This window comes from Chlamydotis macqueenii, chromosome 3, assembly GCF_036417535.1.
Source record: "Chlamydotis macqueenii isolate bChlMac1 chromosome 3, bChlMac1.mat, whole genome shotgun sequence".
Taxonomy (NCBI): domain Eukaryota; kingdom Metazoa; phylum Chordata; class Aves; order Otidiformes; family Otididae; genus Chlamydotis; species Chlamydotis macqueenii.
In genome coordinates this window covers 101,359,128-101,925,568 of record NC_141558.1, presented here as the reverse complement: position 1 = coordinate 101,925,568, position 566,441 = coordinate 101,359,128, and the positions used below count along the sequence as shown (strand labels likewise).

Genomic DNA, 566,441 nt, shown 5'->3' with positions numbered 1-566,441 from the left:
AGAATGATCCGCTTGAGTATCTACAAGGACTTGACAAACACATGGCTACAGCAATTGCTGAATGCTGAATTAGGAGCTTCCTGAACATTTCAAATAGCTCCGCAGACCTCTACTAACTTCTGTGTTCACCCTAAAGCTGTGCAACAACGATAGCAAAACTGACAAAACTTCTTATCTGTCAACAGAAAATCTCTTGAACTTTCCCTTCCCATTATGACTACCACAGCAGCATAGCAATAAATGATTTATCTGCACCTGGTAAAACAACAGCCACACCTGACCCTCTGACTGAAAAACAGATTGCTTCTTATGGTAGCTGTATGAGAAGAGATTTATTTTTCTGGGGTGACAGACCTGAATGTCCCCCAGCAATGACAGCTTTCTGTTTTCCAACAGCGATTATCGGCGCAAACAGACTAGTTCTGCAAAGAGTAAGCTCAAAATCAGAGACCTCTCTCAGGAACCACATGGCAATGAGGTTTACTCATTGTTTCTCTCTTCTATCTAAAGCAATCCATTTTATCTGCAGACAAGGATGAATGTATAAAACCCACAGAGATTAGTTAGAACATCTCACATATGAGGTCTAATTTGGTTAGAAAGTCAAATGCAATAATTTTAGTAAGAAGTATATCTACCCTTGCTGAATCAAAGGTTATTCAGTCAAATACAGATGCAGCATCATTTTGGTAAAGTCATGGATCCAGAGCATCACATTTATATTTTAATAATGAAAAAAAAATGTAACCATCCACACAGGGTTGTCTCTTTTTATGTTTATCTCTTTTTATTCCTATACTCAGCCCAGCTAAGATGGAGTTAACTTTCTTCACAGTAGCCCGTATAGTGCTGTGCTTGACTCTTGTGGGCAGAACAGTGCTGATAGCACACCAGTGCTTCGGGACTGCTGTGCAGTGCTCACACAGCCTTCAAGGCTGTCTCTCCAACCCCACACACGCCTGCAAAGGCCAGCAGGCTGGGGGTGGCAAGAGGCTGGGAGAGGACGTAGCTGGGTCAGCTGACCCAACCTGGCCAAAGTGATATTCCACACCACAGGATGTCATGCTAAGCAATAAAATCTAAGAGAAAGGCTGTGGGGTGGGTGGTGGAGGGGGGAGCATTTATTACAAAGACTTTTGTCTTCCCAAGCAGCTGCTACACATACTGAGGCCTTGCTTCCCAGAATGTGGCTGGACTTCGCCTGCTGATGGGAAGTAGATAATAAATCTCCTTGGGTTTTGTGGGGGTTTTTTTTTGCTTTACTTCCATACATAGCCTTTGCTTTTCATATTTTTTTTTTCATTAAACTGTCTTTATCTCAACTCACAGGTTTTATCTTCTTATTTTCTCTCTCTGTCCTGCCAAGGAGGGGGGGATGAAGGTGGCTTGGCGAGCACCTGCATCCAGTCAAGGTAAACCCACCCCAGTCCTTTCTGGTGTCCAACGTGGGTGCCCAATTCCAAAGAGACAAATCTAATAAAAAGTCATAGTTTCATGCAATCCAGACATAAAATGTGCATAGATTGACTATTCAGAAAAGCATGACTGCATAACACTTGCATTTTTATTTACAAAAATATTTCAATTCACCCATTCTTAACTTTGCACTTTCCTTCTCTTTTCTAACAGCAGCAAGAGCAGTTCTGCTCTATACAGGCAAGACTCAGGAACAAAAGATTTTGTCAGGAAGAAATAATAAGTTGTATAGAATTTAAATAGTTACATCCTGAAAAGTGACTTTCAAGTAATGTTATGGAGCTCTGTTTATTGCATATCAGATTTCCTCAGCTGATTACTCTGTCAGACCTGAAATGCACTTGGGGCTCTCCTCCACCAGACTCCCACCCATTCTGTAAGGGATGCTCTGCCCCAGCCCTCGGCTACACTGCACAGCCCCTTGGTTTTCTCAGGGAATTGTATTTCTGCCTTGACATTTGGTGTGGACGCAGGTCATTCTTTTGGGGCTACATTGGCTTTGCATAATTAGCAGTTAAACCAATATAGTTTTTGTATGAACTGTGGCTCCAGAGTATTTCCACACAATTTAGATCTGCATGTTTTGTTTTGTTTTTAATTTTAAATTAAGTAGGTGCATTAACATGCTTCACTAACACAGTATACATTGCTTTCCAGACCTACACATCTCTGCTTGCAACTTGACTTTAAAATTATTTCACCATGCTTGAGAATTAGAGAGCAACACCTAAGAATCTGTTATTTAAGTAGCTCTGATTAATTCTGCCATCTGTGTTGGACAGTTATGCTTTTAGCTCACAAATAATGAAACTTCAGTCAAGAACATTCAGCTTCGTGTAACTTTAAGCATAAATCTCTAGAGTGACTGGACCTAAATGCTCCTCCATAGTATGGATGTTTTTCCACATTGATGTCTGCGCATTTAAACACTAGCTGAGAGCTGTTGAATATAAGGGCTATCATAAAGACAGTAGTATGGAAGAAAATTGAGACAAATGTAGAGATCCAAGGTTAATGTTCTTCATGGAATAAATACTTTTTGCTTCACACTGAAAACTCAAAGAAAGAAGAACCAATAACAATGCTATATTTCTCAAAGTATCAATGCAGTAGCCAGCATTGAAAGTTAATCTGAGATGAACAAGTTTCTACTCAAAAATACTAAAATAATTTTCTTTTATATGGTCATTGTCCTCCTCAAGTTATTCTGACTGTCTTTACTAACCTACAAAAGGAACTGTAGTAGCACTTTCATAAACATATAACTTATTCTTTACACATATTCCTCTTCAGACTTCCATGACTTGCTTAGCTTTTATAAAATGGCAGAAGTCTGCTAAACTTGGAAAAGCAGCTTTAAAAACAAACTGATAATTGTACAAAGCAATTCAAATGGCATTTTATAAGAGAAGAAAAAAGGAATCTCTTGTCTCGTCAAAGGCTAATATTGGAGCATTACCTTTTCTGCTTGTTCAGTCTAAGCATGCAATTAAAATATTTTGGTTTTTTCTGTAGTTATTGGATGGTATCAGAAAACAATCTTCAATTACAGTCATTTGGACTCAAGATATTCCAACACTTAAAAGCAAATAGTTTGAACGCTATTTTCAAAATAGGAAAAAGAAAATTCTAGATATACAAAGCATTCAACGAGCAGTCATGAAACGGGGAAGTGGTGTTTTGAGCAAAGCATTTGATTGTGCAGCACGATTCATTTGAGTCCTAACATAATAAACTTGGAAGAATGAAACATGATTTCAACTGAATACTTTCCTTCCTCCACACTTCAGTGATTGTGTCAGTATCTTTTCCTCTTGCCACCTCTATGGTTGCTTACACGGATTTAAGCAGATGTAGTACAGTGTACTTCCATGCAGAACATCTGATTTTTAAGGGCTAGGATCTTTAAGCCAGGGAGCTTAATGGAATTTAAAACAACAAAATTTCTATCTCATATTCACAGTTTGTGCTATTCAGTCAGTAATGAAACATCAACACGAATTCACTCAGCTGTAAAGCAATCAAAGCAGCCTTATAAAGAAGAGGCAAAGCCCTTTCTAGAGAGACAAACTACAAATGAACTTAGGACTGACTCAATTTCATTATCAGCAAAGCATAGAGATGAGATATTCAAGGTTCAAGAGTAAACTCATCATGCTACCAAAAAGCTCACTAATTACTTTTTTTATTTCACATTTCTGCAATGTACAACACCTGCTCTGCAAAGGTGGATCCTGTTTGGCTACAACCAACAACTGTCCTAACACCATGCTAATAGCCCTCTAAATCCTGCTTAGTAACACCAAGGAACTGCAGGTTCTTTATATGGCGCAGAACATGTTTCAAACCTCTGCACACGCACAGAAACGTTCTCCCAGTACTAGAGACTAGGAGATGAAGTAGGCATCTAGAGGCAAAGGATTGAAATTCCTGCTTTTGGGAGAACATTGGGCTTCCAAAACAAAAGTAGGAAGTTTCAATTAGTACCCAATCTATGATATGTCAATTTAGAAGATCAAGCCAAATAAATGAAGGACTAAGCTTGTTCCGGTTGCAGCAAATCAGTAGGAAATTGTTACGTCTGAACTCTTAATCACCTTCTAGAGTTTAGGTACTGAAGTCAGGACTGGATGAATCCTTTTCTTCAGTCAGGCACTTACTAGTCTCCAGAACAAACCAAAACAAAACAGAACTAAGTTTTTAAACCACAGGTACTGGAAGAAAAAGAGAGGACATTGTCTTTGCCTATCATTCATATAAGCTTGTCTTAGTTTAGCCCTGGTCAGGACCAAGCTACATGGTCTCTCACTCACTGTCCCCCTGACCCTCCCAATGGGATGGAGAGGAGAATTGGTAAACAAAATGTGGCAAAACTCATTGGTTGAGATGAAACAAAAAATAAATTTAAGAGAAATAACAGAAGAAAACAAAACAGATTAAAAACAAATATAGTACAATAGGTCATAGTGGATCCTCATGCCCAGCTTCCTCCTGAGTAGCAGGAGAATCCTCTCAGCCCCCTCCTCACTGACACACTGAGCATGGTGTCACGTAGGGTGGAACAGCCCTTGGGCCAATTTGGGTAACCTGTCCCAGCTGTTGGCTAATTAGTAAACTATCCCAGCTGTGTCTCCCAGCCACAGATGCCACCAGCTCCAGTTCCTCTCCCAGCTCAGGTGAATGTTAACTGTATCCTATCCAGAACCAGGACAGAGCTTTTTCCAGATGTTTTGGATCCAAAGACCACAGTCAATTTTCAAAATTTATCTCAGATAAAGGCAAGTTATCTGACCAATAAGTAAAGTGAGATGCTGTTAACAGTCACCTAGTTCCCACTTCAAGGATTCTTTCTCTTCAGTATCCTGCATTTTTTTTTTCATGGAAATTACAGAAACAATCCTGATCTACAAATCAGAAATGAAGTCTTCCCAATCCCAGCCTACAAGTCTTACTTTAAGCATTTTTTCTTTCTCCAGTACTGCACAAAATACTCTCTACAGAACACAGCTTGTATCTCTCATGTCTCATGAATATCTAGACACGTGATGACAGTCACAGCCCAGCTCAACAGCCCCCTCCTTTGAGCATCCCTTTGCTCCTTCTGAGCAATTCAGCCCAGTTTCTTCAGGGAAAGGCTCCTGATATTTCCAGACTTGAGTTTTTAATGTAGGCTGTGAAGAGGCAGAACTTAGCTCTCAGTATTGGGCGATTGACTAGTCATTGTTAAAAAGATAATCAGTTGAGAATCAGCTTTAAAACACATTACAGAATTAATAGGTAAGACACCAAACCTTGGCCATATCTTGTCTCACCAAGTGTGCCATCTCCGCATCAGACTGATGAATGCAGAGTACGGCCCAGCACAGCATATGTTAGGAAGCTGGAGCAAACCCTGGCTGGGACCGAGTGGCATAGGGCTGCCCTTGCGCCTCAGCTGCAGCCACCACAGGATTCCCCTTTAGTCCCACTGGATCACGCATGGAAGTGAAAAGGTCAGAATCAGGCAAGCATCAAGACTGAGGCAAGTGGAACAATGGTTTTCATCTCAGAGCCACGCAGCCAAAGTTCCAAGTTAGAGGCCAATTTTGTCTGTTTCAGTGTAGCTGAGCCCTCTAGTCAACAAGGTAATCCTCAATCTTGCCTCAGTGTTGATTATTGTACAATTTTATGAGTCTATTACTGACTGGTAAATGGAAAACTCTTCATTGGAGAGCTGCTACTAAGTGCTATCTTTTACAAATAGGGCACAGAGATAAAGTTTAAGAGTAACGTAATAATGGATAATACTATACCTCGACTGGCAAAACACTGTAGATCTAGTCATCTTTCTGAGGGTGTTTTAGGTGTTTGAGGGTTTTGTAAAAAATATATTTTTATTTATAAGTCTTCTCTTGGGGACAACAGCTTTTTGAGATGGCTACTAATTGAATAATTGGAATAATCAGCTACCTACTTAATCCAAGTTAAAATGTTATACTTTATTTTTATAAAAGGCAGAAAGCAAGCAAAAATGTGGGAAAGCAATTAGAAAGCAATTAGAAAGACTTGTTATGGCCAGTCTTTTGAAAAGTCCCTTGGCCTCAAGAGCACTAATTTAATGGGATGCATACAAACATAAACATCTTTTAAAAAATTAAGACCAAAATAATTTTGGAGACAACCTGAGAAGGTTCAGGTGTAAGCATCAAAAAGGCAAAAAAGCAGAAATGTTCTTCATTAACAGAAGAACAGAAGCAGAACAGAAGCAGAAATGTTCTTCATTGTGAATATGCAGTAACTACACTGAGTTCAGCAGTTATTTTTCCTTTAGCATGAATGTGATAGAGCAACTGTCAATGCTTTTCCAGATGCCTCCTGCATACGACCCTTGAAATAGCCTTAAAACATTCGGAAGTAGATGAAAGCCTTCCCTACAAATGTTTCATTCTAAGTTAACCATGAGATCAAGGGCTGCCATGCAGCAGCACTAGTTAAAGTTATTCTGAAGGTTAGTTTGGGGAGAGGGTGAGGGCATGAAACCCCATGGACATGGTAGAATACTTGCTCTGACATCTTGTACTCTAAAGCTTGTGAAGGAACAGGGAAACAGAAAAGAAGCAGAGAAACAGTAAGAACTCCCAGAGATGAAGCCATCTGGGGAAAAAAAAAAGAGAAAGCTGTATGGGGTGCAAGAATTGGTTGGCTGAAGCAAGATTACAGGGCCTGAACAAGAGTAGAAATGCAGAGAACAGTGTGGAAAAGTGACTTTCATGACTCTGAGCTATTCTGCACATGAATATGAGCCAGAGCCTCAGAGAAGACTTCCCCTCTACCTCCATTGTGTGACTCAAGAGAACAGGGCCAACGCACAGTACCTGCCACAATATCAAGCAGTGCAGGATCCTCACATAGCTGCAGCTGCTAGAATGAAAGCAGAGATGAGGTCTCCTTGAGTCCCCCAACAAGAAGTTCATGTGCGATCTGGGCTATGAAGCCACTGAGAGTCAGCAGCGAAGTCTAGACCCGCACTGAGACTACAGCAGTACACAAACACAAGATAACAAGGTGGGCACAACAGAGCATCCAGCAAATAGAAAACGGGGCTGTGGAGGCTTGGACTGGTCTGCTTTTACTCATAAAGGTACCAGCAGAGTCTCTTCCTTGAAAGAAAGAAATCTAGAAATGGGAGGTATTCAAAAGTCTCCGGTTGTGTTGTTGTGGACTATGTCCTGCTCACCAAAGCTTATTCAGGCTAGGCATTTGAAGCCACTGTCTCATCACATTGTGTCATTTCTACTTTTAGTTGTGGCCAGAATGAGGATGTGCAGAGAAACGTGACAAAGGAAATCAAAGCAACAAGCACAATTATCCCTCAGTTCCTCTGCAGATGTAAGGTGAGTCACTTCGTACGATCAGAGTCCAGTCAGATTTGCTCCATCTGTACAGCTTCTGTTCCAAGTGCTTCTTTCTCAGCATGAAGGGATAAATTCCTGAGCAGCTTCTAACAAATTATGAAAGACAGGATCATTTTCTAGAGGATTAACCTACTAGCAAAAAAAAGCAGACTAACAGTAGGCATGCACACAGAGGTGTAATGTGTTAATCACAAGCAGCTTGATAGCTATGAAGTACCAGAAAGAGACAATAAGGGGGCAAAAAAAGAATCCATAACATGAAGCTCTACTATGCCTGCTTTGATAAAAACTGCCTCAGAGCACATAATGCACTCTTAGGAAGCAGTGAATATTATTGTGTATTTTGGAAATAGAAGGATTGACATTTTTTCATAGAGCCAAACCATCCATTTGTCATGCGGATCCACTGCAACAATGAACATGATACTGGGCCAACCTGCAACATTATTAATACCATAAGTGGCTCCCAGACAGGTTAACACAAGCCAGTAAAATTGCTTCAGTGAAGCCACTCTGAACGATCACATTAAAACCTCTGTTCATGCAAACCAACAACTTGCGTATCAGTAAGATATTTTGCCTTTTAGAACCACTTAGTAGCATCTCCACACAACTAACTGACATAATATATTGAGGAAAAATGCACTATGAGGTCTCAGGAATCTCTGTGTAGGTTGTTTTTCAGCTTCATGGGGCTTTGTGTGTTACTAAGTAATAAACAACATGGAAGCAGGAGGAGGGAAGGCACTTTGACGGGGATCTGTGAACCAGTAGTGAAACGGTGGTTTACGTGTCATTTACCAAAGGCATTGGCCCATCTTGCTAGTCCTGCTCTATCCAGCACTGTTAAATTTCATAGAGATACATGCAGTGCAATAAAAACACAAATGTCAACACGATCTTGGAACAATCCCAACCTCACAGCAACATCAGCAGAAGTTTTAGTAATTGTGAACTGTTTCAGTATATTTAGACTCAAGCTTGGAAATGAGTATTCTGTCAGGTAATAGTTCTGGCAAATGCAATATAAAAATTGGCATATCTGTAAATAAATATCATACCTGATACTTGCATTTGTCTCAGAATACCAAGCAGCACTCTTCCTCCCTACTCACTGCTGAAGTTTTATGTCCTAAAACCAGATTATTTACTCCCATTTCTATTCCCTTGTTTTCCATACAGTAAACTGTGCTCTGAAGGAAAGTCTGGGTGCATTTGCAATCCTCCACACATTAGCTCTTGGATCACAATTTTTCTGACAACTGTTCCACAATATGTCATGCCAATCTATTTGTAGTCTTATTGTTTAGATTTGTCTGGACAAGCTGGAACTTGCCATGTTCACATTTTGACCCAAAATCTTTTTTCCTTCTGCTGTGACACACCACCAGTAGAAGCTCTGCTTGTGGTAATCCTGACACCAAAAGCAGACACAAAAAGCTGTTGCCACATTGAGTGAACCACAAAAAGAAAAAGAGAAAAGATAAGGAGAAAGCATTGAAGGTCTAAGCTAGCATAGGAAACAACTAACACGTCACGAAAAACACCATCCTCCCAGTTCTCCTTCTAAAACATAAGAGTAATTCTCATGTAGAACAATAAAAATCAGTCATTGCATTGCTTACGGTTGAAGAATGAGGATTGGAACTAGATGATCTTTAAGGTCCCTTCCAACCCAAACCATTATATGATTCTATGAAATAAAACAGACAATATACCAATAGGTTTTAAGCATTGTAATTCCAAGTCAGGCAGTGGAAATACTCCAAGATATACCAACTTAGTTGCCTATATTTAGCTCTGGAAACAATGTTTATGTCTATTTTATGTGGGCATAAATGCCAGAGATAGGAGTGCTTAGAAGAGAGAAGGAAACACTTTTTCATCTTGGACTTGCATGGGGGCAAAAATACATCGGCACACGTAACAGTACACAATTTTTTATCTACCTGGGTATGATATTTTTGAAATCAACAAGGAAAGCTGATCTTAACTGTTAAACAGCTGTAGATCTCTATATTGCTTCCACCCACGTCAACAGTGATTGTATCATTGCCATAAGCCTCCTTCGATGAATGATGGCATGCTGGCTACTGCATTGTGGAAGGCAGCATGGAAGGAACAGATCAATGCATTTGCATGGAGCTGTTTATTCGCCAGCTGTTCCCCTTGTGCTGAACAGGTTTCACAAGTTGGTCTATTAAACCCAGATTACTTTAAAAAAATGAAGAGACACTGAAAAATTCTTAAATATCTAGGAGACAAAGTAAATCAAAGTAGATCAAAAATAAATTTAATTTTCAGGTAAAATAAATCTTTATATCTCAACTTCTGATTATCATGTGGCAGCAAAAATGAAGCATAAAGCTAGTGAAACAGCTTAGTCATTATAAAACAACAACAACAAAAAAAGAAAAATAATGTCATTCATTCAGGTAATATTTTAAAATGAAGGTTCCGATTGTCAAGTTATTAAAGAAAAGCTGACCTCTTTCTGCTTAGCAACCTAAAAGCAGTCACTTTTCAGCAGGTATCATCATTGTCCCATACTTTTTTTTCTTTAAACAAGTTTGAACTGTGCAATCTGTGAAGATGTCATGCAGGAAATAAAAGTGCCTTTTGGTCTGGGTATTCACTTTTTGCACTGAAAGGTATTCAGTATTCACCACTATCAATTCCACTATTTCAGACCATGAATGACAGTGCTAGAAGCTTATATATCTAATTCAGAATTTAAATCTATGTTGGCTGTTAGTAAAAAGCACTCTTTATGCCTAAAAAGGTCTAGGGAAAAGTAATAAAGCAAGGGGGAAAAAAAGCAAAGCAAAGTAGCCCTTCCACCTTGGCTCCTCCCTAGATGAAGGCTCAGGAAGGCTCTAGTAAGGCTCTCTGGCCAAATTAACCCAGCAGACAGTACTAAAAAAAAGTCACTACATGCTCATGTGCTCTTGAGCAGAGCAGTGAGCCATGAATTCAGAAACTAGTCCTTCAAAATGTAATTTTCACAGTGTATTTAGAGCACAAATGTAATTTATCCAGGTTGAATTGTGCACATTTAGTGGCCTTTTTCTAAAGTGTCTGCTGATTGTCATAGAATTATACCAGTGAGCTGAGTCATATGACAAATAAATATATAATATTTTTAAATTGCATATTGAACTTCATATGGAAAAAACCTTACTACTTTTTTTTTTTTCTTCCATGCTTGAAATAATTCTGAGCTGCTTTCCTGGACAGGAATGCTCAAGGTCTGTCTATTTCTCAGGTGACTCCAAAACATCCTGAAAGTTTCCCTTAAAATAATCTAAATTACTGTAGTTGTAAAAGAAGAAGAAAAAAAAAAAAAGTTGTTTTCTCACAACATAGTCTTATTTTGCTCCCCAGCAGAGACATCTTGAAATAAACCATATGATGAAGATTTCAGCTCAGCTTGCACCATGCTGGACACTTAACTCAGGCAGAAACTTCATTTTTGAGGACTGGGCACTATGAAGGGAGAAATCAAGATAGACTGTGATAAACCAGAAGCTAGTTATTCTGATGAAAGGTCTGAGAGAATCACAGCTGTAAGCAACCGTGACCCTTGACATTTTCTGTGTAGAGACAGTATTCAGAAAATAAAGGCGTATTATACATAGCTCCTTCTTGGATCTGAACATTGACAGCTCTGCTGCTGGTTTGGCTTATAGGCTCATAACGTCAACACCTTAGATATGTAGAGGCAATATTGTGGATTTTAGTTGCCTGGAGGAGACAGCACTCAGGACAAGTTTGCTTTGTGATGTGGGCAGTTAGATTTTTGGCAGCACTTTCTGCACCTTTAAGCTTTGCCATAACTTATCACCGGCATAATTCATCCAGATTTGGCAAATAGAATCAGTGAACGATGACAAGAATATGAATGAACTTATTTTCTCGCAATTTCATTATTTCCTTATATAAAAGGAAAATATAATGCCAAGAGGAGGAAACAAAGGAAAAAAAAAATCGCCACAACACAAAAATAAAAAAAAACAGAAGCAGTGTCGTGGTTTTGTTAGTGAGGGGGGGGCCTAAGGTGGTAGCTTCTGTAGGAAACTGCTAGAAGTCGCTCCCCTTTGTTCAGGGGACTTGGCCAGGCCTAGGGCGGACCCACTGCTGGCCAAGGCCGAGCCGATTGGTAGCAGAATGTCTCGTGATAACGCCTCTGCGATAACGTATTTAAAAATGGGAAAACAGAAAAAAAAAAAAGAGAGGAGAGAAGATGTGAAGGAGCTGAGCGGGGGCAGAGGCGCAGAGGGGGAGGCGCAGGCCGCATGGGCCTTACAGGCCTCACCCTCTGGCCTCTCACCAGGCAGCCGATTGGGCCCGACTCGGTCCAGCCCAGCTGCAAGAAGTGGAGAGGAGATGAGAAGTGAATAAGATGTAAAAAAGATCCTGAGAGACATCTACCAGCCTGTTGTGAGGAACGGCTGCAGACACCAAGGTCAGTTCAGAAGGAGGGGGAGGAGTAATGCGGCTCCTGGCCAAGATTCCCCTGCAGCCTGTGGTGACGACCATGGTGGAGCAGGTTGTCCCCCTGCAGCCCATGGAGGTCCACGGAGGAGCAGAGATCCACTTGGAGCCCATGAAGGACCCCATACCGGGGGAGGTGGATGCCTGAAGGCAGCTGTGGCCCGTGGAGGGCCCGCTGGGACAGCTGTTCTGGAGAGACTGCACCCCTGGAAGAGATGACCCACGCCGGAGCAGTTCCACGAAGGACTGTGGCCCGTGGGAGGGACCCCACGCTGGAGCAGGGGAGGAATGTGAGGAGTTCTTCCCCCAACCATGAAGCAGCGGCGTAAAACAACATATGATGAACTGACTGCAACCCCCATTCCCTCTTCCCCCCTGTGCCGCTCGGGGGGGGAAGGTAGTAGAGAGTAGTAGAGATAATGTTAAGCTTGGGAAGAGGGAGGGGTGGATGGAGGTTATCTTGTTCTCTGTCTCATTATCCTGCTGTTTGTAGTAATAAATGAATAGTTTTCCCCAAGTCGAGTCTGTTTTGCCCGTGACGGTAACTTTAAGGATTTCTCCCTGTCCTTATCTCAAACCTTGAGCCGTTTTTCCTTATATTTTCTCTCCCTATTCTCTCAGAGGGTGGGGGGAGTGAGAGAGAGACTGCGTAGTCTGGTCCGATCGGGGCTGAACTACGACAAGCAGGTAGGCCAGTGCTCAGAAAATTAATAAATACTAGCAGACTGGAAAGATGATGTGAGTTCCATCAGGCCGTGTTGCTGATACATTTTAGAAGGCCCAAGGAACTGGTAATGGCTTACAGGTCTTCCGTTTTCTCTGAATAGAGCCTGAAGGCGATGCAAAGCTAGGAAGTTACTGTCAATTCACTATTTAGCACCTATTTTCCATTTATGTGAAATAAACAGATAGCCCAAATCAGCTCTGTAGCAAACCAGAGTACGAATCACAGCACGAAGCTACCATTATAAGCCACATTAATTGGCAGTTTAGTAATCCAGCTGGCCCTGGGCATAGTTACATATTCTTTTAAAATTTAGTAGCAGGCCCCTTGGGTACAATGTGTAAGGCAGCCTGAAGAGCTTTCCATTGCAGTGCATTATGCTGTGTCTGCTCAGAGAGTTCTTAGCCAAAAATCCGATACGTTTATTAACACAAAAACAGAGGTTACTCTGTCTACTACTGCCCTATAGTGTAGGAACTGTAAATGCCAAAAAGATAACAGTGGAAGATTTTTTCAGAGCAAGCCTCAAAGTAGTATACAGTATGTGTTGGAGTTGGGAACACCTTCTGCATAGGTGGAGCATTCATAGAGAAACTATTGTAAATTTAATCTAATCTACCCCCAGGTCTGCTCAGGGACATCATGGAACCCTAGGAATTACTTTAAAGGCCCCTAAATATAATCTTTTCCTGCAGACTGTCTGTTTCCTTCTTGCAACTTGATTTCTGAGAGGAAAAGTGTTATTTCCCTGTTAGTGATCTTTACTTTTCCCTTCAATTAACGAGCATGGAAAGAACAGCGAAAGAATTTTTCTCACTGTAAAGATATTTGCTACATGGAGTGTAGTTTAGAGACTGAATTTTATTTCCCACCCTCAGCAATCAGAGCAAAAAAAAAAAGGCTGCAAGAGTCCATAACAAAACCCAAGACTCAGCTCTAATTTCACTTGCTCCGTTTTAACAAAGGTATGACTCTATCTCCTTTTGTCCCAATATACTTCATTGTTGAAAAAATTTTAATGGCAGAAAGGAATTATAGAGAGACTATAAACAAAACTAGCCATTTTAAGGGAAAACAAATAGTTGAGAAATTATTTCTAATGTTATTTTAAATGAGAGGGAAAGTCAGAGCTCTGCTGAAGTCAACTAGAGAGTCAGATAATCCATAGGACAGAAGACCCTAAGCATTCATGTTTGGCTATGGATGGGGTAGTAAGTTTGTGTGATGCTTGTGGCTAAACAAAATACAGGTAAGTTTTACTGTATTTTTTTTCAGTCTTTGAGAGGTGATGACTCAGTTAGAAAAGACAAAGACAACTCCATACACTGTTTCACACTGATACATGTTCAAAAGATCTCATGGAATAATTCCATTGCAAAAGGACAATGACAAAACATAAAAAAACTTCCCTAAAAAGTTATCCAGCAAAAATTTGGCTGACTTGGGAGGACTGGTTTAGAAGACAGACACCTCTATAGATATGTGAAGCCTGCTGCAATGCTCATTACCTGCTAGGTCTGTGGAGTGGAGGGAAATATATTGGCTTTCAAAGTTTTTGTATTCCAAAGCAAACACAACATAATTTCAGCTCAGGTAGAATCTCTGGTTTTAAAAGGATTATTGTTTCACTGTTTCTGAGTCACGTTATTGTGAAATGTCTTTCCACATATAGAATTTTCAAAGCATTCATCAAATGCACAATAAGTGTCAGATTTAGTATCTGAGTGGATTAGTTATTCATCAGTGGAGAAGGCTTTTCCAATCAAAACCCTTTGTCCATCTCTGTCTATAATAAGCATAATGGGCTGCTTTCCCTTCCAGCTCATCCCATTCCCACTTCCTCCTAACCCTTGACAGAGCTGCCTGCAATGCCAGCATGGAGAGCTCTGAAGCTTATGACATCTGGGAAAACCTGAAGAGCAGAGGGAGATAGAAATATTTAACAACAGCAGCTGCATCCCATTCAGCTGGCTTGTCAAAGTACATCCTGATTGGAATAAATTACATCTCAGCCTCTGAACACTGGAGGGGAAACAAGGTGTTTACAACATAACACCTAGTTGGATCAATCCCAAACTGTGACATATGTCACACAAAGTTGCCTTGATGGAGCTAAGCACAGGTTTCTTTCCAAAGTGGAAAACAGCGCATTAGCATTAAAATGTTGATCTTCATTTTGAATGACAGCATCATCACATTAGCACATAATCAACATAACCTTGTAGAGGAATGCAAGATTGTGTTAATGCACGAGAGGGATACGTCTTGAGAAAATGTGTTAATAGTTAAAAACTGAATAAAGCTTACAGAAAATTATCAAATTCCCCAGATAAGATACCAGTTACGTTTTCCTCAGCTTCTGTAAAATGGTTGCTGTTTAAGGGAATGGCTTTCAGAAAACAAACAAAAAGTTAAAATGTAATTTCTGCCATTGCTAGTAAGAGCAGTTCAAAGCCAGACTCTGGATCCAAGTAGCTTCAGTGAAAACTAGCTGCAAGCTTTCAATGCAAGTTTTTCTTCCGCTCCCTCCAAAGTGACAAGTGAATTTTGTGAATTGTCAAACCAAGACTAAGAGCAGACTGGAAGTTAAAGCCAGAAGCTGCCATGCTACATGAATTCACCAAGCTCAAAGCAGGCTTCTTGCGTCTTTGTTAGCCATGTGTTGGGCCTCTGCTGATCAGCTAGAGCCATCCTGAATGCACAACACACAGCTATGCCACATGAACAAAAGGACAGATAAGACTCCAAGACAGGCAGGTCTTACATATCTCCAACTCTTGTTTTTAGGACTATATTAGAGTATTAATCATAACTTAGCAATGGTCAAGGATAATAATCTCTGCACAAGTTGCCTCAGCTTTGCATACCTCAATCATGATCAGCAAATAAATAAATAAATAGTTCTTAGGTTACAGCATTACCAACATGTGCTTTTTTTTTTCCTTTTGGTGAGCAACCTGATCTAGTCGGGGATGTCCCTGCTTCTTGCAGGGGGGCTGGACTAGATGACCTTTGAAGGTCCCTTCCAACCCTAACCATTCTATGATTCTATAATAAGGATTTAGACAGTACATACTTCAGGTATTTTAGAGTCACACTGAATAGCTGCATCTACTCTGAAAAAAAAATACCATTTCTAGCAACAGAGAATTTAAAAGTCAGAAAGGAGAGAGAGGAATGTCAAGGAGTCTTCATTTCACTAGATTTATAGCACAACAGCCCTAAGATTATTGCATTAACCAGAGATGATGTAACCAAACAGAGGATCAGGTCCTAACCCTGAGTTACGGGAACTTATACACGTTTAACAAACAACATGAGCTAACACTGAAAAATATTGTTCATTCTCCCCTATGCCCTCATGAGACAATGAGACATTTATCTGGTAACTTTTGGTCCCAAATGAAATTTGCTGGAACATATGTACAAAGGTGACTTTAAGCAAATGCAGATTAGTAGCACAAAAAAAAAAATAAAAAGGAGTACTTTTAAGTTATTTATCACCTAGCTTTCTAATTGCAGAATTTTAGTACTAATGATTACTTGTTCCAAGGTGACAACCTGCACGCAGTTCAACTTCCTCAGTTTTGAAGGGCAGCTCATGGCTCTGGCTGCCATCTTCCAGCAGCACACAGCCCATCTGGCTGCTTTCCCAAATACCCTTCCCAACAGAGAGTTAAGATTATGCAATAATGAGTGGGTTTTGTGCTTACTCAGTGTCCAGGAGGCAGTCTCTGCTAAGCAGGGATAGGTTTGGCACCAGTTCTTTCAAACCCTAGCTCAATTATTGCAGAAAGTAAAATTCCTCTCAGTTCAGCACATCAAATGGCAGGCTATGGTAATTACCCTCCTGTCTCCCCTTCTCCCAGTCTCACTCAGATCAGCTTAATAGTCAACCTCCCACCCTCTTTCTGGACCCCAAGCATTACCAAGGGTACAAATAGACCCCCTGACCTAACCCTTTTGCTTTATCTCCATCATTTCATTGCTTGCTTCATTTACAGATAGGCAGCTGAATAAATGCATTAAGCTGTCTGCATTTAAGCAGAAAATGACACTGATTGTCACTAAATATAATGAATGCCGTATGTATGTTTCATTGAAACCACAAGCTCAAATTAGCCTGTCAGAATTTGACTGTACCCTGATGCCAGCCTGTCAAGTGACACAATTAGCTCAAGAGAATAAAGAAAAGGCTTGTCAGAGCCATCAAGGCTTTCCACTTGCTCAAGTCCCATCCCTTTGCTCACTGCCTTTATTAAATCTAAATGCATTTCATATTTGCAGATAGGTAGATGCTGTCTCTTTGCTCCCTTTTCCTCAACTCCCATATCACTGCCATGTTCTTACTAAAAACCCATCAAACCTACGGAGAGGAAAAGGAAGTAATTTCTTTACAGGTCCCTAAAGTCTAGTTTTCTTACAGTGAAAGTAAATGTTTACCTGTAGATAAAACCTTACTAATGCACTAAAAAGCATTAGAATAGTATTGGATTTAGAGATGAACTGAAAAAGCTGGGATTTCAAGCAGAAGAGCTGTCTTCCTTACAGTTCTTTCTTTCGCCACCAATGCATACAGAGGCACAGCACTTCTTGTCACAGATGTCTCAAAGACGAGCAGGAGAAAAAAAAAAAAGTGAAATCCAGCTCAGAATTGCTATCTGTTGCCTCAAGGGTATGGCCACGCATAACGTAAACTGCAGACTCACGAATCCCAAGCATGTCCAAAACTGACCCAGCTGCAGTCAGATCTCCAAAGCATACAGCCCGTGCAGACCATTCCTTAGCAACAGCACTTGTATCTTTCCCCAAGGATCCCCTCTCAGCTCCTTCCTAGCTTGCAGCCCCTTTTAGCCCTGACTCCACACTACCTCTTTGTAATGCCAAAGGCTCTGAAACTACACCAGCTCATTAGTAAAGAAGAAAAAAAAAAAAAGAAGAAAAAAAAAAGAGAGAGAGAGAGAGAGAGAGAGAATGATGGGATTATATATCCCCTTAATCAGTATGTTAGTGTTTTTCCTCCTCTGACCATGAGAATATTCCTATTTCTGTAATTGTTTTTTAAAAAAAAAAACTTAAAAGTTAGCTGTGATCTCTTCCACAGACTAGACTCAGCCATGCTCCTGATGTTTCAAAAGATGGGGAACAACACTCTCTGCTGGTTGTGGAGCCAAGAGCACCTTGTGAAGTGGTTTGGAAGCTGTCCCCAACTGCCTGGTGTCTCCAAGGGGGTAAGGAAGGGGTACCTGTATCCTACTCTTTCTGTGCCAGCGGGATCACAATCCAGCAATGCTAGCTCCTATACTGGCCTTGTAGCTTGGGAGAAGACACTTTCCAACCCATTACACGCCTCACAGAACAGTTTTCCCAAGGCTTATGCTCTTGTCACTGTATTTGGAATGGTTTCCTTCAAAGAAAGAAACACCTCAATTTTCTCAGCTCCACTTGGGGCCACCTCCAGCAGAATCTAAGCATTAAAAACTAAATTGCTTTCATTAAGGAAATAAAATCAAACTTCTAGCTCTAAGACTGAAAACCAGGTTACAAATAAAACATAACATCTCACATTAAGATCCAAGATTGTGCTTACGAAAAGATACCCAGACAGGTTTTGACTCTTCTGTCTAAGTTCCCCTAACACCAGGGTAGGGGTGGTTCACCACCTTCCACTTTAATGGCACAGCAACTGGTGTGGTAAGACAGCAGCTAAGCTGATACCGTAAACTTTTAAACAGTGCTCTTGGCCTCACCCCTTGCAGCTTGACTTCACCAGGGAGAAGGGGAATGAGTACTCTGGCGAGTCTGGGCTCAGTGGCTATCTCAGCTTCCCACTGGCCCCACAGCAGCAGAGTGCTTCCGCTGTCCCAGTTTGGCAGCTCAGCATGCTAGCACAGGCCCACTGTCCTTGGTAAGGCCTGGTGAGGGTAGATAGCAGAATGCAAGGTACTGCAGATCCACATACAGACTGCTTTGAGATACATAGACTCCCTGATGGTATCACTACTTGACATCATTGACTATCAGGGAAAGATTATCCCATTGTCTGCATGCCACTGAGGGAGGAGGAGGAGAGTCAATTAACTGCTAAAGCAGCAGTCACCCCTGGCAGGACTTCCATTCCATTTGGATGTCATAGTTTTGCACTTGAAATGTCTTTTCACCCAAAGATACAACATCAGATCTTATTTTGGTGAGGACAAGACTCAGACAAGACTATGAAAATATGCCATCTAGCTCGATCGGTATTCCTTCTATATATTGTCTAGCTTAGAACAAATATTTCTGCACTTTAACAGGTAACAATTCCTCAGCTTAAAGGCCTCCCCTTAATATAAGCTTAATATGCTGTCAAGTGCAGCGTGTCTTTCAGGAACTAAAATTCAAGAGGACATTAGAAAACTTGTTCCAGTGCACACTTCTAAGTGCTAGTCAAGCCAAAACAATCTTTGCTGCTTAATGCTAGTTACGCATGAAAATGCAGGTCTGAGAGATGCAACCTTCTTTAGCTGACATAATACCTCCCAAACCCTCTTCTGTATATTTTTTTGGTGATACAAAATAGCTGTCTGTCTGTGAGAGAAAACATTTCCCATGACCATTCCTCATGAACCTTACTTCTGAGGTGTCTCAGGATCCTCAAGTCTACACCAGGCAGTCTATTTACTCTGTTGTAGGGTTTGTTGAAACTTCAACCAAGGGCTACTAAAGAAAAAACTTCAGTTGCACTGGGTAAGAAACAAAAGACCATAATTAATGCACTAATTAAATATTAATTACATATTAATTAGACAGGACTAGAACAGGGAAACATTTAAAATAAATGTTCTTGGTGGTATTATTAAATGTTAAATTTTATACATACTAAATCATTTTGTAGCTTGATAAAATAGGGTTTTTTCTGTGGCCTACGAGATGCATAATTAATATATTTTTTCTAGACATCACTGTTTATTAAAGAGTTTGACTAACATTTAGATGGCAAAAGTATAAAAGTCTTTTGAAAAAGACAAATGTTTTTTAGTAAAACATGACTGAGATAAGTACTTTTTATTAGATAATTTTATTATTATTTATTTTAAAATACAAAATACTGATCTCTTTAGGCCCTTCCGAAATGTGGAGTAAGGAGAGGGCTCCCCGCCAACCAGTTCATTCTTGAATACATAAATCTAGTATTTGCTTCTTGCACTGACAAAGTAGATACAAGAAAGCGCTAAATAAATATGAGAAATTAACCTACAAAATAACTAGAATTTTTATGTTTAGATTGTCTTTGTATTTGATATCAGCCAAAATCAAGAATTTTAATAATAGTTAACACTTTTCACTACACACAGTTTACAGATCTATATCCCGTATATTTGATAAATATATCCCATATAAAAGAAATCAAACAGAATATTACTAGGAGAATAGACGAAGATCACACAAAGTTGCAAGGCCAGGAAAGGAAACCAGAGCAGCGCTACCTGTTTTGAGAGCAGTTGTGGGAGGATCCTGGACACTCAGCACACAAGCGCAGAAGAAATCTCGGTAGGGCAGGTGCTGAACATAGAGCTGAGTGACACTGCTGCTTGCACAACACAGGAGAAAAAAAAAAAAAAAGCAGCCTTCCATCACTATAGTATCTTGGCACACATCTGTTTTAAACAATTATGTAAAAAATTTTGGGTGAAAGCATCTGGCACTTCTGGTTCCAGATGCTTACTGGAGGTGGGAATCGAGCTCCCAGTGCTGGTAGGAAGGGTAGCTGGGCCTTAAGAGGAAAGCTACGGCTTATGTTTGACGTGCCACAGAGAGAAGAGCAGAGCGGTGAAAAATGATGGGCAATACAAATGATGATTGCAGCAGTAGTTCGATGTACCCTAAATGGAAGGGGAAAAAACTGGATTCTTGGAAATATTTTGAAATGGGAAATGGAGAGCAATTCAGGGGAAAAAAAAAAAGGTTTTTTTTTTCCTGTGGAAAGAAGGCTCAAGTTAAATGACTCTATACCCAAGAGTGCAGATTTCAGTATAAAAAGAGACGGAGAAAAAAAATGCAATTCTGCAATAATTTTCTTATTAAAGCTGATTCCTCTTTTCCCCTGCTCTTCAAAGTATCACAGCACCACCATTTCATGGGAGTCCAGTAAGAACCAGCCCGAGCTTGAATAAATGCAGCAGGAGCACTGTTGCTTTACAACAGGCTTTTCTGGAGATTTCCCTCCACACCCTTTGAAGTAATAAAACAAGCTGATAGCTGAATAATGTAATCAACAGCAATTCATTGCCCTGAAGTTTAGTAAATAAGCAGAAAATATGGACTATGGGGTAACGTACTTCAGAAAAAATGATTGTACAGAAGCAAACTGGAATTTCCCGTGTTAATTAAAATTTTGCATGCATTGTACTTTATGGATACATAGTCCAAATGCTATACTTCAGGGAATATATCATCATAGGTATGGAGTTCAAAAACATTAATGAGGATTCTGGTCAAAGTATGTGTATTTTGTTAAACTTTTCATCAAATAAACATGAAATCGTTAACCAGGAAACTTTACCTCCCATCCAGAAATCAATTAAGTGCCACATTAACTAAATCATGAAATTTTTTCAACTAGAAGTAACATGTGTTCTTAGCAAGTAAAAAAAGCCCAATGCCTTCCCTCTCCTGAAAAACACCAGTGATGACAACTCATAACAGGAATTTTTTTTTTTTTTTTTCAGTACCACAGCTGTTTTCTTACTGCCCTGCTATATCCTACCTGGCAGTATGGTGTTAGCAGGGGGTGGCTTTGATGCCCTCCTGCTCAGGTTTCCCACTGGCAGAACCTGGGCCTGCCCTGTCCCGCAGCTCCCTGTGCCGGCACAGAAATGCTGATATTTCACCACAAATCAAAGTAAAATAATTTTTTTTCTTGTTCTCAGTAATTAAACACATTTTGAATTTTCAATATTTAATATTGCAAAACATTTGTGAAAAAAATATACATTTCATGATAAGTCAGCAGTAATACACTACAGACTTTACTACAGCTATCAAAGACTCAGGTTGATTTAAAGCAAAAGTTAAAATATTTTCCCCACCAGTTAATAAGGATTGAACCACTTGCTTCTTCTCCATCAACAGCTCCTGATTCTGTTGTTGTGAAATATTTTGACAGAACCATTCAATTGTTTCATTACAAATAGGAGAAAACCTGAAAAGGATTATATTCTATTCATTTCTACAGAGTGGCCTCTGTGATTATTCAAGCTAGTAGTTTAATATCTGAGTTACACCTCCTGAGTTTTAGCTTTCAATAAAATTCTTAAAATACTATTGAAACTCAAATATAATATTACTGAAATATCCCTAACCACCCAAACTTCTGAGGGTAGAAACATGAAATTTCTAGGACTTCAGAGACTAGCCCAGATCTGATCCATATCTCCAAACAAGTGCAATATTATTTCACATTGAGTCCAAGGGCACAGACCTGCAAACCTTTACAGGGAAACTTCCCATGAAACCAGGCCAGGACTTTTCTTTTCAGTTGTGCTATGTGGTAAGTCCCCTGATGAGACAGGATCAACAGCAAAACTCATTTCTGCTCATGGAAACACCTGCTTCTGCAGAATATTAGTGATTCTAAAGTAAAACAAAATAACATCTTTAGATATAAAAGTGTGAGTAGTGTCCTCTTTGCTTCATTCCTCAGTTGTCAAAGGGTTTTGCATACACATCCAGTGCAGAGATACCCATGCCAGCTCAGAACCTTCTAGCAGGACAGTTATATTTGCATGTTATTCAGCCTACACTTTTCTTCACTTGCAGGAAAACATCTACCTTGCTTGGGCAGAATATAATTTAAAACAGCTACCAAAGATCCAGATCCAAACTAAGTTTTGGCATCTCTAAGAGTATGAAAATGGCCATTCTCAGTTAGTTCAGAGGTCCACCTAGTACGTTGTCACTGACAGTGGCCATAAGCAGATGCTTTGGTAGTGGTACAATCGAAGAGGAAGCACATATGAACCATAACATCTCTTGTGCCTTCCCACTGCCCATGGTTGGGGACTTTCCCAGCCATGTGTGGTGTCCACATCACTGACATCCCTCAAAGGATTTCTCTTCCAAGAACCTGCCCCTTCTCCTGACCTCCAAGAATTCCATTATTTAGCGCATATCTACCTACCTTCTTACTAATTTGCCTTGCATTTTTCAAATACACTGACTATTCCTAGCACTGGGCATGCAGATCCCTAGTGAACAGTCAGGCTTTTCTCAGGTTTTATGTGTCCCACAGCATGGTCCTTCCCTTTAATTAAGCTTCGCTGGCCCTTACAAAACCGCTCGTAGGTGGTTTTCATGCTTTCTGTCATGGTTTCCTGCCATTGTTAATGTTTTGGGGTTTTACTGATTAAAAATTATTTCAACCATACTAATTTCTGGTCAAGTATGTCCATATAGTAGCAAGAAGCAGACAAACGTCCCATATTCCTTGCCTTCCCAAGGGAAGTCAGTGCCAACTACAGCATTTTCCCTTTGAGGATTTTGTGTTCTCCTTCTCAAGTGACCTCACTTATCTCCTTTCTCCCTCATCACCATACAAGTGTGATTTATTGCAACCACTATGAAAACTGTGCTTTGGGACCTCTAATTGCAGGCCATGCCACCTGTGACATGAAATAGAGACACTTTGAAAACATTACTGCTACTTGAATTAGTCTTTCCTTTCATTTTGAGCTTCAATTTCAGTGAATGTAATCATCCACCGCAGGCTTTAGAACATTAATTTCTCTGACTTGCATTTTTGATATGAAAAATCCCCATCCAGTTTAAAGATGAATGCAGGAAAGAACTGAAAAAAATATTTTAATTGTGCTCACTCCTAGGTCAATAATAAGGACTGCTAAGGGCAGGGATACCAGGAGAGAACAGGAAAAAATGGTAATGGCTTGTGAATGGTACCTTAGACCAGCAGTTTGGAGTATAATAGTCCAAATACTATTTCGTAATTGCTCTGCCTGTGGAGCTTCATCTCTTTTCCTTCTTTGGTTTTTTCCACCATAATATCTTTAAACTAGCAACCAAATAAACATCACACAGTATTGCCACTCAGGAGCTAGGCCAATTCCGCTACATGCTACTTATTTCAATGGCATAGAAAGGCATAAGCTATTTGCCCTTAAGCTGCTAAAGCGTGCGTGCATACACAAGTGATCGCCATTACAGTTCTGACACTTCTTTTTATGCTAGACATGGTGAGAACACCACAGTGACATTATTTATAAAGGAAATTTGCAAGTTTTTAATGGAATCCATGGGGTCTGTTTGTATACACACTAGAGAATAGACTTTTACCAAAGGGCAAGAAAAAAAAAAATAAAATCCATCAGAAAGCTGAAATTTCCAGTCTGCACCACAAATGAAATTGTTTTCATGCAGATGTTGCCTGCTGGGAGTTTTAATTAAGTGCCTTAAGGGGTATCCTCAACATATAAGCATGCTCCTTGGCTCTGTTCCCAGCGTGCCCTGCCATTTTCACACTTAACAAGTATATGACCTTCATGAAGTGTGGGATCCTACTCCTGTTGGGAATGTCCATACTGGAGAAAAAGTGAACGAGAAACAAGATTACAGCTTCCTGGCACATCACCGCTGGATAGCTGAATAGAAACATTCTAGCTGACAACATGCATTTTGAGAAGAAAGTTTGAAGTTTTCTCCTGAGAGCAGGCACTTTTCACATACCAATAAGTAATTGAGCCAAAACCAGTTTTTCAAAAAAAAGAATTTACTTAGGTCTAAACCACACACAGAATAAATTTTTTCTCTCCTAAAGGGCATCCCTGGGTTTTGTAACAACACTGGTGGGCTGAGTGGAGGACTGGAAAAAAAAAAAACATTCAGCTAATGGTCAAATCTCAGGAAAAAAAAAAAAACAAAAAAAAACAAAAAAAAAACCAAACAAGATTACCCCAGTACAGACTGCTGGCATAATGCTTGGACACCAGTGAAGTCCTACTTAAATCATCAGCATCAGTTTTGAATATGTAGTGGTCCTCTGCAGATGGGTGAAGATTACTCTCCATTGAGAAAATAATATCAATCAAAATATCTGCACCTGTATTATCTCTCATGGTTATAGCACTATCACTTTTATTTCCCTCACCACTTTGTGGCGTCATTGTAAAATTTAGTATCAGGTGGTAAAGGTGTTTGTTGCAATAACTACATTTGAGGCCTACTTTCAAAGGTGTCAGAAGGAGAATCTTGCCTGGTTTCATGCACCACTGCAAATACTTTGTTACTCTAGATGTAACAGTAGGTTTTGTTCAGGCATTTATACAATGCAAAAATTACAGTTAGCTGCCAAAAATAGAATTATAGAATCATGGAATCATTACAGTTGGAAGAGACCTCCAAGATCATCAAGTCCAACTGTCAACCCAGCATCACCATGCTTAATAAACCATGTCCTGGAGTGCCACATCTACACATTCTTTGAACACCTCCAGGGATGGTGACTCCACCACTGCCTTTGGAAGCCAGTTCCAGTGCCCGACCACTCTTTCAGTAAATACATTTTTCCTAATATCCAATCTAAATCTCCCCTGATGCAACTTGAGGCCATTTCCTCTTGTCCTATCACTAGTTACTTAGGAGAAGAGACCAACACCCATCTCACTGCAACCTCCTTTCAGGTAGTTGTAGAGAGCAATAAGGTTTCCCCTCAGCTTCCTCCTCTCCAGACTAAACAAGCCTAGTTCCCTCAGCCACTCCTCATAAGACTTGTTTTCCAGACTCTTCACCAGCTTCGTTGCCCTTCTCTGGACACACTTCAGGATCTCAGTGTCCTTCTTGTGCTGAGGGGCCCAAAACTGAACACAGTATTTGAGATGTGGCCTCACCAGTGCTGAGTACAGGGGCATGATCACTTCCCTAGTCCTGCTGGCCACACTATTCCTGATACAAGCCAGGATGCTGTTGGCCTTCGTGGCCACCTGGGTACACTGCTGGCTCATGTTCAGCCAGCTGCCAACCAGCATCCCCAGATCCTTTTCCGCTGGGCAGCTTTCCAGCCACTCTTCCCCAAGCCTGTAGCATTGGCTTGGGGTTGTTGTAACTGAAGTGCAGGACCCAGCACTTGGCCTTGTTGAACCTCATACAATTGACCTCAGCCCATCAATCCAGTGTGTCCCAATCCCTCTGCAGAGCCTTCCTGCCCTCGAGCAGATCGACACTGCCACCCAGTTTGGTGTCAGCTGCAAACTTGCTGAGGGAGCACTCAATCCCCTCATCCAGATCATTGATAAAGATATTAAACAAGACTAGCCCCAACACTGAGCCCTAGGGAACACTGCTTGTGACTGGTCACCAACTGCATTTGACTCTGTTTACGATAACTCTCTGGGCTCAGCCATCCAGCCAGTTTTTTACCCAGCAAAGAGTACACCTGTCTAAGCCATGAGTCGTCAGCTTCTCTAGGAGAATGCTGTGGGAGACAGTGTCAAAGGCTTTACTAAAGTTCAGGTAGATAACATCCACAGCCTTTCCCTCATCTAAGTGGGTCACCTGGTCACCTGGAGATCAGGTTGGTCAAGCAGGATCTGCCTTTCATGAACCCATGCTGGCTGGGTCTTATCCCCTGCACATGCCTGGTGAGTGCACTCAAGAACAGCTCCATAATCTTCACTGGTATCAAGGTCAGGCTGACAGGCCTGAAGTTCCCCTGATCCTCCCTTCTGGTCCTTCTTGTACATGGGTGTCACATTGGCAAGCCTCCAGTCATCTGGGACCTCCCTTGTTAACCAGGACTGCTGATAAATGATGGAGAGTGGCTTGGCAAGCTCCTCCACCAACTCCCTCAGTATTCTCAGGAGAATCCCATCTGGCTCCATAGACTTGTGTGTGTCCAGGTGACATAGCAGGTTATTAAATACTTTCTCCTGGACTATGGGGGGTTCATTCTGTTCTCCATCCCTATCTTCCAGGTCAGGGGGCTGAATACCCTGGGGATAACTGGTCTGGTTATTAAAGACTGAGGCAAAGAAGGCATTAAGTACCTCAGCCTTTACCTCATCCCTGGTGGCAATGTTCCCCCTCGCATCCAATAAAGGATAGATACATGAATATCACTGTAACAAAACATAATTTTATTCTAGTGCCAGGCTTCAGTGCTGGGGAAGTTAGAAGTTCAAAAGAGTAATTAATTTGCTGAAACTTTCTTATACAAATGTAGGCGAGTTGTAAACTAATTCCTTTTGTGTGAAAACACATTTCAGCTGCAGATTTATTGTCTTTTTCCACTCCCCACCCCCGCCACCAGTAGTTTCCAGCAGGCTGAGCTTTCCATTCCTTTGTTTCACAAAGTCGGTTTGTGAAATTGCAGGTAAAAATCCTGTTTGGGGAATGCATTTTTATTATTTCTTAATAAATACTTTATGCATCTCATTCCACATCTAGCAGTACTCTGGTCACAGGGGTTAATAACGGAAGTCTGCAATTATGGATGGTGGCTAGTTGCTTAGGCTTCACAACCTTATAAGTTCTCCCTGTGGTTCCCCCAAGATGATATAAATATGCTGTAAGTGCCCTCATATTTAAATATACTTCGACTTTGCAGCAAAGAACAACATTTCTTAAGATAACAATGTGGATCTATTTCAAACAGTATAAGATGTCTTTCAATTTCACACAGAATCATGGTGAAGCACAATACATGCACACTAAAAAATACATTATTTTGTATATTTAACAATGGTAGGACTTTGTTTAATAACCCTTCATCTCAGCACATACACACTTCAGACAAATATACAGAAACTTGCCTATCCAAGACAAAGAAACTGTGCACTGTGTATTTTTTTTTCTCCTGGAAGGGCTAATCAACCTAATTTGCATGCACAGTATCAGATATCCATACCACCATACTACACAGTTTTCATAGGTAAAAAAATATCTGAAGCAATAGGATAATTCCTACAGAAAGTTCTCTTTCTTATAGCACAGACGGAATGTCCTTGGTAACCCTGCTAGAGCAGTTACAGCAGCAATACCACTGCTTGCAGCTCACATGTTCCCCAGTCTGTTTTGGTGCAAGGTGAAAGAGTTTAAAACAGCAGCAATGAAGCCTCCACCGTGGTAAGATCGGAAGGAAATATGGTGGTTTTCTACATTTTTCAGTTGCAGAGATAGAAATTATCCACCGAGTTAATTGTTTCTACATTACACTAAGCAACCTCATTATATCAAAGTGATCTTACGCATGAAATACCTTGATTGCTACTGTCTTGGTCTGGGCCATGCTAGTTTTCTGATGGGTGAAACAGTTGAGCTTAACTCAGATTGCTAGGATCAACGCAGTTACATAGCCTGAAATGCACAAGATAAACAAGATGATCTAGAGGTTCCTGGAGCCTGACATTTTTCTATATAGTTTTAAATTATATTTCATCACGTTACTATTACCCAAATTCTATTTTGACATGCCTATCCTACTATTTTTCATCCTCTTTTCTTACTCTTCATGAGATTATAAGTAAAGAAACATAAAACTAAGGATTCCAGCTGTTTTGCCGAAACCTCGAAGCATAGTGCCTGGCAGCACACACCGCCACTGCAGCCACTCTGCAGCCTCAGGGAAATACCAAACCACACTCAAATGCCAAAGGTGTCATTTAGTCAAACTAGTAGGTGCCTACATGTAAGACAGTAACCAAAAATTCTCAACAACTCACTTAGGTACCTAGGACATCAGAGGTTACTAGAAATTCAAGCAAAAACTGAGACTGGGCTACCCTGAAAGCCCATGGCACCACTGCCTTGCGTAACTACTTACATTAGGAACTCACAAAATAGGTGTCCACACACCTGAGAAACACACCCCTCTAGGTATACGTAACACACAGAGATGCGTGGGGAAGCACCCTGGGTAGGTGCACGCTCACCCTAGGAGCCTAGCAATTAGAGGCTGAGGTGATGAAGTTGGAGGCTAGGTGTCAGCTCGCTCCTCTGCCAGGACAGAGCTGTATTGCCCACAGCCCAGGAGTGTGTCCTAGCTGTGGCAGTCCTCTCTCCTGTGCATGCTGGTCTTCTTTGTTGAGATGCTGAAACGTTCACCGACTGTGGGAGAGAAGAGTAAATAACTGATCACTGGGACACTCAGCTGAGAATTGGGACGCTTGGATTCTGGTCTTCACAACAAAAAATATTTCAGTATTACACCCAAAGTGCAACAGTGCTCCTTTGCCCCTCCCCCCGCCCCCCCCCCCAAAAAAAAACCAAAACAAAACACCATCCCCAACAACTGTGATAACAATTGGGGTAGAATACAAGAATAGTCTATAATCCAGAGCGTAGAAGGGATCCGGGATTAAAAAATAAAGCACACTAGTGGTTAGAAGGCCTCTGTTTCCTCACCTCAACTAAGCAATAATAACAAAAAGTACCATTTAGCTAGGCTGGCTGCAAAGATATGGGAACATGTGACAGCAATGAAGGGATTCTACTAAATACCTTTGTTTTTACACTGAGACAATATGTAGGCATAGGTACAGATGATAGCACTATACTTGTGCATATTTGCATGCTACAGAAATCAGATCTTAGATTAAAACTTATAAAATCAGTGAATAAAACATCTGCAGTTCTCCATCCAGTGGTAGTGCTAGCAGTAGTATATACAGAAAGGTATTGCTCCTCTGTCACCACAAACTGAGCTTTAATTCCAAATCATTAGGTAAACAAATGGCATAGTCATGGTTTACTGAAATTGCCATTGCCTTTTCATAGAAGCAGCCAGGAATTCCTTAATTTCACACACATAGGCAGAAAGCAATCCCTTAGCACCAATCTTTCTCCCAGAAGAGATCTCCTGAGCATCTCTGTAGATGAGCGACTCAAATCAGTCATTTACAGGTCCTAGGCAGCTACCCAGACCACAAAATTACTTTTTAAAAGGGATTGTTCTTTCTAAAGATCCAATTCCACTCAATGTTATTCTCAACTTCACCTTGAAACACTTATTTTAAAAGTATTACCTCCTCCACTGTAACCAACAGCCCAGAGTAGGACTGGGAGGCGACTTTAGGAGGCAGCCCACAGGGAGTCACTTGGCTGCCCAGAGAGGGCTGTGGCAGCTCAGCAGGTGCCGAAAGCCAAACGATCAAAGAGCTCATGGCAGACACGGAAACACCAAGGAAATCAGTAAGCTACATCAGATGTGGCAGCTACACACAGAAATCCTAAAAAAGGTTACCCTCCAGGAATGCTACAAACAACCCAAAAGCAATACTCTGTGGCCAGTAAAGATTTCCCCTTCCGCACACATTCCTGCTCCAGAGCCAAAGAAAGCTAGGAGTTGCTGTCTTTTAAAACAAAATAACAAGAGGATACACATGAAAGACCTCTTCCTCAAACCCATACCTTTGCAGAATTCCAGTGTGGAGCTACAATTCAGCCCAAGTGGGTTTGAACCCCTGCACATCAAACTGGCTACAAAACACATAGCTATAAAATGGTGCAGAGCCACCTCCCTACATCATCACTGAAAAGATTCATAGAACTCACCACCAAAGCTCTTTGAGCACTTAAAAACAAACCCCAAAGAGAAAAAAAAACAGGTTTGCCTGCTTTTTGCAAACAGCTTCTGACATCCCTGTAAGGTGAAGGCTTCTCATTTACTGTTCTGCTACACTGCTTGCCGCCACCCTTGTTCCCAATTACGCAGACCGAAGCACACCACACCTTATTTGCATGGGTTTTCCTTTTCTAACTTGTTTCTTCCCATTCCCATTACCTTTATAACATCTCTAATTAAAATATCAGCAATTCTTTGGCATCTGAATAATAGCTAGCTTGCAAATATTTCAGAATGGTTTTGGATCCTTATTTAGATTTGAATTTGTCTCTCTATTCCTATCTTGACTTAAGAAAAGAGAGACAGGTTTATGCATGAACACTCTTTAAAACAGTAGAACATACAAGTGTACCTATTTTATATAAAAGCCTACCTCTTCCAAAAAGGAGCTTTCTACCTTGAATTTATATTGCTTCAGCAAGCTACGGATGTTCTCATTAGTGCATCTTGCTCTTGACAACTGCACATTTTCCTCATTATATTTTTTTGTGAGATTAGCATACCTCCTGAACAAAGTTGTTCTCCAGCTTGGTCCCGTCTCATAACAAGATCACATCTGCCAGACATACTTCAAGGAAAAACATTATTACACAACCTTAAATAAATGCTCTGCAGGCCTAATACTAGGAAGCACTGATGGCAATCACACAACTCTTCCTGGGTTACCATCTTCCCCATGTGCTGGTGGCCTTTCATCTGACAGAGCTGCAGCTTCTCTGAAGGAAATTCTTCAGGAGCAGAGCCAGCAGACCCTGCATGGAAAAAGGATGGTTTGCAGGTATCAGGAGGGGCTGTAGAGCAAAGGTTTAAATTTCAAATAGTTGGAGGGGAGAAAAAGGGAGGGCAAGCTAGGAGAAGAGAAGAAGGGAGGAAGAGACTTAACTCACAGAACTCAAATGTTCCATTAAACCATGTGATTTCTATCCACAGCTTCCTAAAACCTGTATTTCCTACTTTTATATACTCAACCTTTCATAAAATATAATTAGCTGCTCTGCCACCCAGCCCTCTGGCACTACACCAATCATTTCCATACCCACCTATAGGTCCTGAAACATCCAGACTGCTCCCAGCTGTTATCCTGATGCCAGGATGTCCTGAACTGTCTCTGCTTCACAGGATCCTGAAAAATACACAGCAGTATTTCCTAGTCCTGCCTAGTATTTCCTAGTGAAGACATTGGCTCAAAATAGTGTGCTTTAGGAAAATAAGCAAAGAGATAAGGATGATGGAGATTTTAGACACTTGAATCTGCTCCTAATTAGCCACATGATGCAATGTAGACATTCACAAGTGCATCACTTTGTTCGCATCATCAAACAGCTGGTGGTGACCTAATAATTAGGTTTTCACCGCATACATAAGCAGCTTTACATATTTTGTTCTAAATTCACTTAGGTAACTGGCTAATTGCATCATATGTTTGGGTTTTCTTTTTTTCACTAACAGAACAAAATGTTAATGACAATATCTTACTACTACTACCCACTTCTTGCATTTCCTTTACCGGAAAAAAATAAAAGAGATTGAATACACCAACTGCTCTAGGTTAAATAATTTAATCACTTTGAATAATGGCTTAATTAACTAGAAAAACAACATAGAAGAAATGCATGCCACACTTTGACTGTATGCAATGTCCAGATTTTGTAATGACTTGAGGCAAGTATCCCATTCCTGTCAGCTAATAACATGAAATTACTTGTTCGTTTGAAGCAATATTATGCTGGAGTTACAACCGCATAGAGTAGGTCCCTAGCAGGGGACAGATAGACATTGCAAAGATCTAAGAAGTTGAGCTCATTTACTTTAAGGTAGTAGAGAACAGTAAGTCTTTTTTGCCTGCTGATGGTAATTTGCCATCCTGAAAATTACCTTTATTTCCCTTAGGTTTCCTGAGACAAATGCGTCAAGGAAACCAAGAGAACTGAAAAATCATCCATGACATTGTACAGTCATTGATAGTTAAAAAAGGTATACAAGTTGATAATCCTACAGAATGAGCCATCAAAGGAGACTTTCTCCACTTTATACTGAATCCTGCTCACAAATGTCTTCCTTACTCCAAAGCTCTATGAGGTTCATCCCTTTGGAAGCAAATGTTCTTCACATTTTTCTATGCTTAACTGTTATAATGCACAATCTGGCAATAACCACAGTCTTATCTCTGCATCGTTTGGCCCATGACACTAAACTTGCAAATGAAATTCTAGTACTGCTAGCATGGTGGTGACAGCTTTGGCAGTAAAAGGATTCTGCTTTTATTTAAGACAAACTATTCTCATGAGTATTCAGAAGCCCTGGTCCTTTTCACAATTTAAATGATGTTTCACTTAGTGAAGGACAGGGTCTTCTCCTCTCCATCAAACTGAAACGACTGAAACCTCATTAGAAGATAATTCCCCTTTCAAAGACTGCAAGAAGAAATCAGCCAGATGTACTCCTAAGACTTCAGGTTGCATTTCAGAAAACTGTTCTAGCTGTCTAACAGTCAGGAAAGTGAAACACAAGAAGAGGTAAAATATAGAAGGTGAGAATCAACTTCACCTGTTATATTTTTAAGATTTTAAGAACAGGTTAGACAGGTGTTGGAACTCAGTTAAGTTTCAAAGGCACCCTGCATTCTGTGATTCAGGAACCCAGCTCACTATTTTGACTACAAAATTTTGCAAGTTTGAGCTTGCTAGATAAGGACAGATTGATATATTATAACAGAATGAGGTAAGGAAAAAAACCAATCATCTAAGGCCATGTCATCTTCATCACAGTGCAAATAATGTTGACTTTAATAATTATTCTTTTTTCATATAATTTCTCATTTTATGAATAGAATGGGAATAAAACAATATTTACATGGCATTTATAATTGATTTTCAGAGTGCAGAAGAATACATCTGAGAAGAAAATAACAATTCTGCAACAGAAGAGAAATATTTCTGTTTAATAAAAGTTCCAACAGTGGTTCTATAAATCCAATTAGGAGTTCTGCTCTCTGGGGACTTAATGAGAGAAATGTGCTATTTTAAGGGTCATGTGGAAACTTTTACCAAGACCTTGAGTGTTAACCATATAGGCAAAAGGGGATCTAATTAAAGATACTTTATAAGAGGTACAAGCACATGCAAAAGAAAAAAAAAATCAAGTTTCCACACTGCAGCAAGTTGGTATCCTAGAGATAACACCTCTCTTACAAATGCTACTATTAATACCATAAGCACAGTAGGCAAGAGGAGTGCCATGTCCACTTCCAAGGTGGCTTTATGCTAGATCCTTGGTTCATCATTAAGGTACCGAAAATTGTCTAAAATACACAGGATTTACTAACTGTTCATATCCTAAATGACACTCAGTTTTCTAGAGACAACTGTGGTTGCATCCATGTTTTAGAATACGGATGGGATTTCTATCTTATTTTCTTAAAAACTCTAACCCTTGGCTTCAGGCTCTCTTCTGCTAAACTGCTTCCAGGTCTGGAACAGATATCTTGCTTGCAGAATGCATCAGAGCAGTGTCTTTTCTCTTTGAATACTTCATTTAGTTACTCCAAATTGTTTATTCTTCCATTCTTACCTTTATCAAAAATCCTCTCCTCAGCTTATCCTGTCTAGCTGATGTCATGAATCTTGTCTTATGATTTCCAAGGATAACAATAGTTTTTTTCCTTTTTTTGTCTTTTTCTTTTTCTTTTTTTCAGAAAAGGGAGTAAGTATCATCTACTTAATTTTGTAAATTAAATGTTGGATACCACCAACTTCTTTGGGGGTCAGGCTATTCCGTACTTACTTAATGCTGTTATCCAAAAGAGGCTTCTTCCACATAGATCTCTATCATCAGCTTGAAAACTGGTCCATGCAGCTGGTGCTGAGATTTCTTTTGGAAATCAAGAGCAATAGATTTGTTGGACATTGCAAAAAAAAAAAAAAAAAGAGAAAAAAAAATAATCCTGCACTGAAGTTAAAGGTTCCCTACTCAGAAGTAGTAATTGGTCTTGGCATTTGCCAGCACCCTAAACTGAAATCAGCCTAAACTCAAGTCAAATTAAGGTAAATGTAAAAGAAACCATTTATTGACAGAAGCTGAAGAGATAAGAGAGTTACTAAATTTACAGAAAAAAAAATAATAAAAGATAAAAAGAAAGCTGTCTGCTTCATTCATCTCTAAAGGTTCACATGGAACCCAATGTTAAACATCCAGAGCTCAAGTCCCAGCACCAAGTTGTTTAGCACAATCAAAGGAAATAAAATTTTTAAACAGAAGAGGATTTAATTTGGGATTCTCTACTTTCTGTGTCTCCCTAACCCCTCAGATCTTCTCCTTCAAATCTTTTTCCCATCACTTCTTCCTTCAAAGTTGTCCTTTGATCTCCCACTTCCTGGGTGCTCACTTTGGAAACACTGGTGTCCCCTGGGCATGATGAGATGCAATTATCACTTGCCCAAATGGCAAGAAGTCAGCTAGCGACTGCTGTGGTGCTTGACAGACTGCTAGCCCATTGTGAGGCAAAAGGCCAGTCTGGGCAGTTTCAAATCCTTATGAGAATCATCTTCATGTTATTAACTTATATTCCTTTATACACAGATAACTTTGCTAAATATACTTTGTACAGTCACCCTGCTGGGATTAATGCATGCATCATACGGCTGGATTTCGTTTGGGAACAGACATAACAGTAACCAGTCACTTCAGGGTAATAACAGACCTCCACTGACTGCTCCCTAAGCTAATATTTGAGGTATAATCTGACATATTTTAAAATAATAGTGCTGCTTATTACAAAGAGAATTATCATAGTGTACCTACCCATCTGTTCTAATGATTGTCCACCTCAGTGCCAGAATCAGGAAGAATCAGTCGGCATTTCTAATTCTCATAGGTTAGAAAGAACGGCTTTCTCCTAAGAGAATGTCCCTAAAATTTGGAAGTTCTCAGTACAGTATGGCACCAAGTTGACTTTGGCACCATCTTCTTTCCAAGAGAAATAATTCCAGGAACTTCCAATAGTGTAACAATAATGACTCTTTTTCAACATGGAAGTCAGTCCTCCGGTGTCATAGAGTAACTACTGTAGTAGCCATCCTTTTGCATTTATAATTAATATCACACATAAAGAAGAACTGAGATGACCTTTAAAACCATCCCACAGAAAATTTTAATTACCTAGAGCTGAAATGGAAGGAGAGTAATTGTAATAACTAGAAGCTTTCCATTTCTATCCACAGTTATATCACTGTTAGGTTGAAAGCGGCTACCAACAATACAGGAAGAAAAACTCTACAATGAAAAATAATAATTTAAAAATTGTTTTCAAAAAAAGGAAGTTGTAATCAGTCCAACCTAAGTGAATAAGTGTATAAGAATCCACAACAGAAAAAAAAAACCAAACAAACAGCTCTTCATCCTCTTGGGCATGCCTTATCTACCACCACCGTGAAAATACTAGAAAATGGAAAGGATTCCCTGCAAGGAAAAATAAAACTAATTGAGGAAATGGAGAGATCAATTTGTAATATAAGCATGAGAAACTGATTCAAAAGCCACTGTTGTCAGTGGAATACACACTGAAAGGAACAACAAAAAATATTTCTGCTTTGTTTGCTATCATCCTGTGTCAGTAGCATACACAAATGTTAGAAGCAACCAAAGGTGAGGATAAACATTATCTTTAACTATAAATACCAGCCTGAGTATGTGAAAGCCTTATTGAAATAAAATGTTGGCACGTTTTGGATGATTCAGAAGAAAAAGAAATGGCAACTTAGTTCATTGAAAGTAGTTTCAAAATGTAAATAAACTATGTGGTAGCATGCCTACTGGTGAGACCCAAGTGAGTGACTGGGAGACAGTGTGAGAACTCTATTCCCAGTTTGCTACATGATCCAGGCCAAGTTATTCAGCTCCTGTTTGTTTATCCATCTGTAACATGGGTGTAAGAAAAGTTATTTCCCAGATGGCAGCCTGGTGAAACTTAATTGATGTTTGTAAACTTCTGGCAGAGTCCCTGATGAGAGGTGAGCAGAAAATAATATTACATTCACCTTCTGGGAGCTCGTACATTTATTTCTTAAATGCAATAAAGATAAATTGAGGGTTACAAGAAGAGAATTATTAAAAATCTGCTGTAATAATCAGTGAGTTCAAAATGCACATTCTTGTTCACAGAATACTAATCACTACTCGTACACGAATATAGATCAGACTTGGGTAATGGCTGTTTTGTACCGTGAGATGAATGCATACATTGTCCCCGGAAGAAAGTTCAAATCATTTTCCCCTGCCCTGATTTCACTGAAATGATGGGAGAGGCTCCAAATCAGAAGAAAAAAAAAAAAAAAAAAGATATTTTAAATATGGAATTTGGGAAATTTGGGACTTAGTGGCTACCATATTTTAAGTTGCCCTCATAGAGTACATTCCTGGGCAATCACAAAAATCACAAATTGCAGCAGCTCTCAATTTTCTATCTCTAAAACAGGACATGGGAACTGGCAGTATGGGACAAAATTCAGAAAGCATTTTCCACAGAACGCTATCTCCAGCAGCAAGCAGCACCATATGTTGATATATGACATTCCCTTCCTACTCCACAGATTAGATATTATTGAGGGATTCTGGCTTAGTTTCAACTTTTTTTCTGTTTTAAATGTAACTGTTATAATTCTGAGTACTCTTGTTACCCATAGAAAATTCTATTCTTCTCACTTCTTGGTGACAATGTCATTCTATAGCAGGTTTCCACAGCCAAATGAAACCTTGGGCAGCAAATCATGGAGATACTACTACTGTCTTTCTCTCTTCCTTTTTATTTAACTGCTCTCTAGTAGGATGGATGGCAGATTCAAGCAAAAAGTTGTTCACTAGAAGCTGGGAGACAGTGCTAATTCCCCTAATCATCCCTGTTCTTGTAATCTTCCTCAGAAGACAGGATAAAGGGGCCAAAGGTCTAAAATAAAATAAAAAACATAGTTTAAAATACACCTTTTAGGAGAAGATTGAATCATGCTCTTAGATGTCTATTTCTAAGACAGAGACAGTAGTGCCTCATTGGTGGATCCCAGAGGAGTCCAATGCCAGTGAGATACTGAAATGTTGTGAAACCACAGGCACAACTAGAGAACTTGGACTTGGTCTGTCTCTCATCTTAGTGGCTTGAGCCAGAAGGAAGGTAGAGGAAGAAGGCTAAGGATACTTTACTTCTGGCAGCTACAGTTTTTTATGGATCCGCACCTAAAAGAAGGCAAAAACCTAACCAGTCAGCTCCATGAAGTAACTTCTACTTGATGTCTTGCAATGGCACCTGTTACAGTGACAGCCTGTTCATGAAATTTTATTAAACCATCTTATTGAAAAAAAATAGCAAAAAATAACTTAAATAGCCTTTTAGTTTTTCCAAATAAGAAACAACTTCAAAGACTCACAAGACCCCTGGATTGTTGTTTTTTTTCTTCTTTTTGGAAATTGTGGCTTTGGTTGTTTCTTGTTGTTTTGGTTTGGTTAAAAAAAAAAAAAAAAAAAGACTTCTCCTGGGTTGCTAGCAGTAGACTATGAACCTCGGGTAAACTAGGATGTACAGTCTATGAGTCTCTTGGATTGAGTGTCCCTCCAATGAATACATCCATTTGACACATCGACATCTCTGGGTTTGTCTTGATTGCTGCAAAGTGTGAATGCTCCCACATCCCCTTTCCATCCGATTACCTATTAAGTCAAAAAAAAAAAAAAAAAAAAAAAAAAAAGATTCCATTGTCCCCAGATTGATCCTGCATGAGCCAAAATAAGATATTCCTTTTGCATGGATACAGTATAATCTGTCTGTCTTCCTACTTTCTTTACATTCTTCTGTAAAGATAAACAGAAATAATCCTCATGGCAAAAGTTTAATTATGGGTATTCAGAACAACACTCCTTCCAATTGAAAGGATTAGTTTTTTCTTGATCTGTTTTTTTCAGGCTTTCTGCAAAATCAGGCAGATGCTTCCACTTGATGTGAATCCAACTCATGCTTTCAAAAAAAATTCTGTTGCCATAGTCAGATTTCATAAAGTGAAAGCCAAAATTTGGGGATTATTAAGAGACTCACATAAGCAATGTTCATATGCCAGCATGTGCCACCACAGTTCAAGGCTTGATTCAAGACTAGTATACATATCTTATTTAGAAGATGCAGTTTTGATTTACTTAAATAGCTTCCACTTGTGAGTGCTGTCCTGACAGTTTAATAAATAACTGCTGGTGCTCCCATAAGGGGAAAGGAGCTATGATGGAACAAGGTAGGTGTCTACCAAAAACTATATACAACACCACAGCTATTTAATATAACAGTTATTAGCATGAGACATTTTCTAAATATGTTACATGAAAGTATCTCTTTATGCAGGCAGTATAGCTATCCATAATAATGTATTCAAAAATGAAATAACATTTCTGATTTTGAAGTTGCATTATAATATTTGATTCTGCAGTCCAACAGTAGTTTTTCAAGCCTGGATTCCACTTGCATGACTTCAAGATGTAAAGAGTACATTTGAAGTGGTGAGTCTTTACCTCCTTTTGTTTCATTACCCTTGTTTTCTTCTGGATTCTCATTAACTTATTCTTCATGTTCAGGTAACAAGACTCCCTCTATTAGCTCCCACACCTTCCTAAAAACAGTACAGCATACAACCAACACAATCACTGAGCAGAAACTGAGATTTAAGTCAGTGGCAGACAACACTCCGATGCAAACACAGGCAGCACTTGGGAGTCTTCCCGTTATGAGCCATGCAAAAGGAACTAAGATCAACTCATCTAACTTCAGGATCTTGAAGATGCTTGTAGAGAGAGAAAGACTCATATTGAGAGGATGATTCATCCTTCTTAACATCCTGCTAGATGACTGAAATTTGTTGGAATGGATTTAGGCAGAAAGCTACCATCCACCTGCCTGTTCTCAACTGGATGCAGCAGCTCGAGAATGTAAAGATATGCTGTTCCCCTCTACGTCTTTCTAAAGAACAGAGACCAAGAGAGAGACCTTTTCTAGACCTGGTATTATGAACTGAACGTAAAGATGGTTTATATCCATGGCACTAGTTTATTAGGTTTTATAATGCTGAGTGGGGACGTCATTGCTTCCACAGCACAGCTTGTTTTCCTGCTGCCTTCCTTTCCTACAGTGGCTTAGGCAGGCACCAAATAGAGCTGTTAAGACCTGACAATAAATACAGAGTTGTTTTACTTTTTTTTCCTCATCAATATTTACTCACATTAAAAATAAGGTATTTAATCACATTTTGTAGTTGTTTTCTAGCCAAAGTCCCGAGAGAGACAGCTGACCAATACCAATGAGAACAGAATGCTAAGTCCAAAAGGAATTTCACTACTTCCACTAGAGCTGTAGATACAACCATCTAACCAGGAAAACAAATAAAGCCATGTAACTTAATCCATCAGTTTACAGCTAAGCTATAGTGTTCAAACTTTTGTATTTTTAATATTTTTAATTTCTCAAATGAGGATTAAAAAAAAAAAAAAGTTGTTCACCACGTAGCTGCTAAGCCTGAAGAAATCACATTCTTGCTGCAGAAACAGTAGAAACTTGGCTAAGTAAATAGTTTGCTGCAAATTATTTATTTAGCTGCAGACACAGGCTAAATATTTGCCCCAATTCACTGGACAATCTCTTAACACCTGAGGGAAGCTTCTATTGTAGATATTAAATAAGTATTAATTCATGCTTTGCCTCTAATTAAATGTCATCTAAGTTATCTTATGTGCGTTAAGGGCAAAGAATGATACAGTTTTGACTTCAGATAATTAGACACCCTCCTTTAATTATGCTGCAAGATAGGCTTTGATTCAGGAATCTCATGTTACTGTTAATGTTTCATTCTCCCTGATCTGTCCTGGAGAAAGAGAATAATGTCAGCTCTAGAAATGCAATTCATAACACTGGAGGGGAGGGGCAGAATTTTGGACACTCATTTTATAAAGCATCTTATTATGCAAACATCCCAAGACAGTGTGCATCTTTAAAAGGTTTATACATAAGCTGTGCTGGAAGTAACATATAAGAGTCTTTCTGTTACATTTTTTAAAACATTTGGTGAGAGCACTTCTGTAAGTATCCCAGGGCTAATTACTTTTAATAATTAACATCATACAAATGAGACTAATTAACCTTGTATTCAACTATATCTACTACTAATTACCTTCATGTTTTATTTCTAATAGCCTTTTGGCTGACCAATTATTCTTCATTAATAATGTTCCCAAATTTTAACTTTTAAAAAAATACATCCTGTTATCCTCTCAGACAGAACTGTGCTTAATTTTCTTCCAAGTGCAGTCTGTCAAATGACATCGACTTTTATCTATTAAGTTCCATACCTGACCTGCAGGTCATGCAACTCTCATTTCAAAGCCAAAGAAATATCAGAAAGTAGGTTCATGTGCAGTTCTGTAATTTCTAAGTAGATGCAAGTGTGATTATGTTTTATCATCCCTTTTGCACCTTTCCTGTTGTGCATGTTCTCAGACCATGACCCAGCAATAACTTTTTGAAGGGAAGGATTAAAGGACTCTCCTATTCATACAGGTCCTTTACATCATCCTTACCACCTCAGCTACCCTGACTTATGTTCAGTTCCTGAAGGGAACATAACTATCAGTAACCAACACACTTTTGTGTAATTTTGCATATAATTTTGTAATCACCCATAAATTTATAGATCTACTAGCACTCAGCTCTGGCAAAGCAAGTCTTGCAAATTTAAGCTGGAGGAAAGATATATGTCGTTGTCTAGCAAGTGCTCTCCGTGCCGTTTGTGGGGAGACTATTTAGATTTTATGCTTTGCTTTACTGTTGTTCTCTTCCAATTCCTCCCCTTTCCCTCATTAAGCTTAATGAATGCATCCATCCAGGAAATTTTAACAATATAATATACAGTAACTTCATACCATAAAGCAGGTTACTTTCCATGTTCATGAAATTATCATATATTACTGGTCTTAGATCATTAGGTAGCAGCTTCTGGATTGAGAGCTATTCGCACTGCCACCCTCCAACAACAAAAGTCTACTGTAACTGCACATGCCACCTTGTGAAATCTGATGTTGACCATTCTCAGCTTAATGAAAGAGCCAGAAACAGTAAATTAACTGAAGCTTAACCTTTTATTTCAAGATTCCATAGACTCCTAGAACTCATCATTTTCTATTTTAAGCTAGAAATTAATTTAAAATTTTTATATCTTATAAGATCTGAGTTCAAGGTTCTTTTTTTGCTATAACACAAGCCTTTTTTGAAAAACAAAATAATTTACTTTCCTAATAAAATTTAAAAGTAAAAATTTCTGCCTGTGTCAGCAAATAAAACAGATCCCCTTTAACACCAAATGTAGGCAATAAGATGAAAATAGAATCATTCTTTTCTATAGTAATGGAACTTGTTCTTTGGAGTCTTTAAGTATCACTTTGAAATTTTACCAACAATCTCAGAACTGTGCATGAAAGTGTAGAGCTCACAGACAAACACAACAGGAACCTGCAGTGACCGTTCTGGGCCCTATGGCACAAAACACCACCTGCCATCTAAATTTGAGAAACTGTTCTCTTAGTGTTGTGTTATAACAACAGGACACAACTACATGTTGTGTCTGAATGTCTGCCTAATATCTGAAAACCTAGAAGACTGACCCAAAACACACTAAGGTCAGTGAGCCTCTCTGTGTTGCCCAGGCCTTTTACTAACCTGCAATGTCCACTACCAGCTCATGGATGAAATAATTTGCATTACATGTGCAGATATGAACTAACAAATCAGGCATGCAGCAAACTAAGGAATTAAACTGATTGCAACTTTCCACTACCTGATTTAGCTGGATATGGATAAACTGTAGGTACAAAGCAAGGCATTTGACACTGTCCCACATGATATCCTTCCCTCTAAACTGGAGAGGGGTGGCTTTGATGGACAGACCACTCAGTGGATAAGAAATTGGCTGGATGGCCGAACTCAGAGAGTGGTGGTCAACAGCTCGATGTGCAAGTGGAGACCGGTGACGAGTGGTGTCCCTCAGGGGTCCGTGTTGGGCCCGGCCCTGTTCAACATCTCTGTCGGTGACATGGACAGTGGAATAGAGTGCACCCTCAGCACATTTGCCATTGACACGCTGGAAGGGAGGGATGCCATCCAGAGGGACCTTGACAGGCTGGAGAGGTGGGCCCGTGCAAACCTCATGAAGTTCAACCAGGCCAAGTGCAAGGTCCTGCATGTGGGTTGTGGCAATCCCAGGCACAAATACAGGCTGGGCAGAGAATGGATTGAGAGCATCCCTGAAGAGAAGGACTTGGAAGCGATGGTGGACAAGAAGCTCAACATGAGCTGGCAATGAGCCCTTGCAGCCCAGAAGGGCAACCACGTCTTGGGCTGCATCAAGAGGAGTGTGGCCAGCAGGTTGAGGGAGGTGATTCTCCCCCTTTACTCTGCCCTGGTGAGACCCCACCTGGAGTACTGTGTCCAGTTCTGGAGCCTCCAGCACAAGAAGGACATGGACCAGTTGGAGAAGGTCCAGAGGAGGGCCACGAAGATGATAAAAGGGCTGGAGCACCTCTCTTATGAGGACAGGCTGAGGGAGTTGGGGCTGTTCAGCCTGCAGAAGAGGAGGCTCCAGGGAGACCTAATAGTGGTCTTCCAGTACCTAAAGGGGACCTACAGGAAAGGTGGGGAGAGACTTTTCAGTAGGGCCTGTTGTGACAGGACTAGGGGTAATGGTTTTAAAATGGAGCGAGGTAGATTTAGATTAAATATTAGGAAGAATTTTTTTTACAATGAGGGATGGTGGAACACTGGAACAGGTTGCCCAGAGAGGTGGTGGATGCCCCATCCCTGGAAACATTCAAGTCCAAGCTGGATGGAGCTCTGAGCAACCTGATCTAGTCAAAGATGTCCCTGCTCCTTGCAGGGGGGGGTTGGACTAGATGACCTTTGAAGGTCCCTTCCAACCCTAACCATTCTATGATTCTATGATCCTAAAAATGCCTGTCAACAATAGCAGGGCACATGAGTGAAAAGCTACCTTCTGTTTTAACAATAAACTAGACTTTTCAGCTATTCTATAAATACGTTCTTTCAATTCATACGGAGCCTTAGTTTTGGCTGGCATTCACTCATTTTTTGTAAAACTGTATTGCAAGTATGAAAAGCAAACCTGTGAGCAGCACTACAAACTCACAACCAATCTGAAGCTGTGCCACATATATTGAAACCTATACCTATCTCAGTATGTGCAATTCATGGCATTAACAGTGGATGAATAAGTAGAGATAGCCTCTCTTCCATCATGTTTCTGCTTGAATGGCTCCTCATCCAAGGCTTTGGAACATTAAAAATAAAGCAAGACTAAACAGTCTTGGCCTAAGCCTAAATACTGAAAGCACCACAGCAACAAACATATTCAGTCCTTATTTCTGGCAGGCAGCATCAATAATCAAAGCTGCATGCTTTAATTTCTCAAAACACATTACCTCAAATGCTTGAGATGGCCCCATAACCCAACCCTTTCCAAAAAAAAAGCCAAAACCAAAACAAAACAAAAGTTGTTTACGTGAAACAAGTCTAGGAGTCTCAAGCCAGTTCCCAACATTAAAAAATTCCACTTCACAAAGAAGTTACGAAACTGGGACTAGTGAGCAATGTCAGAACAGACAAGGGATTGAACTCCTCCACATTAGGTGTGAAAAAAAAAATCAGCAGGACACAAAACTTAAAAGGATTTAAAAGTACCATAATCTGTCTGGTTTGTACCTAAATAAACAACTGAAGCAATCAGAGTTGTTAATCAAACAGTATGCGTAATTCCCATTGTTAATTTTTCTTATTTAACACTCTGGGCCGTATTGAAGTCAAACCGATACTATCTGATTATGACTCCCAGCTGCTACTGTGTATGCTCTACAAACAGCACTTGAACACAGCCGCTATTAATAACTCATCTGTCTGACTTTGGCCTATCAAGATGTTACGACAGGCACTTCCATCACCCTAACACTTTCTGTGTAACCACACCGACGCAGGTATTCGAACATTTCAGACCCACTTTTGATATTTCAAAGTGATTCTCAGTTTACCTAAAATTTCTGTGATATTCCCTTCAATTTCCTGTAAAAAAGATACACATTTTGCGAAACATTGAAATATCCTTCAATACATAGGAAAAAAATCTGCAGTGATACTAATTGGCAACGTATCTGATCAGCATTTAAAGTACTCCAATGCTTTTTACTCCATTAACCTTGAAATAAATTACAGTAAGTAGTTCCTGTGTGACAGAAGTTTTAATTTAGCACTACATCTCAAGTTACACACGTCTTTGAGTTTGACATAGAGCCTCATTTCTTGCCAGTTCTTGTACCCTGAGGGAAACCCAACAGAGAGTAAAACCAGGCCTTACTGTGTAAAGAACAAAGGGTGTTCATGGCATTGCTTTTCTAAACCAATTACTTTGGTACAAATTACTTGTTTTTGTCTTTCAGCATACATGTCCATTTCTGGCTTTTAGACTGAGCTGCTAGACAAAACTCTGGATGCAAAGAGCTTTGTACTTCACATTTCACCGACATCTGAAATGACGCCTGCTCTTTTGGCTACTAACACAGAGCTTCAGACTTCAAAGTGTGCAGCAGAATATCATCTGAACCAAAAATGGTTTTATTCAAACCATTACTCACTTTTCTTCTCTCAAGACATCTGTTAGTCCCTATATTTTACAGAAGTCTTTCAAAGTTCTTCTTGCTGAGTTATTCCACGGATTTCACCCATTGGAGTTATCTATCATAGGCTCTTTTACTTCATTCCAGTGCCTTCAGTACAGTTGGAAGCACAGAGCTTTTGCAGCTTTGATTTACATATTTAGATCAAAGTACCGTAATAGCTCTCCACAGTCATTTAAAAAATAAAAAAGGGAGGTGGAAATATATCTGGTACCTTTCAACTTTCTAGCTGGCAAAGCACAGCAGGCCTAATCTGGAACTTGCTGAAGCCAAAGAGCTTTCCAGTGATTTGGGATTAGACCTAGTGAAGATAAGTCATGTATAAACTAGTTTGCACTACGCCTGAACCACAGTGGGTTCTAAGGAAATAACTTACTTTTTTTGGCCTTGGAGAAACATGTTTGATGAGTTGATTTTCATCGTTTCAGCCTGAAAAGGCAGTAACAGATCAGTTAAATTGTCACACAACATTCCAGCAAAAGCAAATACATCAGACCCATTTATCTTTTTAAAAATGCAATCTGTGTGGGAAAGAACACGTTGTACTTATGGAGCATTATGAAATCATGTTTTTAAAAGAATATGGAAATGCACTAGTTTAATTAGATTGCTGCTCTTAAATGATAATGGGCTTGCCCTTTCAAATGAAGGTTTTTAAATGTTGAATTGCTGTTACAAATCGTCATAAAAACTCAGTAAGCCTACACAGGCATTCAGCCAAAGCATGCTTGGAGGACCAACTCTCCAATGGCCTGGAGGGGCCACTGCATTTTCCCTTATGGCTACTTAGGGAGTATCAGAGGTGTCCCTCCCTTGCTGATGTGGCTGTCTGCTGCTGGAACAACTATCCAACATTGCCATCTGCTGACTGTACTTTTTCATTACAGTACAGACAAAGCCCAGCCAGAAAAGAAACCCACTCCAGAAACCAGCAATTTATATTTAGAGACCTTCTGAATATTCATATTTAGCTCAAAAAAAAAGGAAAGAGAACTTCTTAGAGTGGCTATTTTTTCAGAGGACCAGATTCCATATACCCATTTATTATCATGCTGTGGGAGCATATATTACAGAGCATACAGAGGAATGTTTCAGAAGACACATGAAGCCTAAGATCTCCTGTTTGCCAGAAAAAAAAAAAAAAAAAAAAAAAAGGAAGTTTTGATGACTAATTGCTGATATTTGTTGTTTTAATATCTTGATACCAAGTAAATTTGTCTAAATTAACCAAGAGTTCACCTCCTCCCCTAAAGCTCTCTGATGCTGCAGGCCTGCTAATTGCTTTAGAAACAGGTGACAGACTTCTGTCTTGTACTCTTCAATAGCTGCACAAAGGGTTGGTTGAAAAACTTGGCAGGAAAAACAATGATTTTGAATATGTAATTCAATTTAAAGGCAGCCAAGCATAGTGCAAGAACACTATGGCTGTACATATACCTGAACTGGTGAAGGGAGAAATATAAACTTGCAGCAATTTTCATGTTATGTGTTTTTCACAGGGTTTTTTTTCAGCTTTCCTGTGACTTTCTGGCAGCTCTTTTTATTCTCAGTACAATTAATTCATTAATTTGATGTCCTGTCAACAGGTATAACTCTGCTTCAGGGGACGGAAAGTTTGGAGAAATGTTTGAGCTTTTAGATGCTTAGCCAAACACAAGCTCTACGTTAACAACTGCTGTTTGCCCACCATTAGCAGTGACACATTATTCCCTCATCGTGCTGACTGTACTTTCAGCATCTGCTTAGCTGTATGAAATTACCTCCTCACTTCACACAGCTGGAACACTTATCAGCGTAACCAGTGACAAGGCCAGGCTGGATGAGGCTCTGAGCAACCTGATCTAGTCGGGGATGTCCCTGCTCCTTGCAGGGGGGTTGGACTAGATGACCTTTGAAGGTCCCTTCCAACCCTAACCATTCTATGATTCTAAAAGTGCCTTTATTGAGATCATGTGCTATTTCTAACAGCACAAGTGCCAGTAGAAAAGGAATACTGTTTTTAAATGCTGAATGTACTAATCCTGCAGAAATTTGCAAGCGTCTGACTTTTACGGTTTAAGTGGTCCTCACACCGGCCACTCTCAGTATGCAAATTTTAACACATAAATCTCTGCAAGTTCTGTACCTTGGATTGCACGATATTCAATACAAGGCTGTCTCTCACTGTGTACTTTGTACAACCTCAATGACAATGAGAGCTCAACCAATAATGATGGAACCTAGCGAATTACAAAAAAAAAAAAAAAAAAAGAAAAAGCTTATAACATTGTTCTGTAAACAAATTCTGTAAACAAATATCCATGTTAACATTTGGAATTTTATTAAAAATCCATTGCTTGATACCAGCAACCCATCACAGACCCACAGACCTCTTTTTCAACCTAGACTTAAACCTGACCTTCCTGATTTTGTCTGAAACGTGTTCACAGCTATGGTCATTTGCATGCCTCAGGGAGTGATCTGCAGTAATGTTCAGTTATTTACCCATCTAGAAATTGGATTTCAAAGGGAATCAGGACTGTCCTATCTCTCTCCCTTTGAAGTTACTAGGCATTTCAGTATCTATTTCAAGAGCAGATGATGCCAACTTGGGATACTTGAAAATCCCACCCAGAACCATCCAATTCTCCAGGTTGAGAAACACAATAGGTTAAAAATAATGATTCTGTAGTTGTTTAATGTATCTTTGGGTACTAATCCCCAAGCTCATAACATGAATGCAGAAATAACCCCTATGTCTGCAGACCGTCATCTGACACAGTGAGGTCAACCTACAAGCCTCCTGTTGCAGGATCACAGGCTGGACACAGTGGTGAACGTGGATGTGCCCAGACTAGGTACATGTTATGTTCTCAGAGGAGAAAATAAAGACTGCTGAGTGTTAATCTCAGGGCTAAAGGGTCCATATCATGGCAATACCTGGACACCAACACTTCTTGAGAAATCTTGCTAGGAATGTTTAGAATTAATTGTTTCTTGCCTCTATTTCTTTAATAGTGTTTTCCATGATATCCACCATCTCAACACAAACCTTTGTTTCTTTCTTCTCAGTCTTTAGTACAGTAATTTCCTCCCATTTATTTGAGAGCTTTACACCTCACAGATTCAAGCTCTTCAGAAACAGAAAGTGGTTTTCATGCTATCTTCTTTGTCTCATGCCTGGTGCAGATTTCTGGAAGTATAAATACACATGCGCAATTTAAAGGACAGAGCTGGCAGTGGAAAGCTAATTGGCATATAAGGCTGTGCCCATAATGCTTTCAGTAGGCATACCCAAGTACGAGCCTGAGTTAACCAAGCCAAGCAGTACAGACCAGAAGCACCCACAACATTGCCCCCAGTTCAGCTAGTACACACACCCACTGTACCCGCACTTCATTCCACCAGTCTGAACACTGGTACACAAGCTATGACACTCACTTTTCACAGTCATCCCCAACCAAGACCCTTTAGCACTTCACAGAAAAATACAGTCAGGCTCTAGGTATAACTGGAACACAGCCAAGGAGGAAATCACTGCATCCCAGCAAGGAGAACAGATAACAGCATGCAAGGAGCAGAATAAACATGCTGTACTCCCTTAGGAGAGTCCAGAAAAGGCACTTTGGAATTTTACAGGCCAACTTCACTGCCACCTCACCCACTCCCCTCACTAAAACAAGTCAATAATGTAATCCTACAAGATCCTACACAGCCAGCTCACGCTCCTGCCCAGCGAGGGTCTTATTTGAGTCAAAGACCTTTTCAGCTTTTCACAGCTTGTCAGCAAGCTCATCTGCAGCCTATCGGTGTCTGTGCTGCTGCAGCCAGAGCTGTATTATGGGACCTTGCCAGCTCCTCATCTAGGGAATGAGGGAAGCGACGTGCGCAGACTAATAGTGCCCCTCAGTCCAAGGGCATGGACTAATACAAATAAACTGCTTTCTTCCCTGGCGATAGTGCAGCTCAAGGTCACGCTGTTTTATCTCTCTCCCACTCCTTGGTTGACCTCTTGGTGTTTGTCTGCAAAAGGAGCTATGGAAAAGCATAGCAGCCTTGAAAGATTCCAGGGTGCAGGGTTAGACGTCCAAGGCTCTGTGGTTGCAGAGCAGCCAGAGAGGGGAAGGAGAGAGGGAGAGAAGGCACTGGTGAAGAGAGCAAGAACAGGGAGAGGAAGAACTGGTCTGTCTCTGCTGTGTGAGGGCTCCTAACGGTGCGGCCTGGCTTGTCTTACTGGTGCACTAAGCAGCTTAAGAAAATCCTGGTGTCTCAGGGGCTGCCCTGGCCCTGGGAGGGCTTTCAGAGCCCACAATAGTTCTTTAGCCACATTTGCAACATAACAGCTTTGTGCCATGCTGTAAGATTCAGGACTAGGCCACTGTGTTGGGCAATGATGATGTTTCGACAATTAAAGACTACTTGTTGTGTGATCCCTCCTACTCCCCAAGCAGCTTGTCATGGGCAGCCAACCCCACTCTGCCTCCCTCTGCTCTGCGATGCAGTATCAGTGCAGGGTCAATAGGTTCCGTGAGAGCTGACAGCTGCGATGAAGAGCAAGGCAGGCTGGAGGAGAAAAGCATGAGCCCAGCTTGAGTGGTGCACTGCCTCAGATGGGGAAAGTGCCCGACTGTGCCTCCTGCTGCTCCCCCTCCCAGGGGCTAACAGCCACTAGCTTCTCAAAAAGCCTGTCCTTTCATGTGAGCCACTGAAAATCATTGCGAGAATATCCCTCCTTCTGTGGATCAGGATAGCTACTGGTCCTGGAAGGGTCTTACAGAAATGCTACCTGGAAAGACAGAAATAATGCATTCTTTTTTAGAAAATATTAAGAAAACATTTTAACAAATAATCAGATCTCCATTTTTTCTCTCTGGGAAAACTGTAAAGTTCTCATTTCAAGTTAACTTGGATTGAATACTTTTTTAATAGCTTAGCATCCCACCTCACAAAAAAAAAAAAAAACAACAAAAATATCTGCACAGCCTTGTTCCCTATAGTGCCAGCACATGTTAACATATTTGGCCCAAATTTCTTGGCTTAGGCTTTTAAATACAGCTGTGACTCAAAAAGAACAGCAGCAACATATAAATCTTTCTGACTTGGCTGGTTTTTATTCCTCAATGTGTAACTGAGCAAGCTAGGAAGGGGAAGTTTGAGGTTAACTGAGTAAGTATTTTTTTAAATTAGTACCTGGTAGGGAGGAGAAGGGGAGAAATCTTTACCCATTGTTTAAATGTCTTTTAGCTCATTTTATGCAAAACCATTCCTTAGATATGCCTTGGCCTACAGAGTTCTGATTGTTTTGTTCATTAGTCCTCCAGGAGACTCAGAGTCAATGACTGATTTTACGGCTTTTTAGTGGTTGGCTGCAAAACTCTGGAATTCAAAACCTGTACTGTGTTGTAGAAATAAATATAGTCAGGGCAGTTGCATTCAGGCATACATTCATTGATGGGAAGACAGTCACACTAGGGAGGAATTTGTCCCAGTTTAATTGCTAAGGGAAAAAAAAAAAAGTAGAAGCTGGTTTGATTGTTCAAGCATTGTTCTTGCTGAAGGTGTGTTTGCAAAAGTGCATTACAGGCCAGTGACAGGAGCTGCCCACGGTGAACTGCCTGGAGCAGGACACTGGGCCACTGCACAGAAAGCAGATTTAGATCTTCCTATGCAGAAGGCATTTCATGTCACCATTTAAACAGCTATTTCCTTATTTACCACATTATAATTTCCTAACTGGTACGTTCTCATACTCTGGAAGAAAACTGTGCTTTGAGTCCAGGTTTTCAATAACGGCATAAAATATAACAAGCAGACTAGTTATACCGTACTCTGTCCTGATGGCATTTCACAGGATTTCCCAGTTCATCATTAGTCCACTTTTCTTTTACTCTTCCACAACTTTCCAGATTTATGAATTTTATCTTACTCAAAGGTCCTGATCCAGATTCCACTGATGAAAAGCTTTCTCAAAAGACACTCCTTTCTCAAGTAGTACATAAATAGAGCGTAAACCTCATTGCTGTTACTGAACAAAAGTACCCAGCAAGCATCCAAGATGGACTGGACTATTATAGGGATAACTAGAGCATCCAGGACTGATACAGTGAAGGCTGAACAGAAGATTAGGAAGGGCATATGAAAGCACATGGTTCAGGGCTTAACTTACTCATGATAAGCATGAAACCCAGTTATCATGCTTCTGCCAGCTGGAGGGTTTCATGTACCATCCCCTGAGACATCTTTAACATACCAGAATGCTGTGACTCTGACAGTGACAGAATCAGTCACAGACTCACAGAGATGATTTGGCAGTTCTGTAGGTTTCTTCGGCATTAGAAAGTCTCCCACTGACATCTACTGGTTTCAGATAAGGCCAGGAGTGAAAGAAGTATAAGAAAGATGTTATGTGTCTGATTTTATTAGATGTCAGCACATTTTTATCATACTAACAGGAAAAATTTCAACAGCTGAGATACTTTTGGATCAGTTTTCCTTCCGACTCTTTAGAACATCTTATTACCATAATTCATGCCATATTCTGCTTGAAACAAAACTGTCCTATCATTCATTTATTTTATCTTCTGGGGTCTGGCTCATCCATAGTGCCATTTCTAATTCATTCTTCAGTCTACAATAGACCAAAAGAGAACAACAGTTTCACAAGTACCTTTTCAAGATCATGTACAAAGTTAGATGTGAGCAAATAGTTGTTAGGTATAATGAAGATTATTACACATGTTCAGAGGCCAAATGTTGCTCTAAGAGGGCATTAAGCAAGTTCAAGCTCAATGAATTACAGTGAAGTAACTCCAGGTCTGAATGCTCAGTGATGCAAAGGAGAGAAGAATTGACTCTCTGTAAGGAGTTAATAGTATTCAGTCACTCTCTATTTCATTAAAATGGCAGCTTCTTTTCCTTAGAGGGGAAACTTCTTGTTCACTGAGTGAAAATACTGAAGCAATTACACCTTTCTTACATCGTGAGACACATAGGTATCACAATAGCATAAGTAGAAAGCTTAGTTCTTTGCATTTACTTAAATATTTTTACCTCCTCCCCTCATCAAATCTCAAAAATCCTACCAGATATTCTAACATCTACATTCTAACATCTACTAACCAATGTAATTTTGAAAAATACATCTGTCTTGTATGAAAATCTTTTCCTCTGCCCGCCCCCCAAGGATGGTTTCCCTATACACAGAGAAAGGACCAGGACTACACACGGTCCATGGCAAGAGGAAAAATTCGATCCTAGGCTCCCAGTAGCAACCACTGCATCAAGATGACTCAGAGTTTGATTGTTAGTTTTCATTCAAAGCTAGAAAGCTGTCGTTAGAATAGCACAAGTTCCTAGACTCCTATGGAAACAGATTGTTATCCAGAACTGAATAGTCTTATAGAGTATTGGAGTTTTATACCTATAGCTGTCAAATCTCTCAATAACTCTTTTGGACCATTCTAGGATGTTTATCATTATTCCTTTTCAACCCTTTGTCAGAAGACAAAATGTCATATTTTTCCCCTTTACTTCTAAAATATTTATAAAAGCTTACACAAAAATCAATCTCTATAGCCCAGATAAAATTTGCATATGCATGCTCTATAAATATTCCACTCTATGCCCCTGATTCATGCCAGTTTGACTTTATCCCACAGTAACACATCATGAATTCTCTCTCTGTAGACAAGTATAGACATGTAGAGTACTGGGCAGCTGTTAATTATCGTCCTGTTTACGCTAGCAGAAACTAGTGAATATGAATCTCTTTCACACTCCAGTATCTTTAACTGCAAAATCATCCAAACTACATTTTGATAGCATAGTGTAAATATTCTAATGTGTACACACTAAATAGACTGGAAACAACAATTGCAAAGACATAAAAGACCTCTTAATTTATTTCGTTTAGATAGAGTAACATTTACAAGAATAAAGGATGGGTAAGAAGGGGAATCAGCAGCTTCGTGAAAGAGTGACTTCTTAATTCTTCACATTCAGGCAGTGGAGAGGGCAAGAACAGGAAGGTTGGTAAGTAAGATCTCCTGCTAGGACAGCTTTCAAGCCTAAAGGTTAGAGTTCTAGAACTAAACAACCATTGAGGGTAGCAAGTCAGATCAGAGCTTGGAGTAGGAGTAAGGAGATTTGAAAGCTGTGATATAAAATATCCCAGTCACAAAACACAGAGGCATGGAAATACTGGGTCAGTCCAAAGAAGACCAGGAGCCTCACAAAGTTTGAGAATGAGCTACTCAAAATAAGAAAGTCAAACCAAGTCCTGTCTTAGAGGACAGGACACAGGCAATTGAGAGCATAGGCTTTGTTGCCTCCATAATAGGGAACAAAGCAAATGTCCCCGTAAAAGTGACACAGTCTGAAATTTAACAATGCAGGCTGCAGCCTCTGTGGTCAGGAGACTTCTCTGTGATGGGAGGTCAGTCAGGAATGGCAAAAGAAAGCCTTAGTCCTGCTCAGAGCTGAACCATGTCTCCCAGTGTGATTGGTATAAAAGAAAAGGAGGGGGAGTGGTTTAAAAATATATATTAAGAAAGAAGAAAGATTTTTACCTAGAACAGGCCATTCACAGTATCTAATCCTTTGGCCCTTCCTCCAAGATCTGCTGTTGGTAAAAACTTCAAGAACTCTATTTACTTTTTTCTGTTTTGTCACATCTACCTAATTGCTGCTAGAGGGGTTGACAGCATTTGCAACGCTTACTTTTTGTTTCTTTCCAGAGCAGTACTGGCTTTCTTCATGAGAAAAAAAATCTTCCCTGAGTACCTGTATTTCTGGAGCCTTTGAAGGCTTTGTTTCCATCCCTTTGACCTGAGCCTTCACAGCCTATGAGAATGCATGAAAAAGAGTAAAATGTGAAGTCATGTCATTTCCTTTGCTATAGGTTTTGGCAACACTTTTAAAATTACATTTTCAGTAAAAGTCAGTTCTGACGAAAGTTTCTGAACGAGATGCTTGTGAGACTAAGAGCTAATATAACAAAAAAAACCCCTGTGATAGGTTTTAGAATCACGCAAAGTCCTTTATATTTGCAAATGGATTAAAGGTTTGTTACAGATAAAAAAAGAATATGGACGATTCTCTCTGTGTGTCACAGCCAGTAATATGAAGACTCAGACTGATGCAAATCCCTTACTTTTTGACAAGTCTTTCAGATGTTTTGCCACTGAGCAGTGTGTTACTCATCCTAGACAAGGCACTTATGCTGTCAGCTGTGCTACGTTCATCATAACCTTTCATTTTCATTTCAACAGATTGTCAATATCACAAAGGAGCTCACGGGCCCAGTGCCAAAGAGAGATGATAGCTTGGGTGAAATCCTCAGAGCAAATCCAAAGGATTGGTTCTGGGTTGATGGAGAACACCAGCCTAAAAAGCTATCAGGAGAGGAAAGGGCTAGTTTTGGAGTAGGGAAAGTAAAAAGAGGAACACTACAAAAGGGTCAGATAGTGAAAGGTGCAGGGACTGGTAGGTCCAGGCTAGGCTGAAGTGGGGTCCTGTGCCATGGGCAGGGTGGGAAGAGGCTCCAGCGAGGCCGGGCAGGGCCTGTTATGGATAGCTGTGCCCTCAGGGCTTGACATCTCCTCTGTGCTCCCCTTCTACTTCTTGAAGCCTCTTCCTTTTGTCAGAAGTAAGATGTAACTGGTGGAAGAGGCAAGGGGAAGGGGTGTGTTGCACTACTCCTGGAAGCCTGAGGCCAATGTCACCCTCTGTACAGCAGCACTTCTGCAGGAAAGCTGGCGCAAAGACTGATGTGGCCCTGCCAAAGAGGAGAAAGAAAGACAATAGGTTTGACCCTCTGAAATCCAGCACAGGCTATTCAGCCAATGCTCTGCTTATTCTGTAGCAGCTGCTGTCTCTGATTTCTCTACTGTGTGTTGCTTCTACAGAAACTGTTGTAAGCAAAGAAGCAAAGGATGAGCACTAGGTCTCCTGTGTGAAAGATAAGGTCAGGAAGTGCCCATACCTGCCTTCAAATACCTGATTTCTCTGTAGCATCACCAAGGAAAAGAGCTAATACTGAAAGTAAATACTACTTTGTATTATACTGTAGGCAGAGAGTCTAGAAGCATCATCATGTACAGCTCATACTCACTCTAAATAAATTGAGAGGAAAGAAGACCGTTAAAAATGTTTAACACAGTCCAGAGATTACAAACTCTTGTTTCAGTTTAGCTCCAGGAAAATTGTACCTTTTGTGCTGTGACAGAAGGTTTACTTATGCTACCACAGACAGGTTTGTTCAAAACCCAGAGGCGATCATTCGGATTTTGACTATGCCAATGTCATTCTCAGCATAGGTTGCTTACCCAACTAGCTCCTCTTCCTCAAGGATTTCTTGCTTGTAATACCTGCCCCCTCTTCCCTTCTCTTGTCCATAAATGCTGGATTTTAGTGGGTAATTATTTTGTCAACAAATATGGAGGAATGACTTTTTTCATCTCTCAGTTTTTACTGGAAGAGTCAATGTAGAATTTCTGCCATCACTGGCAACACATCTCAGTGTAGAGAATTAGAGTGCAACTTCATTTTTCACCTGTAATATTTCAATTGTGTTCCACATACAAATCGCTGTCCTGAGTGCCCAAGAGGAGAAACCAAAAGATTTAGTCCCCAAATAAAGGATTCAAGTATCATCCTTCAGCATAGTGAAAAATCAAAAGGAAAAAAAAAGAAGAGGAAACTGTCTCATAACTCAGATATAAGAACTACCACTCCTCACGTGTAACTGTTCAAAGTGAGAGGTGGACGAATAACTCATCAGTAGGTTACAGCCTGATTTTTTTTTCTCCAAACATTTTAACAATTTTAGAATTAGGGCTAGAGTTTCAGAAAAAAAAAGTTAAGTGAAGGCTGGGGTTTTGGGGGGTTTTGGTTTGTTTGTGTGGTTTTTTTAGCAATGCTTTTATCAAATTGCTTAAGTGATAGCCAGGAGTTTGGTGTTTCTTTGTGTGACTCACACAAAGACCTTAGGGGAAACCTGGGAAAGAATTCATATGTCTTTCCCAAAAGCTGTCTCTCCTTCTCTCCTGACCACACAGAGACATTCAAGCAAGCACAAATGTTTAAGTATTGCATGTACTACTGCTGTCTTGTAACCTAGGGGACACTGCAGGAAGAACGAGTCATGGCTTGCTGCTATATGGTTAATTAAAAGGCATAAAGTTACAGTAGGAACACTGGCACACATGCAAGGGCTTGTTGTCTCACCAGTAGGGCCAGTAGCAGAACTGGGAATGCACTACAGACAAAATCACATGACTTTTATAGCCGTGCAGTTTAGTTTGCTGGTCAGATATTAAAAAAAAAAAAAAATCGAAGGAAACAACACACATGCAGTCGTGGCCCTGATTTGAATGAATGAAAGTGGTGACAGAAAACATAGCCTGCTCCTGAATCACTGAATATGCGCAACTTCCAATTCACCTTTCTCCCCAGTGCTATTTGTTTCAGTCTTGTGACCTTTGCATCTACAGATGATTTGCAGAGGTGTGCAATTCCTCGTGATTTCTCCTTTCTCCAACATGAAGATGCTTATAGATGGAAATGGTGTCCACTCAAATCACTGAGCAGACTGGATACCAACTTTCTATAGAGGCATATATCTTAATGCTTCTATTCTCTGCTCTTGTTTGCTTACCTATGTACAACGGGAGAAGGAGCAAAAATGAGGAAGAAATTAGCCATCCTCTCTGAGATCACAAGTAATTAAATTTTAAAAAAAAAATGTTATGAGCCCTTGAAGTTTCTTAGGTATGTTTGATTTTAACACGTGAGTAAGCGGGCAGAGAAAAGTCTCCTGAAGAATATAAATACCCGGGAGAATTACTTTCCTCACTGTAGCTAAAAAGGGTTAAATGTCCCAGATGCACTGAGAAAAAACTTGTAAAGGGCACTGAGAGATAATGTATTTAAAACAACAGTTAAGGTACATTTATCTCATGTTGTGCTAAAGCTTAAGAATATTTCTTACCTGAATTTCCTTCAGAATATCACAAAATGTAAGAACACTGTTGCATATATCTTCAAATACTTCCTCAGCAACCTGTAGTCACTTGAAATGGACGAGATCACAGTCACAGATTTTCTGGAGCTCCTATACAATCCTCAGAATGAATGACTACATACCTGCATATACAGAAGGTGCTCTTAAACAGTTACTGTCAGAATGTATTACTTTGGTCAAGCTAATGCCATTTCTCCTGACAGTATACAGTAAGAAATATCACAAGAATCCAGATCAAGTCATGGTCATAGCATGAATATTGTATTTTGATCATCAGTAAGAAGAAAGCTCACATTCAACAAGACAGAATGTACTAATCGTCAAAAAGACTAGTAGAAAACAAAGATTACACAGATTTGTGTGGTAGAAGACAATTACTACATTATACCTCAACTTATTGTTGAATATTTTGCTCACATCTTTACAGCCAATCCTTCCACAAGTATAAATTAGTTTATCTCTACTGACTTCAACAGATTGTCTCTAGATTTGGAAGTAGACGACCTTGGAACACATTGCATTCCTTAAAGCAACGGTTAGCTTAGAGAGATATAATTAATATATAAATAACCTGAGAAACCTTAGCTAAGGAATACAACAGTTAAAATCATAAACTTACAATCTCATGGTTATACATACCAGCTCCGAGTAACAAACCTGGGAGAGAGAAAGAAAGTGTCGCTGAAGCAACCAGTGCTGTGTGTTCCTCTATCATGGGAACTTTTTCTCTAGAGTGCTGTTGGCCTCACTTCAAAGTGTTCTGTTCCTAGGATTAAATTTTTCACAAGAAGTCTCTTACGTAGATAATAGACTATGTCAGTTTTTCACTTTGTAAATATCCTTGGTTCAAACCAAACCTGATAGAAATTTTGACCATTTAATCAAAGGCAAAGATTGCTATCACTGCTAGTTAGTACATCTTCCTGCTAAACTTTAGAAAAGTTACACAGTCTCACAAAAATTGTACTGATTCAAATTGTTTCTAGGGAAAAAGTTTTCTGGGAAAAACTGCTTTAAAAATTACAAAATCAAGCTGTTATAGCACTTTGTCTCTTCTGTTTTCTGCCATACCTCCTAGAATCCAGTGGAATATGGATTATGTTGCTTCTCCATTAGTGATACCCACAAATACGAATTTGTTGCCTCACTTCTCTCATTTTGCGTAACTTTTTCTTGGAATGTTTTGGTAGTATGTTGCAGGTATACAAGAAAGACGTTTGCTTATTGGCTTGATCATTTCTTTCCCAGTTTCTGGTATAGGTAGCACTGCCATTGGGATGACTGTTTCAGTCAAGCCTGACCTCTGTTTTCTCTGTCAGCAGTCATCTCTCCTCTGGTCTTGCAAATACCACTGCTTAATTCTCTGTAAAATACCCTAGATAAATCAGCTGGCATCTTACAAGGGACGAAAACCTGCCTATACGTACCACAGTGAAGGACAAGGTGCCAAATTCTTTCAAAAATTACTCTCATCTACATTAAATGCTAGTCCTCCAGCCCACACTAACCTAGTAATTTCTTGGTTTATTGACCTCCAACTTCTTTCATTCAGTTCCATCCCTAATTTCTACGAATCCAGTACATTACTCTTACTCCTGCATTTGGCTCTGAGTGCTGATGAGATCATTAATGCTTCCCCCAGGGCATCAACTCTAGCAGCACAAGCAAGTTCTGCAAGGCATGTGTGCTTGACCGATCAAATTCACTCCCCATCCCACCTGTCAGGAGAGGCCAGCCAGGGTCCAACAACTGTCTGTGTGTAAAGAAATAGTTTACAGCACACACAGAGAAGGTACCTTCTTTTACAGATTATCTCAAATGTGCTGCTGAATATATGATTCCTAAGAGGAACAGTTCCTGTTGACGAGCAGTGATTTTTCCCATATAGATCACTAGCTTGCAAGATCCTGCTTTACTGTACACTTAACACATTTCCACGTGATGATGGAGGGAGGGATAAACAGTGGTATACAGCTTTGAGCTGAGGGTTTTGGAGTACAGTAGATGTGTTCTACAAGTGTGCAACTACAAAAACATATGGGATCATCGCTCTGACAAGAAGAGAGAGGTAATTTTCCCTAAACTGATTCAATTTTCCTGGAATACACGTAACCAATCCACCCAGAAAGATAATTCAAAATTTACCTTTCCATCAACTTGGGGACTCTTTTTCTTACCTTAGGCAGCTTTCTTTCATGCTCCTCTGATACTTTGCTCCCTGTGAAATCATTCTGTAACAGTTCATGCTTTGCTATGAACTGCTTCTGGAAATGTAGGAACTCATTAAACTGTTCGGTTTTAGTTACACCAGCTGCATATGAAGGTATGAACTGGTACACATCTTTGGCAAGCTCCATAACACAGTTGGCTGTTCTTAACTGGTTTGTTTTTCAGCACCATAATCTCTGACACACCTAACTCAACTCTTTTGAGATGCATATGGAGTCTGTCCCCTCCTCTACTTTCTTTTTAAGCGCTTTCAACTTCAACATTTCCAGCGGAGTAGAAAAATCTGCTGAGGCACCAACACCGGTCACAGGTTACTGTGGATGTCTGTTATTAGGGCAGGAAGATTCAGCCTGTGCTGGAAGCAGAGGGATGCTGGAACAAAAGTTACCTGAAGATCTTTTCATCTTCCTCGCTCTCTCATTTTCAGCTGGGAATTGATTTCTTTCTGTCATGAAACTAGTTTGTTTCCTGGCAGAGTACCATCATCTCTGTTTTATTTTCTCTGAAGGCTTATAAAGCTTGCTACGATTTAAGTGTCCTGAGGTGTAAAGTTTAACAGCTGTTCTGTAGACCATTTCCAAACTATCAAAGAGATAAGCCAGGCTTCTCACTTGATGGTTTTTCTCCATGATGAAACAGATTGTTGTAGCACACAATCAAAAGAAAGAGGAAAGACAAAATACACTTTTAAAAGGGAAAGTTTTAGATGATGAAAACTTTCAACACAGAACAAAACTCTTCAATTCTAGAACAGAGTACTTTACACAGACATGGCCTACAAAAATATACTTCCTTCTTTCTTATCCACAGCAGTATACACATAATCAGACAGACCTGGAGAGACCTGTGGGTTCTTCTGAAGCTCAGCCTCTGCCCACTCTTCTTGGTAACAATCTTTGCCTTTTTCCCCTGGGTCTCCCCATGAATTCGTCTGCTTGAGGGAGCAGCCTCTTCTGCCCGTTCATTAACGCTGTTGCACTCTAGTGTATTTAGAAGTATTTAGGCTTACCTACACAGATACTCTGGTCCTGCAGGACCTTGTTTCCCTGAAGAGTGAGGCAATGAAGCCCACAGAAGCAGAATTAGGAAGATAAGAGGTTTGTGAGTTTTCTCCAAATGGACAGGAATTTGGAGGAAAACATTGCAACTCATTTCAGTGCTGCACTGAGGCAAAAGTCCAGGCATCAATCAAGGAGCAGGCAGGCGCGTAGGCCAGCTCTCCGTACCTTAGGGAGCTGGACAAGACCTTAAAGCAGCTGCACGCCCTGGCAGACACCCACACAGCATATGAAAGACACTTAAGCCTGCAGGAGACCATGCTAGCAGATCAGGGCACAGTCTGACCTCAAAATCCCACACTCCAAACCCAATGAGAAAGCTAATGAGAAATGCAAGAGTACATTTGCATTAATTGTCAGCGTGTGCCAGGATGCCCAAGTGGCATTTGCTCTCAGTGCTCGTAACAGGCAAGGCCAGCTTCAATGAGCTAATATTTCCAACTTTTTTGCCTCCCTAGTACAGCTTGCTTCACTTCCTCAAGGTGATGACAACCTCATGTGGCTAAAAAATGCTCCTCTTAGCCCTTCCTCCCTCCCCAGCAACGCCAGTTTGCAGGTTTGGTGTATTAACAGCACACCAGTGCTTTTCCTGGCAAGATGACCCTGCCCAACGGTGAAGATGCAGGGCTTGTAGCAAGGGGAGTCTTCGACCCAGTGAGACAACAGTGCTGCTACAGTGACAACCTACATCCAGCAGATCTGAAATGGGGGGGACATGTTTCTTCATGAAGGGCTACAGTCCCTCCACAGAAACGCACGGAAGCACTGCCTCTTCATTTCAAACAGTGCAAGACCCTGTGAGTTGGATGCATTAACATTAATAGTAAAAGCAAAGAAACATGGCCACCCTGCTCAATAGGGAAGGACGCAGAGGAAGCCAAAAATGCCAAAGTAAGCTTTTTCCTTCACTCATCACTGAAAAGGTGGGCAGGTGGCTGGTACAGGTAGCATCAGTGAGAGAAGGGTAAATAAATGTTAAAAAAACTAATAGCCTGAATGAGCAGATTAGACAGCACTCGGAGCAATGTGTTGCTAATTTGGCTGAACCTCCTGAACATCTGTCTAGCATATGTGGAAAGCTGCCTGAAACTGTCTCAGACACATTAGCAGTTACTTTTGAGAAGGACAGCTGGGGTCTGATGACCCACCACCGATGGGAATAGCCTAAGTACAGGGTCTGTGTTTAAAGGAAGTGGGAAAGGGTGAAAAGAGACAAGCAAAAGCTCAGTGACTTTACCTTCAACTTCCAAAAAGAAAAAACATGCTGGAAAAAAGTAAACTTGTTCTAAGAAGCACCAAGATGAAAAACAATGAGTTAAGTAACAGCCAGTATGATGGTTTAAGAGTGCTAGTGCAGGGCAGAAGCAGTATCTGTTGCTTAGTTTGACTTTATTTAGGCTTTTGGCATTGTCTTTTGTAGCATTTTTATAAGCAAGCAAAACAAACAAAAACAAGAAAATAATCTAGATGGAGATAGCCTAGCATGGGTGCAAAACAAAACCAAAACAAAACTGTACCAAAATATATTCAAAGAGCAGTTATAAAGGTTCCCTGTCCAAATGGAAGAGGTACCAAGCAGTATTATACGGAGATTCATCCTGAATCTGTATGTAATTTTCCCAGCATTTTTGTTTCGACTATGGATGACAGAATACACAGTATGCTTGTTAAATTTGCAGATGACACGAAATGGAGAGGGGATGCAGATATTCTTAGAGACAGGATTGGAACTGAAATGCTCTTGACAAACTAGAAGATTCTGAGAACAGCTGGAGGAACTTCAGCATGTGCAGAAAGAATCAGCTGCCCAGCGGCCAGCAACAGCTGGCTCAGTAGAAAATTATTTAGAAAATATCTGGGGAATATGGTGAATGACATAGTCAGAACAAATGAACATTGTCAGCACGCTGAGCAAATCAAATGCCATTCTGTGATATACAGGCTACTGTTCAGCACACAGCAAGTGGGAATACTCCTGTCAGTGTGCCCAGCACAGGAGAGTCTTCAGTCAAATGTTATACCCAGTTTCAGGCACCACTCTTTCGGAAAGATTTAGGACAACTGGAGGATTCCAGAAGAGAGCAAGTTAAAATCATAAATGAGAAGAAAATATATGTGGGTGGAAGAATTTGATTTAGCCTGAAGAAGACACCAAATGAGAGAGAGAGAGCAGAAAACATGCTCGCAGCATGACTGCAAAGATTTTAGGAGTTCAGGTATCAATAAATACCTCCAGTGTTACAGAGCATGCCTTTCTTTTCCCAGTTTCTAAATAAGCAGCCTCGGGTGGCCAAAAGCAGACCCTAACTGCTCTCGCTACCCGGGAAAACAGACGGGGGACTGATAAGAGACAATCAGAAAGTCAAATCCTGACCCATCAAGCCTAGATAGCATGATAACCCACAGAATCCCCTCGCTATTAAACAGCATTTGAAGCACAGATCTACATGTGATGCAATGGGAGCCTAGATTGACATATCAAGGAGCAATAAATTTAAGTGGGATTGGCTCACTGGAAAAAGGCCCACTGGGGAGAAGTAGCAGAAAGCATGTGAATATGGGTAGTTTTTTGGTAGGACAGAGTACATTTTATAAACTGACATCTAATAAGGCAGAACTATATTATTCCTTCAAGAACAATATGACACAGGAAGCAAAGGAGAGGGGGTAAAAACACAATTTAATTTCCCTTCCTGCCACTCCATTCTTATCCCTGTTTCTTTTTTAATTGTCACTTCTAATTCCAAACCTCTTTAATTGTTCCCATGATTGACTTGTGCTGGAGGGATGGAAATAAGCACAATAATAAGGCAGTGATTTTTTTTTTCATAGAAACAGGTGAGAGAGAGCATATTGCAGCATGTTGAGTAAAGAAGCAGCAGCAGCTGCTACTGAGAAGGATCTGCCTAGTCGATTATATTCGCTCCTCTTTTCTGCCTTCAAACAGATAAAACCCTCTTGTGGGCATTACTGTTATTTATTCTAGAAATACAACAGTAGGCTTGCTAGGTACAGGGAAGAAAAGGAGACTAATTGTGCCTTCCCATTCAGAATGTAGCCTGGGATGGCCCTGAAGGGAAGTTTGGAGCTGGGCTGGGATAAGTTCATACTCAGATACTGTCCTTTCATTCCCTTTCTGGGCAGATCATGGTAGTCTGAAAGCCTCAATACAAAAGCAGCTTTGAGTCCAGTCCTCATTTAAGCCGAAGCTTTAAGGTCTAAGTGGATAGTAGACGAGGCGAAGTACAAGATAAGGCACAAAGCAAAAGAAAGCAAATTGTCTGTTTTTCCGACAGTTTTCCCGAACAGTTTGGGAGCAGGAATTCTCTAATTTGTCTCTTTGGTGACTCTGTCAATGCAGACAGCAAAGGTGAACACCTCAGGGCCTGTGTTTCCTGCTAGGGGACAGGTCTGCATCCTGTCACTATCATCCCTGGTGGCAAGCAGGAGGCTGATATGAAAGTGAAAGTTTCAAAGGCACTGGGCAGCTTGCTGGGCAACACAGGCCCTTCCCCTTCCAAGACTATCATCTCCACTGCAAGTAAGAGTAGTCTGCTTCTAAAAACCCATCACAGCATGTCTCTCTAGTCCATAATAAAACACTGCTCCAAAGAAGAACTAGGTCTTTGAACATGTCTGTATAGCACAAACACAAGCACAAGGGGATGGGAAACCACATGCTCAACAAAATTAGGGGATAGAAAAAACAGTCCGAGAGACCTTGACAGGCTGGAGGAATGGACTAACAGAAATCTCTTGAAGGTCAAAAAAGGGGAAGTGCAGCATCTACAACTGGGATGGCCTAACTCCACATAACTGTATGTCACAGCTTAGCCCCGCTCAGGACCAAGCTACGCAGTCTCTCGCTCATTCTCCCCACCCTCCATGGGAAGGAGAGAAAAATTGATAAAGAAAAGGTGGCAAAACTCGTGGGTTGAGATGAAACAAAAATAAATTTAAGAGAAATAACAGAAGAAAACAAAACAGAGATGGAGAACAAATACAGTACAATAGTTCATAGCAGATCTTGATGCCCAGTTTCCTTCCAGGTAGCAGGAGGCTCCTCTCAGCACCCTCCTCACTGATACACTGAGCATGGTGTCACATGGGATAGAACAGCCCTTGGGCCAATTTGGGTAAACTGTCCCGGCTGTTGCCTAATGATTAACCTATCCCAGCTGTGTTCTCCAGCTACAGGGGCCATCAGCTGCAGTTCTCCTCCCAGCTCAGGTGAATGTTAACTCTGTCCTAGCCGGAACTAGGACACTGTACATGCTAGAGATGAACTGGATAGGTAGCAGCTTTGCAGAAGGGTACTTGTGAGGTGTCCATTTGGGTAAGTTGCACTAGGAACAGTAGCCTGTACTACAACAAAGGCAGCTAACCACATACTAGGCTACATAAGCAAGTGCATAACCAGCAGACAAAGGAAAGTGCTTATTCCTCTCTATTCCACGCAGGCAAGGCCATGCCTAGAACACGGTGTCCAGTCTTGGGCCCTATACAGCAAGCAAGACAGTGACAAACTGGAGAGAGTCCAGCAGAGGAACACAGATTGCTGAGAGGCTGGAGCACAGGACACCCCAGGAGAAACTTTTTTGCATAGCCCAGAGATGACAACACTAAGGAGAGGCAGGAAAGAAAATGCAGTCTGCCACTGCAATGAGTGGTAGAGGAGAAAGAGCTTCTTAGAGGTGCACAGGTAAGGGGCCACAGACGTGTTGCAAGGGAAAAATAGGTTGGATGTAAGAAAAAGAATCCTCATAGCAAGAATGATTCAGCACCGAAGCACAGGCCCAGAGAGGCTGCAAAGCATCCTTGGAAGCACCTGCAACTTCACTGGATAAGGTCCTGAGCATCTGATCAAAATTTCTTAGACCAGCATGAAGGAGAGCTGGACTGAGTGACTTCCAGAGGTCCCTTTCAACTTAACTTTTTCTATGCTTCCAGAAACTTCTTTAAGCTTGCAAATGAAACACTGAAGTCAGGAAACACCCTGATGTGCTTGCCCTCATCCTCTATCTTGTGCATTCAAGCTGTGCACTGCAGGTGGCAGAGAAGCAACAGGAAAGAAGCAGCAGCAGCATTATTGTAGTCACAGTGCCTGAAGGATGTCAGTGAAGCAAGGTCTGTAGGAAGAGGTAATCTCTTTTATTAGACCGACCGATATAGTTAGAAGAACTTGGACGGGATTTCAGGCACGTAAATGCTTCTTCAGCCCGAAAATAGAACCAGCCCACTCCAGCTCTAAATGCAGGTTGAAAACAGTTACTCTGAATTTAGCTAGCTATATTTATCAACTAGACCATCTGAGGAAAAAAAAAAACCCACATAATTGGCACTTATGGAGTGGAAGAGATGTTAACTGCATTTTCATCTCTCCTCTCGATACACCTCCTGAGGGAGGCAGAGGGATATTTTTGCCTACAGAACATGAAGGTGGAATAGAGGTTTGAAGCGTGACAAAGCAGCTCAGTACGGCTGAGCACAGCTTCCCGGGAGTCAGGTAAACTTGGTCTGCACACTGCAAAACACATACATGTCCTGAAGCCTAGGATAAGGTTTTGGACAAAGTCACTGAGCAGGAGTGACCCCACAGTGTGTGACACACCGATCCCCACTCGCCAGCATGGACCAGATAGGCAATGCTCAGGTTTACCTGCTGCATGTGAAGTACATGCATCAGTGGGCAGGCTGGGTGAAGGCCTCGCTCGCTGCATCCCTTGTGGCTTCCCCATTGTACACCAAACACCTGACCTAGCCCTTCAGCCGTGACTGGCTGACAGGAACCGGCACCTCAGCCCTGAGGTGCCTGATCCTCCTGTGGCTGCCAGGGCCTGGCAGAGGCTGGGGTCTGCACTCACCACAGGTCCCATCCCTTACCACGCACACTGGTCGGACACCTGATGTTGCCAGGCCCCCACCCGGCACCAAGGTCGAGCCCCCGGGCCTGAGCCTCACCTTCCCTCCATCACATTTCAGCCTGGGATGTCAGGCTCGACCTGGGCTTGGTTTGAGATCAGCTCTGTGAGGCGCTTGTCTGCCACCCTCCTGCCCCTCACCCCTGAAGCTACGGCAGGGCCCCCAAATTCAGCCCAGATTTACCGCAGGAGCCCATTGCTCCTTCACGAGTGTTAACCTCCAGTTACAAACCGTCCCCTCCCCACCCCAGGGTCAGCCTGACACACCTCTCCTCACCCGACGGCACTCCTGGCCCTGCTGCCCACCCCTCTGTGGCCCAACCCCATCATCCTGGAGGACAGGTGCTGGGACTCACAGTGCACCCAGTCAGGCTTTTGGGATAGCCCATCCAGCTCCCCAGGTACTTCTCATGGTAATTACTTCGGCTTCTTGCACTAATTACCATTTTCTCCAGTTTTGTCCAAGAATGGCCTGATTGAAACCTTTGCAAACCCCTGCAGACAACCAACACCATGCATCCCTTGTCTAAAAGCATTAGTTACCAAAGCAAAAAAATAAAGAAAAAAAGAAAAAGAGAAAAAAAAAGAAAAAGAGAAAAAAAAAAGAAAAAGAGAAAAAAAAAAGAAAAAGAGAAAAAAAAGAAAAAGAGAAAAAAAGATAAAAAAGATAAAAAAGAAAAAGATAAAAAAGAAAAAGAAAAAAGAAAAAGATAAAAAAGAAAAAGAGAAAAAAAAGAAAAAGAAAAAAGAAAAAGAGAAAAAAGAAAAAGAGAAAAAAAAGAAAAAGAGAAAAAAATAATAAAAAAAGAAAGAAGAGACATGTCCTATTTTTGGTAAACTTCCCCATCCCCCCTCATTTTCTGTTCTCTCCATGTCTTTACTTAGATTTACTTTCAAAATTTGTCCTGAATTTATATCTTCCTTATGTAAGTAAAGGTCAATTAATTTGGATGCAGTGCCCTGCTGTTACTTCTTCCCTTCCTCCTCCTCTTTCCCTACTATCCTTGAACATGGGTAGCACGTTTGCTATTTTCTAGTTCAGTGATGATACCCTTCATCCAACGTTCTTTTTTAAAAAGCTCTTAGGCTCGCAGTGCCATGCACAAGTCCTTTCAACATGGGTGCACCATGACCATCCAGACTCCCTAAATGCAACCTGAGCATGGATGAGCAGTTGTGGTTCCTATCCAGACAAGCCTGACTCCATTCCTCTTGACTTGGTCTCTACTCCTTCTCCTCCTGCCTCCCTCTCTTCTCCGCTCACTTTCATTTGCCTCTCTCCACTTCATTTAAAGAAAAAGCTGTGGCAAAGCAGGCCCAGCTCAAGGCCACTCAGGAGCATGGTTGTAGCAAATCTGAGGCACTCGGAATCCATTTCTGAAGAAATTCCTGTCTCCTCAGACATGTGAGCATCCATCTGCTGCTTACAGTAGGAGAGGCTGTGGAGGTCCCAGGCCAACTATGGCGAGCCAGGAGGAAAGCCTACACAGAATATATGTTTAGTTTGGGTATTTCCTGCAGATCTATGACATTGATCTTCTTCCCACTAATTAGCTCCTACTGCCTTGCTTTTCTTTCACTCCCTCACATGCCTGCAGATGCTTCTTTTTTTCACTGGTACTATTTCCCTTCCAAGCCTTGCAACAGCCTTCATATCAACATAGGAGTGCAAAGGACCTCAGCCACCACCCTCACTTCCTTGCAGGGTGAGTCTTCATCTCTTTCGAAAAAGATCGTGTGAATCAGGTGTTACAAACACAAGGGCTTACACCTAGTCCTCCAATAACGCTTGGGTTTTCCCTCCACATTGGCTAACCTCCAAGAAACATAGTGCTCTTGTCTAAGGAGATTTCTTTCATTAACAGAGCACCAAGTCTTTTCATTATATATCAAAAATAGCCTAACCTTTAAGGAAAGAAGGCTTCCTGCTTCGCTTTGCTGACAGCAGTCAGTGACTGAAGATTTTTAGCCTTGAACTAAGCTGAGGCGTTGGGTGGTTGCAGCGTGGAGGACCAGCAACAGGCCTAATCCAGCAAAGCTGAATTCCCGTATCCTCACACAGTCACACCAGTATCTAATGAGAGACCAAGAAGCAGGATGAAATCAAAGCACGAGCCTCTTCAGGAATTTGAGGTGGGTGAGAAGAACCTGTCACACAGGAAACAGGCTATAGCCAAGTCTGTAGTAAGACTCATGTATGAGTCTGTACACTTAAATCAAATGAGGGGAGGGGCAGGGCGGGGGGGCAACACCATACAGTGTGAAGAGGTGAAAGATAACAAGTGATAGAAAGTCTTAAAAGCACAACATCTAGCAAAGCCACAACCAGCTGAGCCTCTGTGAGTCAGACCAGACTTGTGAACCTGTGTCAAGTTGTTGAATCAAACCATAGACAGGCTGATGATAGAGTGAGAGTGTGTGAGAAACAAGATGGAAGATAGTCTTTCCTTGACAGATAACAACAGGCACATGTCTGACTGGCTTTGGGAACCATGAGCAAGGCCCCATCTTCTTAGCACAGCTGTCCCATCATATATTCATTAGCTTAAAAACCCATCATTTGTTCCCAGTGCAGGTAGAAAGAAAGAATAGAATCATAGAATTGTTTGGGTTGGAAGGGACCTTCAAAGGTCATCTAGTCCAACCCCCCTGCAAGGAGGAGGGACATCTCCAACCAGATCAGGTTGCTCAGAGCCCTGTCCAACCTGGCCTTGAATGTTTCCAGGGATGGGGTATCCACCACCGCTCTGGGTAACCTGTTCCAGTGCTCTACCACCCTCATTGTAAAAAATTATTTTTTTCCTAATGTATAATCTGAATCTACTTCCTTCATTACCCCTCATCCTATCACAACAGGCCTTGTTAAAAAGTCTGTCCCCATCTTTCTTGTAAAGCCCCATTTAGGTACTGGAAGACCGCTATCAGGTCTCCCCAGAACCTTCTCTTCTCCAGACTGAACAGCCCCAGCTCTCTCAGCCTGTCCTCATAGGAGAAGTGCTCCAGCCCTCTGATTTACAAAAATAAATAAATAAATAAACAAACAAACAAACAAAAAAACCCCAAAAAACACCTCCCTCAAAACTCAAAACCAACCAACCATACTGATGTCTGTACGTTAATCCTACAAGCATACCTAATGAAATCCATTTCTCCTGAAGCTTGAGTAATATCAGACTACATATCTAATTTCTGACAAACTAGATTAGAACCACTTTAGTGAACATCAAGTATAGCACTGGTCATCACACCTGCCTGACTCAAAAGGCTGTCCTTAGGCTGACAGCCATCCTGCAAATCGGTACACAGCAGCCTGACCCCTCAATCGGAAGGGTCTCTGGTTTATGCCCAGGAGTCACAAAGCAGTTGGAATCAGTTATAGTTTAGAATAAACATGAAACCCCCCATCTGCACCCAGCAGTGATCATTCCCAGCCAGCATTCCTATGTATGGTGACCACAAATCTAGCTAAGTCAATATAGCTTTGTTACTAGCGAAACATGTAGGCGCCAAGCTGCAAAGCCTCTGAGCTATTGCTCCTGCTCCTCCAACTATGTTTGTGTAAGGGGAAAAGCAGCGGCAGCATTCCTTCCATTACTGTTGGTGCTACAGTGGGACTTTTGTTTGCAATGAACAACAGAAAAGGCTGCCAAGAAATCAGATCTATTGCTACAAGTTTTATGGATATTGTCTTTCCCCTCAAATGCCCTGAAATGCAAATATCTTACAGTCGTCACGTACTTCGTCACAGTCATGAGTTCCATTTTCTTTCATTTCATATTGTTATTACATTCAAAGATGCAATCAACCAGAGGCCAGGGGGGCCGTTTGAAGGGTCAGATGTTTTCGTTCTGCTAGTCTCCATGAGGGGCCCAAACCAGACTACTGCAGCTGGAGTGACCTTGCGCTCAGATCCGTGGAGCTGCTCAGAGGCTGCACAGGCCCCCATTGCATTAAGCACCGCAAAGGCCACCCTGCGGTGTGTGGAAGAGGCAGGATGAGGGCAAACTCTTTCTCAGTTGTCTCCGGCACAGAAACAGGTTGGATGCTGGGTCGAGCCAGATGTGTAATCCGGGCCATGTGTAGTGGGCCTGAGCAGGCTCAAACAATACCTGTTGTCAAAGGCAAGCTCCAAAACTGAGGAATGGGGGCAAACAGCATTTGCATTATTAGAGTAGGTCTTCTGAGGTCACTACCAACCACCACTAATAACACTGCTACTTTCAGAGGCTAAATAGCCATTGCACTTTAGGGACAGACGATGTTTTAGGCCTTTACACCTGTCCCAATCCCCCTCTAAGATTGGTCTTTATGAAGGGAGTCAGCAGGACCTTTCTGTGGAAATCCTCCATAAACACAGCCAGGACCCAACTCCATGTTTCCCACATGGACCAGGACAGAGCTGAAGGCTCTAGGGTACAGAGGCGAAACAGCAGGAGAGTGAGAGGGGCTTGCCATAGGACTGGGATGATTCAAACCTGTCTGCTCTGCAGGGTAGGCTTTACACAAAGGGCAAAATGGAGCCCTTAAACACAGCGCATCTATCAGAAACTGTTTACAGCACCTGGGGACAGCACCACAGTCCAGCCATTCAGTAGTCACACCACGCATTCTCATCAGTACCATTGGGAAGGCTGGTGTCAACACCAACAGGCTCCAGGATTAGATTTAAGAGAGTTTCTAAACTTAAATCCTTAAACAAAACCAGAAGTCCTTAGCAACTCAAAATCTAAGAAAGAGGATTTTTTAATATGTGCTACTGGGTTGTTTGTCTCCATCCCAGTTTCATAATCACACTTGTGTCCCAGAAATACAACCTGTAGGGAGGTCCAAAGCATTGCTCCACTCACTCCTGAAACAAGACTTATCTGTTAGGAAGTGTTGTTCCCCACTGCAGACAGTGGTAAAATATCTCTACATAATTAATCTTAAACAGAAAAGACAAAGTAAGCCCAGACTTGTTCTGAGATACAGCAGGCAAGTTGCATTGTTTAGTTTGTGTATTAGAAATGCCAAAAATAAAGGTTTTCTGGTATTCGTACAGTCTGTGGGGCTTCAACAGATCTTGTTTTTTTACCATAGTTCTGAAGTCAAACTTTAAACTGTAAAGCACAGTCTGATATCTGAGGTGGCTTTTCAGCTATGTCAGACTAGACCTCTCACTCCCTGGCGCCTTCATTCTCCTCCCATAAAGCGTTTGAAAGTATTGTCTGACTTCATCCAAATTTCAGAGGGGAATAGTCTCAAAAATAACAAAGTTCCATGTTTTATAAAACAGGTGGCTGTTTAGAGAGAGGACAGGGGTTCAGCTCATAATTTTTCATTCTGTTGGCTAGCTTCTACAGAATATGGGAGTCTGTGTATCACAGCCAAAACACTGCAAGAGATGGATTGTAACGGGAAACAGACAAGAATTTCAAAGTTATGTGTAACAACAGCAGAAAAACCTAACTTAATCTTTTAAACCTAAGAATAATAATGCAAACCCATGGGAAACCAGGCTTCATTACCCTTGTGGGTCAGCAGATCAAATACCTGCTTGGGAACACAGTGCAGGCTCAGGTCCTTCAGGTAGGATTTCACATCAGCTCCTGTCCTGTGAATTCCCACCAGTTAGTATTGCTGGGAGCAGAGGGACTTCTGGCTTGATTGTGTCTACTGCTTGTTATTTTGGTGATTGGCAGAGATTGCCTTACCAGTGCTACTTACCTCTTCCTCGTCAACTAGAAAGGACTCGCAGTCACACTGGGTAAGCTGTGATCTTGTTAATGCGGTGACAGTGATGTGCAGAACAGTTTCTGGGTTAGATTGCTCTCAACAGCCAGCGCTAAATGAGGTGCAGGCATATGTGACTACAAGAGGGAAAAGTCACTGCAGCTTTCCTAAAGCTTTCCCTGCCCTGCCAACACCCCATTTTCAACAAGCTAGGGATCTGCCACATGCTAAAAGTAGTCAATAAAGTTATTTTTCAACATTTCAGCACTTAATAACATCAATGCTTTGCTTTTTGTAGTTTATTTTTCATAGTTTAGTCAGGAAGTCAGTTTCTGTGTGTTCCCAGCTTGACGGTACCTATCATTCTATTTTATTTTCAACAATTGTAATAGCTATTTGGAGTCTGTATAACCTGCAGAAGTAGTATCCAGGCAGTTATTATCAAGTCAAATGCAGATATCCTCAGAGTAAAAAAGTTTGGGTTTTTTTTCACAATATCACCCTCTCTAAGGAGTTTTCACAAGCACTTCCCTCTCATCATTTGTTGGCATGTAGAAATTACAGCATATTACATTTTTCTTCTAGGCTACTTGTGTCTGAAACAGACACTGAACGCAATGTGGGCATAGTGCTGGAGAACCATATAGGCTGTGGGATAATCACGCAATTTTAAAATGTGTGCTTTGATGTACGTACACATGAAAAAGGACCAACCCTGTAGGGTCATGTGGGGAATTACAGTTTGTATTTGGTTTCTAATCCTATTGCAGAAAGGGGCATATTCTATCTATTTATTTCCTCCCCTCCACCCCCAAGGTGAAGGTAACACTAGTGAAACTGCTGTTCCCAACCAGCCTATCTCCAGGACAACTTGATGAGACAAGCTCTAGAAAGGAAGAGATTTTGGTCTGTCCCAGCCAGTCCTCTCTCTCTCTGCTGAGGTTACCAGTATCCCCCTAAAATTCAGAACAGGCATGGCAGCAATGTCACTTATGGAAGGAGAGAAAATGGGTTACAGCCATCAGCCTACCCTGTAAAGATCATAGAAGAGATGTTTCCAGACTGTGTCACCCTCATTAGCCTTGACTGCAGCAGCACAAACATTAAATTACAGCATTCCCAATCACAGGACTCTCATGTTTAAAATGTAGCGTTATTAACGAAACACAGCAAAACAGTGACAAGTCATTGACACAAAGCCTTCCCTCATCTGCAAAAGAAATAACGTTCTCCTCCAGTCTTCCTATGGCATAGTTTATATTGATTGCCTTAACTGAAAAAGACAACACTGATCCTCACTTGGTACACGTTTCCGTTGAAAGAATGTGAAAAAAAAATCTTTCCTGTTTACCATGTACATGTCTGCTGTGGCACTCCCCATAGCATCAGTATTCCTAGGAAAGGGAAACTCTATCAGTGTCAGAAGTGTTTTGTCAGACTAAGGTTAGATACCAAATTGAAATAGAAGCTCAAGCAAAATTCTGCAAACTCTGCTCTGTTTTACTGCCACTATACGCCACCAACAAAAAGAGTAAGATATACAAATGGCTTCGTCTGTGACACAGGCTATGCAGGATCAACTAAATTCAGGAAATTAGTAAAATATCTTGCAAATGAAAAGCCCTCTTGATCTCATTCTGTAGTCCTTTCTTGTCACATCCTAAAGAGGTCCACAACACAGCTTCAGTAAATGTAAAGCACCAGGATCCCCAACCCACATTCATTTGATCTGTGCCAACTCTGTGTAGAGTCACTGCCCAAAGCACTTCAGGAAGACGTTCTGCATTATAAGTATTACACAACACTGCTATGGGGCAGAGGGTGATTCTGTACGAGGCCTTTATGCAATTCAGGGCAAAACTTACGGCGCAGGAACACCGGGAAGCTGAGGCTTCAAATCAGCTCCCTCCTTTAGGCTAGCCAGTGGGTGAGAGAAGCTTTCCCTATATGCAGGGCCTGTCTTTCATTTTAGTTCTGCCCTCACCTTACCCTGACATGCCACATCATTTATTTCATTCCAAGCTTTTCAGGTATGTAATACTGCATGCAAACTATTACTCTCAGGGCAGAAAGAAACTAAAGTCTCCTCTCCACAATTTCAGCCCATTAACTCAGTATTTAGTCCGCACCCTGTTCTCTGTGTTTTACATAAACCCTGGAAACAGGGCCCTGCAGAATTTACACTTTTAATTGTCAATCACTGGGAATAAATTCAGACCACAGAAGTAGAGAGGGTAGAAGAGGCTGTAGAGATGGTCATCTGTTTACTCATGAAGTCCTCAAAGGTGAAAGAAAAAAATAAATTGCTCCACCAGGAAAGCAAATTCATAGGACAAAAGAGCGGAAAGGGAAAAGGCAGAAAATGAGCTACCTGCCAACTTTATCAGCAAATTCTATTTCATTATTTCAATGAATTGATTTAGATGCTTTCAGACAGCAACTACACAACTGTCTCATAGGATCTTAGTGTGAAGGTTTCTTTTAAGTCTGCAGTACAGTACCTCTTGCTTTTCTGAGACTGGTGGTCTTAGGGTTCACACGTCTTGTGGTGAAGGACAGAAAAAATTTTCAACTGATGCCTCACCAGCTGGAATGGCAACCACCTCTAAACATTAGGTCAGCTCCCTCTGATCTGTTGTCATTGCAAAGGTTTGGAACAAACTCTATGAAGGCTGCCATCCTTGCGCATTCAGGAAGCAAAACTGTATTAGCAGACATCCTGGATTAGCTCTGAGTCCCAGACCATGTTCTTTAGGTTTGCTTGATGGACCAAGCACATAGCTGAATGCTAACAGATGACATGGTGAAAATCATTTAGCCCTTCCAGTAAAGTTACAAACCAAAAAAAAAAAAAAAAAAAGAAACCATGAAAGGAAAACTTTACCTGGTATAATTCATTATTTTAAAAGACATTGTTCATGAGTCTCAGGTTTTCCTTTCTTTTGAAAGAATTTTAAACAACATGTCTTATGCACACACCACCTACCTTCTGAAGCATTTCTCTGTAACTTTTTCTCATCCCAGAGACAAAGATCTTCATAAGCAACATCCAAGGTACAAGTAGCTCTTCCTAAAGTACTGAAACACATTGAAATAAATGTTTCTCTTTAATCTGAGGAAGAGAGACTGCAGATTGAGGGAGGGGAACTTGTCCTCAGTAATTTTCTTCAGCAAAATAAGTACAACAAAGTAATCTCTAACACTTGTTGAGTAGGTGAAATCCATTGAAGTCTCTGGCCCTTACAACTGAATCAAATGAGCACTTGGATATTTTCCATGGGCCTGATGCAAAAGTTCCTCAAAACCAATGAGAAATACTCCCTCCCTCCCCTTAACCTTCAGTTAAGGTGATTTTACATTTGTATTTTCCAATATCTGCAAGATAATATATTAACAGGTTGTTTTTTCTAAGTCTCTCTCTATGATGTTTTCCACAATAAAGGGCTAAAACCGTTAAGGAAAACATACTGACTGGGCAGTGACCACCAGTGGCAAAGCACCATTCTGTGCTAACAAGACCTAAGTCTGCACGACAAGCAGAAAAATATGAAAAGGCATGTGATTGCCTGCCATCAACTGAAAAGCTTGACCACAAGGTCGTTAATTGACTTCAGACTACAGTTCCTTGCCAATAATACAGAAACAGGTGGAAAGAACCAAATTAATAGTATTCACAAAAACACTCCTCCTGTATTGCCTGTGCCTCAAAATTATTCTGAAAGTTTTAACTGAAATGAATAAACTCTAAAAAATGCATTAAATGCCAGTGCAGTTTCCGTTTCATCACAAAAGTTAGCCCTAGCAGTACATCCCTTGCAGCAAACACAGCTTTCTGAAAGGGCTGGTCAAAACAGCACAAACCCAGGTATAGTTTGTAAAACTTGTTTTCGACAACTTTATGCAGTAGTTAGATCAAAGCAGTTGCCCTGGAAACCTCTTTCTGGCCAACTCATCCTAGCAATGGCGAGTTCCTTCAGCGAGGAGGGAGACCAGGAACACTTGGAGACCATGCTGAGAACTAGAGACAGAGCCCAAGTTAAACTCTGTCCCAGGCTCAACATCCTTCTTGAGAATGGAAGGGTCATGCAGAGTCATAAAGACACGAGGCCACTCTGAGGCCTATAAAGGGTGAAAACCCTGTTTACTGAGCATGAACAGTGCAAGAGATCTTTGAAGCAAATCAATGTATTAGATAAATTCACAAATTGTTTGGGTTTTTTTTTTTCCGTCATTTTTGTTCACTTATTTTATAAATATCTGCTAATGCATTGTTCAGAACTTTGCTTTACAGTTCCCTGAAGCTACCTTATATTTTCAGGGTATCGGCAGCTGTCAAAGCCCTGTATCACTTTGGAATAGCAAACCTTAAAAATTTGTGTGCAGGATTATTTTTCTACAATTCACCATCTGAATATCTCCATAATTCCCAACAGGTAGCAAATGATTCTGCATTAGCTGCACTGCTGTTGGACAGTGGCAAAGCGAGGATCTCTGCGGAATTATCTGTCAAGAGTAAGGCAAGCTCTCTGGCAGAAGAGAGGGCAAGCGGGAAAAGGATTCCTTTGTGGTTTGTGACAATGTGAATTTGCAATAGGTGACAAAAAAATAAAAAAAAAAAACCAAACACACACAAAACTTACGTTGGGAAAACACACCATAAGCACTAAACTGCAATTACAGGGAAAAACAGGCAGTACCTTTTTGAAGGACTACATTACGCTTTGATTCCGTTTCTCCTGTGGATTACTTGTGGTATAAACACACACATAGGCACACACACTCCCATCCCTCACTTCCACTCCCAATAATAGCAAAAATAAACATGAAAAATAATATTAAAAAACTCTGTATTCAGTAATATTCACACCAAAGTATATGTATAGATATAGTCATTAAAATTATGAACATTTCTAAATATATTTTATGTATCATACATATATTTATATGTATAATTACATATCCACAGAAGTAGTCTTGCTGTGCTAAAGCCAGCAGTAAAAGCAAAAACAGGTTTCACAATAGGACACCCATATATGCATATGTACTGGCTGTTTGGTTTGTGAATTTATTTACAACTTAACTATACCATAATAAATGCTCACTGTTCTATTGTACAAACGTAATAGTAAAGGTTTAAGTTTGTTTTTTAAATACAAAGACTGCAAATGAATACATGAAAAAAATTACACACCATGTACAGTATTTATAATTTATAAATGCAAAGTTAAGACCTCTTTAAATTATTGCACTTGCATATTTTTTGTTTTTTTTTTTACAAAGATAGTTTATATGTATCATATATATATATATGTGTATGTGTAAATATATATATATATAAAACAAATTTTTCAGCTCACTAAATGTAGTAAATTGAATGTTGTTACCTTGAAGTTCTTTCTTCTTCACATAACAGCCCAACCTGAATTTGGAATATATATGAATCTACTCTACAAATCAGTTTGATCTACCCTAGAAAGCAGTCGGTTGTTTTAGGTTTTTTGACAGAGTATACACCCGTATTACAATCGAGCACAGTTTTTGGTCAGAAAGCAAAACAAGTTATGATGTGCCTTTGCTAGATTGGGATATATAACCTAAAGTTTGAGCATGAACTTCCTTGCAGTAGCGTGCAAAAAGCCTTTTCTGTGTCTGGAACAAACAAATTAATTGTTCCACTTCACAGAACTGTTCCTATATCACAGTGTTTGAGGCAAATGCATTACTTCAAGAGGGTCATAATTGTTTTGAGCATTTAATCATCTCTATTTTTCAACATGAATAGTGCTATTTGCTATCCCTACAACTTTAACACTAAATGCTGTCACAGCAAACTGATCACACTGGTCTAAGTTTAAACACATGAAAGAAGTCTGTGCCACATAAAGAGATTAATTCCACACTGCATGTCCCCTCCAATGCAAATACGTTTTATCACATACTCCGACTAAAAAGACCTATTGCATTTCTCTAATGGTCACTTATTAGAAAAAAAATGCCTGCCATGAGTTGAAGCGTTACAGCAGAATGTTGCAGTACCATACAAAGTTCAGATTAATTATAACAATGGAGTTTCTGTCAGTGCTGTAAAAAAATATGCAACATCACAGATGGGTACCATGCTATGTCAACTATTTATCTCACTTAGCGCATACCTTTCAGGCACCACTTCATAATACATTTGAAATGTTCAAATATGGCTTCAAACAGTCCTTTTGTCTTTACTGGGCTTAGAAGGGAAAAGCAGTTGGAATTATTAACAAAAATAATGCAGGTCTGGGAGTATAAAGTCTAATACTTCTAGGAAAGGAGAGATCTGTTTGTTGTTTTTTTTATATACATTCTTATTGATCTTGGGTAAGAACCGTTTTAGTAGGATAAAAATGCAAGGATGAATGGCTTTTGGCAGTTTAACTTAATGAGCCAAATGTCTTGCAGATCTATATGTCTTACTGCTCTATTTGTGAGTTCAAGTCCAGAATTTTGAACAATTAAATCTCAACATGTACTTGCACCACGAAATTCAAATGCAGCTTCAAAGTTTTAATTTTTAGTGGTTTTCACTTTGAAAGTGCAGGTATAAGTTTGTTTCTACAAAAACTTCACACTTCTGACTCTGCAAATGCTAAGACAGACTAGATTTGCTTAGAAATTACAGCCCATTGTGGTTATTTTTGTTGGTCTAGGTGCTAACAAAGAGTAACAGATTGTCACAACTTTTCCCCTTTTACAGAGTAGGAAAACAAACCAAACCACAAGCACTGGAGCCAAAATTTTTAATTCTAATGGAAATCAGACTATACCAAACATATATTTTATGTGGTTTGGATAGTTCTAAATTAGAAACAATACCTGATTGACTTGAGACATTAAAGGAACAACTTATTCCCAATTTGATGAATTTGTTAGGGAAATATGTTCTGTATCAGTACACCTAAACTTCAAAACATAATTTATTATGTGATAATGCCAAATATTTTAAATGGTAAGTAACATAACTACTGAAGTTATCTTTACTGTCAATGAGTAAAAGAGTAATTAAAAGCTTTCCATAACACAGACACAGTGTGATGAGGAATATTTTTGCAACACTTGTAAAATCAGCATTCAAAGAGGAACAATAATAGCAAATATACTTAACTCATGAAGGAAAAACATTCCATCCAGTTGTTGGGGTATCTGAATTTGGGAGACTATTTTTGTAGTCACCTTAGATTTGGATAATTTCCACGGTAAACTAGGCACCATGGACTGTGTCTCAAGTACTTAGCGGATGAAAGGTTGTATCTGCAGGATTCAGTTAACACAGAACTGCTAAGGACTAAAGCGGAGGACACAGCAGGAGATACCATTCATTCCACTTTGGTATAAAATTCCAAAATAGTTTGCTGTAATTAACAATGAATTTCTACACTTAGAATTGGTAAAGCAAACTGAAAAGGATTATGGGGCTGCTGCTAGGTAACCTTATCATACAAATAAGATGACTTCATATTTAATTCTCAACCTTTGGGATATCTATATACTGCAAAGGCTTAGATGCATTTATACATTATGCGACTATGTATCACGCACTGTACACACGTACAGATACTGCTATGTGCTCGACCATAATAAAAGGCAAAACTCAAGAGTCCAAGTCATCTACATAAAACCCGTAAGACGGCATGCTTATTAGAGCAATACAGCTCAAGAGACATGAGATGGAAAAAGAGAATCTGTGTTCTGTCTTGAAGTCACTGCTATTATTTGTTGCAGTTACACAAATGGCCATGTTATCACAGAACCACTATTATCTGTGAAAAAGGATATAATGCAGTATAGGCTGTATGTGGAAGGTATGCAAAAACTGTGTTTTCACCTACTGTATGGATCAAGATGAAGATTTTTTTTTTCTCATTATTTTTAATAGAAAGATGAAGGCAAATCAAGTGTTGTTGAAACATACTCTGTACAATTGCACTAAATTTAAAAGAGTGGCATTAAATGCAAGGTCTTCAAGTCTGTGCAGAAGTTTGTGAGGTTGAAGCCAAGTCAGCACAGAACTGTAAACACAATATTTTAGAGTACTTTCCTTCAGTCAGCTATTCTTTCACTGAGAAAGTTCTAAGCCTGGAAATTTTGCTGAACTAGGGGGAAAAAAAGCAAACAGATAAATGGAGAAGGTTCTTAATTTCACTCGTCTTGGGATGGGGAAAAAGAGCAGTAGAAGACATGCAGTGTTACTGTGCAACACAAAAGCTCATCAATACAAAGACATTTTTGATTTATTGTGATGGTACCACAATCCCTCTTATCAGACCTGACTTTTCTGACAAGGCTTTTGTTCCCAGCAGATAGCATACTTCAGGTCTCTAATACCTTTTAAAATACAACTCAGCAGGTAGCAATAAATAAAAATGATGACTTTACTTAATTGTGAGTTAGGCAAGGAAATCTTTGCTGTCACTTTTAAATTTTAATGTGATACTTCTGTCACTATGGATACAAAAACTCCAACCTGAAACTCTCTCTCATATCAGAGATAAATATCCAGTACTTCCAGTGTTTTAAGGGAGGAGTTGTCTAGGTATAAATCATTCTGAAGAACAAAGCACTGTCACTAGTTCTTTCCATGTTTGCCTTGTGAGTGACAATTTGCATCATGATGCTTAATGAAATACTTTAAACCTGTAACCTGAATGTTAGCTTTCCTTTAAGTTTGCAGCAAGAGAATTCATTCTAACCTAAGCATGAATTATAGTCTCCAAGGATTCTGTTGGAGTTCAAACTGATTACAAGTAGATCACACAAACATTCACAACAGCAATGGGTATATTGTTCTATTTATAGCCAAGAACTCCCAAGTGACACTGGTGTTAAAGCCAGCCACAGTACGGTATAACAAAAGTACCATTGAAACCCTTACTAGAAAGATACAACGTAGAAGTACCCCCTAAGATTCCCCCCCCCCCATCAGTTTTAAATTAAGGCCTCAGCAATGTAGCCCATGAGATAAGGCCAGTCTTTTATATTCACAACTCGTAAGTTCTCTTTTGATAGCTGATTCCAGAATATCCGGGTTCTCGTTTTCGCTCTGTTCACATTGTGTCACTGGTGTACGTCAGGAGATTGGCGGCCAGAGTCATTTGGCAGAGGTAACTCCATGGGTGTTACCCTCCTAGGCAGATTTGCTTCTCAGTTAGCATTTTGTAGGTTTTCTTTTTCCTTTCCACCCCCCCCCCCCCCCCCCCCCCCAATAAAAATGAAACAAACAAAAAAAAAACAAAACAAGATGGGATGTTTTTCGGGTAAAAGCAATCTGTTGCTGCTGTTCAGTCATCAATCTTCACAGGAAGTGAATCTGAGGTCCCAGGAGAAAGGGACTGGGAGGGAATCCATATAGAGGCTTCCTCACCTCTTGTTACTTTCTCCCATTGGTTGAGATTGTCCCTGGAAATGCAAAAAAAGTCAAAAAGGTAAAGTACTATTCATAAGTTCACTGGGATTTCTTCCTAACAATACTGTCTGCTGTACTATACTTTGAGATGTAGCTTCATGCTGTATATAAGTGCCTGTATTTCATCAGACTTTTACCATCTTTACATTACTTCATCCTTTATCTTCAGTTATCCCATTACTGTAATTCTGTGTGGCTCATATACACGTTGACCATATATAAGCCCACAGCATACCTTCCCCAGAACAAGCCCTGGAGCTAGAGGCTAGCCCCTGCTTCCATCACAAATTTCTAGCCCTCATGACTGCAGAGGAAACCCAGCTGTGATCCAACAGACATACGCCTGCAGAGACTCTGAAACAGCAGTCTGGAGACAAGCAGCCTTCATCACTTCAGATTTCAGGGATTTTACAACAGCATACTTTGGCCCTTTTCAAAACCACTACAGAGATCAGGACTTTTGCCAGGAAACTTCCTTCACTGGAAACCACAGAAGTGCATTAAGCTTTCAAACCCCTGCACATGGACTGCCTGACAGATTATAAAATTTTGCATGCCAACATCATAGTATCAACTTTAAGTTACTAATGTGTGATCATATTATTAATCTACTACATTTACAGAGTGACCCCTCCTCTAGACAGAAATATTTTTTCACTCTCTCACAGCCTGGCCAACCCTCAGGTCTAAATCTTGGTTCACAAGCCATAAAATAATGAGAAATTAAGCTGGTAATGTTCTAATGATCTGAAGGGAGTACAGACCCATAATCTTATTTGCTGTACACTAGTACCACTCCAGTGACTTGGAAGTCTATGTTGATGACATCCAATAGCGAACCATACCTGCAACCTACAGCCAAATCCAGCATTTGGTCTTTGAATACACAGAGAAAGAGGACAACCTCAACTGTTTCCATCTCATACTATCAGATACCTAGTTACTAAAACAACAGTTCTTAGATGTCTTCAGTAAACAAACTGGATGGTAAAAATATCAAGATCTCGCATGCCGTGTGTCATATTATCGTATTAGATCGGAATTTATGCGGCAGAGCTCTTCCAATTTTTATGTCACAGCTTTGCCGAAAGAGTTGATAAAAGAGCACTTAATGAGCTGAAAGCACAGAGAACAGGTAAGAAGAGAAAATGCTGCATTTTCTGGGGATGGGGGAAGGCAGGATCTGAAGGAGTCTACCAAAGAAAGCTGGTGCCATCTAGGGGAACACCTACACCATTTTCTGCACGCAGAGGGAAACCTGCCTGCCCCTGGACAACTGGAACTCATGAAGCCACTGCTAATACGGCACTGAATCTTAGTGAATACAATCAAGCACTACAGATCAGAAAAATGCAACCATCACTATTTCTAGGTCCTTTTCCTAAAACTGGGAAACTAATGAGGAGAACTGTAGCCAAAATATTTTTAAATTATATCAATTTCAGCAAGAATTGAGAGACCTGAAATCAAATGGAAAAGCATTTAAAATTATTTGGTCTGAAATAAAGGAAAAATATAAATCACTTCACCTCATCTTCAAAATAAACATGCTATCATAGATTTGCCACTTTGGTAGGCTACCGAGTACATAGCCTACAAAGCACACACAGGACTTACTCTGAGCACTGTAACACAGGTGCCTGGTAGTTTTCATCTACACAGAATGCGCAAGGTATTCAGAAATCTTCTAAGTAAGGAAATAAATACAGCGTAGACAAGAGAGTATTTAAAAATGTGGAATAAATTACTGGATAAGAAAATCTGCTAAATTCTTACCTGCTACCTTACCTCAGGGAAATCAGTGACTGATATCTTTCCCCTGCCCCCTCCCCAAAAAGATATAGATAATACGATTCATTTGCCTTTGTGTTCCCAATGAAGCCTGGCTCCTAAGTGTCTGGAATAAATGCTCATAGGCTCTCAAAATGAAAACCTTGATGCTGACATGCTGTCTTGACTGCTTTTTCTGCTATTCTTTGCAGCTGGTGTCTGTGTTCCAAACAACTCAAGGACACGGCAGCTTAAACACTGCATTGCAAGAACCAGCACTGCTGGTGAAGGGGTGATACAAGGAGGAATGCGGCTGTATTCCTCTCATCACATTGAATAACATTTAACCCTCAAAAAAAAAAAAAAAAAAAAAAAAAGGAAAAGTGTAGTGCAAAATCAGCTATTTGAAACACTGTGGAGTAACCTACACCCTGAAATAACATACATTTTAGTAACTGAAGAGTTGAAGTTACATTTGTGTTCTCGGTTTCCTAGTCTGCATCTCCAGGTCTTAACTCTCAATACTCCCTCCTCTGTGCCCTCAGGCAGAGAGCAATTTCAAGGCTAAGCTAAAACTATCAAAATGCTCAGAGGACCTTATGGCAGGGTGTGGATTTTTAGGAAGCTCTTTAGTCTCACGGAGACCTCACATTCCATCCACACATGTATACCCCATTTCTGCATCAGTGCAATCTAAATTAAGGAATGCACAAGGGCAGGGTGGGGACCTGTGTTTGTACAGAGCCGTGCCCAGTCTGGAGATTATGCCAGCGTAGCTTTCAGAAGTATCAGTATTATAACTAGAATTCCAAACAATAAAGAATTTCTAGAATAGAAGATGTTTATATAATCTCTGCCAGGAGTCCAACTGCTATTACCTCAGACATCACACTCTTTGCAGAGAAACCCACTCTTGAAGAGGTGTTCACGCTTGATCTTCAGAAGCACAGCTTCTTTCATCTAGAGCACATATGTATGTGGGTGCTTAATACTCTACAATTCAACTTTACATCTCTTCATCTGAGTACCCAATGATGGACCATCAAGTATTACAGGCCACTTTTGAAAATAAGCCTCATTTGGATGTGTGGCTAGAAAAAAAAAAGATATGGGTCTTCCCAGAACCCTGCTCCTGAAAAGATGCTGTGCAGTCTTAAGCACTCAACCTAGCCTCTCTAAGCCTCAGTTTCCATTAAGTGGAATAACAATGCTAACTTCTTACCAAAGATGTTGGCAGGCTTATGCAAATATTTCTACAGTAAATACAAATGTATTTTTAAGACTCCCATTTGATTGTGCTAGTAACAGAACTTTCCTGACATCCAGCACTGAGGTTACTTTATTAATCATACAGACTCTGTGAGACATTCTCATGTTAAAAGCATACAGACACTGATTCGGGGGTAAAAGTACACCTAGATGTTGACAAATACATAATACAGAGAAACCAAAATTTTCACCTATATAAAGCAGTTTGACAAGACTTGTTAGCTTGAGTAGAAACAAGTAACTGGAAACATTAGTGATAAGCGTTTCTGGATTTCTAATGGTGGGTATTATAGGTGATGCCATTTAGTCCATGTAAGCAGTATAAAACTCTTTCTGATTGAAAACATGGTTATGCAAAGCACAATCTATGTTCCAGTTACATGGATCAAATAATCGTCCATTTAGCTTTCAGCCATCAATACAGCTGAAGCAACATGCCTTCAAGCAAGAAAGAAGAAAAAGAAGTTAGAAAACTTCCAAGATCCCTGACTACCTCACAGTAAAGTCAAATGACTTTGTAAAGACTGAAAGGATTTACCTTTCCTGCCTGACCAACCTAATGGCCTTCTGTGATGCAGTGGATGAGGGAAGAGCTACAGATATCATCTACCTGGACTTCTGTAAGGCCTTGGACATGGTCCCCCACAACATCCTTCTCTCTAAATTGGAGAGATACGGATGCAATGGGTGGACTGTTTGGTGGATGAGGAATTGGTTGGATGGTCACATCAAGAGGGTAGCGGTCAATTGCTCAATGTCCAGACGGAGGTCAGTGACAAGTGCTGTCCCTCACGGATCCATCCTTATTGGGACCAGTACTGTTTAATATCTTCATCAATGACACAGCGGGATCAAGCGCACCTTCAGCAAGTTCGCAGAAAACACCAAGCTGAGTGGTGTGGTTGACATGCCTGAGGGATGGGATGCCATCCAGAGAGACCTGGACAAGCTCAAGACATGGGCCTATGTGAACCTCATGAGGTTCAATAAGATCAAATGCAACGTCCTGCACCTGGGTTGAGGCAGCCCCTGGTATCAATACAGGCTGGGGGATGAAGGGATTCAGTGCAGCCCTGAGAAGGACTTGGGAGTACTGGTGGGTGAAAAGCTGGAAATGAGCTGCCAATGTGCACTCGCAGCCCAAAACGCCAACCATATCCTGGACTGCATCAAAAGAAGCACGGCCAACAGGTCAAGGGAGGTGATTCTGCCCCTCTACTTTGCTCTGATGAAAGCATACTGCGTCCAGCTCTGGAGCCCCCAACATAAGAAGGACATGGACCAGTTGGAGTGAGTCCAGACAGGGACATAAAAATCTTCAGAGGGCTGGAGGACCTCTCCTGTGAAGAAAGGCTGAGAGAGTTAGGGTTGTTCAGCCTGGAAAACAGAAGGCTCTGGGGAGTCCTTATTGTGACATTCCAGTACTTAAAGGAGGTCTATAAGAAAAACGGGGACAGACTTTTTAACAGGGACTTTGGACTTTGATACCACTATGATAGCAACACACACCATGGCATTTTGAAACTAGAGAAGAGTTTAACACTATACTGTAACTGATGGAACCACTAAAATATGCACTTATGAATACTTCCACATTACTCAATTTAGAATAACAGATTACTGCCTGTTATTTACCAGATACTGTTACTTTCATGGCTTCTAAATACAAAAGACACTACTACAAGGATCACCTAGCCTGACTGTCTGGAAAAGGCCTTGGCAATTTCATCACAGTAACTGTGCCTCAGACCTGTATCCCTTTTCCTAGCATCTCTCTTTTTAAAAGTATATCTAACCTTTAAGATCTTTTATTTCCTGCTTTTTAATAAAAGTGTTCTGACATGAAATAAAACCACATTCCAAACCCACATTTTTTAATGAAACAAAATTCTAGCCAATCTTAGTTGTGAGAACCATGTGGAAGTAAAAAGGACACAGAGGGAAACTGCACTGAACCGGCCTAGACAGGGATACATAAGCACTGAACCTGTTTCTCTTTAAATGTTCTTGGCGTCAAACAAATTTTAATCATCTATGTCTGTAGATTTGCACTGGATAGTCACAGCCAGTAGTTACTGCCTCTGGGTTTCTGCATAGATTAACGCAAAAAGTGCATCTCTGTTTATCTGCATGCAAATTCTAAAAGTCAAAGTCTGTATTTCCAGACAAACTTGCAAAGCATGTTTGCTCTTTCTTTAATGAAGCTACACGCTATACACAAACTTGCAGACTTACTCACCTGCATGCTCGGAGTAGTGGCCCAGTTGGAGGAAAGATCTGTGCGAGTGTGGTGTAACACGGGATGGCCACAGCATTGTAGAACCCAATCTATGAAAAACAGCAATTAAAAAAAATTAGTTAAATGTTGCCAAACTACACCACTTGAAAGCTAATAGCCAACTACCTCAAAGCTGTTGACTACTTAATTATTACTTATGTTAGTACTTCATACTTATGCATCTTACCTTAATATTTGAATATTTTAAAATGAAGCACTAACAATGAAGTCTCTGGCAACTACAAGCTGCTTACATGCCTCTCTCTTATCACTAATATGACTGCTTCAGATAGGATTTTCTACAGAACCTTTTATTATTCAATTGCTTCAACTGATTTGCTCAGGATCCGTCTGGCGCTTTCATGTCAGTAGTGGCAGGAATTAGGTGCAGATGGCAGAGCCATTTCTCCAAACATTATTCTCGTGATGAAATATATATTTTTTTTTTTTTTTAAAAAAAGGACAGTTGCGCAGCATTGCCAAAATATGGTCGGATTCTGGATTTTTCTTATATCCTCCAGAGTATGTATTCCATGTCTCAATTTACTTGAGATGCTAGGGGCTTTGCACCTCTAGAAAGTTTCTAAAAGGTGTGCACTGTGATCAGTAATTGGTTTTCAATTTCTTTTCATGTATGTGATTCATGGATATATTTTTACCATTATCATATAAATCTATTTAGAGAAGATCAAATGAGCACCTTTTTAATGATACCTGATTCATACAGTCTTAGGGGCCTGTGACAGCTATCATGTCACAACTGAATTGTCATGACACAAGGGAATTTTTAGAAAATGCTACTTATATATTAGCAAGGATGACAGCTTAAATTCAGATCCATTATAACATCACTCATTTATCCCAGACTCTCATGATAGTTACAGCAGTGCACTATGATCCCTTTCTTCAGGCAGAGTTTTTAAATGCCTTTTAGTGAAACACCATGTATTGTACTGCGACCAAAGCATTTGATAATGTCTCTTTTTAACAGTCTAAACATTGGCCCTTATTCAGAAGTCAGAGAGTAACTCTTGTCCTCACCTCCATCAGTATAGAGATTCCTCCCAAACTGCTATGTAACCAAGTCCATTCTGTACTTTTAAAAAAAAAAAAAAAAAAAAAAAAAAAAAAGATACACTTTCTGACCTGAGAATCCAACAGTCTGAGTTGAAGTAGACATGAAGTAACCGACAGAAACAAACTGCAGCTGGTCAGAAAGCAAGGCTGCACACAGACAGGATGTCTGTTCCTCAACAAAAAGTCTGCCGTTTTGCATAGTGCATAGTTTTCTTCCTATGTGTTTTTTCTTGTCAGGTTTTTTTTTTGTTTGTTTCTTTGCTTAAGGGGGACTATATTTAATTTCACTAGAAAATAGCAGATTAATCCATAGGTATCAAAAATTAAAATGGGACCTTCGGTAGTCACAGTGCAGACCTTCTGGCTGAATGAGAAAAGCGTTGCCATCACAAAACATAAAAGATTTCAACCAAACTAAGTTCATCTGCAACATATTCTGAACAACCTTCTCTTTGGAAGCCTGGCCTTTAAAATAAAATGTGTCCTTCAAAGCCCTGGAAGTTTTTAAGTTAAACTGCACATCAATCAAGGAAGAATATCCCTAAAAGGCTCAATGGATTCAGGTTTTGAATAAAGGCAAGCTAATTAAATAAATTTATTTGTGAGTTTCCATTTCAGACCAGAGTAAACTCATACAAATCCCTGTTGTAAAAGGTTTAGATCATCTGAATAAATTATTCCAGATTGATTTTTATGTTGCTGTAGCTAGACAGAAAGCCTAGAGTTCACTCAGGTACGAGCAAACTACTGAAGTCACCACAGGAAGGGCACTGTACGTATATCGCAAGATGCATAACCAAGAGGAACCAGAAAGTATCTTTTGTTTCTGAAGAAATTGTTCCTATCTCTCCAACTGTGCATCCTGAACAAGTTGTATCTTTAATGTTCTAATAGAAGTAAGAAATCATCCTTAACATTTTAACCCTTGAACACACTTTTTATTTTCAACTTGAAAACTATATTTCTGGGATAAGCTTTGAATGGCTGAAGCACACGAACTGTTCCTTCTCTCTCCAATTATTACTCAGGCTGGCTTGACTTGCTTATTAAAAGGGCTTTCAGGTCACTGCATAGTTTTGGTATTTCTATTTTCTTCACAGGTTCCAAAAGGAGGGGCAGAAAAGAGGGTGATGGAATCCTTGCTGAGTCAGGAACAAATCCTCCGTGCAAGCTCCACAGTAGGGAGACACCAAACTCAGAGACCTGACACGAGTTGTGCTGCAAGGAGACTGACTGATCCAGCCACTCAAGTGAGACGAAGAGCCAAGTACAAGCTATTCTTATCAAAGATGAGAACTTGAAGCAGAAGTAGTTTTTTTTCAGAGACTACATGTTTATACAAATCCTCATTTCCTAACCATCATTGTAATTTAAATAAGGTATTAATGCTTTAATTAGAATTCACATAAAAATACCCATTAAGGCTTTTTGTTAGGGCCCAAGGAAATGGATGATAATGCTTTACTAAATTCTTCAGTCTCTACATAAATATAGGAATGGTTACTTTCACAAAATTATGTATGTCCTAGATCTCATATTTTGCTGTAAAGTTGTTGTAAGATACAGCAGTTACAACTATATTATGGAAGTTGGGTTTTAACCTCCTATTTTGCTTAATATTTTACTGTTATACTATTAAGAAGCATGAAACAGAGCACAAAGTAAAAAAGAATCTGATGAATACAGTACCTGGAACAATACTTACTGCATTTTAAAGAGGAAAAAAAAAAAGCTTATTTCTTAGATCTGTGCTTTCACTCTATTAACAATTATTTCACAAATGCCAACACAACTACATAATATAATACTGTGTACTGTTCAAGATGTTCCGAGATAACTAATGTAGTGTGTGGAAAAAAAAAAACAAATGCAGAAAAATTATTCTTCTCTTTTTAGGCTTATACTAAATACACAAATATAGTAAATTAACTGCTAATTCCTTACCATAATAAGGGGCATAGTTTTCATGGTAAAAAATGATAAAGCATATGGAGTAAAGTGTCAGAATATAAAAAATTCCAGTCTTGCTTATCAAGTAATTAATCTACAGTGACTTTGTGATACTTTGTAATTTCTAATTTATTTTAAATATTATTATTCATTTCAGAGTTTGTGAACTGCTTTGTGAGTGCTAACTACCAACAATTAAAGCATCAGAGGCAACTGAAATAAAAAAAAAAATCCTTATAGATATACATATAGAATGGACAACGGACAATTTAAGTTTATTTCTCTCTGCTCAGATAATGAAAAGACAAGCCACCTTTTTCATTTACTCAAAAAAGTTTGTTCAAAGACCTAATTTCGCTCAAATTTATGTTTAAGAAATACCAATTTTCCTTATGGAAAGCATAAAAAAAAGCAGCCATTTCTGCACAGGAAAATCAGTACCCAAAGACTTTGAAAAAGAGACAATTACGGCTCTTAGAAATACACCCTTCATTGCTTATCCTCAAGAAATTAACTTTTTTTTTTTTCTTCTTCTTTTAGGAATGTCAAAAAGCAGTAGTTGTAGTTATCCAGAATCTAATGAAGAAGTATTGGTCTAAAACTACTAATATTTTGAAATCTGGACTTGAATATTTTAACTAGGACAGGCGATGAAGTTCATTTTGCATACAGGATAAAACAGTGAAACCTTTTAGCTAAGGGCTGAAGCAACCACTTACTAAGCTGAAAAAGTGTTATTGACACTTCTCAAAATGGTAAGCGATTGTGGTTTTAGCTACAAGTACGAAGCATAAAACAGGTGACAACAGCAAAGAGCACCTTGTTATTTAAGTAAACATTTGAAAATAAGTTTTCCACTGCTACTTAAAATTAACCCAGCTTTGCATGCAGAAGACAGAACTCAGCAGCCCACGTGCTCTAACATCAAATGCAATATTTGCTAATATATAAAATCTTTTTTCCACACATGTTTTATTAATACTATAAACATGTATCATTTTACTGAGAGAGTTCATACCTGACCCTGAGGGACTTCATCTTTCTTGTCTCTGTCCATCATAGGAATAGGTTGAATACCCGTTTTCTTCATTTCATCACCCTGTAGAAAACAGAGAGAGAGATTGGGGCGGGAGGGAAATCAAGACTACTGAGATCTGAATTAATTTCTATCTTCTATTGTATGTCAACCTAAAAATTTGGAATTTAAAATAGAGTGGTATATGTTAAAGCAATCTCAGAAAACTGCCTAAGGAAGGGCTCATTTTAAACATTCACCTAAATGATAATGTAAATAGCAGATTTTGAAAATTAAGCTTTTGAGTCAACATACACACACTTTCCTTGTTTCCAAGGGCGTCTCCACAATAAAAAGTAACTGGAAGAATAAAACCAAAGAAATAAGTTCATTGTAGCCTGTTCTATTCATAGTTAGTCTCATTTTTCAAAACATTACCTGTTTAAAACACTATGACACAACGACCAGCAGAACACAACTCACCCATCCAAGGAAAAGCTGAGTAAAATACATGAATTTAAAATGTGTCCTCTTTGTCAACAATCCAATCTTTTTGACCATGCTCCTTTGAAGAAGCTGCATGTCAAACAGCCTTCTTTTCTTCAAGTACATTATCCCTCAGCATTCATAAGAGGAATAGTGGGAAAGATGCAGTGTATCCAAAGACCAGATAAATGCAATGTACAACTGAAAAGTGTTCCCTTGTATTTCACCCGATGCCAGCAGAGCAGCCAACTGCTAAGCACTATACTGGGCCTGAACACAATTACTCCTTCAAAATCCCTAAGTAGCTGGCTACTTTCTGTAACAAATTTAAGTTTTCCAATAGTCTTATGCCTCAGCTGGATTGCCAAAACACCACAGATGTTTAATCTTGAGGCAACTCCAGCTGTAGCAATGGTTGCTTTTGGCTAGTGCTCATGTTTGAGATTCCAAAGTCAACGTGATCTTCAAACTGCAAACTTTATGCACTGGGTTTGCGTAGCAATGTTTTGGTTGCTGGGGTGCTACAGAGGTGACTACTGTGCGAAGATGCCAGAAGCCTACCCTGTGTTCAACAGAGCCAGTGCCAGTGCTATGAGGGCTGCTATGGGGAAAGTTAACTCCATCCCAGCCAGATCCAATACACCTAAGTTAGGGAGAGAGTTTATATGGAGTTTATGAATATTTGCTTATCTGTGTCCTTTAATGTGAGATTCAGCTTACAGAGGTTTAGCTATCTGAAAGCTTGGGACGTTCCCTAAATCCATGCTCTATGTTTCTGCTAGAGTTAGTGAACGTATCTCCAGATTTTATCAAGCCACATTTCAAGTGCCGATGCACCCTTCCCAAGGGAGGATTTTGGCACCTTTACTCAAAGAGAAGTTTGCAATATAATAAATTGACTCGGATCTGAGCAGAGCATCTTTCTGCTTGTCTTGCAACCACCTTGACTGCAGAAAAGTTGAGGGCTTCTGGAAGTCAATTCCCTCTTGCATATTTGGCCTCAACATCACCTATTAACTATGATCCTGCTCAATTAAGAGATGTAATCAGGAAGCTATTTTTGACTTGGTGTCTACTATTCTCTCATATCATATGTATGTTTCTTCCTCCAAGTAGTTAGAAAGCCTGGAATCATCAAATCTAGTCTCTGTTAGACATTTTACTGTTGAAAAAAGGAAAAGGAAAGGCCTCCTTCCTCAGGTTTGATCCTCAGCTCAACAAAAAAGATGCCTGTAAAAATTTCAAGCACAGAAATTCAGAGAATTGTTATTTAGGAACTATAAGCAAATTTTGCTTTTATATGCCCCCAGTAACTAATATGTTTTTTTCCATTTGTTTGAGGTAGTGCAATTGATTGATCCAGGACTGTCTGCAGCTACCATAGTCTCAGTGATAAGAACCTCAACGCCAAATCATTTACCATCCTATGATTATAAGCTCTTTGATTAACATACTATCAAGTGCCTGAGAAACACTTGAAGTCAGAGCTTTGAGGAAGTTGTCCAGTCTCTGACTATGTGAAAACTGAACAAAGCTCAGATTTATGTTCACCATTTTGCCTTGAAAAAAAAAGGTATCACAGAATGGTTTGGGTTGGAAGGGACCTCTTAGGATCATCCAATACATCCCAAACACCTATCCCAGCAGGATCAGCCACAGCAGGTGGTTCAGGACTTTGTCTTGTCAAATTATGAATATCTACAATGATGGAGACTCCACAGCCCCTCTGGACAATCTGTGCCACTAGACGACCATCCTCATAGTAAAAAAGTATTACATTTAGATGGAACACATGCACTAGAAACACAAGTGTTTTATTGTGTTCAGTATGTGCAAATACATATATGATACACTGTTGTAAAAAATACTGCTTTTATCCTCATAGTTACGATCACAAAGTTAAAGTTGAAATTTTAAACAAGGAAGTTTGTATCATGCTTCCAGTATGGCTATAAGTGGCTTACAAGTCTCCTAAAAAAATACTGTAGAAGGGGTTTAACAACTGCCAAGAGTCTCATATGTCACCAAAAAATCATAGCAGACAAATCTTATACAAGCTTGTAATCCTATATCATTGATCAGCAACTGTATTTTGTTTGCGTTGTAGCACTATGGGAAACCTTCATGCTTAAGTGATATCAAGGTAAATCTTGGCTGAAAACATTAGCTATACAGGACTTCATTCAATGAAAAAAGATCAGTGTGACATACCACAAAATTGCTGCAACCTCTTCTGCAGTTATTGTTCTTGTTAATGATTACACAAAGAAGAAATATTATTAAATGGTCTGATGAATCACTCAACATATTAAGATTATGAACTTAAATAGTAATTAGAAGCAACATTCTATCCTACTTTTAGAACTGTAATATAACCTAAATTTAATCTAGTGAAATATACTTTTCTAGAGTTTAGCTTCCTTCCCAATTAAGTAACAATTTCCGCAGTGAAACACAATCTCAACTTTCTATGTGTTTAGCTTTCCCAGCATTTTCACTGTTATCTGTCTGCAGCTTTTTCATGTCCAGAAGGGTTTAGACTTGTGGCTGGATTTGTCAGCCATACTGACTGGATCACAACAGATCCAACTTCTGCCATGTATCAAGTAACCTCTTATTAAAGAGGATTCAGTAAAACACCAATTGAATTCTAATTTACATTTGCTCCATGAAGTAGCAATATAACAAGATCCACCTTCATTAACTCATCCTTGGAAACAAAACAGGTGAACATATGGGCACAATTCCCTCTTTACTATTGTTGAGTACGAAAAATCAGTTTGATCCTTCCTTCTCCACTGAGTTCACAAGGTTTGCATTAACAAGTCTTTAGTTGTAAGCAAAAAAGTTGAGTATGTAATCAGTGAGGCATATAAACATTATACCTCCATTATATCACACATAAGAACACTCCCTTTCCAGTGCTGACATTTTAGAAAGGGAGTACTGAACTAGATCTTTGAGCTTATACAGTCTGCATTTTTCCAATATTTTATTGTCATCTGATCTGGTCATAATTAAGAGAATGAGAACACATAAATACAAAAAAAAACCACACACAAGCCATGCACGTCTTGAATTTCGTAATGAACATGCAACAGGCAGGACAACAATCTCCACACTACATGCATGCTACATCAACTCTGTGGGCCTGATTTCCATTTTACAGAAATAAGCCCACTGAATTTTACAACTTCCACAGGGCACATAACAGAAAACAACAATACTTTACCAAACACAAGTGCAATAGTAGTTCTGAAAACATAGTGTATCTTCTCAAACTGCATATTTCAACTCTATGTAACACCCTCCGAACTTATGCATTATATCCCTAAAGTAGACACTTTCACTTTAAAAATTAAACTATCGGAACATTTACTCCTCAGCGTAAGACATGTGTGAGATTGCATCTTTATTTATGAACATGAACATTAGCACAGTTCAATGCCTTGTTTCAATTCTCAATACATCTTTTATCTGTGGAGTAACTTTCAGTATATCAAAAAACCAGCTTCCTCTGAGATCCAGTTCTTGAACTGGCTCACAAAGGAAGATTTAAATGGTCAGAATAAACAATTTTAAGGCTTGTCGTATTTGCTTTAGCATTTCTTGGACTCATACTACTACAGTTAGTGACTCAAAAAGCCTTACATGTTTTCTTCTTAGTTCTGTTGCTTGATCACTTTATGTTAGGACATACTTTCTACATCCATCTTTAACAGAGAGAAAAAACACTGTCTGAAAACTAGGAAGGTAACTTAACTCCTTAAATAGCTTCAGAGTAAACAAAAAAAAAACGTGCATGCACCAATGAACACTCTTTAAAACAAGCACATTAAGATATCAATCGGAAAATACTTATGGTTGCTTTTTTTCTTCCTGGATGCTTCCATTTATAAATAAAAGAGAGTAAACAAAAGAATAATACATACCTCAGTCCAGAACTCTGCATATATATCATTCGCTGTCAGTCTGGTAACTGGCCACAACTTTGTTACAGAACATAAATCACAAGCCGTCATCATCAGACCAATAACTCTGTCTCTAAAATAAAATAACATTAAATTGTAAGTTTGGTAAAGAATTAATGATCACACTGCAAATTTTTTATTTGCCCTTCCTCAGTTCAATCAGCAGTAAAAGCATCACACAAATTGTATATTATATTCCCTGCAGTACTCCCTGCATTGTTTGCAACCAGACTACACTGACTATCCTCCACACAATCACATTCATAGAAAACTACACGAGAATACCTGCCTGTTAAAATACCCACATGCCCCTCCTTAATTTTCTGAAAATACAGTAAAAAAATCTATAAAATGAAAGATCTCATATCCTGTTGTTGCATTTCTTTCTGTTCTTTAAAGAGAGGAACACATGCTCCAAAAAGAGGGAAAACTGGTTCTGAGTCTATCTCAAGGTACTCTGTCTTTGGAATGAACTTTGTTGGAATGAACTCTAATCATGACAGGACAAGAATCCTACTTGTAACTGTCCTATACTTTGACAAACTTAATCACAGAATAACTGAAGAGCACCATCGGAATTATAACCACTATTAGAATAAGGCACACACACAAAAAATCTTATTTAAACAGTTTTCTAGCACTTATCTACTATCCAAACCTATGGCTTACGACTCTAAGTTTTATAAAGAAAACTGGTAAATTAATGAATGAATTTATGTGTTTTCTCAATGGAGAACTTAAGATGACACTTAAGGTCACCTGCATCTTAGTTAATAAATGCCTATTCCATGAAAAGAAGCACACAACTTGCTAACGTGCATGTCAATGTGATGGCAGTCACTAAAACTGTACCAACAGGCAAGTATACCAGGGAACACACACAACTACCCAATATAATCAATAGATAAACAGCAAAGTGCAATTCCCCTGATTTAAGAAAGGATTCATCAGCCACCTAAGTGCCAAATTTAGCATTCCATTGCATATACAGATAACAACTAGATGTCTTGGTTTCTTTAGCCACATTACAAACTGATGTCCTGTCTTCGGGCAACGTGGCTTTGCCCTGAAAATGCCCTGAGGGCAGGTAAGATTAAAAGAATACATAAACATAATAGAATATTCACTCACACACAAAATATTTGTATACTAGCGAATATCTTATTTAAATTTTATAAACCTTAAATTCAAGATTTCTGGTAAATTTCATTCTGAGATTATCAGGAGGTCCTGTATCTTCACCTTTAAGGATGTTGACATTTATTCAAGTCTGATAAGCTTCAGTTCCATACTGTGAAAGAAGCTTTTAAAAACTGCCCTTCCTACAGTGCTATAATTTATTCAAAACTACTGGCAAAAACCTGTAAAACCCTCAAAAAGAAGATCCACTTATAAAAGTTCCTTTTGAAAAGAAATAAGAATGATGACTCAAAATTTTGTCATATTACTTCTCTAATTTTTCCTGCATTTGATTAATGACAGGATCCACTTTTCAGTAAAGAAGCTCTGAAGGGCTGCATGAGCACTTTAACAAAGCCTTTACGAGATACATCTCTCATTCAGGGTGCACTATGTTTTGTTTATGTGGACAAAGACAGTCATGTTGTGTATTTTTAAACTTAGAGCTATTTTAATTCACAAAGGTTGAGATCTGACCAGAATTCTTTCCAAAAAAAGCATGTTGACAGAGTAATAAAAATATTGACATAAGTATAAAAGTAATTCTTGCACTGTACTTTTTTCCCCACCACTGAACTGCCTCTGCACTAACTTTCCTCTGCAGATGATCTGACACTGAACTGTGCATATGACATCCAAAGGCAGTGACGTGCAAATATAAAACAATGGAAACTACTGTTACATGCTTGGAATTTCACACACAGTTGGTGTTAGAAATCTCATATGCAAGAAAATTACTGTGTACACAGAAAAAAAAAAATTAAAAAAAAAACTTAGAATTTTTTGTTATGTTTTGCAAAAATAAAGGTTTTTTTTCTAGGACTAATGCCATAGTGAACTAATACTGGTTTGCTGCTTTACCTGTGTGATTGGTTCTTAAGGTTTAACGCTCCCTTCTGATGCAGCTCTTCAAGCTGCTTTCTGTTTCCAAAATACAGGGCTAGGTCCGTGGCGATGATAGCTTTCCGGATGATCTCAAGTACTTGCTCATATTCGCTGGAGCTCAGATTGGAGAAGACATTGTGCCCTTCCAGCTATGAAAAAGTAAAAAACCAATAAAAAGCACAAGCTCTAATTCTGAGATTATACCAATCTTTACTTCACCAGACAGGTTACAACAATTTTACAGCCCAATGACAATTTTTGTTGTAAAGTCGAATGTTGACAGCCTGAAATTCCCATTTTTATCTTTCCTTTTTAAATACTGTCATGAAACCTATGACTAAGACACTGATTTGGGACTGCTCCTTCTGAAGCCTAAATGCATTAATAGAGAAAAATGCTAGCTTTTGTAGTGCTTATAAATCAGAGCAGAAGACATAGCACTTCCAGACAGTACTAGCCTGGGAACTTGTGATTCAATCCTGATCCAGAGTACTGCACTGCCAAGCTGGTAAACTGGGCGTCTGACTCACTCTGAAGTACAATTTTGACACTGCGTAACACATAATATGGATAAGGAAATATCCAAGTTAAAGTACTAAAATAATTTTGTTCTCATAGTGTTCCAAATGAAATGTGCCTGAAATTGCTGCATTTACTGATAGAATTTTCTCTGCAGAAATAAAGTTAAAGTTAATTACAGTACTTTAATGTATATGAACATTCAGGAGAAAAAGCTGCTTTGTTCAACCATGAGTCGACTGACTCATAAACTAAAGACAACAGTTTCCACTACGGAGGCTCTGGCCACGTATGCCACTGCCATCCCTTTTCAATTTCCACTATGTATTAGCACGCATTTAACTGACAATATCCATGTACTGCGATTGCTCATGAAGCCACATCACACTTTGAAAAGTCAACACTATTCACTGGCTCCAAGATTTGGAAAACAACTTGTCAAAAGTCTTCCTATTGTTGAGGGGAAACAGAGAAAAAGAAGAAAGAATGAGCCAGCCATGTCAAGGTGTGCACATTCACAAACAGAAAATATTATTAAAATATATCAAATTCAGATGTGTTTTGACATTTAATTGGCATTTGGGCTGAAGCTCATCAAAAGTTTCCCTGACTTTTGTCAAACATTTACATAATTTGTCCAAAATAAATCCTCTGTGATACAAAGAGGCTTGATTTCTCTCACCATCCGGAACGTAAACCTCATTTTCCAACATTTTTACTTGGACGAGCAGATTTATTGTGAATAATGAATAGAAAATACAATCCTTCTGTGTCTCAATGCTCCTTTGACAGCCTTCTAAGTCATAGAATGTGATGTTTAAAAAAAAAAGGTTCAGAACATTTTAACCCATCATCAACACTTTGAGACCAGAAAATGACTACTATTAATTTTCATGACTTAGGGTTTTGTGGACCTTTCCTCCCAAACGTTGCTGCTTAATCCATGAGAACATGCTATTTGTCCTAATATCAATGTATTCCAGATTTGGAGCCACCACTTTCAGGCTTTAGAAGCTGCTGTGAAGAAGATCACTGTGACAACTTCTGTTCATATCCATAAAGGAAATAAAAAAATTCCTTTAAGTACTGACGGAAGTTGCTATTTCTGAATGTGTCACTTAGGCTTTTGAGTAGTATATACAAAGTACAACTCCTAAGATTTTACTCTTTCCCTGCTGAGCTAAAGCTAGTGAATGGACTCCTCTGTATTCCTAAGTATGGTGTACACTAGAACTGCAGGTGGGTGAGCAAAGCAGCTAAAAGTTTCAAACAGTGAAAAGTACTGCAGGTTACTAACATAAAATTAAAACTAATTGAGATTTGGTTTGGTGGGTTTGGGTTTTGGGTTTTTTTTTTTTTGTGGGTTTTTTTTTTTTTTTTTGTTGTGGTTTTTTTGTTTTGTTTTGTTGGGGGGGGGGGCGGTGTTTTGTTTTGTTTTGTTTTTAAACTGTCCAGGAATTCAGTAAGGCTTTTTGACTGAAATGAAAAACAGAAAGTCCAAAAGGCTACTCTAGTATGGCTTGGCTGTTAATCACTACCCATGGGCGCTTGGGCAGGCAGTGTTTGAATCCACTCTACAGTTCTCATTGTCTATTTCTCTTTCCTCGCTCACGTTTGATGGCCAAGGCTAGGAAGTAGCAGGGAAGTAAAAGGGCTCCCTGCCTTCTTGGCAAATGAGACTTCCACCAGTTACAACATTTCTGCAGGAAAAATGCAAAATGGCTTTTAAAGAATGACTGAAGTCTGTTTCATGTAGCATTAGTAGGACAGAGAAGTGCTAATGACTGATGAACTTGCTCACTGTGCACAAACTCACATGTAGAATGAATACTAAAAATCTAATGCCATACCACCACTGAAGGATTCAATTACAACCTCCTACATGGAGGAGCATTCAGAGATAAAGCTTCCATTCTCTGATGAAATGTATATGATACCTAAAATCATAATCACAAGATGTGCTTCTGAATACAATACAGAACATGTATTTTTCCTAAAAGGTGATTAGGTATTTAAGAAAATAAGTATCTTCCCCCTGAAAGACCAGAAAGAAAGAAAAGTTAACAATGAATTAGTGGCACAGAAGCATGGTAAGGCTGTGCATCGAGCATGTGCACTGTAAATTAAAATCAGTGAGCACAAGTATGTTATGGACTGGCAGTGGTTTCACAGGTGAGAGTTCTCACTCTTCTAATTGAGCATGAAAAAAAATTTCACTGATGAGAAAATATCTGTGTGTCAGTAACACTTGGATTTCACAAAATGTGTCTGCATGCTTTCTTATAGTTTTCTAGTTATTAAACATACAGGCATGTTACCTCATATTAGGAACTCTCTTTCATAGAATATTACCTTACTTCAGTTTTTTTTTTTAATTTCAAATTGCTAAATAAAAAAAAAGCACATGATAACATCATGAAACAAGTTTAAAATTTTCATGTGTACAAAATTAATATTTTCTCCTTCATGCCACACATTTCATGTTCACAGAATTTATTACAGCAGGTTTTCGAGTCTCTCATACAAACTTTTGCCGGTACTTGAGATTTTATTCAGAATTTCAGGATGGTTGAAGACTTTGTTGAAGTGCATTATGCCAGAAATATCTAACTGAGAAACTGATATGTTATTTTCCAAGTTTCTATTCCATATGGTCATAGGAAAAACCCTCATTGATCCAAAAGCAAAAAGGTCTAAAGGAAGGCCAGAAGCAAAGACCTTTAAATACACAATATTTTTTATAACATCAAGATTTTGGGATAGCTATGTTTTGCACTCTTATTAAATGCTCGGGTTGCTAATTGTGGAACCCAGCTTGCTGTAATAAATTTTCCACACTTTTAAATGAGCACTACAATCCAGAAATTAAATTAAGCATGCTTCAGAATATCTACTGGGTAATGATGTGATTCCTATTTCCACCACTGGACTCTACTGCACAGAAGATACAATTTCAATAACCCTACCTGCAGGATGGACACAGTCTGTGAGAAGTGATGCTGTTCCATTGTTGACGTTGAATAGAGAGCAGCTAAGGGGTGATCAAATTTCTGAAGATAGCTGTTGCTATAACCTCTGTGATCCAGGTCATGACACAGGCAAGCAACTAAGAGACCTTTTCGCTACAAAAAAAAAAATTGAGAGAAACATGAAAAGTAAGACATATTTCCTGCCCCTAGATGTCACTCTCTTCCCAAAATACTGTAAAAGTTGCACTATGCTTACACTGCCTTCAAAAACCATGTGCAGAAACGTCCTTAAAATTGCAAGAAACACGAAAGTGAGGATGTGCTGAATTTAAATTCTCCGTCCAATTGTAAAGCAAACATTTTATATATCATGAATTAAAAAATTAACATTGTTGCACAATTCTGCATCAGGAGGAAATTCAAGTTCTAAACAGATAGTCTGGTCATCCACTGAATCCTTGCCATTTTTATTGAAAAAACAAAAAGTGCAGTTATTGAGGGAGAGGAAATACATAAGACGTATGATCTCCTGGTAAAGGCAGCTGCGCCTAAGTCCAATGCTGACCCTGCCCCTGCAACGCTCCTCAAAGACACTGACCAAGTCTCCTAGGCAAAACTTCCTAGGAAATCACTAATGTGAGCCACAGAAATGCTGGACAACAGCAATTGCAAACAAAGCAAGACAGTGACTGATTTTTTTTTTGTTTAATTAACTCTTAATATCCTGAAGAAATTTAGTCCTTCAAATCTCTATTTCAACACACAAAGTAAGTGAACACTTGTAAAAGTTTTTCACACAACAGGTGTGTTTTGACAACACATTCATTAATGCTTGTGAAGCAGTCACTGTCGGCATCAGTATCACAAAAATGTCTTTGTAGGCTTAACAGTTCTGTCTAATAGTTGGTTCTGAGGAGTGTTCAGGAAACAAGGATAAGGCTATAAAAGAAAGCAGGAAAAGAATACTGAATGACCACTAATTAAGTGAGCAATATCCAATTTATTTACTCTACTAAGAGGTACATGATTCTGTGGAAAAACAGCAAATAGTCACGTAACTAAAGGTTTTATCACAAATATACAATGTGCAGAATTAAGGCTGTAGCAATCCTAATTGTAGTTCTGATTTTGAGATCTTCACTTTTATTTTGAATCCTTCACTTTTATTTTTAATGATGTCTTTTCAATATTGCATCTTGTGAAGTGTATTTTCAAAAAGCAGATAATAAAACATGATGCAGCAGCACATGTCCACACAGATCCTCAGCAGAAGTGGAACCCTTAGGAACATAACACACCTATATTACTTGAAGTTGTGTAGTAACAGCTGTAGGAAGCTGGAATCCCCTTTTCACTACTATCAGGTGGAGCAAAATGCGTAACCACTAGACTTGAATAACAGTCTCTGACAGGAAAAGAAAGATGAGTTTCAGAATCCTTTGTGCTACATGCTAGATCTAGTGGGCATAAGCTTTTCTGTCCCTCCCACATAAGTTCAAATCCCCTGTTGCATCCTTTACAACCTGTGTTTTTCCCAGTCTTACAATTCTCATCAGTCTGTCCCTTGTACCAGATGGCTCCCTTTGTCTAGCTTGTCCCCGTTTCCACGTCCCAGAAAGTCATTCTTGTCTCAGTCCTTCAAGATTACAATGCCTAATCCCAGTGCTCTTGACCTTGGACTTCTTGACCTGTATCATCCTAGGCTGGATCCCAACTCTTTCACCACTTCCAACTGCTGGATATATTTGTCTTTAGATCAGAGTTCCCTTTAAAGTGTTTCATATTTCTCTTTCCATCTCTAAGTCTATCTAGGTTGATGTCATCATCCCTCACCTGAGACCAGCCCATCCTAGTTCCCCAAACCTCCCTTCAGCAGTTTCCTGTATTCTTGTTGGATTTATCTCCAGTCTCAAGAGAGGAGACTGCTAGGAAGAGCTGGAACATAGTCTGGGATAAGGCATTCAAGCAGGTGAAGGCAGGCTGGAGGTTGGGAGGGAAAAAAGATTGTTTCCATCTCTCAACAGCTGCCTCTCTTGCTTTCCTTATCTTTCTTTCTCTGTGTCTCCAAAAAAGATGGGCCTTACTAATTGGTTAGGACTGAACTTCCAGTATATGCCTGGCAAAAGCCTTTTTCCTATTTCAGTGTCCATTTTCAAGTCCCTGCTTTACAGCAGAATACACTAGATCTTTTCAAATGAAAGATCACCAGATTTTATTTTACTCGCATACACTGAAGAAAAACTCAATTTCTCCTAGTATGTTTCTTTAAGAAAGTCAAACAGTTTTGACTGAAATTTCCCCCAATGTATCAGCCTGAGGAAGTCATAGGGCTTGGAAAATTACAGCCCAAATGGCTAGTATGTGGCAAAGTTATACACAACTGAAAACAGGTTCTCCCATTCAGAAGTTTTGGGCAGTATTAATAATAGAGAGCACTCCCAGTTGCACCTACCATAATTCAGAAAAAAAAAAAAACAAGAGACAGTTCTTCAAGGTATATAGTAACATTTAACCATTCTAAGCCTTCCATTTTATTATCATAACTTTTCCAGGTAGTAACCTGCTCAAAGTATTTTTTCTTGAGGTTTTTTTAAACACTATGCATTTATCTTTAAAATATGTAAACACATGCTAAAGAAAAATGTTGTATAATAGAAGTTAATTAGTAAATTAGCACATTTGGATGACTGTTTTCCTTCTGTCCTTTCTACTCTTCTCCTTACTCACGTATATCAACCATCTCCGCAACAGCAAGCCCTTCTGCCTTGTCCTCCTATTCAGGATCTCCCAGACTTCACAGGGTTCAAGACACAGGGTGTTTCCCTTCCCTCAGTACAGATCCGACAGTTAGTTAAATAATTAAAATAAAGAGTGTGGTTGTAAGTGGGCAGGGAGAACCTCAAATCGTGGACATGGACTTAAAGCAAATCTGCTACTGCTTATTCAGTGGGAAGATCTGAAACATGTGAAGGAAACACTAGGAATAGGAATCTGAATAATTCTCCTTCCTCAAGCTTTCTACTCATACTTGTTCCTCTGCAGGGACCTTTATAGACATACTCTGCCCAAGCTGACAGTAAAACTCTAGAAAATGTATTTCTACGATGGCTGATACCTCTGCCGGTATAGTAACTGATAAAATACTCTCACCTACCTCTAGATCAGTGAAAAGGCCCTGGTTGTTCTGAAGTATGGCATACATGCAATGTACAACGGTAACTGCATGCTTCCAGTTGTGGTAGGGCACACGGCGATAATTCTTCTTTACAGACATAGTAAATCGGCATAGCTTATCAAGTTCAAAGCTAGAAATAAATTAATTTGGTCAGAGACAAGAAATAAGTACAGGAAAAATAACCAACAGAGGAGATAAGATGCTCTTCAATTTACTTTTCTTGCTAGGATTGACTCTTACTGGGATGATTCATTGATTACAAGAGTCATTCAAGTTTTGGCAAGGATAAAGGAGCGTGGATACCTGACAATGCTCTTAGTTTAATCTGTAAATTTCTGGAACATAAGTCAAGCTACCCAGTTCAGGCAACACAATTGCATAACCTTCCCTGCTCCCAGAAACTTGAAGCATGGTTTCTTTAAAACATTATCTAGTCAACCTGCCGAATAGTGAAACTCTGCATCCAATGGGCAATTTGAAAACACTATTTGCGATCAAAACAGAAAATTAGTGATTTTTAAGCAAATGACACAGAAGAAATAATCCTGCTTAAATTAAAACTTCAGTCAAATACTAAACATATAAATTGTTTTGAATAAAATAAGTTGAGATGCTCCATATTGAAAAGAAGGTTTTACTTTTTCCAAGATTTTAAGATTTTCTTTTTTTTTGTTCGACTACATTAACAGAAACTCACATTTCACCATTTCTTCATTTTTCACTAAACAATATTTTGTTAAGCAGCTGTCCATCAACCATGAAAATGCCACAAATCTATAGCATTTATGGGAGTATTTCTGAAATATTTTTTAATATATTTTTGCTATTAATATAGACAAGCAAAATGAATTTATGATCAAGAGTATTTACATTACGGTAATAATAAAAAGTAGTAATAAAGTAATTGTTACATTTGGCTTATGCACTCATGAAAAACACCTCTGAGAGAGTTCATGTTCCGTAGCATCAGAGCTCTGCACAATCATTAATAGACTTTACCTACTGATGGTCCTTTGGAAGACAAGCTGAATACTTTTTGTTTACAGATGGGAAACTCAGGTACAAATTAGATATCAGGTAAAATTTTTCTAAAGTACCTAATCTGAGCTGCCTGGGGTGAAAAGGGAATACTACATGTGAGCCCAAAAATCAAACTAAGGATACTGGAGTCCCAAGTCACTGACTTTTTCCCTCATAAACAGATCAGTTTTCAATTATTCTCATTTTTTTTTCCCATTACTATGGTTTGACTTCTTTTTTTTTTTTTTTTTAAGTTCCATGTTTTGATAATTTCTTGGGTATCTCAGGGAACCAGTATTAATGTTCTAGTTTTGTATTATATGTAGGCTGAGAAAACAAAGCTGAGTGCCTCTGACCTATATGTAAAAATGTAAACACATCTACTATACAGAGCTAGTTAGACAGAAAAACATACTTCTGTGGCTGTGTCCTGAGCAAGGTAATTTTTCTTAGCCTTAGTTTGACATTAGTAAAAATGGATCATATTGTCTTTCAAAAAAGCTTTAGTGTTTCTTTTTTAATTCTTAATTAGAGACTTTAAGAGACTTAAGTCAGACAGCTCTAGAGCAATTGTTAGAACTACTGTTTAAAACAGTACACAACACTCACTTCCATCTACATCCAATATTAACTCAATGGTTACTATGGGATAGTACAGTTGTAGCCAGAGGGAAAATTATCAATGATACCTCAACATAGAATACTATTACTCCCTCTACCGCTGAATTTTGTACACTTGATTAAAGTAGTAAAAGATTATTTCTTCATGAGAGCAAAGAAAATGTAGCGAGTATGAGAGATTTTTCTCCAAAATCCTCCCTGGACAGGACAGTTATGTATTACATAGGTGTATACTTAAAGGCACAAGCTTAATCCTCAATATATTAAAATTGAGTTTTACTCTTAGAATAGCTGTACTTCTTTCAGAGCATTGAGAAGTTTTGTTCTTTCAGAAATTAAATACCAGTCCAGTTGCAACAGTCTGCTTTTAGAATACTTTCCTCATTTTTGTTTCTTTAGTTTTATATGTGAAAGATGAGACTCATCTGAAAAATGTCAAGTAGACATGAATTCTTTCCCAAAGTCACACCTTGAAAGAAAGAGACTGGGAGACAGAGAGGGAAAAGAACAGCACTTATCTGGAAGTTTGGACCCCAATCCCGATCCACAGCCACTTATTCAGGATGGAAACAAGCTAACTACACTGAGCAGTAGAGAACTGTATTTAGAAGAGTTACCCACTTTGCAGTACTGAAGATGATGTGAGAAAGATCCTCAGGTTTGACTGTATGCTTTAAGGGCATGGAGATTCATCCAGTTACTAAGATAAAATAGTCACCAGCAAATGTTTCCCAAATATCACTCCTTTTTGCAGAGAGATACTTCCCTTTTCAATTGCCCAACTGTACTTTTTTTTTTTCCCATAATTCAGAGCAGCTCCTTTCTTTCAGCAATGGGACACAATGATACAGATAACCTATTTATTTAGCAAGATGAGATCTATCTTTGGATTATTTTAACCATACACTATATTAACTTCAGCAACTACATATTTGAAAAATCAGTATTCATGGACCTTCTTTCTTTTTTGGTAAGAGTGCCTTTACTATCTTCACCGTCTTCTGTCTGAAAAGCAATCTCACGTCAGAACCAAACAATACTTCTACATATATTGGAAGGACAACTGTTTGGATGGTATCATGAGTTCTTTTACTTGGGTGTTCCAAAATTTTATTAACTGAATACCAAGAAGCTGGGACAAGAAATCCAGCCTGCTTATTACAGCCCTTTACAGACCAGATATAGCAAATAAACACCAAAGAAAATAAGACCTTGAATTAGAAAATAATGATCTCCAAATTTCCTAATAAATAAATGCATAAATATCAGAATTAAAGCAGTAAATCATGTACTTCATACCAGGCTGTCCCACAGGACTGGTGAACCATGTAGACAAAAATGGCAGGCCAGAAATCCTCATACGGACTGATATCAAAGTGGTATCTAAGAAGAAAGTTTCAGCTTAGTAAGGACAAATATATTTTCATTCTTACTAAAAGCAAATGAAAACAACTAGGTAATGAGGCAATCTCTATCCGACAGCATTCATTTGTTTCTGAATATACACAGAAAACTGACTTTACAGGTTGTATTTTCCAGCAATGTAAGTTAATCTATTTCCACTAAAGTCAATGGAACAATGATCACAGAATCACAGAATCACTTAGGCTGGAAAAGACCCTTAAGATCACCGAGTCCAATCTTTAGCCTTTGGTTAGCCCTTGGCTTTGTTTAGTTAATAGAAACATAAATCTTTTCTTAAGAATCTATTGCTTAAGTAATGTAGAAAAGTCCTTGTTCTACAGACATGACGAAAGCTTTAGAGGCACTCCTAAAATATTCCAGACTTTCCTCCCAGGAGTTGTAAAGATGATGTCTCTAATAATATATTTACTAGCTTTTTTACAATAATTTTTCGTGAATTCAGTGCGACTTGCTCAGATTTTGATAGAGACAAAAATCTACTTCTACTTAGCGAACAGAAATTAAGGCCAAACTTCAAAAATCAAACATTTAACACTGTGGGTTTTATGTTTCATTAGATGAGGACTGCTCCCCTCTCCTGATACCAACATTTAGGCCTAATATTTGGGACCCGCTCAGCAGAACTGTTTGTCCTTCGATTATTAATTAACCCCTTTCCCTGCACCTGCTGTGCTTCAGGTCTTCTATTTACTTTCCACTGAACCTAGCTAAACGCTTGCGCGTACATGGCATGCCGAACAGCACAGCAGGTGCAGGAGAGCTGGAGGTAGCTGAATTGCTTGGAAAATGTTTAAATGTATTCAGATTGCTCAAACTAAAGGATGTTAATACAATTTAGAATGAAACCTGTCATCTTTGCAAGTAAAAGTCATTCTTGCTGAGGAGATGGGTTATATAATATCATCTAACAAAGCACAAGAAATTGTATTGCAAAGAATAAGCCTCTATTAGGGTGTAATCCTGCAAGGTGCTAATACTCTGGCTTTCAGGCAAATCACTTCAGCATGTAATGAACTTTAACTGTAAGCAGCCTCTGTTAAGCATACACTTGCACGCTTTGCTTGCTCACAGCTACAATGCTCAGTGCCTGACAAGAGTAAGGAAGCTCTGGAGATTAGGTTTACAAATACAATTTAGATTTTGTGACTCAATATTGTAGAATTCCGGTTTTAGGCACATGGTCACTACAGTAGAATTTATTGTCCTGGGTCAGAAACAGTGAGTAAAAAATGAGATGACTCCCAGTGTTAGTGTTGAGTGCGGTCTGACCAATAAAATACAGAGAGACATACATCTTCAGCACACAGCAGAGCCTTGAGAACTGAAAGTAACTGAATTATTTCAGACAAAGTCTAAGAGGCTGGATGGGAAGTCCTCCTCCAAATTTAGTCTGCAACTCCAAACTTGCAGTCCTAAACCTAGGATTCATAACCCTGAATTAGCTTCAGAAGTTTGGAGATCTGTATCTATTTTCCCCTCATTCAAGAAATACAAGCAGATGCATAAAACACACATACTAAAAGAAACCCCAAAACCAAAAAGCAGCACAAGAAACAACCATACCCCAACCCCCAAACACAGAACCCCAAAAATTCCAGGAATTAGCTGAATCTTTTATTCTAAAACATAGCAGGGGATAAGATCATGCATTTGGTCTTAACTAGTGATGCTCCAGCTCAGCCTCCTCTCTGGCTCTGATCTGTTGGTGACTTGGGACCAGCAGAAAGCAAGCTCATCTCTACAATCCTTAGATATAAACTAATGCTTAACGCAACTACTGTAGCTACTCATGTCTGAGGAAAATGCTACCATACTGAGTAGGTATTACTTCACATCTTTGATAGACAAATTTTGTTCACAGATCCTTAAGTATAACTAAGTATAAGCAAGCCAGAGATAAATCCCTATAATTTTGGGGTAGCTCAATAATAAAAGTGCTTCCTCCAAAACCCTACACTACACCTAAGTGGAAAAAAAAAAAAAAAAAAAAAAAAAAACCAACACAAAGAAGTCTGTTTCACAGACTGATACAAGATGCAACTGTCACTATAGGAGAAAAATACTTACAGTTCAATTTCTTTATAAATATGTGGAGGCAGTGTACAAAGCATGAGGTTTTGCCACTCTTCTGCTGTACAAACACTGTGGTAGGATAGCTTCTCCATTGTTACACGGTAAATACACTCGGAATGGCGAATTCTGTGGTACATCTGAAAAAGGGAAGTCGTTTTTGATTGTGAAATTTTAATAAAGGAAAAAATATTTTTGCTATATATAAGCACTTATTCTTAAAACATACAGCTGCAAAAATGTTAGTGCTTTTGGCTGCTCACCTTCACATACTAGAAAAGTGACAGATTGTATGAAATTTAGTACTTTAGGAAAACTGGACCTTCTATCGCATCTACTCACTTGGGCACAGATCTAAGGCTTGGCTGATTTTTCACTGTGTCTGAGCTCTCCCAAGAAAAAGAATCAAAGTACAGGAGTTAGAAACAGAGCTCAGTCCCTTGCAATATGCTAACAAAAAGAAAAATGGTAACAGGGCACAATTCATATTTTGTGCCACTGCAGCTATTAATTGGTACAAACAACTGCTTCCTATGCACAGTAAAAAGTACATGAGATATTTATCTGCGCAATAACTGTGAAAAATAAGTACAGTTAGTTATTAAGAGGTTCAGGCAGCTATTGCAGACATGGCATGGTTTGTAAAAGTGAGGACACGACAATTTTACTAGTGAAGATAATCCTCTGGAGCAGCATGCCCTGAATGGTAACATACACCATCTAAAACCAGTGAATTCACACACAATTGAGTGATTCCATCATCCCAATTTTCATTTATATGCAAGTCTTTCTACTTGCTTTCAGTCACATGGAACAAGTTTAATTGTTAGTAAAATTTATTGCCAGTATACTGACAGCATGATGTTGCTAAAATGGCTCAGTGTAAATCACCAGGCTTAACTGGCATTGCATTGTATCTTACGTCCCATGAACGTGACACATTCCTTCTGCATTGCATTTTTACTGTCTTTATTACATTTTTATACATGTACAGTAATGATCATTAAATTGCTTACGTTTCCTACAGGAATAGGAATTTTTGTGATGATAAAAGGTTTGAAAACAAAATAGCCACTCTTATCTAGAAGCATGGATAATTATGAGTATATAGCACAGTGTATAAATGTATAAATAAATTGTTATCTTTGAATATTAAGCATAGGGAATGGAGAGAATACATAACATCTCCATCCCCCAGTTAAATTCATAAAACATGTGATCTGAATTTATAAAAGTAAATAAGAATCATACTTTATAATAGAAAAGACAAGACAGAAATCATTCACATTTCAGAGTTGCGCTCTCAGTTTAACTACACAAAATTTACGTATCCAGAGTGCAATTATTTCAGAAAGCAACAAATTAATCCCTATCATCCTTGTAAAATATAATCATTCAGTAAAGAATTAAATGATTCCTGTTTCCTCATTAATTCAACAAAACAGACTTATGAATCACTTTAATAACCTGGAACATCAAAATCCTTAAGTAGGATTCTAAGTCTTCCCATTATAACCAGATGCTTACAAAACTGTAAATAAAACTTACATTAGCACAGTGTAAGGCTAAAGCACAAAAGACTGCAAACATTTTAAAGTTGTTCTCATCAGTTTTAGAGAAGGCACTTCCACTTATTTTGTTCACCATCTGCACAACACCTATTACACTTCCTCGGCTTACAATAGGCATGCACAGGATATTTCTGGTTGTGTAGCCTGTGTAGAGGTCTACTTCTCTGGAAAGTAAAAAAAAAAAGAAAGGAAAAAAAGAAAGCGAGTTAATATTATTAGTTAATATATGTTCCTTGATTCTTAGAAATTATGTACAATATACTAAGCAGTTTTGAAAGTAGAAGTAATTAGTACTTGCAAAAAGTTCACCTCCAAAGCTCTCAAATATTTCCATCTACTGTGTCATACTTAGAAAGATCTTTTTAATCCTTTAATCTCCATTTGCCAGGTAAAGAATTAATACTTCCTCAAATGTAAAGTCAGCTCATTCACAAAATTAAAAAATACATTCAGGGTTTGTTAGTATTTTTTCCTCCCCTGAAAGTAATAAGATTGCAGGGAGGCTAATAAACGAAATGAGCAACAGTCTACAAACTGGGCAAAGTTCCATAACAGGAAAAATAACTAAATTTGTATCCATTATATTTATATTTAATAAAAATATTCCTTTTTATTTGTATCCTTAAAATATCTCTGATGGCTAAAGCATTTAAATAGACACCTACAGGTTATCTCCTCATCAGAGGATCACAGCTCCATGAATGCTTCCCAATATGAAATTTAAGTAATAAATTTAAGTGAAATGTTTGGTGAGCTATCTTCCCTTCCCATGAATAACATCCTACCTGTTAAAGCGTGGATCTGCATAGGCATCAGGGATGTTAAGGACTTCTCCTGTTCTTGCCACTTGACCAGCTATTCCTTTTTCTATTGAAAATCTGCAGAAAATAAAAATGTGTGTTAGTCACAATATGAACTATCTGGGAAAATATTTTTCCAGTGGAGTCTGTCTTGGGCATGGTAAGGATATTTCTTTCCAACCAGCGTCATTTTGATGCTTGTAGGAGAAAAAAATCTTACATGATAACAACTAATAGTAAATAATAAAAAATTAAAAGCACATATTAATAGATACTTTCTGAAAACATTTTCTATAACTACATAGTTTAAGACAAAAGATGCCACAATATGACCGTTTTAGTGATAAAAATTCAAAGTCTTAAATAACCCTGAGAGTTATGCCTAATAAACATGACATTTGTACAGAACCTGAGACTGTGTTTACCTTTACAAGCTATTGATTTTATCATCACTTTAACATATTCCTTGTTTCTTCGGACAAATCGTAGGCAACATGGAGTTTGTTTCTTCAGAGGGGTCAGGTGGATTTGGTAAAATAAACTTTGGAAAAAGACCACTGGAAATTTCAAAGCTAAGTATTATATATGTTTGCCATGTACACTTCAGAATAACTACCTTGTTTCATCTCATGACATGCAAACAATGCCGTGCTACTAACTGCATCCCTTCATCACCACAAAAAAAGTTGAACACAATAAATATTGTAGTGTTGAATCAGAAAAATCTACAAGTCCATCTTGCAAGAAAATAAATTTCAATTCTTTGACATAACAGTTACGACATACAAGCACAACAGAATTTGTGGAGAAAACTAAGTAGAAAGAATCTCACATGGAACACTTTCAAATCTAAATGTACCCAGGCAGTATCTTGCCCCTGCTGAAGTTAGTTACAAAGCTGACAGGATTTCACCCTGCACATCTGATTTTGTAGTTTCTTCTTCTGCTTCTTATGATATGTACATCACACCAACTCAAGACTCCTTCCTGATGACTGACTCAGTGTCAGTCTTTCTTACAGATATCTAAGTTGTACTTCTCTTTCAGTATACAGCACCTGTGAAATGGCTCACATCCTTGCACTCCCAGTCAACATTTCAATAATTTTCATACAGAAAAAAGACAGAAAGATATAAGCAATAAAAACAATTATCAAGGAGTATGAAAGTGTATATTAGAGCAGGCCACCTTCTTTAATTGACACCACCTCCTTGCTTGTCAGTATGAAAATTGCACCAATTTTGACTCCTTCCATTCTCACGCACACAATGTAGTAAGTGGGAGTAGGTTTGTCTAAGGGAGTCTAAGTGAAGACATGAATCACATCTCATACTTTTAAAGTTCTGGGCCAGTATAAGGAGGATTTGAAAAAAAAAAAATTCTGAGAAAACCTATGCTGAGTATTTTAACAAAACTTTAGTGCAGGATATTTAGTCATACATTTCTTTCTTTTTAAGAAGCTGAAGGTTTAAAACCTGTGTGTCTTTGAAAATCTCAGTCAGTATCTAGTAAGGATTCATAATTTTTGAAAAGTGAAAAATGTTATATTTATTTTTTTATTTTTGCCTTCTTCATTTAAAAAGTGCATATGTGTAAAAATTATGTACTTCTGACACAAAGCAGAATACACATCAATTTTAGGCAGAGAATCCTACGTATTCATTACAAGCCCACGTACATTTTCAAATTCACCACTTCAAACATACTTCAGCATCACAATTATTTAAAAGTTTGAAAATATTCAAAATTCAGATGAGAAAAAGTAAAATTAAATTACTAGATTTGAAATCTTCAAAACCAATGACCAGTCCATACTAGATTCTACATACGCCTAATCCATCCGTAAGTACAAATTTTGACTTCCTTGCTTTGGATGTGCTTGAATTGCACAAATTTCAGTTTTTCTTGGGAACCCTCTTGGGAAAAAAAAAGTCCCATACTGGCAGAACTATGGATTAGGTGCACCTTTACCTGCACCTTTACCTACCTCAGAACACCTCTGTTTTTTTCCCAACATGATTTCCAAAAGGACCGCCTCCGGAAGACGGCATTTCCAGGAGTGACGTTATAGCTTCAGAGACGTTGTTTCGATGGCACTGCAATGTCATTCCCAGAAGTACTACCTTCTGGAGGCGGGTCCTGGTGGGAATGATATCACAGTATGACAAGTATTGTCAGGGTACCTGCAGATAGGCACAGAGACTGGGTAACAAAATGCCTGCACATCTGTAGTTATAATGAAACTGCATTCTTCTGCTAGCTACTCTTACCTTATTTCTTTGGTCTTCTTGAAGACAGGTTTCCCATCATTTTCTTCTCCAATATCGAAAAGGTCTGAATACAGCTCCTTATTTTTGTGATCAACCTGGAAGAGTGCACATCTATCTGCATTCACCAGGTTTTTTGCATATATCTATAGACAAAAGACAAAACTGTAGTTAACCATCACGAGTGAGATTGTTTTCAGTCATTTATCTGATAAAAACTTAAGTCCCTAGAAAATAAAAGTTTTAGGAAATTATCCAGTATGAAAATCTCATGGAAGGAGCGTTCACCTTCACAGTCATCTTTTAGGATACGATTCAAAAATGAAAGTGTGGTTTTATTTCAATTTTTTTTTTTTTGTAAATCAGAGTGGTGTTCTCCTTGAGAAATGCAAGAATATCTTTATATGCTTGAATGTTTGCTAAAAGAAAAAAGGCTTTCCTATTACACTGTTTTTCAAGTAAAAGGAATGCTTTTCAAAATGGTACCTCTCCTCCCCCAATGTTTAGATATAATGCACTTTTACTTGATTTTAAATAAACAGGATATAGCAAGACCTAAGAACATTTTGGCTTTTTGTCTTTATCTTCAATGCAAATATATTGTTACTGAATATCAGAAAGACAGACATAACAGCGAGGCTAGCGTTTGTTCCTATAAAAGCTAAATGTGCCTGTAATATAAGACAATGAACAAATAGAGGGGATTAGAAGTGTCACTATGGATTGCCCTATTCAGTGCTACAGGAAATGGCTGCGTCCTCATGATGCTAGGGACAGTTCTTGCACAAAAGTTGAGACATGAGCTGAGTTCTACATGAACTAATCAAAGTCCACAAGGTACCACACATAGTCCTGGAAGTATCACAGTATAGCAAGAGACTTGCATGGTCTCTCTCATACTTTGAACTAGCTAGTTTTATCTTAGCAAAACTAACTGCCAGTCAGCACCGACTGTCAGAACAAAATCCTGTCCTGGGAAGCTCTTCCAATGCAGCTCTTCCCTGAGATGTTTCCAAGACATATGATGGACTTTCTGAGAACAAGAGGGAAGAGTGAACCCAAGTCAAAGAGGGATCACTGTGCTAACTTAGGATGCCAGATAATTAGGTTCCAGAACCTGCTCTATCCAATTCAGATTTCTCCTATCTTCCTTATCTGCTCAGAATGCATAATAACCTCATGGTAGAGCATAATCTGAGGTGGATCTCGCTCAACTTTTAAAAATTCTGTATAATAGCTATCTAGTCATTTAGCCACAGAAAGAGGCTGACTACATCTTGGTGTGCAATGCATGCATGTGGGATGTCTAGGAATTCTCAAGACTTTCATATGAATGAATGAACTTCTCTCCTTCCTTATTTCTTGTCTTTCAAAAATAAAAACAAAACCCCTAAAATATTTCATTTCATATTAATCCAAACAGATGAATGTTAGACCTTGGCAGAAAACAAACAAACAAACAAAAAAACCCCATGAGAAGATAGATCATTAGTTCTGAGGCTCTAATCCTGCACCATATGAGCTGTGTAATGGAAGCTGCATAGAAACCATCTAGACAAACTCTACAAAACCTGGAGGGCCCTCCTGCACTGAAAGAATCTGTGGCTGGAAAGATTCTGTTGCTTTCCTTTCCATTTCCTCCATCAGAGAAGTAGAAAGTCAGGGAGACTACAAAGATAAGAGGTAACTTCTGTGAAAAATTTCCCACTTAGAGCATTAAGTTTAAAGATCTTGACCACTCACACCATTTATTCCTTTGCTCAAAACAGAGTGAATAGAAACTGTGCCAAAAAGGACAATGGGTCCAGTAAAAGCTACTCTACACCTACTCAGAAACTGCATCTCATTTCTTTATAAAATCAACAGCACAGTGTTGATTTTATACAATTGAACTTTTGTGCCCTAATGCATATGACTCAAGAATTTACCTTGGTCATGACTCACGCTTTTCAAAAATAACTGCTTAAACACTACTAATTGAGAGAAACAGTTAACGGAATGAGAAAATCTTACTTCTCTGAAGTCCTAGCTCAAACCCAGGCCAGTGGATGAAGTGGAATACCAGTACAAAAGGTATGCTTTGCATGGTCAATAGGGAGGCCAGGGACCACTTTTTGGGTGGGTTGCTTTTAACTACTCAAGCGTACAGGTAAGAAAATTTGCAAGGCAGCTTGAACTTCTGCTGCCCCTCCTTGCATCTATACTAAAAACACCTTATACCACTATCTATGCTGAAAGATTTTAATGAAAATACAAATGAGAAGAATGCTAAAATCTCTGTATTTTTTTCTTTGTTATTACAGGACAAACTTTAGATGCAATCACCAAAGGATGAAGTAGTGAGATGAAATAGTGTCACATTTTTCTCACTGTGAGACACAGAATAAGCCACATAATAACAAAATCACACTCCCAGAAAATGGCAATAAATGTGCAAACACAATTCAATTAATTGGCCCAAGAAACAGCCAACTGCTACAGCTTACAAAGGAAGTCGAGTATGAAACAACCATTCAGGTTAAAATGCAGAATCATGATGCAGCCAAGTGTTGGAAGAGAAGATGAAAGAGTAAGTGTATTTTACTGCCAATTGTGTTTTCCACCAGACCTCTATTCATAGGAAAGAACAGGGAAGAATATCAATATTTGTTCTCAAAGCCATATGTTATATTACACCAGTTCTTTTAAATGCTAAGCTATTTTTAAGCAGTTCATTTAAATTGGAAAAGTCAATCTTCAGAAATGTGTTCTATGTGCAGAATTCTTGACTGTGTACTAACTAGAGTAAGACAAACACTGCGGAATATTTTCCATTACTAATTCAAGTTTCTAAATAAAACCACTTTTATATTGTTTGCATTCTAAATTTGTTGGTTTTGAATAGCCTAGCTAAGAATATAACTTCAAAAATTAGGGCAAGTATCAGAGTACTGTTGGAGAGTTATTTTTTGAATATGCAAATTGAAGCAATAGTATCACAGACCTGATTAAGAGTTACATTCAGGAAAAATAACTGCAGTATGTAATGGATGTGCCTAAAGCTAAAAAGCATAATTTATATTTCAAACACTCAAAATGTGCTACAAACAACCAGTCCATTAGTATTTTTAAACACTATTCAGGAAATAATATTTTAAAAATTATAATCTATTTCTGAACTACTTTAATTCATTAATTAAACACAGTCTTAGTTATTTCAATAGCCTTGGCTATAATGGGCTTTATAAAATATTGACTAACTGTCACTCCATCTATGGGCGTAAACACTTTTGCAAAGCAAAAAAAAAGATGTCTTGCACATCTTATTCAGTGACTGAAACAAATACTCTAGGAGTCCTTCCTACAGACAATAGCTGCTTCAGGAGTGTTTTGCAGCATGTAGCAAATTGAATTTAGGGAAAAGGAATCAATACAACAAGCTGAAATGAAGAAAAACAGAAGCCTTTCTGTTACAATTTTCAAGCCTTCTCTAAAACACAATAGTAATGATTTAGCTCATGTCTTCTCTTACTTATGAAGGCTGCGAAACAAAGTTGTGGCAACAATGAAAAATCACGCTGACCTTTGCCACCCTCTTACATATCAAGATGTTAATATTGTTTGCATTATGTGTCCCTTATAAACAGCTCATATTTCAATGATGTCATGCCTTACTTCAAGGAAAAGAGAACGAAGGAGTTTCATAACTAAGACTAATAAACTTAGAAGTGAAAAAGACAACTTACCATTATGTGTTCAAGTAGAGAATCTATTGCAACTATATTATCAAAATACGTTCTGCAGAGAAAGAGAAGTCAGTAAATATTGGCATTTAGTCAAGCACTTCTCAAATGGCTGTTGTAGGCTCTTTTTTCACAACCGCTTAACAGTGGAGCCCAAATAGGTGAGGACAAAGCTCTGCACCTTGAAAATCTCTCACTGGCTTGTTACAGCAAAAGGGAATTGAGAAACGGTCCTAGCTCTGTTCCTTTAAGCCATTATTCTAAAATTACAAAATTGTAGAATATTCTCTATCATATGTACACTTTTCTTTGTAGAAAAGGAAAAAGAAGTCTACAAAACATTCCCTATCATGGATTGAATAGGCCCCTGCTGACCAAGACTAAGACTGTATCAAAATGCTTTGGCACCCTTTACACACTGAAAATTTTGAAAGGAGAAGCAAAAAGGAAAAGAAAAGCAATCCAAAAGATTTTAAAAAATAATTTCTTCCACTGCTGATACATATTCTACATGCTTTCAAAATATCTCATCAGGTTTACCCATAGAGGACTGTGTACTGAGAACTAACAAAAAACTATGTAGTGGAGCTAAATTCACATCATATTTATCCAACCCTTAACACTACTTAAAAGGTAACAATTTATAAAACTCTTAATGAGTCTTCTCCATCAACCCAGCTGTAGCATGTTGAACTTAAAGAAGATTGATCTTGTGACTCAAAAAAAAGGTATTAGTTTCACAGCAAAGTGGTAACTGTCCAAGGACAGTCAAGAACATTGAAAGATAAAGGTCAAACTTATTAGGAAAAGAAGTCTAAATCTTCCACATGTCTAGTCTTAATATCCCTCAGATTACAATGTTCCCAGCAGACAGAAAGACATTGTCCCATTGCCTTGAACATATATACAACTCTGTTCTGCTCGGCTCTAGTGGAAAGGAAACATATAATACATCAGTCTTACATTGTCAGGGACCTGAAGAGGTGGAGCACTGCCTACTATGCCCTTTCTGAAATGCTACACAACATGTCCCAGTGACATTGCATGTTAACAATTTCCTCACTGAACAGGAAAACCTTTTTCTATGTACGAAAAGGTACAGACCATTTCTAAGAGCACATTAATTATTTTCTTGCTAGTGCAAGTCTTTACCTGCATGAAGTTCATAAAGTTGTTATGAAATGATATCCCAATTTTCTGGCTCAAAACATAGGGTTTCTTATTTGTTAAAATGAAAACAATTCTAGCAATTGATAATGCTTTATTAGCATTACCTTCTAGTTTTTTTTTTCTAGAAATACGTATTAAATATTTGCAAAAGGTATTTTAATTTTTATCTTAAATTTTTAAAATAATTACAAAGTTCTTTAAAACAATCTCAGTATTATCTACCAAAAGTAAATTGCCACCCCATAAAATTGGGTAGATCCACAGTTCTTTGATACACTAGCTCAGTACAGATGTTAGTAATATAAAAGCACTCTGGAAAGGAACATAACAGTGCAAGACACTGCAGCAAGTAGGTAGCTCTGGCAAGGGAATGATGAGAGTGCCCTTTAGGAGACACACTCTGAACATAAGCTGAAATTTAGAAAAAAAGGTCATCTCTGAGAAAAAAAAAAAAAAGCTAGGAAAAACATCTGGATACTGCCAGCATGCCCTCCTTGCAAGAGGCAGACTCCTCCCTGGGGTGTATCACTCCCCATTCCAGCCAGGGCAACTCGGCTGCCTGCGTTCTTGAGCAATGGCATAGGAATCTTGGACATCATCTGATCTCATCAGTTTGAGAACTGTTCATTAAGATGCATAGAAGTGTTTGTAACTGTAAAAATCTGAGACACTTCATTTTTCCACAGTATCATCAGTCTTTTGTGATGCACTTAGAAATTCTTCAACCAACTAATTTGGTAAAACACTGTTAAGCACCTCAGACTGATACACCGAAAGTACAGCTTTGGTTTGTCTTGGTATCTAGACATTGGCTATCTCTACTGTTTACAGATGCTAATAGAGGCAATAAAGAAAAAGGGATGAAGGAAGAGAAGATCACCTAAGACGCTAAATTGACTTTGCAAGTCTAAGCCCAAGCTTTCATACTCTGTGTTGTTTTCACTTTCATCTTGCATTTATTGTGACAAGATATTAAACTAGAACATACTACATGCAGTTACAGTCTTTGAAGATGCAAATAGAGCCTCCAGAAAATGCAGAACAACAACTGTGCGGCAGCTCTGATTCCTCAAGGATATATCCCTAAAGGACATACACTTGTGGATGTAAGTGCACATATACACGCATGTCAAAAAAAAAAAAAAAAAAAAAAAAAAGAGGATGGGGAAGTTGAAGCAAGCTTACTTTTCATAAAGTCCTTTCAAACCTTCTAAAATTGGCCATGAAAAGAGAAGGCAAGCCTTTTGTCACTTCTCAAAAGAGGGTCACATTTAACTCTAACAGAAGAGAGGAGGGGAAAAAAAGAAAAAAATCCATGCAGAAGACCACAAGAGTAAACAAATTCTGTAAGGTGTAATTGGATGTGCAGCATCACCACCACAAAAAAAAAAAAAAGTTTAAACAGGTATACACACAGGTATACACCACTTGTTCTTGTCCCCGTGCTGAAGTCTGCCCATCCTCCAAGGTATGGCTTCACACAAGTTTGTGAGCTACAGTGTTAAACAGCTGAATTGAAAGAGCCAAGTTAAAAAAGCTCATCAAAATAAACTGATGAGGTTATACTGCAAAGCACACTTACTTTGATACATCAAGCAAGAAGTCATTCAGTTCAGTCTGCTTGGCAAGGCCCCGGCACACCTGGAAGCACAGATCGCATCATTTGCCAGTCAGAGGGAAACTGAAGTCATGCAGTCTACCTGCTTAACGTGTATGGAAAAATACTACTACCAGTACATACATATGTTACAGAATGGCATAAAACTAAAAGCTGTATTTGTGTGCTGGGCTTCAATCTTAGCTAACTGATGAGTTAAAACTGTCAAATGGCAGTAACATCTTTCTTAAAGCTCTCTGAAAGGCGTTGGTTGTTACACTTGTTCACGCTGCCTCGAAGGCTGCCACTGAATGCGGTTATGGAATCAACTTAACTACATCCCATCATCCAGACCCTCAGCTCTTCTCAGATGTTGAATATTTTAGTTTGCTTTCCTCCTCACCATATTCTTTTACCACTTCTTTGCAGTTTGCAAAGTAGCATGTAGGCACAACTGGAGACTGACATCAGGCAAGCTTTAAGTAAGCTAAGTAGCAAATGACATACACTCATCTTTGGGAGAAATCAGCGTGAACATGAACATGAAAAATAGTATGCATATTATATTTTAGAAGCAAAGTGTTAGGTGAAGCAAAGCTTTGAACTGTATTTTTACCTCACTTAATTGCATACTGTCTCTAAAGCTTGCTCTATATTTCTAGAGCAAGCACTGAGGTCAAGAAAAGAAAACAAGCCTCTACTGTTTGTACCTTTTACACAATAAAATATCACACAGAACTAATTCTACCTAAATGTACCAAGGTGAATGACCATCCTAAACAAAGTCAATGACTTCCAGCACCACAGAGGCAAACATTAGAGTCTAGAAAAGAAAAGCAAGAATCTTTGTGTGAGTCTTCTGCTGAATATATGAAAGACATCTTGAAAATAAGAATGTCACAAACTTCCTCCTATAAACTGACAGGAGAATCTATTTTAGCATCTCCTGTGAGTTGATAAAATATGTTTAGTTTTAGTGTTACTATCTTCTATTAGCTGAAGTACCAAAACCTATTAGCAAAGCTGCTAGGGTTTGCTAGAGCTTCTTGCACTGTGTAGAGTTTCATTAGGCACCCGACCAGGGACAGCATGAAGCATCCTTAGTGGGAGTAGTTGCAGGACTACGAGGCTGCCAGCAAGGATGGCTTAAAGTAGGCTTAGCAAGCAACCCCTAATAAACTCAAAGTGAATACTCAAAGTGAAATAGGAGGAAAGCAACCAGTTGGCCTAGCAAAAAAAAAATTGCAAAGTTGTTATAATTCTGCTTTAACAACTATTTTCTACTTTGTTAAAGTTTCTTTTTCCTTTAGTAAAAATACCGTTTAAGGTATTTGATCCATGATTGCAAGCAAGGAAAACTAGCTCAATGAACACCAAAAATGTTAGCATATTTTTCCCAGGTTCAGGAAAGGGGCTTGAATAAATGTTTTAGTGGTGACCTCCACTTAAATTTGATCATAAATCATGCCTCTACTAACCAACTGCTGGCAGAAGGGTTACACAATGACAAAATGAAAAACCACCCACACTTACTTGTACTTGATGTATTGCTACTGAAGCCCATGCAAGATTTGCTGTTGCAACCTGAAACAAAAGAGAAGAAACTAACTGAAGAAAACTTGAAAACTGCACATCAGTTAGGTGCTCGTTTTCTCTAGCTAGCTGCTAAGTAAATTGACTGAGCTCTTTCAGCCAGGCAGGCAGTAACAATTTGTGGGAAGATAGTTACTTTGTGAAAGTCACAGCATACTTGCAAGTGTTTCAATTTTAGTAAGGTACATTCCGTCACAAGAGAACAATTCTCACATTCTGTATCAAAAAAAAAAAATGCTTACCAATGCTCTTCAGAAGCGGTACAGCTCAGAAATACATCAAAATAAACACTCCATAAGCCAAGGGCTTTAAAAATTGCATTATGTGCATTGTTGAAAGGCAGCTACCATAGAAATAAAATATTCCGTAACGCCTTTCTGGGGCTGTATCTCCTCAGCCACAGCTATTCCAGCTGCAAACAGACGCTGTTTCTTTCACTACCATTCTGGTGGCAGAAGAGCCAGACCTGATCCCTCCGTGTTTAAGTATGACAGTTTCCAGGCAACATTTCAAATAAACGTCATGTGAACTCCAGTTAAATAAGATGGGCTACCATGCATAATCTCCTGTCCTTGAAACACAGGAGCTTTACAGGAACACAGATGACAGGAGTACAAGAGGTCTCCTGCTGCATACCTAAGGTTTTGTTTTTGTTTTTGTTTTTTTTTTTAAACAGAACACATTGTACGCATTTTATAAAAACTCCTAATAGTATCCAAAGGCTTTCTGAAACCTAGAAATGAAAAGAATGCATTAGAACACTCAGAAAGTGACCTTAACATATTTTAAATTTACTAATAAAATACTTTTATTTAGCAGCTAGTCTTTTCCAAGTAGAACACTCATGAGCTTAATTTACAGAAGGTATTTCATATAACATAAAAGATTCATATTTGCACAGAACAATGTATGTCTGAGACCCATCTTAACTGCAGATTGATTAATGTAATAGAATAATTTTAAAAAATAAATGCATTGTGTGTAAGCAGCAGAATTAACGAGGCCTGGCTTTCTATGAATGCCCGTTCTTTGTTGTGGGAGCAGGGACATTGGCACAGCCATACTAATGCAGTCCCCTACCATGACTTCTACTTACTGGTGAAAAAATACCAGGTGCAACACTGAGGCTAAAGCAACATTGACTGCCCAACAAAAAATACGTGCAAGAGCATCGCATGTATGCTAGGCTACTTAGGTTACTGCTAAACAATATACAATTGACAAATATTGCTGGTTTTTCCTTCCTTAGGAGGGCTAGTTTTAGTATCTCTTGTCTGCACATTTCCTGTTCTTTTAACAAGAATAATTCCTGTTCAGTACAGCTAAACTGCTCCACGGTGCATCTTGTACCACTACTGAGACAACAGATCTGGCTAGAACTCACCCCATTATGTCTTAACCTCTGTGTTCAGTTTCCCTTCCCTAGGGAAGGGTACAGAGAGAAATTGATGGTACATTGATCTTAACATGAGAGCCATCTTAATGTGCAGATGGGACACAACAAGGGTTCTCACCCAGACACGAGAGATAAGATGTTCTTCTAACACCTTTAATACAGTGACAGCCTTTGAGATACCTGCTCCATTTTCAAATTTGTTTGGACTTGGCTAGCAGCTCATAACTTTGGATTGACAAATGGACATTTATGGGCAACATAACTACACTTGTCTTATATAAATACAGTAAACCGTGCAGTGCAGAGAACAGTCATGGAAATGGGAAGATGGTTATGAATGGGAATATCTGGATGAGGAAGCATCAGAAGGAAAAAAAAAAAAAAAAACCAACAAAACAAAACAACAGAAGAGATCTTTATGAATGGCACCCAGATTAGCAGGTCATCCAAGTACCAGCACATGTACACACAATTTCTAAGGACCTCTAGATCAGGAGACAAAGGACAGTAAATCTTGACAACTCACTCAACAATGGGACAGGCTAGAGACAAAAGATGTCAGCTCCTAAAGGCTAAAGAAAAGGTTGACCCAAAACCAGCAGATGTTTGCCAACCTAGGAAGAAACCAGGAGACATAAGGACTCAACAGCTGGCATCCTTTGTCCTCCATGTCATTGCAAGGCATCCTGGAGAGACTGCTTGGATACATGCATCTCTGTGCACGACTCTTGGAAAAATCACCTAGACACACACATCTTAGTGCCTGAGAGTGTGTGGATGTAAGAATGTGAATGCAAGTACACCAAATCTCTTTTGCTTGATTTTTTGTTTTTTAAATAAAATCACTTTCCCCTCCTGTGAGACCTAGCATTTAGACTTACAATACTGTTGCTACAATGTTGCAACATTATGTTTTACAATAGGGCTCATTCACTTGAGAAGCCACATCAAAAAAGTAAACAAATAAATAAATCTTTCCATACTGTAAGATAAAGCTTTACTAGGAAGTTCAAATTGAAACTCAGAATAACTCAGCAGTGTCCTTTTTATATAAAGTGATTTCAGTTTTTGACATGATTTACACTTACACTTCATTCACCTGCTCTGTGTTAACTTCTTTAACAACTCTGTACTGAGTTTATAATCAATAAAGAAATCTTGAACTGGTTTTCCACAAAAGAACACAAGGTAAAATTCTTGATGTGTTCCTGTACTTGTACATGTAAATTTTACCTCCTGTGACTGAAAATACAAATCACTACCTATTTTTTTGAATAAGTAACATTTGATGAGAACAAAAACCAAGTACAAAAAAGGTAAAAAACACATGTGAAGAGTGAAAGAAGAAAGTCTGAAGAGGCTGAAGTGCTGAGCATTGTGGGGAAAGGCTGCACATGAACTCACCTCTTGGTGATTAGGGTGGAAGGCTTCCTTGCCCCAGTGACGGTAAAGCTCCAGGATACCAATTAGGTCACCAATTGCAGTGACAATTGGCAAACACAGAACAGATTGGATACGAGTCCCTGATTCCAGTCCAGTACCTTTGGGAAATCGCTCATCCTAGAAAATGTAAACATAATCTGATAAAATGTAAATATCATAACATTAGCAGGAAAGATAGACTGATGTTTTCCTCCCCCTCCTGGCTGATCAAATCTGCAGGGAAATGATAAAATTCTGTAAAACTCATATCTCTCAGTATAATTTACACACAGTATTAAGACATCTATTTAAAAAATGCAATAAAAAAGTCTCAGCATTAATTTACATATACAGATAACCTTATTGATGTAAAGTCAGAATCAGTTGTGATATTAGACTCAGCTTTGGGTGTGTTTTTACAATACATTTTCTCTAATCTTGCAGGCAGCAAAGCCAGGACTTCATTGCTAATGTCAGTCCAGATTAAGTAAAAACCTAAACAAGCAACACTACTCTACCACCCACTTTCCCCTCATAAAAACCCCCAAAGCATTTGTAATTATCAAGTGGACTGCTCAGATTTCAGTGTTACCAAGCACACAGCACTGCTTGCAAAAGAACAAAAATTGAAACCTGAGGCTAAGGCTTTAGGTTATACAGAGCTATAATCCTCAACCAACTCCTGTGGAGGAAAATGTGTTCCCAAAAAATTATGCATGAGAATAAGAATCTCTCTTCTTCCCTTGCTTATGCATCCTGAATAAATGGGTGCAAAAGTTACAGGAACAAATGTTACAGTAATCCTACCAGTTGCTGTAAAAGGCCCAAATTCATAGAATCATAGAATGGTTAGAGTTGGAAGGGACCTTCAAAGGTCATCTAGTCCAACCCCCCTGCAAGGAGCAGGGACATCCCCAACTAGATCAGGTTCCTCAGAGCCTCATCCAACCTGGCCTTGAACGTTTCCAGGGATGGGGCCTCCACCACCTTTCTGGGCAACCTGTTCCAGTGTTCTATAACTCGCATTGTGAAAAATTTTTTCCTAATTTCCAATCTAAATCTACTTCCCTCTATTTTAAAACCATTACCCCTCGTCCTATCGCAACAGGCCCTACTGAACAGCCTCTCCCCATCTTTCTTGTAGGTCCCCTTGAGGTACTGGAAGACTGCTATCAGGTCTCCCCAGAGCCTCCTCTTCTCCAGGCTGAACAGCCCCAACTCCCTCAGCCTGTCCTCATAGGAAAGGTGCTCCAGCCCTTTTATCATCTTCGTGGCCCTCCTCTGGACCTTCTCCAACTGACCCATGTCCTTCTTGTGTTGGGGGCTCCAGAACTGGACACAGTACTCCAGGTGGGGTCTCACCAGGGCAGAGTAGAGGGGGAGAATCACCTCCCTTGACCTGCTGGCCACGCTTCTCTTGACGCAGCCCAGGATGCGGTTGGCCTTCTGGGCCGCAAGGGCGCATTGCCTGCTCATGTTGAGCTTCTCATCCACCAGCACTCCCAAGTCCTTCTCCTCAGGGCTGCCCTCAATCCATTCCCCACCCAGCCTGTATTTGTGCCTGGGATTGCCATGACCCAGGTGCAGGACCTTGCACTTGGCCTGGTTGAACTTCATGAGGTTGGCACGGGCCCACCTCTCCAGCCTGTCAAGGTCCCTCTGGATGGCATCCCTCCCTTCCAGCGTGTCGATGGCACCACACAACTTGGTGTCACCGGCGAACTTGCTGAGGGTGCACTCTATCCCACTGTCCATGTCGCCGACAAAGATGTTGAACAGGGCCGGGCCCAGCTTTTAATCTACATAGGGAATGTCCAAGGCTTTACATCGTCAGTTCCCCATGAAGAAAAACTCACAAAGACCTGAGAAACCACCTGGATGCTACAGTTAGGCAGTAGCTAGCCGATGTGAAGCGTGCAAGACCCACTTAGTTGCACATCAGTCCTTCAGTACTTGATTCGTACCAGATGTTCCCTGCACGCTGTGCTTAGGCAAGACAGACACTTCTTCAAAGCTGATCAAAATCTCTGCTTTCTCAAAGAAAACAGCAAGTAATCTCTACCTTAATTACTAAGATGACAATCAAACTGAACAGCTAGGAACAAATAACAGACAAAAGAGAGTGGGAAGCACTTTGCAACATGAGCCTCCTGCTTTCACTTTTTAATTCTATCCTCACAAAAAAAGGGCTGGCAAGTCTATCTGCAAGAGCTTCCCCTTCACTTTTGAGATGCTACTAAAACCACATGAAGGCAAACAATGTCCCTGAAATGAATCTCCCTGTTCAATCAATAATCCATTGATACTGTAAAACCAACAAGTAAGTCCCAAACTACTCTCCACTACCCCTCCCATTGTACTTTGAATGTATATGAGGGCTGTGTGTTTTGATTTTACAAGGATATCATTATATTAGTTGGAAATTACCACTAACAATTCAAGCCCTGTGTGTGACTGAAAAACCCTAACAACATAAAATCTTTACATACCAGGGTATATAGAAAGCACTGACTGTTACTACAGCGAAAGCAGCTTCTGCCTTTTGTTTTTGTGGTTCTGTTTAAGTGTACTCACATTAGGCATTTGGTATTTTGTTTATAGCCCAGGTTTGCTCAAAGGTCATACTTATTTTAAAGAAATATTTTTTTAAAATAGAGATAGCAATGTCCAGTTTTTGCCACATTATCAAAAGCCTTATTCTGGACAGAACTCAAAAAGGCAGAATAGAAGAGAGAAGAATTTAAACTTCCTTGGTGTTCTCCTAACCAGTTGATGATACAGTGTTCTCATAAAGTACAGTTTAAATAATAGTTTCATACAATTCCATTGATGCAACTAGAGGATGAAGTTGTTAAAAAACTTTAAAAGGACAGACTTACAGAGAGCCAAGAATTATTAGAATATCACCTTAGGATTTTCTGAATCCTCTTATGGACAAAGGCCTGGTTTTTGAGATCAGTGTGTAACACATTAGTGTTAGTGTGTCTTTCATGGGAGGTCTGCTGATACTGTAAGTATTTTAGCTTTACATTAGTAAAGCAGAGATCAAAATCCAGAATTCTGATTGACATTCTTGTCAGTGTGAGACCTGCATCATTATCAAATGAAACTTTGACTGAGTATATGGAACTCTTCTTGTTTCAGATTGACACACTAAGTATTTCAAGAACAGGAGGACAGGAATTGTGACTGATAGTTTTTTTTTTCCCTCTATGGCACCATTACTTCCCTTATCTGACAACCAAAAAAAAAATATAAAAAAAACCCCACAAAAAAAGAGGGATATTATGAAATTATTCCATCAAGCTAATCCAAACTCCAATTTATTTTCTCAGTAGCAAGACAGATGTAAATTCTATCATTATACATTCAGCTCAATAAACATTTCAGCATCAAAATATTCATTCTAAGAACATGCTGTAATCATCTCATTAAAAAGAGAAAGCTTTTTACCCCCAGAATATCTTCTACTAACAACGTTTTTCTGGATCTGGCTACATAAGCAGATACTGTAGTGCCATGTGCAATGGGCCCTGCAGGAATGAGCCGCGGTTGTCCTTCTTTAGCTCCTGGTGGTGTAAATACACACAGACTCTAGTTAGAAGGAAAAAAAAAAGAAAAAGAAAAGAATGCAATTAGAAAGCATGGTTACTTTTACAGAGTTACAGTGCTACCCATGTAGTGTAAAGGACTGAATAAAGTAGATAATGTAGAGAAGCTTTTGACAATGAAATGTAGTTGGATAAAGTTTGCTTAACTGTTTTGAAATCTTAGGAAATCCCACTCTAAAGTTACCATTCAGACAGTGGATAACCCCTCTGCTGAAGTCAATCATCACTTGTATCAGGGTTGGATTGTGTTTACCTTGAACACACAGTACACACATAGACTCACAGAGGAAAATATTACCCTGTAAGAGAAAGATCTCTACTCAAAAAGTAGAGATAATCTTTAAATTTGTTGTTTATCTCATCCCAAGGAAAGTTAATTTCACAATTATCCTAACATTATATTTCCTGAAATCCAAGTGACTGCATTGCTCCCCTTTACTAGAAGAAACACCTGTCTTACTAGCTGCCTACCTAAACTGTCCCATTTGTTGAAAAGTCAGGTATGACAACATTTACATCATGAAACTTATCCAGAAACATCTGATAATATTCCTATAACAAAAATATTAAACAAGTTAACACCACTAGAATGAATGGGATAGTAAATACTATTTAAAAAAAGAAAAGGAAACACACATATAAAGTTTGAACCTGCAAACCCTTCTGTATGCCAAACACTCTTCAAATCCAAAAATTCATTAATTTTTGCATGAAAAGATAAACTTTATGGAACAGTAGAGTGCTGGAAAACAATGTCCCCATAACAGTCTCTTTACAATTTTCCTTTGTTTTTCCCCTCAGACAACATGCAAAGGAGCAATCTGTTAGTTACAACCGATTTTAAAATCACAAAACCACAAAAAACTCCCTGTCTGCAATGCAATCAGCAGGAATAGTTCATTTTACAAGCAAAAAGTTTCATCTTCTGTTTCATTTTTCTATCTTTGTCTCCTTACAACCATCAATTTTTGTGTCTCCTAAGGCTACAGAGTCCCAGGGACTCTCAAAATCTTAAAGCATTTATCACTGCCACACTCTATTCAGCATAGCAGAGCCATTACCCTTGAAACACAAAGGGAACTTAGGCACAAGAAGAATAAATGATAAGGCAAAGGTTACCCAAAGTGTTAGAACAGCAAGGATCAAATATGTATTTCCAAGACTTTAGCTTAATCTCCTAATCTCTTGAGCCATCTCCCCTTATACATTTTTAATATTAGCACAACTAAAGCACCACCTCAGACATCCACCTTCTGTTAGCAAATTCTGTTTTCTTATTTACTATAATCAATTATCCAAATTATTTCACCAATACATTTGTAAGACCAGGAGTATATACAGAGAGCTCCTGTAGTAAGTAAATCTACTGCTAAACAGTTATATGATTTTTAAATTATGAACTTAAAGCCTATGAACTAAGATGAAACATTTTAAGCAAAGATCCTTGCTAGGAAAATAGATATTTTTATTTATATAGTTAGTTCCATTTAGTTTATGTATTTAATACCACAGACAGATGATAGTGCCATCACACAATGTATTACTAACATTCCCGCTAAGAATGGCCTCGGGTTGTGCCACTCCTTTGTACTGATTAATTTTACTATCAGACTTTGCTTTAATTAGGGCTGCTACGAGGGTCAATCACCCAAGATTCTACAGCATCAACGGTTATAGTAATTAATATTAATGACACCTAATCTGTCTCCCACATTTATCATTCACAAGGGTTTCTGTAGCAGTAGACAAAAGCAGGTGCACAGATACTCCAGATTGCAGTAGTTCAGAATGCAGCGTAGCCTTGAAAGACTGAACAAAGACATTTTAGTTCAAGTAAGATTTCAGCTTAGGCTTAGCAGTAAGCAGGGAGCTTCGCACTGAAATTGTTATTATTTAAATATTAGGCCATTATATGCACACTTAATTCCCTGCAGAAAAAAACAAAACAAAACAAAACAATTTAAAAAAAAAAAAGATGGTCCTGATTCATTAAAGAAATTAAGTGAAATCTAGCATTATGAAATCAATGACGTTTCTCTTACTTCGCTCTCCTAGACCTGTGAGGTCAGTATCACTATAGCACCTGAGCACCTTATGATCTCTAACTATGCATTATTACAACTCCTGTGTAAGCTGGGTGGTTTTGATTATTGTAGCTGAGGCTCCCATTACCACTTGAGTATGAACTTCACAGCTCACCACACAGCCTACAGAATGCCTTGCACTATGGCTTAGAACTAGAGTGAGCCACCAAATGGATGACAAGACAAAGAAGGCGTGAAAGAAAGGAGACAGACTTCAGAGATTGATAGTTACCGATTTGGACCTTGTGAGACCAGGCAAATTACTAAATAGGGGCTGTTTTCTAGCACAAAATATTCAAGGTACAATCCACATGTGAAAATTCAGTGACTGTCAGCTGTAGGAAAATGAAGAGATGATACGAGATGCAGCCTCTTACAATTATCATTTCTTTATTCTGCAAACAGGCAAGGCACAGTATAAAATATACTAAACATTTCCAAAAAGAACACAGTGAAATGTTCAGAAACTAAGGAGATGCACTCTAATGCACCACATGCAGGTACTCCTGCAGAGAAGAAGGTATCTTAGCTGTAATGGATTGACAGCATTTTGGAAGGAGAAAGTTGGACTTCAAGCTGAGGGGAAAACAAATGGTCAAAGAAAAGTACAGAATTCAGAGCCAAAACAAGAGTGAAGCCTGTCCAAGAAGAATTAGTAGTCCAACGGTTAGGGCATTTAGTGAGTTCGAAAGAAAAACACTCAAGATCCTGACAAAACCAGTAACTGAGTATTTGTCTTGTTCTTAAGCAGAAAATCAAGCAGCCTCAAAAAGTTCAGCAAGACAAGCAAGAGAGTTTTCCATCCAGTTATTCATTTGCTAATATTGTAATATAGATGAGAACTAACTACCTTAAAAGAAAAAATAGAGTTACCATACAGTATTTCAGCTCTGACAAGTCATTTCAGCATATTTATTTCATACAGTTGGAAGGAAAGATACTTCATCCACAGAGTAGATCCACCGAACATGCACAGTGTCTACTCCATTTTGATGTCTTGCATAATGGTCCAAGTGCATTAAATCTTGAAATTTTCTGTTTATTCTAATCTAAAACCTCAACCTTATTCTTCAAACCCACTTACACTCATAGCTTCTTTAAAGAGTGGCCTTTAGCAACGAAAGACACTGGACAAGGCATAATGTTTATTTTCCATATGAACTACAAGAACATGCTACCAAAAAAAAAGCAACACACATATACAAAACCCAAACAAAAACTATTAAATCAGTACATTCAATCTGCCAGAACAAGCCTGCTCAATTTACCAGAACAAAAAGCTCCATTTATTCTTACTTTCTTATAATCTAACAAAATAAAGATACGTATAGTTCTTAAATGAAAGCTTAGTTTCACAGTTACTTGCCTTCATAAGCTTCAGTTTCATGTTTTTACACACACTTACGTAGAATGAAAAAGAACACTTCACATAACAGATCCAAGAAAAGCACCTCACAATCTGAAAAAAACCCTACATTATTCTAATAAAACTGAAGAAACCACAGCTGATGAGTTATTTTATTGACAGCCTGAGAGAGTTGGGGCTGTTCAGTCTGGAGAAGAGGAGGCTCCAGGGAGACCTTATAGCAGCCTTCCACTACCTAAAGGGGGCTCATAAGAAAGATGGAGAGAAACTCCTTAGTAGGGCTTGTTGCGATAGCACAAGGTAAAACGGAGGTAGATTCAGACCATTTTTTACAATGAGAGTGGTGAAATGCTGAAATAAGTTGCCCAGACAGGCAGCAGATGCCCCATCCCTGGAAACTTTCAAGGCCAGGTTGGATGGGGCTCTGAGCAACCTGATCTCGTTGGAGATGTCCCTGCTTCTTGCAGGGTGGTTGGACTAGGTGACCTTTATAGGTCCCTTTGAACCCAAACTATTCTATGATTCTATTTAAATCAGCATTCTGATATAAAATATTTTAAAAAAAATCAAAGCAGCTAGTAAAAGGTTTCGGATATTAAAGGGCACAGAAATAGTGAAATACATATCTTCACAAATGTTTGACCTGCTATACTATATGCTTGTAGAAAAAGATTTACTATTAAAAAAGTACTTTTATGGTTGGAACAGTAACACTACAACATATTCAAGAATGAAAAGGTGATTCATATTGCAGAGCATTGCAAAATGTAAGAGATGAAGCACAATGTTTAAAGACTGAATTATATAGTCTAAGTAGTGGAATCACTCAAATTAAATTAACAGGACATTGGAGACAAAAGTTGATCTCTCCAAAGATTAACACTTTTATTCACATCATTCTTCTTACTTTTTCTTAAGACATATTAGGTTCTTTGTGCCAAGAGAGCAACGTGTGATCCTCAGCAAAGTAACTGTGTTATTTAACTTCTGTGTATAAAATGTGCTTTTCCACACTGATGTCCTGAGTCATGCCCATAAATAAATATTAATCTTTCTCTTCTCAGAAACAGCTTCTCAAAACAAAATACAAGGAAAAAAAAAAGACAAAACCAAACAGCAACTTTAGCCAGAAAACAAAGAACTCACTTCTTCCACATATATGTATTTTTCTGCAGAAAAGGCCTTCACTGGATCTTCAATGGCCAAAAACCTGTGTTGACACCATGAAGTGTGATTGTGCAAGGACAGATTTCCATCTAGATCTCAAACAACCACCCTTGATCTCCAAGGCCATGGAACAATTGATAATCTTATCCTGACCATGTAGCACTACTAAAAATAAAGGCAAATTTTCTCATAACCATATATAAATAAGATGTAACTGGTCCATAAGCTTCTACCATTCCACATTGACTTTTTATATACATCTAAAAGTTTCATGACTATTGATACATACAGATGATCAATTTAAATTTGAATGAGTTTAAACATTTATTGTCAATTAAGCTTGTGGATATTTCTCAAGTTTTGTTGGTGTTTTGTTAACAAAGCTTTTGAATCCTAGAAGCCATCAATGGCAAGGTTAGCCAAACCAAACGCAGCAGGAACAGAAAAGCTGTGCTGTACTCTACTCCAGCATGTTACTGAAATAATCCCTGAGGCACCCCAGAGACATAGCTTCAAGGGAATCTCTTTAATTACCATTGTCCAAAAACACCAGGTTTTTGACATCACCTATCCAGCTCACATTTCCCGTTTTTCCTTTTGCTTAAGAAAATACTTATGAAATAAAATGTACCATAGTAATAATAAAATTTGGGGCTCACCCACTCTCTTCTAACCATGAATCACTCCAGCATTCTTTTAATTTGCAAATACACATTCAAATCATCCTTCACTAGCTCAAAGGGTAATTAGAAATGTTCCCATGCAGACATCAGATATATTGTATACAGCTTCACAAATAAATGAAGAAATGATAGATTGAGCTCTTTCAAATTACTTGCATTTCTTTAGTTAGTTTGAATATCTTACTTCCAAAACAGACTGTTTACATTGCTGGTAATGACACCGAACAGTGATTAATAATCAAAATAAGGAACCAGTGGATTTTCAACCGCAACTTAAAAAATACACAGTCAATAAAAAAGGAAATATGAGACTATAAAGTCCCATCATTTCCCAAATACTATACTGATAACTCACAATGCAGTGGAAGGAAAAGGCTGAGGAGACAGCAGGACCCCTGTGCACTGCTCACAGTATCTTCTGCTGCTATAACCACTTGCAGTGAGAATGTAAGTCGGTATCGGAAAGAGACAAACATCAACAGCTCTTTACTGACGTTGCAATCTAACTGTCTCTCTCCTGGTAGAAGTTAAGTAATAAAGACATCTAGTGTAGACAGAGCATTAGACATCTTTGCTGACAATGAGGGAGAAGGCAACCAAGATGGGAGAGTCACTCTGGGTTTGATAAACTACCAAAAGAGCAAACATTAGCTTAGAGAGTAAATCCTTTGGAAGCTTCCAGCTTCTGGCACCTGGCAGCCCTCAGGATCCTACAATTCTCTATTTTCACCTGTTTCGCCTGCTTCCAGACAAAGGCAGTGTCTTACCTACATCAAACTCAACAACCCTATTACCAATCTTTTTACAACAATTTCCATACAGTGATGGACTTCTTCCTTTAAACGTAGTTAGGCAGGAGAACACTGAAGTCTGACACCAGAAACCTCCTATGCCTTATTGGAACCTCAGAGCACACGTGGTGCTTCCTTTCATGCCTTCTGTGACAGGACAGATTGTTCCTGCTAGGCACAAAATCTTCAAAATTATTCCTTCCCTGCTAGTTTAATCTCTTAATTCACTTTGATAAAGTCTCCAGCCAAAAAAACTCCTATTAGTTTTGACAGATGTTACTGTGTGGCTTGGAATCCACTTATTGTGGGCCTTATCATGACCACAGAGAGTAAGAGGTGCTTAAAAAAATGAAACAGAAAAGTCCAAAACAAATGACAAGCATAACAAAGGTTCAACCACTGGTGAACGTAGACTAATGTAACAAAATTCATCCTTTTATATTTCATAGGCACTTCAGGTATAGGCAATATATTGTAATATCTAATGTCTTTTTAAAATGCTAATATACTAACAAGTCTTCCAGCCTACAGGAATGTAGAATGATGTACACTGTGATCTTCAAGGGATATCAAAATGACAGCAATCTCAATTCACAGCTAAACATAGCAAATTTGGCTTCAGATACATAACAAAATTAGTATATATTAGGTAAGCCATAATATCATGGCTTCTGGTGCTCTTTTCTTGGTGCCACGCACACAGTCTGTTGAAATTATAAAGTAACTTATCCTGAACCTCTTTTACTGTGGTTGAAAAAAACCCTCAGTACTCCTCATCTGTAACAGCTAAGAGCACACACATGAAGAATTACTGATGTTCATCTTGTCATGCAGTCGTAACTTGGCCTCATGGCTAGTTTTTCTAGTGAAAATCTAATGCTTGACAAAGGATGCAGATTAAAATCCCAGTAAAAGAACAGACGAAGAGTAGCTCAAGTCTCATAACACAACACCATCAGCAGACATTCCAACAGTAGTAAGAAAGTACCTACAGTTTTCAGGTGCTTTCAGTCTTTGGCTCTTCTAATGAAGAGGTCAACTACAGGTGTAATTAATGCCATTTTTCTAGAGGCTGTTGGTGTGTAGCCCATGGGAATCCGGCACAACACCAAATCCTAACCTACAAAGGCTAGAAACCATTCAATTAACTACATAAAGTTTGCCAGGGCTGGATTTGAACCGCAAACGTGTTTTGCTCACCATTTCACAAACGGCTCAGTTGTTTCTTCTTTTTTTCAATAATAGTCCTTGTAACTAAGCAAACACCGATCATAATCTGATTTTTTTTTTTCTAAAATTTCTTTGCAGAGAAGAGGTTTCATTATTACAATGAGGGTTAAAGTAGACACATGACAAGCATTCCATTAACAAACTGTTTTGGTGCTAAGAGTGACTGGATCCTCATTTAGTTTCCTCCACAGCAAATTTTGCTGATAAAACTGGCCCTAAAAATGCTTAATGGAAAATCATTTAATATTCAACTGTTATTAAATGAAAACCTTAACACTAAAGTATTGCTATATGACTAGATGCTTGGGGAAAAAAAAAAAACCACAGCATTAAAGAGAAATGGTAATTAAGCAAGGTGATATTAAGTGAGCTTAATGGTTTTTGGTGCTCACATCCTTTTCTCTTCAGTAATAGCCATAGTTTTTTACTCTTGGTAAAGGATGTAACAATCTACATGTAAGAGCACACAGTCTAATGATAAAATTATCTGCAGATAAGTATAAAGGCTGTGGCCTAAGGCCAAGTTTTTTTTGCAGGAATAAAACTCATCACAATAACCAATGATGACCAAGAAAACCAAACAAATAGAACTAATTAATAAAATATCCACAGGCAAAAACCTTGGATTTGTAAACTGGCTAAGTAGAAGTAGTAGTCCAACGCTACCATGCTAAAATCTTAAAGAGCTACAGGTAATTACGTCCTGGGTTTAAGCACAAGTGCAGCAATCCTACTACATGAAGCATGCGGGATAAAAGAAGGAAAACAACCACCAGCAATGACCTCCATTGTTTATAAAAACTTATTTCCTACTTGACAACTGACAATGTACTTGACACGAGATTTGCATTTTTTAACTACATAGTATGTACAAACGTTGGACATTTGTGAAATGAAGGTGATGCACCTATATGCCGTAAAACAACTAGTAGCTGGGGGAGGAGGTTAAATGTTTTCATCCTTCTAAAGGGTATCAATTTGTAGATGCACTTTATTCCTGAAAACTTTCCAGTCGATCCACGCAACTGAAAAACATCACAAGAGTTACACCGGTTCACTGACACAGAAAACTAAGTTGACATACCTCTCTGCCATCCCTTCCATTTTAAGGCATGGTCAGGTAAGCATTTTTCGGAAAGATGTTTGTCCAGACAGTCCTCAAAGACCTCCAGGGATGAGGATCCCTGAGCTTTCACAAGAAGCACACTGTAGTGCTTCATTACAGCCGTAACAGGGGAAGCTTTCCTAACGTCAACTCAAGCACCCTACTTCTTGCCCTGCACATCGTAGGTATGGAGAAGAGATCATTCCCCTCCTCTTCAGCTTATCCAAGCATATATTCACCCCTCAACTTTCTTTTCTTCAGACTAAGCAATACTAATTCTTTTGTTTGCCAACCATTCTCCCTACTCTTTCCTAGACTCACTTCAGCTCCTCCATTTTTTTCATAAAACTGCAATGCTTAAACCAGACATATTATTTCACCTGAGACCTTAACAGTGGACAGAGGAATGGGAAAATTACTTTACACAAAGGCTAGATTTCTGCTTCTGCTACACACAACAGTGTCTTTTTTGCTACAGCAATGACTCATGTTTACCTGACTCATGTTTACCTTCAAATTCACCGCAAACCTCAGAATCGTTCTCAAAGTCATCTACTGCCCTACACAGAGAGAGGTAATCTACGGAGACCCCAGCACTTGTCTTCACTGAATCATTGTCCAGTTTCTTCAGATCACTTTCCCAAGATCATTTTGAATTCTAATCCATCCCCACAAACACACCTGCAGTCCTTCCCAATTTAATGTAATATGCAAATTTAATAAGCCTTTATTCTTCCTTCACCCATGCCTTATCGAATACACTGAGCAAAACCAGATCTAGGATAAATCCTTGAGGATTTACGCAAAATACCCTCCCATTCCAATAGTGAACCACAAACAACTAGCCTCTGTCTAGTTTCCTGATCAGTTCTGCATTCTATCTGCATATACTCATCACGACCATATTCCACAAGTCAATTTACGTGAATATTAAATGAAACAGGACTCAAATTTCATTAAAATATATCTTGACAGTTTTTCATTTAATTTCTTCCAGTTTGATAACGTATAGACTCAAAATTAAACTCAGACACTCTAACCATCAACAGCTTTTCCTCTCTGCTGAGGACTCACTGGCAAATAAGAAAGCAACAAATTTATTCCACTTGATACATAAGAAGAGTACATCACGTTAGAACTGATTCAAGGATAGAGACCACAACTTTCTGAATCAACTTGCACCTAGAAGGATTTCACCTGGAAACATGTTTAGAAGACTCAGACTTCAGAGATGATGTCTACACATTCAAAATAATGTACCTTAGCCTGGCACAAAAACCTGAGACAGGTAGCAAACAGTAGATTTTTTCCTTGGTTCTTAATAATTCAAATCACTCACCCCATAAATTCACTAGGTGGCACTGCACATCAAGCTGCAACAATTTCTGCATGACCAGAAATTCTAGAATAGCTTAATAAGACAGACCCTGAAGCACCGAGTATATGCACATATTTGTGGCCTCACATAATTATTTCTTACAATAAAGCTATTGGAAACTTCTGTCTGAAGCAAGGATGATCTGTTTGTCACACAATTTGCAGTTTTAGGAACTAAATAATACTCACAAGACCTAGTAAAAGCTACTTTAAGTGTATGCCTACTAAATTCAAAGTCATACATCTTCACGTAGGAATCACAATGTAATCATGAGATGAATTACTCACACAAATAAGGACTAAAAACAAAAAGTATCTGAAGAATCAGATAATATAATAATACATTACAAATTCTACAGCTGTGGTAAGTATTTTAGAAATTTTGCCTTGTAAAGATGTCAGCTTACGGGCTTAAATCCATGCCCAGCCAGCATGGTACTTCGGTACATTGATTTACATACAGACACACCCCATCCAATAGGAGGATTTCAGTAAATCCTTTAAGTCATGCTTGAAGACGACATTCAATTAAGGTCATAACATGGGAATTATGAACTATTATATTATCCCCATAAGAAATAAAAAGAAAACTGAAATAAAGTCAAGTCCTTTATCGGAGAGTTGTGAAACTGTTTCTAGCACCTGAGTATTTCGTAATACATTCTACCAGATGTATCGCGTATGCCAAACCAGATCCTGAGACACGGGGCAACCTCATGGGGAAGGAAGGAGTTGGGCACGTGAGTGCTCCTGACCTGGCTGGGGGCAATCATGCTATCAGAACACTCTTAGGAAGGAGTGCAATGAGTGCTAGTGCTCCCAAGCAATTTGAACAACCAGAAAGTCACTAACATAACTGAACTGGTCGCACTCATTCTGGCACCAATTCTGAGTACTGCTTGCAAAAACAAATGCACTGTAACCTGCAATTGCTGTGGCATCTTCCATTTCAAGCAAATCCACTCAAGTAAAGATCCTAAAGGCATTCCACCTGACCTGTCAGCCAGAAATTACCTTGCCCTTATGCTGTTATCCAGCTCTAACACAAGTCAAGGTATAGTTTTGTATACTTCAACAGACAGAAAGAAAATAAGGCCGTAAAGAAACTTTTTATATAGACAGGCATTTTTACAAACTCACATTTGAGCTGTTAAACTCCCAAGGAATTCTTTCTAAAACAAGGTCCTCCTTTAAAGGCCCGTGTATCATCTATGTTTTGCAAAAAGAAAAGGACCAGCTAACCTAGCATTTTTCTTCACACTAAACAAATTTACTCTCATTTCTAGTATAATTTTCATGTAAGGAAAGTGTTGTCCATATTAAAAATTGCACCTAAGATAAATTTACAATGAATGCTTGGTAACCCACAAAAACAAAACTGCAATAACATGGAATTCTATTCTATGTTAAGAAATAATAGGACACAGTATGCAGTAATAATTTGTTAGTTTTCATTTTGTAAGTATCTATAATTTCTGTAAAATAAAGTTACTTTCTATCCTAATTAGAAGCTCACTATTTAACCTAGGCTAACCGGTAGTGATCTCATATTGCAAAAAAGTTCCTTAGCTGAGATTAACACATGTCAAGATTCTCAAATTTGGATTTCTTTAAAAAGGCACAAGTATACCTACACATATTTACAGTGGGAGCTGAAATGAAGTAGAGCTAATGCTTTTGCTTCAGTTTTGATCCTAAATTCCCTTACAGGATACAGTTAGAATGCACAAAATCATTTGGGAGAAAGTAGGTATCTACTTGTTAACAGGATTACTCCATTCTTACACAAGCCCCTCCCAGTACCTAATTCTCAAAAAGACACACTCATTCTCCAGAAAAGCTGTATTCAGGCATAAATTATTTCTTTGAAAGCATGGTGGAAATAACTGTTACACTAGGTCTAGTTCTGAAACATGAGGCTGCTAACTGAATCAATATAAGCAGATTTATTTCTATTTCTCAAGCTAGTAAACAAAAAGCCAAACGCTAAAATTAAAAAAAAAATTTTTTTTTTTTTGCTAAATTTGCAAAACTTAAGTCATAAAGTAAGCATCAAAAAATTAAGCCACCGAAAAACAGAAGCCATTCTTCAACATGTGGCCATAGGTGTTCAGCAACTACTTTGTTAGGGGTTTTTATAATTTTTGAAACTTCAGCTTAAAGAATTAGCTCATTTCTTGCATTTATGCTGTGCAGAATCTTTTTCTTCCCATTTAAAAAAGATATTTAATAATATTTTTAAAGATATTTAATAAAAACATTTAAAATAAAAATATTTTAAAAATATATTTAATAAAAACACAATGCTAGTTTTTGCTGAACAACGATTACTCTCACTTGGATACATTCTTTAAATTAAATATTCAAGAGACAAAGATATCCAAATTAATTTTCCATGATAATTTCTTACAAAAAAAAAAAAAGTAGGCTAATGCACTACTATTTAGTTACAAGACTACAAACATGAATCTGGCCCAAAGCCCACTAATGCGAATGGAAAAATCTCACACTAACTTCAAAGGACTTGGGATCAGTCCCTATAATAACTACACGAAGAACTTTCCATTTTGGGAGATGCAGCTACATAGCAGCGGTTAGTAAAGTCTGTGTGTCTTTTTAGTGGTTGGAACTTTTTTCAGGAAAGAGTTATACTGGGAAGCAAGTAGATTCAACGGCCTCATAGGTTATTTAAAAAAATAAAATGATAATGTTGAACGTCATAATATGTCCAGGTCCTCAAGGTATCAAAAGACTGGGAGGAACCCCGTATTATGCCACAGTAATCTAACAGGAAAAACATCACCGTAGTTAGAATTCTCCAGGTCTCAAGCTGTAAAGTTAACTTTCCTGTAATCTTTCACAAAGAATTCAGAAATGAAGATGTTCAGCTGGCGTGCAGTTACTGCCGCTGAAGCTGGCCAGCGCTGAGCATTCAGAACGAATGGCTGCACTTCCTGCAAGCTCCTGCCCCTGGAAGCAGGAGGAAGCTCTTCAGTGACCATTTGCATCACGCCCCCACCCGTGACAGTGGATGCTATAATCTACCAATGAGAATCAAAGATTGCATTCACAAAGGGTGAACAACGTGTTCCTTAACTTACACCCCCCAGTGAAAGAGTTATTTAAAAATATATGCTATTGAAGAACTCATTCAGAGCATTTCTGAACAATAAAATGGGTTATCAAAGATATGATGAAATAATCATTACATTTTTTAAAATGCAAAACCCATTTCCTTTTTTTTTTTTTTTTTAAATAGGAAATTTCTGCATGGGCCTTCTTCCACATCCTTCAAATTAGACACTATCTTTTCAAATAAGTAAAAAATACCCGCAGGCAAGGCTCAAGTCACCTGCAGGTTTGTACATCTTCAATCCTGTTTCCATCATTTCAAAAACGTAATTCTTTGCCTTCTTCTGAATGCAATTATTTCACAAAGTGCAAAGGAAATTGGCTAACGGACTATACCAAAATAAACCATTAGAACTGGCTGTGTAAAGTAAGGAAACAAAAACAATGAGAAAAATGTTTTCCTCTCTAGTCATTTTTCAGTAAGAGGAGTTTCATTTGTTCCTTGAACCAATGAAAGACACAAAATTTCTGACAGATTGTGATTTTTAAGTTGATGGTACTGACAGAATTATAAACTACATTTCCTTCTTGGTAGCCATTCAGAGTAAATAAAAAAATCTTGTATAATGGTAACTGTACAAATTAGTCTGGATAGAAAAAAAAAAAAAATGTAATGTGTTCTAAATGCCAAATAACAAAACAGCAAATACTAGACTCATTGTTATTCAAATTATTACAACAAAAACTAAATTCATTCATAAATTTTAAATGTATGATTTATTTTATGCAAAAATCTACATCTGAAATTTTCATTATCTCACTATCAAATTGCAGCTGGCAGTTAACAGAGAATCTGATAATACTTTTTTTTTAAATTGGAGATAACTAGATGAAAAGAATAGGCCATACTAAGAGTAAATAAAATTTAAGTTTTCTGTTTGTTAAAGACAACTAATAATGGGGCTAAATCTCAAGTTAAGTTGCTACAGTCAGAGAAACCCCAGCACTACTGCCAAGTCTTTAATAAAAATGAAAAGGCCAAAGAACTAAATGCAGGAAATGTTTTTTCATTACCACTATATTCAATAAACTTCTATTTTACTGAAATAAAGATAACATAAAGCTAGTTTTCAGCACTCAGGTAATATCTCCTGCTAAATGACATGCAAAATAAAATCAAAATATCATTGTCAAATGGAAAAATGTAAATGTACAGAAAAGCGGCATCTTAATCCAGTATACTTACATTATTGCATTCTCCCAGGAAATATAGTGCAAATCCATCAGCTTTTGTAGCTGCCAAAGCAATAATAAAAGAAATAATTGTACTCACAGTGAGGAAATGGAACTTACACAAGATCTCTGAGGTGAAACCACAGATTCAATTCCACTCAGGACAAACATCTAAAATTCTAAAGGTGAAGGTCTATTGCTGTGTCCCTTGAAACTTCCCAGACTCTACAAAGTTAGAGGTACAAGATAATTCTTTCTTCCTCATTATCATTTACTACATTCTAGAAGATAATCAGAAATAAATCTCTTTATAAATCTTATTTTTATTTCAAGGCCTAATGTCTTTAAATTCAAATTAATTCATATGACAGTATAGAAGTAACATAACATGTATTTACAATAGTCAATCAGATAAAATCATAATTTCTATGAGTAAAATAAATACCATTCATAGATAGTAAGCTATATTTGTCCCTGCCTTAAGATAGAAAATTATGAGAGAAAAAAAAATGTCACAAATATTGCCATAAATGTGTTTCAACACAAACTGTTTCTAAATTCTGCACCTGCCCCACGTCAAAAGCATTGGCACACACGTGGAAGTTTATACTTGTCAGATTTCTGCCAGACTCAGATAGTTGTTTGAAACAGGGTAAAGTCAAGTTCCTTCAACTCTCAAAAGTTTCAAGTCAACCAATCATCATAACTTATTGCTAAAAAGAAAACTCTGAAAGTCAGAAGAGGATATAGCAGCCAATGGTTTTTACCCCGCTTTACACAACAGACTTCGATACTTTGAGTGTAAGCCTGTCTTTCCAACAGTTAATAAACATTTTAACCAGTAAATGTACATACCTGATACCTGCTTTTGATGAACAAACACAAGAATCCATTACGTACATTTCATGGGATTGATTATACCTGTGTGTGGTCAAATCAATTGGCTTTCTGCAATTCTTTAACAAAAGGAAAAAAAATCCCACTGTGCAGTTACTGGCTTATTGTCAACTGTGTAACACCAGTGAGAGTTCAGGGCATGGTAATTTGCATTCAGATTTTAATTCCTTCAGTTGTGATATGTAAGCACATTGAGTTATGAGGCAAATGAGTACTGTAAGGGAATTTTTTTTTTTTTTTTAAAATCTCATCTGCTTTACAAAAGAAAAAAAAAATTACACAAAGCAGACCCTGTCTCCTACAGCTTCTCACTTGCTGTGCACTAACAAAATCCAGTCTGATCTGCTGTGAGGTGGACATCAATATCCAAATAACCACTTAAACAAAATCAGTAAACAGAAGTGGTCCTTTTAAAACATCATGCATATAAACCAGAACTATCACTCATCATTACAAAATTATGAAGTGGCAGGGGCAGTAAAACCTTTCTAAAGAGATGACTGAACAAAGCTACTGGTTCTTCCTATTGAAATCTGAGTACATCCACGCTAGCTAAAAAGAAGCTGATGATAACAACACTTATGTTGTTATTGGGAATATTTTTTTTTATTTTATGTTTTAACTTTCAAACATGCATAGTGTTTTCTTACCACAATAGGTACTTACATCAGATAGAAAAACAAATGGTTAAATAATTGAACATAATTTGAGATCACACAAAAGATACGCCCTCTTTCAGTAGCATCTCAGTTTCGCTTCAAAAGGTGTTCAAGTATACAGTGATATTACCAATAGATTTTTTTTTATTTCCCATATTGTCATTGCAACACCATCATAACTAGAATAGTCTGTTTGCTGGTTCATGTAACAGGGGACTCTAATTTTGGAATTGGTAACATAGCTCGCTCCAAAGATGAAATTCATTTAAGTGCAGTCAGGGATTCATTGAGGGATAGAAGGTGAAGTAAGTTCTTGTCTCATACTGAGACAACGTCCAAAGAAAACACTGTTATCCCTCAATACCTGTCTTTATTAACTAAACTACGTAAGAAATGTTCTGTGCACAGGGCTAAGTAACAGCTCAGACACATTTGATTCCTTTTCTTACCTATTTTAATGATGCTGCTCAGTTCATAGAGCAGTAGTTGGTTATCTCCTCCTGTATCCAGGCGCTGTTCTATGTAGCTGTTTAACTCGTACACTACGCCTTGCATATGCGTATCCTGGTACTACGGAAGCAAAGACGAGAAGAACATTTTAGAATAACTCAGATGTATTTGGCAGGTTCTAAACATTTAAATTAGTTAAAAAAATAATATGTTAAGATTTCAATACCAAGCCAATCACAACTGTCCTAATGCAGCTGCCTGAAGAACTGGGTCACTCTATGCTTCATCAGACATTTGTTCAAACTGCACAAAGTACATCACTGAGCAATTAGTAACTGCCTAAACTTGGCCAAGATCACAGGACAACGTCTCAAGAAGAAACTGAGAGATGTGACAATTATAAGGCAAGTAACCTTCAACTCCTTCCTTTTAAGCTCCTACTCCAACACAAAAGGAGGCAACTAGCTACCTTTGCAGCATCTTCCACCTCAAATTCATGAATCATATGACAGAACTGAGCACCAGAGCTTTGAGGCATTAGCTCAAGGATCTCAGCCTTTCAAATACATTAGCAATTAACTCCAACCACTGAAGGACAAAAAAATCGCATGAGACAAAATCATAGAATCTTTAGAGTCCTTAAGGTTGGAAAAGACCTCCAAGATCATCATGCTAACCACTGTGGCCTAATAGGCATTTATTTCAACTGAAGAAAGCAGACAAAGCCAGAAAGAGATTACAGATCAGTTAGAATATTTAGATGGGAGCAATGGGGTGCTGGTTGCTGCTATGACAAAACAGCATGACATGCTAAAACTTCATAGGAAAGGAGATGCAGCCTCTCTTCTGGGGCCCAATTGCATTTGGTTATCCACTTCCCGAGTCCTGAAATCAAATCCTGAAGGACTGATAAAACTGGCAGTGAATGTGCATGTGTAGCATGACAGCATCACAAACAACCATTTCACAGAAAGCAATACTTGGCAGTAAGCAAAGCTTCATCACCCTGTTCAAAACTGGTAATGTGACAACTGAAGAAACTAATACAGTCCATTACCTACTGAACTCAACGACACAGTAAATTATGTTGCTTAAACTAAAAACGAAGCTGGTGATATTTAGATGAATTAATGCTGCTTGAAAGACTAAGACTTATTCTCCTACTCATTCATACTTTAAAGTCAAATGTAATATAGACCAGTAATGTAAACAGCACTATGGAAAATGCCACCAAAGTTCCAGAGTCTACCCACCACTCCCATGTGTATGTGCACGTATGTAACTCTGCGCCGCATCTCTCTACATCTCCTCTGTCTATAACTTTGAGTAAACCTGTACATGTGACATTTAGTGATGGATTAAGCACACAACTTACACAATATATTCCATGACATAACTTTTATTCCTACTACTACTTTCATGTATTTCTACAACACATGTATTTGTACAACACACTAAGTCATGAATACAGAGCATACAGCAGCACATTTAGGATACATTCACCTCAAAAAAAAAAACAAAAACAAACTCCACCAATAAAAAACCCAAGTGCTAGCTGGACGATATCAACTCCTGATTCCCTTAAATTAAGTAGATCTTAATCTTGACTTTTCAATGGCTCCTGAGAACATACAATCTTTACCATGACCCCTTCTTAAGGCACGATGTTGTATTGAGCTATTGCTCCAGATGGACGTATTAGAACATTTCAGACCTAGGATGTTCAAAATATTCTCAATATATAACAAACTTAACACTTAATAATTCTTTCTGTACATTGATGTGATTATAAATTTTGACAGTGACGTAAGGTCACACTGCATACACGCGTCAGCTGCCGTAAGTCTGGAGTTCACGGTACAGCAGGCCATTACCATTATTAGCACCGTATGGCAGCTGGCAAGCTTCCACTGACTGGCGTCTGTTGTGTCCCACATTTACCATGCCATGATTCTTCAATGGAGAAAACAACAGCGTAGTTTCATGGAAGTGGAATTTTTATACTTATGAAACAGCCGTAAGTAGCCATATAAAAGGAAAACGGCAAATAAGAATCTGTGTTATTCCTGTGTGTTAACCCATATCTGCAGAAGTACGTGTAGCCACGTATCCTAAAGCAACAATAGCTAAGCAAGCACACATGCACAAAGCCTTCCTTCCTCACATGGAAAAATGCCTTCTCAGAACTTGGAAATGAATGCGTATCTCTTTGCCAGTGATGCACAGTCAGAATTTAAATCAAATCTTCAAATGTTAAAGCCAATACATTAAGAGAACACATCATGAGAATGAGCCCACTGGCATAACAGCTGTGGCAGAATAATAACTTTCCCCATAATCAAGCAGCAGTTCCACGTGCATAGTAATTACATAATAAGCTATCTGCCCTTTATCCTCACCTCTGCAACATATGCTTGCAAACATTCTGTAAGCAGGGTAAATCATTGCATGCATCCAAGTTACTAAGAAGACGGTAGCTGCGTAATACATACAGCTATAATACCGCAGATTTCCATTACTGGCAATCTGCGAATCCACAACTGGCCAGATGAACAGAATCTGTCCAGATTCACAATTAAGTAATTCTATGACTTAGATCAATCACCAGCAAAGAATGACTCTGTTATGCTGTAAAATGGTTTTATTTTTATGACAGTGGAGTAAAAGAGGTTTATTTGGTTCTAGGCATTTTACATCAGATACCCACAATTACGTTTGGTTGAAAAGCCACAATATTCTTTATGAAACCATATATTTAACACTGAATAAGCCATCACCAAGCCTCAGTACAAGCACTATCCAACACGATTGCTAACACAGATGTGCACATACTTGGTGTAAAACTTGCTTTAGCAAAGTAGTTCCTAAAAAAAAATATTCAACACACTTTGTGGAAAAAAAAAAAGAGTATTTATTTGTCATCAAGATATAGTGTATGTACTTTTTCTTAACCTGTTATGGTAGTTTAGATTGCAATTTGAACAGTATTAATACTCCTTTTACTTAATTCATTCTTGGCATTGCTGATTTCCTTCTATTAAAGATTCAGTGTCTACAAGTATTTTGGCATATTTACTGTAAAATTCTGAATTTCAGAATTAATTTCATTTTAATTGCATTAAAATAATTCAAGTGGACTAAATACTAGTTTAGCACTATCATATCTGTATCTCACTGGCATCATATTTCTAGTAGCTACATATATTATAATGCTATGAAAAAGAACTAACAATTAAGAAAGGAAATTCTGTTATAAATACTCATACTCAAATTTATGACTATGAAAGGAGGACATTTTTGCTGGAGTTAGATAAAAATATTTCTATGGTTATTTGTCTTTAGAATGTTGTGGTGCAACAGAAGACAGCAACCCCTGACAGGTGATTTAAGAACAGTGCTGTGACTTATATCTAAACAAACAGGCTGAGAATCACAAACATTTTATTCCATGAAAGGAGATACTGAAATATCATAGGGTGAGATGTATTTTAGGCATTCATTCTGAACAATTAAGACACACACAAAAAAAAAAATCAAGGACACAATTTAATATCTAAAGTAAATTTTATGTATGACAAACTGAAATGAAGATTAATTTCCATGCTTTCATGCTTTTAGGGTGGCTCTGCCAGGGGCATTTAAGGCTCCTGCAGAAAAGAAAAAGCCCTTCTGCTGCAACAAAACATCTTCATTAATACATCATAGGGCCAATGAGCACCAACATAATCCAGAAGTTGATCTGTTTTCTCTGTAACTTCATAAAACGTCTTCTGGATAGCAATGAGGATAGCAAGTTCCTGTGTAATCCTTATTCTTACTACAGAGCTCTTTCTCCACAGCAACAATTGCCTGGTTCTGCAGCAGAAACATATCCTTTTACAGACCTCAAAGCGTATACCATTACTGCAGGCTAGGAGGAGTTACAATCAACAAACAGCCCAAACTCCATGTAATGTGGAGAAGGACAGCCACACGTACTTTGGCGATGCAGAACTTCAATGGATGGCAAGAGGAAAACCAACCAAATTGTGAAAGCCACAAAATATGGAGGGAAGTGACCACATCCAGTGAGACTCTTCTTGATGTTGCTTATTTTTCATCTGTAATTTAGGCATCTTAGGCTGGTTTCAGAGGATGTCAGAAGGAACCACAAGACAGAGCTCTTTGTCAACTGACGTGGGTGGCCTCTAGCCGACCACAGAGCTACAAGGGCCCGAGCTATGCCACCTTCTGGGAGCTGGCTGTAAGCCCTGTTCTGTTACAGGCTCAACAGGGAAGGACAGCACAGGTGTTATGCCCAAGAAACGGGAGAACATGCTGACCTGTCATATCAGTATACTCTGAAAACAGACTTTTGGGAAAGCAGGGACCAATTCTTCTAGCAAGAATCAAGCATTTTATTAAAATTCTTCAAGGCTCCTTATCCTTTCAAGTACGATCAGACTGAAATGTAGAGGGGCCCTAGGAAAGCAGTACGGATCTTCATAATCTTCAGGTCCAGCCCTTGGTGCCATCCCAGGCTTCCCGTATTTTGTTTGCTACATGAGGGGAGCGGGGAGGTGAGGCCTGACTCCCACCACTGTGCAGGCTGGCTGGACAGAGGGTGCAATGAAGACATCAGCAGTGTCAAGCGAACTTATGTTAGAGATGTTGTGTCCAGTGCACCCTATCCATTCGCAAGGCACTCTAGAGGTGTTGGAGGGGCCACGCAGTGGATAAGTATAGGATATTCTCTCCATGGGCACTCAAAACTGAGGCCACAAATGTAAGCTAAGACATGCAAATATATATATATATATATATGCAATGCAATTTAAAAAAAAAAACAAACCCAAAACAATAACAACAAAAAAACTGTCTCTAAAAAACTAAGAACAGAAAAAGCTTTGTGAGATCAAAATGACATTCCAAACCAACCAACCAACCAAAACCCCAAAAAGACTAAATCAGCTGTTCAGGTAAAAAGCAGTTCCTGGACCAGGATTAGGATCCATTGGGACAAACAGAGGCTCTTGTAAGGAGCCTCAGTTCTTGAAGTGTGCTAAATCATTAAGAACAAAGGATGCGCATAGGCCAAGGAGATTGTATACAGACACAGCAGTTTAAAAAGCCTATTCTCTCTTGGGTTACATCATGTGTAGTATTTCAGATAACCAGCTAACACTTCAAACCACCTAAATTATCAGTGAATGACAGCAGCAAAACTTGCAGATAGTGAATCCAAGTGATTCTGCACAGCACTTTATACAAAACAATGTCCTTAGGCAGGAACTAGATTTCACCAAACACCTAAGTCATGAGATCTTGAAATGTGACAACAACCTCTCTGCGCAAACTTCTTCAATCTTCTCTTTACAACTGCCAGCTATGTTCTTCCCTATGAAGCATCCTACAGAACACAAGCAGCTGCTAAACCCAAAATGACCAAAGTCTCCTGATAATGTCCAGACAACATAAGCTTTCCTTCCTATAAAACTATAGTCTTGGCAACAAGAGTTATCAGGGAACAGATTTTAAAAATGAACTAAAAAACCTTCAAATAAAAACAAAGTACATTTGTTTTACATACAATTGAGATGTCAGTCTAAACTACTTCACACTAGGTATGCTCAAACTGGACCAGAAGTATAGAAAGACTGGTCTTACATAGGTAAATTCCCAATGCCATTGATACCTTCTTAATAAAAAAATAATTCCCAACAGTAACACTTTTGTACTTCTTAATAACAAGCATTACAGTCACAAAAATAAATAAATAAACTAAATTATTTAATGCCTTTTGTTGAAACACATCACCTTTCCCTTCCTTTCAGGTAGCATTATGAAAAAAAACAGATCCACAGTTACTAACCCGGATTTAAGAGACTCACTCTCTATAATTTTCTGCTTGCCTCCATAACTTATCTTCTGGGAAGATCATCAATACTCAATTATTGTATCCTTTTATAATAAATACTACATTTCCTTGAGGAATTTTGGGATCATTACTTTATTTGCTCACGTAATAAGCAGCTGTTTAAACTGAAGTATATTCTTGCCTTTTTTCTTTTTTTTTCCCCTTCCCCTCTAAAGGAATGCATAACTAGAGAGGAACATCTTGGTGTCCAAATCCAGTCCGTTGCAGGCAAAGGCAGCCTTGTAAGAGACATCTTGTTTAAAAGTAGCTAGACTACTAATTTCATGTGTCATTACACTTGATCGTAATGATTATTCAGATATATAATTTAGAAACAGAAAAGGCCAGACCTGCATGTGTCACAACAGTCACTTACTACTTTAAATGCAAGAAATTATTGTATTTTACTTATAGTAATGTTACTGCTTTTCTGATGACCCATAGGTATAAAAATTAAAATGTTTGTAGGAAAAAAAAAAGCCAAAATATTTAATTAAACCAATAACAAAACTGGGAAAATGACACAAACTTTTATTCAGGTCACTTTCATGTGTATGTAAGTTAGGTTGTGTACCTGTTTGAAATGTATGTTTACATGTACTGCTACACGGTATTTTCACTGGCCACGATATTTTGCATTGTTTAGCTGCACTGACGCCGAGTTCACCTCTTGCATAGAAACTGGTATTTCTCATTTTTTGGGCACAGACACCTAAGTGATAACTGTGTCCTAATAACAGCAAAACCAGATCTAAACTACACATGTGAAGAACCAAAAATATGGATCTGGACTTAAAGAACAAAACACAAAATAAAACCTCCAGAAAGGGAATAAAATTGCTTGCCTGCTTCAAGTCAGAAATGCTGAGCTGAAGGATGTCAAATCCTCAGACCAACAAAATAAAATTAGGGAGAACACGGTAAGCAAGCTCACAGCGCAGAGCTGGTTTTCTGAGGAGCAGTGAGCTTGAAGAGGAAGCTCAGAAAAATCTCTCTGCTCAAAAAAAATCAGAAGTGGTAACCATGGCTGGCTAGAGTAACCAGTTTTGTTTAAACTTGGACACTGGAAAGCAAAAAGTCATAAAGAGCAGACTTAGCTAAGGTGATTAATTTTAATGCTCGTACATAGCCTCAGAGATGCTTTCACATGCATTTGTCTGCTGTCTGTTGTTCTTGTTTTGACGGGAGAGGACACGGGTTAGAACTTGCTCAGTAAATAAAGTTTAGCATTGCAGCACCATACACAGGTATTTATTCATTGTTTGCTCGCACATCAAACACTGCTCATGACAAAAGCAAAGAAGGAAAAATGTGAGATGACATTTGGCAGGACGAGCCCTATTATGTCAAAAGATGCAAACCAGCTCTCACTCTGCAGAGATGGCTCACTAATTTTGAAGGCACACATTTCCCACCCTGTTTACATAGTTGATTTCCAAGCCTTGAAGAGATGGTGAACACCTTCCCTAGGAGAAGGTCCCTGCCAAATAGCCTGCACTCACTGGCATCCAATTCTAATCTTTCCATCGGCTCCTTTCCTGTTATCAAATGGTAACACTGAAATAAATTGCTTCGCTAGTAATAAGAGAGATACATAATGAAAAGCAAAGGATTGGCTTATGAGAAAAGAACATTATGATTATATAGAGGTAACCATATAAGCCGATATTAACTGTGAGGCTCATAAAACTGCATGACTATCTCAATTATATCACCTCTCTAGATTATATAATACAACAGCATAATGAGCTTTATTTTAACTTGACAAGGCTGAATACTGCTCCTCTTTTTAAAAAGCTTTTTACAAAATCACATTCCCTCCTAATACTTCACTTGCAGGCACTCCAAAGACATCATGTACAAAATTAAAAATAAACTTCCTAATTTTCCTACCACTGTTGCTTATCACTACCACAGTGTCCACAAGATTTCCTTTATAAAGAAATCAGCTTATTCAAGCATCTTCTTCTTGTGACAATGGCTGAAATGTCATTTGCATCCCTTCTAAAGGCTGAGTATGTATGTTTGTTCCAGTTCCCCTAACTTTTTGATTAATTTGTCGCAGTCTTCAGTTCTGGGACTGTGCAAAAACATTTAAATCCCATCTTTAATAAGGAAATACTACAAAGAATGAGCTTGCTTTGCCAACGTGTCATAAAAAGCCCAAACTTCTATTAAGGGCTGCACGATGAAGATACATGCAATTACTGCAACTATTTACTGAAAACTCATTTGCTAATTCTGTAACTGTCAGTGACACACTGTGCTGGGTGCTAGCTGGTGCCAAGGCAGCTGCCGAAAGCTCCAAGTCCAAAAAGGGGAAAGGAGAGGATTAAAGTATTATTCCTGTTTCCAAGAATAAAGTACTGTAAATGAGCAAGTCACTTGCTAGGTAATAATTTTCTGGTGTTTATATGGTAAACTTGTGCAAAGTGAATTGCTGTTGGCATCACTGGAGTTTACAAAGCAAAGGCACTTGCCAAAAGGCAGCTTCACTGGAAGTATTGTTCAAGTAAACATGGAATGGAAAGTCATTAAGCAAAATGAACAACAGCTAATTTCACCGTGATCATATCAGGAACATTAAGTATTTTTGTTTAAACTTCAGAATTCGAGGTACAAAAGAGCACACAGTGATCATGGGAAACTTAGCAGCACGCAGAACAAAATCCTGACCATAGTTCACGTAGGAATGGGGTTATTTTTGCCAACTGAAAGGAATAACATGTCTCCAATGCACACTGTTTTCACTAGTACCCGCAAGGAAATGTATCTTTAGTTTAGATACACATGAATGCATAGCCACTTAGTGCTCAAATTCATACTCCTCTGTTTTCGTTTCTTTTGCGGATAAAACAGCAAAAACAAAGTATAAAACTCAGCTTAAGTTTTCTTCATCAAACTAGTTCAATAGCTGGTTTTCTTTCTGAAATCCCTTTGCCTAGAAAACCACTTCTGTAGCTAGGACGCATGGGATCAGCCAACACACATCTGCACAGTGTGCGAGCAGAAGAAACTCAGCGTTTCCAAGGTTGTTCCCAATACTGTATCACAGGAACGGAGATTCTGTCCCCAGTCACATATACTTCATAAATACTGGAATCTAGCACGCAGAAGAAAGTTCACAGGTTCACTGTTTGGTCACAGATGCTCATGAGGTATTTTATAACCAAAGCTGTTCTTATGCCAAATGCACTCTACAGGAATCTCTTCCCCCGCCCCCGCCCTCCTCCCCACCTGTCAGCTACCACGTCAGGCCAACCTAGGAGACCTTTACATCGAACTTCTGAACACCAAAATATTGATGAAACTGCCATTAGTAGACCAGATTTAAAAACAATAAATACTGAAAAGCTTCTTTTCTGTTCTACATATCTCAAAATTTAAAACACATGGAAGGTTTCTCCTGATCTCTCTCTGTTTCAAAAACATGCAATGTAATGCTGACAGTCAAGATTGCTACTTTATTTTTATTTTTCTACTAAGTTGCTAAAAATGGTAAAAGATTAAAAATGTAGCTCCTATACGACAGCGTTTTTCAGAGCTTCATCAATTTTCCAAGTGTGAAACTGCAATATAAACCTTTGAAAATACCGAAATTACCTTCCAATAATTCAAGAAGTAAAATAATTTTTTTTTCAAGAATCTGGACCATTCATCCCACTGCATTTTGCTGATTTTTTTTTTTTAAAAAGGCAAATTAATTACAAGTTCAGTATTTATTGCCCCTAGAACAATCCTATAGTCTTGTATAAAGAGAAAAGGTGGGGCTTTTTGGGGGGAGAAAGGAGTAATCTAACAAAAAATATCCTCCCCCAATTTAATTCTGGTGTCCTGTGTAAGCACAACAGAAGAGACTATTGAAGCAACTGATGTCATAGCATATGACTAAGAATGCTTTAATGTTTTCACTCTACCCAACATTGAAAGATGGAAAAAAAATCCTAGCGATGAAAATCACATTTTTTTCAGCATATTCCCATCTTAGTTCCTAATTCTAATAATATTTTAAACAAGTTGGTGATTTAATTCTGCAATAAATTTCCTTTCATCAACCTTTATTTTTGCTTCCCTATGATATAAGCTTGTTCTTGCAGACATTTTCAGGAATAAAAAGTGTAACACTTCATGACTTTAAAACTCACAATTCTTCAGTCAGCATGAACATGTCTTTTTGTCTTGAAAAACATTACTCACTTACAGAACTTTCCAAATTTAAATTCTAATTTATGCTCAGATTTTAATTAAATTGGCATCTGTTTGAGCTGCTGCTGAAGAAATAGGATGTAGTACAATGATCTACATTATTATATATGGCTTTATTAAAAAAATATTATAAACTAACAAGCATGTTAATTTGTAGTATGGTGCATTATGATTCTCTCCCTCTACTCTGCCCTGGTGAGACCCCACCTCGAGTACTGTGTCCAGTTCTGGAGCCCCCAACATAAGAAGGACATGGACCAGTTGGAGAGAGCCCAGAGGAGGGCCACGAAGATGATAAAAGGGCTGGAGCACCTCTCCTATGAGGACAGGCTGAGAGAGTTGGGGCTGTTCAACCTGCAGAAAAGGAGGCTCTGGGGAGACCTTGTAGTGGCCTTCCAGTACCTCAAGGGGGCCCACAGGAAAGACACGGAGAGGCTGTTCAGTAGGACCTGTTGTGATAGGATGAGGGGCAATGGTTTTAAAATAGAGGGAGGTAGATTTAGATTAGATATTAGGAAAAAAATTTTTACACTGAGGGTTGTAGAACACTGGAACAGGTTGCCCTGAGAGGTGGTGGAAACCCCATCCCTAGAAATGTTCAAGGCCAGGCTGGATGAAGCTCTGAGCAACCTGATCTAGTCGGGGGGGGATGTCCCTGCTCCTTGCAGGGGGGTTGGACTAGATGATCTTTGAAGGTCCCTTCCAACCCAAACTATTCTATGATTCTATTGTACTTAAAAAAAAAAAAAAAAAAACACCAAAAACCAAACTGTAACACTGCATACACATCAAGTGAACAACGATTAATAGCTTAAAAAAAAAAAAACCCAGGGAGAAAATGTTTACTGAAGAGCATCTGAAGCATCATTTGCACCCCATTGACTCCAAGACCTGAAGTCACAGTCCATTCATCTTCAGGAAAACTCTAAGTCAGTGTAAGTGACTTTGAGGGGCTGAGGTGGCTGGGACTAGCACATCAGAGACAAAGAGGGTGACTGGCAGGGCAGACATGAGGGGTTCTCAGGGTTCCAGGGCTTGCTTTTTTTGCCTAAAATAGTTCAAATGTGGTAACCTAGATATGTTTTGTAACTTTGTTTTACAGAGGTTTAGGTAAAATGTGAATCTATTTACCAAATTTAAGATAAATAAAAGCAACTTTCTTCCACAGGAATAATTGTGGCTTCTGAGATTTTTAGGCAGATCTTTAATTACTTTGAAATCAAAGCAATATATACAGATGTACTAACAACAACAGTCTTTGGTTGCACCGATAGGGATTTACTCAACTGCCATAACTGCTGAACACTATAGGGTGACCAAAAACCATGTTACAAATTAAGACATGACTAAAACATGTATTTGCACCTAAATTCTCAACACTTACACATCCATAGCAGATCATGCATATACACAACTTCTGCTTGAACAAACTCATTTTAGACACCACATAATCTCTTTTTCATAGTCTCCTAAGAAGTGAACTCCAGTTCGCCCCTCTGCCAGCCCTCTGCTCTCAGGGTTACCAAACAGAGGCTTCCACTCCTTCCACACCCTAGTATTTTCCAAAGGACTTTACTGAGAGCAAGATCATCCAGCCAGCTTTTGCAGTCTTTCAACAGGCTTTACTTTTAATACGTGTCACTATTGTGTTTCTTCTGGGAACATGAAAAGAGTTTATGCAAGATATTCAAGGAGAGGAGCAAAACAGGACTATGATTTCACCAAAGAACACGTCTGGGTACATCTGAGGGCAACAGATCCTGTACTGATCTTTCGTAATACCCAGCAAAGGCACTAGTTTCTAACAGATCCCCCTACCTAGTCCTCAACCACAGACTGATATTCTGCAGGACACAATGCCAATCAGATGTAAGGCTAGCATTGAAAATCTATTACTGAATATGTTTTTTAAGACTTTCATTACATTCCATACAGTACTCTGCAAAATACTTCAAATTAAAGAATTTAGCTCATCTGCACCACAGCACATCTCAAAGGGAGTTATTAGACAGGGCACATTCCTTCCCCTGTTACCTCTTATGCTTGCCATCTCTTGATGGCAGTAACACTGGTTCAATAGTCTGCTGTTACGCCTAAGCTCGAAGTCCCATGATTTTCCTGATTTCTGTGAAGTACCTTTTTAAAACTGGATCACAAAAATAGCACTGTGAGAACTCTTAACTTGTTAACACAAAATACCCTTTAATTTTTTTACAGCCAATCAAGTGTTCTTAATATTTATTTTCCTTATTAACTGTTCTCTAGTCAGTCAGTACACCAATGTTTTTTTCTCTGGAGATTCACTATGCCCAGGGAATAGAGTCAAATCTTGATCAGAGACTGCATAAAAATCATCTCAAGTCAAGACTGGCCTCAGACACTACAATGCTTTTTAGAGGGTTCAGAGAGTAGCACTTACCCTGCTGACTTCTTTAGGAGTCGATTCATCTAAGAGGAAACAAAACAAACAATTAGCACTCAGGGAAGTTTCTAGACTGAATGAAGAACAAGATGCCACACATTAAACAATTTTTGCACCACTGTACGAAACCACTTACACAGTTCAATAAAGTAATTTAAATATTCTGAGATTGGTGTGCATTTACAATCTGCTCAGCTTCTAAATCTGAAAATTAATTAAAATTAAGATATTCAAGAATTCTGCTCTGACTTAATAGAATACAAGATGTTCCACATTTCGTAAGTCAATTCACAGGCCAGCTAAACCTGTGAGTCCTATATCATTCTCCTACACTCATATTACAGTTCAGTAAGACAATTTTTAGTATTGCAGAGTCTGAGAAGTAAAAGCCCTTTGCTACCAAATATACGTCACCAATGTCCTACATATTTGAGCAAGCTGGTGAGTAGATTTAGACTTTCTGTTCTGAAGATCAAAGATGCTATTTCTGTTGACTTCTTTGGATGGGAAAAAAAAAAAGCCTTGTGACCATAAGAATACAAGAATATCATTGATGTCATCTGGCATAACATGTTAAAAGCACATAGATTATGAAGCATCTAATATATGTATTTAATATAAATATCTGTATGTATATATGTGCACACCCCCTCATTATTACCTTTTGTCCTTTCAAATGCAAGCAGTCTCTCATGCATTTTTTTTAAATTTAAATATGTAAAAATAAACATAAGTACAATATCAGAGCACTAGCTAAAACATTGAGTGCTATTTCTGAAAACAAAGGGAAAGCAGTTATAGAGCAAGAACGCATCTGCCACAGGAAATGTTTCCAACTTCCAGTTCAACCACACCAACAGCTGCTTAAACGCACCCATACCCACCTCCAGTTCGTTAGATTTTTCTGAAAATATGAAGGGACCCATTTGTAACCTTTCATTTGATACTAGGAATACAATTACCATGCTTTGGAAACTAATTCTAAGTCACCAAATAGACTTAATCTCACAGAGAAAGACCATACGTTTATATTTGTGGCCCTTAATTTATACATATTTTGATGATCTATACTGAGAGTATTTTCAGATATCTCTGTCAGATACAGACATAGTATCACCTAGGCTGCTTTAAAGCAGATACACCACATTTTCTCCAAAATCATTCCCAGGTGAAGGAGGGATCTCAAGGTGCCCCTTGAGAAGGGCACATTTACAAGTATTTCAGTGTTGTCACTGGCAAAGGCTCTTCATATCTTGCCATTTAAGATGAACTTTCAAACAATAAAGCAAGAAAAAAAAAACATTTTCTAGAAAACAGATTCAAGACTCAATTTCCAATGGAAGAACTCTCAATAATCATACCAATTTCTCCTCAAAACTGAGTGATACCAAGTAAAACAATGTATTTCACAATTATGATTGAATATTAGTCTTTTCTTACCCCCAATTAAATGATACACCAGAAATTTACACATGCAGAACACAGAGATAAACTCAGTTTAGCTGTTTAAGGTAGTATTGCTATTTGCGATGCAATGTATAACACACATTCAGCAGCGTTCAGTGATCACAGAATCCTTGAGTGGGCAAATCTACATACTAGCTACAGGAACAGTCAAAGTTAGACTCAAAATCCATCTCCCCTACTACTTTATTTCTGCCAGTGAGCAACAGAAAACTGAGTAATGACGTAATGATATGATGCTTCTCCTGGAGTATATTCAGTATACTCTCAGTTTTCAGTAACCAATGCATCAAACATTTCTTAAATCAGTGATGATATTTATCTGTTTAAAAGACTAGGACGAGGTTTTGTTCCTCACACTTCCAGATTATGAACTGGTGGGAAAACCTGCAGATATTTTTAGGGGAAAGAGGAACGCCAAAGACGAGGGGGAAAAGGAAGAAAATAGCATCAAATACTCTGTTAATGCATCTAGAAGCAAGTTAAATTACTACACAATGAGCTAGAAAATAATTTTCAATATTAAAAGAAACAAAGGGCCTAACAAGAGACTTTTTTCCCCCCGAGACTAAAGGAAGAAACATGCCCCCATGAACCTGGACTGAATCAAACTGATTTTTCTGGAGATACCCAGGTACACGCCAAGTGACGGGATGCACGCGCACCTCAGTGCTGCCACCACTTTGCTGCGGTTTCATCCATAGCGCAGCATACAATACCTCCCTTTCGACTTAGTTTCTATGAGGTAAACACAGGGAACATCACTGGAACAGCAGCATTTACCACAAATTATTTTAATAGTCAAAATACAGGATTAGTTAGTATATGAAAGTAACAGGAGGCCGATGAAAAATACCCTCAATTTCCATACTCCTGGAAGAGTATAATAAACAAACACTCGGGTGTTTGTGAAAGAGATCATACAAAGTCACTGGAAACTTTTCAGTTGGAGTTCACTTTTTCTTCAGATATCAAATATAATCAACCATCCCTCTCCTTGCAGAGGAGTTGAGCTAGATGACCTTTAAAGGTACCTTCCAACCCAAACTATTCTATGATACATAAATAAGTGTCACCCTGTCAATCCCATTTGCTGATAGTATTGCCATTCACAAAATTTAGGAGGATCATGTCAATTTTGTGGTATCTGACATAATGATTAACACCAAGTAGTACAAGAAATGCGTATGATTTAGTTCCAGCACTCTGAATGTGCTAACGTTGTTCTTAACAGTTTCAAAAACAAAGTGATCAACTCTTGAGAACACTATACACGCATACATTAACTTGGCTTTTCTCAATTGAGAACGGCTCAATTGAGCCGCTGCAAGGTGTATTTTTGACACCATGACTCTCCGTGTGGCCTGGTGCATCATGAGGTAGGTAGTCAGCAGCAGTATGATGGGAACAGAAGAGCACCCGACCTGAGGAAGAGGTAATTTTGTCCTCCAGCAGCACTGGGCACCCATCACTAATCCAGCAGAACGCGTTGGTTTAGCTGATGCTATAAACTCTCTTATGCTCATGTCTTGTTAACTTGAGCAAAAACACCCACTGATACCACAATTAGAAAAAAACAGGAAACTGTGGGGAACAGAACTAAATTTCAAGGCCTTCCCCACCTCTGTACAGCAAGTTTGCAGACCCAAACCCCTGCATGTTGTTCTACCTTGCAGTGAGCTGGTTCAGCCCACTAAATGTACAGAAAATGGTTCACTTTCTAAACTTTCAAAACCAAGTAACTACCCTAGACCACAAGAATGAAGTTAATATTCGCTTTTATCTTGACAACTTTGCAAATGTTACTATTTAAAAAGCTCTCTTCAGAGGTTAGTAACATCAGGAGGAGGCAAGGAAGAATGAGAAGAGTTCTGTGATAAGATCTGGGCTTTAAGAACAAAATTGCAATTTAACAGACTTTCATACCTCAGCTTTACTAACGGTACAGTTCTAATTAAGGACTGCACAGCACACTACAGACATGCATAATTGGTATGGTAATTAACGACAACATCCATCTGGGAAAACTTCCATACTAAACCAAGACAAGCAAGATAGAAAGAAACAGAAAACAAGAAAGGGCACAGACAGGGGAGAAAAGGGTGAATGATCTCCCAACAACTGCAAGATGCTAAGTCAGGATAGTCACAAAGACCATTTTAACACAAAGCAAGCTTTCAACATCTCAAATATGATATTCTGATGCATTCATCAAGAAAGCAGTAACTCTAATGTCTAGTAAGCTTTATCACAGGAACTTGTTAGAAAAAAAACAATATTGTACTTTCTCCTTAGTCCTATCCTGTTCTTTGTTCTGGGTAATTAAATACTACTGCTGGTCCACCATTGTTGTTGATGACAGCAAACAAATGCTTAGGATTAATTCTGTTTATGAGATCCCAGATAGCTGTACAGTCACATTTTCCCAAGGAATGTTTTCCCACACAGCAGATGTCAGATTGACCTAATAATTTTTCTTTTCAAAATTTGCTTTAGGCTCCTTTTCCTTCAGCTAATAAGACACGAGTTGTTTGGAATGCAATTAGACCAGCATAAATATCTTTGCTGCTTTTTTTCCCTTGGGAAGTGACATACACCCACATTTCAATGGAATTCAACAGAAATTCCACCTCAAAAGATAGGTTGAAGAACGATGTCACCACCATGAAATAAAGTTTACTGGGTTTAATTTATTTCTGTGGTAGAATGGCATCAGATAACTTGGTCAGTCTACTTTAATTGTAATTTGCCTCCTTATTTGAGACACTCTGCATCCTTACTTCAGACACCTTGCATCTGGCAGCTTATGCCTCCAGTGCATTTGTAAGATCTTTCAAAGACACCTTAGGTGAGGGTGTTTCCCCTAAAGCAGCAACTATCACACATCTGTAACAGAAATGCTAAAGCCATCATTCAAAAACGGTCTTGCTTCTTAATGCACAATCTCACTGAGAACACCTAAACAGCTCTCCTGACTTTCAACTGTCTGGATTTATTTCACAATTCAGAAGCACTTCCAATGTTACCTCATAGAAAACTAGCTTAGACAGTTTGTTTAGACATGAACTTAGACGTTGAAAAGGAACATTCATCAGTAGTGATCCCTAGTGGCACACTAGGTTTCCTTCCTTGAAGCAAGACAAAACACGAATTTGAGGTGTTTTACATCAACAGTAACACTCACATTTTTAAAAGTTCCTGAAAAAGGATGCTCAGTTGTTGTTCTTCTTAAACAACAAACCAACACAGATCAGAAAATAAATAAGTCTTGAACCAAGACTTAATTGCAGATGGCAAGCAGAGAAACATACTGTCTGACAGTGTCCTAAAATTTTTATACACTGCATAAAAGCAAATAGAGTACTACACAAAATAGGAGCCAGAAGACAGTGCATTTACTTAATTAGACACACCTACATGTTTGGAAGCTCATTCTTTTCTGCGGTCACAAAACTGACTAAATATTTGAGCAATTCTGCAGGACAACCTACTCCGACTAGAAAATTTCAAAAAGGGACCCTCTGAAAGTATTACTAGCCTTTGTGAGAACAGAAAGGCACACGGAAGATTCAGATGTTCCTCTCATTTTGGAAAATGCTTAGCAGTCCAAAGCATACTGATAGTAGCTCCGCACTTTCTATTTCCACGGACAAAAAATTCTCAACTCTATACTTGATGTGACAACTTAGGATAATCTAAGCAGGGTATTTCCACAAAATGATGATCAAGAAAATTGCTTTATAGTTAACATAGACTTACCTTCTCACATCTGTTTAAGTAGCAGGATGATGGATATGCCTCTGAACTTGTGGAATGATATCTTCCCCACAACAGCTAAATGTTTCATAAAATTCTGTGGAAGTCACTCAAGCTGAAAATACCTCAGCAAAAATCATGTTGGAACTTCGTGTGTGACCACCAGGAAGAAACTTAATAGTTTCCAGCAGTGAATGTACTTCACCAACAAAGCCTACAATTGTGTTTTATGGTAATTAGCCTATGACTTCATATCCGATTCAATACAACTACTGAACTAAGAGAGTGTTACATTGGTTAGCTCATCTATCTTACCAGTCAACAAGGTACAATCATCATTGTTTATTACTGGAGTACAGCCAACAGACAATGGGCTGAAGAGCATGTGTAAGAACTTACAATTTTTTTCCTACTTACCAGTTTACAACCGCATCTCTTGGGCATTATCTACCACTTTTCTTGCCTGACACTCAATTCTGCTTTGCATTCACTGCACTACCTGTTGTAGGCAGCTTTCTTTAAAATTGATTACAGGTCTTGTAAATATGTTTGGTGAAGGAAATCTCTCATCCAGTAGTAATACAATTTCAGTATTACTCTTGTTAAATCAAACTTTATTTTCTCCTATTTCTTGGTCTCAGAATCCTGCTAGCTGCCTACTATAAGGTATCCTTAAACTTTACTGCAATTGATGTGTTTCGGAAACGGCATTAACACTACTAAGCTGTTCTTTCACTACTGAATAGAGCTGTTCCTTCACTTCTGAATGTGTTTCAAACATACTGCACAAAGGTTGAAGTTTCATTGTGTTCAGCAGGTGTTTTCAATGAGAAGGAAAAAAATTAGATTGCTGTTGGCTCAAATACTGCTCAGACATATACCTTAAGCAATTCCATTGAAATCAATAGAACTGCTAGAGCATGCAATGGAAACCAGAAATGCTTTTTATGTATTAAATATCACGGCATTCCTGTTATGTACAGTGATCCAGGGCTGAAGGAGATCACTAAAAGAGAACTCTACTCAAAGCAGGTCCTACAAAGCTCCAACAACCTGAGAAAGCCACACTGGATCTTGTCCATTGCAAGACATTTGGATATTTTAAAAACATATTTATTATGTATACTCTTTGGACCTTGATAGGCATCTTGGGTTTCGCTTCTCCCAGTTCATTAATACCTCTTCCTGACTGATCAGCTTTCTGGAGGATTTTAAGGAAAGGCACTTCCTCCTCCTTCCCCAACACCTCTCTACAGCCTATTCTCCGCTCGCAGCCCTACAAGGCAAGGAATGGGACCACAGAGTGCACACCACTCAGTGCCACAAAGCTCCCACCCCTGGCACGGAGTGAGCCTTCAAAGGTTTGTTGGCCAAAACAGGCCAAGAAATTTCAGCAAGTTCTCAGCTTCTGGAGCAGGAAATGCTGCATGTGTCTCAGTGACAGCAAGAGAATAATCATCTTACACTTGTTGGGAAAAACGCAATCTTACACTTACGTTGGAGGGAAAAAAAGTGTCAGATACCAACATTTTCACTAGACCTTTTCCCTTTAATTTTTTCTATTTCGTTCTTAACCCCACCTTTTTGTTTTCCATATTTTCACCTCTTTCTGTTTAGAAACATACAGGACTTTTTAAGGGAAAAACTTGTTCATGTAATAAAAGCATAAGCTGTCACACTTTTACAAAGTTGTGTACAATTTTCAGAGTTCAGCATTTATCTGCTACAGAGAATCTAAAGTAGAACAGGCAGCTTTGCAGCCTCCCTGATTTTCTTGTTTCTGTGGTCTCTGAATACATTGAAAACAAATGTTGTGTTACTGAACTTTGCAGTAAAATCCCCAGCATCTGCAGAAAAATCAAGACTGCACAGTTTTCTTCTCTTTAGATCAGCTGACAAAAGAAACAAAAGAAAATGCCCCAGAGGAAAAGCTTGCTAACGTCAACAAGGGTAAGGGATCATTAGAGCTTGAGATGATAGGTTACCACATGGGAGGATGTAGTGATCCGATGTGAAACATATTTACGTCAGGGGAATCATTTCAGTCCCTCTAAAGAAACCCTACTGTAACTACAACATACATATATTTGTATTAGAGATGCATTTTATTTATTTCACCCTGGAGATTGAAAACTGAGAAACTGAGAAAATGTTCAAATTAATCTGGATAATACTAAGGAAGAAAAAGTGACAGAATAAAATTTACAAATTAAGCCTTTTTGCTTTTAGGATATTTTGTCTGATTTGTTTGTAATCATAATCAAGCTCTCAGTGATTGTGTGTTGAGTGTTACAGAATAACAATGTGCAGATAATTCAGGATTTTGGAGTCTTTGAAAAAATGACATGTTACACTAACACGATAAACAGACTGAAACCAAGAGAAGATTAAACTATTTGCTACTTATCAGTACCACTGTCATGAGTGAAATATTTTCCTTCCAAGGAAGAGACTGTTAGAAAAAAAAATAATTATAACTTCAGGGAGTGCAAAGGAACAGAATATGTAACTACAAAATTATAGCTAGCTCTCTATGAAAGAAAATGACAGTAACATCTGAATTTCTAAACTAGACAGTTTTACTAATAAAAGATTTATAATGACACATGATTATAATCCACAAGAATTTTACAAGAAAAAAAAAGTAATCTAAAAAAAATTATCTTTTTGACTGCTGTACAACAACAAAAAAACTACCAAGACATGTTGTGGAATTCTTACACTGGCATTTCAAAAAATGCAAAATTGTAACTCTCCCTAGTAGCAGGTACAGTATTAAAGATACCAGGCCAGACTCAGAAAAGTGTTCAGGCAGCAATACACATACTAGGATTTCCAAAAATCTCTAAACAAATCAGGCACCCAAATCCTTGAAATTAAACGAAGTTAAATACCTCAACTATGACTGGGCATGACGACTTACCGCAGCTCAAGTGAGAATGATAATTCACTAAGTTGAGGGGACTCAGCCACTTGTGACCCTATACTTGTGACGCTCTGCACTATGTAACGAACCTCTGATTTAATGTTTGATAAATGATTGATGAAGGTTATAATACTGGACAGTGAGCTTATTTAAAAGCCACATTAAAAAAGTGACACATACTAATTGTTCCTGGCTGAAAACAAGGATGTTCCAAATGAAACTCTGTTTGTTTACCTCTGACTGGTCTTCTGTAAACCTTGAGGACACACTGTGACAGCCAACATCAGACACTTCAGCACTCAAACACATTGCAAAATCATGGCACCTAACAGTCCACATCCATCAGGAGTTGTGGTCACTCAATACCTTGGCACATCAGCATCCAGATGACTCAGTCCTTTTACCCACAATGGTTCTCCAAGAGATTCCACAAATATCGACAGGCAGAACCCAGTCCTCAGTGCACTGATGATTTTCTCATTTCTGAATATATCTACCAGCACATCCTCATGCTCCACTATGTCAACAAGTCTACTGCATACCAACTTCAAGCACAGAAACTTGAACGCAAGCTTCAGAAGACTGGCTGCACTATCAGGTACAGACAATTGCTCCATCGTCAGGATCTAGCTGACTGGAACTTTCAACTATAGGCAAAGGAAGCAGATTACAGTACCTCTGCAGTCAGGAACATGAGAAAGACTCGGTGACAGAGAGCATCCAATTTTTAGAGGCTGCAAGGCAAATGTGCCTCCACACACTTATACAGAGAACAGATTACACTGGCAGATTCAGAAGGAATTCTCTGCTTATAGCCCACCTGACAGACAGGTATCAAGGAAAAAGGAAAAAAAAAAAAAAAAACAAACATCCAAAGGAAAACTACAAATACAGATGTACAAGATTAGAGTGAATGAAGAACTGGATGTTTTCATGCAAGGCAAAATGACTTCCATGTGCTTTTATTAGTTAACTAATAAAATCCAATGCAGATGGCAAATTAATTGAAATACTAATAAGAGCTCAGGAAAGATGTAAAGAATCAGCTGGGAAGCTAATAAACTATATCTAACACAGCAGTAAGAGAGAGTAGAAGTACCGCTTCTGTATGTGGAATAAAGGGAGGCAGAGCCAACCCTACCTCTTCAGCATGGGTGAAGTTGCCACTTGCTGGGATAAGGAGCTGTGTCTATCTCCCAAACTGACAATCTAAGAGAACTACTAATGATCACACACTGAGAGCAGGCAACCAAGCGAGAAATCTATTCCTGCAAGTATGAAAAGGGTAATTCATAATCTAGAGTCCCTTCTCCCCATGCCTTCAAAATAATTTTGAAACAGTTATGACTGAGGAATCTCATATTTTGTCAGTTACAGCATCGTTCTTCCCAAGGTCGTCCATCAGGCCTGTCATATAGTTCTGTCAAGATCACCATGAGTTTCTTACATAAGAAAGTGCCACACAAATACCTGGAAGAGGAATTTGGAAAAACCACCCCACGGCACAACTGCTCCTTAGATGTTTTCTTTATATTCTGTGTCTACCGAGTTAAGGAACACCAGAGCTGCAGTAGTTAATCTGTCTGGGTCTCACACCCATGTAGGCATACATATAAGGCCATCTGATTTTCACAAGCAATAAATGGTCAGCAGCACTAATTCATTCAGGAGCTACTAGAGACTTGATCATTTCTGAACATCAGGCCACTTGCTTTGACACTTAATTGAAGGAGTAAGATCAAGTTACAAAACAGTGCACCAAACAGAACAGCTTAGTAACTAAGTAATAAGCTGGTGGTTCAAAAGACAAACATTAAAATAATTAAATAAAGCAAGACTGAAAGCGGAAAGAAGAATCAAAGAAAAGAGCTTCAAGACAGATTTTCGAAAGGAGGAGATGCAGAGAGAGAGGGACAGAGGTGGCAGGATGAGTAAGAAGTTTGGACAGAGACATCAGATGCTACTAACTGGGATGTAAGTTTCTAACCTCTCTAGGATTACTTTACTTTCTACCATGGCAGAAAACAAGTTCTACTAAAAAGAAAACAATAATAATGTTTATTACTGATAAAAAAAAAACCAAATTGCATCTAAGGAAAATCATACATCTAATTCACAAAAGACTTGCACAAAACCATGTCCTTTTGTTTGCAATATTGTTCACTGCCACTGTTAAAGAAGCAACTGGAAACTTAAACCTTAAGCATTAAAAAAATACAGCTGTCAAGAAAAAAAAAAAAAAAAACAAAAACAAGGTAGTTGCTTCAATGTGCTTCGCCATTTTCCATCAAGTGAACAGATGGCATTATTAAAATTCTAGTAGAATGAAGTATTTATAAGTTCATTAGACAACACTAACTCTACAAAAAAAAAAAAGACACTAATATTGCAAATAAAGCTGCAGGATTCAAAATAGCATAAAAGTACAAATAACACTTATAAACGCATATTTATGAGTTAGTATATAAAAACCATAAAACCAAATGAAACAAAAGCACACAAGAAATGCATGAAAAGCTCTATAAAACAGTAATTGCTTTCCAGAGTCACTTCCAAGTTACTCCATGCATTCTGAGCCTGAATTCTATACAAAAGGTTTCAAGTTAGACAGTCTGTAAGACAGCTGAGATGGAAAAAGCCCGTTGGTTTTGCTAGATTTACTTTTCTTTAACTACATACGTAAAATTCATACTATGATATACTATAAGTAACAATGAAATTACTCTAGAAATAATCCCCACAGAAATTTCAGTCTTCTTCTCCGAGGTGATGTTCCCAGAAAATAAACAAAAGGTCAGCCAAATGCATCTAGCACACATGTCAGTGCTTTTGAATGCTGTGCCAGATTGGCTTATTTGATACCTGAGATGCTTTATCTGCTGTCCTCTTCACCATCTTGAATTATTAGCCTACACGGAATTCACTTAGGAATTGTATGATCTGTAATTGCTTGTCTTACTTTCTATTGTCTTTCTTCCAGCCATAGCAATGTCTCAACTCAGTGAAGTGGTGTGTCTATTAGTATTATAATTTACTTGAAAAAGATGCAAATTCCTGTCACCTTCAAAATGTGACAAAATGGATCTACTATAAAAAGAGATCGCTTAGACACTGAAAATTCAGCTTTCACTCCAAACTAATGGGTTCAGTTCCCATATATGCTGATTTATTCAGATGCACATCACTTCTCTTTGCAATTTTTATTAGTACAGTCTGTATTTTAGCAAGGTTTAACTCCTTTATTCACCCTGTCCACTCTAAGCATATTTTATCCAGTCTAATGTATCATTCTTGGAAAGTCCTTGCTTTGACATCTTCATGGAAAATGATTCAGAGGGCTGTATAGTATTTCAAAATGTGTAATTTTTTTCCACATTTTAAAGAATTGCATGGCACTTTTTTTTTCTTTTGATCAATCTATTACTCAAACCTTATCCAATATTTTGCCAACGTGCTCAGTCAACTACAACTGATGCAATCTCAGATTAGAATATCTGAAACTGTTTCTTACTGAAGAGTCTGAACCTACCTAGAGAGGAACTGCAAGGTGCAGGTCCACACCAGGAGAAACCAATTTAAGCCTGAACAGCCACCTCTGCACCCTCCCCCACTGCCCTGGGGCAGTCTTCAGCTGCAGCACCTCAGCGAACTACAGATACAATCTACAATTACATACACACAATGACCAGTGCAAGGGACAGGATGGAGATACACACCCAGGGATGGAAGCTGAGGGCAGGCAGCGCAGGCTTAGATCGGCCACAGCATTGTTTCCTGGGAGCCAAGAGGTTCTGGCTTGTGTGAATACTGCTTCAGTATGCTGAAGACTCTTAAGGAGGCAGTGAAAGTTGCTTTTGCTAAGATCCCTGTTAATTTTTTTTTTGAGCTTAACAAGCTCCTTCATATGTAATAGTTTCATGTTTAATAAAAAAGATGCAATTATAGCTACCTTCAGGCAGGAGACACATCCTCCTTAGTGAAATGTAGCAGTTGCAGAGATGTTTAGATTTAAAGGGTTCTTCCATTTAAAGGAAGAATGATGATGATGATCTACATCAACATTCATTTCTATTTAACAGTTTCCTCTAGCACATTACTGGAAAGGATAGGAAGTTTTAATATGTTTTAGATATCTGTACAACATGCAGTAAAAGGCTCGTGTAAGAATTCACAGTATTACCTTCAAATCTTGAAACACTATTTTAACATTCAAGAGAAACATAGCGAAGTCATACCACTGAGCAGCTTCTGTTGGTCGATCCTACCTTTAAACAATTTAGGATTGACTCTGTAGATTAGAAGATTTTTAGGAACAGTCAAAGGAGGGAGGGGATTAAGATTTGGAACTACTGTTAGCTTCTTGGTTTTCAATTATTTAGTCAAATCTCAAGAAGAAAACAAGCATAGAGGGAAACTCACTATGACAGCACAATGGCAGACTCCTCAACTTCATTATGAAAGGTGCCTGTGATTCCAGTTAATGATTTACATTGTATTATTACCTTTACTGCTTTCTTTTTCCACTAAAATTCCAGGTATATTGAAGGAATGCAAAACTACTCCCTAATTTACTTCTGTTTGCTTGTCTACCACAGTATGGCAATGAAATTGGGTAAGGTATGCCTACAGCATCAGTGACAGGGTAAAAACGTGTCCATTTCCAAGAAAGTGCTGGCTAGAGACTACAATTTTTACAAAGACACTTAAGGAATGAAATGAGTCTATTATGTTTCAGCTTTGGCTTGGGAGAAATATGACCTACATGGCTAGAGAAAATTTATTCCTGTGAATATCTAACACAAAAGATTACCATAAAATAAAAAGCTACGGCTGAATGCGGTAAAGGGGTGGTGGAGGCACCCTACTGCGCATTAGAAAGCAGAAAATAATAGCTGGCTTTCCACTGGAAAGACTTGGCAGTCAGCCATGAGGTGCAGACTGGGTTCTGTCCCCAAAGACACATTCATGCTGGCAACGTATTGGGAGGCTGTTTAGAGTCTAAAGATTAAGAATAAGCATCTTCCAATTTAATCTATCATCCGGTCAATGCTAGTCACAACTATATTGTACATAATTTGATCCAAAGAAAGCACAGCACAACAAATACTCAAAAAATAATTATTTTAATGACAGAATCCTGTATTCTTCTACTAAACATCATTTTGCAATTATCAAAACAAGCAAAAAATCCTGACTGAGTTCTGGTTTAAAATATTGTCAGTCACTAGACTTGTATCTCATTCTATATATCATTTAGTCATAGTGTCCTTTAACTTAACATATAAAAGGACTTCCCATAATCTTAAAACAAGTATATAGATGCAGATATTCTTTTAGAAACTGTAAATTTCTGTTTAAGTTAACAGGTAATATTAATACAAATAATACTTATTACTTGAATTGCAACTTGTTATATTCTGGAAATTATGTTTTCTTTAAGCCCAAAGAAACCCAGGCTCCATAGCATCCTACCTGATCAATCTACTAATGGCTGGAAATGGAAAATCAGCACGAAAATTAAAAATAATAAATATTCCATATTTGTTGGAATATATGAGGTGTTAATTAGTTGAAAGGGATGAGTCTCTCAGCTCGCCATTAGCAATACGTTATACAAGCCACTGCTCTTTCACCTAGCCCAAGTGTATCTACTCCCCCTGGTTTTGCCCATTCCATATCTGTCCTATGCTACTCCAAAGGGCTCCAGTCATAGTACGTACAGGAATCCATAAAGAAACCACTAGATAAAACTGCTTCATATTCCTGTCTTTACTGGGAACGTAGCCAAGGATGTTTACAAAAAGCATGAGTGGGATAAGCAGGTAAGCTGTTTTCGCAGCTTCTCTACTGACAGAGCAGCTCGGTCTGTCATGTACTGTGCCACAATGTCTTTCAAACACTAATTTTCAGAGTAGAAATTTTTCTCATACATGCTAAACCTAGTAGTGGAAAATGTATAAGATTCTGAATTTGTACAATGACTTAATAAGGTGAGGATTTATACACAAGCTAGGAGGGTTCTTCAGATAACAAGTTCAGTGTAAAAGGCAGGAGTAAATGCTTAGGTGTTGACAATTTCTTTAACACAACTGTTCTCTGCATACAGTATCTTTTTGGCCAAACTCACAGACTTCAGTTTTAGATGTGTTTTAGGAGCAAAACAACAGGGCCTTTATATCATCAACTCAAAGAAAAGCACTGCTGTTCAGCATGTATTCTCCTGCGGCACTTCAACTGCCCATAAGGAATTCCGGATATCTTTTCCCTGAAAAAAAAAAAATAATTCTGCTTTTGCATAAACCTAGACTTTTCTAGTAGAATTCATTAAATGAACTGGAGTTATGTGATTTTTTTTTTCCTGGCTATATGGATGCCAGTATTTGGAACTGAACCTATACTTTCTGCAGCCACTAAAGGGAAAATATGTGAAGATAAAAGATGTCAAATTAAAAAGCATTTAATTAAATATGATCTCTCTTGCAACCAACCAGAAGTATTTTCAAAGTAGAGGCCAGACTGAGATGATAACAGGATCACTGGAAGGTCAGAACAGAAATTCAATATTGTTCTCTAGATTCCTAATGTGTTTCCTCGAGGCAATACAAGAGTTACCAAGCCAGTTTTCACTGATTCCTCCTCCAGGTTTGGATCCTGGACATGTTCTAAAAACATTTTCAAAACTCAAAGTTATATCAGAAGCAAAAATATTGAAAAAGAAATATTAAGTTTGGTTGGGTCCTGGTAAGAATGAAGAAACTACATCCCTGCCAAAACTAGGACACCTCCTTTTACTTGATTCTCCTTATGGGAATGTGCATCCTTGTCACTTACCACAGCAACGGTTTTCCTTATCCTTTTGAGAAGATATTAAAATTGTAATGACAGAAGCCCTCATTAAAGACTTTTTTTCTAAGAGGCAAAAGTAGAGTTAGAACTCACCAAAGCTTTATTAAATGAAGCTTGCTATCAGTCAGAAAGCCTCTGACTGTCTGGCTCTGAGACAAATCTCATTTAACCCCCTGTACAAAAAAAAAAAAAAAAAAAAAGGCCTCAGATAGATGTCTGTTTCTGCACTCTTATTAAAACCATCTTCAGAAAGAGCACTGAAAGACAGTCAACCATATCTGAGGGTTTTGGACATAACAAGAGAGGAAGAACCTTGAAACCAAGGGAAGTCATTCCATCATTGTGACATATAAAAAGAAATGGAAGACCTTGAAATGAAAACCTACAAAAAAAATTGTACATCTCCCAATAATCTTAGAATTACACAAATATATTAATACACATATGAAAAAAATGACAAGCCTAGGGAGGCAGAGGAAATTAAGGAACATCAGGCTTTATTCTGTCCATTTATCAAAAGGCAAATAAGGTGCAAATACAAACGAGCTGATGCTGACCTAAGCAGGTGTTGATTTCAATGCCTGAAGAGAAGGTGTACTGAGAGGCAATCGGTAAGAAAAAGCCAATCATTTCTTAGAAGTCGGAAGAAAAGAGAGCTCTTCAAAAACTCAACTAAGAAATTCTGAAGTTGAGAAAACTTCTGGAGACAATATTATATTATTTGAAATAAGTCATTACTATATATTTTACAATGCATCACAAAAGTTCAGAAAAACAAGTATAATAACTCAAGTACTAAGATATTTTTATCCAAGATTTTATGCATGTTTATTAAGAATGAAGAAAAGCTAAATCAAATATCTTCTCCCCTTTAACTACAGATTTACAGGAAGAAAAAAAAAGACAATAAAAAAGTTTAACTTCTCATTTGACATTTATTCCTGAGGATTCTGTGTATATAGCTTTGCTTCTTTTATTATTCCTATTAAAAAAAAATTGGCTCTGCTACAGATCAGAAACCCGCCCAATAAATTTGTTTCAACTAACTCCAGAAGCACCTCTAGATTCCATCAGGACTTATGTATTCCTAAAAGTGCTCCAGAAGCACCTCCAGATAATTAGCTGATGGACAGCTACCTAAACTAACAAATTACAAACTCAGAATGATGACAAGTCGCCCACATCCGTGAACAGGAACATCATCACCACTGTCACACTGCAAAAACAACATTGAAATAAACTACATAACCCAGAACAAAAAAAAAAAAAAAAGCATAGGTTTAGGGAGTTCCTTACAAGTGTGTTTAAAAGCATCTTATTTATGTCCCTGTATCAAAGGGCCAATCCTGGCAATGCTTAAATAAATCTGTCTGTGAGAAAACATACAGTTGTAATATGTATTCCAAAATTCCAGTTTATCCATTCTCAAATCATACTTATTTGTGAAATACAAAACTGCCATCATGCACCAGTGGTCCCTCCATCAGCATTCAACTTGAAAACGGTCAATAAAAGATGACTGGACCATGTCAGACAAAAGTATTTCTGAGGTTTCCTATGTTTCTGTGACTCTCCAGTACTGCTCTGTGCCACCTATTGTGAATGGAAATGCCAAACACTTCGAAGAGTCCAAGATGTTTTCAGACCTGCTCAAAGCATATTGATTAATAATTTGATAATTGTTATTAATCAGTGCAACTAAGAGTTTTTGATGGGAAAAAAAAAAACAGAACTTGAGAAAAGGCACATAATATCCTTTTCCTTTATTATATGCAGCCATTTTCACTGTACTCGGTGTATACAGTTGGCTGCTATAACAGGCACCATAAACATTCAAATATATCAGAGATTTACTGTCACTGATGACTAGGCATAAGCAAAGCTTTTTGAGGAACATAAGCATGCTGGCAGATGGGAGGGTAACAGTTCTTGTTCTATAAAATTGGTTTTGGCCAGATAAAGTTGGAAAAGGTAATCTGGTAGTTGTGCATGCTTGTAAAAACACACTATCATTTGTAGAAATAAAATTTTGCTTAAGAAAAGTAACAGGCAATAGGGAAAATTCAGATTATTACTAAAGCACACTTATATGATACACCATGAAATATATAAATGATGGTTAGCCAGCAGGTATCACAGTGACATGGCTTCCTAGGTTATACAATCCAAAAAGAACACATCCTGGAAATTTAAAAACTTCAAATCACAGAATAGTTTGGGTTGGAAGGGACCTTTAAAGGCCACCTAGTCCAAGCCCCCTGCAAGAAGCAGGGACATCTCCAACCAGGTCAGGTTGCCCAGAGTCCAACTCAGCCTTGAATGTTTCCAGGGATGGGGCACCTACCACCTCTCTGGGCAACCTGTGCCGGTGTTCCACCACTCTTTTTTTTTTTTCTTTTGTTTTTTTTTGTTGTTGTTTTTTTGTGTTTGTTTGTTTGGTTGTTTTTTTTTTTTTTTTGTATTGGGATTGGCACTATTTAAAATTAACTAACCTTCTCATGTCCTAAACAGGCATCCACTGTTTGGGTCATGATGAATCTGATTCAAAAAGATGGGTCACTGTGTAGTTAGTAGCTTTAAAAGTTGTATTGATAAACCTCCATGACTGTTCTACAGTAAATCTAAAATCACTGCCCAGTAAGAATGCCCAAGAATAAATATCTCTCTATTGCTATACAAATACCTGATGCACTGCATGAAGGTATTTCTGACTGTTCACAACAAACCCACATGAATTGAATTAGTGTAATTATAACAAGTCTGTTGTCACTTCCCCACCCCAATCACCAAAACCTAACACCACTGTTACACCCAATTACTATAAATCTTTCAAAAACACACACATTCCTCCTCCCACACCTATTACTGAATTGCGTCTTACTAATTTCCTAACCCTTGTTCCACATCAATGCCATCATCTCCTTCCCTCTCACTCCCCATAGTTATTTAATGACAAATGAAATTAAACTGTAGCACTTTGGGATGAGGACCAAGCACCTTGTAAAAGAGTTCCCTTCTGTTAGCTGAACAACCAAACAAGCATACAAAACACTCTAGCTTTGCATTCAAAAAAATTATCAGCAACTTATTCTATTGCTTAGTGTTACTCAGCAATTTCAACTGGATAAAGATAAACCTTCTCTTTTTCTGCAAGTCAAAGATTCACAATCATCAGTTACGGGTATCTCTGCACAATGCAGGTTGGAAGAAACAATAAAAAAAATTAGCTCAGTACTGCAGCTAAGCAATATGAGTCTGGATAAGATGCTGTCTCCGAAGAATTTGAAAGACGCCTTAGTGTTACAACTCAAAAGACTTCTTGCAGCTTATCTAAAAAGATGCATAAACAATGTGTTATAATATGAAAATACAATTTCTTTTTGAGCATATTCAAACGTGTTAAGACACCTTGACTCACAATTCTAACAATGGATGCTGTATAAATCCCAGAGAGGCAGCAGAAATGTAAGGATAGAGAAGAACGGCCCTACTCTGCTAAACTAAAAGTCCATCTACTCAAGTTCATCGTCTATCACAATGGCTAGTAACACCATGGAAAAAGTATGAAGAAACTACACTATGTGAAAAGGAGAGAGAGGACAGACTATAGACGCACGGAGTGTGCTTACTCCTGGTATGTCCTCAGAGCAATCAGATGCTTATGAATTTTCCCAGCTGGAAGCTGCATCAAGATCATAGTATGTAACAGCTCTTGATGAAGTATTTCTTCCTTAGAATGTGTCTAATCACTTTTTGAACCCATTTACATTTTTAACATCTAAAATATCTTATGCTAATGAGTTCACAATTTCGGCATGGGTTGTGTGAAAAGGGACGTCCTGTTGTTTCAAATCTGTCGCCAATTCATTTCACGGGGCGCCCTTCAGTTCTTATGTCTGGAAAAAGGTAAATCTGTCAACTGTCTTCATCATGACAGTCAGAATTATAAAACTTCTGCTACAGTTCAGGTCTTCTGAAGAATAGAGAATGCCCCTGTCTTTGGCAGCAGCATCATAAGAGTCATAAGAGTGTAAAGTTAACAAGCAGGGCAGGCTTTGCAAAGCAGCAGGTCTTTTTGTAGCTGAACTGAACTAGATGCAGGGCAAAAAATTCAGACCTCCCTCCACTGCAACAAGCCCCCTACAAAAGAGCATGAGATCTACGGATACTAAACAAGCATCTTCAAACGTCATCTGTTTAGTTCAATAGACCTAAATCTCTTCCCAGAATTTACTAAGAGAAACTCAACATTACTTGACAAAATATTATTCTTAAAACAGTCCTGTTACTGAGTCAATACCAGTTGACACCGGTTTTATAACCCATTTAATTTACCCCAAAACTTCCTTACACCTGAGCTTTAAGTGTTCCACAAGCAAAATAAGAATAAAAATAAAATCATCCATCCCTCTCAGATACAGAGGAGATTACAATCTACAATCTCCTCCTGTTCCATAATCGATAATTACTTGTTCCACTCAAATTGTCTAAATGATTAAAATAACTAAACATAATTAAACTCAGTGTGCTGTTATTCAAGTACTTTCTCCATTGGCAAAGTCAGGTTAAGTGGTTCCTACAGTCCTCATATTTCATGTCCCTCCTCAGGTGTGCTCACACAATTGATAGCTTGTTGCATACTGGATCAACAAAAGTATCTACTTTTTTAAAAAAACCCTTCCTTTTCTGCTTGTATTCCTGACTTTCAGAAATATAGATTATAGACTTCTGCACATCTGGTCATCTTTTTTCTTCTGTCTCTCTTGAGAAAATGACATTACCTGTACAGAGCATCTGAACTTGAAACTAATCACAAATTTCCCCACTAACTTAACGATGTTTCCTGTTTGGTTGTATTTGGCCAAACTACCTATCTGTTGCTAAGCTCTAATAGTTGATTTTTCCACTATATTCCCAGCACCTCTCCTTGAGCTGCATTAGCTAATTCAGGCTATGCCTAAAATAACAGCGGAAATAAGGCTGAAAACTGGGCTTGAACATTACTCGTACTTGATTCACAGTTTGCACACACAGCATGGCTTGGACCTTGCCAATTTGCACTTTCCCAAAACAAATTTGGACTCAGTTGAGAGGACTAGCACCTGCCCAGGACCATTCCAGGAGGCAGTCTGGATGCAGTCTCCTATTTGGGAGAGAGGGAAAAGTAGTTCAGCCTTGTAGATGTGACTTCTGCCATGCAACTTGGCCTCAGAGGCAAAGATCAGTCAAAATTGATTTCTATCTGCTACTTCACTCTTCAGTTACTCAGCTTTATGAGATTCTTTAAGTTTCCATATATCTGGTTTTAAATTTCAGTATACCTGAAACTTCATCGTTCTAGTATGCATCCATTTTTCCAGAAAGCTTATGAAAATACCCTCTCAGATGACCCCTGTAGTGAAAATTACCTAGGCATTTCTATAGCTTACATCCTACTTTTCAGCAACTTAGTAATCTACAGGAAGACTTTCTCTAATACTATCTTTTCTCTAATACCTGTCATCGAAGAAAGCTATGTCAAAGCTTTGTGATTTATTTTTTTTAATCCAAAACTTGAGTGCACACTTTGAACTAATAACTACCATCCACATGCTTAATAATATCTTCAAAGTATTTGAGTAACATTTGTGATGCAAGTCTTCCTTCAATAAAAGTCCATGGCAGCTAAACATAGGTAGCAGCGTTCATTTATGTACAATGCACGTCTTCCTCTTGTAACATATTTAAACAAGTATATCACCTGAAGCGACGTTTGGGAACGTACAGCAGTAAACCCATCGGAATCAAGTCACGCTTGGGCCGACTTCTTGCTGAATGAAGTGGAAATGTAATTTAGCAGGCACTCATAAAACACAAGAAATTTATTATAGCCTACCTGGAAGTTAATTGCCAGGATTTATTTCACTGTATATAGTATGAAGAAGTCATTTTTGGATGAAGCTACCTCTTCCAAGCACTGGACCTACCAACGACCACTAGGACAAAGTTAATGTCTATGACTTACCATGAAAAATACACTCCTTGAACCAGCTGTGCTAAATCCAATAGACAAGCACAGGAAAACTAGTCTAAAACTCTACCTAATCATAGATACTTTGAAGGAAAAAGTAACTGAATTACCATCATTATCAGCTAAATCAATGTAGTAGTGACAAATGGAAAACTGATAGTCCTGCTTAAGCTCATACCATGGATATACTGATGTCTGTGCTTTACTTTTCTGTCTTTACAATCTGAATCCAAAGTCTAAGATAATGTAACAGTTTTAGAAATAAACGTTCTGCTGAAAATATTCACTAATAGCCAATATGAAGTTAAGATAAATACCGTTATTTGCTTCCACCCGCAGAAATATAAAATCATCCCATTTACAGAGAATGGCATTATCATCTATATCCACTAGCCACCTCCACAGAAGATTATGAATTTTCACTCATCCTCAGGGCTTCCTGTCCTTCTCGGGAGATAAAAAAAGATGGCAGAATTTTTACTTATATATTATACATGGAAAAGGTATCCAGAACTTCGCTGCACTGAGTTTTCACTGCTAGCACACAGAATATCCATGAATAGAAACCAGAGAATCATTTAGGTTGGAAAAGACCTTTAAGGTCATCAAGTCCAATTGTAAACCTGACACTGACAAGTCCACCACTAAACCACGTCCCTAAGCACCATTATCTACACATCTTTTAAAAACTTCCAGGGATAGGGAGTCAACCACTTCCCTGGGCAGCCTGTTCCAATGCTTGACAACCCTTTTGGTGAATAAATTTTTCCTAACATCCAATCTAAACCTCTCCTGGAGCAACTTCAGGCCGTTTCCTCTCATCCTATCATCTATTACTTGGGAGAAGAGACCAACACCCATCTCACTACAACCTCCTTTCATGTAGTTGTAGAGAGTGGTAAGGTCTCCCCTCAGCTTCCTCTTCTCCAGGCTAAACAGCCTCAGTTTCCTCAGATGTTCCCCATAAGACTTGTGCTCCACATCTGTTGTAGTTCAGCCCCGATCGGGATCAGACTAGGCAGTCTCTCTCTCGCTCCCCCCACCCTCCGAGAGAATAGGAGGAGATGATATAAGAAAAATGGCTCAAGGTTTGAGATAAGGACGGGGAGAAATCCTTAAAGTTACCGTCACGGGCAAAACAGACTCAACTTGGGGAAAACTATTCATTTATTTCTAAAATTAGCAGGAGAATGAGACAGGGAACAAGATAACCTCCCCCCACCCCTCCCTCTTCCCAGGCTTAACATTATCTATACTACCTCCCCTCCCAAGCGGCAGGGGGGGGGAAAGGGAATGGGGGTCGCAGTCAGTTCATCACATGTTGTTTTACGCCACTGTGTCATTGTCGGGGGAAGAACTCCTCGCATTCCTCCTCTGCTCCAACGTGGGGTCCCTCCCACAGGCCACAGTCCTTCGTGAAACTGCTCCGGCGTGGGACATCTCTTCCACGGGGTGCAGTCCCTCCAGAACAGCTGCCCCAGTGGGCCCTCCACGGGCCACAGCCTCCTTCAGGCATCCACCTGCTCCGGCGTGGGGTCCTCCACGGGCTGCAGGTGGATCTCTGCCCCTCCGTGGACCTCCATGGGCTGCAGGGGCACAACCCGCTCCACCATGGTTATCACCACAGGCTGCAGGGAAATCTTGGCCAGGAGCCGCATTACTCCTCCCCCTCCTTCTGAACTGACCTTGGCATCTGCAGCCGTTCCTCACAACAGGCTGGCAGACGCCTCTCAGGATCCTTTTTACATCTTATTCACTTCTCATCTCCTCTCCACTTCTTGCAGTCAGGCCGGGCCGAGTTGGGCCCAGTCGGCTGCCCAGCGGGAGGCCAGAGGATGAGGCCTGCAAGGCCCATGAGGCTCGCGCCTCCCCCTCTGTGCCCTCCTGCTCAGCTGCTTCACATCTTCTCGGGTTTTTTCCTGTTTTCCCCTACTTAAATACGTTATCACAGAGGCGTTATCACGGGACATTCTGCTACCAATCGGCTCGCCCTTGGCCAGCAGCAGGTCCGCCCTAGGCCCGGCTGAGTCCACTGAACAAAGGGGAGCGACTTCTAGCAGTTTCCTACAGAAGCTACCACCTTAGCCCCCACCCCTCCACTAACAAAACCAGAACAACATCCTTCACCAGCTCCATTGCTCTTCTTTGGACACACTTCAGGACCTCAATGTCTTTCTTGTACCAAGGGGCGCAAAACTGAAAACAGCATTCAAGGTGCAGCCTCACCAGTGCTGGTACAGGGGCATGATCAATTCCCTAGTCCTGCTGGCCACATTATTTCTGATATAAGCCAGGATGCTGTATGTTACTCATCCTTTTTTAGTGCACATGCAGTGTAACAGACTACTAAACTGCAGGATCACAAACCATCTTTTCACCAAAGATGCAAGTCTCATTTAATGGACAGAATAAGCAATGCTAACATACATAGTTATTTTACATTTTGTCTTTTTATCCTGATTGGTCAATGTGTGATTACAGGCCTTGTGCAGTCAACATTTCCCAACTTAATATTGTATACTTGAATTAAGAAGTTACTGTCCCATAAAAGTTAATGACTCTTCCCTTGCTGTTATTTACTGCTTTCTCATCTTACAGATCATGGGAATGTTCCCACTCCATTTTAATGCAGGTAAAACAGGTTAGCTTACATCGCAATAAATAACCATTCTAAAAAAGTGCTGGCTACAGGGGTATACAGTCTCCACCCGTGTGATCAGAATGAAGCTTCTCCATCAATTAGTGAAAGGGGGGTTTTTGCATGATTGATTTTTACTCTTAAAACTAAGATGGAACAGGACTAGGGGGTTTAAAAAAAAAAAAAAAAAAAAAAAAAAAGGCAGCAGGGCCAGACAACACCAAGAAGTACTATCTTGAATAGGAGGGAAACGGTCACAAGAAGGACATGAACCTGTTGGAGCAGGTCCAGAGGAGGGCCAGGAAAATGATCAGACAGCTGGAGCACCTGTCCCATGAGGACAGGCTGAGAGAGCTGGGGCTGTTCAGTCTGGAGAAGAGGAGGCTTCGGGGAGATCTTGTAGCAGCCTTCCAGTACCTAAAGGGGACTTATAGGAAAGATCGAGAGAAACCCTTCAGTAGGGCCTGTTGTGATAGGATGAGGGGTTAAAAGAGGGTAGATTTAGATTAGACATAAGGAAAAAAGTTTCTTACACAGAGGGGTGGTGGAACACCGGAACAGGTTGCCCAGAGAGGTGGCAGATGTCCCATCCCTGGAGATGTTCAAGGCCAGGTTGGATGAGGCTCTGAGCAACCTGATCTGGTTGGAGATGTCCCTGCTCCTTGCAGGGGGGTGGGACTAGATGACCTTTAAAGGTCCCTTCCAACCCAAACCAGTCTATGATTCTATGATTACATACAATAGTAATGAACCCATTATTGCAATACTCTCTCTTTTATCCTACCTACACTTTATCGAAGACATTGATAACCTGGAAAGGTTCAAAATATACACGGATGAGAAAACTGGGCAACCTCTCTCTCAGAAATACACTAAAAGAAGCTCCATGCCCTAATTTGCTTGAAAGATTGAGATATGACAAAAAAGTCTGTTTGCTTTCTAAAATAGCTAGCAGATACATGCAGAAAATGATTCAGTGAAGCAAGGCTTGCAAATAAGAAGTATTTTTGAGTAGACAGGAACATAAAAGCTCTTAATTCAAGCCTAACAGACACAACAAACATCAGTTTAAGCACACATTGAGAATAATTGCTCTAGATATAATGTGATTAACATAATTAGTTCAAGAGGGAACTCAGACCAAGCAGTGACGTCTACTTCCTAAGACCAAACATCTCATCATTATAGGATTACCCTCTGCAAACCTCTGACCATCTCAACAATTCTAAATATGCAGGGGAGCTCCAGAAAAACAGAAAAATCACCTCTTTCACCTGACTCACTCAAAAAAAAAAATCAGACAAGAAACTCACATACTTCAGCAAATTATTAGAAAATAATCCAGAAACATATTCACTTAATGTATCAGGCTTATTTTTGCAGTTGTTTGGAGTTTTCTAGTGATAGCCATTCAAATAACAAAGAATAAAATCAGTAACTGCTTCAACACCAAAACACATACTGAAGAAAAACATCATCATGGCTCAAGGCCTCAGTATTATCCATCAAGAGGCCACTGCTCAATATTTCTGTACAATTAGTACACTAAAAAATTCATGATCTGAGCTATATACCCTTCCCACTAATCTTTTTTTTTCTGCCCAAAGGAACAACCTAACAACACAACAGAGAAGCTTTTTCACTAACTCCTCCTTAATACTTTCACAGGCAAAATCATAGAATCATTTAGGTTAGAAAAGACCTTTAAGGTCAAGTCCAGCTGTAAACCTGACAAGTCCACCACTAAAACCATGTCCCTCAGCACCACATCTACATGTCTTTTAAACACCGCCACAGATGGTGACTCAACCACCTTCCTTGCCAGCCAGTTCCAATGCTTGACGAACCTTTCAGTGAAGAAATTTTTCCTGACATCCAATCTAAACCTCTCCTGGAGCAACTTGAGGTTTTTTTCTTCTCATCCTATCACTTGTTACTTGAGAAAAGAGGGGCCCAAAACTGAACACAGCACGCAGCAGTGCTGCATCAGAATGATGGCAGTATGTCTGCAGTGTCAACGAAGTATTAAGACAGTCTAATTATAAATCAACAATGTAATTAACATGTTACCATGTCAGTTCTTTTTGCCTAGGTGAGGAGATGTCAGAACAGCAGCAAGTTGTGGAGTATCACAGCGTGAGTCTCCAGCTTCTGAGTATCCTCCACCTACTGTGCTACAACTACCTCACTCCACTACAGAACAGTTATTTCTGATTAGTTAGCATGGAACTGCACAGTCCTCAAAAACCAACAAATCAAGCACCAGGTCAATTTTTTTTCTTTTTAATTCTGGCAGCAAGTTGACATATATTTACATATATATACTGTTCCTGCTTACATTTATCTTTCCATATATTCTGTCCCTGCTTATGGAAATGCATGTTAGCCATCTTTTCACACATTTAACAACCTTAGCTAAACTGCAAATAACATTCCTCTACATAGTATCATTTAAAAACAGGAATTAATTATCTATTTAAAAGAGCAAATAAAGGAATAACCATGATTTATTGTAGAAATGTGTACCTCAGTATTGCTTAGCAATAAATACCCAAGTACAGACTTGCTCCCTAAATAGAGCCACACGTCAATGTCTCTCTGAAACTCACTTCTTTCTCTCTCACAGGACTCCAGCAAACTTCAAAGCATATTATGCTGGTATCTTAATAGTTGAAAGTGCCGCACCAGAAAAGAAACAATTTGCAATCTATTTTGGATCACAGAGCTTCTTTTACATTTTAATGATGCAGCTTCGCACATTTTTTCTTTTACTATTAGCTTAAAGGGCTAGTAAACGAACTCTCTCCCTGTACCTAGTCTCAAAGTCTGAGTTTCATTAAGTCTTTTGCCACAGATCCTACTCCTCCAATCCCTTCCCTAGTACAGAAAAAAAGAAAACACACTAAAATCACTTCTTGGTCTAAGGACCATAGAAATTATCAGGCTTAAACAAACTAGATCAGCCACCAGAACCACTTCAGTCACCGAAATCTTCAGCTCCATAAAGTAAGAAAAAGAAACATTTTTAAGTAACTTGCACAGAAATCTATCCTTGCTATGCTAAATTAGCTCACTGAAAGCTACCATAGGTATTGCTAAAGCATATACATATATAGATAGATAGATAGATAAAAACGTATATTGGGAAGACCCAAAGGGACACATGGGTGAGAGATTTTACGCAGATGTCTTTCCCCAAGAAGCCTACTCAATTTTCTGCCAAAGGGAAGCTAGGGTGATTTTCCAAATGATAAGAACGAATGTATCCAGAGATCACTGCTTCCAGTTCTCTACCAAACTCAAAGCTATACAGTGCACCAAATCTGACTGCCATCTTTGCCCGCTTCTAGGGCACATAGTAGAAAGGAAGGGGAAAGGGTGAAAAGTGAAATGGCTGAGCTAAAAAAAAAAAAAAAAAAAAAAAAAAAACACCACAGAATTGGGGCTTAATCTGAATTCTGATCCCACAGACAGTTTGTCATATTTGCTTCACAAGAAGAAGCACAAGAATAAGACACACCATGATAAAATCATGCATTTAAATGACTAATGAAGAACTACATTTTATAATGCAGTCAGACTGCATACAGAAATGACATAAAAGTAGCAATAAATACATTCTGATTTATTGTGTAATGACAAACAGAAGAAAAAGTACTTCGAATGTTCACAACTGCCCTTTAACTGAAACCAAATACATTCATTTAATCATTTCCATCACTTTATCAACAGCATATCTCTCAAGTAGCACTATTTAATACTGACAAGAAATTAACAGATACAGGAAAGCATAACAGGAAAAATCAACAGTCCATAAAAGAATATACATAAAAGTACTTTAAAAGTCATTTCATGTTTCTGTTTAAACAACTCAGGTAAGGAAATACCAACAAATACTAAAGCTAGAGTTTCCAAAGCAGCAACAGTTTGGTCACATTGCATAATACATCCTCTTTTTGCTTGAATGTACAGCACGTTGCAGCATAGTATTACATTATGAAGTCCGTAAATGCAAATATTAGTATTAGGATGGCAATACTTTGGACTTGCTCTAAGATAGTCAATCTTATAGTTTTTCCTGGGCTTTGAAAAACAATCTGATATCTTCCTGAGAACTATACATCCTCAATAAACACTACAGTAATATCATACTAAGCAGCGAACTTTCTAAGTTCCTAACTTTTTTTTTTTTTTTAACAGGTCAGTTATGAAATTTTGGGTTCCTGTAAATGCAGTAAGTCCACTGAACTTAACAGACAGTAACTTATGACTGCATATAATTAGTGTCATGCTGTGTACTGAACGTACTATTTGATTTAAAATTTTCCATTTAAAAAAATAGAAAGAATTGTATTTAAGAATTACTTAACAACAGCATTTGTATGATAGCAAACAATCTTAAGTTCCCAGTTTACATAGCTTTAGATGGTTTTGGCAAGTATTGCTGGAAGAATATAATGTATAAAGCTGTTGTTGATGTGTTCAGATTCAGCAATAATTAAGCACATGATCATGGACTTGGATGAGCTAGGTTCTGGAGTAGAGAGAAGCAGAAGTGTCCAAGAAAACAAATGTATGGATCAAGAAAAAAGGCCCAGAACAGGAAGGACAAAACTCTGTGGGGGCTGCTGTACGGAAACATGGGGGGCAGGGTGGGGGGGGAAGGATGGGGTGCAAGAAAAGTAGCAATAAGCAGTCCATTTTAAAGTGACTGCTTCCCATTTTTTTTTTGTTTTCTCTTCCACAAGTAGACTCTCCTCCTAGTAGAGGTCTGGACACTGAGTCAGAAGATGCAGCAACATGAGATATTTTAGTTTAGGCTCAAAGACAAGCCCAGAGACATTTGGGGAATACCTGAGAATGAAACAGAGCTGGAGACGCAGACCCCTATGCAATGCAATAATTTAATCAAGTTTCTAAAATCACAGGGGAAATACACCTGCATCAGAGTTTAATGTCCAACCAAGAGAAGCAATTCTGGACATCATTATGTTTTTCTTAGAATATGCTCATCTAAAAAATTAGAAATGTAAGATCAAGTGACACAGCACAAAGACAAATAAACAAAGGCAACCTGTTCTCCCTGTATAGTGGAAATACTTTAGTAAGGTTATACAAATTGCGGAGCTTACTGATAATTTTTGAAACTTGACAGTAATAAATGTATTCATAAATATGATCATTAAAAAAAAATCTCCTTCTATAAATTTCAATAAATCGTTAAAGCAAGATTCATGGCATAACTTAGTATGTCTGTATGAAGACGTTTTTCAGATCTATAAACTTTATAAAACATCCCACAAAGCTACAACACATGAAGTACGGACCAGACCCCAGAGTACAAGTAGTAAGCTTAACTTGTAAACAACTTTCTTTTATAGCTAGTATGTAAAGAACTTTGAAGAGCTAAAACAAATCCTGAACTATCCAATTAGTTTCTTTAATCAATACACTCTCTCACTTGTTAAATTTTGCTTGCGGAATCTAAGCAAAAATACTTTGCATGAGAAGCAGTCCAGTTTGTGCTCCAGCTTCATTCAGAGTCCTGCCTAAGTCAGCCACGATCCTCAGATGAAAAATGTAAAACTCAAGTCTTAGTTTATTACAAATAGGGTTGTTTGGAAACACTATGTGCAACAATACAAGGCCTGGGTGTGTTCCGAGTATGTATTTCACTGGGAGATAATATTCAGGGTTCAAAAAGTCAGAGTGAATGTCCAAGTATCAGTGTGTGCAGCATTCCCTCCCATTGCTACTTCTGCAGGTTTTCTCCAATACACTAAAACAAACAAACAAACTCGCTATCATCCCACGTAGATCACATTTACTGACTGATACAAGATTTCCTGGTACGCTCAGATCACAGAACTCATGATATTTTGGGATATAAAATGTTGTTACACCTTAAACACTGCAGTATTTACTGACTGCCTCCTTTTTCAGTGCTTAGAGTTCTAGAAAAATCCATCTGAAGTAACTAATTCAGTGAATATCAGTCACAGAAAAATTCTGGTTCATTTAAGTCCAGAACAGACATTTCAGTTTATGTTCATTTAAGTCCAGAACAGACATTTCAGTTTATGTTAATGCTAATGAAATTCAGATAAACTACCCTGGCTGCAGGCCCACTGACTTCTGGCTGAAGCATCCACACAGCTGGATGCCTGTAAATCAGGCAGGACACAATTTCTGCATATAGGTTAATGACTGTTCTGCGTCACCAACATGTAAGAGTATAGACATGAAGCCAGAGATCTCAAAACAGCATTTCGCCTGCCTGGCAACTTTCTAATAAAAACAAAGCTTATTTTTCTGTCTGTATCATATTACTGGATGTGAACATTTGTAAAATAGACTATACTAAACTAAGAGGGAAAATTATACCCGAATTGATGTAAAGAGACTTAGGCTTCGTATTCACTTTAATTCACCACAGATCCATGCCAACATCAAAAGAATCAGTTCCATCTTCTACTTCTCATTTCTCACTGGCACCATTACTCAGGCAGTAAGATTTGTGCATATAGAAGACGAACAGAGTAAATCATCTAGCAAGTTTCTTTCCTAGAAATGTCGTATTCTGACAAATTCAGATATTTTGTTATCAGAGACACTTTAATGGCTATAGTCTTTATCTTTCTAGAAGAAAACCACAGATAATGCTCATCAGTACCCATTTCATTCTATAAACAAAATGCATTCAAATTATTCTTTTTGACTCTGCAATTACAGTTGTAAATCTGTTTCTGCTTATTTTCATCTAAAAATCTGACACTTAAGAAAGCCACACCTGCATAACTGTCTTTAGGGTAATAAATTCAGTCACCTTAAAGATCATGGTCAGTGCAAGGAGAGTCCTGCACTTTGTAAACCACCAGGGAAGTAGTGAATAGGTGGTCTATTGCTACATACTTTTACTCTTCTATTAGGTACGCTCTTTACACCAACAAAAACATACTACCACCTTAGTATCAGATATATAGCCATCACCACGAAAAATCTGGCTGGATATAGCCACTTCTGTCCCTTGCCCACCACTTACTTTTTCTGTAATTCTGCAGAAAACATTCAGTTATCTTCTAAGAAGTAGCAATAGTCCCTCTACTTAAAATAGGAATTATCACTAGAACTTATACCCCAAGCACCTTAGAAGTCAGACACAGAGCAATGCATATGCAGAGTAAAATCAGTGATTCTTTCCTCACCTTCTTCGTAATCTCCTCTTTTGTATTTTACCTGGTACATTCCAAACAATTCTTAGAATTGCATGAATCTTATGTTTGCACACAATCTCACAAAATTTAAGATCATCACAAAATTTAGGATCATTGTCAATTCAGGCTGACTCATAAAGAACAGTTTTCTGGGTCTAGTAAGTGAGGGATTACACCTAAAGCAACACAACAGAAATACCTCCAGAATTCAACACACTGCTTTACAACCTCTGTGTCTATGTCTGTATCTAAAATTGACTTAATATATGCTGCAAGTAGGAACTTTTGAGATTACATGTCCAGTATTTACTGAGGCTTACATCCTGCATGTACTGCTTAATTTTAGTTCAAAATTTACCAATTTTAGATCTAAGAGGATCAAATTATGTTCTCAAAACAAACACTAATGTAACGGATATTATGGGTAAACTGAACCTCCAAAATGAATACCAGTATATTCCAAAATAGAAATGCCAAAAGGCTGAAAATACTAAAAAAAAAAAGCTAACCTCTTTTGCCTTTCAAGAAATGATGGAACCTAGACATAAAAATGATAAGTCAAGTTTTACCAAAACTAAGTTTCCTTTTTAAATCTAAAAATAAGAACTGAGCTGTTCAAAGCTAAATATTAGTCACAAATAAAAAGGACTCACCTTCCTGTCTGTTGTTTTTCCTTTTTAGCCATTTTTCGACAGTTTCCGCACTTACACTTTCTGACACAAACTCATCCAGTACCTGGGGGTGAAGAGAAAGATAGGCCTTCACTTTTTCATCCGTTAAACCTGAAAGAGAGAATATTAACTGATTACACTACTGGTATGAAACTCTTCCTATGAAACAATACCTAGAGGCCAGCAACAATCAATATCCTTTTGTTTAACACGTGAATTGAATACTTGTCTATTTAAATTGTCTCCTGCCAGAAAGAACAATATCCAGTCAAAAAAATGACCTGTCGTATAAAAAACTGTAGAAGCAAAGTATATCCAGGCAAGATGCTGCGTACAAAAGGTCTCCTACGGAGTACACATAAACATTCCCTGGGAGAAATGGCCAAGAAGGAATTTGATTATGACTCTAAAATTACTTATTTCCAAGATAACGCAAGATAATATATTGATAGAGAAAGTGGGGGGAAGGAGATAGAAGACAGTAAACTGGTATTTCTCGTAGAGTGACGCATTCAGTATTCTCAGCGCAAGTGGTAGGAAAAGCAACAGAACTATTATGCAACACTGAAATCGAGCACAAGTTTTAAATACTGGTGTTACTTAATTAACTTTACAAATAGAAACTGCTTTCACACATATGCTTCCAATGCCTTAGTAATTCAGTTACTAAAATAATTTTAAATAAAAGGCCTTTACAATATCTGCAGCAAAAAGAAAACTCCAGTACACAATTTGGAAAAGCAGCAAAATTTAGAGTCTCAGATCCTTGATGCAAAAATTCCCAAATTCCTAGAATTACAATCCAATCATACTCTTCACAAATCCCCTGAACACCAGTGGCCGCAGGGATGCGAACCCACAATGCTGAGGCCTTCCCAGGGAAGGCAGGGAAGAAGCGCGCCTGTCCGGAGGGACACAACGCCAGGCTGCCACAAAGGTGGCATGCCCAGAGTACAAAAGCCTTAATGAGATCTGAGGGGAAGCGAAGTAACAACCACCGTAATGACTCTAAATACGCCTTTTCCTCTTGTGTTGTGTGTATATAAATGTAATGGTAACTTCTCCACAGAAAGCAGCCTAGGTTTAACAGAAGAGAAACTCCCCTCTGAACAATGTCGACCTCTTTTAGAGAGTATTCATGCTACAAAATGAGCATCAGTTTTCCTTTTTTATGCTTCACACAGTACCAGAACACACTGAAAACTGCTATGCTGTAATTTAAATGCTAGTCAACGACTGTAACCTTTAAGATGTCTTACAAACGTTTACTACGAAAGCCCTCAGAAAGCAATACCAAAACAAAAACCAACAACTCCCACCTGCAGAGCGCCAACCACACTTCCCACTCTCCCCACACCAACTGCACCGCATCATTCCCACCACATCAGTCCTCACCAACCCCAACGCGGTTTAAAATACCCTTTCTCTTTATCCACGTGTGCGGCAGTTCCCAGTGAATATCATAACCTCAAATAACAAGACTCCCTCTTACAGGAAAGAGCCTCCAAATCTGAATTAGCTGAATTAAGAGAGCTAAGCGAGCATCCTGATTTTCATTAGTAAAGAAGAAAAGGTTCATCCTAAACCAGTGAGAGCAGGAGATAATCAGCAAGTTGGGAGACAACAAACAAACAAAACTTCACTACTTTGATTGTTTAACATTAGGCAATAGTTTGTAAATTTTTATCTTAATGCATCCATTAAAAAGAACACGTGGCACGTGAACAAAAAGATTTTTCGGTCAATACAGTTATTGCCTCACATACTGTAAAATTAGACTAATTAATATAATTTTGTAATTGGCTCAACTAAGAAAAATGTAATATCTTGAAAAATTAAGTCTTTCTAATTTCACAGTAATAGAATTTGAAAAGAAAACACATGTTTGGAGACTTATTCATAAAGACTACAGAGTTTTGAAGATTTACCAGAGTCAACCATCAGAAAGTCATCAAAATTTATCTGCCTTTTAAGTTCTGGATGAAAAATGATCGAGACAGGTTTGTCACAAAATGCCACTATTTCCAGGTTGTCTTTAGACTCCAAACAAACACTTTTTGTTTCTAGTAAGAAGCTACGAACTGAAAAGTATGTAAAATTAGCAACTGAAACTCCACAAGGGTTGATTTATGTTTTCAGTTAAAATAGCTAACTTTCTGAAGCATGCAGCCTGTACTCCTTTACTTCAATGGAAATAATTCCTTGATTCAAAACTTTATGGGTTGCGATTCTTTAATACAGATACTAAAATTCAAAAAAATGTCAATTTGAAATAAGACTTCAGTCTACATTTCAAGAGTTCAGTTTCCACTTCAGATATCCTGCAATTTCAGCAACCTCAGAGTGAAAACTCTGCTTTAACCTTATGCGGAAAATTGATTCACGGAGTTGATGTAAGAAATTCTGCAACAGTCTTTAAATTATCCTCCTTTACTTCACTAAAGGCATCTGTGCAGATGTGCTTCTTCAATGTCAGATTTGTAGACAGGAGCAAGGAAAACAGGATTTACGACTACATTTGCAGAGTTTAAAAGGAGTGACTTAAATCTCTTTTCTACATAGATTAAAGCAGACTTATCGGTCCTTCTAATTGTTAAGTCTATAATGTTAAAAAATAAATGCTACAACCATACACACTAAACCCACAACCAAAACCAGCAAGAACACAAGAATGTAACATTAAGATAAATTAGCTTTTACAATATGCTTAAATGTTTTGTGGTTTATGTACATTAGGGAAAAAAATGTTGTAAAGAAGCTCGAATGTAAGAGTGTTTTACAGCTGTGCATGAACAATTATTTTATGGCATATATAAAGCCTTCTACATTCTAAGACATACATAGGAATAAGACTTTTACATAAAAATGTGCATAGATTTAATGATAGGAACACTTGCTCTTCTGAACATTCACATGTTCCTGAAAACTTCTGGTACATATATTTCTGTTAAATATGAACCTCTCTATTGAACTGTTGTAATCTTTTAATTCTGAAACATGCAAGAAAAAAAATAAAGAATTCAGAAGACTGATTTAATGACATTTCAATAAAGAGGACAATAGTACTTACACAGAAACTCAGGAATCAGAAGTTGACCATGCCAATTAGGTATCATTTACAGAATTAGAAACAAACAAACAAAACACAAGCCAATGCTGGTGGTTTGGGGTTTTTTTTTTGTTTTTTGGGGGTTTTTTGTGTTGTTTTTTTTTTTTTGTTATTGTCACTAATACATTGGTCTGAAGTATTTTGAGCAGTACACTTTTCTCCATCCGTTTACATCAGAAATATTTCTGCACTTCTCCTTTCTTCTCCCCTTACTACTATTGCACCTGTAGACCAGTAGAGACGGTACTCTACATCTACTTTTGCCACAGCACACTCTACACAACAGAGAGCTTCCCATCACCTCCAGTGATGCCAGGACTTCTCTCACTCTTGTTCATCAATACTTGCGTGGAGCATCACGTATATACATCAACAGTGCCTAACAAAGGAAAAAGGTAGAAGCACACACATCCACAACTGTCTTAGCCTAAACGCTTTCTCTCAAGCGGTCCAAACAAAAGCTCCCCCGTGCTTTTTTTCACGCATCCTCAGAAAGCATTGCCTCTTGTACCTGTCTGTCCTCCGGACAGGTTCTGCCACAGCAGTTATCAAGAGGGACCATCGCTCAGGAGGCCTAAACTCTGGCCAACAGCCTAGGCCGCAGCAGGCCAGAAAGCACAGGAAGACTGGAAAAACCCTAATTCCTCTGAGTATTAAGGGAGGAATCTGGCATTTGGGTTGAATGTCCATTCATTCCATTTACGCACTGGAGTTTGCCTTCCCAATTCACACATACATCCTGTTTAATTAAAAAGACACACACACGCCAAACCACCTTTCTCCTTTGTATTCTTTTTTAAAGTTATAAACCCACATTTCGGTGCTGGTATCACCAGCTGGTGCAACTTGCTATTGCCATTTTTTTAATGCATGTATTAACTATTTGTTCTGAATTTGTGATTAAATAATGAAAATTATAACCAAAATATCACGCAAAAGGACACACACGTATCAGATAAGCTCTTCCTTTTTTCATTTCCCTCTGAACAAACCGTAGGCAAAGGAACGCTCAGGCCGGCTGCGGCTGGTGCTAGCTCAGCAGTTCCTCACTTCCTGACCAGCACACCCATTTAGGTTCTCTTTGTAGATCTCAATTTGAAATGTTCTCTTTGGCCACACCGTCTGATTTTAAAAGTTCATTCATACACACAGAAAACATTAATCAAGGTTGGTTTGGTTTCATTTTTTTTTTTCCATTTCTTGGCTACCCTGAACAGTGAGTGGAAATACAACTTTCAATAAATGCTGGGTTTTATGCAAGTGCTTCATTGTGTATCTCATTTATTATAGGGTAGGATGATAGCAAATTGGCAAAGCTCCATACAAAGCAGAGGGCAGAAGACAGCCTATCTCCTCAACGCCACCCAAGAGGCAATTCCTTGATCAGCAAAAGGCCTTTTTACTGCCAGAGGCAATGATCTTTCTGGCAGGACATTCATTGCAGGATGTTCGGAGCGGGAAGGGTGAATTAAAAGATAGAAAAGCAACAACTGTATTTACTTACAATATTTCTATAAACTGACATATTGGTGCACTCTATCCAATAAACAATAGCCTTGGTTTTCCACTTTGCACATGCCCGAGGCTCAAGCTGTTCATCCAATTTGGCATCGCTCGTCCCAGTCTATCAAAATTTTGATTTTGTGTTTTGTGGTTGGGATTTGGGTTTTTTTTGGTGGTGGTGTTTGTGGGGGTTTTTTGACACAAGTCCTTGGCTTTCAATGGAGCATGTATAAGTGTGTTTTAGCATTGTTGCTTTTTCCTACACCAACTATGAGAAACAGTTTATTTTTCACTTAAATTAATAGCAGAAACATATACAGTTAAAACCAGGATAACAGGTAGATTTCTTCCCTTTCTTATTTTAGTAAACTGACTACAGCAAATACAAATATTGCTACCAAATATCACAGTCTAGTAATTTCAACCTAAAGTAGAAAGCCAAATGTTTATGATAGTCTGGTTCAGCAAATAACTATCTTTTCAGTAGTCCTATGATTAATACTTAAAAAATAGGCTTCATTTCACTAAGGGAAAAGAATTAAGAAACTTTTATCTGAAGATAGTTTAGCAAGTTTAGTAGAGCTATTTAAAAAGGAATTATGCATGTAGATTCTGAAATGTGCAAGAAACTATCTTTTCTTTTTATTTATTTCAACAGTGTAACAGGACTAGGTCATTAGGGCTTCAAAAGCATAGCTAGGACTTGGACTGCTTTTGTTAGTACTTATACTAAAAGCCAAATGAAAACAAAAACCCCAGCACAACCACCAACAACCTTCTATATACCTGTATATTTCTGAGTGTCATAAAAAGGCAAGGCGAGCATCGCGGGCTGCTTAATTTAGTGATTGCCTGGCCTGCTCAAGCCTGGATTCCTCTTTTCAGCAACCAGTAAAGCTTTCATTTCAACAGCTCCAACATTTCATTGGTGATAACACCAGGCAGAACGCTAAAAGAGACCAACTGAATTCACAGAGCCATCTCCCACTGTCCAGTGTTAGCAAATCAACAGCTTAAGTTAAAAGAGAACATTTGTAGCACTAAAATAAAATACTAATTAAGGTGAGAGAAAATTAGGGAATTTTTTGCTGCAGCCGTGCATGCTATGCAAGCAGATCATTTTACAGGTACTAGCACAAATGCTTTTCAAGAAGCCTTAAGTGACCAAATACAGTTTCCTTTTTCAAACGAAATGTGTATTTGAATGACCAATAAAGAATAAAGCGTAACAGTGGACAGAGCTTATGAAATAGGAAGATTCACATAATAAATGTGTTCATATCCACCCTGTTGATCACCGCAATGCTCATCATGTCTATTTAAGGGTCTAGGAGAGACAGACACTGTAAACACTGTCACAATCTTATATTCTACTGTCCTCTTAAAATGCCAGCAAAATACTCTTTGGAAAAATAACACTTAAAAAAAAGTATAAAACACTACTTCTATCTTAAGAGAGAAACTGCTTTTTGAGCAGATGTGACAAAGTATACCAAAATGAGAATCTTAGAAACTTGCTTTACTGGTTTAAATTATAATGGTACTGCAAGGCAACACTGTAGATTTGTCTACAGCAGGAAACTGAATACAGCTAGGGCTGTTCACTGACCTGAAACCAAGTGGCTTACAGTTTTCCCCATCCTTAATATGAAGCTCTCTTGACCTCTGATGGTGAAGATGAGGTAAAACTGGAATGGGAATACATGCTGATTGCCTGCTGGGAACTACCCCTGGCCTGACCCCACTCCACAGCAACGCCTGGAACCTGCCTGTGACATCACTGCCTGGCTTTGGCCAATGCAATGCCAAGAACCATCCTAACAATATAACAGCATAGGAAAAAAAAAAAAATCCAGTACATAAGAATGCTCCTTTGCATTGTTTGTTTACTACCCTGGATATAGCATAGCTACATTCAAAAATAAACTAAGAAAAAAGAACTCCTTCAAACATCAATTACCAGTAATTATTCCATGCCTTTGAGCCAGTCTCCAACAGCCTTCCTTTAAAAGAAAATAATAATAAATCAAAATCAAAAATAACTTGAAAATTACATTTTTGCTTTCAGCTTTTTATGCTAAAATATTCAAAACATTTCTTAGATATTAGACAACCTGTGTAGTACTGAATCGATTAACGGCTCCACTCTCTGAGTCTTAAACCATGTCGTACTGCCCTGTCCCTTGAGAACAGCTTCAGTGAGCTAAGTATAAAGCAGAGTTGACTGTGAATGAGCTGAAATAATTGAAGCCTAGAGCTATGTTTAAAAATCTGCTCCATTTAGCAACATGACTCAGTCACATCATTAGCAATTCTCGCCTTTTTTTTTTTCCATTAATGTTGTGATATTCAGTCTTTTTTTTTTTCTAAAACCACTAGCTTAATCAAATCCCATGATTAGGCAAGAATTTTAGTTTTCACCTAAACTTTCTGGTTCCCAGGCTGGGGGGCGTGCGGGGAGGCAGAGGAGAATGGATAAAAACTGATGAGCCAGCCTAATACTTACCAGGGCTCAGCATTTTATACTAGAACAGCTACACTCCGAAAGACTGCAGTCATTGCTTTCCTCAAAACCCTTGCAACAGTGTTTGACGCATATGACATACCTTTCACCTAGTTAGACAGGATCAAATGCTTTGAAAAACATATTGTGAGGGCATACATTGGTCAATATAAGAAATTGGATGGACTTTCTGTATTGAGAAAGCTTTTCTTAATAAAGATTAAAGGAAAACAACTATAAATGTTGTAAATGTCACATCTGTTAACACTTTTTTAAAAAAAAAAACCTAACTAAACAAAAGCCAATAAATTGGCTTGTATGGCTTAATGAACAATTCTTCCCTGAAATTAGAGAGGCCACAGAGTCACAGTAAATACGAGCAAAGTCATAATTTCCCCAAGTAACAACATACTGTGCCACACAGAAAATCTGCAAGCCAAGGTGGCGGGGGGGGGGGGGGAGTTGTTGGGACAAACTCATGATGATAAACACTTTCCAGATAAGGTATTATCTGAAACAGAAAACAATCTTACCTCAAATACAAGTAAAAAGATTTACAATATTAAAATAAATCTTCTCATCTGGAACATGAAGATGATTAAGAAAGACGTGTAACACTTCCTCAAAAATCAACATTTGAAAATAAATATAATACTTGTACAAAACAAAGAAGCCTTTAAAATACCTGAAAGTAATCCATAAAAGCCAATTCGAACACAACTTTGCCTGTGTTCTCTTTTTGTTAATGCTGAAACATAACACTTGCCCCATCTCTTTGTTACAGAAAGATCACCTCTCTCTATCTTTCTACAGAACCTTATAAACGATGTTTTTAGTTATTCTCAAAAGTATTCAAGGCATGTGTGTACATTGCTTCATTTGGATTAAGCACTAATCCCATTAAATCAATCCCTTCTTTGTTCAAAGCATCAGGATTCAAAACCACAGGCACAGTCAGTTTTGGAATATCCTTTTCAAGTCAGACTTTTTATCTTAATCCATTTAAGTATACAGGAATGTAACCAACCAAGTGCCCAAACTCTGTGAAACCTGATGTTACTGGTCTGGCAAAAAGTACAAATACTAACAAGAAGTAATCAGAATGGTCAAACCTCCTTTTCATTTCTCTTTTCTTGAAAAATTAATTCACAAACTGATCTGTGAGCAGCTCCATTCATCTTTTTTGCCCCTCCTCCTCCAACTCCCACCTGTTTTGCTACAAGAAAAACAATACACAGCTCACAGTACTAGCAGAGAAAAACAATAATGTGGCACACAAAAAGACTACAAAAAAAAAATTGTCTTTAAAAAAGGCATATGTTTGTTTCACATGTAACACATTTTATCACTAAACATCTCAAATCTCAGTATAAAGATGAATGCTTAATTATGCCAGCCTCCAATCACTCCATAAAACTGCAGGCTGTGTGCGTTTAGATCCCAGTTCCACCCACACTCAAGGGCAGTCACTCGCGCAGCGGCGCCGGCGGCCAGCAGTCCGTGGTGCAACGTTTCTGTCAGGACACCAGCAGCACTGCTGAAGTTTCAGAGAGAGAAAATAATGACCAGCTCAGCCAAACAGAGCTGGAACACGCTCATACAGCAAGAATACCAACAAGCATCTCATCCTGTATCCAATTCAAATCCCTTATTCCTGATGAAAAAGCCATGGATGTATCCTTGCACCTGAACATGCCAGATGCTAAGCAACCTGTGGACATAAGAGTCTTTGGTTTCCACCAGCTTCCACAGTGTTTTTTTCTGATATTACCAGCATCTTGCAAGCCTGAGTCCTAGACATCTACAGATGATCAGCTGGTTTTGTCTCCCAACATCTCTCAGGAGCTACGCAGAACTGGCAGCTCTGAGCACTGCTTCAGTATTAAATTACAAAACAGAAAGCCATGTAAGAGTGTTGATTAAACCAGTTTCCATTAGCAAGAGTTAAAATGTCTATAATCTTTCCATAGGAGTTATACACACGCTTAATGGGGTGAACGTGTTCCTCATCTGAATAATCATTTTTCACAGGGTATCAGTGCACACTTCAGATTGTCTGAATGGCATAATCCTGCACAGCACGTAGAGTGTTACGCTGCAATACCATCCATTATTTGATGTATGGGGCTTCCTAAAACTCTGTTACTTTCCTGGTTTGAGAGCAGCTTCTCTCCAGTTCCAATTAGAACGTTGCAGTAACTCCGAGGGGTCTCTAACAAGCGTTGTTCTCCTCTCAGAGAACAAATTTGGGAATTTAATTAACACCCTGCAAAAAGCTAACAAAAGGAATACAGACATGCTTTAGGACTTGAAAATTGTAACCAAATTAATTTCAAGTCTTTGCTTGAGGAGAAAGCTATGTATCATCTTCAGGTTATTGATAAAAATAATTATCAACATAATTCAAAATAATGCTTCACACTGAAGTAAGTGATAATGCATTTGTAAAGATAAGTCATACTGAGATGTTCCTTCTAATTATTTCATTCTCTTGTGCAACACACATAGCCAGGGTACCTTGTCTCCTGCCCAAAATACACGTGACCAGTAATACTCAACTTAATGGTACAAGTACTAAAATACAGTTCATTCTGTAACTCATTATGAAAAATGTCAAGTCGCCCAGGACTTGCACATACTTAATCTCCGGAAAGATCATATGCAGCTGTAAATTAAACTACTTAAAAGCTAACCATTAAACAAGGCAAGAATGCCTTAACTCTTCCCTTGAGTGTTGGGACCAAGTTCTTAATTTATGACTTCTCCAGTAATACCTTCTGGCTGATGTAATAATGTCTTCCTCCCACCCGACACCTGAGCCTGGAGTAGCTCCCTTTTTGCGTAAACTCTTCTGGCTCAAGAGTACTCCCATTGTCTTTATCACCAAAGTTTCACTGCTGATTCGTTTCTTCAAATGAACTCCCATGAATAAAGTTCCATACATCCTTTATAATACATTTACAAATATAAACATATAGGGCTGTTCACTAAAATGCTACTTAACTTACTCCACAAACAAGATCCAGTATGATGAAAACTCCTTTGAAGGATACTCCACGCCTGTGCCAAGTCTCACTCTGATATTTCACTAAATAGAAAACAGAGACCGTTCTTCCTTCTGAAAAGAGCATCTCACATCATCTTAACAGTTACATTAGTAGACATGTCAGGACAGTTTCCCAGGGTACAGAACTCTTCTTAAATAACAACTACACGTAGTCAAATAACATGCTACTGACCAACAAGACCGGACACCCAAGTGTTCTCTGCTTGGGTAGTACTAGGACCATTTCTGCAGCACCACAGATCAGGATTTGTCATTCATTTCTAATCCCCTCCAACCTTTTAGTCTTAGGAGGCTTAAAGAAAAATACAGTCAACATCCTTCACAAAATGAGAAGGTACAAAACTCAGAAATCTGTGACTAAAAAGCTCTATTAGGAAGAAACCTAACACAATCTCATCCAGAAAGGTTTGATCTGGTTCATGGGAAGTGAGCTCTTAAAAAAAAGAAAAATAAATAAATCCATGCTAGTCCAGCATTTTTCTAGACATCATGGCTAAAGTAAAATATACAGAAAAATACACGTCTGATATAGTTTAAATAATGTATTTTGCAGATTCTGTAACTGCACTATGGATAAGCCTGCTGAGCTGTTGAACGGAAGACTCCAGAGCAGATGCAAGGAGCAGGGTGCAAGGTGCTATTCTTACCTGATCTAAAGCTCAGCCATTATATTTATGGGTTCATTTGTTTTAAGACAGAGAGAAAGTACTGTCAAGATCCTGACCTATAGAGAGAGTGCCATCTGCTAGCTATGCATTAAGCCTAATATATTGAAGGTTGAACTGGTGCATATATTTAAAAAAAAAAAAAGCCATCTGATTTTAAATAAAAGATTCAAGCTGTACAAGAGTTTAGCACATTTCCCAGTTAATCTCTTCTGGTTGCTAATGGGTACTAAACAGGTGTACCTATCAAGAAAAAAACAAAACAAACAAACAAACAAAAAAAAAGAAGAAATAACATTCTAATTCTAGTATCAACTTTTCTTACTTTATTTTCCAGCAATTAAGGTTTTTCATATTTTAACTATTAGCTTTAAAGAGTTTTCAGCATTAGAGATCACCCCTTTGTAAAGGTACCACTAGTCTGAATGAGTAGCATCTCTCCTCTTCACAAACTAGAACAGGCTCACTTTCAGAAAAGTCTCTAACTCCAAAAGTCTCAAAAAAAAAAAAAATCAGTTTTTGTGAAAAAGATTCTGGCTTTATCACTTGAATGTCAGAAAGTAGAACATAGCCTTCCTGCAACCCTACCAAAAGCGCTACAGCAGATGTTTTAGCAATAATGTTAAAATACAAAAAGTTAGTACCACATAATTAATACTGGAAACTGCTTTTTCACTTTACCTTCAGTATTACTATAAAATATAGATACAAGATGCCTCTTTATACAAAATTAAACTTTGACTGACATTTAAAATAAAAAAGCCCTATTTAATTCTTTTGTGGGGGAACGAAAGCCTACTTTCAGACTAATTAAGCACTTCAAGTAAAGCACTGACTCCATCAAACTGTCAGGAAAAAAGTTAGAAATTCCAATTTATTTAAAACACAATAAAGGACGAGAATTATTTTCTTCCTCTGCCACCCCTTTTTTTTCAGTTGCATAAATGAACAGAAGGAAAGATGATTTTTCAGAGATGCTATCTCTGCTCAATTTTATGTGATGCATGTAATGATATCTCCGTGTCAGTAAAACAGGCCCTAGGAAAAGCAGTATAATTTGAGATATTTAAATGAACATGCCACTGAAGTAAAAGAGGTTTGAAGCGATAATTAAATACTGTGTAACATACGCTGGTACATTACAGACAAGGACACATTGTGCAACCCTTACTTGCACTGGTGAACACTTATAGGAGTAGTCCTATTGACGTCAGTGCGAGTACTTACGTGGGTAAGAGCTCACTAACATGTGAAGAGTTGTGCAACAAAGCTCCAAACGCGTTTCATTCCACACATTGTTTCAAGCTTTGTTCCTCAACCGCAAGTTTTTCCCTAATAGTGTTAACAATATTATTTCATTAACGTTACCATTCAGAAAAATATGCAAGAACATACAACTTGTTCAGTGTGAGCTGACATCACCCAGTATTTCAGCTACATACTGAACCAGAGGCACACAAGAATCGCAGATTCACTGAGGCTGGCAGGCATCCCTGGGCATCGCCTAATCCACCCCCTGCTCAAGCAGGGTCAGCTACAGCAGGTCGCTCAGGGTCCTGTCCCATCGGCTTTTGAGTGAGTATCTCCAAGGATGGAGACTCCACACTCACTCTGGGCAGCTGGTGCCAGTGTTCAATCACCCTCACAGTGGAAAAAGTGTTTTCCTGTGTTCAGGTAGGAAATTCCATGTTTCAGTTTGCACTCATTGCCTTTTGTCCTGTCACTTGGCGCTCCCAAGAAAAGCTTGGCTCCATCTATTTTACTTTCCTCCCCATAAGTTATTTATATATACAAGTAAGATCCCCCTTGACTCTTCTTCTCTCCAGTCATCTTTATGGCCCTTCACTGGACTCACTCCAATATGCCCATGTCTCTCTTGTACTGGGGAGCCCAGAACTGGACCCAGCACTCCAGATGCATCTCACCAAGGCTGGGTAGAGGGGCAGGACCAGCCCTCCTGACCTGCAGGCAACGCTCCTCCTAACGCAGCCCAGGATGTTGTTGGTCGTCTTTGCTGTGAGGCCACACTGCTTGTTTGGGTTCAATAGGAAGGAATTACAGGACGCAACAGAATAGGGATTCCTACTTCCTAGCAGGTGAAATAAATGGAAATGCCTTCTACAGACCTGAATGTTGGCACAACAGAATAAAGTAATAACACATGGGGTTGACTGCTTTTCTACAAGCTTTCACCAGTGTGGCAACCTTGTATTCAACGCAATCTCATCTGGCAAAACATCTTCCATCGATACTACTTCAAACAAGAATTCAAATAATCCATTTGCTACTGTTTTAATATTTTCTTGTGGCAACCGCAGTAAAACAAAGATGCAGTGTTTCAGTTGGGCCCCTAGTTTTTACTATAAAGCTTCAGCAAATGCCACAGAATTCAAGGCTAGTTTTAAAAAAAAAAAATCAAAAATAAGCAGCTGCACCTTTTCCCTGTCCTCCTCCCCCTCACCATCTCCCAACCCTTTTTTGTTTGTTTTGGAGACAGTGAAGCTCACTAACATGTGTTCACCTCCAAAAAAGCATCCTTAGAAGAAAAAGGAGAGGGGAGGAGAGGGAGAAGAAGAAAAGCCAGAAAGAATGAAAGTAAAAAGGGAAAGCGAAACAGTAGAGATGGAAACCGAGAACTTGTGTTTGTGCAGGACTTGAAAAACACCTAAAAAACCCCATTTCAGTCTATATTCCTGCATTCACACGATGCATGTTCTGTGTTGTGCCTTTGCTATAATGATTTAGGTAAACTTTTCACAGGCAAGGGCAATAAAGTAGTCAATGAGAAAAAAAAAATCTGGTAGAATGACTTAATCTTTCAATGTAATTCAGCTTTGTAATAAACTGATTTTATCTAAAGCCTACTTGAGCTTGACCTTTGGCTACATTCAGAAAACACTTTAAAACTATAAAGATGTTCATGTAAGACAGACATTGTAATACAGGAAATTAAGGCACATTTCCACAGGGCTGGTCATTAATTTCCACTTCAGCGTGTTACAGTCCTGAGGGCTGAGATTCCAATTTCTGTGCAGCACACTGACCAACAAAAATCGTTCACATGAGACTGTAATAGGCCTATTACAGTACTATATAATGACAAAATAAAAATTCTAAAAGTACCTAAAAATCACATTGACAGCACATACACTGATCCACTGCCAAAACTAGCCAGTTAAAGGCTGTATCATAATATATCCAACAGGAGAAGTAAACAGAAGAACTTCAAAAATTTCAGATCAGACAAAATAAAGAGATTTAACAAATGGGTAGCTTTCAAAATTTTTCAGCTCCTTCAGATTCACTCCAGGAAGGCTTCCAAGACTGCAACTTCTGCAGGCTAGAGAATATAAATTTGAATACTATGCAATTTAACTGACAGTGTCATGAGAGATCTGGAGAAAAACCCAGTATACCTAAGATAACTAAAACGTGACGCCATGTTGTACTGCAAGAAAAATGGCACCAGGAGGTCTCAAGGATATGCTATCAATGGTAAAGAGCAGTCATAAATGACACTACGTTATTGTTTCTCCTTTAGAACCACTGTTGCATTATTTTACAGAGTAATAGCTGAGTAATTTTATGATTGTCAGTTTTGGGCACTTAATAGTGCCGGTCCTTTACTTATGTTACTTCATGAGCTAACGAACATAACTGACAATCAAACCCATCTGAGTGCCCTGGCACATCTTTCCAGCAAACAAACAATCCTGTAATGCTTGTGTTCAAATAACAGTGACACACACACTAACTTCACTGCAAGATATCCAAACATAGTGAGGTCAGTAAACAAAATATTTTCATAAGTAGAGTGTACTTAGCATGACAGCAGCTGAGGAAACGTTAATCTGGATGTATTTTTAATTGGGGTGGGGGAGAGTCATGAAAGGAATAAAGAAAGAGGCAAGCAAAGGGCTAATGAAAAATGCACCGACTCCAAGTTTTTAGGTACAGTCATCTTCTCTAGTGATAGGCAGGCTCAGAAATATTGGATATTCTCTCAGCAGGAAAAGGTCACAGGGCTCCCTCCGTGACCACTCTTTCATCATGGATAAATGGGCAGAGTAAAGCTGGGAGAAAGCACAAAAAGAAGATAGAATCAAACCTGAGCGGCATGAGGATGAACACCGCTAAGAGACAGAACAAAGACTGTATTCAGGAGGTACGAGAAGGAAGCTTCTGTGTGGGTAGGCACCACACAGAACTGAATGAGGAATCCACAAGGAAACAAGTTCAAAATTAACCATGGAAAAAAAAAAAAAAAAACAAAAAACCACCCAAACCCCCAAAGTAAAAGCTTTTTCCACAAATCAAGTTATCCTGTCTGCCTGTGTGAACCCTTACGTTGTAGCACGGAGTGCGCAGCGTGAGAGCAGGAATATGTAGCTAGGGTTGAGGAAGGCAGGACATCTTCCCACAGAAACACTGTCCATCTCCACTGGTTTACAATGATTGCGAAGAACAGCCTAAAACATGGAAGAATAAAAGCATGCCAACTGAGAGGCCACGTAGCTACACTTTAACATGTAAGCAGATAGCACACATAAAAGATCAGCTAACATACTTTTTAGATACGATAAACAAGTAACTCACACCACCACTCGTTTGACAGAGTATGAATCTACCGTATAAAGACATTACAAAAAGTGTCAAAGATTACTAGATGCCTCCTGCACACAAAACTTGAGCTGTTCAGTCTTTCTGGACCACAACAAGCAGACCGGGGGGGGGATGGGGGGGGCGGTTCTGATCATTTGCTCATTGTACAACATTGTCTTATCTATTGCATATTATTTCCAGGTCAACAACTATAACAGCAAGCTATTCTATTCTAGAGAGTCTACTCTATGAAGCTCTTTTCAATGTTTTGGGGGTTTTTTTTGACAAAAGAAGAGGTCTTCTAACCTTGAAAGTCTGATTTGAAGATACAATATAGAATCTCTCTTTTATAAAAGAAATACGAGTTTTAAGAAACTGATGGAAACTGTGCCTTAAGAACCTTGGAAGCAAAACCTCTCCAGACACCTGCAACACAAGAACAAGACAATGCAAGTGTCTCTACAATCTCCTGATTTAAAAGGGTCATTTACAAGTGTGAGAGCAAGGCTTGCAAGTTTTAGTCAATGATTAGTATCTTCAAGATCTTTTTTGAGAACGGCTGTTTTACCAAGGACAATCTAACTAGCCCAGGATTTGAATCGATAAATGCCATTGTCCTAACTCCCTATCTGCTCCCCTGGAAAGGCAACTGCATTACTCTGTTCTTTGTGAAATCTTCTGGGCAAGGAGAGATTGGGTTTTCTTTTCCAGAGGTCTGTAGGCAAAGAGAAGTTTATTTTTGACATAAACTTCTAAACTCTTCTGCTCATAGCTTTTCTGATAATTACTTCAAACTCATCTTACAGCATATTACCACCAAAAGGGACAGTGCTCCTTTCTCTTCCACATCCAACTGCACACTCCTGATGCCTTTTTTGTACCTGTGCAAGCTTTTCAGCAACTGTGAGGAGAACTGCATGGAAAAACCATCCTGAAAACTGAGGCAGAAAAAAACAGCCTGATTTCAGCAGAAGTCTTCCCTGGGAGTGAAGAGAGTAGTGAGGATATTCCATCAGATGGCATCGTATCTTTGTGTTACCTTAAATCAAACTTCACATGGGGGGGGGGGGGAAGAAAAAAAGCTTTAAGTGTTGTGATCCTCAGCAGGTTTCTGATGACCACAAGAGCTGTGACAGATAGCAAGACAACTGAATATAGATTTCTTATTTTACTGTCAAGCTGCACAACAAAGTTGTGCCTTTGGAGGTACTGAACCTGAACGTTGGAGGTACTGAATACACATTTTTAGCACTGGACTCAGCGCCTCCTAACAGCTAAAGTTCTCTTCTCTTTGTCAGGAAAGGTATTGGTACCAGTGTTTTCAAGATATATGAAACACTAAAAATATTCAAATCTCATCAATTAGCATCTTAGAAGTAGTTGGAAAGTAGAACTTCCCAAGAAACAAATATTCCAATATCTTGAAATTTGTTTTCATTCATAATCAGTATTAAAAAAGACAATCTTTGGCCATTTACAGAAGAATGAAAATTGAAGGCTTTTTTGTTTTTCATTTTATACAACACAAATTGCTCCAGTCACATCAAAACCATATTACTTAATATTTAATTATTTTATTTAGAATTAAAAAAAAAAAATTGCAAAATGAATTATTCACTCACAATCTTCCTAATAGAACTAACACATTTGTACTTTGATTTCAGCAAAGCTGCACTTTCCAGAACCTGCAAGTGAGCGGTGAGAGCCCACATCTCCACGTCACTCAAAATCCCTCTATTGTGCAATATGCAGACATGTGCTTGTTTCAGCTTCTCCCTACTAGCAGCACTGGAATCAGCTGAACCACACTAATCAATTAACTTGGCAAACCACACACACACACAAAAAAAAAAACAAAAAAAAACAAACAAAAAAAAAAAAAACAAAAAAAAAACCAAAACCACCCACCACACCCAAAGAACTATTACACACAGTGTGGTCTCATAGAGACAAAAACACAACTGAGCTTCCTTAGAGTCAGACAAAGGAAAAATAAGCTGAAATCAAGCAGTGGTTTTCAACATAAGCGGGCTACCTAGTCAAGGTGAAGATGCCACCCAGGAGACACAGACAGACTGGAGTCAAAACTGCCATTCAAGAACTGTCCTGTGCATAACCATCCCTCATTGAGCACCTACGTATTTAACTATGAACTTCTAAAACTTTAGTCAATCTGTTAGTGAAAAACATAATTTAAAAACAAAAAGATTGAAACTCAATCCACGTCTGCCTGTCCACTGAAGGATTTACTAGCAGAGTTATGTATGGACTAGCATTTGCAGCTTTTCTTCAGTAGAATAGTGGTACTTTTGTCTGAACATTAAAATTGAAATTTTTCTGTCCATCCAATCAGATAGAACATCAAAAGAGACACACTACTCAAGGTTCACTACAGCACTAATTTCACTTTGCTTTTATATGTCTCAGTTTCTTTTAAACAGCATCACAAAAAAAAAGTGTTATTTAATTAAAATAAAAATTACAAGCAGCATGGCGTGCAGTCACAAAAAAAACAGCCAATGCCATAGGGCACTGATGCTGAAAGTTGTTTTCCACTTCAGAACAATGATAATGAAAAGTGTCTTCTCTGTTTCATGATTGGCTTATTAGAAGCAGCATCTTCAAAACACCCTCAGCTTTTCCTTGCAAAAAACAGATTGCCTCTGAAGACAGAAAAAAATGGTGCTGCAGAGGTTTGCATACTCCTTAATGGTACTTCTTTTTAAACAATATGAATCTTGTCATAAGCAGTAACTAGTTCTTAAAGTTTTGTCCTCCTGTATTTCCTATAATTTTACCCTATCAAGCTGTAAAAAAAAAAAAAAAAAAAACCAAACAAAAAAAAAAAAAAACAAAACCTTTGAATTTTCAGGCATACAATAACTACTTTGTTATTTCAAAACAAAGCAGAGATCTCTCAAAAAAAATGAAATACAGCTTTTCTATGTTTGCCAAAAAAAATTGGTTTGTTTTTTTTTTTCATTTAAATATCACCTTGCTGTACCAGAAACATTAAGCCCACAAACGTTCAAGAATACCAATTTTATGATCATACAGAAGAAATGAAGAGGTTAAATGATTCCTGCACTTTATTCTCCAAGTTTGGAGGAGTCCAAATTACCACTACTTCATTATATGGAATAAACGCGTACAGCTTTAAAAGCTTATAATATTCCTGACATTTAAAGATGCACTTAGGACAGTATTTTACTCTTAATGTTATAGCTATACACTCGTATCAAATATTTCAACATCAACATCTCTTACCAGAAACCTTATATATTATTTACAACTTCTAAGACATCTACTCGTATTTATATTCGTGTACATGACTTTGCTCTACATACCCTGCATAAACATTTTCAAATGTGATTTGTGTCAGATCCTTTTAATCATCTGAAGTACTGTCTGTCTTCTGTATTTCCAAACAAATAGTACAGCTAAAATATAGGCTGCACATAAGCACCCATCTCCATTAATTTAACAATATGCTGTCACTGACAACACAAGGAAGAAATGCTTTTGCACGCAGTGACCAGTTGGATCACAATGCTACAGCCCAGTCTGCCCCTAGCCAGTTGTTGACTTTGGTCTTGAGTGTAGAACAAGGCTCAACAAAATTTACTCCCTCACTTCCACGTGGAAAGCACCCACAACGGCACTGAGCATGGCAGAGATTAATTTTCATTGTTTGTTCTTACTTTGCTTTGCTGTCAAGTATACCTGTGAGACTGAGCTCAGGCTTCAGTGATTCCCTCACCCTACTTAACTCACTTCCCTTACAAAAACTTTCCTAGAAGACAACCATTTCTTTCAGTCATTTCCTTCTACTTTCCACTTTATTATACAGGTAGTAATCTATCCTATGGCTCAACGCCATATGAACTACCAGTATGGATATCAATTCTCAGTATACATATTTTCATACAACTCTGTGTATCTCACACATAAGAGGAATGTAGGTTTTTAAATGGTGTGAGGGGCCTTATTCTTTATGATCCTAGCATTTTAAGAGCCTCACTTAAGTAATCATAGTCTCAGAAGTGCAAAGCCTTCCCATTAACTATCACTTAACTCAACGGGAGCTAACTGTAATGTTGCCATGTCCTGAATGTGCAGTCCACTTTTCCACTTATCCAAAAACAAATGTAATTAAAATATTCAGACCCTAGCGATTTTTCAGATCACCTATAAACTCTTGAGAACAGTGACAAGTTCTCACACTTTCCAGATCACTCCAAAAGGTAGTCATATATCTAGCAAAATCAATAGTCTGAAATACAGCAATGATTCTATAAATGTTTCTAAAAACATATTGTATTAAACAGAGATAGAGAACAAATCTTGTTTTGTGAATTCACTTATAAGTACTATTGAATTTTGTACCTGCAGAAGGTCATACATTCTCAGTGAAAGATCTTTGATGAGATAAAAGAATATGAATCAAAAACCTTACACTATAGCGAAATCTCAGTTTCTGAAAGACCAAATTGTTCCCACAGATGTCACATCCGTAACAAAGTATCCCGACACTTTCAGCAGACATAGCATAGCATGACAAAACCAGGGATTTAATTTAGGACTCCAAAATAGCAAAGGACAACAAGCCACATTTGCAGAGATTATACCCTCACATAAAGATGTCAGAGGCTTTAATAAGCTTTTTAAAGGAGGTATAGCCCTGCAGAAGCCTAAAAAGCATTTATTTCTATGACAGTCATCCAATCTGCTTTGGCTCTTTTGTAAATCCCACTGCTTAGTGGAGAGAAAGAATTGTACGTATTTGGATAATTCATAACAAGTTACAATAAAGTGCTGTAATAACATTCTGGCTTTCAAGTGATAAAAGGAAAACTGTCAGTTTAAATTAATTTAAATCATGAGTGTCCAAAACTTGTCTTTTTGATGTGCAGGCAGTGCAAAACAACAGCTAGGGGCTCTAGGCAACAGCTGTCCCGTCACTGCTTCCCTCTCATCCACACACTGCATTCCTGCAGTCCATGAAGCTTGAGCTTGCCTGCCTTTAATTGTAACCTTGCACCTTCTTTTGAAGTGAAATCTCCTGTTACCCCTTCTTTTGGCATTAAGGTATCTTCTTCAGTACTTAGTAAAGGAAAAAAAGAATATATTTTGCCAGTCACTGGGGGGGGGGGAAAAAAAAAAAAAAGAGCAGTCAGCATGGGACTGCACACTTAGCTGCTGCAACTTCGTCTAAGCTCTCTACAGAGCACTAACCATCCAAAAACATCATCCACGTTGCTGAACTGCTGAACAACTCTTTTGAGCAGTTGCATTATCAGGATTGGTGGCCTATCTACAACGTCCACCAACATCATATGCCAAAACATACCTGTTTTCTCCAAAGCTGACATTTTACATTTACATCCATCATTTTGTATCAGAACAGAGGCAATAGCGCACTCCAAATGTGCGCTACAGTATCCTTTGCATCAGGCCTCCTGACACACCTTTATTCACACCTACATTGCTTCCTGCCCAGACTTCTGCAATTCCCCATGTACTCTGTGCACGCATTTTTCAAAAAGTTTGAAGGCTATGGCTATATTCTGCTGTCATGCTAATTAGCAAGTGTTTGCCACTTCTCTCCTCCTCTTCCTCCAGCAGACTTCCTACAGCCACCATCAGGGTGACCATTTCAAAGTGACATGCTGGCTCCCAGACTTTCCATAGTCCAATTTTCTGAAATTCAAATATTCACCTCATCTCCTTGCCTGCTCATTTTGCTTCCCCTGCCTTGGCTCTTCCCTCTGTCTCCATCTTGCATTTTTCTACAGCTGGGGACAGAGGTATTGAACTTTCAGTTTTCTTTAGTCTACATGTACGTCAAGAATATTTTGTCCCTTCTATAAACAACAGGTTCCTATTTGAGGTAACATTTAAGTAAATACTGCCTGAATTCTTTCCCTCTCTTAGATTATAAATGCCTTCTAATGCATTTTGGAAGACACTTTAAAAGGAGCAGAAAGTAAAAGCAAACTGAACTGGCTTGATCACATTAATTTAACAACAGCACACTGTTCACATAATAAACTCTGTTATGGAATAAGTAAAAGAGCTGTGAAAGAGGTGTAAACTATTGTTCTCTGTGACAGAAAAAAATAAGGAGATTCATAAAATGTCATAAATCTTGCATTTTCCTACTAAAGGGCTAAAATACAGGTCAGTCACTAATTGTCTTTTTTTTAAATTAGTGAAAACAAAGTCAAATTTTTCATTTTCAGTACTACAAAGTTTCTGGATTTAATTCCTTATTTTTATAAATTCACAGTTACATAATAGAGGGGATCAAAAAAAAAAAGACGCAATTACACAGTAAACAGCACAGAAACATAGAATATGAGAGAATCTCTAAGTCTCTTTGCTCTGAATCAAGATCAATAAGTACTTTTAAGCGTATCCTTTCTCAGGTATTATTTGAAAGTTGTCCCTAAAAGTCTATGGCAGCAGACATCCCACAAATTATATTGGTTTTCTGCAGATGTATTTCTTACTATTTCATCTGCATTTCCCTGATGTTTTCTCTTGTGATACCATGACCTCCTACGGAAAACAACTGTCTTGCTTCATGTAACAAGTTCTCTCAAACTGACTGCAACATTTTACACGCCCTTTTCAATCCATCTTCTCTATCTGGATCAAAATTTGCCATACTTTCTAAACGTCTCACCAGTTCTGTTGCTATCCTTTAGATTATAACTCATTTGTACCCCCAGGGCTTGTTCTTCATGCATGACTCTGGATACAGCCTCACTAGTGGTCAGAGTGGAATCATAGAATATTTAAGGTTGGAAAAGACCTCCGAGATCATAGAGTCCAACCATCAACCTAACACCACCATGCCTACTAAACCATGTCCTGAAGTGCCACATCTACATGTTCTTTGAACACCTCCAGGGATGGTGACTCCATCACTTCCTTGGGAAGCCTATTCTGATATTGCAGAATCATTACATCTCATTTTACTTGTGATGTTTCTGTTAATAAAACTTTCATCATACTTCATTGACTTACTCATTTTGCTGTCCATTACTAACCCCACATCTGATTCTGCAGTACTTCTACCTAGCTATTTCTGATTTTATATTTGCATATGTTGTATTTAGCATTTTTATGATACTTTGGTTGGTTGATTCCAGATAATTACTCCAGTTTCTCAAAATTTTTAAATCATAAACCTTCTCTGCAACTTCCCCCTTGCTTGGTGGCATTCACTGATTTTCATATACATACCCTCATGTTTTGTACCCTCTTCCATGGAACATACGAAACATATGTAAGCCAAATAAAAAGTTTGCATGTGCTGTCAAGTTCAAGAGCAAACAACTAGTAATTGTTCTTTAAGTAATGTTCACTTGGTAAAGTAATCCCATTATAATAATTTAAGTAAGAGTTCCCCATTTTACTTGTGGTAATGCACAGGATGGCATTAAAGTTGAGATGAAGTTCTGCAGGCTACCACAGCAGCTCTCACACCAGGATGCAGAAAAGCCTGAAATGGTATGGGAGGAGAGAAGAGAAGAGAAGGGCACAAGAAGTGTTCAGTTTATCATGGGACCTCTAGGACAAAGAGGTTGAGAAGAATTTAATCAAATCCTACTGCTTAGCCTGCGCTTAACTTGTGGAAATGTTCCTCGCCTGCTATGTTCCTAGGGTGCACTGTGAATACAGCTGTAGAAAACGTTTGGTCATAGCCTTTCTATAGTCATTACTTCAGCCTTAGATGCTTACTTCATGTGTAACTCCTCTCTGGCTCTAATGGCTAAACTATTTCTAAGGAAGATTTTGGTGTTTGTTTCACATGAGCTATAACTCATTTTACATCTCACTATGGTACATTTTTCCAGTTACTCTGCATAACGTAACCTTCATCCTCCTTCTTTCGTGTCATGTTATATGTCCCATACTAACATTATAAAACATTTAGAATATGTTTCAACTATATTACTAAACCACACATTCACACACACAAAAAAAAAAGGTTTTTTTAAATAATTGAGTTATTCTAATAGTGGTTTGATTAGTGAGATTCAGTATCTGTTGTAAAGTTGCTTTTACTTGGAAGAAAATATCATCATGAATTTTAAGTAATATAAGCAATACAAAAAGCATTATAACAAAAGTAAAAGAAGAGTACAAAGCCTGGTGCTTTCCTTAAAGACAATGAGATCATGCTGCTGAGTATAATGAAATCCATTTCAGCCTCCAAATCGCTAAAGGATGAAAATGATATAATTACTCACATTAAAACACAATTATCTTTTCATGCTATTATTAAAATGATGGTAACTGATAAAGTGAGAATTTAAGTTATTTTGTGTTTTATAAACATTAACATTTCGTGAATATAAAGTATTTAGAGTCACATTACATAGGAAATTAATACTATGTATGATAGCTTCCCACTGAGGAATCATGAAGTGTTTTTGACTTCAAAATAATAATCGTAATTCTTTCCAAAATTATCTGGGGATAATCATTCTTGAATCCCTCGGGTGAAACATCATCCTGCTGAAGTTGGATGGTGAAATTTGGCCTCTATTAATTACAGTATTTATCTGTGCTTCCTCTTGCAAAGTTTAAGCAAAAGAAAAGCTGTGTCAGAGAAAGGCTCTCTCTAAATGTGACAGCTGTGAAAATTTACAGGTATCTGTACAATATTTGAATCTCTCTTTATTTTTTGTTAACTCAATACTAACCTTTTAAGTCATGCTTCATAATATATTCTCTTTAATAGGATTCTACAGTGAATACTAGAAAGCAGAAGCAGCAGAGGACTAAGGGAATACCTCTCCCTTCTTTTCCCTAAAGACAATCCATGAAACACTTTTTGTAGACATTATCTGAGAAACAAGTCTAAAACAACCAGATTAAGAAGGGGACAAGGGCTAAGAGAAACCCCCCCGTACTATCAGGAAATAATGTCGACTATCATACTGGGGGGGGGGGGGGGGGGGGACGACGACGACACAGGAGAATAACACTGTGTATTGATGAAATTCACTGCTGAATTTTTTTCTAAATAATAATTCCTTGAAAAGTCAGAGCTGCACATAATTTCAAACACACTATTCTTTCTGACTTCTTATGCAGTCAAAAAAAAAAAAAAAACAAGCCATAATGGATCACTTGATGCCCGATTTCACTTCAGAATGATTTAGGTACCTCTTAATACGATCAGGTACTTGAGAAGTAACGCGGTCTTCCACAACAAATAATATTGTATCTGTATTCCCATCATAACAAGAAACTGCATAAACTGCTAATAGAATGAAGTCCCATCATTTCTAACACATCTAGGCATCCGATCCTTACAGAAATGAAGCTATGTTTGTGTTTTAGACTTAAATACTGTGTATCCAAGCCAACTCAGGACCACTGCAGCACTAATCCTGCAAGATCTTCCTGATTATTAACTCGTCTGAATTTTGCAAGCATTGCCTACCCAGCCAGGGGGTGCCAGCCTTAAGAACAGTTACATTTTGAGACACCCAAAACGGTACTTTGAGCAGCACTGAGAGCTAGAATCATTCTGCAGTTGTGAAAAGTTGTTTCACAGCAGACTTGCACGTTTGGCATTTTAAACACAGACACATACATGCTTCTCAGGCATTTTTTGGTCTATGATAAACAGATGAAGTTCTACAAAAGGACAAGTAAGATATATGGCTTCATACACAAACTAGCCCAAAACGAGTCAAAGTATTTCAGTAACTTCTGTATAACGCCTGCAACACAGCACATACACCATATACGCTGATGTTCTCTTTATCATCACTGCAAAGGACACGTTACAGTGAGCACCAACCTTGCACTTATGTAACACACAAACACACCCTCTCGGTTCAGGCAGCACTAAAAGTAGAGCCCCAACAGTTGTATGAGGTACTCCCTTTAGACTATGAAGCTTCCCAAAAAAGCTTTGGATAAGGGTTGGAATCGTTAGCCCAGGCTAACCGTGTCAGTGCCACGCTGGCACTGCTTCACTATGCGCAGCAGCAACGCCTCAAGGCCACCTCTAGCAGCTTACACGGTCTTCAGCGACAGCCACCGCTGCAGTAGCTACCCAAACCTTGGGGACCTGTGAGTAACTGGTTCATCTTGGCATGTCTGGTTTGGATTTGGCTTTACAGCAGCGTAAAATTAAATTGTCACTTTATATTCCTAGAAACACATCTGCAAGTACACTGAAGTGTGAAAAAAGAAACATAAAACATACAGATATACATGACTATACATTGTTATGAAATATGTTCAATTTCCTACCTGAAAAATACTACAACACTTAAAGCTTTGAAGTCATGTAGGCTAATGACCCCATCTTATTTCTTATTTCTGCACTATTCAGCAAAAAGTTATTCTGTTAAGAAAAACTAACAAGAGAAAATATAGTACTTTCAAAGCATAGCACATCTTTCAAAATCTGAAGTACTGAAACTACAATTTAATACAGAAAGCCAAACAATAAGAACTATAAAGATGAAAAGAAACAATAAAAAAGGTGGAGCACTTCAGAAAGTACTATTCTTCTATGTTTACTATGGAATCATTTTGACAGCAAAGTCCTTTTTTTATCAGAAATATAGGCTTAAATTTGTGATTTTTTTTTTTTCTCCTTTCTGCTCTCTGGTAAGATATTCGGTTCTTGAAAAGCACGCTTCATATAGCTTTAAACAGCATTGTAACTTCAGCTTGGCTAGCATGCTTTATAAACACTACACGCTCTATTGTGTGTCTGATGCTGCAAGTACAGTCAAATATACATCACGCATGATGAATTAAACACACTTTTTTGAGCGGACATCCATTCTTGCCAAACAATTCAGATATAATGCTAAATAGTTTAAACAGACAGAACTCTGGCCCGAATTCAAGAAAAGCAGCGAGATGTTAAAAAAATATCTCAACAGAGCTGCCTTTTCCAGACAAAGAGCCTTTTTTTCCCCGCTCTTGGCACGGAGGCTTCGGGACCACAGCCAAGGTGCTACTTATCAGCTGTTTGACATCAGGGGAGGACTGCGTGCGTCAGCGCACCCAGTAGGGACCCCTGGCTTATGGCAACGCACCACGTGGGCCTTATCTTATCAGTTCGCAGGGTTTGGCACTTCGGCCGCTCCAGCGTGAAAAGAAAATGGAAAAAAAAAAAATAAAATAATAAAGGGGAAGGAAGGAAGGAAGGAAGGTGTGTATAACTGGGAGGGAGGGGGTCAAAGGGGACTTGTGAGCCAGGTTGGGGTGCAGAACGGAGCCCAGATTATACTTCAGCCTACTGCACTGCGCATGGCGGCAGAAAAATCCTAACGGAGATTTTTCTCCCGCTTCCCCCATATGCTTGTAGGAGAGAGGAACCACTTCTTCCCATTCAGTTTTAGAGAAGGCAGAACAATGTGCATGTCGGGGGCACAATGCTCCCTTTCATGTAGAGCTGGCAGAGGGGGCTGCCAGAGAAATGAGGTGTAGGATATCCTCATGAAAAACCTCATCAAGGTAAGCGCGTCCTCCAGGAAATCTCTAAATAAATGCAGTGTCCTATTGCAAACAAGATTTAAACTGCCCGGATTATTTCTTCAAATGCACAGCTTCAGCAAGACTTATTATAGCAAATTATTCTCAGGGACAAACAAGACTTACGATACAGTACAACTCCAAGCTTAAAACTTGATTGCACAAATGAGCCTTTGTATTTAGCACTTAGAAAAACATTTATCCAGGAAGGCAATCATCAAGTAAAACATCTGCTTTCCAAGGTTTATCCCAACTGAAAAATTAATATAATTACTCCGAAAAATATGATTTGTCTTACCCTATCCTTCCTACACAATGTGCATGAATCAGACAGCAAAAGAGAAAGTCACCTCCTTCAGATTAATTTCCTTAAATTAAGCACTATTCTACCTCTGAAGTTGCATCACAAGGTATAAATTACAAGAAAAAAAATGAGCAGCTGCTAAAGTATCTGTGAAAATCAGTGGTTTTGTACCCCTGACCAATCTTTATAATTATTTCCAGGTATTTCCTCACAAAAACTTCATCTCATACGGCAGTGAGCCAGACTAACATTAGTACAGAACAAAAGAGAACTGCTCAACACTTGCACAGAAACCTTGTTTGCTAAGGATTCAGCAGAGCTCCAAGAACACCTCCACACTGAAGGACCAGGACTGGGCAGCCTGTCTCAGACTTCTCGGACCCACTCTAATGACGGGTCTAGTTTTGTTACTTCAAAACAGTTTTCATAAAATGTATCATCAAAAATTATTATGTTTTGCTGCATACAACCATCCTGTGCTTCAAGCTTCATTCCTCATGTTACATCAACTTTCTGAACCACAATAATACTGGGTAGTCTGTGAGACAACCACTCATCTGAAGAAACAATATGCTTTTATGGTTAAAATGCACTAGCAGAAATGAAGAATTAAATGAAAACACATCCTAAGCCTTTGTCAACATTGCCGGTAGGAGAATAAAATCTGCACTGTGAGGTTAGTGTATTTTGGGAAATTTTCCAGTACAAGTAGTACACTTTCCTCTCCAAACATGACCTGACTATCTATTAGGCAAATATCAATAATGTATTCTTACATAAAACAAAAACCAAAAATTTGTGATCAAAGATCCTGACATTTAAAACTGTGTATACCATGAAATACTACATATCCACTTGTTAGCTATGAAAAATCTATGGAATTATCACAACATGAGATTGTTTTTCTAATTCAGATTTTTGTGCTTCTGACTTATTTTTCTGTATTCTTATTTGTTATTTTTTTTTTCTTGGTCAAAGAGGTTGTTACTTTATCAGGTTTAGGAGACAGAAAAAAAAAAAGAGAATCAGAAACCTGAAGAGAAACATCACCTTTAGACACTAATCTACAGTTTCATCTTTACTGATGGATTTCTGCACTTGGATGAAGTCACCACCACGCTCATCTCAAAGGCATCCACATAGTGCCTGGGATACAGAATCAGTGGCTCACAGAACATGCTCCTTCCTCTTGAGTTAAATGATAAATATAGGAGTTATTAGCGGTGATCAAAGATCACTTCATGCAGGATTCATGTGTCTGTGTCACATGACTCACAGAGAAAGGGACATTTCTTAAACTGATTTTTCAAATGCTACTCTTTCTACTTCAATTAGAAAACACAATTGACAAATGAATTGTAAGTGTAGTTACGGATCTATGACACACACATAAACACTGGATGTGATGCTTCATTAGCCAAGAAAAACAGACACACATGAAAAAATAATGTGCATCATCTTTGAAGAGCATATCTGTCACATTACATGTCTGCTCAAGTACAAAAAAGGGCCTACCTTGTCTCTGCATTTTGCAAATCTCCCTCTTCCTCCTTAGTTTTTTTGGGGACAAGAAAATCATCAAGATTGTAGGGCAAATATACAGTATCAAATCACTTTATAATTCGATTACAGTGCTAAACTTAAGTCATATACCAATGCTTTGCCAGCTCTTGTGAACAAAATTAAGTCATTTTTTATATAATGAAATCAGATCACTGGCTCTATACAGGGGTATATATGCTATGTAATATTAAAGTGTGGCTTTCTTCAAATATAGTTTGTTTTTATAATAATGAAAATTCAAAACTACATCCAGTTAAGTTAACGACCAAAGTCGCGTTTGGATAACACATCTCCTCGTCCCTCAAGTCCCGCAGAACCAATGTAGGCCTTGAAGAAGGAACCAGGTAACACTCCTTATACACTCTTGTTCAATTTTTTATTTAAACTGTATTTAAATTCTAATTAATGAAAAGGTTATCATGTCTACCAGATTTGATATCGTAACTGGCACATTCTCACCCACCAAGCTTCTGTTGTTTGTAAGGTGATAACTTACAGAGAAGAAGGATCTCAATTTCATTTTGAGCTTCAGATTTTAACTTGCTGTCAGACACAAAAAAGTTGGTTCGGGAACTCTGCTGTTGTTTTGAGGTTTATTTTAGGTTTATGTTCAGATTTTTAGGGGATTTTATGGCTTTTGGTTTATGCGGGGAGAAAAAAAGAGAAAAGAAAATAAGGAGGGAAGGAAGAAAGAAGAAAAAGGATTTTTTTTTCCTAGAAAAAAATATAAAACTAGAATTCAAGTTATTTATAGGGAAGGGGTTACTGTTCATATGACTTATTAAGTAGTACCCCCCACTTCTTGTTTCATATTCTGAGATAGAACAGGAATAGTATTTTTTCTGGAGAGCTCAGTTTGGGCCTTGAACTCTGGATCCAGACTCCAAATCCACGGCAGAGGCAATGCAGCCCTCCAGAGGACAGCACCTCAGAGGTTTCTTACTGTGGCTAGATTCCTTTTCAACTGAAGGACCGTACATCGGCCAGTCACAATCCCACCTTAGAGGAAGAAATTCTGATGACACATGGGCCTAAAAAACAAAAAGAATAAAAGAAATCTGGCCCTCTCATTGAGAGGGTGAACTGCCAGGACTGCACAGATGAGATTACGGAAGAAGAAAAATACAGCTAGCAAGCTTGTTCAAACATGGTCAGTCTTTCAACACAACTACTTGTAAGCTGCAATCCTTGAAGAAAGATTACCAAACTCTACAAGGAAGTGGCAGTTCTGGATTAAAACCATTGATTTTTACCAGGGTCTGTGATAGAACAAGCAGTAAAGGTTTCAAACTAAAAGAGGGTAGATTTAGATTAGACATAAGGAAAGAAGTTTTTCACAATGAGGGTGGTGGAACATTGGAACAGGTTGCCCAGAGAGGTGGCAGATGTCCCATGCCTGGAAACGTTCAAGGCCAGGCTGGACGGGGCTGTTGAGCAACCTGATCTGGTTGGAGATGTCCCTGCTCCTTGCAGGGGGGTTGGACCAGTTGACCTTTAAAGGTCCCTTCCAACCCAAACCATTTTATGATTCTATGATTTAAATTAAACAATATCAAAATACTTGTCAAAAATTAGCATCCAAGCTGGTGGAGGAAGGATACTTCCTTTTTTTAAGGAACAAAAATTGTTGCATTTCTGATTTTAATATAAAACTGTAAAAGATGTTACAGTAATTTCTCTGAAATTTTAAACAGACAAAAAAAAACCCCCAAGAAATATTTTCTATTCTCTATTACTGAAAGAGAATAAAAATTACAGATGAGTAGCTAGGGTATTCATTCTTTAATATAGGTGACAAGCTAAATAAGGAGGGAGAAGCAGAGAACATGTTATTTACTCAACTACTGAACATTTTATGCAACAAAGTCAAATCTCAAGCAGGAAAAGAGGAACAGTTCTCTGATAACCAATAACCTGAGAATTAAAAAAAAAAAACAAAAAACAAACCACAACAAACTTTAATTTCCTAATTCTTGTGTCTGACCATGGAACACTGCTTCACTCTATTCACCTTATTTTTTAATCTGTAAAAAGGATATAATTCTTTTCATTCAAACCTTACCTCTTCTCTTAGGGTAATATCCTAATACTTACACGCTATTTCTACTCATGTATTCAGGGTAGTGAAGTCAATAGGATCTCTTCACATGCTTAAAGATAATCACATTTGTGGTCAGCAAAAGGAAGGACATCTGTACCCTGCACAGGCTGAACATCCAATTTAGAACAGTGAGGCTTTGATCTTGATGATTTCTGCTAAAAATCCTCTAATAAAAAAATAAAATAAAATAAAAATAAAACCAAACACCCAAAGCAAAACTTACCATTGATCATTCTTTTAAAAGCACTTTTATTGATTCCTTTATTTTCCAAGATTGTTTTCTCCAGTTTTCAAACCACTATGCAAACAGTGGATGAAATTAAGGCTCCCTACACCCATGTGAGATGGATGAAGTGATCCCCAAACTTTCCTATCTTGTTAGAGAAACCTCATCCGACCTTAAGGTAACACTACTTTTTTGAAATTCTGATGTAATTCAGTTTAACAGCTTTATGTATGTAAATAGGAAAGCATTAGGAGACCAAAATTGCACGAAGAACGCAAGTCAGAAGGAAAAGAATTATGTGAGCTAAAATGGCCAAAACAGAGGATTAACATACCCTAGCTAATGAAGTGCCATGAGAAAGTTAACAACCCCATATAGCATGAATTGTTATCTTATCCAAAGATAAGACATGTCCACAGCTAGAAGAATGATTCAGCACAGACTGAAGGGAAAGATTGTTTCCTCAACCATACGAAATTTCTTAAAATACCCCTTAGCATGAGATCCCTCAAAGAATCATAGCACGAAAGTTACGTGCTTGGGCAAACACTATCTCAAAAACCCCTAGAATGTGCTCAAAATATAGTAAAGAGAACAGCGTAAGAAATCAAGATATAAACATGTGCTCTCTTTAAAACTAACGTAGGATTGGGGGTTTTTTGTTTGTTTTAAGTGCTCATTTTTTACCCACAAACATCTTGGTCAGCTTTGGCAAGACAAATATCTGGAGGGATGTACAGAAAAAAAAAATGATAAAATCCTTTGTGTACAGAAGGACTTTTGAGCCTATTATGACCGAGTTGTGCTCATTTTTAAATATCAAATACATAAAAGCATCTGAGATATGGAATTACTAAATGATTTGCTCTTCTTGCCTTCCATCGTGGAAAATACTACAGAAGTAGAGGAAGAGTCTACTGTGCTACTATTTTAACAAATCTGACAGCACGAAGATCTGCAGAAAAACAAACTTTAAATAAAGCAACATAAAAAAAGGAAGTATTTAATGCAGACTCAGTAGTTATCTATATAATCTTATGTTTTTATCTTCATTGAACTAGTAAGAGTGCCCCACAAGACATTAGTATGGGAAATTAAGCACACTATAAGGTACATATGGATGCAGTGAATCTTCTATCCATCGCTATTCGAGTGAAATATTTATTCCTCCACAAAATTCAGTAAAATTACCTGGATGAGTTACTTTCAGGAAAGCATCGTAGACACATTCACAACTACAACCATTGTTTCTAGTTCTAACTAATACAAAATTACAGATTGTCTTAACATCCATTCCTATTTTCTCACAGAGAAATACAGTTTATAAGGCTAAAAGCCCAAACTAAACATCTTGCTTCAAGACAATTTCAAAATGACTGAAAGAGCACTCATACCAAAAACATTAACTGTTAAGCCTTCTGGTAACTCATTTTTTCCACCTTAACAAAAATATCTTCTAAACCAAACAACGTTGTCTTTACTTCACCACTATCAAGTAACAGACATGGTTACAGATCTACACATTGTATTACCTGTCGTTATATTGCGTGTCCAAATTATACTTTTCTGGAAATTTAGACCCTGTACACCCTAGAAAGTTTGACACAAAAAAAAAAAAATCAAATAGACTCTTGTTAGCAACCAAAGTGCTCCAGTAGAACGTTCCCTGCCCTTTGCTTGGGCAGTCTTCATAACATCAGGGTAGCTTAGCTGAAGAGACCTGGCCTTGTTTGTGGGCAACTCTTTCACCCCATGTGCTGCCAGCTAGCATTACCCTTCAGGGAAAACCTTCCCAGGACAGTCAAAGCTGATGCAGCGCACTGCAGAAAACACTTTTATCCTCTCAGGGAACTGCAGCCATTTGCAGTCAAACTCCACAAAGCTTCATTTCGACCTGCTACTTTTTCATCTCTTTTTCCCTTGATATGGAAAATACAGTGACATACAGAAAACCACAAACTCCCAAAGTCTCTGGACGTAAGCATTCCCTATGCAGAGGCAGAATAACGAACTGCTTGGCATTAGTAAAGCAACCCTATTAATTGCCCTCTATTAAAGTTCCATTCTGCAGGAACAATGGCTTTAACAGTTCTCAGTGGTTGGCCAATCTGATACCATTTTTATTTACAGGCTTTTGCCCAGAAGCTCCAGGCTAACTACAGTGCATCATCCAGTATCTTACTGGATGCTCACAGTGATAACACCATCATAATTCAAAATGACACTGAGCTGCTAACTTCAGGGGCAAAATGAAATGTTAAAATTTACTTGTTTACCTTTTTCAAATACACACAGGGATTGTACTTTCATAGTGCTCTCTGGATTGAGTTTAAGCTGTATCCCGAACACTCATTTCTGCAAGGAGACTGCATTGCCTGATCATCACTGGAGCAAGGGTTTTACTGACACAGGTACATGAACATTCCCAATGCTCCTACACTAGAAAAATACTTCAGTTTGTTCATAAACCTGACAGCAGATCTGCCAGCAAAACCTAACTTCTTTTTTTTGTAATCTAGACTCCAACTTTTGAGAGAGGAGGCACATGAGATAATGCTCACAGACTAAAATTTTTGCTCAGAAAATGTTTTCTGTGCTGAAGTCGAGAACTCAAAACTTACAAACATGTCAGCATGTGTCCAATTTTAACTATTTCAGCAGGCATATTCTCATATCTAAGAAATTTTAAGTGACTCCCACACAAATGTCTACAGCAGCACTGAAATTGTGAAAGGGATCAAAATTGTTGTACAGAGATGACTTTTCATCTTCTAGTTTTAAAATAAGAAACCTTGCAAGCTTTTTAAAGTATTTTTAAAGTAAAAAAAAAAATGTAAGAACTTCACCTAGCCACAGAACTGCAATGCTGTACTTCTGTAGCAATACCAAGGCTTGCTTGTTTTTAAAGCAGCCTCCCTCTCAGAGGAGAGCAATGCTCGGGATTCCAGCCAGCTTTGGTTTTTATAAGGTTGGCCCTTCCTCCCGCATCAGGCAGGGACAGACAACCCCAAGCTGGGCCAAGGGATGGCTGTAGAGATTTTTCTCTGAAAGGTATGCCTTCCTTGCACTGCAGTACTACCTCTCTGCTTCTCCAGTCAGACAATAAGGCCTTGTCTGCAAGAGGCTTTGAAAGGTGTCAGCCTTCCAGCCTCAATAGAACAAACTCACCCTTTGCCTTTCAGACCTGAATGTTCCCGTGGTTTCTCTTTGATTTGTGGGTTTAAAACCAAGTGACAATTGGGTAGAAGCAATCAACACATTTGTCGTGCATGTTTCAAATAGTAACTCCAGGCTCAAGTGTCTGTGGTTTCTCCAAAAGGATTCCAAGTCAAGCCACAAGTGTTTGTAGCTGGGAACAAACATTTGAAGAGTATCCAGATGAGCCTTTCAAATGTGTTGACAACCTTGAGAAAATGGCATGTAATGACTCAAGTTGCAGGTCTGATGAGGACAAATGCACTCAGAACCGTTCTGGGAGACAGACATCAGGAACAGCCGGGCCTCTCAGTAAGCGTCACGCAAGTGGCAAGACCCAAGTAGCCCTCGAAGGTTCCATGGATGCTTCAAGCTGGTCAGACCCTTGATTTCCCATGCCAACTCATTCATCCATTTTAAAGACACAGTCCTTTACACAGAAGAAAATATACTGTGGTAAGAATCCCAGGCTGATATAGGGATAATACATGAAAAAAAAAAGTTAGTATTGCATCTTACAAAGGATTTTTTAGTATTAAAGCTATCAATATTGTCATACGAACAATGGGGAAGCAGTTGAGTTGAATTCAGGCCAAGCACTGAAACAGATACATTCAGCAATTCCATATAAATCAGTGGAAAGTACATGTACAAAATGACAACAGGATTCAGCTTCAAACACCCGGGATTTTACACAGGAGACAAGCTTTAATTTTTGTTATTCTTTTTTGAATGTAACACAAAGAATAAAAATTAAAAACCCCAAAAAACTAAAACCCTAGCTAACCGCGTGCTTGGTACCATTTCATCCTTTAGAGGTTATGCCCATTGCTTACTCTTAAACTAGATTCCATGTTTTCTCTTCCCTTCCCTCTACATATTTTTTTTCCCCCTCTATTTTCCCCTCTGTCCTTAAGAGACAGACATCTATCGTTAAGTATTACATGGGGCAAAAAGAGCTTGGATACTTGGGAAACCTGAAAAACTTCCAGTAAGGAAGGCAAAGCAAGCATAAAACTGAATAGCTCCAGGTGAGGCTGGCCATGGTCTGGCATGGATTCCAACATAGGGAATACTGAGGAACTGGAACAGACATCCAATATTTCTGCAGTAACTACTTATGTACACAGTATCTGATGCCTCATTAGGCTAAAAGGGCATCAAATTAAACACAACAAAGATAACTCTTGATAAACACAGCTCAATCATGTATTATAAAGTGTATTTTCTGTGCAATTCTAAAAATGAGCAACCTGATCTAGTCAGGGATGTCACTGCTCCTTGCAGGGGGGTTGGACTAGATGACCTTTGAAGGTCCCTTCCAACCCTAACCATTCTATGATTCTATGACCCACTTGTTTGAGATTTATTTTAGCTGATCATCTTCATTACAACATGATTTAAGAACCCATAAGAAAGTCATCTTTGAATCTTGCCTTCGATGTGCACTTCAGGAGTTATGTCTTTAACAGGATAATTAAACAGCTTTAACAAATACAATGTTGGAGCCCACCTTGAAAGCAGTGCCATTCAAGTGGCTGAAAAAAATTTCAGTGTGTCAAGATGACCACAGAAGCCACATTCTCAATACAGTCACGATTTCTTTAGCTCATTATTTTAGATAATAATTATGACTTCTAACTCACATGTTCTCAACTTCATACCACATTTTTCCCTTCACCACAACATTCAGTCCCCAAATCCAGCAACGACTGTCCTGCAACTGAAAGGCATGAATACTGTATGGTCTTATAGAAATAGCCAACACTAAACGTCTATCAAATTTCTTGCAGAAAAATGACTTTTCAGTAGTGTTCATTTTTTGAATACAGTATTAAGGTCCTATCATACAGACAAAATAAAAATTAAGATAATTCTTAGAATTGCAAAGTTAATCCATTTTTTGCAAAGAACGTACAGTGTGCAGGTAGAGTATAGGATGCATGTACTGTACAGCACCTACGGATTAGGAGGAAGGAGGACTAAAAAGTTCTTTCGAAAAATACTGGCAGTTTCTCTACAAAACATATTAGTACTTTTCAGTTGAAGACCCTAAGCCTCCACATCTAGATCAGTAGTACATAACAAACGCAGAGAGAATCTGGGAAACTATATATTCTAAATCCTAAATACATATTCTGCTCTGATCCATAGATTTATATTGTTATGATTAAAGCCACCGTTCTGTAGAGAAACACAACTAGCCCACATTGCTTGGAAAGAATTGCCAATAGATCATGAGAAATTGAGCATGAACGCTCTTTAAACAATAATTTAAAACATAAAATGATCTCAATTGACTTTTCCATTTATTAATGCAAAAAGGAGAAACTGTATTACAAAGAAATACATTAAAAAGAACATTAAAGTAACTTTTGCCAACACATTTTGTCAATATTTACGTTCAGGTCTCTGGGTCCCAATGCTTCCTCTGCTGTAACTGGCAGCATCAGTAGAACCTAAATCAGCAGAAGGAATGCAATGCCCCATAATTTAGGTGTGAGTGATGTCAGCAGCTGCTAGAGAAAAACAGTACAGTAACCCTTCGGACTTTGCTCATGTGAGGAAAAAGCCTTTCAATTAACATTTAAAACTAAAAACTGCAGCATTATTTAATTAAAATAATGTGGCTATTTGGCTCCACTATAGCTATAGTTTGTTAAAAGTCTTTTCCTTGAAGTAGTCAGAGGCCTTAGTTCATATATATATATCCTTCTCATAGCAGGAGGAGGAGGAAAAAGCATTTAAAACAAAATGAGATATAAAACTTAACAATCCGAAGAAGATCCGGTATTTTCAAAGTCTTTTGGGAGGGCTGAAATTATTTTCAACTTAACTTGAAATGAGATCCCAAATTGACAATCCTGACAATTACTTATGTCAGAAAAAAACCTTTTCCAGTTATTTGTAATTTTTACTGTGCAAGACAAGTTTATCAGAACATTTGCAGCCAGTGAAGACCAGACTTACAGATAAATAGTTCAATTTGTTTCAGGAATGGTAAAATAAAGTATACTTGCCATTTCTGTGGAAAAAAAAACCTAACAAACGAAAAAAACTGAACAAAAAAAAAACCACACCACCAAACCACCAATACTGTCAAAGTTAACAGTACTTCAAGTACTCAACTGAACATTTAACAAATTGAATTTTAATCTATTTTGCATTTGGTCAAGTTGGAAGGTTTTAAAAATAAATAAATAAATAATCAGAGTATGTACATCTACTCTATTTTTTCTGTTATTAAGTCCTTAACTAACTCATAAAAAAAAATGTAATAGCATTTTAGACCACGCTAGCATAATATTATCCTTTTTCAATGTCTGATCTTGAGATGTGAAACATGGAAACACTCATTTGTAAAACACAAGGTTACTGAAATGTGTAAGCAGCAGACTCTCTCTAGCTACTCACTTTATAAAATCTGATAGCAGTTCAGAGTAAATCCTGCACATGCAGTAGCTTCCAAAGTTCACATAGTAGTCAAATCAAAACCTGAAACATTTCAACAGGCATCTCCTAAGTACAAGCTTCAACATTCAACTCGAAGTTTTGCTTTAATTAAAACAACAACAACAAAAAAAAAAACAAAAACAGAAAACACACACAATAAAAAAAAAAAACCCTAACAAATAAAAAAAAACACATCACTGTCATCACTGCCTGTCTTTCCTCTCCCTCAGAGAACTGTATTAATACAAATTCCCAAAATAACCATTCTCAGTCAGAAGAAAAGTCTGGGAATTGCTACCTAAAAAGCATTACATTTTAGAGGGCAATGAGCATTCAAACCAGGAACTTGGAGTGGAAACCATGATGAAGCCTTAATTATAATATTTTTGTTAATAAAAATAGATTTGCTCTACAGAACTTAATTCTGTTTCCACTTCTGACATCATTTTCCCATGAGATCTTGAGGAAGTTCTAAAGGCCAAACCACTCAGTAGGAACCAGCAATTCCAGATGTCACGTTCTGGTACCCATCAGAGACTTCTTCAGACTGAAGGGCTAGTTTGTTTTCCATTTAGGTTTACTTTTTTATTAAAGTGATTTAAAGCAGAGTAGAATTTTCAAGGAGACACATTCTAGCACAGAGAAATGTGAAATTTGTGGCTACATTTCACAATACAGATCTAAATGTCTCAACTTCCCACCTGCCTACAGAAATGAGCTTGACCAGAAAAACATGTGTACAACAAACAGAGACAGTTATGATCTTTACTGCCATTCACTTATTTTTAGAATTTTTTCTTGGAACTCTTTCACAGGAAGGAGTGGCTGTTGAATACCATGATTAATCTATGGTGAATAATTCCATTAGTCAATCAACCAAGTAAGAATATAAAAGCAAAGCAGACTGAGTCTTGTTTTTTCAGTCAGAGTGATCAAATACGCTGTTACTGAGTCAGGATGCAAAAATCTCTATCATACTTAGAAGGTTAAAGTTAGTTGAATTATTTTATTGCCAGGAATTCACTGCTTCTTTCTGCTTTTTTTTTTCTTTTTAATCATTAGGCTTTTAAACCTAGAATATTTTGATAAGTAAGCAACGATCAACTGCTGCTGTGTTACAGCACAGATTAATTCTGTCAAAAAAGCTGCATGCTTGACTCAGACGCCTTAGATACCAAATAGAAACTTATAAAATACATATTACCACCTTATTTAAGATTATCTTCTCATATACTTTCAAATGCTAACTAGACTCAAAAATTTAATAGATATGGATAATGATAACGAAAGACAGAAATGTGAACAGCCCAAATTCCTTAAATGTGATGTTATTTAAGAACACTTAATACAAAAATGTTATTGAAAACATGAGAAGCGTATCATTTTTATTTTGTGCAGTGGTAGTTGTTTGGCTATTAGCTTTTTTTTTTTTCCTTTTTTAAAACACATGAATGACAAAGCCTGTTACTAATCTGATAGTTTGACAGAGATTAACATTTAACCATGAACTGATAATTGACTGGATTTATATTTTACTTAAATTTCTTTGGCCTAAGCAATATTCTATGCTACATATATACCACAAAACAGCAATATATTCAGGAGGTTCACATTAAGTTATCTATACCTTAGCTTCAGTATGTAAACAATACTCTTTGTTCTTTCCATACCCTTTGTTCAAAAGTTGTAAGCTGAAAGCGTCACACAGTCACAGTTTACAGCTGGTCTTGCAATGAGCTGCCTATCAATGATCCAAGCATGGATTCAGAGCTCATTTTGGCACACTGGAGATGCAGGGCCTACCTCTGTGGGAATGCTATTAGATTATGGACAATTTTGGACAGTATGTTGCCTGCGGTCATCTGTAATCCATTTCATGATGCAATGCTGGGCGAGTGAATTGTGGCCTCAGTCCCTCAATGAAGTGTTGCATGGAAGTATCACTCAACAGAGGCCGAAAACATGAAGGAACATCAAATACCATAATACACAGTCACAGGGGTGTTACTGTGCAATTAACAGCACCCACGGAACGTGTCATGGGATCTCTGAAGCCTGTTTCCAGACAGTTGTGGAACACATGGACAAACTAAGCTGGGAATCCTGAGAAACGCCAGGCAAGCTCTAGCTAGAGAGAAAACGCTGGGGATCTAACTAGCAGATCACTCCTCCTCGCTAACAAGCACTGAATTAAGCATGCCAATTTAGTTTTCACAAACATACATATCATTTAAGCTTTAAAGTAGTTCTCTGAGGAAAGTGGTTAAGTTTTTCTCCAAAATATCACTAAAAGACAATCACAGACAACCAACCCAACAGGGAAAAGAAAACAAGGAGGTATTTTCACACGTACATCTATTGCAGTAACTCGGGATCACCAAAGGAGCCCGGTTACAAATACTTAGTTATTCCTCTCCAGTTGTACCTTCAACAGCACCAAATGCACACCAAGGAAAACATGAGTTTACAAAGACCATGTATTAATACTCTTGTTAGTAAGGCTTACATACTGTTTCTGTGTAATAGCACTACTATTTTTTTTGTTATAAAACTGTAGAATTTACAATACTAAAATGTCAACAACTTATACAGATAGTACAGTAGTAAAGAAAGCACTACCTGTAACCTTGCATCAGATTAGATATGCAAACTGCCACTGAGCATGTAATTTGATGAGTCGTCTCAGCGAGAATGTCTAGAAGAGTTTATAGAGTTATGGAAGTATAACCAGAAAAACTAAAAACATGTATGAAGGGCATCTATCCTCTACCTCGTACTTTAAAGTCGTGCAGGTTATTCTCTCCTTGGTGCTGGTTTGTCAACGCACGCTAGGTCATTTTTTCCCCTCGCAGCCACATGACGCCCACGATCCTTTTAGCAGCCATTAGAATAACTGTTGCTGTAGCAGCAGTAGTAAAGCCATTACATTGCTCATGGCAGTCAGATTGCTTCTGATAGCTCAACAAAAAAGGAAAATATGACCAGGACTGAAAAAAATAACAGAAAATATAGAAGAGAAACAGAGTATTACTTAAAAGCAGAAGGCTTTAAGATTAGACACGTTCTCCTGTTCAGCTTTCCAGGGTCAACACAGTTCTTAGCAGTAGGTGAAGCACAGAAATGGGACATCTCATCTCAAAGTTGTGTGCAGTTGTGTCCAGTATCCCAGTAATGGATGGAATTACATCTATACTGCAGGCAGGAATTAAATTACATTTTTTAGTATATCCTTAAAAAATATTTTCTGGCTTGGAAGTGTTCCCTCAAGGTTATTTATTTTTTTTTAAATAAACTTTCCTTTCTGCTTTTGTATGTGTACCCACAGAAGGTGAGCAAATGAAAATATTACAAAACCTCAGGCATAACATCCAAAAGTACTGACATCTATTTTTCATCTGGCCTGTGAAATACCACCTTGTCTACACACTTTCCTGTATCCATCATCTGCTTTCTTGGATATTTGATACTGTTGTTAGAAGTTTATGAAATACAGTATTCTAAATTAAAATACCAGCAGTGTTCATTTCTAACCAGAACAGTATTTGCAATTGATAAATTGGTGAAAATGAACATTACGGGATCCTCTCGATTATCAGACAGTTTGGATTAGATCAGTTTTAAAATAATAAGCTGAGGGACTTATTTTCATGGCTGGGTTTGCATTATATTCTACCATCTACCTCGGGAGCGCAGTAGAGCCCCCCAAGAGGCACCTCTATAAAGCATATAATGCTATTCTGCAAGCAAGACTTTCAAAAGGAACAAAATTCCATGGACTGGACAAACAGAGGGGGGTAAAGAAAAAAAATAAATAAATAAGAAGTTGCTTCCCTGCTCTAATACAGAAAGTACCAATTAATTCTACTGTGCTACTCCTGTACACCACACAATGAACAGTGAATTGTATTTAGAGGATTTATTTTACTGCCAATTTTTCCTGCCTTTAGTCGAGAAGCAAACCGGAATAAGGAATTTAAAACTTCTTAGTCAACATTTAAAGTTGTTGCCATTGTCAAGTTGATAATGCTAATTTGTTTTATTATTACTAACCTGCCAGACCCCAGCTGTTGCGTTAGTCAAAACCTGAGTTTTCCAATAACTAGGAACTGCAGCTGCTCAGAATGGGTCGCCAGGGATTTGAACCACCACAAACATTACTCATCTGGTCCTGCCCTGATCAGACTTCTTTGGCCAAAAGGCAGGGTCAGGCCTGCCTGATATTTGAGACATACAAATTAAAAGTTTCCCCCCCCCCACCCCGATCTTCAGAAAAATAGTATTTCTTATTCCTCCTTTGAAAAGTTATCCATGATTCTCACCTAACATGCATCCAGTCTGGCAAGGATACTCTAATTAGCTTTTGGAAAAAAGATCATGAATTACAACTGAAGATATCCACTAAGTTACTGCTCTCATCTGTCTTTCTGTCTGTGCCAAAAACTCAAACCCAATAAAGTATTATTCATTTCAAATACTTAAAACAATTGAGACCCATAAGTTTCTACACTATGTATTTGCCAGCTGCATGTAACAGGTGTAACCACAAACATCAGAAAACACTGCATTTTGATGGGCAAACAGACAGAGAGCTGCTTGATTTAAACTGGAATAGTTTTTGTTTAACAAATGCTGTCACATGAAGTACCTTCAGAGCCCCAGAACTTATGGGAAATGACTATTTAATGTTTAACATTTCACCAATATTTATTGTTGTTTTTACTCTCGTATATTAGTTTCAGATGGGAACCCTCACCAAAACAACCCTAACTTTCCATTCCTCCAACTCTTATTAACTGTTTCTGTTTGGATTGCCGACATCACACATCTTAACTTCTTCCTTTCCTTTCAACAAGTTTCTCTCCAAAAACATAATCAAGCTGTCGTGCTCCCTGAGCTCTGCGGCCCTCTACTGCTTGTCCTTCCTCCTCCGTATTTTCTTTCCTGTTATTCTGGCTTTAAATCCAGAATATATCACTCTCCTTGCATTTTTCTACCATTTCTGCATCGTACAGCATAATAAAACTCTCCTGCAGAGTAGAAGCACTTGCTAATGAACAGCTATATTGGGAGAAGTCAACGTAGCTTGTTCAGACTCACTAAACACAGAAGTGTTTTAACCACAGAAATAGTACAAATAGGTATTTTCCCTGTGGAAAATTTTGAGATACACCTACATGCATTGTACACAGTATAGGCCAGAGCCCACCCAAAAATCAGAGCTCGTTTCCTGCAGAGGAGTCAGGAAGAGTTCATCCCACAGATGAAGCATACTGAGCTCAGTTCTGAGGAATACAAGCAAACTGTTGAGAAAACAAACATTTACATGCAAAGTCATACAAATGTTTCTCAAGTAATGGACTGAACCCTCTGTTTTCATCTTAACAATTTCAATATTCAACAGCCTTTAACATTACAGTAAGGTCCTGCTCCCTTTACAGACACAGGGGAAAGCCAGCCATGTGCTGGCCAAAACAGTTCCAGCCAGTTCAGTCGGAGACCCTTGCTCTTCACCATTACTGGGCTTTCCATGTTCAAAAGCTGCATGACTATAAGCTGATACCGTCCTTTGCATCTCCAAGATTTTTCAGGTTTGACAGAAGAAACAACAAATTATTCATTAATCTTCACACAAAAGTAGACAGTTGTCAGTGATGGAAGTGACAGGTCAGTTGAGTGAATAGACAAGCCACATCTGGTCCAGACACAGGGGGAAGAAAAGGGTGCAGAGACAGAATCTCTTTAGAGTGAAAAAGTTCAAAGGCTTCTCCTTTTCCTGAGTTTCTTTCTCTCTCATATTTTTTTAAAGTTGAAGTGGAAAAATAGCAACAAACAAACTTTGAACAGCAAATTTTAAATACACCTTTCACTGACCTTGTAGAAATTGAAAGAGAAAAATTTATAAATTCCAAAGCCATTGAATTGCCTCCTGCAAAAAACAACTGAACGTTCTTCGGGGGGGGGGGGGGGGGGGGGCGGAATCTGTCAGTCACAAATGAATCCGTGAGCCATGCTTATTAGCAAAGTTTCTCACTTTAACTTCCCTAGTCTCTACAAACACTGCCAAAAGTTTTTAATCCTAGAAAAGTGGATAGTTCATCCCATTCAGCTGACCAGCTCTACCTTTCTCCCCCAAAGGAGCTAACACCTTCCCTCTCCCCATTAAGCCAGCTAACCTCTCGCTAGGAGAGGCCGAGGCCATGAATGGAGTTACTCAGCAACAGCTTTTCTCCTCACACGGAAGACCGACCTTTCCATTCTCCAAGACCTGGCTAGCTCTATGTTTTGGTTTTTTTTTCTTTCCCTTTCACTAGCTTTCTCCCCATCACACCTCACTTGGCCCTGCTTTTGTCTTTGTATCTTCTGGTGGTCTGCAGATACCTGCCAAAACCTGTCAGCAGTTGCAGCGCTGAGAGTTTGGGATGCGTCCACTCACTTCGCTGCTGAGGGCTAACCACCACTGACACTCACCTTTGGCTTCCTCAAAGCCTCCGAACTTTTGAACTTTTTAAAAAAATATTTAAAAAAAAAAAAAAAAAAGACTAAATGAGACAAGTAAAAATATTTCTTTTAAAATTTACAGAAGTAATGCAGGACCTAGAGAAGTTTCTGGAAAGAAAATGCAGAGAGCCAGCTTGCATTTATTTCAGCTAATAGGCTTTTGTGGCCTCATCAGTGGCAGATGTGTTAATTTTAAAGCCCACAACCAGCCAAGCAAACTGCTGAAAGAATTTCACACACAGTTATGCCTGCCCACTTGGGCAAAAAAAAAATGCATATAAAGCAAAAAACAGCCCCGGATTTTGACATGTGAAAGCTTTCCTCCCTCAGCACTCGTTTTCCATCATTCTTGCCTCAACAGGCCAGCCCTGCTCATTCGGTGCCACTCACAAGCCCTGGCTCCCAGGCATTTTTTCCCCCCTCATTCATTTCTCCTTCCTTTTTCTTTTTCCTTTTTACCAGCTTGCCCATAGGTCCAGGTGTCACTTTTCGCTCCCCTGTTCAACATCTTTGTCGGCGACATGGACAGTGGGATAGAGTGCACCCTCAGCAAGTTCGCCGATGACACCAAGCTGTGTGGTGCCATTGACACGCTGGAAGGGAGGGATGCCATCCAGAGGGACCTTGACAGGCTGGAGAGGTGGGCCTGTGCCAACCTCATGAAGTTCAACCAGGCCAAGTGCAAGGTCCAGCACCTGGGTCATGGCAATCCCAGGCACAAATACAGGCTGGGCGGGGAATGGATTGAGAGCAGCCCTGAGGAGAAGGACTTGGGAGTGCTGGTGGATGAGAAGCTCAACATGAGCAGGCAATGCGCCCTTGCAGCCCAGAAGGGCAACCGCATCCTGGGCTGCATCAAGAGGAGCGTGGCCAGCAGGTCGAGGGAGGTGATTCTCCCCCTCTACTCTGCCCTGGTGAGACCCCACCTGGAGTACTGTGTCCAGTTCCAGAGCCCCCAACATAAGAAGGACATGGACCAGCTGGAGACGGTCCAGAGGAGGGCCACGAAGATGATAAAAGGGCTGGAGCACCTCTCTTATGAGGACAGGCCGAGAGAGTTGGGGCTGTTCAGCCTGCAGAAGAGGAGGCTCTGGGGAGACCTGATAGCGGTCTTCCAGTACCTCAAGGGGGCCTACAAGAAAGATGGGGAAAGGCTGTTTAGTAGGGCCTGTTGCGATAGGACGAGGGGTAATGGTTTTAAAATAGAGGGGGGTAGATTTAGATTAGAAATTAGGAAAAAATTTTTTACGATGCGAGTTATAGAACACTGGAACAGGTTGCCCAGAAAGGTGGTGGAGGCCCCATCCCTGGAAACATTCAAGGCCAGGTTGGATGAGGCTCTGAGCAACCTGATCTACTTGGGGATGTCCCTGCTCCTTGCAGGGGGGTTGGACTAGATGACCTTTGAAGGTCCCTTCCAACCCTAACCATTCTATGATTCTGTGACACACTGCTTTACACCACCCTGGCTGATCAGGGGTCGAGGGCACAAATGCCACACATCCCATCAGGGTCAGTGCCACACTCGGCACACGTAACTGGCAACAAAGACAAATGATGGGGCAGAGCTGACGGGCAGCGCCGGCACACCATGCCACTGGCCTTCAACCCACCATCACTCTCTGGAGGCTTCTGCTGTGGGCCTTCGCAAGGTATCTGCAGCCTAAAGCTCACCCAGGCAGGACAGCCCAGCACCACCACCCCTGCAGCCCGTCACAGACACTGGTAGGAGAGAAAGCTGGAGCAAAGCACCACTAGCAGATTCCAGGGGTATCCAAAGTGCTCCTTCAGCATGTTAACAGCCCTGCCAGAGGTACCCTGTGAGATGCATATCCATGCTATTCAGACATCACAGGCTCAGAAGTTTGCTTCTGAAGTGAACCTCCCCATTTTCCTCCCACTCACCACACCTTGGCTTCCATGGTGGAGCAGTCTCAGAGCATACGTATGGAGGCTCCCTTGCAAGCTGAGCTACATGGGAATCCTAGAATAGTTTGGGTTGGAAGGGACCTTCAGAGGTCATCTAGTCCAACACCCCTGCAAGGGGCAGGGATATCTCCAACCAGATCGGGTTGCTCAGAGCCCCATCCAACCTGGCCTCGAACATTTCCAGGGATGGGGCATCCACCACCTCTCTGGGCAACCTGTTCCAGTGTTCTATGACCCTCATTGTAAAAATTTTTTTTCCTAATATCTAATCTGAATCTATCTCTATTTTAAAACCATTACCCTTAGAGTCTATGAACTCTAAAGGGTATTATACCGCACAAAACAGAAGCGGAGCCAGGCTGAAGCAAACCTCAGTAAAACACACAGGATCAATATCAAATCCTTAGCACAAACTGTTTTCCCCTACAAGTCCACTTCTCATCACAGCACTCGTCCTCTTTTTCCATACCTCCTTCCCTGCAACACGCATCCCCTCCACTGCCCAATTTCTATGGTGATCACTACATACTATCCTGGAAAGGGGCAGACTCCCCGGCACTTCATTGCATTACTTCTGAGCACTGTGATTCCTGTTCTTCATCAGTGTATCTCAACTGTTCACTCCTCTCCCCATAAAGTCTTCCCCGTTGTTCTTAGGCACACCAACACACTCACTCCTTGACGAAATGTTTTGCCTTGCCCTCTCTTGAGCTGGCAAGCAGAAGATCTCATAAACACCAGCACTGACTCGTTAGCAGTCGTGTTGGCATATGCTGGCTTGAAGAATTTGTCAGACTGCCCTAAAACATCAGAGTACAAGATCTCGGTGGTCTAACTGCTGTCTAGCTTTTTTCTTTTCTTATTGATATCTATCTTCACAGAGCTTCATGAACACAAGCAGGCATCATACCTAATTATTATTACTATAATTACTGCTAAACCATTAGGCAATTTGTCAAAGTAAAAATTAAATCTACAGTTAATAAATTTTCCAAAATGGATGACTGGGATAACAGTGTCTGTGTTTAAAGTCAAGACTGCCCAACAACACTATTCTTTCAAATCAACACTTCATAAATCACAGATTTTAAATACAAGTTCTCCGTGACTGGCTTTAACTCAGTGGAATTTACCTTGAACACAAAAATTAAAACAGCAAAGAATTATTTCGGAGAACGGTGACAGAAAATGTACAGATTTGCCCATGTTCAGTAAACTCTACTCATTTACACATTTGTCTAATTAGTTCTAGTGTTTCATGGGATTAAAAATAGGAACAGGGATCACAACAGAAGTCACAGTGATACACAAAGACTTCACCAAATAGGATTAAACAGTAACCAGAGAGTCTTAAGTGACTACGTGCAGAACTTCAACACTTCTCCCAGAAAGTTCTTGATATTCCATCTGCATTAAATATGTTCCCAAAGTGTGGCTGGTTTCAGGAGAAACATCCAGCCCACAGAAATCATGGTAAAACTGGTAGCTGTGCATCGTATAAGCATAAAGTTATTTAGCTTCACAGGGCAGTAGAACATGTTCTGTCCAAAACCTTCACTTCAGAGCCTTCTGCTCAACTTCCCCTCACACTCACTTGGGTTGAGACTTCACTTCACAACCTTTGTTAATAAATAATGCCACATGCTGCTAACTTAAAAGGCTCCATTTTACAAGTTGGATATCTGAGTATTTGTTACAATGGAAATAGAATGAAATTTTGCTAAATCTTCAGTTCTCTGGGAAATTTAAGACAAGAAAAAAAACCACACCCAACTAGTTATGTCTTCATTTCTCATTCGTTCAATGCCAGAGATCAGAACGTAGAACACTCCAGGCTCGTCATTCAAACCTAACTCCATTTTTCTGTGCCTGTGTGGTATCATTATCATCATTAATTACAAGAGCACATACGATGCTATCCTAAGGACTGTCTTAGTGTGCACACAAAGCATACATTTCTTGTGGAAAGAGACGACTGTGCACACTTATTAATCTCTATGAAAGTGTCATCTCAATGCCCACCATGCAACAGTTACACAATCCAAGGGATGTGGAATTCTTACTTTCTCTCAATTTTTTGAAACTACACTTAAAGAAAGAAAAATTAAGATTTCAGCATAAATGCAAATCAGTCAGAAAAGTGTCATAAACAGTTCCCATATATTCCACTGCCTTTTAAAGTTATTTTCTTTACATGTAGTATTGGTGTTACATACAGCACTGTTAAACATAGCAATCCTCCTTCTGTCTGCAAGGTTTATGGCTGTACGCTTCCAAATTTCTACCAGAAGAAACGTAATCTAAAAGCAAGCACGCCATCCCCAAGTGGAGCTTTCAGATCTTGCTAGGAGGGCAGGCACCTGAGCTTTATACTCTTTCAGAATTACAAAGTACACAGAGTACAAAGTATATAAATCACCAAAATATATAAATCGCCAAGACTGCATTACAAGTTAAATGTCATCACACTATAACGATTTATGTTTGTATTTATTACAGGATCATTCCTGCAAATCCCTTACAATAGTCAATCTGCTTCAAAACCGGCATGTGCAAACAGAGAGGACCTGAAGTCAGACTGAATTAAGTATTATCACCTTCAGGTAACCTAACCTCTCCTCCTGCCCCCTTTCAACCCTCCAGCCCCCCAGTTAAAAACAGTCTTACAGTCGGAATAGGCTTAGATAATAACTCAACATTTCAGTGACTATTCATTTTCTAACAGCTCACAGGGAAAGAACAACATTTATTTTGTGCTCAACATTTATTTTCACGATAATGCTGAAGTGCAGCCTAGCAGCTCTATCTTCTGCAGCTGACAGCAAGAACTGCTTTGCCTCAGGAATGGCTTAAGAATACCAAATAAAACATGAGCTCTAGAGAAATGCACATTAAACAAGATGAAACACATGTATTTTATATGATGGTGTGTACAAAATATAATGCTGACTAACCTGGATGAGAAATTTAAAGAACACATGCACAGAACACAGACTCCTTCATCACCACCAATCATTTCAACATAGTTTAAATACCGTTCATGCTCTACCATAACTTTTCAGAGAGAAAAAAAAAAAAAAAAAAAAACAAAAAAAAAAAAAAAAACAAAAAAAAAACACAAACCACCAAACCAGCAATTCGCAATAACTGTAGCATTTATTACAACTGGGAAGACCATTCTCAGAAACAGATTCTTACAATGCTGTTTTTTCCAAAACATAAAATCAACACCTTGGAGGTAGGATTCAATATACGCCTACAGCGCACAAATCTTACGTGGGACCGTAAAGATAACAGAAACAGGCGGGCTGACAGTTCAGTTCATCTCAAGAGGGCTTGAAAAGTCAGTCACAAACTCTGCATGGTTTCTATCTGTCATGTGCCCAAGCATGCTCACTTACAGCGTTGTATGACATTCATTGCTTCATACAAGCATACTCAAACTTCACTATTTTTCCGGTTAACAGTGCAGAACCTCATACAACAAACCACATCTGTGACAAATGCCACATCTGTATTTTTGTTTGCATGCAAACAGCAAAGACAGAACTATAATTAAAAGTACCAACACAGTACCAATGCAAGTAACATTACAGAAAATAGCAATTCACAAAATCACCTCATCTGTGTTTAAAACACTGCTGCTCTACAGGAGCTACACAGTACTTCTAAAATTAAAAATGCCTAGCCAATTAGTTTGTATTGTTGGAGTCAAAGATAGCCTGGGATAACTTCGCTGAGGCCGGTATAGGCACAAGTGTTTGTACAGTTTGCTTCCTAAAGAAACTTCACATCAGAATCTCTGGGTATCAGAAGCAAGTACCGAACCGCTAATGTTGCCACAACAACATTGACAATGTTTGGCTTAAAAGAACAAAAGAAAACAAAAACAACAACAAAAACCTCAACACACACGCTCACTCTCTAATGTTAGGAGCACCAAACGCTTAATATAAATATGCCAGCATACACAATACTGCCTGAATGCTCTGCTGAATTACTCCAAGAAAAAGTGAGATAACACCAAACTTTAATATGTTTTTGTCAGTGCAGTGCTTGCACTAGAGATAATTATAGCGTTAGTAATGAAATACATAAAATTGCAAGATAGAATAGCAATTTGTTGTCAGTCAATAAAACCCTTGCAAACAACTGTGACCATGGTTACATAAAATATCAGCATTAGGAGAACACGCTGCACCTGCTGAAGGTAAAACCAGTGATTTACCGGGAACAGAAAAAGAGAAAAAAGTATTTAGGTGTAGAATCAATTGCAACACATGCATGATTTTTTTTTTAATTTTTTCTTACTTAGCATTCTAGTAAATGTAATAAGAAGGCTTCTCATCAAAACATAAATTAGTAAATCCCAGCAAGATAGCTATCACCCTCCTGTGTACACCTCCCCATGCCAAGCAGAGAGAGGTAAGAACAGCCCCAGTGCATCAGACGTGGACATCAAGGGATCCACCCCAGCTGCTGGGAGCCGGGGAAAGCTTCACTATAAACTTCAACAAGAGTAAGGTACAGCTCATGCTTATCACAATATTGGTTCTGTGCTTCATTGTTGAAACGTGCGCATTCTTGACAGCTAATATAAATTCCTGTTAGTCTTACAATGTTACACTAATCAATGGCATAAGATATCAAATCAGATTGGTCTTAACAGAAACAGGACTCTAATTAAAACAGTATCGACACAGCCCCCAGCAGAGGATATGATGTTCGGTTTTATTTATTTTTGCAAGCATGGATGTTCCCGTGGCCTGCCAGTGACACTGTGCACTGCCAAATAGGAAGTTCAGTTTGAAATTCAAAATTGGCCTCTTGCTTTTCTGCTTGGGAATGCAAAAGCAGTAACTCCTGGTATGTGATGCAGCTACACACCACCTCCAGCACCACACTCGCTCTCTTCTAACAGCTGCTCTAAGAACCAGGCAAACTTTGGATGACTCTCATCTAGCTTACCTAGCCAGAAATGACACAAAAACAAAGATGAGAGAATTCAAAGTGAACCTTATTTATACAAACAAAGGACAGTCTTAAGATTAACAGAAAGGCTCTATTCAAAATTAAAATCACACCACTGGAAACTGAGAACAAGCCCGCTGGAATTATTCTGTACATGAGAACAGAATCGGGATAGCACAGTTCACAAACATGCATATTTTTAAGACCTTCCTGATGAAGGTTATTTTATTTTTAACTAGGTTACATAGTCAGAAAAAGGGGCACAAGTTTGTCCGTTAGCCATTATAAGGCTAGGAAAAAAAATGCACTTGGCTACATACAGAGGAACAAAGGCAGAACCACCACCACCACAAATTTCTTGAAGAAAACAGAAAACTCATTACATGGTTTAAATTAGGACTCTTCTATCAGATTCAATATTGATATAAATACAAAAAGAACACGCAACAAAGGAGTAGTAGTTCAGCCTACAAAATCAGTTCTAAACCAGAAAGAACACTGAATGGCACAACATTATTTAAGTGTGGGGAAGAAAGTAATATTCTTCTCTTGCTATTTGTGTTTTGAAAGTATACTGGATTTTTTTTTCCACTTCCTATTTCATAGTCATGGCATTTCGAAACCACACTTAGTCGAATTTCCCATAACTACATCCGACACAGCACATAATGTTGTTCTCTGTGAAATACAAATTCTGATTTTCTTCGCAAGCAAGCTCAGTTCAGCAGGATCAAATTTATAACATTAATAAATCACTAAAACCCAAGATAGCATCTCAAAACAGTGTAATATATAAGCCTTAGCTGTGTTTTACAAACACATTAATCATGAACAGATTGAGCAGGCCCATGGTAAAGTGATCCTTCATCCTCATCCACCTGACTTCCTTTCAATGGTTGATGAAATACTCTTAAAGCAATATTCTACATTATTTCCACCATGCTTTGCCAAAACTCTTCAGCAAACCTTGGTCTTCAGAAGCCATTTTTCAGACACTTAGGTGCAAGCAACGCATCAGTCAATGCATGGCATATGCCTTTGGTGTCCCCTTCTGCCACCACCATAAAGGATTCCTGTGGCACCGCTGCATTTTCAAAGCGGCGCGAGCTGCAAATCAGATCTGTGCCTACATCAGCACATAGCACAGCCTGCCAGGAGTGGATTTCCAGACCAAAGGAGATGACCACGAGGACCCACCATTCATACTTGTAATGGTTTGGTGGGTTTTATTTCAGACTATATCTAATCTAGTCCTATGCACCAAACCCGCTTCATTAGGTAGAACGCTGTAGCTCACATCCCAGTTTTGTTTTGCCTGGGAAGAATCCAGTTAATGGATGTCTGCTCTGTGGGACCATTTTCTGATGTGAACCACGAACTAATGAGTACAATTAGAACAGTCACATTGAAAGCACGCTTCTGACCTGAACACACTAACGTAGACATGCTCCCAGTCACACTTTTCTCTGCTTACTGTTAAATCTCGATGTCAGCCAAGGAAGAACAATCCAGCAGCTGGAGACTTCAGCAATGGGCAACCTAATAAGCTGTCATCATAAACCAGGCAGAACCGAGCCTCTAGTAGGAGAAAATTGTTGCTGGTTCTTCCTAACCTGACTGTACAAACCTGCCTCCAATCCCCATCCTTCCCTCCACTTGCACTTCCTTAGACTAGGCTGAAGTTGCTTCCTCCACAGCCAAGTCCTTACCCTTTCTCAGGCCCACTGCCTGACACACTCTTCCTCAGCAATCTCCCCACTGACTGTGCTCCTTTTCCGAGATGTTCAGGGTGATCTCTCCTCTAGGCTTCCTACCGATCTGCGCAATCATCTGTCGCTCCTTCCTTAAAACCAAAACTGAGGCTCCAGCAGACCTGCACGCGCAGCCCTGAATACAGCAATGATGTTGAAAGAACAGATAAGGAAGAGGAGAGTCAGCCTGTGGCAGCCTGGAAAGGAAAGAAGTCTCAAGCTATCTGAATAATGAAAACCTTGCATGAGTTTGAAAGTCAAGGAATGGTATTACACTTGAGCTGGGAGATCCTCAGAAGGAAGACATTCAAAAAGCAATCTAACAAGATACAAGGGAAGAGAGAAATCGATTCCAGAGAGTAAAGTTGCCTGGGACAGAAAGAAAACAGATCTCAGAAAGTACTACAAGCAATGCAGAAACGTAAAAAAAAAGTGACAAAACATATATAGGACAGATGCAGATGGTTTGGATGGTTAATTTTTTCATTAGAAAAATCTAAAATATTATTTTGTTATTGTTTAAAGTGCTTTGCACTAACATGTCACAAAATCTTCAATTTAATGCTAGATAAACTTATCGCAGAGCTTGGGCTGGAGGTGGAATGCAGCCAAGCTATTACTCAGTAATGGTTAATACATTGTTTAATTGATCTACTCAATATAAACTAAGTATTAGTGCAATGTACGAAGAAAAGCATAATGTACACAATAAAAATCAGTGAAATGTAAAAATAAAACAAACATACATCTTATTTTTATTCATCTATGTTTTCATATTCATTCTCCTTGAAAAAATGAATCTATTACTGTAAACTTCAGCTCCAAACAGATTTGCGTAAAGGAGGAAAGAAAAATATTTCATTTTATCTGGCTCAGATGGTTTTTGTTAGCTGAACCTAACCCCAACTTTCACCTAGTGAAAGAGTGGTCCAATGTCTGCTGTGGAACTACGAGCAGATCTGGATTTTCTTTTCAATAGGCGATTACGTATGTCTGAAAGTAGACAGTAGTAACAAGAAACTACTTTGCAGTACTGTCTTTTGCTTTCAGCAACAACTGTAACAGTAAAAACAGGAAAAGGCTTAAACTAGCTCAATTTAATAGGAAATACAAGAAAATGCAATAATAGTTTTCACAGCTGAAGGTCTGTGCGAGGGTTCTACCTCAGGTCTGTACAAGGAAAGCACTGCAAGATGACCAGGAAACTGAAACATTCACTGCTAAGTTTAAAAGGCAAAACAGAAACAAACTATTCTTTTTTTCAATTAAAGAATCATCACAAAACACAAATCAAAAGTCATTGTTGCTTAGGATACACATAAAATCCTTAAAGAAGCGAAGCACTTTCCCCACAGCATGGAAAAAAAAAAATGAAAAAATTAAGGTTAAAAATTTAGGCCAGAAATGGTGAGTTCAAACTACATCAATCTCCTGCTGATTGAAGAGAGTTGAGCTTAGAGGATCCCACATTTACAGACAGACTATGGAAAGCGCATTATTTGATGTCCTGCCCGGTAACACAGTCAATCTGGGCACTGCTCCTTTGTAACACCTAAACATCCGGCTCTCAACAACAGGATGCATGCTGCTCTCTTCCCCTATAGCCATTCCTTCCTCCTTCTCTCAAAACGTCAACATTTTCAGTAGTCAAAGATATTTTTATAACACTTTTTGACCCAATCTTTAAGACAAAATATATATATATATATATATATATATATATATTTAAGGGGATTTCCCCACTTTTGGGAAGTCTCGTACCAACCGTCAAAAAGAGAGATCATTCAGTTTCAAGCATCTGTCAAACCTAAGCAATCTGCTGCACAATATTTTATTTGTGTGAGAAATTCAGCTGAAATTTCAGTGATGCCTACAGCAAATAAACTGCTCTGTGCCCACGACCCTTTAAAAAAAAAAAAAAAAATCTTGCCTACTTTCTCTCATAGACCTTTTCCTTCCATGCACAATAGATAGGAGAAAACCAAAAAAAAAAAAAAAAAAAATAAGTAAAGCAAGCTGCTCTGGGCTTTAATGTACCAAAAAAATGTCATCATCTTCAAGACTGTCAACACAACAATTGTAAATGAACCTCCAGAGCAATATAATAGTTTTAGGGAGAATTTTTGCCATTCAGTATACTGCACGATCTCCCCTAAGTTAGAAGTAAACCAATGTCCTACCCTGAGGGCTTGACAGCACAAGGATTGGGACAAGCCCTACACATAGTCCCTTCTCAGGAATCAAGGACTCATTCTACAGTCCCTATTCATCAGAAATCAAAGTCTCTTCTATGACATCAGGAACAAATATATTAAACAAAATATTGTAACTAGTTGAAACTATATTTGTAGATATAACGTAATCCTACAGTCATGAGTTTGCCTTATTCCCCCCAGCTTTCTGTCTTCAAGTCTGTCATCTATGAAACGCAGAGAGAATGGCATTCCAACAACGGATAAAAGCAGCGCATTTTGTGGTGCTGCAAGATCCATTTGAGATAAAAATGCTTCACTGCTTCCGCACACACATACTCTGTATTTCATAGTCTCCTTGAGTAAGAACAGGGGAGACTCCGCATAAACCTCAAACTTTTTGAATTACTGGAAAGTAACACCGCAATTCTGCAGTCAACTCAGGATTTGTCCAGCTGCTCTTGGATCTCCTATGTGATAATGATCAGCCTGATCCTCCAAATCATCGAGGAACAGTACTGAAGGTCCTCATGCAATGATACACGAGCATACTACTGAGCCACAGATGGTCAAAGACTGAAATAATCTTTCTTGTGTTTAACTTCACCTTAAATGTCTTCCTGGTCTTTAATCCAAAACTAAATAAAGAGGCAGTGAAAGCCCACAGCTCTATTCTGCACCAGCAGCATCAGCACTGGTCCTTCTCAAAGCAAAGGCTGCCAAACAACTGGGGTAAGCATAAACACTTACACGCTTCACATCTAGAGCTGCAAATCTTTAACACACTTCCAGGATACAAACCTGAACCCGTGCTGCTCTGAAGTGCATCGAAGCGAGCAACCATCCATTATTTTAAGCTAGATCTCTGCTTATAAAACCTTCATTTTCCAAAATCCTGTAACATTCTATTCTTTCCTGAAAGATGACTGGTTTTACTCAGCCTGGCCAAAGATTTGTCCATATATGGACAACCCTGAAGACAACAAATGGCTCTTTTCCCAGTCTATTATCAAGCCAGGAAATTAGACTGCCTGAGGTACTCTGCCTTACTTACTGGGTTCAGAGCCGAGAGAGGAAACATTCATGCGTTCGTCAATCATCCAGTTTCACACGAAGGTGAACGGATGCTTTTCCTTTACAGCTTTAGCAGCAATCACCACCGCCAATTACATAGAAGATTAAAGTCCTCACACAGCCCTGTGAGATAACAGAGTGCTAACAACGACAGTCAAAGTTACAGGGCAGACAGTTGTATCCCCTAGGGCAATTTAAAACCCCACACATTAATAAATTCAGCAACACTGAAAAAGTTGAACAGGAAGAAAACAAAATCCCTTCTGTTTTTCAGTAAGATCTCAGACATTTCCTTACCATTACTGATATTTAAACCCAGTTTGATATAAAGCTCAAGTCTGAAGAATGCTATTGGTACAAAACACTTTGCCGTGTGATACTCGGGTGTCTGTAAAGCTCCCTCGCCTTTCCATGCTCAACTCGCAGTCAAACTCACTATCTTCAGTAAGAAAACATACATACAAGGAATTTAAATCTATTTTTCAGAGCCATTCAGAGTATAAAGTCCAAAGAGCTTAGGATGTCCTCAACAGTCACAAAATACCAACCTCCTTTCACACTGGAAATCCTGCAAAGAAACCCCTCTCACAGTCAGCTCAGCTGCCTAGAAACTTAGTGGCAGGCCAGTCTTTGCCTTTCTAAGCTGCAACAAAGGAAATTATTAAGGAAGCATTAAAACTTAAGTGCACCATAAACGGCATCTACCAGAAAACTAGCTGCTATTTGCAATAAACGTGCCTTATTTACACTATAAAAACAACACCATAGTCCCTATATCCTCTTAACATACAGAGAAAAAGAACGTATCACAAGAAATATGACCGAAGGTTGATATTCCAGCTCCTCAGACTGGCAGAATTTCTTTCAGAAATTTAAGTAGGTGGGACTGTATCTCCTCAATGGAAAAATATGAACTGATGTGTCATAATCTATTTTTGTTTTGTTGTGATTTTTTAAGTCATCCTCTTCTGCCAGAAAATTCCTTATTGCCCCTTCCATTTTTTGATGTCTCAATTGTCTTTCCAGATTTATTTTCTGACTAGCAAAGAAACTATGAAATTCTATCGTTTCTTTTATATGCTTTTCTTGCTCTCTTCCGTTTTCCTCCTATTAACACATCCTGCTCACGTTAATCTTTCAAAGTACACTTCGCAGTAGAACCACGCAGCCCTTTATGCTGCCAGCGTTAGTCAAGACAACAAATAGCTGTAAGATGGCTACTTAAAGCAGTCATAGAATTGTAGCTACTAGGTATTCGTTCCTGATGCTTCTTAAAAAGATTATGAGTATCTATAAAACTGCCGATCTCATTCATTTGACAGCAGCTCTCCCTTGGTAAAGCTGTCAACACGTGGGCAGGTGTTTGGTATTTCAGATAAAAGTCTCTTCTGAAATGGAGTTGTGATGGGATAAAAAACAAACAAAAAAAGACCTCTCCTGAAAGATTCTGCAAACCACTAAGAAGCTGTGGTAGGAATCCATTAACAAAACATAGGAGTCGTTTTGGAAGGAGGAAAAGCCACGGAAAAGCTCTCTCACCTTTTCAGCAGACAGCCCTAACAGAGGAGGCAAAACCATCATCCTGTCCCATCAGGAATCCCACCCCTGTATTTTAGGAGGATATGAACAGATCAGTTTGTGTTGTTAAAAACACTATTACCAGCACTTGGTAGTACTCCTTTCCTCAGCTTCCACCAGCTGCCCACCTTCTACATGAATGATACATGGGAATTTAACAAAGGTACAATACACTAGTAAAAAAAAAAAAAAAATAAAAAAAAAAAATAAAAAAAAAAAATAAAAAAAAACCCAGTATTTACCATAAATCTAAACCTAAACCATGCATAACAAAGTCAGCAAGGGAAGGGAGCAGATGACTAAGTGAAACTACTACAGCTCTAGCAGTTCACAGTTTAACAGCAGCATTTAAAATGCAGTATTTCCAGTTTGGGTTGGGCACCACCTCTCTGGGCAACCTGTTCCAGTACCCTCATTGTAAATTTTTTTTTTTTTTACTAATATCTAAATTGAATCTACCCCTTTCTATTTTAAAATCACTACCCCTAGTCCTGTCACAAGAGGCCCTGACGAAGAGTTTCTCCCCATCTTTCTTGTGGGCTCCCCTTGAGGTACTAGAAGGCCGCTATAAGGTCTCTCCAGAGCCTCCTCTTCCCCAGGCTGAACAGCCCCAACTCTCTCAGCCTGCCCTCATAGGACAGGTGCTCCAGCCCTCTGATCATCTTCATGGCCCTCCTCTGGACTCACTCCAAGTGGTCCATTCTTTTGACCATTAAATCAGTCAGAATGAATCACAGAATCATAGAATGGTTAGAGTTGGAAGGGACCTTCAAAGGTCATCTAGTCCAACCCCCCCTGCAAGGAGCAGGGACATCTCCAACCTGATCAGGTTGCTCAGAGCCTCATCCAGCCTGGCCTTGAATGTTTCCAGGGATGGGGCATCCACCACCTCTCTGGGCAACCTGTTCCAGTGTTCTACAACTCACATTATAAAAAAGTTTTTCCTAATATCCAATCTAAATCTACCTCCCTCTATTTTAAAACCATTGCCCCTCGTCCTATCACAACAGGCCCTACTGAACAGCCCCTCCCCATGTTTCTTGTAGGCCCCCTTCAGGTACTGGAATGAAGGGTTACTTCACCTGCCCACACAGTAGTCTGCTTCAAAATGCCACAGCACTGAAAAAGAACTGCTGTCTACAATTATGCAAATACCAAAAGAAAAACTGTAGAACAGTAAACTACTTTACAATCTTATTTTGGACTCCCATCTCCCAATCACAACCAACAGCACTGTTTCCTCACCACAGCCTCCGAAACAGCAACTACAATTTCTTTTCACAGAGCCTGCTGATTTTCAAAGATGTCACAAGCCCATCTGTTGAGTCAAAGAAAGGAAAGTCTCTGTAACTTTTAAAAACTAGTCAGGAAAATTAAACTGAATTCAAGTTAAATGTAGCAAGCGCCTGAGTGTGAACTACTGCTGTGAGCTGAGCTCGAAGGGTAAAGGGTCTTAAATACACTGTAAACCTCAATTCTTGAAATATAGCTTCTTGCTTTCCACTTTCAAGAGGAAAAAAAAAAAAACTCAGTTAAATACAATGAACTAAAACATACTCATAAAATCACAGAATCCTAGAATGGTTTGGGTTGGAAGGGACCTTCAAAGGTCATCTAGTCCAACCCCCCTGCAAGGAGCAGGGACATCCCCAACTAGATCAGGTTGCTCAGAGCCTCATCCAGCCTGACCTTGAATGTTTCCAGGGATGGGGCAACAACCACCTCTCTGGGCAACCTGTGCCAGTGTTCTAGAACCCTCAGGGTAAAAAATTTCTTCCTAATACTCAGATGTCAAATATTCTGGCCTGGGCAGTTCCACTGTGCTTCCTTCAAAACCTGAAATGAAGTTAATTAAATGAATTATCCTTACCCAAATCATTATCGTAGTAGCCTTTTAGTGTGTTTGTTAGGGAGCTTTGATGGTCTGCTTCCATAAGTGTCCCACAAAAAAAAAAAAAAAAATTGTTGACAGTCTTTCGGCCCTGAACATTGCACAACTGGCTGAAGGGCAAGCAGGGAGTTGCCTGTTTGCAGCAGTCCATCCGGAGAACCATATCTATGCTCTGACATTTCAACTGCTACAGGATCAGCATTGCCCTTCACTCATCTTCAATACTTGCCATAAACACTAGGGGAATAAAAAGTCGGCTTCAAGTCTAAAATGCAACTTATGCTTCAGAAATACACCTCTAGTGTAGTTTATGACTGGTGCCCCTTCATACAACAGCTATTTAATGTTTTGTTCTCTTAAAAAAATTCCATTAAAACTTCACAATCCTTTCACAAGCAAAATATGAGTCGCCATCCCCAGCCCCTCAAGCTGCAGGCCAGCAGGAAAAAAAAGGCCCTATTTTTATCGTGGGAGAGGTGGTGAAGAAAAGGTGTTTTTCCATTTTCCGTGGGACACGCACATAAGAAGAAATCAGCAGCAGAGCTGTGTAGAACTTTTGCTAGAAAAACCCATCATCGCTTGCAATTCTCTCCTTTCCTTTGATTTCAATTTTCTTTATAAACACAAAATGCAGCTCACGCCCTTGAGCTTGTGCCAATGTATGATTTTACAGAAAGGCCATGTGAAAAACTTAGTGGTTCAATATGATTTAAATGACCACAAAAAAACCAAGAGGATGACAGTTGTTTCAGATAAGATTGCTGTGAACTAGGAACTTTGCCGAAAAAAAAAAAAACAAAAACAAAAAAAAAACTTTCACCAGTTTAACATACCTTATTCATTAGTTCAGACCACCCCATAGCGTCCTTTCATTTCCCTGAAATCTGTATCTAAAGCAGTCTTCATTTAATTCAAAATGTGTTGAGAGACACATCACCTCACTTAAAAGAAAAACAGTCTATTTGAAAAAAAAAAAAAAAAAGAAAAAAAAAAATCCATGTAGTATTTTCGTCTGTGAATCCAACTCTTGTTTAGATAATTTTATTGGTATTTGAGTTGCAAATACATCTTTGGCCTGGAAAAATGAACAGCCACAAAATGACCATAAACAGAATAAATATCTTCAGGCTGTTACAAAAACATACTTTGCTTTATTTTACAAAATCATTTTATCCTACTGTTTTTAAACCACTTGTAGACGTTTTCTTCAGCAAGATTTATGCAGAGTTAAGCATATAAAAACCCACACATGGAGTCTTCTGCCCTACACCCTACAGAAACAACAACTGCCTGTCTAGTCACCATTCCCTTCCTGCCAAGGCTGTCGCACGGTTCAGCCAATGGCTTGCAAACCTCCTTGAGATCATGGGCTATAAAACAGCACAGGGAATTACCCGTAACACAAATAATTACCATTATTTTTAATAATACAGAGCCATCAGAGCACCACTATGACCAATAAAAGGGGAACCTTCACAAGTAGTCATTTTTGCTCCCCTATCTGCATACAGAAGTAACTGATAAAGTGCCTAAAAAAGTTCTGTAGAACAACATCACATCACCACCACACTGGTCTGGCTGAACACCAAAAACATCTCTGTGATCAAAGTGTCTGTACACAGGAGAGACTTTTTTTGCTTTACTTCTTTTTTTTTTGTTGGCTGTATGCTTTCCCGTTCTCTATATTACCATTGCTGTAGATACAGCAAAAATCAACTAAAATTACTAAGCATCAACCTTGTCCCTACTGCACTGCCATGATCCTCACCAAAATTAAGGATAAACAAGAATAACTAATGGAAGACACTTTCTTTTAGAGTGTTTTTGAAGATTTTCTGGTCACAAATTCATTACATATAACTATTCACTCCAAAAATTATCACTAAGGCAAATTTCTGTTTGTTGTATTCTAACAGCCATGACCAGATAAAAACATTTGGACACTCCAAGCTTTCAGACCAACCACTTGTGTAACATGGAGCTCCTGTTCTTCCATTGCCCTATCTTACTTTTTCTAAAGTCATCACAGAGGAAGCTATGTAAAAAAAATTAGCAAGACAGTCATTGCTTTCCCGAGGCCAAAAAATAATATTTGGAAGTAGTCACTGAACTTTTCCAGTTTGAATCTTGGAAAAAATGCACAGCATTTCACCAAGTGATGAAATGCAATGTGTTTACACTTCAGATTAAATGAGGCTTTAGACAAAATAGTTAAAATAATGTATAATACAGCAAAGTGATTTGATTAAACATACACTGTTGCAGCAGACAGGAGCAAGGTGATCCTTAATGCATTTTAGTTTCCGAGACAGACTGAGGAAAAAACAATGCATCTTCATCAGAAAAATATATTCCTGACAGGAATAATACGCATTAGAAAAAAAAAAAAAAATCTTCAAATAGACAAAATATTTATCAAGTCCAGCCAGCTTTATGCATCTAGCCCCTCTTGCTGTATCAGTTATGTTGATTCCCTGGTTTAGCATAGTCTGCAGAGGAAGAGTCTAAAGTTTTGTTGAAGTCAGAGATTTGGCTATGCCATAATTCAAAATATTCTGTAAAATACTCTTCATGAATAAAAACTTTCAACACTGTTTTGGGTGACTGATGTCAGAAGTTCAGATTCATAAAGCATGAACAACCCGTTACAACAAAAAAGATCAAATGATAGGAGTAAATACGATGGTAATTGAAATCAATGACAAATCTTGCATTAAATGGAGTGAAGCTGCAATTTTGTTCTGTTTCCAGGAAACACAAATGCATTACATCAGTTGAGATGCACTTCCCATCACAATGACTCGATTGCTGAGTCCCTTGGTAAATTACACTTGAGAAGGAAGAAGCTACTGAAAACATCATTGACCTCTCCCCAGAAGCTATGCATCTCTGCCTTGTGCATAAAACATTAGAAATTTTAGGAATCCAAAGAAATTAGAGCCACAATGCTACTGAGAGAACTAATAAAGATGCAACAACAACAAAAACCCAACAAATCTTTAGCAGGTCAAAAGAAACAAGACATGCAATTGTCTTACTGGCTTTTTTGGCTACAAAATTTGCCCCCACATTTTGAGCTTATGACTAACTGCAATAAAATCTGACTAAACAATACATGTATCAGATGAGTTCATGAAAACCAGCAGCTAGGAAGTCCAGAGAGATACGAATGAGTGGCCGCTAAAAGAGAACAGAAGTTCTGCCCACATTATGAGATAGCAGATATTAAGAGGAGCAGGAAGGCTAGACAGAAAGAAATGGGTGGAGGAAGCAGAGAGAGAAGAACAAGCAGGAGGAACATCCAGACTTCAGATCTAATGCCCACTTGGACATTGCTTGGGGTTTAGAGGTTATTGGTCTTTCTCTCACTTAATTTGAACTATTCTGACACAGGTGCAGAGTTGAGCAGATTCCCATTTTTGTCAGCAGAAAAGCCATGCAAGCAAAGTAGCTGAAAATATGAAGACATATAAAATAGGAGAGCAGCACTTTGGGTGGTACCCAAATCATGCATTGCTCACAAAAAAAAAAAAAAAAAAAAGCAAGCATTATGGCAGTAAGATGACTGTATTTGTATTACGGTGTTTTACCAAAATAATTCTAAATACATAGCTTCTTTTTTTTCCTCAGCATTATTGCCAAACAAGTCTGGGATAGAAATAAACTGCTAAAAACTAAATAAATAAATCCCAAGCCTGAATCCAGAAAGTTCACTGATCTGTGCATCAGCTGATCAGCTGACAAAACTGACAGACTAAATCTTCCCACGCAGATTTTGACAGTCACACAACATAAAAGACACCAGTAAGTAAAGGACCGCATATAACCTCCAGCAGTACAAGACTGGAAGTCACCATTATCCATGCTTCTGCATGTAAGTGACAGTTGCTGAATAACAACATAGGGAGGTATCAGTAACCATCATCTAGAGTGAAGATACATTACTTCACAGTCACTGTACAATTTTAAACGTGCTTATGTGTTCCTCCTTATTTTCACCCTTTACTGATACTCATCCTCAAAAAAAATAACTATTTTGAAGTTCAAGAGCTCTTAAGTAGTTTCACAAAGATTTCCCAACTGAAGTAAAGATGCAGGTTTGAGTTATGAAAACACCTCCGAAAAATATCACGTTACCAAACTGCCGTTTTCCCTCAGTATGGCGCAATACTTCGCTCTTTAAGCGACAGCACTGACTGCAGCATAATTAGTCATGGCCAGACCACGCCAGTAAATACAAAGGAGGAAGAAACTATGTTCTGAAACTCAGAGCATATGACAGTAGCTGAATTTGTATTAAAAGGTGAAGTAAAACAGCTGCAAATTCTGATGCTCAAGATGGAGAAATGTGGCAGAAAATGGTAAGTGTGCAGAAAACTAGGAGTTGTCAATACAGTCTAGCAGCCTATAAAGGATAACTTCTCTTCTGTCTTCTTTTTCATCTTTTTTCTCTCCTGTCTTACAGATGCTGGTGAGGTAAATTTGTTGTCTTTATTGTGGTTACTGCTTCTCAACGAATATAATGCTATTTGCTAAGACAGTAATTCTTCCATCACTGAAAATTTATCTTAGAACAGTGGCAGCAGCAGAAGTAGGTCTGATCAAAATCAATCATTACCTCACTTCATGGTTTTAATACAAGTACATTTAAACTGGTTTCACTGTTGGCCTTGAAGAGAATGATGCACCATTATGTTTTTCATTCAAAGCTCCTAGATCCCCAGTGTCTGGGAACTGTTTACAGAAAACTATAAACACAACAATAAATTAAGTCACAGGAAATGATAGCAACATTCTCCTTTGATCATTAAAGCAACGTTGTCTGGCAGAGGAATCCCCAGATTAGAAGCCAGGTCATGAAATCTCATTGTGCCCCTGCCATCTTTCTACTCAGTAGCCACTCATCTAATTCTAAATGGTTTTCCCAGCTGCTTGGAAGGATGACAGAGGGGTTAATGTTGTCTAAGGGTTAGACAACCTCCTGGTTTAGAAAACTTCCAGGTTTGTTGTGAAAACTAGTCTGTGCTCACTCAGCACTTGGCGGAGGTATGGGTGGTGGGTATCGTTATTTCAGGTTATCTCCAATCACTGACATACACAAAACTAGTGAATATTCTTGTACTTCTGCCTACTCCCTTTTGCATGCTTCAGTACTAGGCAAGTGACAAGTCTATTACTGCCCCTCAGTACAAAAAAAAAAAATTATTTCATGCCCAACAAAACTTTCATGCAATCTCCACCAGTAGAAAAGCCTCTATGACGACTATCAATTCCACACTCTGTGGAAGGTCTTCACCATGGGATTAGAAGGATTCGGGGTTTGCCAAGAAAAAAAAAAAAAAAAAAAAAAGAAGATACTGAGTAAAACTTCCTATCATCAACATCATGCACATTCTGGGCTGGATAGAGTACTGGGCAAACAAAGAAAAAGTCCTATGGGGAAAAAAAGCAAACATCCAACCAAAAAACACTGAGCATGCAAGTAGAGACCTTCACAAGGCTGACTTCCAAGATGGCAAAATCTAAGCTACATAAATCATGCTACTTTCCCATCTCCAAAGGACACTTCCACCTTAAACAACATGTTTTAAACATGCACTTCCAACTTATTTTACAAAGTTTATGAACGCTTTAAGGAATGCATCTTCTCCCTTTTTAATCTTGGTCTGTTTTAATTGAGCGCAGCTCCTCAACCCAGATGACCATGGGGTCACACAAATGTGCCTACACAAGGGTGTACACACGTATAGGAAAGAGCAGCCTTCAGAAGGAAGAATTAGGCCACTTCTTTGAACAGGAGAGTTAGTTTGTGTGAACTTCAAGTGACCATGAAACTATGGTGTAACTGTATCAAGCACAGGCAAGCTGATTTAAGAGGAACTGCTGATGAAAGGGGTTGTCCTCTCATCAGCTCCCAGCAACAGCCTGACATGGCTTGTTTTCCCAGCAGCAGTGGTGATCCTCTGACTCCACAGTGAACTTATTCAGGAAGTTCACCAGCAGAAAACTTGCCCTACACCAGAGAGAGACAATAGGCACCTACCATCTCAGCTCCATGAAACAGCTTGCTTTGGGGATCAGATATAGAATCATAGAATAACTTGGGCTAAAAGGGACCTTAAAGATCATCTAGTTCCAACCCCCCTGCCCTAGGCAGGGACATCTTCAACTATATCAGTTCACTCTAAGCCCCATCCAACCTGGCCCTGAACGCTTCCAGGGATGTGGCATCCACAGGTTCTCTGGGCAACCTGATCCAGTGCCTCATCAACCTCGTAGTGAATAATTTCTTCTTAATATCTAGTCTAAATCTACCCTCTTTCAGTTTAAAGCCATTACTCCTTGTCCTATCACTACAAGCTCTTGTCAGAAGTCCCCCTCCAGTTTTCTTGTAAGCCTCCTTTAGGTAGTGGAAGGTCGCTATAAGGTGTCCCTGGAGCCTTGCCTTCTCCAGGCTGAACAACCCCAACCCTCTCAGCCTGTCCTCACAGGAGAGGTGCTCCAGCCCTCTTATCTTCATGGCCGTCCTCTGGTCTTGCTCCAACAGGGGCTCCAGAGCTAGACTCCAGGTGGGGTCTCACCAGAGCAGAACAGAAGTAGAGAATCACCTCCCTCGACCTTCTGGCCATGCAGAAAAGAACACTCTCAAGTCCTTCTCCTTAGGGCTGGTCTCAATCCATTCCCCGCCCAGCCTGTATTTGTGCCTGGGATTGCCATGACCCACATGCAGGACCTTGCACTTGGCCTGGTTGAACTTCATGAGGTTGGCACGGGCCCACCTCTCCAGCCTGTCAAGGTCCCTCTTGATGGCATCCCTCTCCTCCAGCATGTCAGCCGCACCACGCAGCTTGGTGTCATTGGGGAACTTGTTGAGGGTGCACTCAGTCCCACTGTTCGTGTTGCCAACGAAGATGTTGAACAGGATCGGTCCCAATACTGGCCCCTGAGGAATGCTACTTGTCACTGATTTCCACTTGGACATCAAGCCATTGACCACAACTGAGTGCGACCATCCAGCCAATTCCTTATCCACCAAGTGGTCCATCCATCAAATCCATGTTCCAGCATTAACAGACAAAAAGGGGAAGCAAGCAAGTAGGTATAACAGTTTATGTCCTCATTGCAACCTGCTTCTAGAGGTTACCAGCACACAAGTAGGACCCAAGGTCACTTTTGCAGTTCTTCATCAATCACAGTAGCCTACAGCTCAGTATATCAGCAGACATTCACCTCTGCATGCATCACAGGTTAGGAAACCAGACAGTGCACTTGAGCCTTTCTTCTGCTATCTCTGCTGAGCTGGTAGTAACTTCAAGTAGAGAAGCATAGGTTAGGTATCTCAAGCTGCCACTAGTGGCCTGCCAGAGCTCATCTCTGAGAGAAAACCTACCAAAATTCTGTTAGTTTAAGCCAATATGAAAGTCTTTATACAGCCTTTCAAATCAATTTGGAACTTAAAATTGAGTTGTCAAACTGAAATTCGCCACAGGATATTTCTATACTTAAAGAAAGCTTAAGTCTTAACAACTTACGTTTTAGCAAAAGAATTTCAATGTTTCAATACTGTTCAACATAACTCTGCAACCATTTTCAGATTCTCTTTTCAATTTTGGTATATATAGCAGATTTCAACTTCCTTACTATTCCTCCCTTCAGCTCCACAAACACCAGAAGAATTGTTGTCAAAGAAAAAAAAAAAAACAAAAACCTCCTTTTACAAATGCTTGGGAAAAAGTGTTTCTTGGCACAGCAGAACGGCTAGTTGCTTTGATTCAGACACAAGTTGTTAAAACAAGATATTGCAAAGTGCTAAGATAGTAGTTCAACATATTTGAAAAAAAGGAAAAAGAAGGTACACATAGCTGAGTGAACAAAAACAAACAAAAAGTTCGCTTTGCAGCCACATCAGAAGGTAACAACTGCAACATCATCTTGTAAACAAGAATCAAGGCTTGTCACAGACAAGAGGTCACCATCAGCAAAGTATCCAGCCACAGTGATGTTAGCTATACTCACAACACATCCATGGCTAGAGCCATCCAAGGCGATTCGTGTTAAGAGACAGAGAAGGGGCATGTGCTCTACATGTAGCCAGATTTATGCTTTAATAAACTGTTAGAAAAAAAAAAAAAACAGGAACAAGGTGGCAAGTTTAACTTACAAACAAAGGTTTAAAAAAAAAAAAAAAAAAGGAAAGAAAGAAAAAAAAAAACACAGGGTAGAACAGTAAGACTTTCAGAGCAACCCGGTAAAATAATGGCAGAAGACATGGCCAGCTGGCATACACAATGGATTGTCAAATAGTAGTTGTCCGATTGATTAAGCTAACATTAAGCTACAAAAAGTAAAGAAATAAATTATCTGTAACTACATTTATGAAGTATATCAGATTCACCAGGCACTGTTTATGTTGTTACCAAAAACAGAAAAAGAATTATAGTTAAGCAGAAAGAAAGCATTTGTGACATTAAAAAGAAAAATAATACTCACTTAAAAAACCCATAATCTTATACTTCAGTGAAAATAATTTTTCAAAATTTGATGATTTGCTGAGAGATACTTACATATTAAGTCTTTCATCTCCCCCAAAAGAAACCTCTCAGAGTTTATAAATAGCTTTCCCTATAAGAATAAACATTTTCTTCCGCTGTAATCACATTCCTTTTAGCAATAAAAATGTTAAACTTCTCTTACCATTCCAACCTTCTCCTCTTTCTATTTCTGATTTCTGCCCCTTCAATACTACTGCCGTAGATGGATAAACCTCCATCACTTTTCATTAACAGAGAATGTGTGATTATCATCACACACACTTCACTCATCCTTTTCAATTCACAAACTTTGTGTGTTCTCGTTCCCCTATGAATGTTTATTTACGCAGTTTAGCCACAACTTTTAAGAAGCCTTCCAAAGCAGCAAGTTAAGGAAACAAAGACAGAGAAGCTAAGCATCTGCATGGAGCCAGCCAGCAAGCCCTGTCCTCAGCACTTGTCCCTTATTCACTGGACGCATCTCGCATTCAGGACATTGCAGAACCTGTGCTTCATTCGCTAGGAGAACTTGGACCCTAGAAACAAGGTCTGCCCCACTGCCCCAAACACAGCATAAAGATTCCTCTGCTGGTTTTGATGGCTATGGCCCTATATAAGCAAATAAAACACCCCAGAGCTTGTTCTCTAGCCATAAAGGGGCATCATGCACCTCATGTCCACAAAGCTAAACTCTTCTCCTTACACAAGGTCTGAAGATACAAATACCATTCCCGCTGCCTTTTAGCGACAATCTCCCTGCTTTTGCCGAACACACATGTGGGCAGTTAGGCCTCGGTTTAAACTGGACCAAGGAACAGACTAAAAAGTTAAACAGAATTGACAGGGCTGGAGCTCGAGACCACATTCACAGATGTGTGCATAGTTCACAAGCATCAGCACTGCATATAGCTCCAACCAAAGTTCAAAAAAGGTTGTGCAAGGCAAAGTACAAGCACATTCCTACCCACAAGCAGCCTACAAAAGTTCCTACCACATGCCAGATGATCCTGTTCTTTCTACTACCACAGGAGCTATGCCAGAAGTTGTAAGGGGCCTTCATGAACTGAAGGCCACAGAACTACATTCAAGACTCCAGATTCATGAAAGAAGCAGCTTGTCAAGGGTAGTTGTCTCAGGAGTCTTTACTGGTGAAAACTGAAGTCTGAAGGAACAGGAACAGTGAGACACATCCACACAAAAGCCATTTTCTTACAAGCATGAGACACAGGAGCTTGGCCTGGTGAAACCTGAGCATACTGACTAAGGCAGTGCCTGTTTTGAGAACAGATTAGTTCAGTTTCCTGTTACATCAAACGGTAACTTTCATCAGGCCTACGTTTGCTTAAAAAAAGGCAAGAAAAAAAAAATTCTCTACTGACATCACACTTAGGGCTGGGCAGACAGTGGCAGATTAGGAAACACAATGAGTCACTGCAAATACGGAGCACACAGCAAGAGTTTTCAAGCTGCCATGCAAAATTCAGTCTTACCAAAAGAGAAAAATACACAATACAGCCGAGATGAACTACACCAGAAGAAAAGAAACAGCAGCGTAGCGCCTTCACTCAACCACAGCAGTTGGGAAAAATAAGAGTGTTGTAAAAAGGAGAGGGTAGGACACAGGCCCACTGTAGGAAGGAACAAAATCGACGCAATTCAGCAATCAAGAAGGAAACTTCAGCTAAAATAGCTGATGGGCGAACAAGGAGGAAATAATATTAAGCTGAAAATACAGATACAACTGAAATAAAGAGAAAGCTATGCAAAGAAAGCACAACCGACAGAGCTACGTTCCAAGAAAGAATTCACCCTGCAGAAGTTGCCAAGGTATCTGTAGATGCAGGAAAGAAAAACAAAATATGAAAACAAAAAAAAAACCCCGGTGTAAGTAAAAGAATGAGTTACCATAAACTGAACTGCCTCATGTTAGGGAAAAAAATAATTAGTGAAATATTAGACACTTTTTTTTTTATTTTAGAATAAGTCAAAGATCATTAGAAGAGAGGGTAGTAGCTTTCCTCAGTTTGGAAGTAAACAAAATAAGAAGAAATACAATGGGGAAACAAAAATTAGGCAGTGAAGAAAACTACAAAAGAATAAACAGGATAAACACTTAGCCACCATAATTCAGGCTAAGCATCTTATTCTCTGAACCAGCAGAACAGCCCAACATTGCAGAAATGCTACTAAAATATCTAGGGCAAAGAAAGTGGCATCATTCCTGCCAATTAGGAAATTTCCCCACAAGGTGATGGCAAAGTAAACAGTTTTATTAAGGTGAACATGGCAATGCTTGTCAGCAACTAGAAACACCTGCTATTTTGGGTACTATGGATCAGAAGGATTAGAGATACGAGGCTTCTGTCCCAAGGTGTGACCACTTCAGATGCAAAAGTTTTCTTTCCTTTAGGAACTATGTGTGGCTTGACATTAGGGGATTTCTTTTTGATGCAAGTGGAAGGATAAAAGGAAGGAGGAATGCTGGAATTATTAACAGCTGAGCAAACTTTGTTAAGAGAAGTACAGCTTAGCTGCACAGGAGTTGGTTGATAATGCAGAAACAAGGAATCAGATCAATAAGTGCTAATGAAAGTATTAAATCTTCACAGTTTCCAGATGGAAGGTGGATTAACTGGGTCTCACATCCTGACAATCTCTTCTTTGGGTCCTAACTTCAAAGGTGGTGAGATTACTACTGCTGCTTCTGTGTTGAGGATATTTTTACTATTATTATTTTAATCAGAAACCACTGAAATGAGTTTGAGTTCTCTAAAGGCAATGAGTAACATCCAAAAGCCTTCTCTTTTGGTATTCTTGAGTCAGAACCACTTTGGAAAGCCTTGAAATGATCCAGAGACCCCAATTCTAGTCCCATTGAGCCATAAGATTTAGCATCTCTTAATGAGGTGAGATTTTATTGTTAAAAATCTCACACACTCTGACTAAAACTTACTATCAATGTATTTTTCTAAAGAACATGAAATTGTGAAACACACTATTTTTTCTTCTTAATGCCACCTATGACAAGGTGCTTAGGAGCTGGGAATTAAGACAGCTGCCTGTGGTGATAAATCACTGGGAAGAAGATACATTAAAAAACCTCTGAAATAAAGGAGTTCCTTCTTAATATGTAAATGATACACTTTTTTTTTTAACTAATTCATACTCTTGCCAAGTTTTTTTTTCTCTAAGAACATAATTAGCATACTTCTAAGTTGAAATAAAGCATTCTCAGTGTGCGCTAACAGTAAAAATGAATTCATTGATTTACCATAAAAATTTAGAACTTGTTAACTAGACTGTCCTTCTCCCTTGCAAAAACAAACATATCGTGAGCATTGTGGAATGTTCATTTGTTAATAAAGTCACCATTGTGAGTCTGTTACCTGCCTTTTGAACTGTCTCATTTGAGTGTGCAACACATCAATATATTGTCTAGCACAGCAGAAGCCAAAGTCTTTTACAAACATCAGCCAGGCTGGTTCCTCCCATGATAATTATGACAGCTTGACAAGAAGTGATGATGGAACCACAGAAAAACACCACTTTCTCACAAGCTTTTCAAAAGGGGACAAGAGGGGGGAAAAAAGCACCCAACTCCCAGGATGAAAACCCCATTTCCTCACCTTGAAACAAATTAGAAAGAAAAAATAAAAACACAACATTATTTAATAGGCGAGATCAAAGCTGAGGCTTGATTCAACACAGATGCCACATCCAACCACATCAACTTGTCACATCCCACAAGATAAGCGGGGCTGAGCTGTGAGATCCTTCAGATGGCAAAGGACCAGAGTACTGCGAGGAGCTGTCAATCAGCAGGTGGCACTCTTCAAACCCGGACAGAGGGAAGCCACGTACCAGCACAAGCAAGGACACCTTACAGAGCAAAGTCTGGATCTTTAACAGGAATACAAACAAGAAATATTGAACATTTTTCACCATAAATGACACCCATGAGGAATGCAATGGCTTAATTTCAATAATATGTAAAGCAATCCTTGTACGTAATTTTTGAAGTTCCTCAGAATTTTAATTTTTGGGTGCTATAAATATTTTGGATGAACACCACAGTACACTGATGTATTAAAACCAGTATCTTTAGAAGTCATCCATTACATCTGCACAATACTTTGTGTGCAGCCTTATAGCTAATTAAGTAGATATAAGTCAAACTCGTTAATGAAATTTTCTTTTTTTAACATAACAAAACATAGTATAATTATGTAGGTTTTGCCACAGCTGTTCTTCAAAGTTGGACACTAAATTTGTTACAATAAATGGAATATATAACTAAGTCTTTTAGAACAATATATGAATTGTTATTTCTGTCATATTTCCTGGTGAATATGTAGCCCATGCACCAGAAGATTCAATTGGTTATAGAGTTCAAATCAATACAGAAGTATTACAAAAATTAAACCATTTCTCTATAGAACAGCATTCCTGCAAATAGTGTTTCTTAACAATTATAGACTTTTTTTAAATTTTAAATACATACTGAGATCCATACATGTTACTGCTCATTTGATAGAACAATAAAGGAAGAGCAGATTTAGTAACAGAGTTTGAGTACAGGTACTTGTAATTGAAACAGCCAGCAGAGGGAGTCTAAAAACAAAACCAAAAAAAACCTCAAACAGCCCTTTATATATATTTTTTTTTTTAAAACTTATGATCTTAGCTGTCTTTTACAATCTGATAATGGTGTCAAAAGTGCAAAAACTAAGATATTGTAAAAAAATGACTTTTAAAGTATTAAACATAATTACTTGAAACTAAAATACTTTTTAAAGTAGCATTAAAAAAAAAATTAGCTTTTATGAGCCTCACTAAACTGAAATACGATTTTAATCACAGACAAGGTTAACATCGAGCAACAAGCTGCCTAAGCCATTTCCAAGTTATAAATCCATACACGCACAGACTCTCATTCTTATTTTCCAAATTAAAACTAAGTTCACTATTTGAGATCACTGGGAGGACATCAGGTATAACCTAGTCGTATTAGAATACAGCATAAAATCTTAAAACTAAACAAAAGGTACTGTTGTATCTAAAAAAAGATTCAAATGCAAGCAAGCCAAGTATGCGCCCTAGATCATTCCTGGAAATGAGTGTTTATATGACAGCTTCAAAATCAAGTCACTACGTCATGTATACACCGAAATAAACCCATCTTCACGCTTGCAGGTTTTCACCACGTCCAGCTGATAGGTATGGGTTAGACACAAGCAAAAGGAAGGAGGACAGAAGGATACGACAGGGTGATGGGAGCCACCAGCCTTGTGTTAGATCATTAAGTGAGCGGCCATCCTCCTTGCACAAGTGACAAAAAGAGACATCTCCCAACTCACCTATGCTATCCCACCATTCGTAACCACACCTTCCACAGTCCATCTTCCAGGAGGAGCAAAGCCTACTGAGTTAACAGCAAAGGCATTACCGCCTTTCTCAAGGCCGATGAGAGCTAAGCATCCCCAAGCCATCAAGCAAGTGTGGGTAGCAGAGCTGAGGAGTCAAAGGGACAGTGGATTACCTATTTCAGCCTATTGCATGCATGCTGTACAGACAACCATTTGTCAAAATACTCAACTTGGAGAAACAAGCCCTCCTTCTCTGTTAACTGCTTGTACCCACACAGTTTCCATTCCCTGTCCATGCCATTCCTTGCTGCCTGCCCTATGTATTGGTCCATTACCCCCCTAGATCGAATGGCAGTGCTTCACACCAGGATACGTGGTGTTCTTACACATTAATGCAAAATGCAGTATCATGAAACACCAGTCCTGACGGGAGCTGCTGAATGACATCACCTATCATCTTAACTATACACCACTTTAGTGACAATTTTGCTTTCAATTAATGTGGACCCAGAATCCCTGGGGCGAAAACCAGAGATTATTCCATTTTCTACATCAGCATCTACATTTTAAGGGTGATTTAATTGGAAAACGAAACCCTGTCCACCTTTACACAATGGATTCATCACTGAAGATCAGCGCTTGGCTTACAGAACCCCTATTGCAAGTAAAGAACACACAGATCAGGAAAAAGAGAGAGTCAGGCCAAGATTAACTTTCCCATTAGTGCAGGTAACAGGAATACTTTTAACTTTACTTAAACCTTAATTGCTATTTTCTTCCACAACTACAGATCTTATGACATTTGCTCTTTCTTAAGAGCACTACTCTAATCAGAAAGTCTTAGCTGTGCAGGACAAACTTGCTCCATTATTAAAAAAAAAAAAAAAAAAAGCCGATAAAAGGTAACCATATAAAAAAAAAATCAATATACTGATAATACTCTGACAAGCAGAAAGCCTCCATCCTGTAAAATCCTCACACCTGCGAGTACACTCAGATGAAATATGCTACACATGTGCAGCTCAAGAGACCTTGAGTGTAGAAGGAACATGAGATGCTCCCCTGAAGCTAAGACATTTCACAGTAACCTGGAATATCTGTCAGCTCACCGTATCCTAAATATGGTAAAACTCCACAGAGAATTGATTCAGGATGGTAGATACTATAAGTTTCTCGAAACACTATGTTAACACACCAAGTTAAAGATTTTGTAAAGTTAAGAAAAAGCAACACACAGCACACAATGATCATGTAAGCTTCTGCAGTCCAGTCCAGTGCTTTATTAAGAATCTTAAAAACAAATTAGCCACATATGACAAAGTGAGTATTGCAGTAATATCAAGAACCTTCTAATAAAAATACTGACTAGAGTATGCAAGTCAAAAGAGCTCAGAGGAGGAAGAAGAATACATCTCTAGCGATTTCATTGTTTTTCAGTCTTGAGGATCCTGTTCGGTCACTTTTAAGTCTCCCCTCCAAAGAGCTCATCTCAATTCTCTTCTCTACAGAGCTCCTCACTTTCCCTGTAAAAAGTATTTCAATTTTTGTATCTTTAAAGTCAAACAGTGTGTGTATGCATGTATATATGTATGATTTAGAATCTAAAATACCATTCAGGAAACAAAAGCTATGAGATACAGCACATTATCTTCATTATTCTACATGACCTCATCTTCTTCAAAACAGTAACAGCCTTCCAGCTGCATGTTAACCAGGACCATGCGCAGTACTCCAGACAGTTGGACAAGTGCTCTTTGCCGTAGCAGCACTGGGACCGAGTAGTATTTTGTTTTACTTCACTCCACTCCTTTTTTTCAGCCCAGTTTCCTAAGGAAATCAAACTTATGCAATCACTCGGGGAGGGAGGGAAGCATATATACACACGCACGTGGATGTCTGTCCCTCTGACCTCACTAATACCTTTCGAGCCCGTTGGCCAGCTTCAGTCCCATTCAAAAGAGGAGTAGAGACATCAAACATTTAGGGTCTTGAAAGTTTCACAAGAGTAGGCTGCAGAGCACGGAAAAGCATCTCCACAGAGAGAGGCTGCATGTCGTCTTAGACGTCAGTGAACTCACAGGGGAAAGAACCATTCTGCTCCTTTCCTGTCTGCAGAAAAATCTTCAGTCAGAGGTCACAATCAGTCAAAGACAACCAGGTTTCTTCTGTTCGATTGCTCTCAAAATAGCTTACATTGAATTCACCACTGCTTTTTAAATGATGTTTCGAACAGAGCTGAAGTTTTCCATGTCACCTTTTTCTTGGTCTGACAGAGGAGAGAATTGCCCTATATGAGCCACTTTCCCTTGCGCAGTCCCTTGTTCCCCAGACCACTTATTTTAAAACATTAGAGTCGTACCACATGCATGACAGCATTCTACCCCTCTCAACCACAGAGAAAATAAAAACTGGAAGAGCTTAGGATTCCCTTCAGGCCTCAAAACAAAACAAGCATGTGGCTTTGTAACATAAACAACTATTGAATAAAAGTTTCAAAAAGACAATGCAGCAAGTACATAGTTATCTTTATTCACCTCCAGCAGAACAGAACAAGTACCACCGCACTTGCAGGCTGTGGTGCTGAAGACAGCTGTAGGTAGTAAGAGAAATAATGAGGTTTCAGCTGACACCTCTAGAGTTCTTCTTACATCCCCCCAAAACACTGACATGCGTGAACTACGTACTATTCACCTGTATCCAAAGAGCCACCTAAGAAAAGTATGCTAACAGGTTAAAATGCAAGTTTAGGGACACTTTAAGGCACAAACCTATCATTTAAGAAACTGTCACAAAAAAAAAAAAACAAGCAAAAAACAAATAACTACAGCTGATCGAAATCACCCTAAGCATCAAAACATCAGGCGAGCAAAAAAAAAAAAGTTTCTGATTTAAAAAAAAAAAAAAAAAAAACAAACCCAAACGTATTTCAGCCCCAATACACGCTCCGCTTGGAAATCCACGGATGCCGTGACCGAACCGAACCCCAACCCCATCACGCGTTCCGGCGCAGCCCGGCCGAGGCCCCGGCCACTGCGGGGATGCCACGGCCCTGGGGGCGCGGTGGGAACGAACGGGGAGCTCCTGCCACGCGAAACCTTCCCCCCCAAACACACACACCCCGCGGCTCAGGCCCCTGTCCAGCGCGGGGAGGGCACCGAGAGGCCGAGCGGCGGCTCTCGCCCCACTCCCGCCCGCCGAACGCTGCCCCTTTCCCGCACGCTGGGGCCGGGTGGGAGCCGGCAGCAGGAGGAGCCGGCTGCGGAGCGCCCGGTGCTCCCCCCCACCCCCACCAACCCCCGCCCCACCCGCCGGTCGCTGTCCCCGTCACAGCGCCAGCCCCGCTGCAAGCACATGGCTTCCTCCGGCTCCCCGCCCGCCTCGCAGCCAGCCGCGGCCGGCGGAGGGAGGCACTCGGTACCGGAGCCCGGCCGAAGCCAGGGCATTTGCAGGCGTGTGGCCAGGGGCGCCGGGAGAAGCCCCACATTCCACCCTTTTCCGTCAGCTCGCCATAACGCTTCCTTACCGCTACTTCACGTAAGAAGAGGGGAAAAGTCTCCATTCCCAAACGTGTCATTCCTGAGCAAATTAATCCTGCACTAAGTCAGAGGCTGGCACACCTACGCGTGGAGTTGTCTGATGCCGAAATGATGCCGAAACCCCCCCCCCGGCGTGAACCGCCAGCTCCCACAAAGAGCGCTCGCTCACACCGAGCATCCCCTTTGTCCCCACATCCTCAACACACGCCCGGCCGCTCCGCCGCGCGTCCACACACGCCCCACGTACGCGGCCCCTTTGTGCCTTCGCCTCCCCCTCCCCACTCACAAAGAGATGCCCTTTCCTCAAGGCGCGCACCCCCAGGCTGGGACACAGCCCTTCGCCTCCCCCCGAGGCGGGCGCAGCGCTCCGGTACCTACTTGTGTTCAAGAAACAGTCCGTAAATCTCCTAAAGCAGCTGGCAGAATTAGATCCATCTTCCATGTCTGGCCCTAAGAGCAGGGGAGACGAGAAGGAGAAGAAGGCGCCTCTCTGCCGCCGCTGTCGCCTCGGCGTCCTGCTCCCGCCGGGGCCGTCGCCTCCTCGGATCCCGTCGCCGCGGGCTGCCGCTGCCGGTACCGGTGCCGCCGCCGCCGCTGCTGCTGCTGCAGCGCCCAGGGAATTGCAGGACCACGGGCGAGAGGCGGCTGGGGAGAGGAGGAGCCGGGAGTGGTGCTGCCGGGGGCCGCCGGCCGCGGAACGGAGCAGCAAGCCCTGGATGGAGGAAGAACAGAAGAGTCTCCTCCTGCCGCTGCCGCCTGGATGGGCGATCAAGTGAGCTGCTGCTGCTGCTGCTCCGCCAACATCTCTTCCTCCTCCTCCTCCCGCCGCTCTCGCTGCCTCTCCTCCTCCTTCCCTCCCTTGGAGACTTGCGAGGTTAAAGGAAGACGAGGAGGGGAAACGAGGAGGCGGCGGCAAGAAGTAAAAAGAAGATGGAGAAGCGGAGGAAAAGGAGGGGACTGGAGCGAGGAAAGGAGCCGCCGCCGCTCTGGGGACGATGCCGGCGGAGGCGGCGGAGGAGGCTGTCCCTGCAGCGCGGCTCCCGCTGCTGCTGCGGCTTGTCAGGAGGAGAGAGAGGGAGCTGCAGGCAGCCGAGCCGCCTCCAGGAGCGGGGGGAGGAGGAGGAGGAGACCCGCCGCTGCCTCCACCTCCGTCGCTTTGACCATGGGAGTGGAGTGGGCTGGTGCCGGAGCCGGGCTTTTCCCCGGGCGCTGCAGCCAGGGGGGCTGAGGGGCGGGATAAGATCCGCTTCTCCGGGTTGGACATGCTTCCGCTCTTCCCTCCCTTTCGCGGTAGTTTAAGGCAGGACGTCTAGGAATAAAGCCAAAGGGGAGGCCGAAAAAAGGACGGAGCCGAACGAGGGGCGACCGCCGTCCGCTCCGTCGCTGCCTGCAGCCCCCCCAAGGCGGTATTTTCTCCGCACCCCGGCTCCCCACCCTCACGAAATCCTCACATTTCCGTTCCCCCTTTAGCCGGAGAGGACGGGGCGCTACCGACGATCCCCTTTTAAAGTCCGCTTTTCCTCGTGCTCCCACCTCGCATTCAAAGGGGGGAAAAACAGCCACAACCCCCCGCGTCCTCCCAGTGAGGCAAACAGCCGCCCCCCCCCCGCCCCCGGACGTGCCCGCGCAGAGGCGTCTGCGGCCACTGCAGTGCCGCTGCCCAACAGCGGCCCGGCCGCCAGACCACGCCCACCGGCGGGGCCGGCCACGCCCCCGCGCCCCGCCTCGCTCCGCTGGGCGCGCGCACAGGAGGGACCGCACAGCGCCCACCTAAAGGGAACGCGGGGAGAGGCGCGGGGAGAAGATGGAACCCGCGGGGCCTCGCTGTTGTAAGCAGCTGCTTCCAGCCACCCCCAGCCGAAGGCAGGCGCCCCGCGGCGAAGGCGCCAGAGCGCTGCCCCTCCGTTTCTGCGGGCATCAAACCCCCGCTCCTATGCGGGGATGTACAGTCCCGCCCGGTGCCCCGCATCACGCGTGTTTGCTTCAGCTCCCCTCTCCTTCCTTCCTTCCTTCCTTCCCCCTCGACCCCAGCCCTCCAAGCCATCCGGTTCCCCAAGGGGCGACCTCAGACCGCAGCGTCAGGCGCGGCCTGGCCCCGCGGCCGCCACCCGCGCCGCTCACCGGCGGAGCCCGTCCGGGCCAGCTCGACTCCGCGGCGGGGGGCCCGCCCTGCAGCCCCCAAGCGCCCGCGCTCCACTCGAAGGAGCGTCCCGCCACCGGCACCTGGCCCGACGCCTCGCCTCGCCACCCCGCCCCGCCAGCCCGGCCGCGGCCCGCCCGGCACGGCAGGGCAGCACGGCGGGCCGCGCTAGGTCGTCCCTCCGCGGAGCCGCCGCCGGGGAAATGCCCGGCCCAGGGAAACCCGAGGGCCGGCTGGGAACGGAGCGGGGCCGAGGGCTGCGCTGGAAGCCCCCACTTCCCATATTTCGTTTTCGCCCCAAATTCGCTCTGCCTTGGGCGCCAGCCGCCGCCGGAAAGCGGGCGGGGAGGTCCAAGTCCACCGGACCTCACCGCCGCCGGCGGGGACCAGCAACCCCAACCGGCGGCGGGGCTCCCCTCCGCCGGGCCGGGCCGCGGCCGTTGGGGAGCCGTTGCCCCGCGCCGCCTGGGCTCTGCCCGCCCTCGGAGGGGACGCTGAGGCTGCGGGGCAGCCTCGGGGACACCCCCCGGGGCTCCGCTGTTGGGCTGGGCTGGCCCACGCCGCGGTGCCACCCTGCCTCGGCGCGACATCGCGGCCGGGGCTTCCTCTCCTCAAACACCTGGACGGGGCGGAGGGAACCGTGCTCCTCCGGTGGACGTGCCGGTTCCCCCGGCGCTCCTGTCCGCCAGCGGGTGGAGAAGCGGTCGCCGCGGCGGTGCCCACCCGGCCGGGACTGCCGCCGCGCCCTCGGCGCCAGATTTTGTTGCGGGGCGGCGGGGAGACGCCGCACGCCAGCTCTGCTCAGCGCGGTGGAGGGTGTGAGGGGGCGGGCTAGGAGCAGGCACCGCGGGAAACGGATGCGGGTGTTCGCGGAGAAGATGTTTCTTTTGCTGCTGCCAGCGGAGCACCCGAAATGCGGGCGATGCTGTTTTCCGGGAAATGGAAACTCCGCGCCGGCCGGCGTGGCCACAGGTGCTGCGCCAGCCCGCGTCCGCCCCGCACGGCACCGCACCGCCGCCATCCTCCTCCTGCCGCCGGCAAAGAGCGGGCTCTGCTCTTTCGAATTTCGACTCCTGCTTTGAAAAACAACATAAACCCACGGTTTTGGTTTTTATTTTACATCGTTCAAGCATTTGTTATGTATCGTTTCAGGACGTCTTTTAGCGCAGGAATACACGCTAACTCCAGGCAAAGTTCGCCTTGGTGCACCACTGTGAATCTGGGAGGCTGCAAAATAAGATGTTCCTCCAAAAATTGTAACGCTTTCCAATTAGAAATGTGTTTTCAGCTAGTTGAATGTTCTGTGACAGTGGGAAACAATACACAAAGTTTGCAAAAGGTTTTGAAAACCAAAACAAAGACTCTCATTCAAAAAAAAAATAATAATACACAAACAAACCCCCCACAAAACAAAACAAACCAAACTCAGGGAGGGCAGGTTTTACCAAACTGTTTTCATCTGCATGCTTCTTAAAAACTTGCTGCTGCTTAAAAATCCTGAACTAAAATACAGAAAACTGCATCTGCTTCTGTGATCCATTTTCAGTTTGAATAACTTCCATTTCATATATCTATTTGTGTGAGGTGCTTCTATTTCCTTAACTCCAATCATTATTTACCTACTTTACATATAAAGTTTTTCCTCTCATAACTGCAGCAGGATGACTAGTGATCCAGCAAATATTTAAATTCTCTGGGAAAAAGCTTAGCTAATGGAAACAAAACTTCAGTGATTTGTGTTTTGTTGTTGCAGCCTATTTGCTCGGCAATTAATAACTTATTATTAGAAAATCTCTTGTACTAAAATGTTTAAATTGAAAGAGATAATCAGACTGAAATGACTGGCAAAAAAGCAAGAGCCATTCACCTGGAAAAAAAAAAAATGAAAGGTGCTCCTTTAGACAGATTAGTCCCAAATTGTTCCGTCAATATGGAGAGTAAATTACTGAAGTTTTCCATCGTTGATTTATAATTGTAGAAATCTTGTTTGACTATGCTAATCTGTGCTAAATTCCTCAATTGTCGTTCATGCAAACTGCAGTTGTTCAAATATCACTGCCTGAAAGTGGGTATCTGTCTGTTTATACAAGGAATGTGAACTGTGCATGTATAAATATGTATGCGTATAATCAGCAAACCAGGCAAAATACATTTGGATTTGTAAAAAATCATCTGACACTGTAGACAAGCAGCTTTCAGGTTAAGTTATTTGCAAACTGTTCATATGATTACTATTCATTAGCCATTGGAAACTCATACCTGATTGGTCACCTGCTTCTTGGCTGGGCAAGCAAAAGCAATTACAGAAGAAAAGTTAGATGACAGTGAAACTTAATTTTCAAGCTCTGTACATATATATTTGTAAAACATACGGATTTGGGACAAGTCAAATATGCTTGGTGGCCATCTCAATACCTGGGGATAAATTAGTGATTAATCACTAATTTGCTCGTTCCCCAATGGATCTGTCAGCCTGGGTTTTCACTGCTCACTCAGCTCATGACAGGTTCCATTGCACCCGAATGATGGTGTCGCTGATGCCACTGTGGTACTAACCATACGCCCATGCCATTTACCGGAAAAGTCTCACCCACTCCAGTGGGAATTTTTGAAGTGAAACATTGAGGTTTGCTACATCATCCCAAAAAAGGATTTTTAAAAATCTGAAACACAAAGAGATGCAAATCAAAATGCTCTGATGCAGGCATGTGCATCAGGTGAAAGGGTTCTGGGATGAATGCACTGCGTCAGCGCAACGATGAGCACAAGTCTTTGGTTGTTTCTGCATGGGTAAAGGGGATTTCACAAGAGTTTAGGAGTCAGAGTGCCCATTGAGGCCATCAGCATGCATCGTGCTTACAGGAGCAGGCCTGGTTTGAAAGCAGCAAATAAGCCCATTTGGCAATAATATTAATCAAAATACTTGAAGGAAAACATTGTGGGGAAACAGTAAAATCAAGTTATAACAACCGTTATTTGCTATTAAATACAGTTTAAAACCAAACACCTGTTCTTTCCCAATTCTGTCCGCTACATTTTAAGAATGACAGTGACTCATCTTTTATCTGGTCCCACTCTTTTGCCTGGGCAAATCCTCTTGCCTCACTCATCATCCTTATAGCCTAAGAGTCCCTTCCATCCCTTGATGTATGATCAATGCCTTGAAAAAAAAAAAAAAAAAAAAGGAATAAGACAGATTATGGGGAAAGGGAGTTTAGAAGAATGTAGGATGATGGCAGTAGAAGAGCTGACGGAACCAGCCACCTGAGCGCGGGCGAGGCAGGAGCAGCCACAATGATATCCAGAGGAGGAAACCTGCTGGAAAGGTGGGGTGGGGGGAGCAAAAGGATAAATGCAGCTAAACCCCAATCTCTAGAGCTGAGTAAATACAGCCCCAAATTAAATCCTTTATGGAAAAGTCCTGTGCAAGTTAATAAAAGTAATTGCATTTTTTCCTAGGGATTTTCTGCTAAATGGATCTTACAGAATATAGTAATTATTACCCAGCTACTGAATTGCTATCACAAGTTAGAAACCTATAGAAAAGACATTGTTTCCTAAAGCCTTATTCTAAAACCTTTAGAGTAATTTACAGAGAACCTTAATTCATAAGGTATTCTTTTTACATGGGATTATTCTCAAACACAGTAGACATGCAAGGAGTAAATACATTTAGTAGCTGTATCAGCCATTTTCTTTGATTCCCACAAACACTCATAAAAGCCACCTCTTTTCCACAAGAGTATGTTGGTAACAGGCAAACATGTGCTAGCAGCTGTCTTGAAAGTGGTTTTGGGAATTACCTAGTCCAGATGCAGAAGAAACACTGTGAGATCCAAAATGAACTGCAATTCATTCAGCAAATCAAAACAACATTTTTTTTTAAGAAGTCCAGATCTGCTCAAAGATAACTGACATACAAAAAAAAAAAGAAACAAAAAGGTAAATAAATACATTGTTTGCTTTCAGTAGTTTGTTCAGCTCTGCTTATGTCACCTCACTTTCTGCTCTGCAAGGTGACAGCTGAAAGGTTGGGTGGCTGGAACTACAAATAAAAGTTTCTCTAGAAGTGCCGTGCTATGTGACGTTTGATGATGGGCACATTAATAAAGCTGTGAAGACCATGTCTTTTCCTGGAAATTTTTCCCTTTTAGAAACACACAAAACTGTGCAAAGTTTTCAGTATTATTTTTCAGGGTAAAACTGCAATTCGTTATGGAAAGAAGATGTCTCATATGCAAGGGTAGGACTTTTTTTAATCTCAAACTTTTCAAGCAGACATATTGCTACATCCTACATTGTAATAAAAAGCAAAATAGTTTTGATTGTAAAAGGAAAAAGAAAAAGCTAGTGCCAATGTACAAAGGGAAATATTTACAACAATTGTACTCAGATTTGTTTCCTATAAAAGACTATGAAAGAAGCTAAAGAAAAACCTCATGATGTCATCTACCATTTTGTGCTGTCCTACACAGCACAAAGAACAGATATTTATTGGTTTTATTTGAAGGGTGTTCAGAAAAGAAAACGGCTCTTTGGGCTCAGGTTACTTCTGTTAAAGTAGAGGACCCCCCTCCAGAGAAACTGTCCTCTAAATAAATTAAAACTCCAAGGGCAGCTCTCTGTACTGAGATGCTGCATTATAAACCCAAAGCACCGCAAACACTGGGAGCTCTTTGATACAAAGACCATCTTTTGAATCATGTCCAGCACAACAGGATCCTGGCTTGGGACCAGGGCCTCTTAGGTGTAGTAATGCAACACAAACAGCAAATGACGTCACAGTTGGCATAGTAGGCAACAGCGCTGTTGTTACCTAATACTGTTGGAATAGCCATTCTTATTGCAAGAAAAATAAATACGGCTATCAGGATTTTTTCAATTTTATCTTTCTGTTTTCATAATGAAATCTAGAGTTAATTTAGGACAGAAGAACATTGCTATAATTTGCTATCTGCTAGAAAAAATATAAGTTATTTCAATTCTGTGTTCAATTGGAGCATAGAAATTCTAACCTTTGCATGAATTAAAGTTGCTTTATATGTAACAGATTTAAGAAAAATCCAAGACAAAAAGTTATTACTGACTTATCTTTTACTCCTTCACCATGAGCTGTGCATCTCACTAGCATGTAGCACAGACCATACACCACTACTGTCACAACAGGGATGCCAGCTTTCCCCCATAACTCTCTCTTTCAAGCCCCTTCTTCACTTTCCCAAATTTTTCAGCCTTTAAAAACAAGCAGACGTTTCCCCAGCATGGCTTGCACAGTTCATGAGAAATCCTACTGGCAAATTCTTTGATGGAACTAACAATCTCAGCTCTGAGTTCAAGTGTAAGGCTTTGTTCTAGCCTAAGCCTACAGCTGATTCCTCTTTGATATTAACAGCAGGTGCAAAAATAAATGAAGAGACTGAGTCCGGTCTTCAGAATTATCTACAAAGAAACCAAACTTATGTTGAATTCAAGCACCTTATTGTGACTTCTGAGCATCACTCAGAGGGAAACAAGTTTCTTTTTAGAACAATGCTTCATCCTTTTCACTCGGAACTCCTCCTTTGTTCTACAGTTTCCGACAAGTCCCATTTCTCTCAGTTGTAGTGAAATGCCTTCAGAGTTAACACCCTGATGAGACAAAAAGGGCAAAGAAATGCATACCTCTAGCAACCATGGGCTATTTAACATGTTTTCTAAACCAGTTTGGTTTCAAATCCATGCCCTGTTTCTATGCAGAAACATACCTCTGCAATCCTGAAAACCAGAAAGCTTGACTTTGAAACAAAAGCTTGAACTCCTCAGGTTCATTGTGCACCCATAGCTCTCCTGTGTGGACTCTGGGACTGATGCCACTGTAACATGCATTCATTCAGCACCACAACTGAGCTGCTAAAATTGAGAAAAGTTTATTATCTAAGTAACTTTTCTTTATCCCATCCTCACTTTAGGCACCAAGAAATTCAACCCAGCTTTTCTCCCTACAGAGGCACACACTATGAACATGTACCTGCTCTCTTTATATCTCACCCTAGGACATACTTGCTATCTTTTTCTTGCCTGTTTTACACTCTTTTCCCTCTCTTTTTTTTTCTCTTTTTCTTTCTCCCCTTCTCTCTCACACACACAGAGCCAGCATTTCTCTAGCTGCAGAATCAACATAACAGTACAGATTTTCTTTGGAAAATACTTCAATATCAACACGTGAAAAACACCATGTAGAAGGCTGGGGTATTACTGCCATCATCCCTGAACAAATACTGTCTCACATACACAACCTTAGACCATTGCAGACAAGCTTATTTGATTCAGTTGTCTTCCAGAAATAAGACACCACTGCCAAGTACTTTTATTCATTCTCTTATATCTGTCTCTTTATCTGTTCCCCATTATCTCCTTTGCCATCATCCAACAGCCCCTGTTACTCCAACAGCTTTCTCTCCCTCATGCATGATCCATCCTTCTCTCCACTTCACCATTTCTCCCCACACTACCACATCTGCCACATCTCAGCAAACATACTTCAAGCTGGCAGCATCCCTGCTGCCTCAGCTGCAACAAGCTCTTCATCTGCTTTCCCTTCGCTGCTTCCAACATCTTTCCCTTAGAGAAGAACCCCTCCCTGCCCTTCTGCTGGCTGGGTCCCATGGAGAGCTCTGGTCCTCACTAGGGGAGGGGGATTCTTCACGAGCCTCGGGTCTAAATAAAGATCAGCTGGTAGTGCAGAGGAAGAGGAAGGACAGAGACTGTTTCTGCTCTACCAGAAACCTGGTGCTGCCTATGGAGGAGGCTTTAGGATTGTAGAAATGAAGGAGCCTGGCCACACAGACAGGGAGTCGCTCATCTCTCCTGCTTGATTCGGATTCCTTGAACAAACGACTGGGAGACTGAGTACAGCTCAAGCAGAACAAATAGGACACATCCTACCCCCGTGATAACACAGGATCAACAGCTATTCCGAAAGAGCCCAGAAATAAAATGAGCACAAATAATTTCTTTATGAGTTTTCCTTAGAAAGAAAGTAAAGTTATGTTCCATAGGTGTAACTGACAAGAGTCCTATTCAGGTTAGGAAACTTTGTATTCATGCTAGCCAAACAGGATGGGGATTTTAAAAGAAATCAATTGCTTTATTATACAGAAAACAAATACAGAGCAATATACTGCAAAACGCTGCGATCACATTTGGAAAGAACAGACCTGAGTATCAAGTAGATTTTGCAAACAGTTTATTTGAACTGGTCTTTTTTTTCTTTTTTTTTTTCCTGCACATCTCCTGCACCTTTAGGACAAAAGCAGAAGAGAAAGCACAGTGTAACCCACTTGAAGCCATCTCCACGGTATCTTCAGCTCAGCTTTCTCTTACTGGATAGTCTGTAGAGATGTAAATGCTGCAGCTGGGGCTCTGACTGTTTTCAAGACAAAGCAGCAATGCAGCTCCCACCAAATCTGGTAACTCAGAATCCCTACACTGAGAAGCTTCTGGCAAGCCCTCTGGCTTGTAGTTTCTATGAGCAGAAAAATTAAACCACACAGTAGTCCCAACACCCAAGTTACATCAGACCGTCTCTACATCTGATCTGGCTCATGCACACTCAGATATAATTATCCATCATTACCTTTTTTTTTTTTTTTTCTTAAGAACAGATTGATATCCAGACTAAACAAGCCATTAATGCAGGAGTGACTCTGGCTTTATTTCTGGAGAAAGGGTTCCTTTGTGAGACTACAAACCTCCCATTTAACTAACTATCTATGTGGGGTTTTTCACCCATGGTTACTGTAACCTAAGTTGTGGTTTGACTGGATGTGGCTTCACTAAATGAAATCTAAAGGATTTTATTAGAAAAGCAGAATTTTTGCTGCCAATAGCTTTTGCTGCCTGTCAGCCTTTGTCCTGCACACAGCTTATGACTCAAAATTGGAGACCATTTTTCTCACCTACAAAACTATTGGAGTTGATTTTCTAACTATTTCAGCCCCGTGGAGCTCCAAAATACTAGGCTACCATCAATGTAGCTTTAAGTGATCTGTGGAACAGGGCTTTAAATGAGGGGGAAAGGGAGCCACAGGAACCTTTAAAGGGGGAAAGAAACAAAAAGTAGACAACCAGGCAGAACTTCAGCATGAGGGGAAGCTTGGGGAACGGCACATGCCAGAGGAGGGGATCCCACCCACTGCCCCCTTGCCAAGAAGCTGGGGTCCGGCTGCAGGCTCTACTACATGGAGCCTGTCACTCTCTTCCAGGTCAGTGGAACTCTGAACCACAGGCCTGCAAGGGATCCTCTTATCCCTGACATCAGTCCCTACTATCATAGACTGGTCACACATCCGAAAATCAGTTACACAGCTTCCAGTGCCCCAGTAAAGAGGTCATTCAGAATCTCACTCTTCCTCCTCCTAATTGCCAGCCAAAGTAAATGTATGGCCATTTCTTTTGGACCAGCTTTTTCTTCCAGATTTAAATATCTCTTCTGCCTTCCTGACCTTTGGTATTTAAAAGGAGCAGTAGCATCTTTCTCAGACTTCATTTGCCTTGACTAACTGAGGCACAATCTTTTAGTTCTTTCATGTAACAGCAGCTCCTGATATCCCACCTTACAAGCCCTTCTCTACGCCTCTTCCTGTTGGAATTTGTCTTTCCTCAGTACAAGTGACTACAGTTGCAGACACACTCTCGTTAAGGTTTTACAGATGGCTTAAACACATGCCCGGTTCTTTTGAAGAAATTTTGCTTGATATATCATGGTCACAATACTAGGGGCAGTGGGAGGGGTCACTGTTGCCCAAGTCATTTTGTGAGGAACATAGCCATGAGGACTTTCTTTCCATTTGGTTGTTTCCAACTGATAAGCTCAAGGACAAAATTCATCTTCATCCCTAGGTGAATGATTTTGCACTTTGTACTGCTACCTTTCATTCTGCTTCCAGTAATACAGACCTCAGAGCTCTCTGAATCATCCCAAAATCTGCTTCAGCTCCCCTCTGTGCAGACAATGGCCTCTCAGATTTTATAAACTATAAACTCTGCTAAGACACCCATACTTGCATACAGGAAAGAAAATACAAAACCAGTTCAGTCCCCAAACAAATTCTTGCAAAATTTAACTCACAACCTTCCTTATGCCAGCGGGGCGGTTGTCCTCCCTTTACCTATAAGCTCTTCGTTCTCGGGTGGTCTACAGCTACGCTTCTGCAGACTTCGCAAACACTCAAGACATTGCCTGACAGCCCTGCAAAACAGGGAGGTCTTATTCATGAATGCTGCCTTACAGAGGAAGGAACACAGAAGTTTAATTTTTCTCCATGAAGTTATGCAGGAAGTTTAGAAGAAGAGTTATAAAAGATGGTTGAAAGAATGACACAGAAGTATCCTGGTCCCCCCTCTATTCCTCTGCCTGCAACATTACTCTCTGTTTTCTCATCCATCGCATGTACGAGGAAGGAGTCCAGGCTGGGGCTGGCTTCAGGCAGAGGCAAAGCAAGCAGATCCTGAAAGCCGCAGACTGCCAGAGGGCACCTGGCTGCCTGCTCTGCCCTTCCAGGAAGGCAAGCAGACGAGCTCTTCCAGCAGCGTAGCCACCCAAAGAGCATAGCTCCAGCCCTGCCTAAAAAGCCTCCTGCTGCCCCAGCCACCCAGGGTATGATCCAAGGCATGGCTTGCCCTTAGTGCCTGCTGTCCTGCTTTTGGAAGGAAAACAAATTTCTGCTCTCCTTTGTTTTCCTTCTTCCCATGGCCATTTTTCTTTGTTATACGTGACACTAAACAGTTTTTAAAACAAACCCTCACATTCAACAGAAGTGGAATTTTTCAAAACCGCACTCAGTGCTGAGATCAAACCATCCCTCCTTGGCTGGGAACTACCAGCCTTCTATGCAAGCCCGCCCTACCAAACCTTAAATTACAACATGCATAAATTACTTAATTTAATCTGAAAAGAAATTTAGAAACTCCAAGCAACAGTAACTGACCTGCTGTTTGATAAAAAGACCCCTCTTGGTTTATTTGTTTGCTCAAAAAAGCCTCCACCTCCCCAGCTACACACACTTTCTTGAAAGTGAGAATTTGTTTTCTGGAATCAGGTATCTGGCCTGGCCTGGCCATGGAAGGAAGATTCCCACCTAGAGATAAGTACATTGTCAGTATTAACAGCTTTCATGAGATTGCTGCATTATGCTGCCAAGTGAAAATATTAGATCCACGTGACCCGCGTTGAAGCCTGGCGCACAGTTTGAGATGCTTCTGAAGTTTTTCTTAGATTTTTTCTGATAGCTGGGTTTTTCAGACAGCGATACAAACGTAATGGACAGAGCAGCAGCTGCTGCAGTGCCACTGACCTGTAGTCCTCTTTGGGACACAGATGACCCAACCACAGCTGGATTTACTACAGCACCTACTTCTGTGTGCGCTGTGTGTCAGATTAGGTTTTTCAAAAGACATTTTGAAGTGTCTTATTTTGAGTAACAACAAAAAGTTAATTCACGCTACTACTCTTCCATAGCCACCAGCATAGCTGTGTTTCAGCAAAGCTATTTCTCTCTAGAAAAGAGATCTCTGTGTAAAGCCCATACTACTTCCCCAACTCTCTGTAGCACTTTAAGGAAACACAAGAATAAATGTAGGAAGGAATAGAAAAGATCTATAAATCTGATGTATGAAATTATACAAAAGAGAAAGGAAAACCAGCTGTGTTTTCAGATGGCAGGTTAAAATTTGGAAGGAAGGGAAATGTAGGGAAAGGTAATGGAAAAGTCACCACCTTGGAGCTCTGGGGGAGCCCTGGAAAAGGATGCATCATCTTTACTGAAAAAGTAGAACTTTTTTTTAGCTGTTTAGCTAGCAGTTCTTGTAAATCCTACCACATCCTTGCAGTAGATTCAGGCAATCAAAAATACACTCATCTATTGGACCCTTCATGTTCTTACTCCTCAAACCGTAAGAGTCTTCTTGATGAGAAGTTCAAGCTGCACAATGATAACTCACAGATTTACCCATGAGAAATACTGCATCCTCACCATGCCTGAAACCCTGTGCCTGATTCTTTTCTGCTTTGTGCCAGCATAAAGCCATGGACTTCAATGGATTCAGTTACTTCTACTGCAATCAAAGAGAAGAGCCAGACCACATGATTTTGGCCTTTCCTTCCATTCCTTCCCTTGCCTGCCTGCCTTTTTCACTCTTTGTAATATTTTTCTTTTTCATTTCAAAGCCTCTCTAACTGTGGCTCACAGGGATGTGGCTGAGATGAGGTTCACTCTCTTTCTAGGGTAAAAAAATGCTAGAAGTTAACTAAGCATCGCGCTGCAGTTGAGTACTTGCCGCAGTTACATGGGACAAGGAGTAGACCCATTTCTTGATGAGCACTGGAAATGGAGGGAAGTTTAGGAATCCCCATGCAGGTAACACTGTTCAAAGTGTGTGAAATGAGCAGCAGCAAACAACTTTAAGCCCACTGCCCCAGTTAGATGAATCTACCAGATGGAAAATTACTTTAAAAGCTAACAAGACTGTCATATTTTGCCGATTCATCAACGTGTGCCTTCCAAACATGTTTGAAAATAAAACAAAACAAAACAGAACAAAATCCTCAGAAAGATGGGGAAAGCAGAATTACAACTGGGCTTTGCACACATGAGACTAAAAGAAAGAAACTGCCCACATTTGCTGACTCAGTCTCCACTGGCTATTGAGATGTAAGGTAAACTTTTCAAGCCCCACATTAACTGCTGAATGAAAGGGATTTCTTTACACTTCTTTATGGTAAGTATATTTTAAAAGAAAACTAGGAATAGAGGCTATATGAAAGCCTGTCTGTACGTAATACACCAAAGAAATTGTTTCATGTTCATTACTCCCTGGTGTCACTGTCTGATTAGGTAACTCACTGTAAGTTACAATGGGGATAATTCTGACTTTGCTGATATCTTCAAAACCATTATGTCCTGCTGTTAGGAAAATGCTTTGTTTACTTGACAAAAAGCTTTTCTTAATTTCTTTACCTTTGGCATCATTTTTTCATATTGCGCTTCCCATAAGAGCACAGTGGAATGAGCTTTTTGACTCCATTGGTGCAGATTATGATCATGGTTTTGTCAGAGGTTTGCGTATTCCAAGCACAAACATTGACCATCCTCAGCTGACAGGTCATTTCAGCCCGTGTTTAATCCTTGGAACATTTTGTTCTTGTATGTTTAAGGACTCTGTGAACACTGTGTTTGTACAACTGGCTATGCACACAGAACTAACTAAATAATTAACACTACACACTGAGGTATCCCTAAGCACTTGTGCATGGTGATGGTACCCGATTGTTTTCAGAAACTTGAGGAGTCAGGCTAGTGTAGTGTAGTTAATAACTAAAAGGGTTTGTTTCTTTTCCAGAAGCTAAAACTGTGTAACTGGTTAAAAATATTTAGAATATGCAATGTGTAACCATGCTGTTGGAATCAGTGCTATTTTTAAAATGAAGTGTTTATAGACAGCTAACGAGGTTAAGCTTGAAATTAGAAAATAAGTTCATCTAAGTTTCAGAATTTAGGCTGGCAATTCAATGAATGAGGCTAGGAAAAATCCTCTCCACGAGCAGTTCATTCCACAGGTGCCTTCACTGAGATTTCTTGCAGATTCTTCCAAAACTTCTAAGAGTGGATTCTCTTAAAACAGGGCAAGACAACTGTCAGGCTTACCTGCAATGGCTTCTTCTATGTTTCTAGCAAATGTAACTTTGGGGGAAGAAAAAAAAAAAAGGGGGGGGGGGGGATGCATGGTTTAACCAGAGCAATGGAGCATTTGACATGAAAAAGAAATTTGGCAGAACAGAAGATGAAAAAGGACTTCAGAATATAGCCCGACAAACAGTCTGCATTCCCAAACAGTACCTGGCTGGAACAGTTGGTTTAACTTGTTCTGTGTGATGTAACAGTACCTCAGAGTAGGAAGAGATCTAAAAATATTAGTGTTCATATGTTAGCAATAGTGGTTTTGCAAAACATTACAATATTGTCAGAAAGTAGAGATTAAAGCATGTAGCATAAATGTGGTGGTTGCCAAATGCCTCTGTCCCATATTGTTAGAAACTTTGAAACTGTTCACAAAAGCCTTCTGGACGTGGATTTCCTGCCTCACTGTCTCGCTCCTTCCCCCACCCCCAGTCATCAGTTTTCTTTTGCAGCTCCATGAATCACAACACTGAACGCACTCTGAATCACCCCAACGCTCATCCAAAAGGTAATTCCCCAAGCAACAATTTGCTTGATGTGGTGATTGCAAACAACATATACATGGCTGAGGCGCAAGGAGCTGCATGTTACCACCAGACAGTTTTGGCCACCAAGGCCAGCTGAGCTCAGCTGGGAAAAATACTCCACCTTTTAGAAAGTTCAGCTATTTCCCCCCCGCCTTGATTTCTCCCCCCACCCCCCAAATGAATCTGTTAACAACAAAAAAACCCCACGTTATTTTAAAGCTATCAGGAATAATAAAATGTAAACAAGGGATTGAAAGGGGCACTTGAATGTGGACACAAAAAGATCCCAAAAATCTCTTGAAATTTTAGCTTTTCATGACCCTGTCCTCATGTTCAAGAACCTTCACGGTCACACTGGGAGACAGCACCGTCCTCCTTGTTCAGTCCCTCAGAGGGCATCCTGCTGGCACCCTGCTCTCTCCTCCTGCTCTCTGCTGATATGAGGACCATTACATTTTAGCTAGTCATCCAAACTGTCTACTGTTCCTTGCTCCTCATTTAATAAGGGATTGCAATTATGAGGCAAAATTGATGGCCCCAGTTACGATGCTGTTTTCAACTTGTGCTGCCTATCCCTGATGCTTCATGCAGCCACACAGACGTTGCCTCTACCAGGATGCAAGAGTTATCCCTCAGCAAGAGGTGATGGAAGTTCCTTACACCTTACTTATTATGATGGAAACCTTTTAGGCATGTCTGCTTTCCATTTCCGTAGGTGTGAGCATCACTGAGCTCATTTTTACCTCCTTGTCTTTCATGTCTTTGTACATGGAGCTTTATCTTTTTTCTCTTCTTTCTGAGTCGTCCCTTTGACAGTTTTTCCATGTTTGAGTTTCTAGCAGTTGGTGCCTTTTTTAACTTTAACATCTTCATGACTGTCCTTGAATCATGGCTGCAATGCTGAACAGCACAACGAAAGACTCCCCAGAAAGGGCTTAGATAAATTCTGCTCCCTGTACCTCTGAACATCTTCATCCTTTCTCTCTGTGCACCCACTGCAACCCTGGAGCGAAGCCTTGGTCTCCAGGTCTCTCCGAGCGGGCTCTGGCCCCGGAAAGAGGACCCAAACTCACACTGTCACCTGCATTCAGTACCCATGGGCTCCCCATGCTCTTCCTTCCCCCATCTCTTAGCTAATGCCAAACTCCTTACTTTCACTTTCCAGGGTCTGCTTACAAGCAAACCCCATTCCCTGCCCCCTCATCCTCCTCCTCGTGCTGCCTCCATCTGCTCAGCCAGGCCCTCCCCTGTCTCCACTCACCCCCTTTCTCCAGCCCCTTTATGTTGCCCTCACGTGCCTACTTGCAAGTTCTTTTCACGCTGTCTCTGTGCCTGGATTTCTCTTCTTAAACCCCATCTGGCATGCATTTGCCCTCTCTTCCTCCCACCTTATATCCCTTTACAAAACTAACTTCAGTGAGACTCCAACAGTGGCCTCTGCCACATTAAAAAAAAAATGCCTTTAAACTTATTCATATTAATCTGGAAAACTCACTGGCCTCAGTCATCTGCATTAATTTTTCCAGGAATCATGCCGGTCTCGCCTTCATTCATTTTCTCCCCTCTTCCCTCTCACCCTCCTCCCTGTTGCCCTTCCCTCCTGTTTGTTCTCCTTTTAACTTGGGCTGGAAGCTTTCCAGGGCATCTTTATCTGGATCGGAAAGTGCCATGCATGTTGATGAAAGCGAGGATTGAGCTGAACGGGACCAAAACACCCTGCTAACTCCAGACACCACTGGAGATGCTACATCTCAGCTGTCTTAGTAAACACCAGCCAGAAAGGATGAGTCAAGAAATTGTAACTAGAGATTTGGCTTGCGTCAAGGAGTTATTTCCTGAGGTAAAGTTTGATAACCCCTTCTTTGACACAACTAGTGTTTTGCCCTCCCAACTGAAGGTGACAGAATCCACCAGGAACTTCTCGCTGTCTTCCATCATAGAGCATAACCCAGGCTCCCCAGCATTTCCAGACCTGCAGTGGGTGACCCTTTTTAAAAGTCAGGATGATTGCATTTTATGTGCTCTCCACATCACCACACCAGATCTGGCATGCCTTTCGCACCAACACCAGCCACTGAATTTCCATCCTAACTCAGGAGCAACAAGCATTGTGCTGCTGAAGTTTTGCAGGTAGGTAACCACATCTGTCTGCCCCGCCTTCTCCAGTTTGAACTGGAGATAATGTGCACATACCCAAAAATGAGCTGTGAAGACTATTTTTTTCCCTCCTAACATAGAGAAGAGTAAAGATGCATAGGTCACTTGTTTATTTGTATAATGGTAGCACTCAGAAGGACCTGCGGTGAGCCAGGCACTGTGCAACCCCTACTCTGGTGAGTCAGTCACCCAAACCCCCTAAGGGTGTTCCCAGTGGGGGTAATTACAGTGTTGGGAAAAGCACTCTAGGTAAGCAGAGAGGGAAGGTGCAGAGGCCAGGGACAAGAACGAGAGGCGAGGATGGCTCCTGACCTGCTGTGAAGGGGAAACGAACCAAGAGTCCTGTGACACAGGCACAATTGGCTCTCCTGCCTATTCCTTCAGCAGTCCCTGACGGCGACTTGAAACCATACAATTAATGCATAATGGGTTGTAACAACATAGTAGCCTAGCATCAAACACAAAAAGCAGCACATATTTGCATGCTGACAGTGCATTACTGGATTAGCATCTTCAGTAAGAACAAAGGAAGAGCAAAAAGATACCAAAACAACTTCCTTCACAGGACAGAGCATCAAAATCAGTCAATGGTACAAAACTAGAGCGGAATGGCTGGTAACAGTAACAGCATTTCACCTCGAGGATGACTAGACTAATAATTGAGTTATTAATGTCCTACGACTCAATATAGCACTCCCGAGCCCTTAAGAAAAGGTGTCTCATTTCATTTGCAGGGAGATGTTTCTGCCAAGTACAGCTCAAACCTTTCTCTGTGCTCTGATGGCTTTCTGCTTGCCTGTAGGGACTTAATGGTTGCAAATCCTTTCTGTAAAAGGGAGGGCAACCACACTTCAAAAATACATCTCTAGAATGAAAAATTATTAACAACTCATAGAATCATAGAATCAGAGAATGGTCAGTGGAGGAAACTTGGGGCTGAATAGGCTTGCAGACTTAACTCCCTTCATTCATTTCTAGAGAGTCTTTCTAGCCAGAGTGGAAGAACACAAGTGACACTGCTTCTCTGCCTAAATCTCAGTCCAGGCCTGCCAGTCTCAAAGCTATTGGTGAGGAGCAGCTGGAGTTTCCGCTGTTGGGATGACTTCAGCATCTTGGTGGTATTCTTACAGGCCAGAATTTCTATTACAAAGAGCAATCCCAACCTCCCATCTTTAACTGTTGGGATATTGATTATCACTAACCACAATCCTGAGAGGAATCTCAAGACTTCTTCTAGTTTATTGACCTTCAGTTATTAACTGGTTGTCAAGAAGAACTGGATTTTTCTTTTTTTTTCATAAGGAAGCTTTATGAGAGGGTGTAGTTAATCAAAGTATCTGACTGCAGAAAAATGCTAATATCCAGGAAAGCTAATTTTCAAGGACTGCAAAGCCTCATGAGCCTTTTTAACAGTACTACAGAAATCTATAGTAATAGCCCAACAATTCATCCCTGAGTTTTTATCTCTGCTAGGCCAGCAGAAGCCCAGGGAGAGTCTGTCCAGGCATCATACATTTCTTAAAGAATTCATCAGAATTTTACTGCATTTTTTTTTCTCTTTCACTAAGAGGAGCATTGAGTTGTATGGCTATGAAGTTGCAGTTGCCTGCACCTAGCTTCATACTTTTTTTTTTAGACTTCATTTAGACTATGTATTTAACAGTTTGCTTGTCAGGGCTTTGAAGCAGGGAGAGTCTACTGTTCTGTGTTCGCACAGTACGACAAATTATCAGAACAGACCTCTGTTCTGGGTTACTCCAAGGCAATTCTGGAAAAAAAAATAGCAAGTGGTCAGTACAGGGGACCCAGAGTAAGCTCCTTAGAAGCACCATTTTCAACTGACCTTTCTTCAATGCAGTTTAGGAGCAACCGCTGTCCCTGAGATGCAAGCAGTAGTACAGTGGTCTCCTTCCAGTGCCTACAGTGCCAGAGTCACAAGACCTTGGCAGAAGCAATTTTTTTTTTTGCCAGAGAAAGACTTCACTGAGCCTCCATGCACGTATATACAGTGTGCATGAATGCCAGGGAGCAGGAGACATTAAAAAAACCCGATTTAAAACACCTTACTACTTCACAGTAACAGTCCAAAATGCTGTTAGCCATAACACAATTTAAAGATGTGGTGGGTTTAGCCACTGCTGTGAAAGACTAAGTTTTATTTTGGTGCTTTTTAATAAGAGGGAAGGAAATGCCTCACATTGCTCAGCAATGATTCCTTTGGGCAATTAGGAACAACATCAACAGGCTAGAGGGAGGTTTGCCCAGAAAAAAATGAAGGGTGCAGGCCAAAAAGCAACAACAGCAGACCCTTGGAGGTTTGAAAGTAACATGAAGGATACCCAGAGGCAAGACCGGGAACATCTTAAATCAGGGAAAACAGCAATAGCTGCATAAAGCCCATGCTGTTTTCTGTTTTCAGGTTTACAAAAGCTTCTGCAAATGAGTAAGCCATGTGAAAACGTTAAAAGGTTACAGATAAGACATGAAGTAAACTCAGCTGTATCTGTGTCACAACCAGCAATATGCTGCATTCCTAACTAGAAGATCCTGGATACGTTTTGGAAGGGACTCAAGCTGCCAGGCTCAGAGCCAACGCAATCTGTGGGTGGGTGCTGGATGTTTGCCTTGAAAGACTCTCCTTGCCAGCTAACCTATGGAGTAATAATGGCATCAGTTTTGGAGGGAGATTTCATAGTGTTTAAAGCTAGAAGAGACCACAGGTTGATCTGTCGCGACCTCCTGCTTATCAGTGGCCGTTAAATTTCACTACTGCCCTTTCTACTGAGAATAACGATCTTGGTTATAATAAAGGAATTCATTCATCGGTCAACTGAGCTGTCTGCATGCTGCGAGACTACAAGCAGGAAGGGAGGAAGGAGCTCAAATACTTGCAACCACAGGTGTGGTACAACCACACATTCCTTGTAGGTGATCCACATACCTATCCTGAGAGAAAATCAAGATGCTTCCAGGTCTCAGCTGAGTGACCAGGAGAATAATTTTTTTTTCCCCTGGCTGATCCAAATCTGATCAGCAGTTTCACATGAGGTACAAGACTATGAGACACTAGACAGGCTATCGTAAAATGAGAACGCCCTCTACTATCTACTCTATCTTGTCTCTCATCTACAACTGTGGTCTGTCTTTGAGGAGTCAAAAGAAGGTGAAAAACACCCCCCAGAACACATCTTGCTAACCGCACATCAGAGGGAAATACTCTTCCTAACCCCTGTGGGCAGACAGATGAGGCCCTGGACCATGAGACTTGAACACCAGGGCGTCGTCCAGAAAGGAAATGGGGAAAGACAACAGGATGGAAAGGTGTAGTAGAAAATTACAGCACTGTCTCAATTTCAAGTAAATCTGTCGCCTTTCAACTCCAGTACGCTATGTGGGAAACTTAGAAGGTAGGCCTTTTCAAAGATCAAACTTAGAGGTAAAATCATATTATGAACTCCTCATCTCTTCTTCTAGCCCTGTCCAACCTTCTAAAAGCAGCAGTAGAAGGAATTTTGAACAAAGAAGTTACAACAAGGTAGACTAAGCCCAGTGAGATGATAGTAGCATGAGGAATAAACATAACGAAAACTTGGAAAATGAGAGAACAAACTAGGCTCTTTGAGAGGTAACAAAGCAACCATTCATTTGAAAGTGTGCAAGAATGAACCAGTTTATTTTGTATGGGAGTAAATAAATATTAGCAATGCTGACAGCATCTTCAGGTGAACTAATGAGCATAAGGAGCAGAAAACTGGTCGTGAACGAGGGGAAAGCAAGCATATTCTAGGGACAGAGGGAGATGAAGCACTATGTCAGCATGAGTTACCTAGAGATGAAAGATGAAAAACATGACTCATTCACTATTTGTAGAAGTATTTTCCAAGTATTTGGAAACAGACACCATAGTTCCAGCATTTAGCAAATAAAGATTCTAGAAGATAGGCTGACATTATCTTCCCAAAAGACTAACACCTACATTTTTTTAAACCCTTTGAGATATTTATGAGTAGCCAGGGGGTGCACTTGGAATTGTGAAATTTAATTAGTGAGTCACTACAGAATTATGAAGCGTAAATCAGGTCAGCTTCATTTTTATGCATTAGCTGTTGGTCCTGATTGAGGCGAGGAAACAACAGATCTGACCTAAGAGATATTAAGGGATATTTGTTTTTTAGTCAGGTTCCATGTGGACTGGATTGCCAAATAATCCACTTCATTCATTAACAGCAATTTTAAGAAATGAGCCCAATTCTGTAGCCGGCATGTTAAAAAGCCCATCAGTTATCACCTTTGGGAAAGTGTTCTATTTAAAGAATGGGAGCAAGGAGGTGGAGATCTAAATCTGGAGGGTTCGTACCCTGCCCTGGAGCTGGTGAGAAGCAGAGCACCAACGGGGCTCTATCCTCATAATTCATTGACCATTTACATCACATAGAAGCACTTCACTGTCCCTGGCACTGTACTCTCCAGGCGAGGCTCTTCCAGCGCTTCCCAAGGGTGGCTCTTATACATAGAAAACCGGAGCTGGGAAAGGCTCGGCGATTTATCTCAAGTCACCTGGGAAGCGTCTAGTTTTGTGCTGGGGAAGCAGTCGTGGTTTGGCCAGTGGGAATGACGAGCACAAACCATCAGTGGATTTTAAAGACACGCTCGCTTCTATCAAGGTCGTGCTGAGTGCTGTTGCTAGCATCATTCCTGCTACTGCAGTGGCAAAGTTTCTTCCTCGAATCCCTCCTCTGTTTGTAGCTCCTTTTATTGTGAAAAAAAATTCTTGTGGTTTTGCTCTCATCGTCAGAAATGCGTCTCATATTCCCTGTGCTCATCGAGCTTTTCACATCCCTCTGCCAGTTAATCCCTGATCTGGTGATTCTGGCAGGTTCTCCCCCCCATTCCCCATTCAGAGCGGAACAGCATTAAAGAAGGCTAGCAGCTACTTGTTTGCAACAAGAAGAGCATGCTTTACAAACCCAGGTACTCACAAGAGTAAAATGGAAGAAGCATCCAATCACATTGTGCTGTGGTTGTCTGGTATCAAAAATGGAAGTATATTAAATATCTGAACAAGGCAAAGGTTATTTTAGATTTTCGCATGCATTCACTTGAAACTTTTGCACTGAGCACACCAACTTAGAATGAAATAACTGCCCTAAAAATCATTAATTGTTCAGTTTCTTCATTTAATGAAGCTGACAGTCATTGCTATATGCTTACACATTCTTCTTTCTTCCTTTTGACCATAAACACAGACAGAAAAGTTCCTCTTAGAATGTTTTATTGTTTTAAAGTCATGGTAATAGTGCTTGAGCTGCAGTCTAATAACAAATCCAGTTTTAAAATCATGTTCAACTTGGTGATCCAAAGCAAGTTGTCCAGAGCATAAGGCAGGGGTATTAGGATATAAACTGAATGAAACTCTACCAAAAAAATACCCCTTAAACTCCAGAAAACACTATTATTTTATGCCAAGCTGTGAATAATTGAAGCTGACATCCCTAGCTGAATGGCAGGAAGTTTTTATACAAAACCTGGAGGACAATATGGTGTGCACTGAGAAGATACTTGCTGGAAGCACAAAGGCAAAAAACCTTCCTTGTGGATTTACCAACTTTTGTTCAGCTCAGTTGTTTCACATGGCAGAGTTTCTGCGATCTCTCTTCCAGAGATGCTCCAGACGATTTGACTTTCCATTGATGGCTCATTTTACTCTCTGGCTACAAGGCATCAGCACAGGGCTCCTGTGTTTGGCTTAGCAAGATTAAAGGAAATATTTTAAAGTTTTTAAACGTACTTTCTTCCTAATTCCCTTAAAAATTAAAACTTGAAAACCATTTGCTTCAGACTGGTTTTGTAAACCAAGGGTCTAAATCAAACTCAGCAACTAAATGCTAGGCCCCAAAAGCTGGCACTGTCTTTTCTTAAGTCTTTGTAATCACTGCTCTCAAAAGAATGACAAAGTTATAAGCCATAGTCTCAAACTAGAAGGTAGTTAAACCCACACACTTTGCTAAACCAACACTATTCAAAAGCAACTTCTGCAAAGAATCCCTGAGGTATTTGCAATCATTAGAAGATACCAGAATTATCTCAAAGCTATTAAACAAATTAAAATAAATCACTTGAGAACCCTATTTTTAATAAAGAGCTGTGGGGAGACTATGTTCTATATTTTCAGTTCCTCTGAATATTTTTGTTGCAGCAAAATGAATTAAAGGATGTATGTGGCAGTTCAGCCTGCAGCAGACAAGCACATTCAAAGACGATATTCCTGGTGAGACATGTGGAAGGTTCTCAGGGCTCACACATACTGTCCTGTTACAGTGCTGGGGGAAGATAACTACCCACTGGTTGACCTAAGGTTACCAAACACACACGCTCACAGGTAAAACAGCAGAAGTAGTTCAGGTAAAGGCAACGCATTTTGAGTTTGTAAAGGCACATCAGCAGTTTGTAAAGGCTGTCTCCATCAGCACACAGTAACTCAATGGTGAGCCAAAGCCCATAGTAATAGCTTCCAGAAACACAGGCATGGACAGTAACAAAGACAGTCTTATACTGCAGATTTCTATGCATTGTAGGAGCTCTGCAGCCCACGTACAGTGGAGACAAGAGCAGCACGTACATATGACCACCTTCTGATTTCTAGCTCAAAGCTTGGGTGAGGAAGAATGTCTTCCAGTTTTATTCCCACGTGTATTTATTTGGTTAGTAGTTCCATTTCCCCTGCATCATCATTAGGTGATTTCACCAACTTCATCAGGTACAGAGATCAGGCTGTGAAAAGTGGCAAAAGTTTTTCAGAAGCAATTCAAGTGAAAGTGGCTTAAGAAGCAAAGCATTGAGAAGACAGGTTTGACACCTAAGGCCTCAACCTGGATCCAGTTAATGGCTCTGCAGGAGACTTCCACTATGATTTAATTTCTCTTTTGACACCCTTTACAACCAGGCTAATAGTAGTTCTCAACCTTGTGAGAATGATGTCAGGACTAAGCCTCTAGCGCTAGAGATACTCAGATTTGGAAATGACGGGGAGCTTCAGCAACTTCCATAGTGAGTGACAACCGGCAGTACAGTACATGAGCCTTTCTCTTTACAGGTGTGATATGAAAAAAAAGCAAAACAAACCCCACAATCCCTTTGCATCAGCTCTGAATCCTAAATGTTTGACTCTGGATTCCCAGACTTCCAATACAGAGTCTAAGCAGGTTTCATTCTGTTTAGTGGTCATAACAGTATCATCATTAAACACTTTTCTTCTTTGCTTATTGTCTGGTTCAGCAGAGTAGCTAGTCTGGGTGGTTTTGTTTCTTGAGACAAGTGAGTATTGCAGGCAATGCACTGCTACATTTTCTAAACAGCTCAATAAAAGTGAGAATTTTTATATAGGCTGACTCACTACTTCATAGGGCCATTCTGTGGAGAAAAAAATATAGGACAATGCTGAACTTTGAAAGAGTTTTGACTGCTAGGCTTCCAGTTAAACAAGAAGAAACTTTAGTGGCTGGTCCAATATATTTATTTAAGTTGCACTGTCCAAATGTGCAGAAACATTTTCAGCCATATTCTGATCTTTTGTTGAGGATTTGGAAAGGCAGGAGCATTAAAAGCCATCCTTTTTTTCCAACTTGAGAGAAACTCCAAAACCCCAAAGACAGCAAACAAAACTAAAGGGAAAGCGGTTTGTGATGGCCCTCACTACCCAATGCCTGACATTCAGAGCCCAGTTCGACCTGCCCATTGCACTGCATCAGGGCAGTTCAAGGTGAATGCTGTCTGAAACAAAGAACTTTACTACTAGTCAAAGCTGTAACTATAAGGAAGAACAAAGAAAGTAAGTCTCATCAATTGATAGGATCAGACAGTTTTCTGCTCCCTCCTTTGTCTGAAAGCTAAGTGAGCCTTATCTACTTCCAAAAGAGGCTTCAGTACAGGTTTTTTTTTTCACATGTGAGCTCCAAGGACATAGAAAAAAAAAATACTCGAGAGGGGATTTTCCAAAGTTTCATGAAATCAGTGTCTTCAAAGTATGTGAATCAGACGACAGAAGGATAAAAAAAAAAAAAAAAAAAAGAAGAAGAAACTTACTGTCTCCCTTTTGTTTTCAAAACCACTGTCATGTTACTCCATGAATCTGAAGAAGTTCAGGTCTCTGGAGATCACTACCTGCAGATGGGTGTCTTTGAGAGGAGGAGAGAGTCTCCACACTACAGCCCATACATGAGACAGCAACTCCTGCAGACACCGTTGAGCTCCCTCTGAGCCAGCCTCCTCAGAGACCTCCGTCCCAGCATTGCTGCTGAGGGGGTACAGTGCTGCACAGCTCGCATGGGGAAAAACAAGCACTGCAGCTCTGCTAACACAGTATTTGTCACTGGGAGTTTTAGCCAGCACGGAGAAAAGCAGTATCCAAAATACAGCTACTCATGAACTATGAAAAAAATTAACTCTATCCCAGCCAAAACCAGTACAACATCCCCAGGGGCGGCGCATGAAACACCGTCCTCATCTGAAGACGAGGGAAGCAAGCAAATCCCCTGAACAAATTTTTATGTATCTTCCTCACCTACTGCTCCCCACCAGCTATCAGGATGCCCAGCTGACTCTAGATAACAATGTGCATTAGCGGTGACTTACGATTGTAAACAAACATCTTTGTGTTGCTCCTGATGTTTGGGTAGGAGCTTCCTATGCACATCCACAAACATCAGTAGATGCCAGTCCACCAGTAAAGCACCCTGGCACTAGAAATCATATCCAGCACCCAGTCTAGGATTGGCCAGGTCAAACACAGCACCGGTTGGTATCAGGCCATCACTATGGGAACAGAGCTGCATGGAGGAATCTGAAAACTCTTTCTCTCACTTTCAGTTCAATGAAGATCATGTTAAACTCACTTGCTACTTTTTCTTTTAATTTTCCAGAAGGCTTTTCACTGCTTCTGCTGCAAACAACATGGAGTCTGCAGTTCAGGAAGGAAAGGTCATTTCTTTAAAACAGGACACAAAACTTAAGTACCAAGGAGCTATGGCATTTAAGAAATTAGAAGAGTGGGACGAAACTGAATTTCCTTTAGTGCTTGCCTGTTTCCATACAGAAGTCTACTTCATATTTATTTTCTACCTAGTATGAGAATTACTGGTGAGCTCTAGTTAAGAATTCTGCTGATGAGCTAGGCTACCACGGGGGCAGCATACTAATTGGTTTCATACCTCATAAACCAGAATAATTTCCCAGCAAAATTGTTCAGAACAAAACTAATGACAAGTCTTGCTCACATTATATTAATGCTTGCATATTGAGTTACTTTCCCAAAATTATTTAAAATTCAGACAAAAAACTTGCAAACAAAAGAATTATGTGAGAAAGGAGTCTATTGTTTATGAAGATAGTTAAACGTGCAATTACTTTTTCCCACTGATGGAACAAAACACAAATCAGCCCTGGAATCACCAGACCGTCACGTGGGTGGGCAGAGCCCGCTGACAGAGGCTGCAGTAGTGTCATACCAGAGGGAAACAGGCAAACTCAAGTCTCTTTAATTCAGTAGAAATAAAAAGCAGATCATAACCTGCGCGAGAGAGATTCCAGAACCATTAAACTGTGGTTCAAATAGGAAAAACACCCACAGCAACAGTCAACAGGAGTTTACAATTAAAAAGGCCAATTGCTCACTGTGCAGAAACTGCTTTTTTGTAAGAAAATACACAGAAATACAATGCCAATGATCTGCAACTACATGCAATTCTGTAGATACCACATAGACAGCCATGTTGCTCAGTCCTTCCTCCATCGACAGAACCAAAACATTTCACTTACGCTGTAGACTTTTGCTACAGTTTTAGAGTTTAAAGGCTGGATCATGGTTTGAGAATGTGGTTCAGTCTGCCCTGTAGGAAGCCGAATTAGACAAGCACAGAAGCCTTTTGGGCTTCATCATCTATGAATCACCTATATGTGACAGAACGTTACTGTATTTTAGCCACAGGGAAGCATGACATACACGTTGTACAACAAACTGGACTAACAGCTCACAAAGCAGCCAAGGTCACATTCGCCCTGTATGGACACAGAGACCCGTAAAATCATCAGGAACAATACATGCACTGAAAGGTGGACTTTTGCCTGAGAATCAGGATGAATTAGGACCTGGAGCCATAATACTGTAATGAGCTTTTACATATCCATCTTTCATGCATTGTACAATGGCCAAAATGCATGTGCTTTCCACACATGGATTCAGCACACGTATTTTATGTTAAGATATGACTAGGCTGCTGAATTTAGCAATTACCTTTGTTCTCTTCTATTCATATTTTTTCATGAGACACCTTCCCATTTGGTCTCTAGATGCTGATCTTCCTTTGGAAACCTACACTTTGTGGCTTATTAGCCTTCCCCCCTCAACAACAAAAAGAAAAACTGTAGTTTGTCTGGCACCCTACTCTAGGAAGAAACTCAGAGAAAGACAGAAACCTCATAGATCCTGACAGAGCAGATTTCCTACAACAAGGCCTTCTAAAGAAAGTTAGAATTACAGTCAATCTGTAGTCATAATTCACCTACTTTCTGTTGGGCGGGGGTCCAATTTTATCTTCTAATAAAGGAAAATTCATAGGAAGCTGCATTTTTCTTAGTAACTCTACTTTGCCCCACTCCCTAACTTGACCGAGGACTGATCCTGCACAACCTTAGCAGAGACAGGGTGGGAAAGGAGGGAACTGATGGTGCCATTTAGCATTGCATCATGTTGAGGTCTCCGTGCTAACTAGAGAGACGAAGATCTCCTCCCACCTCTGCTCCCACTAGTGGAAAATCTTGGCCTGATGGAACCCTCCTCCCTGACCTGCCTTTCAGTACAACCACAAAATTATCATGCATTGTGAAACAACAATCGCTGTGCCTTCAGCATTGCTAACACAACCACCTAAACAATACACACTTGCTAATTCCCCACCTACGAGAGGGTATTTTACCATAAACACAAGCATCATGAATCATAGACCACGAATCCTACTCTCAATTCTGCTCCACAGCAGCATCAGCCTTCCCCCACTCCAATCACCTCTTGCTCCCGCACATCATCCTTCTCTGCTACAGCTCAGTGTTGTAGCCAACATCCGCCACTGCCCGCGTTTTGTGTGGGAACGGAGAAGAAGCGAGTGAAGAGATCGCAGAAGGGCAAGCTTTCTCCCCGCTAATGAAGTGCGTGGAGTTTGCAGTAACGGTAAGAGATGGACACGTGGGTGGAAGGTATGCACTGCCTTCATTTTCCAGATTCTTCCTTCTCTTTGGTTTTGTGTCAGCAATGCTGCACGTACATCAGCTTTTGATTTTTGTGCTTTTGTGGCTTAGGGCCATCGGGGTTGCTATATACACACAAACATACAACATAGCTGTTTCACAACAAAGACTTTTGTGCTTTAATGCTGCAGAGGGTTTGCCATCAGAAAGTGTTACTGAAGACAAGAACACCAGTTCTAGCAATAGATTGATACAAAGAAGTGTTATTTAAAACACAAAGAGAAGAAAGAATAGGAACATGAGGAGAAAGAGAATACCAAATTCTTTTGCAGATATTTATTAAACAAAAGAACTGCTCAAATGTACTTGTCCAAATTATTTTCTGATGTAACTTCACAGGCTTCAGAGGAAGAATGAGAATGAAAGTATCTGTTCTTGAAATGTATCATCTGTTCACCATACTCATGTAGGTGGGCAGGTTACCTTTAAAACTGTAAATTATACATTTTTTAAAAAATGAAATTATTGGATGCTACTCACTCAAAATCAGCTTGTCTACATTAATCGCATCTTCTTATAAATGAGTCACTAGAAACAGGAAGGTTCGTTTTGTGCAATTCCAAAAAGTTCAGGCATGATTCTAATAAAACATAAAATCTAATTTAAATAATAAACTGGGCTGATCCCAGTTACGTTAACTCCCAGATGAGTTAACTTTACAGGGATGTCACTTATCGTAGTAGACAGAAGTGACAGAAGTGACCAGAACCATGTGGGAGAAAAAAAAAAAAGAGTGAACCCAGTCTCAGACACACCACCATAGATGTCACCTCTTCTCATTTTGCTACATTGGATTCTGCTAATTTTTTGTTTTACCCAGGATCACTCATGTTTCCCCAGTCCTGAAAAACCTAACTGAGGCTCACTGAGGAGTATTCAGATGAACAAACAGGCATTTTAAGGACTGTCACTACAAATTTGTATTTATTCAAGAGGGCTGTCATACAGAAGGAAGACCACAGCAAACCTAACAACTCGGGCTATGTAGTCTGAGATTTGGATCGCTTTTTATTTCGTTTCCACATTGCATGTGACAATGAAAGGTTGTGACATTCTAAGTGGTTCCAGACTCCATCAGGCTGTCCACAATGAATTAAAAAACAATAAAATCCAGATGCTTTTTCAAGTAAACACTTCCTTTCTCAGCGAAGCAAACCAAATGTAAAGGATACTGCTGAAAGTTTTCTTCTAGCGTGTTTATTTTATATAAAGGTATCTTATACTTCACTGGCACTTCAGTGTTCTTCCAACACAGTAAAGCCCCTGGCACTCTTTTCCTGTATTTCTGGTGTTGAAAGCCAAATTCTTGAGAAAATATCTCACTTACATGAATGATTTTAATTTGCTTGTAGATATTTAACGAACTCTACATCTAAAATAACACTAACAAGTTAATTTGGCTCCTGGAATACAGTTTGCAATGAGTTAGAGTAAAATAAAAATATTACTACTTAAAAAAAAATTGTAAATTTAATTTCAAAGCACAGAATTTGTGTCCCAAACAAGGAACATGAAATTGCTTAGCAGTAAAAGAAAAACATATCTACTTTTTATTAGCAGGCTGAGAAGTGAAAAAGCAAAAATTAATAAACCTACAAAAATTACAAAGTAAATTCATTGTGTTAAACTATTTCTTGTGATCTTCTGAAACATTTTTTGTAACACAGGTAAGGACTTTCAAATGAAGTATAAATATTATCCTGAAGTGGAACTGTGTTCTTGAGAAATACTTCAAACATGAGATTTTAATTGCAATGCATTGCAATTTCCTTAGTAAAAATAAATCAAAACTGTAACACACACCTCCAGATCTCGGCCTGCAGATGACAACAGTTTATCAAACCTGGCATACCTGAGGAAGAATATAAATACCTCAGAGCCGATGTCCTCAACACCTAGAACTAGTCAAAGAATGGTACCCCATAGATGCTACTTTTACTTCTCTTTCTTTTCTGTCACAAGGGTACTTCCATTTTCACTGCCCTTTCAGTGGTCCTGGGCTGTAGTGAAGAAAAAAAAAACCTGATGCTGAGTACTCGCACAGCCAGTCTCTTTCCAGTAAAGCCCAGCAACGCAGCAGATAGACACATCTAGCCTTTCGTAGCAACAACACGGATCTGTTTGTCAGAAGACAGTGGCTTCATTCCTCTTCGCCATACATATAGCTTTCTATAGATCCGCCCCCAGACCCCACCAAGCTTCAGCAGTAGCTTGGTGGAAGGCAAGGCACTAGAGCAAATTTATTCTAAAATACAGTTCTTGTATGGACTGTACAAGGCATTGCTTGATCCAGAAGAAGCTCTGAGAGATTAAACAATTCTATACCTACTCATCCTCCAATATAAGGATGCATTTTCACGCTTAAAAGATTGCCAGGAAGCTTTTCTGCTTTTTGATTTAGGATCTTCAGCTAATATCTATCAATCTGCCTAAGAGGATCCCCATCCCACCCTCAAATCTTATCCCTAATCTTGTAATCTTGAAAGCCAACAAGAGATTTCAATACAATGTGGTAAAAAGGATCCAACTGTATTTAATACCGAGCATGTACTCCAACAACACTCAGGGTGATCCTGGAAACTAAGCAGAACTTTCCTTTTTATGGGACTTTTTCCCCCTTTGAAGAAAAAAAAAAAAAAAAACCAACAAAAATTTCAAGAAATACATGAAAACCAGCAATAACAAACAAGTGGAACGAGGTAATAATTGGCAACAACTGAAATTGTGACTGTAGCCATTGCTCCACACTTTAAGACACTGTAAGAGCTGAAGATACTTTCATGTGGTGAAACCTGGCGTCATAGCCCCATGTTTTTTTCTTATGCAGTTGCCACTGCTCCCACTAATAGCCCATCGCTTCCTCATGTCCATCTCTCATCCTCTAGCTCTGGGTAGCACCGAGACAGGTTCTCTCCTCCCTTCCCTCTCTGCGAGTCTACAGTAATGCTACAGAAACCAATGGAAGGGTGCTGGACTTTTATCTCTCATGGAGGAAATGGCTATTGGTCCCACCGCGGCTTTAGAGCAAGCAGATTTTCAAATTACTTCATTTTAGCTGTTAGGCGCTCTCGGTTTTGAGAAAAAGGTTTTTCAGTCTTGCAAACTGTTGAAAACACAGCCTTTTAACTTATCACACGTTCTGATAAAGTGATTTGGAAAGCCTTAAAAAAAAAACCCTTGAAAGGAAAAAGGGAGTGAAACATTCTTTAAAGACAGCTTAGATAGAAAGAATATAAATTTCCTCTGACCAGGCCACATCACAGAGGTTTACTTGATAAAAGCAACATGTTGATTTATTCCATTCCTTTCCTCTGCTGCCCAAGCTGTGAAATACAGGCAGATGATGCAATCCCTCCGAGAGAGAAGGAAATGAGGAGGAAAAAAAAAAAAAAAAAGAAAGAAGAAAAAAGAAAAAAAAAAAAGCAAGCAAGCAGGCAAGAGACCATTTCACAGCGTAGCATATTGCTGGCATGTCCAGAGTTACGTAAGCTGTTCCTGAAGGGACTGCAGGAGCTCCCGAGTTCACCGCACTGCAGGCAGGACTGGAAACAGGGTGTTCCAGACCCCTCCAACCCGGGGGGCTCAGAGCCCACCCCGGCAATGCTCCCACTCCCCGCCTTCAGCCCGAGCAGGAAAAGCATCTGAAACAGACTGACAATCTTAAAAACCAAACAAAGCTGTCATCACCATTTGTGTTTATTAAAAACAGAATCAAAACCAACACTGGTGATTTCTCCCCACTAAAGATTAGCAGAAAGTCTTTTGTTCTGATGTCTGAACTCATCAAACATGCCTACCCTTTCAAAATAAAACACAACAAAACAAAAGCAGAGGCAGGAATTATAGTCTCTGCTCAAATTGTGTGTGCTCCTTACCATTTCTGCATAATACGTTCTCAAGACTAAATCACTAAAATTTACTTAAACTCAAGATCATTCTTTCTACACATAAGCAAGATATTAATTAAGTGGTAAAATGCACATGAAATAACATAAAATTAGATTAACATACAGTTAAAGCATTAGATTATTTTATAACATGATGGGGTCATTTTTTTCAGTTTAAAAATTATTCTAATATAACTTACGTATCTGTTATCTACACACAGGTCAGATCAAATTCCCTGCAAAGTCTAGAAAAGCTTGCTTTATTTCAGTGTGGTTTTGAGTAAAACAAAATCTAGGGTATTGCTAAATTACCCCACTTCTCCCATTCTCATTTTATTGCAACTTGGGTCTCATGATATTTAGCATTTCGGACAATTTCACTAGGTCCTGGTTTGAAAGAAACTGCTTAGGACACTCAGTTTTCATTTATATAAATTTAAATAAAAGCTACATTAGTTTTTTGTTAATCAGATATTTACTTAAAATGTGTCATAGTTGAATTCTTCAGTTTCAAAGACCAGAAGATAAAGTGAAAAAAGAAAAATCAACCTCCATTTAAAAAAAAAATCTCATTAAGTTCTCTGTAGTACGAGAATAATTAAGATCCAGATCATTCAGTTATTTCCAATTTCAAGATAAGTACATTCATTTTAAAACTACAGTGTCTTCCTTGATTTCATCTTGCCTGTCACAGCCAATTAGTCAAAGGCAATTATACACCAGGGCAGCGCGTCATGAAAAATCAAGCAGTGCTTATAACGGTATATACACAGAAGAACAATAATATCTGGATATCAGTTATGCCTTCTCTCAGCTTCGTACATGCAGGGATCATCCCACTCAGTGGATATCTGATCTGTATGGAGCAAGAGCTAGACACACCACAGGGCAGCCTGCAGCAGGAAGGGAAGAAGACCTTGGTCAGCTGAAATAGCAAAGGAAAACAAGGTAGAGGGAGATCGTAGAGCTCGGTGACATTCTTGCCTTAGAACTTCATGCCAAAAGATCATGACAAAGCACATAGTTATGTCCTAGGTTGTCTGAAAATATCAGTATAATGCCAGCCATGGACAAGTACATTTTTTTTTTCATGCGTATCTTCTCACAAAGGAGTCAGCCCAGCTCTCTCAAAGGTCAAACCAGCAGAGAAGGTGACTCACGAGGGCAATAGTACGGAAGTTCAATTGTTCAGTAACCACCGCCTGCTTCAGTCCATCCCAAGCTTCCCCAGTGTAATCGCTTCTTCAAAACATGTATAATGCATGGCAAGAAGCTTGCACAGATCAAACCAGCTGAAGTCATCAGATCTAATTTTGCTGAACGAATAAACACGGTGGGCTTCAGATCTGCTCTCTGAACAGAGCTAATGGCCAACATTCATGTAGTCTGACTGGTAGGTGCAGCAGCCCAAACAAACTTATAGTGAGGAACATTGTACCCTTTTCAAGTGGAATCAAAACAACAAACAAAATAAATAATGGTTTCTCAAGCAAAAGCATGGTAGCGGTTGGACAGTGGGACTGTGAATGCTCTACCTGTACTTGATCTGGGCTCTGTTCTCCATCGATAGTGCTGTTCAGACATGTCTAAACCTTTTTGGAAATAGTACAACCAGAACAACTAGCCAGAACTGAACAGGGGGACCTGAAAGCCAATGTCTATACTTCTGAAATGCTTCTCAGATCTGGAAAGCTCAGCCCTGCCAAATCCATCTCCAGACAGCGGATAAACACTGTAAATCGGTTGCCACCACCCTGTGATAGAAGCATTCATCATATCGTCACTGCAGCAAATCCAAAAGTCTTTGGCACTGAAACGGCAGACGGGTCCTTAACTGACCCTGGCCCGACCTCTGCTACTTCTGACAGTACTAGGAATGAAATGGCTTTTGGTTGGTGCACTGTCTAACTTGCAAGCCTGAAGCAGGAGTTTTGCTCCTAAGCAAAATCACAGGGCAGAGGGTACCACATGCCCAGCCCCAGGCAGTCAGGAAGCTGGTAACACCAGCAAGGATGTCTGAAGACGAGATGTTGGCTGTACTCTTGTCTACTCTCTTGCTGGAGGATAACTAACCCCCTTCCCTGTTACCGATGTGTTTAAGCTAATTAGGTCACAAAACAGCGAGCACGCATCTCTGGGACGGGCCGTATCTTGTCACTCAGAACGAACACTGTGACAAGCCTGAGTATTTCCGGTCCTTCCAACAACCTTGCCAAAATTTATTTAAATATGTTGCACAAATCAAAAACCTCATGCTCTTCTCCACCTTAGGTACAAACCTATCCTACTTCTCCATTGCATTAAGACCAATTCTGATTTAAGTGTCCCTGAACATCGACTGCAGCCCAGACACCAGAGGGTAGGTAGGTTCAGGCCAGAAAACACTGCAGTCGCAGGGCCAAATCCGGCATCGTTACTCTCTACATCTTATTGGCTGATGTCCACTGCTGTCCTAGTTCAGCAGGACTAGGTTTCTGGCTCTGGGATTGTTTAAAGACCTTTAAATAAGTTTATCAAGTTATTTAAATCATGGTTGTGACATGATTTACATATAGACAAAACCAGTCAAGATGGCAGAACAGGATTTGAAGCTTTCTCCCAGAATCTCTCCTTGTCCTTCATTTCCAGAAGATCAGCAGTGCCACAAATAAAGCTGCCACTGATTGCACTGCTGCCACCAAGGTGCCACTGGTGAGCAAACAGAAACTTGGCCCCAAATGACCTGCCTCTCCCCATCCCCTTACACCTCACTAAAGCAGGAGATGTAGGATAGTTCCTGTCTATTACAGGATACTGGCTGAGGTTGATAGTGAATGTTATTAAGAAGAATAAGGAAAAAAAGGAAATTAAAATCCAAGCCATCAAAACGAAAGAATTGCTTGATATTGCATGCCAAGCCATAAGGGACAGACTTAAAGAACTTCAATCCAGAATCACTTCTGCTTAGAGGCCTGCAGAACATGGGTCCATGCATTTCTCCCTGTTTATAGATTCCCAATCTGAGATTTAACCTCAAGTTTTACTTAAATAAACAAATTAACAAATATTTAACATTTTTACTTTGCAACAACAGCCTTAGAAATACCAGCTGATCAGTGGTGGTGAAGGCTGTGGCTCTGAGCCCCAGACTCTCAATGTCTTGGAGACTGGGAGGCCCTTGGATAGACGGTGTTAGATGCGGACGAAGTCCCATTACCGCCACGACGCTTGCTGCCAGTGAGATCCAAACCAACATGTCTCCACAGCTTAATGCCAAGGATTTACGTAACAGGTGTAAACAGCAGAGAAAATACTCTGGCAAACCTACACACTCAGCCTAAACCCCATCACCAAGACAATAAAAACAAAGAAAATAAATAGGGAAAAAAAATCCAGTAATTTTACAAACACGCCAACTGCAGTTTTAAACAAATATGCCAAATTACTTTGCGAATTGCCAAATGCTGTACTACTAGGTTTCCTTCTGCACAGTGTCAGTATTGCGACCGCGGGTCTGGTTAGGATCACCACCGTGAAAAATAAAACTTGTGAGATAGGCCACACAGTTTCTTTGAACAATAAATTATCTTAAATCGGGTCTGAACATCATTAGAGTGTATACAGAATTCAACAGGGAAATTTCAGCCTCTCTCAAAAGTCGACAACAAAAATCTCATTGGTGTCAGCACGATCAGGTTTTAACCCCGACCTTATGTTACGCTTGTTACAACATTAAATGTACTGGTCTTAGATAAAGCAAGCAAAATGGCAACACATGCATCAACAACACCAGAAATATCCTCGGCTTGGGAAAACTGTCCTTTAGAAACTGCAATATTTGTAAGGTCAGCCCAAGTTGTGCTCTGTTTCCAGCACTGCTTTTGGACCAGTCGTTGCAGTTTTCTATGTGATCACAGCTGCAATAGGGGAGCAAAACCACTCTCACAAGCACTTTTATTTTTAAAGCTCATCCAAACTGAGTGGGGAGGAAAAGTTATATCCAGAGATATAATATGGTATCGTTAAGTGTTGACATCAAGTTTAATATGACCAGCAAAACTTTCCACTTCCACTGAATTCTTTTTCTTTCCTTTTGTTTTACAGCCTGCTGAAACAGTGATAGTCCACATCTGGTTAGTGTCTGGTTCAAGGCAGACACCAAATAGAAAAGCCCATGTTTGGGATTAAAGAGGCAAGTATTCATCGCACAAGGCAGCAGAGCCATTTAACGCTTTTCTGCACAGCAGAGGCGGGCGGAGGGGGGGAAAATGTACTGTAATTTTGGGGAAATTTTTGTTCTGCTTTCTGAACCCCAAACACTTAGTTCCCATTTAGTTTTCTTGATACTTCTTTTCTCTGAAAAGAAACTGTCTAATAAAAACAACGAAACACGCAGTAAAAATTAAGCAGTTTCAAATGTTTCCAATAGTATCCGCATAACCTGTATACATAGAATGCACAAATGACTTTTTCAGCGATAACCTTATCATATTTAACAGCCCAAAAGACCCCTCGGTGTTACTAACTAGACACAGTAGGAAAACCAAGCAGTAATATGTACAGAGTGCACCAGCAAACAATGGAAATAACCATCGTACAGGCATACTGTTATAGAGAGACACCCAGCAAGGAAGTGATGAGTACAGCAATGGAAAAATAAGCAGAGATCAACAGAGGCTACAAACGAGGACAGAAACTACACTATTCATTAAAAACAGTGAGAAAAGCAGCGTAAAGCGGTATTTCTGAAATGTCTGTATCTCTTACATTATCAACATAAGCTCTTTAAGCATCACTATGATGAGTTTACTTATTGCAACAATAGATGAGTAATTACTTAATGCTGTAATGGATTGTATTAAATCTTTTTGAAATGTGTTGATTCTCACAGCAACCCAGCATGTAGAAAGAGCATTAAAAAACCCAACACAATTAGCCTCATTTCTGAAAGAAGGTATCAGAAACAAAGGCAGCCTCCTCCTTAAACATGGGTGCATATCACCCTATGAATGCAGGCACATGCTATATACGTGAAGGAAAAAGATCTTTCAGTGACTATTCCTGTAAGAGGAACATGTATGACCAAAAAGACTGAGAGGAAAAAAAAAAAAAACCAAAACAAACAAGCCAAAGCAAACCTCCACGGAGGCAGACAAGCAGAGAGAGCACAGCATGACTAAGCACTGGGCTCATGGACCCCACCCCTTCAGGAACCATTTTGTTTTCCAAGTAAATAACATGTATTTGGGGTTCTGTCCTATTCCCCCCTCCCAAACATACACATCCTCCCAGTGGAGCAGTAGAGGATTTTGCATATTCTTTGCTGACATGCAGGGCAGTAACACCGATACACAACTCACACCATCATTTGCTTGTCTTCACTAGAACAGCTTGCCTCGCCTTGAAATTTTGCTCAATTGTTTGAGTCCAAGAAGGCAAATTATATTATTCGGTAACTGCAGAAAAGATGCTCAGCAATGTGAAAACGACAATAAATTGAAAATGTTTCAAAGTCATTATGTTAGTATTTGTTATTGTCAGGGAGCAACCTCGGATGTCTGAAATGCAGGTCTCCTATTAAAAAAAAAACAAACGCAGCTACATAACTCCTAACGTGCTTAGAAATAGAATTTTAACATTATTTTAACACATCTACTAAAACCATTTTCCTCTAGGATGTGATTACAGGTACTTGAGAAACAAACATGTGGCCTTAAGACAGAACACCTCTGAAGCCTGCCTCCTGCTTTACAATGGACTGCATCGCGCCGTATTCACAATTCTCCATTGTACCTGCTGACTGTGATCCTGCTAACGTCACCTGGCTCACAAAGAACTCAACAGACAATAAAATGGATTGCAAGAACAAAAAAAATCCCCTGATAAAGGAAGCACATCCGTAAGAATATTCAATATTCTGCCCATGCGGACAAGAACTGGGTCAGAGTTTCTCCCAGAGATATACCCGTCAAAGCTACGTTACAAATACATAGCTATAAAATGAATTAAGCAATCAAAAGAGACAAGATCTAAACTTTGTTATCCTTGTTTCTTTCTATAATAGAGAGAAGAATGAAGGAAGAGATTGATGCTACTGAATAAGAGACACGTCATCTTCTCCCGCATTATTCTTCATCGTGACATACCACGAGTAGAGATTAAATAGAAGCCCAGATAAGTTCAAATGATACAGCTATCAAACTTATGTGTTTCTAATAGGCCCTTCTCAAGAGTATCTGGACTATTAAAAGGAGGTGACACAAAGACTGTAAAACGGGCGAGAAATGAGAGTCAAAGAAAATGAGCTGCTCTGAATCGCGTAACAGGATAACCACAGGGAAATGGGGATAGGAAGGAAGAGGCAACACTAACATTATGTTTAATTTTATCTCCTCCCGGTCAGCAAAGCACATAGAGACCAATTCATCTCTCCTTTATATCAGCATAATGATAAGGGACTCCACAGAAGACCATGAAGTTACACCAATCTAAGTGAAAGAGAATTGAAAGTGGCCTTAGATTACTTCAGATTGTCCAAATTACATTTATGCTGAAATGAAAGGGGCTTTTCTCCACAGGGGTGGAGAAAACTTGGCTTTATTAACATCTTGTCCCAGCCGTGATCCAGGAGGTCTCTGCATAATGAAGCAGGAGGAAAGCTGGGCTACCACCCTTTAGTGTCTTCCCTGAGAATAAACATACCCTCGAAGTACAACCCTTATTAGGCATCTGAGAACTCACCGAGATGCAGACCATACCCGACCTTCCCCAAAGACACAAATCCACAGGGAAGCAGTCTTCGTTATTGCAAGGGCTGCTTCCTGTGGATCCATGCATCTCTTCAAAGGGGATGGTGTAGGAGCCCACTCAGGGACACTGTTCTTCCAGTTGCAGCCACTCTTCACTATCGCTCCCAGTCACAGGCAGTAAAATAAGGGGATGCCTCTGAGATCCTGGATGCCAGCAGAAAATTAGCAACCGCCTGGTGTTTAATAGCAATGCTGCTTGTAACTACAGCATATGGTTCTTTCTCTGTGAAATGGGATTTCTTTAGGACAGAAATTATAAAGCATTGTGTTTGTTAAAGAACGACCACAGTAATAAAAATAATAATATAATGCAATCAAGCAGTAATGGTAATAGTGCCTTCCATTCTCATATCTGAAGAGTAGTGACTCAAACTTGGCAGCACCCTGGGAGACTCGAAAAAAAAGAGGTTTTCCTAACTGTTAGAAAAGGGAAAATGAAAACACACAGGCGGATTAAATGATGATCCTTTCACCTTTCAAAAGCAGGAGAAGAATCTGTGGCTGAGGTAGAGAAAACCCCAAATTTCAACCAGGCCAAGTGCAAGGTCCTGCACGTGGGTCATGGCAATCCCAGGCACAAATACAGACTGGGAGGAGAATGAATTGAGAGCAGCCCTGAGGAGAAGGACTTGGGAGTGATGGTGGACAAGAAGCTCAACATGAGCCGGCAATGCGCCCTTGCGGCCCAGAAGGCCAACCGCATCCTGGGCTGCATCAAGAGGAGCGTGGCCAGCAGGTCGAGAGAGGTGATTCTCCCCCTCTGCTCTTCCCTGGTGAGACCCCACCTGGAGTACTGTGTCCAGTTCTGGAGCCCCCAGCACAAGAAGGACATGGACCAGCTGGAGAGGGTCCAGAGGAGGACCACGAAGATGATCAGAGGGCTTGAGGACCTCTCCTAGGAGCACAGGGTGAGAAAGTTGGGGTTGTTCAGCCTGGAGAAGAGGAAGCTCCATGGAGACCTTATAGCGATGTTCCAGTAGCTAAAGAGGGCTTATAAGAAAGATGAGAAGAAACTCTTTAGCAGGGCCTGTTGTGACAGGACAAGAGAAAATGGTTTCAAGATAGAGGGAGGTAGATTTAGATTAGATATTAGGAAAAAAAAATTTACAATGAGGGTGGCGGAACACTGGAATAGGTTGCCCAGAGAGGTGGTGGATGCCCCATCCCTGGAAACATTCAAGGCCAGGTTGGATGAGGCTCTGAGCAACCTGATCTGGTTGAAGACGTCCCTGTTCCTTGCAGGGGTTTGGACTAGATGACCTTTAAAGGTCCTTTCCAACCCAAACCATTCTATGATTCAATTGTTACATGTTGCCATTCTCAGCAGTATAATTTTATCAAGGAGATAGTATTACTGGGCACCTCTATCTATGCCAGCCAGAAAAGTTAGAGCAGCATAAAATAGAGAAATGAGTTAGGCAGAGATAGTCCAGTGTGACTCCCTGAGTAAAAAGACACTCCTTAATTCACTTTTGCCATTTGAAAATGTATATCCTCTGTCAAAAAGTCACTGTTACACTGGAATAAAAGCATCTATGCAAGGAATGATGTTTCTAACTATCCTGCTATAATTATGTGAGTATGACTAGCAAAATTTCCCTACATGAATAAGCTCCTACTGCCTCTGGTAATAAAAACAAGGAATTGACTGAATGGGGATTAAATGTTTCCAGGCAAATTAACTTTTTAGCAGAGAGGCCCAAGTGTTAAATGTTTGCCATCGCTGCATTACACTTCTCTGATAAGTATATATTATACATACAGTGCCAAGAGCCACTGGCACAACAAACTTCCACCTGCACTTGCTGTGAGCCAAAGCAAGTTAAACTCATGGGGCACCTTGCTTGTCCTTGAGCTCCAATAATACTGCTGTCACAGAGCTGATCTACTCCAGAGCGAAATGACAGCAACCCATTTTCAATCCTATTACACACACCCTGTCCACAATGCCAATCTTTGCCTGTGGCTCCATATAAATTCTTCTATTTATAGGTATCGCCCTATAACTTGATGTGCTGTGAGTCCATCACGTGTGGGGCCAACTGATGGAGACTTTTTGTGCTTTCTGCCTGAAGGAGGAAGATGTGGTGAGTACTGGGAGGATGTACAACTACAGTCACAATACGTGTCACCGTGATGAGCCAAATTCAATAAAGAGAAAAGAAAAATACTTTTCTGGAGATATTTCCAGCTCATGCATTTACAGTTTCCCATGGCAGTTCAGAAGCTGTGCATTTTACAGCATGAGAAATGGCAAGGGGAGCTTCTGGGCTACCCCACGCCAGCGATGCAGGGGGAGGTTTGCAGGGCTGGAGTAGATGCCTTCTCTGTCCTGCCCAAAGTCACAACAGCCCCACTGCCAATGTGCAATGGCCCCGAGGGAAACTGCAGGGAGAGGAAGGCCAGGGAGGATCTGCAGCTCCAGGGTGCACACCACACCACGCCATGTCACCCTCACCACCCATGTCACCCCAATACTCATCCCAAGTGGCCCCATGGCAGCTGCAGGGAAAACCTGTTTTATCTCGGGGAAAAACCAGCCCACAGCACACAAAGCCAACAGCAGTGTGGGGTGCCCATTTTGATCCTACTTGTTCATGTCCTGCAACTTCCTCGCCAAATCTCTCTGGCCAGTGACCTACAGAGGCTGAACCAGACATTATCAGGGGAGAGGGAGCTTATAGCATTTGTAGCTCTTTTTTTTGCTAAGTATCCTTTATGTGTAACAGTAATATCTGCTGTAAAGAACTGCAGGTGGACCCAGGTTGCCCAGAGAGGTGGTAGATGCCCCATCCCTGGAAATACTCAAGGCCAGGTTGGACAGGACTCTGAGCAACCTGATCCGGTTGCAGATGTCCCTGCTCCTTGCAGGGGGGTTGGACTAGGTGACATTTAAAGATCCCTTCCAACCCAGACTATGCTATTCTCACATTCACCTGAGTCATGCATTTGTGGGTCCAAATCTCCTGTTGCTGGGTTTGAAATCGCTTAAATTCCTCACCATCAAGGGACTTGCTGCTGATTCACAATGAAAAGTAAAATTAGATCTCAGAGAAATAAATCAAAGCAAAGCATTGCAAGTACAAGAAACACTTATCAGCGGATGCATGAAGCAGCCTGTTGTGCTTCATTACCAAGCGAGAAGAGGTTTGGTGGGCTCCCACGGGCGGGGGTCAGCTCACACACAGCTCAGCACCACACAGCACCTTTGTACCGTGCCTTGGGCCACCAAAGTGTTTCACACACTGTCTCGGTGTTTTCCAGTCAGTGGGGCTGTGGGGAAAGTGGAGTTACACCTCACTTCCCTAGCCCGGGAAGGTATAATGTGTGGGTCAATATGGGGCACAATTAGTTTCATTTCCCTGAAGCACCAGTGAAATGCTAATAAGCTAAATACTGCATCCATAAGTAAATACCCCATAGCAGTTATTACGCCTTCACAGCTACAGCCCTAAAAGAAGGTGGCTAAGGGTCACTCTTCCCAAGAAAATCAGCTGGCATCAGGGTTAGACAGCTGCCAAAGACAGAGGGCCTGGCCTCAGGCCACTCAGCCTGCCTGCTCCCACCCCATTGCACCTTAGAAGGATAGAATCTTTAAGGTTGGGAAAGATCTCCAAGATCATCAAGTACAACCATCAGCCTAAAACCACCATGTCTACTAAACCATGTCCTGAGTGCCACATCTACACATTCTTTGAACACCTCCAGGGATGGTGACTCCACCACTTCCTTGGGAAGCCTGTTCCAGTGCCTGATCACTCTTTCAGCAAAGAAGTGTTTCCTAATATCCAACCTAAACCTTCCCTGCTGCAACTTCAGGCCATTTCCTCTTGTCCTATCACAATTTATTTGGGAGAAGAGACCAACACCCGCCTCCCTACAACCTTCTTTCAGGTAGCTGTAGAAAGCAATAAGGTCTCCCCTCGGCCTCCTCTTGTGTCCCCCTTACTCAGCTCAGGAGCCACCAGCTACCCCCTTGGTGCCAGAGGAATTGGTCTCAGGAGGCTGGATCCCACCACTCGGCATAGCTGCTTGCGCTGGGCAGCTCAAGAGATTATTTTGGTCTAACCATGCACAGACCCCAGCACAGCCCACTGAGCTGAAGGGGAATGCACAAAGAATTGGGAATTTGAGCTGGCAACTTGGTCTTCAGCAACTAGACCTGCTGTCCACTTCAGAAAACACGGGATGCTCAAGCAAAGACTGTTATTTCAGGAGTTTTAAGACCAATAGGACCCTGAGGCAAGACCCTCACCGTTACCTTCACTGCCAAAGCTCAGTGAGCCAACACAGTGGGAGGAACAACAAGGGGAAGACAAAGCCTACATCCAAATAACTGCAACCGTGGACTTTGAAACAAAAAGACCCTGATATATTAAAATGACTAAGAAAGCACACCTGTGACCTCTAGCCTTTGTGAAAGCAGAGATGAGTAATCGCACAGACTGTACCGTTGACTACTAGTTACAGAGCTATGGCAGAAACCTCATTAATGCAGTTAGAATGTTTCTATTCTTAGTCTGAATTTGGATGCTCCTCTCTTGTGCACATAGACCGTAGTTGAGAAAGTTAAATAAAATCCGCTTCCTTATATAGCGGAAAGCTTTTAGGCTACAAGCATCCTATACCAGAAAGATTTTCAGCCTAAAAATTACATTATGATGACAATTGAGACATTAATTCTTTGTCTAAGCCCTGTGGATTGAGCAGTTCTTAAAACACAATTCTTTTAATAAAAACAATAATGAAAAATCAATCCATGTATATATGGAAAAAGATTATGAGAAAGTCTCTCTTTAAGGAAGGAGAAAAAGAGTTGAACAGTCTTTACTGAGAACTTACACTATTTTATAGTTCATGATGCATGTTTCTACTATTTTTCTTTAAGATTATCCTACAGAATATTAGGGGCTTTGTCCCCTACTACTGTGCATGGCTTGGAAAAATCTAGACATATACTTCTGTGTAAAGTTTCACCTTCCATGAAAGCCCATTTAAAAAAAAAAAAAACATAGCTAGAATTAAAAAAAAAAACCAAACCAAACAGTCAACTTTCTAGAGATGCAGCTGAGTGTGGAAGGTTATACTTCCTAAACCACCAGGAAAGACAGTTTCAGTAATGCGCTTCTACAGGATGTACCCCATTACATTCAAGTGTTGGTAAACAGATGGGAAAAAACCATCCTAATTAACCTGCAGGTCCCCACCTGTTACTCACAGACTAGGTATTTAGGGCTCTTTTTCCCCTTAACGTTGATATAACTCATACAGAGCATCAGTCTGACTGAGCAAAGGCTGACCTACCAGAGCTGGGCTCATAGGAATCTGAAGAGGTGCTCTTTCCTTCCATAACACCTTTATCCAAAAAGCAAAAGATCCTTCTGGAACCAAATTCTGCAATCTCTGTTTTAAAGAGGAGAAATTATAAAGACACTGACAGCTTAAATTATTTGCTCACATTTTTATGCTGAATGAGGAGCAATCTGAAGCTTGACTCATTGGTCTCCATTCTACCCAAAAGACTTGTAGGTTTATTCAGTAAACCAGGTGGGCTCTCACAGATACATATTCACTTATGAGCGTGCATCGATAACAGCTCAACATTTCACAAAAAAAAACCCACACAAAAAAAACAACAACAAAAAAACCACACACAAAAAAAACCAAAACAAAAAAACAAACCCCACCACCAACCAACCCCAAATATGAGCACAGGACCAGCATCTTCTCATCTGCACCGAGAGGAATGCATCTTGCATTTAATTCTGAGCACGGGAAAGTAATTTTTAAATGTTTTGAAAGTTCTGTTCAAGAGGCCCAATCTGCACATACCGTTCGTGTGATAATCCATACCCAACACAATCACAAACCTCCACAGCTCCACGCAGCCACCACCAATGCTTGTGGTGCTAAACCATAGGGCCAGTCCTGTCAATGTCTTTGACAGTGAGAAAAAAAAAAGCTGTGAAAATGTGACCTTTATATTTCAGAGGGTAGCAACACAGGAAAGGACACCAGGATAACATCTTCATACACCTGTACAAAAGGTACGAGCTGGTTTGCTTGATGAAGCCATGCTGGAGTGTGTGGAATTTACCTCTAGATATGCACTTTTATACTGGATGCAGGACAATCTTTTGTTTGTGGGCCAACTTAACAACTTTTTGCTGAGAAGGAACAATAACACGGCACCAGGCTCCCTGATGAAATTCCCCAGTTGCTCCAGTTTAGGCTGGGTCTCCCTACATCAGGTATTCTTTGTGCCCAAGGGCAAGGGTGGAGAAGGCAATGAAGAGAAGGTGTTGTCCACGCTTTATGTCAGAGGAGACATAAAGCTGGTGTTGTGGTATTCGGACACTTCATCCTAAAAACTCTTCCTAAAGGTTTTAAGAAGCTGTGAATTTATAGCAGGAGAGAAGGAGCCCTGGAGGCCAAAGTAGGTGAAAGCACTGTGACATGCTAGCACCTGCATATGTGAAGGTGGAGAGGAATGGCTGGCAGGCACTGCAATAAATCCTCCACATCTCCTTGGTAATAACACAGGCATTGGTTTTTATCACTGAATATAAAAGTAGTGTAGAAGGCCCAGAAAGTCATCTGCAGAGCATTAAACCAACAACACTGGCCAGCAACACAAGATGCTGGACAATCCTGGGTCAGCTTGCTGGCCTTATTCCTCATCAATATGAAAAAAAGGAGGCCTTGTTTCAGTAGATATTTTATATTAAATCAAGAGAATAAAATTATTTCAGTATGAACATACAGAACAAAGGCAGAAGGTAAACAATTTGTCCTGATTGCAGAAAAGAAACTGGGAAGACCTGCATCTCCCAGCCCTCTTGATACAGAAGGAATCTGAGAAAATAGCATTAAAATTCAGTATTGATTCCTACAGACAAATTTCCTTAATGAATGCAAGTCACTCAGCTTGCGATTAAGAAAGACACAGACTAAGGAATCAGGCCCAATTTTTTGGCAAAAGGATATTGTTGGTTGTTGGTGTACTTGGCTAAAATCAAGATCGTCTTAAAATGATAACATGCGCTCATTTACTTTGGTGTGGCAATCATCTAGGAACTCAGACCACAATAAATGCAAACAGAATTGCATTAAAAGAAACAAGAGTTAAAAATTAGGTGAGAGAGTTTGAATCCAACACCACAGTCTTATCACAGCATACGTTAAATATATGATTAAAAAAAAAATCCAGCTAGCCCATTATCTCTAATAGCATCTGTGAATTTTTTAAACTGCCATTTCTGTAGACATCTGAATTGGTCACTGGAGGTGGTAAATAAGATGATTTGCCACAGATGCGGGGAACCAAATCCCGGAGCTGCGCAGGGAACAAATGAGAGCTCTGTTCGAGCCACAGCAGAGCCTTCTTTCCTCCCCGTCCGAAGCCAAACGCACCCACAAACAGCTGCAATAAAGCCATCACATCAGTTACGGCCCTGACGCTGCTGGGGCACTGCACAAAGTTGCATTGACTTGTTAAAAATGATTTATTTTCGCTCCCCCCTGTATCCACACTCTGCGCAATTTCCCTGCACGCTATTCCATCTGCTGTAATTCTCCCAGGTTGGGTTTGCCATACCGTGACACACAAAAAATCAATCAAAATTGCTCGATACGTCAGCACCCAAGGAAGAAGGGCCGCATGTGCGACCTCACCATTTGTTTCGTACTTTTGCTGCCTGCCCAGCTAGCGTGGAGACAGTACGTTTCTTCCCTTTCCAACAATGTGATCTTATCGCAGGCAGCTGGCTCGCACTCTGCACTTTCATTTTTATTGTGTGGGTTCTCAAACTCTGATGCAAATAGTCTGCTGAACATCCTCCCTCCATGGTGTGCGGCTTTATTTTTTTTTTTTCCTCTTCAACCTCCTTCCACACGGCGCGCTCCAGCGTCAGGCTGGCTCCGGCCAGCTCCCATTGTTCACATTGTTATTTTCATGTCAAGGGCGTGAGAGGAATATTATACCTTTTTTTTTTTTTTTTTTTTTTTACCAGAACAGCAATTTAAAACCTAGCCCTTGAAAATACACTTACTATTTGCAGGAAAACAGCTACTGGACTCACTGCAAGGCCAAAGGGAGAAACCCACATGGTTATGGTTAAAAAAGGTGGATGCTGATATAAATTAAAGCAGGACCAAAGAAAGAAGCCATTTGCAGAAGAGGATGAAGAGACCAAAAATTTAATTTGCTCTGCAGTGGCCTACATAGAAGAGGAACTGCCACAGCAGATTAGATGAGCGGTCCGCTGGGGCTGCCGCACCAGCACCGCTGTGGCTATGTCTAAAAGCACGGGAGAAATGATGCGTGTGACCGGGAGTGACAAATGGGAAGAGGTAAGTAGCCAGCTAATTGTGCAGGGCCGTACACAGGTTGTACAGGAGCCACCTCCCAACAGCTGCTTGTGAGCAGTACCGCCACTTACTTCTTCAGGTGCCACAATACAAATGTTGCGTTCTGCTGCAAAATTGCCAATCTTTCAGCAATAAATCACAGCGTTTATTTCATGTGCCTCCACCTGTTGCGACTGCAGGCTGCGGCTGTTGACAAGGTGTTGGGAAAGGAAGTACGTTCTTTGATTGGCTCTACATTTACTATACCAACATTACAGTATGGGGTACATCTCTTTTATTTTTTTTTTTTGGCTTCATTCAACAGGAAAAACAGGAGGAAATGAACATGTTTCACTATTCCCTTCACAGTTTGGGTTGTTTTGGTTTTTTTTTTTCCATATATTTTTAGATACTGATCTCCTTCACAGTTCAGAAAGCCTTAGGCCTGTCTCCTGTAACCTTTCTTCTTTAAAATCCCTTATACTCTGATCCTGCCTCCTCCTGTGACCACTTTTATCACATCTTTTCCAACTGCTGCCACTGAAGGAGATGGCAACTTTTCACATGATATTCCAAGCCCACCCTCAATTCTATGCCATATAGATTTATACCTCCTAGTTGAATTTTAATCCCCTCTTTAATACAACCAAGCATCTTAGCAACTCCAGTGGTTATTGTGGTTTCCCCAAGCATCCCCACTAGCTTAGCCACAAGAAGTCCCGAATGTCTGGAAGGAGGAAGCCCATGAGAATTCATGGGAACCTCTAGACCTTTGTGGGGTTTTAGGGTAATACGAAATCTCTGCTACTTCTCTCTGTACCTTCAATGCCCTCCACCCTCCTCCTCTCCTCATCTGCACTGGTGTTTGCAACCCTTCAGGTACTCTTCATGCTCTACACTCATGTTTTGAGCTGAAGCACAATGGAAGTATTCCCACTGATTTCACAGAGCCTCAGGCCAGTTCCCAATTTACTTTCCACTCCCTCCTCCAAATCCTTCAAACCCCTGCACTGCTCTTGGTTCAAGTACCAACTTCTCCTAACTATGAGTCCCCTATTTGCTCTGCTCTGAGTTGCTGCCAGTCATCATTTGTTTATTATGTGGCTTCAGAGCATGCCCCTTGTTTGGCATAGCAGATACCTACACTTCCAAATCTTACCTCATCGGTTCAGAATAAATGTTTCTTGCCTAGTACCTCTATATTTGCTTTCAAAGTTTCTTACAAAGGACTACACCAAAAAATTGAGGCACTTGGCCAGGAACTAGTTCTCCAGGACCCTACACTGGCCTTTCCCTAATTATGCTTTGAAGTACCTCAGCAAGCAGTCAATAACTGGCACTAAAACAACAACTTCCTCTCACCACAAATAGCTAGTCATAACTTGCTAAAATATAGAAGTTATTCATAAAGCTGTCTTGTCTTTTAGAGAAACCAATAACTATTTATTACACACTTGAGATGAATGTCCTCCATGTGAAAAAGCATGCTGAGACTTATCTTGATTTCACCAGGATTGGGGTGAAGGCTACAATTCATTATTTTTGTGATTCCACACTATTTATTACAAAAGCCTTAGATGTATACTGGTATGTTTTAGTCCTGGTAATTTACTGAACTTCAGGTTCTCAAGAGGCTTTACATCTTCCTCCTTAGATATTTCAGTTTCTGTTAAAGACACAGAGAGGTTAAAATTGTACTTACAAAAGTCAGCTTTCCTCTCTCTATAGCAAGCAGCTACTGATACAGTACTTGGAGCTTTGGCTCATGTTGAGTAACCCCAGGTTTCGATCATGCTTTTCTGAAAACAATTTCTAGCCAGATTCCAGAATGTCACTATTCCATGATGGTCATGGGAGGTCACACTACTGACCTTAACATTTCTCACCTCTGTTGGAACACAGGGAACTTGCATGCTCTTCCCTCACCACATCCAGCAAACCTTCCTCTTCCACTGATGTTGCATACATCCCCACACATGTTCTCCTGGATGGCAGCCTACTATGCCTCTACGGCAACAGTAGAGGGGCTGGCAGCAGGAGGCAACACAAGCTCTGACAGGGTACAGTGGGTGGATGGGTCCAGCCCTGCTCATGGTGGCCACCTGGGAGAGAGAAATGATCAGCCTTTGTCTCACTCAGTTGTCCAGCCCTTCCAGGTGGGAAGGAAGGGAATGGTGGGTACTCCCTCACTCACACGGGGTAGGGAAGGTAAGTTTGTCATGGCTGTGGGGTGGGTCAGATGTGAGGAAGATAAGGACTGCTCCTTCCTCAGAGTAGTTACCCACTATCAGTGTGCAGCCACCACCATTGCTACAGTCATGTCTCTCAGGACAGCCTCCCTGCCCATTCTGTCCTCTTACCTTGCACAGGGCGTGTGGAAACGAAACCATGTGCCCCCAGAAGTGCACAGGAGACCATACATGCACACAGGTGCATGCAGGAGTAAAACACAGAGCTACCAATGCTCTCGCCTGAAACCTTCCCTCGTGCTGGGGAGAGGGTGACGCAGAGACTGACTGTAGGAGAGGAGTGGCAGGTCTTGGCAAAGTGCTTTGATACTGGCCTGTTATTCTTATTAAAACTAAGACCAGGGAAACTGAATTCCCCCAGAACCTGAAGAATTTATCTGATGTGAGAAGAGATCAGGTCACCCACCTCAAGTTAGTGTGTGCTACACAGCCTTTGAGTGAGATGTACTGAGACAGCTAGGGAAGCACCTCACTTCAAATGAAGGCTATAACCACGTACAGTTTGCTCTGCTTACAGTCATCAGTCCTCTAAATGCTAGTACCTTTGTCTTGGGCTTTGATTAATAAACCATTGCTTTATTTTATGGGCTTTGATTAATAAACCATTGCTTTATTTTACTGCTAGGCCTGCCTGACATTGTGGAACAAGATGAATTAGGGTAGAAAATAATAAGGGAAGAGGACAGCTATGACGCAGGAATGATGTGCACACCAGAAATATACTGCAAGAGCTTGGGGCAGGAAGATGGAAGGGCAGGGGGAGCAGGATGCCTACTCTTTGCTGTAATAACACAAATGTCATACAGCTTGTCCCTCCTCTCCACGTTCTTCCAAAGCAGCTACTGGGGTAAGGGCATAGAGCTCACAAGAGACATCTCCACATCCCTTCCTTCATGTTACTTGCCACATCACTGGCAGAGGTAGGACATAAATTCACTTCCAAACCTTAAAGAGGGATATATACATTTTGCTAGGCATCAAACCAGCTGTCCTTCACGCACCTGGTCTAGATGACGCATATTTCCCATGGAAGGATGTCAGGGACATCAGCTCTGCCCCATACCCTGAGCATGGGACACATGTACAGAGGAGGTGGGGGACTCCATTTTCGTAAACTTTGCTGCTTCTTTCAGCCTTCTGCTCATAAAATTCAGTTATAGCCAGTATCAAAGTGTTAGTAATTACTTAATAGCAATTAACCAGGCTAGCAACGAGTCTTCTAATTTTTCCTCTTTTTGGACATTGATATCACTGAAGAAGAGTTATTTCTCAATAAAGCTGGAGCTAATCCTTCCTACAGTTTAACTCATCCCCCCAAGTTTTGATCACACAATTGATCAGATTGGAGGAAAAAGAAAAAAAAAAAATGGGAAAAGGTCTAAAAGGAATTGGAAAAAAAAAAAAAAAGTAATTTTATTCCATTTTCAAAAGTGTTATTAAATACTCTTTGGCTTTGTCACCTCCCCAAAATAGCTTGGTCTAAAAATTTTGCATTCTTTTTATTTCTGCTGAGGAACGGTGCCCGTCACTAGTCTCTTGTGTATTTCTTTTTTTTTTTTTGTGACGATTACGTGAAGAATTAGACAAATTTATGAACCACCCGAAGAACACAATCATTTACTCGCAAGCAGTATAAATGACACATGCAATCAATCTGATACATTCACTGCAGACTTATTTCTGACTAGCTGGTTCTTGGGAAGCCTAATTGGCAAGGGCTCCCTAATAAGCTAAAAAGAGCTAATTAGCTAATAAGCTAAGACTGAGGATGGAGTGGGAAGCACCATCCTATGCTTTGGAGGCAACCACTCTACTTCCTAACTGGGTTGGGTATCTGACCCCTAAAACATAAGGAGTGAGAATGCAAAGAAAAGTGAATGAGCGTGGACCTGACCTGCTAGATAAGGAAGCTCCTATGGGAAGCCAACAAGCTGCCTGCTGGGGATTTGTGATTTCTTCCTGTCCTCCCAGGTAACACAGTGCTACCAGAGGCATGGTCATGCCTCTCCTTAATTTTCTCTTTCTTTGATGCAGAAGATGATATTTCTTAGACTTGCTTTCTTGATTTTTGCATTTTATTAGCTGCAGGACTTCAAAGCAGGTTTTGTGCCAACTGCAGACTTGATTTGGAACGGTTAAGTTCTTCAGTAACAGACGTTGATATAATTCTTTAAAATAATATCCAATCCTTAATTGCTGTCGGCAAAGACTATTTGCAGCACACAGCGATGCTGGGAATACCCTTTTGCCTCAGTGTTGCGGGCAAGGAAAACATTGGTCAGCAATGACCATTTTTCTGTGGCACATTTTGCACACACTGCTTTGGCTGACACCACCAGGGACAGTAACGCTGATGAGGGGTACACAGAGCGCCTGTCAGAAAGCTACCTCTCCCTAATCTAACTATTCAAATAACAAAGCCGTGTCCAGAATAACCGCTTCGAGACAATCCAGCCCCGTGAAGCTGAAGGCTCAGGAAGGCATCTAAGCAAATTGGTTAGTTCCACTTTTCATGAACCAGCTGCTAAGAGGGAGGTATGAGGGTGGAGTAAGGATGGATACAACGCATCTTCCTGGAAGCTTCCTAGCAAACACCCCTGTCTTCAGTGCCCCTGTGACTCACAAGGGCAGCTGACCACTGCAGACTTTATCATTCTCATCTTCCTACATTCTTTTGGCTCAAATGAAACATCTTACCTAACTAGCACCAGGGGATGAGGTAGATATGACCATATAGCCTCAACACAGCACCAAGCAGTAGGTGAAAAGAAAAACAAAAAAACAAAACAAAAAAAAAATCACTTCATAAAAGCAAGTTTTTGGCAGCATTCATCGCTTGCAAAATTTTATCTCACTTAGGAAGTTTCCTGAGGGACTTGGGCTTACACAGGAGCCACATCCTTTCTGTCACCACCATTATCCTTCAGTCTCTGTGCCATGTCCCCCCTCCCACCCCCTTTCAGAGCAGGCTAATGGCTTGCCCCCAGGAGGGACATGTCATATACTTGAAGCCTTTGGAAATGCTCATTCCACCATGCACCTTCCTTTTGCCACGACCATGCTTTGTCCTCTTACACACTTCTTTTTTTTTTTTTTTTTTTTTTTGCCTCCTTCTTGCTTGTAATCCTCACGGCCTTCACTTTCCCCTTCCACAGCTCACCGAAGAGCCCCCCTGCCCTGCACAAAGGCCTCCTGTATCCCATTACCGACCATGGGAACCTCCTAATCCCTTATACTCAGTTTTGAGATCACACAGGTGAAACGCAGGTTGAGGCCTCCCAAGGCACCAGACTAAACACACCCTCTGACTTCCAGTTAACCTTCCACCGAGCAGCACTGTAATACTCACTTGCAGACACTGTAAGTGCAGAAGCACTTTTTAATAGTAATGAAAATAATGTTCTTTTCACTCCGCTGAAAACATGGAAGATTTCCAGAAGCAAGTCAGGCAGTCAGCCTCCCCTCTATGCCCACTCCTGCAGGCGTGTGTAGGGAAGAAGTTCACTTTCCGAAATGGAAGCCTGTCATTCCTCCAACCCCTCTCTCTTCTCTGATTCCCACACAGATGCTCTTATACTTTTTTCCTGGATACCTTTCCTCCTTCGGAGCTTGACTGAACCTCCCGTCCCAATTACAGGCCTCTACATTCAAGGCGTACCTTGAAAAGTAAAAAGAGCATCCTTATATAAGGCCATGGTATTGTGCTAGGCCCTAGCTCAGTGAAAGAACAGACTGGTCAGCCTCTCCACACCATCATAAATTCACTTTAAGTGTTAAAATTATTCATTTAGTCTTAATTACCTCCTCTGACGAAGACTGTGTTGGCCAATAATTTTAAGGAATGCCACATTACAAATGGGAACTCATTCACTGAATTGTTTCATAGGCCAGCATACATCAATTTTGGATAAGCTGTTTTGTTTTTAGAGCTAATTTCTAATCCTAACTCACATCACACACATAGCTCTGCTTGGATTAATTAAGATCTCAGAAAGAACCTTCTGCTCCATTACCCTCTGTTACTGATTTATAAAAGAGGCCATGAAGCAATGCTCTTAATTATAACGAGGGGGATATTTTATCCCTTAATGCCATTCCTGGTTCCTGTGCCTAAAATGCAAAGAGAGAAGAGATGTGGACATTTCAGGTGATGAAGAGAAAATCTTTGCTAGCCACGTGGCATTCTTCAGCAGCAGATGGAACCCTTCAGCAGATGACCTCTTTTTCCTCTCCGTAACAAGTATTTTGGTGAGTGATTCCTCACCCTTTGAAACAGTAACTGGAAAGGGGAAAGACACCACTGTCACCCAACACTACAGGAAAAGACCACCAGAAGCAAGAACTTATTTATACCACTAATGACACAAAACAGCTCAACAGGACCAAAAGCAGGAAGGATCAAAGGAAGACAAAGCTTTCTTGGAGCAAAATAAAGGCCAGTGCTAGCAGATGGAGTGGAGGAAGACACTGCAAGCCTTGCAGGTAAGCACAAGACATGTATGGGAAAGCACCCAGAACAAATGAGTCCTCCTGGGGGACTAACCAGGCTGCTCAGCCTCCTCAGCTGAGTAACACCACTGAGGCTGATCTTACAGAACCAAAGTAAAAATGCCCACATCAGCTGTGACTCACTGTCCAGAAAAATTCAGTAAGGTGGGTAGTGTAACATTTAGGATTTGCCCCTACCAAGCTTCCCACTGTTCGACAGGAGAGAAATCCAGCTCCTGGCAGAAGAACACACCAGAGGAAAGGCGGAAAAGCTGAATTACAGTGACAGGACTGGATTGTTGAAGCAGCCAAAACAGCCAAGGTCCTGGCTCTCAGGACTTTTCCTTCAACTTTATTTGAACTATAACCACAAACAATCCCATTCCCATCACAAATTTCCCATAAACAAGAAGCAGCAGTGAAACTGATAAAATATGTCAGCTTCATAGTGTCATGGAGGGGAATCCCAGAATGTTCCTCTCACAGGCGGTCACCGCTTTGCAAATGCTGGAAAGCTGCAGACCTTGGGAGGAGAGCCCGTATTTCCAGGGGATGAGTCCTTGGTAAACAGAGAAACCTTTTCCCCAGTATGCCCTTCACTGCCTGCTTCTCTGCACCTCACAGCATCTGCCCACAGTTACATTCACTTAGAAAATTAGACTATCAAAAAAAAGAGGTTATCTTCATTTTAAATGGCTTACTTAATCTCATTCAACCCGAATTTTAACTATGTCATTTTTGCAAAGCTGAATAGCATTGGCAAACCAAAAGTGTTTGTCTTTTACTTATCTACAACATCACCGCATACAAAATACACTGTCAAAAGCAAGTCTGCTTCTTTCCAAAAGCACTGAGGAGCTACTTGGGTAGCCCACAGAACCCACTGGAGGATTTACCCAGGGCTGTCTCTGTAGCATCCCAGCACATGCATATCTGTGTTTTATACTAATTGGGCAGAAATATAAAACAGAAATTAAGTGACTTCCCTTATGTCACATACAAAAAAAAAAGTCAACAGAACAGAGAAGCCCTGCTGCCTTCAGAATCCACAAGTGATACCAAACGGGCCACACAGATGGGTGGATGCAATACCAGACCTTTAGGAACCATATCCCACTTTCCAGTTTGTACAAGTCCGTGAAAAAAGGATGTGTATCTCAGACTGCAAACTGATATTTGCCATTTTTGAGAGATTTTTTAACAGAAGATTGTGTACCATGACTCAGTTAGTGCCCTTGTTTTCAGATTCAGGAATGAAAGTTTTTATGAATTTTTTTTTATTAAAAACTTTTGGTGTATAGGGAAAATTATTCTTCTTTATTACTTTTTTCTATATTTTTTTTTTATTTCTTTATACCAGCTTAATTTTGGTAAAACATGCGAAAAGAGGCATAAGCTGAAGCATACAGCATTTATATTAGTAGCTATAAAACAAGAGTGCTATAATCCATGCTTTCTAGCATTTCTCCACCAAAAATTTCCTGAGCCACTGAAGAAGGGGAATTTTACTATCACTGAAGCCCTAATCTATCTGGATTTTTCCAAGGACAAGCAGAGTTGCTCTGTCTCATAGCACAAGTAAGACATATATATATTCACCATTAATTTAATAAGCAAATTATTTTGCAGTTAAGATGGCTTTAGCAGGTACAAGTAGAATAAGATTAATCAAGTCTAATTAAGTCAAAATAATATTCAAACTGGGACACTAAAAGGGAATAAAAGGACAACTTGCTTATATTTTACAGAGTACTACCTGGAGGCCAGATTTCCTACCCAGCAGTGCCGAGATGCAGCACCCTGCTGATTCAGTAGATGGTTCAGAACCGGACGGGACCTTTCCACTGCTCTCCGAGGCACGGCTAATGAGATCAACACTGTGCTACAGAGCTGCCAAAAGATGATGGCCTTTACTCTATAGGACTGTTTCATTGATGTTGATGGCTGTGGCTTCTGCAGTTGGGTAAAGACAGTGAAGATGGACTCTGTACTTGCAGAATACTGCTGGCATTCATTTGCCCACACACACCATTATTTCTTATCCGCCCCAGGTCCCTGCATTTTAGCCAGAACCTCTCAGTTCCCAATAGCAAAGTCTTTCCATCTGGTCCTAGGAGCAGTCACTTGAAATAAAGCTGTTGAGTAACCAGAAACCTCACAGCAAAGAGTACTTCCAGGAACTACCTGCAGAATAAAAATGCATGCATATGCGAACAGGTAGATGGTGATTCACTTCACACCCCACGGACCCTGTACACTCCATATGAAGCACCGTGTAGCAAACGCAAAACTACTTGATCTGTGCGCAGAAATCATCTCCCAGCTTATGGGGGATGCCTAGGCAGTGAGAGGAGAGAGTAGAGCTTGTTCTGCATCAGGGCCTCAAGCCTTTCCAGAGCAAGAAAGGCAAGGCCAGAATAACGCGTTGGAGAAACCACTGCAAGGCATCAGTCAGAGCAGCTCAGTGACAGATCTGTGAACTGAAAGACAAATCAGCCCCAACCCCAGCTACAGATACGTAAGGACTGCCCAGCTCCCTGGGCACATGAAGTCCAGTAAGCCCAAAGAAGCACATCCACCAGATTCACTACAATGATGATACTTTCTCACATATACTCTGACAAGATGGCTCAAGCACCATGCAGCAGAGCAACCAAAGCTGAAAACACTCTTCTTTTGATTATTATCCTGTTGTAAGCAATCAGATTTGCTTCTATTATATTGCTACACAGACACGCTGAGATTTGTTTTGTTATTTTAATAGGAGAAGTGCAAGTGCTTTATTTTCCATTAATTTCTTTACAGACGTATTTTCCAGCTGCTTCTGATTATCACCTCTTCATTCAGACCTCCCTTCCCAAAGACAAGATTATAACAAAAATGCCATTTACTGTCCCCATATTTACAGCATTTCTAAGGCTGACAGTTTGTTCTTCAGGACTGATGGGGGGTGAGTGGGGTAGGGAAGTTATTTGTTTGTTTTAAAATGAAAACAGGCAGGCTTGGGGAACAGAGAGAATGAAATCTCACAGGGCTCAAGCACTCTTTAAAAAATACCACAGAAGCAGTTTAATCGCACTGAAGGTTGATTTACATAAGAAATGATGCATCAAATGCACATAATTTTTACTGTTGCATCAAAAGCTCGGTCTACACGCATGTCCTCATGCATAGTCGAAGCCTGCAATGCAAATCGGGCTGAGACTGCTAAAAGGCTGCTTCATTCTCTAACATGAAACATATGTTAAGAGCATGCTCTCTTTACAAATTCCAGAAAAATTTCTGAGTGTATTGATTTAGATACCAACTTGAATTTTGACAACAAATTCCTTGAAGTAGATATCTCTATTTGTATCTTTCCAGCTTGTGCTCTAAGTGGCTGCATCCCAATAAAGAGAAAACACATAGTCTAAATTCTAAGGCCAAAAGTTTCAAAGTAGTTAGTAATTTTAGATGCCCCATCTGAGACGCTTTGGATATGCCAAAGTTGCAGGAGATGAGAGCTAAGCATTTTCTAAATGTCAAGCTCTCTCCAAATTCAGATGTAAAAGCTTAGGCATCTAGTTCTATATTTGGGCACATTCAAGTTCAAATACTGACAGTTCCAGCACGTAGTAATAATTTATACTCTTTCCCGAGATCCAGATTCCTATAGCCAATATAGTTAGTCACTTAAATGTAAGCAGCTTGATTTCTTAGGTATTTATTGGCTCCTATTTCAGCTGCATTTGCTCACCACCTCTGAAAATCATACTATTTTTATTTAAGAGTACAAACACAAAATTAAGTGTAGCATGATATTTAACAGTCATAACAAGTGCTACTAGCCAAAGCTCTCAATACTTTGCCACAGTAATGAAGTACCACAATTCTTTCACAGATGGGAAAAGACATCTTATTCCAGTGGAGTTGGTTAAAAAAAAAAAAAAAAAAAGAAAAAGAAAAAAAGTAGTACTACTTTTAATGAGAAATGTGCAAAGACTGACAGATTACAAGCTTCTGCAAAGGCAATAAATTGGAGACCCTTCAATAGTCAAACGCATCACTGAAATTAGGCAAGAATCTAGCCAGATACTTAACAGATCCAAGGCTTGCTTAGAAGACAAAAGGACTAAAGGAAGATGCAATTTCATAGCAAGAGATCTGATCGTTATCATCTACAAGCAACATAACAAACATTAAAAAATAAGCCTTCTGACCAACAGTCCTAACAGGGAATTTCTCCAACAGCAAACTGGTGGACCAAGAAGTGGGGCACCACTTAAGTGGTTCGTTTGGGAAATTTAATCCTTTGACAGTACTGGTGTGTGACACCAATCCCCTAAGTGGCTGACTGTTAGGCAGCGTATGCACCACCAAGGACTCCAACTGAAGAATCTAAGGAATAGGGCACTGAGAATTCCCCAGAAGTGGGCATTCTCCACCTTCAAACAAGAACTCCTGAGGTAGTCATTATTCAGAGAACGATTTTCCATCACTGCATATAAAAGAGCAGTCAAAGCAGCATCTGTTTCAGATCTCATATAAGGCTAAATACCAGTCCATTTAGGAGGCTTGCTGATTTGCTTTCTGCTTTCTACACTTCTAATTGTATATGAAGATGTACTTTTCCCAATTTCTCTCCTGTTTTATCTTCTGCATAAAGGCGGTGCTGGGCATCACACCACAGCCGTTGTATCTTTCTTCTTTTCAAACTCTAGGCCAAGGTTCTGTTTACAAATGTTGATTAAAATGTTTTTGACAAGTATAAATTGCAATGTTAAATGAACAGGAGCCTGCCATCCTGATGAAAATGTGCAAACCCTGAAAGTAACTAACAGAACTTGGCCAGAGAGTCAAAACTTACAAATATGGCTTCAATAACAGCTCCATAAAAAGTTGTTTGTTTTGGTTGGAGTCTTTAGAAAATAAAATTGTGAATTTGAAAGCAGCATAGTTTATGTAGTTGTCAACAGTTTTCTGCTGCTCTTTGTTCTGTTGCCTGTTTGTACTATAAAGAACGATTAGTCAGGAAAAAGCTGCACTTTTGGGGCAAAAGAGGATGCCAAGTGCCTGAGGACTACCTAGGATGGGGAAATATTCTTCTACTCATAACTCTATGCAGTAAGAGATTAACCGGTGGTTCTTGTTGCTGCTAACCTTATTTCCTGCAGCATCACCATGCCAGCGCAGGGAGCCCTCCACCTTCATGGGCTCCAAATGGCTCAGAACAGGAGTAAGTTTCTGCAGTAGGAAGGCCATCTCCTCGCACAAAACAACAAATTCAGTTGTTAATTGGACTATTTAAATCTAGACTAACTCTAGGGACTTCAGCAGACTTACTGAAGATCTATGTTAACAAATGTGCTTACAGGATCTCTTGCTCTACACAAGTAAACAATTTATTAGAGAGAATGAAACAAACCAGACATAATGCCTTAATTGCATTTTTTCCACACGGGTCTCCACCCTTCACAGTAAATCTAGCCTTGACATCTAACTGAATATTTCTGCTCAGGAACCCAGGTAGGTAGGTTGGCTGGCAACCCCACTGCTGTGTTTAAAAGTCTTTATAAATTAACGTCAATGCTTCACGTAATTGTTTTTTCAACCTGGTCAGGTTTCTGTGCACTCTAATTGTTCTATAGCAATGTGGTAAACACTTCCTGCAGACAATTTGTTAGGAAGTTTGGATTTTATATAACCCAGGAAATGAAGTCACCAGACCTGTGGGCTGCCTGTAATGATTCAGTCCCCTGGTTCCTGCAACAAGCAGGCACTTCAGACACAAAAATCCAGAGGCAATGATAAACTAGTGGAAAGAAAACAGGTACATAACCGTTTCTTCATTCACTGCATTTGTATTCAGAAATTCAGAGAGTTGCAAAGAATTTCCACAGACTTCCAGCCATTTATTTTTATCCTTGGTGCCAAAATTATAAATAAATTCTGATCCCTCTTCTCCTCTTATCTTCAATGCATTGGGGAACAGAACAGGACACGACGCATAGGAGGGGACTGAATTTCTGTCCATAACTTTTCACTGAAGCAGCACCAGTTTTTTTAATTTCATATTTCTATTTGTTACAAAACACATGTCCATTTCTATTAACTTCCTTGCTTTTGCATCACCAATCATTTCATCAATGCTTTGGAAAAATGCTATATAGCTAAGTTAGTGCAGCATTCTATGGAATTGCCTAGGGGCTCTGAAAAGTTCATAGCTTCCTAGTTCAAAATTAACTTGACTATCTTTGGAGTTTTCTGTAGATTTTATTTGTCTCAGAAAGCCTTTGAGGAAATTCAGGGAAGTGTAAGATGCTTTCTGACTTAGAACATCATTTGCATTTTACCTGAATAATGGTTCCTTGGGAAAAGGGATAGTAAGATCAAATTAAAGTGCACTAATATTCCTGCAACTTGAAGAAAACAGCAGACTGCTGGGGTTCTCCAAACAAGTGCTTTCTTAGTGCACACCAAAATAATTTTCACATGATTTGCCAAGCACTGCTATATTTTGAACCTCAGGTATGACACTGTCCCTATATAGGTGCTCAAAATTGAATTCACAATTTTGTGCCTATTCCACGCCTTCTACTTCATCTAACATTAAAATTATCATTTTAAAATTTGTTTTATAGAGCAGAAATATTAGTTCTTGATGTAATCTTCTTTCCTGAAAGATTTTTTGCCTGTCTTTATGAAATGTAAAAAGTTGTCTCCTTCACTGTGAGTTGATCTCCTGAGCCAAGCTATTCTGCGGCTACAGAAGCTCTTGTCTAGCCTTCACCACCATGCAGCTATGGTGTGTAACCTCAACACAGTCTTCCCCTAAAGTCCTCCAACTACGTAAGAGGAACCAAAATATTAGTAAGCAGAACAACGTTTCCTCCCAATGGTCACAACAAATCCCATTGCAAAGAAGGAGGAAAAGGAGATTCAAAAGATAAAATGTAAAATGACTAAAGGAATTTCACACTGCAGACAAAGGGATAATCCTTGGCTGGCTAATATCCTGAAAAATATTCCCCATTTAACAAAAAATAAAAGTTTAAATCAGGAAATCTATTCAATCCATATATGTCCAAGTGGTATGATCAAACCACATGATCATCTGCTTCTGAATCAAACCGGCTTTGAGGAAAGTTGCCGGAACTTGAGGACTTCCACATATCTCAGCTTTCTAGAAAGGGAGGAGTGATTGCTCTGCAAACTGCTGTCGGTTCTTCCTTAGCAAAGCAATGTAAACACTGTATGGCCTTCATTGCTGATGTGTGTGGGCTCACTTAGGTATCTTCTCCCTTAGCCACCCAACACATAGGCAGAGGGTTGAATTGGTACAGCTCCTACCATCCTGTTCCTGTAGTAACGCCCTTCTCCCACAGCTATACCACAACTGCAAATCTGGGTCTGCTGCTGGCACGCACAGCTTAACAGACTGCTACATCATCCTCACACTGCTGCAAACTGTCAGGGCTTAGCAGAAAGCCAGTATTTGCCTGTGAACTCTGACTGACTCTGAATTCAGCAAAATGTAGTCTGTCCCATATCTGGCAGATTTCTTTTCTGGTAGGGACACACACAAAAATCTGAACTGGAGAGGAAGAGGAGGAGAAGAAATCTGAATGATCACACTGGGGCTAAACAACCAGAGTGGTATCGAGCAGATGAGAAGAGATAAGGGAAGGTCTGAGTCACCCTTAGTGCACTTGAATCTTGACTGGTCAGGCTTTATGCTAGCCCCATTTCAACATCATATATGAAGGGAATGAGTAGGAGACAAGTATTTTCTTTAGTTTCTTGGACAATATCAGTGGAAGCAAAGAGCAGAAAAAACAGGTGGGCCAAGCATGTGTGGAGACAGAAAACAGGTATTGAAAGATACAGCACCAACAGTGTCAGGGGAATAAGGAAAACAAGAGAATTTTGGCTCCCTCCATTACAGAACATAATTGTCTACCGTTCAGTGCCATTTAGATGTGCTTATCCTACTTTGATTAAATGTACATAGCCTCTTTCCTTTTATTGTCTTTGATTTCTCAAAACTATTAGCTGTACTACAGAATTTACTTTATTTTGTTTACTTTTGCTCTCACTGATGTTCTTCTCTTCAGAGGTCATTTGATCCTGAAGACAATGACAAAATTCATCTTCAAAAGAGGAGTGGAAATAAAATTAGAATTAAAAAAAAAAAAAAATCCTTCTGGAGAGCATCCTGCTGACTGCCTGTCCCACTGAATTTGATAGGAATACCTCTGGAAATTAAGCAAGCCTGGTTTATCCTGCCATTACCCTCAATGCTGAGGGTAATTTATTAATTCCCAAGCATAACAACAATTCTGTTGCATGTTTTTACATATTATGCATGCACTCACGCTGCTAAGTTCTTCACAGTTGGAAAATAGATTCAGAGCTTCAAATGGGTACGAGAAGCAACAGTCATAAGTGAATCCCAAGGGAGAAATAAAAGGACTTAATAGCAGGCTATTATTAAACTCTATTTGATATATTAAAAAATCACAAGGAAGCCTGTCAAAAAAATTACCATGATCAAATAAATTACAAGGCAAAGCTGCCAGTCATGTCTCGCGAACTGGTTCAGCAGAGACACGACGGGAAATAAAATACCCAGAGCCCAGCACAAAATCAGGCTTGCACGGTCAAACACACGCCTGTCCTGTTCACAGCCTCCCTGCCTCCACCCAGCCTGCACCGGCTGTCACCTCGGCACCTTGTCCTGCATGCCCGGCCGGCCACGCAGCAGTTGAGGGTGCCACACAGGCTAGGTGATGGGGCTGAGAGTCCCACTCCCATTTTATCCCACCTCCTCCTCAGCGAAACTGTTCCTTCTCCTCAGCTCCTTGTTATCTCCTGCCTACGCACTCGCTGTATTCATACGTACTTTGCCACTTTGCAAAGTGCTCTTGGGGTTACTTAGGTACTGCACCAACCCAAAGTCGCTCTGCTTTACAGTGCCGCAATCCCGGCTTTATAAAACCCAACCTCACACAGCAGACAACTGCCAGAGAGTTTAACTTCAAAATGTTCCCTTTAAAGTGCACGTTGTCAAAACTCTGTGCAGTATATCGCAACCAGTGCTTCTTCAATGAAAAAGCCATCCCTCCTTCAAAAGGTTTGCCCAGTGAAGCGCCTAAGGGGCATGCAGGGGGAAGCCACCACCAGATACGCAGCCTCTTCTCTCTCCTTGGACCCAGCCATGACAGTACCGCCCAGGTGCGGCTGTAAAACCCAAGTTTCTCTCTCTGCAGTCCTCCATACATTGCATTTCCCAGGGATAAGTGACTACAGGTTTAAAGCAGTAACAGCGTTATAGCCTAACAGCGTAACAGCATAGCAGGGCACAGTTTGGAGGAAGAAGCAGTACTTTTCCAGGTCAGGTCAACTGACAAAGCGGGAGAAAAGAGAAAAGCACCTGGGCACCTGAGACCTTTTTCAGGGGAATTTGAGAGTTAAGACAGATTTTTTTTTTTAGCTTCAATTTGTAATATCAGTGTAATTTTTCCCCCTTCATTGCATATAGTAGACCTTTTGTTTGCTTGATTGTTTCCCAAGCTGCAAGTGGCAAGCTGAGCATCTGAAACCCTGACAAATCCTGGTCAAGAAAAAGCAGCCAGAAGACTGGGTGGCTCCAGGACATGTATCTGCTTCCACCCTTTGGTGTTCCTCTGCACTTCTTAACTTACTCCACTTAAATAAAAGTTTAGAGAGCAAAACCATTGCTCTGCTTACATTTCCAGATGCTTCTTGCTGTCTCCCCAAAAAGCACTGCTTCAACTTAAGAGACATCAAGAGCTTCTGTTTGGTTGGTTTTTTTTTTCACCCTCAAATGTTTAAAATCTTGATAACTTCTAACCTAGCTGTCAAATCTAATCCACTTAAGCAAGAAAACCCACCGACGTCAACAGAACTACTCACATGAATAGTTACAGCTTGATTTGGCCTTAAGGCTTTAGACGTGTTTAAATGATTTAGATCAATTCTAGGCCTCAGATTCCTTTTGCTGTTTCAACCATTTAAAATGAGAAGCAGCCCAGAGGAGGCCACAGAGGGAGCACAGTGGAGACAGCAGAGCTGCCAGCACTTTATCCACCATGGAACGTGGTTCCTGGAAGTCCAGGTGCAACAACACCAGCTAAGGCTTTCTGTACACACCCCAAAAAGCCCTTCTCCCAAGGCGAGAAGCCAGACTAACCAAACCCTACCCCGCATGTTCAGTCCACAGTTGTTCTGCAAACACTCCTGACCATTTATTTCAAAGCAAACAGCAAGCATTCAGCGACCGAATGCGACTCCGAACGCTCTCAGAAATGCCAACTCTACGCAGGCTGCTGGGAGAAACCCCACTGCAGTAAGAAGCTGTGCTAGCAGAACTGCAAGGCAGGGAGGCCATCGCTCCTGCAGATGCAGTAACTTCCCTCTGTGACAACAGCTTCGGTAGAAACCAACCATCTTCCTGCAAGGAAACTCAAGAGACTTAAAATAATTACATCACCAATAATGATAATGTAAGACACCCCTGCCCCTGATGATTGGTGACCTGATCTTTGGGGGGAAAATGGCATAATGCATGCCGTATGTGAACAACAATCCTGTACAAATTGGGTCTTCAATTCAGCACTCCTACTGGCATCAATATACTTAAGCAATCAATCAAATCTAAGCCAAGCTGTTAGATGATGTTCAACTCCTAACTTGCACTATATAAAAGGGAACATTTCCACCTTGGGCTGTAACAGTGGAGAGTATGAACACAAATTTGTTTTGAAGAGCAGGTTTTGTTATCCGCACTTCCTTCACTCGTACTGAGCTGTCACTGACATTTATTCTTGCCTGTTGCTCACAATCCTCAGGACAACTACCGTAATCCTTTGAACAACTAGCTCACTGCCAATGGGTTTTAGGCAGTATTACACACGGAACCTGTCAGACTACTCATCCTTGCAGGTCCCTCCCAAAAAAAAAGATTCCAGGACTCTAAAAGAAGAGAGTGTGCTTGTCGGTAGAAAAGTTATTACGGCCTAGGGTTCTTCCTCCATCCACCTCTCTTTGCCTCCATGTTCAGCTACAGCACCTGTAGCCACAGAGATTCACCAGTCTCTGTGCAACTCGGCTGTTGCTTGATCCTTCAAGACAAGAAGGTAAAGCACAATGGAAGAGTTATTGATATGTATATGGCATGTGCCCATCTGCAAGGAATATATGTATTTTTTTTTAAGTAAACAACAAACTCACACCACAACCCTAGATCACTGCAGAGAGCACAAATGCTGTATTTGGGAATGTGCTAACTACGTCCCTACCATCCACCTAAATAAGCCTCACTCCCGCAACACTCCTCTGTACCCTACAGTTACCTTCAGCACTGTCTCAGGCCTGACCTCATATGCTGGCACCCTACATCCTTTCCCATCCAACAAGGATGCTGGACCTTGTTCTCACAAACAAAGAGGGGCTTGTGGGGAATGTGGCACCCAAGGGCAGCCTTGGCTGCAGTGACCATGAGATGGTGGAGTTCACGGTCCTCGGGGCAGCAAGGAGGGTGTACAGCAAGATCTCTACCCTGGACTTCAGGAGAGCAGACTTTGGCCTCTTCACAGATCTGCTGGGCAAAGTACCATGGGATAAAGCCCCGGAGGGAAGCAGGGCCCAAGAAGTTTGGTTAGTAGTCAATGATCACCTCATCCAAGCTCAGGAGCGATACATCCCAACAAAGAGGACATGGATGAATAAGGAGCTCCTGGATCAACTGAAAAACATGAAGGAAGCCTACAGAGGATGGAAATAAGGACAGGTAGCCTGGGAGGAATACAGAGAGATTGTCTGAGCAACCAGGGATCAGGACGGGTGGATCAGAAGGGAAGGGTGAAATACTGGAACAGGTTGCCCAGGGAGGTGGTAGATGCCCCATCCCTGGAAACATTTAAGGCCAGGCTGGATGAGGCTCTGAGCAACCTGATCTGGTTGAAGATGTCCCTGCTCTTTGCAGGGAGGTTGGACTAGATGACCTTTAAAAGTGTCTTACAATCCAAACTATTCTATGATTCTATGAAATTACAGGGAGATTGTAAATTATTCCCAAACCATGCACTGCAAAGCCCAGAAATTCTCAGCTACTACGCTGTGCATTGACATACAATTATATTAAAGCAGGCCTTGAAGTGATGCTAGGCAATAATTCTAGGATGCTGCTGCTGGCACCCTTGTGTCAGTATAGGCCAGGCGACAGAGAGTATTACTGTGGCTACCTCAAAGTACTACAGCATTGCTTCAGTGTAATCTTTCCCTGGACCTATCTATTACCACAGAAACCAGCCCACGAAGCTCTATTTTAATGTGGTCTCGCTGAAAGGCATTCTTCTATCCACTTCCTCTTGTTTATTATTCTTTCAAATATCTGATAAGATACTTTTCAACTGTGGCTATTCACTTTCTGTTTGCGTAGGTCTTGGGTTCATCACAAGCTACAAGGTCAGCATTAATCTAAACAATGGTTGGTTGTGGGCAATTTTGCCAAGTGGAAAACCCTCTAAAGGCTAGATTGTTATCATCAATAGGGCAACAAGCAAGCAGGAGAAACAGGCCCTACGTACACGCGTACCGATGAAGTGGAGCTACTCAGATGCCAAGTCATGGGTGTAGCACATGCACTAGAAGCCACAGCTCCTGCCCAGGGATCGTTAAGAAGGAAAGGCAGGGAGAGGATAAGGAGGAGCCTCCCTTCTGCCCTAGCATATCAGCGTGGCCAGCCAGCCAGGCACCTGTGAGGAGGATGGAGGAGCCATCCAAAAGGTGCAAGAAGCTATCTGCCTTCTACTTGCAGAGCATATTTAAGGCAAAGAAACAGCTTGCAAAGCATGCCTTTTCCAGCTGTGCCCCACACTGTCATCCAGCCCACAGGAAGATCTTTTATGGCCAATACACTCACAAAGGGCCCTGAAGAAATTTCAAAAACAAACTCCAAAACTCAGTAAAACAAGCAAAATAATAAACCTGCATGAAACCTTTAAAAGTAATTTCTTTGAGGACTGTTGATTGATAGCAGACACAAAAGAGTAAAGCTCCATTGGTTTGTAATATCAGAATATTATAACTGTATTTGCAGTTTGTCATTTGTAGAGCCACAACCTTCCAAAATATACTCCCTGAAACTGGAAAGCATGCAGCTTATCTCTTGGCCTTTACATTCCCTTCTTCAAAACACACCCCTTCCTGCAATCTCACCAGCAGTGACTCACACCAACCTAATGCAAAAAAATTAAACTCTCAACAGTTAAAAAAAAAGAGACAGACAGACAGCTACTAATCAAGCCTTGCTTATGCAAGTAATTTCATAATGCTGTTTTACACAAATCTGTTTTCTGTAGGTCATCTGTCCATGAGATACACTGTGTTTTGCCTGCCCTACAAGTATGTTTCTCAGGTTGAGACTAAGCATGATGAAGAGTGCAGCGTTAATACCCATCTATTATCATTAATGGAACAAGCTGGAAGTGATATTTGTTCTCTAGGTTTTGTTTGACCTCCAGATTGGCAGATCAACCTTTCCGGAGTCTAAAACTCTTTGCAAAGGGAAGGTAGATACAAGTACTGAAAGAACAGGCAGCCCAGCCAAAGAGCATTAACCCTGACTCAGGAAAACAGCAGCTCAAGAGGATAAATCTCTATGGCAATGTAATTGTTGGTCTCTCTAAGAAGAACGGTAGCTAGCACTTTTCTGTAATTGTTATTTTGTAACAACAACCAGAAATCAACTGAATAATTTCTTTCCTCTGCTCAATATTCATGGTTTACAGGAGCTGCTGCCTTAAGAGAGATCTGATCCGGAGGCTTTCAAGGGAACCATTCCTAATTCTCTCATTAAACACCTCTGAGATATCCTGTTCTCTATACTGCTTTTATAAACACCTGAAGTAAAAATATTTACATTATGAGTTAACCATTCACTCTGATTGTGTGGTAACCTTGGGCTGACAATCTATATTGTGTTTTTTTAAATCACATTTTGTTCAGCGATTGTTCAACACACAATGGTCTGATGGCCCAGCTGCAGCCAAGAAGCACACCACAAAGCCAACGAAAAGTGCAGGCACCCAAACTGATTCTCTGGCCATCGTCATGTCACCACCCAGCTAGCAAGGCCAGTTGTCTAGTCCCTCTCAATCAGACCAGCTGCCAACAGCTCCAAAAGATCAGATGGTATGCTGGGGATGGCAGGGCTGAGGGGAAGTCATCGTGACTTCAGCCATCATGAGGAGCGGCAGTACAGCAGCTGCTGGTTTAAAGCTTTACAACCATGCAAGACTTTTGTCTGTTGAGATAAGCCTCCAAAGCAGCCGAGGACTCACCTCTTGCAACATCAAAGCTGTTGTATTGGGGGCGATTACTTTGAAATGATGAACTTTGAAGGGAAAAAGGCGAGGAGCTAATTCAGTCTGTATTACAAATAGTTTGCTACTCTTCACTTCTGCAGCTATGTGAAGATGTGTACACTTCTAGCACACTCACTAAAGCAAATTTTCTAGAAGGATATTTAATCCTGTTCATCAAGAACAAGGTCAACGAGGGAAGCAAGATTAGATATTTCAAAAGACATGTTCTCTTCTGTTGCCATAACAAAGAAAGGTACTTTAAATCAACACTGCTAAGTTGAATTCAGATTTAAGCAGCCTTTCCTGCAGAAGAATCATTCCTCCCCCCTCCCCAATGCCTCCCTCTCTTGTTATGAGATGGGCTGCTGCAGTCAGGGTTACATCATGCCTATACATGGCCTTGCCTTAGCAACCAGCTTAACTTTATTGATTCGATAGTTGATTATTATGGCAACAAGCTCAATTCTTAGTGTTTATAAACTTTTCAAAAGGTCATCAAGACAACAGAAATAAAAGATGTTTTTCTTGGCTATTTTTGTGGCATACAGAACCCATGAAGCTATTGGGAGAAACACAACAAAAATGCAACAGGAAGGGAAGACAAAACCCAAAAATCTCAAACTAACAAAGGGAGGACGTACCCATGGCTGTGGCAGGGATACCTGTATTCTCTTCTCAGCTCTGCCATAAGCTTCCTCAGTGACCTTTGATGGGAACTGAATCACCCACTATCATTTATACTTTGGAAAGTCTTTCCCACTCCAGCTCTGTGGACTTTACTTTAAAATTTTTATTTTGTTGGGTTTTTCTTAATCCCAGGAGGAGGTCATGAATAATTTCTTTTAGAAGAGTTAAGAAATAAAAGTGAGTTTAATGTTTTTTAAAAGTACAAGATTTGCAGGCAGATGGTTGCAGGATTTCATCATCACCTGGCAGAGAAATCTCTCTCACAGCTGTGTAGCTGTGAAGATACCCGAGTCAAAAGTGCATGCCCAGTCTGCAGTACCTTGAAAAGCAATGATCTGACTTTCTTCAAGCCTATTCCATAGCTCTGACCTGAAGCCCAACACAAATTATATCTGAGAACTACAATACCACACATGATATTCCTGTTCTAACCACTCTAAGCTGATATTCCTTTGGCAGCACTGCGGAACTATACCTCCATCCCACCTGCACACACAGAGTCCTTCTTAACTCCAGAAGAAACACAACAGCAAGTTTGTAAAGTAAACAAATGGTGGCAATTTCTTGTTCAGAGGTTTGTCTGGGAAGAATTCCAACTCATGTGACATGTGAGACCCCACCTTATCATTAAAAGGAAGTATAAGTTAGCAATATTTTAAATTTCAAGACAAGGAATAGCTAACTAAATATCAACATTTTAAAATAAAAGAACAGTATTTCCTCTGCTTCATCTGAGTTACTCATAAGTAGCTCGTATCACTTGTGTTTTCATATAGAGTTCCCAGAAAATTATTTGATACTATTTTAGAAATTAAAATAATGGCTAGTTTTACACCATTATTTGAATTAGATCTGTGTGAGCAAACTACTGCATTTCCTGAACAGCACGAATATTATCCTTATGAATGAATCAACTATTTCCAAATATGGATTGGAAAATATTCAGCTACCAGATATTTGGAAGAGCAAGCACCAAAACAGGCTCAGAAGTCTGATACAGATGTCTAGGACTCAAGAAAGCATTCCATCCAATCAGTCACTGGATTTAGAGTCAGTCATCTCTCTGAGTCACCCATTTCATTGCTATTCTTCACTTATTTTGGGTGCGGACTGAAAGCAGTTGCTCTTAGTTCCTGAAAACCCTATGTTATGAAATTCCCTCCTCCCAAAGCAAAAGAAGTAGAGAAAAAAAAAAAAGAATGCAGTTTCCTTCTGCAAAGTGCTCGCTCCCTTTAGGCGACAGCTTCTTTTCCACCTCCCCTATTGCTGTTGATGTACGCAGCAAATGCCTGCTGCCAACCAGTGTTGCCCATCTTCTAAGCTTTCCAAGTTCCTACTTCTCTGCTCTTCTCAGCAAGAATTATTTCTTGCAGGGTTTTGTACTGGTGCCTGTGACCATAGACTTTTAGGCCTTGCATCTGTTAACCATGTTCTCTCATTAAGGTTCCCACACCAAACAAAAGCCTCAGAAGTCTCCTTTCTTCCTGCTCTTTTCATAATGATGCCCTTCATTCTCTGTCCATCATAGCTCATACTTTATCCATCTTATTTCCATTGTAAGTTCAAAATCTCAGCGTTCCAAAACAGCATCCAAACAAAAGACTCTCCAGATATGAATGCCATCTCAAATCAATTATCAGGGTATTCATCCTTCACAATAATATCTCTATTATATTCTCTTCCTATTGAATTCAAAGATTACACTGCTGACATGCTTTCAAGGTCTATGGTGGTGGTGAGAGAAAAACCACCACTCTCATAGCTAGTCAAGAGAATCATGTTTTTCAAGTTCCTTAAAACTTAAATCCTAAGCAAGACGAACAAGGAGCATCTTTTTTGTTACATGTGTACACTGTACATAACACAGAAGTGCCTGACACACCCGTAAGGTGCTGCCAGAAAGCAGTCATCATCAGACAAAATCAAATTCAGTGTTAGGAGGATGACATTTCCATCGGAGAAAATAAGAACTGCACCTGCATTTAGTCCTCTTTGAATCACATTACTCCAAAGCAAATGAAGACTACAGAAAACACTTGCCTCTTAAGAAAAGCAGCAGGTCCAACAAACCATCAGCAACCAAGCATTAGTTATCATAATTAGCAATTTTAAGATTCAAACTTTTTTTTTTTTTTTATTAAGGGATGGATACTTTGGGTTATAGCAAACTAACAAGAAGATTCAGTAAGAGTCTAATAACTGTTTGTACCAGGTATCTCCATTTAAGTATCTTGTAACACTTTGATTATGCTTGAAAATTTAATATACATAAAAAATATTTAAAGCAGTCAAGTGTGAGCATGAAAACATTTTTGTATTCTATTTAAAATAATCAACCTCCTGCTATAACATGCTGAACATGAGCAAGATTATGCAATAACTCATCAATACAGGTAACCCTGCACAATTAAACTCAACTTGCCCTTTTCTAAATACGTTCAAAAATGTTTAACACATTCCAGACTGTGCAGTCATGCATGTCAACTATGACTGGGTTCACTAAAACCGTAAAGAAATACACACAGCCTCCAAAAACCATAGCGTGCTTCATGATTCATTCTCCCTTACCAAATTGCCTTTCACTTCTTGCCTCTTCCTACTGTTTGCATCTTAAGTTAAAACCCTTTACAGCCAGGAGTCTCCCTTTCCTTGTTTCGCACTTCTACTTCTAATAAAGCCCTTTGGCATGGTATCAACATCAACAACACAAAAACAAATAACAGAAAGTGCTGATTATAAGCATGTTTAACATCCATTGACCACAGTCTTCTATGACGCTGTCAATATCTCTTCGTAGGCAGCCAAAATGATATGACAGAGATGCTGCAAAGACCACGCCATGAATCACTTTGCTAGTTCACACAGTTGATGTGTTCGGGAACACAGAAGTCAACTGAAAACTCCAGCACTGAACCAGCTGACACACGGCTCATGGTTAGAAAGGCCTCATGGTTAGCACTCAGTAGTTGTGCATTGATTTATTCTGGTTTTCAGTCCGTGCTCTGGTTAAAAAAAGCAAGCCTTGAGGAAAGGATTATTGATTATGGTTTTCTGGACAGGATTTTACATTTCCCTCCCTAGCAGAGGAGCATGCATAGCTCATATTGAGGGTGCCTGCATTGCTCCAAAATGCACTAGCAAAAATAAACATACTAGTTTACAGACTGTGTTACTGTCATTACGTGAAAAAAAATACTGAAGGAGCACGAAGTATCCAAAATCTCCTTCTGAAATTCCATCTTTCAGGTGTACCCAGAAGCAATTTTAAGTTGGCCATATGGTATGTTCCATATATTTCAAGTATTCAAACTGCAGACATGTTTCAGACTAGAAGAAAAAATACTAGTTAATCGAGCCCTCCTCCCTACCAGAGAAAAGAAAGAATACTTTCCATTCAAAAATAAATTTGTAAAAAGTGACAGCCCATGGGCTACGATATAAACTGTTTTAAAACTTTTCATGTATGTAATGAATGCTTTTTATGTGGTATGATGGGTGCTAGTGTCTACTACAACTACAATGTATGTTTACCAGAAACTCTTCAGAAATTAAGTCAGAACTTGATCCAGTTCCTGCTGAAGTAAATACAGATTATTTCTGAAGACAAGACACACACTTGAAAAGAGTTCATCATACTCCCAATGGGCAGCCTAAGCAGTAATAAGCTTAAATTTTAGCAACAAAGATTTGGTCTTGATATTAGGAAAAACTCCAAAGCTGAGGCAAGTGAAACACCAGAGTAGCTTGCCTGTGGAGGTCATCGGGTATTTTGTCATACCAGACACTAAAGACAAACTCCCATTAGGATTTGTTTTTCTTCATGATCTCCTGCCTTCAAAGTCATGGACCTGATGGCCTCCAGTGGCTCCTACCCAGTCTTCTATGAACCTATGACCCCAATAAGCAGTTTTACAAATAGAATTAATGCAGAATATTTCCTACAGATTTCTGTCCTGCAATTCCTAATGCTTCCCTGCTCAGTCAACTCTCTCCTGTCTGCCCACTGGGTTTCCTTCTCTGCGTGTTTTCTCCACCACTCCATGCTGGCCAGACAAGTGACAGTGCATGCTTTGACCAATCTGGAGCTACCCGTGTGCACTGCCGCTGATCAGATGACTACTACCTCTAGGGAGACAGAAAGTGCGGGATTAGAACCTCCTTTACAATTGAGGTGTTCTTTTGACTCTCCTTTCTATACCTAGCAATCAGAGGTTTTTTTCTCATTTTTTTTTTCAGGAAATTATCATCTCTATTCCTGCTAGCCACGAACAATGTATGTGGGAAATCGGTTAGAAAGAATAGAAAAGTTATCTGAAGATAAGTGGAGGAGATGAAAGGTAGATATAAACAGTGTGATAATATTAGCCTTGATTAAAATGGGACTTTGGACTAATCTCCAATGGAATGAGTCTGTTAAAAGTTTTGAATCTTTTTCAAACTAAAAAAAAAAAAAAAGGCAAGCAAGGAAATTCTATGACTCTAAATTTCCTTAGTGAAGTTTCTGTGAAATACAAAGAGCCTTAAGTCATCATATGAATCACTGACAATTTAATCAGCTTCTGGGAGTTTGTCATCCTCATCAAGAGTTGAATTTAAGACCTTCAAAAAGTTCTTCCACTCCATTTATGAACTGCTGCACCTACTGATTCAGCCACCCACACCACACTTAAGACTACCAGAGACTGAGCCAAGAATCTAGAAAGCTAATATTCATCTTAGAGGCTAAATGATCTTCTACCAATGTAACCCGTAGGTCTCAAGAAGCAGCAGCAGCATGTTTTATTCAGATAGAAGAGATCTAGAAAATCATTAATACTGTAAAACGGAGCATCATCAGGCGAGAGCTCCTTTCCCCCAAATGCAGCAATATTCACAAACATTTTTGAAAGCCTTCATGTGAACAGCAGTGGGAGACTCCATACATAGCAAAAGGCAGAGCAGGTGCAAAATCCAGGGCCAGATTCATCTCATCTACCCTAGAGCTTGCCTGGAAAAGAACTTGACTATTAACATGCTTAGATCAGGAATTATTTTTTTTTTTTAATAAAACAGCTTAGCATGAATGCATGTGGCACAAAACAGGGGCAGCTTTTTAAAATTAAGGCTCTGTAGGTCACAGTCTGCTCTTTCGCCAAATTAAATGAATACTACATCAACGACAACAAAACCCACAGTTCAAAGTCCCTGGGATGAGAGTTCTTCAAACTCTAAAACATCTCAGATCCCCAAAAGTGTCAACGGTGCACTTTCTGATTCTTCTTCAGAGTGAAATAATAGCACCAACAGTATAGGTATCCTGTTTTTAACCTTCTTTGTTAATTATGTAATTTGTTATTTATCTGATGATGCCTTTGCAGAAAAGCCAGTGTTGAGATTTCTTAGTATCTCTGGGCAAAGAATCTTGCTGAAGTACAAACAAGTGCAACAATAAATAGCAGGTTAGCAATTTCTTCTGGCTTCTTTAGAAGTCGTCTTGTATTTCAGATTTAAACAAACGGTGACTCTTTAAGGTGAAGAATATCACAGTTGCATGACTTCTATGGTTCAATTTTGGCTATAGTCTGAAAAAAATCTTGAGACTTTTTCTAAGAAAAGAGTTTATCTGTCATTGAAAAAACGAGGTCAAAGTGTTCAGTATCCATAATCTGAGTACCTGGTACAATGTCATTGAGCTGCCTGCAGATTTGTGGATAACATGCAATTGACATTTCTGTAAATGAGATCAACATATTTGCAATACCTTATTTTGTTTTCTGTTCCTTGACTTTTACTGACATCCAGTGGAGACACACTCAAACCTCTTTCAAGTGCTAATACCAACTTCTGTCTTGTAAAGCACCTCTAAGTTACCAATGGGATGGAAAGCCTGCCTTGAATGTATCTGGTTTTCGGAAGTGTCTTCCTTTAGTCTGTTCACAATACACATTCCTTTACACATTCAAACCTTAAAACTATTTCATTATTTTCAAACCATTTGACCACACTGACAAAACCATTCTCATGGTTTAATTTCTCCTGCACTGGTACAATTTCATATTCTCCTCCTTCTTCTTATCAACCTACAAATATAGGAAAACAGATTAGGAACAACGTCTGCTTCAAAGACTGCATCCTCATCACTGTCAAACGAAGCCATCTCTGTGTTCTCATCATAATTTGAAAGAAGGCCAGTGTATTATTTTTGTATGTGTGAACTCTGCTTACTGACTGGAGGAAGATTGCGAATACCATAATTAAACCCTCACATAAGTACACACAAGACACAGATCCCAACAAGAGAGAACGTGGGATCCATTAACCAGAATCATCTTAAGAATAGATGGAAATTAAACAATCTTACCTGAGCTTTTTTCTTATCTTTCTCATCTAATAATAATTCTTAGAATCCATACTTACTACTGACAGTCTGAAGTCCAGCAATCCAACAAAGTTCAGTGCAGCGGATTTGGTCAGGCTGAGCTGCTCAGCAGCACAAAGAGCAAACCTAAAGCCCACGCTTCCACATCCTATCCACATTACTGACTGCTACTCAGTAGTACACTCAGAAAAGCAAAGGTGCTGTGAGATTTACATCATCCAAAATGTCTTAAAACCCTTTCAAGAGAAAGAAAAGGGAAACATCCCCAGATTTGAGAACAAGTGATTGCTACAAACGGAAATACTGACATCTCAAGGTGGAACATGTTCTTCCTTGAATACTTTGCATGCAAGTCTCCCTTAGATGAAAAGGGAGCTCTGGACAAAGAACGGAGCAGCTAACATGGCCTTGTATGAAAAGTCTGTGCTTGACTATCAAAAAGGGATAAGTATGACAGAACTCATTACCTATGATGAGTATTTTTTTTTTACCATGGAAGGATGTTCTTTACCTAGGCAATTGTTAATTAACAGTAACAGTACAAGTGGCAGACAATTTTCTTTTGAAACACTTTTTTTTTTTTTTCTCCAAATACATGAAATGTCTTTGTATATTGGAAAGGGAGGTTCAGCCCTCAGTTTCTCAGGTAAGTGGGTTTGACCTGGATACTTCAGTTTCAAAGCATTCATGTAGCTTATGGTGCTATATGAACCATTCAAAATCTAGATCAAATGGCTAGCAACAACACACAGGACAGCCCCACAATGATGCCTACAGAACAGGAGAGACATGAGCTCACACTGTGCAAGATATGGGTCTCTTAAGTGAACAACAACAGGAAAACTGCAATTGTCTTTAAAGTGAAGATATTGTAAGATAAACTGACACAGTGGATCCCTCCCTTTTTCTCTTTTTATCTTAAAAATAATAATTGGAATAACAATAGCAACATCAAAGATTGTCTGAACCAGTTCAATACTATTGCTAATCTCCTCAAATTCAGGCAAAACTCATTTATGGCCATGTGTCCAAACTGTGTGGTTCAATTGCCTCTGAAGAAAAAATAATTCTACTAGATTCTCCTCATTTCAGTTCCAGTAAGGCAAAACAAGCGGGCAGTATCACCATTCTTGTGTGTTTCTGAATGCAAGCGTTCTCTGAAATACGTAATCACTCCCAAGACAGTGTCCTGGCATGTCTCAGATAATCCATATGACATTCTAGCCTGTTCCTCAAACAGGAACGCCTTCTTCATTTGTTTTCTTTGGCATGGTTCGCAGTCTTACTTCACCTCCAGTCTAAGCTTCCTGCTTTCAGAAACTACTTCCCTAACAGGCAGAGTGCTATCTAGTAGCAAGGTTGGATGAGAAATTTCTCCATGGGCAGAAAATAATATTTTCTGTAAGGCCTGGGGTTGCTGAACAAGGTATCTCCACCCATCCTATTCATCATCAGAGAGAACTCCTTTCAAAACCATCTGCACTGGTTGTCACGTATTATAGGCATCCTGATCTGTTGAGGTGCCACCTCATATCTATTAATGTGAAAACGACAGCAGGATGATGGCCCTGACACGGACTGGTCATCTCATTAGCAGTCACTGGTCAGATAATTAGCAATCTGTGTACACAGTCCCGTTAGCTTCCCTGGGGTGCTGCAGCTTGCATTCCTTGAGGGAAGTCTGACAGGAAGCAGGCCACCTGGATGAAATCCTGATGCAATTCCAATAATATCCAAGTTCGGTCTTCCATGAACTGAGGAATGAGAAGCAAACACAAGGCACTTTCTTGCTGCACTGGGAGGGATCAACACCACTTTTCCATAGGTACGTAATCAGAAGATCCAGGTTTAGAATCTGCATCCAGTTTCTGCAGTTCTGCTCCTGCTCCTCCTCCTCCTGCCCTGCATCTCAGCTACAGACCCAGCTCAACCATCTCTCCAGCAAGAAACTAGACAGCCATCACCTGCTTTTGCTTTGGGCTGGGACGTGCTGTAACTGTTACACACTGATTTATGGTGGAGCTAACTTTTACGCCACCTCATAGCTAGAGTTGCTTAAATGATGTTTCAGCTAACAACGAGCAAGGGTGTGATACTGAAAGGAAAACCCGAGGAAGGCTGTATGAGGCTTTTGCCTGAAGCCTGCAGATTAAAACAGAAGCCCTATTGAAAGACAACAGATTTGATTTTAAGTGACTGCCTGCACTACTGACTATATATCCTGTGGTGCACTGTGTTAAAATCCTGAATAACTTCTAGGAGGCTAAATAGCATCAGAAAGCAGTAAGATTCCTCTAGTTAAAATGCGCAGAAGCAAACACAAACAACAACATTCGAGTTCCAACTTCAGGACTCCATTTTCCTGCATTGCATGCAACTGACTCAAAAATGCAACTCCACCCTCCTTACGCACTCCCAAGCCCCAACACGGATACAGCGGCAGGGTGGTCAAGATTTCTTTATAACAGAAAAGCAACTGCTTCTAAAATGCTAGCCAGTAGACTATTACAGACAGGGAGAAATGCATTGCTCTGATACGCTTGTTTGGATATTAATCACATAGTACACAGGACATTTGATCATTACTTTCTTTCAATTGCCAGTGACTAGGGCAGAGGGTGAAGAAGTTTAAAAAAAAAAAAACAAAACCAAAACAAAACAAAACCCCAAACCAAAACAAAACAGGCAAGCCTATAAGACTGTCTTTCAGAGAGGATAAAACCAAGCATTTATTAAAATACTTGTTTTACAGACTGCCTTAATGCGTACCGTACTTCTCAGTGATTCAACTCATCTGAAATGCCAACTGTAAACAGGACATTAAATACATTGACAAGCTGTCTCACTGCATTTTACATGCAGCTCTTTGTCTTTTGTTAAGTACTTTCTTTAAGACTTTCTGCAGGATCTCAGTGAGTTATCTTAAACAGGCCCTACTTCTCCAAGCTGGAGAAGTTTTAATGTGCCACAGCCGACATCCATGATTTTGTTACAAATGATTGATTAATAACACCTCTCTTTACATGCAGGCCACCATCATGATGGAGTTAAGAGAAACTGTAAGTGCCTCAGTGTACACTTTTGAAATGCAAACTGACATCTGGATTAGGTGCCCTGCAATTCACAGCACAAAGCGACTCCGTCTTGTACTGGAGTTTACATACCAGAACATCATAGGAATGTAGTATTTTAATAATCATTGTTCTGCATACCTCAGATTTGGGGTCTCAGTTTATGATTCACACCTTAGAACAAATCTGCCTACCTACTTGAAAACTTCAGCTTGCCAGCTTGTCTGAGCAGCACATCCTTAGACATTAGGTATATCAAACTAGTACAAACACTTCAGTAAACAAACTCAGGTAACTTGGACAACAACATGCAAGTTAGACATTGACAGAAGGAATTCTGAACTGCTTGTTCCTGTCTGAGAAAGTTCTATCTCTTAAATAACAGCCACAGGCTGATCAGGGATTTGACAAAGCTTTGCGCTCCCACACTGGAACAGTCTGTGTCAGGTACAGCATTTCAGCTTCGTGCTAATTATGAACATCAAGATTTAAGACCAGATCCTTTCTCTCGCAGAGGAATCCTATTTCCTACACATCCTTCATAATCAGTATTAAAAGCACGTAACAACAACTAATCCTTAATTCCTAGTACATGCAAACTGTAGTGGGATGCATGACGGAGTTAAAAGGAATTCACTGTTGTTCTCCGTCCTTGGCAGGTGAGCTGCAGGAGAAATTAAACCAGCAAGAGACTACTAAAACATCTGCTCCTGGGACGGTATAAACCATTATAACTGAGAACCATTAAAAATGATCCATGCATAAACAGCACAAATGATGTTAAGTAACATATCTCATGATCAGGTTTTCTTAAACAAAGTAATTATACTCAGAAGAATATAAATTCGGCAATATCTTAACACAATAGAGAAGTGTCACAGATTATTTATCCAGTGTTCAGTGTCTGTTTACTTGGGCTGTACATTATGAACCACATGTGCCATTACGTGTTCACAAGAAAACACATTTTTATCCTTTGTTACAAGAAAAGTTCAGATTTCCCAGTAGATTTGTGCTACCACTGGCAGAAGTGTGTGTGGAGTGCATACCTCACGTCGCCTGATGTAGTTGCAGCCATGCCTCCTTCTGACATAGATCAGAGGTGGCTCTGTCCGTGACAGATTAATATTCTCAACTTGAAAATACATTATTAGGCTACAAAAGAGCTTTTTAAAACAAAACTAAATTGTTGTAATTCAACAGTCAAAAGCCCCGCACACTTTAATTTTAAAGAATATTCTGATGCAGCATATGTGGAAGCAAATCAACTGATGCAGGAAACGCCTTCCTGATACCTAAAATATTTAGAAAATACAGGACTGCAATCAATGACAAACAGCATGATGCAAATATAAAATGTAAAGTCTTTGTGTGCATCAGGAAAGCAAATAAAGAATGACTTTTCAGATGAGTCAATACAGGCATCAGCTGCAAGAAATTATATATGCAGTACAGGCCAGCTAAGGGCATGCTGTTTGGGTTGTCCAACATAGACAGGCAATACCATTAAGATACATTTGGGTCAGACTGATACTATACCTAGCATACGCAAGAAATACTTCACAGAAATCAGAAAAATTGTTACCCCTTAACCACCTTTGTAGAAATAAAAGGCAAATGCTGTTTTTAATTATCACAGATTAAAGAAAAGCCTATTAAAGTATTTTTTTTTCCATAATAAAACCATTCAAAGCTAGGTCAGAGCAGGAGATGTTTCACCAGAATCACTGAGATGTTTCATAATGCTCTGAGTCAAAGCAGGACAGCTCAGGCAACAGAGAACCAGCCCCGAGCCTGAAAGCTGAAGCCAGATGCAAGTTGAAAATAGGGTGCAAACTCTGAACAGAGGAGATGATTAATCACTAGAACCAGACACCAACAGAAGCAGCAGACTCTCTACCCTTTGAGATCCTTGGATCATGTCTGAGCGCTTCTCTGGAAGATCTGCTTAGCCAAACAAATGTTTCTCGGTACAAGACAGTTGAGATGGGTAACATCAAAGACCTTTATTACAAAACAAATCCTGCAAGGTGATCTAATGTCCCTTACGTCCTGGATGATTCTGTGAATCACACAGAAGTATCTCCACAGGGTCAGGACCCTGGACTGCCAGTTCCTCATGAAAAGAGAAATGCCTTCATATTTATTTGTAAAACACTACATGCATAAACATAATATGTAAAAAAAAAAAAGTAATTTCTATGGTAGTTATGAAAGTACATTGCTAATCTGTTAAGGTTTCCTCTAAGGGGACTTTATAAGAAGCATCCGGTAAAGAAATATATTTTTAGTTAACTCTGGGAAAAATTAGTTTTTCCAATTCTACAATTTAACTTAAAAATAATAATCTATATCTACATATAATAATATTTAAAAGTTCGATTTATTACAAAATTTTAAATGACTTCACATATTAAAAGCTATGCACGTATTTCCATACCTGCATTTTCGTAGTGACTTTATACAATGTTAGGCCTCCTATGCAAAATCTGACGTATCTAAATTTTAAAGGCTTGGCAAACCTATTTTCCACCATCAGCCTTACAAATAGGTGCACCATGTTGTTGCTGTGTGACGTTTGGCTTGTTTTTTTCTTCTTCTCAGTTCAGTTGTTGAATAATAATAAAAACTCTTGTCCTTGGATTAAATTAACTTTGAAATCTATTTATTTTTTGTAAGAGAGAGAGAGAGAGATGAGGGAAGACAAGGAAGTTTCCAGTAAAATAAACCCTCCTTTGCATATCCAGTCCTTCCTCCTTGTATTGAAACAAAGAATACGCCGCTTACACTTACACACAATGTAATTTGTTTTGAACAATTACAAGAGTGAAGGAGGACAAGCAAGAGCTAGATTCACAACCTGTGGGAAGTTGTTACCCATCTCTTCACCCAGTATCAAACTGGTCAGAGGCTGGTGAGAGTGTTCACACACACACCCCGCACTTCAATCTCAGTACCCAGTTTAAACTCTCTTTACTGCCCAAGGTGATTTGAACACATTTATTTTCTCTTTAAGAAAAACGTCCAAGCCTCCAGCCATGGAATATCCTTAAAAATCTCTACAATGTCTCCTGCTAGAGCTGTTCTAAATAATTAAATATACCTGAGAAAATGAACATATTACAGCACTCGCACCAGGGAGCTGGGATCTACACATTTCAGACCTCCTCTGTCAAACTAGGACAGCTTCTGCAGGGGAGAGTGCATACTCTCTCCCCTAGAACATCCTCCAGTAATTTGCTTACAGTACTCTTGGCAAATAGAAAATATGAATTTTCAAACCTTTGCAGCAGAGAATCTAAGTCTCCCATTAGACTAAAAGACAGAAAATAAATTCTTCATTAGTCCTGATCATTTTACCTGATCTCCTTCCCCTCCTCCCTTCCAGTGAAAACTGAATTCAGCATTTTACCCCAATTTTCAAGTTGTCTCAGGACAAGAACTTGGAAGACAGTAGGCTCACTTCACAGAAGTGAATCTTTGAAGGAAAGAGAAAGCAGTCAATGTATGAAAAGCAGAAGGAAAACCTCCTTTCCCCAATTTAAGAAACAAGTATTTTTTTCTGCTTTAAAACAGAATTGCTGACAATTTTGACATTTTAAAATACATACACAACTGGAACCTGCAAGGTTCTGATTTTCCTCTTGCTATTATCCATCTTCCTCATTTTGTTCTCCAGATGCAGCTTGGACATCCTAATCCAACCTCCCCATTTCAGTAACAACTAAACTCACACTTGATTTGGAGCACGGGTTTTCAAACCCATTTGTCTAAATGGAGGGATTAAATTCTTTGAACTCTGGCTTAGCTATACTGAAGTAAAAGTAAAGCTTCCTAACAAGCCTTCTACATAAATAGTCAGCTTTACAGTTTCAGTATACAGACTGAAGGATGGATGGAGAAAAAGCACCAGGGCTGTGAAGGAAAAAACAGAAACATTTAAGATGAAGTTTATACTCTTATATTAGACTTTTGTCAAAGTCAAGATTCAGGAAGAGGATAAAACAAACCTCACGAAAGGTGTATAAACTGTACTGGAACAGGATAGGAAAGTCACTTGTATCCATCAATATTTTGCTTTTGCACATAGAAATCAGGCTAGACCTTTTAAGACACTACAAAGTCAAAATAATCGCATATACCAACAATCTACACATGCTTCAAAAGCCAAAGGAAGTTTTGCTACCAATATCTGTAGTCAGACCATGCTTGGAAAGTATAATAATTTATATAACTCACATTTTAAGGAGTACTTTTATCTGAAATTCTCTCTCTTTTCTTTCATGGTAAAAAGCATTGTAGAGAACAAAAGCAAGAGAATAAAAAGCCTTCTTGAATTTATCACAACAAATTCTGGAGAACTAAATTATATCCCTACATCATATACATCAAAATGTGGACCAGTTAGGTAAACATCTATTTCTGAAGAATTTAAAACAGAGTAGTAACGGATCAACAACAGTTGCGCAGCATATCACAAATATTTCTGTTAAATAGTTCAAGATTTTGTTACAGAACATCCACAAAAATGATATGTTCTTTTGTTTAAAGATTTGTTTCTAAATTGTTTCCAAAAGTTTAAATAATTTAATGGTGCACCACTGCGAACTGAAATCAGGGTGTTTTTTTCTACTATTGATAAATTTGCAAAAGCATTAAAAAATACAAAAATATTTGCTTGATTTCTCCAAAACTCAAAAGGAATGGAAAATTTTAAAATCTCATTTACAAGTTTTCAAAAAGGCTCACTGCCATGACAAGTCCTGCATGGTGTTGCCTTGTGGATTCAGTTTCATTTCCTATTACCTAACTACAAAATATACTATTTAGAACCAGTTATTTATTTCACACAAATATGTATAGCAACCTTGATTTTTATGAAGGTAGTCTAATTTGCAGCAGAAGATGTAGCTTTCACTGCTGGCCAGTGAAAAGAAAGTTAAAAGCCAAAACAGATTAAAAAGAGAGAAAGATCTAAAAGCACTACAACTGGAATGACATTTTCCCTTGCTGGGGACAAAAATCTGTATGTTTGCCTTTAATTTCTTTTTTATAAGTAAGTTTTAAATAAAGTGCTTTAACATCCTTCTTGCAACCTACTGGACACAGTGCTGCATTTTCATCATAGCTGTTATAACAACTTTATATTTATCTTCAAGCCTCAGCTCTCAGAGTCAGGCGATTGTATAAGGATCTGAACAGTCATTTAAGAAAATAGTGATTTCTAGTTCTAGTTGTTGCAGAGGAAAAAAAAAAATATCCAAAAGTCTGGCTCAGTTATGCCCTAATGACTCAAAACTCAAAATTATGTTATCACACACACAGTGTTACTCTTCGATGATTCTGGAGATCTCTCTTAGCTACAAACTCTTGGACAATGGCAAAAAGGCACGTGGATTTCAGCCCACTTCCCAAGCGGATCCCCCAACAACAGGAGATTATTTCCAACATGCGAATAAAATTTTTGTAGAGAGGAGAAATAATTATCACTAGACAGACAGCACAGAAGTAAATCTTATCATTTCTTAAGCTGTTTATACAAAGGTGCAGAAAAAATAAGGAAATAAAGGTCCTTGTACTTGTAGCAAGTCAAACAGTAGTCTCCTCGCAGAAGTAATCCTCCTGAGAAATTCCTGTACCAGAGCATTTTGAAAATTAAGTGTATTCATCTTGCCTACTTCCTTGAACTCCTGAAATAACTACTTCAGGTACTAGCTTCCCACACACAGAGCAGATGTTTCTTCTCTTCGTTAGGGATTTGAAGTCCAACAAGATTGGTATTTAACTCAAATGTGGTCATTGCATATTTTAAAAGTGACTTAATTGAACAGTAACTGCATTAGGCAAAAAAAAAAAGTGGCAATAAAACCTATTTCAGTCCCTAAACATTAAATAAAGCTGGTTTGGGCTGCAGTCTTCAGTGTACATTACAGATGTATTCATGTAGTGTTGAAAATTTACCACAGAAACTGAGTCATAAACCTCATTTACTCAAGAATAATCAGTATCAAATAGAGGCCTTTATAGAAATTCCAGGGGGTCCTATGCAAGTTGAGAAGTCAGCAAGAACAAATACATCCAAATATAATTTACGTGCATTCTTAGCTCTAACACGAATGTTGCAAGACAGAATGGCACTCACTGATGGCCACATAGAACACGGAACTTGCTGGGTCTCAGAGTCCTGAACTGTCACAGCAAAAGCAGCACATTAAATTAAATTAAAAAAAAAAAAAGCTAACTTACAAAAGGCAGCTCGCTGAAAGCAGTAATTCCTCCATTATAATAGAGCTAGATGTATTTATTATCACAGAGGGTCTTAGCAGCTGTGGTGAAAGTTAAAATTATGCATCAAAAGGGAAAGCTTTCCAGAGCACAGCTAAGTTGATTATTGTAATTCATATCTGGAAGTGAAAACACACATCCTGAAAAACCCTCCATCTGGCATAAGAGGTGACAGCCTGCTCAGCAATACAGATAACACTGAACACACCATCTTTATGCTCTAATTGAATACTTAATCTCATCAGAGTGTTGACATTCAAAGACCTTCACAGAATCTGGCCAAAGGAATCACCATTTGATCCAGACCCATGTCTACCAGCTGCACATTACTGGAAATACACAATTCTTGACCAATAAGGAAAAGACAAAAGATTCACCAGAAAAAGGCCTGAACACAATTCATTCTCAGGAAGCAAATGAATGAGCAACAATTCTTGCTGCTTCCCAAATATATGGGAGTCAGATTTCTTTCTGACCTATAAATACATCAAAGTTATCACAGATTAATGTTTACATGGACAACAGTGAATTAGTGGCAACACCTGAATATGCTCATAGGCAAAAGTTAAGTCACACTATGAAGAGTCCATCAGTTTCTCACCAGTATCAATCCAACAAAGAGAAAATTTTACAATTACTGCAACACTCCATGGGAAATATTACATGAAGTCTAATATAGATAGTTTTGCTGTCATCATCAGTCAGGCTGATGACCATATCTACAGTCTTAAGTTTTGCCATCAGGAGATAATGCCTACACCTGTTTAAAATAGATAAGGCAAATAATCTACATGATTTCACAGACAAGCTAGAAGCTTAAATGCAATTCTGAACTGAAAACCACTATTGTATATAGAAATGAAAATAACAGAAAACAGGAAACATATCTGAGATGGAAAGAAGCCTAAGTGTGCTTGCTGCAATTTGCTAAGTAGGGACTGGGGAATCTCCATCCCAGAACACTGAAACACCTGACATAAGAAATTGCAATTCCAGGAGAATAAATTTTTAATACAATAAATTCTTTCTATAGAGATTCCCTCTAGAATTTTCTCTATAGAAAGAGATGATACTACATCACTGAGGAACAACAAGCATTGCATCTGCATTTAAAAAAGAAAAATATGCAAATGAGGTCACTGCAAATTAAACTTAAAGCCTAAGATTATATTAGCTTGTTCCCAGCAGTATAAAAATCATGAAAACCAACACAAAATACAATTAGAGACATAGACAAAAAGCAAATTTGCTAACATTACCATTTATCAAAAGCAGGTAGTGCCAGAATAGCCTATTCTTTCAGCTAATTTTCTGGAGAAATAAAATACAGCAGTTCTTATCTATTCAGATTTGAATAAAGCATTTGGTGGTGTGCAACAAGGGGAAGTTGTTAAAATGGAGACTGATACAGAAATATTACACGGGGGAAGATAGCTAAAGTGGATACTCTTCCTCCAAGCTGCAGAAGGTCTAATAGAGTTCCTCTAGACTTAATCTTGACACCAACATTTTTTATAATAGCTTTGGCACAAAAAAATAGGCCCAAGAAGATGAAACCTGCTGAAAAGGCCAAGCCCTGATTCTCACCAATACCAACGTGATTGAAGTATCATTCAGGAAAAACTAGAGTGTTCAGAAACAGGCTGAAATGCAGTAACCTGAATGTAAAGTGATAAACTTCTGAACTCAAAACCAGAAGTTTATTGTTTGGAACCAACACAGGAGAAGAGTGGGGTGTAATCCCAAGATCGATTCAGAGAGGACAGTGAGCCACCACAGACCAAGCAGTCTGAAAGAGGCAAATGTGATTTAACAGCATGGCGAATGAGATATCTGACACACACATTTCTCATCTGCAGTGCTGTGTGTACTTCTGGTTACTCGTATACAAGAAGGAAACAGTCAAATGATGCTATGAAAAGCAAAGGACCTGGAAAGCTTACCTTGCAAGAGAAGGCTGTAGAGAGTTTGGCTTATTTAGCTCTGCAGAAAAGAAACTCAGAGGTAATACAGTTATTCCCTGAATATATATTTTAGGCAGCAAGTTGGAAGGGGAGGAATAGCCTTCCAGCTAAAGAAGAGGACACATGAAGCAGAGTCCAAGCTGATTCTGCTCAGCCCCTAGCTGTCAAAACCTCCTAATCTATCATGTTTAACCTAAACTAAAGTTATTTTGGAAATCATCACAAGAGAGTGGAAGAGCACTGGCCTCATTTCAGGCCAGTAAGTTGAAGTCTAGACGAACCCCTGGTCGTATCTTCAGCTGATTTTGACTATTATAACCACCTTTAGAGCAGACTCTTACGCTGCCGCGGTTCAGTCCCCGTGATTCTGCAGAAACTGTCAAATGAAGGAACTGCTGGACAAGTGGCTGTTGTGAGGTTATTGTAGATAATTTAAATTTACCTCAGAAGAACAGAGTATTCAAACATCACATGAGGAGCACTTCTTCTAGTCCTGCAGAAGCTTTGCTTTCACAGCAGTCTGAGCTGCAGACAACAGAAAGCAAAAGAGAGGTTTTAAAATGTTTTCAACAGCAGAGATGAACTGAAAGTTGGGGACTGTTTGAGGATCAGAATTTGCCATCTAATGTAGTTCTTGGAGGGTGTTCAGCTAGAAATACGAATAAAATAAACTGTGTATTCTGAGAATTACGAGTGAAATAAACTGGTGAAGCTTATTAGTGATATGCTTATAAGTTGTTAAAATTTGTCTTAACTTTAAAGACGTGATGAAGGTGGCTCAGGGGGAGTGTGTACCATTATGCAAAATTAAGCCCAGAATTTCAAAACCCGTAAGTCTGAGTGACAAGTTGGTTAAGTTAATTGCAAGTAAAAATGGAGCTCTAAAAATTACAGGGAGCATAGAACTGCAGCATTGTTACTTCTAAAAAGAAAAATCAAAGGAAGGTAACGATGGTACTTGAAGCACATAGAGGAATAATGAAGCACAAATAGCTAGGAGTATTAAGACTAACAATAAGGTTTTTTTTTTTTAAATATGTTGGAGGTTTGAAAAATGCTAGAGAACAAGTAGCTCCATAAATAAGGTGACAGAGTAAGGAAATATTTGCTATTGGAAAAAAAAAGAATTAACAGAATAATTCATTCATTTTTTGGATTTGCATTTCACAAGCAGAACATTAGTAAATGCAAGACCTTAGAGAGCATACTGTGGTCATGAGAAATTCTGAAGGCCGAGATTAACCTAATACTCTTCTTCAATGTTAATGAGCATCTGAGATCTCACTTGAACTAAAAAGTTGAATCTTCAGCTTACCTTGCATTTTTCATTATTTTAAAAAGGTGAAACTTCTTTTAGGAGAGAAAAGCTCCGTCATAGCTTGCAACAGAAATGCAAACCTAGCCAGGAGTTCCTGTTAGGTCCACAGTTGCTTGCTGTCACTATGAACGTTCATTCAGAAAGGATGGTATTAGGAGCAGTAGTAAATCACCATCTGTTGACCACATTAAGCTCAGCGAAGCTTGTGAGAGTCTTTAGTAAGATCTGTAGACATTCCCTCTAACTAAGGATGTTTCTCTGCGTCATTCCCAATCAGTAACGGAGGAAAAAAAAAATAAGGTCTGTATTCTCCCTCAAATTATGATTATTTCAGTTTTCCTTGGCAGAGCTAAGGACAAACAAACCAAAAACCCTCAGAAACAAAGCTTTCCTGCTGTCTAAAATGCAATTTCTTCCTGCTGTTCACCTTCTTTCAGAGCCTCCTAGGCACAGCCGGTCACTGCCTGCTCTCAACCACCAGCTCCAGGAGCCGACTGCATGCCCGCAGGGCCGGCTGGTGGGCTCCCGTGCAGGCAGCATGGGGTGCACTGGGGATGGGACTGGGAAGGGGACAGAAAACTGTGTGTGCGCTCATTCACAGGTTAAGGTTACTGTGAATGTTACTGTCAAGCACACAGACATGGTGGCAGAATTAAACTTGCAAGGAGAGTTCTCTCCCAAATTTTCAGACATAAACAATGCTTTTGTTTGCTCCTTTTTTTTTAAAAACCATCAAAGGGCTTGGTGGTTTGGGGATTTTTGGTTTTTCTTCCCTTTGCCTGCTCATGTTTAACAGTAAGAAATGCATAGGTGGAAGGGATACAGTGCAGCACCAAAGAGCTACCTGGAAGAAAGCAGAATAAAAATCTTTCTCATCACAGGGCTGAGCTGGACGAGAGAGACACTACTTAATCTAGGGGGAAAACTCATTCAAAAAATTGACAAACGCACAAGTATTGAACAAGCATAGAGCTATTTGCAAATAAAACCTTCTAATTTCTTGCTAATCAGAGCAAGAACTCCAAGAGGTAGAGTATGGTCAGTAACTCTTAGTTGAGAAGAATCAAATCAAAGTAATGCCTTTAAAGAAGAGGTGAACAGTTATATGAGTTGTAACAAGCTTTAGGGTATTATTTTGGACTTGCTAATTTAGCTTTTCGAGAGACAGATGAAGATTAAGTTTCCCTTGAGTATCTTCTTTTCTCTGATTTTCCTGAGGGTGGGTACAGCAATTGGGTTTTGGTTTGGTTTTTTCCTAGCATAAATAGTTAATGAAATAAACCAACAAACTCTAAAAAAAACTTCTAGTGAAAAAAAAAACACCCCAAAACTCTGAAACTCCAAACCCTAAAAAAGGAAGGATGTGGAGTGAATACTGTTTGCAGTTGTTCCTCAGAAGGAAGGCCCTTGGCTTGTTTCTCTGCCTATGTAATACGGGGGCTTGTGGTAGCAAAAAAAAAGGTTACAGTCTGAGCCGTTAGCAGCCAAAAGAAACATAAAGATAGCAAAAAAAATGGAGGAAATTGAGACACTGAGCCATGAACATTCATGTTTTAAGACAGTGATTCAAGCAGTTTGGTGTTAGTAATCAGGGTGTGAGTGACTCTCTACATGCCAAGCTACAGAAAAAGCAAAGGGTAGCTCAGAAATCTAGATGGGTACGGTCTGTAGTGCTTTCCAACTGATTGCAATAACCTTGTAGCGTATCTGGGAGCATGTCGTCAAACCCCATGACAAAATTAGTCTAGTGACTAAATCACTTGGTCATCCTCTCCTTGTTAGCTCAGCTAGCATGTTCATGTGCTGCAGAACAAACACAATGTGCTACGCTGGTTGCCGCCTCCTCCTCCAGCTTTTACTTCAGCTATCTACCCTAATGCAGAATGGATAAACAGTTTTCTTGCCAAATAGTAGTGGATTAGCCACAGTAGTGGTGACGACAGCACAGCGTGCGGAAGGATAAGAGTTACAATAGATATTCCCAAGCAGTAATGTGAGCCGGGATAAGCCGGGAATGAAATGTCATCATCTAGACGAACATTTACACACTATGGAAATGATGACTAGTATTTGGATTGAGCAGAAGGGCGAATTCAACGTCACAGCAACTCCCAACAAAGTTTATCAGACAAAGGTCATATATGCTGCACTTTAACTGCATAATCCAGTTCTCCAGCTCAAATGCAGGCTATGTTGCTGAAATTTATTCTATACTACACTGCCTGTGATTGGAAATACATTGCCTTTGATAGTCTACCAATTTGGGTCCAATCCTGGGAACTACTAAAAGATCTACATTTCATATCTGCCTGAAAGCCTTGCCAGTCCTCAGAGCTTCTCAGGCTAGGAAAATGAATTGCATGTATAGCTGAGAACAAATAAAACATCCAAGATTTCAAGGTGCATGGAACAGTTGCATCCAAGATTTCAAGGTGCACAGAATAGTTGAAGTGAAATCCACAATTTGTTATACAAAAAAAAAAAAAAAGAAAAGCATTGTGGCATTATATCCATGCTCTTAATAATTTTAAAATGAATGCTGTATTTAGCAAACCAATCAGAACATTTATGACTTGTTCAATTCTGCTACTTCTGTATATACAGATTAATTTAGTAAAATTCTCTACCACTTTCTGAGCTGGACCATGTTCACTCCATTTATACACAGTAAGAATGACTGAAGTACAAATGCTCCTAAGAGCAGCACCTAAACAAGATCCTAAAGCTTCAAGCCAGTTTCCAGCCCTACCAGAAATTTTCTATAGGTTCAGATGGTGCATCCAGTTTCTTGTCTGAAGTCATGGACAATGCACATATCGTACTATACTCTGAATTGCAAGGAGCTCTGGCACAGCTGGAGTTACAGTGGAAAATAGCCCAAAGAACCTTGTCCAAGGTGCCAGAGAGACCTTCTGGCACATATAAGACCAGAAGTCTACATGCATCAGTCTCATACCTTATCAGAAAAGACTACAGTTTCCTCCTCTGAAATGTCCATTGATTGATACAATCCCAATTACTTCAAAATTCTTTGGTGACCCTTGTGTCATAACATATTACACTATTCCTGAATTAATTTGACACAGGGAACATTATGGTTCACAAAATTTCCCATGAGTCTGGGAATTTTTGTTTGGAACAATTTCCTAAAATGTTCTTGGTCCCCATTCCTTCCATTTTGCTCTATGAATTTCTACCTGTCTCATTACTGGATGCCCTTCAGCTCTTTTCAGGAAGCCACTTACCCTCTCAGTCACTTCTGGTGCTTATCCCTTCTCTCAGTCTCCAGCAAGTCTGGAGCTCTCTTTGGTTCACTGCCTGGGTTATATTTCATTACAGTTGCTGCATTATCTGCGGCAACCATCATTAGAAAGGCTGCTGCATTATCACTAGAAAGGGAGCAACATTTCAACAGCTTTGTGTGGCAAATGCACTGGGGGAGTGTTTCTGCTGCCTCTTGCCAAGTTCCCATTGCTTCACTTTCCCCATTGGTTCTCCTGCTTTGTAGTTCAGGTTCTGAATTTATCTCAGGTTCCCTCTGTTTTGCTCTCATTAGGAAGGCATTTGAGTAGCATTCTTTTCCCCTCATGCTGGAGAACTTGTTCCAGGTCACTGCTGAGCTGTAGACAGTGTCCTTGAACATATAACCTGTAATTAAATAAACGATCACCCTATTGGCTGCCAAACTTTTCATGCAGGACTCCCCATTCTCACCCCAATGGCTCCCCACTTATCTGGAAGGATGTAGAATAATAGGGGAAAGAGAAAAGTGTAAACAAGAAATTGGAACTGTTCCTCTTCTCCCAGCATATGTTTAGTAATGTATCTTAGGCAAGTCTCCCCTCACTAACAGCGTTTGGGCTTTGAAAACTACAGAATAGCTGTGCTATACACCCAGCTGTTAACAGTTCAATGTTTTCATGTAGATACCAGCCATGTGAAAATGCCTTAAGTTCTTAGATGTTAATTTAGTGGTTAGTACTAAAGAAAAAAAAAATCTTAGAAGCACTAGATCCACCAAAAGTGAAAATTATGTCTCAGAAGTGTCACAGCCTAATTCACAGAAGGAGGATCTGTTTTATAACAAATGCCTGCTTCTAGCTATCCCCATCCAAACCCATGCTGCCATCCTCTTCTAAGCCCAAATCAAACTGCTATCATCTTAAAAGAAGTGAGTATTCACTCACAAAGTACTTAGTATGGATTAATGATGGTGTAGTTTGAGAAGTAAAATCTTTCCCCTCTACAATGCACCCCTCTTGAGCATTCTTGGTTGCACCATTCACAGCCCTTCTTGATCAGACAACCTACAGAAAATCACCACAACACAGCAAAAGAGACTGTAAACACCACCCACTGTGCTGTTGCAAGTCATGTGAGGGGATATGAACAAGTAATATGGGGGACATCTCTTGGCTGGTAACCTCTTTGGAGAAGGAAAGGGCAAAGAGCCTTCCAAAACTCTTCAGTCAAGACTCATCCCACCTAATACTGGACAACTGAACTTTGCTGTCTAAAGAGAAGCAACACAATCTCTCCTCATTCCTTTCCTGAGTCTTTGAGGTTCCTCTGAACCCTCACCTGAGATGTTAGGAAGTTGTCCTGAGACATTAGGAACTTGTGCAAGGGAGCTGAATCATGAATACATAACCTATTGACCAATGTAGCTGAACATTTCTCCATCTTGTTCTAACTTGCCTCCTCTTGGACAATCCACGTACTGCAAGACTCCAGCACACATACTCCAAGACTCCACATCAGGACTAAAGCAACTTCCTTTGCAAATCTTCTTGCCTCCTTAAACTGACCACTGAAAAGAGTCCAACCAAGAAAGTGTTATTTCACAATTAACTGTGTTCAATTTTAGTTTTTAATAATCACTTCCTTCCAGAGATCTAAACTTTGACATTTCCATAGGTACCTCAAAAGAAAGCGGGATCAAGCCTGCTGCAGCTGTTTCTCTGCAGCATTTCCCTCCCTCTAAAAGTGTTCCCAAGTTAATTTTGACGAGGTTTGAAAGGAGTAGGCTTGTGCGCTGAAAATGTTTTCAATTTGACAGCTCTGTTGCTGTGGGGGAGGGAGAAAGATCAGTGATATATTTAAGTTACGCAATAAAAAGTTAGTTGTCTTCTTTGAATGCAGATTTCTATTGAAGTTTTAAATAGTCCTCTTTACTAAGGAAAGGACTGAAAGGTGGTTAACATAAGTGAGCTGAAGAAGCCTGATGCTGCTCCTGTAAATAAAGCTGACCTTCTGGAGCAGTGGCAGAGGTTGTTGACCTTGTTTTTCTCCCTTGCACGAGCAACTGCATATGCGTACATGAGTATCATATTACCAGACAGACAGACAGCTTTCACGTATGGCCGTACAGAACAGTACACAGCTCCAGCATTCGCTGAAAGGAAACTCGCTTGCTTTCAGAAAGACTCCAGCGTAGGCTGAGCTTTGAACTGACTAAAACTTTCCCAAGGGATGGACAACAGATTCCTGGGATTTAAAAGGAAAAAAGCATCAATGTTTTGGAACACGTTCCAGAAATCACAGGCCATGAAAAAAAAAAAGATGCTGTAACTGCAGAAGGCTTGCTGTGCTAAGACATGCTTTTACCTTCTTTCAGGTAGTCCTGTGCCACTATTTCAGAGTGGTAAGGAGAAGGGAAGAGTGTGCTTGTAACACTTAAAGAAAATCATCCACTGAGAAGGCTAAAAAGATCACAAGTTTAAATTAGTTCTCTTAAGCTTCTCTCATCATCCAGGAAATGATCGTCCATTTACAGTAAGGCAACTCCTTCAAGCAGCTTTTCTCCTTCCCGTAGGTTTAGAATATAGACCTACTACTCTGGAAAGCAATGGGACTTTCTCTGCATGGATTTGTGTCACCCCATCAATGCAATATCAACATTTGAATCCATCACATGAATGAACTTTACACACACCATGCTTCAGTGAGGCAGGTATGTTTGTCACATTTTACAGATGGGGCTTCAAGACAACCAAGATTATGTGATTTACCAAAATCACAGGTAAAGAAGCTTGTGGCTGAGGTATTGCATCTGACTGTCAAGCCCAAGCCTTCCCTCTTTCCCTATAAATATATACATATACATATACAAAGACCTCACCTTTCTTTCTATTCTTCTACTCCTTCACAGTCCATTGAGAAGAATTCTCTTTGTCCTCACTGCTAGAAAAAAAAAACAAACAGGTAGTAATGACACCTTCTCCTATTCCACCAAGAACACTGCAGATCCAGGGAGGAGTCTGGCCACTTTTCCCATCACTTTTGCATACCCCTCCTCCACCTTTCTTAAGATTATTAAAAGAGAGGCTCAGGAACAGCTGTAGAAGCCCCAGGTACTAAAAGCAGCTTCTATTTTCCATACTTCCTTAGAAGCAGTACAGAAGCCGTTACAGGACCACTGCAGGCAAATAAGTGAGACTGACAGCCTGGGACCAGTGCTTCCCATAGGTAGGACCCCAAAGGAGCTGGCCAGAGCCTGCACCAGATCGCAGTCCAGCCCAGAGATCAAGGAGGACAACACTCCAAGAAGATGCACAGCCTCAGCCCAAATCTTTCCCTTGGTAATCCATGGCAATCCATGACTATGTCCAAGCGTCTCTCACTGTGGTGACCAGCTTGGACCTCCACAGTGGTCAACTCTACGAAAGTAACAGGGACATTTTACCCCAACACGTATACTGCAGGTCTGGTAAGGAAAAAAGAAAAGAGACATTTTGAGAAGAATGAAATATTCTCTTTCATAACAAAGAGCAATATATTTTTAGACTTTAAAAAATGGTATTACTTCTACATGTCAATCTTTCAGAGACTTTTCTATACTAGATATCTATTTCAAATGAAGTAATTTTATTTCAAAAGTTTTGATACTGTGCAGTTACTTTTCTTATCTTTTTTTTTTTTTTTTTACTTTCCTTTTTTTTTGGACCTTTATCCTGCAGGCAAATAATATGCTGCATTAACTACATTATAATAAGTGTTGAAATGTACACATTTCTTTGTGTTTATGTGTTAAAACACTATTCCTGAGCCCTACAGCTATAACCTTTCTTTTTGGTTACTATTCAACATCTTCGATACTTTCTATTGGCAGATTATTCCCTCAATTTTCAAAGTCTGTCAAATGACAGAACAGCACTGAAGAACATCTAGATGCACTAGAACTCCAATAGCAGAAAAATCTGTAATTATTTACAAGTCAAGAATTTATAGCACATTATTTTTTCAATAAATCTAGCAGTACTTTCTATGAAGAAATAACAATGCACAGAAATCTGAGCCACACAATATAACTTCCAAGTTGGGCCTGGCTGAGCAGGCATTGGACCAGCTGACCTTCAGAGGTCTTTTGATACTATAATTTCAATAATTACAATTCCATCTGAGTAAGCAAGTAATTACTGCACATTTTTTTCAGTTTTTCTCAGAATTTTTTTTTTCATCTTGGAAAAAGATTTGGGGAAGGAGAATTTTTCCTTTAAAGTGTCCAGCCTAATGGCCCTGTAATCACCACCTGTACTTGAAGTCAGAAAACATCCAAAGAATTCACCAGTTTCTAGACAGAGTAATGAGAAAGGAAGAATTACAACTCTAGAAAGCATCCAAGATATTTTTCATTTATTTGCGCCTCTCCAAGGAGCTTTCGAAATGCAGTATAATAGAGGTGGAGTTGCTTACAGTACACCTTGTGTGCCTGGCCTTTGTGGAGCTGCTCTGCTGGGGAATAACTCCTAAGCTGTCTTACGTGCTTTACGGAGGTTGAGAGGAACCTTAGGAGCACTGCCCCTGCATGACAGAAGGAAATAAAGATCCATCCCTTTGCACACATTTGACAGCATCTAGTTGTCCTTCCAAACGCAGCCCCTTTTATTAACCTCCCAGTCAGTTAACTGGGACAAGTGCCATCAGTCAGACTCCTCAGAGTGCTGGGAGCGTGCCTGAGGACGTGTTTGACCCCAAACTCATGGTGGCCACCAGGAGACACAGCACTTATCCATCCCCACCGGGTGATGGGCTTTCTCAGAAGCCAATGCATGGTGCAACCAGCCAGGGAGACACAGCTCCAGCTGTGGGCACACACGACCCCCTCGTGCTCCGAGTCCGCAACCTGACGTCTTGCCGCCCACATCACTGGGCAGGCAGTCTGAAAAGATTAAACTTGCACTCGGCAGGGTGGGAAGGGAGAGAGGTAGAATCCTCCTTATGTGAGAGGCACAACAAAGGCATTTAAATAAATGTTCTATTTTACACTGAGTAAAAAAAAGAAATATGTATGAGGAAGCATGCATTAAAAAAAAAAATCAATAAAAACAAAAGAAATAAACATCCTCCTATAGTGTCAGGAATTCAGACGATTCCTGAATGTCTTTGTGAAAGAGAAGTTTAATCTTCTGAATTCTCAGAATCAAAGCTGAAAAGAGGACTAAAAATCCAAAAATGGTAGTGGCAGATAAAAGCCTATTTTGTTGTATTTACTTCAGGTCTATAATCTGAAGTATTATTAGAAAAACAGATGTCTTTTTTGTTTGTTTTTTTTAAGATGCAGTTTATTAGTAAAACAGCTCAGTGATCACCTGTACTACTTTAATTCTTGGCGTGCTCCTTAGTGGGGTTTTGGCCCACACCAGCCAGGACAACGCCCAGGCACATTCTGAGGTACAGCGTGCACCCAGGCAATTCTCGACTGCAGCGTATTCAGCTCCCTCTGCCCTGCAGAGTCCTCCAGCACCATCCAGCAGACTTTTCCCCCTCCAGCACTTCCTCATGCCACAGCCCAGGGCGTGCAACACCCTACCTCAGCTTTCTGCTATAAAACCATCGGGCTCCAACATAGATCAAAGTGCCTGAAGTCACCTGAGAAAAGATCTTTCCCCAAAACCACTGCTGAGACACTAATCTTGAGACCACAGTCACATCAGGTGTGGGGCCTGGCACTACATAAAAGACATGGGGGTCTGTGCCACTTGGTATCGGAGCCAGAAAACTAGACACAGAGGTGCTAGTTCTAATTTAAATTTAGCTTTAAATAAAAATTCATCAGTCAAACCTCCAGTAAAATCTTACTCTGATACAGCTGTGGACAGTACGTTCACCAAATCACGTGGTTAGGATTTCTTCATGCATAAGTGATATCATCTGCCACATTCATTAAAAAAAAAAAAGGGGACTACTCCTCCCCCAATTTATTAACTAATTTCTAACAACAATAAATTTACTGCAGAGTAGAAGAGCCTCCACAGAATGCTCTACAGAACTGTCACGAACCCCATTACAAAATAGTATGGCAGAGGCTAAACAAAAGCACATTTCAGAAGAAATTTCCCACAGTTTCCCCAATATCCATAAAATTACACACTGCATAAACATATCACCATAGTCTGAGGTCTTCTGCTTAGTGTTCCTTAGTCCCCATCCACAGGGACAACATGTCAAAGGCTGAGCCTAATTATCCCATCTCCTGTAATGCTTTGCGAAAGATTTCAGAGTATCTAAATGAGTAATAAAAGACAGAGATAACTAATACAGGCTGAAGAAAAAAAAAAAAAAAGATAAAAGAAATATGCATTGATGGTTAACTGTAAGTAATGTAATCTAATGATAATCTAATTTTTATTCCCTAGATCTGTGAGCCTAGATATTTAGAAATCAGTTTAAGACATCAGATTTCTGTTGCAGAAGTACTTGCAAATGAAAGGAAGCATACAATTTTAAAGTAGATTTTTTTTAAAGTACATTTTCTTTTACTGTACTAACTTGAAAACAAAAAAGTTTCTTGAATACTTAGAAGATTTGGATTAAAATCTGTTCCTAATGTAGTAATCTAACTGAAATAATTTGGTTTATGAACCAAAATCTGCATTTTTGAAACTCCATGCATTCAACTGCAACGTGAGCAATAAATGATCTTTGCTAACATCTGCCAGCCCCATCCACTTGATCTCATTTAGCCAAGACGTTTTTGTAGCTTTTGTTGTTCAATGGTCCAGAAAGTGACTGTGTGAAAATATTCTATAAAATTACATCTTCTCCCTACATACATACATATTAAAAATAAAAATAATATGCTTTACTGGCAGAAAGCAAGTTTATACTTCTAGCAGTGTTGAAAAAGCATTTTTATCCTGCTATATGCATCAAGAATATCACTAATTAATTACACAATTATACAATATAGAAAAAGCACACAATTACTTTACAGATTTTTGCTGAAGGTGAGCAGGAAATCAACGTTATCTTTGTGTGTGCACATGCAACTATTAAGCTCCACGAAAGGAGAAAGATAATAGGAAGCCAAACCCAAATCCTTAATGTTGAGTATCTCAAATAACTGAGAGATCTAGTTTGGAGCTATTTCCAAACATCAGGTGTAGTTCACAAATAATTTTTGGAGAAAGAAATCCCAATAGTCAAACTCCTGTATGCTGTGAATATTCAAACAGAACCATTTGGAAAATATAGTCTCAGACTGTAACAGTACTCTAAAAGAATCAGCAAACTTTTCTTAATAGGATACAAAGTGAAATAAAAGAAAATGCATTTCAAGCTCTTGAATTCACATTTCCTTATGTCAAAGCATATTATTAAATTAATTTTAGATTATTGTTAAATTAATTGTATGCTGATTTAATAAAAAACTTTGGGATATTCAGCTAAACCAACTACTTGCAGAAGATTGTGTTGCATAGCCACTTTTATTCCAAAAGCATAGATTCAGTGTTTGTTCTCTAAATATAGCAAATGAAGGAAAAAAATATTTACCTAAACAGGACCAATATTTTCTTCATGTGGGAAAAACACCCTGCTGCCAAAACCCCCTGTACTAATGACAACAATTATACAATAGAAATCTGAATAAAATGTATTCAGTAGCACATAAGCTTTGATGAAATAATACATCTCCAAATGTCATTCTTTTAAATGTATTTGCAAAATGAGGTAGAATTGTGAGTTCTCCATTTTAGCACCTTTGTTATAAGCAGAAAAAAATACCCCCAGAACTTTTATTAAGCAAATTTAACTATTTGATGTTCAAGAAACAAGGTGGAATAAAAAAATACAATCACCCATTAGTTCCCTCAGTTTCTGCTGAGAACTTTTTATGATGAGATTACATAAAATCTGTACCTTAGAAACTCAGAGAAGTGCTTTAATCAGTCTCTTTATGCCTCTGAAAAACTTGAATATATCTTTCTTCAACAATGCAGCCCCTTCAAATCAGCCTTTCCAAGCAGATTTCGACTGCCCACGCCCTCCAAGTAGGCCTCTTGGCAAAAATAGAAAAAACAAAACTTAGTGTTTCTGAGGTGAAAAGGAGAATACAGATAGAGAAATAAAAAGACAAGAAAAAAAATGTGGTTTAGGCTTTTATATGCCACAGAACAGCTCACTGATTTTATTAGTCCCTCAAAGTAAAAGCCCCACTTGCAGTTCCTTTTGTCGATCCCTGTATGCTGCATCTGAACCTACATCTGCTGCAGGCTCAAAACTAAGATGACTTGGATTTTTTTTTTAAGTGACCTCACCAGCTTTTTTTCATTTCCTGCCTGCTTTCTGCTCTCATGCAATGCACTGCCGTATACGTTCATATTTTCTCATTTCTCAAATGAAATGTTCAAATTTCAGAGCAGTCTACCGTTCAGGGAAATTTAATGACAAGTTGCCCAAATCGTTTCAAACTTTCTATGCACATATGATTAAAACATTAAGATATTTGAATGCAAAGCATAACTATATTATGTAGTTAATAAAATAGCTGTGAAATCTTTCTTCTAATTCTTCTCAAACAGTAAAGAAGAATTTAACCAAGGAGTGGCTATGTCAGACTGAGAAAATTTTTGTACTTCGTTTGGTTATTTTGCAGACAGGCTACTCTACATAAATTATTTGAGAAATTAAGTTTCCTTCAGAGAAAGCCAGTGATTCCCAATCAGTATGGAACCAGACTTCTGTTACAAGACACTTACTAAGCATTCATAAGCTCTCAGCTCCAGAGGTATCAGATGCTCAGTACCTGGGAAACTGCCAGTCTCCGTAGGTTGAGATCTGTGTAGGACACCGATGATCACACCAGAAATGGAATTTCCATAGACTTTTGTGCTTGTTTAAAAATGTGATACTTACAAAAGACAGCTCTGGAGACTATAACCGTTTGGTGGAGGCTGGGTAAGAGCAGAACAGATAAACTTTTGCAAAATTTACCCTTACTTGCTCACAGTGCATGAGGATGAGACAGTTTGCAAATCCATTTGGTAAAAGAGCTAAGCCTTGATCCATGTTACAGAATTCAACCCCCCCCAAATTATTATATTATGTGTTTCTACTATTACTATATTATATTGTATCAAATTATCAGATTCTAATAACTTTCAGTTTTTGAATTCTTGTCCCAGACCTGAATTTCAGTGCACAGTTCAGGTCACAACTTAATAAAAATTTGACTTTGAGCTTTCATTTGAGTTTCAATCAGAGGTATCAGATCTTTAAAGATAAAAAAAATCATTTTGCTATCAATGTCCAAGCAGTCATAGTATGAAATCCAGAAGAAAGCATCAACATTGTGATAAAACTTACTGTGATCAAATTTCTTCTACTAAGCAATGAGAGTGGAGAAGGGCAGTACAAGTCCTGTTACAGAACTACTAGTTCTTCCTACCGATAGGCTTATTCCCAGTCTTAGGACTGACTGTACCATCTGATTTTCATACTTACTAAGGAAAGATACTCGTAAAGAATTCCACATCATCCAAATTTTCTTTGCCTAACATCCACTATTAATCAGAATTTTCCAAGCATTTGTTTCCTGTTCTTGCTTCCTTTCCAAAAAAATACAGTAAGCATCTGAGAGAAAGAAAACATAGAAACCATAAAGTGAAAAAGATTGGGAAGCTAGAAAAAAGAGTTTTAGAAGAAAAAAAAAATTAAAAAACCCAAAAGCAAGCAAGCAAACAAACAAAAAACCAAAACCATACCAACAAAACCCTACAAGCATTAACTCTTTTCAGTGCATTCTCTGTTGCTTCTACTAAGCTTCTGACACTTCTGTGCATGTCCCAGTAAAATCTACAACAGACTTGGCACCATTTCATTCTCTTGCTGCAGCAGCTTTTCCTACCAGGAAATGAAAGATTGAAATGTTTTACAATTATTTAGTTTGCATTTTGTGAAAACTAAATGCTTCATTTTAATAAACACAGTGTTTGGAATTTATTACTGACTCTTTTTAGGTTTTAATATTATGAAACATTTACATTATTTCATGCAGCATTTTGTCAAAACAAGCTCCTGAAGAGACAAACAAGCCAACAGTAAACAGGACACATTTTCATCAGAATTTTCAAAATCACCTTATTTTCCATAGAAAATAGATATTTGAAATTAGCAAAACATGCTGGGAAGACCAACTGTGTTTACAGAACTAAAAACTTTATCTTAGTCAAGTTTTCACAGCAAAGCTAGTTTTGCAAAACAAAATCTTACCAATAGATGTGGAGGATGCTCCATCAGTTGATGCCTGCAAGTCAGTTCTGAATGTCTTTCTGAAAAGCCGCAGCAGCAGAAATGGACGTTACTGAATTGAGACAGGAATCAGAAAATTCTGTGTTTGCCTCATGCAAAAAATTGGATTAAGGTATCACCCTGACCATTTAGCCTTACAATGAAGAATGATAGCATAAATATTTCCCTGTATTTACAGATAAATGAGTCACACATCAGGAAAAGAAATTAAAAAAAAAACAAAACCAAACCAACCACACTTGTTGAAGACTCCTAGCAGTAGTTTTTAACTGTGGCGCATGGATCTATAGGTCAATTTGAAGGGGCCCGCAAAAGCAAGCCTTGGAAGGGTTGGTTCAGATATCACAATAAAAGAGTCTGCAGTTCTACTTGCATATTCTTAGAAGTCCAAAACCAAAAATATTTGAAAGCCACTGTAGTAACAGATACCATATTTCTCCATGTGACTGCGTAACAATCCGTTTCTATAGCTCAGAGATGTGGCATCCAGCACCAGTTTGAACAAGTCTGTTCCCATGTTCTACCAACACCACAGACAGCCATTTGTTGAAAAAAAAAAAATTGTGTTGTTCTCCTGTAGGTGACCATCACATTTTCATTAGAATACACAATTTTCTTTTTTTTTTCTTTTTTCTTCTTTTTTTTTTTCCCAGAAGAAAAAAAAAGCTGCCTTTGACAAAGCTAGCTGTACAGACAGTGTCTTAGTGTGGGAGCAGGTTGCCCAGAGTGGTTGTGCAGTCACTGGATCGAGCCCTGAACAACCTGGTCTCATCTGAGAGCTGATCCTGCTTTGAGCAGGAAGTTGGACTAGGGACCCGCTGAAGTCCCTTCCAGCCTGAGGTATCCCATGAAGATACGTGGCCAGCTTTCATTTAACTTCTTTCATTCTATTCAGGTATCCCTAGAATGTTCTGCTATTTACTTTTTTTTACTGATAATGTTTTCTGAGGCTTTAGAGCACATTCACATTGTATATGTGCATTTCTATATAAATGTAAGAGTTTAATTTTTTTTTTTTCTCTTTAAGAAACAGGACAGAAAACCTCATGGAAGTCCTTGTTTCCAGGAAGTCTTCAGAAAAATTGAGTTACCAAGAGTCTTGCAGAAGAAATCTCCGCAGCTGGTAAAATTTTGGTGCAGAAAATCTAGAGGCAGGTTGTGTCTCATCCCCATGATTACATCCACATTTCTTTTCAGAAGAACAGGTTAAAACTTCAACCAAAAAAAAAATTGCTGGGAAATTTGTTTGCAAATTGATTTGAAAAGTTCAATGGAAACAAAAATGGAATAGCAGGCTTCCGTGCATTTATTCTCCCTCCATTTTCCTACCCTTTCAATTTTCAGACTGAAAGAGTAAATTCTCAGTTATTACAGAATTTGATACTGCTAAGGAAGAAACACCTACAACTGAAATACACCATCAGAACCAGGCAACTACATAAACACTTATCAGAAATCCTTGTACTTTAACCATCTCACCCTGCATTTAGGGGACAAAAGATTCAAGAAGCTATTCTGTTTGTTTGTCATCTATTAGAGAATGAATACAGCCTTCTCATAATGTCAGTGATTTGCTAAATGTCCCTGTGAAGCACAAAAGCCTGCTGTCCAGTTTGCCTGCCCGTGAGTGCTGCAGCCCTGCGGTATAAGGCACGAGCTGACATTTTGCAGCATTCGGGTACTGATTTCAAAGAAGTCTAAAGTTCTTTGTGTTTCTCATCTATGCAAGCTTTATTTGCTTTCTCCTTTTAGAGGCCACCTAAAGGTATTGTTTCATTTTGGGACAGCTTGCGGGTCTGCATTTCTCCACATGACAATACACCCGTATATTTCCCACTCTGCTTGCTTTGACTTAGTGGTCAAGCAGCTTGCTGAACTCACACCTGTCAACTGGTTTTGATGGGCAATATTCAGCCTCAACTTCTCATTTCTTGCATTTCTGTCCAATTTTCTCTCTGATACATCATAAGCAAGCCTGTTACTTTACATCTCTGAACACCAACTGCACAGCCCTACTAACCCATTCTCTCTCCTTCTCTCATTTTGTGTTTTAAACCGACGGCTGAAGCACGGTCTGTATCACTGCTGCAGTATGCCTGCCTTGCTGCTTTTGGATTGCTATGCAGTAATACATCACTCCGCTGGTTGTTAAAACAGGTCGCGCTTCACAGCACGGACTACGTCTCACCTACTTCCTGCAGTATCCTGTTTCTTGTTTTACTTGGTACAGGCATATATTTTTCTATTTCTGCATTATTTTTCTTTTTTTTTTTTCCTTAAACATGAATTTCAGCAGTAATGGAAGAGTTGGACTGGGAGTTCAGGGAGAGCAAAAGCAATAACTAAGTACCATCTTCCTTCTGCCACTCCTCTCCAGCACCTCCTGGATTTGGAGATGAAGAGCCTGCAGCTCCAGTTGTGCCTCCCACCCTTCCCGTGGCTGACACAGCCCATCAGGACTCAAGGGGCAGCAATACTTCTGCCGCTGAGGAAGGGCTCATCAGGGCTGGATTAAGACAAGAAACACCTTGGCTACAAACTGCCAAAGTGCCGTAGCATGACAATGGCATTCAGCCACAGTTTTCTAGGCCAGACTTAGAAAATTAAGCCATCTGTGACTGGAGAGGCAGGAGTCAGGGATCACACCCCACATTCCCTCACCAGCTCTAGAAGTTATACAATCCTCTCTTCTTCCTCTCAGCACTTTGCACAGACAAAAAGAAAACCAAAGGTCTTCTCTCTATCCCCTGCATCAATGAAAAATTGTCTCCTCCACTCCAGGAACCAACTTAAGCAAACTGAAGGGATTCAGGCAGGGACAAAAACCTTGCTAAATATCTCTCCCCAATTTGAAGGAAATATATTGGGTCCCGGTGGGTCTCCTCCTAGGACGCTGGAAGTTCCTGACTGGCATTTTTACATTGGAAGGTGCTGCAATTAGCAACAGTTTTTGTAAGCTGACCACAACGTCTTTGCTGCTCTACTCTTGTGAACACAGGATAAGCCCCCAAAACCTCCTTTCCCAAACAACAGTATTCTCTCTTCCCCTCAGAGGCTGAACATATTGCAGATCTGTAGCAGGAGCCCTGACACCCGCAGAGCAGTCCCTCTCACGATGGAGGAGGTTTTGGTTTCTGTCTAGCCTGCACCTCAGATGTAATTGGAGGTAGCTTGGCAATATTCAGCCTCACTTGAGGCACTTGAACCACATCTCTGGAAACCTGCCCATTTTGGTGGCAACCAGAGAAGGGGCAAGGATGTGGACATGGGTCTGTCAATCGATGCTTGCTCTGCAAGCAGCTACAAGGCAGGGAGCTTGGGGAGGGGAGAAGAACAACAGCGTACAAAAGGTGCATGCTGGCATTAATCTCTGCTAACGAAGCCTGCACCAAACCTATGCTCTGAGTCACCCAGCTCAGCGGTGAGCCAAGAGAAAGCTCATGAATCAAACCGCCCCACCGTAAGGAAGTGAAGCAGTGCGGACAGGGGGAGGGGAGGAAAGCAAGGCAGGGCTTGCGTCAGACCCGCAGCCGCTGCCTCTGCACTGCCCCTGCCTCTGCCACCCAGGCACCCGCCGTCCTATGGGCACACTCACCTGGCCCCAATCCCCCTCTCCAGAGGCCCTGCGGAAACAAACACATCATGGCGCAGAGTGGGTGTGGGAGGGCCTCGCTGCTGTGCAGCCCTCCTGCCATCGCAGAACGTGGCCCCTTGTGTTTACGCTGGCATGGGCATACCACAATCGGGGACCCCTCTTACCCCAGGGCAGCATGCAGCTTTGGGGAGCAGGGGAGTGGGGAAAGTGAGCATCTGGGGATGTGCCTGGCACAGAAGAGGGCTGTGACGATGGGGAACAAGTCTCTTTCACCATCTCATTCGTTTAGGTGCACATGTGTAAGCGAGATCAGAGCAGAAGCAACCAGCTATGGAGAGTGGGCCCTAAAGACCATTTTTGCAGCTTCACCAATGTAGAAAAACACCAAATGGCATGAGTACATAGACCTTAACTGATCTACCATGGCAGCTCCACACCGGCAGAGACTCCCTCCCTCTCCCATCAGCCAAAGACTCACAGAGAGGACCTGGGAGTTACTGCCAAGAAATTGGCTTCCGTTCTTTTGTATAATCAAACAGTACTCTAGATTTAAAAGCACATCAGAGAAGAAAAGAAAACCATCCTTCTCCATAGTGTGTACACCAAGCAGCAAGCCCTACATATCTGACCATAACCAAACAAGAAGTGTTTTTCACAGCTACAACTATAACCTGCTTTTCCATTGCTGGAGTTCTCAAGCCCAGTGGCTGGGCGGAGAGGGGTAGGATGTGGCAATTCCAGGTGTAGAGCAATTATACATCTCTTCACACACACATAGTCCTTGGTTGACGCAGGGCAGGCCAGGAAGGAAAGCCAAGAGCCTGCAAAGATTGCAGGCTTTCCATACCAGCAAGAGCAAAGGCCTCCATCTCACAGCCCAACTACTCAGGTCGTCCTTGAGGGAGAGAAACAGATGAAGCTGACAGGAGATGCATTCAAAGTCCACATGCCCTGCAGAATGAGCGTATAGCCAGAGCGATGTGGCTCTTGGTAAGGATTGCAGTCAGGGTTTTCTTTCATTTCTTTCTTGGGGAGGGGGGGAGAAGAAAAAAAAAGAAAAGCAGGCCATCTTGATGACTGGTACAGATGGGCTGGCTATACAAACTCCATAGTGGAGCACAGCATGGCCATCAAAATTACGTGCCTTGGGAGCAGAAGCACCACCGTGGGCTCTGGGCTACTGTTTCTAGGCAAGGACCTCGAAGCCCATTAAATACTATCTTCTCTTAGGGGAACTGTCAGGAAGGGACAGGAGCTCTCCTGTGTGAATGCAGTGCTTTGTTTAATGCTTAACTGGAAGATGAGTGTTTTCTGTGATGACAAGCAAGCATAAAAACCTTGTCCTAGGGATGTTCACTTGATATATACTAGTTTACTAGCATTTTCAGGAGAGACAAGCAAGAAGGAAACAGGCTGGCATGAAAAAACCCTCTTCTCCGCTAGCATTTGAGAGTTTTTAAGACAGTGCCAGAAGACAACCGTGTGCATCTGAGATCAAAGGGCTGCCGTGATTTAAAAGAGCCTCTTCTCAGGGGGGGAGAGGAGTTATAGTTGCTGAAGGAAAAGAAAAAAAAGACGACAGGGCAAATAGGCCTGCTTAGGTTATCTTCATAGAACAGTAGAGCCTCAGGAACAGCTATTCACATACACTTCTTGTCTTGAAATATCTGGTCTCGGTGCATCATTTCAAGTATTAAAATATCTATCTTCAAGCTATCACTTGAAGCTCCATTTATTCTGCAGAAAGACATCACTTCACTCTGCCTGGTTCTGAGCTCACTAGGAGATGCTTGTCAAGCAAAAAACCATATGCCCTACCTCTCCTGTCTATTAACTGGGGCTCAGTGGCTCACTAACCACCACTACACAGCTTACAAGCAGAACAAGCTCACATCTGCCCCACAGATACTGTACGACAGCTGTGTCCTCCTCACTGCAGGTCCCATTATGTGTAAAAGGAAGAACGGCAGGTGTCTGAAATTAGCTGAACCTGATGGATCAACAGAGATGATCTGTAGGGTGGATCTATGTCTATAGGCCAGGGTAAGTGAACATTAGGGAAATTTACAGGAAAGTAAAAGGCACATAGCCTCAAGCCTGACAAAGGTGCCATTCAAAGACAGCAAAACTAGCTACAACTGAAATTGATAAGGACTTTCCATATCTAAAGTTCTGCAAGAGATCAAAACTGTTTCCTACAAGTCTAACTGTGACAGTTTGCTCAAGTTTTGACACTTGGAGACAAGAGGTAAAAATAATTGAGCTGCACTGACTTAATAAGGAAATTAAGTATTCAGAAAGCAAAGGTAGTCAGTGCCATCTCCCTGGGCTCAAAATCCTTATCAGCTTGAAGCTAATTCTGCTATTCCTCCTACGGAGTCATAATTTTTACTTAGAAAATTTATGCTCTGTATCTGCTTCTGCACTGAAGCTTTGAAATAGAAACCTCTAACCTCAGGGGCTAGAGAGGCCTGCAGTTTTCACTCGAGCCTGTTTGCAGCCACCAGGTTTTGGCAGCTTTGGAGCAGAAAAAGCTGAGAGGTGAAACCAAAGAAGAAATTGTCCAAACGGGATTTCATGAGCTTACTGGGAACTTGCTTGCTTGTTGCAATTTGAAAGTGAAACTGTAAACCACGGGGAACAGGATGATTGTCTGAATTGCTGCCACTAGTTTCTTTTTTTTTTTTTTTTTTAGCTTTTAGTTACCGTGTACTTTGTAATTTCACACTCGTAGTTTGTAATAAACTGACATTCCAGCACTGCTACAACAGCAAGGCATCCTGCCGAACACAGCTTTGTGCGAGGGAAATGATCAATACGGCTATAGCAAAATAACTTTCCTCTCCAGCTTTTTGTTTGGTACCACTGTTAGCAGGCTTGAGGTTTTTTTTTTTTTTCATTCTCCCTGTGCACAGAAAGGTTAAAAGACTGGTAGGGAAAGTGTCTCCCCACTGCAGCGTGGCTAGGAGGAGCCAGGTTTCCTCCGTCACCACTGGCAGAGTGCAAGGAGAAGCACCCGACTGGAAAAGCTGTGCTGGTTGAAAAGGAGATGCTACACGCAGTAGTTTTAGCTCTGTACACCGTAGGCTTGCCAATACATTGACTTCACATTGCTAGCATTCAAGCAGTTAAGCACAACTGCGAACTCTGGAAGCTTTCCCACTCCTCGCTGAAGCTTCTTGCCAGTACACTGGTAACTGGTAAACAGATGGTACAACAGATACGGTGTCAGCTCCCTTCTTGTTGGAAATGCAGCTATCCAACATTTAGTCAACCTGTCTACAGTGAGAAGTGACTGAATTAGAAGTAAAAACATGCTTGCATTTCCCTTTTGCTCTTAACTACTGCACATACACAGCCTGTGCCTCTTGCATCTTTAACAGAGTCCAAAATTCATTTTTTTGAAGAGAGTCTTCTCCCTGTAACTTTCCCATCCGGGCTGTTGTGGCAAAAGGTGGTAAAAACTCCCCCTTTTTCAGTCTCCTACAACCAGTCTAGGATAAACAGTCATTCAGACTGGCAGCATTTTCCTCCTCAAAGCTTCATCCAAAGAATATTACAGACACTGCAAATAGTGTCATGAACTCCAACACTTCACGAACCAGCAAGACTGCCAGAAGCATCTGGCACTGTTTTGAGGAGAAGTTTTCAGTTTGTTTCTAGTTGGGCTTCCTCTATGCTTCGCTGCCATCTCTGACTTCCCTCCAGCCCTTTGCAGCGGCTTCACCAAACTGAGCACCAAATTCTGCTCCTTGATAAACACCTCTTGTACCTTCCATCAGCTCCTTCATTCTCTCCCATGACTCCCCTCTCATTTTTCCCAAACTGTACCCACTTTCATCAGCCTCCCATGATCTTTCTGTCCTCTCGTAACTCATTTCTCTTCCCTTCATGTAAGGCTTTATGTCCATTAGTACCACACTTCCCTCATTGCCCGCTTCCCCCAAAGCTCTGTCCCAGAGCCAAAGAAAATTCTCATCTTGTTCTGAATTCTACACTTCTAGCAGAGCATACATTTTCTCTTGCTAATGCCTTACATCAAGAAGTAACTATGATTTGGGACAACTTGCCAAGCAAATCTCCCTTTTCTTTACGTACCAAGCCATTTAAAAGTCACTTGACATGGATAAAAAGCACAAGGTTTCAAACAGGCTCCATTATTTTTGCCAGCAATGGATACAGCAAGGTTTGGGGATTTTTATGTGTGTGTGGTTTTAGTTCCAGGCTGAGTCAATATATTATGGAAAACAGACCTGCCTCCAGTTACCTAGAGACTGCTTAACCATGGGGTTCAAGTGACACTGTAAAACCACTCCACAGGAATGCCACTCAACTGCTTAATTCAGCAAATCCTGTTGGTGGATTTTCTCCCCTTACAAGTCACACTTGCCTATTCATTTTTTTTCCCATATTGCATAAGAAAAAGGAAAAAGCTTTATTAATTGATGGAGATTTAGACCCTTATTAAGGCTGAGATTTAAACATACAATTAAGTCAGGAAATTCAAAATCAAGCTTTTTTTTCTACTTTTATTGCCTTCTCCATTATTTCCCCCCATCATCAATGTATGCTCTCTCTCCTGTGAACTCTGCCATCATATGCACTGAAAGCCTTGTTATTTCCAAAACGCCGCTCCAATACTTACTTCAGCAGCTCAGCCTCACTCTTCTTGTGTGATATAGCAAAGAATTTATTGCTATTTTCACATGAGTGAACTGTGCCCCCCAAGGGCTAAAGTTACTCTTCTCTGCTTGGGTGCCTAAAGCTTGGCTCCTTTTCCAGAGAGGCCAAATGCCTGTAACCTCCCCTCCCTTCTGAAAGAGTTGCACCTCTGCAAAGTAAACAACATTCATATGAGAGTCTTAAATATGAGTCCAAGTGCCTATCTTTAGGCACTCTAGTCTGGAAGCATTGGTCTGAGTGAACAGGTCCTGCTTGCAGCATGAATCACACTACAGAGCAAGGTTAGGACAGAGGAGTTCCCGATTCTTAATTTAATTCTCTCGACCATCCTGCTGTTTAAATGAGAAACCCAACTGGGAATCTTAATTACAGTAATATACTCACCAAACATATTGTATTCGTTCATTTGAATTACTTTAGGAATAGCATCGCCAGCCAGGAGAACAAAAACAATCCTGCACAAAAATGGATTAAGGCCCCACAGCCTGGCATAAAAGGAAGCCTTGGAGCCCACCACATTTGTATCCAGGGACTCCCGTGGGTTTCCTTAGCCACAGAGGTGCCACAGAGCCCCAGCACCAGGCAGCTACCAACACCACAATGCCAAACCTACTCCCTTTCTCAGATTTTCCTCACCTAGCTCCATTCAGATGGCCAAGTATTTGAGCATTAATCATCCTCATTGTCAATAGGTGATTTGATGCCCTCAGTCTCCATTTCCCTGCTGCCCACGTGTCCCTTGTTCACCCACACCAGTGAGGGGTGAGTGTGCTAGAGCGGACACTCCATTCGGGCTGTCCTTCATAATCTCCTTTTTGGTACAATAGAAGGGATATCTTTTAAACTTCTTTAGTTCCTTCCCTTTTCCCAGATACAGACCAGGAGAAAATAATATGTAAACTAGCAGAAACTCTTTGAAAAGAGCCCAAGCACAGCAGAGGCAGGGCTGTGCTCTTAAGCTTAAGCCCCTGTGCACGCAGCCCGGTGACAGTCCACAGCCAGAAGCAGTTCTCTTAAACGGCAGCCTTCAGACAGTCCTCCAGGTAAGGTGCACCAATTGTAACACAGACACTCATGTTTGCTGGGGAAAATGTAGCAGATCTAAACTTAAGCCTAGTTTTGTTTTTTTTTCAGTTTGACCTGGCAGCTCCACATTTTGTCCAGGAGCTGCCTTTTGGGGACGCTGGCTTCCTCCTTCCCTTGCATCTGCAAGGGACAGCCTCAGCACAGAGCAGAGAAACATTCAGCAAGTCTTTGCATAAAACCCTTCCCAGCCAGAAGCTCTCCGAAGAGCCCAGAAGGACAGACTATCTGAACGATATCATCAGTTTGCCAGGTCTGACGAGGCAGCACAACCGCTTGGACGTGACTGTGTTTGTTTGTCTCACTGGTAGCACAGCCCTGGATCCTGCTGTCACATGCCTCCGAGCACTTCAGGCCAGGGAATGTCTCTCAAGCTTGTTGGTAAATTCTTATCTATATTACAGTTGCAGAGGTGACGCTTGCAGACGTAACCCTGAGCAAATCTGAGCCAGGCAGTAACTCTGGTAATTTGGAGGGGGATGGGGAGAACAGCAGCAGCCAGCTGGGAGCTGATCAAGATGCCTCATGCACAACCCTTTGCCTTCTACAGCTGCTAGGGATCAAGCTAGGACCTGCAGTCAGCAAGACAGGTTACGAACACGCAGAAGAAATGTGATCGCTGCCTGAAAACACTGCTTGCATCCTTGATGCGGCAAAATAAATTAGTATTTCTTTTAATTCCCTTTTCTTCCTCTGTACTACTCACTGCTGCTGCAGTGGGGCTTGATTTGTACCTAGAGCTAGCTGAAACATGGGACGAAAAAGCACGCGTGAAAAACATGACCTTTGTGTTTATTTCAAAACTTGCCGACTGGGTGTCGCAGTGGCCTTTACTCACATCATCCCTAAGGGCCACGGTGTGTTTCAGCGATAGGAAGATCCTTCTCTCTGATTACTAGGATGCAGTGATGTCAGTTGAGCATGCCTGCCATGAACAGGAGGGAAAATCCATTAGCATAAACCTCAGCAAAAGACGCTTAGACAAATTTGCCTCACCTCAGGCTTGCCCCAAGCTACCAGATCAGTTGACTACTTTCCGCAGCTCGGCTCGTGGGTAATAACTCTTCTAGCTATGGTAACTCAGCGATACGCCTGAACCCAGGCAGGTCTGCGGTGAAATATTTGAGCCCTTTCACAATAAGCATAAAACCCACATGACCAGTCTACATTTACATTTACTTTTTCTCCTCTTAACTAGTTTTGCTTTCCCCTGCCTACATACAGCTCCTTAAGAAACCTATAAAACCTATCTTCATTTAACAGTGAAGACAAAGTTTATAAAAGTAAGTAGAGACTTGGCTTTGGTTTTTTTTTCTTTTCATGAACACCTAAAATTAGCCAAAACCTACAATTTCAGGGGAAATGAGGGAAGGGGGCAAATACAGAACTATTCCCATTTCAGGTCACATCTAATTAAAATGTTTGGCCAGAAAGAATAGGAAAAATGTTTTAAACAATGTAAGGTTTTATTTCAACATTTTCTAACCATAATTATTCATTTCACAAATGCTGAAATGTTTCATTTCCACATTATTACACATGTCAATGTTTTGCTATAACACAGAATTTTTTAACTGACTCAAATTTAAAAAGAGGAAAAGAAGCTAAAAACATTAAATAGATTGAAAACTGAATGTTTCACTTACAGTTATACAAAACATTTAGAACTCCCACTGTGCCATTTTTTTTTTATTTTGACAACTAATCCAGGAACTCCCAGACTTCACTCCAGCAATGCTGGTTGTGGGAACATCATAAGTCATGTACCCAGTCTTTGCTGAAATTTTGAATTGAAGATGGACTCAAAGGGTCTGTTGACTTCTCTCCCTTGGGTAATGTCACCTCACTTTGAACAAAGCCAGCAGAATAACAAACAGTGGGGTCTCTACCAATTCACCCCAGGTGAATGCCTGCAAACCCATTTCACTCATATTGGTGTTGGTGTTTGCACCTGCCGATGAAGTGCTCTCAAACCCAAGCGCAAACTCTTTTAGAGCACTGCTGGCTTCACTGGAGTTCGTCTCTGGAGAACTGGTTGAGAAAGCTCCTCTGGGGTTTTCAACCAACAGAAACAAAGTGCAGCACTTAGTAACACTTGGCTGATACATCTGGGCAAAGAACTTCCCACCAGCTGGCATCCACCAAGAATTATTACCTTCAATTTTCTCCTCACGGAATAGGCAGTTAAGGGGCTAGAAAAATCTCCACTCCCTACCTCATCACCTGTGCAGGTCTGTGCAAAGCAGGCAGTGGATAATACGCTATGAAACTGAGAAGAGTTCTCATTTTCCTGAGCAACTAAAAGTGCAGTTTTAAATATGTAATAGACATTTTGCCTTTACCATTTACAAGCAGAATACGTAAAGTAAAGTATGACTGCGTTGATACCCTCTGGGCACTTGAGTTTAGATTTCCATTAACAACCTCCCTAGCAATAAGAAATATACAGTCTTGCTTTACAAAAAGGATTGTAAATCTGTGCTTTTGGGAGCTACTGTATGTGAGCTGTATGTCTGTCTCTTTGAATTATGCATTCTTACTGTAGGTAATCTAATCAAAATACTAACAAACCCCTTTTCATATGATCACAGAAAAGCCACTGCACATTAAGAAACACAAATGACAAGCAACAGATACTCAAAATGCCCTTCAGCATTAGAACAATGCTGAAGATACATCTGTATTCAGATGTGAGCAACAGCAAAATCCCCAGATATGACTCAGTCAAGAAATCGCAGTCTAACACTCACTGAAGCTGGTGTTAGTATCTCCAGTAGTTTGAGCTTCATTTGTCAATCAGCCCCTCCTTCATCCCCACTTATTCTGAGCAGGCTCCTTATACCAAGCAATGCTACACAAAGACAAATATTAACAGCCTCTGAGCACCCAAAAGTCTCTCAAAGTCAATGGCGAGAGCTCCATTCTAGGAAATATTAAAAATTATAAAAGAGTACAAAACATACTGAGGGGGTAGGAATCCAAACCAAAAAGCCCAAAGGAAAGTAAGGCTGCCTTTTATACTCCTTCTGCCTTACCACAACTAGCTTCTCAAGCCTATGGACCTCGAGCTAAGTCTTATTATGAAGGACACTACGGTAAACCAGAGAAAAGCTGCCAATATTGGACACTCCAAGAATACAAAGTCCATCAACAGTCTGCTGATCACAGCAATTTGCAAGTTTCACTTCCTTGGTTGATTGCCTGTGGTTTTTTTTCAAATACCTGATAATCTGTTTTCTGCATTTTCCTGTACTACATACATTTGTCCTCTGAGTTCTTATTTCTTCCTCATTTTGTTCTCAGATCACCATTTGCCACCCAATTTAAGGAAGAGTTGCTGCATGCCTTGAAGTTTCTAATCAAAAAATAACTCAATCACTGGAGAAGATAAAGAAGCATTTTTTTGGTTTGGAATTTTTTTTTTAAAGTTTTCTAGTTGAAAAGTAGCTTAAGATCCTAGTGCATATCTCATAAATTTGCATTTTAAAGAACTGTGCTTATAGGTCTAAAAATCAGATGAATGAAAGCACCGAGGCATTGTCTTTCCACCATAAGAACATGAAGAATAAACTATTTCTCCGAATACATGGAGGGGGGAAAAGAAATTGGGTCTTGGGCAGGAATTTCATGTGCTAAGTTTAAGTTTTCTGCAAATGAGAATTGCAAAATTGCCCACCTTTGAAACAAGAGTTCAAAACAGAAGTAATGCATCCTTAATGAGGACATTGAAAATGATGATGCTGGGAGAGAGAGTGAATGCATGTAAATTAAAGACATATTGCTAGATTTAATCAGTCCTGTCCAGTATTTATAAGTGTTCTTAAAATGAGATCTCAGCAGACATCATATGTCTGAATACGTTTGTTTAAAGTTAAAGGCTGTTTATTAAATGCAATTTATATGCTGTTAAACCTCAGAGGGAGAAATATTAAACAAGTCTGGGATTCACATTACATGAAACAGGCACTAAATTGTACAGTTTGATATATAACTTCCTATAGTGGATAAATCCACCAACATCTGCTAAATATGTAGAAGATTTATTGCATTTTCATAAGGTTTACTTACTACATAGACTTCATGATTTGGCAAACAAAGCCTGACTATGGGGAAAACTTCCATTTTGTTATTTTAAACCCTTTTAATACACACTTTGCAGGATGCATAACTATTCCCTCACCACCCTCCCTGTCACCTGATGGAGGGAACGGTCTCTGAGCCATCGAGTTGGCAGAGAAAGAGAGAACTTGTGTCTCACATCTTGTTTATAGGATGGAGTCTCTGCGATTCTTTTGGCAGTTCCCAGAGCAAGGTATAGTCCTGCATATTATCTCTCTCCAGAACTTTGCTGACGGACTCAGAGAGTCAACAAAGATCGTAGTACAGTGCAAAGACCCTCCCTCCCCCTGCGGGAGAGCTCAGCAGGCTCTCCTCCCAGGGCATAGTGAAGTCAGACATTTATTTTGGCATCCAGAAAACTCTTTTTGAAATCTGCCTGAAACTTGCTAAGTTCCCATAGTCTAGGAATCTTTGATGAAATCTTGTAATTTTTTCTTATCACCAGGCAATAACGCTCTATGCTGGAAATAGAAATGGAAAATTTGGGCACAGTGAAACCCTGTTTTCAGGAAGTCAGGGAAATCCCATTGCCTCTCCCTTGTTCCCCCAACCTAATTTCTATAGTTCTTGTTCATATAAATGAGCGCTCAAGCTTCAGCAGCAACACTGAAATAGATTTCCCTGGTTTTAGATGAAAACCTGGAAGAAGCTTAATTCAGACACCAGAGAAAGCTAATATTTTTCCCATTCAGTACTAGAGATGTGCATCTGCAGTACCTACTGAGAACATGACTGAAAGCACATGAAGGACTGAGGGCTGCTCACCAGAAGCCAGACTTGGGGTTGCTGTCATTTATTTTACCTAATGAGCAAAATAAGAAGCAGCTTTAAGCCCAAGAATTGTTACAAACATGGATAAAATGAACAACAACAAAAAAAAAAGGTATTTTCCCTTCTAGTAAGCTCTCCATATATAATCACTTATGACCTTGGGCTAATATATCTTTTCCTTGAAATAGAAGTCTGTAGACTTACAGAAACAATCCTTCATTCCTTCTTTCTGTCCCTTACTACATTCCTTTAAGCCTTTTTTAAAAATGGGGTTCAGTTTTAAGGGAAATATTTGTCATCGGGATTTTGCAAATGGTTCCTACAAGAAGCAGAATGTAGGTACAGATGTAGCTTGGAAGGAATCTAGCCATGCAGGATAACACTTGACAGTTAACTGAAATGCTGATTTATTGGTACAGACCTCCACGGTTCCTTCTTTACGGAGAGGAATTATTGTAGGTAATACTTCTACCGCTAAATAGCTGCTTTCAGACATGCAAACACTTAATGTAATCTTCTCTTATACCCTTTAATCCAGCTGTATCTAAAATTCCCAGTCATTATTTGGTATCATAACTCACCGTCCAAGCTCTCCAGGACAGGGACCTATTGTTGTCATTTTGTAAACTTTTACTCCATTCTCTGGGGACTGATCAGCGTCAGAGATTAATAAACAAGTATGTATACTAATGATATGGACTGCCTCCTGCTAACAGACTTAATTTCTTAGCATCCTGGTGAAAAAACATGCCTTTGACTGTATGAAGCACTGCTTCTGTTACTGTATTTATTATTTAACATTTGTGTGTTAGAATCACAGATGGGCAAGTGACAAGCAATAGCTATTGGGGAAAAACATTATTACTCCTTGTACAAATACATCCCTAAGATAAGTTACAGTATTCTCCTGCCAAAATGGAACAGCTAACGATTTTCTTGCAGTCTGAGAAGTCCCAGATCACAGATGGCCAGCTGAATAGTGGCTCAAGTAATGCTAAGCAATGAACAGCTGCTAACAATGAGGAAATTGTGCTTACAAGGCCTGATTCAGTGCCCACTGAAGTCAATGAAAATCGTATAAACAGCAGCGAGTGCCCTCGTGGCACTATTCTTTGGCAAGAAACCAAAAACCAGATAACCAAATATTGTGAAATTTCCCCCTCCAGAATACTCACTGCTTTTACAGAGTGACTGAAACTTTGATCTCCAGGCAAGTCTAGAAGCACCCTAGTGAATGCAGCTGCATTTAGAATGCTGATGTATACTAAAACAGGAGTATTATATATCTTACAGAGGATTAGGTCTTTATTTTAAATGGCTGCAGACATTAAGGGGTTCAGTTGATTTTCTCCTAGATAAAACATGCTAGAAAACCAACACTTCATTTTGATAGACCATTACCTGCAAGTCCTTTCTTTCAGTAAATGCTTAAATTTATTAACAAATGGCACTACTGTGGGTTAGAGCACCACCACTGCTATTCCTAGTAACATGTGGCTATGAAGCATGTGTAAGAAATCAAGTGTCTGCCCCAAGGATTTTATAGTCATTGCTCTGGCTGGACTAATGGTGGCTGTGAGCTAATGAGGAAGAAGGTCAGAAAGCTAGGGACAGCTCAGTTCTGGAACACAATACAAACCAGAAATCTCTTGTGGGTTTTCTTAAACCAACAAAGTATGAAATGGCAGGTATCTGATTTTTGAGGTGCTTAGAAGGAGCAGCACTGAAAGCCTAAACATGACATTTACAAACTTCACATCACTGTCCTAAACTGAAGCAGCATGGATTCAGCTCCATAAGCTCATGGATACAACCGAATACCTTCCCAGGAGCTGGGGACAGCAAGGACCAGTCCGCGACGGGTACAACAGAGCTGGAATACAGAAAGGGCAGGGCACCTGATGGGAACAAAAGAGAAGGCTCCTTAAAGCTTAGGAAGAACTCATTAAAATTCAGAGATGCATTGCTGATAAATAACACCAGTGTTAAATGCATCTCCATCTCTCTGGCCATTACCTCCGTGATAAATATACTCATAAAAGAACCACTGAATTCAGGGAAAGACACTTCTTGCGGTCACTTTCCTGATCTCACACAAGATTTTTTAACTATCTAATGCACGATGAATCTTAGCTGCTTTAAAAGCAAAGAGGCACTACTTAGAAAGCTGCAGAGATCAGAGACAACTGCTTCTAAGGGATGGTTTTGGTTTGTTTTTTGGTTTTTTTTCCTTTTTAAAATACGCCTGCAAAATGTCTAGTAACACACTTCAAATTTATTTCCTCGACTTGCTCAAATACTACGTTCTCCTGGGTGTCTTTGCAGTCTCAGAAACAGGTACTTTTGTGCTTCTTTGTAAATTTTCCATTCTGCTGCAGAGTCTGTTTATGTTCCATAATGCACAGGTGCACACAGTTATACATGAATGGAGTCAGGTCATACGGAAGCGAGGAATCGCTTCTCCTGCTATTTGCATAGGCTGGAGGCAGGCATAGTGCAAATAACTCTTTGCAGCTGTACCAACACGCTCCAGTCTCTGCTTGCACCGTCCAAATCATCCTGCTCTGAGGCACCTTTTCAAAAAGAGCTGGAAGACAGCTAATCACCAGATTTACTAACAGTGTTGCTACAAAATTTAAAAGATTGGACTGGGAGCACAAAGGGACTAGAGAAAGGCTCGGCAACGATGAGCATGATGGAGCTCAGACTCTCCCAAAGAGAAGTGTATTAACCAGCATAAGGTGGGTGCAAACACCCACGGCATTTCTGACTGTCCTCGTCATTCACAGCGTGCACCTGCCACTGCTGCCACCTGGGTTCCTCACCTGGGACTGACAGTTTTGGTTCAGAACCAGCTTGCAAGGACACTTCTGCTGGGGAGCTCCTCTTCAGGGAGCACACTGTGTCGCCCCGAGGGAAAGGTCTTCTCCTGCTGGTCTAACACTGCCAGGCAGGAGTCCCAGCCACCTCCCTGCCCAGTGCACAGCTGGCTTGAAGCCTTGCTGCCACCACCACTGCATCATTGCATCCTGCAGGGAGAGCAGGAGCTTTCCCAAACTGGAATATTCTTCCCCAGTTGCTGATTTAGTCTGCTCTGGGCAAAAAAAAAAAGACCAGAAACGCTCCTGTTGTGGCCACCACCTGCCATAGAAGAAAACACACCTTCTGTCACTCTGGTTGAGAGGTGGGCAGCCACAGACTGCAGTTTCCAACTCTGCCATCATCCATCAGCAGCCTGCCATGATACACTGAGCTAATCACATCCTCCCCAGAGGCTGACATGCAATCTCTGGCCTATAGCATCCTAAATGCAAGTGTTTGCCAGGGAGAAAAAATAAAAAATAAAAAAAATTCAACTACATCAACCACTTACGGATGATGTAAGCAAAGACTCTCCATGATGCAGGAGGATGCAGCCCCACACATCATCCTCACCAAATGCCCAGACAAGGGCTCTCATGTGGCCAGAACAGTTAAGGTTTTCCACAGTAGCCCAAACTCTTATACACCCAGCCAACGCTACACAAAAAGCTAGCAAATTATTTCCCTCCTGCCCAAATGAGCTTGCTCAGACGGGCTTCATCTCTTTTTGAGAGCACCAGACTGAGGGTAAGCACCCTGAATAACACTTCTAGGATATGTCTGGGTATCCTGAACTCTACCCAGGTTCCTGAGAGAGTTAATCCTCTCTGAGGGCCTTAGACCTGGAGCACCAAGAGATTAATGTCTTGCAGGAGGCCAGTGGCACACACAGGGACTATATCTGGGTCTCCCAGGTCACAGATACACTTTGGGGCCTCTGGACCAGCCTCACTTGCTAGTAATTAGAAGTTTAATAGCATTACTGAAATTACAATCAAATTGTACTCAGTTAGACTGATCACTAATTTTGAAAGTAGTTACATGTGCTGACAGGATGATTACAGCTTTATTCACCTATTTTAGACTAAAATTTAAAATAAAATACACTGAGATTCTATCACATGGTAAATTGCAGTCAGCTCTCAAGTCTATTTCTTCCAAATTTAATTCTGACATTGTAAAGCTGACAGCCTCGCACAGCTCAAAAGAGGAGTGTTATGCTTTCCTACAGCAGAAGCTTGACAACAGGACAGATAACGCTTGCCTTGAGACCAGGAGGGTCCCAAGCTACTGGCTCTAAGACCATGGTGTGGCTACTGATTTGCTTTAAAAATTTGTGGCAAACTCACATGAATCCACTTGCAAGTTTTCACTTGTATTCTTAGCTAGGAGAGGCTAACATAGCGGTAATTTTATGCATGGCTTAGAAAAGTCTTTAGATTGAGTACCAATAATTTTTCCCTGCGACTCTGTGCAACTGAGTCCACAACAACAGAAGTACCCAGTTTGACACAAAGAAAACTGGGCAGTCAGGGAGGTAAATGGTTCCAGATTGTCCTATCTTGTTTCTAAAACGGTCTTTCTACGAAATATAACCTACAGAAATAAATGCATTTTATACAAAGTCATTTTGATTGTTGCTGGTTCAGAATTACCTGCTTAATCCGCGTGTGTTCTCATTCACACACAGAGCAACCCTGTAAATATGCGGTGGCGCCACACGGTTAGCACGTCTCCTTGCATTTAAAAATAAACGCGTACACGTGTGTATCATGTAGCAGCCCTTGACACAATTTCACATAATACGGCCGTACACATCCCGCACGCCTGAGACTTCCATCAGCGCTCCGAGGCCGCTAGCGCATTGACTTTCCCTTCACTTTTCCAGTGAAGTTGCGTGTTTGATTTTCTAAGCCTGCTTTTACTCGGGCTCCTTTGAACGCTGGCATTCCCAGAGCCAGGAGAGAGGAGGCGACTGTCGGAGAGTTTGTGCCCTCTGCTGTTCACCCGTGGATACTGGATTCCCGAAAACGCCGCTGCTCTGCGCTACTGCAGCATCCTCTCCTCACCAAGCCTCGACTGCCTGTAGCGCAGCTCACTTCAGCAGGAGAAAGTATTTAGCCCTACTTTTGGAAGAACTGCTCACCTCAGCACCTGCCCCCAACAGGGATACCAGAGAAGACTACCCCCTATCATTTGAGGCATTCAGAAGCCAATAAGAGTAGATGAAGTTTTGGAGGAGCGCAGTGACATCTGCACCTATGACCTCTCAAACAGTCCCTTCTGCTCTGCCTACACCTATGAACCCACTACAACAGCTCTTCTGCACTTTGCCCTGGCTGCAGGTGAATGATAAAGCCAGTTTAAACTCATATTCTGACCTAAATAAGCAAGGTCCTTTTATATATCCTCTAGCAAAACCATTTTCCTCTGGTTCCCACAACCTTCCCCATTGTTCTGACGGAGACATTTCTTCTTAGGGTGTTAAAGACAGTGCTGAAGATCTCATTTACAAACAGGACCCTCTCAGCACATGAATCTTGCACAATGACATTCAAAACAGTAAGTTACCAATTTTCATCACTGTGAGGAACTACCCTAAAAAGAAAAAAAAAAGCTCACAGAGTAAAAAAAAAAAAAAAAGGGGGGGGGGAGGGGAAGGCAGGGACGGAAAGAAAAAAGGCAAGAGTTAAACAAGGATCTGGATTCAATAAACTGTTTCAGTGGAAAGTTAGAAGCCTAAACACTGAATCTGAGCCTAATAGCCCTTTGCTACAATTATATTCGCTTGAATGTTGAGTGCTGTGTCATTAGATGAGTGCATTCAGACAGCGCACTGCAGTAATAATTCACAAAGTGTTTACATTTCAACAAAGCCTTCTCTTGTGTGCTCTTCTAACCATAACAGCACGTTTAGACATTTTATAAACAGAGCAGATTTGTTTTTAATTAAGGAATTTCACAGCAGTGAACTCTGATCACTTAATATTTCAAATCTGAAAACATCACTATTACAGCATGCAAAGATATTATTCTCTATATACTTCATACTCTGTATGAGTAATGTTTCCCCCCAAAATGCCACACTGCCAGCAGATGCTGAACGAAGAGAGTGGCAACGTGGGCCTTCCCTGGGGCTCTGCAAGAAAGCTGTACCTGTGACGCAGGAGAATATGTGCAGAGACACTGCTTTCAGGACTGATCACAATCAGCTCCTGCATCTCTGAGAAATTCTGTATCTTTTAAGCAAAGCACAGCTGAAATCAATACTCTGCCAAGAAAAGTGGAGAGACTTTGCTTTACTGCTGTGGGATTCATTTTCATGACTGTCAATCATAGGGTAATTTTCACAATTCCAGCACTGCAATCTAACAAGTGCAATAATCTGTGGCCCAGACTTCTTGCCAAGCAGGAGTGATTTAAACTGAAAGACTGGGACACAGGAAAGGAAGAAAGGAGTGCATGTTTCACCTAATTTGACCAGTATACAATTTACACTCGAAAGGAAAACTGGGGAAAGCTTGATCTGGTAGGAACTGTTGGCAGCAGAGCCTGTTTGCAGCTAAGAAGCCAACAGAAAGACTGTATGGCAACAAGACTTCTGGTTCCTGCATGAATTTCAAATCACAGCATTATGTTTAACCTCAAAACATCTGAAAGGAAATGATGAACAAGCATCAATCACCGATTAGTCATTATTTCTTGGGCATTCCATGGAAAACAAAGATGCTGGGTCAGATCAGGGTTTCAGAACTGCTCTGAAGGCCACAAGACTTTCCTCGGTGGCATCAGGCTTTTCTGCTCCAGCTGGACACATCCAGGATGGTAAATACAGCCTACGTGAAAGGTAGGTACCCTTATCCTTGGGGTGAACTTTCAAGTGTCTCATATCAACTGGGGCACACATCCTCTGCAGGAATCACAAAAAGTAAGAGAAACACCATCACATCTCCAGGAGCACTTTCAGAAGGAATACCCTCTAACCACTTCACAGCCAGAGCTGTTTATAGCTGCCTTTCACCAGAGCAGCTTGCAAGCATCCGCAGTTTCCTATTAAGTTGATGAGCAGTGAGCAGCCAGAAAAACAAGAGGGGAGTCAAGCAAAAAAATCTTGAATCAGCCTCACTAATAGCAGTATGAAATGGCCCTTTGTGGCTTTACACCACAAAAACAGCTGCAGTGAGCACGGGTGGGACAAAGCTCCCAGGCAGCACCCAGGACCAAACACCAAGCTTAAAATACATCTTTAATATATTCCTTATGTCTTACACATACTCCTCAAAGCCTGAAGGCAGGCCTGAAGTACAGGACAAGCTATGTGAAATATTTAGAATTTTAGTTGTTTTTAGAAACATTTGTAGTAGTAATTGCGTGCTATGACAGCCTACCTTTGGTTGGTGCCTTCCCCCATAAGCTCACACAGATTCCTGCTCGTTGGTTTCCATGCAGCAATCAGTAACCCCTCTAGCAAGAGGGCTGCTCCCAGTGCCTACCTGGCTACTAAACCTGCAGGTTGTTATTCACCTCAGCCCGCCCTCTGCCACTCACATTTTCTGCCCAAACCTCGCACTGTTACAAACAGGCTTGTTCATACAAGACTGTGACGTCTTTCCGGATATTTTAAAACCAAATCAGGAATAGGACAGGGAACTTCCTGGACCAGCTGCTCCACTGGGAACAGCAAATATGAAACAAATCAACCCCATGCAGTCTGTGCACCCCACAGGCTGAAATTAATTTACAGAGACAGTACACCATCTCTGTAACAACTTCTATCATTATTCTCCCCACGATTTCTGCTTGCTTAAAGGCTTTAACGATATATTTGGCAAAATTGCCGCATTTAAGCTTAAGCTCATCCTTTAATAACACAGATGGTTTATTTGACCTTTAACATAAAATCTGCGTATCTGTGACTTCATGCGTGTCCTCTAGGAAGTCCTAGCACTGCACGGACCAGCACGATGCTGACCAGTGGTCAGGAAATCTTCATTTTGCCTTCTGCAACTCGGGCGTTATTTAATCCTTGCTCCTGTGAACCTTCCCAGATCTGAAAACTGCCTCTGACACTGATGATGATGGCTGCAGGAAACATGGAAAACAGAATGATACCCCAGAAGCACACTGACATCAAATATTTGTGTCACTGTTCAAAATAAACACGTAATGCTTATTGTATTACAGAATTTAATAAGCTGTCCTAAGCTATTTCAGGTATAATATAAAGTAAATTTATTATAAATGCCAGAGAGTAACTAGAATTGATTAAACTGGATAATATTGTTAAATGATACTTACTTCTAAAAGCAAAGATTTCTGTTAACCTGGCATGCAGAACTGACAATGCCTCTTCAGGATAGTTTTGTTTACAGGCAAAAATCATACTACCTTGTTTTTTCATTAGTTAAAATGATCAAAATAGCAAAACAGACTTTTTCCAAAGTAGTAAAAAATGATAGCAAATGAAAAAAATACAATTGTCTAACACGCAAAATCACGTATGTGACTCGCTGCAGCATCACCTGACTGCCAAAGCACGTGAGACTTTCCATAGCCACTGTCATTCCGGCTATGTTTGGACAGAAGTTGTTTCTGTAACACTTCAAACTGAATCTGTTCCAGGAAGATTCTGGAAGAGGCAGTATATCATACAGTTTCTTAATCACACATTTATTACAAAAACATGAAAATTAAGAAATGTAAGAAAACAAGCCAGTCTGTTATTAGTTGCATTGGGACACGGGAAAGCTGTCGTATGGGCTCTGAACCGAGGTATGAAACTGCCCAATCTCCTCTCTACTCTCGTAGAAGAAATATAGAAAATGCTTCCCACAGAACTCCATCTGCAAACAGTCACAGCCAAGGAGCCTGCAAGCTAGCTGCTCCTACTCTGGCAGAGCAACATGCAATGGCCAGTATCCACAGAGGGTCCATGCCATGGATGCAAAAGCAGACAAGCTGCATTACTCCAGGCGGTAAATTATATTTGCTAATATACAGCAGTTGCCTATAACAAGACCTTTTTATCCTATGTAACTGCAAAAATTGTCCCGTGAACTAGGGAAGATAAGTTTTCAGTCAATTTGTGTCCTTCATCCTTTAAACCTTTCTCACTCCCGCAGTAACACCAACCCCCCTAATGTCTCATGTGTAACAGATTACACATGTTGTGGCTACTCTGGAGTTAGGTATATGTTGACTGACTGGCCTGAACACGGGAGGGCTGGCCACTTGGATGCTCTCAAATACAATACCACATGGTTGAAGTTTGCCCAGGTTTTCCTCTGCCAGGGAAGTAATTTGGGTCTCTCTATTCCACCAGCACTGCAATGGAAACTAATGAAACTAATTCTATTTTAAACTTCTATTCCTTTTTGAACTCTCAGGCTAAACTTAGCCTGAGAGTTCAAAAGTCAGGGGATTAAAAGGCAAAAAGAAAGGGCAAAAAGAGGAGACCCAGAGACACTTCAGCCCAACTTCCTTAAGAAACTAAGCTTAACTATCACTGGATCCTTCTATGCCTGGCATGTATCACTGCTACTCAGGCCTCGTGCACAGGTCTCTCCCTCAGATGAGTAGCAGCAGATGACTTCTAATGGGACAACCCACGCTGAACAACTTCTCAGCAGCCAAAGTGAGTGCATCCACAAACGAGACTTTCAAAGCATGGGACACAGCTGCTAATGGTGACAGCCAGCGGTGAAGCCAACCTCAGTTCAAACTCTGCTGTGGAACAGAACAGAGAGTTCACTCTGAGCATCTTGGCAAGTTTTGCTTTCTGGTGCTGTGCCCACAGGAAGGCATGGAGGACAGCACACAGCCAGCACGCAGAAACACAACAGTGGAGACGGAGAATGGGCACTATTTTCTCGCCAGTGAATTGCGGAATATATGACGTGCAACCTAGGTTATGAGCTAATGAGGCTCAGCAAAAGCATCAAAGAAAGAGATGCAATTTAACCTATCAACGAACAATAAGCAAGCAAAGTGTTGTAGTTCAGAGAAAAGTTAGCTATGCTATCAAACAAGACCAAAAAGTCATCAGTAAAGGCAAATGTAAAGAAAAATGATTTTTTTTTGTATTAGCTTTCCTCATGTTTCATTTTGTTTAGTAGTCTGTCCCTTCAGATACAAAAATAAAATAAAAATAGTACTAATCAGGTCAGCTCTATGGTTTGGTTTGTACCTCAGAGCACAGACTAATTAATGCCTGCATGGGCAATGTTCCAGGGAAGTCTCTCAATCACAGCAATACAATTGGTGTTACATATTTTAGATCTCTCCTCTAATCTCTCTGACTTGATTCCTCTCCATTCCCAAGTCCTCTCTTTCAAGATATACAGAGATCTAAGGCTCATCCTCTCCTTCCCAGTATTGTTTCATGCAGTCCACACCGTGGCATTAACTGGGGACTGTGACCCCTCCAACCATACATGGAACAGGATTACCATGCATTAAAAGCTTAGAGATGACTGGCATCATTATTTCCAACCTCTCCAATAGATTTCCACATGCCTATTCTACTCTTCCAAATGACAAACTAAAATTTTAAACTAAAACTGTACCACAGCAGCTGAGTTCAGCACTGGGGGCGGGGGGGGAATTGATCAGGTCCATATACCCTAGTCAATGTGGTCTCTTAGTGATGATCTATGAAGAAGGGTGGAAAGAGAAAGCTCTGCCCTACCAGCTCCTGATGCAAAGAAGGGTTACAAATCTTGAGTCAGGAGGGCCCCCAAGAGTCTGCTCTGTAATATTATCAGCTAGCAGACGGCAGGGCAATAGAGGTATGCTCTACTGCAATTACCCAGAAGCCTAAACGACACTGTAACTAATAAATAACAGAAGTATTTCATAACTATTTTCCCAAGTAACAGCAGGACATCCCACACTCCATCTTAACAGATTTCCAGGCAGATTCTCCTTAAATATGCCTAAATAGCTGCAGAACTTCTATTTTGTTAGCAAATTAGTGCATGCAAATAAGAAACCTTTGTCTTTCATCACTAACTTAGTAGGACATGCCATAAAGACCACAGAACTCCTATGAAGCTTTACGCCACTGCATTGTGTATCTTCACTGTGTTTCCAGTCCACAGATCACTGAAGTAACTAAAAGAGGTCCTACAGATTTCAATTGCATTTCGCCTCAGAACCCGTATTTTTTTTCAGTATTAATTTAAATGAACTACATAACCTCTGACTGTGAAACCTGTCTTAATTCCAAAGGGACCTATAGAAAGAAGTGTGATAGCTGTCCCGTTCAAATATGAAATAACGCAAACAAATTGAAACAAGAGATTTCTAAAACACTTGTGGAGATTTCTCCAAAAGGTATATTTCCACAAAAAAGTAAACTAAACAAACATCCCCAAAACAAACAAAAATCCAAGAAATCACACTGTATATTTCTCATCCCTTCAGCTTTTGAACTGCTCAGAGAAGCACACATAAATATTTAGTAAATTATTTCTCCACCCCACATGTACACACATTTTCTGTATTCTACAGCTGCCTAAATTATTTTTTCAAGTTTTTCAGTAACATTCTTCCCTTAGGCATTGAAGTAAATGAGACTAAAGCATGAAGAATATTTACACAGCCATTACTGCAGTTGTTGCTACACAATACAAAAAAAAAAAAAGGATGAGCAGTCTACAGAAAGAAAAAAAAATATATAGCACTCGGGTCCACCCATAATTCACTCCCCAGAGCCAGAGGATCTGCCAGGGAATCTGTCTTGCGTTTTAAATGTGGTAATGCATAATGCGAACCTTACACTGATTCTCCATTAAACTAGAATCTCAGCTGGTGTAGTTCAGTACAGCTCCACATTAGGTTTCTGTCCTTATGATCTGAAATACCTCCCGATATGACATGACCAGCAACTGATGCAGCATTGTCTGAATGGCTGAAATGACAGTCAGAGTGACAGAATCTACCCAGTTCTTAGATACGCTGATCTGTCTCTCTCATCTTTCCCTAAAAGTCAAATCTTATGAAAGCTAGGTCTCTCTTATCATCTGGACAGATTTCATGCCTCTGCATAGTAAACCACATCAGCTCTGGTGTTGGGCAATGGCTCTTACTTGAATATCCTCACACTTTCAAAATAATGGTGCGGGAAGGCGATGACCGTTCAGCAAAATGTTTGTGCAGGCGGCTCTATTCCAGTCAGATGAGACAGGAAGTCGCAAAGAATTAGGCAGCTGAGGAAGAAACAGTGAGTGCACCGTTCGGGGGCAAAATCTGAAGGCTTGGAGCACCTTACCAGTAGGCCTCCAGCTCTTTGAGGATCATCTGCTCTGCTAGAAGGGGGTTGGTTGTCTTATGTCCAGCAGAACCTGGTGCTCCTTTCATCTCAAACAATAGGTGAACGTAGAAGAACAACTACTCAAATAGAAGAGCCACAACAGAAGTAAAAGGTTCTTCAGAAAGAGCATTTCTTAACCTGAAAAACCTTTGCTTTTGGGATAACCAGCCATTTGGGGAGACTTGTTTAAATGCTGGGAAAAGTCAGAAAAGGAACAAAACCTCCTAGAACAACTGTAGCAGCAAAATAACCTAAAAATAAACCGAGTTTACCGGCATATCTAGCTATAGTTTTCAGAAATAAATCCTTTAATAGTCCAAATAACTTTCTCCTAGAAAAGTAATTTCTTAATCTAATCTGAGGAGAGAACGTACCCTTGACCAATTCCCAAGTCATGCACAGGAGAAGAGTCCAGAAAGTAAAAACAACCAAACCACTAAAAAGTGACCACAACATAATTGCTATATTCCCTCTGGAGAAATTCACAGCACTATTAAGGAGTCTGGAAGGATTCTGTGCAAATAGAATGGTTAAAAACAGCAGGAAGTAGCAAAGTGAACGTTGTTAGGCTCCAATTTCAATGCTGACGCAAATGGTACACTCAGTTAAAGAAGCTGCTGCACCTTTCAGCCCAAGGGTTCATAAACGAGGTCTGTACATACCCATAATACTTTTGGAAAGAACTAAAGATGGGCAGGGAAAATGTTGTGCTGAATTCACTGTTACATGAGTTAGCACACCTCATCTAGGAAAGTGTGACTAACTACAGCTAGTACATTTATTTGTAGATGACACTTGTGGGATAAAATACATGTAAATTATTATCTCACCTGCTGAACTAGAATGAAAGACAGGAAGGTGAAGTACTCTATCCATTCCCTTCTCCCAGTTTAGAAAATAAGAACCTACTTCCAAAGACAGAAGAGGAAGGGGAGAAAGTGAGGAAACCCATAGTGAACTCTTAGGAAACAATACTTTCCCCAACTTGATGGCTTCACCTCCCTTGCTTGGTTATAGGATAATATGTCAAAAGATGTTGCTCATCATCTGCTTAGACTTTGCTGTCATTTCTACCTGTGCATTTTGAATGGCAGTCCCTTATGAAAAGCTGATTTAACATAGCTCCACAGATTGATTCCACTCCAAGAAAGCAGTAAAACATAGTAAAATAAAAATATGGGAAAGACAAAGATGTGAATGGCCCTTATTTGAAAGGGATACTTTCAATATACTGGGAATGCTTGCATTTTTTTTAGCTCAGTATTTTTCAAACAAGATAAAAACCCATTGTGCAGTTACAAAACGGTACAGACTTTCATGGTTCCAAAACCACCAACACAACAGCATCCTGATCCCATACAGGGCCCTTAGAGGCTATCAGTATAAAAACAAATAACATCTCCTCTGACATTCACATACACTCAAATATTTAATCATTCTGAAATTCTTTCCAGTGGTTCTGTCATTTAAAGTTACCGATATGAATAGATGCCACATGACTACATTTAAGTATAATTGTCAATGTGAGGTTACAAATTAAGAAGTTTAGAAAGATGCTTCCACGGATTTTGAAGATCCTGCTTTTAACAGGAATGAAAGAAAACTCATATTCTACAACAACTTCACATCAGAGCTGTATGTACATTTTTAAAAATAGATATAAAAATCATGTCCCTTGTGGCAGAAGACAGTTCATAAAGTTCTTTGCATCTATTAAACACATTTTCAAAAAAGAATATGTTGTGAAACTCTTTTCAATACTGCTTGAGATCAATCTGCTAGCCAAAACAGAAATTTACTGGCATATAATTTTTTATATACTGAATATAATTTTTTTTTTTTTTTTTTTTTTTTTTTTTTTACAGCTGCCCCTGATTTTTAGATGAACTGCCCATAGATTTTCCACTGGAATGTACATGCTTAGGTTCTTCAAGCCATCAGAATCCACTGGGAATCATGTCTATACCCCAGGTATCTGTGCCTTCAAAAGAGCTATAAGGAGACCCTAGCTGTTCATCTCTCCAGGACAGGATGCAGAATATGCCTGTCTGTTTAGCTATAGATTGCGTGGTCACAGAATACAGATGGACATTGCCTCTTCAGAAACCAGTTATTGTCACAGAAGTCACCCCTTCCGCTAGTGCTACTTAGACTTTCTTTTCCCTCTATATAAATGACACTGCTGCTGATTCACTATACCACAGGAGACACATTGAGCATCTGAACATATTGTAGCCCAGCCCAGCCAAAGTATCACATAATCCTAATAACCTGTGCAGTACAATGGGTAAATTTATTTATTTTTCTTAACATTCCCACATATCTTTAGTATCAGATCTTTAGTACTGTAAAGATCTGTGCTGCAAATTGACCTTTCACGTTGTTCCCATAAATTAAGAACAATGGAAGAGAAAGATTTAAATAGCTAAACTGATCCAGGTAGAAACAGAGTTTCCTGAAGATTGAAATTATGAAAATTACCTTTGCCCTTTTTTTTTTTTATGGTTTTAAAGAAAAAATGCTGCATAGCTAAATAATCTCAGCTCTAATCTTTTCCTATTATGAAGGAAGACCCAAAAAAGTAATACATCTTTACAAAATACCTCAGATGGGGGTGCTGTCCTTTTCACCTACTTTTCTGTCTGCTACAATTTCTAACATAAAGATTTTTTGTCTGAAAACAATGAAACTCATAACACAAAATTCACAGTTCAAAAAGTGAGCCCATTTGTCTTATGACAGCATCATTTAGAAGCTAGGAAAGGAAAAAATAAATATATACTCTCAGTGATTTTTATTTTATTTTTTTTTTAAAAAACAGTTACTCTTGCTTACAAAGATGTCCTGAACGGAAGATTGTCAAGTTGAGTTGCCAGGTATGTGAGCCCTAGGGGAGCTCAGGCTGTCTAAAGTATTATGGAATGGTTGATGACCAAGCTGGAAAGGAAAAGATTAATGTCACCCTGGACTAATTTAAGAAAATAGTAATTCCTTATTTTAATGGTTAGATATTTTAGAAATGAGAGAAAAATCTCTGTGTGCCAAAACAAAGAATTTTTAGCTCCCAAAGTAGAGTTTCCTGAAAAACAGACATGATTTATGCTTTTAACTGCCTACATGGAGCCCCTTCCTGGTATGGAGTGTCATCAAAACCACAGATAATGGCACAGAGAAGGGCACTCCCTTACAGAAGCTAGTGTTTCCACCAACATACTCTCTTGATCATAAAGAGAACATACAGGTCAGAATTAGTAACTATTTGTATGGCTTTCTCACAAGCCTTTAAGGTGTACACACCTCCCTTGCTGAGCTGCACATATCTGGAAGCCACGATCCCAAAGTCTCAGACAAGTCTTCACCAACACCTTTGGGCAGATTTGCAGGTGGATGAGAAAATCTGGTATGATTTGAAGTCTGTCTTTGGCTGCAGTTGCCACTGCTGTGGTACAGAACAAAGCAGCTCCTGTGAACACTATATTCCAAACCGAAGAGAACATCAATTTCTCTTCACTTTTAAGCCAAAACCAGGCAAAATCAGCAAATTTTATCAGACAGAAATTGTTGCAGGAAATAACTGTCCTATAACACAGGAAAAGGGGATCCCTGTTTTCTGATCTAAGCTGCAACACTCACTAAACATCATGCAAAACTTCTTTACTTTTGATACAGTAAATGACAGCACTCTAAACTGCTGTGGAAATTAGGATTTCAAGTGGACCATTTCCATATGCTGCATGAATCATTACCTGGAAATAAGCATCCTGGAGGCCATTAGCAGGGTTCCTTCCAACTGAGGACACCTGCAGCTAGAGTTGAAAGCCAGGACTGCCTTCTCAAACTTAATGCTTTGAACAGATGGGAAAACTGGTTTCAATACAGAACACAGTGTCAAGTGTCCCTTTCCAGGAGAGAGTGAGGGAAGGAGGAAAAAAGGGAAAGAAAGAAATGAAGTGACATCACAAAGTAAGTAAAAGAAACTCCTATTTTCCCTGTGTTTTGAGAAATGTATTCCTCTGCTGAAGGATTTCAGTGGACCACACAAAATGTTAAACCAGCAAGAGCATCAGGCAGTTCAGGAACTTATATGATGAATGTATTGACCACACTGTGCATGCACTCCAAACATCCTTTTATTATCTGGATCTAACATAAGCAAACTATTCAGTCTTACAAGATAACAAGATAGTGACGAGACAGCACAGCTTTGCCTAGAATTCCTCTTCAGAGCGCAGCGCTCTCTCTTCAATTAGCGTTGGGGAGGACAAAGAAGAATGGTGAGGTTCCTTTGTGTGCTTCACAGGATCAAGCCCTGCTGGAATGCGCGTATCAGCCTTTACAATGACAAATTCCAGTCAGTGCAGTCATGAGGATAATCAGAAACTGTGTCCCTCTCCCATCTTCTGTGCCAAGGATAGCAGAATTCAGTTCATTACAGCCATGGCAGACATCTTCTCAATGCCTTTGCATGAATGCACATAGACTATAGTTTCACACTCATGATAAAAACCACAGGAAGTGAACTTCCAAAAGTGAAAGGAAAAAGGGGGATGGAGGAACAAAGAAATACATGGGAGATCTGAGTTTTCCCAGTGGGAAAAGATGAGCTAGGACGAGGATAGCTTTTATATAAGCTCTGAAATAATACATAAACAGGTGGGAAACAGGGATTTCAAATGCTGAAGACAGACCAAGTCACTGGAATTCAGAAAGCCTCCTTTTCAACTCTAATTTACTTTTAAATTGTCTTACTTTTTAGTACATTAAGATCAATGTTTGAGCAAAGAATTCTTACTGAGCTTTAAAAGACAGAGAAGAGATATGGCGTAATGCTTCCAATTTACATTAACGTCTATGCACTATTATCTTCTTATTATCTCCTAAAGATTTTTTTCCAGGCATTTAATTAACATATGACAAGATACCCAAGTTAGCAAGGAAAAAGTCACCATTTAGTGCACTATCTATAGCCTTTTAAAAGTTAGTTACCCATTGTCTTTCCTCCTAATGCACTACCTAGTGCACATCTATTATGCTATTTTAATAGCGAGGCTCTGTCACAGAAATAAAAGGAACAAAGTTCTCAAGGTACCCACATTACATTTTCTAATTTGACTCCAGCATAAGTGTCTTTCAAAGTCAATGAAACACAGGCAAAGTTTAGTAATTTTCACCCAACTCTGCTGTGACAAAGGGCGCAGGTATTTGCCTGCCCACAGGAGCTCTGGCTGGGAGATGGATCCCAGAAAAACCCAGGGGAGACATTAACTTTAAATGAACATAACGCTGATGAAGAGCCCCAGAAGATCTCTAGAAAGGTGGCAGAGCTATTACCAGGGCCTCGGGGGCTCCCTGTGGGCTGGGGGCAGTGGAGGCTGCCCATGGGGTCCCCTGGGGCAGGGCCCATCTCACCCCTAGCCAGGAGCAGGGCAGCCGGAGGCATCAGGACAGCCCCAGCCTGGGGTATCAGCACCTCCCTGGGCATGGGGACAGGCTGAGGCCAGGCTGGGCAGCGGGCCCAGCTCGACGGTGCCATGGGGAGCTGGAGACCAGCCCTGCTGCGGCATCGCTGGGGTAGGGTCTGACATGGGGTCCTGGGCTGGGGGCCAGGCAGGAACAGTCAGGGCTGGTGGTGCCACCAAGGCCCTCACAATAAACACTCCAGGCCCCCTTCTCAGGGATCCTCTGTCTTTTCCACACACTCTGTGGACACAGACCACTGGCCTTTCCCACTTTCAGCCTGTCCCAATTCTGCCTGACAAAAAAAAAAAAAAAATTACCCTTGAACAAGCAGCGGGATATACTAACAATACTAACATGCTTCACACTTATATTTTATGCATCCCCTTGCTACCAAACTCATGAAGCCCTCTGAGCTGCTGATCTGAGGGAGATCTGTGGGTTCTGCTTTACTAATGTGTCAGGAAAAGCCTGCAGCAAGTAGAAAAAGACAAGATATGTGCTTAAGGATGAAAAGATACTGTTTAAAGAAAATTCTCCCATCAAATGAAAGTTTCTGTTTCTTAACAGCCCCATATCTAGTACCTTCCACAGCATAAAATCTCTCTCTCTCGGTTTTGGGTTTGGTTTTTTTGTCTTTTGGGTTTTTTTTTGTTTTTTTTTTGTTTTTTTTTCTCCTGAAGAAAGTGTATCTTGCAGCATTTGCCAGTCACAGAATCTCAGTGTGATGGGAAGGGACCTCTGGAGATCATCTGGTCCAACTGCCTCTTCTCAAGCAGAGGCAGCCACAGCAGGTTGCTTAGGGCCTCGTCTAGTTGGATTTTTAATATCTCCAGGGATGGACACTCCGTAATCTCTCTGGGCAACTTGTGCCACTGTTCAATCACCCTTAAATGTAAAAAAAAAAAAAAAAAAAAAAATTTTTCTTTTAAATAGTAGTTCCTGGGTTTCACTTTGCGTCCACTGCCTCTTATCCTGTTGGTGGGCAGCACTGAGAAGAATCTGGCTCTGTCATCTTTACCCCTCTCCACCCAATATGAATAAATATTGACCAGATCCTCCCAAGTATTCTCTTCTGCAGGCTGAACAGTCCCAGCTCTCTCAGCCTCTCCTCAGACATGAAATGCCCCAAGTCCTTAACCACCTTCATGGCCCTTTGGTGGACTCACCCCAGCATGTCCACATCTCTTGCCCTTCTGAGGCAAGCCCAGAACTGGACCTGCAACTCCAGATGTGTCTCACCAGTGCTGCATAGAGCAGAAGGATCACCTCCCCTGGCCTGCTGCTAATGCTCTCCCTGATGCAGACCAGGATGCTGTTGGCCGCCTTTGCTGCAAAGGTGCCTTGCTGACTCACGTCTACCTTGTTGTTCACCAGAATATACAGGTCCACTTCTGAAAAGCTGTTTTCTGACCAGACAGCTCCCAGCACATGCTGGTGCATAGGGCTCTTCATCCCCAGGCTCAGGACATTTGCATTTGCCTTTGTTGAGCTTCATGAACTTCCTGTCAGCACACTTCTCCAGCCTGTCTGAATTGCAGCACAACCATCCGGTGCATCAACCACTCCTCTCAGTTTTGTATCCTCCGCAAACTTGTTGAGGATACATCTTTCCTATCATCTAGATTCATTAATGAAGATGTTAAATAGTATTTGTCCCAGTGTCAATCCCTGAGGAACAGCAAGTGACTGGACTCCAGCTGCACTTCATGCCACTGGTCACAACCCTTCAGCAATTCAGCCAATTTTCAGTCCACCTCACTGTCCATTTATCTAACCTGTACTCCATCAACTTGTCAATGAGGATATTACAAGAGACAGTTTCAAAAGCCTTGTTAAAATGAGAGTAAGCATCATCCACTGCTCTCCCTGCACCCAATGAGCCAACCACCTCATCACAGAAACTGATTCAGCTGTTCAAGAATGATTTACCCCTTATAAATTCATGCTACCTACTCCCAATCACCTTCTTATCCTTAGTATGTTTGGAAACGGCTTCCAGCAGAATTTGCTGTTGGAATGCTCTTTCCCATCTTACCTTTGCCTAGAGAGCTGTCTCACTGCTCTACTGTCTTGGGTCTTCTGCGGGACTGTTAACATTTACAGCCTTATCGAGTTCTTTGCTAGAGTTAATAAAGGTTCTGTTCTCCACTCTTTTCACCTAGAAGAAGAATGGAAAGACAAAACTTTTTCCAGTCACGCCAGCCAACTTGGCACTAAGCTCAGAAGCAACAAGTACTTCAAACAGCCCTCACTGGAGAATAACAACAACCACACATGCAGTTATCTTTTCTTGGTGGAGAAGGGGAAATCTGAATGCCTCCTACTTTGCCAGAAGACCTCAGAGTCTCATAGTCCTTGAAAGGCAAGGAAAGAGCAGGAAGGAAAAATGTGACCTGTCAAGAGGAATAAGGGGGATAAATCTTGACAGAAAACACCAGTGGCAAGTAACAGAAACTTGGGAGGTAGGGCCAAACAGTTCTAGACTCAAACTTATCCCTGTTTCTCCACACTTGTAGATCCAATTCTGCAAGATTTCACTTTCCTGTACACAACTGAGTGTGGCTGCCTCAGGAAAGGCACAGACTGCCTACTTCAACACCTAAAATAAGAACAGTAATATTTGTGGATTTTTTGTTTCTTGTCAACCTCCAGAAATCTTCCATCTCACTTTTCATATACCTATAAATTCATTCAGTGTAAGCCTGTATTAATCCATTTAATTATTAATCCCCAAATGTTTTATAGGACTGGAGAATGCTGACAGGGTCATGAGATGATCCAGGAGTCAAGAAGAGGTCCTCTAATATCTCTAGTATGCAAGAAACCTCTGGAGGTCCTGTCCAGGCTGGTCCCAGCTGTCAGGCTGGACCCTCTGATGGAGCAGAGAGGGAGCAGGTGAGCAAATATAGAAAAGGAAGAGCCACACTCCACTGTTTCCTCCAAGGCAGGTGAGTGCTACATACAACTGTGAAACATTCTTATAAAGGAATCTTGACACTACTTTTATAGCTGATCTGAGTTTTTATTTTAAAAGATCTGTCATCAGACTATGCTGATTTGTTGAAAGCAAAGCTCTTTCTGCAAGAAAGACCCAAACCATTCATCAGGAAGATGTCTCTGATTCTGGGTGAACCTTACTGTTAAGAGCAACATGGAAACATTTCTATCCTCTATCTTGCTTAGAGTCCCCATCCTCCTCTCAAAGGTAACAATCCTACAAGGCAGAAAAGGTAAATGTCTGACATATCTCTTGGATCTTATATGATCAATGCAAGTACATGAGCCAAGAAGATACTAGCTAATCTAAAGCATTATTACCTTCTTTCTCAGTTTGTCACAAAAACTGTCCCTAGGTTTGCCTCATCATTGCAGATCAACACAGTAAAAGAACCTGGCTTTCCTCCTCAGCAGCCTTTGCATGAAGCTCTCTTCTTTGGAGCACTGTGAACATTTTTTTCAAGCGTCTAGCACTTGAAAGCTCTTAAAGCATTTATCACTGTAATAGCTATGTAGTAAGGAGGGAAGGTGTTTGAGAATATATATACACACGTATATTTCAAGAAGAATTCCCAATTTAAAGAAACCAGTTTCAGAATTCTTTAGCACCTTCAGTGGAGCTACATAAAACTTTTCTCCATTCTTGCCATGACACATAAGCCTTCCTTCTGGTATCTGTGAGAGAGAGATGCACACTACACTGCTCAAACTAGCAACAAGTGAAGACTGTTTGCCTGTATTTTCTCTTCTCAACAGCTCTACAGCTTCCTTCATCCTGTATGTTTAAACATTCTCCATTTACGTTACTCCATTTGTTTATGTGTGCCTCTCTCCATGTACCACAGGATGGCAGCAAATGTTAGAAGATAAAGAAAACAGCTGAGTAAGAGTCAAAACAAGAGTATTAAAATTGATTTATATATATTATTGTTACTTGAAACAAAATGACTAGTTCCTGAACTGTAATACAAGCTACCAAATGCATAAGGAAAGCCACGTATCCTCAGGCACGTAAACAGTAATGTGTGAATCCACACCATAGCAGGCCAAAAGCATTTTAAAAGTTGCGTTTAAGAGAAATAAATGATACAGGATGCCATTGCAAAAAGCAGTTCTGGAATTAATAGGATGTTTTGTTTGATCCAAAATAAATAATAATCAGCAAAATTGAGACGAGAACAAACTTCTGTAGAATGACAGCAGATCATAATTGAGAAGGACTACATTGCTTAAATGTGTTAATATTGAAAAGGCATCCATAAAAACTAAATCAAAGGGAAAAAAAAAACAACAGCATTCAAAATTCATCTCAAGACAGAAATATTATTCCTGCTTCAGGTTCGTTAAAAATTTATCTAAAATGTTTTATGTAGATGGGTTCAATTGACTGAGTGGACTTGCCACAGGCAAATTAAAAGACATTGCTTATTTAAAAATTGAGTAAGTTGTGCATAGGTCTTGCATGGAGTTCACAATTGGTGCTTACCCATTTTTTAAAGCCTTCTCAGTAATAAGGAACTCAAACAGAAGACAAGAGAAAACAACAAAGTATGTGGGAAAAGCACCAAATAATCCAATGTTTTTCAACTTTTCATATGAGTTGTAGACTTCAAAATCTAGGATTTGAACATCTGTATTTATCATTATAATTAAATTAAAGAATAAGGAACAATAAAGAAAACCTCACAAGCCAATAACATTTTTAGAATGGAACAGATTAAGGTTTTAAGGTAATTTTTGCAGTCACCTTTAACTGGAAGTTATGAAGTAGTTTCACAAGAACTTGTTCATAAAGTTTCTAGTAATGAAAGGCTTTAAAAAGGCATGCTGCCACTGCGCAAAGTTATTCTAAGTCTTCAAACAGTTTAAAAATTTGACAGCAAATTTAGATGAAATATTTATTTTTAATTCATGCCACATATGCTTCTGCTCATAGATTTTTTCTGCGTTCTTCCTCCCTTACCACTTTCCTTCTCTGTCCAATGCCAAACTAATCAAGACATATGCTAGCATAGTTGGTAAGTCATCAATACTTGTAGCTGTAGGCTGCATCAATAGTTTGCAATGCACCTCCTCCCAGAAAGATCAACCAGCCTCCTTTGAAGAAGCCATAGCTGGCATAGCTCTGTTGGATTTCAGGACTCCAGCTAATCAAACTTGTGATCTTTGCACTGCGAAGGCTAGACTTGACTCTCCCTCCTGACTGCTGTTGAATATTCCCATAGAAAAGGGTGACAAATCGCCTGATTACAGTTAGCCCATTCTGGACATAAAATTGCGGGGAAAGAGGGGGCCACAATTGTTCCTAGAAGATCAGGAAGGTATGTGAAAAGAAAAGCTGGAAAAGATACTCATGCCCTTGTCTCAAGCACAGAACAATTTACAGTGACAGACATCCTGGCTGGCCATTGTGCTAACGTATTTTGGACTTTTTTTTTTAAAATAAGAACATTTCATATATCTGATGCATGTGGAAAAACTGACTTCCAGATGTTACTGTCAGTTGTGCTTCTCTACTATATCTAGTTTGTTATAGCCATAGCCTTTTCCCTCAAAAACTGTGGGATGACCATTGTACATGACTGTTCTCTTCTAATCTGCTGCCAGCTCCTGGCCATACAGTGAGGCAATTATAAGGGCACAGCTACTAGCCAAGTCAGTACAGTATTTCTTCCCTTGAGGCCACTGTCATCCCAAGATATGAATAAGGATCTGGAAAATAAATGTTTTCTATAGTGTTCTGCAACCTTCTTGCTGTAAAAATAGATTATAACCATGCTTATGTCATGTTGTTGCTCAGCAACCTTTTTTTCCCCCCCCCCTTAATCTCCCTGTTCTCTAATATCTTATTGGTCTTCACTGTGATCAGTCTGCAAACTATGACTCACTAGTCAGAAACAGCACTGTCTGCTAAGCTTGCAGGACATTCTGCCCTCCAACGATTACATAGGCTTAGGGAGATACACCTTATAGAGTAACCAGAGACAGGATCTTGACCTAGGGGAATCATGAGGGATGGGGGAGAAGTTGAAGTGAAGAAAAAAAAAAAATGGTCCTCTATCGTGAGGAAGCTTACAAAAATAAACCAAAAATTAGATCTCTAATCCCTTCCCCTTCTGTCTAGGTCAGCAAAGAGGAATCAATGACTCCTCAAATATCTAACTTGTATTCAAATATTTTAACCTTTACCGGTTTTAATGAACACTGGGGTAAAAAAAAAAAAAAATCATGTTTAACATTACCTCCGATATCTGCATTTAAGTATCTGACAAAGGGAGAATACCCCTTGCATCTGTGCTGTCCTTATTTTTGTTACACTATGACTCCACCTTCCCACACAGTTCTGATCAGCATCCAACAGAGAAAGCTTGTCCTGATCTGTTGGTGCTTGCTATCTCCCAAGGTAGTTAGAAACCTAACATTTATTTCAAATCACCTGTAAGCATTAGACTACCTAAACGCAACCAAATTTGGTACAAGTTTCCTACATTCTTTGCAAAGGTTTAATCCTTTCCAGTGGGCCTTATGACTAATCTGTCATTTCATCTCTCAACAACCTCACAACATCTCAATTGAACTGAGGTCATAGCCAAGAGATTACCTGACAGTGGTTAGCTTAGTCAGCACCTTCCAAATCAGCAGCTGATGAGATTGTTGCCAAAATCAACCTTAGGAGCAGAGTTAGCAGTGAGGTAGTACTGAAATACCTTTACATTTCCAGATTAAAGATTCCTCACAAAAACATATGTAAAACATAAGGGAGAAATCCTGCTGCCCATTTAAAGTAGCAGTATTTTTAGCAGACAGTGAAACAGTGCAGCGTTCCCCAGCAGCTCCTCAATGTACAGAAATCACCATCTATTTTTGTTCATATATTACCGATTCTTATTTGATCGAGAATGAAGTGGCACTACATGTAAACTTTAATACTTAAAATGAGCACACAAAATGTCATCAAATGGAAAATCATGAGCTATTCCAGGTTGCTTTCTTCCAGACTACATCAGAAGTTTAATTCAGCATTCTACAGTGAAATAAATACATCTCATAGTAAAATGAGGTTTTATTCAACAGCATTAACAAGGAGTAATCATATTAACAATAATAAACCTTTTTCTCATACAATTAAGGAGCTAAAGATGACAGATACAATCAGCTACTCTGACCTCTTCAACTATTCAATGCAATAACAAAAGCAAATTTAGATTTGGTTTTGGTGAGCAGTAAGGACATTATAGAAAAATCTAGATGTAGAATGTGACCTTGGACAGAAGGATCACAAGATGTCCCTGTTTAAATTAACTGGAAGTACAAAGAAAGCAAGTCCACAACAGATTTCTACAAGGAAAACAGACAGCTTTGATAAACTCTATTAGTAAAATCAGATGGATTGAGGACGTCAAGAGACTTGACTGTGAAGCAGGTCTGGAACTTCTCCAAGTCAGAGTATCCAGGGTATAAATACTGAAATTATATTTTCAGTAAGTAGGAGGACTTCTGTAAAGGGCTATCAGATCTAGTGGGTGAATGACTACCTGAAGGAGGATACTAAGAGTAAGTGGAAAGCCTACCAAGTAATGGAAAAGAGGGTGAAATGGCAGGGAATGCGATCTTCCTAATACCAAAGATCAAGAAGGGAAAGTATATGTGAAAATTACTTTTAAAAAATCAAGCCAAGATATACTTTGCTATGTGTTAGGGGAGGAGGGGAAGTTTCTTTTGATATATAAATAAGAGAATAAAGACGGAAAAAGAAGGGACACATTGCCACAGTGCGAAAAATTAACACAGGTATGGTCTCAAGTATAAATGAATGCTTTGTCTGAGTTACCAGTAAGTATAATAATAAAGATGTCTGTTATAGCACGATGCCTAAAGAGAATGAAGATATGGAAACAAATTTTGCAATCAAGCCAAAAGCTCAATGTACTCACACATGTGTCAGTACACAGGTGACAACACTAGGACCCTGAATGATCCAAAGGCTAAAATTTCTGGTTCAGCTCTGTATCTTCCTAATGAAATCGGGTATGGGGAGATACCAACTGGAGAACAGCAGACATAGTACATTTATTTCAGAAGAGGGGTGGGGAAGAAGGATCCTTGCAGCCATGGAATCTTAATGGCATGCAAGGATTTACAGCAGATTTCAAAACACAGGATAAAAGACAACATGGAACTGAAAAGAAAATAGGATAAGGGTAGACTAAGGATAGACCGCTAGTCTACCTTGCCAGACCTTTTAAAAAATAATTGTCTATTTTTAAATTTTTTTAAAACAAAAACCAAAACCCATACCACACTCTTACCCCCAAAAACCCCACCCCGACAATACAAAAACCCCAAACAAAAAGTGGTACTTCTCATCTACTTGAGAAGTGTTTGACACCATGCCACACAGGAAATAATTCATTAATGGAAGAAAATGACTGCTGGAGGTATTAAAGTGGAGAAATAGCTAGGAACAAGCAGTGCTGAAAAAGCACTACTCTACAGGAGAGAAATTGTGTTCCTTATAGGTTGGTCCTAGTATTTTCATTAAACACTTTAGTACAAAGAAACAGAGAGTCCTCATGAAAACGTGCAAAAACCATGAATTTTAGAGACACTGTGAACACTGACAAGACTTGAGATAGCAAGAGAGGGAGACCTTAATAAGCTGAGAACTGCTGTGATGAAGTTCCTGCAACCTCACAACGGTCACACAGGTGTGGGATATACTCCTCCCAGAAACAGCTGCAGGTGCTGGGGCCATAAGCCCTCATTGCTGTCACTGAGCTTCTCGGCAAGAAGCGTAGTCCTTTTTGCCACAAATCACTAACTTCAGCATTTACTCCCTACAAATCCATACCTATGGCTTTGAGAAGCGTAAGCATCTATGCATGCATAGGTGCTGCCAGTAGAACTGACAAGAAGATCCGGGCAGGTAACTGAAAGAAAAAAAAACATGGAAAATAGATACTGAAGAAGTGCTGAAGGCAGCATATAGCAAATATTTCTCTATTTATACTACTGTAAAATGAAGGTTTCATTTCCCAGTTATTTATATGGTTACAAAACAAAGCTACAGTTTACAGTTGGAGACTTTCAGAGTGATTCAAACTATGTAAAAGGATCCAGCAAAATAATTTCAGGAGCTGTCTGATGATTTAAGCCAATTGAAGTGCTATACACTTCATTAAAATTACCTTCTCAGGATCTGGAACTATTTTGGGCGGCAGTGGAGTCTTTTAGCAGGTAAAACATCCTGCGTATTTTTTTCTTCCAAAGGTTTATTTCCACAAAGCATCTTGAGTTACATTTTCCCTGTTTCAGATTAAATAACAAAGCACATTTATTAACAGGGGGGAAAAAAAAAACCCTTGGGGTGGGGGGTGGTATTTGAAGAGGCCTTTTTCCAACTGTCAACATTTTGAAGCTGAGTAATAACGCAGCCTTGGGGTTGCCATGGGAACATGTTTCATTTCCTAGGTGACAGCAATTGTATGTCGTCACCGGTGAACTGCACCGACTCTGGAAATATGTCAAGTTTCCTTTAGACGTCGGCATCCCAAGACTTCCTGCTCCTGCCCCAGGCACGCGCCCAGCTGAGCTCGGGCCGGCGTCAGCTGCAGCCCCCAGCCGCTCTTCCTCTCCTGGGAACGACAGCCTGGTTTGGCTAGGGCAGAGGTAGGCTCCCAGATATCTTGCTGTGAAGACCCTAATAAAGAGCAAACCCTCCCTCTCTCCTCAGTAGCCTCTTCCAGTGCCTGACCAACCTCGGACAGGCACGCGTTCATTCTCACTTAAGCATGGCTTCAACTTCCAACCCTTTGGCCCTGGATAAGCCCCACCAGCAGGGCTTCTCAGTATTAAAACCCCCTGTGTCATGCTAGTAACGGACACGTTATTTAAATCAACTATTTCTGAATCACCTGTACCAATAATCCCCCTCTAAAAATACCCATAGAGCTCAAAGACTTGCTACTCTAAGATGTTTTTTTAACCTGAAGCCTTTGGTTATACGACTGAAGACTCCTCTTTGCAGCATACAGGTTCCTCAACACAACTTCAAGGCCACCAGCTGCACGGTATGACTAGCAGGATTCACTTGCCTGTGAACACTAGGGAGGGCAAATAAAGTAGAGTAACTTCTCCTTAACAGCTCCTCAGTGCTCATGCACTAGTCCAAAATAAGCAACTCTGATTCTGTAACAATTATTCTGCTTCGGAAATAGAGTAATTATTTTATTCTGGGATAATTACTCCATTTCCAAAGTGAAATAATTGTTATAGAATAAAATCATTTTTTATTTTGGAATATTTCATCCACATGTGGGAGTTATTCTGGAACAGCTAAATTATACCCTAATAGCTAGAAGAGAACAGTTCTGCCAATCAATTTTCCTCATACGGGCGAATCCTTAAACCATACTGCTACTGGAAGGAGCAGTACAAAAGATCTCATTACACAACTGGAGACCCCTACTGTTTAACTTCAAGAAGAATCTGCATTCACTTGCAAGGACTATGGCTAATAGTTCACCTAAATCACCTATACAGAAGTCCATAAAGGAAATCACAAGTACATCAAGGGATTTCCAGAGCACACTACAAGTATTACTGCTGGTAGGCATACCTCATCTTGGGATATGAAAATACTACTCATGCCACTGAATGCCTTCTCCTCTACGCTCACATAGTCAGAAGCTGCTACCAAGGATCATCCTGGTCTACACCACAAAAAGCCCTGCCTTGCAGAGGTAAATGTTGGTAGAGGTATGTACCAGTCGTACCAGCACTTGATTTCTGAAGGAACTGGGGGCATACCCCTGGACTGTGCAGCTATTAGAGTATCTGTTCTAGGGTAACTTGTTTAGTAGTAAAATTTAAAACTCTTTACTTGAGAATAGGTTCAGAATCTCTTTCAACTTTGCCCACTGTTTTCTAACATACCCAACTCTCAGGAGACTAAGAAGGGAGTTCAATGCTAGCACCATTCTTACACTGCAAAATTTTATAGCTGGGCATTAAGCTAGGCAAAGAAGTCAGGAGGCTCAAAAGTTTAGGTTCCCACAGCAACTGTAATTCAGCTACATTTAAGATATATAGCAGAGCATAAATTAACAGTTATTGAAAATGCTGCATATGTGCAATGTGGCCATGTTAACATTGCTATGGGAACCTTAAACTTTTGAACAGATAAGCATTCTACCAAAATAAAAAGCATACAAAAGAAATAATCATTACAGATTTTGCTGGAAAAGACTACAGCCAATTCCTCATCTGCAATCTGTTGATGCAGAGCATAAGGATTCTAATGCCTCAGAAATCCAAAGAGGTGAAAAAAATCATCACTAAGAACACTGGGTGCCAGATCTGTAATCATGGCTGACACCAATGCTGTAACTTTACTTTCAATTTGAATTTACAGACAAACAATATGCAAAATCATTCCAGAAATTACAACAGAAAAAAAAAAAAGCCTATGTACAGCTATCACCCATCCCTCTTTTTCTCTCAGATTTTTCATACATTAAATATTTTGGAAGAACAGACTGTATATTTGCTACTGGCTTTAGTCTTTTCCAGCACATTTCCATTTAGAGGGAAAAAAAAAAAAAAAGAGAATCAAAATCATGCTGTGTTCTAGTAGCAGCAAGCCTGGATCATGTCTCTCATTATTCTAACTAAACCCAAAGCATTCATTTCAAAAAAGTTTGATTCGAGCAGGTCTTTGGGGATGGAAGTCTTCATATTTTTAAATGAACCTGGTGACAGAAGGGCTGTTACCAAGGCCTTACTCTCTAGTGGAGTGGATGTTGCTTTAGAGTAAAAAAGGCAGCATTCTGCTCCTGGTTCTACCACTCCATTCAATTCTCCATGCTGCGTGATCTTGGGCAAGCCAGGCTCACTTCCCTATGCTTCAGTTCCTTGAGCTTTGAAGCAGGAATAATGACGCTCACCTTCCTTTTTATGCACAGGTCCAGTGCTTTACCTATGTGGGTTTTCTCTCCTGTTTAAAACAACAACAAAATCTTCAAGGCAGTCTTTTTACAGTATTTGAACAGAATTCCAACAGTGTCTAAAATAACAGCTCTGCAAAGAATTCTGCCAACTTACCATCTATGGAAAGAAAAACAAAATAAAAGTTCCTTTCTGCCACTCCACCCTTTTGTTGCTGTGTGGCATATATGGTCAGTCCCATCCAAAGTCCTGCTGAACAAGTTTCTTGCCCAGAGTGACTGCAAGATCACCAAATATTTTCAACTAATAAATAAGGCAAGTTCCAGAGCCCTGGAACTGCAGAGGCAAGATAAACAGCATTCTCCAATCCTAGTCAATGCGACAAGTTTTCTCTCTGATATTCTGGCATGAACGCCTGGAATTGTACTGACATCAGCAGGATTTCCTTGCTCATAGGAAAAGCAGGATATTGGCTCTGAAACATGCCACACAGTTAAAAGAGACCCTAATCTAAATTATTTGAGGTGACCCTGATTTTTTTGGCATTTATAGCACTGACTTTATGAAGATTACAAGGGCATATCACTTGAACATGTTTTCTGTGTATCACTAAGAGTTTACTCGGGCCATAAACCTGAGTTTCCCTAGAGTGATTTAGAGAAAAGAAAACACACTAACACTGGTCAGAATAGCACTGCCTTTTACAAAACCAGAGATACAGGCTTAAAATAAGTAGTGACATCCCTCACTAGTAAATAGGAGACAGACAGAAAATTTTGCCAGTACATGCATGATTGAGTTTCTCACAGCAAACAGCCACTCTATTATTTGGTTAAAATGGAATAGTTTATACTCCTTTATATCCAAAACACTGATTCGTTATGTTTTTCCTCCAAATCCTCCAGATTTCCTCTAGACTGGAAGACACAAGGTTGCTAAAAACGGAGCCTGTGAAACACAAAGTTTAGGTGGAAGAATTGTATTTTCAAACTGTCCTTATAAGGTTGCTTGAAAAGGAGAGAAACCATGGGTTTATTTGAAGCCCTGGTCATTTCAAGATGTTTGCAGTTACCCTTCACCGAATTGCCAAGTGCTTCGACAACCAGCTGCCTTCTGCACTTAGTCATCTCTCATAAATGGTAACCTGCACACATTTCAACCTCCATACCACTATGTCCAGTACCCCAAAACCACTCTTTGGCTCTAGCCAGCACCCTCACTGTCTCTGCTTGCCTTGACTCCAGCCCAGCCTCACAGCATGAAGGACATGTTTATCTGGACACCCTCCTGAGACAGCTCCATTCCCAACTGCTCCTCCTACGTGGCTGACCCCAACATCCTCAGAAGTCATACAGTTGCATCCTCATTCTTTTCCTTCAGAGGTTACATGAGCTGAAATGAAGCCCAGTGTTTGTTCACTGAGTCCACGGAGTGAGAGAAAAGGCATCGCATTTATGAAGCTGGCAAATAACAAGTTACCTTTAAGTTATTTAAGTTACTTTTTGTTCATCAATAGATCTTAATTGAACTTTTTCAGGCATGCACATGGTAAGTATTTGAACAAACGCTTCCTCACCTCATTAACTTAACTCTGACATATTGGGAATATCCCTACACTTACAGTCTCACATTTATGGCAGGCAGGAATTATTTAGCTTGGCCTTCTGGGACAGCAATGGGAGTAACAGATAAAGATGATCCTTCCACACGCTTTCTGTCTGTATGACAATATCCATCAGTTCATCACAATTTTATCATGCAGCCTATGGAAAGCTCTTCCGCTGTTGCAGTGTGTTTTCAGTCACTACCTGCCCTCCTGATCTCCACTACGACTTAGTTCTCGGAGCCATCTTCCAATTCCAGGATGTATAAAGCACCTGTCTCTGCTGTCTGACGTACTCTGGAAAGCACAGAGTACCAAAACCATCCTACTAGTCTACAAGTTCCCTATTCACTTCAGCATCCAGTGCTGGTATGACTTACACGAGTTGGTTTGTTTTGTTTTGGTGTTTGTTTTTTTTTCTAATAGTAAATAAATAATAAGTTTTTTAAAAGACCAAGATTATATAGTAAATCTCTTCCAGATTCCAGCACTAATCCAGCACCGATATCTGTCCTATATGCAACACTGTGACTTTTGGTAAAAATTACTTCATACTGGCTCTTGCTACCTTGAATAAACACCATATAGCATTCAAACATTTAAAATGGACAGATAACATCAATTTTTTCTCTTGCCCTTAATTTTCTCTTTTCTTTCAACCCTATCCCTTGCTAAATGCTAGCTAAAAATAATTCATGACTGTTTCAAGCTATTCTCCCTCTCAATGGCATCACATAGTAAGGGCTAGAGCACTGGAGTGAGTGAGTCAGATTATACATGCAAACATAGTGCTTCCTGGCTAGATGCAGATGAGTTTCATTTATAACCTGATGCCTTGTCTAAAAGCTATGTATCCTGTATGCAAACCATTATGCTAATTTGTTTTATTGAACATCCAAATTCATCACACACTAAAACCTTAGTAAAAAGAGTTGTTTCTGAAATGTCAATGAGACTGAGCTCTGACCTAGATATTTCTGTTTAGATAGTACTAAGTGCATAGTGATAGATATCCTTATACACAAGTTCTAATGAATGTTGGCAAACTGGAAACATCTACATGTCACTTTCTAGGTGACTCAGTGCAGGTCTGTTTGCGTTCAAGGTCTCATTCCATATTGCTTCTTAGTGCTCCCGCCATAATAGCATATTGTTGTTCTAATACACTTTGGGGAAAATAATAAGGAACACCTAAAGTCCAGGTAAAGTTTCTATTCTGTGTACCTTTTAACTGTATGCGTCTTCTATCATTGAGATTTTAAGCCGCCTTTTTCTTTTGTTGTCCATACCAAAGATGGCAAACAGGGAAGCCATGATTCTTTGCTTCCTGATCTACTTTATATCAGCCAGCAACAAATTCCAAAATGCAGTGTACAACTGGAAACAACCCCTGAAGGCGCTTAACTCACTCAGACTTTCAGACAACAAAGAGAATCACAGACACATTCAGTGTAGCCCCATTAACAGCTGGTATTCAAGTCTCTTCTTTTCCCAAGCTCCAAAGAGGCAAAGAAAAGGGAATACTGGAAATTTTCTGAAGACCTACACAGTTATCCACAGTCTGGCTGCTATATGATCCAAGTCTCAGAAAAAGCTTACAAAATACGCAGGAACAAGCTAATGACATATTTTGGTTGAAGAGTTAAATTATTTTTTATGTCATTCAAGATGCTTTCTGTCACCTCGAAGTTACGCCACGTTTTTTCCACATACTGTCTCAAGAACAAAATTGTGTTTGGCGCTTGTAACTGTGAAAGAGTAATTAAATAAAGAGGATATGCATAAAACCACACAATTCAAAAGAAGATACACCATCACTGACCAAAGTCAGTCCTAAACTCTGCTACAAATTATGTCATGGCAGTTTGGCAGTAGCATTCCATTGAATTTTTTAAAATAAATTTCTGCTTTAAGATGAACTATGCTGACTGCCATATCTCAGACAGCTAGACCTGCAGACTTGCATCTGTTACACATCTACTCAATGCGAAAAAGGACAGAAAAAAAAACTTCAAATATAACCTTTCTCTCTGCATTATTAAATCTTACCCCATTTCTACTGTTATTGACGCCCTCAAGACAGTCCATTTTTCTCTGTGTGACAGTCTAACCCTCCTCTGTATTTACAGCACTTCTCAACTTTCTGCCATCATCCAATTTCATCATTATTCCTAATTTTTGTGCCTGAGGTCAACATCAAAACATTACATGCAGAAGACCTGAGACCAGTCCTCAAGGAATTAGTAGATCCTCACTCAGCAAGCCTGGCGCCTCCTTCTTCATCTCTACCTGCCACACTCCTGACTATATTTAGATCCTTCCCTATCATCTAGTACCTGTTTCTCCCCTTGCATTTTGTTTAACCAAAAGTTCTTTACATGTTACTGTACTAAAAGTTCAGCTTTACTGCTTTTGGAGACAGCAGCAATATTTTCCTCTCCGATTAGTGTGTTTGGGTATCCATCTAGCCACAGAAGGGGACCGCTATCAAGTGGGTGAGTAGATAAGGCAAAAGCATCCCCAAAGTACCCAGCCAGACGTCACTCGCTAGTGGCAGCTGCCACTGTCCTCTCACTCTTACCAAACCCACTCTTCCTCTCCTGTATGGAAAGCTGCGTGGTGCGGTATCACTAAATGTACGACGTGTGATAATTTCCCATGTCTCCTGTCAAAAAAACCCATAACCCAAACCTGCAAAGCAGCAGAGTCAAGTCTTGTCCCTGCTCAGTATGAAATAACACCAGCTCCAGGCAAGGGTCAGTTAACAGCTGAAAGCCAGCCACCAATAAAACAGAAACATCTAACCAAAACCGAGTTGATCCTGCCCAAGCTGTCAGTAAACAGGGGCTTGCTTTCAGCTCTTTGGGCACAAGGCAGGATCAAACTCCCAAACTACAATGTGAAAACAGTGAGACAGTTGTTTTTAATTATTTACCCATTCTAATTCTGTTCATTAAAAACATTTTAAGGATTAGAATATACGACATTGACCTAGCCATGAACTACAGCACGAGTACATTGCCCATTACGGTTATATTTTCACTGCTAATGTAATTTTCAGAATCTTTTTATTTTATGAAATGGTTGGGAGATTTTACCAAGCCAAAAGAGAATTTTCCACATGCATCTTGTATAAGTGATTGTTCGTAATAAGGATAAACAGTCTTACCTTGCATAACTTTCCACAAAATAAACAAAGGTCTCAAAACACCAGTTTAAGAGCTTTTGTTACAAATTAGCAACAGAAAACTACCGGCTAAACACACGGAATACGAAGACAAGCCTACCCACCTTACAGAGGTATTTCCAGATGTTTGTTTAATACTTGGAGTGTGAAGGCATCCCTCTTCCGATTACGCTGAAGTAACAATCACAGACTCCAAGCAAAGCAGGGAGCATCGCTCAAAAAATTATTCTACATCAGCCCAGCAGAGGGCAATGACAGACACACACAGAGTGGAAAGTTGAATTTGAAATGCACGCTTGTAAAAATAAAATTATATTAAAAGAAAATAAATGGTTTACAACTATAAGGATATCTTGAAATTGGTTTATCTAGACTATTTATCTACAGGGGTATATAGATCACTGTCCCCCACTTTAATGCCTCAAAGGACTTCAAAATGCAAAATTATACATTAAAAAATCTTTCTGATGTTTTTGCAAAGCTAACCGCTACCTATAGGACAGCCTTCCATAAAAGAAGAACATATTTTTATTTTGTGTTTGACTGCAGGATGAATGCTAGAAGTGTTTTTGTCCCTTCAGCAACACATACTTTAGTTGCTAAAAAGCCTTTGCTTTTTGTTTAAATTTGGTCCAGAAGGATACTGTTAAAGCACCTTCCTCCTGCCACACACTCACCTACTGCAAAGAATGCTCACAGCCATTCAATAAGAGATCCTGTTTACAAGGAAAGTTGCTGCTGTGCTTCAAGTGTTTCTTTTACAGTTCTCAGAGAAGATCTGTGCTTATTTTTTTTTTTTTCAACTACACTTAAAAATAACCCAAAACTTCCTCAGGGGTCTGCAGCACGTTCCCCTGACTTGAAGGTACAAGGTGGTAGGGCTGAAGCACTGAGCCATCCCTGCCAGCTTCTCATGGACCCTAACAGCAAGGTAGGACCGCACGCAGTGCCCAGCACCCCTGTTTCTTCAAGGGCAGGAGGAGCCCCGCTGGAGAAAATATATGTGGTTGAAAATGCAATGGACACAAGATAAGCACTCTTCACACAAGCCACCATGACAAGAGGCTGTTTACATCTGGTTGTGACTTGTTTCAAATGCTGGAACAGCGGGTTATTGAGGCTCCCCAAACTTTCCACTGAAGAGCTTGGTACGAGCTCAAGTCACATTCCCAGGCTTCCTTCCTCCCAACTGCAGAAATGGGGGAAAACCAGCTGTGAAATATTCCCCACCAGCAGGCATGAACATGAGAAGCTGTTAACAAGTAATGGCACATTTTCCAATTTTTCCTTTTTGCTAGGTTTATTGTTGTTGTTGGGTTTGGGGTTTTTTTGCTTTGTACTTTTTTGGGGGGAGGTTGTTGATGTTTTGAGGGGAGTGTTGGTTTTGTGGTTTAGGGGTTTTCTTTTGTTTTGTTTTAATATGGCAATAAACGGTTCATGTTAACATCTGAACAGTTTTTTCCAGGCTATCCAACTCACTTGGCTGAACGTGGTAGTTGCTAGGACAGCTGGTAAAGACTCGGAGTTTGCTCAAAAACTCTGCAATACACTTCCCCCCATCTGGAGGGAGGAACAAACCTCCCGGAGCCCAAGTGCACTGGCTGCCGCCAGAGTTCACAGGCAACTGGCAAGAAGCCTGAAACTCCTGATATCAAGATGTTGATCTCACAATCTACTGGTTTCCTAGCAGTTGCCACAGCTGGAAGTGCGAGGGAGTCCCCCAGCCTGGAGAAACATCCATGGAGCAGCTGCCCAGTCCGTGGAGTGTGGAGGCCCTGGAGTCTGCTGCGCAGACAGAAAGCCAGCAAGAAACATGGAGGTTAGTGAAAGCTCAAAGATGAAACACTTCTAGGACAGCCTTTCACTTTATATGGTTTGGATTTGCCTATGCAAAAGTGGCATTTTAGAAGATCCACAACCTGCTTTAACTCACACCTCATGGAGTGACTGCTGCAGGTTGTACGGTGACCTCTCACTGCTCTGGTTACATTCCCCTCACGTTTTTTTCATTTTCTTCATCATTAAGACACCTCAAAGGTGTTTTGGTTTTTTAATCAAAACAGATGCTTGAAAAACTTGATCATAGTTTCAGAGAAGCACAGATATGACTAGGTACGTGTGCCAACTGGTTTAAAGCCTTGAGTACAGTCTGCATACAAAGCACCAGTGAAATTTATCAAGATTGACAGACAGAAGAATTATCTTACCGTTAAAAATAATTTGGGTTTAAAAAATTAACTTAACTTTTATAATTCTTTAAAATAATATTACTTTTAAATAAATTCAAACTCACTGAAGGATTTACTTTATATATTCTCAGGAAAAAAAAAAAAACAAGACTACATACTGATACTGTTCTTTCCTAAGTTAGATGTTGACAAAATCTATCTATTTTAAGGGAAAAATAGTTTGAGGTTTTTTTACTACTGTACTTTCTCTCTATATATATGGCATCATTGCAATAAGAGGCATTAAAATCTTTCCATGAAACAGATCTTAATGTGATTTAGCTATCAGAACACTACTTAAGTGTAATCAATAATCTACCTCTTGAAGGGGGAAACACCCAATTTTAATGAAGTTATGCAATATTCACTATTGTAGGCTTACCTCATCAGGAAAGCAAAGTAATAGATACAACTAGAAAGGATATATCTAGAAACAGTGTATGACCATCAGCCAACTTCGATCAATTTGTATCTGTCAACATATAGAGAGTTTCTGAATGCTCGGGCTTCTATAGCTTGAGTCAAGGAAATCCCTTCAAATCAGACAAAGCAAGCATTTTAGCATTTCACACCTGTAGTGTAAAAGCACCTGTGCCTTTTGCTTATGGGTTTGAATCTTTTTTTTTTAATCTTTTTTTTTTTTCCTTTCTTAGATGACATGCAAACACCAAACAACAGATGAAGCTCCTATTTCAATCAGCTTTTGGCAAACTCTTAAGACAAAAAAAACCCAGCAAATAAAATATGTTCTCTGTGATACACAGGACCTTGTCAGATGGCAACAATTAGCACGAGCCGTGACAGCTAGGCTGCAGGTATGGAATTAAGGTACAGCGTGCTGTGAACTACAGTCAGCACGCAGAAACTATGCAGGAGGAATTTTAAAACATACAGGTTACTCACATAAGATGGCACAGGACAAAGCTCAAGTGTGCCTATACAGAAGCCTGCCAAATACACAGGAAGAGTCTGCAGCCAACACACTCGTACGGCACAGAGGGTTCTACATCAGGAAGGCAGAGAGTCACATAAGGCCCTGCAGGGCAGTTCCAGGACTTTTACATAACAGAAGTAGGAAAAGTCAAAGCCACCAGATAGAAAAGCTATTTTGTGTTATGTGAATGGGAATTTTTTCAATGTGGCAAAATCATTCTCCTACATTGCCAAAAGAGAGCAGTCCCCATGAGATACCTGTATAATGTCCTCAGGTCCAGCAGCAATCAATTTTCCCTGCCCAAAACCCCAGCGAACCATCAACCCTTCAAGCAAAAGTATTTCCTGCTATAATTAACATACCCCAAAATAAATTTTTCATACATTCTAGTGAAGTGATTTATTTCCCCACTGGGCAGCAATATACTAACATAATTGCCCTCAAAAAGTTAACTTAAGCTAAACCTTACCTACAGGGTCATGTCCCACCTCTTGGAGGCAAGCATACAGCCCACATGAGTCCTGACCCCCATCTCAGGATAAGACCTGGGCATGCACCCTCCACCCCCACCTCGGTTCCCCAAGGTAATAACTCAGGAATGCAGGCATGTAAGGAGCCACAGCAGGATATATCCTCAGTCTGGGCAATGAGAAGGCTCATAACATATCTGACCCATAGCCTAGATGTGACCATGTTGACACAGTTTTGAAGAGGATGAAAATACAGCTTTGCAGGTCATAAACAGAGATACCACTAAGGCAGTTAGTCTTTACACGTGCTAGCATGTGAGCAGGCATACAGGTACAATTTTGCAGAACAAGGATTTTCAACCAGCTTGTCTTACAGCCTCAGGAAGCTGAGTCATGTCATACGAACTGCGCAGATTTGGGGCAGGCGAGAGACCCTCCAATTTCTAGCCAGTTTGAAAGAAGTCAATCACATCTAGTACTCATCAGCTGAGACAGAAGTTAACTTAAGTAAAGAAACTGTCTCCCCCTTCTGAAATTTGTTGCCTGGGTCGTAAGCATCCTTTTAACACTGTTAGGGCTTAGCAAGCTCTGTCAAGGGCACCAAGGAGTGGCTGGTGCAAAACATTCTTTCTGGGGCTGATATTAGCCCTTTAAGACAGGTTCATAGATCCAAGTTCTTTTAAAGAGTAGAGCAAGGTAAAAGATCCAGGTTCTTTAAAGGAGCAGAAACAGCCCTTTTACTCCTCCCTGCCACTCATTCTATCTCAACTCTCAGTATGGGATGCTGGGTGGTGTTGCAATGAAGATCTATAGACACAGAGGTCCTCTCTCTGGAACAAGACTGAGCATGGAAATATGTTCACACAGACACTCATTTTAAAACATGATACTTGTCTAGTTCCAGATTCAAGTATTTAAAGCTTAGTTCTGGAAATAACCTGCTAGCCTTAGCCATTAACGTCTAAAGAACCTATTCAGCTGCTTCTCTTTTTATAGCCTACAGAAGCTGAATCAACAAGATTGCAGGGATATGTCTGAGATCAGAGTAACTGCAGAGCTGAATTTGGCCCAGTCGTATTTTTGTTTGAAGGAAAAGGCAAAATCCTTACTCATAAGTGGTTCTGAACTGCATGAAGGACAAACTCATTAGGCTGAAAAGTAGTATTTCTATCTGTATCTAGTAAATGTATGGATACTATCTTAACCAGTTCATCTGGAGGTTCCTTTAGTAATTACTATTTTCTAAAGAGACTGTTAAAAAGGTCTTATTGCTGTACAGAAGAAAGGAACATATCAAGTGAAATATGTGGAAATATATGAAATGTGACATCCCTAAATGTCGTATTTTCACCAATTCATAGAATTATTTCTTGCACAGTATTTTAAAGAAAAGATAATCCCTGCACTTGCCTCCTCTCCCCAAAGGGAACAAACAAAAATAATTGTAAAAGATGAAATGAAGATGCTAAATGTAATTAATAGGATCATAGAATAATTCAGGTTGGAGGGATCTCTGGAGGTCTCTAGTCCAACTTTTTGCTCAAAGCAGGGTCAGCTAAGATCAGACCAGGTTGCTTAGGGCTTTATCAGCTGTGTCTTGAACACCTCCAAGGATGGAAGTTGAACAACATCTCTGGGCAACTTGCTTCACTGCTTGACTGTCCTCAGAATGAAAAAGCTTTTCCTGAGAGCCACTCTAAACCTTTTGCTTCAACTTATGCCCATTGTCTCTTGTCCTTCTACCATGCACTACTGTGAAGAGCCTGGCTCCAGCTTCTCAATAGTCTCTAGAAATTGGGGGCCTGCCATTAGGTCCACCTGAAGTCACCTCTTCTCCAGGCTGAAGAAGCCCAAGTCCCTCAGCCCCTCCTCACCAGCGAAATGCTCTGGCCCCAGCCATCTTGGCGGCCCTCTTCTAAACTTACTACAATTTAGCAATGTCTTCTCTGTATTTGGGAATCAAAAACTGGACAAAGTACTCCAGGGGCAGCCTAACAATTGCTGAGCAGAGGGGGTTATGCCTTTGTGCCATACTTCTGTTAATATAGCCCGAGATGCTATTGGCTACTGCCTTCGCTATCAGGGCACGCTGCTGACTCACATTCAGTTTGTTGTCTACCAGGACCATCAGGTTCTTTTCTGCAGAGCTGTTCCCTGGCCTGTACTGTTCCCAGGTGCAGGACTTGGCATTTGTCCTTGCTGATTTTCGTAAAGTTTCTGCTGGCCCCTCCCTCCAGCCTATCTAGGCCCCTCAATGGTAGCTCTGCCCTTAAGTGTACTGACTGGTGCCTCCAGTTCAGTGTCATCTGCAGATTAAGAGCAAGCCTCCATCACCCCCTCCAGGTCACTGTCAAAGATGTTCATTGACAGGTTCCAGGATAGATCCCTGTGGTATTCAGTTCAGACAGATACGTTATTGAGAACATATCCATCTGGCACATCCAAACTCTGAACATTTAATAAGCAGGCAGGATTCCAAGGCTTAAGATTACAAGTATAGCAGCATATCCAAATTGAACATTTAATCTAGCCATAGAAATCAGCTTTTAGGGTGGTATTTATGTGACCTAACTTTACCTAGTCTCGTCAACATAGGCTTCCTTTATCGTCAGTAGATAGGAAAAAAAAAATAAAAAAAATCAGTACAAGCTGGGGACCAACGGGTTAGACTGGTTAGCAGCTCTGCAAAAAAGACTTCAATACAAACTGGAGCAAGTGCAGCAGTGTAGCACTATACAACTAAGACTGTCACTTAAGCAGCTGAACATACTAAGAGATATGCAAGGAGAAGCTAAAGGAACCGGGTTAGGTTAGCTAGAAAAAGAGAAGGCTAAGAGCCAATTGCCAAATTAACTCACTAAAGGTGAGTTGCAGAGAAGGTGGCATGAGAGTCTTCTCAAAGGTGCACAGCAAAAGGACAAGAGACAATGGCCACAAACTGTGATGCAGGAAATTCTGATCAGACACAAGGAAAAAAATTAATCAAATTACAATGGGTTCAGCACTGAAAATGGTGCCCAGAGAGGCTGCAAACTCTCCATCCTTGGGCATTTTCAAAACTCAACTGGATAGGCTCTGAGCAATCTGATCTAACTTGGAAGTTAGCCCAGATTTGAGCAAGGGGTTGGCACCAGTGACTTCAAGAGGGCCCTGCTAATCTAAATTTTTCTATGAGAAAGGCTCCTTCACTGGGTGATTCATCTTGTCTTAAAATAGGTGTCTAAAATAGATTAGATGAATCACCATCTGGTGGTGCCTGTGTCTCACTGAATACAAAGGCAACCTAAGCTGACCAGCTACGATTAGATGTCTTAAAGTGGGATGTCTTTATATGGGAAGAGATTAAATCACCATTAGTGACTTGTGCCTCAAAATGATAAAGTTCTTGCCTTGTTTATGTATTATCCTTTTAGGGCGTGAAGCACTTTGTTAACAGACAACCTCTTAATTGTAGTAGAAGGTGGACAGGACCCTCATATAACACCTAAAAACTAAAAATGAGAATAACTTAGAGTTTTATCTATACAGTTAAATTGTTTGTTGCTGTATGAGCACTTCCCTTCATAATGCAATGGCACAGTGTTACGATTGGGTATACAAATTATAGTATGTAATAGCTTTGTCTTTAAAGACAGCTGACTAGTTAGGATGTTTTTCCTTAGCATGAGGATATTTCTGTTTTGACAGCCTTATATATTAAGGTCATAGCGGATAAAGGAGAAATTGGTTTAAATGTTCAGGTCATCTAGAAAATTTTGGTTTATTATTATTTTATGGACTGGAAATGTTTTAAGAACATCGTTTAGAGCTGTCTGAAATTTTCATTGATAAAAAACCCACAAGCACAAATACAGGCTGGGCAGAGAATGGGTTCAGAGTAGCCCTGAGGAGAAGGACTTGGGAGTGTTGATGGACGAGAACCTCAACATGAGCTGGCAATGTGCACTTGCAGCCCGGAAAACCAATCACTTCCTGGGCTGCATCAAAAGAAATGTGGCCAGCAGGTCAAGGGAGGTGATTCTGCCCCTCTGCTCTGCTCTTGTGGGACCCCACCTGGAGTACTGTGTCCAATATAAGAAGAATGTGGGCCTGTTGGATCAAGTCCAGAGGAGGGCCATGAAGATGATCGGGGGCTGGAGCACCTCTCCTGTGAGGACAGGCTGAGAGAGTTGGGGCTGTTCAGCCTGGAGAAGAGAAGGCTCCAGGAAGACCTTATAGCAGCCTTCCTGTACCTAAAGGGGGCTTACAGGAAAGATGGGGAGAAACTCTTTAGCAGGGCTTGTTGTGATAGGAAAAGGGGTAATGGTTTTAAAATAGAGGGAGGGAGATTCAGACTGGACATTAGGAAAAATTTTTTTACACCGAGGGTGGTGGAACACTGGAACAGGTTGCCCAGAGAGGTGGTAGATGTCCCATCCCTGGAAACGTTCAAGGCCAGGTTGGACAGGGCTCTGAGCAACCCGATCTGGTTGAAGGTGTCCTTGTTTCTTGCAGGGGAGTTGGACTAGATGACCTTTGAAGGTCCCTTCCAACCCAAACCATTCTGTGATTCTATATTTGACATTAATAGGTAGAAATAGTTGAAGTTCCAGGCATTTTTTTTGGTCCTTAGAAACAGTCTTTAGCTAGAAATCATTTCTCTCCTCCTTTTAACCTGGAAGGAAAGAAGAAGGGAGGTAGATTTAAAAAAAAGAAGAATCAAGCCTTTTTCAGCCCTCCACATCAGCAGAATAATTCTGTTTTATTTTATCTGAAAAACTGAAGCATAATTATAAGTACTAGACTAATTTTAAAAGTCAGCTTAAGTTTGATGATATTTTTCCCCTTCTCTTTTTATCAGCTCTTTTCTCTCATACTCTGAAAAAAAAAAGGATTGTATTATAGCCCTGGACCCCAGTCATGTGAATTTAATCACAAAATATAGAACAGGCACTATTTATTTAGACTGTTAAGTGTTCTGGTAAAAAGGAAAAGGAAGAGTCAGAGAGTGTATGGGGGATAAACACACTTATTGAGGTCAACGTTCATATTATTTATCAACTTTGGATTGTAATTTCCTTGGTTTTCCTTCAATATGGTTTTTACTTTTAATAGACACACTTGATAAATGCCTCTGGGTTTATATATAGCAGTTTGAAATGACAAAGCTACTAAAGAACAGCTGAAGCCTTTTAAACACATTTACGTATTGAGAAAGTAACTCAGGCATTCATCTCCCAACAGAGAAATGTAGAAACTCAGCCTTCCTTCTCTTCGTGGTTAAGAGGCTGTAGCAACCTGTATCCGTCACTCAAAAACTTACTTAGATGCCTTCAGTCTATGGTTGTGTTTACAGTACTGCCAAGTGTTCACATCTAGGGATACATTTTCTGGATACCTCAGAGTCAGCTGAGACGCTAGGCTAGCCCACACCTTCAGCAGCAGACTCAATAGCAGGGAACGAGTGAGTAAAATTGCCCTGTTTGCCTTGCCCTTCCCTTGGAGAAGATAATGGAAACCAGGATGAGCATATCAGGTTCTAGCTTTCCAAAGACAACACCAAAATAACTGTCTTTAGGCAGCCCATATAGTGAATCTGATGTGAAGACTCTGTTTTTCTGTCTAGGCTGTCCTGTGCTGACCCTGAACTTGTACCCCAAAAAAGCTTTCTTGACTTGAGATAAACATAACTGTGGATTATATATGATGTTTTGCTTTTTAATACTGAAATCTTATCAGGGCAGTAAAAACAAGTCAAGTTCTGTGACAATTCCTCAGAATGAGGTATATAGATACAGGATAAACAAATATTCTTGGTTTTGGGGAAAAAAAAAGGCAAAAACTAACCATCTAATTAACTTTTTTTTTTTAACACACAAAGCAGTGTTCCATTGCAGTAGGCATCTCATTCCTCTAGACCTTTTGACTTCTACAAGACCACAGGATGCTCAAGCCTCAGTTAGCTCCCTCAGCACAAGAGGATACAGTGGAGAAGAGGAGATCAGTAAATGCAGTTAGACATTTTGTGGCAACCACATGCAGTAAGAAATAGTGGACTTTTGGAGGTGATTTTTGAACGATACCAACATGATTGCTGTAAGAACTGGGACATTCTAGCTGTGGTATATAAAAAGGATATAACAGTTTGCAGAGAAAGCAATTATCAGACCAACCGATAAGCACTTGATAGAACAGAGAAATGCAAGCTAACCATAAGAAACGTTGATGTATATAGCGCAGAATTCATTCCCAAAAGAGAATAATATACTTTTGATACATGTGGCATATCTGCAGCCACAGTACACATTTGTATTCTATAACAAGTTTTTAACTACCAGGTATTTGAGAACCCAGGAGCCATAGTAAAGCTTTCCACTATGGAAAAGGAGGTTTAACACAGGCTATACTTCTATACTTAACTATAACCTTCATAAAAAAACCACTTAGAGATACCAACTTTTCAGTGCATATGTACTTTGCATCAAAATTCTCAAGAAAAATATATTCTTGAATTTACAAAAGAAAGTCTATATCCTACAGAAGACAACAAATAAACACACAGGGACAGCTATATGCAAGGTCAAGTATTCATTAAAAGTATTACATTATCAATCGTGTCTTTCACATTAGCATCGCAAAGGTTTCAATTCATATATGGCTTCCCCATCAACGGATGAGCCTACATGGCTCCAACTTAGAACTGATGTTTAATTTTTACCCCAAACATAGAAAAAAAACACTCCACATAGCAAAATAAAAACATTAATTATTCCTTTGCAGAAGAAGTTACCCCAGTGCACCCTTCTTTTCAGATCTATCACAGCAAAACAAGATGCTTATTTAACAAAATGCACTCTCATAAACGCTTATGGGGAAACAGCAAAATCCTAGCCAACAGCACGTGTATGCATATACGTGCATATTTTGCCATATAGGATGAAAATTCAGGTTCAAACTAATGATAAAGGCGAGAGAGTTAAGAGGAGACAAACTTGAAACCTGTTCACAAATCAGTTTTATTTTCAGACAGATAACTGCAGTGAGGTCCTGCAAGACACACGTTCAGCTTTGTCCAGCACTCTTGTTTTCCAAAGAGCTTACTGAAGGGCACAAAACAACATCATTTGCTCTTTATCCAACAGCCTGCCAGCAATTCTGAATTAGCAATTAACCTTATTAAAAAAGTAAAAAGTTAAATGGACTTCACTTTTGCCAGAATAAACCTAGAGGGAAAGAGAAGGTATTTATCATGGAAAAGTTGAAGGATATTTTGAAGAAACCATTACAATGCTTATGGGAAAAGGCCCATGTACTAAAAGTTTCTACAGGATATTACCCCCATTGCAAAACTTGTTAGAATAAGTTAAAAGAAAATCCATAAAAAAATAATAATATTTTATTCTAAACAATTCATGTTGTCCAATAATGTCTATAGAACTGTATTGATTACACGTCTAATAAAGTCAGTGTAACTTTTTCCTAAGGGAAATGGCATGTTTCCTACATATACTAAAAAGTTCCCTTCTCCATGTTCTAGAGATTCTCCTAAAGCCAGCTTCCCTTCTGTTAAATAGATATCCAGCTGTTTGGTACATTGCACAGAGGAGAGGAAGTTCCTTGGCCACAAAAAATGGCCCAAAATTAGAGCACAACCACAGAAAAATGGGGTTGAAAGGGATGGGAAGAACAGAAGCAGCAAGTAACTTCTGCGACATACACATTGTTTGGCAGCAGAAACAAGGATGGGTTTTGCTGGGCCATTTGCTTGGCTTTGCTCCCACCACGCCAAGGTGGGAGCAACTACATTCTGAAGAGATGATCCTGGTTTCACCATGCAACTGACAAAGTCTATGAAACTATCTCACAGGTCCTACTACCAGCTCTGCCTGCTGGAAAGTCACTCTACACATCCCTCAGCCAGAGAAGAGGAGAGTGCAAGGATGCAGAGACAACTGACAAGCATGTTTCCATGTGAGAAACAGTCCCAAGCAAAGCATTAACTCTCAACGCAACCTGTTTGGTAGTTCAGAAACCAGCCTCTCTGTAACTACTTCCCTGCCACAGCAGCGGAACATACTCAAAGTGCTCATGCTCTGTTGTGACTTGGCCATCACTAAGAAAAAGTGCATCCTAAGTATCTTTCAGTTATAAGCTTCTGGGACAACGACAGTCTCGATCAAAACTTAACAAAACCGTTAACTTTTATTAGGTTCAAAAATAGTCTACACTGACTAAGGAGAAAAGCCAATCCTATAGAAGTCTGTGACAAAACCACCAAACCCAGGATTTTACATTTGACTGCTGTTTCAGAGCCACTATTGGAACTGTTAACATTTCAGCTATGCAAATATGAAAACTTTATTCTTTTAACGATTAACAGAGACCAATGCACACATGCTTATTCTCAGTAAGTACCGGTCTTTACTCCAGAGGTGTTCTCTTGGCTAATTGTAAAATAGGAAATTACTCAGTACGAACAAAAAGATTTCAGAGTCTACGATTTATTTTAGGCCGTTAAGATTTCTAGATTGACACATAACCAATACGGTCAAAACTCATTTTTCTTTTGAACTTGGAACGATGAAATATTGTTTCCCATGTGAGAATGTGCGTAACATGTCTGGTTTGCCCATGCTTTTCCTACAACAAGGTCAGATCAAAAACTGCAGAGGTAGGCTCTTCAAATTCTGAATGAGTAGTAGTCTTGCAAATATCCTCAAACACGTTCAGGTAGTCAGCTTTAAGCCCACATTCTGGGGAAAATATATTTTTTCCTGTATTGTTTCTAGTACTTTGTGCTGACAGCTGTCATGCTTTGTTATATTTTGTGCCTCACCCTCAAATGCCATCCTATTTTGCATGACTGAAGTTTTCAAAGCTCTAATTGATTTATTGTAACTACAGTAAAATAAGCATGTATTATCTTATTCTGAAAAATCTCCATTCCCCCAAGAAAAAAAAAAAATATCAGTTAGGCATAATAGTGAAAAAAGAAGAAGAGAGGAGATATATATGAAACTGCCTTTTGTCTGGCTTGGCTATTCAAAACTTCTCCCATCATAACATCACAGGTCAATAGAAAATCCAGTTTAGGACTTCCTTAAAACTTCTAATGGCTAAACATTAGCAAGACTCCAGTAGCTGCTCTCCAGTGGGGACAAGTTTGTGATATAACTTGAAATCAAAGTAATCATTGCCTTACTTCAGCAAATTTTACTAGTCTTGATTGTGACAAAAAGAATTGGCTCAAATTTGAAAGTGAAAACATTTGATTTATCAAGCTTCAGAACATAAAAGTGATGGAGAACCTCATTTATCAGACATATGAAAAATAGGTAACACTACTGAGCAATAGCTAAGTAAATACAGCTGCCATTTATCAAAAAACACACAGGCAAAAAGACCAGCTTCAATCTAGGAAGGCATTTCAGAATGAAAAAAAAAAAAAAAGTACTTTGAGTTACGAGGACTTCAGTTTTCTTCTTAAGTGTTTTTAAATAAGGATTTATTGGTAAAAGGAGAAAAAGAGCCACCAGATTTTCAAAGGGTCAAAATCAATCTGCATGAAGTCCAGCTGCATATTGACATTCATGACCACAGCTTGTAAGCACCACTGACATATAAATAATAAAACACTCAAAGAACCTGGAAAGCACAGATTCAAGAGAGTAAAGTGGAGACACAGAGCCATTCAGTAAAAACTCTGGTGATTTTCAGACCAGGTCACTGCTCTCCCACACAAACTTTGCAGAAATTCAGATCTTGCACACGAAGGGGGACAGCGGTACAGCAGAGAATCCCAGAGTAACTGGGAGAAAACCCTTAGATGTCAGATTTTTAAAAATTGCTCTTAAAACTTATAGAATAGAAACTTGCATACTTTCTAATGGGACAAGGGAGATAAGTCAGACTCCTACAAGGCATCAATCTTCTAACAGAAAACACTATAAACATTACTCAAATGAGGTATCACTTAACTTTCCATCACCACATGCCATTAATCACAGCATAGTAACTAAACACGGTCACAGATATTGGAAGTCAGAGGAAAGAAACAATAAAAAAGGTACTAAAATTTCCATACTAGTGATGACATAATGAACTGGAAAGGAGAAAGAAGACAGAAAACCAGTTTATCCCTATCAGTTATATTTGACTTTCTGATACCATGGAAGCAGGCAGAATAATTTAACCATTAATGGTCAAAGTAACTTTGCACCAAAAGAGTAAAATGAGAACAGCTCTTTGACACCTCTCATGTCCTAAGAAGGCTTGCAGTACATGACAAGCACACAATACAAATTCACACAGATATATGGAAACATCTTCGTGCCAGGTTCACATCAGCTCTCAGTTGCTTTAAAGCTTGGGGACTGAATCACTTCAAAAAGCTTAGGTAAAAATTTTGTTTAGCATTGAGGTAAGATTTTAAACGCGAGCAAGCCTGAGATTGCTCAGCTCAGCCCATGGGTTTCAGCCGAGCTTTCAGGCAAGCTAAAATAGGACTCTGGAGACAGAAGCTTCACTGGGGCCTTGTGGTAGACGTGTAACAAAATAGTACAACAAATACTGAAGGCCTCAAAAACAGGCAATACCAAGCCCCCGTACCTGGGCTATTTTGCTCCCAATGCAAGCAATGTGACGGGACAGAATGCAAGGCAGAAGTGTTTTAGCAAAGATGTAACGTTTAGGGCAGAAACATCTTGAGGAAATCATTGCCATGCAATAGTACCAAACATAGCAATTGTTTCTTTAACGAACCTTTTCTTTTTCCCAGTTCCCTCTCCCCTCCCCCACCAACACAAACCAACTCGACAAGCTTATTCTCCACGCAGTTGCACTGAGGTCATCAAGAGTTTAGTATCAACCAAAATTACTAAATGCAAACAAGGAGAATATTTATTCAAACCAGACAGAGGCAATCACTCTGCTCCAGAGTACAAATCCATCCCCTACTGACAGGTGTCAGGAGCTGCCCCTCTAATTCTATTTCCCCACATAGGAACTGCCTGCCTGTTCTGTGGGAGCATCCAAGACCACTGGAGACAGCAGGGTCACATTGGCTGTCCAGCACCAATTCTTTCATCCCTGAATAGTCACGGCCTTTCCCCCCACCTCTCAACTACAGTACAATTTTTTCAGTAGCTGACTGCTCCTGGCAGCGTGCAAGGGCACTTCTGCAGCATGGAGTGGAAGTTACAGACCTCCCCGGGGTGACTCCTCCATAGCCCCCACCTCCGACCTGGCAGTTTCGAACTGGACGGTTTTCCCCAGTTGGCAGGATAAAGCTGATGGGGGAGCAGTACGACTGCAGCAGAACATATTACCCTAACGTGTCAGACTATCTAATAAGTTAAAAAAAAGAATAGCTTAAGTTCATACTCAACACCTCTCTCTCTGACAGTTCCTGGCATGCTACTTATATATATATTAGAATAAAGAAGTTTACAATGTGTTCAGCAAGCTGAAGCCAAAGTGAGGCCATCCTTAAAAAATGTTCAGTTTCCTACTCCCAACCAATTGCTCATAAACTAATGTCTGCAATTAGACTCTTACTACTAGGATGAAGTTTTATTTTTTCATAGATTTCTTGTTTGTCATATTGAGCTCAGACTGTAGAGAAGCAAAGTCATCACAGGCTACCCTATAATAAGAAAAAAACTCAACAACAACAAAAAAAAACCAACACAAACTACAGGAAAAAACAGAACAATATCTGAAGGACAGGTTCTGTTACACCTAGAAGAATTTAAGGACTGCGTAGATTTCTCAGAATGAGTTCAATGTGCTGACCATGAATGGGGAGAAACACAGCAGGTCTGAAAAGCATGATAAAACACACAAGAAAGACTACAGTAAAACAGAGTAACATCAAACTGATTTCGTTAAGACATATTCTTAGTTTGTTCAAATTCGATATATTTGCTTTTGCTCTTCTAAAGTCCTCTGACTGAACAGCAGAGCTGTGAGGCTGTTGTAAAGCTTTGACACAATCCTGATCATTCCCCACAACGATTTTTAAGCCATACCAGTATTGGCCAAATCTTGATTTCTATTTATTCATTAAGTAATCTAGCTAAGTTAAATACTACTATACACGGCTATACTTTATAACACGACTGGAAAATTCTGGGTAGAACCAAAATTTCCTGACAGATTGTCAGCAACATGACATTCTTGTCCATTGTGGCCAATAAATGCTCACTCTTGACTGTTTACTTATCATTAAAAAAATAAAATAAAATAAAAATCAGCCCATAAAAAAAAAAGGTAAGAGAGTTCAGGAAGTGCATTTCAATGTGATTACAATACTTTTTGGGTAAATTAAGTCACAGCCTTTGGCTATAACATGACCCAAAGTATGTTGTAATGGTCCACAAATTAAGTGCCTTCTATATGTTATGACTTAGGTATGTACTGCAAAACTTGGCTTCATCATACTTCAAAATATCAGAACAGAAAATTTTATGTCCTATGACAGAATGCTTTATTAAAAATAATGAGGTTTCAAGAACTTATAATATTTGCAGGAAAGAACATTTCAGCAGGGAAATAAATCTTTGCAGCATTTATAGTTCTACAGTGAAACAAGTTACATCAGCTTTAAAAAAAAAAAAAAAACAAACAAAAAATCACGACAAAACCTACCAGCCTACACAAATATGCTCAGGTCCTCTCTTTCTACAACATCAACATGAGAACCTCCCTTGAGTACACACACACAGCAGCTAGAGAAGTTCTCTCACACACACATCCTTTGACACAAACACCCCTGCCTTTGCATGCTTGCACACAAACACTGTGCTCACATGCTAAGCTTCTCGCACGTAATCAATCCTCCAAGCTCTGGCGCTCTCTCACACAAACACAGACATGCTTCATACCTCCTCCTGCATTAGAAAACCATGTGAACCATCTGTCACTATTTAATCTCCCAACCCAAGTCAGCCCCAGACGCCCCAGCAATACACTCCTCACAAATAGACCATTCTTTTTGCTACTCCCTACCTCACATTAATTTGTTTTCCTCTCTATCTCTTTTCCTTTCACTGCCACATGCCCCGTAGAAACAGGATCTACATGCTCTTTCCAGCACTCAGGCCTCAAGCGGTCCAGTGTTGTACACTGCACAGCCAGGGCCAAGAGGTTTTTTGCAACATGCAGCATACCACAAACTAGCCACTGAGATCAGTGGGCACCACAGGTTTCCCTCCACACTTCACTCTTCTTTGATTGATGAGTGTTTGGGCAAATGGGCACAAAGAAAGAACCTTTAAAAAAAAAAACCTAGTAATCATAGCAAGAAAAGAAAGAGACCTACGTTTTAAGACCTTGACTAACTATACTTTCATTTCCTAAGTGAAAAAAGGAAAAAAGGACAATTTTAATGTTTGAAGCAAACCCTTCAAAATACAGCCTCGGGACAGAGGGGTCTAAAATACACCCAAAGGCTTTCGTTCCAGTGTGTAAAAGATAGGCTGTTCAAAACACAGAAGAAAAAAAGCAAAACTATTTTGTTGTTAGGAATCTCAAAAGTGAGGCAGCATGCTGGACTTGGAAGAAGCAGGATCAAAAGCAAGGCTTAAGTACTTCTGGCATTTCAGGGAATGGTACAGCACCCCTCCAAGCAGTGCAGAAGGCTGCTATTACTACATAAAGGTGTTTAAACTTTATGAAAGACCACTCCTGGTGAAATGTTGCTTTAAACCACTCCTCTTCCCCTCCTCAGATGCAAAACAGAAGTCCACATCTACCGTTTGTACCAGAGAGATCTCTCAGTACCACTGGTGGTGATACTGCCACATGGGAGCTCATGCAAGTCTTGAAGAACTGGTACAAATTCCTACCTGGAGACACAACCAGAACATAAACCTCAGCATTTCAAATATTGAATAGTCTCCAAATTCAGGATTAAACCACAGAGTTTCTGCTTAGCACAGAGCATATTAAACCCACATCTACTCCTAAAAAGGAACCAGCTCATAGTGGATATTTTATTGCTTTCTTCTCAAGATTATTAAGTTGGTGTGCATTTTAAGAAAGGCTTAGATAGATCCAGAATCTAGCTTTACCTAAATATTCACTTTATTTTCAGGTTTTTTTGTTTTGATCTGGAAACTCTTTGAAGAAGGACGTGTTACGTGACTTCTGTTTGCACAGCACTGGGGATAATGGCACCTACAAGGGCTGTGACTTACAGCAAAGAGCATGGAGTCCCAAGAAGATTTAGGAAAGGCATCCACCTCTCAGTTTTGGGGAAATGGAGCCACAGGTGGGTATCTCCGCGGGCAATGAAGTCATTTTATTAATGAGTGAAAGAAAATAGCCCACTGGGGAAACTGTCATACAGAAGTCTGGGAACGATATATTTCCAGCAGGACTAGCAAGCAGCCTTTAGATATTACTGCAAAACAGGGAGGTTTTAGGCAAGCAAAAACCTCAACAACTGTAAGGGAGCTCTGAGTATCAGACTTTGCTGAAGCAAAGCTTCTAGCAGTGGCTGCCTGTCTTCACTACATATAGCAAGGGCTATAATCAGTGCCATGAGCAAACTCCAGTATAGAAAAACCTGTCTTCTCTGTGAGCATGTGACCTCAGTGACAGTGGAGATCCCTTGTCTTCCTTGATATCAAGCTTCTTTCGTATTTCCCACCACCCAGCACCTCTCACCTAACTGTAGCTGGTGTCTGTGCCCAAGTAGAAACTAAATTGAGACAGAAAGCCTGCGCGAGTAAAAAGGACTATTAAAACTATTAGTGAAATAAATTGTATGAGAACTGTTAGCAGGGAATGAAAGAAATATCATTACTGCAGTTGGGCCACTTCTAGTTGGGACTTCTTTATTAAGCTATTGTAATAAACAGTCATTTTGAATTGTGCATAAGCCTGACAGGAAAGAGATGTTCAAGAGGAACTTCACCGTAGAAAGCTAGCCGCAAATGAAAGATGGTTGGACAGTGGCTAATCCTCAAGTACTGTCCTACCACTTCATTACTAGCAGTGTTCCAAAAGCTTCCATTAACAAGTTGTGTACACCTCCAACATGAAAGGCCAAAATGGAACTAATTTCAATTGATTCCTACAGGTAGAGAGATCATTTGTGAAGGTTGCTGAGATAGTGTGCTCTTTGGCTTCAACCTAAAAATTACAGGCAAGTGGGCCATACTGTTAGCAAAAAGCAGGGAAAACATTTGCCCTTTATAAATGTACTAAAAAACTTGGTTCTCGGCTTTCTTTTCATCGGAACACCATGGAAGCCAATCCTCCTACCTAGCGCTTGAGTGTTCAGTGAGCCTGCCAGGAAACACCAGGTAACTTTTCTCAGGCTGTCTTTGGGCTCTTCTTAGGATACAAGACAGACCTAAAGTTGAGAAGCATCTGATATTCTTTTTTCCAGTATTGCCTTGCCATGAACCGCTGACAGAACCCACCTCTTTGATCCCTACATACATATGAAAACATGAAGGGAACAAAATCAATACAGGCTGTCTCTTCTCTTAAAGCAACCACAGCTCAGTGCTTTAATCGATGACAGTCCTCCTCCAGCAGATCCTAGTGCTGGGAGGTAGTTCCAGTAAACACAACAGAAGACATGTCTCAAGTGTCCGTTTTATTTAAAAGCAAACAATCCCACCCCCCAAAAATCCCTTCCCTTCCCCCCCCAAGGCAATCCAAAGGATTTTCCAAGGGGAAGGGGTTGTTTATACTAATTGCCTGTCGCTTAGACAAGAAGGAGAAGTCGGTAACCTTGACATAAAACATCTGTTCAAGCTATCATAAGACAAATGATCCACTATTGGAGGCAAAAAAAGCCCCCCTCAGATAAGAAAAAAAAAAAAAGTTTGGGAAAACTCAAAAGCCAGACTTTCAAACAGCAGTTGACCCCCAGACTAATGTTAAGGTAGAACTGTCAAAACAGAGAACTCCTACTAAATCAAGAAGCCCACTTATAATAAGAATAATTCAGATGATTCACCTCCTGTGGTGAAAGGACTCTCACAACATGCGTAAGGTGTTTGAAATGTGAAACTTCCATGAAAAAACAACAGAAGACATTCAAATGCTGTAGAAATTTATTATAGAAAAACATGTTCAGCAAACACTTTAAAAAATTATTACACACTATATTCAAAAGTGAGTGTTTCTTCCAATAATTCTTGTTAGAGTCTCATGCCAGATTCAATTCAACCACCTTAAACATCACATCAGGCATATTCATAGTAGACCCCTCACCAGCTCAAGCAAGGGTGAGAACAGTGGATGAACGTTCATCTCAATCTCCCTTTCCCAAGCAGCACCAATTTGTTGCTCTAGAGTAGTTAAGCAGGGCCAAACTGTACTGGCCAATGCAACACCTCTAACCTTAACAGTTTTCCCTGTGTAAGGATGGGGCTTAATGTCATATACCATATTCTCTGCCAGGTCAGCAAGGGCAACATTGATTCCAGAAATAAAATCCTATTTCTGCCTATGCACAAATTCAAAGTGCACTTAACTTAGAGCTGGGGGGAAAAAAGCTAAGTATCAATATATTATCTAAAATTACCAATTTTAAATCAGATCTGGTAGGCTGTCATCATCTTCAAGAAGAAAAAAAAAAATAAAAACCATCAAAACCACAAAGATTCCTGCAACTAAAGTATCTCTTCTGTCAGGCAGAGAATTCTGGCCTGTAGTTAACCAATACCCACAGTTGAGCTCAGAAATCCTGAGGTGAGAGAAAGAAAGGCAAAACCAGCTTTTCCACAGACTTAGTAAATATCAAAAATTATTTTTATTATTACTAAATATACATACATATATCACTCCACTCTGGTAACCATTTTTCCCCATCCTTTCAGTACATCCTTCAACTCCTCCTGAGTATAGTCTGCTCCACCTGGATAATTCAGCTAGCTTTCTTGGAGCAGGTGCTTCTCATCTTCTGCTACCTGACAAACAAACTCCTAAGTTTAAGTTATTTTAAAATACAAATGCCCAAATGCCACAAACCAGTATAAGAAATAATACAATTCAGTAGTCTGTAGAATGAGACAGAGATGACACCAAAACTCATCTCTTTTTCCTTCTTCAATCCCTAGCCCCACTCCTTACCAAGTACCAGATCTGACAAAATGATGAACATTCCTGCTCTAGAAAGCAAATTCTGAGCAGAGCAGAGTAGATTTAGAAAGAGGACAAGGAAGGAGAAGAGTTTTTACCAGCGAGGCAAAGCAGAAGAAAGCAAAATGAACAAAGATGGGTACAATACAACAACATGTAGGCAGCACAAAGAGACATATGGGGTTTGTTCAGCATTGCCTTGTTGTCTTTGTGCTCTTCAGTGATTAGCAAAATTTGAGAGAGAATATCTGCTTTTAACAATCTCACCAAGCTGATGAAACAGCTGAAGAAGTTCAGAGCTTCTGACCTCAGCTGAAGGGCTGGTCATGACAGTCTAAGACCCATCGTGTCTGGTCATCATTTAAAAGTGAAACATCACTTAAAAATGAGACAAAACTTGTTAAGGAACAAAAAACTACTTACAAAAAAACAAAACAAATACACAAAACCCCAGCAAAAACCCTGGCCTGGTTTCAGCAGGGATGGAATTAATTTTTCTCTCAGTAGACACTGGTGCAGAGGGTAGCCTAATGCCATCAAGCTATAAAGGGGTAGAATCCATTTGTATCTCTGGAGTGACAGGAGGATCCCAACACCTGTCTATATTGGAGGCCAAAGTGAGTCTAACAGGGAATGAGTAGCAAAAGCACCCCATAGTGACTGGCCCAGATGCTCCCTGCATTCTTGGTATAGATTACCTCAGGAGCAGGTATTTCAAAGACCCAAAAGGGCACCGGTGGGCTTTTGGTATAGCCACCGTGGAGACAGAGGAAAATAAACAGCTGTCCACCTTGCCCAAGCTCTTGAAGGACCCTTCCGTTGTGGGAAAGCTGAAGGTTGAAGAATAAAAGGTACCAATCACTACCACACAGTGCCCTGGGGGCAATATCACACCAACCGAGACTCCATAATCCCCATCCTCAAGCTGGGCAAAAGACAGAATAATTTACCCAAACTGGCCAAAGAGAGTATTCCATGCCATAAACGTCATGCTCAGTATATAAGTGGGCATTGCCCATGGGAGGGGGCATCCTTGGCATGCATCCTTTGCATCCATCTTTCCTCTCTCTTGCTTGCTGGCATCGTTCCCTCTACCTTGCTGGCTTGTTTTTGCTCCTTTGCTTGCTGCTTGGTTTTCGTTTCCGTGATCACTGCTCAGGACAGGCTGTATCAGTCATTGGGACATTGCATGGTGAGAAATTGAACATCGTTCATTTTGTATATTTTAGTATCCTTATATTCTGTTATTATAGTAGTTTTCCTTTGCTATTTTAGTAAACTGCCTTTATCTCAACCCACGAATTTTCCTTTCTTCCCAATTTCTCTCCCCCATCCCACTGAATAGGGGGAGGGTGAGTGAGAAACTGTGTGGTAACTTGGGCTAAACCACCACAAACCCCCATAAGCCTAACCTGGTATGCAGGGCTTCAGTAATAACTTTTGGAGTTTTACAAATGCCGTGCTACAGACATATTCCATCTCTAATAACCCTCAGTACCACAGCTGTACAGTTCAACACCACTTCTGACAGCACCAGCATGGCATTCTCTTTTATGTAAGGATATAAGGTAGATGAGGAGTTACTTAATGTCTCTCATTATTTTCTAATAAAATGAGAAAGGTTAAGAGAACAAGAAGTTACTGAAAAGCAGAGCTGTGCCAGCAGTTTCCAGTGATTCCAGTGATGACCTAACATGATTTTTCCTCCAGCTGACATCCAAGTATACACTACATAGTCCAGCCCAGCTCTCATTTCAAAATGAACTTTCTATACCATGTAGTACTCCAGAGACATCTGGAGGATGGAAGAAAATGGTTAAGGAAAATCATTAGGTTATACATTATCATAGCACTTATGTAGATTTTCTAAATTAAGCATAAACAATTGGAGAGGAAGAAACCATGGACAGTGTCCTGCAAGAGAATCTGGAGTACCATTTTAGATGGAAAAACTAAAAAGGAAGAATTCAACATGAAATGCTAGAAATACGGTGAAGGGAGCTGTAAAATGAAGTCATGGCATTCCCTGTTTGGCATCTTTTCCTGGATTTCCATTCTCAATAAATCCATGTAAAAATCTTTATTGTAAGGAAGCAAATTCAACTTGTGTCCCAAGAGCCACACTGACACCCCTTCCAATTTTACCTAGCACCATAACCAGCAGCAAAAAGCATCACTGGTCAAACAAAACTCTATAATAAACTTGTACTACTTTAGCCTTCTCAGTGTCCTCCTCAGTAATACTTACCCAAGCTCATTATCTTTCTTAAGTTCCCCTGCATGACTCCCAAAAAAAAAAAAAAAAAAACACCAAACCAAAAAAATCCCAAGCCAAAACATCCCAAGTAAACTACTCTCCCCACTCATCAGGTGGGTTTTGTTTCCTTTCCACTAGATTTAGTGGGCAGCAGAAAATAAACAAAAACCCCAACCATCCTAAAACAATACTCACAAAAGGCATCCCTAAATACCCCCAGCAAGGTGTTCTAATGAGTGAATGACCTTTTCTTTCCACCTCTTTTTTTTTTTTTTTTTGGTAAGAGAGACTTTTCACAGCAGAATAAAATACTAAGAACATTTCGCTTCTTTTAAAGAAAAGTATTTTCAAACAGATAAAAGAAAGAATGACCAAACAAGATTTCTATATGTCTAATATCATTATTTTCAAAAATATTGACTTTTGGTTTCAGTAAAAGGAGATGAGTATTAAACTCAGTGAAGAAGAGTCACCCTCAAACAGCAACATAGTGCAAAGGACCACCTTTCCATATCAGAATGAATCATGAGCTACTTCATGGTTTAATTTGTATAAACTAACTGGTGTCATTCAAGCTGAGTCATGACAAGCCAGCAAAGACTTGAACAGTCTGCGTGGATTTGGAAAGAGGTCATTGCATCGAAGGTCACAAAACGCCACGTAAGACTTTATGTGGTTTGCCACGACTATGAACATAGCACAACAAGGCGAGACATTTTTTCTGAGCTTTTTTGGCTTATAAGTCTTGAAGCAAAACATTCTGGCCAAATCCTGCTTGAGTTTGTTTGACTTTGGACATTTTTCTCTCACCTACATGCTCCATTCCATCCTGCCGCTTGAACAGCAATGTTATTGCAGGGCATAGATGCAGCTGACAATCACAGAGATGGGCATTTCTGAGGAAAGGGGAAATAGCATCAGAAAACTGTAAATAAAGGAGAAGATAAGAGCAAGCTGATACAACTTCCTTGCCCAACCTTCCTGCTCTCTTTGCAGGCCTACCAGAAAACACTCTCTGCCCTGTTTGCTGCTTCCTTCCTGTCGATCTCGTGGTTGTCTTCACAGGACTTGACAGTATTTCTGTGAGGTAAAGAAAAACAGTTTGCACAAAACTGGCTTGCTGGAGTACTAAGACAGAGATGAGTAAATAGAGGGAGATAAAGAAGGAAGAGTTCAATGACTTTAAACAAACAAACAAAAAGCATTAAATGAGCAATTTTTAAAATACAGCCCTGTATGAGTGTGCCAAATTTATTAGATTGCAGGCTCTTTGGAGCAGGGACCACGCAAGACAAGGTGCTTATTCAGTGCTCAAGTACAAGCTTGCCATCAGCTGAGGCTGCCTTTGCACATGACCTCATTGTAAAAACATTACCCTCGATCACACTGGTCCTGGAAAACGGCCTCCTGGCTAGCCGATCCTTATTACAGATTTCACAGGAGCTATTAGGTATATTTGCATCTGTGTCTTTAAAAAAATGAGAAAGGGAGAGATACCTGTGGAGTTGCAGGGGGAGAAGTAAAAAAGCACGTCTGAACAGATGATCTTTACAGTCGTCCCCCCCTCCTGCTGCTAGAAGCTTCCCACTCAGCTTCTGCTCCTATTTGTTCATCTTTCTCTGGCAAGAATTACTCTTAACTGTGTTAATTTTCCTTTTTGTGGGTTAATGTTGGGCAACGCACTTGCAATTGCCCACAACTAATAGATTTCCAGTGACTGACTTTACTGCACTCCTGGCAGTAAGGGGGCATAGTTCTTGAACGAGCGAGGGTCATTTTAAGGGATTCCAGAAAGTACCTTCAGACATTGCATGGCTTCATTTAAACAGCTGCTTTCTTGATTCCATGCAGGATTTTGAGCAGGAGGACAGTACTCTCAAAGGAAGGTCACTGTCCCCTAGAATATTAAGTGAGAACCGTTTCCAGAGTTTGAACAAAGCATGAAGCATGACCTTTTTTTCATTTATTTATTTAAGACTAAACTTGGCAGATATGAAAATATCCAACTGTAGTTAGACAGCCATGATCTCAGCCTCTGGCTGTGCAAAGACATCTTAAATCTGTAGGTTCTGTGCAGATCCAGGGGATTTTTGCCAAAATTTTTCCTGAATAAAATTAAATATTCCTTCATGTTAAGCTTTACATTTTTTCCTCTTTCCTTCACAGTCTACTATAATCCCAAATTAAAAATATATCATGCTTTAGGATTAGTGGTGCTTATTCTGCAGTTTCCCAACCAAAAATGACTGCTATCATTCTTTAATTATTATTAAAAAAGGTTAAGTATCACACATCTTCTGCCTTTAAAAACCAGTGAGGCACAGCCTATTCCTAATTACTCTGAATTTCCTGGGAGTGACACAAGGAGAAGGCGAGAAGACATAGTCCTGCCAAGGAAAATCTCGGGAGCACACAAGGCCTGGGCTGCAGTCATAGAATGAATGGCATCTGTCAAGAGCATTCTGTAAGAAGCTGCATACCAGAAGCCACTTGCATCATTAACTGCAAAGGCCTAGATAAAGAATTCCCTAGTTCCTTTGGCCCTTCAAAACCCCATAAAAAATGTTGTATACAGCATATATTTGTATAACTACATTGGTCTCTTCCCAGTGTTAATCCACCCCTCCCTTGGATTTAGCAGCTTCATATCTTCATGAAAATCTTTTCCAAAGCTGCATGTAAGCAGCATTAGCAGAGGTGCACATTTAGGTTTCTTTGCAAGTACTACCTACCACCAGTCAAGACTGCAGCGTTGCATTTCACAGAATGGAGAGGAAAAGATGACTACCTGTAGCTTTCTCCCTACCTATGCAGACTAACCGCGGTGGGTCTCTCCTTCCCCTGGCTGTGGCAGAGGAAGGTGTGTGGCTAGGTCACAGTTGTCCTCCTGTGTAGTTTTAAAACTATGGAGCTGTATGCTGCCATTGTTACGTGCCATCCGTAGGCCTCTCATCTAGTCAAATGTATCTCGTGCACTTTCAACTCCCTACCTGAATCTCAGCATGTGGTTCTTGCACACAGCACTGAAATCTCAAGTACTTTCAAACTTGGCCATGCTAAGGCAAACATACATAGTTTGAAACTAACAGGCTACGCAAGTCAAAGCACAAGTGCTATAATAGTGACCAATGTTCAAATAGGAGCTTCTGCAGAAAAGTATCTGGATGTTCAGAACTAGCCTGTTTTAGGTACCATGACCGGAACCTAATGCAATCCACGTGATTTCCCTCAAAACCCTACATGGGCCACAGCATCGTCTCCTGGAATCAGAAGTTCCATTGCAAGAAAATGCTGCAGTTCTTCACATACCGTAAAGAGAACAAAACAAAACAATCCATCAACATCCCCCAAACACTGAAGTCAAGAGTCAATGCAAAACCAATGCAAAAATTGTTCTGCACAACATTTCTTGCATTTCCATGAAGGTACTAATCTTCATAAGAAGTCAAGCCTTCCTTACACCGAGAAAAAGCAGCAGAGCAGAGAACTATCCACAAGCTCCCTCCAGGTTCAACTGTTAGTTACCACTGCCCAGACAAGCCATGATGTGACTTTGAGAACCCTTTTTTGGTTTGGCCTTGAAAGAGACTAGAAGCCCTCACGCAGTCTTACACAGATGGCAAAAAACAGGTGAAAAGCAGGAAGAAGGCCACTTACTCAATTGTTTCTTGACAGCCTCTAGGGCTCTAGGCCCATTTCCAGCAAGGTCACACAAAGTTGAAGCTACCTGTAACTTATTTCAATTTTCTCACAAAGACAGCTGGACAACTTGCATGGGCCGTTAAAACAGAGACCTACCATCTAATCTTACTCATTTGCAATCCTTAGTTATGAAACATAACATTAGAAAGTGATTAACAATACACAGAGCAGATCTGCAAGCCTGAATAATTACAGACAGCACAAGCTAACCTGATCACAAATAGAACAGTTAATTTGCTTATCTTGCATAGATATTAATTTGTTATGCTAAACTAACAGCTACATAAAGATTATAACAATTGCATAAAAATGATTATAAAAAGGGCTATTCTTGAAGATGGTGTTCTTCTGACATTTAGCCTATGCTTATGCAGTGGTTGCTTTTTCCAGGTGCCTTGACATCTTCGCTCTGTCATTCTTCTACTTTCATCTCTAAACTTATATAAGTACTGTTTAATATCTTCATCAATGACATAGACAGTGGGATCGAGTGCAACCTCAGCAAGTTTGCAGATGATACCAACCTGAGTGGTGCGGTCACCATGCTGAAGGGAAGGAACCTGGATGAGCTCAAGAAGTGGGCCCATGTGAACCTCATGAGGTTCAATAAGACCAAGTGCAAGGTCCTGCACCTGGGTCGGGGCAACCCCCAGTATCAATACAGGCTGGGGGCTGAAGGGATTGAGAGCGGCCCTGCCAAGAAAGATTTGGGGATCCTGGTGGGTGAAAAGCTCAACACGAGCTGGCAATGTGTGCTCACAGCCCAGAAGGCTGATTGTCTCCTGAGCTGCATCAAAAGAAGCATGGCCAGCAGGTCTAGGGAGGTGATTCTCCCCCTCTACGCCACCCTGGTGAGATCCCACCTGCAGTACTGCATCCAGCTCTTGAGCCCGCAGCACAGGAAGCCACGGACCAGTTGGAGTGGATCCAGAGGAGGGCCACAAAGATGATCAGAGGGCTGGAGCACCTCTCCTACGAAGACAGCTATGAAGACAGGCTGAGTTGGGGTTGTTTAGCCTGGAGAAGAGAAAGCTCTGCGGAGACCTTCTAGAAGCCTTCCAGCACTTTAAGGGGGTCTATAAAAAAGATGGGCACAAACTCTTTAGCAGGGCCTGTAGTGATAGGACAAGGAGTAATGGCTTTAAACTAGAAGAGGGTAGATTCAGATTAGATACAAGGAAGAAATTCTTTACTGAGAGAGTGGTGAGGCACTGGAACAGGTTGCCCAGAGAGGTGGTAGATGCCCCATCCCTGGAGCTGTTCGAGGTCAAGCTGGACGGGGACTCTGAGCAACTTGATCTGGATGGAGACATCCCTGCTCACTGCAGGGGGGGTGGATGACATAACCTTTAAAGGTCCCTTCCAACCCAAACTATTCTATGATTCTATGATTCTCTTGAAGGCTGTACATCTATTAGTGCAATCCAAATACAATCTGAGGATTGTTTCCTTTGTTTCCTCTCTCATTTATTATAATTATCATTTCATACTGTTGTCATGCATGACTCCTCCACCTCTGATTAGTGTTGTACTCATTTTCATTTTTAATTCTCCTGTATTATGTCTGGAGCCAACACTAACTGAAAAACAATGTAAGAATCAATCTGTTACCAACTACCCCTCAGCTGAGATACACTACTCAACTAAAACACAATGTGGATGGCTTTAATACAGCTTGAAACCTGAAATACAGCTGCTCACTCCACATGTTAGCAGACATACTAGGAACGAGCTTAGGAACACAAGCTCAATTGCCCAATGTGTGGGCACACCTTAAATGTCAACATTATTAACCATCACACTGTTACTGAAGTGATAAGCACACAAACCAACTGTATTCTAGCCTGTCAAACCCAGACAGCGTCCTGCTTCTCCTCCTCCAGCACAAAGCCACAACTGTTGCTCACTGAGTTGCCAAGGTTTCTGCATTATCCCTAGTAACTTAAAAACAAGATTATGCCCAAATAGTACAAAAACTTTAAGGCCACAGGGTGAAAACTCTAAGCAACTTTATTAATAAACAAGAGCTTTGTTAGTGATTATTAGAGTCTCTGGTTTTGCATATTAACAACAAAGTGCCTTTAAAAAAATAAATACATCTGCATTTTCATGTCACTTGGCTTGTGCAACCCTTCTCCTTTCCCATATAGAAGCACGGGACTCAAGATGTGTTCTCAGAAACTATGGCAAGGTGGTAACATCAATGAAACGCAGTCTCCTGCCAACACTGTGTGATCAGGTGCATGTGGGCACCCTAACAGGGAGACTGGGACTCTCCCCCATACATTTCGTAGTAAGGGTAGATGCGCATTCCTTGGCTGACCAGGAGTGGGGAAGCAGCTTCATTTACTTATTTATTTGCAGGAAGAGGAGAGTGGCTATGGAAGAGAAACAGAAGCAATACAACAGATTGTTAGTAAATCAGGAGGAGATTCACACAGATTTTCATTCTATCAGAAATTAAAGGAAACCTGCAAAGGTTTTACATTTTCAGTTTCACTTCCTTTATAATCCTCTCACCTGTATGACTGTCCTCCCTATTTAGCATTTTTTTGCAAGTTTCAGAAGGCATCCTAAATCAAGAGCCTTTCTTCTCTGTCAGCCAGAGTCTCCATTACCCAGGCAGCACCTCTACAAGTCAGAGGAGCACCTGAGGCCAGGTGAGGGCTGGGCTCTCTAAAGACTAGTCCTCGTCCCCTCTGGAAGGCCACTCAAGCTCATTGTGCAGTGAAGATCACGTCTTCATTGAAGAGCTTCTTTGGAGCTGCTCTCTCCCCATTGACTCTCTAGGTAGGGAGGCATCAGCCACTGGGTGTGGACTCAGCCAGCTGCACAACTTCAACTCCATTTAACCGCAGTTGCTACCTTGAGTTGACACTTACTGCTACACTGGAGTATCACCATCTGCAGGCTGGGGCCAGCCAGGAGGATGGACTCACATCTTGCACTCGCAGACAGATGGAAACGGGGCTACAGCACCATCATTGCAGTAACTCTTTCAACATCATGGAGCCCAAAGCAGAGTCTCAAACAGTTATCACAAAGCTTCAAGAGATGCTTGTCCTGGAAGAGTTGGTTATTTAACCAAAGTCCCATTTTTAAAAGTCACTTGGGAGACTTCTCTACTGCTTTTTGCTGAAATTTCAATTCCTGACTCACTAGGCATTTTTATAGCATTACCATACACACTACATGACCAGCATAGCCAAAATATTTAAGTGCCCACAAATAATTAAAAAGTCATCTCCATTTTTTAAATGTTTGGATAAATTTATTTATAGGGTAAGTCAGTAATTCACCCAAAGTCACAGTTTCCAACCAAAGCAACTATGTCAAGTACTTAAAATATCACCCCTTTCCCTAAGGCCCTGCCTCATGACGTCAGTTGGAATAGCTTTTTTCCCCTAGAATGCAGAGAGTGACCTCACATCTTGCTAGCTGCAGCTCAGGCCCAAGCTGTACTAGGCAGTACTGCACAGCTGAACAGAAAAATCCTCTCCTACATGGAAATACCGACTAAGCAAAATGCTCAAGTGTTAGCCGTTGTGTTTTACTTCAAACAAGGCTCATAAACTTATACCTAGGCACACACTAACATAACTTTCTGAAACAAATGGATACAGAAAAGCTCCTCAAAAGTCTTTACAAGACAGTGGATGGGAAAGCAAGACAGCAACAACACCTGAGGAAGATATATTTTCCAGGGAGTGCTTACAATGCTATTTCACAGTATATACACCTTGTCCTCACTCTCTCTTCCCAAACATTTTGAATTCTCCTTAGCTTTACATCTTTCCAACATTCCCAGTTTGCAGCTTCACATACATTCAAGTGGGCTGGTAAAACCATCTTCCTTTTCAGCATGTTGAATTTGATCCTCTAAAACCAAGAGTTAGACCCCCTCTGTCATTCACAGCATCTGGAAGGTAGATCCTTGACTGTGTCAAAAGAAAGAGATCAAAAATCAAAATCTAATACAGAAAACTACCAGTAACCATTGAGCTAATCAGCTTTGGAAAGTGTTAACAAAGCCCTTAAAAAGCTGTTGCTGCATTTCTTCTTTTTTTTTGGTGACACAATTTTTTTTTCTTTTGAATGGCGTGGAAAGGATCACTTTATTTCTGTGCTGTTACAGTCCAGCACAAAACCCAAGCTGTATAATAATTCCCCTCTCTTTCCCACGCCGTAACAAATGCATAAGCCTCTGTCACTGAACACCTTAACTCCAAGTAGCCAGATCTTCTAGAGTGGGATCCAGGGACAAAGAGGGCTTGTTTGCTTCAGGGAGTGGAAGCTAAGTGGAAAGAAAAGAATGGCCATGCCACAGAGGATGGAGAAAAGTAAGTACAGAAGAAACTGAAGCCTCAAATCATGCACACGAGGGAAGAACTCCTTTATTTTTTGACCTGTATTGGAAAAACATGAAGATGAACAACAGCATGCAGAGCTCGAAGGAATCCCAATAGTCACTTGCATGATAAAGCGACAAATGGAGTAAAGATTGTAACTGTAATTGTATTGATGAAGACTGAGTATGGGGGGGGAAACTAATTCAGAAGTTGGGTTCAATTCTGATTTCCATTACATCAATGTAAGCCTTGAATAACAGGACAGAACTTGGTTTCCTGTCTCTGATGATCCCAAATTAAGATCTAATAATAATAATAAATAACTTAATACCAAAGTTCAAGACAAACACAAATGCTAAGCGCTCACACAAACCATCTAGTATTAGTCAGACAGAACGGTTTAGTATAAACTGCTCCTCCTAGTAATTACTAGGGAAGTATCTTTTGCATAGAAGAGATCCTCAACAGGACTTTGGTTAAGAAAACTAAGACCCTCAAAATCCTGCAAATGCTTCCTTATGCACATGATTAATTTTTATGCACGTGTCTGGTCCCATGGAATTCAAAGAAAGTAATCACACCTTAGAAGTTGCTCTTGGGCAGACAGGGGCTCAACTTTGCCTCTGGAAGAGTTTTGCAATGGTTCTATCTTTAGAGACCAATTTTGTAAAGCACAGAAAACTCTCAACTATCATTCATATTTGTGACAATGGAGACCATTCAGCACTCTGAACAACTGGACCACAGGGGAGGTGGAAGAAGAAATGCATTTGTTTGTCTTCATAAGCAATCCAAATAGAGAAAGAGCAACCCAATGAGAATGTAAAGATTCTTCCTTCCCTGAATCCATCATGCTCAAAAACCTCTGCAAGAAAATTTCCATAATTCTGTATTATACTATATGCAGGAACTGGTGGATAATCGTGAGCAGCATTACTGAATAATTTAGGCACGATGTCATGTTGCATTTGGTACTGAGAAGTGTCCACATTTTATTTGTTTGGTTTTAAAACAACACCCTCCATTTTTACATCTTCCACTCTAGCTTTCAACACATTCATAGAAAACAGTGATTCACAGAAAACAGGATCCTTCTTCAATTTTTTTTTATGCTACAATTTTGAGCAAAAGCGTTATCACCAGAAGTGTTATCACCTCTGCTTCAAATGCAGCTGAAAAATATCTTTGCCATGAAGCCTGAAAGATCTGGTCAAAAGGCAGGAGTCATCTGCTGAAATACAGTTGTCTACAGCCATGCTAGATGTTTGGACTGCCTTTGTATTCAGCTGGCAGAAACAGCACTTCTCAGATCTGATTCTGCTGACTAAATGTAGGCTTCCACTTCAGGAAGAGATGAATTACTCCCTAGAAACGTTCTGCTTCCTGATTATAAAGGGAGTCCAGAGACCTGCATTTCAACGAACAAGTCCCACCTTCTCCGTTCTGGGTATCACACCAAACGACCACATCTGGTTTCTTTGGTAAGACCCTATCAGCTTTGGTGGAGTTTCTGCCATTTCAAGTGGGACAAGTAAACCAGTGTAGTTACCCTAGGCTCTGTGCACAAAGGAAAGGAAGGGGCACCTCTGGGAAGCAATTCAGCCCATGTAAAAATCTCAATTCTTCCCAGAAATGCCACTGTGTCTCCACAGATTATGCGAATGAACCTTAGGAGCTAACCTCTTAGTAAAGTGAAACAGTGAAGTGCCTTGAATTATACAAACAGGTTCAGGCTCTTACTGTTGAGAAGGTGGGAGATGCCGAGTACTCTCATCCCTTATCTTCTCTCCACACCAATGAGGCTTGAAACATACAGCATCAGACCCCATAAGAAAAGGTAAAAGGTTACAGTATGGATTTGAGTCCTTCATAAAATAGTTGGAAGGAGTGTTAAAAACAAAACCACACCAACGAAGTCTGAAAAATCTGTATCATGGCCTACATAGTGTCTGTCCACCCACAGCTTTGCCAAGTGAGGATAAACAAGAGCTGAATGAAACTCTGCAAGCGTACACTTCAGTTGGCCAAATATCCAACACAGTCTGGAGCAGCTAAGAATTAGTCTACACTCTCTTAAGATTTAAAAACAGAAGAACCCTCAAAAGGTTCTGAGATTCATCTGTTAGCAATGCATGGCCTCAGCTGACCAGGTGACACAGAGACACAAGATGGCAGACCCAGATCCAGGCTCTCATGTACTCACACTTCTGTCACCGAAAGAAGTCACCTCATTAGCCGAGGACAGCAGGGCTTCTGCATTCAACTTCTGCAGGAACACAGGATTTGGCAGCCTCCAGAAATCTGAGCTCTCTATTTTTCTTCCCTTCGTTTACTAATGCCCATTTCCCCTTCCCTCCCTGTTCCCAATGCACACACGTTTTAATGCTAAAACTCAGAAGTTACATGGCTTTTCCATACTTCTGGGCAAATATTACACACTCTTCTTCCAAACTAGCAAGTATACCTTGTCCACAGAGGTAGTAAACCTGCTGTAAGAGCACAGTGCTTCATAGTGAAATAGTTCAGATTAACCCAAAAATATTACCTGCATATCTCATGCTTTAAGAAAGCTTCACATCCACCAGCTCACACAAAAATACACTCCCTACAACATCGTGATACATTGCACACTCCTAATGGTTTCTACAGTTACGTAGTCACAGACAATGTAATTAACAAGCAACATTCCTTCCTGTAAAATAGAGAAAATAAACAGAATAAAAGTTCACAAAAATAAATTTCAGTTCAGAAATAAAACTGCATTTTAAATTCAGTTTCATCATTTACCATGTCAAAGACGACACAAGCCTGATTACCTAGGTGCACGCACAGGTTTTCAATGTTTGATTTACAAAATACCTTGTGTCCCCTTACCGGGAAAATGATACCTTATTTACTCTCTTTAAATACACATCAATGCTTTATTAAATATTTTTTCACTTTCCATTTCATTTGTTTTGTACACATTGAAATAAAGAAAAAACAATCCTGTTTTAAAGTTATATTTTGTTTTCTGTTTCTTGTTACATAACCAGAAGTGTTATAGGAAATACTGTCGTGGAGTTAAAAAAAAAAATTAAATAAAAAAAACAAAAGAAAGAAAGAAAACCAGGCACACACCACTGCATCACAATAACGTGTAAGGTGCTCCTACACCCACTACTGGCATACATTTAAATTAAAATTATATGTAATCTATAGCCAACTTACAGGTCTATGCTAAATGCCCTTTCTGTGTCTAACCTCCTCCATTGCTGACAAAGAGGTAAGATTTTCCAGGTTAGTAACAGCAAAATTCCACTTTGCAAAAACATTGAATGCTGTCATGCAAATAAAGTTATTCATAGGGTCTGAAAATGTCCCTCTCATGTCAAGATTGGTCATAAGCAGAGAAATGATAAGAAATATGAACATGGATCTTATTTTCTTGTGGGAGAGCCAAGTAATTTAAAACCAACGACCACATAAACCCTAAACCAAATCTTTTTGAGAGAGATGGTGACTCACTACGAGTGCTCCTTTCTAATGAAACCAGAAGAGCACACCAGCCACTGTGCTGGAGACGTTTCCTTGCAAAAAAGCAAAAACATCCACAGAGGCGAGTGAATTTCATGATCTGGGTGACTTTATGATCCTTCATGTCCTTTACAAAAAGGGCCACGGACTCCATGTTGGAGAACACACTCATTCCATCCCTCTGTTCTGTGTACACCTGCCCAGGCAAAAGCACCGCATTTCTGAATTCAAGCACACACAGAGACACATTCACATCGTCATCTGAAGCCACCACACACCCACCATCTCCCACCGTAGCCTCCAGAGCCAGTCGCAACAGCCTGAAACGCTGCTCTGAATCCAACCGGCATTTTCCTCTCCTCTCTGCATTACAGCCACAAGCCCAGAGCCCTGTAGCTCAGCTTGGTTCATCTGGGCCCACTTAGTTAAAATAAACACAAAGGAAGGGAACCCACTGGGTTGGCTGAACAACAACAAGAAATTCGGCTGCAGAACTCCCTCACACTTGTGTGCATAGCTGATTTTACACCATTCAGCTGCTACATTGATATTATCTTGTCAAAAAAGTACAGAGCAGCTTTCACCACAAATACTTGGAGCCTGAAAATTACAGCAAAGCTCCAAGTCTGGGGAAAACCCAACTTTAGCTGGATGCAAAGTGCACTGCAAGCGCGGCGTCTGAAGCCTCAACATGACGCAACCGACATCGTACCAGGGATGGGGGCTTGCTGAAGGAAACTGGACCCACGCAAAACCACAACGTATATATTAGGTGCCTATAGCTCATTCGCTACCCAAGCGAGGAGCGCCCTGCAAGCAGAGACTTACACAAGCTACAAATCAATGAGGCAGCTTGGCTATGCCCATGCCAGTGACAAACTGCAGCAGGGAAGGCAGCCTGGACCACTGGGCAGACCGGCCGCCCCCCTCGGCCACCCTCCCGCAGCCCCTTCCCCTCGCCTCCCTCTCAGGAGCTCGGTGTCGGTGCGGTGGGACCAGCCCTGCGGTGTCGAGCCCGGCGGTGGGCACAGCCTGGCCTAAACGCCGAAGTCACCAGCCCGGTGCCGGTGGGCCGCGGGAGGGAGGCCAGGCTGCCGCGCCCCTGCGGGGGGCTCCCGGCCACCAACCGCCCGGCCACCTGCAGGCCTCCGCCGCCCTACCTTGCTCCTCGCCGGCCCCAAAGCAGGCTCTGGGGTCCTCGGGGGGGAGCCGGGCTCCGCCGCCCTCCAGGGCTTTGCGTTTCTTCGACATCTGGTCGGTGTTTGGGAGTTGAGTTTCTCCTCTCTCTCTCTCTCCGGGGAGATGAGTGTATGTGGAGAGAGAGGGAGAGTGTGAGGGAGAGAGACACAGGGAGGGAGAGAGAGAGATTGAAAGAAATCGCTGCTTAAAGAGAGGGGAAGAGACTTTGGAGTGGCTGGAGAGCAAGTAGGAGGCAGGGACTAAGTGGAGAAATCCTACAAATCACAATCCCATCAATTCAGCCCCACGTCTAAAGGGGCTGCTGAGGTCTCCCCCTTTCTTGCTCATTCATCCGACTGTGCGACTGAAAATTAAAGAGAGAGGCAATAGTCCTCTGCTGTTTTTCCAAATGTTAGCGGGTGGTGCTTTTTTTTTTATTGGGGGGGGGGGGAGGAAGGAGGGAGCTGATTGATATTATTTTCCCCTGTTGGGATTCCTTCTGGTTATAAAAAAAAAAAAAAAAAGAAAAAAAAAGAAAAAAAAAGAAAAAAAAAAGGTAAAAGCTGAATGGATGGGGGGGTGGGGAGCGGGGGGATGAGAGGATTAAAAAGAAAACCAGGAGCAGAGGAGGAAGGATGGCAAGAGCCTGCAGGTGCAGGGAGGCTAAATTCCCTGCAGGGGTCATGTGCTCCGGCAGCCGGGGATGCTCGGCTCCCCGGAGGCTGCCGCGGCCGGGCGAGGGGCCGGGGGCGGCGGGCAAGGGAGCGGCGCAGCCAGCGGGGGCGGCTCAGCGGGGGCTGCAGCCAACCCGCCCGGCACCGGCGGGGGCGGCGGAGCGGTGCGGTGCGGTGCGGTGCTGCTGCTGGGCTCCGCAGCCGGCTGGGAATATTCACGAATAACTCGCAGCTTGCAAACTCCGCCGTGAAGTCGGTACCCCCGCAGCCGGTCCGTCTTTCTCGCTCCCTCCATAACCCTTTCGGTCCTGGGTGCGAGATGTGCCGCTCCCCCGGGGAGTCCCGTCCCCTCCACCCCACACCTGCCCCCTTGCCTGGCGGATTTCAAGGCTCGCTAGCGGGTATTCATTCGCGGGGGAGGGGGTTTGTGGGGGTGGGGGGGAGGGCGAGGACACAACTTACCCTCCAAACTATGCACAAGCTCGTCTCTGCTTTCCCCTCCAGATCAACTTTAAAGAGCAGATTCTCAGTCCGGGAGGCAAAGAGGCAGGGGAGGAGAGGGGAAATGGTTTAGGAACAGCGGCTGCCAAGTGGGTGAAGTTCGGGGCACAGTCCTGGCTCTTCCACGCTCCAGCAGCCCAGCATCTTCCCGGGGTCTGGAGAACAAGGTGCTCAACAAGTCTTCCTTGTTACCCGAAATTGATTGATGATAGCTTTCCCGCCGGGCTGTATTTAACAAAACGATGCAGAGAGCTACTCTGACGAGCAGGAAATTTTAGAGTAGCTTGCAATACAGCTGCAGCTTTAATTTATCTCTTTCTCTATATATATATACATAACGTACAGACACATATGCACATGCACACCTGTGTATGTCTGCATGTATATATAAATAAAAAGATATCACTCTGTCGATACAGTGTCGTGTCCACAGGATCTTAGAAAAAGCCTGCCTGCCGGCTGCGTGGAAGTTAAAGAGTTTTTCTTAAGCGAAAGGGGCTGATGCTTGGACACATCTCACGTCCAACAGGAGGCAATGACGTCTGTAGCTTCATTGCTATAACAGCACCAAGGCTGCAATTGCCATTCACTGAAATGATAAGGGGCGCTCAGACGTAAGCAGTCTGGACCTCTAGCAAGAGACTGAAGCGAAGATGATTCCCCCCCCCCCTCCCAAAACAAATAAGAATGCTAAAAAAACACCTAAGGAAAGAGACGGGGGAGCAGGGAAAGGAATCTAGGTCTTGCAGTCACACGCTTCTGCAACATGATCCTCTAGCTCCAGAAACATTTATTTTTTGCAGCTGACTAGACTTTGGGAAATTTCAATGTATTATGATTGCTCGGGTGGGGGGAGGGGAGGGATTTTTTTTTTTCTTAATTATTTCTGTCTCTCTTCAAAGCAGGCACTGATGAAAGCCGGGTGAAACCGCCCTCCCCCAATCTTTCCAAATATTTTTAGGCTCAAGTGTTTCTGGTGTATGGCTGGATCTTTTTGAGTAGCGATTTCTTGCTGTATAGCCTGCAACATCTTTTTTTTTTTTCCCAGCACTCGAAGGTGCTTACAAAGGAAAAAAAAAAAAAAAAAAGCCGATGCGAAGCAGTCAGCTCCTTTCCATGTGGAGTCACACCGCCCCTGCCCCGTTTTGCCTGCATATGGGGTCCGCGCTCCCGAGCCCAGCCAAGCGGCGGCGCGGGTTGCGGAGCGCGGGGGCGGCCGCACCTCGGGGCTGCCGATCCCCGCGGGGGGGGCCGCTCCCCGCCCCTCCCGCCAGCGCTGCCCTGGAAATGACGGCCTGGCTGTTAAATCACCCCGCTGCTGGCGGCGCGCCGCTCCCGGGCCGCAGCGGGCGCGCCGGCACCGCGCTCCCGTTGCGGGCAGCGCGCCCGGCCCCGCCACGGAGGAGGGCAGCGCCGCGCCTCTCCCGGCTGCTCCGGCCCACGCGTGTCCGCCCTGCCGCTGCGGTGCCTCCGGGCTGGGCCGCAGCCGGGCGGGGGAGAAAACCGGGGAGTCCCTCTCCACGTTTTGCCTCCACCGGAGCGGGGGTGGGGCAAGGGGACAGGGGCGGCGGGGAAGGTCCCCGGGGACCCCAAACCGGCTTCCACCCTGCGGTGCGGGACCTGCACCCCTGCCTCTGTCGCCTCTGTGCAGGCGGGCTGCGCTGTCCTGAGCGTGGGCTCTCTGCCGCGGGTGCAAAGCGGAGCTGCGCGGACAAGAAGCGGCTGTTCCCTCCCGAGCTCCACCTGACCAGAGCGGGCAGAGCGCCCGGGCACGGAGCGCAGGCTGCAGGGCATCCCGGAGCTGCAGAGGGATGTGGCAGCCTGGCACCCACGGGTGCCTTGGTTCTGCAGTCGAGCCATACAGGGGTCTGTGGTGCTGGGTGGCTGAGGTGGCCATCCCTAACCAGCCTGTGGGGCCAGGTCCGTTTTTCGAAGTGCCCCGTGCTGCTTTCTGCCCTCTCTCTTCATCCCCAGCCCCGTGCTTAGTGCCCAGATTTTCCTTTCTGCGTCCTGCCAGGTCTGGGCCACGGCTTGTTCGGCCTCCGAGTGATTACATGCAGTAAAGTGGCTACTTGCCCAAACCATTAAACCAGTTTTTTGGTGGAACAATTTTAGATACTGGTGATGTAAGTGGTATCACTGCAAGGCCGGATCAGGTTCACTGCCTGCTGGAAGCACTCACAAGGTGCAGAGTTCTTTCTCTTCTCAAAGTTTGTCTTGGTGAGAAGGGAAAGACAGCGAACAGGAGCGCCAAGCAGGGAGAGGAGGCACACAGACTCTCTTGCTAGCATGGATGTTAAATGTGGCATTCGTGGTGGCCTTTGGTATATCTGTTATGATAATCTCCCACACGAGGCTTTGGCGAGAATTGTCTGGAAAGTAAAGGAGATTTTCAAATCATCAGCAGGTGGTGCTTGCTTTCTTACACAGTCTGATTTAGCAAGGTGTTTATTTTTGTGAATGGTTTGTGGAGTTATTCAGGACCTAGTAGCACATGGCTTTCCTTCAGAGAGATACTCTAAAGATTTTACATGGAACGGAACTGGATAAGCTAATAAGTTAAGCTTCAGGAACAATCCTTTGCTATGTTGTATTTAATTTTATCTTAAGTACTACATTTCTAAATGCATTTTTTTTACCTGTTCAGCACACAGAAGTCACAATATATCCATCAAAATGTAAGACATTGCATTATCCCACATCTGCTTTTATGAAGTTCCCATCAAGATCTGCCTTTACAGAAGAGTTTCCACTAAATTATTATCATGCTGACGGATCATCTTTTTATTACAGTATTATGGTAATCAGGGATGGAAATACAGAATAGATCATCTCCTGGGGGGAGGATAAGGGGTGAACAGGATAATTCCATAAGCAATAATCTCTGAGGCCATACCAAACCAAACTTTAAGTCCAACTCCCTTGGGGATTTTATTCCATCCTCTCTATTAGATGGTGCCAAAGGAAACCTTTCCATTCAGTTACTCCTAAGCACTCTTTTTAAAATTCCCCCACACACACACCATACAAGATTTAGACCATCTCAAGAAACTACTTTCTTCATAGCTAAACTCTTAGACATGTATAATAGGAGAGAAGGACGAATAAAAAAAAAGGGAAGGCAGTACTAGTTACCATGTTCTGTACCAGCACTGGTACAGTACCGGTGTTCTTAACTCACAGTCTAGAAGTGACTCCACACTTTTAACATTTTGGGACAGTCTCAGAGGGAAATGGAAGAAGGGGACAAGACAGAATGTTGCTGGTTGACTGTCCAGACAGAAGACTCATTTAAATGCTACACACTTTCAGTGACTTTGGTAACTTCTTTTTGATAGGATTACATAAACTGTTTTCTTTTGGTGGTCACCAAACTTAAGCAAGAGGCATTCAGTAAATCAAGTCCAAAGTCTTTTCATCAGAAGAGAAGAAGGTCCTGATCTAAAACTTGTGAAGGTAAACCAGAATCCTTACATCGTGCTCAAGGATTCCCTCACTGTGGGATTCCAGAAGCAGGCCATGGGACATGGAGTTAAGGCCATACTAAACACAGTTGTATGCAAGAGATAGACTTGAAAGGTTTTCAGGCTTATGGGTTTGGACTGGGTATTTGCCTCACATGAGTCAATAACTGAAATCATCAGGCAAAAGACCTTCAATAACTATAGCTCAGTTTTCAAACACTTTACTTTTTGCTTTTTTTTTTTAAAGCATTACTAGCCTAGCCTGTCAATCATGTTCAAAAAGGACCATTCACAGTGGTTTTCAGTGACTAGTCAGTCTGAATACAGCATATTTTAAAGGGCTATAAAAATAAAAGTTCAGAGGGGATAGAAATAGCACTGGTTAAGACGAACCCACCTCTGTACAATACACACTGCACAGACACAGCAAATAACGAAACGCAACAGTTATAAGACCTACAGAGGTCTTACATTGCAAGTCTGCTTTCTCTTTTTCCTCACATGGCTGACTCAGTTCAAAACTGTTTGACCCAGCAATACATAACCAATACTTAACGACCAGCACAATGGAAGAATCAATTCTCTTTCATGCGGTGCCATACTATCACTTTTCCCAAGCAATTTGTAAATTTTTCTTTGTATGTCTTTATGATGTGACTTGTAACACAGTGCTCCAGATACTGTAGGCATCCGTATCATGAAAGCCTAACTCTTGCAAAATCCCTCTCCCCACTCAAAGCGGTTATTTTGGTACGTGTCCCTGAACTGTGAATACACTCCTGCACATCTTGACAGAATACTTAGCATTTGTATAGCATTTGGTTTTGTCTTCAAAGAAGTAATTTGCTAGCATGAGCTAATGTATCCTTACAACACCCAGAACAGTTGGTAAATTTTATTATCCTAATTTTATAAATTGGGAAACAGCAGCAGAGAGGGGAAGAGCCTGTTCTATCATCTTTATTGCTGCCTTAATCCCTGGCTAGTCCCACCGCCTTCAGTGGGAATCCTTGCACGGTAAAATACTATTTGATATGACTGAAAATCGCAGTGTCTTCCACCAAGTGGTTTGAGAAAGGCCTTGGAGAGAGTTTAGTGCAGGCTTAGAACTGAAATACTCTCCCACACACACTCTTATGCCTCAGCCACTTTCCCCATTTAAAACCAAAACCCGGAACTTGCCACTGTATCTGTCATTTTTTCCACCCCACAAGCTAATTTGCAGTAGTAATAATGATCAAGTAGCCCCACTGCACTGACATTATGTACAATACAAGTTGACACATAGCACAATGAAAACGCGGAGGACTGACACAGTTCCCAGTTTCTTGTGCTATGAAAATGACCACCTTTTTGATCTCATAATTTAATAATTCAAAGGAGAAGGGCAAAAGGCGCATTTGAAATTTCATATGAAATTCAGCACTACCAAGAAGGTGGCATTAAGTCAGTTTCAAGAGACAAAGCCATGTTTCTGCTTTTTTTTTTTTTTAATATTGTTCTTTCAGCATGAAATGCCTACTTTAATTTCACAACATTCATCTTTGTATTTTCATAGATGAGATGAAGATCAGTACATTAATCTACAGAAGCCTTACTGAATTTGCTCTGTTAAGTTAGAGGGAAGTGGGTGTTCTCACCTTCCAGAATAAGGTTACTTTGTCCACTTTTCCTTCCTACTTCTGCAAATACCTCATATTTGCTCAACACGTATGGCCTGATCCATGTCTCCTCATAAACCTTAGCTGTCATTGTGTAGCAGCACTTTTAATTGTAAAAATATGGTGGCTTATTTCACACAGAGCCTTTACCAATTTTTAGAACCGTGCATTTGTTGATTGGATTTTCAAGCACCCCTCTGTTGGGAAGGAGGGAAGTGTTCAGGGCAGCAGCTACTGCTCAAGATGGAGAGGGGGAGTGTGCAGAACCTTCCCCGTCTCCTAGTGGCAGCAACTGTGATTCTCCAGCACTTTCCCCCCCTACCCTGCCTCTGCTCCAGCTCTTTCCTCCCCTCCTCTATGCCTGTGGCAGGAATGTCACAACTCTCTTGCTCCTAGGAGGAAAAGTCCACTGTCCCCTACCCAGCACCGGCCTTGTCAGTGTCTGTGCCATCAATGACATGAAACTGTAACTGTGTTATGTTTTGTAACAGACACAGTGGGTCATTCTGCTCACAAGTTTCTGCGTTTCTCAGACACTAGCCCAGCACTAGACAGTCAGTACTGGGAGTTCCCGTAATGAGGATACGTGAAACACTACGTGCTTGAAAAATAATTTGTGGTACCTTAGGTAACCAAAAGGGCTGGAACAGGAGAAAAGAGCCTGCAAAGGTCTGTTGTCCTCAGAGCCCACTCTGGGCTTTACCCCTGCCATTTTCCATGACAACTTCTTCCAATGATCCAAGACCTGTCTCTATTTATTTATTTGATTTATTTACTTCTACAGCCCTCTTCCTTATAGACCAAAGTCTCTGCTTGGCGGCAAGACAGGGAGGCCCACCCTAAGCCCCTGGGGGCTGCTGGCAGAGTCTGTGGTAGGAAGGGAGCTGCGCTGCAGGGAGTGCCACCAGCGCAAGGCTCTGTTGCCCGCTCCGAGGAGACCAGCATCAGGCTGGGAGGTGGGCCAGGGAGGTGTCCTGTGGCAGTGCCGGCCAGCCCGGGCCTGCAGGGCTGTACTGGGGCCACTCTCTGCCTGAGAAGCTGTTGCGCCTAGGTAGTTTGCCTGCTCTGCCTCCCCACTTCCTCTGGCCTGCATGTTTTGCAGCACAGAGCTTGTCTTGGTGTCTCTTGTACTCAAATGTTCTGAGCAGTGAGGGGTAAAACCCTCTCAAATTAATCTGGGTAAGAAACTGTGTTTGATTATATTTTTATATATATTATAGTATAATTTTTATAGGAAAAAGCATAAAAAACTGAAAATCAAGTTCTCCTTGGTTTTCAGTCAAAAACCTTCATCTGAGATTGGGGGGGGGAGGGGGCGCAATATTTTAGTCTAAGTAATTCCACTATTGGAAAATCACATAATTTCCGCTAACTGTTCATTCAGCTTTCATTCTGCTTTTTGGCTACATCCCCTTAACCATCCCAGTGGCTCATAGGAGTTACTCTTTTAAACCCTCACCATGATGTCCAACCTACAGGTTTTTTGTTTCTTCAGAATTTTCTGTGGAACAAGGAGGGGAAAAAATCAATTCTAACTGCATGTTTCTGCAATATATGGTCCACTCTATATTTCCAATTATTTTTAACCCTTTATTTAAGGAACACAAAATAAAATAAAGTTTATCAGAAACATGTGCAACTCCTATTATGAATTCTACTCTGCAGCGAATTGTCTACCTTTACTATTTTGGCTCTCAGGCAGTAACTGTTGCTATTTCCATCTAAATATATTTGGTAACTGAAAGAAAAAATGAAAACCAAAATACATGCTAAATGTAGGATACTGTCAAAATACACTGCAACTTAAAAGGAGTAGTTACAACTAAATATTTATAGTCTTTAAAATGCAATTCAGTGACCATACACAAAGAGTTTTTCCTTTTGATTGAACAGCACTGGTTTCTCCTCTCCCTTATGCTAGTATAGAGCGGGAGTAACTGCCTCCGCCCCTAGAAAGTACAAAACCAGTGCAAGTGAGAGAAGGAAGAATCTGGCTCCTACCGTTCAAACCTATGGCCAGTGGCAGCTCTGCTAGACGTGCTCTACAACTGCCATCCATGAGAGGAGAGGGTGGGTTGAGCTGTGCAACCTGGTCTGATCTCTCAGCTGACCCTGCTTCGAGCAGGAGTTTGGACTGGACACCTTCTGAGGTCCCTGCCCACTTGAACCTGTAATTCTGCCCTGTCAGTTCTTTTCACTTGTGTCTTCACCAGTGAATTTAGTGAGAACAGATTCTGGCATTTCTCAACATACTCCTTTTAGGGGTGGTTTTTGTATTGCTTTGGGTTTTTTTTTACAAATCAAAATGTCATGCCTTCACTTCTTTTTGCATGACCATCCAAGTAAGCTCTATCTAGCTGAAGGAACTGTTACAATAGTGCAATTCGCACTGCTTCACTACTTGCATCTGTGTAAAAGTGTGTGAGGCAGGAACAGCAACACCTGCACTCATAGTCGCAAGCCTCAGAGATGTTCCAGAGAACACTTCTGATTTGAAACATCCATAAAAACCTCCAGCGAACCTCATTTTTTCAAGGACAGAATTTGTCTTGCAGAAGCTTTGGTTTTGCAAGTTTGGTAGAATGAGGACCTAGAACACAGGAGAGCAGAGGAAAGAAAGGATTCTTCTCTCTCCCCACTGTTAATCTACACATTTGACTGAAAAAGCCCCCAAATTGCTGTGACAGATGTGAGAATACAATCAGATGCCATGGGTTCATGTGTGCTCCTATCAATGTCCTGCCTGCCAGTAGAAAACGCAACGTACTGCGTTGGTTCAGCACTGGCTAGAACACAGCCACCAGCAGCCTTCTCTTCCGTTTCCTTTCACAGACTCTGACACTGTATCGGCCTCTGATTTTTCAGTCAGGGTCTGTACATTACGTTTTTGCTTCCCTTCAGAAATCATCCTGCTTGACAGAGGGGAAAAAACTCTTTCCTATACTGTCCTTTTGATAAAAAGGTTGTAGTGAATACAGAGCTGGAAGTTACCAGACTGATGACCCCAAAATGTGAGGTCCTTTCTAAGTACTGTTTGGCAATAGCACAACATCAGTCACGCAGACAAGGAGGTGTTCTCAGGGTTGTTTAACAGCAATTGGAACACCAAAGGCAGGGAAGCACAGCAAAAAATTTAATGTTGCCACCTTTCACAGTTTTATGAAAAGTCTTCCCGTCCTGCAGACAAATTATTATGTTGCAGAGAAAAGGCTGGGAATGGGATTCGAGTTCTCCTTTCTTAACAGAGAAAAAAAGTCAGCTGCAAAGACAAGCAAACCCTGAGTATTTGTATTATCAGCAATACAAAATGTGTCTTAGCGAGAGTGTACGGGAAAAACCTCAAGAAATTCACAGGAAAGGTGCATTTCTCCCCCTTCTCAAGGGCTACAGTTCCCAAGCATCCTACGAGCTGCAAGAAACAAGCCGAAGGGATGCGCAAAGGTTTTTCAGTAGCCAGCCTTTGCTTCTCAAGTTGTAGAGCGGTAGCTACCAGAAAATCAGCACTTCCCATCCGCAGCGCTCAGCCCTCACCCTTCAGGTCCGTGAAGGCAGGCGCTGAGGTCACCTGTGAGCCCACAGGGCCACACACGCATCGGGGCGAGGCGGGAAGGACACAACCCCTGCCCTTGACGGTGCTTTTTTTTGGGGGGGGGGGGGAGGGGGGAGGAGGGGAGCAGGTAAAAAACCCCCTCGCCCCTCACCGAGCTCTGAGGCGACCCCACCCCACCAGGTACCAGGCAGAGCCGGGAGACACCGCCCGGAGCTCCGGGCTCACTCTTGCACCTCCACACGCACCTTCTCCCCTCAAATCCCCTCGCCCGCCCCCCCCCCCCGCCCCCTCCGTGCCCAGAATACCGATCGGTCTGCCCCAGAGCGCGCGCGGGTGAGGCGGGAAGGTAGAGGTTGAGCGCGCGCGTGCGGCGCGGGGGAGAGGAGAGGGGACGCCGCGAGGCGCCCGCGCTCGGCTCGAGCCGAGCGCGGGCGCCTCGCGGCGTCCCGTCCCCTCCCCCCGCCCCGCACGCGCGCGCCCGCCGCTCCCATTCAGCCTCGCGCCGTCCCCGCCGCGGCGGTTGCTGCCGTCAGAGTTGCTTGCGTCAATGCTGCCTCAGTGACACGCACCGGGGCTCTGCGCTCCCCCACCCCCACCCGCCTCCTCCTTTCTCCCGCTTCCCCCCTCCTTTTTTTTTTTTTTTTTTTTAACCTCCTCAATGAGAAGCCTTAATGGGAATATTTTCTTTTAATTTTTTTTTTAAATGATCCTGCTTATAAATCAGGCCGGCGGTTGCACGTTTACAGTTAACGGTTCCTTTTGGGGGGAGGGGGGGGAAGGGCGGAAGAAGGAGCGGTTTCCAGCCCCCCCATTAATTTTTTTAAAATAATAATTTTGGTGAACAATTACTATTTTATTTATTAATTTCACACGAGCCCAGTACTACACACAGGGGTGGGTCTTTTCACACACACCCCCCCCACCCTATCTCCCTGTCTCTGGGAGAGGGTGGAAGCAGGAGGCCATACCCACACGCTCAGCTTATCATGTTATAACGGATTTCCCTCTCTCCCAGAAAAGCAACATTTCCCCCCACCCCCTCTTTTTAATAGCTTACTCTCATTCAACATTTTTGCGTTATCTGCACACCCACTGTTATTTCTTCCCGCTCCCTGCCCCCCCCCACGCATGGAGTGCTGGGCTCTGAAGAACAATGGTTTATAAAATGGTTGCTCTGTGTGTGTCCTCAGCTGCACGCATAACCCCAGCTTCCCCTCTGCGTTCCTCTCCTGCTCGTCAAGGTCAGAGGGAAGCCTTGAGGGCATAGCTCAACCCGGAGCATATTCATTTACATTTTCTGCCCAGCTGCCTCCTTCCACCCCTTTTCTCTTCCTCCGGAGAACATGATAGCAGCATCCCCCCCCCCCCCCCCCCCCATCTTCGTAGCGTCAGGCCTTGCCCTAATTCAGGACATGACTGCACCAAGGTGGGCAGAGAGGACATCATCCCTATCCCGTTGAAGTGAACGAGAACCTGTGAATTCAAGGGTCACTGGATGCAGCTGGCAGAGCACGCAGTCCCTCTCTGGGCCAAACCCTGCCCTGTTTCAATTCAGCGTGAACCACCGCAGTGCCAAGCTGCTGCGAGGCTGGCACAGCCCTGTCCTCCCACGGATGAAACCCTCTGGTGACGCTTGAGCCACTGGAACACACCCCTCATCTCCCTCCTGCTGCCATGCAAGGAACCCGAAACCACCTTCCAGCTCCTGGCACCTCCTCGGCAGATAGAGGTCCTTCAAGGCCAGGGACTGTCTGGATAAATTAGAGCAGCCTAAAGTCTATATTAATTTAGGCTGTAAATGAGCCCAGTGCCATCCAAGTCCCAGTGGTATGAGGCACAGCCAGTTTACCAGCTGGACCTACCCCTGCTCCCCTCCAGCTCAGGACTGCGTGGATTAACAACCGCACAGCAGCATTTTTTTTTTTTTATTTTCTGTCAAGGCAAAAAGCAACCTTTTCAGGAACAGTTCAGCTCTGTAGCACCAACTACTTTGAATAACCATCTTGCTTCAAAATACAAGGAAAAAAGTTACAAAGGCAAGCAATTAGACCACAAACTAGATTTCTGAAGAGAAAAAGGAATCTAGCAACTGAATAACTTGTGCACAGCAAGGGCTTCACTGTGTATTTGAAACTTATTGTCATTGCAGCTTTTTTCTTTTTTTAAACACAAAAAAAAAAGGGAAGCATAAACCCAGTATCATAAAAACAATTCTGGATGGCAATAGAGATCCTTACATCAACAGAAATGCGCTTACTCTTTTTTTAGTTCCCAGGTTATGCGTAAAACCGCATTTACGTTACCTCTTTGTTCAGCTATATTTTTCTTAATTCCATCAGCAGGGATTCTCCTCAATAAATATCCACTTAAGAGATAGGCCACAAAGCCTCCCAGGACAGAGGTTGTCAGGGAATTGACCGAGCTTGGGCTCACCATACCAGATACGATTCAAGCGTGCGAGCGGCTCAGCCATCTGCCCTGGTCACAGGACATGCGGGGAGAGGAAGGCAGGTGTTGGGAAGGGCACCTGCAGAGTCCCAGTGATGGCAAACAGCCTGCCTTCACCCACAGTCATTTACATTCTACCACGGTGACTGCGCTTTCTTATAAATTTTTATACTGTTTTATTTCAATGCAGCAAAACCAACCTCAGGATTCATTTGTGCGCATTTTTCATGCTATGAATGATGCAACTCTCAGTATCCAAGCGTGTTAAATGGGAGATGGGACAAATAGCATGCACTAGTACATATTAATAAGGGCCATTTGACTGTTTATTTCCCCACATTAAAAGCCGACCTCATGAGAACAAGGGTAGCCGTTACCAGTGCACACCATAGGATAATGAAGGCAGAACGATGCCAGCGGAGCGGGAAGCACCTACTGTCTATGCAGAAGCAGTCACGCTTTCCTGTCAGCATGGCAGAGGGGAGGGGTGCCTGCCTCATGGACGGGGGGTAGCCCCCTCCCTTAGCGCAGAACGCAGTGCTACGCTCACAGGATCTACCTTCTCAGGAGCAGGTTTGAAACAAGTCAATCTTTGCTCTGCCTTGGGAGTTGCTCCAAGTCTTTGGCTGCAGATTGCAGTGCTAAATTGGGACCATTATTTTGCATTGAGCTATTTCCATACCGAAGTGCTTTAAAGGCTTAGCAGATATACAGGCTGTGGTGCTATATGCACAGAAATCACTCCAACCACTAATGAAATGCAGCCACCTATTAACCAGAGCCATGTGATGCCTGGTCCCTGGAATGATGACTGCCAGAAGATTTTGTTTTATCCAGCTGAGTTGGGTCTGGGTTTTGGTGAGCAGAATACTTCATGCCATTTCAAAAGGAAAACTGGAAGGATCTTTACGTACAGAATAGAAGTAGGTATAGGCAGTTACACTCAACCCTGGAATTTGAAGTACTACCACTGAGACAAGATATTCTCTGGAGTCTTGCGTTGTGTTCCACCACCCATATTTGATATTGTCAAAACAGTCCTCCTTCCACTTGGTGGTGCAGGGCACTGAGCGTGAACACCTGCAGCCTTTCACCCATGAGGTAGTTATTCACAGGCCTCCAGGGCCAGATGTGAACAAAACACCATGGTTTTTCAGTGGTCTATAGTCAAGAAATTGATAGCTTCACTGCAGTTTCTCGTGGAGAGGTGCCTGTGTGGGTAAAGCACCACAGCTACCTCCACAACTGGCTTTAACTCACACTTGAACATTCTGTATAGAAGAGGCAAGAAAACTGAATGACTGCGTATTTGCCATTGTGGAAAATTCATTTTAAAATGCAAAAAGCATGGTGAAATATAAACTGTATGCCTAAAATGAGCTAAATAATATCCACTTTGTACTGCACCTACACCTTTGTAGAGACTGCACGCACGGCATTAAATAAGCATGCTTCTCTGTCTCTAGTTAGGGTAGAGAGGGAATTGTGTGGTGAAAGACGTAATTTGTACATTAGGAAGTCTCTGTTGCCAGATCAGCAGCAGCACTGACGTCTGTACTCTCTCGCTTTGTTCCTGCTGCTATAAATCAAAATGACTACAGACCAAATGCCTCACTTGTTTAACTATAAATGCACTCCCAGTCAGAAAGAATCCACACCAGGAGGGATCTAGATAATCTGCATATACTTTAAACTGATTAAATAGAGAAAGTCTAAAATAAAAGGACAAGAACAACATTTATAAATTTATGGTTTCAACAACAACAAAAAAAAAACTTTTAAAGGGTGGAATCCAGCAGAGCTGTGAAAAATGCTGTGTCTACAGGCACTGATGTGTTTGCTAAATGAACTATCAAATTTGCCTGCCTTAATGTGCATTGGGATTTCCCCACCCCCACCCCCCCAGATTAATGCACCTCTTTAGAAGCCTATTTTCCCCTGTGTCCTCATGTATTTTCCTGCTTGTGTAAACCACTGGAAGCAAATTAAAAAAGGATAGATGAAGTAGGGCAGGTTTTACTTTCCCGGTTTTTATATGCCTCTGTATTTATAATAATAAATACAAACACATATAGCTGAGGTTGACTCCTATTTATTTGGAATTTTAGAAAATTAAATATCTCCTCTGCAGATGAAATGAGCTGTCAAAGCCTAAAATGCCACTTCGATCCCTTCCAAGTTCTAAAAGAGGACTCGACAGCTACATAGAACTGGTGGTGCCAGTGCCTGCTGCTGACCTGTTGGCTGGCGGAGAACAGGGGAACTCTCCTAACACCTACTGAGAGCCTGGAATCATTATTAAAAAGAAAAAAAGCAACACAATTTCTTGACTAAATGGAAAGGGAATGGGAGAAATTAAGAAGGTAACCTTCCAATATCAACATTAGCTCAGCTGAGCTGTAAATCCTCTGTATTGGGCGGCATAGCCAGAATTATGTTGAGCTGTACTTCTGAAGAGGAAATAACAGGATCAGAGAACAGCAGGTGAGCACATTGTCAATGCCACGCTGACGTTGCTGTTAGAGCCACTGCGTTAAAATTCCCAAGACCACCGATTTTTTACAGTGTGATGTTCAAAGAGTATCGAAGCAAAATGTCTGAAGGTATTTGTTTTGTGGAAGCTGGCTAAGTCAATTGGAAGTTCCAGGTTAATGAAAAAAAAGCCACTGTAGAACAAGTAATTTTTTAAAAATAATAAAAAAAATAAACAGGATGTAACCATTGGTCATTCAGCTTGTCACTGATCCTAGGCAAAATTGTGGAAGAGCAAAGGAACAGACGCAGGGTCATCAATGTACCACCAAAGTTATGTGAATGGGTAAGGACTACAACAATTAATGGAAAATAACTGGATTTATCTTACCTCATTTTTATTGCTGGCCAGCCTAGCCAGAATTCCTTCTTACTTGCTATTGATCAAGAGTGTATACACGTGGTTACTGTAGCTCAACTAGCACAACTGTGGCATTTTAGGATGTGGTAACTACGTAAAATAAAGGAGGGTAACACTATCAATGCCAGCTACTATAGCTTTTTTTTTTTTTTAGAAACAGCTTAACAGGCCTCATAAACAATACTTGATTTTTTGTTGTTGTTGTTTTGTTTTCTTTCGGTTTATAAATGCATATGTTAAAAGAGAACCATCTTGAGGTAACAGGCTTCTGTAAGTCCTTCCGATTCACTTCCATATAACACTGATTTTTAAAAAAATTAACTATAAACAATAAGCAGTACAACACATTACAGGCATACCGGGATCTGCTGTCTGAAAAAAAAAAAATGAAGCTAAACAAAGTCTTCTGTGTTTTAGACTAACTAATTAACTGTTTCAACCACTTCCCCAGGACACAATTCACTCTGTCTGGAGTCTTTCACACAAGACTGGTTGGATATCTTTCTAGATATTAAAATCTTGCTGCAGAAGTGTCTAGTTGAGATTCTCAAGGCCCCACTCTTCTTAGAGTCAGGCAGTTATCCTAACGATCTTTCTATCTCTGAACACATGGCACCTTGATAACTGGTGAACAATGACCATAGGTTAGCCTGCTCTTATACCTCTTAGGTAATGTTTCCCTTGAGCAAGCTTCAGTTTCTTGTTTTGTGTATGTTTACATCTACGATTTGCGTGCAGGTCTTAAAATAACTAACAAATCATGCTGGGTCTTTGTATCAAAAGGAAGCTGTAGGTTGCTGGACAAAATATCAAAATTACAGGAGAAGAGAGAAAAGGTAAAAGACTCCAGGGCAGGCTTAACCTTGGTTTGGTGCAGTCCTTCCTTGCATCTGCTGGATAAGGAAAAAGATGGAATAAAACTGAACAAATACCCATACAAAATCTGGTGAGAACTGCAGTGGAGTGGAGACATCTAGCTGCCTTCTGTCTACCAACAGCTGCTGTGAATCAGAAAATCCTGGCTCTGGAGAGAGCCTATAGATACCAGTTTCTTTAGAAGAAAGCAAAAGAGCCCTTCCTTGCTGAGAGGGAACATAAAACTGGGATGGAGACGAGATTATATGCACTAATTACATTTCCTCTTGTTCTCTCTGGAGCCTCCTGGAACAAAAGTTTATTTCCTTTAATTCCTTAAGTTTAGTTTCTTACGAGAGCTTTTTGTTTTGGTTACAAGGTCTTAAAAAGCAGCTTCAAATGTGCAAATTACCCTGAGAAACAATGCTGAAAATACCTCCTTGATCCAGAAGCGAACTGAAGTGTGCTGATGGAGATAGTGTGAATAAGCCTGATTACCATTGTCCAGGCTACACCCCATCCCTGATTAGAAGGTTTTAAAAAGGGGCAGTGTGTCATTAGTGCAGTATACTCTCCCTTGCACTGTAAGTGGAGCCAGTTCCAACCTGCCTCTACACATCTAGAGGCCCAGCAAACGCCAAGGCTCCACAGTAAGGTGGGACTGCAGCCTCACAAGAAGAGACCAAGCAAGCTGCACGATGCCCTGCTCTGCAGATATCTTTGGGGCTCTGTCCATGAACCAGAGCCCGCTGAAGAACTGCATCTGCTTATGAAAACGTAGACTTAAACACACCATCAGATGAGGGACTGAGGACTAAGACATCCTGCTGCATATCTACTTGAGGGCTGTGAAAGATCAGGTGTGACCTCCATTTTGTATGGCCTTCAGCTCCTGCAGTCAGTTGTTGCAGGCTCTGGAACTGCAGCAGTCAGCAGCAGGATATCACAGTAAGGCTACAGCCTTGTTTCTTCAGCTTCTCAGCACATCTCCTTCCAACTTCAGCCTGCATCTGCTCTCAGTGCACATAAATACACGCACATGCTAGCTCCAGCAGTAACCAGACTTTCTATGCTCAAAAATTCTTACTCTACAGATTAGGAACTATCCTAAATTGCAGTTGGAGCCCAGCTGTTCCCTACCATCACCTAATAAACAAAGGCCATGCAATTCTGCCTATACACTTCTCCAGAGACAAGAACTGGAGAACTTTGCACAGGTTTTGCGTTAAAAAGTACAGGGATTATACTAGTTACAACTATCTAATCACAACAAAATAATCCATGTGACTGTGGAGGTGAGGCCAGTATTCAGATAATGACGTGCATCTAGAATGAAGCCAGATATTTAGGACATCAGGACAAAGGAAGGATAAAAAGAATACTGGCCCAAGCTCAAATGCTAATGCCTACTAAACACTAATGCGCCCCAAACAACCACCACTTCAGAGAACTGTTTTTAGTTTTCCTGGAGAAGATATATCAGCAGAAGGATATCTGCAGTGTTACTTTTTGGTAGATGAGAAGGTACCTTGTGTTCCAAGTCCTGACCTATGTTAGGAACAACATCAGGTCCACAGTTCAGACTAAGGAAGGTATCTCTAGCTCAAAATTGGTTGAGTTTGCAGTCACCTCTGACAACATAAGCAGCAAGGTCACAGGTGCAGGAATAAGTACTTTTCTCCTCTAGAGAGCTCCCTTGAGAATGAGTTTAAGGGTGCCCTTCTGGCATCACCTCAAGCAAGGAAGCTTGCACTGCAGCATCCACTGCTTTTTGTGTCAAAGGAAGACTTCATCCTCCAGAGATGTTAATTGAGTTGCTGTTCTCCCCTTCTCCTTTCCTTCTTGTGTCAGCCCAAGAGTTACAAGAGATCCAAATGAGATCTACCAGCTCATTTGGTCTTTCTAAACCAATGCTCAGCTAGACCTTTCTGGCTTGTGCCTTCAGTCCCTGGGATCTTCAAATATCTCCCCCAAGTCTCAGAGTGGTCTGAAACTACTTAGCTTCCAAGATCAAGTGTATTCATTGTAATATAAATGAGGCTTAACACTTTCACCCAGAGCTAAATTTATCAACAGAAATAATGAAGTGAGCTAACTGTGAAGGTTATTATTCTGGAAGAGAAATGTGAGCATAAGGACTGAACTTCACCTGGAAAATTTAAGCTGAACATTTCTCTCAGTGATAATGGCAACAAGAAATTGAGATATATTTTCAAGAAAGCTGCAGAGAGAAACACTTTGTGGAGGATTCTCACCATTCTGTTGAGAGGTGCCAATGTAAGCAACTATGTGGTTTGCCAGTGAAAGAAAGATAAATGAATGGATGAATTTGAGTTCAACCTTACTTGTAAGAAGCCCTCATATTGCCATGATTCATTTTGGCAGCCCACCAAACCTGAGAGAAACTCAATGGACCAGCATAATCCCTGATCACTGAAGTTAATTGAGGTTGAGTCACACCTGGAACAATCTTGCCCGTTCATTCATGAACAAGAGAGGAAACTAAAAACACTATAGAGATTGTTTCTGCTATCCAGGGCAAGGTGTGCTAAAAGAGAAAAAAAAGACATTTCTCACTTAAAAGCACAAGCATTCTTTCTGTTCTGCCTAGCGGAGAAAGATGCAATTTTGTAGAAAATTCAGAGCTAAGTAAAGTCTTGTAAAGTCTCAAAGTTGGTACACTAGTTTGCCATGTGCAAGTCCACCAGAGTCTGTTGTGCTACAAATGAATCTTCACTACCTGACTGGGTTCAAGGTAGCTCTTCCTTGTACCTTCTGTACTGCACTGTGACAATTAAGAGTACTTAAGCTTAGTCTAGTGGAACACAGTACTGTAAGAGGGACAATGCCCATGGTAACACCAGGACGATATTGAAATATGTTCTACCACTGCCCCTTACTGACTCAGTGCTTGTGCCTGCAGGATACTTTGTTTATTGCCTTGAAGATAGCACTACCAGTGAAGGATTCAACATCAACTCTTGAAAAGTTAAATTAAGGGAGTTTTTTCATGCTGTGTATGAGAACACCATTCAGCCTCATTCATGAAACTCCTTTGAGTATCTTAAGTTTCCAAAGAACAGCTTTATTGTTTTCATGGCAGTATGCCCCTAAGATGGAGTTACAAATCTACCTCAATTTATCCCAAATGTATGTATTAGGCTCATGTTCTTAATCTGGGATATTATGATAGTTATTCAGTTATTTCAATTAAGAAATTACTTTATAAACCAGTTCTGAGCTAGCTCAAATTTTGAAAAGTCTGTAATTAACAATATCTTCTAAGGAGATATTTACCTTGGGTTCTTAACTGTTGTGGAAAAGAGCCACCAGGCTAGGACTTCACACCAGCAACCTAACTCCTACATGTTCTTATCAGTGACACAGTGTGTTAGTGTTGGAAATAACTCAGTTTAGTGTTTTATTGAAGCTAGGAACACAAAAATAGGAGCATTTTCCCCACTTTTTAATGACTTTTAAAAAATAAATCTGTGTTCCATAAAGGCTTTTGGAACAACCAAAGCGGACACTAAGCCTAAGTGATCCATTCCAGGTTTTACTCTGTACTGAACTGCTTCTGGAACAGGACATGTTGGGTGTTTTGTCAATTCCCTGTAGATATCTGGCCAGGATGCATGTATTGAATTAAAAAAAAGAAAAACCACAGAAAACCTTCAGCTTACTTGCTGCAAAGTACTTTAGTTAGCTCTTTACCCAAAGTAATAAATTAAAAGCAACCCATTATCTGGGTTGCAATGCAATTCATTCTTCTTTCAAAAGCCTCATATTCACAGTAGAGGAACTCTTAAATATATAAACATTTCCGACTTTTACTAATACTACTAATCTCCTCATTCACTTCAACCACAAGTGATTCTAAATAGCCAGTAGATCTTTAGAATCACTTTTATGTGCACTTCTGGAATAGTTATCTAGTGTCCTAATGTATCTACAGTAAGGGAATATGTCCTGAATATAGCTCTAAGAACAATTAATTAAAATGGGAAAATATTTGGAACTATTCTAGTAAGATTTATATATAAAAGCTGTTCCTGTGGGCAGGAGTTAAGTGTTGTACTCAAGACCTGAAAACCACCTTAAAGTATTTATAACTAACTGGAATTAATTTTTTTTTTTTTTCAAAAGATAGATAGTAACTATAGTCAGGACAGTTGTCTGCTACCTGTTTGTTTAAATGAAGACCATTTCTTTCCACAGCAGGCTTAGATGGATACCCCATTATGGTGTTAGGATACACTGTACTGTACTGGAGCTCTAATTCCTGTAGGACATAGACAGAGGAAAAATAGCGACTATCACATGCTTTCAGTTTCACTGAAATATCCATGCATATTGGAAGACCAGCGCAGTCACTGATAAACATCTCTCTAGTGAGAGCCCGTACTTCAAATCTCAAGAACATGCAGCAGAGAAAGAGCAGAAGAGTTACTATTAAAGCTGATTAGGATCTAGAATTCCAGTTGTATGGAAAATCCTTATACAGATTTTTGTCCCATATTATGACAAACAACCGCAGCTTTAGATTTTCTCACAAACCGGTTGTGAAAGCAGTCAGCTAGAAGAATAAACCAGCACATTCTGTTCCATTTCATTTTAATAGCCTTGATTAGTTGCTGTGTTTCATGGGAAGTGTAATTTGGGTACCTTTAACCCTCTTTTCTACAGCCCGTGTCCCGGCTACCTCATTCCTCACTTGCCATGGCAGCCTGTGCCCACAACAGGAGAAGCAGTGAACCCTGTGCAGGGTGCCCCTGGAAGAAAGAGGGCTACCAATTACAATAGAAATCAATTAGCGCATAAGAGATTAATTACAAGGCCAGAAGCCTTGGATCAGTACTCAGCTAGACTGCCTGCACTACCTCTCTGTACTCACCCTGTATATGCTAGTGTCTAACTTTTATTGCCAGATTAGCTCAGACAGGGTATTAGAACGGGGTTATACTAAGTGGAGGGAGTGTCAAAAAAGTGGAAATATGTCACTTACTGTATTCTCGTCCCAAAACCTTATAGCTTACCACCCTGAAAGGAGGCAAGGGAGCCGGCAAACAAGATCTTCCATTGTGAAAGAACTGACAAGTCTAATTGTCATTTCTGCCTCAGAAATTTTTAAAATGCAGTATGTGAAAACATGCTGACCCTTGGGAAATAAGTGGGGTTGTTAAAAATAAATAGACTCCAGCTTTTCAGGAAGAGCAGATTCAGTATAGTGACGTAAAAACACCCAGCATCTTGTCCCAGCCATTTCCCATGAGACACTGCTGATTTAGGAAGAAACAGCAGCTCACACAGCTGCCTGGAAATATTAAATGCTAGGAATTTTACTTTTTTCCACAGCTCACCTTTGACACAGTGAGAGTACTTGCACAGTCCCTCCATACCCTCAGAAAGACCCTTTGAACAACTGTTAAAAATAATTAACCTTTGTGAAACATCCCAGTATGTCTTGAAACACATTACAAGATACTAAAGACTCTTAGGAATACCCTCCTATTGTTGGGAAAAGTTTTGTTTCATGAATAATATAGTCTTTTCTATTGTTCATTTTAGGGTTTTTTAATTTTCTGTTGAAAGTGTAATGAGCCCCAAGTACATCTTGGGTGTTGTCTCCACATGCTTGCCAGAAAAGGATCGGTATTGTGGCATGACACATTGGTGCGCAGAGGTGCAGCGTGTGGTCAGCCTGAGCCAAGACACAGACGGATGAAAAAGCAAGTGCTGAAACAGAAATTTCCCTCTGAATGGAATTACTGATTTGCAGCCATTTCTACCAGTTACAGCAGACTATTTCTGTGATACTAGAACCACAGCCTTGATAGCGACAAATAAGATTTCTTCATTTCAAAGCATATATGTGCATTTTTAACTCAAAGTGGTTCATTTTGGGCTCACATGGAGAGCGCAGGGGTGAAGTATTAAGTCATTTTAGTTAGGAAGACAGCTCTTCCAGTAAACATTTCGTGATCTGTCTGGTTTCTCTTGTGTTAATTCATAAGGATTTAGTTCCTTCACTGTTTCCTTCTTAGATTTCCACTCACTTTCCTCCCCAAAAAAATCCTGTTAAATCCTGACCAATGCTTTCCATAAGACAGAACACATGAATTAGTGTTTGTTTATAAAAGGAGTGTAGGGATTACATTGCTGGAACAGATTCTTTACACATAATCACTTCAACACGTGTCTTTCCACCCTACTTACAGTAAGACTGCAAGTCATGTAAAGATCTCTACAACAAAAAGAAAATTGAGCACAACTACAACAAACCAAGTAGAAGAGAGCATAAAGGAAGAATGGTTGAATGTACTGAAAAACTAAAAAATTTGTAGAAAATAAACCCATACAAATACACATCCCGAAACTGAAGGAAAACAGCATCATCCCGATCAGTTCTTCTTGATAGATAAGGAATCAGATAAGTAATGTCAAGCAAGATCCAGCATCTTGTCATCTTGCCATTTGCCCTGCATAGCATTACTAGACCAATGGGTTACAAGACCCATTACTAGACAAGCAGTAGAAAACTATTTCACAGACGAGGATCAGAAAATGATCTCTCTTCAGAGAATTTCTGGTGGCAACATCTAGTAGAAGTAAGTCACAATCAAAAACCCACAGAGACATATTGAAGTTACATACCTTTGAAGAGAAACTCTGTGGCCTATAATTTTTTACAGAATGGAAGTTACACACTCAAGTAGGTCATCACACATACAGGGAATAGGAGCAAGCAACAAGATCCTGAGCAAGCAACAACTAAACGAGATCCTATGATTTCTGCCCAAAAGAGCTTCTCTTGGCCAATTCATTGTCACTTGAAACCTTCCCTTATGAGACCTTTCCATCAGAAAACGCAGACCCTTAAACACAAATCCCATCATCCTTGTCATAGGAAGATTGGCGTTGTCTGCAATGATTTCAAAGGCTTGTGGTCCTACAGGAACAAGTAAGAACCCCTCAGGTGAAACCAAACACAATAGGAAGGCGACCAGAGTCTTGCTGTTGACTTCAGTCTGGCCAAGACTTCTTTTTGTTGTCCTTTCAGAGCCCAACAGCTATTTAAATAGCGAGATGAATGCAGGTCTGTGCATGGCCAGAAGTGGCCAAGCAGGCCCAACAAACAACTGAGCAACTGAGAGTCAGAGGAGCAATGCATCGCCATACATAGTCTAAGAGATTGTTCTGCAAGCAGCACAGCTAGCTAAGCCTGCTTTCCTGTTGGCAGGAAGCATTGCTTCTCAGCCACCTTTCCTGGCAACAGCCCCAGGTTCCCCCAGCATCCACCCAGCACTCTGCAGGGTAAGAAGCAGCCTGCACTGCATCCAGTCACCTTCTAGATGACCAACAAGCTGATCAGCCCACTGCCACACAGGATCCTGGGCTGTCCCTGCTCTTCTACCAGAGGGGTGGTAGCAGCAGGTCCTTCCTTAGCTCAGTTCCTGGTGTCCCTCAAACCAGGAGGGAGTTTAATAATCATTGAAGCCTTCTTTCAGAGTTGGTGGAAATTGAGCAGTGGGGCTAAAAGCTATGGGAGGAAAAGGAATGGGGATGGATAAACAGACAGTGAGCTCACATATGTCTTGTTTTCTTAGCAGTTCAAGCTAAAAAGGAACATTTTATATACACATATATAAAGGGCGGGTAACTGGCAAGATTCTCAGTATCAAAAGAAGCTTGGCCCTGTCTGAAGAAACCAACAGCCTATTTGAAGTTAGCTGATGTGTTTTTTCTCTGGTAATGACTTTAACAGTGTTCTTACTTTTACTAGCCACACTGGGCACTAGTCCATCTTACAGACTGAAGCTCTCAGTTCTCCAAGTAACTCTGCAAACCCAATAAGATTACTCACTGAATTCACCCAGGGATGTTGCATTCCTTCCTGACATGACCCTGTTACTGGCTAGGGGGGAGACTAATCTGAATCAGAACAATCTCCTGAGCAAACACAGAAAATTGCTCACAATTTACAAATGTCCCTTGTTTCGCCCTGCTTCAGGTGGAGGCGGTCCAAATCCACCGGGATAGCCATTAATTGGAGCAATTCTACTGTAAGGGGCTTTGCTGGTGCTAGATGCCAAAGAAAAATGTTTTCCAGGCCTTCAACACAGCCGGAGCATTGAGCTTTGAGAAATCTGGCTTTGATTCACAAAAGGGTGTAAATGCCACAACATTCACTACTGGGGCCCCTAGCCTTTTTGATAAATTACTGGCTCATCAAATCTCTAACTTAAAGGTAGGGGGCAAATAAGAGGGTCTGGGATAGCAGTATGCTAAATTGGAATTTAAAAAAAAAAAAAAAAATAGTTTGAGGATGAATGCACCATTTCTTTTCTTAATTTTGAGACATTTACTTTTCCCCAATTGCTTTAGATTAAATATATTCTGAAACAAAACCCCCGAGCTTAAAATAGAGAAGTCAATCCTTTCCAGAATTATTTATCACTTTTTTTGAGAGAGAGAGAATAGAAGCTATTCATCACATTCAATGTGACTTCATAGCTAAATCTGATTGGGTCAATCTGCTAGAGCATGAAAAATTCCCTCTGTCTTAACAGAAAGATGTGAATGGGGCCACTTTTCCTGAACAAATGAGTACTTGCTCATCCCCAATAGTTACTTCTTTTGAAGTTATCAGTATTATGAATAACTGGATGTCAAACCTATACAGTTTGTTATCAACTTGATCACACAGGTAAGAAATCAGAGTTCACCATCTGTTAAAACAATCTAGCCTCCCCACACCCCAAATTAGATGAAGGTTCAGAGTTGTAACTGTCAAGTTTCCCTGCTTTGGTCCAGAAATTGTGATGCGAGTTGCACTCCTTGCTCTGTCACTGATGGCACATACGCTCTTCATGTAACCTTCATGCTCAGCTTCCATGTTTGTAAAAATTAGCGTTACTCATTTTTGTAAAGGACCTTGCTCAACAATGCTCAGATCAGTGCTAGATAAGAGACTACCAAAATTGTTGTTCTATCCTTAGCTTGCCATCCAGCTTTAAACTTACCACCAAGTGTAAAATAGCCCTCAAGTTTTTCTATTCACATTTCATAGATGATATGCTGACCCATTTGCTCTAACAAAAGAAATTTTAACAGAGTCCTCATAAAGAAATTGCATATGCGGTGGTTACATAGAACGTAGTAATTTCATTTTAGCTTCCCAATCTCTGGGTGAATTTAAAACTTCCAAACTGCCTGCAATGGTTTACATAAAGGGCACTCAGGAAGTGCAAGATCTGCTCTTTTGTGTTACAATTGCAGCGTTATCCAACTCAGTTTTCATTCTGTATTATATTGTCAATGAATCTGCCCCAGGAAGAGAGCACCTGCTGTTTCTGCACTAAATTTTAGTATTTGCAAATGGAGACTGAAGCCAAGCTCTGATGCTCGAGTCCTTATCAGCAGTCAGGCACCAGGGTGAAAAGCAATATCTGAATTTAGAGTATTAAATCTAGAGAAGCTTTTATGGTTGTGCAAGGAAAAAGTATCAAACTAAATTATATTAGAATATTCTTGATGTAAAGCCTATTTTTCTCTTACTCTTCTAGAAGAAAGTGAAATCTGAGTCTTATCTTCAGAATAAGTATTATACAGAGTCAGTGGTGTCCATTTGCGGTGTGAAATGAAGAGTTACATTCCAATTAAAAGACTTAAATACACAAGAATTGCTCCCCTACATCAGACCCATGAGCGTCTGAGGGGAAGCAAGAAAAACTTCAGTAAGCAGTTATGAAGTAACTTCTTCACTGGATTATTTATTTTTGACACCAGTTACCATTTAGCTCATGTCCTATCCAAATCACTCTTACAGCTTTCAAGTGCTCAGCTTTGTAAAATCCAACAGGAGAGAGATAAATGTACAAGTTTCTTTTAAAGTCAAGTTATGAATGAAAGATTAGCTTATGGCACAGGAAGCAAGCCTGTTAAGTCTTACTTCAAGATGCAAAAATTAATGTATTTAGCTCTGTGGTTCTGTTATTCAGTCCTCGTGGGTGACATATGATGGTCATCAGATGAACACACATGGTAAAGTGAGTTCCATGAGGATACCACAAAGCAATTGACCTGATTTTACAGTCAATGCAAGCCAGCATTGACTGTAAAAAAAAAAAAAAAAAAAAAAAAAAAAAAAAAGCTAAGAGCAACCTTGCCAGAAAATAGAGTCCAAACTGTACTGTGTTTTTATAAGCTATATTCTCACACAAGTAAGGACACAGCTCTTCTGATATCGGGGAATTACCCACAGATCTGACTGTGTACCTCTTGCAAGGCAAGTTTGGTTTTACGCCACTTCATACAGTCTCCTTTTAAATCACTGGCACTTTCATGCCTTCTAAAAGATAGCTGCTCTCTTTCTCCTACCTAAAATCCCAGCCAGACCTGATATCTAGACACACACATTGCTGCAGTTACAAGTCAGCCCTGAAGGGTGGGTATTACAGACCACCTCAAATAAAACAGTTTTCCTAGATGTGAATGGAGGAGCCTTAAGCTACACCTAGAAGAGGCATGCTTTCATTAAACACAACTTTATCAATCTTCCTTCAAGAATGTCAACTATTACAGAAGCATCTATTTACCCAAGCACAGCCATTGTTCTTTGAGGCTACTCTGAAGCAGTATCTCTATACTTTTCCCCTATCCTTATTTCCTAGGCATCAGCTGTTGGTGACAGAAACAAGATTATCTAGGTCTGTCTCTTTCTAATACACTCCTAAAAGTTTTGTGTCTACTCACAGCTGGGTAATTTAATTCAGGGAGTTAGACAAGCTAGTCTCTGAAGAATGACCCGGAAAGTGAATATGGAGAATAGTGAGTTACTGGACCTCCTCATAGTGAATGCCATGGTATGTATCTAGAGTCCTTTGGGATCTAACAACTGTATTTAGAATCATAGAATGGCTTGGGTTGGAAGTGACCTATAAAGGTCATCCAGTCCAACCCCCCTGCAAGGAGGAGGGACATCTCCAACCAGATCAGGTTGCTCGGAGCCTCATCCAGCCTGGCCTTGAATGTTTCCAGGGATGGGGCATCCACCACCTCTCTGGGCAACCTGTTCCAGTGTTCCACCACTCTCAGTGTAAAAAAGTTTAATTCACAGTGTAGGCACTTCCAGCTGTCTGACATCCAAAGCAGCAAGTGCCCTTCTGGGACTTTGCATTCATCTCAGCTAGTCTTGGTCTTGTTAAAACAGAGCAGTTGAACTTGACTTTAGTATGACAGCCTCATGGTTAAAGCATTTGACTGGGTGTTTCCAGGGCTGAATATACATTTGAAGCTGCAGAAATAACCTTGGAAATTACCACTGACACTAGGCTACACAGTTATGTTGCTTTTGCTTGGCCATCACTTGGTCTCATTACTTCCTTGCAGCAAAACTAGTCTGGAGTCCAGGTCCAGCCTGGACGGTTTCCCAGCTTGTGAATTAGGGATGTTGCTGGAAAGTGGAAGGCAGACTGTGGAAATAGCTGAACCCAGAACTATCACTTCCTAGTGAGGAGTTGCAAGTAGCTGCCAAGCCACTATGCAAGAGGTGCACATTGCTTCCTTCTCTGCTTTTTTGAGTGAGAGTAGCATGGGCAGCTGGGTTGTTTTTTTGTTTGTTTTTTTTTTGTGCTCAGGTGTGCTCTGAGCATATCGAGGGGAGCCAACACCTCATGAGCTTTCAGTCACAAATGCTACCTCAACTGTGGATCATCAAGGCACCCAGGTTGTCACAAGGGACCCAGTTCTCTGTGCTTGGCTACTTGGGTGTGTGTTTGCACCTTTACGTGCGCAATTTCTGGGCCAAACAGGAAGGAACTTCATTAGTTTTACACATCTCTAGCTAGGCAGCCATTGAGTGTGGACTTGCTGTCTTTGATCTAGGCAACTAAATAGCACTGGAATCCTGCTTTAGGTGTCAAAACAAGCATTCAGGTTCTCACTCCAAGTGTCTTGAATTAATGAGCTTCTCCATTTCCTGTAAACTCACTTTGTAGTGAGTATATCCTTTAAGACAAGGATATATTTCTGTTAACCTCAACATATAGTCACTTATAAATTGGCCAATAGCTATTCTTATTTCAACATGTCAGTAAGTGGAAATAAATATCACCAGGAGTGGTCATTCCGTAGAGGAATAAGATACTAAGTACTTAGGCCTTATCCTGTTTCACAAAAGTCACAGCATTACCGAGTTTGGAAGTAACTTCCGGAGATCATGCAGCCCAACTCCCGCTGCTCAAAGCAGGATCAGCTACAGCAGATCACTCAGGACTCAATTTGAATATCTCTAAAGATGGAAAATGCACAACCTCTCTGGGCAACCTGTTCCACTGCTTGACCACCCTGACTATTAAAAAAAATATTTTAAAATTATGTCTAAATGGAACACTTAGCATTTCAGTTTGCACCCACTGCCTCCTGACTTGTGGATTTTCTTTCAGATAAGTAAATTCAACAAGTCAAAGCTTGCATCTAACAAAAATCATGCCTATTCCTCCTATGGGCCTCAGCCCTAGACAGGTGAGTATCAGAAGAGCATTGGAAGCTACGCAGAACACCACTGCAGAAAACACATTATCCGTTGAGAAACGTGCAGCTTCCCCCCTCAAGGCACTGCTGCAGAACTATCATGACCTGCACACAACAACTAACTCCAGCCCCACCTCCGAAAGGCTTTTCATATTTCTGAGCGACAGTTGTTCATGTGTCAACAGATAAGCCACATAGTGGTTTAGTGAGTGTACAGAAGTGCCTCCTTCTGAACAGGACAAAGTCCTTTGCTCTATGACAGCATTGCCAGATGTGAATTTCCCCAGATTCTCAGGATTTGGAGATTCTGCACATAAGTGGGTATCAAAATAGTAATATACAAAACATTAGCGTTGCTTTCAGTTTTCTTTAATGCTGAAAACTCTTCTAAGTTACAGTAAGAACTTCCTTAGGTGAGGATCCAACAGCAAGGAAAGCCTGAAGGTCATTTTATGACTAAAAGTACATCAGCAGAACAGTTTTTCATCAACAAGAACTCCTGCTTACTTATGAAACTTTTACCAGATTTCCTCTGGCAGTACAGTTAGAGTCCCTGAAGCATTTTACAACATTTCTGTCATGTGATCAGTCCTGCATAATTTGCTTGATAGCAGCTGTGTGCTCTTTCTTCATACTTTTCCCCCCTAGTGCATTAATACTTTCCTTTTTGAAAGCTTTCCAGGGATTGTGAAAAATATCTTTTGTTTCTTCCTTTTCCTATACTCCTCCCACACTGTAACACCAGCTTATGCTTTTGCTTAATGAAAACCATCCAAGAGGCACCTTTAAAAGACAATAAGCAATTCTGCAACCTTGTTAAAAAATATTTTAAAAAAGGAAGGTACTTGCTTCTGCTACAAAAGACCTGAGCTTAGTTTATGCTCTGCCACAAGCCTCCAGTTTAACCTCAGATGGACTCGCCTAGCGTGTTCTTGTCCAATTTTTCTGGAGAAGTATTGGGAGAATAAAATACCTGAAAAAAGATATATTGGGTGAAGCCATGTCATATCACAAGCATTTTCCTGCTGTAACTTAGTGCATTTTTGAGAATCAATTTCCAGGCCTTTTACAAAATACTAGAATATGGCAATGAAATAGACTTCTCTCAACAAAGCAGATTCAGACTTAAAATGGTGGCTGACATTATGTAGATCTATATTTTAGCGATGCTCGTACTGGGAAAAATCAGGGCAGAACGGCAGTGGAAACGAGCACATCATCTGTAAAGTTATGTTCAGTAAGAGTCTCTTTCTTATAGAGGTTACACAGCTGGTGCTCGAGATAAAGCAGAAAGAATATTACAAACAGCGTGCGTCTTGCATGGAAGAGTCACCAGATTGTAATATGGGCTATTCCTGCAATTGTTGTACATGATGAGTTCTCCAAATCATGCTACAGTTTATTAACCAGAGAGGAAGGAGAACAATGGAAAAATTGTTAATTTGTGATCCAAATTCTTTACACTTTTTAAACCACTTTCCCCTTGAACAGAGTATCTGAAAGCAATATCCTGGCATGAGTTTAATCAAATTTAAAGTAACACGGGCTAATCTTCTGAGGCCTGTTATGTCTGTGAAAAGTTATTTCTTCCCTTAAGCCCTGCTTCCCTTCTGGAAACCTGCTAGTCATGAAATAAGCAAGCAGCGGCGTCTGAGGCAGTAAATGCAGCGGTCACTCCCCATCCTACCCCTGCTGGCTGCTTCCCCAAAGAACACAACATCAAATTCACTAATGAAACAGATCTTTTTTTTCCCTCCCTCTGAGATAATGGATAATGAACAAGAGAATGGTTAATAGCAGTGGTAACCATCATAACCGATGGGCTTTGGCAGTCATTTTCAAATGCTGGAAACAGAAGTTGAGCATTTAATATGATTTGAGGGGTCCAATCTGAAGCACCATTCTCCCTCTTGTTCTTTAAGAAACATTTTCCTTACTACATGGATCCAGTGCTGATATGCATCTGGATTTCTGGTCATTAACTGAAGTCTCTGGAAAGTCCCTGAAAAACCTCTTGTGCTTCCCTTTTTTTTTCCTCCACTCTCCTTACCCACAGAGCAGGATCTGGTTTCTTTCTTTATGCTCTTTTCTGTCTTAAAGCAGTCAGTATCACCAGCAGAACTTGTCTTTAGTTTCTTTGCTTTTCCTTCCAGGAAGGAAGGCTGGGTCCCATTAAGCCTTTCCAGCACTGGAGCGACTGGGTGTCCCACTGGGCACTCTCTGCATTCACATCAAATCTCTCCATGCTCTGAGGCTCAGTAGGACACAGTAGCCAACTGCCAAATGCTGCTTGCTTGCAGTTTTCAAGCTCAAGAAGCAATTTTTAGCTTAGGTTTAAGGCTGCACCCCAGTACTATCAAATTCTCTGCTTTATTTTAATGTGATTACCAAAGAACATACTCAAAACTCAAAAGTAGTTTAAGAGGCACAAAGATACATGTACATGCATGAAAAAGACAACTCTCTTTTGCCGTTTGTTAGCTTAGAGGATGCTTCATTCTCCATATTAATCCAAGTGTTAAAAAAAGTCAAGGCTGGCATGGGTCTGCCACAACTCTGACTACAGTTTAAAAAAAAAAAAAAAAAAACAAAAAAAAAACCACACACACACAAACAAACCTTCCACAATTTGGACTCATCATAGTTCCAGGCTCAGAGCCACTTTTAGTGCAGAGAGCTTCTCACTGCTTTCAGTAAAAGATCCCCACACAGAAGATGTTACAAAAAAAAAAAAAAAACAAAACAAACAAAAACCCACAAAAAAAAAAATCCAAAAAAACACCACCACAAAAACAACCAACAAAAATAACCCCACAAAAAAAAACCCAACACACCTACCAAAAAAAAAAACAAAACAAACAAAAAAAAAACCAAACAAACCAAAAAACAACCAGTCCCTTGGGGAACAGGGAAGGTTATTTCCAATTTGTTCTCTCAAGCTGCTATCAGTGCAATGGAACTTTCTGCACACATAGTTTTCCCCTCTATGAAGTTTGCTTTATTCTTTCAGCTCTGATTTCTGGGCTTTCTCTCCTGTTATTTTCCCCCTAGGTGTGATACTGTTCAAGCTTCTCCTTTCCTCTCCCGTTCCCTTGCATCCTGCTGAGAACATTGCAGGAAGAATTATAGCCAATTCATTTGCCTGCCTGCCAATTAGAAGTATACTATGTCAGAGGCAAGTGAGTAAATACCAATAAACAATATGACAGCTATCCAGCCCATTTGACCCTCTGACAATTTTCAGTGCTTTCCACTTTATTAAAATGAGGTATTAATAGAACAGATATGTTTCACAAGACACAGCACTGTAGTACTTTCAATCACAGAGCTGATTTTTATAGCCAGAAAGAAAAATTCTTTAACATGCTTCTTTATGCCAGACACTGTTAAATCAGTTTTCTGAGGGCATTTACCCTAGTATTCCAATAATAAAATAATCACACTGGTGAGCAGATATCTTAACTCATTCTTCTATCTTTTTAATATTTGATTATGAATACTTGGGACAGGAAACCAGTTCATATTGTTTGCACAATGTCACAAGGTCTCAGGTCTAGATTTGAGTAGCCAAGTCCTCTGGTAAAACACAGTAGTTCAGCAGACACTTAATGTCAACAGATGCCTTAGATGTAAATAAAAGGAACAAGTCTCTCATCCAAGCAGTTGGACCCCAGGTCCATATTGTGCATGGTTCCAGGGAAATTCTGCTCTCCCAGAAACAGTTATTTGAAGACAACTCAACAAGGGCACAGAGGGCAACTGCACGCTTCTTATTGAGGTGCTGGGGCATAAACAGAGTACGATTTGGAAGACGCAAGCAATCAGACATATGGTCTCATTAAAAGATTTCTATCTCATGCCATGGGTATTTTTAATCCACGGCAACAATTTGACATAATTCATACTCAAGCAAGTTAACACTATTCAGCATGCTCATATTTAATATGTAATACAAGTTGATAATTTTAGAAACTGTGCACTTTAATGCTGCTATTTTCTTTTGCAGGCAAATAACCTTATGCTGCATCCATTTCTTTTTCATTTAAAAAAAAAAAAAAAAAACCACAAAACATTTCAACCCTTATTTCCAGCTTGCACGCATTTGAATGTCCACCCTTAAAATATGGATAGCTGAATTCCTGGCAACAACCACAGCTCCAAGCTCTGCAACTGAGCATTGAGAGAGATATCAGCACCCCAAAGCACAAACACTCACACACAGACCAGGGCTGTAGAATAGAAGAATTTCTTCGCAGCAGTAAAACCATGTAAGTTTTAATATGTACTGGCATGAGTAAATAACAAGTGCCAAGTCTAACACTAATAAAGCTCAATACTAAAGCATGCTTTGTGAATTTGCAGCCAATGACAGACCACTTTTCTCTGCCAAAATTAAACTACAGCTAGTAACCAAGTCAGGGTGCCTTGCTGCTCCTTGATCATAGCTTTTATCTAAACCAGTTTCTCCTACCCCCACTCTTCCAGGAAGAACATGCAGCTTCTCCATTAATATTTCTATTCAAGTAGGATACTAATACTGACTCACTACCAAAAGATCAAAGTTTGTGTACAGAAACTTTGTGCCTGTCCCTTTAAGTCTCTCCTTTAAAGACCCTTGACTCTTTCTTAGAAACCTTGTCTTTTGTTGTGAGGCACAGAAAACGATACAGTATTTTCATGTCAGCTGTCCTTCAGTAATTGTGCCAAGAGCTTTCTCCCTTCCTTACACATTGCTGGAGCCATACCTTCACACAGCTACTTCGAAGGAGCATGTCCTGTAGCCATACATCCCCAGAAAGCAGAGCTCATCATTGCCCTACGGTTAAGCAAAGCACTGCCCCAGCTCAGCTGTTCTTCCAAATGAAAACCTAGTACAAGTAGCAATTCCCTAACAAGGCACACATAATCAGTATTTCCCCACAATTAATAGGGGAAAAACATGTGGTTAACAGACTTCCCTAATAAAACAGACAGAAAGCTATATTCAATACTACTAAATAGATTTAACTTACACTTGTGGAAAAAAAGTTCCAAACCACGATTCTCCCTGGAATAACGATACATGTTGAAAAACTAACATGTATGCAGGGATGAAATGGAAAAGAGATTAAAATGAGTCACACCGTAAACCATGACTGCCTCACTGTGGATTAAAGCAATGCTTGCTTCCAGTAGATTACTATTACTACTAAAACACTAGCTTTTTCTTCAACCCTTAGAAAATAAGTAATTGACACTTTGTTCAGATGAACAATCCAAGGTGTTTCTGAACATACCACCACAATATTTCTATTGGCTGACAAATAGTTCACAATAGGTGAAGCTGAATAATCAGTTGAACTTGGCTGAAGTCACAGCCGTGCATCTCAAGCGTTTTTCAAAATTCTCAATAGCTTTGCAAAAAGCTCTGCTTTAACACTGATTCAATACTGGGCATTACATAAACATTAACTTTCAGATATGTTTAAAATCTACCTAGCAACTTTATTGCTATACCCAAGCTCACATTTCCTTCCTCTGAACTTTCTTATGAGCTTCGCTTCCTTGGAAGCACAGGCTGGCTGACCTCCAAGCTTTGAACTTTCTGGAGGATTTGCTTAAACAAGTACTAGTTTGCATCTGATCAGATGGACAGCAACAAGATAGATTTCATTTTCACAAGAGAAGTACATTTTAGCTCTCAGAGCATGACCCTTGCACATCTTGTGACCTGTTACCACACATAAGTACTTTGAACTTGGTTCAATCAAAAAAAAAAAAAGTTAAACTGGAGTTGCTATTCCACAGAATCTCACTTCCAGATCTTTTACTGCAGCCTCTGTAGCATCCCAGGCTGCATACAGTAAAAAAAAAAAAAAAAAAAAAAAAAATCAATGCTTATACAGAGGACTCTGGTACCTTGTGACACACTGAACACTTATTTTATGTTGAACCTCAGCATTGTAGCTGGGTGGTGTTTAGTTGCTTCGTACATGATTCCAAAAGAATAATTTACAGAGTAATCTGAACTATGCAGGCTATGGTGCTGTTAAACACATATCCTTGTCAATTCCGCATGGAGACAATCTGGTTACTGGATGCAATATTTACTCAGCTAGATCAACAGCTCTAGCTACTGGCTGTCACTGTAATGTATCTGGTTACTGATAGATTACCTCTGCTGATGTGCAGGCCATGTTGCTCAGTCAAAAAAAAAATTAACCAACTTTTATATTATATCTGTATTAATAAACCCAAGATGTCTTATTTGTGGTGCTATTAGCACATTATTTTGTAGCATTTCCTTCAGACATTAGCTCCACTGCATTGAACAGCAAGGATTTGTAGTCTTTGGGAACTGTGCTTGTGACCCTATATTTTGGTTTGATTTTGGAATATAAAAGTTCCCTATGGAAGGGAGAATCCAAACTAAGCAAGACTACTGCAGAAACTACCCATGAAATATTTTATACTGAGAATTTCTGTTCAAAGTTTAGTAGTTGTATCTGAACCAGGAGCTTCAGAAGCGTACTTGGCTGTGCTGAGGTCAGGAATTGTGGCACTCCCGGCATGGGAGCACCCTCCCATCCTCAGGGACATCCAGGCACAACCCCCCTCCTGGGGCATTACCTGCCATTCACCCACACCCCTCCATTTTAACAAAGCGTCATTCCCCACACAAGCAAGCAAAAGCTGTTTTATCAGTGAATTCCTGCCCAGCTCCATTACTGACTCCAGTTTCCATCCCCTCAGCCTGGCCCCTATGGACAACCATTTAGCTGGAGTTTAAAAACATCACTAACTTTCAAGTTAAATTGCTGTACACCTTCCAAACGCTCATTAAGAGGTCTTGTCTCAACAAGAAAGTAGTATTTCGGTAGTATATAAATAACGAAAAAGCATTATACATCCATTCAAGGGTTTTATAACTCCATAACAAGGCACTGAAGGGTCTAGGAAAGGTCATGAGTAGAAGCTCTGGAATGACACAGAAAGCAGGACAGAACAGCTCTAGGGATATTTCACAAGTGCTCAAGCTGACAATATTTGTCCACAAGTAATTCCTATTCCTCAAGCTCTTTCCTTTCTTTCTGCTGATCTTTAATGATGTTATTGAAAGACTCGAGGAGTAGCCTACTTTGTCCTCGCATGGGACAACCTTGCATTTTAACAGTCCCAGCATGAAGTGATGGAATAAATAACCTCAAGAGCTGCAGCAGCCCCTGAAACTCACAGGCAAGGTGGTAATCAGCATTCTCCTCAAGCTGCACAAGACAATTAAGGCTTTATTGTGAGAGATTCAAGGTGAATTATTTGTGGAGAAGTAGGTAAATCCTCCTCAGTAGCATTTGTGCAAGGAAACAAACAAGTCTTTGCTCTCCGAGTTTTGATTACGCTTCTATTTACTTCTGCTTCATTGAAGTGCATACCCTTTGCAAAAGATAGAACCACCCATTCTCTCTACTTACAGTCTCCTTGTTTCCAGAAGTGTGCATGTGGGGGTAGAGAGGCATTTCATACAGTACAGGTAACTTGTTCCCTACATGGCAGAACTAAGACAGCCCAGTTTCAGACAGATTCCTGAGCCTGCACACCTACACCATCCCATCACACCAAATGCTCCTGCTTACATGCTCCAGCACACCCTAAGGCACCTGGTTGGCACACACAGGGTTGAACAGAGGGGCGGCTGTTGCGGGCGTGCAGCAGCCGCTTGTTGAAGAGCCTATTTCAGGCTTTCTCCCCAGTGAGAACATTCCTCGAGTCTCAGTTGATTCCTCACCTTTGGGACATCTCTGTCTTCACATGCCACAAACTGAGCAACAGGTCTAAAAGCTTTTAGGATAATACTGATCAACAGATTGACAGGTGGCCAGTAAAGCCCCACCAGTGCCATTTCCTTAGCAAACAAGAATGAATATTTGGTAAAGGTTACACTGGATGGCTAGAACCTCAAATCTTGATGGAGAAGAGGAAGAGGGAGAAATATGCTCGAGGGCGTTTTTTTGTTCTTTGATCTTGCTGCTAAATGTACATATTTCTTGCGGTAAACCTTTTACTAATTTTGAAAACTCACCTTTAAAAAAAATTATACCACCTCTGTCATGTGAGAAACAATAAATTCATAAGCAGCACTGCCAATAGAAAGCATATTAAAGTTTTTCAAGGCTAAGGTGCTCCATTCCTGAGCAAACACATGCTTTTCCCACATACACAAAGCATCTGTGGCTCCTGGAGGAAGCTCAGGGGAGGAAACTCAAACACTGAGTCAAAGCTGCAGAAAGAGAGGCTATTCTTCACAGAAGGTTACAAAGTCTTTCCCTGACCTTAAAAAAAGAAAACACACAGCACAAGAACAATACACACTCGCTCACTGTGAATTTTAAGTAAATCTCTCTCCAGAGACTTTTTGCCCTGATGTACCTTGCTCTTCCCCCAGTCCCAAAAGCCTGCCTAGGAAGTTATAACAAAAGGATTGCTGAATGAACTTGTTTTGTTTCAAAATCCTAGCCTGGCTTTCCAGGGAAGAAGAGTTTAGTTGTCCATTTCAATTCAATCCTCCTGGAATGGAGGGCTCTCTGTCCAGGGAGCAGCACATGCAGCCTGTTCACAAGGGACAGGTTGAGAGGATGTGGGGGCAAAGCAGGGATAAGAAAAGGCTATAGTAACCATTACACATAGAAGACGCAGGGTTTTGTGAACTAAATTAAACAAACAAATGTCTTTAACAGCTTGTGGAGTGGAGCAAGAACAAAACACAGTTACAAAATTGTCCACAATAGACTTGCTTTTGCTTTTCTACCCACAGAGGCTGGAAACAGTGGTTCCTTGGGCAAGTTGCCACTGACACAGCCTACTCAACGTGAGATCAGCAGACCCAACCACGTTGCATCAGAATGAAGCAGTGTCCACACCATGTGCTGCAGGTGCTCTGAAACAGCATCATGTACTTGCTTTGGCAAGGAGGTTATGCTAAACTTCAGGCTGTTCCACTTTAAGAGGGAAGAGGTGCTTCGCATAGCCCAACCCAGAGGCACTGTGGAGTGGGTGTGAGGTTGGGCCAGTGGCATGGTGCTACAGACTGTCCAAACACCACATTTCCCTAAGTAGGGAGGTGCCAGTGTGACCTGCTGGTGGCATCCATCTGACCATTTAGATGAACGTTAGTGGTATCCCCTGATGCCCTTCTCTCCTACCAGAAGGACAGTGAGACAGCATACTGTTGAGAATTTGGTCCTAAGCCTGAGCCCATGGTAGGCCTCACACATCACCAGTCCACCTTCCAACCTCTTCCCATTTAAAACACAGTGCTGCAGATTGAGGATTTGTCCCCAAGCAGCTTTGCAAGCTAATTTGCAACAGCCTAATGCCCAGTAAGCCAGAGAAGCACCTCAAGCATGACAGCAGAAGAAAAAGCATGAATTAGAAAGCTATGTTAGGTATGATGATCATCTTATTTAGTTTAAAAGGAAATTTCACAAAAGGAAGTAACAGTATCGATACAGATTTAGCGTGTGCATTCATTACCTGACCACTAAATGCTGCTAGGACCATTTAGTTCATATAATCTCTTCTAACCTAGGTCACAAAATTAGACCCAGGGCAGTTTCTTCAGCAAAAGCAGCTCTCTCTTCTCTGAAGAGTAAATAACAGCAACTAGAAAGTTAATATTAGATTACATAATCAGATTCCAGACTTCCCAAAAGATTGCCCCCTTTGCCAAAATGTTCCTTTGGAAAACCTGAGCCAGCTTCAAGAGAAGCAACTTTTAAACTCACCATGTACTTTTCCAACACAACGCTATGTAAGTTATCATACAAGTATTTTACCTATCCCATCTCATTTCACTTAGTCGAGTAGCTATCCATACTTTTTTTTTTTGAAAAGTGCTTAGCCTCAGAAAATAATTTTATACAGCTTTTGCACTGAGGAAGTTGTTACCTGGTGTATTTTCCTATTAAAATAAAGACCAGAAAAACCCGCATAAATACGCGGTGGGTAACGAACACATTTACAAGGGTCTTTAATGGTCAAGTCCTGTACAAAAAGAGTATCTGTTAGCAGCAAACATCAGTTCCCCTATTCCCGAGTTACTTGCAAACATAATTGTCATGGCTGCTTTCTGCTGAAAGCCTCATACACTCTCAGAGACAGGTAAGGAGTTAGAATACTTTACTATAACATGGAAATTGTAGCTGCAACGACTCATCTCTGCCTCCTAGCTTCACATCTCAGTGTAACATCATGTGGTGATATGATGCATATGCCTTTTGCAAGGGGAGCTTTCCTATCTCCTGTAGGACAACAAAAACCAGCTGGAACAGTGCAAAGAGCTGAGCTGGTCAAGGACCACTCCCTCCCCATCCATCACACTGCCCTTTCTCTGCCTACAGGCTTTATTATTATTATTATTAATTTATTTGTTTGTTTCTAAGATGCTTCTTTGCAAACCAGAAAAGCCTCTTGTGTAGCACTGAGGAGCCGCAGCGGGAAACCCCTTGCCACTGTCAGTGCCAGACCAGAGCATCCCAGCCCAAAGGAGTGCTTCACTGTCTCCTCTCCCACAGCTTTTTGCAGTCCAGGCAGGCCAAGAGATGCAAAAAGAAAGGACACATTTAAATCAAGTGGACTTAAAAAAATAAATTACCTAAAACAGGAATGTGAGTGTTTATTAACAGACTTTAAGATCCAGAAAGATGAGACCAAATCTCGACAATTAACTGGTGCAAGAGTTGCCGTGCTTTGCTGTGTTTGTGAAATCCTACCCAGCAAAATGCTATCACCTGTCCTCAGCTCAGCTCCTCTTTTCAAAACTCCAATTAAAAGTGATTTAAACAGTCAAGAAAAACAAACATAGGTGCCATTAATGCAAAGTTAGAAAGGACAAGATTTCAGCAAGGCAATCCTCAGCTGTACAACAAGTAACTGAGGGACAGCATTACAGCTGTTTATCATGGGGAAGGCAGCAAAGGCAGCAAACAGAGTGACAACAACGCATGCAAATCTGGAGTTACTGCTCTTGCAGCTTTCTTACATGTACTTCTATAAACTAAGTTAAGTTTTCAAACATTTTAACAAGGAGGAGAATAAAACTAACACAGCACTTAAGAATCAGTAATATTTCAGTTGCTGAAATACAATATATTAGCAACAGAGAAAAGCAGCAAGTGACAGCCAAAACAGGAAAGCCAGCTTTTACAGATTTTGGTTCTGCTTTGCCAAATACAAATGTGGTGACTGGTTTCCTCTGCAGCAGCGTTTATCCACGGGGCCAGTTTGAGTCTGGTTCACGCAACGGAGTTACACCCCGGAGGACGTAAGCCCAGTGTGTGTTTTAATAATTAGTGCACAGAACACGCTTGCCTAGCAATTAATTTGTATCGGTTGCGAGCTGATTGCATTAACACCACTGTGCTTTCACATGCTGGTAAGGCAGGAAAGAGAGGTCTGTCCACAAGAGGGGGTGAGCAGACCGGCAATGGCAAAGCCTTCTGCTCTGTCACAGGTGGAAACCCACAGCCCGGAGCAGCCCCAAGTTCGGAAGGGTCTTCCTCCCTCTCCTACACTGCCACCGAAAAAGGGTCCTACGGTGGGGGCGGGGGGGAAAGCAGAAGGCTAAGGGACGAAAGAAGCACTTTAAGAGAATAATGAAGTACCCCATGGACTTGCTTGCTTCAAACTTCTGAAGCTGGGCAAGAAGTGAGCAGGTGGATGCAAAAATCCACTCAAGACATCTGGTCATTTGTCAGATGCTTTTTTTTTTTTTTTTTTTTTTTTGAGTACTTGCTCTAGCAAAAATAATTTTGATTATGTAAGATTTAATGTATGTAATAACTTTTATTATACGTTAAGAGCAAAATGTTTCCACAAACATTTCAGGGTAATGCAGTCTGCAGAAGGAGGTCCCTGCACAAGGTCTCTTCTCTAAATCCCAGTTTCAGCCCAGATCACTTCCCTGTAGCAATGCAGCAGAAAGCAACAAGAATGCTGTTGCAGGCAGAGAAAATGGGGTGAGCCTGGCAGATCATGCCTGGACGCCTAAGGGGACTCTCTCATCTTCAGAAACACACCACAACCCATCCCAGCGGGACAGAGCAAGGGCAAAAGCAGAGAAAAAAAGCATTTGTCAGAGCATTTGAAATTCTCTTAAAAAAAAAAAAGATAGTTGTGCATAATTTTTTTTCTGCATTAATTTAAGAAAGTCAAGGTTCAGGGGAAAAGGCACATTTCCGTGACAAATTTCAATCCTTATGTTAACTGAGACCACCACACTCACATGAATCAAAGTTGAGATAAGATTTGGGAGGAGTAACAATCATTTGATATCAAGTCTGTCAGAGCAAGTTAGACTGTACTGAGCATGGACTTTGTGCATGTCACCAGCCAAGCTTCACTAGTGCCAATTGAACCGAGGAATAAGAGACAGGTGCACTGCAGAACTTGGCTATCTGCTGAAAACAACTTCTGAAGCTCTCTATGAACTACAGATTAAGTTTGCCTTATTTAATTACCTAGCAGTAGAAACTAAAAAAAAAAAAAAAAAAAAAAAAAGAATGAGGTTCCTTAAACTGACAAATTAGCAGGCTGACAGAATGCTGTCATCTATTCACTAGTAAAAAGGCAAGTCAAAATTAAAGTTAGTTTTATTTGCTGTCACTGGTCAGTTTAAAAAACACAAGTTTAGTTTTCTGACAGGCAATTTTTCAAGGGCTGTTTAATTGCTACCATTTTTCAGCAGTCAGCATGTTTGCAGAATTCCCTGGCATTCCCCAACAACAGCTCTGTGGTTTTCAGAAGCTAGTGCTTTCAAGATGAGCACCATTCCTCACCTACATAGAAAAATGTGGTTGTAAGTTTAAAAAAAATAAATAAATAAATAAATAAAACCCAAACCAAACAGAGAGACTGTTGCATGTCCAGCTGCCAGTTCATCTCTTTTTATGCATCCTGGAATGGAAAGTGTCACTAGCCTTATATTCAAGTTAGTGTCCAGTTGCTGAGTATTTTTAGAACTCTAAAAAAATAACCTGAGCTTAGAGTTAGAGTAGTCACACATTCCCATTAACTTCATATTAACATCTACACCATAAAAAACCCAGTGACGCTGTGACAATGCTCTTTGTGCACCCTAGAAGAGATCACTACACTCCCTACAAATAATTCACTCAAGAGATACAAGAAAATTTCTATAAATAAAAATGTGTCAAAAAATGGCAGGACTCATTTTCTCGTTTCCCAATGGAAGGCACCCCTTCCACCTATATATCTCATCCTAAGCCTGGATTTCCCCCTTCCTCTGCAAAGATCCCCAAGTTCAGCCCTGCAAGCATCCTGGCAGCAGCTGTACAGCAGCTGAAGCACCACCAAAAAGTGACAAATTCTCTGGCTGCCAAGGGCCTAAGAAAAGTGTGCATCCAACCCATGACTAGTTTTTTGGTGGGTTTTTTTGTTTGTTTGTTTTTGGGGTTTGTTTTGTTTTGTTTTTTAATTTGCATATATCCAAACCAGAGGAACCAGAAGAAGCCAGAAGTTTCCACTCACCCCAATGGTAAGACTGCATTTCATTTTGTACAGTCAGAAAATGACTACAGGAAATGCAAAATCCTACTGCTGGGGCGAGTGGAAATTTATGTCTTTTCCCTCCCACCCACAATAGTCAACATATATCTGGGCAAAGAAGCAGCTGATGATGGAAACTCATATGAAGTGTCCCTGTATTAGTAAGAGAGGGGCAACCAGAACACATAGCTATGCCAGGTTACAAGTATTACAATTGCATCTTACACAGACCATACACCTTTGAGCAAAATTTGGGTGGAGAACATGGCAGGGGACACCACTTCAGAAGTTTTCATGTGGGAAGTTCTCAGAATGATTAAAGTTTCACAATTACTATAACTAATGTTGCATTGAGGTGAAGGATGGCAAAACACATCAAGAATTAAGTTGCACACATTCAGTATAATGCTCAGAACCCAACTCAACCAGCCAGAATGTTTGCAAAACTGTGACAACAATTGTGTGAAGTAACTAGTGGCAGCATTGAATGTAAAATAACAAAATTCATGAAGTCAAGCTGAAACCAAGGCAAACTACCAGTCTATTTCAGCTTTTCTTACAGAAATCATCTGTCTCTTCTAAGAGGCAGAGTTCTCTGACACTGAGACAGGTTTGTCTTCTTGAATGTGGGCAGACCCTGCACATCCCAACTACCAGCCAGTTCCCCATCACTGGGGAGGCCTCTTCCTCCCCAGTACCAAGAGGTCAAGCAGAGCCAGCCTCACCACTGCCTCCCTGTTGCAGGCAGAAAAATAAGGATTATCTTCATCCCAGAGGCAAGAGATGCCTACAGCAAGGCTTATGAAAGCTTTACCTTTCCAGGCCACAAGCTTCTTGGCAGAAGCAATCATTAGTTAAATGATAGTTAGCAAGACCCAAGACCACACCACAGCAAGCAGCCCCTCTGGAGACTGGGGCCCAGGCTCTCCCAGCCATCCCACCACAGGAGTATGGCCAAGCAGCAGCTCTACCCCAGGAGGGCACAGTGAAAAAGACCTCACGAGCAGCACATTCCTCCCAGCACCATCAATCCAACCGTTCCTCCACATCTACCTGCAAGCTCCAGGCCAGCTACTCCTGAGACAAAGACCAGACTCACCCTTATGCTGCACATCCCAAATATATCTGCAGTTCTCTCTCTTCTCCACCAGCCAAGCAGCCTCCCACTCAATCAGCCAGCTCCACCTGCTCCAAAAACCCCACCTGCGCCCACCCCAACTCGCTTCACCTCCCTGCTCCCCCCGACAGAGCCAGGCCAGCCATAGGCTGGGTCTATGCTGGTTGTGTGCTGGCTCTTTGGCCCTGATGCAGTTTGGTTTCTGCAGGGCTGTAAGGCCTTTCCCAGCAGGCCACCAGTTGTCCGGCTTGTGCACCACTCCCTGCATAAAAAGTAAGGGATCCTAGATCACAACTATGAACAAATCTTCATCATGAGCTGCTAAACGTCTTGGTTTCCCTTCCAAGTCTCCTTTTAGGCTTCTCCAGGTTTTTCCCCTGTTCAGCAATGGGGTTTTTCCTGAGCAAAATGGAGGTATCTCACAGGACAAACTGGACAATTGGGGAGGAATGGAAGTGGAATAAAGCTGAATGGGACAAGGGCAGTCATAGTCAAGAAAAGCATAATAATACTTTAAGAGACTCATAATAATACTTTCTGACACAAGATTGGAGTTCATCAGTGAAAAATAGTTAAAGAAGGACTTGGATCACCATGACCAGTCAATCACTGGTGTAACTCTAGTTAATGAAAATGTGATTTTCAAAGTTATCGAAACAATTCGTTCCAGCACAGACAGGGAGGCAGCATACCATTGCAATGGCTCTTCTGCAAGCCTGTGCATTGTACCTCATACGCTCGTGCTCCGTTTCATCGAGCTGTACAGGCACAGAGGGTCTGCAGGAGAGGGAAAGCTACCTGTGCAGAACAGAGGTTTTATAACCTATCAAAAGAGAGGCAGAGAAATCACTGCCTAACAATACATGTCAGTTTAAGCACTACCAAGGGAGAAGAACTATTTAAGCAGGGAATAGGTTTTGGCTCAAGAACAGATAATTATAGATACATTTCAGCTGGCAATTAAAAGATAGCTCCTAAGCACTGAGAAGCAAGGGGACTGCAACAGCCTCCTAACAAAAGAAGCAGCACCACTTGCCACAGGCACACACAAAAACCTCCCCAAAATCTCACCAACTGGTTTTGAGACAAATCCTGGTGCCTTCCTAAAAGGTCTTGGTGAAGGGATTGTGTATCACTAAGGAACCGGATTCAGGAGGCTCCTTCGAACTCTATGCTGTATGAGTCTGGTAATTGCATATCACAGAGGAATTATTGGCACTGATAGACTGACTGAGGCATTTAATTAGTTTACTACCATCAAGAAAGAGTAACCTACTTTTGCAGTGCAGCCAGCTGGGACAGGAGAGGGAAAGGCAAAAAAAAAAGCTGCTTGCCCAGCAAGTACAGCTAGCTGTAGGAGGATATTCATTCCTCTGGTCACACATGGGCAGCACCAACCTAGGTGCTGTCGCTGGGAATGGGCTTCGGCACCCACGCTGCCCCTGTCACAGTGTAGATGCACTTGGGACATGACAAACATGATAGGATAGGAGTAGGCCAACACTTCGGCTAACAAAGACTCTGTCTGTGTATGGATGCTTTGCTGCGGTTCTCAGGAATAAAACCAGCCGTGTCAGCTTGGGAGAGCAAGGGGTGCAAATGAGCACAAAGGACAGAAGGACAAATTTTATGAGTGGAAAAGTACTGGTGGTTCCAGGAAGTGCCCAAGAAGTCCTACAGCTTCTCTGTTTACAAAAGCAACTGCTCTGGCCTTTCATACAACCTTAGGATTTAAAGCCTACAACATCCAGATCCTTGACATCACAGTCGTGTGTGCAGAGGAAGAAGCTGGGTTTGGGTTTATTCATATCTTGTCAAGGAATTTTTTACGTTGTCGGAAAGAAAGGCATCTGTAAGATGCTGTTAGACACTATAAGAAACACTGGTACTGCACCATGCACCACTCAGACTGGCTCCCTCGTTTTCTTTATCTCAGTTTCCAAAGGCACAGAAATGCAGGAGCAGCTAAATCCGGAGTCTCTGAAGAGGAAATTATTTTCTCCACAGATTTAAGACACTGGCATGGATGTGTGATATAACAAACATATATGTTTCCACTTACTGTCTTCCTTACACCTGCCTAAGAATACATGTGGAGTTTATATTTCTTTATTTTTAATTTTAGTTAATTTTAATTAATCTTTACTGCTTAGGCTATTGACATCAGTGATGCAGTACCTTAATGTGCATTACCTCACTTCACTCACAAATCTAACTGACATCTACGGGGAAGGGTCAGGCTGGAGAGAAGTGTAGGAACACCCAGTCTCACGTTTTACTCCTGCGTGAGACTGACTATTCACATGGCTTTTGCAGACAAAGCAAGACATTTCTGTGCAACAGGGCTCAGGGGTCTGCAGAGCTTTTTGCAGCCAGAAACGGTTTGTTACCCAAAGGAAAATAAAGGGAAAAAAAAAGCATTGACATGCTGAGATGGTAAGCAATATAGGTTTCCTAAGGGTCCTGATCATTTGTTGATGGCTGAGTCCCAGAGCATTTGGACCTGTCCCAGCTTTGCAGTCATCTCTAGCCCTGGTGTTTGCCTGGCGTACAGCATGGTGACAGGAGCAACAAAGACTGGTGGTGAGCCGGTGCAGGGAAACCACAGAGCCCCGTTCACCAGTGGGCCGGCCGAGGTGAGCTGTCTTACACCAACCTTCTTCAGTGTTTGGAAATGTCGGGTACGTTTGTGCCTCTGCTTCACCTCCGCCACCAGGCCCAGGCGTGCGCCGGTGGGTGACTGGGACGGGAACGCGGCACGGCGCTGCTGTCATGAGCCCACGGGTGAGAAAAGCCTCTCCAGATGAGTCACATAGAATTTGGCTTGAGTATTTGTAGAGTCATCTGGGTCTGATTGCCCAGCAACTCTAACCCCAGCAGTATTTGTAAGAATACAGATGTGGCTGCTTGGCCACAGGAACCCAGTGAGAGAAAAAGCACAGCTCAGGAAGAAGGTGGTGGCAGAACAGGTGTGAGAAGATAGATATTGAAGTGCTTAATCTGCTTTAAAGCAGCATGCAACTTGCACTCTATGGCATGAAGGTTTCAGTTTCTTTAATTTGAAAGTATGGGAAGGAAAAAAAAAACCCACACCAAAAAAGCCAATTATAAGGTCCATCTGATACCAGCATTGAGGTGCCTGGAGATGTACAATGCTGCATCTATGAAACACTTGTGTGAGGGTGGTTATTCTTTGAGCTCAGAAATATTTTTATGATCATTAATTTATTTTAATGGTAATCTGCTGTTGTCTCAAGACCTAAAACAAGTCTTCAAGACCTAAAACAAGTAAGCATTCAAGTATTGACCAGCTGAGAGGTTACCTGTGACATTACCAAAGCTGGTCACCATGCAGAACAGTTGTCTCACACCTGAGAACTGAACTCTTTCAGGAGCCGGAGTGGAGCTCCCAGGTTAGCATCACAAGGTCTTCCAGGCATCAGAAAGTTCCTGCCGGTTTTAAGTACACATCAAAATGGTGTCATAAGGTTCAAGGCCATGCATCAAGTTATGGCGGGAAATGGGGACAGGCCTCCTCCACTTCACTGTAAGCTGTCCCTCCCTGCAGGAAAGTACGTTTGGCAAGCCCCAGCTAAATCAACAGATAGACAAACTCTTTTTGTCTACATGGATGGTAACTGTTTCTTCAGTACAAGCTCTACAAGAACCTGAGAAACTCTGTCCTCCACATGAGCCCCTTTGGAGCAAAGTCAGCCCCACAGTGGGCTGCCTGCCATGGGCCATGCAAAGGGACGTGTCTTGCAACCAGCACCTCTCTCACACTTCATGGGACCGCTTTCCTTTTACTGGATAGCAGACTTATTCTCTTCCCTTGACATGTCTGCTTTGAGGGCATAGCTCTGGGGCAAAGGACAACGCTGGCTCCTCTGTGACATGAGCTGGGCTCCCACACTGGCAGTGCCAGCTGTCAGATGTGATGTTTGTGTGCTCAGCTACACACAGAGCTATACACAACACAGAGCCCTTCAGCATCTGAGTACACCGGGGACCATGGAGCTGCTCCTTTCAGGCAACTGGGAAGAACAGGCTGTAAGTAATGTGTTTGTTATTGGGGGAGGTTGTTCAGAAACACACTTGAAAATCTGGTTATCAAGGTAGAACACAGCACCTGCCAGGCTCGTATCCAGCTCCAGCATGTACGCTCCAAGTTGATCACTGTGGGAAAAACTTTCACCCAACACCAGTTACGGCTACCACCCTTGATCACCAGTCAGCCAAGGATTTACCAAAAGGAAAGAGAAAAAGGCGGGGTGGGGTGGGAAAAAAGTGAGGGGAGAGGTGGATGAGGAGAATGTAGTATCTCAAGAGATCTTTTTAAGTTCTTCATGACTAAATAATCATTAGTTTGGTTAAGAAGAACTCTCCGACCCTTCGCCCACGGCCGGAAGCCACTGTGCAGCAGGAACTATTTGTGAAACTGTTCCGTGGAAGGTCAACATACTGTAGGTTCAACAGGTCTGATGTGCATTTGTTTCGCCTTTCCCACTGCCCTCCACAAACTGAAAATCAAGCATCGAGTTTATTTAAGATTCTTTACTTTTTTTTTTTCAATTTAAATTATGCTTCCAAAATACAAGTTAAAAACCTCATAATGAAATATGTTGCCAACTTCTACAAAACAGTCTAAATAATAATGCACTTACATCATTTACACAATTTACCTTCACAATAAAATAGGAGCGCTTAGATCAATATTTACATATCGACAGAGAACGCGGTCACGCAGCCATCTGCTTCTGGTGCCGTCTCTGCTGGAGCCCCTCCGAGAGATGGCAGCCTGCAGTTGCACGCAAATCATTCTGCAGGGAGAAAGCCCTGCCAAAATCTTTCTAGGTGCAGGGACCTGCCCATAGGGTGCCAAAGAGACCAAACGAGTAGCAAATATTTGCTTTTTCATCTTAAAGCTGCCACTGTAGCACAGGAGCACACATTGATGATTTATTTAAGGAATTCCCTGATACAGAGTCTTGCTTCGTTATATTAGGCACTTAATTGTAGAAGTTATTTATTATGGCTTATGCAAGACAATCCACTTTCCTCAGGATTTTCCTCGGACGCTTGTCCGAGTCAGTGGGGAAAAGAGATATGTCCAAGGACACGCTTTGAGCCAATGTTTTGGGTTAGCCTGCATTAGAAATTTAGATCATATTAATACCAGTCCTGAAGGAAGTATTTTGTCAAGACTTGATCTTTCCAGCAAGTCAAGTAGTCAGTGTATTTTAAAGCTTAGTATATCTGCACTTTACCCCCAAATTATCAGTAACTAGAGCTTTCCCTCTCACAATAAGTTAACTACTTACATCCATGCTCTCCAATGTGCCATTGGGTGGCATATCCCACATATGATTGTCTCAAAAGAGTACACTGTAGGTTGAGAGATTATTTACATATCTTAACACCTAGAAAATAAAGTTGTAGCTTACCAGATAATAAATATAGATCAACAGAGTACAATATTGAAATAAAATAAATTAGAATGATTCTCCAAGTATTGAATTCCCTCCCTTAAGGCCTGAGCCAAAGACCATTAAAAAAAACCCAAACAAACAAACAAAACACAAAACCCAAACAACTATGTTTTTTCAAAGGCTCAAAAAGATTTTGGATAGGGCTCCTTATTAGGCACTGGCTGTTTGAAATCAGATGTTTAGCTAAGCTGACAGATATCTGAAATCTACATCATCTAAGAGCAAAAATTACTTCTGAAAGGCATCTTTTGGCTAAAACAACTTAGACCAAACATTAATACTGTGTTTATTAGGAAGAATATAGTTCTTGCAGATTGTCTCAACATTAATTCAGCAGCAAGGAAATAAGCATACAGTTAAGAACAACGTATTTGTGAGGCAAATACGTGTTAGTGCACGTGATTTTCCGAAAGAATTCACTCCTCAGCTACATTTGTGCATATTTCAAAATGCTTCTAACTAGATGGTTAATAAAACTCTTCTCATGACTATAGCTAAAAGTTTGCCATATAAAAATTAACTGAAAAACAATAAGAAGTAACTTACTCAAGAAAGTTGTCCAGATAAGAACGATGCCAAACTTCAGGTCCAAATCTATCAGAACACTGAGAATTTTGGAATCTAAGTAAAGAAATCTTAAAACTTAGGTCTATCAAACTTAAAAAGAAAAAAAAAAAAAAAAGAAAAGAAAAGATTAAAAGCAGTGAATCTGCTCTCAGAATTGCACTCTCACCAGGTTTGTAAACTCTACACAAAGTTCTTGACGCACTGTTTGTTATAAGAGGTATGATGTAGATGCTCTATGCAAAGCAGTGCAGATGCTTTGTCTGTAATTTACTTCACGTCTTCTTTTTCTCTTCTTTGAGGATTAAGCATTTAAAGTAGTTCAGTAGCTAAAACGTCTGTCTTATAGGAAAGGGTCTGGGTTTACATGGAAGGTGGGGTGACAGGCGTCCACGTGGATGCCAGCCTGGCATGTGCAGAGGCGTCGTACTGGCTGTCGGGCAGGTCCGTGGGTGCCCCGCCGTCGTACAGGGGGGATGCGGAGGAGGTGGCAGTGACCGGGTGCGGAAGGGCAGTGTAGTGCGCTGGAGAGCCACGTAAGAACTGGGAGCTCAGGCCGCTGGACATCCCGCTCGACTGAGACACCGGTGTGATGGTGCTGTTACTCACAGACCATAAGTTAGGATACTGACTGAAAGAGGAAAAGTGATAAATAGAAGAGGTTATTAGTGACTCTGGTGCCTGCCAGCAGTTCCTCAGGTCACAACACAGCTCCCAAGCCGGGTTCATTTACTGGAGACAGCAAATTTCCTTAAGAAGCTCCCAGCCACTACGAGGTAGGAAAGACCCCCAGGCAGGAGGTCATGTTCATGGCACCTCACCAATAAATCTAACCTCCCTGTTTTCTCAACAGCAGGTTCCAGCACTAGGTAAACTAACAAATTTTAAGCCAAACTGAGGAATGAACAGGCTGGCCTGAAAAATGCAGATGTTTGAGAGCTGACTCCTAAGGCACGCCGTACCCTTGCCCCAGAGGTAGCTGGACACAGCAACATGGACCCAACCAGGTTTGAATCCATGCCCATGAGTCTGTCAAAGCCCTTAACCCCCTTGAGTGTCTCTCCAGCCAGAGAGGGACAGATGCCTCCAGACAGCAATGCAGCCCTCCTTGTTCGTCATCTCATGTTAGAAGGGGAAGAGCTAGATCAATGGCTGGAGATGGCATAGATACTACAGAAAAGGCTGCTTAAAAGGAAAAAAAAAAAAGCCTTGTCAGGACACTACCACTTCCACACTGTCTTTCCTCTGGATATGTATACACACACATATATGTGTGAATACACTTATGAATTAAAAGAAACAAGCTGATTCAAGAGAAACACTATGAGAAAAAGTTCAGTCCTGCTGTGTAATACTACACAGTGCTCTCTACCCAAGCAGTTTAGCAACAAAAGATAAATATTCTTCTTACTTTACAAATAGGGGCTTAGACAAGAGGGGTGGCAGAAATGCCTTCCTTGAGGTCCCACAGTTCCACTGGGTTGTTTTTTTTTTTTCTACTGGACAACTCTTAGTGCAGCAACTGAAACTCAGTGGACTTTGCAACTTTCCAAATATGCATCCTGGGGGCCAGACATGGAAGAGAAGTGCTAGGAGGACCTGCTTACTTCATTGACTTACATTCAGGACTAAACATACATTCAGTAATTCAGCTACTTCATACTGGGTACATAGTCTGATTAATAGCTAAGTGTCTATGTGTATGGTTCATATAAAAATGCCTTCCACAAACAGAGCGATAGATCTGAATTGCCAAGAACTATGGCCAAACCTCACCCCTCTGTGGTTAATAGCAAAGATTTTACCACCTTATCTGTATTTCTTTGAATTTGCAAGAGCTCCAAGAGACTGACTGTAAACTAAATCTATGCTAAAGGATCCAGAAGTTTAATTAAGATAAGAAGTACGAAGAGGAGAACAGATACATTTATATGATTACAAAGTGGCAAAGGTTTTCACTAAGCGTATAATCCCGCTGGCTTCTGCGACAATGCTCAGGTAAAGAATTACTCCCCCAACCGCTTCCTCCATCTCCACAGTGTGGTTCACTGTAGCAGAACAAGGGTTTGTGGAGATGGATAGGAAAGCAGTGACCAGCTAGAGTGAAACAGATCAGACATGAACTTTTTAAACACCATTCTGCTTAAAAGCAAAATGGAGATGAAGCTTAAAAGAGCATCCTCAAATTCAGTAGATATTCGTCCAAGTGATTTAAAATCCTTCATCTGTCAAATACTGCTGTCAGAAGTATCTACATTTCCAGAACCAAGACTTAAAAAAAATATAGTTGTTATCTGTTTCTTCAATCTTTTCATTGTAAATAGTCCATCTCAGTGCCCCCCCAAACCCAGATAGCCAACAAATCGCACATGGCCATAAGGATCTCTAATTTGCTTTACATCCCTTTTCAGCCTTCTCTTCCTAGAAAGTATCAATACACCAGTTTGAGGGCTGCTGAGGAATGGACTCCTACCTGGAGCTAGTAGCTGTGCCAGTGCTATGACTCATGGGCAGCATCGTCATGTGTGCGGGAACTCCTAGAGAAGACCAGTTGTCATGGGACTGCAGCATGGAAAGGCAGGCAGAGGAGTTATCGGCATAGGCTGCTGAGAAAACAAGCAAGCACTTAAACACACTAGAATCAGACCAAATAAAAATCTTGTATTCAAATGTAATGTATAAGTTAAACTACCCTCCTCACTACTGCCTTGCAGAAAAAGAAAAAAAAAATTCAAAAAATCAAAACCCCAAAATTCACACACACACAGGAAAATGAAGTCAGCTACCAGTTGTGTCATGTTTATATGGGCATGGTCCTGCTAATGTGTTGTTTTTCTCAACTTGTAACTGCAAAGTCTTATTTCTACAAAGGACCTACGGTCAAAAAGCTGTCTTCAAACCACCTGCTAATTCAGCCCCTGCTTCCTTATTCTGTCAGTGGGAACAGGAGGGCTCCTTACTGACACTATCCCAACCACTCTTCCAGGGCACCTCCTTTGTCTCCATCATCTACATTGGCAGTGACAGTCTGGGAGCCGTGGATAACAACCATATCACCGGATGACACATCCCAGTTTTGAGCCGAGAATGCCACCATGGGCTCTGAAGTCTTCCTTGGGCACCATCAGGAGTGACTGGACTGTAGCTTAAACGACTCAGCTTGTGCCCACAACTGGCTGGCCAACATGGCAGAGGAAGCTACAAGAGGAATCCAATACAGCCATCCATAGCAAAAAAGAAGTTTCTGTGGCAGCTGGTTAAGGAAAGGATAAGAAGTTCCTTGCTGGGGACCAGGGAACAAGTTTTGTTTTTTTATTCTGCGTCAAGTCACAAAACTTGCACAAGATTTCCAAGATGCAAGGAAAGCCCACAGAAAGCCAGTTTTCCACTTTAAAATGAACTACAAAACTACATACAAGATTGGTCAGGCTGCATCTAGAAGCCTGTGTACCACTTCATGATTCAAAATATTAAATATTCTTTTTAAATGAGAACCATCAATATCCATAGAGGTTGAAGGGCAAAAATTGTTAACAGGCCTCTGCCAGAAGAAAGAAAAATTTAAAAATTTTAAAATCACTGTTAAAACTGCCCTTCTCTCCTCTCCCTTAAGTACCTATGGCTTAAGACCCCAAGCCTTAAGCTATTTGGCTGTTTCTGAGCACAACTTTTAAACAGCTCTACAGCTTACTCAGATCTATATTGTTTCTGCGTATCCAGATGTGACATACTCATTGAGAACAACCTTAACGCACTGCTGATAACTCCAGCAACAGGCAAGTAAAACTGACAGAACCAGGCCCTGAATTATTATGAGTTAATAATGAGTGACACTAACAGACCCAGACATACACTTCTTCAGTTCCTTGCATCACCTGCCACTAATGAGTAAAATCCTCGCTTTCAAACTTAACTTTAAAAAGTCAAAATAAGTTTGAGCTCACCGATTACAAGAATTCAAGAGCACAGGACAAAGCCTACACATTATAATCGAAACAATTAGCAGGAGCCAGTCCCACACACGCTCAGTTTTTCCATCGTAAAGAGACTGGGGACACGTACTCATCGTCCTTATTTCTTTGCAACAGCTGGCTCCAAGCCCTCTGCCCAAACCGCGCAAGACAGCGACCTCCATTTCCGTGGCACAGCTCGAGGTGCCCACCGCTCAGAGCTCGCATCCCCTGGCTCATTTCCCATAATTTTTTTTTTTTTTTTTTTGAAACAGAGCTGCAACATCAGACTTACTTGACGAGTTGTTTCTATGGGTGTAGGGGTTGGGGTAGGGGGCAGGACGGTGGTTCCTCAGCGATGAGTACCTTTCACAGCCGTGAGCGGGGGAGAGCGAGAGGGGGGCTCCGAACTGAGGATGAGGATTGGCAGGTGGGCACAGAGTCCCAGTCCCGGGAATGAGCCAGCTCCCTACTGTGGGGAAGGAAGAGGTTTTCTAAGACCAGTACGTACTGTGGCCAGGCAGGGGAAAGAATCACAGCAACGAGATACAGAATCAGTCAGCGAGGAAACGCACGCTTGGAAAAGGAAACAGTTTCAACACGATGGAAAGATCTGGACCTTTACAGCTTCCTTAAACGATCTCATGAAAGAAAATTAGGCAACAGCTTCAAGAAAGTCCTGTGTCTAGCTAACATTATTTTGTAAGTAAGTTACCATTTCATTACCATCACTGAAATGCTTAAACTCTCCTTTCCATCGATAGCGTGTGCTCAGTAATTCCTAGTGTAACATTCAGTTTTAAATTGCTCTTCGGGGGTCTCAATTTGTAGCTATGCTCTGAGGTTTCAGTTTTTAAGAGTTCTTCTTAGCAGTCTAAGTACTCTCACTGAAACAAAATAATTCTTACTGCAGCTCAGCTTCCCCCCTTTATAAGCTGCAGACATTTTTGGGCAATAATCTGTTAAACCAGAAATCATTAAAACACTAATGCCTTTTACTCATCTGAAAAAAACTTTTTAAGCAAATGTTCCTAATTTTCCTAAAGTACTTAAAACATAAGTACCATTTCAATAATTTTCTGCTGTATTTTGAAATAAACTTTTGTCTCTATGTCCATATGAATATTGCTGTCCTTGTATACAAAGGCAGCTTTTGGACATGAAGGTAACTGCAAGATTCTATTAAAGGATTTTGAATGCAATACAGAAGTCTTAACCACTCACAAACAGAGACCATAACATTTATGCAATCATAAACCTGCACGGACCCCAATCATGCAAGGACTGGTACTATTATTCTCCCTATGAACTAATGAGCCAGCCAGCAAACACTGCTCTCAAAGTTTTGCTTAACTCAACAGACGAGATGGAAGAAATCGAAGTTACGTTCATGACACAGAGTGAAAGGAAACGTACGCTGCGAATACCCAGACTGCTGGTTGTCTCCCACTTCCTCCATCATGTCTTTGTGATCGCTTCTGTAAAAGAAACCGTGCTGTATTAGTTAACAATACGATCTTACAAATCTCTAAGAAATCCACGCTTCAGAATTAAGAGCTCTCACCTTTCTTTTGCATCAAGAAAAGCCTTTGCGAATGGATTGTATTTAATTTTCAAAGCTGTGATCTAAAAAGAATGACAAATATCTTTATTCACAAGTATCACCATTCATTATCACACAGATATTAGAATCTGAATTAGGACTATCCATTGAGGTTAGCAAAATCACAGATTATTATTTTTTTTTTTTAAGAAATAAGATCAGGCCCATAATATCAGCCTATGGACATCAATTAAATTGCCCCAAAGGTCTGAAGTATTAGCAGAGGGCTAGGAATTAGTCCTCCTGCCAAATTCTAAGAGACTGAATTGCCTGGGTTTATTGATCAGCTAAGGAAACAGCTAAGAAAGGCAATGCACTAAAGAGTTATAAGAATTTTCATGTTTCAAGCCAGTGCAGAATGAGCATTAAGAAAACAAAAAACAACAAAAAACCAAAAACACCCCCCCCCCCCCCAAAAAAAAAACCCTCAAAGAGATGGGTAACCTACAGTTCATTAAACACAGACGTGCATTTTGGCTGACAGAGAAATACCAGTTTTGAAAATGGCACATCAAGTTACATCACCCTGCAGCTGAAAGTGACAATTGTTTCTTACCATGCTTGTTTGCCCCACAGAATCTTTTAAGAATTACTCTCCTGCAACAGATTTGCAGTATATATTGAGACAGACAGCGATCAGAGCTCTGCCGTTACACATTTATAGGGCTTTTACATAGAGCAATTTCATGTTTATGTTTACCTTCAAACCAAGTACAGAAAGAACTGAAAAACATGAAACGAGATCCATTCTTTCACCCCGTCACACACACTTTGCCACTTGGAGCGACACAGGTACCAAGAGGTACCCCGCTGCGCCTACCTCCTCGTTCTGGTAGGCTGTCACGGCTATAAACTGGGTCTCAGGGAAAGAATGGCTGGTGATCATCCGCTGAGGGCCACCTACTCGCACGATGTGAATCCTTGGCTCGTACTTGTGCAGAGAGTTCAGCATGATCTGTGAGCAAAGGGACAGGGCCGGTGAGCGGTGACAGAGTGAGCAGCGGCAGGTGCCGGCGAGCGTAGAGAGTGCTCAGGTTTTCTAGTAACCACTGAGCCCTCTTTCCAGCAGAGGGGAAAGAGGCAAGAGGTACGAATAAACCCCAGAACCAAAGCTGTAAGAAAAGAAAAAGAGCACTGCAGTCAGGCACCCCAACTTTTTGCCCAGTTATTCCTGTCACTTGACAGGGCAGCTCGCACAGCCAACAAACACATTGGCAACAACAGGGAAGATGGGGAGAAACTCTTGAGTGTGGCCTGTTGTGATAGGATGAGGGTAACGGTTTTAAAACAGAGGGAGGGAGATTCAGATCAGACATCAGGAAAAGTTTTTTACAGTGAGGGTGGCAGAGCACTGGAACAGGTTGCCCAGAGAAGTGGTGGATGCCCCATCCCTGGAAACATTCAAGGCCAGGCTGGATGAGGCTCTGAGCAACCTGATCAGGTTGGAGATGTCCCTGCTCCTTGCAGGGGGGTTGGACTGGATGACCTTTAAAGGTCCCTTCCAACCCAAAACATTCTATGACAAATAGCCAGAAAGACACATCTGCTACATCAGTAGCATCCTTGGATATTAAGAAAGGCATTTTAAAAAGAAAAAGAAAGTCAAAACAGCAAGCTCCCCAGCCTCGACAGAAAGACCAGCTCTGCTGAAAGTATAAAGTTTGGGGAGTGGGGGGTAAGAAGAGGAGGAAAGCGCGGCCCACCCCACCCCGACACGTTTGGCACCAGCGGCATACAGACGAGCGCTGAGGAGGGGGCGAGGGTCTGGCCCAGCCACCCCGTAGGGACGGGACGGGTGGGTCGGGTCCCGGTGCTGGTCCCGGTCCCGGTCCGTACCTGCCCGCCGCCGTTGAGCTTGTTGGTGAGTTTGACTTTGCTGAAGGAGACCGGAGCCTTCATCCAGTGGGCGCCGAAGTTGGGCGAGTCCGGGTGGATGTAGACGCAGCTGGGGGCCTGCGGCTCCGGTTTCCCCCCCGGCACCCACTCCCCGTTCACGTATTTCCAGCGGTGCCCGTCGGCCGCCGCGAAATCCAGCAGGAAGGAGTACATGGCGTTGGGGTCCAGCCCGGACACGCTCACCTTCAGCACCGGGAACATCCTCCTGCGGGGGGGGGGGGGGGGAGGACGACACGACGGCGCGAGGCACGGCGGGGGGGGCAACCCCCCAACCACCACCTCGATCCCCTTCTCCCCCTCGCTGCCCCCCCCCCCCCCCTTACCTGCCGTTTTTGGTGACGATCATCTCGTTGGTGAGCTCCTTGAAGCGCAGCCACAGGTCCCCATCCTCCAGCGCCACCCGCAGCTCCCGCTCCGTGGGGTCTCCCTTCTCGCTGCCCGCCTGCAGCTCGCTCTCCACGGCGCTCAGCAGGTGCTCCACCCGGCACGGCGCCGGCCTGCCCGCCCCCTCCGCCCCCGGAGAGCTCATCCCCGCACCCCCGGACCCGCACCGCACCGCACCGCACCGCACCGCACCGCACCGCACCGCACCGCACCGCACCGCACCGCACCGCACCGCACCGCACCCGCGGACCCCTCCTGCTCCCCTTGACCTCCGCCGCCCTCAGCGAGCGGGCAGCGAGGAAGGGGCCGCTGTTATACCCCGTCATAAACATTCCGCGCCCACCCCCCCGCCGGTGACATCACCCCGCCGGCAGAGGGAGGGGGGATGGAAGAAGGCTCCCCGCTGATTGGTCGACAGCCGCTTTGATCTGCCCGGCCCGGCTTTTCCCATTGGCTGCCCGCGGCCATATCACAACGCCGCCCGGGGAGGGGGGAAAGCCTGTGATGTTAATTGCAGCCCGCGGGATTAAACGCGGCTATTTTATGTAAATCTGCCCCCAAATGTTTGCACCTCTATCAAAGCCGCCGGGGCCGGGGCTCCGGCGGCCGCGGAGGAAATGGCCCATCTCGGCAACCGCCCCGCAAGGCGCAGCCAGCCCTGGCCGCGGCTTCAGATTTCGGGGAAAAAAAAACAAACAAACAAACAAAAAACATCCCCCCAAAAAACGGGAAGCCCTTCTCGCCAGCCTCCTCCCCCCCCCCCCGCGCTCCCTTGGGTCGCGGAGGTCCGGCTGCGGCGAGGGCTGCTGTTGGCCAAGCCAGCCCTTGCTGGGAAATGCCGACCCCCCCAAAAAGAAGAAAAAAATAAAAACCCTGAACCCGCCCCGTAGAGCTGCTGGCCAGAAAGTCGATGCAGGGAGGGTACCCCCCCGCTCCCCAACGTCTCCCCCATCTTTGAGGGGTCGCGAGAGCCCACCCGTGGGAAAAGGCGCGGAGCTCCCCCCCCCCCCCCAGCGGTACTGATGCTCGACCACGTCAGTTTCGAACATTCCCCTAATTTACTTTTTTTTTTTAAGCCTGCAAAAATAAATAATTTCGCCGAAATAAAACCATACTCCTAAAAAAAAAACCAGACCGACAGCTGACGCCTTCCTCTCGTACAACAAATAAAGCCCCCCCGCCTCCCCGCGAGTTTCTGCGGGCAAGAGCGGAGCCTGAGCCCCACGGGTGAAGCTTTGCCACCGGCCGAGCTTCTTTTAGAGCTTTCGGGACGGGGCGAGGGGGCTGTTTCGAGGGTTTGGGATTCTGCGGGGCTGCGGCGGTCTGTGGTGTGAGGGAAACAGTTTATTACCTTTCCGTGAGAATCCCTGGAACAGGGGGCGAGGGGGAGAGAGGTGACAATGAGCAGGAAATAGTTCAATGGGGTCTCTTTAAACAATAACAAGTTCTTTAAACGGGGGCAAGGGAGAGGGGGGAAGAAGCGGCGCGGTGTAAAAATAAGGGCTTCTTTTAAATCGGGCATCTCCTCTCTTTCTCCAAACGCCGCGCATCGTCGCTGCCGGGATTTTTCAGATTTTTAGGGGAAGGCGGGCTGAGAGGGTCCCGCTGACAGGGTGCAGACGGTGGGTCAGCGCGGGCAGCGGCTCTGCCTGCGGGCAGGCACCCCGCCTGCACCCCAACCCTGCATCCCTGCCTGCATTCCCCACCTCCACCCCTTCCCTGCACCACATCCCTGCTCCCCATCCCTGCCTGCATCCCTGCACCCCATGCCTGCTCCCCTGCCGCGGAGCAGCAGCCCGAGCGTGTCTGCCCTCACCCAACTTCAAATAAGGCTTTTCCGCTTTTATTTTCGGTTTCTTTTTGGTTTAGGAGCTGCGACTGACGGTCGGATTTTCATTACGCAGCACCATCGGGCTCGTACATCATTGACTTACTCAGCTCCGCAGAGCGGTTTGGTTTGGTTTTTTTTCCCCTTCAACCTGACGTGTTAAATTCCCCACGCCGGCTCTCCTCAGCCACCGTCCAGAAACACGCGAAAAAGCGTTGTCCCCTCAAATTAATTCCCGCGGTAAAGTTTCTTGAAGCTCTTTCTGCCTGAGCATCTGCCGCCCGCTTTTTGTCCTCTTCGGAAGGGGAAAGCAGCGTTTGCAAAAAAAAAAAAATCACGGGTGAAGCTTTTACTAAACCGAGAGGTGGTCGCTGCTATACGTACCCTGAGGTGGTCTTTTCACCACTAGGTATTTATTTCGCTTAAGGTGCTCCACTTCGAACAAACAAAGCGACGGGGCCGTTTCGCTGGAAAATGAGCGGTCCCGAAAAATGAAGAAATAAAATTAATAGAGCCGATCTAAATGCGTAGTTAGGCGATCCGAGCTCTAAAAAGCTGTCCTAATCCTTCCGGGTGGGTGCTTCAAAGGGCGAGCTCATTTTTATAAATATAAAAATATATATAAATATATATATATACGCACACAAGGAATGGGAAGCAACCTCAGCCTCTTTGGCAGCCGACACATCCCTACGGTTACTGCTTTTTTGCACTGATCGCTGTCCTTAGGCAAAGGAGGGAGAGTTGAAATTGAATTTAATTTTTTTTAATGTATTTCACGATTTACTTAATGCTTTGCAGATGACAGCGCCGCTCATCCCAGAAAAATCACGTACGCATTCAAATTGAGTTGGTCTTTCAGAAAAAGAAGCCTGTTCAGCTTTAAATTTTTAAATGACCATGAAAAAAAAAGTTCCCAGAAGTTTTACGTGAACTTTAAAATGGGAAAAAACAAAAGAAAACAAAACAAAACAAAACTCCAAACCAAACAACCCAACCCGTAACGTTTTTCCTCGGCTTGGATTCCTGCCGTCCCTATTTTATTCCCTTCTCCCTCTTTCTGATCTTAATTGCACCTTGGTTCTCAGGAGAGAGGACTCCCCACTCTCACAGCCTTTTCACCGCGGGCTGCAGTGCATGACAGTTTACAGCCAAAAAACTTCCTCCGGCCGGGCAGCTATAAAGATTCCCGATTCGTAGCAATACTCGCCCTCTCGCACGGGGCGAGTGGCCGTCTCCAGCCGTTAGCTCAGGTTCCCAAGACCCCTCCACCGTTCCCCACCTTATTTCCCGAGACCCCGCAAACCCCCAGACGCCCCCCGCCCCGCAACGGGAACCGGCCGGTGCCCGCCCCCGCAGCTCCCGGGTACCGGCTGTGGTACCGGGGATGCCGGGCGAGAACTGGAGCGCGGGGAGGTACCGGAGGTGTTCGCTTAATTATCTTTCAACTTGCAGTTCGGGGGACACACTCACGAAATCCACCTTCCAAAGGTCCCACCCCTGAAGAATAAGCACCTACCTTCCCACCACCTACCCCCCGCCCCATTACGAAAAATGAATACATTTAATATAACATATACGCAACAAAGATGCTATCCCGAAGTCCAACTTGTCAGCTGCCTTTCCTTGGGCACTGGGGAGGAAAGCCTTACTGATGCTGCTGCTGAGGCACTGATTGAGGATGCAAATGCCATTTTCTTCAAAAGCTTCTGGATTTTGCTTAATCTTTTTCCTTATACAGAAAGTTAAAGCAAGAAAAAGCCTAAGCGTCGTTCTGGGGGAGCGCTTTATAAGAACTCACCATTTTGTAACCCCAAGGTACTAGCACATGCCTATAGAGGAAACGACAACTTGTGAAAACAGTCGTTTTTTCCATCTTAAGTCCATACATTGTGAACGTTAAGCCTCTGGAATAAGTACGTTTTGAGTTCTCTACTTTTAGTATTTAAGAAATAGGACTGATTTTTTTTTTTCCAAACGTTTTAATGCATACACATTAAAAAAAAAACACAAAACCAAAAACAAAACACATTTGCTTTTCAAGTACTCTGCACGGAGCACAACATGTTGATTTTTATTTGTTTTGCTTTCCCCGTTCAGCATTTGGGAGGGCAAGGCGAAGGCAGAGTGCCATCCTGCATTTTCTGAAGGTGGCAAAACTCCCGTTGATTTAGTCAGATCTTTGCTTGAGTACTGCTAAGCACCCTCTCCATCTCAAACGCTCAGATCCTGAGGTTTCCCTCATGAAAGTCAATGATCCAACTTCCAACGGCTTCAGCGCCTGCTGCACTAGACAGCACCAACTGGGGAAAAACAACAAAACAAACTGAAGCTCCCATCAAAATCCTTAAGGAAGAGTCTGGCTCAAAGATGGAGGAAATCAGCCAACTTGAGAGGAGAGTACTTTTGACCCAAACTCAAAATTGTGAGGTAGAATATCCTTTTCAATATCTTAATGATATTGCTCAAAAGACTGGAGCTATTTAAACCGAGTTATGCTGAGCAAGCTGGTGGGAAGAAGTCGATGACACCACTAAGAGCCATCCACCACTCTTAACAGGACATTTCTTTAAAAACTGCAAAGAGGGACAGGCACAATGGAGCGCTGCAGCTGCAAAAAGTAGTAGCACCATAGACTCTGTTTACTACTTTATGCTGGACTAAAGGATAATCTTTAAAAAGCAACCAAACAAAACCCAAAACAACAACAAAACAACTCCTGTCCCCAACACACACACCCCCCAAAGATGTATTTTGCTTCAAATAGGGACCGTAGGAGTCTGATGACAGAAAGTCCTCGCCTCATCACAAACACCCTAGCAGGAGACTCCACCACAAACACCCCCTTTTCCTCTACTTCAACTCACACAGTTCCCGAAGGGCACTAACATAGATGTGACTCTTCTTGCTGAGATACGTCAGGGTAAGTTAAAAAGTTACTGTTCAAGTCTCAAATACAGAAGTTCTCAGATTTTCCGACATTACTGTTAGTAACCAAAACAACATGCTTTTTCTTGGGAATATTAGTCTTTGCCCTGAGCAAAAGTATGCAGAGCTAAGAATCAAATAGGCCGTGTTCCTTTTGCAGTTCTTTTAATATCAATAAAAGATTTAAGGCAGCCGGGAATCCATGGTTTCTCCTCTCCCTCTCCTTTGAACATTTCATGGAGATTACTGTAAGGCTTAAGACAAACTGGGTACTTCACAGCTACATAGTATTAACACCTCTAGAAAAAAAAAGATATAGGTCCTAATTTGTAATTGCAGGGTTGATTTAAAAAAAAAAAACAAACAAAAAACAACTACAAACAGCCTCTTTTCCATTGTTTTTTTTTTTCTCTCCTTCTTCACCATTTTAACACTTTTCTTCCGCCTCCTCACTGCTCCACTGGAAAGGTAACTACATTGTGTTAATGAGTATTATTTTATATTTTATAAATAAGAGTAACATTTTTAGTATTCACAGGGTACTTGTGCCTAAATCTAGATTATCTAACGTTTTGGAACTAGTAACTGCCTTGAATGCAGCCTCAAAGCTTATGGCCTCTTCTGAGCCCTTTGCTGCCAAGATAATTTCCTGATTTCTTGCTCTAGGTAACTCCCTCATCCACGTGAAATAAAAGCATTTGGACAGCTTCAGCAATGAAGGGTTACTGAAAGCAAAGTCTCTGCCTCTCATCAGCAAGGAAGTTATCTGATAGAAAACTTGTTTTCTTCTTTACCTCATTTGAGCTCATCTCCACTGACTGATACCAACAGTTTCACATAACTCCGATGCTGTCTGCATCATGTTGATGCAGCTGGCTCAGAGGAAAGGACTGGAACTTAATCTAGATACTATTTGAACTCACAGATAGCATACTTTCACATCAACTGAGCCCCTTTTTAAACCCCCTCCACTGTCTCCTCTCTTGTACTGCTCTGAACCCAATTGACGTCTTTTTTCCAAGCTGTATGTGACCTACCTCTACTCTATATAGCCAGTCCTTCACCTTACCCACAGTTGCTTCACCAAGAAGGACTTCTCCACATCTGATAGAAGTATTTTCATATTGTTATGTTTAAGAAAGCAAAAAACTTCCAAACTGATCAAGTCACCACCATATTTTCCCATAATTTTTTTTTCCATTAGGCACACAACATTTGTGCTGTGCGCCATCCCGGACAGATCTGCTCAGAGGAAAGCAGGTGGTAGGAAGACCACACAGAGCAGAAGAACAGGACTGTGATGCTAGCGACTTTAAATCTGGGCAAGGATAAAGAAGCAAGGCAACATTCACTGCAAAGTAGCAATTGCAGAGAAAAGAGAAACTACTGACGCAACAGCTCCAAGAAGCTCCCCATTGGTCTTCTCAGGCAGACAGGGGTGAGCTAATGCCAGCTTCTTCCTGTCCTACAGGGCTCAGACCTGGAGAGCAGCTTCTGGTACACACAGACAGCTTGTGGTCCTCTCTCTCATGACCAGGAGTGTAAAATATTTTGCAAACTGCAGCCTTTCTGCACTAAACATACACGGCAAGCTCTGACAAACACAAATGTTTCCTACAGTTTCCTATGTTGAATTCAGCAAAGGTTAATTAGGTCTCGGCCGCCTTTTTCTGCCTTGTGCCATCTAATGAGTTTAGCTGTGGGAAGACGTTGATGTAACGTACAGCACAGGAGACTGGAAACCAGGGGGGGCCGAGTCTGAGCTCCACTGACTTCACTCTCTCACTTTGGGCAGCTCTTCAGGATCTCCATTTTGGTAAGATCCTCTACTTCATAATGAAAATATTACACAGAAATTTTGATTGGTCAAAAAAAAAGTGGACAATCTTTGTTCTCCGGTCATGCAAACCCGGTCTGATTCTCTAACAAGGGTGCATTTTCTCTGCTGGATGCTTTTTGAAGACTTACATTTTTACCAAACTGCTCATTTTAGTCACTCCATTCCAGCATGCTGCAGATATTGGTTCATTCTGCATTTCCGATATGTTTTCTAAAAAAAGTCCACATAGTAAAAAGAGACAATTTAAGCCACATCTCTTTGTCTAGCAGTCCATGCTGTCGGCACCACATGCAGATACAACAGAGATGATGAATGCATGGGGACCACATCGTGTGATACCCACCAGCGCACGTGCCATGGGAGGCAGTGCCCGGAACACCTAGAAGACACTGCGGACGCCCGCACCTCCCTTTGAAATCTCTGCACTTTAGATGCTTTCCCAGGGCCAGAAAATCATTCTTGCCCTTGCTAAGAAAATGTCAGCTGTGACCTAGGACTAGCAATCCGTGCAGTCTGACAGTCTAACAGTGGTTAGTCATTACATAGGAAGATGTGATCCTTCACCCCTGATTATGCAGATTATTTTGTAATGTTTCCACTCAGAGAGGCATTGTCTTTGTGGTGCTGTTGACTCACTTATTCCCCAAAGCATGAAGACTTACAGCTGTATTTTTTACAAGCCAATTTAAGGGATTTTCTTATCCACCTTTCATCTCTTCATGCTAATTAAAACAACTTTCAATGTCTAGCCTTGGAGACACTATCTATCTGCATTAGCACTTTTGATAGCTCCTAATTCAAGAGGCATTTTGTGATTGGTCCTTAATGCTGTTCCACACCATGCTATGGGAATTTTCTCCCAGTGAGCACTGGAAACTTTTGACCCGATTGTAGCATAATTCCAGAGTATCACCTTCAGCACCCCAAATGGGTGAAAAAAAAAACAATAGCCAAGCATTTTATACCTGAATTGCATTTCTGTTTTTTCAGAGGTACTCTGATACCTGAGAACTTCCCAAACCTGAAATCTGCTGGTGCTGCCAACTCTGGTTCTTTAAGCAGGCAGGTTACTTTCAATCATGGACTTTCCACTTGCATCCTTGTTAATGTAATACGTTAATTATCTTGCAGGCACGTTACAAGCATTTACTTGCCTTCTTCAGCTTTTTAAAACAAGTTGCTCGTCTCCAGTTGAATTAATACAAATCTCAACCATGTTAAATTAATTGCTGTTTTATACTAGTGAAAAACCCGCAACCACCACTAACTGAAGCCTCCTCCAATTCTGTCCCTTAGACAGCTTGTTATTTATGTTTAACGCTGCCTTTGCAAATATTTTCTTTAAGAAATCAGAGGGGAAATCTCAGTATTGACCAAGTCTGTAATTTAAGGTGCATTTCACTTCCAGAATATTGTGGCGAATGCCATGTATCCCCAGGAATTCAGTCCTGATTCTTTCTGACCAGATGTCAAGCATGGGGTCAATTTGAGCAGTAGAAAAAAGAACTGCTTTACCTTCAAGGCACCTTCCTTTAGGAAAACAAGCAAACAAACAAAAAACCTCTTCACTTCAAGCCCCAACACATTGACAGCTTTGATAAAAACAGAATTTAATTCAAGACTTCACCTTCAGCAGTTGTCTTGTCTCACACATCAAGCTGTGTACACTTATAGGAAATCTATTTCTATTCAAATAGCAGCTGCTGTGATGCACTGAAGTTTTCTCCCCATTTTATATCTAGAAATACAATATCGCAGTGTGCAAAACGATATTAAGTGAAGGTCAGGTACACATTTCTAATCAATCAAGAAATGAGAAAATCCACAATCTCATTTTATTAATGAACTCTTATGCTTAAAAAGTTATTAAACTAGCTAGATTCTATAGATTTACCTGAGAAAAAATTGTGTTGAAAGCATAGGAAGTTTTTCCATGAGTAACCCATACAGGAATAAAACTGAACGGAGTATGAATAATTCTTACCATTTTTGTCCTCAGAGCAACAAATGGAAGCTGAAAACTCTTATATTTACAAGACTTGGTAATGACTTGTGCCCCTATTTGTTTATATTTTTTAAATTTTTTCAGATTTGCACCCTGAATAACAGTGAAGATGAGGTGTAACATGATAGAGTGTACACATTACAAGTGTTCCTTCCAGAAAATAAAGGATTGGAATTAACTAAGTCTCCAAAATTCTTTCTTTGGTCCTGACTTTTCCTTAAAATCCCTTGTGTTGGCACAAGGAGGTTTTGGCAAAGCATTTCCTTTGGGAAGGGGGGAGAAGGAAAAGCAGGGGGAGGAACCTAAAAATCTCCACCTTTTGGCTGTCTCAAGTACTTGTCTGCCTGGAAGCTCAATATGATGCAATTAATGAACAGCAGTCCTCCACCTTCAGCGCTTCCTTCCCTTCCTCGAGACAGATGTGCTGACAGCATGGCACTTTCTTTAAAGCCACTCAATTTTATGGAAGCTGCTCTCTCGGCAAGGCACGAGTGGCTACAAGCTTTTGGCTGTCCCATGTCTTTTCAATGAAAATCACCATGTCTCATGCCAAATATCTAGAGACAGTATCAGAGATTAAAACCATTTCTACACAGGGTCCAGCAAATGTCTACTTTTATCCAGATCCCTTTCAAATGTCTGTGCATGCTAAAATTTCCTTTGCTTGTCTTGGAAAACACTCCTATAGACAAATGTCTCTCACTTGCAAGCTTCTTACTCACGTGCAAGCTTCTTACTCACATGCTGCACACATTTTACTCCGCTTAGCTTTCATCCTATTCCTCCTAGACATACCTTCATATGCAACCTCAAAGCAGCTCGCTCCCTCCGTGCTTTCACATCTTACAAGATGTACAATGCCACTCTCTCCTCACTTATATCCGAACTCAAGAAACAAATCAACCCAAGACTCAACCTGTCTGGGTGCCTAAAGTTAAACACATAAAGAAGTTACCTGTTAGTCAATGGTGCTAAATACCTACAATTCCTACCAAAACCAAGAACTTTTGAAAACTAGGATAATTCAGCCCCCACAACCCTCACTTCCCGCTTGTCCCCAGATGCAGAGAGGTATGCATATTCTCAGCTTTACTCACCAAACTAATTGCATTAGGCTCAATCACACTGAATAAAGTAATCGTAGAAATTAAGTTATTGAATTGGATTGACATGCCTAGATTTAGCCACAGAGGTTTGATACATTTTTTGGCTTAAAGAAAAAGAAAACAAGAAGACAGAAGAAAACAACTAGGTAGATACCCAGAATCCCAGCTCCAGGAAGACTTACGGATATCAACCAGCTGCAATGAGAGGTAGAGGTATGGCATAACTGCCTTCTCCAGGCTTCATGCTTCACAGCGCCTTGCAAAAGCCATCTGAAGGACGCACACAGAACGAAATATTTCCCTTTAGTCTTTCCCACAGACTTTAGTAAAAATTAATTTTCCTAATACTGCCAATGTTCTGAGCCAGAGAAAGTTCAGAGGAAAATAGTGATCTCCAGCATATTTGAAGTATTTGCGGGCATAATTTTTGCCTATCCCTGTAAAAAAAAAAAATTATTAAGCTGCAATCATAATTCAAACAAGTTCCACATTTAAAAAATATTTTTCAAAAAAGACAAAATTTTCTACAAATTGTCTCAGAGTTAACAAAGCTGACATGAACTTCTACATAAAACAAATTATTTATAGAGTATACACCTTTTCTCGAACTAGTATTGAACTAATAATGAAGTTTCAGCAGCTTTAGACCAACTAATCCATCATTTGAATAGAAATACTGAACAGTAACTGAATGGTACAGGGTAGGAGAGTGTTTTCCATGGATATATTTGAGATGCCTCAACTGGGAAACTTTGATACTAAATCTCAAGTATTTCTAATTATTTTTACTTCAGTGTTTTGTTACAAGTTCTTCCAAGTAGAAATCCTAAAGTGGATACAAAGGCACCATCTTTCCTTCCACTTGTAGCTTAAGAGCTTTGTGCATAGCACTGGAGCAATTCCTTCTATTGCTGGAAGTCATGGTGAGAATCTCCTTCAAGAGGTCAAACCCATGGAAACCTCAGGAAGGGAAAGGCAATTGCCCATTTCATAGCTGTTTTGCAATTACTTTCTTCTCTCTACATGAATTAAATGCTCTAAAAGACTACTTAAGAAAAGCAGATTCTTTTTTACAGGTTGCTGGAAGCTGCAGTTTTCATGGAGAATAGGCTGAAGGTCTTGCATAAAAAGGCATTCAGCAGAAATACGCTATTCTGGAAAGGGATGTTGACCTAGCAATACACTTTAAAGTCTCTAATCACGCTTAACATACTGAAAAATTTCACTTTTTCAGTATTTCTTCTGCCTTTTTCAATCCACTGTTCATAAAGAGAGAAGAGAAGGGGAAAAAAGGAAAAGAAAAGATACAGAATCCTATTTTGGGAGTGCTTTCACCCTCAATAAACGTGAGAGTAGATACCTTAAATCTTGCTTCAAGAACAGCTATTGCAATTTAGAAGTATTTCTCTTGTCAAAGGTGTCCGGATTAAAGACATCTATTGCTGTAACTTTTTTTTTTATTTAACAAAATGAAAATACATTTATTTTTATTTTTTGAGCTGTCTTAAGACTGAACTTCAGGTTTACACCACCATCATTCGCAGCAGACTTTCAGTTAAAACCTGGAGACTGAGTCAATTCCCATCACCATTCACCAGTAGCCAGCCAGTTTTATGACTGCAGTACAGTGGAACAAAATGAGGTCTTTTCCTTCTCATGGTTCCCCTGCCTGGCTTTGTGCGTACACTCTGTTACTCTAAGAAAAGAAGCACACAAATATTAAGGTCTATTCCTCTGGTTAGACTTCATTTTAATTGAAGAAAGAGCTTGTATTCTGAACCTCAGCAAAATAAACCAAGCAAAATCTTAAGACACAGCACCTTGTGATTTTCAGATTTAAATTAGAGTCTCCATAGTTATCCATTCAACCACAAATTAATGAATAAACTATGATTTTTATATATATTTTTAAAAATTCAATTAGCTTTTAGGTAAGTCTTTCTTCTCCTTTAAAATTCACTGTGAATGACTACTATGGTACTCATCGTTTCTAAGTAATTTCACAAGAGCATAACGGAGGTGAATGTGACAAATCTAGAAACATCAAAATCCACGTCCTTATTTGCACTGTAGCATTACATTTCATACTCTCCATCCTTGACTTCTATTCATTAGCTTATAGTTGGTAAATATTAATTTTCATACATTTCAGAATAGTGAAATAATCTGTGAGAAATTTTTAAATAGCCTACCTTATTTTTTTGCCTGTTGATTCCTGTGAGTTGCATATTTTAATTTTCAGTAGCACCTTGGACCAAGTAAAATTTGGAATGGCAAGGTTTGCTGCCTGGTAGGCCTTTTTGAGGATGACAATGACAATATGTAGAAGCTCAAGATATGCTTGCATGAGTTCAGAAATCAGTCTTATATTAGTAAGGAGAGTCAGGTTTTGGCATCAATAACATTATTAATTAAATGGAACAATTCCTACCCTAAGAGCAGTTAGCAACCAGATTTAGAAATCCTTTTGCACAAAACCAAATCATATATATGCCAGGTAAGTATAGTGTGTATAAAAAAAAAAAGTATAAAAATTATAGGTGTATATAATGATATCTCACGTACAGTGAGACATAATTCCTTAGTTAACACAGTCACTCTGGTTTATACTCGTTGCAGTACAGTAAATCAACCTCTCCTTTTGCAAGTGGGCTAGTATCAATCATTTACTCAGATTTTCCCAGTGCTTAAGCATGAAAGCGCAGAGCGTTATCTCACAAACTACGTCATCAACTGACAACACATAAACAGTGTAACACACGGTCATGAGTACGTGACATGATGAATCCTCTCAAGGGATGATTATCAACCTGTGGTCACGAATGTAAGTAAAAGTGGACTGTTGTTATACTTGCCTCTTTAGGGAAGATCTGTCAAAAAAGGTGAAAAAGGTGGGTATTCTCCAAAAGTTTAGCTAACAGAGTGTACTGTTGCCTTTTGTTTTATACGTTATTTTTTTTAAACTCTAGCAACAGGCATTAGTAAAGTCTCTCAAGCAGCCATCTCCAGAAGCTCTCTAAGAAATGGCTGCATCTAGTAATGAGGTAAATGGAACATGTACACGCATATATGTTCAGAAGTGGCAGGACTGTAAGTGAACTGTTTGCTGGATGGCTGCAGTAAGGATCCTTTCTGATCAGCAGCACTGTGTTAGATGACTAATGTATAAAACAGTCTCACAGAGCTTCCACTTATTTAAGTATCTTAGAGGAAGGATGCTAAGATTCAAACACCCAAGATTTGAAGACTGCAGTGATAATGACAAACCAGGGATTGGTTTGAGAGATCTCTTTCCCAGGTTCCTAATTACAGATTTCTTTTTTAATAGGCTAAAACAACTGCTAGACTTAGCACAACCTAGATCTAAGGAAGGGGGTTTCAGTGTCTCCCAGGGAGAAGCTGCCCAGCAATTCAATTTCTGTCATATGCAGGAAGGCCCTTTTGGGGGAGCAGTTCAAACCACAGTTCAGCTGGAGTGAGTGATTCTAGGTTGCCTGTATAATAAAAACTCTTAAGCTGCTATTGCAGCCTAATGGGGCTGCCGGTGTGCATCCACACAGTTCTACTGAAATGCTGTCCTCATTAAATTGGTTATTCAGAAACAAAACTCTGCACTGGCTTTGGTTTCTGAATAACTTCAGATACAATGTCAGGGTCGAAATGTAGCTCCTGAATGACTTCAGGAAGGCAAAGTGATGGGTGATCACTAGGACTTGTTTAATATTGCAAGGGCAGGGGAATCAGAAGACGAAGGTCTGGGTATCTAGTCAGGTTTCTTTGCAATGCAAGGTCTTCTCCTGTCATACTGCTGTACTGTAAATTGCTAGGGAATTGCCAGCAAGGATGACAGCATTTTGTCACAGTTGTGATTAAGAGACTGAATCCTTAGGGCCCCTTTAAATTGCCTCTCCTGTTGTCCTAATTCAAGTAGAATTTCTTTGTTTTCAACACGGGGGAGGAGGGTTCAGGTGGAAAAACTACCAAGTTTCTCTTCTGCCCCAGAGAGGTATGCAAACAAACAGCAAAAGTGAACTTCTAGAGAAATTATTTTACTGCCTATTAGGATCTGACAGTTTTCATAGGTTCATCAGGACGCATGAGAATTTCCCAATAAAGTACATTACATGCTGCGCTGCAGAGCAACACTTGACTCTTTTGATCTTCGAATTTGTAGGCAACTTCAGCTTCCTCAGCATTGCCATGCAACCTAAGCTGACTACTGGACTGATCTGACCGCTGCTTATTCCATTTACTCGGCAACAAGCAACACATTACGATTATCTCAAGTATAAACTGGAAGCAGCTAGGATTTTAAAAATTGGTAGTAGAACTTGATTAGAAAACATTGGTGCTTCATTTGCAATCATATCTTTCTTAAATAAGGTGAATAGATAAGAGATACATATCACTTTATAAACCTTTTTTCTTGGTTGCTTAAACTCGTTTTGACAGTTTTCTCATAATCATAACACGGTGGGGATGAAAGTTGTTTTTTATGGTTTTAATGAAAAAATTGGGATATGACTTTTCAAAGGTGGGAAAATGATAGTTGTGCTTTCTCTCTCTCTTTAAAGACACTAGCAGGTTAATACCATGCACCTGAGGCCTTTCAGAACTCTAGTACAGAAAGCTAGTTTCTTGCTAAGCGTCCTTACACGGATTTGAAAATATACTCACTCATTAATTCTATGTGTAAAAGTTTTCTGAAAACCTTATGAGGCAACTTCAGCCCAAATTGACTGTTTAGCTTAATTTCTCTTAACTTTCCTTCACAGGGATGAATGTGCTTCTAAAAATGCCGTTAAATGTATTATGAAGGAAAGTCCTTAATTCTATACAAATGACTTAAAACAGCAATCTGTCAGAATTGCATGCAAGTTGCACACAGTCTTTCTTGGTACTTGTATATATCTCCTTCTGAAGGAAAACAAGGCTGTGTTTTATGACAGCATTTTCTTGAGGCATATGACGGTTCCTTCTTCTCTCTTCTATCTTCTTGTTCTTCTTAGCTTCAATGTCACTTCAGAAATTCCAACTTTCCCCCCTGAGAAAAAGAAAAAAGAAAGAAAGAAAAAAAAAAACAAACCCAAAACCACCAGAGCGCACTGAACTCCTGCTGCACCACTCCAGAGCACTGTGGGAACAAAGTGCCAGAAGTGCTGGGAGGGAGGATGGAAAACCAGTGGGAATGGGCAGGAGACTGGCAAGGCGGTGGGGGAAGGGGCCATGGGGCAGTGGGGTGACTGGGAGCAGAAAGGAGCCAGTTCTGGTAAGCTGAGACGAAGCCCAGTAGGACAAACTTCTTTGTTCGGAGGAGAGAACAAAGAGGAAGGAGAGATGATGGAAGAAGCATAGCTGTCGGGTCAGAAGAAGTTTGTTATTCCTATCCACTCTCAGTCTGCACCCACGAAGGGGAAAACGTAAACACACAGAGGGAACTGATTAGCATGTGCAAAGAAACATGCTGCTTCTGCTCTGCTTGTGACAATTAACTATCTCTTTCTCTCTCTCTCTCTCTCTCTCTTCTTTTGGCACTTAATTCACTTTGAACAAAAACAATTAGACAGGAAAATATAAAGCTGAAACTGTAATATGGCAAGGCTACAGATACTGACTTCATTGATCTTGACACATTGATCTAAACGTATGTGTTTTTAGCAGCTCAGAAGTACTGGTTTCCCTTAGATGGGGCTGACTGATGCAAAGAAAACTAACCTGACCTACAGTGATTTGAGTTTCCTCTAAGTCTAAAACTTACATTTGTGATGTATCCTGCTCCACTTCTGGTGTACAAGAGATGTAACAGGAAGAAGCTGGCTTTAATATCAAAGCTTTTGTACTGTTTGTACATGTAACTGCTTCGGTTTAGTTTAAAAACTCCTGGTGGAAACCATTTCTTTGTGGAAAGGAGAAATGCCAAATCTTCATGTGAAATTAATATATAACTTCAGTCATCAAGCAGCCCATCTAAAATACCAAAAATAAAACAATACTTACCCTTTCTAAGTTAACTAATATCAATTCTTTACTGTAGGACTGAATGTTTCCCTCCTAGCAATATTACAGCAGAGTAGTCAGCATTTCAATGTAATCTGCACTACAATGCCCTATGTTAATGCAGACAGATACTTCAAAAACAGAACAACATGTTAATGGTCCCTCCCATATAACTCTTGGGCCTAACAATTAGTAGCCACTTTTATTAGCAGTTAAGAGCAGAAATATACCATTTAAAAATCTTACAGCCTTTGTTCTGAATTCTAGGTGAATTCGGCAAAATGTGTCTTTACTAATCCCTTTTGTCAGCTTGCATGTCTGTTGCAAACGGCATTTTTATCCGCCAGCTTCTTGCCTCCAGGCAATGAAACAGGACATTTTCTTTTGCTAAAACTGTTGGTTTCTTTTTAAAATTTATTCTAAGATACAAGTAAAGGCTGGCAGACTTTCTTTACTGGTCAAGTTTTTTTCCATTTCTTTATCTGCTGTACTTGTAACTCTGAAACTGGTAGCGGGAAATGAAGCTATTTATCTTGGTGTGAATGAAGTCAAACTCTGAATTTTCAGTTATAAAACTAGATTAAACATAAATTTATTGAACAACCCCCAAAAAGGGTTGCTCAAAAGAGAGCATTGTCTATCAATTTCAGGAAGATTCTTCCTCTGAACGTGAATTGTTCATCAGAATAACCACGTTTTCGCAAAGCCGGCTGGCCAGTTCAAATTTTGTTGTTCCCTAAGGTGTCATCACTGGCTTCACCTTTCACACATTTCCCATTTCAGTTGCTTCCGTTTTAAGACACGTTGGTTGCGTTCTGGGCAAGATATGCAAAACCAGAAGCATTTCTGAAAGTAAGAAATTAACTTATTCTCTAGATTCCTTTTTCTGCAAGGAAGTTTACACTGCCCTTACATATGCATCCCTGGCACTGCTAGTAACTAGCACGTTCAAGCCTTAAAACCTATCTCTTCTGCGTGATTGTGGTGTGATAAATATCCTCCAAAAGCTTGCTCACTTAGCAGTGGCCACTAATAATACATAGTCTCGTAATACCTGCTGTAGGGCTTCTCTTCCAACAGTTGAGGGGGAGTCGCTGGCACTTTGACTTCATCTGTGTTTAAACAAACAGTTGGCCAGTCAGTTCTCAGGGACCGGGAGGGCAGTTTAGGTACCTGGTTAAATTTGCCTTGCAATTTCCAGCTGTGACAGGAAAACCAATTTGCCCATCTATTTCAAGTTCTAAAGACTGAGGGAAACAATTTTTACACACATAAAAATTTGGGGGTTTTATCTACACACAACTTTCTGGCATTTACATATTTCCTTCTCCATCATAAATGATGAAGTTTTTTGTTTTGTTGAAACTCCTAGCTCTCAGTGAATATTTCCAGTTTAAAATAGTTAGTGATCCATCTATGAGAGGTTTTTTCTTCTCCACTGACCTTTTTTGATTCTTTCAAGTGTTCTCTCCTCTTGCATTGCAGGAGTTGTGTTCTCTCATAGAGGTGAGTGTCTTGTCTCTGCTACATGTGTCTGTGGTCTGTTTACTTCTATAAGCAGTTATTGAGACAGTGCAAGACAGCCCACTCACATGTGAGGTACAAAGTCTTTCATAAAATGAAACTGAAACCCGTTCTCTTCAACATACCAAGTATGTGAACAGAGTTCTGAATATGCTTCTTATACTGCTTCTTGGGGAGCTTAATTCATTGATTCACATCCAGTTTTATTACTTACATACTGGTACATAGAAGGTCTTACACTGGAAAACAACTTCTTAAATTTAGTTTTAGCACAAAATTTTTAAAATAGGTGGTATTGTGATTTTCAGTACTGTAAGTACTGAAGTAAATTCATGTTTCATGATACCACTATAAGCTTTCAGTTGCAGTAATACAAACCATTCTGGAAAATTACTTTTCAGACTTGTTACAGAAAAGGAAGATAAAAGAGCAGCAAAAATTCTTATCGTCAGGCAGGGCCAGGATGATCGTTAATACTGAGACTTCCAAGTATTTATATATAATCTGTACCTGATGTGGCTTTTTGAGAAATTATAAAAGGGCAATTTCTAGCTTCTACATTTTAGTCATTATTTTCCGGTTCAGGAGATTTCTTCTTTATCTGCATAATTAGTCCAATGAGAAAGTCTTGATTTAGCTCCCTAAAGTTAAAAAGCATACAAAAGTTCACCATTGTGTCGAAGAATTAAGCCATGTACATTAATAGTATCAGTCCTGAACAAGAGATTTATCATCAGCGTAGTTATACTAGCTTCTTTAAAAATACTTTAGTACTTTGCTACTTACTTAAGGCTGGAGAAAAATGCAGTATTTGCAGAAGTAAGGATTTTCACAGAACATGTACAATTTGAACTGGAAAAAATGACACAAAAAAAAAAATTAGAATTATAAAATGGTTAGGGTTGGAAGAAACCTTCAAAGGTCATCCAGTCCAAGCCCCCTGCAAGCAGCAGGGACATCCCCGACTAGGTCAGGTTGCTCAGAGCCTCATCCAGCCTGGCCTTGAACGTTTCCAGGGATGGGGCATCCACCAGCTCTCCGGTTTTAAATCAAATCTGAGTCCCAATACTACTGTTTGTTAAACTGGTCTAAATGTTTGGAGACAAGTGTAACACCTGCCTGTCTTTGAGCCAGATTCCATGTAAGAATGGTAGCTTACTTTCACTGGGTTCCCTTGGCTGGACTGCATATCCTATATTTATGTATGATGCAAGGAGGTCTCCCCTCTGGTAATGCTCTGGAGGTAACTCACCCATGAGCGAGTGTAGCACAGGAGGCTGGTTTGATGGGGAGACTGGTAGAGGCAGCCTGTGCTTCTCTTCTAATGTCAACAGCATAGTGCTGTGTTTGCAAAATAATCATATTAGATATTGATTCTCTATTATAATAAATTCATTTCTGTCCCTCCGTTTATTTAGAACATCTCTTTTTTGGCAGTAAAATATCAAACCTTCTCCACCTCAACTGAAAATAAACTATTAGTAAAATGTTACTCTAGAACACCTAAACAAATTTGTCTTAAGATGACCAGTGAAAATTGTATTTGCATGCATTTCTACATTCAGGGAAACTCAAATCAGTTTCTTTTAAGGGTACAAAAGTTGGCACAAATGGCACACATCCCTGGAAGGTAAATATGTGCCTTGCTCTGTTTGAAGAAATTTAGCTTCAAAATAACAAAGTTATAGACTTTTCAAAACAGGCATCCTGGTTTGCACAGCAGGTTTTTCTTAACTTCAGAAGCAAACACCAGGATGTGATGTTCTGAATATTCACTTTCAGTATATTTGAAAGCTCACACCTACTTGTATTTGAATGTGTGATTGCTTTAAGAACTGCATTGTTCTGAATCACTGTTACAAAAGGAAAAAGGCGTTGGAGACATTATTGTTTATTATAAATCAGGTTTCTGCTTTCAGTCAAGAGAACGAGAGAATATAGGCACTTCACTCACAGGAACTACTGTTGTTCCTGTAGAAATAAACTTTAGATAGGGCTTCTTGCAAGCACGGCTGCAATCTAGGAAATACGCTGATTCAAGTCATTATGCAGAGAAAATATACTCAACATTTCTGTGACTCCATTACATTCATTTCTCAGTTAATCAAAAACTCTGCATTCTTTGGAAGCTCTCTTGCATTGCTGTTCCTGCTGCTTCTTTCTGGCCGAAACTGGAAATGTGTTTTCCTCCATCTCTCTCTCAGTGGCACCTGGTGATTTATGTTTTCTCAGAAATAAATAATTCACCTTGGGATAGGAGAAACAGAAAATTGTTTTGAGTAATGAAACACAACTCTGCACCCTCACAGTGGAATACTGCACACAGCTACAAGGCATCAAATATGGTAAAAATCAGTAGCATTCTCAGATTTGCATCTTTATCTCAGGCTTTGGATGGCATCTGTTAGTTACTAGAACTACTCACCACCTTCAGCCTTTGATAATACTTTTAGACTGAATTTTGCAATGAATAAGAAAATACATTTCTGCTAGTTAGCATAGTGGGTGAGATTCATGGCTAACAAAATTTTGAATTGGCCATCCTCCATTCCTCATGAGTGATAGAGGACGGACAGGTGAGATGGTAGAAGCCTAAAAATAAGTAAGATAACTGTTGTCAAAATTAACTACTGTTTTATTTGCATTTGCCTAACCAAACTAATACTTACAGTTGATACTTACACACACTACTTGTTAAGTACATAATACAAAGAAATAATTGGAGGAATCATCCAAGAGAAGCCTGGGAAAGAACAGTGTTAAAAGGTTTTGCTTTTTAAAAAGAGCCATACATCCCTGAATTCAGAAGGAATGCCCACAGTCAGAGTACCGTAATTCATTCATGGGCTTTGCTGGTTTTGATACTTTTCAGTAAAATATTAACTAAAGGAGGGAAATTTTAATTTATTACTTTTTAATTTTGTTGCTTGAAATAATGTTCTTGTTTTGATCAAATGTCTGTCATTCATATATTAAAATAAATCAAATATTAATTTCAAACAAAATTAATCTTTAATGTCAGATTTTCCCTTTGGCTTTCATATTTTTCATTAGTGACAAATATCCAGCATTCCCTTGTATGAGGTACTATAAAAAATAAGAACTTTCTCCTGATCTTACTACAGGTCTGGATTCATACAGGCAAACCAGTGTTCTGTTAGGAACCTAAGCCTTACTTTTAGTTTATTATTTTTCAAAGGCACATAGCACCCAAAGCTCATTTTCTGCTACCTAGGAATCTGACATGATTTGCTAGAAAGGCTTATCTTTAGATATCAGTAAATATTAAAACCCAGTTTTAAAGCCTAGAAGATTAAAAAAAAAAAAAAATTAGTCTGATTTTTTTTTTCTGGTTAATACTTGAGAATACAGTATTTCTAACCCGTATGGTAACAAGAATGTGAAATTTACATCCAAGAACTATTTAAAAACCTACTACCTTATGCTTGCAGGCAATTTCTTTTAATTTAATTTCTTTTAACCAAAATTAATGCAGAACAGGGAGAAGTTGAAAACAGAAGGCACAAAGTCCTGGCCCTCCAGTCTTCTGGACAGATTTATCATTGACTCTACCAGAAGTGCAATTTAAAAAAAAAAAAAAAAATCTTTAAAATAAAAATTTTTTGTTAGTTTTAGCTCTCACAAGAACAAGAAGTTACAAGCACTAGAGGGGATTCAGCCTACAGTCCCTGTCTGCCCACAAACCATCCCTCAATATTACCAGATTTTTGCTACCTCAGTCCTGAGCTCAACCTTACACCAGTTATATCAAACTGCATGCTGGTTTTAAGGGTTTCCATGTGCAAACTCCTTGCCTCTGGTACCTCCCACCCATCTGTCTGCTACTAGCTTTCACTATGAAGCAACCAGTTTCAGTTTTGACCCATACCCCCTCTCTATAGCAATACTTTAGAAAGGTGCTTTTGTCCTTACTTTGCCTTGCAAACTCTTCATTAAAAAAAACAAAACAAAACAAAACAAAAAACAACAAAGCAGAGAAGCTGTGATCATTTGACTACTAACCAGATTGTGGATGCTGTACAGATTTTCAACAGCTGCAAATCGGTTGTTTTGCTGCAAATAAAGAAACGCATTTGGAGAAAAGCAACAACGTTCATCAGTCTTGGAATATACAGCAGATATTATCGCTACTGCCGAATCACGGTCCCTTATGCAATACAGCATGCCTGGGATCTAACTGTGGAGCTACCATGAAAAACCGCACCTCTGCGCACCTTGTCTGTAATGGTTCTCCCTCAATGTTACAAAAGGTCTGATGCTTTTCTGGAGGACTGGGGGTCTTTTATCATAAAAACAAATGCTTCATCAGAGCTCCAGTATGGAAACTGGTTTTCTTGCATAGGGAAGAACACAGGGATCAGGTGTACCTACTAAATAACTGAGCTTCCTATCTAAAAAAATTATGGACCATCAGGGACCATCAAAACACTAAGGCTGCTCACCATCTTAAGAAAACAGTATCACTGTCAGGAAAGCCATTTGTATTCCTAAGTGCTTCTGAGAATCTTGAGCAAGATCGCCGCAAGGAGGGCCATCAGCTTCCTAAACAAGATTGGGGTTCCATGAAGAGAGGACTTTTTTTTTAACAACAACAAACCCACGTTGCCACTCTGATCCTCCAGTTCACATTCCTAGACCAAGATGCATTATATTTCTATTTTATTGCTCTGGTAGTTAAAAAGGGACTTTGAAACGGGAATACAAGGATTTGGTCTTAATGCAACTGGGATTTTCTTTAAGTGCCGATCTGGTCCTGTGTTTCTAAGGCCTTTTGGTCCGACAGAAATGTATTCATTCATGCAACACAGAGGATGAAACACAGCAAATTTATAACTTGGCTTTGTCAAAATTTGGTGTTATATGTGGATAAGTAACTCCGAAGTTCAATCAGCTTTTCAGGTACACACTGGTAGAGCACATGGTTAACATGGGAGCAGTACAGTAATCTTATATTAATGATTTTTAATGTTTGTGACATTCTTTTTGCTCCATCATTTTGGTACTCATTGATTAACAATTGTGAATAAAACCCTGCCATCATTTTTGTAAATGGCGAAACAAAAATAAATGTTTGTGAAACAAGTATTAGTATAATAACATACTCTAAAATCCAACAGAAATCTGTTAAGTAGTGGAACTATTTGCTATCTTAGATAAAACTCAGCAGACCTGAAAATGTCTTTGTATAAGTTAAAATTAAATATCTTCATATATAATTATAGTAACTGACTTCCTGGACAATGCCATATTAAGAAAGGCAAGATGACACATATGATGCAAGTAAAAAAAGGCATATTTCATGTTGGAAATATTTCTTACTCCTTTTAGAGGTTCTGTACTCCAGGTAAAAAAAAATTAGAAACTGTGATTATTATTATAGATATTATTATAAACTGTGAGCTTACTTAAAGGAATTTTTGTATTTGGGTAAACTGGGAGATAAACATTGTCTTCATAATTCTGCGTAACACTTGATATTTAATGACCTCCTGAAATTCCTATTCACTTAATTCATTTGATAAAGCCTTGAATTAGACTAAGAAATACTATAACAAAAAAAAATGCAACGTAAAAACCCCTATGGTTAAATTACAGTTTTCTAACATACTGGGATAGCTCTAGAGAGATTTAATATGCTTTATAAAATACAATTTTTATATGATATAGATGAAAATATACCATGTTTAACTTCCCCTATTCTGCTGACTGGTCCAGCAAGCAAATCTGACTTGTCACTAACACTCTCTGACTTTCATTATTTCACCGTGTGACTGTGTCACTGTTATACATGTAAAGCTCAGCTTGTAATTTGCTTAATAGATAAGCTGTCATTAATGACTTCGAGTAGTAATTTTAAATTGCTGCAATCTTTAATTTTTATATGTATATGCTGGCTCATCGAGTTCTTAATTTTGCTTCCTTGTGTGAATTCAGCAGCTTTCTTGCCTTCTGAAGGAAGTAAATCTGGTAAAAAACAAAACAAAACAAAACCCACAAGCCAAAACGGTATTTTATTTCTAACAAGAGTTATTTCATCTCTAAAATTCTTGAGTGACTTGTAAGCCAAGGCTCTGGAGTTTGGCTTCAGAAGACTTCAGGAATCACTCCTAATGCAGGAGCCACTTTTAATAGATAGATTACTGGTATGGCTGACTCATTATACAACAACTTCTGCATTCTGTGTTCCACTAGAGTGAGGCTAATGCAACTGGTACAGAAACAAAAGCAAGGCCATATGTTTGGTGGGTGCTCAGCTACACACTGAAAGCAACTGCTTCTAGTACCGTGTGGGCTGGCTTTTCTGTCCCATAGGTATCACTAGGCAAGAAGTTACACTGAATAAAACTCTTGAAATAGCAAATGAAATCAGACACAATAGCATAGCTGATGTCATCTTTGGAAATTATCTGTGGAACCAATAGGCTGATATATCTAAATGTTTCAGGAGAATAGAAGTGATGACCTACGGCACTCCAAAATGCCTGTGCCTCCATGGAGTCTTTGTGGCTTCAGTGACTTGTTTATGCAGAACTTCTCGCAGAGCTTGGTAAAAAATAAATCCCAGCTATGAAGAACAAAAGAGAGGGAAAGTGCAGCTTAACTTTCATCTGGTACTTCTGTCCTTGGGGCTTTTAAAGTTGTATTTGGTAAGTTGCACGTCATAACTACTTGTAGCACCTACAGATTTAAATACAGACAGCACTACTTCTGTGAGTAATGCAGTCTTGGCTGAGACTGCTCATGTGCATTGGGTCTTTGGATAACTGAGATTTAAAGAGCAAATGCTCCCATATCTGCTTACTGGAGTAGTTGTCCCTTTACCTTTGAATTATTATTTTTTTTTTTTAGAGGATCACCAAAATCCTCCCTCACTTAGCTAAATTATTTTGCTTCCTGCAGTAACAGAGCACATCTGCTGTTACTAGAAGCTCCTCTGCTTTTTCCTAATTTTGTCCTTCAAGCTTCTGAAAAAAACACCAAGGCGGGGAGGCTCAGGGGTCCTGGGAAATATGGAGTTAAGGTAACCCAGGCTTGTTGCCATTAATAGGAAATAGCTTACCCCTGCAGTCAATTTGCCTAATTGATTAGAAGCCTGATTGCACCCCTGAAGGGCTAGATGCCCCGAGGGGATATGCATGCACAGAGGCAGGGAGCTGACATGGCGGCTTCACAGAAAGGGAATCTTCTGCCCTGCTGGAGCCTGGGCTGGGAAATGATTTTCTGCTGCCCACTTCTGGATTAGAGCTGATGCCCATCTCCAGCATGATGCCAAGCACAAAATCAGCTCCTAGGCTCAGGGAGAGGGGGCCAGCAAGGGAAACCTGCATTCTACCTCCTTGGGGCCTCCTGAGGGGCCCAGCTGGCCCAGAAGCCAGCCAGCCTGCCAGGCCGCTCAGCCCCCTGCAGCGAGGCTCCCTGGCAGAAGACACCTCATTTCGCCCACCCAAACTCTCCCCACCCCTGCACAATCAGCAGTTTGCTTCTTCATCTTTCCCGCTCCCTTCTCCAGAAAGAGAACCAGAAAGGCCCAACTGAGGGAGGTCCTGAGGCTTGGCAAGCTTCCCCATGGGTCAGGGACAACCCCAGCCGTTCCCTAATCAGCCCAGTAAAGTTGCTCTGTGAAGCCCAGTGGCAGGAAGCGGTTTATAGTACAGTAACTCGGCCCATTGTCTGGGCTTTGGCAGCTTGGCTTCATTACTATTACCATGATAAAGACCAGCATTTTTTTTTGCCACTTCCCTTTTGCCCCTTCAAGTCTCTACTTGCTCTTGACTTTTCTGAATTTCACTTTGATACTTTGACACCTCGGTTGTTCTCCCAGACAGATATCATTACAAGAGTTCAAATAAACCTTGTTTTTGTTGGGGTGGGGGGGTGAGGGAATCAGGAGAAAGGATGGGTAGCAGAGAGATGCTGTGAAGATTTACTGGGAGAACTCACCTCCTCCCCAGTTTGGGGCAGTTCTTCAGATCTTTTCTGCAATTCAGAGGGCCCAGAAAGCTCCATCTGTGAGACATAATGCAACACTCAGGTTTAGCATAAAACAGAAATAGCAAAAAGTGAGCCCAACATGATAAAGAGGGATTGCAGACTGCCAACTGTGTTTCAGTGTGCAATACTCCACCTTCTTCTGACGAGAGCTCACTACTCTTACCTTGAGAAAGAAGTTGGCAACAGTTCAGATTTTAAAAAGCAGAAAAACCCATGTTGAAGGCTCATTCAAAGCTCCACGCTGCAAAACAGCGTGGTGGCTTACAGTCTGCTACAGTACTCATTCAGTGCTGATGAGAAGGAAAATGCCTTTTATTTTTTCTCCTCCATATCTCCACCACTCACTGGAATTCCTGGACAGTCCCCAAACCCAATACAACATGCTCTCCTTAACTTGTGAGACTTAGTGACTCCCATATTGCTAGGGCTGCAAGGTACTGAAAGAACCTCTCTGATCCAGACATCACAGAATTTGTTTCTACTCTCCTGAGAGCAGAAGATGAGTCACAACTTCAGCTGTAGTTCACCTGGGAGTGGCTTACTGAGATTCTCCTTTGTGTCAGTACAAAAAAAGGCAGTCAGCTGCTGAGGGCAACATAGCCAGCATCCAATCTCTAACGCAATGCGAAAAGGAGAACTATGGCAGGAGTTAGACTTTTAGTCTGGTGACACTCATAAACCACTTGGAACAAAGACACATAGGAAAAGTGAGCCTAGCTTCAGCGGAAGAATTATTTCTCTTATCTCCAATTCAACGTCTAGTTCTGTCACTAAACATGCTACTATGTTATTAGGAAACAGGGCTGTATTTCTACAGGAAATCTACAGGAGATCTTGTTGCTTTTTATCCTATTACTTCCCAACTCCTTTTTTTCTAGGCCATAAATCCTTGTACATCTGTACACCTCATGACTGCAGCTCCCTAGTTACTATTCTGAGGACCATTGTTAGAACCACTAGAAACAGATTTAATCCTTTTAAAAAAATATATTTATATTCCTCCTATATTAGAGTACATAATACATCATGAAGTGACCCAGATGACAGAGTAGTGGATGCATTTATTAAACTTGCAGATGACACCAAATGGGAAGAGACTACTGGGAAGCTGGGCTTAGAACATGAAGTGATTTTGACAAATTGGAAGCGTGGTCTGAAGAAGTGGTAGGCTACCCAAATGCCAGACAGTGCACACAAGCAAGAATAATCCACTACATGAAGACAGACTGCAAAACAGCTGGTTAGAGAGTGAGCTCTACAGAGATGAAAGCTGAAGGGCTAGAGAGGCTTGCAAGCTTTGCAAACTCAAACACTGCAAGAGGAACTACAAGCGTAAGTCCAGCCTAGAAATCACAAAACATAATCATTCTGTTATATGCTACATTGCATCTTGAAGGGAAGTACTGTGTCCAGTTGTGCGTGAGGTGCTTCAAGAGGGACACAGAACAGTTGAAGAGAACAAGGAAGATGAACAGAGGTCTAGAAAATACCATCAATCAAAATGGTGTTAGCTTAGAAAGACTGAAGGCACTATGGTCTGCAAACCTGTGGAAAGGAAATTATAGGGCGTGGTTTTTTTTTCTATTTATTTAGTTATTCTATGCAGAAAAATTTTTAAAAAAGAATGGGCTTAAGTTGCAGGAGGAAGATTAAGTTTCATAATATTTTACTGTAATACGATATCAGGAAACAATTTATATCTTATGCTTAACAAAGTAAAGAGAGCAACAACTCAAACACTAGACAGGCTTTTTTAAAGGCCATTAGTCTATAGAAGTTACTTCCGAAAATATCATGAAGTCTATCTATAGTACCTGATCTTAAAAAATAAAATCGACACTTACATTGCAAGATGTACCACCAAGAGGTAACCATCTGTCTGCATGCTCTCTTCTATGCTTTTCTGTTAATTCGTATGCCCAGAGACAGAAAAACAAACATCAAGGAATGACAGGCAGATTTATTATACTAGATTATATACTAGAGTATTAAAAATAGGTTCTGTAAAAATAACTAATAGCTTAAACTGATTAACATAAATGTTTTTCTTTACCTATGATGTATACAATTATGTATTTCAACTACAGTTTATAAACACAAGTTAAATCATTCTTTTTCATTTTCTGTTTAAAAACATTGTATGAAAAACATCACAAGAAAATAATTACTCCAAAATATTTTAAATATTATATGAACCAGCTGTGTATATCACAATACACAGTTTGGTGCCCCCTTTTGCCCTCTTTCAAAGCTTTTAAAACACACTGGCATACTGAACCAGATTCAACTCCTGTGTAAAGCTGAAACATTTCTACCTGGATTCAGTGGATTTATACTAATATCCAATGGTACTTTTTCTTTCTGTTTTTCTTTCAAGCAGAGAACAGACTCAGGCCTATTACAGGCAGTTACAAATCACAGCGAAGTTTTACGTCACTGATAATTGCACTCTTGGAATTTACTGTGAGATCACTCTGCACTTTACAGCAGGACAGTAGAAAATTTTGTTTATTTTTTTTTCCCCTCCAGCCTGAAGAATTTTTTGCATCTCCAGTAAATTCCCAAATTAATTTTGCCAGGCTTGAGCAATACCCTCTGAATATATTCAGGATTTAACAGTGTTATCCTTTAATCGCCTCATAGAAATTCTCACCCTGGTAGGCAGCTCATTCAGTTCTGAACTGTTAGTGTTATATGTATTATTAAAATTTTAAGTTAGGGCATATTTTGCATCTGTTTTTTAGAGGATCTATAGCACTTCAAAATATGTTTGGTTTCTTTTTTTTTATTTCCAGTTGCAGTCTTCCATTTGGAGAATGCCTTTGCCAAATTTGCAGCAGGAGAAGTGGAAAATGTTTGAGTGTTTAGATCTCCTAACATCTCCTGTGAAGTATCACTTGCATAGGCAAGAATATGCAAATAATTTGAATTCCCTCCTGCAAGAAATACTTGTTTTAAAATCAAAAAGCACACATCCCTATATGGGCATAAATAGATTTCCATATCCTTAAAGCATGTTTAAATGTAAAGCTTTTCAGTCAAAAATGACATCTTAGAAAAAACACTCACATGTGTAAGACCCTATCATAGACTTTTAATAACAAGGCATTTTTGATTTACAGTCTTGTCAGTTAAATATCTGTATTTCCTACGTGGATGACAACTACAGTTTGTATTTTTTCCTCATCCTTTTCCCTGAACATATTTTAACATGTGTAGAAAGTACAAAGAACATACTAGTCCAAAATTAACTTTTGGCTTCTTGAGGACACAGGAAAGTTTGGTTCCTGCAGCAACTACAATTCCTCTGCAAGATCCCTCAAATTTGGCTTTCAGCTACAGTAGGGCAAATTAAAAGCAACTTTTTTATGCCAGCATGGATACCACCCAAAAGTTAACACGATATGCATTTTTAAAAAATTGCTACGCGTGTACCCCAGAGGTGTGTTCTGGTTGCTAACGGAATGGTAATTATGAATTTCCTGGTCAGAGTGTGATCAAAATCCTAACTTTCAACACTGCATTAATGTAGTTTTTCACACTTGCAAGACCCTGATTTTAACTGTAGTTCAGGCGTTCCTAGTGGAATAAGCTCTTTTCCCTGACTTTGTGCTAGGATGTTAAACTTAAAAAAAAACAAAACCAAAACCAAAACAAAACAAAACCACCAAAAAATCAAACCAAGCAAACAAAAACTCCCAAATAAAAACAGAAAAAAAAAAAAGTTAAAAAAATAATAGTCACATACAGACGAAACCCTTACAGTGTTACCTTCAGCATCTCCAACAAACCCCCACCAGTTTCCATTCAAACTGGTAGCTCAATGTACCTGAGACAGCTAATTAAAAGAGGAAGTGGTCAAAGTCATGCTTTTTTTTGTAAACTTCAAAGGTGATCCCTCTCCTTCCTCCTCTTTACATTTTACTGTCTGGCTTTCTGCCCATCCTGCAGCTGTTAGCCGAGCCTGTGTTTCATGGCGTCAAACCTGCCTCCTCACGGTCCATAAAGTTACAGCAGGGATCGTGATACGCAGGTGTGGAAAAGCTAGAAGTGCAAGATGGGCCCGTTAATGATTTTTCTGGCACCCCATGCTGAGCTGCTGGAAAAAAAAAAAAAAAAAAAAAAAAGGAGAGCAGCTCACAGAAGGCAAGTGACTCTTTGTTTGCAAAGTTATTAGAGATCATCTTACTTCTCCCACAGCAAAGGTGTTGGGTTTTCACTTTAAGGGCTGTTTACAGAAATGATTCACCTTTTATACAGCTTTTAAAAAACGCTTTGAGGCTTTAATTGGACACAGGATTTGCATCACACCAGTATGAAATCTCTTACTTTTCATTTAACCTCCCATTAAATCATTCAATGATCCTACTCAGTGATAAGCAGCCAGCTTCCCTTATGTGGGCTTAACAGAGGAAAACAAAAAATCTTTAGTGATTCATTTATATCATAAGCTTTAATCTGGAATTTCTGCACCCATTTACATTTGAACAATGAAGGTGGAAAAAAAAACAAACAGGAAAAAGCACAATTTGCTGCTCTTGAAATACCTGAACAGTGTAATAACTAATATCTAAAACTCTTACCTTATAAAAATCACTTAGAAATCTGCTTTATTTTAAACATTGCTCAAGCCATGGTCTGAACTGTGTCCAAAGAACAACTTTAAACGACTTCAACTCAAAGTTTTTAGAAGTGGGTGCCTGAAACTAATGGCCTACACGAACCATTTTCCAGAATGCACAAGTGACACGTGATATTCTCTATCACTCAGAATCAATGGGATTTAAATTTGCAGATCATCCAAACACTGAGGCATGGCCCAGATTTCACAAAATATTTAGTGCTCAACTTCAATTAGTGTCCCTATTTCCACTGGGAGATACAGCCGGAACAGTTGCATTTGGGCTTTAAAGTCTGTCCTCGCATGTCTAGTTAGTTGTGGGACCCTAGCACTGCTGCAAACTGTAGGTCCTAAGTCCCCTAGCACCCCAGTCTTTAGGCATCTATATTTTAACCCTGGCCCTTTGCATCAGTGTTTTAAAGCTGGACAGTATTTTGGTGCTAGCAAAGGATGAGCAGATAAGGACTGAGAGAAGCAACTAGTGAGGAACAAATTGTGAGTGGATGGGAGGTTTAAGAGGAGCTTCTGAACCAGAAAAGTACCGGCCGCACTGTCATCTCTGCTGTTTGTCCATACGTCATTTACATATATCAAAAGTTTATCAAAGCAGGGATTTGTCTACACATAATTCTGTAAGAGAGTTACAATTTCTGTTGCTACAACTCCTCAAGATACAGTGCTGCTGGGCACTGCCCAAAGCTCAAAGATGAAAGTTCAGTTCTTGAACTGCATACCCATCTAGACCTACAGGATGGATATGCCGCCTCTGGCAAGCAGCACTAGATGAATTTCAGGCTCCTGACCTGCTCACAATTTTTTTTTCCCCTGACACTTTATTTCTCTGAACAACCATTTCTGGTGTAGCAGTTTCTAGAAACTCAAACCAGGACTGGGAGCAATCAGAAATCAGAAGAAAAGCAGTGCCAACTGTAAGTGAGCTGGAACCAGAAGCATTATGCTTCTGCTACCGCTGCAGCATTTGTCTGTATTACTGAGCGGCACCTGAAGTTGTGAGACAGCAGGACACCTCTTAAAGAAAAGCCAGTGGGACCAGAATGGACCTTGTTGTCTGCAACAGTGAAGAATACAGTGTCATTTTCTCCATGCCTGCAGTTACAACCTGCTCAGAACTGGCATGGCATGGCTTTGCTGACAAAGAAATGGATCAGGTGCTCTTTCTAGGGATATCTGAGAATGATGTGCACGTGTTTCATGCCACTGCTAAGTCCAGTTCTGACCACAGAATTTCAAAGGAACTTGGTACATGTAAGACGCTGTCTCTGCTCTGTTCCAGTAACTGCTGTGGAAACTGTGCCAGTACCTTCAGCAAGCAGATGCAACACAAACTGCTCATCCCAGGACTCCACAAAGGTGGTCTGTATCCACAAAAAGCAACCAAAGCTCAAAAATCTAACTCAGGAACAGAACTGTCAGAGTATCCACTTACAGCAGGGAAATAGAGAAAGAGATATAAAGAAGGTAACAACTCTCTATAATTTTGCTAGAGGCTTATTTCCCAGCTGTCAGAAGGAAGAGTAAGATGAGCGCATGAATAATTGCTTCTGCTCGTTCCCTTGACTGCCGGACTAATCTTAAGCTGTCCATCCTGCAGCAGCCTTTAATAACCCCCGGATCTGTGTCAGCAGATACATTTTAACAGTGAAGTGCAAGAAACAATCTTCTTTTAAACTCAACAAATCTCAGCAGCATTTGTGCTGTCCCCACAAGCCACCTGAATTACATGAACTGGCCCATCTTATTATGTTTGTTATACCCAAAAATGTCTTCCCATCCGTATGTTATATAGTTCATTAAAAACTACTCTGCCATCAGCTTTTCAAGAAAGAACCTCTGACGTTGCAGCTTGGGAGGATGATGAGCCAGTTTTCTGTGCTCTCACAAGAAAATAGATAAAAACCCTCCAACATTTTAGGAACTGAAAACTGAGGGAGACTAAGCATGGTGGGTGTGTGTTGCAGAACACTATGAAAAATTATTTGCTCTGCCACGGGACTCTTCAATGGCGACATGCATGCTATGCAGTCTTTTTGCATCACAACTTCTTTCTCTGGTGGTGACGGCAGCACAACCCTCATCTCACAAGGAGGGATTGCAATGAAACAAGGAAACAAACAGTCTTAAGGGTTGTGAGATGCTCAAATATCAAAATAATTGAGGCAATAGATTTATCTCAGACTGATTTTTAGGTTCTGCCTTTCTCTAGACTTCCGTAGGATTCTTTATTCTGAGATTCCCAAGCTTCCTTTTTATGGATAGTGCCAGCAACAGTGAGTGCCACGAGCAGCATCCTCAATTTTGCTGCATTACAGTCCCTTTTGAAATGCCTCAAATACAGTTTGGTAAAGCCAGCTATAAGCCTTGTGGAGTAAGCATCTCATCTCCAGGTGTGCTCACCTGTCCTCCACAGAAAATTAAGGACTTTGTCTGGGTTCAGATGCTGAGCATCCTACTGAGAGTACATTATGGGGTTTTCTCTGCCAGCCTCTGCTCTGCCCTCTCCAGCACAGCTGGGGCAGTGGCAGCTGCAGCTCCCAGCCACATGCTGCACTGAGATGACTTGTATGCTGCAAGTGACACGTACCACAACAGGGCATCCCCTGTTTTACTAAATCCTATAGACTACTTAAAATATGTAATGGTTATCAACACTGCAACTGCCAAACTAGTTTTTGCAAACCGCTGTTGCCATCTCTGCTTTGTATCAGTGTGCTTGTGGGATAGATTTTGATTTCAACAAGCACCTTTGTAATACCAAACTCTGATTTCTACCAGCTTATTTGGCCAACATTCAATCAGTTGTGTTATTATGACATGGTCCTCCTTAGTTTGAAAGCAAAGGCTTTAACCCTAAGGATGAATGAGGCACAGGACAATGCAGTGCAAGGTTAAATCTCCTATTTGAACCTGGATGGAGCACCAGGCTAGCAGGGCTATCCTGCTTCTTATAACCCTGCTAGCTTCCTCAGAGGATAAGTTTCTAGTATGCCTTGATTTTCCCAAACTTGTTTATAAACTTTCTCAATTAAAAATATTTGGGGTTTGCAATTTTTCTTGAATTCTGATTGACCAGCTTATAACAACTGAAAAAAGCATAAGCTATAGCCAAGTCTATGTACTTATATTTTTAACTTGAAGTACTGTTTTCAAACTGTAACAATTTCAAATCTATCAAAATGCTGAACGTGTGTGAAATTTAAACCCAATAAAACACGTTGTGAAAACCAGCAGTGTTCAAACATATAAAGATTTCCCATTTCTTCATTTCTCCCTTTTTCAGTCAATTCTAATTGAAAAAAAATGCTAAAGATCATTAAAACTCGATAAATCCATGATAATATGACAAGGGCTAAACCTTGTCTGATCTGACAAGCAAGAGGAAGGTGGGAGGAATTCGGAGGGAGCAGCTGGAGTGAGAAGTGAAACTGCAAAACCGTGAGATGGTGATCAAAGGGAAGAAGGACTCCCAGGCACAGTGAGAAAAAGCGTTACTGTCCTGGAGAGATGAATGAAGAAAATCTGTAAAACACAGGGTCCTCTTTGTGCTGCAATTCCCCCAGCACTGCTCAGGAGAGTTGACTTTTAGCTGTTAGCCCAATTCAGATAATTTCATCAGCTTCCTTAAATTCACGTTGTCGTCTCAAATAATGTCCCAAGTTCTAGAGTGCATTTCACTATGCACTGGCTGCAACTACACCACCAGATATGACCGCATGTCAGGGACTATCCACCCAACTGGATGTCTAAAGGCATAATGAGCTGATGTTAAAAAAATGTTTAATCTAAGAATCTTGAAAGGCAAATAGTACAGCACCATGTTAGTAAGCAAATAACCAGCTGAGTTTTTCTTTTTATTTCTGTTGTCAACAATAAGTCTCTATCAAGCAAACATCAAGCAAACAACTTTCAGACTCAGACGACCATTGTGTTTTAAAGCAATAATTAATGCTGTCCCTTTTTCTCCTAGACTAAAAAAAAAACCAAACAAACAAAAAAAAATCAAACCAAAACTTTTCTCTATTGCAACAGTAAGGGGTTTTTTTTGAGGCATTTTCTACTGTACGTTGGAGCACAAAGATTCTTCAGGTATGGTACAGACAGATATCAAAGCAATGTGAGGGAAACCATGTAAATTAAAACCAAACAAACAACACACACAAAAAACCCTAAAAACAAACAAAAAAAGCAGAACAGTTTGCTCCTTAATTCTGAAGTCTTGATACTGACCGTTTTTTCAAGCTGGCACATCTCAGTGCTGCCCCATAGCTCTCATTCATATAATTTTTTTCTGGTGCTGACTGGAGCAGTGACACAGTTTCTGAGCACATACAGTATTTCAGGTGACAGATAATGGTGGGGGAGAGGGGAAGCAGTGTTTTTTTAGTAAAGAATTAGAAGGCATTTTGGGAGACTTCATCACTTCCAGCTAGAGCTGAAATTAAAAATACTGTATTAAGATTCTATTTTCTTTTCTGCTCCTGACTAAAGTTAGCCACCTGTTTCTACGACTAGCATCTATGTTTATTTATAGTGGTTTCTATGTAGCCATAGTTGTTTTTAATGTTTAATAAGGAGCTGTACTTCTCAAGCTGATCATGAGATAGACACACTGAAAAAGGAATCAGTGAAGGGAAAGAAGGAACTTATACAGGGCTTTGAGACCTGCTCCAGTCAGGGCAGTGGGGAGGGCTAATAGGGTGACTGTAGTCTGAGCACTCTGGATGAGCTCAGAGAACTTGCACAGTGCTTAGGCAGCAACATACAGGCAGCAGTGGAGAAGAATATTAGGATATTAGGAAAGCAAGGCAATACAGAATCACAGAATAGTTTGGGTTGGAAGGGACCTTTAAAGGTCACCTAGTCCAACCCCCCTGCAGGGAGCAGGGACATCTTCGACTAGATCAGGTTGCTCAGAGCCCCATCCAACCTGGCCTTAAATGTTTCCAGGGATGAAGCATCTACTACCGCTCTGGGCACTGTGATGGAGAGGAAAAGCTTTAAGGATCTTTGAAGATAAGGGAAGATGGGGATCCAGTGTGAGATCCTCCCAACAACTCGAGCAATAGGCCAAGAAATTATTTTAGCTCTTATGCTCGGAAGAATGGAAGTATCTGTCCTGGAGGAGGGGGAGGGCTAAACATTATTGTATTATCAAGATGTGACTAAATGTAGGCCTGAACAATGGTCCAGTGCAACAAAGAGATGACATTCAGACAAAGGTCTCCCAGTATTTACTAACTGGAAGGAAAAAAAGCAGTTTTAAAATGTACTGTTTCATCCTCAGTAGCAAGGAAGAACAGCCACACTTGTTTAAAACCAGTATATGCATAACAGTTAGAACTAGTGATATATATTTTTAATTGAAAGCATTAGAATGGGGTATTTCATTGGAAAGCCTGGAGGAGAGGGAGCAATATAATCAGCGCTTGAAATCCCTTCCTATGTGAAAGCACAGGCAACACCTTCACAACTCAAGTGATACATTTAGCCTCATGTTGTGCAAGGCTGGGCTACTCCTCTTGCATCTTAGGGACATATGAATAAAGTGTGATTAAAACAAGAAAAATATGCCTTGAATGACTTGGTAAGATTTTCTAAAATTATTATTTTAAACATATCAGAGAGGCATTAAAATTTGAATTAAAAAAAACCCCAAGGATGGTTATAACATAACAGCCGCTTCAACAGGTGGGGATTGACAAGTCACAAATATTTTCCTTTTTAGTCCAGATAACTTTTTACAGCAATAAAATCAGCTCTTGAGTGCTTTGAAGCCACACGCAACCAAACCACCCACTGACTTATGAGTAACTCCATGGAAATGGCTACCAAGTGCAACTCTGGTAAGGCCACTGGAAAAAACTGCCAACAAACATGGTCTGTATTTCATACACTCTGCTTAGTAATTCTAGAGTGAAATTCAGCTGAAAGGACCCAGCGAGGGCTGCGATTTTCACACTTACCTTAGGAAATATTTGCTCAGTTTCTTTTTGGGGCTTTGTGTGTTTATGACGCCAAGGCGGATGCTAGCAGCATGTCAATACCCCCACGCTGCCTGGGTACTGTGGGCTGAAGAAAGAAAAACAAAGTTAGAAGGATACATTTTCTCAATGGGATATTCAACTCATGATGGCGTATTTGCCCCTTGATGTGCCATCCTGAAGTGCATCTTCACCTGGAAAAAAGTAACTAACATAGCAAGCAGGACTGTTTTAGAGATTATATTTTCCTTATTCAAGCCAAACTCCGTTTTTTGCTCTCATTTACCTTCAGTGGAAGTAACAGGTAAATGCTCTAGAGTCAGCAAAATGGGTTCAGTTTTACATGGGCATAGCTGAAGTAGCTCTTCCATGCTCTCTCTCTGCCAAAACAAGTGGAAGTTACCAGCTGAAGGAGGTCCCATCCCCTCCTTCTAATATTTGTACAGCTACATAGTAAGCCATATCAGCAAACTAACTCAAAACTAACCTGAAGAAAAAGTAGAGAGCGGAGTGGGGAGATGATTTTCCTCCAGGTGAGCACCAAGACCTGCCTCCCAACACAAGTGGTACGAGTTCCAGCAGCAGGACAAGCAGGGAAGAGCTGGGAGTGACACTGCTTTACACAGCACGCTTGGACCAATCAAAAATTATTGTGAAACTGCAGTCCTCGCCTAGTTCACAATTAAGGGAGGCAAATCAGTAGAAAGAATAAAGAAATATTAAAAAAAAAACAGGAATATTTTTAAATTTCTGTTTGAGCTCTGTGTACCGGATCACTTTGGTGTCTGACAAGCACTAGCAGGAGGCCAAGGACAGGAAGGGGAGGGGAGCAGGACTTGGCAGCAATAGCTGTTACATCAGCTTAAGCAGTAGCACCAACCCATCACTTACAGCATCTGTGGTAAGCTGATTGTTAACAACAGCAAAACCTCAGAACTCTTGAAATGATTATTTCTTTTTTTTTTTTTTTTTTTGTTGGCTAGGAAATTACAGTGGTCCTTTCTGAGATCTTTCATAAAAGACAGGTATACATGAAGATACATGATCTGGCTCAGAGACCAAGAATTGAGCCACTAGGGCTTGGAAAGAGAGATTTAAAGCCTTGTTCAGGTCACCTTACCCCTCTTTCATCAGAAAAGGGGGGCGTGGAGAGGATCCCATTAATCTTTCTGCAAAGGCTGTTCTGATGAAACCTTAAACACTGTGATTTTACTCCAAGTGGTTATTACACTTCCATGAGACCTACAGCAGTGCAATTGCATTGGTTCACTCTTTGTTCTCATGGCTTCCTCCATCTGCCTCAAATCACTCTTGATGAAGTGGCTGCACTTGGGAGCAGCATACGAGCAGCACTGCACTGCACTGGCGTTCCAGAAATGCCTGGATCCAGCTCTGTGGAAGCAGCGTAAGACTAAGATATTTGCACATTTTCACTTCTAGGCATCAGCCAGCTTCCCAACTGAGGCAGCAAAGGAAACCTCAGCCACAAGGTTGGTTTGTTTTGGATCAGTTGATTGTGAGTTTCATACCAAAGTTTGTGTCAATGCCTCGAACCATTTACAAACCCTTAGATGAAAGAATTTATTACAATGATTTACTGAATAAAAACCTAATGAATGCAGTCAGCATTTTTTCACTATTTGACAAGTTACATTGGCAAGAACAACTGTGTGGATATAATACACTTCAATTTTTTAATGAACTGGATTTCCTCTGTGAAATTCTGATTGAAATTGAAATTCTGCACTTAGCAGCAGGTACATTCCAAATGGGTATGTCTAGAGAGGTCAAGTTCAACTAGGAAAGATCCCGAGCAACCTGATCTAGATTTAGAGCAGAAGCTGGATGAGAAACCTCCAGAAGTTTTCAATGCTTTTAAGTACACACAGCAGTAGATTTGATCCAGTAACTTTAACAAAAACATCCTGCTTCACTTGAGTACTTTACCAAGAGCACTTACAAATAGTAACAGCCAAGGTCATTACCAAAACCGAATGCCTCTCTGGACTACCTCCTTTGGCCAAAGACCAGTCACTGGCCTGTCTATGTGACAGCTGGGTGAAATATAATGGATCCTGGCACAGGAGAGGGGGTCAATAACCAGTTAGGCCTTCCTGGCCTTAAAATATAATGAATAAAGACAGGATTAGATGAAGAGATGTTAGGGAGAAAACACCCTTTGAAGTTTGGTTAGCGTTTTTCAGCATGCCTCAGAGGCCATCTCGTTTTTCCAGCTGGTCTAATTAAAGAAACCTACAAACAATCTTCTCTGTGTCTTTCTGACCATGCAGTACAACACGAGCTGCTACTGAGAGGGAAAGTAACTGCAAACATCCCACTTACAGCAGGCAGATCAGGCAGGAGGCCAGCTGAGCAAAGAGAGGACCAGCCTCCAAGACCCGGTGTCAGAGGTTAGCTAGATATTGCACTTTGGAAACAATAAAGCCCTCATAGCTCTCTTCCCGCAGAAACCCCACACAGCCTGCAAACAAGATTTAAAGCAAGGAAGGGGAGTTATTTCCAGCAACCTCCACAAGTGTGTGCATCCCATAGTTCTTTGTCAGATGCGCACTTGGCCTTCGCTCTGAGACATTTGTTGCTTTTGTTTTGTGTTCATTTTGACAAAACAAAAGTTAAGGAAGGGTGAGTCTGAGAGCAAAGATAGTCATTATAACTCCTCTAGTCTTTGTTAGTGTATTAAACATAGGAGCTCTGCTTTAATTTCAGTCCTGTGAAAAAATAAAAAGCAAAATCTTCCCACAATTAATAGCTGTTATGCTTTAAAGAAAGAAAATTACTAAGTGCTTGTAAGACAAGTAACACTTGCATTTCCCGCATGCAGGAAACAAGGAGAAACATGCTTGCTGCATGGTCCTGTACGTCAATGCAGATCTCCACTTCTTCCTTCAGATCTGTTTCGGGAGAGATTTTGCACTCAGCAGGCAAAGCGTGCCAGCACTGGAGTGAGCAGTGTTATCGGGTGTTAGCTGCAGCACTCTGATACATCCTTGAGAACTAGCACATCATTAGGGATACTTTCACAATGGAATGTGTGGGTCTTAGGTCCATATGTCAGACAAAACGAAGGATCTTTTTAAGGAGGAATTTAAAAAAGCTTAACAAATATCTTTCAATAACTGTTCCTTTAAGTGCTCCTTTTGGACTTGATTTCAGCACTCTTACTGACATCCTCAAAAAAGTTTTGATAAAGCGACTCTGGGTGCTCTTCTGAAAAAAAAAAAAACCAAAAACAATCAATCAAACAAACCCAAACCCCAGACAACCAAAAAAACCCCACCACAAGATGTAGCTATTTGTTTGAAAAGTGCTCTGGAAGAGAAATTAACAGGAAACGTATTTTGCAGTGCAATATTGGGTATTATAGATATAAATCACGATTCTCTCCTCTCTGCACCTTGGGCAGTCATTGCCACCTTCCCGAATTAGCAGCAGTTTACACCTACTTGCACCGGTATAAATAACAACACAAGAGCAAGGTGATGGAAAACAGGTCTGCAATGTATAGCCTCAGCCAAACACACCTGCAACCCTTTTACAGAGCAAATTATATATAGTGCTCTATATCTAACTTTCTGTATATGACAGTAATACTAATAAGATCTATGGAACTATGTATAATATAAATGACACATATTTTACACTGGACTTACAAGACATTTGGTAATGACAATATATGCACAAAACACCCTTGTTCACATGCAACATTCTAAGCACATTTTAAAATAAATTAGGATTTGTTCTCTGGCGCAGATGAAGCAGGACCTGCTCCCCCAACAGCCACCTTGATGAAGAAAACAGTGAGAGTTCACTCTGATCGAGGACTTGGCAGCACAAGGCATCACAATTTCTGGAGAGCAGTTCCAATTCCCACTGGCAAGTCCCTGTCCCAGTGACACAGCTTCACGAACACACCACAGGTGACTACAAGATTAGATGTGAAACTCCTTGACCATGCTAGCATGTGACCTCAGCTGTTACTTTTTGTAAACTGCATGGCTGAATAACCTCAGATTTTCAAAGAAAGAAGTGACACCATGGTTTGCTTTTTCGCTGTGAGGCTGCTGAAGGCACGAAGACCTGTTGTGCTCTCCAGCTTTCCCCTACTTATGCTCCTAAAAATGAACTGGCACCGTTCTCCATATCTCTATACACATCAGTTACCTCTACTGGGATGTCAAGAGACCACCAATATCGTATCCAAGACTCCTCCACTCATAGAAACATTTATGGTTAACAATTCTAGACATTTTTCCTGATTATCAAGTTTCACTCCAGAGAAACAGGAAATACGTAATTTGGAATAATTTAATAAGGCCCTGTCCTACAGAATATCTATTCAGACTATTTCCCTGTATTAGTCCTGTGTAAAGAAGCTTACTCCATGACATTGCCAAGTGTTTAAAGGAAGCCCACTGCCAGAAGAATCACCTGTATATTCACAATATGCCAGCTACTTTGCACTGACTTCTACATGGATTGTTTTCTATCCGTAATCCATCTACTTCATAACCAGTACCTTTGCCTTCCTTTGAGTACCTTTGCTGAAAGCACATTAAGGTCTTAGTGAAGAATAAAAATTAATTTCAAACCAAGGCCCAACCCAGGTCCTGTCTCTGATACAGGAAAAAAAAAAAAAAAGTCTCTGCTGAAACACTGTTCCACTTTAGGATGAACTGCCTTGAATATTCTAAATGAACAATGATTTTTCATTCTCAAATAATCCCCAAACTCTGTTTTTAAAGATCTATCCTATATGCATGCTTCTGTCTATCAGAAATTATGCACCATACCTGATTTTTATCCAGATTCTCTGGCATCTGCTGCTGCACATCTAACTCCATTTGCTGCTAAGGTCAGCAATAACCTTAGACCGAAGTGAGTATGAATATATACTACTTCAGAGAACAGAATTTCATGTTAATCTTGGCTGCGTGTCTAGAGTCAAAACAGGAGTGGCTGGTATTCAGGAGGCTCTGGTCTGGGAGTTACAGGTGTGCGTGGAAGGTGGACTGGAAAGGAAAGGAAGCTTGTTTATACAACTGATGACAATTTTTCAACTGTCAGTGGCTGCTTCTTCGAAACTTCTATACCAAAAAGTGAAAGAGTATTTGGGTGGGGATGGCAAGGCTGGTCCTTAGAAAATGCAGCTCCTCAAAAGCTATTCCATATCAAGAGGGGCAGCCACTCCTCCTGCCCCTGTACCAAGGGGCCAGACCCCACCATCCACAAACTGCCTCCTCCTCCTAAGGCAGGTGCATTTCAGTGATGCCTGAGAGCAGGAAAAGTCAGAGGCTTTTTCAGGACAAGAGGTGCTGGACACCCGTAAAGTGGGAAAGGAAAGCTGCCCGAAGTGGAGAAGTTTGGGGTTTTATTTTGTCGTGGTTAGACAAGACACAGGAATGGGAGGGGAGAGAGGGGAGCTGTAGTCTTCACCTGCTAACATTCAAGCACACTATAGTAGCCACCAGATGCATACACACAAAACCAAAGAGGTCCTAGACCTTCCTTGGTATTTAAACTTCTGCCTCATCCCTCTGAAGCCTAATGACCCTGCTGACAATCAGCGCCTCTTCCTTGACTCATCCTACCTTCTTCCTTTTCACCCCTGTGCATCAGCTGTGTTGAACACCATATGCATCTCATTCAGTTTCGTCCCCTCTTCAGCCCTGTCACAGCCTGCACTGTATTTCTCTTTTCTGACTCCCATCCTTCCTTGTCACCCTTTTTCTCCTTTAAAGCACACTTTGGCCCTCAGTTTTCGAGTTATGTCTATACTGTAAGGTAGAGATATCTGATTTATTTTTAACAGGCAAGCTCAAACACCAGTAAGTCTGGTCTAGGCTGCATGGAGCAAGCCACGGGCACTTCTGATGCTCCCCAGTTCTAACAAAGCTCTCTCTGTGTTACATTGCAGCCCAGCACATACATGGATTTCTCATCCCCCTCTAATGGCTCCTCATTCTCCTCGGTTTCTTGTCTCCAGTCTGCCAGAGCTCTTCAAAGCTCTGTCCTGGGTCTCATCTTCTGTATCTTATCCTCAGGGTGCCTCCTCTCTTCACACTGATATGACTATTACCTTTAAGTAAATGGCTCACAAATCTACATCTCAATACCAAACTGATCTCCCTCAGTTTAGCCCTACATATCTAATAACACTTCTGATCTGCTGCCCTGGAAGGATGACTGTTTCTCTAATGCTAAACTTTGCAGTTATTACCAAACAGCTTGTATTTTTCCTTTTATGTTATTGCCTTTTCTCCATTGCTGTTAGCAGCAACATCCTTCCCATTTCTAAAACTTCCATTTTTACTATGTCTACCTGCCAATGCTGGAATATTTCCTGCCTTTCAGGTCCTCCTCTGCAATAAAACAAACAAATCCAGACAAAATGCTTGTCCACATCTTGGTCATCTTGATCACTATATAAATATTGCCCTTTTCAGTCTTCACTGCTCCTGTGTTTCTGGACCTGCCATGAACTGAATGATGAATATGCATCACACTCCCAGGACCTGGTGCACTTAGATATAGCAAGGTAATTAGTCTGTGGCAACTTTAATTGCATTAAAAATAAAATGCAGCAGCAATAACAAAAATAGTTGTTCCATATCTTCTGTGACTTCCCATCTCTTACTGTTGAATTTCCATTTCTTGCGTGTTGTCCATGAATTCTACACCAAGAGCTGGGCAAAAGGTCTCAGTTGCTGGTTTCTCACAACACGCATGCTGAACATGCCCTTACAGTGACATTAAAAAAAAAAAAAAAAAAAAGACAAGGCAACTTGAATTTGTACTGAAATCTCTTCTTCAAATTGGTGTCTGACTCACACTCCCATTCCTACACACCAGTTTTCACAAACCTTTTCAGAACCTTGAGTGAAGTGGCTGGTGTGCTCAAAAGTAGGGTCAGAAAGAGGGACAGAAAGCAGAACTACAAACAAACCTCATTTCCTTAGAATAAGAGTGAGAGTGAATAAATTTTTTACTTACATATTTACATAAGCTACTTACACATTTAGTTTCTCCTGTTTATTTTCAGTTGAAATAATTCCAGTGAAAGACGCAATAATTATTACATTTAAACTTTCATCTTTATATTTCAGATCCTTTCAAGAGGCATGAAACAAAGGGAGGAAAGAAAAGAAGGCTACTGATTCAGGAGACCCTGCCATTTCAGAAAGTCAATGCACACCTGTTTACTCTGAGCATTTTCACTGCTTTCTTCACAAACCAGACTACAAACCATTTTTAGGGGCTGCTGATGCTCTGCCAACACTAGTAAATCAAGGGTGCTGAGGGAAGCTTTCTAGCACAGCAGCTCAGCAGCGCGAAGCAGCTGGTACTTCTTCGAGGAAACTCTTAGCCTTCAAACCAACGTGACTGTGCGCAAAGCCGCTGATCCGCAGCCGGCACCAGGAGCACGGCAGCCACCACTGTCTGCAGCAGGGCTACCTGGCACTGGCCAGAGTGCGTTAACGTGACAGCCAGTTTAACAGCACATTCCAGTCTCCATGAATGTATAGCTTAATGTAGGTATCTTTACCTAAACAAAGATTACAGACTGCAGTTCTATGCCTGAGATGGATTTTGTTAAAATTCGAGCTTTCAACTGTTAAATACACGCAGTTCTTCTTAGACTTCAACGACGTTCTAAGTAACATCTGAAAATGGCATCTATTTTCTTGTTATTCAGCTAAATGTCATTCACGCAGAGTTTATTATGCATAGTGGCACCATCTAAGAAAAAAGAAAATCTCCTTGCCTACATTTTGATTGTTTAATAGCTATAATTTGGGACAAATTTGCAAGAATGACAGTTTATTTGTAAAATATTTTGCATATCGATTTTTTTTTCATCCTGATAAGCAGTTGGACTAGATGATCATTGTAGGTCCCTTCCAACTGAACTATTCCACTTGATCTTCTCTTCTATTTTAACACTCAGGAGAAGTATTAAAATGTTATAACTAAATTTTGAAAATAAGTGACTTGCTGCATTAAATACTCTGTATCTGGTCCTCCTCTATTCTAGGGTTGCTCCCTGAAGCACAACAAAAATTCTCCTTTCTCAGAGTGACAAGTTGTTGGTCTTGCTGTAAACAAAAGTCAGAGCTGGAGAACAAGAACTGCAGAGGAAAATTACTTTAAAGATTTTTTTTTTTTTTTGAAACTTCATGAGGCTGAGGATCTTCACTTTACCTATAGCTGAACTGCACAGTTGAATTAAACGAAAACTGAAAGAACACTTGTATTTGTTTATATGATGGGAGCAGGGAATTTAAGGAAATTGAAATGGCACTAACATAAATATTTGCACTGTGAACATAGGCACCTAAGAATACAAGCAAGTCTTAATACAGGGTTTGACTATATAACTCTAACCTGGTGGGCAGGAATACAAAACCAGGAAATGCTCTAGGCCATGTCTATGTAAAACCCTACATCAATTGCATGTATCAGTTAAAAAACACAGATACATTTAAATTAGTACCAGTTTGTGAGCAGGCAAGGCCTTTGATTGAAAGCCATTTGCATTTCATGGAAAAAAAAAACAACTGAAAAAGGCTCTGATTTCTTGGCCCAGTTCTCCACAGACTTGCACCCAGTTAGCTACCCATATACTTGCATTGCACACGTATGCCACTATCACTATAGAATTGCTCAGTATTGTAACTACTTGCAACTCCTTATGTGACTAGAAATATATTCCTAAAATGCAAAATACTAAGGGGAAAGACAGCAAGCATCCAGAAGCCAATCTGCATACATGCCATTTTCCCCTCGTGCTTTTCTTTCTCCACCCTACACGTGGGAACACTGTCAAGCTGCCCCAAGATGAGCATGCCAAAACGAGCCAACTCATCACAACCAGCCTCTCTAAACTCCTATCCTCAACCTTCTATTTTCCATAGAGTATAATTCTAAAAATACCTTGACAGCACTTCATTTTTTCCTTCTTCTCATTCTGCCAATGTAATAGCCTGAAAAGTCTGGGGTTTTCAAGTCATTTTCAAGTGGCTTTTCCCCCCTTTTCATGGATAAAAGCTTGCCCCTTCATTTCTCTGCTTTATTTTTCTCTCACATATTTGTGAACAATCACTTCTGCTCCAGTCAAGCATATAGAAACAAGCACTGAGCCAAGACATATTTGCCTTGGGTCAGGCAAACAGGGCCCGTGTGGCCCACCCTTAGCTCAGGGCAGGATGAAAGGCCAACCAGGCCTCCTCACGGTTTGGTGACATCTGAGCTAATCCTCCCTTCGTTTGGGAACAATTACAGAAAGTCACCTGAAAGTGTCTACAAATAAACCTCTTTCCAAAAGCTAAGAGAGGATACTTTTTCACCTCCAGCACTTAGGACCCGTTTTCTGCTGTCACCTACACTGGTAGGAACCCAGGGTGCTTTCACAGAGGGAAATAATTTAGGGCTTGCTCTGGGTGCGTGACTTGGCTTCCTCACAGGTAATCCAGGCTACATAGTAGTTAATATGTGTTTTTTTCCTTAAATAAAGAATGATACAAATGATAGCTGTGTGTTTTCACTTTTGTTCTGTTTATAGGTGTAAGATTCACCTTTCTCTCATGCTGCATTTTGCCAAACCTGCACACTGCATACAAATTAATCTAAATCCTCCTAAAGGCCTCAGCTGGTGATGAAATCCTACGGAAAAGTAATAGACACTGGAGGTAGTATAGTGGTGAGTTGTCGGCTGAGAAAACAGCAGATAGCAAGTGTGAAGTAAGAGGAAAATCCAAGTCTCTTTACGTCACCCTTCCTGTCATTTCTCTCTGAACCTAGGTAAACCCACACCTGACAATGACACCTTCTTCCATCTTCAGTTTAAGAGGAGACCTGCACAACTTCAGGGCTCTCGGGACTTCACAGCACGTTTTTCTCTAGTCTAACTGGGAGTGGACAGGCTGGGTCTTAAGCTGGACAAGAGGCTGAAGCCCTCTTTTGATCAAGAGAAAAGTATTCATCCTATCAAACGAGTCAGCTCTTCCTCTCATGTTAGAGGAAACCTTCAAGGCTTATAGTTTAAATCCCTTAACTAAAACCTAGCTTGTCACCTGCATCCTTGCCACAGGAGGTGCGTGTTGCCTTGACAATGACAGCAGCTGCAAGAGACTCAGCTGATGCTGTGCAAGGAAATAGCTGGGCGTTGGCAGGCCCGTTCCTCACCACTGGAGATGAGGACATCAGAGCAGTGTCAAGGCTCTGCAGGTGTGCCACTGCTCTGGGGTGGGAGCATAACTGTGTAGCTTCTCTCTTCAGTCAGAACAGAAAGACACTGTATGAGTGACTAGTAGGGAGGAGAAAAGTTCTCTATACAAACACTATTACAATTGCTGATGTTGTAACCATCACCTAGATAGCAGTGATGAATACACTAGAAGTCTGGTGACAGAGAAAAAGCTCTTCTGATGATCCGTTACTACAGTGTTTGTTTCAGCTCTTCTGAGAAGAGAAAAAAAAAAAAAGCTGCATCACATCACAACACCCAATGTAGCATCACTTAAGAACATCTGTCTCATGGTAAGGACACCCAGAAAAGTATTTTAAAATTCAACGAAAAAGTGGTTTAAGTTCCATCTCAAAACATTCCCTAGCCTTTTATTTTTTTTTCTTTGAAGCCAAATAACCTTATTTGAAAGAAAATTAACTTCTGCTTCCTGTTCCATCATGAAAAATCAGGGAAAAAAAAGAAGAGAGGGAAAATGAGAGAAATAAGGTCAAAATCTCATATTCTCTTATTGCAAAATGGCCTTAGCAGACCAGATACACCACCCTTCAGTTTCCTCATTTACACAACTACTTCTTTACCTTGTAGTAACATTGCCAAAATTCAGCAATGGTGACACTTTCCAAGTTGTTCAAAGGTTAGAAGTCGTGTAATACACTTGTTGTATTTACAAATAAATTTTTAAGTCATCTAGTCAAATATACAAGATGAAACTTCTAATTTTCTGTTCTAGAATTCTCAAACCAAAAGCATACATCTTCTCTTGTCTTTCTAATCATTTCACTGTCTAGGTTATAGTTTGTAAATAGGCTCTAAATTTGTAAAACACATTAAATAGAATATTCTAGTATGGAAATGTGTACCTAATTTATATTGCAAACATAGCAATTTATACAGTAAATTATATGTCTGAAACAGGTAAATTCAGGCACAAAATAACCACATGTATATCTATATGCAATAAAAAAACGTAGATTCAAGAGTAGAATATTTAAGATGGCAGGAAGAGACTGAGGCTCACTACATTTCTCATTCCTCTAGGAACAGGATGTTATTTTTGTCCCTTGCAATATAAATGAGCTTAGTGTGCCCAACATGTGAAATACCTTTGGGACAGAACTGACTTTATTAAATTAAAAGATAGATGGATGGAACCATTGAGTTCATAATCATACGACTGCTTTTGACTTCTCTGCAGAGCATGCAGTACTTAGGAAAAGAATGCAAACTGTAAATTAAACCCTCAGTTATTCTCAGCAACCTGACAGCCTGGCCCAAGAAATACTGCTAAGTCTGGCAGATTGGGAGAGCAATGTGTGCATTGCACAGAGGTGTGAGGAACGTGGCCCACCCCAGCTCATCTTGCAGGGCACAGCTGGCGAACTGTACACAAAGAGGGGAAACAAGTGGGTTTGAGGGGAGGAGGTGAAAAGGGGCCCGAAGTAAAAATGGGAGATGTTTTTTGCTTTTCTTCATATCCTGCTGCTGTTTCAGCCAAGCAGTTTTCATCGCCAACTTATTTGAAAAGTGGGGTTTTTTTTACCTGAACAGTTTCTGGACAGCAGAATCAATCTCTCAGGTCAATACAATTGGAACTGGGAGCGCTGTGGAATTTCTTCAAGTGTTCTCCATCATTGTCCTTTAAAATGGCTTTTTTGCACTTTCAGTTTACAGCACCTTTGCACAGGACCCCTAGCAATAATGAGCTGTAAGGAAAGGTGTCCTACCAAGAAGATAACAGCAAACACCAATAAAGCTTCTTCTAGGCATCTGCACCCTCCCTATCTCTGTGTCACTTCTCTTCCACTTATATATCCTTAAACATTCTCCCTGCCTCCATGTCACTTTTATGTGGAGCATCAAAAACTGTAACACCTTCAACAAGGCTCTTTTCCTTAGCTCTTGTTTCCCCCTAACAACAGCAGCAGCAGGTCCCTGAATCAGACAGAGTGTTTTCCTAGTCTGAAAACATTGCCTGAATAATTAATATTTTTCTTCTCTAACTTCCTACAGTCCCTTCCCACCATAAGGCACAGTGTTATTCCAGTAGTATGCATGTGGACATGAGTTCATTCTCAAATTTACAGTAAAACAAAAGGATTGTCCCAAGCCCTCCAAAAAGAAGACAAGAGTGTTAATTCTCATTCTTCACAACTGGAAAGTTACAAAGAGCTGAGGGTCAAATGCACCATGCCCCTCTTCCTGCTCAGCAAGTATGACCCGGTACAGCTCCCCATTGACAAAAGTGACCACCATAACCACTTTCCACCATTCTAGGGAAGGGGCAACACAGAGGCAAAACCAGTTGAGCACGTTTCTAAAGCCAGGTCCTTGACAAGGACTGAGGCAGCGGGTCTCCTGCCAGAGCAGACTGGCTCACGGTAGCTGCCTCCACTATTCTCCCATACCAAGTACAGCTTAAACACAGGGAGAAATTACTTTGGATGACATAAGTCGAGCCTGAGTAGAACCGTTTGAAAGCACAAGTGTTTTGTTTAATTATTATATAAATTGCTTACTTTTTTCAGCTGCCCACATCTTTGGCTTAGAAAAACAACAGCTGGCTGCTCCATACTGGTTCTTAAAAAGGCACTGGAAGGCAGATTTTTGGAAGCAATCACTGTAAAGTCAAAGCAAAACCATAATCAGAATTTTACTGCTGGCTTGTGGAAGGAATAAAAATGGTTCAATTATAAGTTTTCCAGCACTCAGGTACTCCGTTTTTAGACTGGCATTTATCTCTGTTATTTTAAAAATTTCTTAAGATCATAGTACCCACAGATTTGTGTAAGACAAAATATTTTATACTGTAAGCAGAGTGTAAGTGCAGAGCAATCTATGCTCCAGATTTCTGATGGTGAATGAGAAATCTAGAAATCAAGGGATCAGTTTGAATCAAGGAGTACTCTCTTCTTTTAATTCATAGATCTGGCAGTCTTGATTCAACAGTCAAGTTTGGATTAATGGAACAGCTGCAGCAAGTCAAGTACGTACCTGCAAGATTGGAGCAAAAAATAGGGTACAAAACAGCATAAGGGTATCAAATAAATAGGGAAAGGTTAAGAGAGGAACAATGTAACAAAGACTGAGAACACAATCTGCATATTACAATGACTTGTAAGAGGATCAAAATGAGCAAGCTATATATAAATTATCAGAAACAAAAGTCAAGGTATTTCTCATCCTAATCCAAAGATTACTACTGTATGTGAATAATCAGTTTAATACTGTATTACAGTCAATCATGAAAACCAGTTGTTCAAGAAACATGTTGGGCAAACTAATCAGACCTTCTACATACTCTAGCACACAGGCTTCTTTTTATTAAAATAATTGAAAGAAGATTACTTTGGATTTTAGTGTTTCGGGTGTATTATACATGTACTTCTGTTTTTCTTTTTCTAGAGCCTGGGATATTATTTTGTTTAACAAACAGAAAAAAAAATGTGATAAACAGAAGAATTCATCTAAAGGGATAGCACTATAATGTGGGACTTGATTCATAGGTGAAACGAATGAGCACAGTTGCATTCATTTTAATGAGTTACACACTCCTATAGCACTTCAGGTCTGGCTTCTTTTCTTGCTGCCTTATTGCTGTCATATTTTGCAACCAGTTTAGGTTTTAGGTTTGGTTTGGTTTGTTTTAATCTAAACTGCTTAAATATTCAGATATGACAAAGTGTGTGAGAAACTAAACTACTTGATTTTTTTTTATCCTCAGTTTTTTCTTTATTTCTTTGTCTCTGAACTGTGACAGCCCTGTGGAATCAGCATCCAGAAGCATTCCCAGTCCCGTTGGTGCTTGAAGATTCCACGCTTAATTAGTTTATGCTGTAATCTTCTAATCTAAGAGAGAAAGAGAACATAAAAATACTGGATTATTTAATACACAGTAACAATAACAAACCAAACAAAAAGATAGCGAAGACCTTGCTAAATATGCCAGGAGATGGGTTAGAGACATACTTAGGAATCAAACTATGATAAAATCTGCTAAGCTTCTCCTTGAAGATGGGTCAAATCTGTTTATTCCTCCCTCTGCTGTTTTTTGATCACCCCTCTCCTACTCAGGCGAAAGCAGCTTTGATGCCTCTTTTTCATACAGATTGTGACTCTTCAGGAGTTACAGAAAAGGGTTCCCATGTTAGTTAGATGTGCTTTCTCTGAGAGCAGCCTGCAAAGTGGAAATCTGCCTGTCTGCCTGTGGAAAACAATTTGAGACCCATCTGCCTTCCCTGTCTCCAGTATCCAAGTAAACACAGATTAAGTATCTCGAACTCAATATCTCAGTTCTAGTCTTCTACACGGGGTGAACTGTCCTTCAGCTCTTAGTAGCCTGTAGACTCAGTGCCTGATAAAGGAGAGCTCCAGACGGCGTTATCTGGAGTGGTAACACAAAATAGCATGAGATAATACTCTGGGGACAGTGCATCTGTAAGGTGTACGAGCCAAATGCATATGGAGGTGATACATATGTGAAACAGAGCTGATATGACAGTCATAGAATCACAGAAGAGAATCATAGAATGGTTAGGGTTGGAAGGGACCTTTAAAGGTCATCTAGTCCAACCCCCCTGCGAGGAGCAGGGACATCTCCAACCAGATCAGGTTGCTCAGGGCCCCATCCAGCCTGACTTTGAACATCTTCAGGGATGGGGCACCTCTCTGGGCAACTTGTTCCAGTGTTCTACCACTCTCATTGTAAAAATTTTTTTCCTAATATCTAATCTGAATCTACCTCCCTCTATTTTAAAACCATTACCCCTCATCCTATAGCAACAGGCCCTAGTGAAGAGTTTCTCCCCATCTTTCCTGTAGACCCCCTTTAGGTATTGTCAATGGTAATCAAGGAATTAAATTATTAGAATAATCTAATTATGATGAAACGCTCCATACTTCATTGAAACCTTCTCCTTCATTGTCTCATTTGTCTTTGAGGGCATCTCAAACACTGACTGAAATCTAACTTATTACTCCTACAGAAATGGCTCTCAAACATAACTTTTATCACTAACAAACTGATTCAGTTCTTTGCAATTACATAATGTTTCCGTATATCAAGCCGTATAACCCCGTGAACAGACAGCAAATATCTAAAAGTTCTTCAGAGATATGCAGAGTGAGAATTAGTTGCTAAATTAAGATAAAGGTATTTTTTCCTCAGAAGTGTGTGTTGCTCTCTAGGAATACTGAAACTAAATCTTCCTCAACATCACTCCAAAAAACCCCAACCCCACAACCCAATGTAGCAGAAGAAGATGACTCAAGATTATGGGATTAGGATGTTTTCACTAGTTCTAATTCTTTCTTGATCAGCAGTGTGTGTACACTGTTACTCACCACAAACTATTCAGTGGCCTAGTTAAAAATAGCAGTTTCACTCCTTTTCTCAGCAGGGAGGTGTTCACACCATAGCTGGCACTAACAGGCCGTCGTGTTCGGGAAACCTAACCTAAGGACAGAGCAAGCAAAGGGTCTGAAACATTGACCTGCACAGGTTTTGTTTTAGTCCCTTTGGATTACAACAGAAAAAATACTACTAAACCAAATGATGGCTGTCTTATATGCAGGAACTCTTCTGTAGGTAAGTTCTGAGCATGCAAGGTTTCATTCTTCCTCATCTTTCACAGACCACTCACAGACACCCAACAAAAATTGAGATGTATGGAAAAAAAATGGACATTTTAAGAAAACAGATGCTTAAAAACAGCCTAGTATTATCTGAGGTATTTTTTAAATGCCTAACCATGGGACACCTTGCAGTAGGCAAAGACCCAGACGTTTATATTGCATAATTATCTCAGTTATATAATTAATATACCTCATAATAAATCAGATAATTTTCAAAATTCAAAATATCCTAAAGAAATATAACGTTTGAAGCATACCAGATAATTACAGGACCGAGGAATAGACTCGAGGTACTTAACGTTGCGAGACAATTTGCAGCGTGGCACTTGATGTCCAGGGATACACTTAAAAGCAAAATAAAGTTTTGGTCAGTATTTTTTTTTCCTTCCAGTAGCTGGGAAACAAAGCACAAAACAAATGACAAGTAAACATTCAGCCACAGGAAGCCATTAACAACAGTGGGCACCAATTAGGGCCCAGCAGGTATCCTTTACACCGCCTGGTGCTCTAGCTCCTCCTCAAATACTTTGGCATAACACTCACAAACTCAGGTTTAGGAAACAACAGGCTGTTTCATTTACTCAGCAATTTGTAGCCACATATTCCTGCTGATAGGCCCATAAACCTGTTTGTAGTCTTCTTCTGTTTCCCTTCAAGTTTGTGTCATTAGAAACTACAATTACTGTCTGTCCAAAGAGAATACTTTTCAGGAAAGAAAATAAAATTGAGATACTGTGATCCCTTTCCTCTTTGTCTCTCTCTTCTTTTCAACTTCTCTTTTGGAGGAGAAAGAACAACACAATGGCTAATGTCAGGAAAATCAGGTCACAGAGAAAATATTTGTGAATTCTCAGATTTTGCAACAAGGACGTTGTTTTTTTCAAAGCACAGCCTTTTTGGTAGAATAGAATGAAAAGGATATTGTTCCTAAAATTAAACCAAAGCCTTAAATAATTAATAAAGAACTACATAAAAATATGTTCCTCCTCAGCCCCAAACATTACACAAAATATATGCAATTTTGAGATCCTTGTATCAACTATAAGATATTTTGTATATGCTATCCAAAGAACCTCAATAAATTATCCAAGCCTTTTACAGTCAAGCATAGATTGTGTGTCAAATTATTAGAGTAAAAGTACAGAATTTTAATAAAATGTGATGCAAAATATATTCTTATTTTTGCATCTTAGGATTGTAAATTTTTTTTTTAAAAAAAGCAGGTTGGAATCTCCCAAACCAAGATTTTGCCACCTTACCACTGTTTTGCCAAAACGAAGGAGTACTTTTGCAGCATTATACCACTGCAAAAATCAGAGGCAAGCCAGAACCCAATCCAGCCCAGAGAACCGAGAGCTCTTTCCAGCGTGTGTCATGATATAATGTGATATGGGTGGAACAACCCATTCGGCTCCACTAAATTAACCTTTTCAACTTTTTCAACCGCCAACAGCTGAGGTGCTCTCAGGTGCCACTTCTGCTTCCATCATCACTGCTAGATGGAAGTTAACCAAAATATCATCAGTTGATGTTTGAGCATTTCTTGATGCTTTTGGCATTACCAGAAAATAAGGACTGCAGACGATGACTGTGCTAATTCAGAGCTCTCCATGTCAGGTCAGACTCCTTGCCTTCAAGACATGCTTCTCTCAGTAATTTGCCTTCATTTTTAATATTTCCTTCCCCCCCGTCTCTGCCATTTAAAAAAAATCAAAGTGAACATCAGCAGACTGGTGAGTTAGTTTCCAGTAGCACTTTATATTAAACCCCACTGGCTGCTGGCAAAGGTGTGCCCAACTAGCCATCCTCTACACCGCCTCTGCCATCAGCTCTTACCAAAGCTCCCACCTCCTGCTCCTCCGACAGCCTCACAGAGCCGTTCATCCGCAGTCTCTGCATGCAGCAACACCCACGACCTGCACCGAGAAACATCAGCGACAGTAGGATAAACCCTGCAACACAGTTCCCAGGATGCCTGTCTGAGCGTTTCAAAGAATAACCAGCTATATTCCTTAAACCTTGTGACACGAACCTCAGTTCTGCTGTACAGCTGCGTGGTACAGAGGTGTCCTTACGGTTCCCAGATATTGTCAGCCTAGAATTCAGGAAGATAATTCAGAAAAACCCTGCAGACCCTGTGTGTATCCACAGCTCACCTGGCCTGGTTGCTGGCCAGGGCTCATGTCATGGGAAGTGGCCAGCAACACCACCAACTACCACGATGGCACTGAGTTCTTGCTGCCTTGCAGCTCAGCACTTCAAGGAGACCACATAGCCACCAAGGCATAGAGAATGCTGAAGGGTCCACACCACTGCTGCCAGACATGCTGCATAACTGAGGTTCCTCGGCAACACAGAAAAACACTACACACAGGGAAACCTAGGTATAGCCAGCCTGCCCATTGCCACAGGTCTAGACCTATCACAGAACTGAACTGAGCTGGGCTCTGCTGGTGGACAGCTCCATTAATGCATGCAAGCCTTGACATACATCCTCCTTCATAGCCGAACGGATACAGTTATGGTGGACACTTATTGAATCTTCATAATGAGGATTAGTTATTCTATTTGAGGTCAGCCTAGATTGGCCTTTCCCAGGTATCAAACTTGTGGGAGTTTCACTCATCACAGTGAGAGCTGCCCCGTTCCTCCCTGGGAATTGAACTACTGCATCTGCCTAACTCTATCTGTGTACACACATCTTATTTTTGTCTTATTGCTTCTCCAAAGGAAGTTTGGGGCACAAAATTAAATAGTTAAGTACGATCACTTAAGTGTACAGAAATCCATACGCAAAACACCAACTAATAAGAAAGGCAGTATTATTCGCACAACTATGTGCATACATACATCCATATATATAATAAACCATCCTTTCAGCACTAAGAAAACATCTTTGAAAACTACAGCTTTTACACTGAGATCAAAAGAGGTAGTCTTCCCAGTCTATAGCCACCTACAGATCAGGTGGCTCCTCAAAGCCAGTCCTCTAGGCTCCTTCTGTATTCAAGCAAGAGAGATAAGTGCCTCCAGATTGCCATTTATCCCATTCTAGGATAGGTGAGTAAAACAGGTGAGATGAATCACCCTGGCATTGCTATGGGCCATGTGGAGGAGGGGCTGTCTTAGATGACTAGCTGAGGAGAGACACTTCACTGTTAGCAGCTAATGTTAAAAGGAATCCCATGCTACGAGATTAGGGAGGATTATACAGACTCACACACTTGTGAAAAATCCATGTTATATTTGGGCTCACGAAGAAAGTAAAACTTTAAATTCACCATGAAAGAAATCATCATACAGTCCCCACCATTCAAGCTGTAGATCCCTGAATCTATTATAGTCAGAGTGTCTGGGGTTTTTTTGTGTGTGTGTTTTTGTAAGAAATAATGTTCACACTGTTCTGCTTTCCCAAGCAAATGAGGTTCAGATTCTGGGTGTTAAGAAATTATTTGTTGCAAACCTGTTAGCTGATTTCATTTAAATATGACAGAGATATATATAAAAAAATCTTAAACATTTTGTGGAAGCACTTTACCAAGTAAAGGACAAATCTCTCAGTGCTGGCCAAAGGGGAAAGACGGGAACACGGAATCACCCCAGAGATGAAGCCATAAAAGCCATCTTAAGGCACAAACGCAGAGGAGGAACTTGTTTGGCTCACAACTCCCATCCATCGGACACCACAGTGCCAGTTAGAGACCATAGGTTTTCACATCTGTTGTTCTTCAGCAGTGCTGCAATGTTTCTGTTCAGATTTAGCATAATATTCATGCAAACAGTAAGAACAGCTTTTGTTAGTAGTAACTCTCAACGGTACCTCTTCCACTACTAAAAAGCATTGTTTCTTTTTCTCCACACTAGCCAAGTATATGCTAACATTTACTACTTATAAATGTAGGTAGGCCCACACAAACAAAATCCTCAGAACAAAAAAACTGCTCAGACCAACTGGACATAGTTTGCAAGTTGCTTTAAACCACTAATATTTACTTTAAATAAGGAATGATATTTAATACTTTGATGACATTCACACCTGCCATTCTGACAAGGCTAGCTCTCAAAGGAACTGAAAAAATTCAGGTTTGTGCCAGTGTCATACATAATCTTCAGTCACCGGGTGCCTAGTTTCTCCCTGCATTGGAAAGACAACGCGCTGCTTCACAAGCCCTGAATAAACTAAACTCAAAAACAGGTTGAGAAAGGGGCAGAGAGTGCATTGACTGTTTTTCTCTGATTGTTTCCCACTGTCTTCCCCTTTAGGATTTTCCCTTCTCATGCCAAATTATTTGCAAAATGGGAAGAAAGCATAAAAATGTGATTAAGTGAGCACTTAACTGAAAGTAGCTATAAATTCTAGAAGTTGGAGCCGGTCTCACAAAGCAAGTAAAACGTAGACGTGAGATTTGCCTTTCACTGCATTGCTGTGGCTGTTGAAAAGATTCACAGACACCTACCAGCACTATATTGATATTTAGGTGTTAATAAGTAACTGTCACTGTCACAACTGAAACTCTGGCCTACATACACATATTTCACATTTTATGTTCCTTTAAATATAGCTATAACCCTGTCATGCTAATAATGTTACTGAAATATGAAATGGTTGAGGAGAGGAGCAAAAGCTTTAATTTCCTTTTGAGTTTAGAACCATTTCACCTGCCTTACCCTGGAGTCTGGTGCTGCATTCCAGCAATTCAAGCACTGGGAAGGCTAGAGAGATGTAAAAGGATCAATCGTAAAACAGAAGCACCAGGAGACACCACAGAGATCAGCAGGTCACACACTACTGTTTTACAGCCCCGGTTTAGAACGATGCTAGCTCACAGACAGTCAAAGCCTGGGCATCCGCAGGCAACGAGCAGAGCAAAGCAGCGTCTACGCTGCATACGCCCACTTGCTTTCACTCTCCGTAACCTATTACATACATACATTCCTATGCAGAGCAACTGCAAGATTTGGGTTCAGAAAGGATGTGTAAAAGCTCATATTTGAATGCCTTGCTTCACTGCAAACATAGTTTGTGCAGGTTTTCTTGTGATACCCACCACATCCAACACCGAAACAGATTCCGTTAGGTCCTCTGCTAGAGCTGAACCCTTCTCTCTGTTTCCCTTGCAGTCAGTTTTTCCCCTTTGCTCCTCAATATTCTCCAACATTTTTTCTTCCGAAGAAAGAACGTGAGGAATAATTTTTAAATTACCATCCTTTGCTCTTACAGACTTTTATTTTTTAACACAGACTGGCACAACCAGGCCTGCAGTCTGTATCTGCAGACTTGCTCAAAATAAATAGCTGTCAAGACTGAAAATATTTTTTTTTTTTGCTCACATATCAACATATTACATACCTGAGCCCAAGATTTTAAGTCCTAATACAGTTTTACAGACTGCATCAATACAAATGACTCAATGGGATCAAGAGTTTTACACCTCCTAAGATGCACTGCAGACAGTTTAAAACCCATGAAATGAGCAGGTTCTGGGTGCACTTCTCTGGCCACATCTACATTAGCACTGCACAGCAGAAGCTGAACCTGCAGAAAGCAAGCCAGTGCTGAAGAACCAACGTCCACTCTGGGATTTTTACTTTGGGCTACCTCTAATCTGGA

The 566,441-nt window shown here is 40.4% G+C and overlaps 4 protein-coding genes and 1 long non-coding RNA gene across 8 annotated transcripts in view; 1 reads left to right on the top strand and 4 right to left on the bottom strand.

Annotated features, from left to right (window-relative positions):
* Positions 1-10,914, top strand: part of LOC147601379 (uncharacterized) — a 23,693-nt gene extending 12,779 nt beyond the window's left edge. Inside the window, exons 3-5 of the mRNA XM_086744624.1 lie at positions 1,330-1,412; positions 7,259-7,349; positions 10,758-10,914. Coding sequence (XP_086600750.1) covers positions 1,330-1,412; positions 7,259-7,349; positions 10,758-10,862 — 279 coding nt within the window. The 3' untranslated portion in view covers positions 10,863-10,914. The remainder of the gene's footprint in view (positions 1-1,329; positions 1,413-7,258; positions 7,350-10,757) is intronic.
* A 36,117-nt stretch (positions 10,915-47,031) lies between these two features.
* C3H6orf118 (chromosome 3 C6orf118 homolog) lies at positions 47,032-59,308 on the bottom strand. Its single transcript, XM_086744623.1, is given in 7 exon segments — positions 47,032-47,169; positions 47,931-48,032; positions 48,034-48,075; positions 53,711-53,770; positions 54,994-55,041; positions 56,919-56,990; positions 59,129-59,308. Coding segments are annotated over 7 exon segments (642 nt in total).
* A 19,937-nt stretch (positions 59,309-79,245) lies between these two features.
* PDE10A (phosphodiesterase 10A) lies at positions 79,246-266,693 on the bottom strand. The gene is made up of 22 exons (XM_086743459.1): positions 265,808-266,693; positions 188,281-188,409; positions 156,771-156,799; positions 144,249-144,369; positions 142,257-142,306; positions 127,978-128,118; positions 124,507-124,662; positions 121,647-121,697; positions 120,099-120,157; positions 117,350-117,401; positions 113,628-113,770; positions 111,343-111,435; positions 110,535-110,721; positions 108,984-109,126; positions 106,791-106,874; positions 103,830-103,980; positions 100,673-100,828; positions 97,164-97,336; positions 95,085-95,196; positions 90,670-90,750; positions 86,586-86,674; positions 79,246-81,300 (listed from the first exon to the last, which is right to left on the bottom strand). Exons 1-22 carry the CDS (start codon positions 266,691-266,693, stop codon positions 81,183-81,185), a joined length of 3,204 nt encoding a protein of 1,067 aa, XP_086599585.1. The 3' UTR covers positions 79,246-81,182.
* Positions 266,694-268,666: 1,973 nt separating this feature from the next.
* LOC147601377 (uncharacterized) lies at positions 268,667-452,163 on the bottom strand. Its single transcript, XR_015258007.1, has 3 exons — positions 451,931-452,163; positions 269,829-269,851; positions 268,667-268,870 (listed from the first exon to the last, which is right to left on the bottom strand). It is a non-coding gene; the product is annotated as an uncharacterized LOC147601377 (long non-coding RNA).
* Positions 452,164-501,601: 49,438 nt separating this feature from the next.
* TBXT (T-box transcription factor T) lies at positions 501,602-509,216 on the bottom strand. Of its 4 annotated transcripts, none has more exons than XM_086744850.1 (8): positions 509,011-509,216; positions 508,628-508,892; positions 507,612-507,746; positions 506,753-506,814; positions 506,605-506,666; positions 505,484-505,660; positions 503,712-503,844; positions 501,602-501,869 (listed from the first exon to the last, which is right to left on the bottom strand). In XM_086744850.1, the coding sequence occupies exons 1-8, from the start codon at positions 509,214-509,216 to the stop codon at positions 501,602-501,604; spliced, it is 1,308 nt and encodes a 435-aa protein (XP_086600976.1). The 4 variants fall into 4 exon arrangements, with proteins under 4 accessions (XP_086600976.1, XP_086600977.1, XP_086600978.1 ...); XM_086744851.1 differs by having other exon boundaries at positions 503,712-503,841; XM_086744852.1 differs by having other exon boundaries at positions 503,712-503,841; positions 505,484-505,657.
* Positions 509,217-566,441: the final 57,225 nt, after the last annotated feature.

Coding starts and splice junctions, on each gene's coding strand:
- PDE10A (XM_086743459.1), bottom strand. CDS start 266,693: ATGTCCAACCCGGAGAAGCGGATCTTATCCCGCCCCTCAGCCCCCCTG. Junction 113,771..117,349: donor CTCTACTTGAACACATAATG/GTAAGTTGTCTT, acceptor TTTTGTCTATAG/ATATATGCAAAAAACCTGGT. Junction 95,197..97,163: donor CTTAAGAACCAATCACACAG/GTAAAGCAGCAA, acceptor ATTTTATTTTAG/AGACAGAGTTATTGGTCTGA.
- TBXT (XM_086744850.1), bottom strand. CDS start 509,216: ATGAGCTCTCCGGGGGCGGAGGGGGCGGGCAGGCCGGCGCCGTGCCGG. Junction 503,845..505,483: donor CCATAGAAACAACTCGTCAA/GTAAGTCTGATG, acceptor TTGTTTTCTCAG/CAGCCTATGCCGATAACTCC. Junction 501,870..503,711: donor GGCACAGCTACTAGCTCCAG/GTAGGAGTCCAT, acceptor TTCCTCTTTCAG/TCAGTATCCTAACTTATGGT.